At 34.2% G+C, this 526,636-nt stretch overlaps 18 protein-coding genes, 3 long non-coding RNA genes and 2 other non-coding genes across 33 annotated transcripts; 14 read left to right on the forward strand and 9 right to left on the reverse strand.

The window, feature by feature from the left end:
* Positions 1-35,115: 35,115 nt before the first annotated feature.
* On the reverse strand, positions 35,116-39,457 carry LOC111418107 (achaete-scute complex protein T3-like). Its single transcript, XM_023050560.2, has 2 exons — positions 39,096-39,457; positions 35,116-38,985 (listed from the first exon to the last, which is right to left on the reverse strand). Exons 1-2 carry the CDS (start codon positions 39,431-39,433, stop codon positions 38,838-38,840), a joined length of 486 nt encoding a protein of 161 aa, XP_022906328.1. The 5' UTR covers positions 39,434-39,457; the 3' UTR covers positions 35,116-38,837.
* A 613-nt stretch (positions 39,458-40,070) lies between these two features.
* Positions 40,071-47,817, forward strand: LOC111418084 (Leucyl-tRNA synthetase). The gene is made up of 6 exons (XM_023050530.2): positions 40,071-40,178; positions 40,236-40,655; positions 40,710-41,116; positions 44,974-47,026; positions 47,078-47,293; positions 47,346-47,817. Exons 1-6 carry the CDS (start codon positions 40,176-40,178, stop codon positions 47,793-47,795), a joined length of 3,549 nt encoding a protein of 1,182 aa, XP_022906298.2. The 5' UTR covers positions 40,071-40,175; the 3' UTR covers positions 47,796-47,817.
* A 6,979-nt stretch (positions 47,818-54,796) lies between these two features.
* LOC111418123 (kekkon 5) lies at positions 54,797-283,263 on the reverse strand. 4 transcript variants are annotated; one of them, XM_071199697.1, is made up of 7 exons: positions 283,226-283,263; positions 204,715-204,738; positions 143,184-143,217; positions 92,270-92,381; positions 74,915-74,972; positions 56,817-58,268; positions 54,797-56,742 (listed from the first exon to the last, which is right to left on the reverse strand). In XM_071199697.1, exons 6-7 carry the CDS (start codon positions 58,243-58,245, stop codon positions 55,913-55,915), a joined length of 2,259 nt encoding a protein of 752 aa, XP_071055798.1. In that variant the 5' UTR covers positions 58,246-58,268; positions 74,915-74,972; positions 92,270-92,381; positions 143,184-143,217; positions 204,715-204,738; positions 283,226-283,263; the 3' UTR covers positions 54,797-55,912. The 4 variants fall into 4 exon arrangements, with proteins under 4 accessions (XP_071055798.1, XP_022906350.2, XP_022906349.2 ...); XM_023050582.2 differs by lacking the exon at positions 283,226-283,263 and adding an exon at positions 219,017-219,174; XM_023050581.2 differs by lacking the exons at positions 143,184-143,217; positions 204,715-204,738; positions 283,226-283,263 and adding an exon at positions 107,746-107,981.
* On the forward strand, positions 162,759-164,494 carry LOC111418124 (uncharacterized). Of its 2 annotated transcripts, none has more exons than XM_023050584.2 (4): positions 162,759-162,882; positions 162,932-164,038; positions 164,090-164,273; positions 164,334-164,494. In XM_023050584.2, exons 1-4 carry the CDS (start codon positions 162,835-162,837, stop codon positions 164,474-164,476), a joined length of 1,482 nt encoding a protein of 493 aa, XP_022906352.2. In that variant the 5' UTR covers positions 162,759-162,834; the 3' UTR covers positions 164,477-164,494. The 2 variants fall into 2 exon arrangements, with proteins under 2 accessions (XP_022906352.2, XP_022906353.2); XM_023050585.2 differs by having other exon boundaries at positions 162,766-162,882; positions 163,054-164,038.
* On the forward strand, positions 215,760-216,863 carry LOC139432142 (uncharacterized). Its single transcript, XM_071200499.1, has one exon. The coding sequence runs from the start codon at positions 215,760-215,762 to the stop codon at positions 216,861-216,863; it is 1,104 nt and encodes a 367-aa protein (XP_071056600.1).
* Positions 279,136-287,548, forward strand: LOC139431659 (uncharacterized). Its single transcript, XR_011641709.1, has 3 exons — positions 279,136-280,054; positions 280,140-281,025; positions 286,306-287,548. It is a non-coding gene; the product is annotated as an uncharacterized lncRNA (long non-coding RNA).
* LOC111418096 (xylosyl- and glucuronyltransferase LARGE2s-like) lies at positions 286,492-293,220 on the reverse strand. The gene is made up of 5 exons (XM_023050545.2): positions 292,928-293,220; positions 292,561-292,875; positions 292,219-292,504; positions 290,911-292,164; positions 286,492-286,759 (listed from the first exon to the last, which is right to left on the reverse strand). Exons 1-5 carry the CDS (start codon positions 292,983-292,985, stop codon positions 286,663-286,665), a joined length of 2,010 nt encoding a protein of 669 aa, XP_022906313.1. The 5' UTR covers positions 292,986-293,220; the 3' UTR covers positions 286,492-286,662.
* Positions 293,221-293,462: 242 nt separating this feature from the next.
* On the reverse strand, positions 293,463-338,984 carry LOC139431658 (uncharacterized). The gene is made up of 3 exons (XR_011641708.1): positions 338,812-338,984; positions 329,187-329,351; positions 293,463-296,074 (listed from the first exon to the last, which is right to left on the reverse strand). It is a non-coding gene; the product is annotated as an uncharacterized lncRNA (long non-coding RNA).
* On the reverse strand, positions 296,243-297,593 carry LOC111418091 (piRNA biogenesis protein EXD1-like). Its single transcript, XM_023050537.2, has 2 exons — positions 296,635-297,593; positions 296,243-296,568 (listed from the first exon to the last, which is right to left on the reverse strand). Exons 1-2 carry the CDS (start codon positions 297,385-297,387, stop codon positions 296,344-296,346), a joined length of 978 nt encoding a protein of 325 aa, XP_022906305.2. The 5' UTR covers positions 297,388-297,593; the 3' UTR covers positions 296,243-296,343.
* Positions 297,753-301,076, forward strand: LOC111418101 (ATPase family gene 2 protein homolog A). Its single transcript, XM_023050551.2, has 5 exons — positions 297,753-298,199; positions 298,254-299,169; positions 299,735-299,966; positions 300,040-300,618; positions 300,673-301,076. The coding sequence occupies exons 1-5, from the start codon at positions 297,827-297,829 to the stop codon at positions 300,904-300,906; spliced, it is 2,334 nt and encodes a 777-aa protein (XP_022906319.2). The 5' UTR covers positions 297,753-297,826; the 3' UTR covers positions 300,907-301,076.
* LOC111428000 (Dynein heavy chain at 62B) lies at positions 303,722-316,137 on the forward strand. Its single transcript, XM_023063386.2, has 3 exons — positions 303,722-304,531; positions 304,585-307,599; positions 307,692-316,137. Exons 1-3 carry the CDS (start codon positions 304,115-304,117, stop codon positions 316,047-316,049), a joined length of 11,790 nt encoding a protein of 3,929 aa, XP_022919154.2. The 5' UTR covers positions 303,722-304,114; the 3' UTR covers positions 316,050-316,137.
* Positions 318,048-337,021, forward strand: LOC111427990 (uncharacterized). Its single transcript, XM_071199696.1, has 11 exons — positions 318,048-318,268; positions 318,328-319,120; positions 319,173-320,322; positions 325,750-325,902; positions 326,340-326,537; positions 326,593-327,138; positions 327,692-327,782; positions 331,947-332,276; positions 332,336-332,477; positions 335,130-336,593; positions 336,646-337,021. The coding sequence occupies exons 1-11, from the start codon at positions 318,124-318,126 to the stop codon at positions 336,767-336,769; spliced, it is 5,136 nt and encodes a 1,711-aa protein (XP_071055797.1). The 5' UTR covers positions 318,048-318,123; the 3' UTR covers positions 336,770-337,021.
* On the forward strand, positions 337,226-338,799 carry LOC111427526 (UTP3 small subunit processome component Sas10). Its single transcript, XM_023062719.2, has 4 exons — positions 337,226-337,425; positions 337,501-338,033; positions 338,082-338,595; positions 338,649-338,799. Exons 1-4 carry the CDS (start codon positions 337,315-337,317, stop codon positions 338,736-338,738), a joined length of 1,248 nt encoding a protein of 415 aa, XP_022918487.2. The 5' UTR covers positions 337,226-337,314; the 3' UTR covers positions 338,739-338,799.
* On the forward strand, positions 338,819-349,024 carry LOC111427533 (triose phosphate isomerase). 2 transcript variants are annotated; one of them, XM_023062732.2, is made up of 4 exons: positions 338,819-338,929; positions 339,391-339,627; positions 348,237-348,486; positions 348,564-349,024. In XM_023062732.2, the coding sequence occupies exons 1-4, from the start codon at positions 338,908-338,910 to the stop codon at positions 348,841-348,843; spliced, it is 789 nt and encodes a 262-aa protein (XP_022918500.1). In that variant the 5' UTR covers positions 338,819-338,907; the 3' UTR covers positions 348,844-349,024. The 2 variants fall into 2 exon arrangements, with proteins under 2 accessions (XP_022918500.1, XP_022918508.1); XM_023062740.2 differs by lacking the exon at positions 338,819-338,929 and adding an exon at positions 339,157-339,264.
* LOC111427517 (excitatory amino acid transporter 1-like) lies at positions 339,894-344,488 on the reverse strand. The gene is made up of 4 exons (XM_023062707.2): positions 343,879-344,488; positions 340,884-341,332; positions 340,506-340,835; positions 339,894-340,143 (listed from the first exon to the last, which is right to left on the reverse strand). The coding sequence occupies exons 1-4, from the start codon at positions 344,431-344,433 to the stop codon at positions 340,017-340,019; spliced, it is 1,461 nt and encodes a 486-aa protein (XP_022918475.1). The 5' UTR covers positions 344,434-344,488; the 3' UTR covers positions 339,894-340,016.
* A 225-nt stretch (positions 349,025-349,249) lies between the features above and the next one.
* On the forward strand, positions 349,250-406,825 carry LOC111427496 (interference hedgehog-like). Of its 4 annotated transcripts, none has more exons than XM_023062685.2 (10): positions 349,250-349,453; positions 388,834-389,228; positions 395,296-395,368; positions 395,421-395,662; positions 395,734-396,178; positions 400,882-401,867; positions 401,921-402,140; positions 402,200-402,376; positions 405,859-405,997; positions 406,200-406,825. In XM_023062685.2, exons 3-10 carry the CDS (start codon positions 395,308-395,310, stop codon positions 406,210-406,212), a joined length of 2,283 nt encoding a protein of 760 aa, XP_022918453.2. In that variant the 5' UTR covers positions 349,250-349,453; positions 388,834-389,228; positions 395,296-395,307; the 3' UTR covers positions 406,213-406,825. The 4 variants fall into 4 exon arrangements, with proteins under 4 accessions (XP_022918453.2, XP_022918446.2, XP_022918438.2 ...); XM_023062678.2 differs by having other exon boundaries at positions 405,859-405,992; positions 406,174-406,825; XM_023062670.2 differs by having other exon boundaries at positions 405,859-405,992.
* LOC111427556 (uncharacterized) lies at positions 350,523-355,682 on the reverse strand. The gene is made up of 3 exons (XR_002707955.2): positions 355,547-355,682; positions 355,309-355,490; positions 350,523-355,220 (listed from the first exon to the last, which is right to left on the reverse strand). It is a non-coding gene; the product is annotated as an uncharacterized lncRNA (long non-coding RNA).
* A 1,016-nt stretch (positions 406,826-407,841) lies between the features above and the next one.
* Positions 407,842-413,719, forward strand: LOC111428012 (uncharacterized). The gene is made up of 3 exons (XM_071200500.1): positions 407,842-407,966; positions 408,386-409,176; positions 411,985-413,719. Exons 2-3 carry the CDS (start codon positions 408,386-408,388, stop codon positions 413,567-413,569), a joined length of 2,376 nt encoding a protein of 791 aa, XP_071056601.1. The 5' UTR covers positions 407,842-407,966; the 3' UTR covers positions 413,570-413,719.
* A 71-nt stretch (positions 413,720-413,790) lies between these two features.
* LOC139431656 (female sterile (1) Nasrat) lies at positions 413,791-432,295 on the forward strand. Its single transcript, XM_071199695.1, has 11 exons — positions 413,791-413,941; positions 413,995-414,171; positions 418,506-418,642; positions 418,701-418,867; positions 418,914-419,954; positions 420,011-420,479; positions 423,906-424,002; positions 424,052-425,997; positions 430,572-430,985; positions 431,036-431,827; positions 431,877-432,295. Exons 1-11 carry the CDS (start codon positions 413,818-413,820, stop codon positions 432,219-432,221), a joined length of 5,709 nt encoding a protein of 1,902 aa, XP_071055796.1. The 5' UTR covers positions 413,791-413,817; the 3' UTR covers positions 432,222-432,295.
* A 106-nt stretch (positions 432,296-432,401) lies between these two features.
* Positions 432,402-432,479, forward strand: TRNAI-GAU (transfer RNA isoleucine (anticodon GAU)). Its single transcript is given in 2 exon segments — positions 432,402-432,438; positions 432,443-432,479. It is a non-coding gene; the product is annotated as a tRNA-Ile (tRNA).
* Positions 432,480-436,489: 4,010 nt separating this feature from the next.
* On the reverse strand, positions 436,490-436,608 carry LOC111428016 (U5 spliceosomal RNA). Its single transcript, XR_002708024.2, has one exon. It is a non-coding gene; the product is annotated as a U5 spliceosomal RNA (small nuclear RNA).
* A 198-nt stretch (positions 436,609-436,806) lies between these two features.
* Positions 436,807-443,103, reverse strand: LOC111427477 (kinesin-like protein KIF6). The gene is made up of 12 exons (XM_023062646.2): positions 442,956-443,103; positions 442,708-442,799; positions 442,564-442,638; positions 442,470-442,512; positions 442,305-442,409; positions 441,691-441,797; positions 441,515-441,631; positions 441,332-441,463; positions 438,604-438,835; positions 438,392-438,547; positions 437,966-438,215; positions 436,807-437,915 (listed from the first exon to the last, which is right to left on the reverse strand). The coding sequence occupies exons 1-12, from the start codon at positions 443,022-443,024 to the stop codon at positions 436,876-436,878; spliced, it is 2,418 nt and encodes an 805-aa protein (XP_022918414.2). The 5' UTR covers positions 443,025-443,103; the 3' UTR covers positions 436,807-436,875.
* Positions 443,104-453,363: 10,260 nt separating this feature from the next.
* Positions 453,364-516,472, forward strand: LOC111427592 (disheveled-associated activator of morphogenesis-like protein). 3 transcript variants are annotated; one of them, XM_023062826.2, is made up of 11 exons: positions 455,417-455,538; positions 468,065-468,104; positions 498,227-498,349; positions 505,578-505,706; positions 511,006-511,161; positions 511,377-511,607; positions 511,678-513,108; positions 514,486-514,784; positions 514,852-515,155; positions 515,213-515,461; positions 515,515-516,472. In XM_023062826.2, exons 3-11 carry the CDS (start codon positions 498,305-498,307, stop codon positions 515,956-515,958), a joined length of 3,288 nt encoding a protein of 1,095 aa, XP_022918594.1. In that variant the 5' UTR covers positions 455,417-455,538; positions 468,065-468,104; positions 498,227-498,304; the 3' UTR covers positions 515,959-516,472. The 3 variants fall into 3 exon arrangements, with proteins under 3 accessions (XP_022918586.1, XP_022918594.1, XP_022918578.1); XM_023062818.2 differs by lacking the exons at positions 455,417-455,538; positions 468,065-468,104 and adding an exon at positions 453,364-453,604; XM_023062810.2 differs by lacking the exons at positions 455,417-455,538; positions 468,065-468,104 and adding an exon at positions 481,418-481,798.
* The last annotated feature ends 10,164 nt before the right edge of the window (positions 516,473-526,636 follow it).

Here is a 526,636-nt window from a genome sequence, read left to right on the forward strand (position 1 = left end):
TTTACATTAACACTATCACTAGAACTAACACAAGACCTAGAACTAGAATCGTTCGGGTTTAGCCGTCTTGAAAGACGTTCGGCTAAACCCGAATGTTTCTAGTTCTCGGTCTAGTGTTAGTTCAAGTTGTACACTAGCACTATCACTAGGCCCTTAAACGATCATTAATATTGACAATACCTTAGCATATTGATAATAATATTGACAGTGTAAGCTGAAAAGTTTTATTGACGGTAAATATTAATTGATAAAAATCCGGATTTTCTGATTTTCGGGCATCAATACTGAAAATTGGAGGGGATATTGACAATACTATTGACCGTGTAGGGTTGGCCCCAATATTTCCATCAATACTCAGTGTAATAAACTCAACATTCAAAATTAAATACCCACTTTTATTTAATTGTAACAATAACAAAACATGTCTATCAACACACTGAAAAACATATGTTATTTTAACCCTTTAACGGGCAAATTATTTTTTCGCTTTTAGAAACGATTTAGTTGTGGTAATGCAGCTATTTGACCTTATTGATAAGTGGTCTCTATAGAAGCCACTAACCGTTAAAGGGTTAACCCAGATGATTTGAAAACAGGTTTAATTGTTACTTTCTACATTACACTCAGTTCAGTTCAAGCCGCGCGCCTGTGAAGAAGTGGTGAAAATGACCAACCCATTAACTGACGTTGTTGACGTTCAACACGATGAAGATAGTGTTGGCTCATCTAGTTCATCCAGTTGCTTCATGTCTTGTAGGACATATCTAAAGTTTTCATAGACCTCTACTACAGCTTTGCTGATAGTTGCTGGGACAAATTTTGAAAACTTCAAGTCTTCAAAATTTCTTCCTGTGGCCCAGTACCTCAGGGTTAAGATAATCTTTCCCTAACACTTGTACTTTCTTTCATATTGCAATCCTGTCTTTTCAAAAATTGTTCAACCATCTGTAACAGTTTGTTAATGGAACTTTCATCCATTCAAAAGTAGCTCTTGAAATCATCAACATCGTCAACAGTACTAGATAAGAATATTCATCTCTCTTCTTCAACCATTCTGTCATCCAGCGTTTGCGTGTCACTCGAAGAGTATCTTAAGATTATTCTTATTTGGAACGGGAAAACCGGCAAATAACTGAGTAAAACTACGTAGATTCACCCTGTTCGTGGTAAAAAGGTAATTTATTGAGCAAACTTATTGACAAAAGTATTGACAATAATATTGATCGTGTAAGGTAGTGAAGCCTTACGCTGGAAAGAACTTCCAGGTCACAGACAAGCGAAGAGTATGATAACTCCGTCGCAAAGCAAAACCAAAGAGGTTTTATGCCTCAGCAAAGGGGATCTAAGGACGCTCTCAGGCTATCTGACCGGCCATGCGCCCCTAAAATACAACCTCTTCCACATTGGACAAGCTGAGGATCAAACTTGTCAACTATGCAACGACGAGTCAGAAAATGCTGAGCATATACTGTGTAATTGCGTCGTCAGAGGCCGTCTAAGACACAACATCTTCGGTAAAACTCCCTTGTTACCTACAGACATAAAGGTTCAAGACCTCAGGACAATACTAAGGTTCATCAAGGACCTACATTTGCCCTAAACTTTTGGAAGGCTGAAGACAGCCCGGCAGCAATAATAATAATAATAAGGTAGTGAAGTATTGAGACTGGTTACCACGAGGATTGATGGTTGTATTGCCAATACTGATATTTTCAATATTATTGATCGTGTAAGGGCCGCTTAACACAAGACCTAGAACTAGAATCATTCGGGTTTAGCCGTCTTGAGAGACGTTCGGCTAAACCCGAATGTATCTAGTTCTCGGTCTAGTGTTAATTCTAGTTTTACACTAGCACTATCACTAGAACTAATACAAGACCTAGAACTAGAATTCGGGTTTAGCCATACTGACAATGAGAGACGTGCGGCAAAACCTTATGTTTCTAGGCGGTCGACAACATCTCGAATTTTCCTAGTGTAATTTTTGCTTAAAACTGACCAATAGCAACCCTTCTTTTTGGCGCTTCAATTTGAAAACACTCGTCCGAATTAAAAAATAGAATATAGTTTATATTAAATTTCGTTTCCGTTATGACTCGTTAAACATGATTTTTTAGCATATTAAACCCTGAATTCCAAGCTTGTTTTTGTCGTGAGGGGCAAATTAAAAAAAACGTCCTAATTACCGAAACTTCCGGTGTAGGTTTTCTTCTAAACCTTTTTTTTTAAATTTTTTTCTTTGTGAGAAAAATTTTTAGAACGCATATTTCAACTTGTTTTAAATCCAAATAATCGATTTATCAAACTAGTTTCGTAATAATGAAATAATCGTTGATAATCGTTTATAAATCAGGTCCAATTACGCCACAGGATATGTCTACTCGAAAATTTGAGTGCCTTTTTAAAAGCGATCGTTACGCGGCTGTGGAAAACGCAAATAAGACGCGCCTTGTTTTAGTTCGTTCGGTTTGTTTACGGTAGAAAGCCTTCAAGATGGAACCTATTAATGGCGGGCTGTCAGCCCGGATTTGTTTGTCTTACCAACGCGGCTTCGACGCGGCGGAAGTGTTTTAAAGGGACACCTGTATAACGCGACACACCTGTATAGCGTCTTTCAACGCCGAAACGGCCCTTATCTAAACACAAACACCGACTCGATTCGTCTATTTGTCCTCTGTTCACTGTTTGTAGTAAAGGGTTGGGCTTTAAGTTGGTATTAATTTTCTTAAGATAACATTAAATCAAATTGATTTAGAAAAGAGATTTTGAAATAACGCTTTATGTAAGCCGCTAATTGTGGTGACTAAGTGCAGATGAAGATAAGGCAGTTTGTAACAAGTAACAATCCTACACGGTCTCCCGGACGGGAGATCATTATCTAAATGCCGTCGGTATGCTGCTGACTTCCGGTAGACCAGATCGACTCAAATAGACGCACGGCGTCGCGCTACTATTTTTAAGTGACTTAAGTCTTATTTTGTTAGTCGAAACGAACATGTGTACGCCTCGACTCGCGTTAGCACATTTAGCGTCGGCTCAATCGCGTAAATAATCCCCTGGACTTGGTTTTTATTATCCCGCTTAATTCCGCTTGAAAGAAACTCCTCCGACGCGGAACGAGTAGGAAATAAATAACAGGAAAGGAAGAGGAATTGATCGCTGAGACTTAATATAAACGGTCATTAATTTGGGTTCGATTACATAATTCGGAAATACTTTAGTTTTTGCATCGAAAATTGGAAATTGCTCGCTCGTGGCGTAAAGAACTTCCCATTCACTTTCAAATTGAATAGTAAATTATTTAAATCGAATTGTGACACGAATAGCAGGACCAATTTAGTAACACTATTAATTTTTAATACTACGTTTTAATAATACTCTCATTTAAACAACGCATCAACTCAAACAAAAAGAAAGGTTCAATTGTGCGGAAGTAATTACTCCGTCACCTTTTCTCAGTTAATCAACCTCTAAAGCTTTTTATCCACCCCCTCTTTATCCCTTTTTGTTCCTTTTTGCTCCTTTTTTTTGTTGTGTTCTTTGAGTTTTGTTTTTACCCCGGCGAGTTACTTTCGTTGATGAAGACTGGAACCAGAACCGACACACATGGCATTAATAACAGTAAGTCATGTTGTGGAGACGCAAAGGTATTATGTTTCCTGGTGCATTCCACAAATGTTTCTAATGGACCATGCCACCGATTCCTCCACTAATGTAAACAACTCGTAGGCGGATGAAAGGTTTTTTTTCTGAAGGAGAGATGTCACCGAAATGGGGAGAACTTTGACTTCAACGTGGGAAAGTGTGGGACAGGTCAAATTTCTCCTTTTCCTGATTACTAAAACTACTACGTAGATGATATAGCCTATTTAGGGGAAGAGATGACATCTTTTACGTTCACAACAAAAAAATTATAAAGTACTTTTGTAATTCGTAATTTATCATTTCAATCACAAATAGTTGAGTAAAAATGTTTTATTTTAAATATATATAGTTCACTATTAACAGTACTTCTTTGTTTCAATCGTGAAATTGCTCTTCAGAGCATTTCTCCATTCATATTGAATGTGCGCACCAGACTTTGTCCCGTGATGTTTCGTGATCTTCCACGTAACCTTTAGCCAGTTACTATGTCCTCTAAAATAAGCCTTTCGAGATCGTTTCTTCGCACCACGTGTTCAAAAAAATTTGCAATATTTTCAGCCACTACGACTCGCAATCTTTTCTTTGGTTTCAGATGTTGTAGTATTGACTTGTTAGTTCCTTTTTGTGTCCAAGGAATTTTTAGCATTCTGCGCTAGCAAAACATCTCCAAGACATCGATCTTCTTTTTATCCGTTGTTTTTAACGACCAGCACACTACATAAAATGAGACTATATCTTCTCCATCTTTCGTTATGGATCAATCTCATTTTTTTTATCAAAAAGATTGCATGACTACTCTATGTTTGCTGGTCTAATCTCTCTGCTGGAGCTTTCTTAGTTAGAGATTAATGAGCCAAGGTAGATGAACGTATTGACTATGTCGATTTTATCCATCTTCCTTATCACAAATTTAGATTTCTTTTTGTTCACGCTTAGACCGATTTCATTGCTGCATTGCTCTACTCGCTTGATGAGGTCGTTGAGGTCTTCTTCTGACGCCGCATTAGGGTAGTTTTTTCGGTTTTATTCCTCCATTCCAGTCTTCCAAGGCTTTCCTCATGGTCCACTCGCCATATATGTTGAATAGAAGGGGACTGAGTATACACCCTTGCCAGACATCCTTTTCCAAATGGAATGGATCAGTCAGCTCGTTTTCAACTCTTAAATGAGATGTCTAAAAATAGTTATGAGGTGTTTTAGTATCCAGGATGTGCCATAGATTGTGCCATTGAACGCAATTGAAAGCCTTTGTGTAATTTATAAAGCATACGTAAGTAGGCATGTTAAATTCTCTGGCCTTTTCTATGATTTGGCTTATGTTCAATATTTCTTGTTGCGTTCCACGGCTAGGCACAAAGCCCGCTGGCTTCGGTAGTAGTTGTGACAATATGTAGGGCTTTAGGCGTTCTGCTATTATTTGGACCATCACTTTGCTTGCATGCGAGATCAGGACAATTATTCGATAATTGTCAGATACCTCTCTGGAACCTTTTTGTGGACTGGGACATATATCGATTAGTCGAGTCATCAGATCCCAAAGCAGTTGGCATATTCTGTGCATAACATCGATTCCCGGGTCTCTTAGTGCTGTTATTATTTCGGCCACGACGTTATCTTCCTCTGGTGATATACTGGGTTTTAATTTTCTGAGTAAAGACTGCTTACTTCTTCTCTCATAACTGAGGGCTTCTGTGCACTATTCTTTGTTGTTTGTTTTCTGGGTTGCTATTTGTTGACAATTGTTGCTTGCAGTAACTGTTCCTTCTTTTCTTGACCTGAGATTTGTCAGTCAACAGTACACCATCCTCGGATCTTATTGCTCGCTGCTCTTCCTTGACATTGTGTTAACTTGTTGTACCCTAACTATACCCAAAAAGAAATAGAACTTCTATTGTAAGTGGACCTAAATATGGGAAACCAGTGCACAGTATTGTTTATTTTGTACTCGACGCTACAATTTGCGCATTTAGATTTCTCGTTCTTCCTATTAGCAGTTTCTGCAAAAATCTTTACTTCTTGCATCTCATATATGTGCTGGATAATAATTTTACGATTTGTATTTCTGGATGATTTTCACAAATGACATAAACATTCTATATATTTGAATAAGATTTTTCTCGTAGATAGGAAACAGATCAATTAGCGGAAAGTCGTCACTGTCAATCAAAAAAAAATTCTGATTCCGTTATTAACAATAACTGACTATAAACGTTATCACCATCAACTCAAATGATTTTTATCGATGTCAACGGTTGACATCGGTTTGCTTTTAGAGATAGCAATCTTTCACAATTTGTTTCTTAATGAGATCGAGGAATCACTGTGTGCGACGTTTCGTGACTTTAACCTCTTTTAAAACCGTTTCCGTAAGGCTATCTTTAAGTCTACTTCCCGACCACTTCCTGCGAGGGCAAACAAACGGATATCCTGTCTAGAGGAAGCACGCGGAAGCTGTCGTCTCACCCCTCTTATTCTTGTGCAAAGTGCACTTAACGCATGTCGCGAAGGTTAAAGACCGCCATCCAACAGTCAACACTCCGTGTGGTGTGTCGTCTTTGGAACTTTTATCGTTTTACATGAAGTGGGAAAAATCCACTTCCTTTTATTTTTTACATTTAAGTTTTGATATATATCAAAAGTAAATAAACAGGTATTTTTGATTTTATCCGAAATTGGTTATATTTCAACTTAAGCAATATGTAACATCGAAAGTGATACTTGACGTGAATTGTGTAATGTTTAGATGAGCTGGGTTTTATGTTTGTCTAACAATTTGAACTGGAAAGTTTTATTGAAGGTCAATGTTGTAAGAGATTTAAGTTATTTTTAATTTTTATTCTCAAAGTATGACGTAAGGTGCTCCTGCTGCCTCGAGGAACTGTTAGAAATGCATCCGACGTTGCTTCCTGTTGTCAGATGTGCAGCACATCTTGTATACGTGCTTGTTGCTTATTTTTTTGACTACATCAAGGCTATTTGTAAGTCCTTCACGAAGACAGGTAGGTTATCGCTCTCGTTTCACTGTTCATTGCTTCTTCCTTCTTTGGCAAAAACTTTCTAAGATAAAATCTTTGTTATCTCACGATAGTTTAAAGTAAGTCATTTAAATTTAAGATGAGATTCATTTAGTAGTTCCTTTTCTTATCTTTCCATGTCTGATCAGTACTCAACCATCGGCGCCAATCGAAAGTAAATAATCTTGAGATAACCGCAAGGTGTAAGGCGATTAAGGAAAAATACGGTACAAATACTCCGAGATAAGACGGGTGTAGACGCGGCCATCGACGAGGAAGCGATTAGCAAATATAGAAAGTGGAGTGTGTTGACACATCGACAGGATTTGGCGTTACGATAATAAAAAATATTAATGTCTACGTTGCTGATACGGATACCGAGAGTTAAACAACTGCAGCCGATACCATTTTAATCTCGGCGCTGAGGATTGCGTGATTACAGAAGGACTTTATCGTTTATTTATAACTTTATTTTGCGATTTTCGTAAAAATCATTTACCGGGAAATTAAATTTTTCAGTGAAATTTTTAATCCTGAAGATTGAATCCATCAATTAGATAAAATATTTGTTGTTCATAAAAAAAAATTCTTAAGAAATTTAATGGGATCCTTTACATGTCCTGAGGGGTTGAGAATGTTGGATCCCTTCCTTAAGGAAGTTCGTTGGGTCTTCTTAAGACGGAAGGTGCGTTCCCACGCTCGGAATACAATAGGGAGAGAGAACCCATGGACTTCTTAAAGAAATCGACACATTGCGTACGACCCGGTGCCCAAGGAACCAGTTTTCTTTTCACCCGCAATTTATTGTCGTATTGATATTTGAGTTTCTTATCCCCGCAGTCGCTCCGTGTGGCCCACTGTTTTGATTTATCCCGGGCTTTCCTTTCATGTCAATTTTTAAACGGTTCACAAAATACTGTGTGAAAATTTTGGGGATGTATTACGATTTTTTTCTATAAATATTTTGATTGGAATAGATAATCTAACCCTAATCTTATCCTTTTTTAGATCTTTTACGAGACAAAAACACTGAATAACTGTTTTAATTATCGCTGTATTAAATCCTGATTAGAGATAAACCCCTTCTAAATACTTTTATGTCGTCATGAGTGATTGTCCGTAACGCCAGATTATCAAGGGTACTTGTCCTTGATGAACTTTTTATTCTTTTGCTTGATAGAAACAAATATATGAAATTGTTATCAAGTTAATCGCATTTTTTAAACTGGGGATTTTTTAAATTTGACTACCTCGATACGTTATTTGCAATTTCCGTTTTAATATCCGTACAAAGCGGAAACAGAATCACACTTCCGTTTGAAACACCGGAAATTGTACAAAGGTCATAGTTTAATATTTAATAAAACTTGGATCCAAATTGGTGGATAAATAGTGTACATAAATTATGTAAATATTTTTATAACGTTTTATTGGTTTTCGTTTTATTATCCTTAATTTCAAAATCTTTAAATTAGAATTATTTATGATCATTGCCGTCTTCTCATTTTGTTATTGCCTTATTTATCTCAATCACCTTAATCTAATCTCAGTGCAAAAATCACGATTTATTGAGACTTAAGGGTACTGGTCATGTCTTTTTATAAATCATCATTGTTCGAATTCGCACGATCACGTTCCAATTCAATGATCATTTATTTAAATAAAATTTTTTTAAAATAAAAAAAGTTCCTGTTTATTTTCACTGATTGGTACATCATTAGAGCTAAATGAAGATAACGTATCCAAACAGTTTTACAAACCGGTACTTCTTCTCTTTTCCGCAAAGAGAAGCACCTCCGGTTCGCACGCAGCACCAACAGCATTGACTTGTTCTTACGACGACGTTACGGCGTTGGGATTAATGGCACGAAATACCGTCGTTTTTAGGATTTCCTGCCATTTCGCTTGATTAGCCGCTCTCCAGAACCGGTCGCGTTTCTTCTTACAGAGTGCAGCGCCGCTTCGGGCAGCTGACCGGAAGCGAGAAATTGGTTTCGCGGACGGATACAGAGGAAATCTGCCGTGAATTGCCGGCGCAACACATCCGGTCGAGGTATATTTCTACTTTTCTTTTTTGCATCGCGGAGAATAGCAAAGAGAATGTTAATACAGGTGTGGATTCAAAACATTTATATGTATATTAACAAAAATAGAATTTAAACATTGATTATGGTTTATTGGAAACTTCTATGAAACGTTACGCGGTTGTGTTGGAAATTCCAAGAATACGATTTTCTTAGAAAAAATATGTTTACATTAATGTCTGGAAAATTAATTAATGTGGACGAGGAACTATTAATTTATTCATTACCAGTTACTGAAATCCATTTAATTTCTATTTTTATCACTTTTTTACATTAATAATTATTTGGATAATAGTAAATGGCGTCTATGATCTAACACAAACAAACAACAAAATTCTCCACATTCGTAGAAGTGTCTAGACATTTGCATAATCTTGTCTTTAACCCTGATAAGCTCATATTAATTTGAAATATCTGCCACTAGTAATGGTGATTAGCATTTTGTTTGCTTCTCTTGAGGTATAATGTTGTGGTCAAAACTAATATCTGTACCTTCATTACTTAACAAATATCTTCTTGCAGTTGTTTGTGATGCCAAATCTACTTCTAAATTTCATGTAGTGCTCCACAATCTCTCCTATGTAGTTGGCAAGTGTTGTGGACTAACATGTCAATACAATCTGCTATAATTTTAATCACATTTGTCGACACCTCCTGGCTTCAGATACCAACACAATTTGATTGTTTCTTTCATACTCCCAATACATTCTCCTTCTTAGTATCTGGATGTATCTCCTAACAATAAGTAGTACAACTATGAATGCTTTTTTCTGATTTCTTAATTCTTCTTTATTTTACTATTAGATGCAAAATTCATAGCAAGCATTCTCCTGTGGAAAAATGTCAAAGAAACAACGTTTTCTACCATTTTGATGTCATTTTCTAACATAGTCGAAACTTCGCTATCCATTCAGAGTTTTTGTTCAGGAAAATATGGTAGCCAAGCGATTCCTATTCCTAAAGTAACCCAAAGCCAGAATGCGCTCTCCAAAGTACACTTTCTGGTCCTTAAACACTTTATTAGTTCGATGGGGATGTGTTCTGTCCTCCACAAACCATAACTTTTCGAAAAATGAGTGTGTTGGGTTGGGTTGGATGAAATTTGTCTCACCGATGTTCTTGGACTGTTTTAAAACGCAGTACAAGTTTTTCCTTTTTCAAGCGTTTTCATAACCACGCTCGCTCTACGACTAACATAGTTAATACAGTCTTCACAAATATTGCCGATTCTCTGGAAATTTTTATTCAAATTTTGGATTGGTGTAACACTTAGACCGGTTGTCTTTATATTCAGTACCAAATTTCCTTTAAACACCAATCAGGTTGTTATTGCTCGAATAGTAGACCTTGAAAAACTTGTGCATTCAACCAGCAAGTTTAAACTGAATCTTGCCAATGGTTCAAAAGTTAACAAGTTTTTTCATAACCTTATCTTAACCTTTTCTTAACCTTACAGTATCATCTACCAATAAGAAGAAAAGTTTCAAAATTGATTAGACAAAGAAACTAGTACAAAGTTTTAAAGATTTCTGAAGAATTGTAAGTGCAAAGTTGAGTTTTTGTAGTTTATGATTCTGAATTTGCAACTACAGTTAATTATCCATTTAAGATGTCTCTTCTATTGTGTTATCGGTCTGGTTATTTAACAGATATTGTTTTGATTCCAGTTCGTGCTAAGAGTACATGTACAAAATTTGGTCTCACTCAATAAATTAATTTTGTCATTCCAGAATTCGAGTTCTGGTACTTATCTTTGAATTTTAGCACTACTAAAGGTATTTGCACGCAATTTTGATATTGTCTCTGACGGTTATTATGTAATATTTAACAGATGTTAAGGTTCAGCTGTATTTGGAAATTACGGAATTTTTTAATACATAATTTTTTATCAATAAACGGTAAACATTTCAAAAATGCAAAAGTGTATACCACTCTTCTTCCAGTATTGTTTACGTAGTCTTCTTGATTGGATTTGTAATAGCAGGCTTAATCTTACGTACTAGTTTTTCTAGTTCTAAGCAGTGTTAATTCAATTTCTTTTTGTACATGCTAATGGGATCGTTCTTCATTGATAACTGCTTACATTTTTTTTGTTAGTTTGACAATTTGATGTCTCAAGTATATCGTTTGTTCTTTTCGTTCACCATGGATTTAAAAAAACTTTACATTATTCTGCGTGCATTTATCATAAGAAGATTACGTTTTTCCAATCTTATTTATTTTTCATATCCACTGACAAATTTATTCTGCTTTGAGGTAGTACTATTTTATTTTCTCACCCAATAATCTAATACATAATACGTACTGATGTTTTCCTGCTTTAGGTTCGATTAAAAAAGTGCCTTCAATGCCGCTAATTAAAATTAGTAACCGGGATTTTTTCAGAATGAGAAACATATCATCTTGAGATACTAGATGAGATATCTTTTTCTTCAATGTAAGCAGGATCCTTTTAAACCTTTCCTCATTTCTGTCAAGAAATAAGTTTGGAGGGAAGTGGCTTCGTGTAAACACTTATAATTATGCTCATAATTATGGAGATCGCATAAGCCCGAATATCCTGATAGTAAAAAGTTCGTTTGTGTTGATTGGAAGCAAAAAATGATCCAAGACTTCATAACTTGTAGAATCACTACTTACACAGAATGCAATGATTTTATATTGGCATTAAGCTTTGAAAGGTTTAAGAAGACAAAGAGAAGAGTTGTTTATAATTTAGTTTGCTATTATGGCTTGATATTATGAGATTCCAGGTAATCCATGTTGCAAGTATAAAATAATTTTAAACACTGTTTGATATTACGAGTTTGCATAATTTTAAATAAAATCCAGTTCTTGAAATATGAGTTTGAAAATTTCCCAAACTGTTAATAAGAGTGCTCTCTTTCCAATGAACCAACACATTTTGAAAAATAACTTTTAGTTTATGAGAAAACAATATTTGAAGTTTTGATAACATTTTCGCTGTTGCAATTTTCATCGATAACATTCAAAATTCGCTATAAAATTCATTTCTTGTAGGATCTTTGTGGAAATATTACCAATTATTAATTAAAGTATCCTCTTTTTAATTCAACAAGCCATTTTGAAAAATCGCTTTTAGTTTTTGAGAAATACATTTTTGAAATGATCGACAATTTTACGACAAGTTTTAAAAATTCGTATAAAATCCAACTATTGGAATATTAGTATGAAAATTTCCCAAAGTGTTAATAAAAGTGTCTTCTTTCCAATGAACCAAACCACCAGAAAATGCATTTCAGAAATGCACCAGAAATTATAACCATAATCCGGTATCCGGCTTTTCGCAAAATCACTATCCGTTCCATCACTAATTTACATCATTCATAAATATTGAGAGATATGATAATGTGTTGTGGAGTGAACTCGGTATGAATCACTTTTTAATATTTTCTTTATTATTGGTAGTTTTTATACTATCTAATTCAAATAAGTGTGGTTTGGGATTAATTTCGTTGACGCATTTGTAATAAAATCTTCGTTTATTCGTGTAAGTACATAAGCCCGTCCCTGGATAATATTTTCCTGTCGTTTCCTGTACGGTTTTCCCGCTAACAACGAATCAATTGCGTTTCGCGCGAGTCGAGACCTCGAAATTTATTACCTTGGAAACGCATAGAGTATTCGTTGTTGCCTTCCAGGATGTGTTGCGCAACGTCGCGGGCCGCCGTTCTGGCGTTTTTGTAAGCCCATCACTCGCCGCTAGGTAAGCAGCTTTAAGAAACGAGCGATCGTTGTTTATCTGCTTGAGTAAACTTGAGAGGAAGTACTTAATTGCGATTTAGATCGCCTCAGGATATCCTATATAGGTTCTAATAATTTATTTTAGAAAATTTTATTGTTTCAACGATTGTTATTGATGTTAATTGATTTGGGGCAATGAATGTATTAGTATCATGTGGGTGCCCACATCGGAGGAGTCGATGTTAAAATGTCCTTGTATAATCAATTCCCACCCGAATTATTTGTTATTTACGTAAGGATCAATGGAAGGCTTGTTGAATTAGCATACCAGAGATCGTTGACACCGGCGTTCGGTTTGGTTTAAACACAGGGTGTTCCCAAGTAGATTAAAGGTCTAATAGTAAACAAAGTCTAGTCTTCTTTTCAATTGTAATTCTGGCGAAGTGACGAACGGTTAACGTCCCAGATTATAAATAATAATAACCATTTGGTATGGGTGCGATCGCGTCCCTACACAATGGGCATTCCTGGCCGTTGTTTCTCGAAAACAATCATAGCCAGTTCCGTTTGCGGCAAATTTAAAATTCACGTGCACGCGTAAACGTCTTGCTAACAACGTACTTGATGCATGACCGGAATTAAATTTCTGGGTGTTGAAAAATCAGACGTTATACAAAACGCGAATCCGGTCCCTTGCTGTAACGAAAACCATCGTGCAGGATTGGTGAAGCGTTTTATTAACTTATGATACATGCAGGGCATGCTAATGGTGTATCGAACGGTATTCCCACGGCTCAGTTCCGAGAAGAACTCCTTGGAGGTGACGAAGGCCGTTGTGGAAGAGATCGACAATGTCGTGGTTTATTGGCTTGGGACGTGACGCGCGCACGACGTCGATTAGGTGACGAGAGTGCCACCGAGGAAGTTAATTAATTTCCTGGTAGCGCTTCTGCGAAATCTCCACACCTGCATATTTAAACAAGACAGGAGATGGAGGAGAAGATTTCGTAACTTTGACTTTTTTTGTATATCTTTTATCAATTTTTCGTTTAGGGATGTTTTTTCGATTACTTAGTTTAAATCTTCATTTAATTACCAATCAAAAAGTGAACGATTAATTCCACATCCTGTTCGTGAGGTCGTTAATTACCGGTGGGAATGCGGCAAAAACTAAGAGTAGGGAAAAATCGCCGCCGTCGTTTCTTTTATTTTCTTCGAACGAGATGCCTTCAAGGTTTCCTTGACTCTCTTTTTAACTTTCATTGCGCAATCTAATGATAAACTGTTTTAAACGAATTGAAATTTATATCGGAAATTAAAATGTTTCATCTTAATATAAGAACGCTAACTTAAAAAGCTTTAAGTAGTATGTACACTTTTGATTTAGAACGACAGAAATTATCAACCACTCATGCTTGATTATCAAGAACTCCAAAAAAACATGTTGTCGATTAAAGATAATACGTAAATAATTACTTGTTGGGTGTTATCAATTTAACTAAATCTTGTACAAAAATTTATGTAATAATCTTTAGAAATGTTTTAAAATTATTGAATTTAATATAATTTTGTGATATCCATGATCGTGGTTCATGCTTGAGTCTTCGTTATTCGTTCGTGTCGTAACGTAGAGTCGAACAACCTATCGGAGCAACCTCGCGGCGTGCTGGTGTCGGCAAGTTACATAAGGTTACGTAAAAGAAAGGGAAAGTAGTTCGCGACCCGCATTCGGATCCTTACCAGATCTCGGCAGGAGCGCGCTTCCGGGGCGACCGGACGAAAGCTAACCGAGAGCTTTTCTTTTACTCCGCAAATTTAGCAACCATCGATTCGCAACGAATTGTTTTTTTTTATAATTTTTTCTTTTTTAACATCAATTCGAACCGCTATACCTAAGTAAGTTACGCAAACGGTGCTAAAACTTACCGTGTTTATTTATGGCTGTTATCCAATCTTAATGTTTTATCAATGAATTTTCTTTTAGAACTTTTGTTACGTGTTAAGGTTCGAAAAAAAGGGAGTTAGATAAGATAAAGTATACAAATCCGGATGTTACATGGATAAATTTATTTTTAAAAAGTTGCTGTGTTAACAACCGATTTTGTAATCTATAAATAATTAGGAAAATAATTGATTACATTTTAATCCGCAAGAAAACAATTAAAATTAGTTTCGATTCAACAAAAAATATTAGAATGTATTCGGTGAATTATTACCGCACAAGAACATAAAATATTTTTACTTGAAGCAACATACGGCATAGGTGAATATTACCAAGAAAATACGTCACAGCTTTTGAATATCAATCACCCATTAACGTCTTCCCATTCTTCGGAAGTCACATTCACTGAATAATTGCTTGGTAAATGTTTGTTGAGAATTTCTTGTATATTAATTATAATAATTGATGATGTTTTTTATCATCACGCCCACATTTCTTTGGGTATTAAACCCGTTGATAAATAACTCAAAATGTCCTCTGGGAATACGTATACAATATTCGCAATTCATAACTGTACCGTTTGAGTTAAAGCAAAAAATCGAACGTATACCTTCAGGATATACAGTTAGGCGTATTACGTACGATTCAATGTGCAGTGGACAACTTGCCGTGTTGCGTAATGCGAATAATTAGTCCGCTTGTCGTTCTTTAATATGACCGCCATAAATACCTACGTCCGATTTGTATAAGCTTACCGGTTTGCTAAATTCGATTTTCAACGTTTTTATCTACATCTCAAGTTCCTAATTGGATCTAATAATCGACGATTTCCTTACGTTATTAATTTAAGTGAGTATCATACCACCTTGTTAACATTTTATATTACACAACAAAATTTGTGTCTAAAATAATTTTTTCACCTTAATAAAACAAGTTGAGGAACACTATTTATTTCATTATCAGTAAAATACTTTCCATTTTATGTGCTATTTTGAGTTACAAAAATTGTATATTTTCAAGATTATTTGTGCTTAAAATAAAATTTGAGATTAATACTACATGAATACTACACAAAAAAGTATAAATTGGAATTGTTCTTAACTCTATCCCATGGTCCAATACCGTTGAGAGGAATAGTATCAGGATTATGGACAAATATGGAACACTAATTTCTACTTCACATAGATAAGATGAAAGAGATGAGGTTAAAAATTATGGTCGACAAAACCGAGATTATGTAATTGGAAGAACTAAGAAATTTGAAACGTGATAACTGATATATAAACATATGTAAACAGATATATGTATAACTAACGAACCATTCCTTGTACGAATTTAAGAGGTGCCAAAAAGATTACGCAAACGCTAAATATTTTAAAAACGGAACTGAGAATGAGAAAAAGTGCAAGGAAAAAGGTTTAACAACGAAGCAAAAAGTAATTTTAGTAAAAAATGGATCGCTTTTTACAGCAAATCTTAATTGGACACGAATTCTTAGGTACATGTCTAAACAAAATAAAAAAAATCAAGAAATTGCTGATTTTGCGATTAAGTGGAGGCGGTAGTTTTTGAATGTCAAAAGTTCAGCATAGAAAATATGAAAAAGCTCGGTTAATAAAAAAGAAGGAAAGAAGAGGGAGAGTAATTCCCACGTGCAGTTTGAATGGTGCCTAGGAAATGGGAAAATAATGAAGAGAAAATTCTACCATCATGCCAAAATTGTTTAGAAGTAATTTTGAGTGTGCCAAAAAATTATACAGAAAGAAAATTAAATCTACAAACAAACTGATATTGAAAAAATTTTGCCAGGTATTTTTTCAGCCACAAGGATTATCGACTTTGTAATACAACATCATTCTTTTCCTATCCAAGTTAAGCCGAGGTTGCTTACAATTGATGCTGTGTAATTGATACCATTATTGATCAATACCGTAAACGACCTCAACTCTTTGAAAACAAAGAATATGTCATTTTACGTCACCAACATGTATGACATGTATATAATTGTTCTTTTCGTGGTGATTCCATACTTTGAATTCCTTTGCTACAAATATTGTGTGGAATACATTTCATTGCCCGGTTCTATAATAATAATAATAATAATAGACTTTATTAGAATGGAATTTCACAAAATAACAATATAAATTTAACTGTGGCTGATCGAGCCACCCAAGATCGATCAGCCTATGTGAGACATGGCACCCTCGTCGAAGCCCGAAAATTATTCGAAGACATGAATTTTGAACACGCTGAATCCTTTGTGAAGTTTTTGAGTTCAGACAACTGTGATATACTGCTCAGCGATCATTGACTTTTTAGCAGCTTGTAAAAAAATATCAGTAATGCCTTCAACGTCACTCAAATGTTGTGAAAGTACCTGCTCTTTTGATTTGATAATATTCAGATGCCCTAGTGATCCCTGGAACTTTTATTTTTTAAAAATGATTCATAGTACGCCTTCTGCTCGGTCTCTATTGCGCATTCATTTCAGTTTTAGACTTTTTGTATTTGCTGTAAAGACCATCTCTAAGCCTAATCTTGTCTCTAAGCAGGGGAGTAAGCCAGGGGCAGATTTTTTACTAAGCGTTACCGTCTTTACAGGTGTTAACAAAATTAAATGGTTAAAGCACTGTAATTTCACATCAACATCATCAAGTCACTTGGAGGCAGAGTACTAGCATATCTTACCACTGTAGCTTTTTCTTTTAGTGTTAAGCTTATAACTAAAATAACTGCAAGAGTTCTGCAATTGCAGTATCATTTATACCGGTTCCTCAGTAGAAATCTATTTACTAGCTTCTAGGTATATATCGGTTCTGACAAAGTCAATCAATTTCTTATACTATCTGAATTTCATTTCAAAGAATATTCTTTAATCAGTAATTGTAAATATTATTATTAACCTGGCTTATATGATCATATGATCACTTCTGTCAGTTTTTGCCGATTGATTTATATAATAGTTGGACATTATGAAGTCAAACTTTTCTATGGCTTAATGGCTTTATGTCGAGGTATATCCACATGTCAGTATCGATTTTTTATGAATCCGTATTACAAAATTGTATGGGTTAGCTATTTGTATGCACCTAGATTCAATTAGTAAATACATAAATGTTAATAGATAAGAATCCATAGTAGAGGAAGTGTTCAGCAGGTATATACAGTTGGTGTAAGTGGCGCAAGGACGATTCCTTTCGTCACAAAAAGTTTGTCATACATTGACCAGAAGCTTTTTCAACGATACATCTTCATTTTTGTCTAAAGGTTCTTGAAAGCATTTTGCACTGTGATGATCTACAATTCAGATTTCCATATAGTTTTGTGGATAACGAATGTCTATTTCGCTAACATACTGCTTGGTTCCAGGATGATTTGCAGATTAGTCTCAAAAGTAGAAGTTATTTAAATCTGAATCGTCAATGACTTATTAGTCGTCTGGCAAGATAATACGTTCTAAGCTGGACAATGTGCTGGTTAAACTTTGTATTATGTTTTGATATCTTATCGTTGCCGATCTGTGTTGTGTTTAAAATCTTCTACAAGGAGCAAGAAAAAAAGCATCGATACCAATCTTCACCTTGCTATTTTCATGTTGCTATTTTATGTCCCAAAAAACCTGTCCATAAGCCTAAAAACATCCTTTACTCAGCCATTTCCATATGTTTTTTTTGGATGCTCTTTTGATTTTGGCAGAATAGAATATTTTACATGATAATAACTTTTGATTTCTTGTATATTTTTTGAAATTTATGCTGCTCCAACCAAAGTTTGTTTAAGTAAGTGAGTAACAATGTTATTTTTATATTTACTAGTTTTAGTTTGGAATATTGTTTGTCTCTGGTGTTTATCCTCATCTTTACTTGCGCAACAGTTTTCTCTTTCTCTTAAATTTCAGAAGACTCCGCTACTTCTAAGACAGAAAAGTTAGCCATATCATCACTTTTTCCTAAATATTCTTCAGTTTTCAACTCCTTTTAGTTTTCGTCTCTTTATTTGTATGTTTCAGGAGATGTTGAACTAAACGTTCATCAAACTTAATATTGCGTAATAAAGTAATATCGTAAATTCATCACATATTTAAGTTTTGATGTTTTTTAACTCACAAAATTTGCGGAACATGTTAAACAAACTTTACCGTTTTTTTTTTATTGAATGGTTATCGAGATATCGATGCTCGCAGTAACTCGTTTTGATTACATTCTTACTTTTCTCCTTAAGTACACAAACAGCCTGAAAGTTATGAACATATATGATTTGTAATAATAAAATAGGTACAAAAATTTATTGAATATAAAAACGATACCATCCAGTTAAGTATTGGCGTGAACTTTCTGGAAGTAGTAATTATAATGAAGTGAATTGGATATTATCATACCTAAATATGGGACGTTGACATTTTATTCAATTCAAAAATTTGTTTGTTCATAAGAAGTTTCTTCATTAAAGTGAGAAAATTCATCGAATGCGCATATGTTGAAATGAAAATAAAAAATGCAGTTGAAGCATTTGAAGAAACATCATACCTATGTATAAAAATCTCGCAAGAGAGGACCGTCTCCGTTACAGCTACGTCGTTATATAATTGTCCTGAATTGCCTAAAAGGTCGTAGGTGTTACCTCACTAGCTCCCATCAGAACGGTGTTCGAGCTGACGAGCGGGCAATCTTCGGGCCCAATTACGCCGGCATTAAATAACGTTGGACGATGGGAACGCGTCTACGTGTGTGTGCTTTATGTTACGTCTAATCTATGTGCGCTACGGCTCTTTGCCGACGACGGTTTGTGACGCAACGTGAAGCTCCGGCGGCGAAAACCAGGTTACGTATAGAAAGACGAGGGGAGAAGATGCACGTTCGATTTTTGCCGATTATGACTGAGTGCGCAACGTTTATTGCGAAACACGAGCCGCATCCGAAGAGGATTTTAGAGGATAATTGCGACGTTCCATTGAGCAACCGACCCGCGTATACGGTTATTCCTTACGATTAATCAACGAAGACGTTTTTAGTTAACGTCGTCGTTTGAGATTCCATTTGAAGATATCAAACCGACTTTTGCTTAGCGACCTTCTTTTTTTCTAGAAACTTTCAAAATAAGTTTATTTTTGAAATAAATTAAATTGTTTTTATTAAAACTGTTATGAAGTTGAGGGTCACTGGTTGACGTGAATAACACGAAAGGTGTGGCAAAGGAAGTCGTATTGACGCATTCCACATTTTTCCACTACGTTTTAACTCCCGACGAAGCCGCAAACGCATATCTACACGTTGCCCAAAGGACATTACTCGCACAGTCCCCATACACAAGGACGTGCGCGCCATTAACTATTATGATTTAATATCTATAAACTGTTTGACAGGCACGGCAAGGGGAAATTCACGGAACGACCGAACGTTTAATGACTTATTTATGGCGCCGCCGCCGGTTTGCGGTTATAACTTGGACGGTCAACTCTAACAGCTTAATTTCAAAACGAACCAAGAAGTTAAAGCAACTAAAAACAACCAACTAATCAATCGAACTAATATTTTTTATAATATATATGGAATACGACCACCCGATGGTGCTTTATATTATATCGGTGTAGCTATCAACCCAACAAAATGTACATAGTTTCCCACTGCGAGGCGAGGCAATAATAATAATAATAGTAATAATAAGTCGATGAGGGTCCACGATTCTCGCCCAGCCTTCTTTGTGCGTACCTGCTCTCTTGAAAGCGGAAGTCGTTCCTCATCGATTGGCGCGCCCGTTCAACCTCGAAGGACTCTTGGAAACCCGGGGATACGATCCGAGATTGTTATAGCCGGATAAAACAGTGAATCCAAAAAAGTTCCACCTGTTACAATTAATAATTTAAAAGATTAACATTATTAATTTATAACATTTAAAATGTTTTTGATGGGTTTTAACTTATTTAAGATGTATTTAAGATGTAAAACGGGTCTTGATGTCTTTCTTTAATGGTACTAATTTTTCTTCAACCCCCTTATTTGTTTTAGATACTCTGGAACTTTTTCAAATGAGAAAAGGTACGCGATGTTACACGTTCGCTCCATTACCTCCATTGAAACGGCCACCTATCGGAGACCATCCGAAACACCGATCCACCGAGGGCAATTTACCACTTTTAACCGTCCTTTTTTCATCTCCACGCTTTATTTGTCGTTCTCCTGCCGCCGGCGCACAGGAAACAAAACAGGTGCTCAGGATGCCATTCCTGGGCACTTCTAAACGCACCTATATTTATTCTCGGATTTTGTCTCACGATTTACGATCAGTTTATAATTTTAAAGAGTTTAAATCTATATACATGTTTTTAATTTAAGGAAGTGATAGGCAAACGTTTATTGCTACCTAGTTTTGTTTAATTCGCTCCGTTCCGCCAGGAAATGGACTTTCATTTGAATCGACCTTCACTACTTACTGAAAACCTTTCTATTATACACCCTTTAATATTATTTAACCGTTTTTAAATAGTAAATAAATAGTAATCTTATCTAATATCTAACTGTAATAATTGAATAAAACTACGTAATCCGTTTATACCTAAGTATGTAGGTGTGATTTAAAAAATGTATATAAAAAACCAAGCACGTACTGTTATATTAAATGCAAAGCAGTGAAAATGCACCGTTGCGACCTTAAGGCGGGTTACATAATTGAAGATTATTTCCGCATTTAACATTCTAACAACGCTCAATGTCAATCGAATGGTTGTGCAAAAAATAGCAACCGACGCTAGATCTGCACATCAATGGTGGGGCACCTCAAAACAACCGTCCAGTTTTAAGTAATAATTGTTCGTTTCCACGCACTTCCTTGATGTGGTTAGCTCCTTGTTTGCGTTACTTTTTCACGGATTACGTCAGCGATTTGCGGAAGTTATATGTGGGTTAAGAATTTTTTCGAAACTGACAAAGAAATCCTTGATGATCGTCACGACAAAGAAAGAATTCGAACAAAAAAAGAATCGTCGACGTACAAATCCGGCCGACTGCAGCGTTCATCATCATCGTGCAGTTTTGAACCTTAATAATAACTTAGTGGTCCGTGTGGAATGCGGGGGCTCTGTTTCTTGGTGGGTGGAGCACCCTTGCCCCTTGTGGGGATGAGATTTTACCTGCTATAACTTTCTTTTATGGCCTTCTCTTCTCTTTACGGATAGACTGGTCGTCTGCTATTATTTCGTTATTTTTTACTACAAAGGAATTCCTAATGTCTTCCTCTTAGATTTTACCAAATCATTTTAAAAGTTATTCGAAAACCGACCTAAAGAGATTGAAAACACGAGCTCTCTTGAGTACGGGGGCATCTCTCATCTCGCAGCCTCCACCGAACTTTTCTTATTGCCTCTTGTACATCCGGTTGAGAGCCGCGAGTACTTCTTCTCCGTCCCGCTACACCCCTCCAAAGCGCGCGTTCTTTTCTCTTCCTTGTTCTTCTGCCGGTTCTGTTGGATCGTCTTTTCCATGGTCTCTCGTCTCAAAGCGTTCAAGCAGCACATTAAAGACCGGAGTTTGGTCGGTGTTCATCTCCTTGCAAGGTCAGCGACTGATCCAGCAGCGCCATTGCCGCTCCTTCGCCCCTCTTGCTCCTTCCTTCCGTCCTCTTGGTCACATTCTTGGGGCCCGCGCAGCGTTGCCACGTTTATTAAACGTTCGAAACCTGACACGCACTCGTACTGCACCAAGAAGGATGCAGGCACATGAAGTATGCGTGCGTGTATTAAATGTCGTTGAAAACCTTTAGATTCAACAGGAAGTATAAAATTAAAATTACAAAAAAATGGTTCAATTAGTTGTTGTTTAGTGTGTCTAAATAGTGATATTCACAATTGAAGGAGTTAATTTCGATTGTTAGTATAGAGATAGACCACCCAAATCTAGAACAAGTTGGACGTATATTCATAATTGGCTGGTCACTAAGTCCCATCATCGCCTTGATTTAATAACGGGCGCCCTAAAAATAAATCATAATCTTCGGGCTAATAACAGCTTTGTAAGCAAAGAATTAAGATCGTCCGTGGCTATAAATAGCCGCAATTATTACATAATTCGTCTAAAAGTGGCACCTTTTCCCTCACCAAATTAGACCATTAAGAATAATCAGCCCAATCAAGCCAATTGCGGGGATCAGCCGGGTCACCAGTATGGAACTGGTCAGCTGCCCGGGCGTAACTGCGCCGGCGACATCTACTTAATCGTCTCGTACTGTCGTTTATCGGACCAAGAGCCGTCGAATTAAGCGCTTCGGAGCTCCCTGTCTCAGTCCGCATTCTTGCTGATTGGCAGGACGTGCGCCACTTCAATTCCAAAGAACCTTTTTTAGCCTTCTGGTTACGATAAATGGTCGTGTTGTTTTCTCTACAAGATATTTCAAGTTTAAAATTAACATAGCCACATCTTTTTTAAATTATAATAAACAAATAAAATTTGGCATTTATGGTTGCAATAAAAGAAATAGATTTTTCTATATTATTTTTATTGTTACTCCCATTATTTATAATTTATTAGAACGTATTATGTTCTTTCCCCTCCTCTCCGTTGCGTTTAAATCTTAAAGAACGTGTGGGCCGCTCTTGTGCTTACATCCGGATTCTTGAACTGTCAGTCAGCTCCTGCTGCTGCGTATAATATATCTCGTCTTTTCTGCAGCCGACATAGCATCACCAGCAGGTTTTAAGGCAATTATTACTCAGCTTTAACGGTAAAACAAAATGTGTAAAGAATATTTATACTCTATTTCAGTTCACATTTGTTTTTAAAATGAATTAGTTTCAACAACCACTTTCGAATAAATTTCTCCATTAACCCAACCCAAATCGAAAACAACCACAATACATCATCATCTACATACTTCGTGCGAAATCCAATCAGAGATGACGCAATTCGTTTATTGTTCGGTCGCCCACCGAAAACCATCCTACGTGCGTATTTATACCATTGACCTTCCTCAGGATCCCGAAAGATGCTGTACTGCTGTTTACGAGACGCAAACGCGCGCGAGCTTAGTCTGGGCTGGTGAGATATCTTTATCTCGGTGTACTGTTACGCACTCCATCTTGGACTTAATTGGGAGAGCCGCAGCCGTTTTTGCGCTTCCTGTCCACTCCCAGCCAGCGATGCTGAGATCGCAATTGAGCGTGAACGTGTTCGAACGCGCGCGGACGTATGCTAATATCCTTGGCGGTCCTAGACTTCTAAATGGAACGCGGAAAACGGTCGCGATCCCGTGAGAACTTTATTAATCTATTACAAAATTACAAAATTTTAAACATCCCGTTTTGTATATCATCAAAATCTTCTTTTCGTTTTGGATTGTGTAAATCTCACGAAATGAATTTGTTAATAATGATCTTTTTTTTTTGAAAGAATCTTGCGTATATAGATAGCCGATTGATGTTCAAAGTACACTGCGGTAACGGGGAATGTAGCCGACGGGCACGTCGGAATCACTTCCTGTTACATCTCGCATCTACACGCGAGTTGGTTTTTTCTTTCTTCGGTATTCTGCGTCCTCTCCGTTCTCCATCTTCGCCTAACGGGATGTATATGGAAGCTGCGAACGGGATATCCGTCGTGACGTTGAAATTGCGACTCGGATTAATAGTGTTCTCACGGGAACGAAGGAAATGGCCAAGTTTGACCTTGCTAAATAATAATTAATATTCATACTAATTCATGAGTGTTTTAAAGAAAATCTAATTTAATGAAATTCTTTATGTTTTACCGATAAAAAAAGAACTTTACGTTTAATACATACTCTTAATGATAACCACGTGCCGTCCTAATTTGTTTGTTTTTAACTAAATTTCAACTTTATCAAGATTCATTTATAAACTCAAAGGCACACATGTCGCCTAATTCCCACAATTTATAGCTTTTTTTCGAGGCTTTCAAATCAAGATTTAATTAAAAAAAAACTACCGTTTATTATTAATTATTATCAAACGGTTTTTCCGAGTCATCATTTAATCTTCCTCGAATTTCTAGTAATTTATTGAACCAATCCGGATAATAACTTCGACACGTGGAGAGGATTTAAGAGGAAGTTCAGCCGCCGTGCGAATTTATCCTTGACATTTCTCTTCGTTTCTTTCAAATGATGTTCGTAGATCCGGATTTTTTATCATAACTCACTTTCTAGTGGACATATGAAAATCTAGAAGAAACTTGAATTTCAACGTGGACAGATTTTGAGTTGATAAGAACTTGATTTATGGCAGTTCTTGGAAAATCTGTAGAGATTCTATCAGCTTCTAATAAAATGTTTTATTATGTTCAATAAAATAACCAGTTTTCTCTTAACACTGAAGATATGTCATCACATGAAACTTAATATTTTGTATAACAAATCTCAATTAATGTTCTCTTAATGATGTGCTTTTTTGTTCATACATCGATCTTTCGTCGAACCTCAGTCCACCCACTAAAGATCCTAGGCAAAGTTTTTGTTAGTAAGAGTATCAAATACTTCAATATAAATAATAAAATACGGAATAAGACGAGAGATATTTGTCAAACAGGTCAACTTCTATATATTTATGATATTACACAACTACCTTGGGGTAATTCACCTTCTCTTCGAGACTTTCATTATTTATACGGTCGTCTTCAACAGTCGTGTAAAGAAGTAACCATATGTTTATAGACAGTTACAGATACATTATCTTTGGAGTAGTGATGGAACGGATAATGATTTTGCGAAAAGCCGGATACCGGATATTCGACATCCCCTTCGGCCGGATATCCGGTTATACAGCATATCTACCCGACCATTATGCTTATAATTTCTGGTGCATTTCTGAAGTGATACCCTATAATGCCACATTATTGCGATATTTGAATAAAAATGAAATTAATAAGAAAGTTGATAAGATATGTCAACTTATTTGGATCCAATATGCGAAATGGACCTTTTTGGTGCTTATTTAACTCACGAAGCAACTCTAAAAAGAGGATACTTTAATTAATAATTAGTATAAATGGGATGAAATTCTCCATATTTCTCTAATATAATAAAATATGATGTAGGTAAAACTAAAAACTTTTTGAGAAATACTAAAATGTTTAATTCAATTCAAGCAGACATGTTTCGAAATTAATGTTTCATCTTCAGTACTTAGAATATTATACAATATAATAGAAAAATATACCCATCTACCCACCTACTAACAAACTTAACCACTTACCCACCTACTAACAAAATATTTTTCCATTATATTGTATAATATTCTAAGTACTGAAGATGAAACATTAGTTGCGAAACATGTCTGCTTGAATTGAATTAAACATTTTAGTATTTCTCAAAAAGTTTTTACTTTTACATACATCATATTTTAATAATTGGTGATATTTCCACAAGGATCCTTCAAGAAATTAATTTTATATCGAATTTTGCAAGTTATCGATGAAAATTGCAACATTGAAAATTTTATCAAAATTTCAAATATTGTTTTCTCAAAAACTAAAAGCTATTTTTCAAAACGGATTGGTTCATTGGAAAGAAGACACTTTTGTTAACACTTTGTGAAAATTTCATACTCATATTCCGAGAACTGGATTTTATACGAATTTTTAAAACTTAATCGGCGAAAATTGCAAAGTTCGAAAAACATGTCAACTATTTCAAAAATTTATTTCTGAAGAACTAAAAGTGATTTTTCAAAACGGCTTTTTGCATTAAAAAGAGGATACTTTGATTAATAATTGGTAATATTTCCACAAGGATTCTTCCAGAAATTAATTGTATAGCGAATTTTGAAAATTATCTATGAAAATTGCAACATTGAAAATTTTATCAAAATTTCAAATACTGTTTTCTCAAAAACTAAAAGTTATTTTTCAAAACGGGTTAATTCATTGGAAAGAGGACGCTTTTATTAACACTTTGGGAAATTGTCATACTCATATTCCAAGAACTGGATTTTATACGAATTTTTAAAACTTAATCGGCGAAAGTTACAAAATTTGAAAAAATTGTCGATCATTCCAAAAATTTATTTCTCAAGAAGTGAATGTGTATTTCAAAACGGCAAATAATAATTGAAAGTGATAACAGCGATAGTGCTGTTGCAACATTTCTTTTTTTTTGATTAATTAAAACACGTAAATTTTTCCATTAAAATAATTTAGGAGTAATTTTATTTAAATACTGAATGGGGTTACATAAAAGTCAGGGTTTATTTTCGTTATAATTTCGAATCGCGTTTTTTGGCGGAACGGGTTTTGTGGTGGCGAAGATTTTCGGGTCGAAAAAAGACAGAGATGAGTATTAAGAGCCGGAAAGTCGTTTTGAGCTCGGAGAAAATTTTCGATTTTTAAGATCATCGTGGTTCAACAATTCAATCCAAATTAAGGGTTAAGTTTTTGTGCCCTCCAAAGTAATTATTCTTGGGATTTGGGATCGCGAATTGTATTTCGTCAAAATTTTGTGATTTGTGATTTCGTCGATACTCCTGTTGGAGGATTTAATTGAACCACGCCACGTTTTTACGCGAACTTCGATAAATTTTCCATTTGCGAAGCGTTTCAATTGACCATTTTTGAGCGAAACGGTAAGATTATAGCTAATTTTCCTTTATTTTTCCTATCGGTAATAGTTTTCTTATCGTTTCTTTAGTTATTTTGTATCGGATATACATTTTTTTTATATATTGGATATTTCCGTCAACGTGCCGATATCGTCTTGATCCGTATTATAGCCATTTTGATCTTGGGATCTTCTTCGTTGGAATAATATTTTTTTTTTATAAGAGGAAGAGCAAAATAATAAGAACCTATCAACATAGAAAGGTCAGATTGTAACATTTTCTGTATCCATCATCATTTAGATACGTTAAAAAAAATAAAAAACGCGTTTTCTTTCCTAAAAGAAAAAAAAATAGAAATTTAATTCGTATGTATCTATATATATATTTTTTTTTGTACTTACCATTGCTATTAATTATTATTGATTAATTATTTTATTATTTTTTTTTTGCTTTTGTAAAATCAAAGGCTACTCGAGTACACCCTTGGTTAATTTGATTTTTTTTATCATTAATTTTTTTTTATTTTTCAATCCATATTCTTAGTTCTGTCAGTGTTCTATACATAATTTTTTTTGTTTCTATCAATTTAAATAAACGGTTAAACATATTATTTTAGATTTCATTTTTGTTCACGTCACTCATCTTTCACTTCGGAGTGGATCTTGATGTGATTGGTAAATGCAAAGTGGACTATCGCGGATCCACTGGCGCCCCTAAATTTTTTAAATCCATCTCCGTCTCGACTGAGATTTGCCGGCACCTTGCGTTATTGTGGCGTTTTAATTTCTTTTTTATTAATATCGCTGTTGTGTATTTTTTTTTGTACGCTACACTGTTAGTAATGAATGTGATGATGAATTACAAGCGAAGAGAAGAAAACTAGACGAAACTGCAACAACAGATTTTATATATCGTATTGGGATTGTTACATTGAGGTTGCTAATGACAAACCTGATATAAATAAAGTTGTCTGCAGTGTCCAACACCTAAAAGAGATGCTAATTCCTGTGAATGGTGAAATACTAAGTAATAGGTTTTTAAAACCCGTCAAAACTGGCCGGATCCGGCTATTTTTTAAAATCCTGCCGGATACCGGATAGTTGCCGGATATCCGTTCCACCACTACTTTGGAGTATAACGTTGAACCATTCTCAACAATTTTCCTCCAACAGTTGACGTAGCAACACACAAGTGTATCTCATAATCAGCCTAGAATTAGAATGTTTCCTTTCCTTTTGTCTTCATCCATTACATTAACTAAACCAGAAACCCTTTCTTTGAAGGTTTCATTGGCATCTATTTAAGTGGCAAATGGTGCCGTCCTGCTGAAACCACAATTTAGTCGCTTACAATTATGTTGGGCCTTGCTTGCGACGTGCATAAGTAACTTCTTGGATATGTTTGACTCGTCTATATTTCCCATAATGTTGCAGAGCACGTTAGGATATCTTTCCGATTTTATCATTAGCCAACCTCAGATGTTCACAAAAGTTGCACCCGGAGCTTAGCAGATGTTGCTATTAGCTTGCAGCTCATCACCGTGAAATCGTCAATAAGCGAAGTTAATTTCTGACATTTTGACACTCAGTACCTTGCCATAGAAGACGATTGAAAACTGGGAGGCGTTTGGTCATTCCAGCGTGTTGTAGATAAGTTCGTGCTTCGAAAAATATTTTCCGACGACGGTCTGTTTAACATTCTACTAGAGTATCATTTCTCAACATGTTGGGTATGTTAGTTACACTTTGAATTTTTGACACTACCACAATTTCCAGAGATTCCATTTAATTATGAACGATAACAATCGCTTACTAGATATTCACCAATTTGGACCTCATAGCCACTCAAAACCATGATTCTGCCACACATGAGGATTAGGAATGAACTTTGATCTTTGGATTTACTTCGCAAATGTTTCTCTGGATTGGTGGAAAATTTTGTAATGCTGAAAGTAAGTTCTTCTTTGTGGCGCACATCTGGACGAATCATGAATCCGTGGAAAACCTTTACAATCCGAGAAAGCCAGGAATGTTTGTAATCCTTACAAAGAGACTTTCTCGGGGTATAGAAGGATAAATAATAGAGCCATAAAAACGTTGACCCTTCGAGCTTCAACGAAAACCTCTTTTTCTCGTCGAAAAAATAAAGTTTTCCGACTATCTGGGCAGCGAATTTTTTTGGTTCAGACAAGGGATACCCAGAAAACCTTGAAGAACGAAGAGAGCTCCAGAATAACCATTCTTCGAAGCGCGTTGATACTTCTAATGTTAATTTTTTGATTTTAGATAAATTACTTCCTCTTGATATTTTCAAAGCATTAGCCCCTCATTCTTCTTCTTACTATAGGGACTAGCTCTGTTTTTTCCATTTCTCCTCTTATCTCCTCTTTCCTCTTCTCACTTCCGTTCCTATGGGTTGTTATCTTGTGATGACCACGTCGATCTCTCATGCCAGCGTTTATGTGGTCTTCTTTTGAGATCTGTTGTCTGGTTTTTTTTCGTTTGGATTTTCTTTGCCAATCTTTCCTCACCCATCTTTTCAACATGATGTCTCTATGGCTCCAATATCTTCTCGATCTTGTCCATCTAACCACATCATGACCTCGCAGATTCTTTCGCTTCTTACTTCGTCATGCAGGCTTAAGCCTCTAATAGTTCTCTCATGATTGTTTGGTTATATATACGTATATTAGTAGTGGTCTTACTTTGCTTTTTACCACGTTTGTTTGTTCCGCCATATGATGTCACGTATCTGATGTTGTTATTACTCGACTCTAGATATTTAAAGTGGATCGACCTCTAATTTGTATCATGTTGAGAGTTTGGAAATGACCATTGGTTGTGCTTTCCAGATCATGTTCAATCTCAGCCATCAGACTATCTCCAGTTAAAAATTTTGACCTATTTTATAAATTTATATATCATTCTATGAGTATCTATTACGTAATTACTATAATATCCATGCTCCAGCATATTCATAGAGATTTATTGATGAATTAATAGCAACATGTGTTACACACGTGCAAGAATCAAATACGTGTAATAAATGTATAATTGCAAGATGAAAAGTTACATTTACTTGTAACCTTGGTAATGGTTCCGGAAGGATAACCGCTGGTTAATAAATTTGTTTCGGTTTATATAAAAAATATTCGAATTTCCTGAGGAGACCTTTTACAGTTTGTTGGCTTCACGTAGATTTAACAACAGACCTATAATTACTCCAGCAAATATTTCCTTTTCCCATCCGTTACTTGTAATAACGGATATTTGATCGTTCTGAATAGGTTTTCACAAACAAGGCAAGTTAAATTAAATAATTCAAAACTAAAAAAAAAAAACGAAATGATTTTTAACTTTCCACGTTTTCTAATTTATTTAACCTTGGGATTTAATAGGAACAGGAAATGTGGGCCGAGAAAACGGTGTTCGAAATACCGGTCACCGTTTTAAAACCGGAAGTACACCGTCGCAGCGGCTAATTTGACACAGGAAACTCCGTGGGGGATTGTGTCGAAAGATTCGTTTCGACTGACTTAAAACTTAAAGTGGTATCGCGTAGCTTTTGTTCGATTGCGCAACTCGCAAATTACATAAACTCCTTCTCTAAGAAGTGTTTGTCGAGTAAGAAAAGAACAAAACCGTGCAAGTAACTAGCATACAAACACACGTGGTTTTAATACGCAATAAAGACTAACAGCGTCTGGACCGTCTCATTTCTTCCTCGTCGCCTTTCAAAATGCTCGTCGATGACATCACGTTGTCGTTTTAGACGGTTGACGTCTCGGAAAGAAACGGTCCCAATTGATCAATTTGCTGAGAGCTACGCGGCTCGCGGAAAAAAATTAACACACAATGGTCGGGCCAGGTTTGTGTTTGTAACGAATCGGGAGCGGAAAAGTCGTTTTCAACCCACGCGCCATTTTAAAAGACAAACCGGGAAAATACCGGGAGGGTTACGTAAAACAGCACCGACGACGACGACGGTCGTCGTGACATAATATTATAAAAGGCAATTGAGCAAACAGAATCGAGTTGTGTTAGTTCATCGTTTACCCAAGGCTCGCGATACAACTTTTACTTCCTTCTTCCATAGTGATATCATACACACAGAAGAAGTAACATAAGTGGTAGACCGATGTTTTTGTATACATTTTTTAATATCGTGTTTATTATTGTTTATGTCTCAAAAGGTTTTTGCAAAGAAATTTATAATGAATTAAAAGATTAGAAATTTAGAATTTCTTTAACAAAAAATACAGTGAATGAAAGTTAGGTATAACTAAAATAAAAATGGAATATTTGGGTTAAAAGTGAAATTTTTGGACTTTCTTACACATTTCAATCTTATGTTTTTCCAAAATTTCGATATATTATGGCAACCTAGATTTTATGAAATGTTGGGAAAATAATTTCTAGCTTTTCTACTGATGTCTTTACAATATTCTGATTACTTCTGTAAATGTAGCTTGTATACTTTTGTTACATAACATGTTTAGGACAAATTAATTTAACATTGATCTTAACATACCATTATTCAAAATTCAATGTCTTTTTCAATTCTTTTATTCTTTAATTTGAGATGTCATGATGGTGTTGTATGATGTGCCAAATTGCGCATCGAGAAAAATAGCTTCCAGAACTATCACATGAGGTAGGAATAATATCCCATAAGAAAATCCAGTCCATCAATGTAGTCCAGTTGAAGACACTTACATGTTTCAAAATGCAGTTCAATAAGGTTCATATTTTCCATGATGCATCTGAACTGTGGGCACTTTTTCAATTTTGTCTCTGGCAAACCTGAGTTATTTATAAAACGAGATTTTACCATGTACCTTAATGTCTTTCCTGCTGGCGATGTACGTTTGTACAATTAAAAATTTATCTCATGGCTTTCATTAGGCACGATTTTTCGTTCAGATTCCTCGCATAACTTCTTATACAGGGTGTTCCGGTGACTCGGGGCATAAAATTAACCTCATATACTAGAGCAAAAATGATGACGATTCGTGAAAAAAAATTATTATAAAAGTCTTCAAATGGCCAAGATATGGGCCATCAAAGTTCAGAAATTTTCACACATTTTTCTAAATATTTTCAATACCATTTATGATAGAGCGTTGAAATTTGGTACAGGGTAAACAAATATCAAGCAAAATCATTAAACTAATTTTCACTTTGATTGGGCGGCGACAACCATGCTATACAGGCTGTCCCTAAAATTTGTTTGCTCAGAACTTTTTTGTTCGCTCGTAACCCTACATTTATTGTTGTACTTTTTAATAGAAAATTTATTTTAGAAACTTTTATCACTCTTTGAAAATTTTGATAACATTGACTGTTTTCGAGTTATACGCGAAAATATTAAGCTTCGATTTCAATCGTAACAAACAAAAAAAGGAAACATATTCCTTAAGATCTGAGTTGGCAATGACAATTGAAAAACGAACTGAGCTAATAACCATTATTTTCATAAATTTCTAAGTGCAGATTTAGTTAAATCCAGCGTTAATTTATTTTAGTTGAATAAAAGAATGTAATTTCCAAAACGATAAATTTAATTTTCACGGTAACAACAAACACGAACATAACAAAAATTCTAACAAAAATATTAACAAGAACAATACAATTATAAACAAATAGTAATAAATAAAAAAGAAGAAAAAAATACTAAAGCAGATGTTCAAAAACACTGCCTGATATCGCCGTCTTAAATTAAAGCGCACTCTGCGGAGACCATTGATCTCAGTTCGAAGTTGATCAAATGAATCAACAATTCGCAACCTCAGATGATCAAGTGAAGTTATTTCAACGCAGTAAACTAGCGATTTAACGCGTTCCCATAAATAAAAATCTACAGGTGTAAGATCCGGCGATCGGGGGGGCCAACTTATGGGTGCATCTACCCCTCGTTCAATCCACCGTCCCGGAAAACGTTCCCTCACAAATTCTTGGACAGCCTGTGTGTTATGCGCAGGAGCACCATCATGCATATACCACATTGCTTGCCTTGTGTTTAAAAGAACATCATTGTGAAAAAATGGATTCATCTGTAAAAAGTACTTTTTCTAAAAACTGATCATCAATTTGGATTTTGTGCTGCATTATTTGGCAATATGCCAAATGCGCAGACTGACCAATTGCCCACTGCGACTGCAATATGCATTAATTTTGCCTAATGTCAAAATAATGTCAGTTTGTTCACTAAATGTGTAACTCTCCATTTTGAACACTTAAAATTAATAATAACTAACTAACAGAACTATCGTTTGTGTTTAAACGACATAAGCAAGTTGACAGCAAGTTGTTTTTTTTAATTGCCATGGCCAACCTTGACTTTTTCGAAGACTTCGTTTTTTTAGTGTTACCATTGAAATTGAAGCTTAATATTTTCGCGTATAACTCGAAAACAGTCAATGTTATCAAAATTTTCAAAGAGTGATAAAAGTTTCTAAAATAAATTTTCTATTAAAAAGTACAAAAATAAATGTTGGGTTACGAGCGAACAAAAAAGTTCTGAGCAAACAAATTTTAGGGACAGCCTGTATAGCATGGTTGCCGCCGCCCGATCAAAGTCAAAATTGGTTCAATGATTTTGCTTGATATTTGTTTACCCTCTACCAAATTTCAACGCTCTACAACGCTCTATGAATGGTATTGAAAATATTTAGAAAAATGTGTTAAAATTTCTGAACTTTGATGGCCCATATCTTGGCCATTTGAAGACTTTTATAATAATTTTTTTTCACGAATCGTCATCATTTTTGCTCTACTATATGAGGTTAATTTTATGCCCCGAGTCACCGGAACACCCTGTATTATTCTGATTCGTTCTGGGCCCTTTTTTGCTATAGACAGGTCACATTTGGTTAGTTATAATAGGTTTAGCCAACATTCTAACAAATATTGTTATATAATTTATACAATTCAGCAGGATTTGATAAGTGTCTTCAAAATTTGGTTGAGCTTTGCTAATTGTTAATGGTTCTCATAGATTCTAGGTATGTTACACTAATTGTGGTACGATTTGGTTATATTTACTTAATTTCACAAGATTTAGGAACATTCTAACGAATATTGTTTTATGATTTAGACTATTCAACAGAATTTGACAAGTTCTTTCAAAATTTTAGAGGTTTTTACTAATTTTGATCTTCTTCGTTTTTCTGACAACTTGGGAGTTTTCTAAGATATTTAGGTAAGATCTAACAATGTTTGATGAAGTTCTGGATTAATAATAATCGCTTTTGGACATTCACGATGGTTTTAGACAAAGTTTTAGCAGATGTAACTTACATTTTGCCACGTTCTAGCGAATTCTAAGTATATTTGATTAATTTTGCAAGTTTCTATAGTGGTCGCTGTTGGTGGGGTTTGTAAAAAAAAAATTTTGAATTCAGGATTTACAAAGTGCTTTTTTAACTATTAGAGGAGCTTGGCAAAGTTCAGAAACTAAATAGCTAAATTCTAGTGGTAACTTCACTTTGGCCTTTGGATGAATTAATTTTGAAGAAACTAGTAAAATTTCGAGTGCAAAAGCTGACAAAGAGATTTTGCGTAATTTGCAACAAATTATACCAATATATATATAAGCCTTTACGAACCGTTATAATTGAATATTCGTGGTTATTATTCTTTATATATCCTTTCAAGGAAAGCATTTAACATTTTAATTGTTTTAATTAACGCAAAATTTCTTCTATTACGATTTCCTTCCAGGAAATGTGGTATATTCAGATCCGTTCCAGAATCACACTAAAATAGTTTTATCAAGCGTCTATTTTCTAGACAGTTGTTAAAAGAATCTAGAGAATGTTTGAAAACACTTCATGTGGATTAAGATTACGATCGTTGTATGTTCGTGAGCACGCCAAAGTTGACCAAAGCGATCAGATCTCAGCCACGACACAGGAAGCGTATCGAAAATAAATCAAGTCGAAACAGGAAATTGCCAGTTGTGCAATCGATGGAACTAGAGAACGGGTAACCGGTGACCGCTCCTCAGCTTCTCAATACTATACCGGTATCTCGGCCGTGTCACTAAGAACACGAACCTCTTACGTTACATAAGTACTTCATACCTGTTGTTTATACACAACAAAAAGATTGTTTTTCTTTTTTAAAATTTATTCGGTTAATAATTTAATAGGGTCATAATTATGTAATAAAACTTCAAAGAGCTTTTTTGTCTATTTATTATCCGACGTTGTTTGAGTAATAATATACAGGAAATAATATATAAACTAGACCCTGCGGAGACTAGAATCGTTTGAAAGGAGGAAAATCGAGATAAATAGGCTACTTCTTCGATTTACGATTATTTATGATATTTTATAAGAAAACGTAGGTATTATGCAAAATAAATTCCTCGATATTAAAACGTCCGGGATATGAACGTAAGGATATCCTCACAACCAAAAATAATAAATAGGAATGTTTTAAATATGCTAATTTGCTTAAAAGAAATTAATCCCCGATACAAATTGACTAGAATTCTTACAAACATTTAATTGACTTATAATGACTAGAACATTTTTTTTTACATCTAAAAACAAATTCAAGCGTAAAGAAAGTTGAAAGAGTAATTCCGAATTACAGGTACAAAACGTTATTGTTAAACTGAGAATACTTTTTGAAGTTTTATCACAATTCAGCAATGTTCTAGGAATCTATCGTAGTTTTAACAATTCATTCAGCATTTAGATATGCAAAGCCTGATAGTAGTGGTTGTTTGTGGTAGTTTCTTTCAAGATATGCAAATTCATTTTTCACATTTCATTATAGTGTTATGAATCATCGACATAAGTTATTGATAAAATAGCTTTTGAGAGATCACACATCTACCCAGTACTCCTTTAGCACAGCAGGACAGGTTGCTTTGCTACGCCTTGGCTGCATTCAACTTCCACCCATTCAGGTGAAATCATCCTTTTAGCGTCTTGCAACGCGATATAGACGTTACATTACTCTAATGAAAGATTATTTATGCTCTCAGGCGAAATATCAAACTTCGCTGAATCTGGAACTCGTAAGTTTTGTATAGAGTGCAATTTAGTATAACAGCCAATTGATCAAGACGGAATTAGTTATGGTGGAACAAACTTCTAATTAAATCTTCACTTTGGCCATAAATAGTTTTATTATGTAATCATAAAATATATATAAGAATAAGAACACGACCAAAAGTAATTTGAGATATTAGAATCTTTTAAATGATGAGATAGTTCCATATGAAGTCGATATCCATGGAAATAACACGGACGAAGATTATCAAATGTCAGTGAATTTGCAAAAACTATGGGAGGTGCGTAACTATATGGACATTGTGTTGCAGTATGCAGAACACGACAAGAATTAGACGTCTGAACAAAAAGAAGTGAATGGATTTGAACTTTGGAACATGACGACGATTTTAATAAAATATAACATAACGTTTATTTGCTTATTGCTGTACGTAATCGTGATGAAATTGCGTTTAGGAATTTCAAAATGAAACTTTTTGGGGTTGTAAAGGAACGATTGAGGTTAGGTTCTGGGACTTTTCTGCTATATTTTGGTCGCGTTTGGTTAGTTATAATGGGTTTCGACAACATTCTAACAGATATTGTTTTATAATTTAACAGTGTTTGATAAATGTCTCCAAAATTTTGATGAGCTTTGCTAATTTTTAATGGTTCCTGCGTTTTTCTAATAGTTTCTAGGCAAATTACACCAAACTGTGGTAAGAATTGGTTGAATTTACTTAATTTCACACGATTTAGTAACATTCTAACAGATGTTGCTTTATGATTTAGAATGATCAGCACGATTTAATAAATACTTTCTAAATGTTGGTGGTTTTTGCTAATCTTTAATGGTTCCTGCATAGTTCTGATAGCTTTTAGGTATGTTACACCAAATTGTGGTAAGATTTGGTTGTATTTACTTAATTTCACAAGATTTAAGAACATTCTAACAGATATTGCTTTATGATTTAGAATGGTTAACACGATTTAGTAAGTACTTTCTAAATGTTGGTGGTTTTTGCTAATTGTTAATGGTTCCTGCGTAGTTCTGATAGCTTCTAGGAATGTTACACTAAATTCTGGTAAGATTTGGTTGTATTCACTTATTTTCACAAGATTTAGGCACATTCTAACAGATGTTGCTTTATGATTTAGACTATTCAACAGAATTTGATAAGTTTTTTCAAAATTTTGAATATTTTTATCAATTTTTGATCATCTCTGTATTTCTGACAACTTCTGGGAGTTTTTTAAGTTATTTTAGTAAGATCTAAGATTGTTTAAATAAGTTAGTGACGTTCTGGATTAATAATGATCGCTTTTGGAAATTTTTGATGGTTTTAGACAAAGTTATAGCACATATGGCTTACATTTTTGCCAAGTTCTAGCGAGTTCCGACTATTTTTAATTAATTTTGCCAGGTTCTGGAAGTAATAGTGGTCGCTGTTTGTGAAGCTTGTTAAAAAAAATTTGAATGCAGAATTTACTAAATGTTTCTTTAACTTTTAGAGGAGGTTGCTAAGCTCAGAAACGAAATAGCTAAATTCTAGTGGTAACTTCACTTTGGCCATAAATAGTTTTAGTATGCAATCATAAAATATATATAAGAATAAGTACACGACCAAAAGTAATTTGAGGTACTAGAATCTTTTAAATGATGAGATTGTTCCATATGAAGTCGATATCCATAGCAATAACAGTGACAATGATGATCAAATGTCAGTGAATTTGCAAAAACTATCGGAGGTGCGTAACTATATCGCGTAGCTATCGACGTTGTGTTATAGTATGCAGAATACAACAAGAATTAGACGACTGAGCAAAAAAAAAGTGAATTGATTTGAACTTTGGAACATGACGACGAAATTTTAAGGGAAACTTGTTGAATATGCTTATTATCAGCTTGTTGGACAATAATCACATAACCACATTGAACATTGGAGACTCATATTCGATGAAACCACCATACCTCTGCATCTAATCAAAGGGATGCCAAGATTTAAAAAAAATAGGTTATAGTCTTGTTACTTGAATACTTTAACGTAAAACATAGCTTGTTAGAGATACTTCGAAAAAAGCAGAAATACTGAATATGTGAGATCATTTGTGATGTATAAACAGAGAACAGCAAGGTTCTTAAAATAGAAACCAGAGAAACACCGGAAATAAAGCTCGCGGGGCTTGAGTAATAATCATTCTCCTTTACGAGACATGCTCGTCTACTTAAAAATTCCTCAGTAAGCTCAACCACAACACTCGACAACCCACATATGATAAAATTGCCAAAAATGTTTGGTGATAAACATCAGTTTCTAGAAGCGTAGAAAATAATAGTTGTTTATGTTGATACAAGCGATTCATTTATTTTTGGCATAATATGATTTGTCTTCCAAAATTTGCATGTGACACGATCTATAAAAACGTCCTGCATATCAATCACGAGACTATCTATGAAAGCGATCTTAAAGCGAAAACTATGTTTAACGGGGCCATTTCGTATATTATCCAATTATTTCAAGAAGTGGGTCATTTAATGTGTTTAGTACCCATTTTAGATTTTAGAAAAATATTTACTGAGCATAAAAATTTATTATGCCATTGAAACGTTTCCCACATTTTTGCTAAAAACAACTTGAGAAAATGTTGTGCAAGACGATGTAATTAATATAATAATTTTGGCCATCTTAGTTTTTCAAAATTTTGAGAGGCTTTATTTGAACTTGCATATTCTTGGTATCTTTTGGAAAGCTTTTGCTGAGCTCAAAATTAACTTTCGATAGATTCTACTAGAATTTGCTTATTTCTGACAACTTCTTACTTAATTCTCGTGTTATACTTTATGTTTTTAGCGCACACTTTGATCCTTGATGTAATTCAGAATTACTCTATGTAACACAACATTTTAGTCCCAAAAAGAATGTTCACCATATCCAAACCCTTCATCACTTCGATAAATCCCATACCCAAAGTCTTCGTTTAATAGATCCTTTAAGCCTTGAATATACCTAATAGCGTACTTTAAAGTTTTTACTTTACTAACACGTTTCCCCCTGCACAAAAGCAATACAAAAAGAAATTAAAAACTTATTTTGACACCTACGATTTTTGGGTTAAACCCCAAAGAAACGATCGTATTTCAACTCCACCCAAGAAACTCTACCTGTTATTATCCAAAGGTATAGCTTTTCTTAACTTGCTAAAGGCACTATTCACTGCTTGGACTCTTCTTCTTTCCCGCGCGTTCCTCTTAGCCACAACCTGAGGCGGCTTCTCGCTGTGGGGCACGTGAATGTACTTCTTGTTCTTCTTACCTTCATCACCCAGATTTTCTAAAGTCTCTTCGCCTATTTCTTCTAAGGACGACGTTTTTTCTTTGAAATCGTCCGCATCTGGTTCCATTGGCGCCGTCATATGATCGTTTCTTTCAAACCACTCGTGGACATTATCCCAGCGACCCAAGTATAAAGTTTGGGTCAAATTACACGCCGACGACGACATTTCGTATCTTTTCTCTAAAAAGTTCTGCGTAGGGCTTTTTTGGCCGCCTAAAAATCGACTGAAGACATCGTCATTATCTGGTATCAGTTTTAAATGGTTAGAACCCGCATACACCTGGACTCAAAACTAGTAGGTGGGGTACTTAATTTATGAATAAGGATGGAGTTGCATTTTTTTTGTTGTTTTCGTGAAGGTTTCAGCTGCCCATCACGATTTTTTAAAGGGCTTAATATTACGAGTCAATTGGTTAGTTATTGTTTTCAAAGCAGATGGTTGATCTTTAAGTTTATTAACACCTGGAGGGTTTCGGGGTGCGTTATAGTGAAACAAAAAGAAAATTTTCGAGATTAAGAAATATTTTAATGTTTAAATATTTAATGAATTAAAAATTTCAAAATTTTTGGGTTTTGAAATATTCAACGCCGCCATCTATTGGGGTTAATCCTCAAAAGAAGAGGAAAACTATTTTAAACCAAAAATTTACGATTTAATCTCATTGATTTTAAGAAATTATCATTTTATTTATAATTTTATAATTAATTTTATTTTATAATTCCAAAATATTCATTAAAAAACATTTTTTTGTAAAAATGTTTATATAAAGTTCCTCTATTTCACACTAGATGGTGCTAATTTAAGAATTATCTTAACCTCACTTTTAATTGTCATTGACACATTGTGCAATTTTTAAGGTGAACATACGCTCAAAAAACCGACAATTATTTAAGAATTAACTTAAATAATGGTACGTAAACCCCCATAATCTCAAAAAATACAAATTATTTTCATTTATTTAATTCAGTCGGAACGTAAAGGTTCATTTAAAGTGGAATTTCTGCAAAAAATCGAGCGTGAAGTTCAACAACGATGGAAAAACGAGAAAATCCATGAAATTGACGCTCCTAAGGATCCAAAAAAATCTAAAGACGAAAAATATTTGTGTACATTTCCTTATCCTTACATGAATGGAAGGCTACATTTAGGGCACACATTTTCGTTATCTAAATGTGAATTTGCTGTTCGTTTTCATAGGTTAAAAGGTAAGAATGCCTTATTTCCCTTTGGATTTCATTGTACTGGCATGCCTATAAAGGCGTGTGCTGATAAATTAAAAAGAGAAATCGAATTATTTGGAAACCCACCTGTTTTTCCTCAAATCGAGGAACAAGAGGAAGTAAAAGATGATGATGTGGTTATTAAAGATAAAAGTAAAGGGAAGAAAGTAGGTTTGAATTATATTTTTTTTTAATTTTGTGATTTTAATAAATATTTTTAGAGTAAAGCTGTTGCTAAAACTGGAACTGCTAAATATCAATGGCAAATTATGCAAAGTTTAGGAATGAAAGATGATGAAATAGCTAAGTTTGCTGATACCAGTTATTGGTTGGATTATTTCCCTCCATTAGCTGTTGATGATTTGAATAGTTGTGGGGTACACGTTGATTGGCGCCGAACTTTTATAACAACAGATGCAAATCCTTTTTATGATCAATTCGTACGTTGGCAATATATTCGTTTAAAAGAACGAAATAAAGTCAAATTTGGTAAACGTTATACTATTTATTCTCCTAAAGATGGGCAACCTTGTATGGATCATGATAGATCATCAGGGGAAGGTGTTGGTCCTCAAGAATACACTTTAATTAAAATGAAAGTTTTGGAACCTATTCCAGCAAAATTGAAGTAATTAATTTATTTAATATTAATGCCGATTCTGCTTAATAGGGACAAAAGTTTACAAATGTATAAAATATGATAAACCCCTTCATACTCCCTATGTTGTGTTCTAAGTCAGTGTTCCACAAAGTGTGTTGGTATTAAAGTCCCTAGATTATCAAAGTACCCGCCATTTTGGCTCGAAAATCAAGCGGGAAATTTAAAACTATGTCGTTCTGTTGATAAAATTACCCCAAATTTCCTTTATTTTTTTCTCGTGGTACTCTGAAGAGTCAAAACCCTTCTTACTGCTATTTTTGCAACTTCAAAGGCAACAAGACGGCATTAAGCTGACAAGCTGTCAAACCGTCATTTTGGCTCGAATAGTTCGAATACATAAGCTTCATGGAATGCGGTACTTTGGTAATCTAGGGACTTTAGTTGGTATATCACGGAAAAATGTCAAGTTTTGTCAGAAAGTGATACACCTATACTTAGTATACGAGTAAGGAGCTTCGTTGCGGGAGGAGTCCCGTCTTACTACAAAAGCTATTGCTGCTCACATGCGCATGTCAGTGTGACTTTGTAACACGCTTCCTCCTCGCTTAGTCGTTGTTATTTTGTGTACAAAAACAAACCGCTATTCGCCCGTAACTTGCCGCTAGTTTTTGATTGTGTCGCCGGGAACGTAATTGATTACAAACAAATAGACCAAAATAAGTAATACAGGTGCGGCAAAACTCCCTCCCTAATTTGAAAGTTGAATAAAAACAGATGGTACAAATTAACGAAACTGTATTAACATGAATGGAATCTGCAGAATGGGAAGCTACGTTATTATGTTTTACAAGTGTTTCTCTTTTTGAACAGTATATCGTTCAAGTGTTTTTCTTCGTTATCAATACATTGCTGAATGCGAGTTCGAAAGTTCGCCATTACTCTAATCAACATTTCTTGAGGAATACGAGCAATCTCTTCTTGTATCGTTTGTCGTAGGGCTGGCAAAATCCCCGCACGATGTTTGTAAACATCAGCCTTAAGAAACCCATACAAGAAAATCACAGGGAGTAAGGTCTGGAGATCGTACTGGCCAGTGGATGTCTCCGCGCAAAGACATCCAGCGTTCTGGGAGGACAGCTACCTCAGTTCTTGAAGAGATCTCCTGCTTGTGTGAGCAGTGGCCCCGTCCTGCTGAAGCTACATATCCTGTTGAATCTGTATCGCATTGAATCGTGGTGCCATAAAAGTTATTTGAATGTATCTATCCGAGTTAAAGGTCACTGTCACTCCTCCTCCTTCTTCAAAAACGTACGGGATAACGCCTGTATAATGGATAAATTCGTTAAACGTAGCGTAAGTTTCTCAAGTAATGATTCCCAAGAACACGCAAAGTCAATGAAGAAAAAACCTATGCTTGTTTATCGAAAATATGATGAGAGCTGTGTAAGTTATAGCTTTATATGTTACGGAGACAAATGCCTAATCCCAAAATGTCTTGTTTGTGAAGAAACTTTGGGTAATAATTCGATGGTGCTCAAAACGATAAAGCCTTTTTTCAACGTTTGAAAGACCAGTCTAAGAAACAGGAAACTCTCATGAGTTTGTCTTTCAAAACATCAGACAAAGCGTACAAAGCAAGCTACATGATTGCTACTATGCTAGTTAAATCCAAGAACCCTCATTCTCTCGTTGAAACTTTAATTTTACCTATCTGCAAAGAAGTTGTCAAGATTATGATTACCCAAGAAGCGACATTGAATCAACGTCAATTAAAAAATTAAGGCTTAGTGGAGTTTTTGCGCTACAAGTCGATGAGTCTACTGATATCAGTGGTTACGTTCATCTTATCTTAAATATTTTGTCTGCCACTATCCGGTTCTACCACTGGAGAAGAAATATTCCAAGTAACAAGTACCAATACTTCAGTGAGCATAATTTGGAATGGCACAACTGCATAAGCACTTGTACAGATGGAGCAGCAGCTATGACAGGAAAAGTTAAGGGATTTGTAATCATGGCTTCTGAAAAAAAAAACCTAATATTAAAAATTTACATTACTTTTTACACAGGGAAGCACTGATGACGAAATCTCTGCCTAACGAATTGTTGTCTATCTTACAAGAAATTGTCAAAATTGTTAATTACATAAAGTCGCGACCTCTGAACTCTCGTCGTCTGTTTAATTTGTCAGGAAATGAAAATATCTGTCACTTCTGTTTCATACAAAAGTACGATGGTTTCCTCACGGAAAAGTGCTTTCTCGGATTTACGACCTAAAAAATGAAAGTCAGAGGGTTTTACAGGCCCAGGGATGAGTAGCAAAACTCGCATATCTGGCGGACATATTCGCTAATTTAAATAAGCTCAACAAAAAATGCATGCAGGAATTGTACTATTTTAACGTCATTGGACAACATTGAAAATTTTCGCGCTAAGTTGGAGTTATGGATCAGTCACGCTATCAATGGTAGTGTGAATTGTGTAATGAAATGTTCCCAAATGTCATGGCAGCCGATTCAGAAAAAATTGTTCAGGCTTTGATAGTGACTTACTGATAAACGAGCAGGAAGATTTGATGGAGATCGGACATTAAAACTAAAATTTTCCAAAATGGAGCTAGCATATTTTTGGCTGCTTATAAAAAATGAGTATCCATTGCTTCTAAAGTGCTATTGCAATTCTCTTACTATTCGCCACGACCTACTTATGCAAATTGGGGTTTTCAAATTTCACTACGATTGAATCAAAAAAAAAAAAGAGACCGGTTGAGGACGATCGACGAGGAGATGAGAGTAGCTTTATCAAAGATTGCTCCAAATTGTAGGCTCACATATCTCATTAAACATGTTTTGATGTTATATTAATTTTTATAATAAATATGCATTTAATACATATTTATATGTATATCTGCAGACAGGAGACTACAACAACGCACTGAAGATGCTAGGTGAGATCTTGGTGAAATGTCTGAAATCTCGGTCGACCACAACAACAGTACGCATTACCATTAATAATACATTGTATTAAATAAACATTGTTTATTTCTTTGGTGTACCTCTACAATTTCTTGATTTGGTAGGTGTACCTTGAACATAAAAACTTTGCGGAACACTGTTCTAAGTAAATATAGTGGCCAAATAAGTGTGCATCTCGGAAACTACTCCTTGTAGAGCCATATACAAAAAAACAACGTTTTTAGTCTAAAGTGCTACGTCACTTTTTCTTAATAGTAACTCAAAGCTGACCCAGTTTCATCCTCGGTACATATGTTTTCGAGGAAAAACAGAATTTAGACGCCGTATCTATAACTGATACTTCAAATCTATACTTACAAATGTTATTCCAAAGAAATGACAACATAATTTTTGTGCAAGATGGACTTCCGCACATTTGAGATGATTTAAATAAAAAATCATTAATGCATAGAGAATAATCGTCGTCGAATAATCTAGTACACAAGATACGATTATTGTTTTCTTGGCAAATGCTTTCATTTAGTGATCTAACCAATCATATCACCTTTTTTTATAAAACGTGTTTGTGTTAATTCTTCCGCAATCCTTTTAAATTCCTATGTGTTCGCACACTTTCTTCCTATGTATGGGTAACTCATGAATTTTATTATTGCACTACAGAATAATACAAAAAGCGAAATCTTAGTCGGCATCTTTGATGTGGTGTAACCCGTTTCGTTAACCTTGCGCGTGTTAACGCTATGATGAGAGAGTTAAACGGAGTTGGCCGTTTAAGGCATTTGTTACAAAAAAGGAAAACTTAATAAACCACTTTTAACAATTAATATTTTATTTCGATTTAACTCCATATTAAGCAGAATCGACAACAATAAAAACAATACAATTACTTTAAATTTATATATCTTTTAGACAATTTTCATCTAAACCAATTTATTTAGTAGCAGCAACTTTACGTCCGGAAACAATGTACGGTCAAACAAACTGTTGGGTTCGCCCCGATATGAAATACATAATCTTCGAAACCGCCTCAAACGAAATTTTCGTTTGTACTTCGCGTTCAGCCAGAAACATGTCTTATCAAGGGTTCACGTCTAAAGAAGGCGAAGTTAAAGTTCTTGCCGAAATTTTAGGGGAAGACGTTTTAGGTGCGGCTTTAAAAGCCCCAATGACGTCTTACGAAAAAATTTATGCTTTACCGATGTTAACGATTAAAGAAGATAAAGGAACTGGAGTAGTCACGAGTGTTCCATCAGATTCACCGGATGATTACGCTGCATTGGTTGATTTAAAAAATAAAGCCCCGTTTCGGGAGAAATATGGATTAAAAGATGAAATGGTTTTGCCTTTTAATCCTATTCCGATTATAGACGTTCCCGAATTTGGAAATCTTTCAGCAGTTAACGTTTACGAAAAATTAAAAATTCAAAGTCAAAATGATAAAGAAAAATTAAGGGAAGCCAAAGAAATGGTGTATTTGAAAGGATTTTATGATGGGGTGATGCTTGTTGGGGAACACAAAGGGAAAAAAATCCAAGATGTTAAAAAATCGCTTCAAAAATTTATTATTGACCGCAAAGAAGCTGTTATTTATTACGAACCTGAAAAAACGATTATTTCTCGTTCAGGTGATGAATGTATTGTTGCTCTTTGCGATCAATGGTACTTAGATTACGGCGAAAAATCTTGGAAACAACAAGCGGGGGTTGTTTTAACTAAAATTAATTGCTATCATGATGAAGTTAGAAGAAACTTCGAAGGATGTTTAAATTGGTTGCAAGAACATGCGTGTTCTAGGATTTACGGTCTTGGTACAAAATTACCTTGGGATGAATCTTGGTTAATCGAATCATTATCTGATTCAACAATTTACAACGCTTATTATACAATAGCTCATTTAATTCAAGGTGGCAGCTTCAAAGGTGATAAACCAAATGCTTTGGGGATTAAACCTGAACAAATGACCCCAGAAGTTTGGGATTACATATTCTTTAAAACATCCCCTTATCCCAATAAATGCGGAATAAAAAAGGAATCTTTAGATATAATGCGAAGAGAATTCGAATATTGGTATCCAGTTGATGTACGCGTTTCTGGAAAAGATTTAGTTCAAAACCATTTAACTTATTTCTTGTACAATCATTGCGCAATTTGGCCTAAAGATGAATCGAAATGGCCCAAAGGTGTTCGAGCAAACGGACACCTTCTTTTAAATTCAGCGAAAATGTCGAAATCCGAAGGGAATTTCTTAACTTTACGTGAAGCCGTCGATAAATTCAGTGCTGATGGGATGAGATTGTGCCTAGCTGATGCAGGCGATTCGATCGAAGACGCCAATTTCTTAGAAGCTGTTGCAAACGCGGGAATTTTAAGACTTTACACCTTTATTGAATGGGTTAAAGAAATTTTAGGAACTCAAAAAGCTTTGAGAAAAGGAGAAATTTCTACTTTTAACGATAAAGTTTTCCAAGCCGAAATCAATTTGAAAATCAAAGAAACCGAATCAAACTACGAAAATATGTTGTTCAAAGATGCTTTGCGTACGGGATTTTTCGAAATGATTGCTGCCAGAGATAATTACATAAAATTATCAGCTATGGATGGATTAAATTTGAAACTAATTATGCGTTATATTGAGGTTCAAGCCCAGATTTTATCGCCGATATGTCCTCATGTTTGTGAACACATTTGGGGACTCATTGGAAAATCCTCGAGTATTGTTAAAAGTTCTTGGCCTATAGCTGGAGATGTTGATGAAATTTTAATTAAATCAGCTGAATATTTAATGGAAGCCGCTCAATCTTTTAGAGGACATCTCAAAAATTATTTAACACCACCTAAACCATCGAAAAATAACCCAAAACCGGTGGCACCATCAAAACCGGATATGGTAACTATTTGGGTTGCCAAATCATTTCCACCATGGCAAAGTTGTGTTTTAACTACAATGAAAAATTCTTATGAGGTGAAAATTAATAAATAAATATATTATTTTGAAACAATATTTAATTTCCAGAAAAATGGTAATAAACTCCCAGAAAATAAAGTTTTATCAACTGAGCTTTCTAGTAAACCAGAATTAAAAAAATACATGAATCGGGTTATGCCTTTTGCACAAATGATTCGCGAAAGATTAGATCAGATTGGGCCAAAAGCTTTCGCTTTAACTTTAGAGTTTGATGAAGCAGAAGTCTTGAAGACAAATCATGTTTATTTGGCGAATACTTTAGACGTAAATATTAACGGTTTCTCAAAAATATGTGATTGAAAAACTTTCTTTTTAGGTTTTATTAGTTAATGTCCGCTTCACAGACGAAGAAGGCATTTCTGACAGCTTAAAAGAAGTTCGCCCAGGAAAACCACACGCTTTATTCAGCACAATGCCGGGAGTTAACGTTTTATTTACAAACCCCATCCCTACAAACGCGCTTTTTCAACAAACCGTTAAGATATCAAACGGGGATTCGTTCGAAAAAGTTGTTAAGAAGTTAACTAGTACGAACAGAAACATAAAAGACCACAATTTAGTGGAGCTTTATTCTTTCGACGATCCCATTTTGGGGGATAGAAAAACACCAGTTCATACAAATCCTTTCCAAAGGCAAACAAAAATATCCGAAGATTCCACATTCGAGGTGGACATCGATGCCAAAGTTGTGAATGTTTGTTCTAAAGGGGGAAAGAAATTACAAATTGGAAGTTCCATTTCTTATTTGTACCCTAAAGTTAAATAAATTTTAATTATTTAATATCAAATTTTTGAGTGAATTCCTAAAATCCTTTAAATTGCGTCCCAATATTATCATTTAATCCCCGCAAAATGTCGTGAAAACGGCGTTTCCGCTTTAGCGAAGACAAAGGCCGCATCTTTCAGATGTCAGTTCGTTGAAGGGGAATTAAATTGGGGGGACTTGAATTGGAGCGGAATGGTTCGTTAAATAAATGAAGGTGAACATATTTTAAATTGAACAATCACAAAGTTGTTAGAATTTGGCTGCAAAGAAAATTAAGGCGTTAAGGATGTATGAGGAGAGAAGGTAAAATATACTTTATTATTATCAATTAAACTTGGAATTTTTAGACAAGTGGTGCTTAAGAACAAAATAATGTATTATATTATTTATTTGCAAACAATCATAGTGAAGAATTAAAAAGAGAAATTGTTATTTTTACTCCTAGGATGGATCTCTGGTGCCTACAATGACTTTTGGACTAAGCAGGAAATTGTAGAAATTTCGTGTCTAGTTGTAAGTTTACTTCAAAACAACTAAGGTCCATTACTACCTTCTTTTAATTGAATTTATCTTATAGATAGAGTGATCTTGTGTTTTACACAAGATTGTGTCTTACTTGTGTAGTAAGAATACAACACTTGTTGAAACACTACACACAGTGACAATCCTATCCTTGTTTATAGATATACATAGTTATTCAACCGATGTTAGTTTGTGCACATGATACCCAGATGGCAGGGTAATTTATGTGTCGCCATTCATAAAAATTTAAATTTTACTATACGCGCCCTAACGTATTACTACGAAAAGCGTAAAATAAGTTGCATATATTTTAGTATTTCTTGCATAGAAAAAAATCGATAATGTGTCCTTCGAGAATAACACCGAATTGTAAAAGACTATTCGTCGGTTGGTACCGATTTGTAGACGCCAAATTTTTTTAAGTAGGTGTATGAACAGGTTTTATGAGAGGAAACCAACTGCGTTGAATCTTTTTAAGAAGTTTGTTTAAAAGACTATATTTTATATACCGAGTAAGGCATTCAAATTGAGACTACCTAATAACTCATAAAACATCAATTTTATTAAAAAAGTTTCAGATAAAACTTTCATCGTATAAAGGCGGAAAGTATTCTGAACGATTTTTATTGCATATTAGAAGCGCCATCAATATTTTTCAATTGTTAAGTATGCTTTTCAAAGGGTACATGTTTTTTGATATGCATGGTTTTTCGAAGTAAGGGCCAATTGAAAAGTTACCTATAATCCCACACAATATATTAACTGCCCAATGTCGTTACTAATTCATTTCACGTAACCAAAATATTGCATTGATTGTCGTTTAATTAGTTGTAATTTGTCGTAAAGTTTACAAATTTGTCGCGTCCTTTTTTAAATATATGGATTATTACGAACAGCAGCTTAAACATTGAATTTCTTGTAGTGCCTTTTTCTCTATTGAAGATCGATAGATAGGATGTTTCTGTCTAGAAATCTTTGTTCGAATAAATTTTGGGCAACATTAATATCTCTGCCTGCTCCATAAACAAAAGACATTTTAGTTGTTTCAGCAATCGTGTCCCTTTCCGTGCATAATTAAAATAAGCAATAAAGTTACTATTTTACAACATAAGGAATTTGTAATTTGCAATTATAAGTAGTTAGCAGGATTTGTTATGTTTTTTGTTGTTATGTATTAATGATTTTCATTATGTTCAGTCAACACAATAAAGTCAACCTTAAAAAAGTTCATTAATGTACAGGCTGTATCTAAATTGCGATATCAAGGAGTGATTTTTCAACAAAAATTAAGGAGAGTCTTTCATATAACTTTTTGTTCAAAACCCCTTCCCCACCGAGTTACAGCACTCTAAAGTTAGGGGAAAAAATTGTTTTTATTTAACAAATCCACTATGGAGGAATTTAGAAGATTGAAATTTTGCAGATAACGGTTGTTAATAAAATGACACATTATGACGATTTCTATAACCCGAAAATGTTATTACAAGAGGCTGAACAAATCAACCCCATAATAGTTTGCATTAGAACTTTTTAATACGTCTACATTTTTCTATTTAAAAACTTGATTTAAATAGTGGGATTCAATACGCAACTTTTTTGTCTCTTGACGTTTTCTCCTACAATTGTTAGTTTGATCACAAAAAAATAAAATAATACATAGGCTCAAGTGAATTAATTCAGAGATTAATTATTATTAGTCAAAGAAATGAAGTTATGTCAAATTGGTCTCGGCATTATTTTATTTTTTATGATCAAATTAACAATTTGTTAGTTGTAAAATGTCAAGAGATAAGAAAGTTGCACATTTTTCCCTTAATTTTAGAGGGCTATAACTTGGAGGAGAAGGGGTTTTGAACAAAAAGTTATATGAAAGATATCCCGTAATTTTCGCTGAAAAATCATCCTTGAAATCTTTCACATCAATTTAGAAACACTGGTATAATAAAATCAGAAATACTTTATTTTTATTTATTTAATTGATTCTAATTAATATTTCTTAATTTTCGTATTTGTATTTTAACCAAAGAATTCTTAATGACGAAATAATAAAGAAGGAATTTGTATACGTGAAGTCGTTTATCCAAACTCGGGTAGTAGCAAAAAAACTTTGTTTATACTACATACTCGTTTGATATGTGTGATCCATTAAACTGTCGGTCGGCCAATTGCTCAAAGGAACGCTCGGCGCTACCACGTCTGGAATTAAGTCTGCAATAGGACGAACAAAAATCAAAACTGACTTTTTATATTTTTACTACAATTTAAACCGAAAATAATTATTGGTTTTTTTTATTCTATCCGAGAAAAGTACTAATTGATTTATTTAATTAGCAAGTTAATTTTTGGTTCTCTATTATAAAAAAAGGACAGATATTTTTTAAAATATTTAGATGTAATGCTTAAAGTAATTAAATATTTTATATGTTAAACAATTTCGTGTTCAATCAAATAAATTCAATTAATCTTTTATTCTGCGTATGCAACTTCTACTACACGTTGGATTTCCAATTTTATTCAATTCATTCATAAATGATGTTTTTCTCGTTCGCCGTTAGAGGCAGCACGAGCTAGAGCAACCCAACTCGATCGGTTGAATAACTATGTATATCTATAAACAAGGATCCTATGATGTTTTTCCAGAATAATGTGCGAATTTTCTCGCCGATATATTTTTAAGAGTGGAAAACAGAAAAAAACGAATACATCGAGAAAAATGTTTGAAAGATAATGTTTAGGTATCGTTCGATTCCTCGTCTGTATGTTTAGGTTATTTTTTCAGTGTGTTTCAGGCACACTTCTAGTCCATGATGTATGTACATCTGCTTCCAGAGCTGCATGATGTTCAGTTCTCATGCGTATATGAACTTGTGAACAGGTAGCCAGATCAATAATTAAAGGCACAGTTGTATTTATTGGTAGTGTCATACATCAGCTTGGTTGTTGTTGCTGGAAAGCAATTGCGTCATGACCTGATTTTTCACAATTTGCAATGACTTACCTGCTAGTCTGAAAATCCAAGATCATCAGACACAGACTTAACCTCCTTCCAACACTCTCCCAAAATTTTAAAGTCGCTCCTTTGCTCCAGCCCATCCTAGTATTATATCGCCCTTCTGCCTGCTTCCAGCTTGTATATTCCGCACATTGTTTCCTCACTGTATATTCCGATGTCTCTCTGCTCAACCCCAGGAGCCACTTCCAATATCTCTCCTGGACCTAACAGTCCAACAGTCATCGCGAGCTTGGTCAGTATTCACTGTCGGTACATTATAACACTTAAGTAGATTGTGATTTGATTAATGATTAAGGTTGCTCCTTAATGCAGCTACCTTAAGAAAAAGCTTTAATGTATTTAAGTTTTATAATTCTCCAGTATCATCAAAACATTTCAAATATTCAACAATTTAAAGTAGCAAAAGTATTGAATCATGTTTAAGTTCTTATTCGTCAAAGCCTGATTTTGTCACCCATGCATTAAACGAACGTTACTCGAGTTGTATTGAAAAATGATTAAACCACGATGTTAGTTTCTACTTCAGTGGAATATCGCAGGTGAACATTCGTTTTAATCTTCACTAAGAATCATTGCATTTGGTTTCATTGCATCCCCAATATACCATCATATTTCAAGAAGTCTTCTTAAAAATAGCGAAATGTGCCAGAAAGTTTTATGTTTACAAAAAAATTTAATTTTTTTTTTGGATAAAGTCCCTAGATTTACAAAGTACCGCGGTTCATGAAGACTGTTTTCAAGCCAAAATGGCGATTTGACAACTGTATCTCACCACTTATTTACAAAAATAATGCCGTCTTGTTGCCTTTGGAGTTGCAAAAATGGCAGTAAGAAGGAGTTTCAACTTTTCAGAGTATCACGAAAAAAACAGAAAGGAAATTTGGCGTACTGTTTTGGTTTGTAGTTTTAAATTTTCTGCTTGACTTTCGAGCCAAAATGGCGTCAAACCGCGGTACTTTGTAAATCTAGGGACTTTATTTTTGGAAATTTTTGAGCGACATCTATTAACCTATTAATTAATCTATTAATAGTGTAACTACACCATATATATACTATCTCCTATATCGCTGACTCCCTATCTAAGCAATGAGTGGCGAGCGTTTCCATCAAAAGCAGACGGAATGATATATGTTTTGTCTTTGTCGTGCCCCCGATGTCGCGAAGGCGCTTGCGCGAATCGTAAATTTTAAAGAGTTTGAAGTGTTTCGCGCGTATTTTATGCAGCTTTGAAATGTAATTATTGTAGATAATTGACTTTAATTATAAATTATCGTGGATGCATCAAATAAATTAGAATATATGTACTTTTGTGTGAAATTGAAGTTGAATATTGCTTTAAATATCAACTTTATGTAGGTTGTTCATTAAACATTATATTCTTTAAAATTAAATTAATACATATATACATAGTAATTATTAAAAAAGTTGTACCAAAATATAGTGATTAATTTTTAACATAATTTGTGAGCTCACGCCCTTTAATAAAGTTGTTACATTAATTAAAGATATAAAATATGTACTTAGGGTACTTACTATTTAATGTACATAATATTCTATCATAAAATTTTCATCATATCGATGTAATTATTAATTAAATTTTTAAGAAAAATGTTTCAAGAAAAGGAGGGCTTTGAATTCTTTTTTATTACACTGAGATCTTTCCTTCTACCTGCTCAACCAATTTTTAGGCCCCAAAAATATCTCCCCTACTCTTTTTCTTTTTTATTTTACTTTTAACAAATTTTCTTCACTTTCTTAACAAATAATAATTACATTTTAAATTGCTTAGTCCTAAAATATGTTAATAATTATGTTATTATAAACATGAAACCTATAATATACATAACTAAATATTTAGATTTTAGGTTATGTTTATGTCAAACATTTATTTGGTGATTTATAAACATCAAGGTCATCAGCTGCTATTAATTTTTAATTCACCGTCCAATAAGATAAATGCGTACTCACCACGTGTTCACGCATATCTCTTGAGTAGACGGGGGCACGACAGAGACAGATATATATATATCTGCACTCTAGTGTTTACACTCTTTTGCTGCCTTAGTCAGCGATATAGAAGATAGTATATATATGAACTACACGTACTTAGTTAAGATTCAAACCATATTGAAGCTGGTTTGCAACTCAGCTTAACAAATTATTATACCGAGTGGCTCAAATAAATAAATCAAATTTTCCATTTTTGAAAATATTTCAGAAAATAAAACTCCTTGTTTGGGCCACCCTGTACAAAAATTTCGTTGCTATGTAGAGCTTGATTATTATAGAATGGTGATGACTGATGACTCAAAATTATATCTTGTGTTTTGCACTAATAAGAATATAACGCTTGTATTGGTTATTTTTTTTATCACGCAGTTTGTAGTTGTGTTTCAGACACACTTCATCTGTCTATTCTAGTCCACGATATACATCTGCCCCTGTCATGACTGATTTTTTGCAATTTCCAATGACTTACCTTACTAGTCTGCAAATCCAGGACCATCAGACACAGACTTAACCTCGTTCTAACACTCTCCCAAAATTTCGTCGTATTTTATCGCCCTTCCTCATCCTCATCTTCTCCAGCTTCAACTCCTCTCTCACTATATATTCCGATGTCTCTCTGCTCAACCTCAGGACCCACTTCCAATATCTCTCTTGGGCCTATCAGTCTAACAATCATTGCGAGCTTGGTCAGTATTCACTGTCGGTACATTCCAACACTAAAGTAGATTGTTATTTGGTCAATGATTTATTTCCTTAATTCAGCAACCTTAAGAAAAAGCTTCAAGGTATTTGAAAACATGAGTTTTATAATTCTCCAGTGTCATCAAAAACATTTCAAGTATTACAACAAATTATTATACCGAGTGGCCCAAATAAACAAATCAAATTGTAAATTTTTCTAAAAATTGTAGAAACCTGTAGAAAAATTTTATTGGCCGAATTTCAAACCTTACTATTTGGTAATTACAGATGGTTTGAAACTTAGCTAATTTCTTTTAGTTCCGCTATTGAATAAGAAACGAATTTATTGGAAATTTTTGTGCGGCATCTATTAACCAATAGTGTAACTACACGTAACAACTTTACTTAACAAATTATACCGAGTGGCCCAAATATCCACTTTTCCAAAAATTTCACAAAATAAAACTATTTGTTTGGGCCAGCCTGTACAACAATTTCATTAGCCGAATTTCAAACCTTACCATTTATTAATTATAGATGGTTTGAAACTTAGCTAATTTCTTTTAATTTCGCTATTGAATAAGAGATGTCGCCGATAATTTCAAAAATATTTTACTTATTAGAAAAGCTTTATTTAAAAAATTTAACTTTAGCCAATCTAAAACCTGGTACTTCGAATTGTGTGCTTATGAGCTACACTATTCGGCTATAAACGAAGTTTAAAAGGTGCAATGAAATCGATTATTTAACTTATAAAGCAAATAAAAATAATATCTTTTTGTAGGATAAATCATATATTTCATCTTCAATAATTACATAGTCCTTATTGGTGAAATACATTCAAATACTATTGGCTTAACAGTTAAATAGATATTACACAGGAGCAATGTCACATTTACCATTCGATTTTTTTCATCATTTACCCAATTCGCTCATTCATCGTTCATACATACAAATCTGGTTCATATCGATTTAAATTGTTCGCGTTGTTTTAGAAAAAGTATTTACAATTGATATAGTCGCATATATAAGAAAGTAATGATTAATAAAAAGTCGCAGATTTCTTTACAATATATAGTAATAGGTATCTTTTTTAATTTTTAAATTTAATTACATTTATTTAATTAATTTATCCTCTTTTTATAATCACAAAGCGATTTTAATAATACTACAAGTCCCCTTTTTATGTTGGTTTGTTCCGTTTTAATAATGATGTATACGCGTGGTCTTCTGGTATTCTTCTTGTCACTGTGGTTAAAATTTTTTTATAAACACCGAGAAGCGTATAAATAATAGTCAGTCTGAATCTCTCCTTTAACTTCTAAGTCTTTTGTCTTAGTTCAGGAGATTGTCATCACTTACACTTGTTATTTTTTTTGTTTTATAATTTAATTTATGTTAAAGCACCGTTCACACTAGGATTTTTACATATATATATTTTGTGTTGATGATGATGAGATATAAAGAGAGTTTTCCCCGCAACTAATTATTATAATGTACAGAGAGATCACATAGGACGCCATGAAAAAGTCTCTTTGATAGTTAATTAATTTAAAACATTTAATTTATCAATATAATTAAAAACAGAGATCTGTTTATTCAAAATAATTTATCAATTTAATAATAGAAACGAGTCATTAGCTATTTTTATTTTTTAGGTCCACTTTTGCCCCAAACGAGTTTTGGAAGCCCTTTTTTAAAATAAAGCAAATATATTAATCAATAACAATCCTATTTTCTTTTCATTACTTTTTGTTTATAAGGCACTGATTTGTGTTTCTTTTTTCTTGTTCTTGTTTCATTTTTCCAAATACTATTAACCCTGTAGCAACCATATTGGTTCCGTTCTCTAGCATCCCACCAGTGCCATTGGCACTAGTTTAAGCCATTCTCAAACTTCCGTACCATCCTCTCCTTCGTCTTCAAATAAAGGTCCAGTTGAAGTTCTTTTCTTCGGTTTCGGAGGTGGTCTTGGTGGAATTTTGGGTGTTTTTCCTTCAGGGGTGGGAAGAAGCGAAGCTGTTGATTCTCTCCTTGAATCCGGGAGTGGTTCTGGACTTCTCATCCAATTCGCCCTCATCGTATCCACGTTCGGCGTTTGAAGTGTTCGATGATTTGATAAACTCCTGGGTAGGGTTTGAGACATTTGAGACATTTTTGGACTCGTTTCGTGGTGTTCCGCTATGGGATCTATCGGTGATAAAGGAAACTGTCTCGTGTTGTTAGCTTTGTTTGGGGTTGAAGTCTTTGTTGGATCTTGCAATTTATTCAATGATAACACCGAACTTCCGGTCGCCGTCGTTCTTAAACCCAAATTATCGTATAACGGCTCACCAATATCCGATGTTGGAGGCTCAGAACTCCAACTTTGTCGTGGTCTTCTCGGCACCGTTACGTATCCCCCGCTTCTTGGTACTCTTGCGGGAGGTGCTTGAGGAGCTGTAAAGGGAGAGTGCGACCTTGAATACGGAAGGGTTCTGTATACGTCGTAGATAGGGGTATGAACTGGTGACTGAGGAGCATGATAAGCTGGAAGACGAGATGTATCTGGAACTGTTGATGCTGAACTCCCAGCTGGAGATACTTGAGGAATCGTTCTGTGCGCGAATGGAAGTAAATCTGGCGGATAATGCCCTTCTCCTCGATAATCCATGCTTAAGTGACTTGGTGGTTTTGAATTATATCTTGAGTCGTAATCAGCTGAGCGGAGATCTTCATCGCCTATACAAAAAAATAATAATTATTTTAAAGAAGTTAAATTAAAATCGATTTCAACGTTTCGACTTAATTCTTACCATAAATCGAGTCTTCATCTAGCATTTTCTTAGTTTCACTAACTTCGGTTCCACCACTGATTACAGAAGCGGGAATTTGAGGTTGTCTTGGTGGTTTAACTACTGGATTAACTTCTGTAATTAATGCCTTTCCCATTTCCGTGGTATGATCTAAACTTAATTCGAATTCGTTGCTCTGACTCAAGCTGCGATTTTTCGCCATAATATTATCATCTCTTCCTGATTTCCTACAGCAGCAATACGTCAATATGAAGATGAGTAATAATAAAATTACGGCTCCTATTGATAATCCGATGATTAATGGCATGATATTAACCGTTCCACCATCGTAACCGTCGTAGATACTCATATGGCGAAGAGTAATGTTTCTTTCATCGACTCCACCGGGATTTTTAGCTACGCATTTATAATCCCCTCGATCTCTGTGATTAAAATTAACGATTGTTAAATTATTCCACACTACATTTCCCGATTTTGATGTGGTAGTTATATATTTTTGCACATTTTGTCTTGGATCTCTATCGATTATTCTCCCATTTGTGACCCAATCGATATCCGGTGATGGTTCACCTTTAACTTTACAAGTTATCGTGTAATTAATAGAAGTAACTTCTAACAATGCCGCCGCGCTTGGTTCTAAAATAGTTGGACTGCAAGCAAATATAAGCTTATCAGTCCAAAGACGTCCTCGAAGCCTCTCCGGTTCTTCACATCGCGTATACGTTGTCACTAAGCTCTTATTAGTTGCGTTTTCGCGAAATTGCGCTAAATTACAGTCACACCTCCACGGGTTCCCCTCTAAAGTTAAGCTTGTTATCCGATTGAATGTGTTTAAAAAGTTATCGTCGATAGTTTTGATTTCATTGTTGCTCAAGTCTATATGTTGAACGGGACAAGTTTGTCCGAAAACAGCACTTTTAATTTCCTTTAGCTTATTATTATTTAAATGTACTTTTTGTAAGTGAGTCATATTCGCAAACATATTATCTTCCAACCTTTCTATTCTATTATGCGCTAAATTCAATATGCGTAACTTCAAATTAGTTCTAAACGTTTCATAAGGTAGCTTTCTAATTTCATTATTGCTCAAATCCAATTCGATGAGCAAAGTTAATCCATCGAAGGCTTTGTAATTCACATCTTCTATACTACAATTGGTCAATTTGAGCTTATGAACATCGCTCAAGTTTGCTTTGGAAAACTCTCTAGATTTTAATTCATGTAGTTTATTTTGAGAGAAATCGATTATTCTTAATTCGCTACTTAAATCTTCCGGTATACTTTGATAATTCGAATTTTTACAATCGGCATATTTTTTACCATCAGCCCATTTACATCTACACCGACCGCATTGCGTCGTCCAATCGGTATCTTCAGCAGAAATATACGTCGTTAAGAGATAAAAGAGAAGTATTGTTTTTGATTCCATTTTTTCTTTTCAAAGAAATCCACCTGAAAAGAACACGAAATATAATAATTATTTTTTAATATCTAAGCTAAATGGGATTTTTAATTAAGCAGAAACGGCTTCGCTGTTGTGGCTGCGAAGAAGAATCTTGGGGTCTTGGTAATGATAAGATTAGAGTTATTAGTCGAAATCTCTAAATAATTCAAAGAGCACGCCGAGAGAAGATGCCTTAGTCTTAATAAAAGCCGGGCATCCCAAGAGATTACGGAAGATTCGCCATGCATAGCTTAGAAGACTGCCTTCAATAATTTAAGCCTTGGCCGGTGTTTTGTTCCGCTTCGGGGTTTATTATAGAAACATAAAAGCGCATAAAATAAAAAATTTTATGCTTAAAAATAAAATTTTTATTCTTAAAAATAAAAATGTACAATATCTAGTCGTGAATACGATTCTTTACGTAATTAAGCTCTTTCTACTCAAGAAAACAACCCCTGTGGAGATTTTTTTTACTTCTTCGTGTTAGTGCTTTTATAAGCAAAGCACGAGTCATTTTTCCTTTAAACACGACTATAAATTTTCAGTAGCAATTAGTACATGTTACGTTATGCAAGTGTAATTTATTACCACTTGATTTCTTTCTACGTTCATGAAATACAAATTGTTTTTTAATTTTTCGAAAATCTTTCAAGATAATTAAATTCAGCTATTTAAAACTATGCGGTGTTCTAAAACTTTTGGGGTTTATTATTTGTTGTAACACGATTTTTTTGCAAGCAATTTTCATAAATTATTATATATATATATTTCATAGGTTATATAGATAAAGGAATGACTTCCACAAAGTCGTGGAAGTCACACCTAGATAATAGAGTAAAAAAAGCTAGTGTCGCATTTGGCCAGTGCCGAAGGGCGATGGGGGTTTGTCTCCCCAATCTGCCTTCTGGATCTACACGGCTGTGATACAACCTATGCTCACTTATGGTGCAGTAGTATGGTGGTCTAAAACCTTACAGGTTATCGCCACTACTGCACTAAATAGAATACAGAGACTTGCGTGTATGTATGTTACAGGTGCCATGAGGACGACCCCCACTGCAACCATGGAAAACATGTTAAACTTGCCATCTCTACATTTATATATTCAGGAGGTCTCGCTGATTACCATGTTGCGACTACGGGAAGTAGGACTTTTCAAGGGAGAGGAAACCGGAGGAAGTGCAGCACTTTGGAGGGAGGCGTTGACAAACACACCTCTATTGACTATATACCGGCTAAATTAACTTTTTCTACGAAATACCTCACCCATTGTCGTTCCACAGAAGTGGATGGAAATAACACCCTTAAAATCTACACTGATGCTTAGCTCCAATTATAGAGGTAAGACTTTTACAATCTTTACCAACAGTAGACAATCTGTTTTAGCTCTAAGAAAGGATAAATTTAACTCTGCGCTGATTATGGATTGTCATTTGGCGCTTGAAAAGGCGGCAACACTAAACCGTGTTACACTGCAGTAGATAAAGGGACACTCGACTCACTCGGGGAATAAGCACGCCGATAGGCTGGCAAAAAGGGCTGCTGGGGAAAGTGCCCTGTTCCCTTTGCCGACAGTTGTCCCTTCTATGGTATCTCATATTGAGTTACTCAAAAGCCTAACCCGCAAAAAGTTCCTTGACTGGTGGGATAGCGTTAAAGGGTGCCAGTTAGCTAAGCGATTATTATTTTAACACAGAAATTTGTAAGGCTGGGTAAGAGCGCCTTACGGATTATTACGGGACTTGTTACAGGTCATTGTAAGGTAAATAAACACCTTTATAACATAAAGTGTGGGCAGAAATGTTGACAGCCCTCTCTGTCGTGTTTGTGAACAAGACGACGAGACGGTTTATCACATCTTGTGTTCGCACCTCAGATTAAGAGTATTCGGGGGAGAATGGCATTCTATGGATGGCGTCAGAGACACACTTCTGAGCTGTATCCTAGCCTTTGAAAACTCCTCAGGCTGGTCGATATAACCGGAGTGAGTTTTGCGAGGATGCACAAAGGGCCCGTTAGGGCCTAAGTGCTGCGTACGTTGCATGCCCTCCCTTTCTCTTACATATATACATACATATAGATAAAGGAATGTTGCAGGTTTGATCGAGGTTCATAGATTATTGCTTGGTGATATCAATAACGATGAAGCTAAGATATTGGAAAAAACAGAATAATAAAACAGACTATGTAGAAGGATGCCTTAGACGACGCTAAAGACAACCAGGGATGTGTTATGGACGATATTACAAGACGTCGAAAACAATGTCGAGATTGACCAGGGACAATTTTGAAAGATGTTGAGAGATATTCAAGATTAAACTATAGCGACATTAAAAACGATGTAGGTAGATCAGGAAGATGTCGAAAAAACTAAGATAGCATTGAGAAGAGGCAGGAAATTCGTTGGGAAATGTTAAAAACAATGTGAATGCAGATGATCTTGACGAAGCTAATGTTGAGATGATATCAGTAATGATATTGATAGATGATGAGGAAAGTTCGGGACAATGTCAACAGGTATAAGAAATCATATTGTTGGCCACAGTACAGTGTTAAAGGACGTCGGGGATGATATTGAACGATGTCAGAGATAAAGTTGGAGTGATGTAGATGCTACAATGCCACGGAAGACTAAAGATGTTTTAGGACGATATTAGAGATAAAGTTAAAAATGTCAGAAGCAAACGTAAATAGGTGATGGTGATGTTGAAGAAAACCATAATAGTATTGAAAGATGTAGGTAGAGATAAGGAATCAGAGTTGATTTTGAGAAATTTCAGGAATAACTTTAATAACTAGGTACATTGTAGCTTTTATTCATTTTTGTAAATATCTAAGATATCAGAGAGAGATCTTCTCTAACAGAAATCGGGACAATGTCAACAAGTATCAAAAATGATATTGATGGCTACAGTGCAGTGTTAAAAATCGTCAGGGATGATATTGAACAATGTCAGAGACAAAATTGGGGTGATGTAGACAATGCCACGGAAGACTAAAGATGTTTTTGGACGATATTAGAGATAAAGTTAAAACATAACAAGAGCAAAGGTAACAGGTGATGCGAAAGATGTAATATAGATGTGAGGCATTGTAGAAGAAGTATCGCATGGTCTGGCGATATTAAGAAAGAACCGGAACATTATCGGTCGATATCAAGAACAATACTAAGAGATGTCAGTAATGATGATAAGATGTTGAAAGATATGAAAGATTATGTGAAGAAATGTAAAAAACATTCCCCTCAGGAATAGCATAGACAATGTTAGGGGATATTAAGAGTGATGCTGAGAAGCTGTCAAAGATGATGGTGATAGATATCACCAAAGATCTTGAGAAATCAGGGATGATCAGAAAAGCCAAGAAAACGTAAATGACAGGGACAATATTGAAGCATGCTGTAAACAATGGCGAAAAAGTTCAAGGACGATGCTGGAAGAAAGATATTGAAGAAAGCCAGAAGATGGTACAGAAATTAAAAAGAGCTGCCGATGAAAATGACGATATTGAAGGATATCAAAAACAACTCTGAAAGATGTAAGTAATAATATGAGGCCAGGAGAGTATTGAGAACAGTCAGGAACGATATTGTAGGATGCTTTGGGTGGTATTTAGAGACATGCTTGAGACATATCAGGGGCAATGTTGAATGATAGAAAAGATGTTGGGGGAAACTATAACAATATTAAAATATATCAAGGATAACGTAAAGGGATGTGGTAGACGATGTTAAAGAAAGGAAGCGACAACATAGAGTAATATTAAGAAGCATCAATAATAGTGTTCAGAAATATCATCAGGGATGATGTTTAGCGATATCAAGAATCATATTCATATATGATGAGGAACATGTTGAAGAACGTCAGGACAGTATTGAGCAATACAGGAGTAAACATAGTCTCTTATACAGGATATTGAGATACACCAGTAATGATGCTGAGAGATACCAAAAATAATTCTTGACTATGTCAACAACAACATTGATAGATATTAGCTTTGTTCCAACAAGCGATCGGACTCGTCCATTACTCGTCAAATGCAATCGCACATGTCAAGTAATGTCGTCATATTTCAGCGGATTTCATTGCATTATTTAACTGTGCGATTGCATTTGACGAGTCCACGACGAGTCAAACCGCTGGTTGGAACAAAGCTATGTAAGAGACCAGAACAATGTTGAGGAAAGCTCTAGAGAATTAAAAGTAGCAACTTTTTAGGACACACAACAAACATTTTTTGGTATATCCAAATTTGCGCACGGCAGAATTGTGTCAATTTGTTTATCCATACAGAAGTTGTGAAAGTGTACCTTATCATTGTTTAATAGTAACTTAATAAGTTGTTATCTCGATTATAAGATTGACTTACTTCTTTAGTAATTTTCGAGTAATCTGTTGTGTGCGATTACGTTTTACAACAATGGTGAGAAGTGTGACATACAATCATTAAATAAGCGAGCACAAAAATATGCTTGGGTGTTTCTAGTTATTTTCAACAATACCCAAATAGATGTAACCTTATTATGCATTGTTTTATACCAGGTATAATCGTTATTAAATTATAGAAGGACCATATCATCAATTACTGTAATTTATTACAGAAATAATGATTTTACATTTGACGTATTTTGAGCAGATGAATGTCGATTCACCAATAACAGTTTAATTAACCACAATACCATTAATTAGTAAGCCACGGAAAACACTCGGATTCATCGTAGAACCAGGCATCAAGTGCGGTTTGGATTTAATGACTGATACAGTTTCAATGACAAACATCAAATAGAACCAATAATATACAGGCTGTTTCTGTAAGTCGTGGCATAATTTTAATCACAAATACTAGAGTTAAAATGATGACGATTGGTGTAAAAATTTTTGGTCAATCGTTGTCTAATTGCTTTTCCAGTCAAACAGCTGCCTCATCTAAGGTAGATCGAAAGAGGCGTTCTATTCCAAAAGCTCACAAACCATCTCCCACGAATCAGTTTTGAATTATGTTTCAGATATTATTGCTTGATTATTCGACTCGCTCAGCTGGCTATCTTTGCTAAAAGTTATAGTAACAATTTTTATGCAAGATTTGTAACCGTAAACATTCATAGTTATATCACGAGTCGTATTAGTTGGTGGAGAGAAGCTTTTATTAGCTTTAGTGATCATCAAGATTTCTTGACTGTTTCAAATTAGACGAATCAGTCTTTATCTAATTGGCTTTCGAGTCATCCAAGGTAGATTGAAAGGATATAATCTATTCTGAATTCTGTTTCAGGATTTTTTTCACCAGATGAGATTAAACATGTTTCCATATTTTGGAAACTCTTCAACTTCTTTTATTTGGTAATATTTACTTTTTAGAAATGACGTGGAATAGCTATTTTAATATTTATTGAACAAGTTTGTGTTAAATCTACCATTCGAGATTCCAAATGAATTAGTGCATAATCCTCGAAATAATCTAGAATGAATTGCTTAGGGGGTACACTTCTACGTGTACCAAGAGTGTAGAATTTCGTTCATTGCCAGTTATTTTCTTTGTAAAGTCGAGCTTAACGGATGTTCATTATCTAGAATAGGGAAGTTTCGAACTGGAGTGTGGCCTTAATGAAAGTTACAGTCTCGACTCTGTGACTTGAATATTGTTAAATTAGATTTCGGTTTTAACTTGAAAATATGTTAAACGTTTCTACGACATTAAGAATCGAGAATCTGTCCGGTTTGTTATTTTAATTAAAAGCAGAAAGGAATTAACGTAAAGTTGTCCTAATTTTCTTTTGTTGGCGGCTAACAACAAAAAGGAAGTACAACGGTAGGGTACTTTTAGGGAACGCAATTAACGCCCGCCGTTGTTCTATCACGCACATACTGCGGCGCCAAAATTGGATTGCGTTTTAAAGCGGCAGAGTTTTTATTATTGTGCTACCACGACCGTGGTTACACGACCAACAAAAATCAAAACAAATGACCTTTCTTGTTTTGGTCACCCCCATTTTTTTTCAACCACCGTGCGAGGTCGTAATTTATAAGGAAACGCCGGAAATGTATTTGTAAGGAATTGCGAAAGAATTACAATGAATGGCGAAAGGGGAAAATTATTACTTTACTAGAACGTATTGTATGCAGCTTTTTTGTTCACGAATTTACAAGGGTAATTTAAAATAAAACCAAATACTACACAGACGATCCTATCGTCGTTTCGAGACGTTTTTGACATTTATGATTTCAAACTGGATCCCTTTATGTTCTACGAGAGGCATAAAGAGAGAGGGAACTGTAGTAAATGGAATACGTGATCAGCTGGAAGTGTAGGTGGAGAAGTGCACCTTAAAAACGTGCTCCAATTATTCCGACGATAAACAACGCTGGTTGCACCCGGAATTGCCATATCTTCGCATTTCCCATTCATAATCTGCTCGTTCTAGAATGTAAAAGCGAGTTTACACCCCAAGAACCAACTAAATTTAACATGTCACCGGTTTTCTTCCGTTTACCGGATACAACACAATGACTTTAAAGTGATTAATGTTGAATGTGTGGAATAATTAAAAAGAATGCGAACACAATTGAATAGGTTGACAAATTTCCTTCACGATTTAATATTGTAATAAGAAATCTAAATAAGTGAGCCATATTTTTAATAGTAGAATTAACTGCTTTTAATTCATCATGTTGAAAGTTTCAAGATGATTCCAAACAAAAGTTTAAATCAAACAAACTGTTTGGAAGAGGAAAAGGCACTTTGAATTATTTAAATTGCCGTCTCCAATTTCGTGAGGAAGGGTCGCCAATGTCCCTAGTTTGTACGCGGATCTGTTTATCTTCCTTGACCCGAAACTCCTTTGATCTCGCTCGCTTTAATTATCTTCGAAGGTTTTCTTATTAAACTGTCCCTACCACAATGAAAATCGAGAAATTGAAATAGAATTTGTATTCTGTTCAACGAAAATACGAATACAACTTTTATTTAAGTTTGGATTCTTTAATCTAACATATTTGTTATACCCGATACTAAGAGTTTATAAAGTAGTGATTTTGTGAAGCAGTGTTTCTCAAAAATAAAGGATAATCGATTGCTTGTTCTGAAAGCCGGATGAGTTAAGCGCTCTTCCATACAATACCCGGTAATTAACGGTCATATATAACTGGGCATACATCAACGTAGACAATTTACATCGAATTTACAACGGTAGCCAAACAGAGCGTTAAATTGTGGTACGTCATAGCTTTATACGGCGATTCGAGTACCTCACGTCCACCCCCATAAGTTACTTAGAGATCCAACCGATAGCACATTGCCGACTTGGCATTATTTCCCCAGACGTTTTGTGTACACGCCGACCCTCATAATTTTAAAACCGCCTCTGCGCGCATACATAGTAAATAAGGACTGTTGGAACTCGCTTCTAGAACGGGCCAGTGTTGTATCTACATAAATTCACTTGGCCGCCGATACGTTTTAAGAGAAAGAGAACACTACGTGCCGGGGTCAAACCGAAACTGCATCACAACACATTTTAGTTTACTAGTTTTACTTACACGAGAAGTTACGAAATTGGAATGACCCGGCGTAGGAGGGTAGTATAATAATTTTCGAAAAGAGCACTCCAAGTTATTAAAGCGACAAATAGAAACATAAATTAGTTCAACATCGTCTCGAAACCACTCATACATCACCGGTTTTCCCATCGCTTGATGAGGTTTTAGATTATACGCTAAGCAGAAACTTAAAGTAGAACTTCGGTCACAGCAAGCAGCTTTATCTACGAAACGAAATTCTATGCATATAAATGCCCGTTAGCGGGATACCACGTGAAAAGCGACAGGCAAATTCATTTGACACCGACGTAATAACCGGGATAATCTTCAAACATTCGCGCGGACCTCTTCTAAAAATATTAAATTGGCCACTTCTTTCGCATTCATAAATCAAGACGCGGTGCAAATTAAAGTCCGGGAAACTGGAGATCGAGCCTGCGACGCGGACGAACAACCCAATTAAAAAGCTCGCCCGGAAAAACCGGACTGCAACGACGACGAAAGGCTTTTCCTCCGTTTTAATCAAGCGAGGCTCAGCTCTCACCACGTGATTTAACGCACGATAAGCGCGTCGACAAAAAAAACGCGTTAATGCCGTTGTTTTTTTTTTGCAGATCCTCAGGACATATGTTCAGAGAGGCAGTAATCTAAAACGCTTCGCCATCACACATCGTTATGATGAAAAACCAAGCTTTGCTATCTCACTACTTTATTCTTACATCTTGCAATATTTACAACGTTCAAATTAAAAACTTTTTCACCAAAAATATTTTGTAAAAAACGTTTTTAACATAGGAAATCTAATTAAGCTAATGGACATCGTTGAAACGGTTGATAAGATCAAGGACTTTGTGCTTCCCGGTCTAGGTGGGCAACTTCCTCAATTAATACATCGATATGCACTTCCAAGAACGTCTTAATCTCGCCTGAGAACCGTCGTCACGGGGTCTTCGTTATCGGCGGTGCGAACGGCCGCGTTGAACAAATGTCCGTCGGTTCGTGATCATACGATTTTTCCTTGCATTAACGACCAGTTTGCGCGGCAAAGAGATCGTCAGATATTGCTACGTGACACGAAGGACCGATCTCTACGATCTGGAATGAACAATTGTCTTTGTTCTGGTTTGCATTGAAAAAAAGTACGATTTATTAAAACATTTTTTAACTTTATGCCAGGTTGGTGTTTTATTCTTTACGGTTAATTACAATTTGTATACAAAATTAATTATTGGATACATATTTGACAAATATAACAAAATTAATTATTGGATACCAAGGTCGCGAAGTTTATTTCTGAAGAGCCAAACGCGAGATTGTAGCCGAGATCAATAAATCTCATTTAAATTTTTGCTGACGTTAAAACGACGATTTCAACTTTAAAGTTCAAGTAAAAAATTTTAAACGATTGTGCATCCCTTCATAAAGAAATATAAATAGCAACAATAAGACAAAATAAAACGTTAAAGCAATATCTAACGAGGCAAATAAAAAAAATAGAAATATATTTATTCAATCATCTGTCATAAATATTAAAACAGACAAGAGAAAATCCAAATAGTGGTCAGAAATAGACAGAAAATTTAAAGAAGCCTATAAAATAGTAAGAACACAAGAAGAAACCAGAAATAAGCCCCAAAAGGGAGCAAAAGGAACGAATATTTCTTTTCTGGTTATATTACTATCTTATTTGACACTCTTGCTTTTTGTATTCATACAAATCAGAAGACAGAAAAATCAAAAAAGATACAAAAGGAAGCCAATTTCTTTCTGGTATTCTCATCCTGCTTATTAATGTATTGAAAGAAACTAATAAGAAGGCAATAAGAAATTGGCTTTCTTGCTTTCTCTGTATCCTTAATAGCTTCTTTCTAGAAGTTAATAAGAAGCTGAAAAAATAGAATATCTTTGATGTTCTGTTGGCTTTATGCAATCTTCAACCTGTCACAAATATTAAAAATAGGACAGAGAAAAGTCAAAGAGTGATCAGAAAGGAGGCAATAAGACAGAAAGAAGGCAAGGAGAAATTAGAAATAGGACAAAGAGAAACCAAAAAGAACCTAATAAATAGGCAAAAAAAAATCAGAAAATGTTTGTCTTTTTTGGCAAATAGTAGTCAGAAAGAAGCCTATAAAATAGTAAGAACACAAGAAGAAACCAGAAATAAGCCCCAAAAGGGAGCAAAAGGAACGAATATTTCTTTTTTGGTTATATTACTATCTTATTTGACACTTTCTAATTTATTTTTGGCTTCTTTCTTGGTTTTCTTTTCTTTTTTATTTATACAAATCAAAAGACAGAAAAATCAAAAAGGATACAACAGAAACCCAATTTCTTTCTGGCTTTTTCTTCTTCCTGATTAATGTCTAGAAAGAAACTAATAAGGAGGCAATAAGGACGCTTGCAAGCTTTTGTCATCTTATCTTACAAATAGAAGTCAATTTGTTAAATTTAACTCGGTGATGTCTAACCCTGGGAACATTACAAGTGGTGTTCCTCAGGGGTCAATTCTGGGTCCTATTTTATTCTTAATATATGTAAATGATTTGCCTTTTTTCCTGAGTGGTGGAAGCTCAAGTTCAATCTTGTATGCGGATGACACAAGTTTGCTGACAAAACATGATTCTGACGTTGATGCCAGGGGATTGCAAGATTTAATGTTAAAATCGGCAAGGCATTGGTTTGCAAGTAATCGTCTAACACTGAATGCTGATAAAACAAAAGTAATGACCTTTACACTAAAGCAAACTACTATTAAATCCTATGTAGCGGATAGAGGAGTCAGGTTTTTGGGTGTTCATCTGGATTCCGGGCTTACCTGGAATGTTCATGGTGAGAAATTAGCCTCACGCTTAAGCTCCACTGCCTTTCTGTTGGGTCGTCTGTCTGAGTTTTCCTCTACTCGGGTATTGCGTTCCGCGTATTTTGCGCTTTTTCAGAGCCATCTAAGTTATGGGTTACTGGCCTGGGGACATGCCCCGATCAATAAAAGAATATTTGGGATACAAAGAAGAGCTATTAGAAATATTGCTAACTTGAACTATACTGATGACTGTAGGCGTTCTTTTATCAAATTAAAAATATTAACACTTCCTTCATTATATATTTTGGAATGTGTAAAGCTCACTTTTTTACATCATAGTCAGCACAGGAAAAATAGTGATGTTCACAATTATGGCACTAGGGGGAGGAATGACATTCGACCGGAGGCACTGCGACTGGAGAGGTCGAGAAACGCATATAATTACTATGGAGTGAAGTTCTTCAATGTCTTGCATTGTGGTTATAGAAGCTTACCTTATAAGGCTTTTGTAACCAAAATTAAAAATGTTTTAGTGGGGAAGGCGTATTACTCCATAGATGATTTCTTAAACGATATAAAGTCCTTCGATTGATATTTTTATGATGTATTACGACTGTGCCTTTGTCGCTACTGACCGGACACCGATTTATTACACCGATTATTTTATCAGGGATTTAATGTAATGTAATGTATTTAGTAATTTATTCTTTCTTATATATGTTTTTATGTTGTATTTCTATTTCGATTGTGACGAATGTATGCCGTCTGGGTTATTAACATAATAAATTATTATTATTATTATTATAATAAGAAATTGGCTTTCTTACTTTCTTTGTCTCCTTAATAGCTTTTTTCTGGAAGTTCCTAAGAAGGCAGAAAGAATTGGCTTCCTTTTGGTGTTCTTATTGCCATATTTTGTATAAAAATTCACAAAGTAAAGCCAAAAAGAACTAGGAGAAACAGCAGAAAAATTTTTACCTGACACTAAATTTTTGTGATGAATATCAGAAAGAATGCGAAATGAGTCAAATAAAGTTAACACAAAGTAAACATCTAAAAGAAGAAATGAAACAGAAAAAACCCAATAGAAACCAAACTTTGGCTTTTTTGCCTTCATTTTACATTGTAATTCGCCTTCTTTTGTCCTATTCTTGTTCTTGAATTTTTGTATACGCGAAAGAGATGCCAAAATGTTAAGTAAAACGAAAAGTTAAACCTTATTTCTGGGCTTAATGAATGTTAATCACAAAGTAACTGGATAAAAAAAAGTTTTGAATTAATTTTGCCTTTTTTGTGTAAATTATCTATAAATTTGAGGTTTATCCGAAACCATTTTAGCTTCTTTATCTTGGTTATTAGACATGATAAACTTTTTATACCAAGGATTGCACCACGATTATGAAGTTTAATCCCAATTATGGGCAAATTCAAGCCATAACAAATATAGAGGTTATACAAAGCTTTTTTGTTAATTATAAAATTCTTTAATACCGTGTTTATTTTCGATGGTTTCGATTGTAGAACCTCAAACTAATATTACAGAAGTTTCCATTTCAAGCGGTACTGGTGTGTAGAACTTAATGATAACATCCTGTTATTTTGTGACTTCAACTTTACCAAGTTTCTTAGTTATTTTAGAACGAATTTATTCAATATTACGTTTCTACTGGAAATGATTTCAATATAGCAAAGAATAATGACGAAATCCATTTTATTGCAGACGAAAAAGTTCTCAAACTATAAATGTATTGTTATAGAACGCATTTGAAATAACGAGCTGCATCATCTTATTGGAAAAATTAGAGATTTTCAATTCAAAGCTTCTTAAATAAATAAAGAAATACTCGGTGGAAAAATAGTTTTTTCTTAAACCACAATTAAGTATGCAGAATTTTATGATATTGATCGGTAGAGAGTTGATTTTATAACGTATCAAATAATTTTAATACTCTCCCTAAAGATCAATTCTGGAGGCATAACTCATGCAAAGCTGATTTTCTGTTAGATGAAATTAGCAATGTTTAATCTAATCACGAAGTGGTAACAAAGCAGAGGGAAAAATAAATGGAAATCTTATATAATAACTCGATTTATTTCTCTAACTTAGTTATCATATCTTTGCAAATTCTCAAGATATACTTGAAAATCTTTAATCAATTCTCTTGAAATAGTTAGGATGCCTAGTAATTCCTGGATGTACTTAGAAATCCTTACAAACTCTCTGGAAATCTTCCGGTAATCTTGAATGTACTCGGAAATTCCAAAATACCTTTAAATATCAACTGAAAAAAAATAAATCCCTTGAAATTACTAAAAAATTCTTCTTGAAAAAGTTCTTGGAAATCATTACGATACCCTAAACACCTTAAATTTTTGGAACTACCTAAGGCAGATGATATTAATGGTTAACATCGAATAAATAACTAATATCGTACCAAGTATATCAATAACAAAAATTATCTCTAGTGTTTCAGAAATCTCTAATGATAGTATTTCTAAGCGTATCAGGATTTGAGTAAATTTTAATGAATGAGCAAAGCATAAATAAATTAACAGACAAATCGTGAACATCCCAGAAACTCCCAATAGTGCATCAATATCAATAGTAATGCAATCGATGAAGGACAATGAGTTAAATGCAATACGGGTAGGTGGATCAATGATTTAATCTGGATGATCTTGAAAAATTAATTTTAAATACATAACCCGTCGCCCCCATCTCTACCAAAGATAGTCGGTATGTTTAACTTAGTATAAGACTAGTAAAACGACTTTAACGATTTTAGTGTACTAAAAAGATCAAAATTACAACTTCACAAAACTTCACTTTTTCGTTGCCAACATTTATCTTTATTGTTGGCGAAAGCTTACTAGAAAGGAATCCCAGTTTATTACCAAACTTTGTAAAGTAAAAACAAAGAAACGTCGACAAAGATTTCTTTATATTTCCTACCTGATTTATTAAAAACGTTTTTCCATTAAACCATTCAATTCGCCATTCTCCATTCTACCTCAACTTGAATACTATTCACATGTCACTTCTATTTATATATGAATATCGTCATTAGATGTGAATAGAACCGATTAACTCAAGTTGAAATTTATCAAATGTAGATGGTCACTTCGGATAACCATAGTTTCTAGTATCTAGTAGTATCTAGTTACATCTACTAGTATCTACTGTCCACCGTACACATATTTCCCTTTCCATTTGGCCGTTTACAGGAAGTGCGACAAGAGATACTGTACCATCAATTGATATCGATTGTGTATAGTCCACGCGAGAATTTATGATGTTAGCCGGGTTTTGTCTCCGGGATTTAGATATTGAATTTAGTGGATATTCGAAAATGTTATATGAAGCTGCGAATAACGGTGTAAGAGGAAGGAAGAGTAACGTTAACTGCGCTCAGCTTTAAACGACAACGCGTTTAGCGCATAATGCAATTAAGCCGAGCCAATCTCATGCGACAATCTCAGCGAGAGCTTTTCTCTCGTGCGTGCCACAAGTTCCATGAAATTGATTGCTTGTAGAATAATGATGATAAGTTTAACGACTGTGGACTTTTGCTTAAACAGGCTAACATCGCGTAAATTAATACGTACGGTTTTAGTGTGGGTTTACAATTTATTCTAATGTTCTAAGCAATGTGTATATCTCAATTTACTTGTAAGATTAATTGTTGTTGAATTTCATATTTTGCACCTTTCTTGAATAAAATTTTTAGTGCTTATAAAGTTGGATTAATTTCAACAGTAATCTGATGTTCCAATCTCTTAAAATTTATGTGGCGGAAGATAGTTTAGTTTTAGGATCCTAATTTCTCTTTCCGGAGCTTTATACACACCAAAAGCACTTGGGGCAATTGCATGCAGTGTTTACGATACACGTATGCTAATTAGACATATTCCCAAGCCACCGGTAGCGCTAGTAGCAAGTCGAGTTATTATTTCACCTTTCTGTCCTTGTCGTAACCCTTAGACGCTTATGCTGTTGTGCCGTAACAATGAAATATCGAACGGCATGCAACTCTCCGTAATTATTGTGCACTTGAGTTCCTTGTTAAGGATTCTTTACAAAAAAAATGTTTTAAAAAGTAAGATTTTAAGAAAGTTTTTCTTGTATAAAAATGTACTTAGACAATAGACCTCCTTACTATTTCTGCATGGTTTCTTTTAGGACACAATTTGCAGTGGGCGATTATCTTGGACTAAGCTGAGACTACTTTCGAAAATTCTCTTTGTCCGGAGAAGGGCTACGTGTCTTATCTCGAAGAATCCATACATGCCCGGTGCCGAAGCTGCATTGTTGCAGAATGCTGAATATTTCATTGCACCCGCTCTTTGTAGGCTTTTGTTTGGCCGGCATGAGCTCGTTCGCCTAGATAATTAACGTTTGCCTCCAAGTGTCGAGTGTTTGCTCTCGGCAGTAGAAACGCGAAAAAATCTTTTTTACGTTTGCACAAAACTATGACTTCGCGAAAAACACACGTATTAACAGGGACGTTTTTAAAACGCTGCAGCGTTGGAGATCCTAGAATCGCAAACCCTTCGAATAGATTACATTCTAGACATACTTGCTTGGTGGCGGCGTCTAACCCAGTCTTTGTCACCTTGCACCATCGAACCGAAAGCAGAGGCAGCTAGATTCTCTCACACACATTTCGCTGTTCGTGTAATTGGTCCCGTGACAAGCCCCACTGAAGCTTCAGCTTCAGTTTCAGCTTCAAGAGCGACATGAAAGTAACGTGACCGATAATTGGTTAACATGAAACGGGTGGAAATTTTGGTGATTTTAACAGTTTCAGTAATAAATTGGTTTTGGGGAATTATATTAAGTAAAAATTTAGAAAAGATATTTACTTCGAAAGACGAAAATTAATTTAAAAAACGAAGAACTCATTTCCTAAGCCACCCTGTATGTGTATATAAATTAATGATAACAACTTTCCCGCAACAACTATAAAGGAACCTTTATCTAATTTATTACTGTTCTTTATAGTTCACGTTATTACTTAAGGTTACCACCGTAAGTTTTTAAGCGGTGTATTAAATCCTATCCGGTTAGTGTTATAAAAGTGTATAACGGTTGTGTTATCTTTGCATAACCACCACTTTAGAAAATGTATGTGAGGTGGGAGATAAGAAGGGGGCATCTGTAGGGTTGATTTATATCAGATTTTGTTCAATTTATGGGTTTTATATTAATTTTATTATTACCCATTCGATACATCTAAACTTAAAACTTTACGTTTCAAATAAAGCATCTTTTTTTCTCTTAGCAGCTTCCGTTCTATCTCTTCTAAGTCTTTCTGTTCGGTCCTTACCAACCTCTTTTCTTTTAGTCTCTTGCCTTTATGTCCAATCTTTTTTTCAGTTTTCACTTAGTATTCAGTCTATTTTTTTCTATTCCCAGTCTCATTCTTGTCTTCTAGTTTCTGTTCAGGTTCTTTTTACTGTAACAAGTCTCTTTTTTCTCATTTCAGTTTCTTCTATGACCAGCCTCTTTTCTCCGTCTAGTCTCTTTCCTACCTTTCCTGTATCATTCTAGTATTTATTAAATATGACTCTTATCACAGCAGCACCACTCTTGTCTTTCAGGTCAGTTAATATTAATTTTTGCCTTTTGCTGCTAGTTAGAGCAGTTGCTCAACAAACGAAAGGATAGCTGTGGATCCAAGCTGTATCAGGTATCTTTTTCATTATTCATTCTTTAAATTATGCATTTTATGTAGTCAATCGAAGACCCTTCTTATCTCCAATATAAATACTATCGCTCAGCGATCACTTTAGTGTATTATTCAAGAAAATGGAGGTTAACAACCAGATAACGTATGTAAATTACAACAAATTGTAAATTGCCCCAGTAGCGTATTGATTTAGTACATTTCAAAGAATCTTTTTTGTATAACTATTTACATTTATGGCTTTTATTCTATTATTTTGCCCGTTTATGCGCCTTCATTGTAGAGTTAGGCAATGGTGGGAGTCTTCACATGTAGCATTTAGGTAGACCTCTATTTTTTGTGATTGAACACCTTGCTAACATATTATATAATATAGTACAATCGTATTCTCGTCCAATCTGGCTGGTGTGTGTTCCAGACAGGACGTCGCACGTTTATTTTACCTACATAAAATAATACAGGCGCGACGTCCAGTTTGGAACATACACCAGTACCATCTTTCCGATTGGATGGAATTAATTCCTGATGAAGGGACTTGAATACAATGTAGCTTTTTTTTGGGAATGTTTGTATTTAATATTTTATTTGCATAAAGCTAATATACTAAGCTAATGGTTGTATTTTTTACTTACTTTAAATTTGTTGAATTTAATCAGCTTCGTCTCGACATGATTTTCTCAAAAAAGAAGTCTGAAACAAAAAAAAACTTTATATAAATTTTTTATCGATTAAAATAATGAAATCATAGTAACATTACTAACGTAAAATATCGTTGATTACATTAAATATTACGTTCTGTGATTAACATCCCACAGGCAATAGTACAGCCACAGTAATGTTTCCCATTACGGCAGTTTGCTTTATAATGGCACTATTATACCTGCCATCGAGCAAAAGCTTATGATAGAGCGTGCGTTGCATTGTTGTGGAAATTGAAGCGGCGAAGAGAAACTGTTGCTACCTAAGTAATACTTAAACTCTAACAAATTCATTTAAAATTTGAATAGAGTTTTATGATAATGCATCATCTTAAGTTAGCTCATCGTGGTTATAACAGTTTATGACTTGTTATTATAACTTTGTGACACAAACGACTATAAAAAAGATAAAGCCATAATAAGTATATTTATAGAACCACGAAAATATTGACGCAGCTTGTCGCTTAAGCTCGTGCTACGGCTAAATACGAGTGTGAACTGTACAACGAACTCTCTCCCGACTTCTGGAACGGCGAAAAGGGAACAGGAAGCGCGCAATAACGCATCCGGAATTATCATTACGGGCGCATTAGCCCCTGGGTATTTTCCGAACTTAAATCGTCCCGAACAAGTTTGTTATCCCCTGGTTCGCACCGGTTGGATAAACGGGCTATTGCGAGAAGAATTTGCATTTACTCTGGTTTGTTCGGTACGTATTTTTCTGCTTCCGCGAACTGTTCAAATTAAAAAGGAAACCGGCGCTTATCCGCTTTTTCGAAGCTGGTGCTCACCCTTAAAAGCATTGGACCACCTTTCCTGCATTACGTTGCCTGCGGCAAGGCATTATCGTTTTCTGTGGGAGTAGATACCGGTCCATTGCTTTTTAAGTAGACCTCGGGAGAGAAAAACCTTTTTTGAGATGGTTCTTAATCGTCTACTAGATTTTAAGCACCTTGTTGAAAAGAAAAATTGTATTATTTTTTGTTACCAACTTGTTTGAAGCTTTTGTGCTTGTTGTCGCGTTCATGTTAAAGCTTCTATTTCCATTCCAGATATAGTATAAATATTTCATAGGCATTCATATCCTTCTGGGGACACCGGTCGATCCGGGCGACAATCTTCTTACTTCTTACACAAGGGGGTGGATTTCGAGACCAACAAATGTAATACAAAAAGCTGGATTCAAGAGACCTCAATGTATATCTCTGGCGACACTAAAAATTCGATTTACCCCGTCGCTTTTTTAATCCAGTTTAAGAATTAAGGAGGCGAAAGAGAACCAGATAGAACGCGCAAGAAGTCGGTAATCTAATCTGGCGTTTTCAATTCGCCGCAAAGGAAATTTTGCCCCCGTTGGAACGGATATTTTTCGGTCACGTCTCGACTGTAAGCAAAGCGCATTTCAAATGTTAAAGGAACCTTAATTAATGTAATTGAGTTCGAAGCGGGGGTAAGACGTAACGTCTCGTCCTCGTTTTTCCCTACTACGAAAGCTCGGCTCGGTTTCGGCGAAGCCTTGTCATGCAAATGCTTTTGTTTTCGCAGAGGTCGGCAGTCGTAACGGGCTTTATACTGCGTGTTATACATTTTGGGATTATGGAGATCCGAGCTGTGCTATATAAAATTTAACGGAATATGAATGGCCACAGCCTAGTTCCATAGTATATATATTTTTTTAGTTATGTTAGGAAGTTTTTATTCAAGATAAAATGATAAAAAACTTTTTTTTAATTCTTATTTTTGCAAGCAACGGAATTTTCAAATCCGTTTTTAACGGTTGTGATCTCAACCGAATGCTGTGTCAAAGGAAAAGTCGAGGAAATCGCCTTACAAAAGGCGTGCAATAAAAATTAAGTGCCTTTCTATGAGGACCACTAAAAAAAACGAAAGAACTTCGTATTGGCTTTATTTGAGACGCGTTTGGGATAAACTTTTAGGAGTTTTTACAACGACCACGCTGAGTTACGTCTTTTTTTTGTATCCCGTTTTAGGCCTGTCGTCGTAAATGTGCCTTTATGGTCGCGGAATCCATATTTCGAACGGATGTCGATTTGTTTCGATAATTACATGGTCCCTAAACGCACCGGCCGCGTGTATTTTATTAATAGGTTTAGGGAAAATTGGTCGTTAAAGTCCAAAACGAACGCCGAGGGAATAATGGAGTTCGTGTTTTCGTTTACGGTAGAAATCTATACGACAGCACGCATATACAAGCTATATTTTCAACTTCCAACGACAATAATAGAAATCTTTATTTACAAACAGCTATTAAAATGACATTTACTTCCTGGGTTAAACGCGGCCAATCAGTAAAGTAACGTATATCTTTATGATTGTGATGATAACTTACGTCGGCGTTTAGATACAATTTCTCCGAAAAAGAAAAAAATTTGATCGTGGAAGTAAGGTACGAGTAATGATGATAACAAATGTTTCTTCTACGATTTCTTGTCTGGTCTCCCATTTCGCCCGAAGCTAATCAAAAAAGATTTATCTCCATCGATCAGTAACACGACACAAAATCACCACCTCAAAAAGCTCTTGCTGCCGCAGCTACACACGTGTGGTTTTTCCTGGACAACGAACTGTCGCGTTGACTTCTTTACATGGTCATTTACAAGATTGATACTCAGTCCCCAAGCATCTTTATAAAGCGAATAAAGTCTTTTCATGACGCAGCGTTTTCTTGTCGCATTTTTTAATCTTAACGAACTCTTAATTTTTCGGGTAAAATCGTCGAGTGCGCTAATCTATCTTTAATGAACCTTTTTGCAAAATATGCTGTTATCAAGGTTAATCCATCGGGATCTTTAGTGCCACTCAAAGTTAATTAGTAGTCGTGTACACGTCGTTATTAGAAAAACTCAAGCTGACGTATTACACGTGATGTTAACTCACCTGCAATAACCTATCGGATACGGAACACACACTACGAGCGACATTGATTGATTGGCTCAAATTCATAACGTATTGACAAAAAAATCCAAAAAAATAATAATAAATAAAACCTGTTGGTCATAAACAACATTGCGTTGTGTAGGTAGCGACCTTTCCATTTGATTTCGTAAATTACAAATCATCCATTATATTTTTTGTTCCGTTTCGTTTGTATGGATATTCAATTTTCATCGTAGTGCACGTAAATCGATGAAATTGAAAAATTATGTAAACATTTTTGAAAAAATTTTCAATGCATTTAGCTTTTTCTCAAATCTAATCCGAAACATTTTTGTGTTTGTGTTTTATAGGAAATCTAAACTTAATTTTTCTACAAGAATTTGCGATCAAGCTGTGATTAATGAGTGACTTCAAATTCTGAAAAGACAAATTTGGGTTTTCCAAGATTACAAAACTTAGCTAACAACAAGTAAATCCCGTTTAAGAGTTTTGCGCATTATCTCGGTCGGCTATCGGGCAACTGCACAGATACTGGTTTGATAGACAGTTATAGAGAACGATATTCTGGCATATCTGCGATTTTCCTCTATCCTAAGATGATGTATTAGGCTACCTGATAATGAATAGATGTTTGTTGGTTGTTGGTTAGGATGTCCATGTTGGCTTTTGGCCAACTACACAGATACACAAATAGGACACAAATCAAGGCAGTTGTAGAGTATGATATTCCCGCATATCTGCGATCTTCCTCTATCCTAAGATAAAGTATTAGGTACTGAAAATCCAAGGTATGAAGGCTGCTCTGCAAGACCGAAAGATTTCAGTGGCAGGAAAATCTAGAAAAGTTAGTGCTGTCATATAAACGCGCATCACTCAACGTATGCCCACCGAAAATAATGACAGAGGAGAGAAGTTAATGGCTACAATTGAGAGCACCTTTCATTGAAGGCAGAACTATTAAACTGAAAACAAAAGTTAAATACCTAGGTGTAATACTAGACAGTAGTGGTGGAACCATTTTTTCAAATTTTGCAATTTCCGCCGATTCAGTTTTAAAAATTCGTATAAAATCCATTTCTTGGAATATGAGTATGAAAATTTCCCAAAGTGTTAATAAAAGTGTCCTCTTTCCAATGAACCAACCCGTTTTGAGAAATAACTTTTAGTTTTTGAGAAAACAATATTTGAAGTTTTGATAAAATTATCGATGTTGAAATTTTCATCGATAATTTTCAAAATTCGCTATACAATTAATTTCTTGAAGAATCCTTGTGGAAATATCACCAATTATTAATTAAAGTATCCTCTTTTTAATGCAAAAAGCCATTTTGAAAAATCACTTTTAGTCCTTGAGAAAAAAATTTTTGAAATAATCGACAATTTTTTAGAATTTTGCAATTTTCGCCGATTAAGTTTTAAAAATTCGTATAAAATCCATTTCTTGGAATATGAGTATGAAAATTTATCAAAGTGTTAATAAAAGTGTCCTCTTTCTAATGAACTAACCAGTTTTGAGAAATAACATTTAGTTTTTGAGAATACAATATTTGAAGTTTTAATAAAATTTTCGATGTTACAATTTTTATCAATAATTTTCAAAATTCGATATATAATTAATTTCTTGAAGGATCCTTGTGGAAATATCACCAATTATTAATTAAAGTATCCTCTTTTTAATGCAAAAAGCCGTTTTGAAAAATCACTTTCAGTTCTTGAGAAATAAATTTTTGAAATAATCGACAATTTTTTCGAATTTTGCATATTTCGCCGATTAAGTTTTAAAAATTCGTATAAAATCCATTTCTTGGAATATGAGTATGAAAATTTCCCAAAGTGTTAATAAAAGTGTCCTCTTTCTAATGAACTAACCCGTTTTGAGAAATAACTTTTAGTTTTTGAGAAAACAATATTTGAAGTTTTGATAAAATTTTCCATGTTGAAATTTATTTCTTGAAGGATCCTTGTGGAAATATCGCCAATTATTAATTAAAGTATCCTCTTTTTAGAGTTGCTTCGTTAATTAAATCAGCACCAAAAAAGTTCATTTTGTATCTTGGATCCAAATAAGTTGGACATGTCCTATCAGCTTTCTTCATTATATGGTATCACTTTAGAAATGCACCAGAAATTACCGCCGGATAACCGGATATGCGGCCGAAGGGGGTGCCGAACATCCTTTATCCGGCTTTTCGCAAAATCACTATCCGTTCCATCACTAGTAGACAGGAAATTAAACTGGAACTCCCACATAGACAAGGTGAGGAAAAAGTCAGATTTGGATTTATAGCAAACTTTCTTGGAACAGCCGGATGTTTACGTAAATATTAAAGTTTTACCAACATCCCTGAGGGACTTGGGGAAATTTATTATGATCGCCTGTGAGTCAAGTAGTAAAGTTTGGGCTTATGCACCTGCAATGGTTGTATTGTTTATGAAGGTCAAGAAAAGAAATGGAAGGTGTTTGACGTCAAGAAAGCTTTACAACTTAATCGAGCTAACATTAACATGTTAATGGGAATGGTTATTTACTCTTAAAGCCGCACCTCAATACATTTATCCGAAGATGTTGAGTGTTATAGTTAGACCTCTGTGTTTGCAATCAATCAACAAATGAATTAGTGAATTAGATCCACTGTATCAATTTCATCGCAAAACCAAATAAGTTTTTATAAAACATTTCTGTGTTATGGTTATATCAACCAAGATTCAAAATAAATATATAATTTTCACCATGTAGATTCTCAAATACAGGTGTTTTATAACAATCGAGAAAATATAATAATTCTGGGCAAAGCTCTTAATGTAGTTAGTCTGATATAGAGACATAATTAATACTGAACAGTAATTGCCATTGTTAATACGATTGGGGTTCCGAAAACCCTTTCGTGTGTTTAATACCATCGATCGATATCAGTGAACGTGATGGTTACAATTGATTCCCCATTATCAAACTAATATTAAATAAAATCTAAATTGAGGTGTTAAAATTTTGTTTAAAATTTTATTGTTAAAACATGATTTCGAAATTAATAAGTTAAGGTCAAATGACCAAATTCCTATGGTTGATAAGAAAACCGTTTTGTGTTGATAAGAAGCACAATATTAGAAAAAAAGGAATCTTTTAATTAAAATGACGGAGTTTCGTTTCTTTCTCTCTCTAAACCACGATAAATTTTTGCTTTAATTAGCACGGGGCGGTTTGAGAAAAAATCCTCCTTCATTTCAACTCGAGCTATAAATCACCGGCGACGACGGCGACAAAGAATAATTGCAAAGGGACGTTTTCTGTATATATCTAACATTTTTCTTTGGTTTTTCGTAATAAGACGTGTAAAAAAAATAATTTCTTTCTTATAGAAGTATCGATTTCTATGCTATTTGGTACAAAGCGACCAATATTCTTTGATGTCGACAAATTAGTAGAAGGCAACTGAAGCCACTTCGAGGAAATTGAAGAACTTATCCTCGGCATTTTATCGACCTGTTGGTACTTTAGTAGTCACATGACCTAGCTTGAAGTTCGCCATAATGACAGGACCCGAACTCGCGACTATTCGGGTCACGGGTTGAAAGGTTAACGCGGGCAGATGTTGGTAGTTTAATAAACACAAAGTCCTACTTTCAAAATGTTCTTTTCAATCCTCTTCAATTTTAACATATATACCCTTTACAAAGTGATTCGATAAGGGTAATTCAATAAGTACTCTACATTGGACAAAAAAATCGAAAGAAGAATTTCATTGAATAATTGATGTACGGGTTTGTTCATTGCGTGAATGAAAGAATGTTCAATTATATTAATTAAATTATTAATTGGTCGCGTTTATTTTCTTCTGGCTTAAGATTGTGTCTCTCGATTTCGTTTAAAGAAAAAGTACCCTCTTGTTTGCAACGGGAAACACCAACGGCAAAGTTTACGGCCAATTATTTTTATCCGGTGTGATCGTTTGTTCGGCGCCTTGGGCAAATTATTAGTTTCTTGTGTTCTTGGTTGTTTGTGAGTTGGCCAGCCCCTTCGGCTGAATCCGTCCCTGAAATGGAACGTTGTCTATCGCATCTCGACCGTTGACCTTTTTGCCGGCCATTGTGAATTAACTCTTATTTATAATATCCTTTAGTACAACGCCGTAAAAGAACAATTAAATCAAAGTGCTTCTTTATTTTCCTTTTTTTCTTTTGTAGCTCTAATAATGGAAACCATTAAATCACATTAGCTATTAGTCGGTCTAACGCGACGTCATTGCGCGTAGATAGTAATTAATTACAAGCGACAGTTACTAGGAGTGGGAGACTAGCTTGAAGACTTTGTGATTGAGGAAAAAGAAAAGGCGAAGACACGTGTCTAAAAATAGAACGGAATGCGTTCCAGAAGAAGACTTAACACGAGAGGGGGAATGAACCAAAAATAACTTTTTCATTCAATAATACTTTAATAGTCATTATGTTAATATTAACAGGAAAATTGATGAAATCATAAAAAAATTGTGGTTAATTTGATAAATTTTATTACGTACGATGACGACATTTCTCTTTAATCTTGTTGAAGAATGGAATTTTACATCTGCTTCATAATTGCTATGAAAATAAAAAGACCAAAGAAATTAAAACGGTTAATTTGAGAAATCTATCATACGTTATTAGAATAAGGTCGTACCAATTACGGTGTGATTTCTTTGAACGTAAACGTCGACAATTGGGTCCAGTTAAAGCCAATAGATGGTCGATTCAGATAACGACGGTCGTTCAAAGTACGCCGGATCAATATTAACGAACCGCACGACCGAGGTGGAATCAATAAACAACGAGCCGGAAGCGGCGCCAGGCGACATTTATAATTAACACGTTGTGAACTAACTGGCGAAACCACATTTTTGACCTGACATAAAAAGAATTACTACGCTAGTAATTAAGCTTCGAACAAGACCAAATTATTTATCCTACTATTCAGTTACTACCAGATAAGCCTATTAAAATAAACTTTTTGGAGTTAACGATTAAAATTGTTTTTTCCCGGCTTTTACAGGATTTTCGATGTTTTTTGCTTGTACAAAAACTAGTTCAAACGCCAGAGGGGTTACGTTCGCTTTTAATCTGTTACTGTATCGTTCAGTAACACATATTGATTCCAATTTTGTTTGCCGATACCAATATGGATACCGATGTTTTCGGAATTTGAGTGACGTGACGATTAGAAAAAATAAAAGGAGATTTTAGGTACCCAGAACAAATATTGTACTTAAATAATAGGAGACGTTTAGGATTTATAATTAATAACAAAATTGAAGGATATTCGATTACAGTGTCACGTTGTTGTATTATATATACACAATTGAAAGTAATTAAAGGAAATTTTGTGGAATTTTCTCGAATAACTCATTATTACCAGAAATAATGGGTATGAAATTACACGGGGTAAGGGTGTTTACAAAAGACGCTGATCTTAGAGGCGGCTACCTCTTTTCCTTCACAAAGCTTAATCTCAGCGATGTAATCTCTTTAAGTTGAGATTTTGTCCACAATATCCCAGTTTTCTACAAAACTTTGAGTATTGAATTTCAAGGAGTAAGGATGTTTGCAAAAACTACTATTATACTACTATTATATTGGATTTTGAAAATTGCTATAAAAAAGGAAACTATTGGGTTCTACTTCACCTTACAATTTTCAGTGTGACTTAATCTACATGATGAATAATAAAAATAACGCACAATCTTTTTTTGGCAATAGAATAAAAAAGTTGCGTTTTTAAAAAATTTTGTAAAACGAAAAACTGCTATGAAATAGGTGCTATAAGACATATTACTTTCTGTTAACTGTTAAAAGTGTATAATAACCCACGGAAGAAGATCAGATCACACTATCCAAATTTGGCAATGGAATTAAAATCACTGATGTATTTGGAAAATTAAAAGCGTATCAGCAGAAAAAAAAGACATGCTGTGTTCTCCTATCGTATTTGTTTGTTTGATATAATTTCTCCTTCTATCTTTTGTTCTAATCTATACCACAGTATTGGGTCTCGGATCTATCTCTTGTATCGGTGTCCTTATTTTTAGCTATTCTTCATACATTGGCGACACTTTTCGCCATTTCTCTATTACTACTAATAGAGGACCATTGCTGCTGCCCACTGGATTCTTAATTTACCACGTCTTCTTCTTCCTTCTAGTATTACACCAGATCGAACTAGATGACCACATCATTTCAGCTATGTCCTTTCTATCATCTCTACTATAGACTACTAGACTCTACTACGCTCTCAAGCATAGTTCTTTTCTAACACTTTTGCTTAGATTACAAAATAAATTTCTTCAGGGTTTTCTTACAATTTTTCGCAGATATCTGATAGTACCCAAGTTTATGACCCGTAGATGAATGTGGGTGTATGGATAGTTTTCTATAGATGTAATTTTGCTTTAGTGCTTAGTTGCGTATGTATTGATCTATCATGCCATTTTTACTAACCATGGTTTCTGAATATTTCTCTGCTTTCATCCTTTTGATATGTAGGATCTTACTTTTATCCCAGTTTAGTTATGGTCGTCTTCGAAGGCTCCTGACTCCAGGCTTCTCGAATGCAAGGACTATGTCAATAGTCCTATCAACTCGCCATCAACATTACGATAACCATAATGTTCCTGGAAGTTGAAATGGTCGGCGGATGTCTTCGAAAACGGCTGTGTACCCATCAATAATAATCAGTCACCCAATATTATGGGTTGGGTTGGGTTGGGTTGGGTTGGGTTGGGTTGAGTTGGCGGGGGCAAATAAGCTAGAAAGATTTAGACAGGGGAAAAAATGAAAAGTATGTTGATAACCATAGACGTGAAAAATGCGTTCGGCTCAGTACCATGGGAGAAAATTGTTGGGGAACTACAAAAGAAAGGAATCTCCACATATTTGATTAACATTATAAAAGTCTCACTCTTCATCTGAGTGAGAGAAGCATAGAATATAACGGAGACACATACGAATTAAGCAAGGGGTTCAATGTTGGGCCCGCTGTTGTGGAATGTGTTCTTTGATTACATTTTTGAAGTACAGGGAAGAAATGAGAGGGTCAAGATGATAGCATACGCGGACGACCTAGCTGTAGTATGGATGGGAGACCTTGGAGATTGAGAAAACAGCACAAACTATACCAGGGAAAATAATACAGAAGATGGAGGGGATGGGACTTGAGGTAGCGCCAGGGAAGACTGAGGCTATTATGATGAAAAGTAAAAAATGTGGTAGGAGAGTTAAAATAAAGGTCCAGGGACATACGATTGAAACGGAGGCGTCCCTGAAATACTTGGGAATAATGATGGAAAGGATTCTCCGGTGGAACAAACACGTACAATACGTTTATAACAAGGCGCAGAAAACCGTAAGCGAACTCCGTAGCATAATGGGCTCGACCTACGGACCAAGTATGGAGAAGAGAAAGATAATTGGCTTGGTTGTTTTCTCGCAGATGTTGTATATATGCAAAGCGTGGGGCGAAGCGTTCGAGATTAAAAAACACAAACAAAAACTCTTAAGAATACAGAGACAGCGCATGCAGAACTATCTCTTCAGAAGCCCTAATAGTGATGGCAAACTCACTGCCAATTAAATTAATGGCTAGAAGAAGGATGTCTGCGGGTGCAGCAAAAGAGAACCGAACATCCCTGGACGAAGAAATAGTTCAAAAATGGAACAGCAGATGGAGCAAAGACACGGGAAGGGCTCGATGGACCAAAGGAATAATCCCGGAGTCAAATGAAGTATGTGATGGGGGGAAGCAAACTATTTCACCAGTCAACTGCTGAGCGGACATGGTTGTTTTAGAGCCTACCTCTTTAAGCACAAAAAGCAGCGACGAAATCTGTGTCTACTGCAAGAACAAAATAGATGACGTGGAGCACATTTTCTTTAGTTGTGCAAGATGGAAAGATAAAAGACAAGAAACACAAGAGAAACTAAGAACAACAATAACCCCAGAAACCTGCATTAACATCATGTTGGGAAGCGAGGAAAGATGGAAGACAGTAGAGGAGTTTGTGAGGGAGGTCGTCAACACGAAGGAGGCAGAGGAGAAAGCGATGGAGAGCGTATATATTTCGTAACAAGCCCACTCCTAACCAGGTGCGGTATAGCATATTGTTTTCTTGTAAAAATTAAGATGGTCGTTTGTTTTTATAACTACCATACGGTGGAAGATGGTGAGAGAAAGGTTTCCACAAATGCCCACAAATTAGGTTGAGTTGAGTTGTGTTGGGTTGGGTCACTGCTTGTTATTGATAAATACACTGCCGTTTTCAAAGATATCGGCAGTATACATTTTCCTAAAACTTCCCAACCTCAATGAAGATGAAACAACAACTGAACAAGCATGAACAAGTGCTTAAGAGATAGTTTGGTCGTATTGGCCTGAACGCTCGCACACTGACTAGAATAGTCGGTCGGTTATCATGATGTCGCGAAAAGCTGTTAAATTGCTGGTCCAATTAATTGGACCAGCCATAGCAAAACGGGATACCATTTTACGACGTGCGATATCTGTCGAAGAAAGATTGATAATTTTTCGTTCTTCAGGTTTATTTTGTATTTTACTTCTACAAATTTACTAATTCAGAATCATCAGTAAAATTTGAGTAATAGGAGTTGACAGTGTCGATTGAACACCCTGGAGATGTAATGTTTTGTATATCCAGTACGTTCTGTATTGGAGAAAAATGTGATTGAGATATGTAATTTGTTTTGCGTTGATACGATGTTGAAGTAAACATATTTGCGCCTATTGCTAGCAGCCTGGCCTGATTTCATATTTTTTGTCCGTTCAAAAATGTTTATGTCTAAAGAACGAGAACAGATTTTTTTTGGTAGTTGTATCGTTCTCTTCTCTTGTAGGCAGACTTTGTATAATTGCGCTGGGTTGGGTCATTTGCTATAGAACTAGCTACTGTATGTATTGCGCAATTTAGTATTGATATGATTTCAGTTGTTGCGTCTCAACCAATGTTCGCTTTCTAATAAAAAAAATATTTCAGGAAAAACTTCCAAACATAAATATTGAAAAATTCTAGGTAGGTATATCATTAAAATATAATCCCAAAGATTTATAGAATTATTTTCATCATCAAGAAGATGCTATTAAAGATAATTTAGAAATACTTGAATGCTTAAAAGCTTTGTAAACAATTTTTTATTGAAATTTATTTAGATACATCGCCTTATCTAAAAATAATTCTTTCCGACCACAAACAATTTCTTATCTGTCTTTGATTAGAAAGAGCGTTAGTTGTTTGATTAGAATTCTAAAGCACGTTTTCGTTTACTCATTCCGTCTTGGTATTATTCACCCAAGGTTCGTGTGGAGGTCCAATCTCTTTGGACGGCATCGTGAGTCATGCTTCCGCTGCCAGCTGTTTCGAGAGAAACAATTTTTCCTTTTCTACCTACGCACTCTCTTCAAGATTTTACCTCAATTTTTGTTGATTATCGAAATTAATGTATTATAGATATCGTGAGAAATTTCGTTGGAATGAAAGGGAAACGTTTTCTAAGCGTTGGAGAGTCAAAGCTTTATTTAATTGCGGATCTGTCGACCGGATGGCGACGGGAAAGCTATCGAATTACCCATCTCGACAAAGTTTTCCATGGACTTTGGAGACGCTATAGCGTCGCAAAGTTATAAGTTCATTTCGGAACAAACGATTCGATTTCCAAGTCGAAGTTTAGTATACGAATGACGTTTTGACGTTTTGTTTTTTAGTTGTGCTCGCGTTTTAATGAAAACATTTTAAATCTAATTTTATGAATAAAATTTAAGATTGTATACGCAAGATGCGATTACTCAACAACGCTATAAACATTCAGCTTGTTTCTACTGAAAACGTAGCCCTGTTATATGCAGACAATAATTTGAATTCTGCTCGCGAACAATTCCCCATCCTGAATGCACAGTCGACGACTTTTGAGGAGGGTACGTTGTAGAAGCGAGTAATGAAATTTTTTAAATCCCACCACCTGATAGCTGTGGGTGATATATCATATAAAATATATCTGCTTTGTGATAGACTACACAGCAATTTTATGACGTGATTGAAAGCAATAGAGATTTCTCTTTGTTCCATTTTGAAGTAAAATTTAATTTAACATAATTAAGTTTGATTATTTTATGTAATAAGCTGAGTTGTAATCGATACATGTAAACGTTAACAAATCTGTTAAACGATATCACATATTAATGTTTTGATCCAAAAATATTTTCGCTTACAATTAATAATTAAAATAACTGGATATTTCAATATTTCAACATAAAAGGACGCTGTCGACAACAACCCTCGAGCTACTCGTACTGAAACTAATTAACAGAACCTAAACTCAACCATTATATTAATTCAATCTTGTTAAGATAAACTTATATACAAAATTTAAGGTAGATTTGATACAATGCTTTTGGGACACTCTATATAATTAAAGTATCATCAATCTCAAGATTTTTTTAAGGAGTATAAAGTTCTCATTCGTAGAACTCAACGATATTGCATAGCCATGGCGCCATGAATAAATAACGTCTGGCCTCATAAACTTACAACTGCGACTACCGTAAAAGTAGGTAAGATCATAAATCATTTTAGATATAGGACCATAAACATGGGATATATTTTATAGTTTAAAATTTTCGGTCGAATTTTACGTCCGTCATTGTGGTCCATTGAAATTAGAAGGATTATATCAGAGTATTCTAGGCTCATAGGAAAAGCATTCGGACAATAGCATTTCTATGGAACGTAACTCGAGCCGCACTAATATAATTAATACCAAGGGCTTAGAAAACGTCGACGGTTGCATAATATAACCGGAGCACGGCGGCGAAACTTTTTCCCTCCTCCGGTGCGGCCATTGAATCCTGGCGCACTTAGTCACGGCATGCGTTAGTTAGTATAACATTGTTCACGCTGAAGTTGGTTCTGGAAGCACTGCACAATATCGTTGCCGTTCGCGGTCGTCGCAAAAGAGAGATCCAACCGAGTAAAACGGATGCGACGAACAAAACGATCTATTAATATTTCTTTTGTAAAAGATCTTTTGTTGCAACGAACAACAGATATACATTAAGCTTATTTAAATTTTCCTTCAATATACAACACAAAATGATAAACTTTGTAATTATAAAAAGTTTATATTGTACAAAAAAAAATGGATTACATCACATTTCTTTTCATTGAAAATATTTATAGAAACTCACGGATGAAAGCAACAATAATAATTATATTGTATTAAATACAATGTCTGTTGCTATATATCAAGAAGCAAAACTAACTCCACTCGTGTCCAGGAGATACATTACATTGAACTTTGAGTGAATTGAAGTGAATCTAGGCGAGAAGTTGGACACGTAGCTTTCTAACTCTAAAAAAATAACGTGATTTGTAGAAAAGCCATAACAAGCAAATGAAGAAATTCAAGTTCAAGAAATCTATCAAACACAGAGGAATGAGCCAAAGCTTACCAAATCAGTAAATTACGGGAACTAAAAAGAAATCTATAAAAGAAAATCGGAAGACCATCATTATTAAAACGGTTAGATGAGTAGGGCTAAGATAATAAAGAAGATAGCATAGAGGAGAAGATGATGACAGAGATCGAGACAAGATGGTGAGACTACGAAAAGCCAAAATCCCAGTCTCAAGATGCGCTTCCTAAAAGGTTGTAATTATTATTAAAGAATCCAACACCGGATTCCAGATTGCAAAAGGGCACTGACAATTGAGGTGGATACTGACAATTGGTGTCTCTTCCGGTACGATGACTCTTTCTTCTGGTATCGTACAGGAAGAGATGTGTTGAAACAGATTAGTGGTGTTTCGAATCGTGGAAAAATTACTCTCCGTGGACTAAATAAAGGATAAAATGGATTCTACCCATGCAGAGAGGAACGCCCGATTTATTGCGCGTACACTCAGGTTAGATCAGAGTGCGTTTTAGACGTGCACTACTCGTGAAGTAGCATCAGGAACTTCCTCCTGTTATCGTACCGGAAAAGTAGTGTTAAATCCAGCTTGTGGTGTTTTAATGATTTTTGGTGCTGCAAAACGAGACACTAAATGGTTGAAAAATTTCTTCAGCATTATAAAGGCCTTACATGGACTAAATAAAGGACCCTGAAAAAATGAAATGGACTCAATCCAAGCAAGAAGGAATGCCCGACGGATTGCTCAGGTTACATCAGTCCGTTTTAGACGCGCACTCTTCGTAGAGGAGTTTCAAAAACTCAAGGTGATTCACTTGAGGTGATAATAAATCAAAAAATATTGAATTTTAAATTTGTGGTTCACAGACTCCATGGTTTAAGCGTTTCTATTTGTGATAACTTCTATAAGGAAAAATGTAGAAAAACGATTTGGTGCCTAGACACGGTTAGTACTCCGTTTTTGGTGCTCAATATGATGTACTTAATTGATTCTCAAATCTAGCCTTTATTACTGCCTGAGATCAATCTGTTATCGAAATTACTCTTGCTTCGCTGTAATATGTAATATGATGTGGTTTGGAAAAGCTCTAGGTTATGTTTATAATTCGACTGGAACTGCAATGAAAGCAAGGTATTTTATTTATTTAGCAGTTAAAAAAGTATTTGTTAGAAAAAAAGTAGGTTTAATGGAAGAAAAGAGATGAAAGAAGGATGGCTTTTACTGTTGGCTGCTTTCCTAATTATTGGCCTGATATGTTGGTGAACATCATACCTAAATCAGGTATACAAAATTGCTTCCTGCAAACCAATCAGTCTTTCCTCACCTTCATTGTCTACCTTGGCAAGATTATGTTATCGTCACAAAATCGTCTACATTAATCGCAGCTCTTTACTCCGCTTTGTCAGGAAGGCATCAGCTTTAAAAGTCTTTCTTAGTGTTTCTACACATATATTACATAAATCGCTTTCGATGAGTAAATCTTCTTAATTGAGATTAATGAAGCTTTGGTAGACCTTAATATCCCTGCTACCCTCAGTGGTCGGATAGAGAGCGTTCTTAAATAGAGAATCGTTAAATTCCAGGTCCACACTTAACAGGACTGTAATCAAATAATGTTTTCGAAGAAGTGTATAATCACCAATTTTGCCGAACCTCACTATGACTAACCGGATGTATGTAAAGAAAAGATGAGCTCACGGGTGATTATGGACTGCCATCCACTGTTTGCAGTTATGGCGACGCTTATATTGATTTAATGAAATTATCTTGCGCGAAAAATAATGCTAAAATTCTCAAGTTTCCTATGAGACTAATAACTCTAGCTACAGAATTTATTAAGGATCTCTGTAAGGTAAGTAAGTACCTTTACAATTGTCAGAAATACACATCTGAGCTATATCTTAGCCTTTGACATCTTCTTCGATTGTACAAACACCGAAGAAGGGTTGAAAGGTTGTGCTTTGAATGAATTTTTGACGAACATTTTTGTCAAACAGGCGTATAATATTATATGTTTATTGAAAAGTATAAAAGTAAGATGGGACTTTGTTGCAAATAGTAGATGGAAAACTACATACAAATTATGTCATCCAATCAAGCAACGCTAATGTTTTGTCTCTTTAGATGAAGTGTTTCAGGAAAGTGTTATGAAAGCATTAACATAGTTGTTCGTCACCTGCTCTACTAGTTAAATGTAGCCACAAAAAGTGATGAATATCGACTTTAGGTCAAATTTTAATTATTAACAACATTTAAAACAAAAATATATATAATAAATTATTCGTATACTAAGTTCTTTGTTAATTTTTAAAAAAATTCTGATTCATTCCACATTAATTTTTAAGATGTAAAAATATGATGAGAGGTTAAAGGTTGAAATGTACAAGTCGTTAGTTAAGCTCTTGATATTAAATGAGCGTGTTCTGGCTGGAGTTAAATTGCAAAGTCCTCGGCGCCAATCTAAAAGTGCGGTTATGATCTGTCTGCGAGTGGCGTTCGTTTAAAAGTTAGACCGAGGACGTAGATATACGAGGAAACTCGCGTCGATGGACGCCTGGAGACGTGTTCTGTGGAATATATCGTTCTGAAATGCGGGTTATTATCTTATAGCCACTCGACGGAGCGCTACACGCTTGACGAATGGCTTCAATAAACCTAATGCAATGCTTTTAAAATTCGATACTAAGTTGAATGGTCTTTGTAGACTGTTCGTTCCGTTCAAGCCTTGGAGCTTTTCCAGGCGTCTCCAAATCATTTTCAAATTGTTATTGAGAAATAACAGATTTGGCAATGCGATTTATTACCACGGTAATATCATTAGACAAATATTAAAAAATTCGAATTTAAAAGAGAAAAATGTTATTATAATTAACATAATTAAATTCTGCCTAAATTCATCAAATAGAAAGCTTTATTTTATTCTTTTTTTTTTTGATAGAGAACTCACCAACGAATGTAAAACTGTGCACCCAACTACGAAACACTAATGAATCTGGTCCAGGCGTAGTCCCCACACGTTCTCGTCTGGGTTGATAACATCTTCAGAACTCGGAGTAGACCTGCAAAGAAAGAAATTTCCATATGAATGGCGCCGTGTATGGCCCATTTAGCCCAGCTCACAAATTACGTCCCAGCTACGACACGGTACCGGATATCAGCGAAATTACTGTTACGACTAACATAGAAAATTCCTATGTCGTATCCACGTGAATCGACGTTTTTATTGATTAGTAGGGCGAAAATTTTCAATAAAATTTAATATATGCAAAATGGATTCGTTTAAAACATTAGATGATCCTTTTTATGTCTATTTTACATATTCAATAAATAGAATATCGTCGTTAACCGAGAGATCGTTTTCGATTTTATGACGTTATTTAGGTTCTTTATACCTTATTGTAATAGACACAACATTTTTTCAATAATATTGTAAATAAAATTAATAAAAAATACTATAAAAAATGTGAAAAGAAAAACAGAGTCTTTTATTCTCTCGAACGTTCGCTTCTTAAAGTTAAAAAAATATTATTAACAGTCCCAAACGATTTCCCAGCCAATAAGGCGCAAGGAATTTTACTACCGCGTCATAAAATCTTCTCCCTTGCCGAATTTTAAAGGAAAGGTAATAAAAAGTACACTTACAGATTACAGATACAGAAGCGAACGTAATTGCTCTCGACCAATTATGGATACCGATCTAAGTGGAAATAAGATTGTTCAATTTGCATGAAAAGCGCGAGAGGAACGATTCTTTTCCTCCAAACCTTCCTTGATTACATCAGCTGCAATTGAACGTTGTTTGATAAAGCTTCCGCAAAATCGTCATATCACCGGTTAAAACATTTATTTGCCTTATTTTAGCTCTCTTGATTTATTATCGTGTACTGTGAAGTGCTGATTTAAAATATTTACCTTATTCGGTACGTTGTGCATCAACTTGACCCACATTTTTACAAATTTTATACGACAACAACGAGATAAAATGTTGAAACAGCAAATACTGTTTACTTTGAGTACAGTTGTCCAGATCCATAGATAACGCCGAAAGCTTTTGTTGAAATTGGTTTTCTTTGAAGCACGAAAAAAAAATAAAGAGTACTTTTAATTTATTTTATCTACAATCTGAAAGAATATTTTGTGAATCAATAAGAAATTAACGTGGATGTTAAAAAAATATTGAAAATTTTTACGAATCACTCAACTGATTGTGAGTGAGTTGGGAATGTAAATAGTAATACAAAAATTGAAAATTTTTACATCGAACTGCTTTCAGTAATCAATTCAAACTGTCAAATCAATCGGAAAAGTCATATTGGAAGGGCGAACCTCGAATTCACGTTAATGATAGCGAGCCGATGTCGCAGAAATTGACCTATTAAATTGGAAAACTCACGAAAACGGGCATAACTTTGCTAATGTTTAGAGGCGGAAACACCTGAGCCGATCCACGAAGCCCAAAACTTCATTAAATTTTAATTAAAACTTGTTTGCCGGCTTCGTCGACTTTGTCTATTTGCGGGTCTTACACCGTTCTTGGTATACGCGTAGTAATTTTATGTTAATTTTCTTTTTTAATCGCGAATCTGATCGTAGAACACGGATTTTGAGGCTCATTTTTTATTGATTTCAGTGTCTTTGTTGTCGTGCGCCGGTTTTATTGGAAGAACAGGAGCGGAAAGTCGTCCATTTCCGCCCCCCTTTTTCCAATACTTGTCGTCGTTCGAAACGATGGGCATTTTCGATTTGAAATTCGAAATTGTACTTTATTTTCTCTAACAAAACGTATAAAAAACACGGAGTTACTATCCGTTATTCGTACGTGCCAAAATCTAAAATAAATCCTTATCTCGTGTTGACATTCCAAACTGTACGATATGTTCAAGGGTGTTTTTATTTGGTTTATATATCGCACACTTGCGCAAGAATTCGAGATAGTCCGTTGTATGCGCGTATGTATACAGATCTTGCGTTGCACAATAAAACAGTTTCTAGTACATAAATATTTACTTGTCACATTTACCGTTATCCATCCTTTGTGCCAACGCTTCTGCATATCCCTCGATGTAAAGTTATGTTGACAATTTTTTTTTCGTTTGTGGGCAGAATTGATGAAGCAGAAACCTGATTAATTATCACTAAATTATAAGTTTGTAACAAAACAAGAAATGTAAAAATGAATATTTTAAATTTATAAAATAAATTTCTTCGTTTCTCTTAGTCTTAACAACTAAGCGAACCGTGGTGGAAGCCGGAGGCAGAACAGGTTTGCCAAGAGCATTACCATTAAAGGTCCCCATGAAAAGTAAAATTATACAATGCGCCGAGCCACGTTCGAAAGCAAAGACGAAGAAGAAAGCAGACGGTGGAAGCACATGTCGTAAAACAGGATGAAAGAAGACGAGAAACCGGACGAGAGTCGTCGTGGCATGAGAAAAGGAATAGGATGGGAAAAAAACGAAAGGACTGTATGACGTCAACATCAACGTCTACGTCTTCAGTCTGAGCTAAGAACGGCCTAAAACTTACGGTAGCGTTTCCACGACGATCGTTATCTCAATGGGATGCGAGTTGGTCTTTTTATGAGGACGAGCATATTATGTTGACGAGAAATTATTATGTTTGTTGAAAATCATATATCTTTCAAAAATTAACTTATTAAGTATTAATGAAACACTTTTTAGCGCAATTTTATAACAACTGTTTTAAAAAAATCAGAAAACTTTGTAAGTTGTAAAGAAGAAAGGTAAAATGGGTAATAAAAATCCTTTAATTTCACCGCCTTCGACGTTAAAATGAAGCTGTAAAAGTTCTTATTGTTTAAAGACAGCAATTTTTATTCTCTCATCTAAGCGATTTCAAAGATTTTGCTTGTTTTCAACAGATCATCTTTATCTACTTATTGACTAAAAGTTCTAACATTTACATAAATTATTTTTTGTTGTGCAAACGAAATATAAAACAAAATAAATATTTGAGTGATGAATAAATATTTGAATGATGAATAAATATTTTAATAAAACGGTGGGTTACTTTGATTTAGGATGTTATGTGATTATAATCAATTTAATGATCTCCTATGTTTATGGTAAAAAGAATTCAAAATCGTTGGAAATAACCTGTGGTGTATAAGGTAAACCAAAAAGTAATTTCTGCTATATAAATGATTGAGTAAAGGCAATTTGTACTGTTTGCGATCAATCAAGTGTAAATTTTTCAGAACTCTGAATTATATACTGCGCATGATGTCATCGATTTTCTTTTTATAGCAAACGACCATGAAGTTGTTTAATTATTTGACGTTACAAATCTTTTTAAAAATATACGTACAATTTCGTTTAATTAATTTACATCAAACAATGTTATGAAATTTTCTGAAAGCTTCTTCAGTTTAAATCTTCGCTTATTTACGCAATACTTAAGCAATCGAATGAAATTCATGTGTGTATGAAATTATTCATAAAGTTTGTTCTTTTGATTTCTCATTTTAACGTTTGTAGTGGTAACACTTTTGCTATCACGTTTATATCCCAAACACCACAAAAATTATACATGTGGGACTATATTTCGTGTAATTTTAGCGTTCTCCCAATGGTGCTTTCATGTTTTCATAAAAGTGGTAAAGAACACGCGTTTACTACAATTGTTTTGACTCATTTTCACAGTTTATGATGTGCAATTATGTTGCCAATACTAACATATAACAGATTTAGGATTAATAATTTATTGGACACTTCAATAAGCAAAAAGGTGAAAAAAAAGTACGGTTGTGTAAACATTACGATATTTTACTAGAAAAATTGGTGTGACGAAGACTCTAATAACTCTTTAGAGATTAATCGGACCGTTACTACGCCCAAAATTTCGGAGAAACCCAAACTTCAAGGCGTTCATTAAACAACTCTTAACGCGTAATTAAAATATATTGTGCACGTTTCTACTGTCATGGAGTTAAAATTAGACGTTGATTTTGAATCAATTTGAGGTATTCTGCAATTATTTCCACTTTGTTTGATGATAGTCATTGTTAGCCACGCCAAACGAGCATTACCAAAAAACATTTAGATGAAAATGAAACAAGACGATGAAAAATGTTGGAAGATACACTCGTAAAGATACACAAATAAATATCTGGCATCAAGAGCCACAAGAACAGAAAAACTTCTTTGTGCACGCACCAGTATTCCTTACAATATTACAATATATAATACTTTCCTGAATCTACAATACTAGCCAGGTAGCTTCTGTATTTATTGGTTTTGTCAGCAACTATGAAACGTATCATCAGTAGTAAAAGACACACTTCTTCAGTTAAAGAGAAAGTTCAATGTGGGATAAAGGAACTCGAAACGAATATGAGATTGGGAAAAACCAAGCAATCAGCGATCGCAGAGGTTTGTCATACACAAAATAGAATTTAACAATGTTATATAATGCTAACTTGCCAGGAAGAGCTATTATTACCAGATAATAATGAGAGAGGATACAGAAATGTTCCAGGACTAGTGGAGTACTGCCTATCATCAACATATTTTACCTGGAAGGGAGAATTCTACGTGCAATGCGATGAGGCAACCACTAGAAAGATAGATGGGAGCATGGAACTGGGGTGTGTCGAAAAAAGCCATAGGCTTCGTCCCATCACCAAGTACAACAGAAGAAGTCCCTGATTTAAGCCTTATTCTAGCGAACAGAGAAGATATGCGCCAAAGATAACTTAAAGAAATAAGAAAGATTCCTACAATATGTACTGTAGAAGAGTATATAAACTCTATTAACTAATATCCAGCGAGCCACTAAACCACGCAAACAGAGGGAAGACATACATCAGCCGGTTTTATTTGCCTTCCTTATGTTTCAGGTGTGACGGAGCGGATTGCAAGGTGCCTGAAGAAGAATGATATCGTGGTACGATACGGTACGGACAGCAAAATACAGAACGCTCTTCCAATAACTAAAAACAAACTAACCCCATTAAAAAGAAGCGAGACTGTAGCGAAAATGAAGTTGCGGGAAGTATTACGTTGGCCAAACTGGATGTAATATCGAGTGCCGAATCAAGGAACATGAGAGGGATGTTCGACTGAATAAAATCTAACAGTGTGCGGTCGTAAAACATTGCCACAACGGATGACACACCATAGAGTTCGACAAAACAAAAGTAGTAGCAAGAATAGAACATTATTTCCAAAGAATAACATGAAAAGCGATAGAGATTCATCGACATGGGATTAACATGAAAAGAAAAGATGGCTGGAAACTTAGTCGCACATGGAAGATGATAGTTAACAGAACGAAGCCTTAACGATTCGTAATCCATCAATAACTTGTGGTTTCGAATGATTCTTCAACATGTCGACTGCTTCAGAAAGTTATAAAATACGATTCTCAATTCTGCCTTTGATAGAAAGTAACACCATTGGTCTAGAAAGGTATTTTACAAATTGCTGGTGACAGTTGTTTAAACGGGTTAAACTACTTTTACAACTTATTGCCTATCAAAATGATATTCAACGTAAGGAGAATCCTCCCGAATGAAGGTATCAAACGAAAGTATACAAAATGTTTAAGCGAATACAAATACGATCCTAAACGTTGCGCACAATGTAACTTGATGCCAAATTTGATGCACAACCAAAGTCGTAAGGTAAACAATATCGTGATTTTTCAGGATAAAAAATCGTTTAAAAACTATTTTGCTCTGAAATAAGAAGTAGAGTTAGCCAGAGCAATTTATGATTTGATCAAATTTCTCATTTATAATTTACCATAAATATTTTTCCCCCTTTCGCCAATCATGTCTAAATGTTCCAAAGAGACTGACGTTCATAGGCTTCATTGTCATTTTAGCATTGGGATAAAATTCTATCAAAGTGATATCAATCATCATATAGTCGCATTTTTCTCGATATTTATGCATCTGAGAGCAAATGTAAAAGAAAGGATATATGTACCTAAGCAATTAATACCATTAACACGTCATACTCATAACACATTTCGAATTTTATTGATTCTTCGTGGTGCTAGTCTAATACCGTAATCAGTCTCTTGAGTTCATAGTAATTAATAATTAATGGTACTGAATTTTACTACTGCACACTTCACTTAGTAAATGTTTTTATTCAAATTTTTACGCCTTTCACTAAATTTATTACAAAGGCGCGATTGTAATGTGTTTCTAGAATCAGGAATAAAGGAAATAATAGTGGATGTTTGTTTAAACATTTAAAATGTAAACGTTGTTATTTGCCAAATAATAATGAAATCACCAATATCAACCAAAATGGTATCAGTTTAATGAATTACTCCGTTTATTAGTAACAGTAATAGAACATTTAGTTCCCCGGAAAGAAATGTGGGTTATTAGATACGTCAAATCGTATCGTTATCTATAATAATTTATATAGATTTGAAACGGTAATGGAAACCTTGAAAAAATATATCTAAAACATCTTAAAATATGAATCATAACACTTAAACGAGTAGATTAATTTCAAGGAAAAACTCAATGAAATTCGGTTATCTTAATAGAAATTATAAGGTTTTTAGAAACAGTCCATTGCACTTAAATTTGAAACGATAATAAGAACTTGATAATTATAAATTTATTCCCACTAATGCAAATTTTATTTTTGGAATTTCTATAAAAAGTAACCACATATTACTTCTTAATACCGCATTATTGAATCGATTCAATAACATTTTCTTAACAACTTAAAATAGATCTTAGTCAGCACGCAACATTCTATAACAAAGTTGAACAAACTGCCAGTTATTCACGGCATATTTACACAAATACCGATAATTCAACCCAAGGCGATGTATAGCACAATGACCCATTGTTTTGCTGATTTTTACATCAACGAAAATCATTGTTATCTTATTTATTAACAAAAAAGTTTCAACTGACTCAAAAATGATTTCTTAGTAATCAGAAATGTTATAATGAAGGTGTATATCAGTCATTAAAATTAACCACAACAATTTATGACTTTCTTATTATCGTTGTGTATAACAACACATAAAAGTAGTGAGTAATTTTAATTAATCACTGCGATATTATAAATCTAACAAGAATGTTTACATGTAAAAATAACTTTGTAAGCATTAATAAACATGAGTTAAACATAAATTCATTGTTTCACTTAATATATTTTTTTTGTAGAAATATTAAGTCATTTACTTAATTCTATTTCTGGGCATATCAACCAGATTATGCAGTTTCTCTCAGTCAGATCTCTTTTTCTCTTTGGTATTTAAGTGACGCGTTGATAACGTTATAACCCTTTTAAAAATGTTATAGTAGACATAGCGTCGATAGGAGGTCGTTATTTAGTCATTAAAAATAACTCAAAGTCAAGACACTCTCCTCTAACGTCCGGATTGTTTACATCTTATCGTGTAATTCCTACAATTACTGAGTGCTGCTGGACGATTTCCAAACCCAAAAAACAATTTTTAGTTTTGTTTACCATCAAAACGAAAGATTAATCGCTTACGAATTCAATGGATCGCGTTGTTTACATCTAAGGAATATTGAAAAACAACGACTTCGATAATAAAATAATAAAGATTTAGGACTTTTGACACCAATAAAACCTCTATTTGTGTCGAACGTGTGTTTAGTAGAAGTAACTTTACCATTTTAGTGTGAAAACGAGACAATTATCGTGTTGTTTTCGCGACCTTGCCGTATTAGAACATACGTGTGCGTTCAAGAGAACTTATTGTCCTTGAACAGGAAACTGCACACAAACATTAACGTAAACGAAAACAACGTATAAAACGAGAACGCAAAGTCAGGTGCTGAACGATGGAATAGTTTGACTTTTCCGGTCTTATAATTTGCGATTCGCAATTACGTTTGCACGTAATTTTATGCGCATTCTTAAAATCTTATCAAATCGCATCTAAATCTTTTATGCATGTAAAGTAGAGAATTTTTATTGCAGCAGTCGTATTAAATCGAATTCTTTTTCTATTGTACCAAGAAATGTTAACACATTTTAAATTGTAACTTGTCACAACATGCAAAACAGGCTAAAAATGCTTTAAGGGCTGCACTATAAGTATAGACACTCCAGCAGAGTTCCTGAACCCGTTTAAGCCGCAGTGGATGTATTTTGAGTAAAAGGCATGTCATAACCCTTTGTTCTGAATTAAGTACGGCGTGCTAAATCTGCCAACCTAAATATTTTTGTTAGTGAAGTATCCTTAAGGTTTTAAAATAACTCCTTGCAAAGAAAGAGTATCCAATCTAATCAGCTTAATAAAGTATACATAATCATAAGGCGTTAGGCAATGATTATGTTACATAACGTGCACAATGACGGAATAATTACCTTTTTGTTATCTAGGAAGGTTACAGATCAAATGATAAATTTTGCAAAAACTTGAAGACTGTTTAAAAAAAATGTCGTACACTGTTAGATATAGAAGCAAGTTGCATCATAAGGGATATTGACAAGGAGCTCCACGGAAACAAGAATTAATATAAATAATAAATTAGCTTATCAATTTTAGTCCACGTCTTCTTAAGTTCGTAAAAATAGAAATTTAACACTTCTCTGAACGAAAAGTTAAAAATTCCAATATTTATCCAACACTTTTATCGTTATATTGGTATTACCGACCAGTTCTTATCTTATTTCTTCGAAACCGTAACGTCATACATAAAACAATCCACGTGTTTTTTGTATTGCAACACATTCTCTTTCCGAAATAGCTTGTGTACGTTCCCATTTTACTGATAGTACACGCGTTCAATTTACCCCCTTGAAGTGAGCAAATATTTCCTGGATTCCATGCATATTCTAGCCAGGCTATACATTTGAAGGGAATGCCTTTAACAATCTCCGGTTTTATTGTTTCAAGTGTTCACCAGGCTGGTATAATATCCACCCTTTCGATCCATCCGGCTGCTCTCTCTCTTTCTTTACACATCTTTATCCAACCCTGATGGCTTTAGCTCTCGTTCCAATACCGTCAGCAATGAATCAATTGTAAGACAACCCCCCACGCAATTTATATAACCATCTGGGAATGAAAAAGAATCCCGAAATAAAACCTACCCACTTCAAACAACATGAATGCCCACTTTCGAAATCAGGTAAAGATTTTGAAATGTCCCAAAAAAAGGATGGAATCCATTTTCTAAAATGTAATAGAGAAAATAACTAAAGTGTGACTGAAATACACTTTTTTAAGCTCCGACAAGCGATTGTGTGGAGAGACGAAAAAGTCTCTTCGTTAGCAAAATTAAAGGGGATCTAATTAAGGTAGAAAAAAATAGAAAAAGGAAACTACCTTGCCAAAAAAAAGAAAAAATAAAACCAGATTTTATATAGAAATACTAATTTTAACATGAAAAACTCTTCCTATCTCAATTTGTTTATCTAAAAATCAATTTGAATTTGATTGAGCCGGTTCGAAAAATCAATAAACCTTTCCAAAGTCAATTACCGCGAAATGAAACCGAGAATATCAAATTACCCTTCAATAAATCTACCACGTCAAATTCCGTTCGAATTTAGCTCGAAAACGAGCTTTCTAAATTCGACTACGAGCCTTAAAATTTCATGACGAGCCCTCGGTATTTGGAGAATTATATTACGTTTTCGTCGAAAAAAAAAGTTTAAAACGTTGTTCCTCCTCTCGAAAAGACGAAAATAACGGAATTTCTAATTGTATTTACGCGGGAAAGGGTGGTGCGTCGTCGAGACGAACCTCGACGTCGTTAAAATTTCAGGGCAGATGCCGGATTTAATAGATAAGGCCTGCGGGGTTTAATTTACATCCAGGGGACGTAATCCCGACAGGAGTTCGGGAAAATAATTTATGAAATGGGTTAGTTAAAGCATCCAGGGTTTAAGGAATGTAAAGTATTCTTCGTTTCAACTGTCAAATTTCGACTCGACTCGAAGTACAAAAAAAAAGAGAAAGGTTTCTTAACTCTGTGTCGAATAGAGTAAACTTCCAGCCAAGTTCGATCATTTGAGAGACAAACTGACTTCAGTCCGAAACTGAGAGAATATTTGTTGAATTCCAGTGGTTCGGTGTAGAGATCCCGTTTAGAACCAAAATTAATGTCTCTATCTCGCCAGACTTCGTGCCTTTCCGTTAACCGCTATTCATTGGAATTATTGGGTTAAATAGGGTACAAGATTAATGTCCCAGACTCTACGTACGTTCGAAGAGCAAGAACAAAAACGCCGCCGCCGTCTCTCAATACATTTTATTCCCTACTGCCGGTAAAAATTCAAACCCCGTCTTTCATTAACCCAGTTCTATTTAAAACCAACGAGTTGATTGTAGTAATTAATAGCTTCTACCAGATCTACTTAATTAAACTCCAATTAGAACGAGTGATTCATTCTATAACCTTTTTCAGCAACAATATTGTATTACTCCTATTTATATTACTTACGATAAATTAATAAGAACGTTTTAATTGCAAAATATGGCGATAATCTTTAATCGTGGGTTAACCCACATTTAACTATTTTTATTATTTAAATATTGACCTTTCATTGGTTATGACTAACCTCGTTTGATATTATTATCTTAATTCGAACTCAATTGCATTATTATTGACATAAACATAAAATTAGAACCCATTTAATTAACTTGCGGCGCGTTTAAAAAGCCAAATCAAAATCAACTTAGTGCAAAAATTGCGGATGGAAGAAGTGATGGATAAATGATTTTTGTTATCAAGATGTCTTCAAACATTTTATTGAATACGACATTTATAAATAAAGGTGTGAATTAAAAAGAACAATTGGTTCAGCCTACGTTTATGATCCACAAAAAATAATAGTTTCTTCGCTTTTCGGTTCAGTTCCTAGTGATTTAGTATTAACTATTTAACTGTTGGAGAATAAGAGAGAACAAAATTGTATTTCCAACAATAGAAATTAAATAAAATTGTATTGGAAGTAGTTAACACAACAATCTCTCGAAAAATCATGATTAAGAGGTTCAACAGATTATTAATAGTTTAGGTGGTATAACTATGAAGATAATTCTCATAAACGTGATAAGTGGACAACCATCCATCAATAAAGATCCAGTAATGAAACTTCATGTTGTTCATTATGTTGCAAGGTGTAGAATATGATTGAAAAGACGTGAACAAGCGTTTCCTATCTAAGAAAGTATTGGAAACCCAGATTACTCATCATTGAACAAGTTATATTTTTCAAGTTGTTAGTTTAGGCGTTGCAATATTCAGAGTTGCATTTATCAAATTTTAGATAGAATAGATAGAATATGTATCTTAGTAATCGGCAGGCTGGGAGTAGAAACTGAAACGGTACACAGTAGAAAATTGGCAATAACTGCAGAAACGGATGAGGTCATAACTGCGGCAGAATGGGTACTTAGCAACATTGGAATACAGAAGGAACTGATTTAAATTCTAACAATTGCAGCAACTGCGTCCAATTTACTGCATCCAACAACTGAGTGCTGGAATGTATACAACATGTAAATACTGAAATCAAACCCTATTGATACTACATTTAACAATTGAATACTGGAATCATCCACTGCATACTGAAGTTAACCACTAGATACTGGAACTAACCACCAAATTCTGATGCTAATGATTACGTAAACTGTATCTAACTGTACTATATCGAAAACATCTATTATGGACACAATTGGGTACTGGAATCAACCTCTACATTTTGGTCCCAATCTAGTTTAATTATTCTATGAAAAATATGTTAACTTCTGAATACTGGAAAGAATCATTTCAGATACCACACAACATAACTGGATACTGTAATCGTCCACGGAATAGTGGAATGATTCACTCAGTATTAGAATACTGGGAACTACACCATTCTACACAGAAATCAACAACTGATACCTAGTGTATTTAGTATCCATAGCATTTAGAACATTTATTATCCATTATGTATTACACTGATTATGGCAAAGATAGTAACTTTGTTGCTTACACCCTAACATTTTATAAGCAGCAATTGTTGTTCATAATATTAAAATAATATTCCATAATTATTGCAATATTCAAATGACGCTCTGAGTTGTTTAAATCAAATTAATCTAAAATTGATGGCTCTTTCAACTGATAGTACTTTATTACCCGATATACTTTAATGCCAAAAAAAGATAGAAAGAAACCAAAAGGTGTATGACTTTTTATTGACTCTTTGCTTATTTTTCCGTTCAGGTCGCCCATTATTATAAAGTCATAATTGTTCTAAAAGCCTCCTGAAATGGCCTTCAGGTATCTGGAGCGTAGACTGATATTATGTGTAACGAAAGTTTTTGATACGACTTTAGTACTCTGAACCTTGCCTCAAGAAGATTCCTACTCCGAACGCTGCTCTTTCAGTTTTGAGTTTTTGAGTGGATCAGTGTATAATCGTTGCACCGTATTGTTCCTTTGCCATTTTTTTTTGTCTTAGTTATTGTACAAATATCTATCTGGTGATGCTGTAATTGAAGAATAATTTCCTGATCCTTAGCACCAAATGACGTTACGTACCAGTATCCTAGTTTCAACTCGTTTTCTCGCCTCTATTTGGGTTCTGTGAGCTAATTTACTCTTTTACGTGGGTAGATTGCCGACTTCGTCTCAACCCTCATTCTCACCCTCTTATTTGATATGTTGTATGAATATAAATCTATTTGGAACAACCATGGGAGATCTTTAGAATAATAAAAATAGAATTTTTGGATTCAAATCACTAGAACTTGAGCTGCCTATAACTTGCTCGTTACAACAACCTATAAGATATATTGTAACTTACGTCCTACAAAGGTTTAGGGCAGATCTAGGTCCTTGATGAACTTTAGTATTGCTCCAAGGTCTTGTTCCTTTATGTCAGTAGGTGTCAGGTAAACTTTCCGAAAATTTTGTGTCTTAGGCGACCTCTGGCGACGCAGTCACATAGAATATGTTCAGCAGTCTCTGACTTGTCGTTGCAAAGTTGACAAGTTTGATCCTCAGCTTGTTTAATGTTGAAGAGATTGTAATTTAGGGACGTGTGGCTGCTCAGAAAACATGAGAGCGACCTTAACCCCTCTTTGCTAAAGCATAAAACCGCTTTGTTTTCTTTTGCGCCGGAATTATCATACTTTTCGTCTGTTTGTGTCCTGGAAGTTCTTTAATCGCTTATTTTTAGTGGCTTTTTTATAGTCCACAGTCGGGATGAGGGCCAATAAAGGGGGTCCTCGCTGCCTCTTTGGCCAACTATCCCTCCTTTTCATTACTCACAATGTTTTTGTGACCTGGAACACACCATCAGGTAACTTTATTACCCCTGGCGAGTTTTCTTCAGATTATCCTTTAAGTGTTAGATTGAAATCATGTTTTCTGCCATTATAAGTGTTCCTGTCTGGATTAACTTTGGCGTCATTCTATTTTATTTCCTTTTTTTTGCCGTGTATTGCTTAGTTTGTGGCATTTTTATAGAAATTCTGTAGAAAGAAATTTATCATCCTTTACTTTTTCCGATTCTCTTCTGGCATCTTTCTGAACTCTTAAATACTTGAACAAAAAAAGGGCAGAAGAAAAGCAGAAAAAAGGTAAAAAAAAATCTAAGTTTCCTTTTGTTTGCGTTCTACCATCTTTAAAAAAGTGGTTAAAAATAGTCTAAAACAAGGCCAAACATCGTTTTTGCTTTTACTGACAGACACACGCGCATTCTTTCTGTTGCAATTTCCTTAGGCTACATTTCCGATAGAAGTCATTTTGAATATTTAAAATTAACGTTGTTTCCTGGACAGCGAACCTAATAATACTTATTTCATGGTAGGGATACAATTTCAGGTACTTCAGATACTTACTTCCAAAATGAAATATTAATGTTAACCGCTCCCTGAGATCTTTTAGGTTTAATTATGAATAAACCGTATTATTTATTTATTTATTATTTATTTAACTCATTTGATAGATATTTCCGAATTTTCTCACGAAATAATTCTATTAGACGTTCCTATTCATTCAGATAAGATAACCCCAAATAAAAACATTGTAATATTTCATATCTGTCAAAACAATGCCTCACTCAAATATATAGATATTAATTAAAAACATTTTTTGTTCAATTTGGTTTCCGAACGTTGCTATTATGGGCGAACGTATGTCAAATAAAGCGTATTTCCAGTCAAAATCTAATCCGACATGAAATGGGTTTTAAACCCGATAGTTTAAGCCGAATGTTGTTCGTTGGAAATTAAATTTAGATTTAAAACAAACCATTAAAACGAAGAGTATTTACAAAAGTTTGAAGTCGGTGCTGTAATAAACATTGTATTTGTGCGCGAAGTTCAACCGGACAAGGATTAATTTATTTTTAATGCTCAGGGTTTAATGTAAATAACCTAAAATGGTGATGTTTCCAGAAAACGTGTCCGAAACGTCGGGTTTATTTCCGAGCATCTCGAAAGTGCGTCGGACTCTCTGCTGAACATATGCCCAAACAAGAGAACTGAAGAAAAAGTCCAAGGATTAACACAGGCGAATGTGCTTCGAGCTTTGTTTTTATACAAACTGTAGCCTTCGTTTCGAAGCTTTCATCCAAGATAACTAAACCCGTTAACGAGATGCTGCTCTTGCTCCTTTTAAAAGGCAGACAGAGCAACGGCAGACGCTGAATGTAGCAACGGATGATTATCTTAAATCCCCAGGTCATTGCCTTTTGTTGATCTACGAATATGAATTTTCAAATACCAAGAAAAGATTTTTCCTAGCTAATCTAAAGTTTAAATATCAAATTCTTGTTTCAAAACGTTTTATTTACTTCGATATTTGCTTAACCTCTTCAGATATCAAGTCATAACACTTTCACGCACTATTTACACTTCTATTACTAATAATAGGTTGGTAACATATGAGTAAGTAGTGTGTAATTATCACTTAGATTTTTTTTTGGTACTTGATAGTTGAAGGAAACACCAACATTTTTGATTTTTTGGTTCCGTTCTGTTGACTCAGGGTGATTTTATTACGTTTTGGTCTACTTCCCAGGACAAAAAAATAATGGTAATGCAACATGCAAGGTTCAAAGTTCACCTTGAGCTCGTATCATGGTAATGCAAAAATTGATTTTGGTAAATAAAATTTAGCAAAAAAGTAAAATTAAGTACTCTGTAGAGTTTTAACACCTTTAAAAAGACTGTATAGATACGTGTCGAATTTATCTTTTTGACGGTTTTGGTTTAGCCGAAATTTTCTGAAGGGCAGGTAGACGACAAAAGGTCCGAAGAATTCCAAGAATCGCCTAGGGATCTGACCCGCCAGGACGACAAACAGGTGTCTTGAACGTAAAACGTCCACAATTTCGACGTATAACAAAGCGAAATGGAGCGCTTATACCTTTTGCGTTAATTACAATTGAGATTAATCCGTTTTTATTGCAGCTCATCTAAGCAAACATGAGTGAAACCCACCTGTTGCCGCGTCATAAAACTATGAAAATCCACCAGGATTCGGTTAACTGAACAATAACACTCACTTTCACAAAAAAATTAAACGTCTTTTCATTGAAATATCAATCGTTCGCGCAAAATTTGATTGTACCTTGAAAACAAAGTTTTTTTTGTTGCCGTCGTCGTAGCTCAATAAAACGACACGCTGTCGTCTACGATAAATGAACGTTGGAGTCGAACTGACTCGGCAAACTGTTGGCCAAGCGACGACCACTGTCGAACATTCACGAATCTCGCCTCCCTGTACCTCCGAGAGAGCCGAGACACAATGGTATCCTCCATACCTCTTCGGTATTTCACCGCTTGCTGGTTTGGAGGATTTTGTTAGAACGATGGGAGTTGGTAAGCGCCTATTTTTTTTTCGTGGAGCTCCGCCACTTTCGAGGTCTTTCACCTTTCAACTGCCTGAGAAGTGTCTGCAGAATTACCTTGAAGGAAGAAATGTGTATCATTACCGTGATTCACAAAAGATTCTCTATATAAAACAATTATTCATGTATGAAAAAGCTGAGCAATTATCATTTCTCACTTCTTTTAATATTCCAGAAATAAATCACGAATGGTGATAATATCTGCACTCAGATAACACTTATTTTTAGTTAGGGATTAATGAACAAAAAAGAAGAACTTTAGCTGCAACGTCTCAACGTATTCGTTGTTGACCTAATGAAAATTATGTTAAAGTAAATCCAAAAACGCAAAAACAAAAAGGAAAGCGTTTCACTATCTTGCATGGTGATACAAAGATGGAAGATCGTGGTTGACACAAAACAACTTAGGTTGAAAAGCAGAAGTGGAAAATAAAAAAATCAACAAAATTTGACATCAAATACAGTAAGGTAAACTAACAGAAATCTGTGCCTAATAAGGTAAAGTTATTACTAACCACATTTATAACGTAGAAATGAAAAAAAGAAGATTTAATGAAGAAGAACCTTAGGGCAATTTTTGTTTCACACTTTGATAGATACTTCAAATGTGATCAAAGAAGTTACCTGAACAACACCATCAGGGCTGAGAAAAATAAAATAAGCTGTACAAATTTGAAACAAGCAACGTTATAAGAACAGTTGTGAGGAGAAGAGACATTGGCTATGGTAGTTGATGGAAAATTACGCAGAAATCAATACTGTATTCTAAGGTTAAACGATTATCAGGATTGTCAGTGAAATAAAACGTAATTTAATCCTAGAACATAAGGCATACTTTGAATATCAATTACGTTTGTAATTACAAATAACTGAATGCTGGAATGTTTATAAGAAATAACATTTCAATACCTAAACATCTTGGTTCCCCAAATGTTATTAGTAACTTTTTTGTCATCGTGATATCTAGGGGTTATAGTCCTGACCTTGATTTACTTAACTGTTATAACAGCAATAAACTAAGGCCCACTTTTACCATCCTCCTGATAAACTATCTAGAGGATAGTTGCCATGGTTACGGCGGTTTTAAGCGCTCTCATTGGCTAAGAACTGGATTTATCTATCGGATAAATTTATCGGGAGGTGGTAAAAGTGGGCCTAAGTGATTTAATTTTTCATTTTCACACTATTAAAAGCAAAGCTTCCAGATATGACTAACTCAATATTAAATATATTGATTTGTGTTGTCCACATATTGCATCCTATATTTGTAATCTTTTTAATACTTGTACTTGCCCAAATCGAACGCACCAACAGTTTTAAGTGATCTGAGACCAATAAGTGTGCTGCTGGTACTGTCTATGGTTTTAGAGTGAAATAGTTTGAACAAATAAATAGTTATGTGTTATTCCAAAGCAATTGATACAGTTCATCACGAAACACTCACAGCAACTCACAAAAAAGTTGTTAAATAATTTTCCAACAGGTAGAGAACAAGGCAGTATCTGTGGGGGCTTATGACTCTGATTTTCTGATTGTGTATCTTGTTTTTTTCCTTACTTTTGAGAAAAAACAAAATTTGGCTGAAAAAACAAACCAACCTAGATCTTCCTTAAGAGATAATCGGACGCCTAGAAGAAACAAAGGAAGATGGTTTTTCCACCTGTTACTGTTACCTCTAGCAGTGATAGCTGTTTTCAACGAAGGGTGATATCTCTCTAAAATTCGGTTGCTTTAGTGATGGAAAGTAGATGTGTGATTTTGACGCGTCCCTAAGAGTGTGAAGTTTTGAAAAGAATTTTCATTCGAATTATCTCCCGGATCATGGGTGATAATGGTGTAATGCCGAAAACACTCTCTGTCCGCAATGGTACCAAAAGTGATATCAAAATCCTTTTAGTGTTTCCTCTGGCAGTGATGGCTATTTTCAAGGAACGTGACATCTCTCTAAAATTCTGCTGCTTTGATGATGGAAGGTAGACGTGTGATTTTGACGCGTCCCTAGAAGAGTGTGCAATTTTGATTATTTTTGTCCCTGATCATAGGTGATCGTCCTTGGAATATCAACTCGGCTGAAGTACTGCCAAAAGAGTGTCCGCAATGGTTAAGAGGAAAGGTTTTCGGCCAACGCGTGAAACGTTCAATGCAAAATTGTGGTATATTGTCTACAATAAATATTAAAAAATCTCATTAAGATTGTTTGTGTGGTTATTAATTTGCATTATCTATTAAAATAGTGTCCTTCTTGGTAATCAACGTAAATATACGAGATTCCAACCTCATTTCTACATATTTTTACTTGCTCATTAAAAAGTAAATGCAGGTGTATTTAAAGGTTCACAGATTCAAAAATCATTCTACGTATTCACAACTTAGCCATTAAAAATATTCCTAACCAAAAACTATCCAATAGAACTCACAATAAAAAAGGTCCAATATATCCAATATAGCTCGCAATGACTTTTTCGTATTTTAGGTTAATCGACTAAAATTCCCTAAAAATTATCAACGCTATCTGGGAGATTGAACGCAAATTAATTGGTTTTATTTATGTGGTTGTGTAATGTTGCCAAACCCAGAATATCTCCATGGACATTACGTTGGATAATAAAGTAAATTGGAAGTCACAAAGAGAGCGATATGGAAAACATAGGTTTGTCACCCAATGATGCATCTCTTTGGATTTAAACAGTCGCTATTTGATGATCTAAGACATAGAGGTAGTTTACTAAACTTCTTAGAAGTAGCAGTAGGATTTTCTAAGGATGATAATATTGAGAAAATATTCGAACATTGGAGAAAGATGGTGAATTACGCACTAACAAACATCTATATAAACTAGAGCGAGGACGATGCCTATTATAACAAGACTGGATTGAGGGGGACAACGAGATTGTTTATAGTGTAGAGACTTAATAGGACAAAATTTAAAATTAGAAGAGGAAGTCTTGAAAGGGCATCAATTCAAAACGTAGCATTTTTAACTAATGTGTAAGCTGACTACCAAAAATTAAGTACCAATAGAGAACTACATGAAACAAGATGGAAACTATTTTTAATCTCAAAGCGGTTTAATAATCATGTATTATGTTTGATTGTGTGCTTTGAAATAATACTAACAAATTCGATATTGCTGTGAATGCGAATGTTGGCGGTGTCCTTTAATCCCCTTGTTTTCATTATACTATGTGCACCGAGCGGCTATACCTGGCACGTTAATCTAAGAGCAATCCGCAAAGTTGAAATATGAAACTAAGGACGTGTTTTTCTCGCTTTGAAAACTGTTTTGTGTAAAACGCTTCGCGGCAGCCGTTTTAAAGTGTTCGTGACAGCAACAATAGTTATTACACACAAAGCGTGCACAGAAAATGCATTTCGAGCGTTCCTCTACCGCACTGAGGCTGCTGTTGTGGTGGTCGACGTTGTACAATGTTGTTCAGTAATTTACCAGTTTGTTTTTGTTGTTCCAATCGAACGGCATAAATTATCGATTTTTGGATTACATCAAGAGCAACGATTGTAATAATGAATGTGTGGGTAATTGTTTTTTTCGATGTATCGGTTGAAATGGATCGGTAAATTTTTTGTCTTGCCTGTAATATATCAAGCGATGTTTTACAAATGCTTCGAAATTGACTTTATTACGACAATACGTAATAATGCTATTGTCCGGAAATCGTGTATCGCAATTACGGTTAATTGCTTTTAAAATGCGAGTTGTGAAAGAGAATAAAAGTGTATTGTGTAATATCAATGAAATTTTATGAAACGGTAAATCGTGGTTGTCGTAATTGTAGTTTGATAAAAAAAATGACATGGTGTCTTACATTCATCTTCAAAATCTTACAAAAGCACAACAAGAAACTCGTCCGTTCAAGGTAGCCAACGTTTCGAGTTGGCGACAACGTGCTTTGAATTCTGCAAAAGGCAAACGCGGCAGTAAATTTTATGGATCAAGTTAACAATAAATTTTAAAAAGGGGACGCGGCACGTACAACGAATTCCCTTGGGATTACTCACAACCGTGGCCTTTTTACAACGATACTTAACCGCGGCCTTTAGTTCATGATATAAGATCCACTTTCGCAAAGAACTATGTATATCGTCTCGTCCTTATACGACCATCCATCAATTCTATCTGATGCAAAATTCATTCGTGAAATAGCTTTTCGGTTATAAACCGTGCCTATGAAAAACATTTTCCGTGGATTAAAAAGATAGGAACAAATCGATAGCTAAAGTATAAATGTGGCATGTGTGGGGTGTAAGTATTTTGTGAATCCAACAGCTGGCCGCGTAAGCGAAACTACAAGGGTCGTTCGATAGATAAACGGGAATGGGGTTCGACCGTGTATACTAAAATAGAATACCCTGGGGGAAAGAACGGCATCCTCCCTCTCCGTCCAATCCCTACGAATTTTTAGGAACCTTATTGTGTAGTTTCATACCCTAGGTTCGATAATATTGAATGGAAGTAAATTTCAGTACGTTTTACAAAATAAAAAATAGTTAATCGTGTTACAAAAGTATAACGTACGATTAACTCCTTTCAATTTGTAAAGATTATATCAGTCTATTTAGTATTTAATCGAAATACTCAATTTTAAAGATAAATCAAAAGTTCAACTCAATATTAACTGTATGCATTTGTGATGTCCACATATTACACCCTATGTTTGTAATCTTATTAATACTTGTATTCTTAGGAAAAAGGAAGAAGGCGATAAAGCACAAATCGAACACATTAACTGCTTTAAGCTGTGAGACTTTTAGCTGAGACCAATAAGTGTGCTGTCGGTGTGTTTCTGTGGTTATGGAGTGTAACATTCTACCCGTAAACTAATCAGGTTTTAGATATAATGCAAAAAAGGTGTTAAGTGATGTTTTTAACAGGTTGAGAACAAGGCAGTATCGGTGGGGGCTTATGACTATGATTTTCTGATTGTGTATCTTGTCCTTTTTATGTATTTTTGAGAAAAACAGCCTTCTCAAGTCTGTCTTCCTTAAGAGATGATCTGAAGCCTAGGAGAACCAAGGAAAGATCGTTGTTCTACTTGTTAGTGTTACTTCTGGCAGTGTTGGCTACTTTCAAGGAACGGTGAAATCTCTCTAAAATTCCGATGCTTTGAAGCCTTTTGAACCCTTGAAGAGTGTTCAATTTTGATCATCTTTGTCCCTGATCATGGGTGATCGTCCATGAATGCCAAATCGGCTGAAGTACTGCCAAAAGAGAGTGCCCGCAATGGTACCAGAAGTGATATCGTTAAGAGGAAAGGTTTTTGGCGAACGCGTGAAACATTCAATTCAAAATTGTCCCCAATAAATATGAGAAAATTCCATTAAGATTATTTGTGTGGTCATTGATTTCCATTATTTATTTACTTTCCAAGGGAGCAAAAACGGGACAGACCCAAAGACATTGCTCCACAGAGTTTATACATACAATATAATATATATAATGCAATATACCATATACAAAATTAATCAGCATCTACATCGAAGAAAAAAAAATTAAGAAAAAGGAAAAGAAAACAACTAAATAGTATGCGAAACAGAGAATTATAAATAAAATAAACTAAAACTGATACCGCTCGTCCGCATTTATGATAATGTTTTGAGCGAGCAACTTATACCTCTGTTTACTGAACACAAATAAGTCAATGTGGAGACGGTCTACTGCTCTCTCTATTCTAATGATAGGAGAATTTCTATAAGCGTTTGTGAGCGGTGTAGGTGCATAGAAAAGCAAACCGTAACGAGGTTGACGGGGAGGAACATGTAAATCGACACGAGACAGAAGGTAAGGAGAATCGCAGAGTCCGTTGAGTAATCTCTACAAGAACATGGCATCCACAAGTAGTCTCCGCTGACGGAGGGTGAGTAAACGATACTTTCCACATGCAGTGTTATAGTCTTCGTAAACATGATGCGATTTATAAGAAAGAAACTTTAAGAATTTCATCTGAATCCTCTCAAGTCTGTCGACATAGCAAGAATACTGGGAACTCCAGACACAACTACCAAAGTTCAAGATGCTATTGATAAAAGCATTATAAATACTGATGATCGCATACGGATTTGTAAAATCCTCACAAGAACGCATTACAAAACCGAGCGTCCTATATGCATTATTGACCACACCATCAATATGAAGACCAAAAGATAGCTTTTGATCAAGGATGATACCAAGATGTCAAACAGATGAGTTCCTATTTAAGACGTTATTGCCAAGTGTATAGTTATAATTACACATTTAGAGATATTTAAAACAAAACAGTTATCAGAACAGAACTTGCATAGATCGTCAAAGGTCACTCTGAAATTTGGCGCAATCATTTACACTATAAATAGGGAGAAACAATTTAAGGTCGTCAGCATCCACTAAACCGTATGACAAGAGTCCGTCATGAGACGTAAGAGGTAAACCAGTCCAGCAAATACCCAGCAACACCAGCGCGATACAACTTACCGCATAACAAGTTATGATCTACCTTGTCAAATGGTAGATCATAACTTGGTCCGTATAGTACTAAGTCCGTGTATACCGTGTCTACTTAGACTTGTGTGGGACGGACTTACTAATTGCTAAGCCTAGGTGGGTGTAGAAATGATCTATAGCAGCATTTACGTCATTGCAATTCAAGATTATGTCCCAATTTATGTCATTGAGTTGAGCCGAAATATCAGAAAACGAGGCCTTGTTGTAATTAAGGGCAGGGGAAATGCGGTCCATCAAGTTATCACCTTGAAGAATGTCAAAGGACAATTCAATAGTGGTGTGAGCATTATCCTCGATTATTAACCCATTTAGTCCTACTGGTGTGAAAACGCACCAGCGTTTTTAAAATTATTTTACAGCCATATATTACCAGATTTCTAGCTGTTTGTACGATAACACTCTAAGGTTGTTAGGCTATACATATCAAAATATTTCATAATTCTTGCTATTTAAACCATATTTGCATCAATTCTTTTCTATTGCAAATTTCTATTCAAAATATACGATAGAAATAAAACTATTTTTAGTGCATAAAATTCTTCAAAATTTTGATATTTGCAAGGTTTTAGTGTATATTTTCCTCATATATATCTTGAAACGCGAAATAAAAATATGAATTCTGAAAATACGTCTTGAAACATTCATGGTGCAAAAACACACCATTGGGATGTATGATGAGATATAAGGATTACATCATCTTTGGTATTATCAGAAACCAGTTTAGACGTATTTATTTGGTGAATTCCCTAGAAATAGTCGTTTATGGACATAGTGTGTCCATGTTCATGTGGATATGAAGAGTGCTTTGCGAAGTATCACAATAAATGATTATACCGTTCATCCCATTGCATTTTGCACCAATTTTAGTATAAATATTTTTTATCTTAAACTTCATACCAAAGTTGGTATTTGTTAGTGTTATGTTGTATTAGTACTATTATTTATTTACGGCTAATTTATTACTTAGTTAATAAATGATAATGAAAATTTTGGTGTGTTGTTCATTTATCTTACCAGTGGTGCATTTTTGCACCATCTCATATCTCAAAAACAATTTTTTTTTTCAAACAACTCTATACATTTTTATACTTTTCATTCCATCTTATCTTAAGGAAAATTATAAAATATCGATTTTTTTTAATATAAAGCATCGTAGGACTGAATCGGTTAAAGAGGTAGAGGCGATATTTCTATAGCCGTTTAAAAAATGATTAAGTTGATCGAGTTCACAAAGGGTAACAGCGCCCAAGAAATCGACTGAACGTTCGTTTACGGCATTATGTACTAAAATTCTTGGTCATCAATGTAGATATACGAGATACCCCTGTTATCTTTGTGTTAGTTTTTAATTGTGTATGTAGAATGGTAGAATCTGTGAGACCTGATCATTTGTCAACAGAAAAAATATGATGGTCTTATGAAGCAATTTGTTAACTGAACGAATTTCAACCTCGAACAAATTTTTTCACCTTTTGTATAGGTTCGATAATATTAAATAGAAATAAATTTCAGTACATTTTACAAAGTAAAAAATAATTAATTGTGTTACAAAAGTATAACGTACGATTAGCACCTTTCAAGTTGTAAAGATTATATCAGTCTATTTAGTATTTAATCGAAATACTCAACTTTAAAGATAAATGAAAAGATTAAAAGAATTCTAAATAGTTTATACTTTAACACATTTTATTTTGTGTCCCAATTTATCGATCGTGATTGAGTAGTCGGTATCGCTATATTCGTATCGTTCAGCAAACGTCAAACAAAGAGAAAATAACTCGAACGTAAACACCGATTAATTCGACTGGCACGTGCTATATGTAGGCTATTGAGTTGACGCTTGTTTACTTAAAGGCAATATGTTTGATTTTATACAATTCGCTTCGAATAATATCAAACGCCGATTGTTTACTGTATATAGCATTCCGTTTGCAGATACATTGTAAAAGACAAAATAAGAAAGGCTAGTTTTAAAATGGGAGATGGATACTGTTAGAGAGAGATGAAAGAGAAGAGTCAATTGAATAACCACCCAGGATGTACTACCGTGAGACGGACATTTTGACCTTCTCTTAGTTTATTAGACGGTTCTTTTGTCGGAGCTGCAGCAGCAACGGGGAGCTAACGGCAAAGTCCATTTATCAAAGTTCAAGATGCAATCAATTCGTGGGGTCTAGGGTGAGCTGTTGTTGAGACAACGGGTCGACGACGAAGAAAGACGTTGCTTTCGTTTGGATACGCGTCCATCCAACGCCGTTTCCTGTCCTACACGCTCCATTTGCCATCGTTGCCGCTTATTAAATTGAGACTATAGGGACAATTGCCTCAGTTATTTATATCCGTCAACGTGGGGCCGAGGATGGAAACGGAAACAGAGAGAGAACCGTTAAGATTGAAATAAGGTCCTGGTTGATTAGACTCGATAATGAACGAATGAAAAACGTAGATAGAGGTATCGTGATAAAACGGTTCTTTAAGGAAAAAAAGTTAGAAATTGTTCTAGGCAGACAATCTGATTTATGGGTTACGAAAGTTATTGCGGTTATCTTCGAGAACAATAGAGTCTAGGACGGTTATCTACGAAAGTAATAACATGTAATGGAGTGCAATCGACCGAGACAAATCTGTATATGAGGGCGTGAGCTCAACCTCTTGGTGATAGTTTGGAAAATTGCACAGCATTGCAAAGATTGCAAGGGGCGTTCTTAAATGAAATAGGTGCGTTTCAAACTAAAAGTGTAAGAGGATATACTTTAATCAATATCTACGCGTTTCAACGTAATTCTACATTTTAAAACTTTCAAAATCCGATTATCCACCAGACCGTAAGAGGTTTTGTATCATATATCGTCTCAAATTTCTCATTCACCTCACTATACATTTAACAGGAATTAAAATCAAGTAAATTAAAATAAATTCTTCAATAAAAATAATGTTTTGAAAATTATGTCGGAGTAACATAGAATATATTCTGTTTGCCGTTGAGGTTGAGATTTTCTCCGTGGGGTAATTACATGAGGGAGTCGGGGAGAAAAATAGGGGAACAAGGGAACCATAGAAAACATCCCATCTAACTCAACGAGAATAAGAGAGACGGAAAGCGAGATAGATACGTATAATAATATCAATGTGAGTATTGATCCATTCGAGGTTTATTAATAGTAAATCAGAACGCTGGGGAGGTTACCAGTTTGTATAATGAAACTCAGATTGTAGTTTGGATATTGATAGCTTTTATGTTATAAATACAATTGCAGAATTGATTGAAAAAAAATTTGTTTGTGCATCAAAAATGTATAATACAAAAGAATGAATAAATATTACTTGTATGTTATTTGAAAGAGAATACGATTAAATTTGCACAACAGTTGTTTATATTATCGTATCAATTTTACCAATTAAACTAACTCGACACATAAACTCGTTCAAACACCATATTTATGGACATTTCAACTTGCAAATGTTAAAAATATATTGTCAACTAGTGCTGGAAGCCTCGATGGACATATTTATACAGTCCTATTTATTAATGCAAATGTATTAAACGTAATACCCAGTAAACTATAAAGAATAAAAAGCATAAAATGAAATTTACCATATTATTTTTTTTTTGATTCAGTGATGGAAATGGAATATAGAATTATTCACGTTTGATATTGCATTTTGCCACTGCATCTTTGGAACAAAATAAGACAATCGCTAAAACTGCATCCTGCACCGATCGCGTCTTCTCCCAACCGTGGAAATATGCGCTTGGAGGAGTGAGTACTCTCTTGAGGCGACATACTTTATGCAATATGCCCTCCGCTCGGGATGGTTTGGAGTTTTGAACTTTCCGCAATATTACAGAGTTGCATCAATTACACGGTTTGAGTCTATGCCTGCGTCAAGGTATGCAATATAGACGTGTCTCGGAAATGGTTGAAAGAGTTGAATACAAAACTAAAATTGGAAATTATTTTTAGGATCCCTATACTAAGTGATCGGTACATTTTAGGAAAAACTGTTTCGAATGATTAAGACGTTTGCCCCTTTTCCGAACACGTGCTCCATTTCACTACCATCAAAAGCACTCAATTACTCCTTCTAGAGACATTAAGAAGTTTTAAAGCACATGTTCCAAAAATTGTTTTGACTTTTGCCCCGCGAACCGTCTGGTTATAGGACGTAAATTTAACGTGTTTCCATTTGGAAAATTTATGGCGGTATATCACTGTTATAGGTTTCGAAAGAAAAAAAATTTACTGTAATAGCCCTGGACATAAAATAAAAGAAATAAATTACGAGCTTTTCACAGCCTAACTGTTTATTATAAAGTATAAAAAACGATTGTTTGCAATAAAAATTTGTGTAAATTTGAATTGAGGTTTGTGTATAGAATAGAACACAGGGTACTTATTGGTCGTCATTAGCGCTATTATCCGTCTAATTCCAAAACACGCTGCCCCAATCCCAGAACTGTTCCTCACCCGACTTGACAAAACGCCGGCGGGGACCGGTCGATTTCACCCACCCCCGTTCGAAGTTGAGCCCTTGTTTCAAGGGAACCTGGTCGCCCATAAATCTACGGGATTGTATCGGCACGACCACACCACCGCCCCCATAACGTCCGTTACAAGCAGATATCGCCTCGTACGTAGTTGCTGCGGTAATGAGGAAGATCGAGAATAAAAAATGAACAAAAAAGAATTGTAAGGGTTAGAAAAATCGAAAAGCCCATTCCATCGTTTTGTTTCTATTGTTGGAAACTGTTTATGTTTTCACCATAACGGTACGTTTAATAAACGCCCTCGTAATACGGCAACGATTGCGTCAATTTCTACGTGCGCTCGCGAGAGATCGTAAAGTTTTATTACGAATTTTAAACCGGGCACCGTCGACCTGTTAGCTACTGGCAAAGTTCGCGTTTACATTTGTAACTTTGCGACGTGTGCAGTCGTAGACGCGGTTTTGCAGGAAACGGTAGGTAACGTTTTCGACCCTAAATTATTGAGTTCCCGAGGCAAACAAGTAACCGCATCTGTTCGGTTCTCACCCCGGGACGGTAATAAAACAAACCCCGATGTTTGCCTGGAGATATGACCGTTAACGGTACCCACCACCTTATCGATACGACTGCAGTTAAATGTCCACCCATATACAAAGATTCAGATAATAAATTCACTTTGCCAGTATATTGATTATTGATTTGATGCCATCTATTTTTACACATATTTACTAAATAATTACTTAGAAATAATAAAATTGCTCATTTTAACCCGAGTTCTTGTCGCTATAACGAACTCAGCTGCTAACCAAGTTGTGAACAAGCAAGATAATTGACATCCTCCAATTTAACTAAATTGGTAAACTTCTCATCGTAAATGCGAGGTAGACACATTTTTGTTTCATCAGCGTATTAAGTCTATTTACTGACCCAGTTTGAAGCAATTTTCTTATTTGTTTCTCTTGAGAGTATAATGTAGTGAATACAATATCACAAACATTTCTCATAATGCCGGTTAACGGTTAACTAGTTAAAAGTAAATATAGAAAGCTTGGAAAGGATAAAGAGTATTTGCAGGTACCCATAAAATTGATTTCAAGCTTCGTTGTGATCATTTAATCTACTCTAAAACTTACCTGTTCAATTACAATGCATCGGTGGCATCCTGTTGACATTTCTAACAGGTTTAATTTTAGAAATGTTCGTCTCTCGGACATTGATTCGAACTACCGTTGATTGGGATACGGAGCTAAATAATCGCGATCGGTTGGTGATATTGATTTATTCTATTATCACTTAAATTGGGCTATAGGGAAATTTATCTCGTTCAAATGTGAATGTGTTCGAAATGGTATGATAAATCAAATCGAAATCCTAATCAATCCGTTTATTTATTATATTTGTTTAAGGAGCGAGTAGAAAATATACAAAATGGGATTCTTACTCCCATGACTCTGCTCATTGTTATATCCGGAGACGGTAAGGGTGTCTCCTCGTTATTTTTGTCATATTTCGCTTGTGTGTATGGTCCCCTCTCTGTGAACTCACTTGGTCATAATGATGCTCAATATACTACATTGTTATATGTGTCTAACTAAACATTACACAGAAAATAAGTTAGAATTCCTTACTTATCAAGATGCTTCAAGGACAACGCTCGCGGTAGTATTGCGTAATGTTTCACAAAGAGCGAAATCAAAGAAGAATTACTCAGCAAAGAATTACCTATAAAAATTGTGATAAGACTAGAAAGCCAAAGAAATATTTAATATTCAAGAAATAAGCAAAGCCAAGTGGAACCAAGGAAAAGATTACCGAACATACCTCAATGTTTTAACTGCCAATGTTATGGGCACAAAAAAAATTATTGCTCACTTAAACAAAAATGTGTTAAATGTGGTGAAGAACACAATCACGCCCAATACAAGAAAAGGAAAAGTGATCCTCCCAAATGTGCCAACTGCGGTGAAGCTCATCCTGCTAATTACAAAGGATGTAAGGTTCATACCGATTTACAACAGCAGAACACATGACAAGTAAGACGAAGCACACACAATTCTCATCATATCGCCCAATAAATCCTAACTCGACATATGCCCAAACCACGTATAATAACTCTTAAGCCCAACACAATAACATGAATTCCCAAACACAAAATTTATCTTCCTCATAAATTCCCCTAATTGTATTATCCATCATGAACTTCATCAATAAAATCATTACCCCTTTGCTCACACAAATCAAATCTTATTTCCTCAGCGAAATACTCCCAACAATTATCCACGCCTCCTAAAACATTACAAAATTTAACAAACATCAATATTGTAAACTTCAATGCCAACGTAATTAAGAAACAAAGACACCATCTAATAGCTTTTTAGTAACTTTTATACACATGACAATATCGATATCGCTGGCATAACAGAAACCCATCTAGCACCAGGATAAGACTTTAGAATAACAGGTTATAACTGTTTCCGAACAGATAGACATTCCAGAACAGCAGCGGGAGGAGTTGCAATTTTAATAGAAAGAGGTATAGCACATAATCAAAAATTAACAAAAACTAACAGCATGGAAACAGTGGCAATCAATATATATTTAGACAATCATAAACAAATACAATTATATGTAGATACCGGCAACCAAACGGAAACCTAGAGGAAAATAACATCAGAGAAATATTTGCTAACAACAATGATGGAAAAATCCTTATTGGAGTTCTGAACACTAAAAATATATTCTGGGGGTGCAGAGCAAATAATCCTAATGGTATATATCTAAATAACATCTTAGATCAATACCAACTAAATGTACATGTACCGGATGAATATACCTATTATCCCTACAGAAGTGATTATCAACCGGATATTCTAGATCTAGTAATAACGAAAAATTTAAATTTCCCCATTCATCAATCAGTAGTCAATGAATTGGACTTTGACCACTTACCGGTTATAATTACTTTCAATCAAGAACTGACTTGATACCCTAAAATACAATATGACGATATGATATGACGCTAACTAAATCTAAAAATCATTTAATTGTTGATGGTATCATATTGTAGTAAAATTTTCCGTTCTATTTAATAATTTTTTAACAAAAAGATAGAGCTGGGATTTCCCAATACAGGTACAAATATGAAATTTGGACTATATCAGTATTTACAGAATTACATCCCTCAATTATCCAAAAATTAGAGTTTTGTTGTTGATGCCGTCTCGAGTAAATTGAGATGCTGGTACAAGATGTTGAACACTCTGTAAACAGTACCCAGCATTCTTCATTCCATGGTATTGGAAATCACATAACAAGGATGACCACAACATTCTGAGTTGAGGCAGAATGTCGGAGAGCATGAAAAGTTGCGCTAAAAGTTTTTTGACACACTTCATCGCCTTTTTTTATGTTAATAATTTAGTGCAAGCAAATTAGAAAACGTTCTATAACTGGTTTGCAACCATTTAATTTTTGGAAACCTCTTTAGAAGGTTACAACATGGAATTTTTCAATTTTCTGTTTTATATACGTTTTTTAACTCTCCTATTGTAAAGACTCATATGTTTTAGACTTAATATCGACATGTTTTTAGGTATTCTATTAACCATTATGAAATTTAAAAGTAATTTTTTTATACCATACGTTCCGAAAGTTATTTTGATTTTGTAATACAATAACCCCGATATTTGCCTAAAGATATAACCATTAATGACACTCACCACTTTATCACGACTTTATTTAAATGTTCCCCATATATAGAGATGAAGATAATAACTCGTGTTTGCGAGAGTATTGATTATTGATTGGAAAGCGTCTATTTTTACCCGTAAGGTAAATATTGTTATCTATTTCCTGTTACGCTTCTTTTTCCCTCGATATTTACATTTTTCCGCAGGTCAGTTTGTTTTGACTCTAACCAAATATTATACGTATAGGAGGGTATGATAATAAATATTTGAAAGGGAAGGACAGATAAAAGTGTTAAACGTTTCGTTTCGTGTTTCGTAGTACGGCCAACGAGTTTTAGTTCAAAAGGAGTTACAAGCAGCGAGTAAGTTAGATTGAGCCCATGTGATAAATTTATCGACATCTCGGAAGTTTCCCACTATTTTAAGTAAAGGGAGGTCTGAGCCTGCTTCGCTAATACAAAATTCCACTTCGTCTACTTTGTTAGCGCACGGTTTAAAAGTTTAAGATGAAAAGATTAGTTTAAGCGTCTTAAACTAATCTTTTCGGACGTACAATTTTCACGTTGTGCCACAACACCTTCAACGGATACATCCTATGGTATGCATTTTATTTGCTTGCTTCATACATAATTTAAATCATCAAACGCATTAACGTTCATCTCTCGCCGTTTCGAAACTGCAATAAAAACGACCACGAAGAGTCCTTATAAAGCCTTTTCCTGGTCGTGTTCGCATCATTTCGTATTCCTTTTGAAGGGGAAAGTTTAAGTCGTCCCTTCCTTCCAGATATTTACATGGTGAAATTTTATTTTCAAGACTCGAACGCGAGTGCCTCGTCTCTTTCACGGTCTGCGGCCGTCGTTTTTGCGGTTTCGGTCCGACTGGGTTATTTTTAAAGGGAGCCCGGATATTTCACTATTTAATGCCGGTCTTTGAACGGCTTAACATATCGATGAAGCCCCCCGAAAACTACAAAAAGATCTTTCCCTCATAAATATTCTATTTCTGGTTTGAAAAGAGATACTTTTTTCCCGTTGAACAACGCCGGTCGTGTTTATTATGGTGATAAAAAATACGGTTAAGCACAATTAACGGGGTTGTGTGTTATTCTTCTCGACAAATTTCATACGTCCTAAAGTTATGATCGCACGGGACGGAAAACTTCCCGAATTTATTGTGTACATAAAAGTTTTCTGAGTGGCGTCTCCATGGATATAGATACCGGTGCCGAGAAAATCCCAGAAGGACTCCGATAAACTTCGCAAATTAAACGTAGCAGTTCTAGAAAGTTCGTTATTCTTTTCCTTTAGATCGCCTGGAAAAGTCGAGATAAGGTTTCGTCCGGCACGTTAACAGATGTCGCAGCCTTGGACGTCGTCATAACGTCACTATATTATTTTAAATCAACGATTTTCTTGGTCGCACCCCGAAAGTAAGCACCAACACATTCCATTCTCTTTCAGTTGCCCTCTGAAAGCAAACGTTCTGACAGTTAGCGTCATAAATGTAATCTCTGGCATGTGGTTTGCATATCAAACGTCGAGAGAATGATAAATTTATTTAGATTCTTCTCTAACGGTTTACATATCTCTAAATGTTTGTACAGATGAAAATTACACGTTTAAATATCAACAAAGAAAATATAAATTGTAGTTGAACGCTTTTAAAGTAGTGTCGACAATAGCTTCACCATAAATCTGTCGTCGGTTGGTTAGGTGTCGAATAGGGCAATTTGCTAGGAGAAGAGACCTTTTTAGACGCAAATCTGCCTCGGACGGTGATGGATTCGTGTAATGGTGACCATACCGAGGTGACGTTGAACTTGAGGTCACGTTCAATCCGGATTTATGCCCGTTTTTTTTGACCACCCCTTACCGGACAGATATATATCAAGAAATATGCCGCTGTTCATCCCTCGTTTCTGGGTGATATTTTTAAAACGAGTCCTCGGTTAAGTGAGGAATTGTGTTCGTTGTTGGACCGCTCCATTTCTTTGCCTTACACGGATTTTATATTAAGCGTAAAAAGAACAGAAAAGTCTATTTATTTAACCGGAGAAAGTTGAAATTTAAAGAGATTCGTTGCAGCCGTAGGGTTACCTTATGATTATGAGAGGAAAATTTAATTCAACATAGTAGTCGAAGCGACTCAAGTTAGCTGTCGCGAAGTTTGCCGTCGCCATGTGGAACGCAGCTTATCCCGGACCCCGCCTTTATAAATAAGTTTGTTGATATTAACTTCACACTAACTCTATTCAGATGTGAGTTTCCCAGTCTTTAAGTTTGCGCTATTCACCGGTACCACCGCTCGGAACCATATTCATTATTATATAATATAACCGGAATGCCGAACGCCCTAAACTTGAAACTAACGGCTTTTGTTATCGTTAATGCACCCACATAAGTGAAACCTGAGAAAATTCATTTTGAATTCCCTCAAAATCGTACTACCATACCATGTATACGTATACACATAGTATAGTATCATTTACTTGAGTTCTACCCTAGGAATCGATAATTTTTCACCGCTGGTCGCATCTCCCCCCAACACTTTTTACCTAGGAGTGAGCGGAGGGGTAGTTTTGTCGATAAGCGACACGGCCGACGCCGCAGGACATAAATTTTTCACTGAGAGGTACGGGAATAGATTCCTTGTTGATATTTTTGGGCCGCGGCAGCCGCACTATCTGTGCGCCTCGAGTACGCTTATCCGGAATTTATGTGCTCTGTGCACCTTTTGACTCGATTCCAACTGGCGATACAGAACCTGCCTTCCCATCCAGGCTACTTTTCCCTGCGCCCACTCTAAAATAGTAAATGCAAATGAAAAAAACCGTTTGGGAATCATCCAGCAATAATGTCCACTTGGCAACAAAGAATTTTGCGAAAAAAAAAAATGCGCATCGAAAACAAAATTCAAATTATTTTTCAATAATCCGCTTAAAAAAGTAGATAGAGTTCATTCTCACATGCTTTTTTTTATTGAAGTAGTCTTTTTAACGTGATGAATCCTCTTTGTTAATTAAAAATATTGTGGGTAATAATTGTCGATGATGGCCTTTAAGCTTTTTAGTAAAGGTACGTTTTATCTAAATGTACTAAAATAAAAATAAATTTTAAAATGTGAAAATTTTGACTGGGAGATTTTTAAAGAAGCTTTCATCAAGTTCATTAAGTTTCCATTAAAACCAAACTTTCATAGCGGAAGGGTTTTTAAATATTTTAAGACTTACTAAATCATAACCACGTAAACGGTGGTATTATGCGATGTTTTGAGACTTGTGATATGTTTCAAGAATAACGGGATCAGAAATACAAGTAAGTAAACGATTAAAAATTTAAGAGACAGTAATGAAAATCTCCATGAACTAAGAAAAATTATCTAAAATGAATGAAATAATTAGTAGACTTGAATATAGTGCTAAAGAAGCGTCAATCATGCAAATGCAGGAAAGAAGTATCTTCGACCGATACAAGTGAGCAACACTAAATGCGACTATTCGGGGCGTACGGTCCAGGTTTTATTAAAGAAATAACTTTTTAAAAAGCTAATATTTCGGTTATTTATTGTAACCTTCCTCAGAGCATTTTTTAGTGCTACAAGAGATTAACAAAAGTTAAAGTTAAAATTTACTTAACGCAATTAACACTTACTTGTTTTTTGAAACTAACAGTTGTAGAATAACCGAAAAACATTATCAAAGTTAAAGGATCATAAAGGGTCAAAAACTGAGCGAAACAAGATGTCTGTCAGATAAAACCTCTTTTATATAAAAATAACATGTGTTGTTTAAGACTTGAAAAAACTTTTTAAACGATTGATACCAACCAAAAATTGTGAGCAAGAAGTGAACTGCGCAAGCGTCATATATTTTGCGGTGAAGCCGCCTAAATTTAATCTTAAAATATAAAAAATTGAATCGATTAATTAAAATTAAGACAAGACAGATTGTTGACTGCTATGATAACAAATTACAAAAGTTTTTCACTAATGTCAAGGACAAGACAGAACACCAACTAAAATCTGGTGTTATTTACTGCATCTCTTGTGGGGCATGGCAAATACATTGGTCAGACGGATCAGTGGTTGAAACATAGGGTATTCAAACATAAAAGTGATTGCAATTTAAGAAAGTCTATTTGTGCTTTATCCCAACATGCTACAGACACGGGTCATCGTTTTGATTTTGATGATGTTAAAATACTAGATACTGAACCTAACTACTTTAATAGATTTTTTTTAGAAATGGTACATATTAATTATACGGATGATTCTATTAATTTTAAAACTGATACTTCAAACCCTAGTAATATTTACGCTTTACTGTACGTTAGTTTCAAAAAACAAGTAAGTGTTAATTACGTTAAATAAATTTTAACATTAACTTTTGTTAATCACTTGTAGCACTAACAAATGCTCTGAGGAAGGTTACAATAAATAACCGAAATATTAACTTTTTAAAAAGTTGTTTCTTTAATAAAACATGGACCGTACGCCCCGAATAGTCGCATTTACTTGAATCATGCAAATGGGAATCAAATGGAATGCAAATGAGATCTTGCAGCATCAACAAGAATTGTAAGTTGTCCTAGATATAGAAAACATTACAATAATCAACAATCAAATACCACTTTTCTTTCACAATATGAAAAGTGGAATTTGATTATTGTAGTTTTAACTTGGAAACCTTTTGTGAGCTTTTACAATTCGTTTTTGATAGAAAACATTGACACATGCCTTGCTTTTGAGATACACTTTACTACTAAATCATTAAAAAATGTATGTGGTTTAAAGTATATGACATCACACATTCTGAAAATGCGGCCAAAGGTGGTAGGTGCTGGCATCATCCAGATGTAGGATATAAAACTGAATTCTCAAGCTACATCGTATAGACTTACTAAATAAACATCGATATAGATTCATCATAGATGGTTACTTCACTACGAATGATGTCCAATGCAGATTTAAGTTAATTACTACAAAAGGAAAAGAAGTCAAGCAACTTCTTGAAGCATCCAATCAATTGAAGTGCAAAACATTATCATCCGTCAAGTCAACATATTGATCTACAGACCTTAGAATATGTTGTTGTTTTCAGAAGAGTGTGTATAGGAGGTAAGTGGTGAAGGATGTTAGAGAGGCGTGGAAGAGGAGATGGATGGAATCAGATAAGGGTAGAGAGGTGTATAGGGTTATGAAAGATGGATGGATGGGTGAGGTGGCCATGTCCAGTAAGGGCATTCAGCTGATGACGAGACATGGTCCATTCAATTTGGGAAGGTTACGACTGAAGGAGACCAATGGGATGTGTGTGTGTATCTTGCAGGAATGTCCGGATGTGCAGAGTGCGGAGAGGAGATGAGAGTTGAATGAAATTATGGATGATAGTGATATGGGTGATTGGAACTGGTTGGCGGCAGGAGTAGGGTTTGGCTATAATGGAGAGCTCTGCTGGTTGTTGGTAGGCGGGGGCAATTGGTGGCCTTGAGGGTGGTTGGGTGGAGAAGAGTATCTAGAGGTAGAGGTCTAATTGGCAATATCTTCTAGCTTAAGAAACATTGTTTAGGACCAACATTAATTAAGTAAACTAGGCACGACGATAATTATGTAAACACAATACCAACAGAGGCATAGTGATCATTTATTGCACATTTAGCAAGGAGTGCTTTTTTACACATCTCTCAACCTGAATGCGAAAGAATTTTAAAATGCTCTTTCTATATTGATTCAATAATTGAAACAGTTAAATAGTTTAGCACGTCGACCTAAATTAATATCGACGTTGTTTCACATCAATAAGCGCCACAAATTAATCCACTAAATTAAAAAATAAATAATTTCAAATTACTAATAGTATCCAATTGCATATGTTTATCCAGCATTGATCAACATGTTTGGAACAAATATCAGTAAGCTGCAAACAATGCATATTAAGTTTTAAGCACATAATGAGCACGCAAACTTTATAGTATGTTTGCAAAATGCTATACATTTTGATATTAACCATATTATTTGTATTATAATCTATGACTACATAGACTTTAATTTAATGGGTCAATACATACAAAATTCTCTTCATTCGCATTCAACCACCATATCAGCATGTGTAACTTTATCATTCATATGGTTACTTCGCAACAACGGGAATATTAAATGTAAACAAGTGTTTTAAACTTTTACATTAAATAGTCGTTGAAGCATCCTTTTAATGAATATTTAACTCTCACAGTCAACTCTTGATTTCGATGTTAATAAATTTACGTTTGCTATAATTAATTTTTTTGTAAGTTCTTAACTATGAACTAAAAAATGAATTAAAAATCCTCTGACACATTAATAATATTAGGAAAATCATATATAATTTTGTTGCAGCCTTGGTGTAGATCGGATTTACCAAAAAAAATTGTTCAAACGTATATTTCTTGATTTCATTAGGTTTTGGATATTAATTTTCTTAATAAGGGACGGGCTACTGAATCCCAATAACAGTCTCATCTCGTTTCACTTTTCGTCGAAAGTTTCAACAATGAGCCGGTGTCGACGTCTGGTTGGGGCAGATTTCGATTGCGCCTCGATTTTCCATTCGCGATTTGAAAATCTATTACCAGGGCTGGTTCCGGAGATGACAAACTCGCTATAATCGAACGACCCCTTCGCCCTTTGTTTGGTCCAGACGCAATTGGAGACTGGATCGAGAGGCGTTGTGACGCTTCATCGTGCAGTTTTCCCATTACTAGCATTTTAATAAAATTTCATTTTGAACGAAATTGAGAGAAACCCACCTGCAGTTTGACAGACGAAAAGAGGGCTTTCTGAGACACGAAACCAATTTTGTTTTTTAATTGGTTTCTTTTAATAAGAAGCGTAATTTTAATATTTTTAAAATGGAATGTTAGTTTAAAAACAGTAAAAGTTGATGTAAGATATCTTTGTTTTTGAAATTAGATACCCGTAAGTCCTTGGTAACAAGATATTTTTGCTAAGACGACATAAAAAGTTATTACTGATCTACTTTTATGCATTCCCTAAAAGAAATTAGACACCTGTTCGTTGCGTGTAGCTAACTTAAAAAATTTAATAAAAAATTCGTATTAAAACGTTTAGTTTTAATAGCACTCGTTAAAAATAAAAAAGAATGTCATTATGAAACCATTTCGATCGATTAATCGAAAACGTCCGATACACGAAAGCTCGTACTCCCTCTTCACATACATTATTTTAAGTGGCGCATAAACCGAGCTTTTTAAACCTGAGGGATTAAAATACCGCAACGACCCTTACATAAATTTTGCATCCACGTGAGTGAATTTCGGTGGCCGCGAAGCCAGATTTCGGCGTTGGATGGGGAGATTGTAGCCGGGGAAAATTAATGGTCGTGTGTTTGGAGCTGAAGTGATTTATCGGGTTTGCATCCGATGAAGTTGAGGCACGTACGTCGGGATGCTCGTTGCGACCACTTGTTGGCCGTTTCATAAATTGGATTAATCGACGGAGCAGTTCTAATTAAATATCTAAGCGTGAAAATAAAGATCACCAAAAGGATAATTGTATCAATATGTGTTCTAATTCTAACCCAAACTGACGTAGCAAAACGGAAAATGGTGTTGTCCCTTGTTTACGAAGTAAACCGTACGTTTAATACCGTTACAGATGGGTCGTCGGGTCGGGTTAGGTCGGTTAAACCCAAAATATATTTCGTTTATGAGATTTCGTCAACAGGAACAGATTTTCTTGTTTGTTCTTTTAAGCTTTGACGAAAGTAAAAAGTTAACCACAGATATATCGTTTTATAGAAAATATTTTATTTATTTGCTTTATTTGTTCGTAGTTTTTCTTATTTGTTTGTTCAGCATTTTTGTGTCTCAATACAATAGAAATAACATTATAAAATTGCTCCCCGCTCGTTTACCCACAATTTTATTTTATTATTTACATGTTGGTTATCGTGCCCTATTTGTTTAATAATTCAGGAGACACAGGAATTTTTCTTTTGAATTATAAATCATTTGTTTCTATTCAAGTAGTCTACCATAGTTACCTTTTTATTGTATGTCCCAAAATCGCCGACGATGTAAAAAGCAATAACAAAGTATAATAAATTTAATATGGTTGCTTTGATGGAATGTGTTATAAGATTGATTCATTACGATTCTATACTTCACTGAGAAGAGACTTGGAATGTATTATTTGAATGTTATTTGCTTATCACGATTCTCTTTCAATAAAATTTGTAGTTAATACTCCACCGCGCATATTCTATGTTGATAGGTTTCGATTTTCGGATCTCGAAATACTGACATAATATTAATTATATAAGAGATCTCCAGAGTTGGTCGGCCACGAAGTTGATAATATCCTGCCAAGATTACGGAATATTTTGCAATATTAACCCATCACTGACTTGAACTTTTATTAGTCTCCTCCACGATTTGTTAGTGTAGTTCTTATCGTGGATTTGAATCAATATTAATATTAATTATAGTGTTTATGCAGTTTTCGCATAATAAGCATATATAATGGAATGTGCAACATAAAAAACATGTCTTTACTATGAAGTGTATAATAAGACTTATTTGTAAAAAGAATATTTAATATATCATTCCACATTAAAAACTTCGTAACTCCATTAAGCAAAATACAGGTTGTCACGCAACATCGAGATTATTACAAAACCTGGATATGCATATCAATGTATGTTATTAAAATTTCATATATCTGGTAAGAATTGATTAGCAATCAGACCACTTATAGCGTGCTTTTGATGACCGTTTAGTTGTTTTTTTTTTTAATAAAAAATAAGTTATATATCAGAAGGCGAATTTAAGGAATCTAATTCAATTACTTAGGAAGAGAGCCAAAATGAAAGAGAGCAATATTGTTAAGAATTATTACAGATTTTGTAATAAAAGTTTTTTTGTAATATGTTTCGTTGCCAGAGCCATTAACAACGTGTAAAACAACAAAATTCATAAAATTTTCGTATTTTTTTCGATATCTATGCATCTGAGAGCAAAAGGTGCAACAGAGCAATATTGTTAGGAATAAAATTTTCTATAACTTCTACTCCAAATGTTTTTTTGTAATATGTTCGGAATCCCAAATGTTACTATCATCAACGTGTAAAACAACGAAATTCATCAAAATTTCATATTTTCGTATATTCTCGATATCTATACATATTAGACCAAAAGTGCAAGAGAACAATAGTCCTAGGAACAAAATTTGCTACAACTTTTGCTGTAAAAGTTTTTGTAGCATGCTCAGATTCCCCAGGGTTACCATCAACAACTTGAAATACAACTAATTCGTCAAATTGTCACATTTTAGTATATTTCTCGACACCTATACGTCTCAGAGCAAAAGCGCAAGAGAGCAATATTGTTAATCATAAAATTTGGTAAACATTTTGTTCTAAAACTTTTTTCGTAACATGCTTAGATTCCCCAATGTTACCATCAACAATTTGAAAAAGAACTAATGCGTCAAATTTTCAGATTTTCATATATCTCTCGATATCTATGCGTCTGAGAGCAAAAGCGCAATAGCGCATTATTAGTAAGCATAAAATTTTCTACAACTTTTGTTCTAAAAATTTTTTTGTGACATGCTCAGATTCCCAAGTGTTACCATCAACAACATGAAAATAAATCTAATTCGTCAAATTTTTACATTTTCGTATAATTATTAATATCAATGCGTCTGGGAGCAAAAGCGCAAAAGAGCAATATTGTTAAGCGTAAAATTTGCTACAAGTTTTGTTCTAAACGTTTTTTTGTAACATGCTCAGATTACAGTAGTGTTACCATCAGCAACTTGAAAAACAACGAAATTCATCAAATTTTCATATTTTCGTATTTTCTCGATATCTATACATATTAGAGCAAAAGTGTAAAAGAACAATATTCCTAGGAACAAAACTTGTTACTTTTGCTGTAAAAGTTTTTTGTAACACGCTCTGAATCCCGGGTGTTGCCATTAACAACTTGTAAAACAACAAAATTCATCAGATTTTTATATTTTCGTATTTAACTCGATATCTATGCATCTGAGAGCGAAAGTGCAACAGAGCAATATTGTTAGGAATAAAATTTGCTAAAACTTTCACTCTAAATGTTTTTTTGTGATATGCTCTGCATCCCAGGTGTTACTATTAACAACTTGTAAAACAACGAAATTCAAAAAATGTTCATGTTTTCTTATTTTCTCGATATCTATGCATCTGAGAATTGAGAAGTGCAGTCTAGATATCTATCTTTAGAGCAGATCTGTAGCATATGCTATACAGGTTATGCAAAATGAAAACAGTAGTAATGGAACACAATATGGAATGGAGAAGAATCATTGCTGGTTATGGTTTGAAGAATAAAGCTCATATTTCCATTATAAATTAAATCTAATGTCCGTACAAATATCTGTACTAAACTATACTATGGAATTTATAACAGATCATCCAGTTATAATGTAATTAACTAGACGTCTGGGCGTTTTTTTTCTTTTCTGTCTTGCGTTAAACTTTTGGCATCCTTTAGTGCATAGTTATCCCTAGCATACCTTTCACGTGCACTCTTGTTTTAGTCGTTTCTGTTCAAACCCTTTCTTCTACAACCAATCCCTTTTCAATCTTCATATTCTTAATCTATTCTCTTTTTTGCCCCACTGTCTCTTTCCTCTCCTTACAGTCCCCGTCCAATCCCTTTCTTCTATCATCAGCTATTCAGCAAGACCATTCCTTAGTCTTCCTCATTTCTGTGTATTGCCATTGTTGATTTTACAATCACCTTCCAGTCTCATTCTAGTTTTCTTCGTTTCAAACAAGTCTTTTTCCTTTCTAGTCTCTTTGTTGTTTTACAGCCTCTTTTAGGTCTCTTTCCTGTATTCCTCCTCTCTGATCACTCATTTTCTTCTTTTTTTCAATTTCTATTCCAGTCTTTCTATACTTAGCCTAATACCTTTCTGACCTTTATAGTTTCTTTCTTTGGTCTTCCTTGGTTTCATCGTTACTAGCTGTTACCTTTCTACTCTCCTATATGGTCGTCTTCATTTCTTGCCAGTCTTAATTCTACGACTTCTGCTTTTTATTACTATGATTTTCTAGTTTCATTTTTCTACTACCAGTTTATTTCCAGTCTTCATTCTTTCTGTTTAGACTTCTTCGATCTCTTTCATCTCTTTTTCTACTCTATCCAATTCTTGTTAAATCTCTTCTTGTTATTACCAGTTTTGTTCCAAACATCCTCATCTCTGTCCAACCTCCTTTACTTTTTTCTAGCTTCCATTCACTTTCATTTTACTAGACTTTTTTTGCCTTTCCAGTTTCTTACTAGTCACCTTTTTTGTTGGCCAGTATTATATCCAGACAGTTTTGTTAAGTCTCTGTCCCTCTACATTTTGTCTGTCCAGTTTCTGATCAATCTGTTTCTTTTATTACCGTTCTCTTTCATCTATCCTAACAGTAATAACTTTTAGAATCTCTTGGAACAACAAACAGAAGTTTAGTTATCGTAAAATAGGATGCTTCTATTAAACCATCTTATTACGTAAATATATAGATTTTTTAAACACCTTATTATGTAAGTTATTAAAAATGATATGTTGGTTGTTGAAACCAAAATCGCGGTAGTATAAACTTCTAAATCTACAGAAAATGGTACAGTTACGCTCAAGTTTAGCATTCACCAGAGCATCTTGAGAAATTTTTAAAACTTTTGACAATGACAAATTGATTGCTGACACTCATAGTTGTTATAGATTGCTGCGGTGGATGGTTTCTAGGATGTTCTAATGCGTTTTATAAACGATTTTTCTTATATCCTAGTACGAACTAACATTTCACATGATTTACAGGATTTCACATGATGATTTACATGCAATCTCTTACACATAGAATTAATGAAATTCTATTTGGCGGTAAAATCTATAAAAATTTCAAATATTCGACTAGTAATAGTCGACAGGTAGTGGTGTTCTGGAGTCATGCGTTCGGACGAATTGTGTCCACCTGCCATGACTAACTGCTACTAATTAAAACATGTTATTCCAGCCGGACGTTATTAGCCCAACTCGGAGGTGTGTTTGACTATGGGCATGAAATAGGGTCGAAGTGAAATGCTTGGAACTTGAATAGTTGGTGGTAGAGCCAATTTGAAGCGGTCTCCGTTAATACGTACCTCGTTGAACTCGGTCAACTTTAATTATATGCAATCGAAACGGGGGGTCGCGGATAAAAGAATTACTAAAAGTTTAATAGCTAATTATTAAAGTTGTCGCCCGACGCGGCGGCGCTAGTTTATGATTCTTTTGTGATAAATTTTCACCGGAAGTTTGGTAGGAATTGTATTATAATGAAAGTTTGATATAATATGGATAATTTCTGTTGGTATTATATGGAAATGTTTCATAATAAAACTCGTGTATTGTTCATATATTTGTGTTGCCAATTAATTTCGCGTTAAAATTATCAAAGCTAGTGGTAGCAAATTACAAACAGCGGGTTAAAATCTGATAAATGTACAAACATTTCTGGTCGTACACTTGCTAGGGGGCATTAATTTCCACTAAAAACTTTCCGCATAATAAAACGACTCGATGTAACACAGTGAGAAATTTCTTCGCCCATTGTGAGTCGCCAGGCGCGGAATATCTTTTGAATTCTTGCAGGGCGCGTTTCCTCAACCTGTTTTTTTCTTCTTCGGGGGCGAAAACCCCCGTCTGTGAAATGCGACGCATTGCTTTCAACGCCCCCGTTCGACTGAAGCGAGATTTACAACGGGAGGAATTCCGATTTAAATTTACTTTACTTTCAATTTAATACAACCGGGCGATTCCATTAAGGGTCTTCGTAAGGAGTTCGCTCTAGTCCTGCTGAGTTATGATGCCGATTCCAGATTTTTGTTTCCTTTTGTTAGGAAGCATCTTTGCATCTCCAAAGCGTAGACTTTAATTGAGAAAATAAATCGCCAGAATGCGACACCAAACGTCTGAAATCAACGCTATTTACTTTTCACTAAAATTTTCTCATTTAGCTAAACTCAACTAAAATAAAAGTATTTAATCCGAAAACAACTCGTATAAAAAGTAACTAGCAACGAAGTAGTAAACCTGATGTTGTTGCAAAATGACGCTAAGCCATTTTGGGAGCTATCCTTTTGCACCAGGAGACACCGTAATTCGAGTTCCTCGCAGACCGACATTATTACTTGCGTTATGTCGTTACTTGAGACTCCATTCTAACTCCACTCGGTGAAGACGTCTACAACGGCGTCGTTGTGAAAAGAAGGCAAAGTGCGGCACATCGAGTTTCCAATTAGGACAACCAAGCACACATGTTAGCACTTGTTCTAATCATACCTTAGACTTATATTAACAAGCAACCCTTTCATATACATAGCGGAAAATGTCATTGACGTCGCTTCGTCGTTAGTATTATGATTTTTTTTAACCTTTTAAAACGGTTGCTTTCGTAAACAGCAACAAAGACGAAAATTGCGCTTACTTTACGCCTTCAATCACTTTTAGCGTCGAGTTCTCGTAAAAGAGATTGTTTACGACCCCGGTTTCAATTAAATTACTCTTCAGCCGCAACGTTCATTTACGTGAGGGCGTTATTCAATGCTTGACGTTTATAGGTGGTTCAAATAAGCCCTCACCCGTTCTATATTGACCCCGATAATCCAAACGATGAAAGCCTGGTCACGCTTTATCTGCCAATGTTGCCGTATAATGGATTGGATAGATGAACTCTATAATGGACAAATACCTTTTTTATAATTTCAAAAAAAATTTAAAAAAGCAAAATTTAAAAATAGTAACTTTTTTTGATTTATTTAGATTGATTGACGGAGCTGTTTTAAAACAACACGATCTGTTTAAAAGAATGTTTCAGATGCAATCTTGGAAGTGTTAATTGTACTCTTTTAACGTAAATCTTGTTAAGTTACGGACATAATTGCAGTGTTTACCGTCCGCCCATTTCACGTAAACGTTTCGAAATGTTATCTAATAACTGGTTTGTTTAGGCACCGATACCGCAACCCACATTAATTTTGTTATCGTTCTTATCAATCTAGTTTTCGATATTTATTATAGTGACAGAAGTGTTCTGAGTAAATTTCTATGTTTTTCCAAGTATTGATTATACGAAATGAAGTGAACTTTGCTGTTTTGTGTTATTTATTTATTGAAGGTGTGATGCTATTGAAAGTAACCTGTCAACCTGATATCTCTTTGTTTCAAGCTGATATGGAAGTGAAATGATTTTATTGATTTTCTTCGTGATATAACTCTTTAAAATTGAAAATTTGTTCAGTAATATTTCATATAGAGAAGATATAAATATTTAATTGGTTTTGTTGATGAGATGAAAAAATGGTGGATGCGCCGGAAAATCTCGATTATGAAAAAAAAAAAAAATTTCGAACATTGAATAATCACAATTTGAAGCAATTAGTATTGATGTCTCGTTTTCCTGAGGATACTCTCCTTATATTTCTAAAGGAACACTTTTAGAAGTATCAGATGCAAGATAGCGGAGATCCATGCGTTGGCTATATTTACCAAGGTACGTTTGCAGGCAACATTATATGGACAACTTCTATGATAAAGCTTTGATCACAACGGAATTTCAGAATGTTTGCTACATGTTCAATTTATTACATCAACTAAATTAGGTTAAGGACGTCAATGAAGCAATCGGATTATCTAAAAGTTCGAAAAAAGTTCTTCCACAGGCTTTCGTGGAAGTTCGAAATCAAGAAATTCACCATTTTGTGCCACAATGTGTTGTTTCCTTCCATAATATATAGAAAACATGTCAGAATGTAAAAAAGATGTGACGTATAGACCACATATGGAACATAAGCTCCAATCAATAGGTCAGACACTACGCTATTTTGCGAATTTTAAGTCTACTTCAACACAAAAAAATCCCATATCACATCTTTGACGCAGTAACCGACTTACAAACTGGCCGATATGATTCGTATTTATGGCAGTTGAAAAATATATGATTCATATCTTCCGTCTCAAACCCACACGAACAATTGGGAAGAAAAGAAATTTCTAGAAATATCACGCGCGCTATACCATTGATGGTAAAGTATACGAGGATTAACTCGAATGTACTGAATCTGCCCGTGCTGATATGTTTGATTTCAGTGACTGCACCAGTCCTCCTTTACAAGTTTCTCCCTGCAAATAGATAAGACCTCAGAAGAAGAAAGTTCGCTGCCGTCCTGCAAGGCTGCCTTACCTAGCTTATATATAAAAGTTTTACCACATGGCCTTGATCATTCAACCTAGTGACATTGTTCAAAATTTCCACTATAACAGACTGGTACTTCGATAAGTGTTTTCTGTGTTTTATAGATAGTAGGACACTTTTTGAATCGGTGAATCTATATACTTTAAGGCCTCCAATATTGCTATTGCTTCCGCCGCAAAAATACTAGTGGATGGATTAAGTTTAAAACTGGCATGGTAAGCAATAGTGGGTATCAAAAAAGCACAACTACTTGCAGATTTTGAAGCATCATCAACTGCAGGGTTTCAACAAACAATTCTTTATTTTCCCAAACATCCTTCCCATATAGAGGAATAATCACTTAATGCGAGCCAAAGAACTCAAACAAGGTCGCACTTGGAAAAACCGAACATCCCAAAATAGAGAGTAGGCGAGGGGAGAAAAACTTGAATGCAGTGACGAGGGGGGGCATGATGTTTTGAGATTAAATTGTTTTGGATTTTGGCTACATGGTGGTTGAGTTGCTTTAGGATTACGTTGGCTTACTTCAGGGTTGGTTTGCTTTAGAATAGGATGATTCTGTGGTTAAGTTCTTTTGCGGTTGAGATTCGTTTCGGTTGGGTTGGCATGCTTTGGTTACTTTATGATTAGGTTGGATTGCATTAAACTTTGCTTGGTAGTTGGATTCAGTTCTCTAACCAATACAAACCAACAAGCTTTAATTTTGAAGTACAATGTGTTGTGATGGTTTCCATAAGGCTTGCATTGCTTTGGGGTTGTGTTGCTTTCTGGATTTTGTGAGATTACTTCATGATTGATTTGGCTTAGTTAGGATGATTCTATAGTTAAGTTTCTTTGAGGTACGTTTGGGTTGGGTTGGCATGCTTTGGGCTATCTTGGTTTGGGTTTGTGTTGGTTAACCATGTGGTTGGATTGGGTTGGGTTGGTTTAAGGGTAGCTTTGTGGTTGAATTCAGTTCTCTAAGCAACACAACGTGTCTACTTTAATGTACAATGTGTTGTTATAGTTTCTGTTAGGCTTTCATTGCTTTGGGGTTGTGTTCTTTATGGGGTTGTTTGTGGAATAACTTGGTGGTTGACTTACTTTGGTGCTAAATTTGATTGTTTTGACAACAGAGGAAGATAGAAAACTGATTGGTTCTATGGTACTCCCGAACACTCTATGTTTGCAAAGACAGCGGCGATTTGGACTTATTTTCAAGATTCTACTTGACGATGAGATTCCAAAATAGCTGAGTTAACATTGAATTAAATGGATAAAGTTCTCTCTGTTGAACTACAGAGCGTAAGAAGGACGTTTTGCTCAAAAATCAAAATATCTACAAAATGACTGAGTCAGTGCCAGATGAAAGTCACCAAGACCTCAATGTAAACTTACTTTGAGTGCAGCGTGATGGTTGGCATGTATGGGTCTACCTGGTGGGCAGATATCCATTATTATCATATTTTCTTATCATATTCTTTTATTAAAACTGAGTTAAGACTAAGAAGTCGAAGTGAAGAAGCAAGAACTTTAAAAAGAAGCTTTGGCTTACCGGGTTATTTCCATACCTAGTTATAACAGGGCTGAGGTTGAAAGTTAAAAGAGAATAAATATAAATTTTCTATATATTTTGAAGTTTAATACGAATTAGAGAAGTTGTAAAATTTGAAATTAAAAATTAAAATTAGCGGATGCCCCGGAATAAATCACTCGTTTCAACTTTAATTTAATTATCGATTCATTTCGTGCGTTACAGAATATTCTGCGAATAGTTATCTAAATTCTAGCCCAAAAAAATAATGTTTTTTACGTCACGAACGAAAACTGTTAAAATGAGTATGGGAATGAACTGGCTAATGGGAGTGCTGTTAATTGGTGCGGAGCTCGCCCGTCCAATTTCGATTATATTTCCAATATCCACGCCATCTGCAGTCACCGGATTGCGTTTTTCAATCCGCGCCGGCCCAATGTTCAATGTCGGCTTTGCCTATTTCGCATTGTTTTTGAGCAAGCGCCGTACGCGCACTGAACAATGTCCGATAAGCGGACGATACAGTTGGGTATCCGCGTAAACCGTTGAGTACCAAATTTCCAAAATTTGCCGGGCTTTTGTACAATTTAATAAGAGCTTTGTTGTCGAAAAAGTGGCCGCTCTACCGAAATAACGCCACGGATTGTTCACAACACAATACCCAACAGTGAACAATAAGTACAAAATGGAGCTGTAAACTGTGATTGTAATTTCAGTAATTATCGATACCTGCTAACAATACCATTTGATCGATACAACAATTTGTTACAGTCGCTGTAAAATGTAACAAATGAACTACTGTGTGTTTAAATGGAGAAAGATGGAAAATGTTCGTGTACATTTTAAGATGTACTTCGACGAATCGTGCGGTTATAAAGACGTCTGTGGCATAAGTAAAACTCTGGAGGAACGCAAACCGACGATAAATATTACTAAAATTTCATCGTCCGTCGTACAACAGGCGAAACGTCGCGCACCAACGGGATCCGCCCCGGGAACATCAGGGAAGCTCGCGTGCTTTTAGCGAATGAAACGTACCGGGCAAAAGTGCTCAGTATCGCTGAGGGCCCCGTGAAGTTCTGTTGCCCGTGAAAATGTTGAATGACGTGACCCAAAAGTCCCATTTAGACCTTCTAATATAAAACACAACGACAAAATTTCTGAACCCTTTCAAAAATTAAAATACAAGTTGAAATAAATAAATGTTTTATTTCTAAAATAGAAAAGCCCTCTTTTATCCAAAAATTTATTTTCATTCCACATTTTAGTAGAATAGTTTGGGAAATTTGTTTCCGCCAGCGGAAAATATTTTCAATTTCCAGGTACAAACAAGGATAAACGCCGTGCGGAAGCAAAATAGACGAGTTCGACCGCGTCGGCAGACGGGTAGAGAAAGTAAAACAACACCGACCCTCGGAAAATTTTACCGGCAAACGCCCGCCATCCAGATTATGAGATTTGTGTCGTATAAACGCGCTCAAAATATCGACGTGACAATGTTTACCGCGAAACTGCGACCCCAATTGTTATATCACACGAAATCTGTAGTTTCGTTTCGCGCCCCTCGACAACGATTTCCTTTGCTTTACGACCCAACCCGTGACAGTTAGATGGCTAACTACCACCAACTTGTTATCCAACATGTACACTATCGAGCTAGAACTTTGTTACCTTTCCATTACTAACTTGACGGATATTGTAAATTAGATCAACCATTACTTTGTATTTGTACTTTTTAATAAATAATATCGAGTTCGTCTTATACATTTATGATGAGTGTGAGACAAAAACTTTTAAAGAAAAACGATAAATTTTTGAAGTCACTATTTTTAGAGGCTCGCCGCTGTCATAAAGGGATATAATTGTTATTAAAAATGTTATTACACGTTTTGAACGGACCGTAGCCATACCACTAAAGTTTTACGACAGTTTCTGGACTAGTCGAATAGGTAATGGTATGAAACGAAATGTTTAGAGAGTCTGCAAATTTATGATTCAGTAAAATATGTATTTCTTCACATTAACATTATTACAACGGTTATACCGTTTCGTTTAAGTACTGTACTTACTAACTTAATCAACTTAACGAAATGAAGTGTCAACATAAAATTATAATTGTAGAGAATTTAGCTTTCTCAGAAATAATAATAATAATAATAGACTTTATTAGAATGGAATTTCACAAAATAATAATATAAATTTAATTGGTTGGCAAAGGCGAAGTTAAGACAATCGTCTTCTCGTCCACTCAACCCTGCCATAAAAATAAACAAAATATAATAATAAAAAAAACAAAAAAATGAATAAATACAAAACAAAACTAAACGAGGTACAAATAAAACTAATAATAATAGTGCACCAATAAAAAATAAAATGAAAGAAAAGATTTTTAATGATGGTAATACAATTCGGCAAGCTCAACATTTTCAATGATAGGGGTAAGCTATCATCAAATTTAGGTAAGTTGTAAGAGAATGATTTCTCAAATAATGTAATAACATGTAATTGTGGTGTGACAATACTCTTGCTTCGAACATTTAAGCTATGGCCACCAGTGCGGAATGTAATCTTATCATATAAATAAGATGGACATATATGCAACAGTAACTTATGTTGAAATGAATCCATATGGTATATGCGACGGTTAAACATATTCAGCCACTCAAGATCGATCAGCCTGTGTGAGACACCCTCGTCGAAGCCCGAGAATCATTCGGAGACATGAATTCTAAACATGCTGATTCCTTTGTGATGTTTTTGAGTTCAGACAACTATTATATACTGTATCACAAAAGCTAAAATGGCTCAGCACTAAAGAATCGAAAAGCATAACTTTTGTGTTGCAATTTAAAATATTCCTCATGCAATTTTTGTTTTGTCCAGAATGTGATTTTCGAACCTAAGATTCGAGTCGGGCTGTAATTCTAAATTTCTAACACACTCCCTGACACCAATACACATAACTGTCAATCATGCTCACAGCAGAATCATTAAACCCAATAAAGGATAAGATAGCTGATAACATCCTATAATTTACAGTACCAAAGGTCCTACCGTAGTCTAGCAGAACTAATCCAGTAAGCCTATTTTGATCCGCCGCAAACAATACGTCATCAACTATATGCGTTAATGCTGTATCGCAACTGTAGTTAGCGCGAAATCCAGACTGTGTCCTAGGCAAAATAGTAGATTTATCGACAAATTCCCGAATTTTATCATTTATAATTTTTTCTAATACTTTGGACATATACTAATTGGTCGTAGGTCCGAAAATCTCATAGGATTTTTAATCTTTGGCAAAGGTGTTATCAAAGATTTCTTCCAACATTTTGGAAAGATTGACCTCGATAAGCATATATTAATAATATGTGTGACGCAAGGAATAATGAAAGGACAACATTATTAATTAACAAATGGCCCGCTGCAATATGCTCCGAGACAGGCACAAAAGCAAACAATTCATTAAAAGTAGACTTTCTCGTAGTAGTATAGAAGTATGTCATAATCATCAAATAACCGAGTCAAAAATATTTTAAATAAAGTTATAAATACATAGCGAAAACACGAGAAAGTACTTACTGTGGAAGGATCCTGTTGAAGCTGCGGTAAACGCCTGAAACAAAAATAGAACTACAGTAAAATGTTTGCTTTACTGTTTTTATAACAAGCCGTTTTTTAAAAGCTTTTATACTAGCCCCCACAAAGCTTCAACTTTTCCATTTTAATTCCGAAAGCTGTAGGGAGAGAGTTCAATAAAATTAACGTTTTATTGAAATAAATTCGAGAGAGTTAATCGTTTTTACATGTCAAATTTTTTAATTGAATTTACGGATCTTATTTGATAAAAAGAAATGCGCACTCCTTTTCTAACTTAATAGAATAAAGTATTGTCCCGAGTAGACCTGAATACGACAAGAGCTTCCACTGGCTGTGGGGGAGGCGGCTATTGCAGAGAGACCTCGTTTTATCTCGACCGCAGTTCGTTTTCCTTCCCTTAGCATTGTCACGTGGGCATAATAGACAGACAGTGGCATGCTAGGGGAAAGGGCTGAGGGGCAAGCAAATCTCTTGGGTGAGGCGGAGCACCTTTGAATGGCACCAACGCGGGCTTACAATGTACTGTTGTCATTAGGAAATAATGCTGTTCTTGTTCGTAATGTTGCTATATAACTTTACGCGACAGGACGTGGACTGAGAAACGCGACATCGAAGCGGAGCTTAATGAAGTTGTTTGAATGATTTAATAGATGAAATTGCGCGTCATGTAGTAACAATCTTCATTTCACAAAGAACCGTCACATAATAATGATATCTTACAAAAAGGAATCCGATTAAAGCAATTAAAAATATTTATAGATGTTAGGAATAAAATCAGAAAAGCACCTTGAGGTTAATATTTTAATTGAAGGGTTTAAAATGTTAATTAAGTTAAATTCCTTTATCCTACATATATGCCTTATAAATAATATATAACAACTTAGCACGAAAGTATTAAAAGAGTACTATTAAGTGTTGTGTAATGCTTGATATTCAATTTCCCGAGTTCTTATTATACTTGTTCCAGCTCTTTTCGAGACTTATTGAATTGTTTCCAATGATGTTCATGCAGTTATTTCAAGGAAGTTCTTTTTGTGCGACGACGTTTCTATGTGTCCTACTTGGAATGAGCGATCTTCAATTTTCTTTATGTGTTTCCATTTACTCATTGTTCCATTTCCACTTCATTTCCTTTATTTCCTCACACTGGGTTGTTAAGTGTATTGGAGTGGATGTCAGAAATAACGTTCTCTTCATTGTTAATTGATGTATTAATAGGTTGCCGCTTAGTTGTGATCCGATACCATTGTATAAATGTATTATTCATTGGTTTCAGGAAATTTAGTTCTGATGTGATTCATTTCGGCACAGTATAGGTTCGTGATTACAAGTTATTAGTCATTTAATTGAGGAATTATTTTTCATATTAATCAGAGTGATATAATCATACTGTAATACGTGTAATCTCTTAGAAGATGTAAAATTTTGTACCACATCACGTGTGGTCACGTTTGAATCAGTCCTTTTCCGAATCAAATTTTTGGATCTGTTAGCTACAATTAGTTTCTCGGTGGCAAATATGACCGTTTAGGTACTGAGAAAACTAAGAAACAATAACGTCTATATTTCAGATTAATCGGTTGTGGGATGCTAGGAAATACTCAATGAAGAAATTCTCAATACTATCAACACGTTCTAAATGAGAGACATTAGAACTGAAAAGAATGACAATGTGCCATTTCGCATATTCATTATAAGATGGATTAATCATATTACGACGTTTGAAGCCGAATAATTACCGTACTGAATTTCCACAAATACCAAATCATCATGTGTGGATGTATCGCGAATAATTTATAAATAAATAAAAATAATATAGCATTTTTTGCTACTATAAAATTTTCATATGGTTCAGGATTAAAAATACCTAAGAATCTTTCGTTATCTCGATCCCGTATAGAGCTTGCATATTTCACGTAATCCGATGCTACAGAATGCGGGAACAGTTCAATAACTGCATTGACTTCAGGTGGATCTTGTATTTGCTTGACATTCCTCCTCATGAATTGCGTTCGTATGCATCAATTTATATTTATCAATATTTTTGGTATGATGCTAACAATATTCTGTTTAAGACATTCATATTCCATCCATTACGTGAAAATCTTCTAGCTTAATTACATTTATACTCCAGTTTGTTACTAACTTTAGCTACTTCTTCAGAAAGAAGATCTATAGGTAGTAGTACACTTTTTAATGTATCAACCCCATATCAAGAAATTTTGTGAATGGTCAGTATTAGATTTTTTTACAGTTGGTATCACAAAGATTATGGAACGGCAAATAATTCAAAACGTAAACAGTTTTTTCATGACATTCTCATACTAATAACTTTACTAACATCTAAACCTGAACGTTTTGAAGCCCTATCTTATTCTGACTTTGGCCTAAAGCTTATATTTCGTGCATGGCAAATGCGGTTGAGGTAGATATATTTTGTACGTGCTTACTTGTTATTATTTTCTTTACAACCACTTCTACTATTTTAATTATTAATCTTTGTGGTGTTCCTCTATATGCTATATGTCACTTGGTACCTCTACAGCTTTGTTTATAACATTTTGGGTGTAATCGGTCATTTAACTCTGTATCTACAGAGAACTACAAGAACTTTCCCTAGAAGTCCGTCTGTGTGTATATTACTACAATTCTATACCGTGTACAACCTTAGTTTTAAGTACACTCTACCAAACTTCAACGTCTTTCTATTTACTAAGTTGTCACACGTTTTTCGTCTTTCCTCTTTTTTCTATACCCCAACACCCTAGAATTTCTACTATTTTAATTATTTATCTCTTTGTGGGGTTCCTCTTATTTGATGCTGGTTGCTACTTAGATACTTGTATTTCCAGGTAACTGTTTGTACACCAACCTGCACTATGCTATATGTCACTTGGTACCTCTACAGCTTTGTTTGTAACATTTTGGGTGCAATCGGTCATTTAACTCTGTATCTACAGAGAACTACAAGAACTTTCCCCATAAGTCCGCCTGTGTGTATATATTATTACAATTCCATACCATGTATAACCTTAGTTTTAAGTACACTCTACCAAACTTCATCGTCTTTCTATTTACTAAGTTGTCACACGTTTTTTCTTCTTTCCTCTTCGTTCTATACCATACACCAGAATTTTTTTCTCGTAATATTCTTTTTAAAAGTCTGGTCAAGAACTGCCAATCTTCTATATTTTTAACCGAGGTTCCTGCAATCAATAACTTTTTGTCATTGCGCTTTCTGACCTACTTCAATTTGGTGTTCCGCTACCTTCTTTCTAGATTATTAACCATATTAACTCCCAATACAATGCTATGTGCACTCCTGCTTTAACCTGTAAGTGTTCTCCTACATCTAACCATCTGACTATATTCTTTCATTCTCTTGCCATTGCAGCATTCGTTCCCTTCTAACTGATCTCGCCACAACTAACACGATTCAATGTTTCTATCACTTCCTGCATCTCTCTATTTCATCTTAAGTTACTACACTTTTAATAATTTTCTGTAGCTCAGTTTCTGCCATGGTTCTTGCACGTAAACTAAAAATAAGTTTGCTCTATGCTCGAGTATAATGCAATATTTTGCCAAAGCCGAGTGCGTTTCCTTCTTACTGAGATCACCACAATTTTCTTGATTCAATGTTTCTATCGCGTTTTGCATTTCTTTGTTCCACCTTAACTTATTACACTTGATGACGACCAACAATTACATTTTGCCTACAACATAGTTTCTGGCCTGATTTTTTGAAGCTGTACCGAAAATCTTCTCCATAAGTTTCTATAACTTTAACCAAGTAGAAACTTGGATCTTTTTCTTCAAGATCAAAAACATTTTAAGTGTGTTCGTCTGCATAAACTTTACTTTCATTATATTGTTTGAGCACCGTGCAAAATTTTAAGCACGATTAACTCCAAAATAAGCCAGAACCTTATTTATTGCAATATGAGTTTAAAATCAGATGTCAACAATCGTGATCGAAATAGATACCATCCTCTATACATTTTAATTCTTTTGGTGCCGCATATAAAGAAATGCCATATCATTGATATCTGCAAGAAATATTGTACGCGAAAGATACACATTATCTAAATATGTTAATTATCATTCTTCTATCCATGTCAAAAGCTAGTAAATATTGATATCAAGCAGACCATCGAAAATTCGCAGTTTGGGTATCAAAGTGTTTGACTTATGCAAATATGAGATCGAAATTATTTTGTAAACATTAGTTATTAGAACGTAACGGTACTTATGCATTAAATTTTCATGAATCAGCGGCGAATTTTAACGAGTTTCATAAAATCACCGTTCGATGCAGTATTTGGAGTGTAGTACCTCACAGAGGGATAATGTTGCGGAAAGGTTAAATTTCACTTTCTAATTTAAGCATTCCATGTCACACTAAATAATTTGTTCGCTTGTTAATGGGACTATCAGAATTCTTCCGTAACATATCAGTTTCAAATCTTTTGTATTTAAACAATTTCAAATATCTTAACACGATATAGATTACAACTTAATTAAGATGAATAGTTTTCGAATATGATATTGAACTTAATGTAGGTCAGAGAATACAGATAAGAAGGGTTGAAAGATCGAAGTCTGAACCTCAATGACCCTGAAAAATCGGAACGGAACATTGAAGATCTGAAAAGTTCGCAATCCGAATTATCCGGGATTAGCCGGCGAACTCCGAGGTTCGATTTTCCTTACGACTTACGATCGTTGTTTCCCTCTTTACTTGAGATTTAGCAGTTTGGATTGATCAACTCGAGAAACTGGAATAGTTTAAGAGTATTTGAAAAGAATTAACTGAATTGATCTACGCTCCACATAAAAAAAACTCTTTAATATTTAAATTTTAAAATTCGTTTACGCAAAATTTTCTTGTAATAACTTTAAATAATTAGTCTATGAGGAGTAAACCACGACGTCATTAGAATAACGTTTTTTTGACTAACAATGTTGGTGCTGATCCGTTAAATTCATTTTCTCGCGTCGCGTAGACGAGGCAATTTTTTTGCACAGCTTAATCACAGCCCTGCGAGCGACTCGTTTTCGGATTCAGCGATTTTTTTAAAGCCGTTCCGCGACAGTTGTTGCGCGAAAATTATTTTCGCGCGATAAAAATTTTCCGGACTTTGAAAACTTCCCCGTAGTGGCACGTCGGAGAGTAATTAAACTTGCAAATGGCCCCTGCACTTTTACATAACGGCACATTAAAATGCAAGGAGGAGACTTCCTATTAGAGGCTTATTCTCGTTTTATTTCAACTAAATTAACAACGTGTTCAAAGGGGATGATGATATCGCTTAAATTGTATTTTTATGTCACTTTATGAGGTGATTAATTGGTAACTTACGTTTATAAAGGAAATTTCGATTTGTTTTGTCACGGGTTAGATAATGTGACATAGTGAGTGATACAATCTTAGGGTGTGTAGGAATCCCTTGTAACCATGAGGATCGCGTTGCTTGTTTTTATAAGCCATAAATTCATAAGCTTAACGACTACGTTTTGGTAGTAAAGGGCTCAACCCCCCTTGTGCGTGGCTTTGAAGAGGGTACTAAGACAAAAACCATCACCCCGTCTAGTTCTTGTCACGAAAAGGAACGTAAACAACGTTCATCGATCACTTTGTTGTTGTTTGCTTTTATGTATCAAGTTGGAAATTCTAGATAATTGGTTTGCGGATTCAATCGGAATTATCCCATTCTGTTATAGAGATATTTCATAATGCAGCTCGAAATAACAGTGTATTATGGAATAACGTTCCTCCATACTGGTTAATGAACTATTTAGTTCCAATTTTGAAATTCATAACGATTTTGGCGATTTCGCGATTCGGTCCCATCCAGATTAAAGCGCTCAGACTACACGTTGTTTATTAATTACGCCGTTCATAATTTATTGTACTGATGCAGTAGTTTGTAATCCGGCCCCTCTGTTTATATTCGCAAGTGCCAGCTTACGTTGCGGTTTTCAACACACTGTAATTATTGTTTCGTGTTGTTACTTGGGATGTTAATGTCTAAAAGTTTGTTTCATTAAAATTTAATGCTTTAAAAATTTCGTGTTACCACGACAAATAAATTTCGCATAATTTTTTGTTGTAAGTACAAGTTAGTGTGGAACATTTTAGCTTATTGAAGTTGCTTAGAGGAAGGTAAGTTCGGGATGAAGTTCCTGGATGCTGTAATTGAATCCTGATACTCCGGCGATAATTCCATAAATCAAAGTTACGATTTGCATAGTTCCCGGGGGAGGAGAAGAGGTAATTAACAGGATCTCTTCGTTTATCAAGAACCTAAAAAGCAATCTTGCTGTGACCTGGATTAGTCCAAATATTACATCGTAATAAACACCCTTGTCCCAGAGGTTTCATAACTTCCGAGAGTCTCAACGATCCCCAACCTATTCCCTCCATTTAGCTCTAACAACACCTTATTTCTTGAGGAGAAAAAATCCATACCCTTAAAATAACAAACCATTTATTTTGGATCATTTACATAATAGTTATTAACATTAGCAATCCAGTACATTTCTCTTTCAAAATAATCGTGGCAGCCTTCCGGTCTGTTAACCCCCTAGAGACATTGAAGGCATCTACCCACTTCTTACAATGAATATTCACGACGATCTCTCGTCTCTCTCCGAACCAGTCTCCAACGATGCGCGAAGAATAATCGCACAAGATGAACCGTTAAGCCTCGGCTAAGTTGCCATCGGGGAATGGGGTTGCATCGGAGCGCGGAAAGCAGCAGAATTGCGACCCCTCGTAATTGATGCCATCGGGTTCGCTTTAATTTTAGCACGCGGCCCGGCGCTGGGTTATGAATATTCCACCGGGGATTTGCCGTTTCGCGGCTTTACGCGATCAATGTTTCACCCCGCGCGCCGCATAAGGGATGCCGTTTGAAGTCCTCATCCCCCAATGGTTCTAAACGACGATTATCCACCCTTTGTACTGATAACGAGAATAGGGTATTATACCGACAACGTGGAATTTTACTCACAAAGTTGCAGATTTTAATAGAAATTTGTAAATAGTTTGTGTTTTGGATTCATTAAGAGTTGTATTCTATTCATTTGATTAGGAGCAATTGTATGTGTGAAGAGATGGATTTTAACGAACAAGAGAGTCTTAATGGTTCGCGCAGCAAGCTATAGAAAGCTTTTCCGCAATCTAAAGAAGGGGGTGGTTGCTATGCGTCTGGAAACCCGTGGGAAAGCGACCGGGGTGCCCCCAATCGCTCCCTGACCAATTACGTAGATGGGCATTGCACATCAAACAATTGCTGTGGGATTCAATTCCGACCGAGCCCGTAGCAATTTCGCCACGGAACTACCCCTCATAGTTCTAGTTCTCGTTTAAACAAAAGGTACTCCAGACGTTTCTAAGCTAAATGAAGTTCAAGAGGTCTTCTTCTTCTTACCTTGTAACTATTGACCAAAACGATTTATTACATTACAGAGAAAAGATTTAAAAATAAGGTATTCATGAGGTAATTTGTTGAAACTTCATTCTTCGAACTGACTAGATTGTTGTTTAAAAGTTTGAGATGGTAGGGAAATCGATCTTAAATTAGAACATAAATATAGGGTTTGTTGTGAAACTAAGAAGGATGTTTGTCAATTAGTTATTAGACTGCTCCAGAAATTGTTGTTTCAGAAATATAATTTCAAGTAGAATTTTCATGTTGAATGAAACTTGAAAACTACACTGTGGGGGATTTCCAACTTTAAAATCATAAATCATTAATTGCTATTTTCTGGTAATACAAGAACATTACGTTGTTATGTGTAAGTAATATCTCCATTCGGCTTTAAACATTTATTGCATACACTGATTTAGTTAGCTTCTAAAAGTTCCTAATCAAAAATAAATGATGTTATTTTGGTATTATACTTATGCTTAATAAGTTTTTAAATAGATAAAGTACCGCAACCGACCTAGAAAATCGATAACTACTCCTGTATTTTCTGCAATTAACAGTCAATGAATTTGATGAACAAAACTTCACCCAAATTGCTTTCGGCGACCTGAGCAAGGCGTTCGATCTAGTTGATTGACCATCAAGTTAATAGGAAAGGGAGGAAAACGAAATGGAATTGAGTCACAGCTGAATTTCTTCCAAGTTTTGTGATGGGAGCAATTACTATTTTTGTCTCACGTTAATAATTTACTTGATAATGTTGTGACAATATTAAAGTAAAATATAAAAATATTTATTTTGTTGAATAGCGCAAAAAGTTCAAATATTTACAATGATACATAATAATTTAATTTGTTCTCTTAAATTTAGAGAATCATCTGAATTTATTAGTGTTCAGAAAAACCATAATTAGAGGGGATTAAAGAAGGAAAAGTTATTGATGCTGGTTAGAAGAGTATTTCAAGTAATATCATTTCTTCTTGAATCTATGTGGAATGAATTGGGTTGCTCTAATAATCCTGCCCAAGACTTAAATAAGACCAACCAAGCCAAGACAAGGTTAAGGCTTCTTTAAGACACATGAACTCTTGTGCAAAAATCAAATTTAAAAAATAAACAAGGATAATTACTTCAGTCCTCAGAAATAACCTAACAGGAGAAGATTTCTAAGACAAAAATATGGTTTCCTTCTGAGCTTTCTTTAGCACTGATTAAAGTTTGAAAAGGTACAATAAACAGCTGGAAGTTTGGTTAGCTGAAATACTCAAATCATAACGGTTGCCAAGATGAATAGCTGCCTGTAAAAGACGATAGTCCATATTGTACTTTTTACCATACAGAACTTTATCGTGCTTAATAAATAAAATAAGGAGTGAGATTAGTAACTTCGTAATGAGCTGAGTTAATAACACAAGTAACTTTAGGATTTCTTACAATACATAGAAACTATCTTTTTAAGACCACGATTAACTCTTTCAACAGGGGTTGTTTCGGGATGGTAGCGTTAAATTTAATTGTGACATTATATTTTTATGTCAAGGAAAACTGCAAAACAATCTGCCTCTGGTTACCTGGAACGAATTGACTCACAGTATTGACAACGTTTCTCTCCAGTTTACCAAAAGGGAACCCCTCTAAATTCCTCTAATTATAAACTGCCCAAATTACAGTCGAACTATCTCTCTTCCGACTAGTTTCGATTAGCAGCAGTCCACAATTGTCTGAGATATGACATAACATCATTTGGCTGCAACAAAACTGCGCCTAGTCCTAAATTTGACGCATCAATATGCCACGTAAATAAAGCAGAATAAGCCAGGTAACAAACATTTCAATTGAAATGATAGAAGTAAAATTCGGAATAAAGCTCTGTACCTTGCAAACTGTACCGAACACACATCCAACTAGTTCACTCATTAGAGCGAATAGCATTTTTGAACATGGCCTTTAGCTATGATATCAATATTTATCGACAACCTAGCCCACTAACTTAATTCTTTCAAAGAGTCATTCAATCTTAAACCACGTCAAAATATACCAAAGGTTGTGTTAACTTGTTAGCATTTTCGTCTATACATTTCAAATGAAATGGGGGATAGAAAAGAGTAATAGTAATTGTTTTCGTCAATGATATGTTATTACATTGGATGCGTATAAATGAAATATATCACCGACACAAAACAATAAGATGGCGCAATTCCCAATAAGATCTGGAATCCAGCCAGCTTTTATACAGTGGGGAAGGAAAGTTCGTAAATAATCGGAAATAATAACAAGAAATCGGCAAGGAAATAAGACCACACATCAACTAAGTAAATCTATTTCAAAAATTATTAAATAAATAATAAAATCAAAAACACTTAATGATAAAACTAATGATTTAAAAATAAAATTAAGCTCGATTCCTAACGTTGAAAATGGTTATAGACGTTGCTGAATTCCCGCTTCCCAATGAGCCGCAGGGGCTTTGTAACCGAAGCTTACACCACAGTAAGTGGATAAAATATACCAATAAAATTATTTCATAAGCATATATAAAGATATAAATCCGGGAAATATGACGAAGAATTTTACCATCAAAATAACCAAGGGATACTTTCTAAATAAACTTACTTTCAGAAATGACGAGCACGTATGTTAAAAGCCACAGCCTGAAAATAAATTGCTGAAAATTTAAAAATAATCCTGCTCAAGAGGCAACAATAAACTCAAATGCATACGCATTTCCAACCAAGATAGTTCGAATTCTTTTAGAACTTTACCTAATTCCATTATTAAAATTAAATCTTCCATGTCTTTCTGACGTTATGTAAGGTCACTTTAACGTCACTAGTGATGTAATGGATTCCATTACTTACCTACAAATTGACATCTGTCACTAATAGAATAAGTTAAGTTTTGAGGAAAAATTGCTTTTTCAATGGAATTAGATAAAATTTTGTACTTAACACGTTATGAAACTGCTAATTTTGTTTAACTCACGTAATTTGCAAAACTCTCTCTCAAAATTAGTCTTTTCATAACTGGTTACGTAAATAACTATTACCTAATTCCATTATGAAAATTAAATTTTACATGTCTTTCTGACGTTACGTAACGTCACTTTTTTTATAACTAGAGAGTTCGAATTCTTCTAGAACATGTATTTTACTTTACCTAATTCCATTATAAAAATTAAATCTTACACGTTTTTCTGACGTTATGAAAGGTCACTTTAACGTCACTAGTGATGTAATGAATTCCATTACTTAACTACAAATTGACATCTGTCACTAATAGAATAAGTCAAGTTTTGAAGAAATATCAGAGAAAATGGTCCACATTTATTCTAGTCGACGTTTGCTGGTCACTTCAACGTGATGAGCCACATGGTCAACACAAGAGGCAATCTGGTATAAGATCTATGGAACACAAGCAAAAAAGATTCTATAAAAGTCAAATACAATACAAAATTCGGACTGGCGTGTCCCTCGCATCTGACAGTGCTGATCCATATGTTGGGCTCGTATTCGAGAGCGCATTTTGAAGGGTAAGGATAGTACTATATGATGAAATAGATACTGGAACATAATATTGCGCGTCCCATAAATCTTCAAAAGTAGCCAAAAAATCTATTTTTCTTGTACATAACCTCAGATATCTCAAAATCCTGACGTGATGGTTCAATTCTGAGACATTCTCGGATTATGATTCTACGTAGAAAATTACTTCGGAAATGACTCTTAGCTGATCGGCAACAAAACCTTGCAGATCTGTGCTATCAACCAAATAAAATCGTCACAAATCCAATAATAATAAGTCGGTGAAGAAATTCACAATTTCATTAGATACAAGATTAACATTGAAATAAAGTCGGGAAATTATTTGTGAAACTTCTATGGTATAGATTAAACGAAGGTATTCAAACTGTCGGAAGTTTACCCAACAAGTAACGCGGTTTCCAACGAGGAAGTCCAACTATCGGGGTGTGACAAAGTATCGTGTACCTTTAATGAGGTTGACTATCATTACTCCAGGTCGAACGTCGTTTAATTACCTTCAACATCATAACAACGATTACGTCCTAATTACGGTGACGATCTACTGCGGATATGTAAAGAAATATTAACAAAGTAATTGGAAGGATCGCAGGGTGAAAATAATCTTTACAATCGCAGAAATAAAACTACTACCAAAGAGCCATTAAATACTTAGCAGTTACTACAAGTTTCGAGAATACCTAAAGTTTGTCTGTGTTAAAGCGGAAAGTCGCAAGTACGTTTATTACGGCGAATGTAACCAAAGCAAAAGCTTGACAAGAAGATATGGATGAAGAATATATAGTAGAAAAGAAAGTACTATCTCAAAACAGCAACAAGGAGATTTTAGGAATGTTTAGTTTTATAGTAATCAGTCTTAAGGATTAATCCAACAAGGACTGTTGCGCATAAACAAACCAACATAAATCTTAATAATTCTTGAAGAACAATATAACACCGAGATACATAAATAATTATTGATTTAAGTGTTTAATATAAACGCTTTAAAAGTTCCACAACACTGAGGATGATAAATCGTCATTAGTTCGACCTGACAGCTAAACAATAACCTCTAAACCCGGTAAACTGGTTGGACGCGTGTTGCTTTGTCGTTTGATTAATGGTTGTTGTCAATCAAATTTGGCGAAGACCTCCGAAGGAGGAGATCGCGTTGTGGACGAATTAAGTTATTGCTGGTTCATTGGAACTACCAAACTACTTCTCGTATTAACTAAAGTACAGTTTTAGAACAAGTTTTCTTCTTTTCGCGACGAAGCGTCTCCGTTTATTTAAAATCGATATAAGGCTACGCGACAGGTCAAGTGCAAACTTGAAACTTGAACGGTTACTCACCGATGCGAACGTTCTCAAACTTTCTGCAATTAAGACCGAACCGAGAGTTCGTTTCGTTGTTTACGCGGTACGTAGAGAAATTTCTGGTTTTACTTTATTCCATTTGTGCCGCTCAAATTTGAATTCGTCCACGGTTATATTTCATCGCAAACCGCGTCTTTTCGTATACATCGGGTTCATCACTCTTGAAAACGGCGAAACAAGACATCAACTCCGCAGTATGGATATAAAACGTCACCATAAAATTATGATTAATCTACCGATGCAAGCGCTTGCTGATTCCGAACGGTTGCAAATAGATAACGTGTGATGAATAGTGCTATCGCTTAGTTCTACATCAAAACAGGAAGGAAGGGAAAATTGTAATGTTACTATGGGTACTGAAATGTACCTAAAGCAACGAACATCTTCATTTTACCTACTCCATATTTCGCCGAAATGAATGTGAATGGGAGCTTGGGGACAAATTATGTAAGGGAGAACGTTGAAAGGCACGTGGCAAGGCGCGTTCATTAACGTGCTAATTTATTTTCGTTAGGATAGAGGTCGTTGAGAAGTAACACGTGGATGCAATTACTGGAATTGCTAGGGAGGATTGTAGGTTAAGTTCATATGTATTATCTTGATTATTCGGTGTGGATCTTTGTGTTAGATTAATTATTATTTATCTGATGTATTTTGTTATCCATCAAAAACCTAAAATTAGTTCGAAAGTTGAATTGTGTTTTAACTTTTGTGTGCAAAGTTGACTGGAAACCAGTCGACATTAAAGCAAAGCATTCACAAGGGGGTTCCAACATTCGCTCGGACCACAGAAATTGGACTTTGTTCACAGCCAGTTGGCAACAAGCGTTTGTGTCGTGCTTTCAGTAGTTGCCCCGAGACTTCAGTTGAACGATATTTTAGCAGTTACGAACTCTGTAGTAATAGCGGATCAATTCCGGAAGAAATTTTCCTTCCGTTCTCGGCGTTATCAAAGGGATTGTAAGAAACAATACGAATGCCGATGAAAGCGTTTACGCATAAAACACATGTTTAGCATTTGTTCGGTTCAGTTGTTTCAGGGTTTTGAATTTATCTTAATTTTACGCATTTTAAGCAAAGATCCGACCAGCAAACAAAGACAGTTGTGCTTATCGGAGCGTTCCTTCCACAAAAAGGGGGACGAACTCCGTTCCAAGGCGTCCTAAAAGACGATCTTCCGTGAACGAAACGGCGGCAGAGGAGAAAAAGGAACCCAAGCCAAAGCAAAAAGCGCAACGCGAAGCAAAGTGCACTACAAAGGGCATTATGTTCCAATTTGGACGGTATTTTTAGGGATCCCTGAACAGAATTCTTAACAATTTTTGAGTTTTCCTTGAATATCAAAACGTTAAATTATTAATAATAATTAATAACGTTTAATTTCAAAAAATTTCCTCTTTAATAATGAATAATTGAACCCAATTTGGGATCACGGCTTTATTTTTTCGTTTTGTATACGCGAATTAAAACGGGATTGGATGGTATTTGAACCGAAACAACCCCAGGGTTGCAAACCATAACGTTTTTTGATTCCCCGTGATATATTTTGACCTCGATCGAAATTACCCAATTTTCTAAACAAAAATCGACAATTCATGTCAAAAAAAATCATAAAATTTCGCGTCAAGAGCACGGTCAACGATTATTAATACAACGTGGAGTGTGTTGTGCTCTTTCTCCAATATTGACCCCATAAATTGTACTTGCTGGCTATGTTCCGAGCGGATGGGTTTCAAAAATTCAAGCTTCGAAAAATGAACTCGATAAAAAAGGGTAATCGATAAAGTTCTATATAAAAAGAGCTTATCAGTACAAAACATTTAATATTAGACAACCAGGATAATATTGAAAATGTTATAGAAGTTGTCTACAAGATTTATTTTAAATTAAAACATATTTGCGTTGGCAATATATTTTTTAGTCTTCGACAAACGTTCATACTTCGTTACAATCCAGGTGAATACGAGTGAGTGTGAAACGAAATCTAATTTACTTCACAAGCAGACAAAATAGACGACGCTGGTTCAAATATCAAAGCAACATTCACGCTCGGCAAACAAAGAGTGTATTCTACGTATGAGTGCATGGAAGTTTTTTCTCAGCTTTTATATTATTCCGTGTCAACGAAGAGCGTCGCTGGGGATTACAAAAAATTTTTCTAAATTTACATCACACCCACCTATAAAAAACAAAAAATATACCTACTCTCAGAATTTGTAAAGATATCAATATTACAAGATTTAATCACTTTACAATTAAGGGATAATCATGTATTACTGTGACTTGAGTAATATATCATGCAAAAGCACCTTCGATATCCTTGTGATTATACCTTGAATATTAATGTTGATATCAGGGATCCTCGATCGGAATCATAATAGTACAATTACAACAATCCATTTCAAGACAATTATAGGATCGTTTAACAAGCAATAATTAAATAATATATCATCACAAAAAAATTTTAATTATTCAATAAACATCACAAATTGCTTTTTTTTTCATTTAATGGAAAACAGACAGCATCCAATTAATGCGAACGAACAGCCGGATATTCTGCTGATGACAAACCGTTATCGACAAACTTGTCACTACACATGATGTGAGAACAAACCAGTCAATTATTGAGATGTAAATTGACACAACAAACCAGCGAGTACTATTTCATTATTATCCTATATGACAGTGATGATAAAATATTTCATATTTTAGATTTTTATTTAGTTACTTTGTGTGCGGCATTGTGGAACTGTGGCAACGAATTAGGTCACTATGAAGTTGTCAGCTTAAAAACCGCCTAACTGTTGGCCTGGAGATGCAAACTTTGTAATTTATTGATTGACTGTGCTCGAAGTTGTAACAGCTATATCCGCGCGGCCTTGTTTTGTCCATTTTGCATTTGAAACTACTACGTCGAAACTTCAAAATCAACAGTCCGAGCTGTAATTTATCGTCTAAACGGGCTCGCGAAGTTATACAGAACTCCGTCATAAAGAAAACTTAGGGAGCTACGAAATTAATTTTTCTTATACACGGATTTACTAAAATTAATAAAAACATCGTTCAACTTGGATTTGTAAAGCTTTAAACCTAACAAAATAAAACAAAATAAATTCAATACCTCTTTTTTAAATCTACACGAAACTTATTTTTAAGAGTCTTAGAATGATTGGAACTGGTGATTAATTATGATATGAAAAGAGAGGAAGGCAGGAAACTACCAAAAAAGGTAGGCAAAATTAAAAGAAGGGGTGAGAGAAATTGGATAGGGATACAAAAATTGGCGAAATTAAGTGTAGGAGGATAAGAAGCTACGATTAGAAATGTTTATGTACAGAAAATTGATATAAAAGAGAATCTATTAGTCAACGGAGCTGTTAAAGCAGATATGGTAGGAGATTATCCCAACAATATATAATCACTAAATCTCGGCTTCAAGCGACCAAAAAGATCCATAAGTCCACTTAATAAAGTCGATGCCACTTGCGTACATAAATCGAAAAATAAACGTAAGTAATAAATGTATTTATTCGGGAGAATATAGAATATGCCTTCATTGGAACAAGAATGATATCATTGAATTACGTAATATTAAATCAGGAAATTAGTGGTATCGGTTGTGATAATATTAGGGAGAAAAAGGGGTAAATACACCAATATATGAGGGTCATAGGCAATCATAGTAGACTATGTAGTAGCAGATCAGGAAATATAAGAACATGTAACACCTTTAGTTTGAAAAAATCAATAGAACCAGATAACCGAACGCTAGAAGTGGACCCGAATGACGATAGGGGCGAAATAAAAAGGGAGAGATAGCGAAGGGTATCAGGAAATATAGGAATATTAAAAGGATAGTGTGGAATGTTGCAGAAATAGATAAAAAGAAATGGAGATTACAGTTAAGGAGTACAGCAATTGTAGAAGAAAGAAATGGCAAGGAATAATTGATAGAATAAAGAATGCTTAAATGTCGAAAATAACGCTGTGGTGCAATGAACAACAACGAGATAGCAGTTACAAGAAAATACATTGAACAATAAGTTAAGAGTGTGTTGTAGTGACAAAACAGCTAGAATTCGGTAGAACTCAGGATTCAGACATATGTCAGAAAAACTTTTAGAACAAAAGTTGTAGCAATTTTTATTCTAAACAATACTGATTTATTCACAATATATATTTGCAATATAATTGTGATTTTTTGTTTATTCACGAGAATGAAGACGGCCGACATCGTACGAACGATTGGTTTCAAGAAACAAACTGTCTATGATGTCGTGAAATGTTACAAAGAGACTGGAGGGACTGCTGAGTATCCTGGGAGAGGTCGTCTAATCACTTTCACGATTCCGAAGAATGTGCAGAGGTTCGTTATTATGTTCATCACAACCCGTAGCGTTCGATCAAAATGGTAAAAGAGTTTGAGCTCAGAATAACCAGAAAGGACACTAATGTTGGTGCCTTTGATTTTGGAGGAACTGCATTTTTTGACTTCGACTTAAATTCCGTCAAGAAGAGACCCAACCGATCTGGAAACGTCGCTCGCTTTGCTTTTGTCGAGAGAAGCCAAATGAACCAAAGGCAAAAATGGCATCGTCGCACAAACAAAGTTTTGGTGGGATACTTCCAGTGTCTTTCTGATTATTCTATGGTTTGGCGTCAATATCGGTAGCACTGGGAACATCGTCGGAAGAAACCTAAAGCTTCGAAACTACAAGATCGGCCCTCTCCACTTCCTAAACGATATAATGAAGCTGATAACATTGCAAAATTCTAGCCAAATAATTCGTCTGCTAGCTGGAGCTCGTTTATCAAAAATTTTCTTCACTGATGAGAAGATTTTCACGATCGAGCTGTTTCGCAACCATCAAAATCATTAGTTCGGGCTGACACAATTACATTTTTGGGTACCTAGTAGACTTAGGTCGATGTTAAATTGTTTCAAAGTACGAAACGTCAAAGTATAACTTTTCTCCTTTGATATTCCAGATAGTCTAATCTAACAGAAGTCAGGCGGTCAGGATTGGTAGTTTTGTATCTGGTTTCAAACCTATCATATCCGGTGTGCCTCAGGGCAGTCATCTTGGATCCTTACTATATGTAATGTACATAAATGATATTACTTCTTGTTTTAAATTTTCTAAGTTTTTACTCTATGCCGACCTTGACCTATCTATTATGACAAATGCCAAAAAATTATATTTACTTGGAAACGTTATCCTCTCCATTTTCCTTACAACTTTAACGGTACTGCTATCCGGTCCATGGATAAAGTAAAAGATCTTGGCATTATATTGGATTCCAAATTGCAATTGCATCATATTGAATTTATGGTAAAGAAATCTCTAGATAATTTGGGGTTTGTTATCAGAATCAGTAAGTACTTCACGAAAGTATTATATTATAGACAGTATAATTGTATATAAAAACCCTTTAGTTCGCATTTGTCAACAGTGTACTATGTTATGGTTCCGTAATATGGAACCCCATGTATGCGATGTATTTGGCACATACATTTCATCTTTCTTACTGCGATTGCAATAGCAGCAACGTCGAGTCATTTCTGACTTGATCTTCCTTTTCAAGCTTGTTAATGACATGCTGGATACCTCCAATCTTCTACCTGAATTGAGCTTCAAGGTACCACAACGGCTTACACGTTACAACGCCACATTTCGGCTTGACGTATCTAACACCAACCTTTATCAAAACTAGCCATTAGTTCGAATTCTTAATTCCTATAACCACAGCTTTAATCATGTATTTGACTGTATATGACATGTATTTGAATCTTTTTGACGTTTCTTTACGCTCTTTTAGAGAATATGTGCTAACGTATACCGTATGTGTTGTTGATCGCTTTATTGTTATATTTATTTTAGTTTATGTCACAATTTTTATATTAATTTTTGTTATTATGAGGATGTTTTGGTGGGAATATTCTCCCTGTATGTATAAAACTTTACAATGAGTTTCGAAAATTATGAAAAATTAACCTTAACACGTTCGCTGCCGACTACGAGTTAACTCGTATCTAAACCCTGGTTAACGGGGTCGCTCGGCAGCGAACGTGTTAAGTACCAAACATTCTTTTCTGAGATGATTGACAGGCGGAAACAAAACTGACCTATCCTTACATTCCTTCACGGTATAATTGAGGTTTTAAAAGAAAACTGACCTATCAAAACATTCCTTCATGCTATAATTAGGGTTTCTTCACGCTATAATTGGGTTTAAAAGGAAAATTGACGTGTCCTACTAGTCCTTCACGCTATAATTGGGGTTTCTTAACGGTATAATTGGGGTTTCAAGTGAAAACTGGCCTATCCTAACATTCTTTAGCGCTATAATTGGGGTTCAAAAGAAAACTGCCCTATCCTAACATTACCCAATATTTTTGTCAGAGTTGATTGACATTTGTAAACAAAACTAACATAACTCAACTTTTCTTTTGTGGAAATCATTGCTCATTTTTTTTAAATCTTACTATGTTAAAACACATTCTTTGATGTTTTGCTTGAATTGATAATACGCCATCTTTGGTGATAAGTGAGATATTTGCAAATTTTTCAGTTTTTGCCGATAGGATGATAGCTGTTTGGAATTTTCAGCATTAGCAGTTTCTCTAAAAACGAGATCATGATATGTAAGCTAGTTTTTTTCTATCTATTTTAGTTTCGGAGATAGCTTACACGGACAACGAATTTGAATAATAAACGAAAAGTTTCGATCAATGGGTGTTGCCTAACTCTATCTTTTGGAGTTAAGGAGTTTTGGAGTTTCATCGTTTTCCTTATTATTTGTTTTGTAATTGAGAAAATGGTCAACGATATTCAAGATGTTCAAGGAGACATTCCACTTTTAGAAAAAGATTTAACAATTCAAATTTTCTTGCTTTTGAAATACTTTTTGTTGTAATATTACATTAGCACACTAAAAATAATAATTAAATCTTTATAAAAACGTGTCTTATATATTTCAATATCCAAAAAAAATTATATCAACTTAATACATGTTTATAAATAAAATCATTCGAGTTCAAATTTAATTATGTTTGGGAAAACCCAAACCATCAATAAGAATGCAATATTGAAAAGCGATAATATGTACGGCAAAGATTTTGTTTTCAATTTACATAGTTTACTTACAATGATCGTGTAAATAGTAGAGAAGTTTTTAGTATTTATAGGTCCGTTTAAAGCCTTATATAAGCTATAATAACCTCGGAAAATTATACACAATAATTTAGTGTGTCTCGAAACGTTGTATGAGTAGAATGTGTTGTTGAAAGTGTTTGAAACGATGGGGTTTTATCATGACATATTTCCGGTTGTAAACTCAATCATTGAAGTAAGTTAAAAATTTTAATTAGAGTTCTAATTAAAATAAATTTTTTTAGTATTTTTTAAATGTTAGTAAATTGAATAAAATAGGGGATGGTGGAATTTATTTAAAAAAGATGCTCTCTTTAATAGTAGTTTTAATTACATTCACCGGGATTGCACCGTTTGTAATTTTTAGATCGACTTTACAATTATTTTTAAAATTTTTTTATGGAAAAAATTATCTTGGGATGTTATCCGGAAATGATAGGCCATGCTTAGATCCGTCTTGCCTATTTTTAAACGTTTATATATTAGAACATGATGGAACTATAAATGAGATATACGAAGACGTTAAAAATTCTTGTAATAAACTATTTTTTTCGCATACCAAATTTTCAAGCGTAATGAAATCAACGTTGGGTTATCAATATTTTGTTGCAAATCAAATTGGTTTTGATGAAATTTTACGAGTTGAAAGTTTTAATGAAGATCATATAACCAAAGAAGATCTTTCCGAATTTATTGATGAAAAGTATTCGTATCCGTTGGAAAAGAAGCTTTGGGAAGTTACGATTATTAACAAACCAATTATTTATAATAAGCACTCCGAAAATAAAAATTGTTATGCAATAATTATTAAAATTACTCATACGATGTCAGATGCGATTTATTTATCTTCGATGCTTCAGAAGTACTTCTTCAATAAATGTGATAACAAAAACTTTATAAAAGCTTTAAAAAGTGCAAAGACTGAGAAAAGTAATCGTGTTAAAAACATAGTTAAATACATTACGATTCCTATCAAATTACCTCCACTTAATAAAACTAATCCGAAAAGTATTTCGAGTGTGTATATAGAAGAAAATCAAGTTTATTTTAATATGGTGAGAGAAATCAGGAGGAAACACAACGTAACTTTTCCACAAGTTATATTCACAGCCGCTATGTGTAGTTTCTCAAATTATTTGAAAAATAAACATCCCGATGTTGAAAAAGTTCGATATGGTTACACAATTCGTCCTGAAACTGAAAACATAAACCAAGTTTTAGAAGGAAAAACTTTAATAAACGATTTATCATTTATGACTTCAACATTTAAATGCAACAGCAAAAACATTAAAGAAACCTTAATGAACATTTCGAAAAGTTTAAATGAACAAAAAAGATCAACGGATGGTCAAGTAAGATTATTTTTAATGACTAATTCAATTTTATTTAATATTTATTCATAGGCAATGTATCTTTTGCAACAACTAGGAACGCATCTGCCATACCCAATTCTTAAATTGTTTTTTAAATTTATGATTCGGCCGATAACGGTGGGTTTTTCAAATATTCCCGGCATTAACGATGCTTTTATAAATGGAAAGAATGTTCAAGATGGATTTGTTTATGTAAATTCTTACCTAAGCACAAGTAGGTCAACACAAAAGATTCCAGTTCTAACATTACATGCTAATATTGTGTATTTTTTAGAATTCCTTTTTCAAATTTACACATACGACGGCCGAATCCAAATCAATTTAACAGCTACAAATAACACGGTTGATACAAGAATGGAAATTGATGGAATTCTTCGAGGTATTTTTGAAAATATAAATATATTATACAATGAATAAAAGCTGTATTATAAAGTCCTTTTTTATGTTTCAATAAAATTACCTCAATAAAAAATAAAAAACGAATTTATTGAAACATCCTCGAATCTAATTTAATTGTGAAACATTTTAATAATACCGCTAAAATTGAAAAATTCATTCTAGTTTTGTTGATTTTTTTGCGGATTATGGAGACAATTTTGTTTTTAAATTCTATTTCATACATATGCATGATTTATTATACAAAAATATTAAAAATTGATTTACTAAACTTATTACATATTTAACACAAAAACACATTCAAAAATCAAATTCGAATAAATCTTTTTATTAAAAAAATGCTAATCCGGTTCTGCAAATTCCTTCAACTTATTCTTATTAGAAGGTAATAAGAAGATTTTTAAGACCTTCTAACTCCAATTAAACTGAATGTAAAAGCGATTACGCCAGCGTGAAATGTAAAAACATTACTTACAGCTATCAAGAGAACGGTTTCGCAATGAAAGACTCAATAAAGCCAGTATTTTTTCCTCCAAGTCATTAAAATAGAAAAATTGAATAACCCCGGTGATTTTTAATGTAATCGGTACTTTCACCATTTCAGGAAGCGGTATTTTCCGTCGTCTATTGCCTATGGAAGGATTCCATTAAAGGAATTCGCACCTCCCATGAGCCAATAAATCCGGCACCTTCTCTGTCGCACCGAATTTATCGGCCCTTAGATGGCGGCGGCGTTCTACACCCCAACCTCACACACACACCAAAAGCATCGTGAGTCACCAAGAGGTCGCATTCTTCGGCTGCAAGGGGAGGAAATGAAATTTCCTGTATTTGAAAGCCGAACGGTAGCGGTCGTTCCTTACACAGATAAGAAGTGATGAAGGTGAATGCAATCACTATCACGTTACTTTGCATCTAGATACTAATTTGTAAGGTGGATGTTTTAGTTTCGTAGTAATTGTGTTAAAGTGATGATTTTAAAGGCAGGAAATGAAGGTTTAAAACGGAATTCAATATCAACTAAAGCAATTTTGGCAGGGGGAAAAGCGAGATTTTGAGTTAAACCCTGCAGCTATCTAGGTTCGGGTCAATAAACGATAAAGGGCTGCAGCTAACGCTGTTATACGTTAGTTGGCACGGGGAGTTTTCAATTAAGAGCACCTCCCCGAACGGATGTAATAACCACTGGATTAGCTACCTAGTTAATTTTGGTAATCTTCCCTCGACTTTAAAGCTGTGACTTCAATCAGTCGTGATGTTAGAACTTTTAAACCGACTTCCCCTTCGTCAACGTGCTTCCGATATTTCGAACTATTTTCTGATATTTCGTTCCCTCTCCGAACATTTTCTACTTTTGTTTTGGTGATTTCTGTCCATTTCCCGCTTCTTTCTATTTTTTTTATTTATTGAAAAACTGAATGCACCGAAAATGAATTGGAGGATCCTCTATAGTTAACAGATTTTCTATGGAGAGCTTTTATCTGTTAAGATAGATTAGGGGCCGTCGAGAGTACCGCGTGAATCAGGACTCGGTTCGTTTTGACGCATTCAAGTTACGCAAATGGTGAACCATTGTGTGAATGAAAAAAATCCTTGCGTTTCGTATCCTGTAATTTTGTACAAAGAGCTGATACAGTGAAATATTTGACAGTCGACCTAAATGAAGATTAAAGTAACCGTAAAATTAGCGAATTTTATAGGAAATTTGTTTCCTGTGGTGATAAATTTTCGTTATAGATCATTTAGGGTCATTTTATATAAAAGGATAATCGTGGGTCCCCTCGAAGATATTTTCTAAATGATGCGTGAATATTTCAGGTAATTTTTTTCTTCGCTGTATTCGCATCCACCAAAAGATTAAAGCTTATCAGTGCCGACCAGCCCGACGTCGCTCAGCTACGAGGGACTACTCTTGATCTTTCGATCTATACGATTAAAGGTAAAGAGACTGTTGAATCCCAACGGCCGGAGGAAATAATCTAGGTAAGATCACTCGCAAAAGCATGACGTTCTTAGTCCGTATCCGAAAGGACCTAATGAAACATTCGAAAGAGGTTATTCATTACTGGACGAACTCGAATCCGGTCGAAACTCGCCGGCGAACTTTATCGGTATAAGTTCTCCTTTATTTCCGGCATCCGGTCGCACTGGAACCTTCGCAGTACGTGATTCACGGCTGCCCCACGGGCAGGACGAATCCGAAACTTAAATTGATTTCATAAAACCGCGTTGTTGTGCCCGTATTGTCCGAAGCAGCACCGGCAGTCACCGGGGGATATACGATTTTGCAAATAGATAACAATGTACAACGGAAACTACCCACGCCACATATCGATCCTTTTTACTTGTGTTCTGTTTGTTTATCAAAAGGAATTTAAGGACTTTTTACCTTTATATTGTGTTGAATTGAATAAAAGAAAATATTCATATGGCAACAAACAAATCTCTTCTTATTTTATTCTTGTCAAAAGTTCAAGGAACAAAGTATTACGGAACAGTGTAGGTGTACTTTGACATTTCAGAAAGAGTAATCTCGGAGGATCTGAGGAGGAATATCGTTAAAGAGCTATTATCAAAGTTCCCAAGAGGTAAACTTCCTAATGTGATTGTGGAGACCATAAACCTTGTTGAATATGCAGAACTAGGAGGGGAATTGATAAGTGGCGAAGTGCTATAACGTAACTTAAAAATTACTGATAAGAACGTAAGTTGTAATAATACTGCTAAAAGCACGCCACATTTGTAAAAGTAGTATCGATGTAATGTTTCTAAAGGCTCTATCTTTGCACTTAAAGAATTAACATTAATTTTTTTATGATAATAATGAACACAATGCACAACATACCATCCCATCAGTGTGAAGCATAGTATTATAAATACAAATTACGCGATGTGATCTTTTCGCTATAAATATTTCGAGAATTTGTAGTTGAAACTAAATTAAATTTTCGAATTTAAACGCCTTCGATAAATAACTACAGCTTCAGCAAGATAACCATCCCAATTCACGCGCGCTCTCATAAGTTGTTGGATTAAACGCCTAGCAGACAGTCAGCAGGAAGATATATCTTGTAGGGTCATACATTGTAGTTATTTCAGATAGTACGCTTGGGACAGATGCTATTATGTCAGTGAACCCATAATTTTTGCAACATAATTGCCAAAGGAAATTATCGTCATGTATCTGTGTCACAAATAATACTCATTTATTATTACCTGTCCACAGAAAATTAAATATATTTCTAAGAGCATAATGATTTGAATGTTTTTGTTTTGAGAAACTTAATCTACTTAAGTATCTTAATTAATATGTTGTGAATAACTAATTTACAGCCCAGTTTTAGCCTTAGCATCAACTAAAAGATACTATTGCTTGATATTGTTGATGTAATCACATTTGAGTGTATCATAAACGCTTACCAAGTCAATTTGTTGTGTATTAATATGGCATTCATAAAAGAAGTTGACAAAATAACAAGAAAGTTAGCTAACAGACCGTAAGACACGAATAAACCAATGAAAGGCGAAAAGGAAAACATCATAGTAGAAACGCCACGTGGAGTAAGTCATGTCAGCATTATCCAAGCTGGATGGTAAACACCTAAAAGCAGATCCACAACACACTACTAAAATAATTCAACCATTACTCAAGAGAGTATGGCAAAAAGAAAAGATGCCGTCAGACTGGAAGGAAGCAATAATTATAAAACTCCCAAAGAATGGCGATCTATCGAGGTGCATTAATTAGAGGGATACCACATTTCTCGCAATATCATTAGTAAAGTCAGAGAATAAATACAAGAATAATGGAGTAAATTGAAACAAAACTCAGAAAGGAACAGGTAGGTTTTAGACTAAACAGATCATGCGTCGACTACATTAATAGTTTAAGAATAATAGCAGAACAATGCATGGAACTGAAAACCACAATGTATATGGTGTTCATAGACTTCGATTCACTAGACCACAGAACACTATAGCGCATATTAGAGATAGCTGGAATCCCACTCAAAATAACACAAATAGCACTAATAAAAGAATTATACAAAGATGCAAAATGCTGCCTACTACACAAAGGCAAAACCAGAAAAGCCTTTTCTGTAGTCAAAGGCGATGCAACAAGGTTGCCCCTTCTCCCCATTACTCGTTAACATAGCACTAGACTGGATCATAAATACCACAAACCACCAAGAACGAGTTATAACATGGGAATTACACCTATAACTACTTTACCTTGGTAGCGCATACTTTCAATGAAATGCAAGTGCGCCTAGGGAAACTGAGTTAAACGGCCAAGATAGAATATAATAAATAAAACGAAGGTTAGGCTCTAGATACCATTTGCGCTTGGTGTAAGGGAGAGAACCTCTCAATAAACCCGCAAAAGACAATTGTTGTGCCCATCACCAGGAAGCGAAAGTTGGATGGACTAATCCGCCCAACTATCCAAGGTGAAGAAATTCCTTTCTCAAAGGAAGTCAAATATCTAGGAGTAATCCTAGACAAAACCCTGTCATGGAATGGACATTTGCAGGGAGTTTTGCACAAAGCTAGACTATCCTTGTGGACTTGTCGCAGTCTTTGGGGTCTTACCCCTGAAAGACTGTACTGGCTCTATGTGACTGTGGTTAGACCTATGATCACATACGGAGCAGCAGCCTGGTATAGGAAAGTCCGACAGACTTCAGTTATCAGTAAACTTTCACGAATTCAACGAGTAGCTGGATTGGCAATCTCTGGTGGGATAGGCACAACGCCAACTCTAGCAATGGAGGTTCTGTTTGGCCTATCTCCTCTGCATTTGCATATAGAGAAAGTGGCTAGAACAACCATTTACAGATTTAAGCAATATGCTCAAAACTGTTCCGACATGTCCTACCTATGGGCTGCGGAAGACATTATAAGCACTGATACTGTGCTATCAATGCCGTCAGATTTGGCGGTATCACTATCAGTGATTAATGCTCGATACCAGATTGTACTGCCTGAGCGGCAGTCCTGGATCGAAAATGAAAATTCTCTGGTTCGGGCAGACATTTGCTTGTACACAGATGGATCAAAAACGCCTGAAGGGGTAGGAGCAGGAGTATACTGCCAGACACCTCGAATTAAGCAAGCCTACAGCCTGGGTACGTACTGTACTGTATTCCAGGCGGAAGTATTTGCTATTGACGTGGGTGCTAAAATCCTTCTTGAAAGAGGGGTGAAGAACATGACAGTACGAATTTTCTCAGACAGTCAAGCCGCTCTCCAGGCGCTGCAAGCCGTGCAAACGGTGTCGGCTCTGGTTAATGATTGTAAGAGAACATTAAACACACTGAGTTGTGATAACAGAGTCTCTTTGATCTGGGTCATGGGTCACTTTGGGGTTGCTGGCAATGAAGCGGCAGATAAGCTAGCACGAGATGGCAGCGCTGAAGCGTTTGTGGGGCCGGAACCAGCAGTTGGTGTATCATTTGCGATGGCCAAATATAGGATTGGACTGTGGGCTGAAGAGAGACTTCGCCAACTGTGGACCAGTTCTCCTGGAATGAGACATGCTAAGGTGTTTATTAACATCGCCACTGTCAAACACTGTCAGCCACTGTCAAAGGACTTGCCCGTAGTAGCATAAAAGTTCTAATGGGTGTTTTTACTGAGCACTGCCGATTAAAAGCACACCTCAACTTGTTGGGTTTAGCCGACGATGTTGAATGCCGACTATGTGCGGAGGAAGCAGAGACGGTTGAGCATGTTTTATGCCACTGCCCTGCCGTTAACCGTATCAGATTCTCGATTTTTGGGTCGCAGTTTATCTCCTCAAAAGATCTGAATGACCTTTCGCCGAGCAAGGTATTAATGTTCGTTAAGAGCATTGGACTGCACGGTGAAATTTGATAACGATATCTATCGGGGTACAACAGATCCTTAGGGTCGCGGTGCAAGGTTGGTTGGTCCGCCTACCCGATATGTATTCTATGTAATGTAATGTAATGTAAAACGAAGGTTCACAATAGACAATTCACAAATACACTGAGAGAAATGGATTGTACTATGCACTAAAAATATACTATAAGGTATAATACTTTACTACGAAAAGTGACAGCGAGACGAGATTGTATTCAGCACAATAAATATAATGAATATAATACAATGAATTACTGCATGTATAATATTTTTTCTATAATACGATTCGTACAATCTATTTCTTTCAGTGTAGAAGACGTTCGGAGAAGAGGGAGTTCACTTATCTAGGCAGTGTAGTAATTAACGAAGGAAGAGACACCAAAGGAGACATAAGAAGCTGCATAAATAAAACCAGAGGAACCATTACAATACTGAAAGAGGTATGTGACAGTCCAAATCTAACAAGAAACAATAAAATCAGGGTATATGACAGTAACGTAAAATCGGTTCTATTATACGGATGTGAAAAGTGGGAAACCTCAAAAACGAAATGATTAGACCGAATAAGATACGAGAAGGTGTGAAAACCCTCAAAGGAAACCCAACTCAGTCAAGAAATCCGTCAGAGAAAAAGAAACAGGATTGGTCGAAAGGAATCTGAAAATATTGCGAGAACAGCAAGAGGACACAAGAGGGAGAGAGAGACCTAGATTAACGTGGCGAATTTCCATTATGAAATTGATAAAGGCAATAGCAAGATCGTGGCTGGTAATAAAACAGATAGCTCAAAACAGAACACGATGGCGTGCATTAGATTATTTAGATTATTATAACATTAGATTATTCAAGAATTTTCGCTTGCTGATAGTGATATTATTTGTTGAAATAATTAGTAAAAATTTTATTTCGTATGCTTACGTAAAGTTAAAATAAAAAATGTTTGAAATTTACTATTTGATTTCCTACAAAACCACCACTAATTGCATCTTTTCGAAACGTCAACGCCCCTTTTGTGGCTTTTCTTTAATCATCGCGCAATTAACGGCGCGTTTCACAGACGACCTAATCCGCAATTACATCTCGTACAAGAAGTGGCCTCGATATTGTTAAAATTAAGTTATCTTTAACGAATTTTCCGAGAATGGGCTTTTGCCGAACACGCGAAGTTCAAGTGCTCGCTACCACCTAATTGAATCCTTTTGGTACCGTGAAGGGTATAGGTGGAGAAGAGAGAGTAGAAAGTAGAACTCGATGAACCTGCAATTTCGGACACTGAAATTCCCCACCAGAAATTAAACACACTTTCGAGTTAAGTGCGGGCAGAACCTTTTGTTCGTCGCGTAATCCCCAGAATTCTCAACTCTACTAGATTCCCGTGCCAAAAACGTCAACGAATCCTATAGCTAACCCTTTATTAGAAGCAATTCTAGAATTTCAAACTGTTTTAATACCATTCAATTAAACTACAACGTTTTCGTTTCTTCTACTTCTTTCTCTAATTGCCCCTTTTCTTACATCACGACAGTTTGTAATTACGGTTGTTACAGTTTTTCACCCACAATGTTCATTTATTTAAATTTTTTTAATCAATAAAAAGTAATTACCATAAATATAGGTTTATGAAAGAAATGATAAAAGGAGTAAATTAAATAAATATTTAAGGATATTTGAGAAACACGAAACGATTTATTCGATCATTCGGAAAACAGCTAATACAATAAACCATGCCTATCGACCCATATGCCCCAATTCGTGGGGGCGCCGCCGTTGTGGTGTTGCAATATTTTTTCACGGATAGGCGCCGTCGACGCAAAAGAAACTACAAATTTCGTTTGGGGGCCGAATAAGGTTGCTTTTTATTTGCTTATTTTCGCTCGATTTCACACCGCCTCCGACGAGGTAAGTAACTGCATCGATAAATTAGATGATCGCGAACCGTAGGAATCGCCTCAGGGGTTCAGCTTCACTTTTTCAGGATGCGGGGTAGAAAATGAAAAGAAAAATAACTGTACAGATTTTAATCTCAAACCGAGCACAATATTTTAACCTTAATAACTCTACCATAGAAATTTTAGCTTTGAAACTTTTAATTAAACAAAAATAAAAAGAAACGGGGGTAACAATAGAGCTTTAAGAAACAATACCCCGCTTTAATTCAGTTTTGAATTTGTGTTATAATACGCAAAGATTAAGATTAATCCAAATTGATCTCTAGAGATTGTAAAATTATCTAGGAAGTTAAATCTTACATTTAAAGTTATAATTAGTTATTTCTCTCGTGAATATAAAGAAAAATGGATGGTTAAGTAATCCGTTTTGGGTTTACAGAACTGTAATTTTCGTAAAGCCAACCGTCACCGGTGGGACACCGCCCTTAACTAAACCCATTTTGCACCGCTTATTCGAGAGCTGATGCCGTGTCATGCACCTGGATGGAAGAGCGTTGCTTTTCCAGCAGCAGCAGAAACGGAGGGAAATTTCAAGTGAAAACATCGGGGGGATTTAATTTGGAAGCGGAAGCGGAACAGAGATAGAACGCTACGAAACTAAAAAACACAACGAGGAAACTGTGATGGGGATGGGAACGTTGAATTAGTAAAACGTCTAGACGTGCAAATTACGGGGTCTACCTAAAGAAGGGTAGCACCCCTAGGATTTTCAAACAGACTAAAATAATCATTTAAATCTTTTTGAAATTTTGCATAAGAATATTTAACTAAACATATTTCACTCAAAATCACCACCAGATATTGCAAACGAACCCCACAAAATTGACACGATTGACGTTCTACCAAGCTGTTGCCATGAGGGTTAGTAGTAGGGAAAATCGTTCCAACTCGGGGATTTATTTTCGTCACGTACCCCTTAGCCCCCGCCGGGTTACCTGACGTCCCGACATTCATAAATGTTCGAGAGTAGCCCCCGCAATGACTACGGGAGGTTTTACTGCATCCTGCTAAAAATTTCAGGACCCGCTGTTATCCCGAATCTGTTCGAACGGGGCGAAGCTCGCATGCTTTATTGTCCCAACCCGGCAGCAGCACCTGGAGAAGAAAAGCTTCAGGTGTATGTGTGTGTGTGTGTGTTCGATATTACACTGAAGGTCTCAAAGCTCTCTCGAACGCGTCGGTCGCTATCTCGACGATGATTGGAGGCGTTGCCGTTTTTATTGTTCAGATAATAAAAGGATACGGTCGATATTTACAGCGGGGATGCGGATGTGGACAAGGTTTACATGAAAAATATCGAGATAAGCTGGTTAGGTGTGGAGCGATTTAAAATAATACAGATGTTGTAACTTTTAAATCTTTTTTTTTCTTCACATTATTTTCTTTTCTAATTGTAATAAATTAATGGAAGACGTCTATGGGAAATTATAAGAGGAAAAACAGGCTTTGGGATCCCATAAAAACAAATCGAGTAGTTAATCCAAGGCGATAGGAACAAGGGCGATGGAGAAAAGAAACATTTTTGACATACCCGACCTATTTCCGACAGCACGCTAAGGCAAACATCCCACTGAATAGACGACAGATGGGCCGTGGTCGGAAATACAGTTTCCGATAGGGCAATTCCGGAGAAAAGAAGGCATTTCCCTGCTCCGTGCGGTTTCTCCGGTGCTCCCAGCTCGCTCTCTAGTCCATTATGAACGGATATTTGTCTAGTTTGGATACACAATCCATCATAGGGATGGAATCCGGACTCCGTTCCGTCGAGATCTACTTGTCACGGCCCTCTGGCGTCGGTGGTAGCCACGACGGAAGTAAAGCTCGCCGGAAACCAACGCCAATCGAAGTTTACCGTAGAGAGTAGTGAGTTGGATGGAAAATTCTGTTGGAAGAGATATTCATTTTTCTGGCGATTTTTCGATCCAAGTCATCGCAAAACTTAAATGCACCTACGGATTTTACTTCTTTCGAAAGTCGAAGGAAAGATTTCCCGAATCATATTCAAACCAAATTTAATCCAAAAATTTATATAAATCAAATCGCATTTTGACAAAGCTGTCGGAGGAAACAGTTGCTAATTATTTGATTTCGGGACACATTTTCTGAAGTTTCTCGTTCCCAACTCGAGTTTCGGTGCAATTACGAAACGATTGCCCATGTAATAACCGCCGAATTCACCGGTAGATGCTGGAGGCAGTACGACAGTAATTGCCAACGTCGAGTAATTACCGTTTTAACATAATTTGAATTGCGTTTTGGCTTCATTTCACGCGCTAATGGGGGGGAACGCCAAATTATATTAAACACCAACATACACCATATTACTCTAACACGTGTCATTGGTTTGATATACTTTAAAACGTTATAATTAATTTTATTATTTATTTATTTTACTTTTATGACACACAGCACATGACAAACCCAATTCATGCTATCTTAAATTGCGTAAGTATTTTGAGAAAAAGAACAACGAAAAAAAGTAGAAAAACAATAAATCAGATTAAACTTTGGCAACCACCAAATCGACGTGCTCACCGAATAATAGCTTACTATCAAACAAATCCCTTATGAAAGTTACTTTGTTCAACAACTTCCCTCCATTAATGTAGTCAAAGCGTATAGGACCAGGCTTTTTTTGTAATAGTAATTGTAAAGCATTTGCTATTATTTATAGTGATGAAGTTTGTAAAACAATATTGAGCAAGTTCACATAGACCTCGCTGAAGAGCAGAACAGTCTCAAGAATTAGACACACGGCAGAAGATCCTTATATCATCTGTATACGTTAAACAGTTAGCGTGTTTAAAACACTTAAATGTGCCATTAATATAAAGCTCTAACCGACTGCGTCCTATCAGCCACATAGGAAGCAAGCCACTGTTGAATGCTGTAGGGTAAACCAACATGTTCAATTTTTTCTAGCAAGAGCTGATGATCAACTTCTAAAATATTTTTTACAATGTAAAAAATAGGCTTGCAAATTAAGTTCTCAAAGACCTTGCCAAAAATGGGCAAAAAGAAATTGGTCTATAGTTTTTGACTAAGCTTCTACAGCCAGATTTAAAAATAGGCACCACAGAGACTTGCTTCGAGATTTGCGGGAAGACACAGTCTTTCAGAGATCTATTGAACAGGGTTGATAACGGTTCGCTAAGAGATTCACAGCAATTTTTTACAATAATGGGAGGTATATCGTCACCACCTGCCCCTCTGGAAGTGTTAACGGCTCTGAGAGCTTTCACGATCTCAATGTTTATAAGTAGGGAGTTCCCATGCGAACATAAGACAGCCTCCGTCATCACCCTTTTCAAAAAGGGCGATCCATCATTAATAATGAATTACAGACCCGTCGCAACAATCAACAATTTGGCTTCAGGACTAATAAGTCCACGCAGGACGCCGTTTTGGATTTCTGCACATCGGTTGTAGAGGGTGGTCTCGATTCTCGTTTCCCCTGCTGTGGTCTGTTTTTTGACCTATCTAGGGCATTGGACACATTACATCACCAACTACTTTTACAAAAAATAAATCGGCACGGTATCAGAAGCCCTGCCTTGGCCTGGATTCACAATTAGTAAAATGGTCAATAGTACAGTGAGTTCATCCTTTCTTTCTATAAGATATGGAGTCCCTCAAGGAAGCATATTGTGACCATTGCTGTTTATCTTGTACATAAATGATATGCCATTATCTTGTCAAAATTGTAAGCAAGTATTATTTGCTGACGATCGCTCTGTGGCAGTAAGGGTTGAATCAGTCCAGCAGTTGTCAATGAAAATCACTAGCGCAGCGAATGAAATGTTGGATTGGTGCGAAGCCAACGGATTAATACTAAACTGTAACAAAACGCAAGTAATGCATTTTTCCAGCAAATTTAATAAACCAGATTTTAGTGTGTTGAGCAGATTTGAGGAGAAATCTGTTGGAACTGTGGATAGTATTCAATTTCTCGGAAATCGCTTGGATGCTCACTTTAGCTGGAATGATCACATAAGAGTACTACCTAACACTCTATCTTCGGTTTCCTTCTTATTCTCCAAACTTCGGAGAGTGCTAAATACTGAAATTGCCAAAACTGTATAGTTTACTCCCACCTTAATTATGGTATTATGTTGAGGCAACACTTCAACTTCGCAGCGGGGTTTTGTAGCGCAAAAAAAAGTCATTAGATCGATGTTCACCGGTTCAAATATAGGTCAAAAACTCTCCCTGCGCTTAAATGTTTCTATTCGGTGGAGGAATATTTGTTGCACACGGAATGGGACCGCGACACTATCAAGGATTTAGTGTGATTGTTTATACGGTTTCGTTTATTGTATGTTTGTGATGGATTTGAATAGTGTTGCATATTACAAGATGACATATATATAATACCGATGGTTTCCTATTCCCTAAGTATGTAATAAATAACAATTTCTGATGCTGCACAGCCTATGGAAGTAAAGTTATTTGATTTGATTTGATCAAATGATGCAATTTTAAAATTATATATTGGTTCACTACAGTGGGATAAAGTTCTAGGAATTAAGAATTTGCATGATATATCTAGCATAGTTACAATTATAAAATTGTAATTTTAATTTAAAGGTTAATAAATTCATTTTCTATCCGACTATAATTTCTTTCTTATCAGCGAACAAATCGGTTTCGGTTCGATGAAGCACTACAGAGTATCGTTACCGCGATTTATTTTATGGCTCCAATGCTTAATTCGCAAAAGTTGCAGGTTGAGCCGTGCACGCGAAGATATTAAGCTAAAATATTGCGGCAATAAAACTATATCAAAGGCCATTATGCGAAATAAATTATTATAGCATGAATTTATTAATGCCAAGTCGCATAAATTAGGAAAACCGATCATAGAGAGAATCAAACCGTTTCGATATTTTCGAATATTAAAATAATCTCATTTATTAGAGGTAGGTAATATTACACCTGAATAAATTATTAATTATACTAGATGATGCATATAAAATAATTATATTTAATGGAATGAATTATATTAATGATTTAATCCCATATTAATAATTTTATTTATTAATATCAGCACATATTGAAATTTCATTTTGACTCTATATAGATTCGCTTCGTTATTATTTCGCCTTGTTTTCATTCGATTTGGTTTGAATCCGGTCGAAAATTTCCAATTCCCAGCACTATCACTGATTTCCGTAGTACGCTTTCGTGTTTTTGAACCGTGTCAAGCAAAATTGCAAGTTGTCCACCGGACATGAGGAAATCAATTAAACCGCAGCGGTGAACGTCGAAATTCGAAACTCAAATATTTGGTTAGTTCAACCTTGCCTACGTGCCACTCCACGTGACAGTCACACGTAATTACTAGAATTCAGTTAGTCGCCGATAGTGTAGGTTTGCTCACGAATTTATATCGTTACACAATTTCCTAATCGCCCAATAAAAATATAAAAAGATAGTTTAGTGGTAATTTTAAAAAAGTAATTTTGTAAGAAATATAAAGTCGACGCAAACTACACTTGACTGCGGCAATTTAAAAATTAAAATTTAATCAATAAGAAGCGTCGAGGCTACCCAAGGCGGCGTCTCCAATAAAAATTTCCGCCGAATGGAGTGGCACGAAGTGGAATGAAACTAAAAAAAAAGGAAAAAACAGGGCCCTCCGGGTCGGTTTGGAGATTTCTTTGCTTCTTGCGGTCTCGGGCAAGGCGAAGGACCGGGCATATTATGCAGATAACCGCTATTAAATATAATAAATCGTTGTGCTGCGCTGGGAAATAGATCACCGACGCGTCAGCTCGCTCTCTGAATATAAAACGAGAACGGGACAGAACGAGTTCCCTTAAACGAGGACCTAGGGGACTATACGTCATTGATGTCTTGTACTGCCATCGAATATTTCTTTTTTTTAATGTACCCTGAAGGGGTCAATTAATCCATAAAAGAAAAAAATTCGTTATTCATTGAAAGTGATAAATATTTGGGTAAGTAGAGGGTGTGGAAATGATAGGAGTTCTACAGAAAGTCGGAATTACCACTTTATATTCAACACCGGCCGTAGGGCATAAGCGAAAATTTTAACTCTGTTAAAGTTATTATTCGAACTTCTTACTCGACCTGGATAGCAAAAAAACAGGCACCGTTTTCTGTATTTTCCCCAAAAAAAAACTCCATTCGGTTTGAATTCGACGACGATATCGAACCCAACCAGAATCCGTAATGCGAACGAATAATCAGCGGCGCAGCACAGCAAAACGGCCAGAAAATTTTCGACTGTTTTTACCACAGGGTTGTTTTGATTCGATTTAGAGCGAACGAATTTGATGAAACATTTTTGTATATCAACGTGGGCAACTTTTTTTTGTATACAGCAATAGCGTTCTTTCGATTCTTTTAATGTAAACAACTTCAATACAAATTTTTAAATCGAAAATAAACGTTGTATGATAAAAATTCTCTAACATATTACCCAAACTGATTTTAACTGACGTAACGTGCAGGCGCTGCGTTATAATATGGTGACTAGTTTTGGGTTGATAATAATTACCCTTGATAAAGTTGAGGCTATGCAATTAATACCATATCAACCAGAAACTGGACATTAATTTGAATCACTTCGGCTGAAAGCAACCTCAGATCAATCGACACTAATCTTATTTTCTCAATTTGAAGGTTAATCGACTCTGCAATATGATGACCAGTTTCAGGTTGATTCAGGCGACCTCAATTTAAGCAGCCGAAAGATCAACGACTTTATTTGATAAAATCGAGGTCGCTTGCGACCGAGACGGATCTATATGATGGCCAATTTTGGGTTGAGATGATATTAATCACTGGTGAAATCATAGATCTTTGAAGTGCACAGATCTACGATTTCACCTGATAAAGCTGAGCTCACTTGCGGCCGAGGTTGAATGATTAATATCATATCAACCCGAAACTGGACCTCATATTGAAGCGTCTCGACACGTTGCGACATCGACTTAATCAGTACAAAGATCTACGACTTCACCTGATAAAGCCGAGGTCGAAGCATGCGATCTCGGTGTAATCAATACAAAGATCTATTACTTCTCCTGATAAAGCTGAGGTCGCTTGCGGCTGAGGTTGAGTGATTAATATCATATCAACCCAAAACTGGACGTCATCTTGAAGCTCCTCAACACTAAACGACCTCGACGTAATCAATACCACGATCTACAACTTCACCTGATAAAACTGAGGTCGCTTGCAGCCGAGGTTGAACGATTAATATCACATCAACCCAAAACAGGACTTCATATTGAAGCGCTTCGAAGCAAGCGATCTCGGTGTAATCAATACAAAGATCTCCTGATAAAGCTGAGGTCGCTTGCGGCTGAGGTTGAGTGATTAATATCCTATCAACTCAAAACAGGTCTTCATATTGTAGCGCGCGATACCAGGCGACCTCGGCTTAATCAATACAAATATCTACGACTTCACCTGATAAAACTGAGGTCACTTGCAGCCGAGGTTGAGTGATTAATATCATATCAACCCAAAACTTGATCTCATATTGAAGCGCTTCACAGCAAGCGACTTCGACTTAATCAATAGAAAGATCTACGATTTCACCTGATAAAACTGAGGTCATTTGCAGCCGAGGTTGAGCGATTAATATCATATCAACCCAAAACTGTTCATATTAATTCGAATTAACGTAGAATTCGTAATTGTTTAAAAAGCAATCTTATCTTTAATGTGGTAAATCATGTTCATCCAAAAACGTACATCAACTATGAACTATGAAAGTGTTTATTTGAATTTATTACATATTTATTTTTATTAAATTTTTTATTATAATAAGTAAAGTTTCATCAACAAATCATTTTTCCGTGAGCCATATTCATACATTTTTGTGGCAAGCTGAAATAGGTAACAAAAAAAAATTCTGATTTGAAAATCTCAACTTAATATTGACATAGTATACCTTTTTTGGAACACACGAATCACAACAATAATATAGCCCATCAGATCGTCTAAAAACTTCGTCGGCAGTGCAATCTTCTTCTAATTGAGGAACGCATCGAACAGTGATACAATAATTAGGATCGCAAGGTTTGCATTGCCAACGAGATTCCGCAACGGTGATAATTGCAGCGGCGAAAAATACGGCAAAAATAACGAATTTCAACAGTTTTTCTTTTATAATAACGATAAAGGCAATTAAAAGAAAATTAATGCAGGATTTGTGACTGTTTAAGAAACAATCTTGTCTTTTGTTGTATACGTAAAATATATTGATATATTGTTTAAATATCATAACAAAGAAATGAAATAAATAAAAAATATGGTGTATAAATAAATTCAATTGGAGATGATAACAATTTTAACAAATTTAAATAAAAATATTTATTGAGAATATGTTTAACTTTTAAAATTTCAATAAATTAAAAAAGTTATCTTATATGTAAGGCATATAACACACAAGTTTCAATGTTAAGGCGAAACATGTTATGTTTTATATAAATGGTACCTAGGTAAGCACGTTAATGCGTATGCAAATCCAAAAAATTATATACACGCGAAACTGCATTAAATGGAACGTCATTTTCTAGCGTGTTCAAATCGAATATCTGTCTGTATACATTTTCAACTTTATAATTTTGAGGATATTAGATTGAACACATAAAGAAAAACCCAACGTATTTCACACCAAAATGATAATAAACTTAATAATCTGCACAGATACACGTAGAAATTACGTTGAATTTATTAAGAATTCAGTTCATTACCATGCAGTGCTAATAACATGAACGGACATAAACAAGAGTATTTGCAGTATGGGACTAATTGTACTAAATATTGGAATATAAAAAACTCATTGAAGAAACAAGAAGCAAAAATGAGAAAGAAAGTAATTTTTAGTATAGAGGAGTAGGGATGTTAATTACCAATGAAGTTCGCAGTGTCCTCTTAACCCTTTAGCAGACATTGGTACTTGTTCCACTTATTGTAGAGATCAAATTACACTATTCGCCAGCTTTTCTGTTTCCACTCTTTTTTAATGCTTTTTAAAGCGCTCCTCCACCTGCGCGATAATGAAAATTAGGTAAAAGAGTAGTCAAATTTAAAAAATTTCTAATCTTGTGCGATAATTAGATTCTTTTGAAAACGCTTTAAAGTTTTATATGAAGACTGGAATTTTGATAAGTGCATTAGGAAAAATATGTGTTTAACTTAATGGAAAGATCGTGGTATAAAATCAGTAGCTGCGAACTCACTCATTTCGATCACTTTCTGTGTGAATAAAGTATATGAATATTTGGTAAAGTATTTGGATATGTAGGAGATTGGGGATATGTAGAAGAAAGTTGGGTACTTAATCTAGACTTCTTCAAAGATTTAACTTGTATCCAGTCTAATAACAGGCTTTACATTAAAATAATTTCATCATAAACATCGTATCAAAGTATCGAAAAGCGCAATTAAAACGTAACAACGAATATACTGATAACACCGGAGTGCATAAACTCCGCAAATAAAAAGACTCAATTAGCAAACGTAAATAAAAGGGTTCTCCTCTGTTCATAAAAAGTGATTTTTCTAAACCTTTTTTAACAGTTTGGACACCTCTCTCTGCCAATCCATTACTTTGTGGATGGTAAGGTCGTGACCTTTACTGGTTCTATTCCATTTGATTGACAAAAAGCAACAAATTAGATTGAGTTAAAAGGTGGACCATTGTCCGAAACAATTTTAACATGTAAACCAAAAATTGAAAATATTTCCTTAAGTTTTTTAATGGTTTTCTTTGTTCCCTTATTCATCATTTTCACTTCTATCCATTTAGATTTATTATCTACCAACAATTGAAAAGTGTACCCATTTTTGTGAAAGAAGTCTATATTTACTCTGTAAAAATTTCTTGATGACCTAGGCCATGGCAATAACAAACTTCCATTTGAAAAATTTTAAGTTTGCTGACATACATCGCATAATTCAATGAAACGTTCCACTGCCTCATTCATTCCTGGCTAAAACAGTGCGATCTTAACAACATCTTAGTAGGAACTATTCCAATATGTTGTTCATGGAAAAGATTCAAAATCACATCTTGCAAAGATGGTGGAATTACAACTCTGTTTCCCAACAACAAACAGTTGTTTGCTATTGTTAATTCATTTCGTTTTAGAAAATAAGGTTTCAAATTTTCATCCTTCACTGAATTTGGCCACCCTGACTCTGTATAATCTTTAACTTTGATTAAAGTCACGTCTTTCTCTGTTGCTTGTGCAACATTTCCCACATGAATTGATAATTCATTCACTAAACAAAAAGAATGTATGTAATTCGCTATGTCAGTTTCAGTTTGTACTGGCAATCGTGATAAGCGTTTGCCATTAGTGCTCCTTTCTTGTATTCTATTTCATAGTCATACGCTGATAAAACAATGGCCCATCGTGTGATACGTGCTGCTGCAGTCATCGGAATACCTTTCTTTCTTCCGAACAAGAATTGTAACGGTTGATGGTCTGTAACCAATACAAATTTGCTGCCATAAATATATTTGTGAAATCTTTTTAAACCAAAAATTAATGCTTATGCTTGTCTTTCTAGATTAGAATAAGATTTTTCAGCTGCATTCAACGTACTTGAAGCAAACATAATGGGTTTATTCTGTCCATTAATTTTATGACTGCTCCTACTTCATAACCACTGGCATCACATGCAACGTAAATTGGTAATTTCGGATTGTAATGGGTTAAAACACTACTGGACGTCAATAACATTTTACTGGCTTGAAATGTTCTTTTAACCATAACCATTCTACTAACTATTTGAAAAATTTGCATTTCTTTTCATTGACTCTTACATTATATTCTTTCAATCTGTTCATTACTTCATGCACGTTCTTATAACACTCGTCAATAGTCGATCCATGAATTAAAATGTCGTCTAAATAACGTTTTGTTTTAGGTATCCCAGCCAAAATAGTATCCATTACGGCTTGAAATATCCCTGGTGCTAATACCATATGTCAATCTGTTGTATCTAAACAATCCCAAATGAATGTTGATTGTTAACAATTCCTTTTGGAAGTACTACTATAGGAGTTGCCCATTGACTGCATTTAACTTTAGATAAAATCCCTGTTTCAACCATTTTCGCTATTTCTACTTCTACTTTTGGTTTTAGCGCGTATGGCATTACATAAGCACGGTGAAAAATGGGTTTGACATTCTCTTTTAATTTCAATTCAGCTTTAAATTTGTTAATGTGTGAATTACTATCTGAATCAAAAACTTTAGAAAATTTATATTTTAAGTCACTTACTAATTTTTGACATTTTTCATGTTCGATATCCTCAACACTTTTGAATCAAAGACATTTTGCTATTTCGGATTTAACACATTCGGCCAATTACGACCCAACAACGGTACAAAAGTATTTTTATACTCTATATTTTACAGTAACTATTAATTCGCCTAAAATAGAGAAGTCCCTTGTTATTACTTTTAGTTTTATGTTTATTGGTTTTAAAGCTGCTTTACCAATATATTTTTTGTAATGACTTAAATGTATAACAGACTTACACGTTCCGGAGTCAACTTCCATTACAACATTGTTTTCATTTAAACTTACTTCTACCTTAAGTGCATTATTCTTCGTTTTTTTACCATTATAGTATAATTCAACTTCCTCTTCTACCTCAACTAGTTCCACTTCCAACGAATCCTCCTCAACCTCATCTTCTCGGACTTGTTCCTCTTCCTCGGACTGACCCTCTTCTGTATTCAATGAATAAACACGATTCCTACACAATGAAGACTTAGCAATATGACCCGTTTGATGACATTCATAACATTTCCAGTTCATAGCTGGACACAAATTGTTTATGTGTATTCGTAGACACCTGTTACATTTTTTCTTTGTTTTTGAAAATGAATTATTTTCTTTTGTCGAAACTTACGAGTTTTAAAGTTCTTTGTACTTTTTTTTATTAAACATACTTATCTTATTTGCTGCATAACTTTCTGTACCCATGACTTTCAGTTGTCCATCCGCTAACTCTGAACTTACAGCTATGTCGAAAGCTTTTTGAAATGTTAACTCCTCCTCCAATAATAATTTTTTCTTTACATTCTCGAGTCTCATTCCAACCACTAATCTATCCCTCAAGCAATCTTCCTGAAATGCTCCAAATTCACAATACTTTGCTAGATTCTTTCATCTGGCCACATAAGCTTTTATATCTTCATTCGGTTCTTGAGTTGCAATATAAAACTTATAACGTTCCGATATAATTTTAATTCCCATCGATCCGATCAATTTTTAATTCAACATACGTTTTAGATGTAGGTGAATCGGGTGATAACAAATCTTTTAACACAATGTACGTTTCACCACCAATCAATGTTAATAACAATGGTACTTTTTTTTCTGCTTTTACATCATTACATAAGAATAGTTGTTCTAAACGTTCTATATAAGTTACCATATCACCTTCTTTTGGATTAAATCTCTCGATTTGCCCGATCATCGGCATTTTTCTTTCTTCTTCTTTTTCTTTATTTAGACAAGCACGTAGGTCTTCCTAAACCACATAAAGCAAAAGGTTGTTAAAGATTTTGCAAAGAAGGAAAATCAAGGTAATCTTAAAATCGTTCTAATGCTAGTTAGTATCGTTACATTAAATTATATCATAATTTGAAATTGAAAAAATATATACTCCATAAATTGATTAAATTTTAAATACAGCCATAAATTTTTATATAATTCAAACAGATGTCTTTTATCGAAAGGAACATGAAAAATGTGGAAACATTGAGAAATTGTCAAAATCAATAATAAATGTTAGTAAAAAGCTTTCTCGTGGATTGATTTCGTGTAGTGTTGCGGAAAAACGGAAGAATAAAAAGAAGTAGACTGCAGTGAATCGGTCTCGTTGCGGGTTTACAACATCAAGGTCAATTTTGCGCTAGAACCGCTGTTTACAGGACGTCATTAAGGTTATTATTGGGGTGGCTTTTGTGTGTTCACCGGAATAGGCGCACAGTTTATTCACTCGAAATCTCATCAATTTAAATAAATAGGTATTTTTCGAAACGTTTTTAAATCCACTTTTTATCACATAAAAATCTAAAATTAAATAAAAACGTACGTTACATATTATAAATTAATTACTCGTTTCACCCCTTCATTTTTTCGAAATTAATTATATCATAGCATAGTATGTTTAGGAACCCTTACATACGTAAAAGAAATTAAGTACCTCATTTCGTTACTGTTATCACGAGGGTCGTTTCGTGTTTGGAAAACTGTGCCATGCAAATATTCGCTTGGATCGGCATAAAGTCAAGGTCGAACGGACATTAACTTTCCCTTTGCGTGCACAATCGCGAAGAAACATGTGGTCTATGTTTCCGAGAGTTACGTGTTCGAAATTCAAATATCCGGTATGATACTGCACGAAATATCTATGCATTTTACATTTTTGTTTCAATAGTTATCCTAAAAATTCAAATAACAGCCACTGTAAAAAAAAATAAATAAAATGTGGTTACAACTTTCATTCCATTTACTTTAAGAACATCCCACATCATTCGTTCAAACTCGTTTTACAAGCCGTAGCGGTTTATATGCTTGTAGAGTGGGCTATGTCGTATATTCGGAAACAGAACGGGGGTAGTAAACTACCCTTGCACCAGCCATAGGCCAAGAACAGCTAACAACAAGCCCGCGATAAGGGCATGGAAAGGCAGCGAGAATAAACGGGGTAGTGCTCGGTTTTAGGGCTAACCGTCCCCACATCATCAATTAGGGACGTACGATGACCCAATAAACCGGCAAATAGGGATACAAGTAACGCACTTAGCGCCCCTCGGGGAAATGTGATGTCGTCCCCTAATGTTTCCTTTATGGCGTTGATTACCTTCAAACGTAAATATTTACTGAGTTGGATTAGAAAAAATGATGTTAGAACTTGGCGACGAATCGGTACCATTAATTTTCTTAATGGTTCAATACCGTGTTGAGTCTCTCACATCGATTTCCGTGGGAAGACGATAAAATTTTCATGGGAAATTACAGGGGAACTGTACGACCGCATTACTGTCAATAAATAATAATCGCCGTTTATGGCTTGCGGAGGAGCCCTTTGGCGGAAAATTTAGCGGCACTTATCCGCTGGGCGTTCCTCCTCTCTTGAAAATTAACGGAAAATTCTTCTGACGGGGTTTCGGCAATTTTCAGAAAAGCCCCAATTTCGCAAAGACCAGAGTAGCGTCGCTCTAAACGGAAATTGTAGCAATTTATTTCTGAGAGATTCCTTATTGTTCCAGGCGAAGAGGATTTTGCTTTAAAAAATAGAGCAATTAAACCAAAAAAAAAAATCATATTTACCCACAAAGCTCTTTAAAACCCAATTATTTTTAACCGAACGGCTCGACATACGAAATAAACGAAACCGTACTGCGTGCCGTAGTGGTAATTAAGCTAAATTAATTAAATCCCATGCCGCGCTAAATATTTTAATAGCCCGTACGATTTAAAATTTATCATTCCACCCAGAATAATACAGTCGTTGATCGGACGATCGAAATAAATAATTTAAATAAATCGCGGTCGAATGAAAAATGCCACCGGTTCGACCGCATGTGAAAATGTCGAATTATATTCCTCGTACCGCATTTATCCACGTAAATAATTCCGTATATTTGCGGCGCACGAATTTCAAAAATCTGCTTTTGTCTATTTCGTCATATCAATATGTCGACTCATTCATACCAATATATTATTTCATCAATTATATAAAAAACAGTCTAAACAAAGTAAACCTTGTTTAATAACTATAAATAAATAGGTACAAATTTGGATTCGAAATTTCATAAATAAATTTAGGGGCAAATTTGCAATAGGTATTCGAAGTAAATTTAGAATAGGTATGTGAATAATATTCCAAACAATTCGCAATCCTTGTTGATAGAATTAAAGCCAGAAATCATTCGTATAGGCATATAGAGTGCAGAGCAGTATCGATGGATCGTAATTGGAATTAAAAGCGAGCCAATCGGACTTGCAATTCTATTGGTAGCCGCTTGAGGGACGCGTGACGTTAGCCTCGGGTTAGCGCCATGTACATTAAACGTCGGTAATTGATCTCATTCGATATAGCTACGCGACTGGTGAATTGGGAATATGCAGGTATGTGCTACATATATGCACACGACATGCATAACGTTTTGAAGTTATATGGTCATCAAGTGGTTTTTGTTACCAATTTCCCAAATACTAATGGATTTTACTAGCTTTTCAATACACAGGATAAGTTACAAATGTTTATGAAAGCTTTTACGCGCAACTTTTATGTATTAAATGAGTGCATACATTTATTCAGTCAATAAAAATACACCTATTCATGTTTTAAACATCTCTTTATAACTCAATAGCATCTTTTTTAAGTTTTAGTATGTTCAGATGTTGTAAAAGTTCTTGTATTTACCATTACTGGTTTACAGCCGATCTTCTGATGTTTGAGGTTCGGATGCTTTTGTGTATGTCAATTAGAAAATGAAGTACGTAGTCTATAATAAACAAAACTAACAATTCATCTAAACATAGAAATGGCTTAGCAACACAATTGAAATCAATGTAGTTAACGATCCCAAATAATCCAATGAAACTAGCGTAGGTAATAGGTTTATACCTGTACTCATGAAACCTTATGCTCTGTATATCACGTATCCATGAAGGTGACCATGGGGAGAGTAATTAGTTTATGATCCGAGAGCAATTGATTGTGTTGATCTACAACGAACTCAATGAGAAAATTGTCTTAGCTTTATCGGTTCGTGTTCTATGGGTTCTACATTAGAAATTGTAAGAAAATTTAAAAGCCATCGACTATCATTCGTTTCTTATTGTCAAAAATGATCCTATCTAAGACAAACATTAGAATGCTCAGAAATTGAAATCACCATCGTTTAAGTCTCCAGCTTAGATTCGTTCCAATCTCTTTAGATTATAATTTATTGTGCAAATATGTTATTATTCCACAATGAGCAGAAAAATTACAACTAAGATAAAACATAACAAGATTATATTCGTCAGGTTTTAACCTGCTTTTTGAGAAATAATTAATGGTTCGCGATTTTATTGCATCATCATACTGCTAGCAGTCTATATATACTATACAACAATAGGAATACTACAACATTGCGTGATGATACTTGTGTCTCTTGGTGATTATGGATGAGTTGGGTTTGGTGTCATATTAAATAAGAACTAAAGAGAAACAGAAATAAGCTTTTCGGGGTGACGGGGGTTTCGTGCAATCGGAACAGGACAAAGGTCCCAGACAGAACGTCGCGCCTCATTTCTTTATATAGCTAAAATAAAGGCGCGACGTACTGACTGGGACACACCATCTGTTCCGATTCGACGGAACCCTCCTCTTCCCGCGTAGCTTACTTCTGTTTCTCTTTAATTTGTAATTCCATTAAAATGCTTTTAAAAACTTAGGGAGCCTTAATTTTAAAAAATTGATAACGGAATCCGACAACCGAAATTATTTGACATATTTTGGTAAAAACCGCGTTGAAATCCGCCAGGTCGTTTTCGAAATAACCGCATCCTACTAAACCGCTATTTTCCGCGAAACTATATGGAATATCGAAAAAATAAGATATTCCTCACATTAAGAACACATCGGTTTACCACCACTTCAATATTTGAAATTTTTTCGTCAAATAGTTTTAGAGAAAAAAAATCGCAATGTAGACAAAGTTGCTGGCACTCTCAAAAATCTTTTTTCACTTAACTCGCGGTAATAGAAAAACCGCGGATCCGAAAATTTCTAAATTAACATGTTATACGCAGAAATGTTCACTGATTACAATAAACTTTACAGCAATTTTTTTCATCGAGCAGTTACGAAGATACCGATCTCTAAAGTGAGGAGAAAAAATGCCTTCACTTTTTGCACGAATAGTAAGTGAGTGAGATTAGCCTACAGTTTAAATGTACCCAGCGGAAGTTCCTACAACATCGCGAGATTTCTTTTGGTAATTGAAAGAAGACTATACAAGGTGATTTGGTGACTCGGGGAACAAATTTAACCACCTATACTAGAGTGAAACTGATGACGATTCATGTCAAAAAAATTAGTAAATGTCTTCAAATTTCAAAGATACAGGCCATCAAAGTTAGGAAATTTTAACACATTTTTCCAATTGTAATTTGAAGACTTTTACTAATTTTCTTTTACATGAATCGTCATCATTTTCACTCTAGTATATGTGGTTACATTTGTTCCCCGAGTCACCGAAACACCCTGTATAAATTGTTTACTGTATTTTTGGTTGGGTTTGGTTTGGCTTATATGGATTCAATGTTGTGTGATACTTATCAACTAGAAACAAGATAGAAAGCAGAGATAAGGCAGAAAGACATAAATAGACATGCGTGAATATGTAAGGATTCTGATAGAAAGCAGAATGATGCCAAAAATGTATCATAAATAAAACAAACAAGCAGAAAGTTGAAACAATAAAGTAATTCTTCCACACAATGGAACAAGAGACTAAGTGAGTATGAGATTGACCCGACTTATAAATGTACCCAACGGAAGCTCCTGCATATATTCAAGTGCAATATTCATAATATAATAACATTATACATATAGGGCCATCATCAGCGGAAGTTCCTACAACATCGCGAGATTTCTTTTGGTAATTGAAAGAAGACTATACAAGGTGATTTGGTGACTCGGGGAACAAATTTAACCACCTATACTAGAGTGAAACTGATGACGATTCATGTCAAAAAAATTAGTAAATGTCTTCAAATTTCAAAGATACAGGCCATCAAAGTTAGGAAATTTTAACACATTTTTCCAATTTGCAATTTGAGGACTTTTACTAATTTTCTTTTACACGAATCGTCATCATTTTCACTCTAGTATATGTGGTTACATTTGTTCCCCGAGTCACCGAAACACCCTGTATAAATTGTTTACTTTATTTTTGGTTGGGTTTGGTTTGGCTTATATGGATTCAATGTTGTGTGATACTTATCAACTAGAAACAAGATAGAAAGCAGAGATAAGGCAGAAAGACATAAATAGACATGCGTGAATATGTAAGGATTCTGATAGAAAGCAGAATGATGCCAAAAATGTATCATAAATAAAAGAAACAAGCAGAAAGTTGAAACAATAAAGTAATTCTTCCACACAATGGAACAAGCGACTAAGTAAGTATGAGATTGACCCGCCTTATAAATGTACCCAACGGAAGCTCCTGCATATATTCAAGTGCAATATTCATAATGTAATAACATTATACATATAGGGCCATCATCTGACAACGTTTAACACAATTACGTTTTTATTTCTGATGATATAATCGTGCAATGCTTTGTAAGCGGGACGCTTCTTCTGAAGACCTAGACTAGCCAAACAATCTTTTTTGAAACATTGCTTTTTCCCTAATTCTAACAACACGTTATATTGCTAACAGCGTAGATTACGATCAATAACAATTTCCTAAATTTAACATTATTGATATTGTCACACAGTTATCATAACACCTTCTTCCTAATCTAAGCCTGCCGTCAGTCATATCATATTTCAAACTATGTGAAGCATCTCTCGAGATGATCCAATAACATTAGCCATGTCAGTGACATATATAATAAGTAGTAATGGCCCAGAATAGAACCTTGTGTTCAACAAAGTGTATTTAAACATCATGAGTGTAAAATCGGTGTCAAGGTATTAATCAAAAAATAATTAAGAATTTGATGAAACTCTTTTTAGTAACCAGAAGAGAATCAAAGTTATTAAAACATACATGGAATTTTTGCAAATTCCTTGGGAAGGTGAATTTGATTAATTAATGTAAAGAAGAACTTAGAGATGTATCATACCTAACGGAACCCAATAATGAATGGCGAAGTGAAACGTTTACTTCCAAGAATTCAACAAATGAGGGCAGTTTTAAACTGTTTTGTAATTTCGATAATGAAGCCGAAATATATACCCAAGTTTTAAGTTCAAATTTCACAAGCAATTAAAGCCATGGATAAATTTAAAAAGAATTTAAAAAGTATTTCAAAATCATTTAAAATAAAAACATGGTTACACAGTTTCCCTCAAAAAAAGCACATATAATCTTGAGTGTATGTATCCTCATTATCCTAATTTAGCGTTGGATGTTAAAAAAAAATGTCATTATGTACACAAGCCGGCTCTGTATGGACCACGTTTGCAACAACGTGATGTTCATTACATTCAGCACACCCAGAACAGTCGAGACTGTTTTAATTACAAAATAAAGAAATTCGAAAGAATTTTCATGTATTAAGAACTTAATAAAAACAAAAAAATATTATCGTCACTATCTTTTAGATGGATTAAATCGTCCTTTGAATTTCTTCATCTGAAACGTTATTCGCTGGAGTACTTGATTTGATTATAGGTGTTAAAAGATAAATTAAATGGTTATATCATTGCATTATTTTTTTATTCGTTGTGATAAACGTGTGGGCGTTACAAAGTAATCCCAAAAGTCGATACTGAAAATCGAAACCGCGCCTGTCAGAATTCCCTGAACGCGTCCGTAGATAAGCCCAGCGAAGGTTTGCGGGCGGATTAATTGGAAAAGTTTCTGGCGATTTTAATTTCCCGGCGGCGTAACTCTATATCATCACAGGACGGGACGTGGGCGCGCCCCATACACCTGTAGACGCCCGCCGCCGGAATCGAGGATATTATTCAATTTATAATCGCGATTTGGCGCGCGCCTCAACTCTTCTGCCAATTAAAATTCCAACTCGGCATTTTTCGAGGCTTATCATCGTTCGGCCACAACTCCACAGCGAGCGAACCCAGGATTAGCCCTATTAAGAATGGCTTAATTTATAAACGAAAATGATTGTTGGTGAAAGTTAAACCAATTTCAATATTACACACCAAGGGTATTTCCATCTCGCTGAGGTCTATAAAAGAAGTTTCAATCTAACCAAGTCTTGAAAAGAGAATCACCCTTCCATTTTATGGTTCTATTATCCCGAATTCTCCATCCCTTAAGTAAGCCCTTACGACAAACAGCCAGTTCCTGTTCCAAGCGGAACAGCTCGCCTTTGTTTTTTACGGCACCATTCATGCGAGAGGTGTCGAGACTGACAGTTTTGCAAGGGAAAATCACCCTTCCTGGCACGACTACCAAACGACACGATGGCTTTAATTAACGTTTCGCGCGGCGACGGTTTATGGCGACAACCTAGACGAGAGCATCACACGTTGGGCACCAAGCAACGGTGTTTTATTGTAGCCGATACCCGTACTATAACGATTTTGCTTTATTTCCGGATACTCGGCGAGAGCTTTTAGCGAGGCGTGAAGTGCGGTTTTTGTAGGTGGCATGCACTGATTCCGTGGGATTGTTCCTTTTAAAATGGTTTTCTACAAATATTGGGGGTAGCAAAAAATCGAAGGGAGTTGAAAAGAAATTTCCTTAAATACTTTTGGTTAAAAGCTCTAATTGTTTCTCCCAAAAGTTGGGGTGCTTAATGCGCGTCCCTAACGACTCCTAAATCTAAATAATCGATACAAATTCATTATTTACGCGTCCATCAAGGAGCCCACTTTAAAACTTTTCAGGGGCGCAAGATGAAAGCAAAACCGCCCTAATGAATTGAGCAGTCGACCGACCGTCTCGAATAAGATTTTCTTCTCTCGCCTCCCCGATTTACCGAAAAGTTTTTTTCCCCACTTTTAGGCAGGAAGCGAAAAGACCGTATTGTCGTTGTGGCAATTATAATCCACTTTGCTCCTTTCCTTTTTACCCACGCGCTTATTTTTTTTTTGAATTTTTTTCTTTCTTACATTGTGAAAGTTGTATAATACCTTAACGAGGTTGGCAGAGCTTTCGAAGGAAAACGCCTGTAAGTTCAGGTTCAATTTTGATAAAAACGGAGGGGATTTTTAATCCTATTTCAGTTTTTCTCATCACTTCGTTTTTGAATAAACAATTAGTTATTAATTGTACTTTTTATTAAATGGGTTACATCCATTAAATATAATTTGACAAGTGTTACAAGAAAAACGTTTCGACGATCGTATAGCGTGTCGATGAAATCGTTTGATAACGTTTAAACTGTTTCCGAGAAGTCGGGCTTTCATTTCGTAATACCAGCAATTGTCTAGAGTCTTGACTTGACCTATTCAATTTCCCATCAGCGCCGATGAAATCCTCGATCATTTATTTCGAATCAATTTCGTTCAAGAAAAAAAATTAATAAATAATTCATTAGGTTTTACAATTTCTCTGTTTTGTAGATTGAATTTTTCGCGTAGTTAACTCTCGTTGTATAATGCACACTTTGAGTACAAAAGCGATATTGTTACGAGGGTGGCGTAATAAGACAAAAACGGGTAGTGTTTTCCGCCATAATGAACGTCGAGGCCAATTTATGCAACAGACCGATAAGAACTCTACGGTGCGGGGTCGAGCTACGAAACGTCGCGTAAGCACTTACATATGAATATGTAAATTTTGAACAAACCTGAATTTACTACGGTGCAAAACAGGGGAGAACGTGGCGCACGAAATTAAAAAATACACCCGGACTCTTCTCTTATATTTTTTTTGTGTATTCCGGATTGGTATAAAACCGTAAAACCGTTTTATGTTACGGTATATTTGGTCAGGTTTTATTTATCGTTGAAATTATGTTGAATTTACAGTTGGTCCTCCAAATTTTCATTTGCGCGCCTTTATTACGCTCAGTAAAAGGTTGGGGTTAAATTTTTAATGTTTTCCTGAGGAAACATTATTGTTGCTTAACACTGGGGAATTATGACGGAAATTACTTGCATATCTAAAGACCAATTTTTATGCAAATTTTACGATTTTAAAAAGTTTCTAAAGAAATCGTATGCAATCTCGCGGCGTATTATATAAAGACTCCCTCACATAAAGTTATGATTGTTAAAAATAAATGGATATGTCCGAAATGGCTTCTTAGAAACCTTGTATTCCCTCAAGTTACCATGTATCGGTTAAGCAAACCCAAGTGCGAATCCGCCCATTGCAAACTCGATGATTTACGACGCCATAACTTCAGTATTGCACAGCCCTCACTAGCACTAATGCCTAGCCTAATGGAATATACATGCTATCCGCGATTTATTGCATTACTAGCCATTGGTCGGTGGTGGGCACTCACACACGCACACACAATTTGAAATAAAGGTTTGTTTACCGTAACTGCCAGACGGTTAACCTGTGGTAAAATCCTTGTATTTACAATTCGAATAAACTTAAATTGACCACGTTAGATCGTAATGTAATAATCCAGTTTTCGAATCAACGCGATACGAAAGTTCGCGTGCAACGTTAATGCAATTTTATTGTGCGCTGAGCTTTAAATGGAGGCCGAGGTTTTTGTTGAAGGAGTCTTGGAACTTTCTATTATTATTCCACGTAGATAGTTATCAAACTGCGGCTTTTAGTTATTACACACACACTTCGCGAGTAACCAATTGCTGTCAATTAGTTCTGTCTAATTTGACAATTCACCGGAGAAATCCGTTGCATAATTAGATGGTGCACTAATGGGTACACCCTGCGGATCACTGTAACGTGTTATCAAAGCTTATCAAAGTGGAGCTGCGATACCGCATTATAAAGGGAGTAGACATCCACGGTGTAACATCCATCGCAATTACGGGTGTGTAATCAAAGAGTAAAAGCTGTAGAATGTCAACGAACATACTTTGAATGTGAAACTTGGTAAACGAAAAGCATAAATTTATTCAAAAACTCGACATAAAAGAGAAACCAAAATAAACACAATTTTTTTTAAAATAAAACTATTTTGTACCGTTTTATTTTGTTTTAATATCTACATAGTAAACCATTCAATCTTTCTTTTCATCAGAAGCCGGTTCGGGAGCTTTAACATCTTTGCTTTCTACACCTCCAGTCGCATCTTTTTCTGAAGCTTTGGCAGCGGCGTCTTGTTTTGCTTTTTCAGCAGCTGCTTTTTTCGATTCTTTCGGCATATTTTATCTTATATTTTAAACTATTCACAGAGAATTTCAACGTTACAAAAAATTTATCGAAATGACAGCGTCAATATCGTTCGTTTTATGACGTGTTATGTGTAATTCGATATTTTTCATTTCAATTGTTTGGTTGTCATATACCAGGACACAGTTGATTTTGATTAAAAATCATGTTTTATTTTTTCGCTGACAAATCCTCGTTTTTTTTTCTTTTGCTGATTTTTATTCTTTCAGGTGTATATGAAACAATGTAATCGGTGACCGCTTATAAAATCGCAAATAATTATGAATAAATAACGAGAGGTAAAATCGGGTCACCAAATCATTAAATAAACACATTTCTTCCTTAGGGATGCTTTATTTATGCCATTGTCGAAAGGAAACAACGTCACTAAAAGATGAGATTGGGAGCAGGAAGTACATTCTTGATGAACAGGAACATTGGTGCCGTTGAATTCTCGGATTTGCTCTCTGGACAAGAAACGCAAAACATTTCGGCTTAATGTTAAGGGTGAGACGAGCTAACATTATTAAAAATATACCCTTGCTTAGAAATGTTAGAGAAGATCTTATTAAAAGGATTAAAGTGAAAGATTACACTAAAGAGGATGTCAGGCTACAACTTTTATGCCAAATCGACTGCGGATATCAAAAACTGGAAAACAGGTTTCTAGAGGAGCAGAGTTAATTGTTCCAATTCTCGGAATCCAAAGCTAACTTAGTTGCGGTGGTCATATAATTAGGGACAGCATTTTTTATTTTAAAATGTTGAGTTTTATTAATTCTGGCATATTTCCTTTATTTTTTTGAAGAATTTATCAGCATTTTTGTTTATTTTCTTTTCCAGAGCCCTTTCAACATCTGCCCAGAGGTTTTCAATTGAGTTTAAGTCACACTGGGCAGGACAATCCAAATCATTAACGTTTTCGCCAGAAGACCATGCTTTAACGCTTCTAGCAGTATGCTTTGGATCGTTATCCTGCATAAAAATGAATGGGACAGGCATATATGCGTCCGCAAATGGCTTCATTGTATTTGCAATGATGTCTTTGTATAAATGTTGGTCCATTCGTTGAGTTATTCGACGAATAGGACCCACACCAAACCACAAAAATGCAGCCCAAACCATAATATTTCCACCACCATGCTTTACGCTCTTTAAACCATAGCGAGGGTCTAATTCCTTGCTTGGGGGTCATCGTACATATTTTTAACCATCTAATCCAAACAAGTTGGCCTTTGATTCATCACTCCATAGTATGTTTTTTCAATATTCTAAGGGTTTTTCCATGTATTCCTTTGCAAACTGAATTCGAGCTTTTTCCTTGCAATGCATCCACGGAGTCCACTTTCCAATAGTCGACGTCTTATGGTTCGCGTTAATATTTCAATACTTAATTGAGCCGTTATTTCGCCGTGATATTATTTTGATTGTTCTGCAAATTAAGCGATCTTCTGCTGGAGTAGTTTTCTTGGGCATGGATTTCCGTTACGTGCCATGAAAGTGACTTGGCGTGATGATACGAGCCAGGATAATTTATGTATAAAATGTAAACTATTGAAGTATATTTGAAACTAGCAAATCGGCCTTTATTTATGTTGTTCCTATATCAATGAATCTCTATCGCCTCTCTTCTCATCCTTTAGAAATAATGTCCGGTTCTTGCTAGCATCTTGGTCTTGTCAAAATCTATGGTGCAACTGCTGATTGTTGGATCATAATCAGTCGGACTTCCCTCTCATGTTTCTTGATGCAACATGACATCAATGTCTCTATGAAGTTTCTTCTTGCCAATGAATGAGTTTGAAGAAGATGATTTACTGGTTCGTTTTCTTTGATTAATTTGTCACATTTTATTATACCTTCGGCTACTAGCAGCCTGAAAACCAATAAATGCAAAAAGTATATCTAATACGAATTTTTTTTGTCTTCTATTCCTAAATCTTCCCATCAAATCTATCTTCCCAGATTGTTTGTTGAAAACAAAACTACTTCACTACAATAATACGTTCATAATAACATAATACCCCCCTAACCGTTTTTGTATAAATGTCAGATCACCACCAAGAACAAAAGTTTTTAGATTTCCTTTAAGTAAATTATTTGATTTTTCTTGATAAAATATTATATGGTTCCCTGCACATTCAACATAAAACAAAATATATAATATATTCTAATTTATTATTTTTGTTTATCACAGCACTTATCAACATGACGCTTTTGCGACTACTTCCTCGGGTATATTTTGTTGCCCGACATGTATCGTGTTGCTTTTCCACATCTTTGTGACTACTTTTGCCTCGATTTTTTCTCCAACAATATTTAATCTAACAAACGCTAACTCAATTACTTCTTCATTAATGTTGCTCTCATCAAGATAGGCTCTCGAAATCGAATAAATATTTATTTTGTACAAAGTGTTTTATTTCAAAATGTTTGTAACATTTCATTGTCGTACTAACTTAATTTGTTTTACGTAATAATAATAAGTTGTAAGCAATTATTTTTAACAGTTCACAAGGAGCTATTATAAGGGGTTGTTGGATTTATTCGGAAGGCAATGTATGCAAATGAACCATGCTAAATCGAAATTACCAACCAAAACACACTTGGCCTTTTGATATTAACGAGGTGTGTATGAAAGCTTTTGAAGGTCTAGGTTAACTTAGTGTTTTTAATCTATATCTCAATTACCGATTTAAGGTCATGCTCCTTAAAAGAGCATGTATTTTATGATTTTGAAAATCGTGAATATTATTTTATTATTATCAGTAAAATTTTAACATCCGAGTTAAATCATATTTTTTTATCGTATTGGGTGCTCTTCTTCGCAAGGGTCGGCAACCTAGGAAGAGACTACCAACAAAAGTGTAGGAGGGGATTTATTCTCCATATATTCATCTGTGTCTGGTTCTCACTATTGTTTCAATGCTTTTTATTCGACCTAGAAGAGTCGTTCGCTTCATACAAGAAGGATTTATTATGCCGTCTACCTAGCGGCATTTTAAGCCCTTACCCCCACCCACAGGGCCTTAGACAATGACCACACTTTCCTCGGCTTAATTCCGTTTCAGCCTCTCACTGCATCCAGAGAAGCTTCCTTCGGTTCTGTTTGGACCGGACGGATCCTCTGGAACACTTACAGCCAGACTCCCTTCAAGCTCCAGCCGAGCAATTAGTCCGGGATTTTAATCAGCGGATACTTTTCTCTCTTGCTTTGCGCCTCTTTGTTGCCTTCCGTTATACGATAGGGGAGGAGAAAAGTGACGCGACGAAAGGGAAACGAATCCGGGTGATGAAACCAACGACCGAGTCTTTTCGAATAACTTTCAAATGAAATCGAATATAAAGTCCAAAATTTTTTTGTTTGAGGTAATCTTCTTTGTTTTCTATGTCGGTCAGAAGTTATTTGAACACGCAAGACGCAAATTTTCATAGACATTTGGTCACTATGTGTCCCATAAGGTACACGACGCACGTACTCAATAACCCGTGCCTCGCCGGGATCCGGCAACATGAACCTAATGCGGTCGTCTGGAGGTCTCTGTTCTATTCCGTCAACGTCCTGATCGATTACTGAATTCCGGGAGTTCCTCGCCTGCCTCATAACGACCGACACTTGCGAAGAACGTGTTTACCCAGAACAGATTCCTATAGACCAAAAGCAATTACTTACAGGACAAGAATGCCTCGAGGAAAATTTTCAGTTAAGAAATAAAATTTAAAACATTTTTATTATTTTGTAGTTAACTCAATTATAGAAATAAGTTAGGATAATACTAATCTATTTAATTTGATTGGTGATGAAGGGATCCTTGTACAAATAGTCAGCGGCAAACCGTTTCCCTGTCCATTGTATTATTTCCCATCGGATTCAATGAAGAGGGTCACATTCACTAACAGACAGCTGATTGAATTAGCAGCCGAACCGGTAACCATCGGGACATCTGACTGTCGCAGTGTATACAAGTGTTCATATTCCCTAATTGCGTAAGCTGCGCTATGTGGTGTATCGAACCCAGCATTGTAACCTCCACCAATGCAGAACTACATTGAATAACCGCAATACAATGTGGTTATTTCACACAGTATGAACAGGATATCTTTTAAGATAAAAAATCTTCATAAATCAAGTCTTAGAACAACTATTGGATCAAATTAACTATTTATTATAACACAATTTATGTTATTATAAATTAAAAGCTATAATTAATTTAACCACTAACTAGACGTGACAAAATTAATAAAATTATTAATACAGGCTTCATTTGACGTTCGTTTAATAAATCAGTGTGGCCCCATGAGCAGATTACTGATAAACCCTAGCCACGACAGACCTAAATTCGGTAATTATTAGCAGCTCTGCAAACAGCGATAACCTATTTGCTAAAAGCCTGTTTAAACGCAGAATGAATTATGAATTTCGACGGTCGAGCGCTTCTAGTAGACAGCCCCGCGTGTATCGACGATATCGGATTTAACGCCACCTAATAGTGTCAATGTTTGGAATAGGAATTGGATTTAATGTAATTCAAATAATCAGGTACTTGATAATGAAGCCATCGTTGAAATGATGTTTCTGGCAAATTTCTGCTAATTAGGTGGATTCGCAACGTTTTAGGTTTCACACGATGACAGCAAATGCGTTATTTTGTACAATCACAATCGGTGTCTAAACGCAAATGAATGGAGTGTTAAATAATAATAGAGAGATTTTCGGATGTGACTCGTGATGTTTTTTAAATCTGTCGATTCATGAAAAATATGCAGCAATTTTACTAAAATTGAATATAATGTGCGTGACTTCATATAATCCAGAATTAACCGGGGTAAATATGAAGCGGATGCTCAATTAATAATTTTATTAATCGCTAGGGCCGGATCGTGCGTAATTGGCAATTATTGGTGGGACTGTGCGGTACCGGATATTGCCAATTTACCGTTAAACCCAATATTGGTGGCGTCGTAATTCGATTCCGTTCGGAAAATTGCGAAGAGACGCGTCGCGGATTCAATAAGAAAGGGAGCGTCGCGGCGCCCTGGAATTATAGGAAATTGTCTGAGTCGCGGCCACCGGAACGCGAAACTTGGTCAAACTTGCAAAGTTCATTTTAAGTGGCAAAGTTTCTTGTCTCACGATATCCAACGCCCTCAACACGATATCTATTCCAAATACAGACCCAATCTTGTACAATTAGATAAAAAAAATTTGGTGAGTAAAGTGATTGATTCAGCGACTTTTTTCCAATTTATTTCATTTTGACTCTTTGATTTTAAATTCCTTTTATGTAGCGATCTAAACTACATGCTCATTACGTAAGCAATCTTAGTCCTAATAAGTTGTGCAAGCGAATAGACTTAAAGTACACTTTGAAAGAAAATCAGTTGGCAAAGCTCGCTTCTTCCTTTTATCAGTTTCTATATCGAATACCGAGACGCACTCAAGAACTTCTACCGTCGCTTTTCATTTACGTACTCTGGTCCGTAATTGCCAACGAGTTAGAAGCGTTGGAATAATTTATACAAGAAGAAGTCGCTTGAATGTTTAACGACATAGGATGCGCGTTGCAGTAGCGTTTCTCGGTTTGGTCGGTTAAAAAGCGTCACAATTCGCCACCTGCACCATGCTCCTTCCTCTCCGAGAACGCGAACTACGTCTTTGCAGTAACGAATTTACCTTCCGCAAGCTAAAGCTTTCGACTTTGAGTGCACACATTCGTTCCCATGGAATAAGTCCAACCAACCTTCTTGCCAATACTCGTCTCGTCGTTACGGAACGGTGGATATCTACGCAAGTGATTGTCGACCTTCAAGACAAAAGGAAAAACAACAACAAAAAACAGCAAATAAAAATATATGCTCTGAATACAGTTCCGTTTTCCTAAGCTTCCATTTTATTCCTTCGGGGGGGTTGGTTTCTGAGGAATTGTATACACATTGGATGGTTACCCCCCGATTGTTAAACCAGAGGGGAAAACAGGTCGATCGATACACAAGGTAAACGAATGTGAAATACTTCAGAGAAGAGACTGTATAAAATGAAAATTTAATGTTATATAACATCAAAATCTGGAATTAAACGGATTAAAAATTTAAAAATCGAGGAAATAAGGATTGAATACGAAAATATATAGGAAATATTCCCATCATTCTTATTGTCGATAACTATCGAACTGTCCAATGCAATTTATTGTGAAATCCATGGTCCAGAAACGCGTATCCGGGAAAAGTCACACATAAAAATATTATGTTTTTATTTGCTTTGATGCTTTTGCTCTGTGTGGACTTGACGTTGTCCTGATATATTGAAATGATTGCTGCTCTATTCGCTTTCGCATCATGCATCGTGGGTTTACATTCGTTTTGACCGGCTCGTATATACACCAAAAGTTATTGGATTGAAATCGAATTTATTCTATGTATGTGGTAAAAATTTACGAAATTACATATTGTATATGACTAAAAATGTTATTACCTACATATGCAACAAATAATTTATTCATCTTATTTAGATCATAATCAAAAAATATTTTATATGATTCATATAAACATAAACTACAAAAAATAAATAAATAAAACACAGAATAATAGAAGTTAAAATGGTGCTAAGGTTGGGAAATACTTGTTGTCTAACGCCTTCGTTTATTGGTAGTTTATTTTTGAGTAAAAATAGGTACTTTGAGGAGAATCTCTTTTATTTTAGCAACTCAACAGAATCTATGAGACAAATTAGATGATTAGGGGCAATATACACGTGTTAAATAGTGTGTGTATGATTTGGTTTGATAAATTACAATCACTAGTTAGATGAGGGAGTTAGCGAGGATAAGGGATGGTAGAGTCATGGTTGTATGCAGTACTCCTCCCTCGATTCTGGTATTATACAAAGAACAGAATTGGTGATATGTTTATAGAGGTAACATAAATGCAGGCATGTAAAGGTAATGGAAATTCTCAAGCGCGAATCTATTTCTACTTTCCTTGATAACTTTGGTTCGATGTTGTGTTACATGCAATGTTTATCTGATTGTCTGTAGAGTTCTAGTAAGAAGAAGGTCAACATGTTGGATTTTAGCAGCTTATATACTGACAGATTTACCCCTAGATTACTAATATATCATAATTTTTACAACACAATTTTGTTTTAAATTTTTATAACGTAGTACTTGGACGATGGATTCTGTTGAATTAGTTTGTAATCTCTTAGATGATAAATTGAAGCTAACTTTCATAACACTCTGGAAAAAGGACCGAGATATACCCCCTGAAATATTAAATATGAAAGGTAGAGAAATATTAAAATAACGTAATGGCAAAATCTACCCAAATATGAAAAGTGAAATGAGTAGATAATACAACCGATACAGAATTTCTTCCAATAACTGAATAAACTGATTAACACAGATGTTATTTGGCAAAATAATCCAGTAGTTATGGTCAAACGCCAAAAAAGTTGTTCAAAAGTGCCTAAATGTGTCAAAAAATGTGTAGATGTGTCCAAAAATATGCAAGAATGTTTAAGTGAGGCCAAAAGTGTTAAAAAGGTTTCTAGATATATTCTAATAGTTTCTAAATATATTCAAAAGCTCTCATAATATCCAAAGAGGTCTATAATTATTGAAATATCCTAAAAATATGTACAAGGTGGTGTGCAATAGGTATTGGCGATCTATCAAACGCAGCTTTTGAGTTAAGCCGTATCACCAATCGGAGTCTGTTATCAAAAGTTTGTGCCTACAGAATTGTAATGACTGGGAGTAGAAAATAAGAACTGCTAAAAATTTGTATAGCTGCACTAAGAAATATGTGACCTGGACGATTTGTAAACCGACATTAACTAGTCGCCTAAGTTACCAGATGAAATCAACCCTGATTATGATATTACTAGCAATGACTGGTTATTATATTCTAATTTAATATGAAAATTGTCGAAAAATTGGATTCGTCCATATAATATTGATTTTATTTTTGAGAGAAGAATTTATTAATATCGATCAAAATGAAGTTATTATGATTAACGTTGCAAGAAATTCTAATACGAGTATATCACGCAAACGCTGCAAACCTGTCGAAGTGAAGGAACAGGCACGACTAACACGGTATCCTTGCAAATATTGCGACTGTTACCTTTGTGTTCAGCGTTCAGGCGTCGTATCTCTCGAGATATGCGAGAAAGATGAAAGGGAGTAATCATCATTAAACTATTTTCGTTTGAAGCTGAATTCATGTTTATTCCGCTAACGTTCCAAAAATTCTAATAACGCAATTTTTAGCACAATAGGCATTTATTTACAAAGTCTTTAAATCCCAAAATTAACAAATTTATCCCGTTTACGACCACTTTTACCACCTTCTTCGAGCCGTTAGTAATCTTGTTAAATTTATCTGGGGGATAAATCCAGGTGTTAGCCAATGAGAGCGCTTAATGGGAACAATTCCCTTGTTAGCTCAACTAGAGGATGATAAAATTGGCACTTAATTCTATATCCTAACATATTTACAATTTGTTTTGGTGATAGTTATTATATCAGTTAAATGAAGTCATTATTTCTTTGATACTATTCCATTGTTAGACTTGACATTGTTCTGGTATACATTGAAATGATTGTTATATTCGGTTTGACATCGTGCATCGTGGTTTTCTATCCGTTTTGACATCAAAAGTGATTGAAACGTGATGGAATACATTCTATATAGTATACGAAATGTATTTTTTTATAATTAAAAATGTTATTGTCTACACACGCGAAGAATATTTTTTGTAAATTTCGGCCATATGGAAATACAAGCTGCATTAATAAATTCCGATGTTAAATAAAACGAGATAAATAAAGCACATTTTTGAATAAATTCCCGAGTTGTTCATTTGGAACATATAGCTCCCGTATTCGGCGTCGGTAATTAAATGAAATACAGAGAGAAATACGAAATTGTATTGCGGAAAATTTCGAGTGATACCTAACCCACCATGGTTATTCATTTTTATGAAAACTTTAAATCATTTTAAATATATTTTTAAAAATAATATTGATATCAGTTTACTTCATTAACCCCCCACGCGTACAAAATTACACGCGATTAAGATGATGACGTTAGCAAACTGTCTCGTCCGTTAGTACAGGAAGTGCTTCCACGCGTGTTAAATATTGTTTGTCTTATATCCATGTAAACAGGATCGCTCCCGTTAAAATTAATTCGAGCAAACAGAGAGTGGTTGAAGGAAGTTACCGTCCTTCTCACCCAGCCCCTTCTTACCCACATGTAAACAACGCCCTATCCATGGTTTCGCATTGCCCTGATGTGATTTCACGTTGTGGCCGATTAGATCGTTCCATTAATTGCGTAAACACGACGTCGCGAAGGGAGAAGGACATGTATTGTATGTAATATGTAAATTTATGTGCAATCTTACCGGTATACGATGACGATACTGTATCTGAAACAAAAAGAAAAAATAAGTTCTCTTTTGTAAATATAATACTGGTGAGATAAAACATTTAGAACGCGTTGACAGCCTATTATCAGGATTTAAAGGGGCATTTAACCGCATCTAAGGGATAATAACTCTGTCATGGCACCACCATTGTCGAGAAGGTAGCATCCCGTCGGGATAGTTGGGAGCTTCGCCGTCGGCATCTTTCTTGATGTTAATAAGTTTACTCGAAGGCTGCCGGTCATCTGAAACCATTCTAATCTGATTAATTAGCCCGGGACAGGAAAATCTTTATTAAACGCGCGCCGGGTTCCTGAGAAAATAAGTTCCAATTTGGGGATTAGCCTGGGACGCGTCTAAGCCGTCCCCTTTCCGTTGTAATATCTCAATATTTAAGCGCAAGGAAGCCACCTGGGATCGAATCCTAGAGACGAGATTAAAAATTTAAGACCGCGGCGACGTTGCAATTCCTTATTTGGTTCGCAGTTGCCTTGAGAAGACGACGAAAGGTTAATTGAAAAATAAATTCAATCGAAATAGCTCGTGAATCGAGCGCGGTGCAGTAATTTTAAATTTAAATTAATGGTCGAATCTACGAGGAAAGTAATAAATAAAACAAATAAGTTCTTTTTAACTTGATTTACATAATTTACTGTACTTTCCAATCAAAAATTAACATGGAAAGTTAACTTTAACCAACAAAACAATCAATTACCATGAATTGTTAAATTTATTTTAAACCGAACTTTTCGATAACATTAGTACAAAGTTAACGAGTTAAAGAGAAACATCTCACTTTGTCTGAGGTCTTACCAAGTGTGATTTTAATTCGTTACAAAGTGGATTCAGTTGGACTTTCTTGGACGACAACGACGTTGAGTCCCTTCCAAGAAACTTTATGGTGGACTAATAAAGTGTTTTGCGAGCTAGAAGATCTCTGTCAGGAAATTTAAAAAGTTTTAAGAAAGTTTTATGAAGCCAAGATGAAATATGTTGGTAACAATACGTATTTGTAAAGAATCTGGATTTAAAGTCCCTAGATAGATTAAATGACACCGAGTTTTAAAAGATTGATGTGATCTTTAAAACATTTTTCATTTTAATTTAGACAGATAACTAATCTTTATTAAAATATATTTTATAAGTTTCTAAGTTAATGACAACATTTCTCAATTTTATGTTACATCACGTAATCATTAATACGAAGAGCATAATTTACAAATTGATGATAATAAAAGATTAATTTTTTATAGGGAAAAAGCTACCTTTTTCTTTATCTTTCACATGAAACTAACACAACTCCACCGTATTTATATAATAAGCTAACTTTTAAAACACATGTCCATAACATCAATTTAAATTAAATTCTGAACAAACTTTTATGTTGCACGCAAAGCTCGCAATCATCACAATAACCAACAGAATAAAATGTATTTTTGCTTACTTTAAATTTATATGATAGTAAAGCTATTTTTATTGTATGGTGAATATCAAGGTAAGTATGTAATAAGCACAAAAAAGTACAAAACTGATAAACTTGAAGTAAAACTAGAAAGATGATGAAATCTAAGATTTTTACCTTCAATCTAATTAAGATTACTGCAGAAGCAGAAATATACTGAAAATAACAAAAAAAAAGGGATAGAATATACAAATGTTACAAATGCTTAGACTAGTACGATGGTAAATATTACTAGGAAAAGACAAAATATTATGCTTGCTATGGAAAAGGTCACAACTTATGTTGCAAATGGCAGAAAAATCCGAAATAGGAAAAAATATCGATGAAAGCCACAATAATTTCATTAAACAGAGATGCACAACGTTAAGCAAAGATACTTAAAATAGCTTTACAGCCCTAATCAACTCTTGGCCTCCTCGATACTCCTCCAGATTCTCATCCAAAGAATCTCCTGAGCGTCCCTGGTCATGTTGTCTCCCCATCTAGCTCTTGATCTACAAGCTATACATCTTTCTCCTGATTGTCTCAAACACTTTCTTTGCAGCACGTGTCTCTGGCTCTTTGTATGGCACATATAGTTCGGTGTTGTGTCGTATCTTCCAACAACAAGAAAATATAGTGACTGCCAATAATCAAATTATCAGAGCTTGTCAGAAAGAGAAACGAAACATTATAACAAGCATTGGAATGCACTTTCAAGGCAGTGAGATCGATATTTAACAGAAAAATTAGAATAGGGATATATCCTAAGGCATGAAAAGAGTAACAATGCCCGAAATTAGAATACTAATAAATTTTCTAAATTTGTGTTTGTTACAAGAGATGTGACTAATTGCCTAATCTCAAAAAATTGCTTCAAACCTTGTCGACATCTTTTTCAAATGTACTTAGTTGATTGCAAAGTTTATGTGTGTTTTATTTTTGCTTATTTATTTAAGGAAACATTGTTTATCTCCTTTTCTTGTTTACAGATATAGAATATACAGATATAACACTAACGTACGAGCGAGTAAATTGAGTTTGAGCTAAAGTACGCCGGCTATATCGTAACACTTCTCGTCAATTACCGGAAAATGGATCCGTTCATTACCACGAACGAGGTATTAATATAACAGTAGCACGAGTGGGCGATTCAGAGGAATTGTATGATTTTGAAATGCACAGTGTACAAGTAGTTGTTACAGTGCGTGGTTATTTAGATAACATATATTGAGTATTATCAGAAATAAAGACCAATATTGAACCATTGTTTATCTACAACGAGTGCATCAATTGCTGTTGCTATATGTGTACTCTCGATGTATATTCTTGACGATGATCTAATTAATTTCTTAATGTTAATAAATAAGGATTTCAAACAACCTACGTGTCAAGGAAAATATCATTCTAAACAGTTTGAACATGTAAAGCAACCCATAACTTTTCAAATTATAGTTGCCCGGTGCGCTATCATTTACCTGCAATGGAATATTTAGATTGTTCCATCAAAATGCTTTTAGTGCTGTTAAATCCCATTGACTTAACGTCTCTCCATTTGCATGTCTGGAGATATGAAAAGAGCATACTTCACGACACTACAATCGATGAGGGAATAAGTATAACTTATTTTTTTCTACTTAGATATTCTAGTCATCGTAATTAATAAAATCAGTGAAAAATCAGTTTTCTCCTATATCCTTTTTGGGTGTTAACTACTGTCGATCTTGCAATCTCAACTGACTCAGGAGTATAGCTGATTGGCGAACACCCTCCTAGAATCTCTAGGTCAAGGTCACACCGCGTAACATTGCCTTTGAGATTCTATATTTTACCTTCTAACCTTAAAATCTAAATCTGACTGCGAGGTTGTACATCGATAGGCTCTATAATCCTGGTAAGACCTTAACCTAGAGATCTCTCTGAGGTTGTAGCTCCAATAACTAGTGATGTTAAGCACATTCAAGGTCAAGGTCACACCGCATAACTATCCTTTAAAGTGTATTATATTATATCGTATTTTTGAAACTCTTCGACAACCTCTCCAATGGTTACACCAAAATATGAACCTTCGCGAAATTTCTTAGAGATAGATGTAATCTTTTGAGTTGCGAAACAACTTATAATCCCAGTAAGTCAACCTTAATTAAGTCAGCAAAATCTTTAAATATAAAATGATTTTAACTATTTTTGTTAGAAAATGGTACATGCTTGCGATACTTAATCTATCAATTTGATCTAAATCAGATGTGGTACACACTCTTTCTTTAAATTACTACTTATAAATTTCACGAAAACATCGACGTCTGCTCTCGATTGACAGGGCAGCTCTCTTTATCAACGCCCCTCACGTACCGACGACGGGAGTCCCGACGATATCGATAGGGGCTCCGCCCCACCGCCCCTGATGTTTACGTTTATAACTTTATTTTCAAGCACGACCGCCCTTCCTTCAGGTGGTGGCACTCGAAGGAAATGAACTTTGTCAAGATACGTCGCGATTTTTGAGTGCATTCTGGTGTTGGGTGCACTTATGATATAGAAATTTCTATGAATTCAACACTGCAGTAGCGCGCTTTATGTCTCCTTTTATTGAATAAATTGAAGTAATTTATTTGTATGTAAGAATTTTATTTTAATATCAAAGTAAAATTTGTTATACGCTTCGTTAAGTTTACATTCCAGAAATTTTAGTTCGTCTTCAAACTTTATTAAGTTCTACGAAGCGATACGCATATAGCATTATTAATAAACGTTATATAGAACTTCAAAACCGTTTCATATATCAACATTATTATATCAAATAAGAACGTTACTCGGATGAAGTTAACCGTATTTTCAACTTTGGCTAAGTGCAAAACGTAATAAGTCGAGAAGATGTTCTCTTCGTCTTACTCTTTAATCTTTAACGACTTTAAAACCTTTTATTTAGAACGTGAGAAAACTTAATAAATGAGTTCTTAATTTTATTAAGAAACATAACGGAAGGTTCATGAATAATGGCGGAGGAGCTGGGAGTAGGATGGGTTTTAGGGAATTTATCGCTTTTTGATAGGACTGTGACTTCCCTGGAGCATTAAAACATCAATTTACATATTCATTTAGGCACACAGAGTCGGTTGGCGTGAATTATCGGAATAAATTTCAATCTTAATTTTTATTAAATAACTTTGCATAATGATTGAAATGTATACTTACAACATAGGTTGATTATTAGAACTTTTAGAGGGTACACAATTAATTCCGATCTCCGATCGTCTGCAAGCAATTAATCAGGTATGTGGTTCACTTTGGTTCGACCTCCATTCGCTGATTGACGTTTACTAATTACTGCACTTTGTACAGCGATCTTACCGCCGCAACCTGTATTAATCAATCCTGTTCTGTTTGGAACAGTGCTAAGGGACGCCCGGTAGTAATTAGGATATAAGGTACGAGAATGTTGTTCGCTGAGGAAGCGCATTGTTTTATACAGACTGCACCCCATTGTTCGACCATTCCCTCGTAGTCCGCGTCTTTGCCAAAAACTAATCGCCATCGTTCCCATTAGTTCTTCAACCGATCCCTTCGTGCCCCGTTGAAAGCTTTTGAACGTTCTTAATTTAAAAGAAATTCAGCTCACTTATTAAATCATAAAAGCGCAAAATCGGAAACTACGTGGAAATAAAAAGGACTCCGTCGTTCGAGCTTTAATAAATGCGTCCCTTAACTTGAATGTTAAGTAGTTTAAAGGCCCCGATATAAGCTCCGCTTACTCACCCAGCGTACACAACTATGTACACATACAGGAAATTGCTTAAAATTACACACGCTAAGACCTGGATATAGTAAGCCAACGAGCTTGTGAGGTTACAAAGAAGCTCGAGAATTATTCCTTGTACGTTTGAAGGCTAATTGGGTGACGTCGTTGTTAGATTTTGGTGGCGAAGAGAAGGAACGATAGTTACAAACCAGATGGAGTGAGAAACAATGAAACCTGACTGTGAAACAACATTCTCAGAGAATTTGTGGCTTAATTAGCCTTTGTGTACTAGATAAGTAACAAGAACCACACAACTCGTACTTTTTCTCTTGCTATTACTATATTACGAATATGTTGATGTGAAGCTATAACATTAAGTTATATTATTAAGTTATTTTATGATTCATAAAAATGTAGAATAATTCAAGTAAAAAAAACCTACTAAAATTTTATGATCATCAATAACTTATACCACTTGAATGTTATCGCGTTCCAGCAGTGAACCCTTACAAATTTCATAAAGCTTACCCGACGTAGAGCAAACGAAAGTGAGCCAAAAGCTCGAAAAAGCAAAGAAAGGAATCCAATATCGGTATTAATTTCGAACAATTACGAATTGGCGAGGAGAGCTCGCAATTCAAATACGGGTTTTAATCCGGGGATAAAAGATTCGTCCGGGAACCTGGTTCTGAAATACAATATCTTCAAGCTTGGAGATTCACTAACAATGGCACGAATGGAAATTAGGAGATTTCGGAATTGTTTTCTGAAGAACGTCGTCGTCCGTTTCACCAATGTTACCAAGCTAATAAATAATTCCTCACGGTTTCAAGTAAAGGCAGGGTCACGTCCATTAAATTTCTAGAGTTAAACATGACTCGCTGATGGCCCCTTTTAGTACTACAAATGCACATATCGCGTACCATTCAACAATCCAGTTGAATGTCAATTAGGTGCCTAGTATCACATCTCAAACATACAGGTTCAAATGGTTCAATGACATTACGTATACTTAATGTCATTTAAAGTTCTTTTTTTTTTAACAATACTATCTAATTTCAACGTTTATATATATTGTGTGTTAACGGTTGCGGTTCCATACATAAAGGGTTCATAGCGGTTAAATTACATACAGTTTCATGAAATTACGCATGCAGCTATTGACCATATAGAGCGTGATACAATTCAATGGCTCGCTTTCCCCTCGACTAATTACATTTGCTCAACTTCGGCAATGTTCAATAATGTATTATGTAACTTTGGTATAAACCATAGTCGCGCTGTAAGTCGATAAACACAACCAAGATACCTGCCGCGGAAAATTAAAAATCTTTTATAAGCTCTGCAGTTCAATAAAGCCCGTTTTAACTGGCCCGTTTTCATTACGTTAATCTCTTTCTCATTAAAACGAAGGCACGCTCCCGGTTGGAATTATCTCCCCTTAGGCAAAACGTAAGTAGCTTATGGCGACGCAAACCTATGTAGATCAGGGCGGTTTCTGCAACGGTAATTACTCCGATCGTACCATTCCGAAAGCGTGCCGTTAAAAGTTCCTTTTTGTTCGACCGACGAGGCTGCTGCTTGCAGTGGCGTGACTATCGCACTTAGCGCACTGAAGGCTAAATATACAGTAATAGCCTATTAAAATTAAATTTATGGACCCCCCGTTACCCGGTTATGGCCATCGTCGTCGTCGCTGTAAAACTAAACCGTCGGTCGGTCATATAGCTTCAACTCTTCAACTCCATTTTTCCTTTACGATAAAACGACCATGTTATAGTAGCTATGTCACCTAACGAAATGGAGTATTATTTTACCACGGGGAGAGATTTTATAATACGTTATCGCGTAGTGTAAAACTAAGAAAATACGATGATGTTATAACAAACTAGACCCTAGTTTATAGGTGCAAACATAAAAATCCCATAAACCTCGGTGTTTGCGTGGAGTTAAGATTTTATGGGAAAGCTGCAACCGTTGTTGTTACGTTTGCCTGACTTGTGATGTGGCAATAATTAATTTGATTTTCAATCTTTATTAGTGTAAATGAATGTAACTCGGTGTTTATATTATAATTTAAACATAGCCCCCGAGGAATACCACATTTCATGGAAAAGACAAGAATAAAAAATCATAAGAAAAGAATGTTTTGAGAAGCTTTAGGAATCAGTGATTATCAGTGACGAGAACAATTAATTTAGACCCCATTGGAGCAATTAAGGTCACTTGAATCAAGAGCGTTGAGAGGTGTGGGATCAATTAAGAGAAATTAGTAATCAGTGAGAAGTGAAAGATGAAGTAGAAATAATTGTGATGTATTAGGAGCTATCTCCGAAGTCACGTGCTTTCGATGTTAGTGTAGGAATTTTCATTACGATGTTGATTTCGGGTTGTAAATAAAGAATACTGAGAACTACTAAGAACACTATGTTGTGGTCTTCCAGTACATCATGTATATTTCTGTATCATTTTATATTGCCTCTTAAGATCATTTTAGAAAGGTTGTAATGTAATCAAGATTGACAATACTCGTTTTGATAGTAGGCAAGAAAAATTTTCAAGTTTTCCATTTTTCATGCCAAAATAGGTGAGAAATTTCATAGAAAGTTCAAGTTTCGAAGTGCTCCCAGCAACCAGCAAAAAATAATTATTTAAAGTGTCTGTGAGACCACACTGCACGAGATATTAAAGTTCTATGTGAGATTTTAATTACTTTCTATATTGAATCCTGGATAGACTACAAGTGCAAAAATAATTTCCCTCGCGATTCACCAACCCAAAAAAAACTAAACATCAACTAAACTACACAACTAAAAATTGACAACATGAAATTGAAGAACATGGTGTTAGTAAATCACATTAATGAGTAACGATGAAACAATTTTTAATTGTGCAATAAGCAATCCGATAAAGACTTTGTTCTACTTAGAACAGCTTTATATATCTTAGCTTTAAACAGAGTTAGATTACTAACACCTTAGTTAGAATGATGTGCGTTTCGTTTGTATAATAGGACGTGAACTGCTAGCTATCCACTCGATGTTATTTCAGCACAAAACTGGACAGTGTTAGAATTATTTATTATTAGAGTGCTGTTGACAGCGTGTTCTAGGGCTGAAAATGTACGATGTTCCTTGATGTAAGCGGAGGTCACTTGGTATTTCAATCGAAATCATATCGATGAATGAATGGTCCTAGTGTACCCATTGGCGAGAATGTGAACTCAAATTTGTTATAAATCATTTAAATTCATTATTAACATTTTTTATCTCCTGTGTCTTTTACTTTTACATCCCTAAAATACGTTTTTCTCGCTAAATATATGGGGTAAACATCATGAACAACGCAAAACAAGTGTTACATCGGTCAATTTTTAGTTGATGAGTTTTTTAAAAATCATTTATGTCAATGCTCAAAGTAAGCTTTTTTTTAACAACCACATTTGTCCTAAAGTTTCAGAAACATTGGTGTTGTTTCGAGTTCGATTGGTCTCTTCAGCTAAGGAGATTTGTCAGAAAAGGCAACTATGCCTCCAACATCTTGGGATAAACGTGGTTTAAAAAATGAAGACTTTCTTTGAGGAAAATTTTTAACTCCACAAAACTCAGACCTCTTTTGACTTTGAAGTTTAGTTCTTTGTCTTTTGAAAAAATGTTGGAAATCTTTAAGCAACATCGCTCTGCAAAACTTTCGATCAACGACTTCTTTGTTGATGAGATCCAGATAATTCGAAAAGAGCAAGCAAACTAGGAATACTACACCCTTATGTATAATACACGTGGGAGGAAACCCCTTTTTGTGAACATCCCATTTTGTTTTCGACAAAATCATTCGCTTCGTCAAAAGCAAGGAGATTTTCCAGAAAGGCAACAATGCCTTTGATACCTTAGCGCAAACGTGGTTGTTAAAAGATGAAAGCTTACTTTGAGGAAAAGTCGTAAGTTCCAAAACTCAGATTTCTTTTGACCTTGAACTTTAGTTCCTTATCATTTGAAAAAATGTTGAGAGACATTTATGTCAAATTAATGGTAATGCCAATATCAGAGGTCGAGATTTCGGAAACGCTCTCTGCCATTTAATATCTTGTAGTAAACAACAGTGGCTTTGTTCGCATGTAAGATGCCATGTAATGCAGGGTTATTTGATTTCGAGAAAGGGGCAATCGTCGGGTATTACAGAAATGGGCGATATATGTATTACTTTGAAGTTAAAGGTGAACGGTCATTATCGGAATATTCTCCGAATTGGCAAATATACAAAACTGGGAGATAGATACTGGCTTTTTATTACAATGAAAGTGACAGATTAAGTGTTGACGCAAATCGTAACGTGGTGTTGTTGCATATGGCGCAGTGTAACAACAACATTTGTATTAACAGAAAAACGAAAAAGTGAGTTTTCCAAAAATGTTAGTCCTCGGCAAAACTAGATGCTTAAAGGGAGTTCCGTGCTGAGGAAATTATAGGCAGTACATCAAATATGGTGGAGTTCTTTAATGTATTATTAAAGACGAGATTTATATCACAAAAAAAAAGGCTTATTTTAAGTTATTCGGGTGTAAGTTGTAATAAAGTGCTTCAAACTATAACAATTTTTCATTAGAGTGTATATTTCCGTCGAGTTCTAGGATTACGATATGCAATTTGTCGCTTGATTTAGATGAAGTCGTTTGTTGCCGAAGCCTTGTAATCGGTTCCATATCGATACAAAATAGCTTTCTCCGCTTCCGCCTATAACCACGTTTAGCTTACATAAGAATATGATCATTATTTAGACTATTTGTTATAATAAGATTCGTGCTTGATTAACACGAAAGCAAATGCCTTGCATTTCTGTAACATATATATTTGATTGCTGTAGTTTGATGTAACTTTTCATAACCATTTACATCAGTAATAACTATAATAACTGAAGACGCATCTGCTTAAAAAACATGCATCGAATAAACAAAAGACTGCTTTTGTAATGGATAAAACAATAATCCTTATTTTTATGATGGGGATGAAAACATCATTATCTGTCATGTTTACTACATTATTCCGTTTACCATTTCGGAATACATTCTAAAATAATATCGGTATTCAGCTAATCGAATGTTGTATGATACTTTGTTAGATTAAATAAGAGATGTATACTGAATGGAAAGGACGCTCCCACATATTTAATAAGATTAAAAATAATTTGGTTTTACGAAAATTTTGTTTATGTTTTATTTAAGCCATTCAATTAGAAAACCATTTAAAACGTAGATTTATCATCAACCTAAACTATTCCTATTCGAGATAGGAAAGGATATTGGGACAACTGTACACAGCATTGTCTACTGCACAGATAGCTCCACACAAAGTCAATAGCCGAAGCCTCCAAAGCCAATAGTTTAGAATGGAGAGTAACAACATGTGATTGACTGTGTCAAACACTATAGGTAAACGCAATAGAGCAAGAAGCGTCGGCCGACCACTGTATATGGCGAGAAATATATCATCTGTGACAGCAGTTAGTGCACTTACGCAAATATAACCGGCTTTAAATCTTGATTAAATGATGAGGTATTATTGTATACAATATAAAACAAAATTCTCTAATAAATCTAAACTTTTTATAATTTTTATATAAGTACAGGGTGGTTCGGGAGGAAATGGAAAGATTTTAAGGACATGTCTAGGAAGCTAAAATAAGCAAAATAAGCCCATATGTTCAAATCCGATTTTCATTTGTTTCCGAGATAATTAGGTTTTTCTTTTTAAAAAGTTAATCAAGTTATGTTTGACAACGTTATCCTATATGACAATTTGAAACAAAATGTTAATTAGTGATAGTTGTAATTGTTACGAAATAATAAAAATGCCTTACATTTTCAGTCATAGAGAATATGCAGATATGGTGTTTGTTTATGGTTTTTGTAATGGTAATACTGTTCGTTCAGTAGAAGAGTATCGACGTCGTTTTCCGAATCGAAGAATTCCTAATAGGCAAGTGTTTCAAAGTGTTTTTACACGTGCTGGCGAAAGTGGAATGTTCCCAAGTGCAAGCATTGTTTCTGAAAAACAGCAAGGGCTCAGTTTGGAACATGAAGAAAATATTCTAGATGTTGTAGAAAATAATCCAGGGATAAGTACAAGGCGCATGGCAATACAATCTGAAATTCCACAAACAATGGTTTGGAAAACATTAAAGCGGCAAGGCTTAAACGCTTTTCATTTGCAGAAAGTACAAAATCTCCAAGAAGGCGATTATCCATTAAGACTACAATTTTGTCAATGGATTCGTGAAAACAGAAGATTACTTAAATGCATATTATTTTCTGATGAAGCTCAGTTTACTCGAGATGGAATTAACAATTACCATAATAATCATCGATGGTCGAACGAAAATCCCCATGCCACGCAAGAACACAATTTCCAACATCGGTTTAGTATTAATGTATGGTGCGGCATTCTAAATGATCAGTTGTTTGGTCCTTTTGTGTTGGATGGCCGTCTTACTGGGGAAGGTTATTTACATTTTTTGGAAGACCATTTAGAGGAAATATTGGATGATGTACCTTTGAATATTCGACAACGTATGATCTTCCAACATGATGGAGCACCCCCTCATTATTCAAATAATGTGAGGAATTTTCTAAATACGCATTTCGGCGATCGCTGGATTGGCAGAGGAGGCCCGCACCCTTGGCCACCGATATCACCGGACCTCACTCCCCTAGATTTTTGTCTTTGGGGATGGATGAAGTCCTTAGTTTATGCTAGGAAAGTGGACACAAGGGATGCGCTACTAGATCGTATTCTTAATGCTGCGGCATTCATTAGAGCGAATCATCGTTCACTGAAACTGGCTACCAGGTCCATTTATAAACGCGCAAATAAATGTATCGAAGTGGGTGGTGGAATTTTCGAAAATGTAATGCGAATTAATGCTACTTGTTTTTTTGGTTTGTTAGTTTCGTAATAAATTTTGCTTTAATTTTGAAATTATTATTGTTCAAAATATCTCAAACAAATCAAAATCGGATTTGAACATATGGGCTTATTTTGCTTATTTTAGCTTCCTAGACATGTCATTAATATCTTTCCATTATTTTTTTCATATTTTAAAAGTATTTAATTCTAATATCCGTTAAAATAGCAATTAGCACGCACAGAGATTAACACGCTCAAGTTCCAATTTACTTCTCGGTGGTCCATTTAAATTTTAGCATGGCGCTTTAGACCGAAATGGAAATTAAAGTGCGATTACCGTCATAATCTGGTCAAATATTCAATTCCAGGCGGGGCGAAATCATGAGAATTAATTCTGTGTGCGCCACGTCCGTAAATAATAAAATGTATCGCAATCGTCCGGTCAATAACGGAACTGCTACGACGACGACGTCTAAGCCACGACGCCCTTAAAACGGTGATCACGTAGCTGGTCAGGCGCCGGCGGCAGCAACGAACGGTTTTGTCCTGAGGCGGATTTATGTACCATTAAATTTGCAAATAGTGGCTCCGCTTACTTACTACTAATGGTATGAATTATGCAAACGTAATGTATCCTGCGAATGCGCCGGGAATTGCGACGGGCGATTTTTGGCCCAGCCTCGGAACCATCTCGGGAATAAGTCCATTACCTAATGGCCCACATCCCGTCGCGTTGGTGTGACCTTTAGTAAACCCACTAACATATTTTCGGTATCTTCATACTATACTAAGAGCTTCTTCTATAATTATTTCGAATAATATCAATCTTTTTCTTTGTTCAACTAAATACATCCCTCATTAAGATAATGAACCATGATTAAAATTGCTACAATTAGTATTAGTAGTAACTCTTTTTTGATTTATAGCCTGAAGTTACTCGTTATGCAAATATAATGTTAATGGATTACCAAGCAAAGTTTAAGCTTTATTTCTCGGGTCGGTAACGAGTTTTAAATTATACTTATAATAAAGCGTCAAATACAACCTTTTATCGTGTAATTCGGTTAAAGGTTTTTTATAAGACAAAATAAGCAACGAACTGAACATTATCTGTTGAGATAAAGTTAGATTCGTAATGTATTCGGAAAAAACCTATGTAAATGAGAGGAGGGTCCGCCGAGATTTATTTTAATATCCTCTCAACGTCTTCTTTCTAGCGACAGCAAAAGTATGCAAATAAATCCAATATATCTGCAAAAGTGTCGGATCATCTCGTGATATACGGCATAAATGTGACATATTGAAACTTATTCTTAGCGAAAAGCCTAGTACATATTTTTCCACTAGGTATACTCCACCATAAATCAATTCTAAAAGTATAGAACTGTGACAAAAGTAAACCTACACCACGAACTATACGTTTTCTTTCCTATAAAACTCTATGGCCCGTACAAAATACTAATAAATCTCAGGTATCTATACAATTTATATCCATTTTATACCATTACATAGACGATTAAATAATTGAATGAAACACTATCAATCAACGAAACTAATCGAACGGTCAAATTGATTTTCTGGTATTCGTTCTTGAAAAATTCACAATCTAATGTACGATTACCTGTCACGCTAACATCAGCAATATCGATTTGAACACAATTTCGACCGTTTTAATTTAGTTAATTAAATTGTATGGTGGATGTTTTCGACATAATCTATTTAAATGTATCTTCGTTAATTTTAACTTGGCATTGAATAGTATTGAATAGTTCGATCTAATTTAGCAACACTATCGCAGAACCAACTCAATTTCCGTTATCAACGCTTAATTTTAAATGAAAAAACCGGATCCTCCACCAAACTTTTTAATGTAATTATTTCAGTTAAATTTACATAAAATCGATTTTTACCATAGGAGAAATATTTCCAATGCATTCCATAAATGATTAGAGCCATCAGCGTTGGGGCATCAACATTTCAGCGCGAACTCATTTGCAATTCACTGGGTCGAACCGGTAACGGTGCGCAAAAAAACTCTCCCCCAATGCATGCGGCGACATGAAATATGAAACTAGAATTTTTCAAAATTTGCATGACAAAAGACTGAGCCGAAAATATGCGCGCTCTTATTAGATTACGAAAAAGTAACCGCGGTCGTTAAAATAAAGGCGGACAAATTGAATTTTTGGGTCTGAAACTCACCTAGAATTCGAATTTCTCATCCACCGCGTACATCTCTCTTACGGGTTTCCATCAGGTAAAAAAAATATGTGCACAAAAACTCCAATTCTCGCACAAATCCCGTAGTCTGTTCGGTTTGTCCGAAAAAATTCTGAATAGTACACCACCAAAACTCGGAAAAATTTTATCCCACTCTCGAACGCGCCTATATCCACGAGGGTACGTGGGGCTGAAACTGCTTGAAACTACACCGTAGTAAGCGCTCCGCAGAACCGAAACCTGACGAACGTTTACGAATGGAAACGAAGCTAGGAAAATTTTACATCAATTTTTCAGAACTATGTTTGAACTATAAATAAAATGTAGGTTATTCCATCTAAAATTTAAGTAATAATAAAGCTATTATATTTTATTGGATTTATCTTAAAACAAATTAATTTTAAATAATGTTTTCAATAATGAGTTTAACAATGACCGTGTTATATTTACTATCTTGTTACTAGCTTTGTTGTAGCGGTTTTTGGTTAACTAAATACACTGATTACTATATTTATCGGTGTTTACGTTAATTTATTTTACTCAGAACAAGTGAACCACATTTTTATGTAACATAAACCATTTTGTTTATTAACAACTGTTAAATATTACGCCCGGTGTTATACCAAGAAGGAATTTTTACTTCTAATAACTCCTTTTCACTTCGAAAGCGAGTTGCTCTGATTACCAGCGAAACTGTATTCATTTCAGCGTAGCCAGCACCCTGAAACCCAGCCCTCATGTTAACTGATTTGAATAAATCTCAGAATAAATAATAAAAATAATCTTAGAATAAAGCAGTAACTCGAATTAGTGAAGGAGGCGAAACTTTGCAAACAAATTCAAGTAAACTATAGCAAATTATAGAATCTTTACCGATTGTTATAGCATTCTAGAAGAATGGAAAATCTTGTTCCTAGGTAAAGTGATCATCTATGATGAACAACTATTGAAGAAACTTTAAAAAAACCTCGCGGGAGTAAAGATTTTAGCCAATCTGGAATATGGTCGAGGTACTAGCTAAACTAATGGTATAATATTCGATGCATATGACTACATTTTACGTCAAATTATAAAGCAAGCTTACGAAATTGAGATAATTTTTGGTAACCCAACCTAATCTCTAACCAACTCATTCTTTGATAGAAACAACCGTACAGTAACCCAAATCTAAAGCAAACCAATGGCTAAACAAGGTAAATCAAGGAAATTCAACTAATAAGTATCATCCATGAAGTAATCAAAATTCCAGATAAACCAATTAAACCTCAAAATAATCCAACCACAAAACATTACTCAGACACAAAGTAACACAACTTAAAGCAAGTTAATCCAAATGTTGACCAACCATAAAGTAACCCAACCTAACTTCAATGGAACTTAACCCCAGGTACAAATAACTGCAAAATGACCAAAGACTAAACAAAATCAACGCAACCTCGTGGCAACTCAACCACGAAGTAAACTAAATTGCAATTAAATCAATAAAATCGCAAAGAAATTCCAAATCATCTCAAGCATAATGCAAGCCAACCCAAACCCATCATCAAAATCTCACGGCTAATCAACCAATAAATAATCCAACACGAAAGTAACTTAACCACGAATTAGCCCAAATTCCAACTAAACCAATAAAGTATCAAAGTAATTCAAGTATAAAGCGACCCAAGACTATAACAAATTAACCACAAAGTAATCCAAATCGTATACAAGCCAATCAACCAAAACATTACTCAGACATAAAGTAATATAACTTAAAGTAAGTCCATTCAAATTTTGACCAACTCGACCATAAAGTAACCCAACCTAACTTCAAAGGGATTTAACCCCAGCTACAAATAACTGCAAAATGACCACAGTCTAAATCAAATCAACGTAACCTCGTGGCAACTCAACCACGAAGTAAACTAAATTGCAATTAAATCAATAAAATCGCAAAGAATTCCAAATCGTCTCAAGCATAATGTAACCCAACCCATCATCAAAATCTCACATCAACCAATAAACAATCCAACATCAAAGTAATTTAATAGTAACCCATATTCCAATTATCCCAACCCTAAAACAAGTTAACCACAAAGTAATACAAATCCTGAGTAATCCAGAAATCCAAAAGACTACTCAAACGCAAAGTAGCACAACTTGAAGCTCTCCTACCCAAGCCCTAACCAACACAACTACAAAATAACAACTCTCCAAAGTGAATCAAAGACAAAATAACCCAAATTCAAAGCAAGCCTACTTCAAGGCAAGTTGATAATTCGACTACAAGCAAGCCCAATGCCAAAGCAACTCAACCACGAACTAAGCAATTCAATCCCGGTGTAACTCAAGTACTAAATAACCCAAATAAAACAAAAAAGTTGCTAATTAATCCCCAACGCAACTCAATTACAAAATAATACAACTTAAAATAAAAAAACCCAAGACATAACCAACTCAGCCACTGAGTGACCCAACCTAATCTCAAAGCACACAACCTTAGCCGCACAACTACAAACGTAGCGTGTCGCCATAACAAGTTAATCCGATCCTTAAGTATTTCAAGCCAATAGAGCTTGATATGGCAAGACAATACGAGAACTTACCCAAATTCAAAGAAATTCAACCTCTAAGCAATTCAACCTCATAGCAAATCAAGTACAAAATTATCCAAATCTAAAATAAGCTAATTAATTTTTTACAAAACTCCATCAGGAAGTAATAAACTGATCAACTGAACGGTGAACCTAGCTTAAAAGGAACCCAATCTAACTTAAGACAGCCATGTTCAAAGTAACCCATCTAAAAGAAAGCCAAAGTAAACAACTTAACTTCGAACCGCTGGTAGCAGTGGAAGAATTAAATGGTGCTATTCACTTTGTATTAAAAGCTATGCACTATATGTATAATGATTTCAAATAATTACTTTATTTTAGTCATATTTAATTTTTAATAGAATATAACAAACATTACAATTTATATTGTTAAATTTGTTGTAGTAATTATTGTGAGTAAATAATGATTTTAGTTTCAGATTTATTGCAGCTGTTATTAAAACATTTTTCACATGAAAATGTATCTATTAAGGTACATTTTATCCACACAATTTAATGAATACAACATCAATTTTAATATTTCACAATTTCTGTTCAATGTTTCCATCAATTAATGAAATATTCACCATTCCATCTTTTATTTAATAACGCGCTGTAAATTTTGAATTAATTAATTTGTTTCAAGCAAACTAAAAATCCCAATAAACAAATATCGGTAATTAATTGGTCCATAACTGAAAACTGAAAAAGATTCGGCTACATGTGGATTAAACATATTTTTGTTGCTTTGCTGTGCAATAAATATCTTATTTGTGTAATTATTTTTGTCGGAGTATCTACGAAATCAGGACAGTCGACAAACCGTCCTGACTCTCTAGTCGGAAAATTTAATTACAACATATGTCCGCCCGTAATTATTATAATTGGGTTTTTAATTAATACCCAGAGCGCGCTAGTTCGCGACCTGCATATTAATACTTCATTTAGGCTCGGTTTAACGCCCGTCCAATTTTGAAACTTTTAAAATATGGGAATATTTATATTTCGAGTCCGTATCCACTTTCCGCGGACGTTTGCACACGTAAACCAATTTTCAGTTTTATATTAAAGTGTTTATTTTAATCAACTCGACGCTTCAAGTAGTACATGAAAATTATAAACGCATCGAAATTAATTTCAAGTTTCGTTTCATTAAAATATAATAAAATAAACAATTTTCGTCCTTTAACTTCTTCAAAGCATTTATTAAAACTTCGCCCGAAATTACAAAGAATAAATTAAAGAATAATATAAAAATATAATTTATTTAAATTTAACTGGGAAATATTAAATCATTCTCTTTAAAACACCTTTTTTATATAATTAACTGGTACAAGATTCAGATAACATTTTCTTGAGGAGTTTAATCTATTTAGACTAGAAGCTACTGTGTAATCCATTACGTTAGCCGGTGACTCAGCAATATCTTCTTTTGGAAGAAAGCGACCCCCTTTGGCCGCCCAATTAAGCAAATCAGGTTCTTTCATTTGCAAATTAAGTTGGGGGCAGACGGCGTTTGTCAAATGGAAAACCTCCAGGTAAAATCCCTCGCGAAGGCATCCGCTTTGTCTTTATTTAGATCTTTTACATTTCACAACTAGAACTCTTGCAAATTGAAACGTTTTAATTCAGATCTTTTTTCCGATACAACAAAGGGACCAAAAATTAAAAGAACTACAATTAAATGAAACGAAAAAAATTCTTTTTTCAAGAAAGTGATATAATCTTAATTCAACGTTTTTAAACAACGATTACAAGATTTTCCCTGCGACCCATTTCACGTTCTAATCCTACCTTTAATCATTTCGGTCGCTCGTGGCCCATTACAAGAGTTCGGAGGACGAGGGGCAATATAAATCCGACTCCCGAGGTCGTGCATTCGTCTTCGTCCCACATAAATTCTTAGCTAGGATCTATTCATTTGTTTCACCGATAGTGTCTCGAAACCCTAAGGTTCCAACCAACCCTATACGTTCTACTATGTCTTCCTGCTCATATATTTACGTGTGTGTTACTTTAGGATATACACACCAAGAAACATGTAAATAAAACATCACAAAAGCTAATGTATAATTAAAAAGTTATCGTTGTAATAATATATTCAATACCACAACGGCACTTATCATTTTATTGATAAAAAAATTAATTGGGATTGAACGCATTTTTAATCGTGAATTTTCTCTATCTGATTGGTTATGAAATTGTTACTTAATCACATTAAGTTAATCAAGGTTTAAACATCATTAAACTTGCTCTTTGATTGGATAACTAATCATGTTAGCGATTAGTTAAATTAACATTACTTGACCTTCATAGAAACTTCGAAGTGGTTTGTTAACAAGTCAGACACGTTGACACCACGGGAAGGGACTTTTTAATCTTGAGGCCCAAATTTTACCGTTAACAGTAAAATTAACGCCTAAAAACTATAGTTTTGTGTCCTGGAAAACTGGGACTTTTTATTCTTATTGTATTGGTATAACGCCACAGTCGCAAGCGATTTCGACTTAGTTAAGAAAATGTTTAAATATTGCTCATCTTTTTATCGACATGGTATCAAACTAGTCCCTCGGCCGCAAGCGACCTCGGCTTAACTTGATCGTACAATCTGAAAAAACTATAGTTTTGTATCGTTACTGCATTAATGTAGCGCCTCGGAAACAAACGATCTCGGCTTGATTACATCATATAACCTGAAAACTGTTTTTTAATTGCTATTGTAGTGGTGTAACGCCTCGGCCGCAAACGACCTTGACTTAATTTGGTCGTACAACTTGAAAAACTATAGTTTTGTATCGATATTGTATTAATGTAGCGCCTCGGCCGCAAGCAACCTCGGCTTGGTTACATCATATAACCTGGAAAACTGTTTTTCTTTCTTGTTATTGTATTGGTATAACGCCTCGGTCGCAAGCAACCTCGCCTTAGTTAAGAAATAAATGTTTCAATATTGCTCATATCTTTTATCGACATGGAATTGAGCCAGTGCCTTGGCCGCAAGCGACCTCGACATAATTTGAATATTAATAAAACTCTGGGTTAACGATGAAAATGGTTTATTTTATTTTAAATTCGGTGCGACATGTTTCGGAATTATTGACGTCGTGCCCGATGAAGGAATAAGATAATTCCGAAACATGTCGCACCGAATTTAAAATAAAATAAACCATTTGCATCGTTAACCCAGAGTTTTATTAATATTCATATTGAACGATGAACATAGAATCCACCATCGCCAAAAATCGACATAATTTGGTTGTACAACCTGAAAAACTATAGTTTTCTATCGATCTTGTATTAATGTAGCGCCTCGGCCGCAAGCGACCTCGGATTAATTTGGTAGTACAACCTGAAAAACTATAGTTTTCTATCGATATAGTATTAATATAACGCCTCGGCCGCAAGCGACCTCCACTTAATTTGGTCGTACAACCTGAAAAACTATAGTTTTGTATCAATATTGTATGAATGTAGCGCCTCGGCCGCAATCGACCTTGGCTTGATTACATCATATAACCTGGAAAACTGTTTTTTCTATTGCTATTGTATTGGTATAACGCCTCGGCCGCAAGCAACCTCGACTTAATTAAGAAACAAATATATAAATATTGCTCATCTTTTTATCGACATGGTATCGAACTAGTGATTAGAGACCTTATGCGCGAACGAAACAGAGCTAAAATGCTTCTTAAACGCAATTCATCGAATATTAACTATGAAAGGTATCGTGTACTGCGTAGTCGCTGTAATAATAGATGTAAAAATGCGAAGAAAGCATATTTTTTCCAGAAAATGACTGGGACTACTCCTAAGACGTTCTGTAAAACTTTAGGGTCTCTTGGTGTCATTGATTCTGCTCCTACACAAGGTGTTGTGGAAATTCTTTAGCGAACCATTTCGCTAAACCACCGGTAACTCTTAATACTGCTTCCATAATCAACTTAATTCAAACTATTGAGGCATCTAATCTTATTTCTTCTAGTTTTTCACTCACTGTGATTGATGGGGACGAGGTGTACAAGGCAGTTACTTATTCTAGTTCTAACAGCGCCGGTGCAGACGGTATTAGCTTGAAACAGATTTTACCGATTCTTCATATTATTATGTCTCCGTTAACTCATATCCATAACTTTTCCATTGAAACATCATCCTTTCCGTCCATGTGGAAGCTTGGGCATATTGTGCCTATTCCTAAGTTAAAAACTCCCCTTGTGACTTTCGATCACAGTACTATAACTGCACTGATCAAGATTACTGATGATATAAGATACGCTTGTGTTAACCTTGCTAGTACTGCTTGATTTCAGTAAAGAGTTTGATTCAGTCGATCATGATATTTTCCTTGCAACTTGCCCATCTATCGGTTTTTATCCTACTTCTTTGTTATTGTTCCGATCCTACCGTTCCCATTATTTATAGCAATAAATATATATGTTATGTTGTATAACCTGCAAAACTGTTTTTTAATTGTTATTGTAGTGGCATAACGCCTCGGCCGCAAGCGACCTCAACTTAGTTAAGAAATAAATGTTTAAATATTGCTCATCTTTTTGTCGACGTGGTATCGAGCTAGTGCCTCGGCCGCAAGCGACCTCGGCTTAATTTGGCCGTACAAGCTGGAAAACTGGTTTTGTATCGATATTGTATTAATGTAGCACCTCGGCCGTAAGCCACCTCGGCTTGGTTACATCATATAACCTGGAAAACTGTTTTTTGGTACTTTTATTATGTTGGTAATATAAAAACTCGGCGTCATGCGACCTCGGCTTCGTTAGAAAATAAAGTTAATAAGTTCTGCCTGTTAATTAGTGCATTAAACAAATGCGATAAAGTTGGATATGGAGTTGTCCAGTTAATTTGAGTTTGTTTTTAGGAAGTTATAACAATGTTTACCATGTTTGACTTTTAATGGATTAAATTAACCGAATAAAAGTAAAAAATGTACTTAATATTTTAAGCTTAATCATAAATTTATAGAATTCTTTGAACAAATTTATTTGACTTTCGGGTTAATTTCCAGCACGGACAAGTTTAATTATCAATTAAAGTAGAAACAGCGCTGACGATTGCCAGGTTGGCCTATTATTACGTTACCCTGAGACCCCGCAGGACAATTACTCGTTGAATATTGCAGGTCGCTGGGGGATATGCATACCTTATAAACGATGGGGATACCCGCTCTACGTAACGTACTGACGGCTGGGACGTTTCTCTCGTCAGGTGTGTTAAGCGTAGAACATCAACCAGAATCGATCAATTATACTAATGACGTCGGGGTTAGAGAATATGTTTGAATTTCACCAGGTTTCCGCATAAATTTCAATTATTAGCAAAACCAGAAATTGTAATTTCGAAGTGCATAATAATATCAGTTTTGATTAAACATTTTATTTTAAACCATTTACTTGTTGGAACCAACACCTAAAGCGCAACGACAACATTATGTTTAAACGTGGTTTAAAAGAAAACAACCCCCAAGCCGTAATCTGAACAAAAACGCGTTACCTCGCTGTAGAGCAACAACGACAGCGAGATTCTGTGTCGAAACGGCACTAACCGCATCGTCATGTTTGTGCCGTTAGCTGAAAACCGGAGCGCCTTTACAGCCGTACACATACCTATGGAAGACCGTTTAAAATTGCGGGGGTGCAAATACGCGTGTTCCCTGCAAAACGGGGGTTGAATATTTGTCCCCAAGTACCAACCGCCGCGGGTTACTTCGCTTTACGTGCGGCACACCTAACATTTCCGTCATTGGTCGTCGATAAAGTGGTTTGTAAACAGTGCGCGCCGGTGGGCAAACAGCAAAGAGTACATACTAACAGAGTTGAAATACAGTGTGGCAGCTGTGTTTATCGTTACTAACGATACGGGCAACGGTACGATTTTGAATGCAACGATGATAACCTAATCATTATATGTTTAAAAATTAATTGTAATAAATGAATTGACATGTTATATTAAGCTTTACGGTTAAATGGTCGTAGATTTACGGTGGTAATTTGTAGTAGTCGCTACACCACAATCTATCTTGGTCGACAACTTGGTATACATTGGCTGTGCCCAGCTATAAATTCTTCGATTTACTTCGATTTCTTCCTCCCTTCCGGTGGCTCATGTGAAAACGGTCGAAATAAATACCCCGCTCGCCACACCATCGTACATCATACCGCCTGCTGGTAGTCGAATTTATTTCGTCGTTAAACAGCGTTTTATGAAGAGAAATACGCGATGCTGACGTAAAGAACAATTTGCGTTTTCTGTTTGCGCCCCATTCGCCGGCGTATTACCGTAATTCCGACTTTGGACCGGATAACGCCGTCAACCACCAAAAGCCCCGTACACGTCCGCTACGTTTATATTGTGCTCCCGCATATTAAATTTCACGTCTAACATTTTCCTACCTCTTTTTTTTTCATTTTTTATTTTAATAGAACCAAAAGAATATTTAAAAATTAAAAATTCCTATACAAAGAGAAAATTACATCATTTGTGTAACAAAATAAGAGAATCGGTAAATTTTCCACAAGAACGGTAATTGGCGTTAAAGATCACGACCCGTATCATATGTCAAAGTCGTCTGTAATTAATTGTAACGCGGCGCCAAGTCGAGCTTTTGTGCGTACCCCCTGCTCCTCCACCATTGTAATGGCGTAAATTTCCCCCACAATCTTTTAACGATATTACCATAATCCAGTATAAACCAGGATTTTATCACAATTAAATAAAAACCCTTTTGTGTGCCAATGGAAAACTGATCTAATTTTCCTCCTCCAGATTGTTTTTCCAAGCAATAAGATCCCAATTACAAGTTTTCCGTTATTTCCGCAGACAATTTCGTTGAAACTTTGTCGTCGTCGTTCGCATTCCAACTTCCTTTAAAATGGAGACACGTCGCCTTGTCTCAGGTAATAACGCGACCTAGTTGATATGAAATTACTTACGTAAATACCGGAGCGACATCTCCGGATTCCGTGGCATCCTCAGACGTGTCGAGGGTTGCGCTAGTCAAAAATACCACGAGAGGTTACCGTCGAAAGGCGAACGACGAAGTTTGCGTTGAGCAAACGCGTTTTCCTAGCACCCTTTAAGTATCGATGGTGAATAAAGAGATTGTCTCGCGAGTAACTTCGCGGATGGTGGGATAACGGGACTCGCTAAAAGACGATGCTCTTAACGTTGAAAAGATTTTCCTGCTTCGCAACCTATAACGAAAGCAAAGAAGTTTAAATCCGCCGGTTATGCGCTGGTTATTATGGAAATGAGGCTATTGGAATGTTTAAGATTTCTGAATAAAACTTCAATATGATAGTTGTGTGAAAAGACGTAACGATAAGGTATTTATATTCTAATTACGATATTTTTATCTTTTACACTAACAATAAATACTAACACAAAAGATCGATTCGCTAGTGGTATTATTGATTTATTTTGTATTGAATAATTAAACGAGAAATTTAAATTATTTAACGAAATTAGGTTCGGCATAATTTAAGTAAAATACAATGACACTACGGCTATTTGATTGTTTATTTTCGCTACTAACCGACCGATTAATTAATGAGCAAGCATTGTGGAATATTTGTAAAATAGAGTAAATGTTTATTGTAAATTAAATCATCAATAACGGTGGATTTAATAATCAGATATGGTTCCGCTAAATCTTGTCCCATGAAAATTAATTATTTACGTTAATTAAAATACAATTTTTGCAATTTTATAGAAGCGTCTAAATCTAGTTTAGACAGGAAACATGGGTTTCGGAAAAACAGATCAATGCAAGACGCTAGCAGTCAACCATGCAGATACGATGCGACGTTAAAAAGAGCGTAAGAAGTGCCAAAAACATAGTTCCAAAATGGGAAATGAAGACATACAACTTAAAAAGATCTAGATAGAGGAACAGGCGGAAAAAGTCAATATGGAGTGTCAATATTGCTTTGTCGAAAACAAAAATTCAGATAGAAGTGAACTGCCACATGATAGAGCAAAATGTAAAGATATACAGTGCCTGGATCATTCCAATAACGACCAATATACTGCGGATGTGCAAGCAGACGCAGCAGGAACAGAAAGGATGGTGTGTTAAATGCGCTATGGGATTAGAGAAGAAGCAAGGAAGCTGAGGATGAAAGTGAGTGATGAATGGAAAGGAATAAATTTCCAAGGATAGCCAAAGATCAGATTCTTAAATTCGTAAACCATTTTTTTCACCAAACAAGATCTTTAGTGGTTGATGATCACAAATCAATTCAAATGGTCTTCCATAAAGGTATTTATGACATTTCTGTACTGTAAAAATGATTGCCAATTTGTACTTGAACGTAGTTCCGTTCAGCATCGGACAAGGACAAGACTAGAAACAAACATAACTGGCCTTTCTACACCTTCAACAATTTGGCTCAACACTCCCCCAACTCCTGCTTTAGATGCATCGCAGGTAATGCGTATAGGATATTTAGGATTAAAATAATCAAGTGTAGCATTAGACTTTACTAGATGTTTCTTTTGTCAAATGCTAGAAATATAGTTGTAGATCATATAGTGGTTGTAATAGAGTTTGAGCGTTTGGAATGAACTTATGAGTGAAATGAACTATTAAGTATAAAATCCCAAATAAGAGAGTAACTTAGTCAAATTTGTGAGGGCAGGCGCTTGCATTAACGCTTCTTATTTTCTACAGGGTGCCATTAGCATCAATTTTATAGCCTAGGAACTCAACCAACAATTTATTGACTCTTTTCATAGTTGATGATTACATTATAATTCTCAATTTGTTTGCACACGCTATCCACATTTTTCTTCAATTCATCTAATGTACGACCTGCTACGATAACATCATCTATATAGCATGCGGTCATCGGTATATCTTTTAAAATCTGATCACATACAAAAGACGCTAAGAAGACAGCCAAAAAGATGACAAAATATCTGGTCATGCGCATCATAAGAAATGTAAGCAGAACAGTATGGGTAGAACAAGCTTCTTCCAGACTTTTCCAGAGTTGTGCAAATTTCGCACTTTGGAAAGATTTGGCAAGCAAAAGGCTGTGTTTCAGAAAGACAGCGTTTAGAAGGCATCCTAGGACAAACATAACAAATTTTTTGTTTCGCTTGTTTCGACTTCGATTGGCCTCATCAGCTATAAGGAAGTTCGTCAGGATGGCAACATCGCTTCTGACAACCTTAGAACAAACGTGGTTGTTAAAAGATGAAAGCTTACTTTGAGCAAAATTCGTAACTCCACAAAACTCAGATCTCTTTTCACTTTGAAGTTTTTTGTCTTTCGAGAAAAATTTGAGAAATGCTTTTAGCAACATCGCTCTGCAACGTTCGTTCCACAACTTCTTCGTCGTGCTTATGAAAACCAGATAGTTCGAAAACGACAAGCAAACTGGGAAGACTACACTGGGAACTACTTTCAATGAATCTCATTTTGTCTTCGACGCAAACAGTTTCGCATTCATCAAACTGTTTCACTTCGTCAAAAGCAAAGCCTTTTCCTGATTTGTGCAAACTTCGCACTTTCGAAAGATTTGGCAAGCAAATTTCTTTAACTAAAGAAGTTCGTCAGGAAGGCAACATCGCCTCTGACAACCTTAGAACAAACGTGGTTATTAAAAAATGAAAGCTTACTTTGATCAAGATGAAGTAGATAAAGAATTGGAAGAGAAGAAAGTTTATTCTTCAGTTTTTTAGCTTTAGGGTAAAACAAGAAAATGGATATTCCAAGGTTAAGGAAATGTTCGAGAGGTGCCACGGCAGTATTCTGGGACCAATACTACCAAAATTTGATGATAAATAACAGTCACAACCTTTGCCGATATCACTACTTTAATAACTGTTAGCAAAAATAATCAAGAAATAACAAGTAATCTCCAAAATGCAATAAATAAATTTCAAGCATTGACAAAAAAGTGGAAAATCCATCAACTCAAATTAACTTTAACAAGCTAAAAATATTTTTCAATAGATTTTAGTTGCGCCATACATAAAGATTTATAGTCAAAGACCTTCATCGTTCTGTGTTTTTATGAGCTTATTTTTAATAACTCACTTGTTATCCACAAGCTTTGATTTATAAAGCACTCCTACATTGCTTTATTTTTCGCCACATATTGCAGAAAATACTCAACTTCATGATGCAAAGAGATCCGGAATGCGTGCATTGATATTGCGTGTGGACATGACGATAGCTTATCAAAGGATTAACACAAGAAAGACTTTTTCAATTTTCATAAAAAAACCATTAAACTGCCTTTATCTTTAACGATATGAACTTTATGAAGCGAACGACATGAATCTGTTTCGTTTAAATAAAGATATAGATTTTAACATGAATGTACATAAACACTTTATTATAAACCAATTATGAAATCAAAAATAATTTTTGAAATAAATCAATGAGGTGAGAGTTAGGTTAACCCTGATTGAAATTACACGGTTGTTGTCCAAACTTCATTTCGTTCAGATAGATTAAAAATTGTTTACGTTTCATGTTCAATTTGATGAAAAGTCAACACTGTACTACACAGATTTTAACCTCTCGGGAATTTTAACAGTTCACATCCTCCACAATTTGAAATTTTTCGTTTATTAACACAACGTTGTTGTTTAGTGTTGATTTAATCCCTGTTTTGAAAATATTTAATAAGGGAAAATATTCTGGAACAAATTGTTTTATGAAATAACATTTTATCGTTAAAAGCTGTTGCGAGTAGTGTCCATTTGCCAGTTTTGCACCATCGGAACCGTCACCATTAAAGATGGAGCGACGATAAAATCTGCAGCACGCGTTCTTACAATGTTTCAACTTGTACAAACACCGAGGTGAACCGTGGCGAGGAAAATAAAACCGACCGTTTCCGGTTCCAGACTTTAACTCGAGCAGTTGTACTTTGGACCGTATTTTCCAAGAAACTTATTGACCGTTACTTAACACAGAAAATAATTATGTCGAGAATGAAAATAATTATTCGAATATTGAAGGTAATTCTGTTTGACAAATTAGAGGTCGATGAAAATCGCGTGTTGCATGGTATGAGGGTTAAGTATTGATCTATCGAAATAGAAACTGAACAATTTATAAATAGGTTTAGACGTGTTTAGTGCTTTTGATCAAACTTTTAAATCTACGTTTTTAAGAGTCTACGACTTTTCTAAACTCCTGTTTCCAAAGCAATTAAGAAAAGAAATCTTGTTAGTTAACGGGAACCAAAAGTTTCCTATCCACGTTTCCCTAGTAGCACTAACAACAGGGGGCATTTGTAAACCAATTTCTAGGCCAGTTAACCACAGTTAGCTCACCTTCCCAGACCACCGATGCCGGAAAAGTTACTTTACGAACCACGTCCGCCCTCACCATTGTTCGAAACCCCACGCAACCTCTAAGTAAGTGCATTATGCACTTCGGAAACGCGTAAAATTATTGCCTGCTCTCGAATTCGGCACGGCGCCTTTGTTTCGACGTGGGGATGTCTTCTTGTCTAATTATCCCCCAAAGCGAATGATGGATGCGTCTTAGCGCGATCCCCTCAGAGAGATTGGGAATATTAAGTTTCCGAACTTGACAAATGCGACAAGAACGACCACCCTTCCCACCCGACGAACGTTAATTAATTCTAGGTTTTTTGACGTAAATTAAATTACGTCAGAGCTTAATGCCAGCGGCGCAAGTTCTTGTAATTACGTGTTTGTTATCGTATTATGAAAAAGAAAAATACACCGTTTAGATTTAAATCTGTACATAATCACATTTTATATAGTAACGAAGATTTAAATGCTTTAATCAAAACAATTTAATAATTTAATCATATTATGTCGTTATTAACGTCGTAGATACTGTTAAGTTCTAGTTTAATATATAATTTAAAGTAGGCAGTACGGTATCGATCCACCCTGAAGGTATAGTAGGCCGTGAACTAAACACGTTTCTACTGAAACGAGAGGTCAGCTCCGGAAGGTCACGTTTATACGCGCAGCATTTTGACAGCACGTACTACAACATCGACCACTTCCATTAACTTTCCGGTCTTTTATATACCGACAAAGAAAATAGCACGCCACGTTCCTTTTGAATCTCAAGATAAACACAGTATAAAAGCAACCTCGGTGCGTAGGAGAATTCCATTTAAAAGCACATAATTCTTTAAAGTCGTTATGATGAAGTCCTTCTCGTCAATATGCATCCCGGATTTCGTTGACAATCTGACGTTGACCTATAAAATATACGTAAATACGATTTCGTAGTAAATGAGGTAATAGCCTGTTCTGGATAACGGCCACTCATAACTGTTCGTGTAGTACCATTGCCACCTCCTGGGGATTTTGTGTAAGTGGCTCCAGTAGAATACTATCCTAGAATTTAATGGGTTGTGATGTGCAAATTTCAGTGTTATTAGTGTTTTAAGTGCTTCAATTGGAGGGAATCTCTCTATTATGCAAACGGGAAGCGTATTTAGAATACCAATCTATTTTCTCCGTTTCCATGAATCCCGAGGAAAAAAGTTGAGCCATAGTGACTTGTAAACTAGACTCGTCCAACAAGTGGTAAACGAGCTTACCATCGAAAAAGCAGACATCCGAAAAACTTACGTGGACATCCCAACCCCTTTCTATCCTTTTTTTTTGTCTCATTCTTTTGGCCCTTTTTCTTGTTTGGGTTCTTTCCCGAGTTCTCATTCTTCCTCCCCTACGATCGACACCCCAATGCGGTTTGCATACCGCTCAAAAGTTGGTGCTTTCGCTACGATGTAACTTTCTGCAAAAGGAAACCCCAGAAAGTTTATCGTTCCGGTAGTAATTGGTGAATAACACCTGGAAATTTTCGTACTCGCATTGGGATAGAATTCCTTGCTTAATCGTTTATGCATTCAGACCGTTAGCTCCCACAGCTAGTTATAAGAAAGTTAAGTAATGAGCGTTTCTACAGAAACTCGAATTCATATTAATGTAACGCGCAATAACATTCAAAGGTAATGTAGAATATTCCAAGTGAAATACATTAGTACAGAGCTAATCGAGAATTTACACGCACTAATTACAAAGTATGTATAGTGCTGTTACGTTCGCTTTATATTAACAACAAGCCATTAGCAACAACAAAAACGATTATGCAATAATCGAATCGTTATCGACGGGTTTAATTATTGAATATATTATTAATTTAGTTGATTTTCTTCGTTTAATTATTGTCGAATAATTATAATTGTTAATTAACATTTTCATTAAAATTTAAATTGTTGTATCTAATTTCTCGTGATAATATGGGGGAGGGTGGGATGTTACATCAAATTGCAGGGACCGGAAATCTTTTGGGTAATTAACTCAAAAACAGTGTCGGAGTAGACTCGGTGCTCGCTCGCCCAAACCAGGCTTCTTTTCAACCCAAACGCAAAGTTTCCACGTCCGGAAACCTGAAAAGCGTTCTAACGGGTTGCCTCGCCTCGCATGGCTGATTCACCGACATAATTTTGCGAAAATTTTAAGCACGTAAATTATAAAATTCGCGTAGTCAATAAAACCCCTTTAATACCTTTAATAAAAACCGATTATATTATCGGTTTATGAAAGTAGAGTATATCTTTGATATTTAAATTTTTAATATCGATGTTTGCAAACATCCGTCATATCCGAGCGTCGCGGATGGATTTTAATTTAAAATTTAACCAAATTCGGACTATTCGGGGTCCCATTATTTCCGTTTTTCGCACGTGGACTCGCGATAGCGCCACCTCAGGGGTTGCCGTCGGATTTGCATTAATACATATACATGACGCCCTTATGGCGGAAAAAGGGGAAGTGGTTAAAATTCCACATGAAACTTGTTACAGTTGATTTTAATTAGCGGTTTTGAATAAAAGAATCTTATTTACAAAGAAAACTCCGATGAGGAAAAATAATGATTAATTCGAACGTTTTTTTTTTTTATTTTTTTCCTAACAGAGTAAAAACAAAAACAATTTGCATATTCCTCCGGTGGCGGTACAGACCAGCACGCTCGAGGACCAACCTTGTTTTGCTTTAATTAATTTACTCGCTCCTCATGCAAATACGCGATACAACCTCGTATGAGTTCTCAATTTCGTGATATATATATCTAGGTACAAAAACTTTAAATTTCCACATCGTTTAAATTCACAAAACATCCTCACTCCATCCGTAATCCACAGTTATTGGAGCAAAAATTGATTTTCTGAGAGTGTTGAATAACTTTAAAACGGTTAAAGGATTTGCGAGAAAATGAACCGACCACCACCCAAGGAGTTACTTACTAAACCATTGATCGTTTTTAGTTCACCACAGCATGAAACGGGATAAATCGAAAAAGTTCTCTTTGTTCAAATTTCTTCTCATCGAAAATATTTGACTCAAATTTATTTACACCTTAAACGTTGTTTTTTGAAACATAAAACGAACTTAGTAATGCAATTAGGCGATTATTTAGTCAATTAGAGCTCATGATTAGAGATAGTTTACCTAGAACAAATAGGGATGGAGATTGAACATCAGTAATATCGATATCAATTGAATGAGATAGATAGTGGAGTAATTAATCAAGAGACAACCACTCCTGCGTAAACAATTTCCTTTATAAACTCCAGTTTATATCAGAAATGGAAAAGGTCTGTTAAAAGACGTAACCCAATAACCCGTAAAACCTCTTAAAGCTCGAGAATTACACCTTCGTATCCCATAAAGGAATTATCCTTCGACGCAATAAACCGTAGCCGCGAATAAAAACCCTTTTAGCGTAAGAATTTCGGCTTTTCCTTATATATTTCAACTCGCCTGAAAGCAATTCCATCTTTCGCGGCATCGAAAAACATATCGAAGGTGAGCTTTTCTAGGGGTGGAGTGAAACGTTTTCCACCTATCCAAAACGAACTAAAACTCCTCAGATAAGCCGACGCCTTCCAGGTGATGGCGTTACGAGCGAAACGTCCGGTTTGGGGTGTCGCTATCGCAAACCGGAAACGGTACGCTTGATTACGTCTTATTTCGACGAAACGCTAATGCCGGCGGGGAATCGAATCGCGTCATTACCGCCATGTTTAGCTTATCACTTTTCCCGTTGATTTCGACGATACGATGAAAAAAAGACGTAGTTATCTTCCAGGTTCCGGGAATTTAATAAAACGGCGCTCCCCGGTTGGGATGTTTCGAGAGCATACAAGAATTTTATATTTCAAATTCAAACCCTATTATTAACTTGAAACGCTGCCGCTGGTCCGTTGAAAGCTCCTAGATTGAATCAAGTTCGTTTAGGGATATTAAGGTGTACATCAAAGCGACACGTGTGAATAAATGGAAAAGATAAACGGAGTTAACAGAGTAGTAATGGATTGATTCGCAAAGAAAAAAAAACATTTATTGGGGGGACGATTTTGTCGAAAAGGTCAAAGTCAAATATTGGCTTTGGTTAGCTGCCCGATGGCGGCTTTCCGAATAATTATTACCCCGGGTCGAGCACTGTGAATTATTTAAATCGACCGCGCCGGTCTGGTTTACAACGGAACTCCCGCGCCGCGACGCTGGTTGCCCTCCTTTTTTTCTCTCTGTATTGTTATCGAGCTAAGCTATAAAAATATACGCGTCCGGGCCTGGTGTATAATGGCGCATAAACTTCCACCTCACGTATAGGAAGAACGGGGAATACAAGCGTAATAAAGAACTCTGTGTACGACCCAACGGATAAGCTGGGAAAGTGCTGCACAACACGATAGTAATGAAAATATTACGCGTTGAGTTTTCGATTACATGCACCTTATTCTTCTTTCACATTTCACTTATTTTCAAAACAACTTAAAATAAACAGAGATTACACCTTATTTAGATTTCAGATTAAACTGTTAGTAAAATAGTCGAAAATATGATTTATTTGGAGTTAAGTTAGAAACGTATTTACTGAAAATTTTTGAAAAAGTTCGACGTGACTTATTCGACTCTTTACTACTTCAGAAAGTACGAGGGAAACGTATAAAATCTTGTAATTATAATTTACGAATAAAATACTAAATTACAAAACTCCCCTTGTGCGTTTTGAAAATATCGGGTAACCTTATCGATGAGAATTATGCGGTTTCATGATGCCAGGGGGAAAATGTAATGCTCTTTAGGGGACGCTCTACCATAACAAAAGATTAGCAAATATCGATCTTGAAAAATCGTTTATCTAGTATAAATAGAGATATTTCCACCTCAAAAAGGGGGTCTGCTAATTTGTTGTGGTTTTACAGATGAAGGAGAATTGGGTAATTGGCTGCAAAGAGGATGGATTAGCAGAAGAATGGTATTAGATCTTAATAATAATAATAATAATATATCTGTTTATTATCCAACAGGAAGACCCAATTACAGGATAATGCACAACAAAGAAAAAGAAAGGTAAAGTAAGATGTGAAGCGCACAAAACAAAAAATTAATAACGATTTAGATAAATTCAGAACAAAAATAAGAGAAAAAAAATAATAATATGTCACAATAGAGATATATATTTTATGTGGTAACTTCATTATTAGCGTTCCGTGCCATATGTGTCAGAGGTACTTGGTTGTATTGCTATTTCTGATACCAGGTCTGGGTATAATGAATCCAATTCGAGCAAGAAGTGAAGGTGAGTCGACAGTACAATTGACGATGTTCGATAAAAATTTTCTACTAGCATCTTCTGTACGATTGCTCAAAGATGAAAAGTTAAATTCTTCCAATAACGCAACGTAGTCAACAACTCGCTCCAGATACTGACTAACTGTTTTAAAATGTAAGTATAACAAGGATACCAAACCAGAGAAACATATTCCAATTTTGTACGAACAAACGCATAGAGAAGTACTGCTAATGCAGATACGTTGTTAAATTTTTTACATTGTCTGATGATAAAACTCAATGCACCAGAGGCTGACTTTACTATAGCGTTAACATGGTCTTTGAATTGCAACTGGTCATCGAATAAAACACCAAATCTCGAGTAGCACGTTCTCTGCGTATTGCTTCAACTCCCAAACAATAATTAAACGTTATTGGGTTATTACACCTTGTGTAAGATACGACAACGCATTTTGCTATATTAAGATCAATTCCATTCTGTACTGATCAGGACCTGATAATGTTCAGTTTGCGCTGTAAGATAACACAGTCTTTAGGGGATGTTACACGAGCGAATATCAAAATCATCGGAGTAAGCAAGCACATTACAATCCTGTGGAACACCAGAACCAATCGTTGTAGCTCACATAGCAAAGTCTATTGGAGAGGTAAGATGAAATTAAATGCACGAAATCATTGGTAAATCTAAGACCGGGCTAGAAAGAAGTATTCCATGATCTAATCTATCAAATGCATTTGCAAAATCTGTGTAAATTATTCAACTTTTTGCCGTTTATCCATGTGCTCGCTGATGAACTACGTTACCTCTGCTAAATTAGTCATAGTTGAACGACCAGTCATAAATCTGTGCTGATGATCGGATATATATGGGAGAACACAGTAGCTCATTCTGAAATATAGCAACATCTCGAAGACTTTTGAGCAATTATTCAAAATGCTAATAGGTCGGTAATTTTCAATACTAAATCTGTCTCCCTTTTTAAAAACCGGCGTTATCCAAGTTTTTTCCCATACTAAAGGAAAAGTTTTAATTTTTAAGCATAAATTAAATATAAAGGTTTAAGGTCTGCCGAGGAAGGGTGCACAATCTTTAATAATAAAACTTGGGAGGAGACCGTCGTCGCCACCGGTAAAGTCATTCTTTAATCGTTTCATACAGATTTCTACCTCCTCGACAGAAATGGAGTAACGTAGAAGCATCCAGGACAGTTGATTTGCTGGTTACAGTTATTGATAGTTGTAAGTCCAGAATTAAAGGATTCAGAAAACAAGACAAAGAAGGCCTGCATTATTTCCAGGGGATCAGAGATCTCAGAGCCAGTAAAGGTCATACAGCCTGGAATACGCGAATTACCATGGATATACAATTTTCGGTATTCACGAGATAAAGATCTATTGCATCCTTGGATAAACGACGCAACCTAACATATTCATCGTAATATATATACTTCCTAAAGTAGTGCTCCTTTATATTCAATATACGTTTAGTGCTCCCAGTAAACCATAGAGGAAATTAATAGTATGATCTTAGATGGTGAGAATAACGTGGAAGTGTTTTGTGAAAAAGAACATGAATAATTGGAACTGGCTTTTATTAAGTTTTTATTTGACCATTATAGTTCAAATACAAAGAGTCTTGTACTGAACTCCTCCGCACTGAAATTGCTGACATTGAAATAGAATCACAAACACAATCAGAAATTCTATCTGACGAAGCCAGAGTGGTACCAGCGTTGCCTGCCCTACAAACTTTACGACCATAAAATTTGCTTTTCTTCAGTTCTAAAAGTCTTTTTATGACATGCTCCGATTCCCGAGTGTTACTATTATTAATTTGAAAAAGCAACATATTCGTCAAATTTTCATATTTTCGTATTTTTCTCGATATTGACACATCTGGAAGCAAATGCGCAGGAGAGCAATGTTGTTAAAAATAAAATTTCCTACAATTTTTGTTCTAAAAGTCGTTTCACGGCATGCTCCAATTGCCGGTGTTACCATTATTAACTTGCAAAAGGCACAAATTCGTAAACTTTTCATATTTTCGTATTTTTCTCTATATTGATACCCCTAAGAGCAAAAGTGCCAGAGAGCAATGTTGTTAATGATAAAATTTGCTACAACTTTTGTTCTAAATGATGTTCCTCAGTTCATAACTATCGATGTTTCTCTCATCTATCTCATTTACGAGCTACCTACACCTATATTTCATATTTTCTCTCGTTCATATACTGTTTGAAGGAATCACAGTTTTAAGTCGTCGTCGTTTTATTTATGATATATCATGAGTAGGAACTAATTGAGATATGCTTGTTTCCACTTTACTTGCAATGAATTTGAATTCACTAATTTTCTACCGAATCCGATTAAAATAAAAACAAAAAATAAACATCATGAAGAATATAGATTAGCTACTTAAATTTCACCTAACTGGTTTAATAACGATTCAAACTTTCTCTAATGTGTAAATTATATCCCCGTGGCTAGCGTAAACTATTATAAACTATTTATAAACGAACATTAATAAACAAAATAAACATTAATTCATAAACGGGGATACAGGTCCTGAGAGTTAGTTACTTAGTTTTAGACCAGTTCGTGTCGACAAAAGGATTATTCCCTAATCCAAACCTCAACATGTGCAACCTTCAGGAGTGCAATTAGTTTTTAATGAGTTAACGTATATTCCGTGTTAGTAAAACGGTAGAGTGTATTGATGCTACCACCCAATTAGTTGATATGTGATGGAGTATCTAATTAATGCTGGTCAACATTCGAAAATCTTCGAACAAAATTTGTCATGGATTATTTTTATTTAAACTTTTAGAGTACAATAAAAACCAATATTGGACAGAAGGCAGGATTATTTCATGAATTTGCAGGATAAATCGACAGAGAACCTATTGCGGCAAATACAAAAAAATTTTTTTTTACGAAAGTTGCAATAATCACGTTCAAAAGCTCGTTCACAAATATCCATTTCATATTAATACACATTCCTGTTCAACTTTTCTATTTGGATCGATAGCCAGTAGTGGCGTCTGCGGTATTTGCAATTTAAATTGATCGCAGAGAGGTAACATTACCCACCGTTACTATTTTTACCAACCAACGAAATCCCTTGCATTTCAAATTCATGAAAATATTTAATAAAGAAAATGCTTTATACAGAAAATATTCTTTAGAAGCTTCTAAAATATCCAATTATATTTATACGATAATCTCGAAAATTTCATCTTGTAAACAATTAACGGTAAGAAAAGGACGATTGACGCCAAAGAAAATCCTGTGGGAAAGACGTCCTGTCGAATCCTAAGGGAGTTCACGTCTACCGCGTGACCAGCTGAAGGGGCAAAAACTTCCTCTTTCTAACTGGATTTCGAAGATTCATTTTCCGCGGAATTAGTTTCATTAAGTTGATTACGACGACGAATCGAGCTGTGAATTAATGCCCACCTCTTCGTGGGCACAATTTACACAAGACAGACGGAAAACTTGAAACCCTTTGTTTCTTCGGTGTCAGCAGTAGAATTCGTAATGAATTTATTGTTTTGATACTTAAAGAATAGAGATAAAAAAATAAATTTATATATAATTATCTTATAAATATTTAAAACACGTAATGTCGCTGATAGCCAACTGAATTATTAATGTTAATGATTATAAAAGTACAATATGCATTAGGTACCAATTACATCAAATGTCTTAGAAAATAACTGGTGTTACTTTTACAAATTTCAATCAATACAATTTTATTAAAGTGATGGCTAAGGTGTATAACAAATTGAAAACAATTAATTTTTAATTGCCAGGTTAGATTTATTTTATCTAAAATTTGCGCGGAATCAAACAAAACCATGGTCATTTAAAAATGCTCACATAATAAATGGGCAGTATTTCCTCGGTTCTTTATCTACCCTCGTTGAAATTTTATTTTTTATTATATTTTATGTTTTATGCGGCGTCCATGAGTACCATATGAACAATGGAGGCCAGTTTTGCACTCGCACAGACGTTGTTCGACATGTTTATGAATCGAGTCAACACTATTAATTTCGTTGAATACAATCGAGGACCGGGCGCAAAATTGAAAATATGGATTTTTCGGATAAACGGAACGCGGGTTCGGCGCGGCGGTGCACGCCATTTGTTTTGTTCGCAATCCGTCAAGATAATCTGACGCACATTTCCTGTATCGTCAAATCCGCAATCTGTTTCGCTATTAACGTTTTGGGGAACGGAGATAGGCGCGAAATACCGCTCTCATCGAAAATGTATTGGCCTGAAGCACCGTGGCGTGACGTATGCTAGAACCGTTTTTGGTCGTAACCGAAATGATCATTTTGGTTTTTGCCCCAACAATCCCTTTTCAAAACGAACCAACATTGATCTTTGTAATTACCCCCAATAACTGATATCGCTACAATTACGCATCCATTTTTTTTTCAAAGACTAAGAAAAATTGTTACAAAAATTTTAATTTAATAAGTCTTAACATGAAATGAAAAACTCCATCAGGAAAAGTACGCAAAACTGAAAAGTAAACCTATAAAGTGCACTTTCCAAACCAGGAAAAACTTCGAGTACGGGAAAGGAAACGCAAATTATATATCAGGTAAAGTAAATACGACGGGGCGGAGAGTTTTCAAGAATTAGATTTCACCGGCGAAAAATATCCCAACCGTTGTCGTTTGACGTAATTTATCGTTTCATTATTCATTTTTATGGTTGTATTTTTGCCAGGTTCTGAAATAATCAATCCATTGTGTTACTATCCAAAATTGTGGCAAAATAGTGTGAATCCTTGGAAAAAATATTATGTTATATTGTAATCGCACAAAAACTTAACCACAAGATTTTGATGAATGTCGTGCAACATAAACATTGTTTAAAGTTATTACATTATTTTATTCTATACTTATAATATTTTTATACTAACTGGCACTTAGTTAACTCCTTGGCTATGGGAGTCATCGCCTAAACAATCATCACAGAGCAATTTTAAGATGTTATCGTAATTCGGTGTATTCTATATAGACTGGACGTCGCGTCGTTATTTTTTTGTATAGGTAAAATAATAAAATATAAAGTTTGCGTTAAAAATAACTAAATATCAATCATTCAGGTAAAGAATGTTGAGTAAGGTTAGATTTCTTTTGAAATGTTAATCATCAGAGGAAAGAATGTTGAGTAAGATAGGTTTTCCTTTGAAATGGAAAGGTTAAAGACTGTTGGCTAAGATTCTCATGTAAAAAACGTTGAAAAATATTATGATCGTTGCGCAATGCCATGTAGCCTATCGTAACACTATAGATCTATAGATGGTCGACCACTTAGTTACCAAATTCAGGTTGATATAATCTTAATTACTGAGTCTCGGCCATAAGCGACTTCGGCTTAATTATCCAAATGATCTACAAGTTCCCATAATATGTAATTTAAGGGGCCTTGACTGTTGACTCGGATAGTAATAGGAAATGATGGATGGGCACACAACGAAGAAATGTATAAAAGCTAAAGAATGCTTTAATTCTTTTGATTCCATGTGTGTAGTTGTGAACACTGCGATTGTTCCAACTCGTCTGCCTGCGAAGCCATATCTATTACTCGATGTAACACAGGGTGAAGCACTCCTTAGAACCGGATGACCTAATAATAAGGGATAAACTAGGCGATGGAGAGCATTCATCATTTTTGATGACCTTGATAAATATACATGACTAAACTTGGATTCTGCATTCTCTTTCGATTTAAATTTTCACCTCATAAACACATCTAGTTATTAGGAGATGACCTTGGGAACCATCTGAAATTAAAGAAAACATTGTTTCTTTCTTGAAATCACACGTACTGACAGCAGAATGCACTTTAGCCATCGATATACAGGTTTCCCAAAAGTAACGGATAAATTCGTTAAAACAATTAAGAACAGTTTATGGAAAAATCGCTGAGAGGGGTCTCAAGATTTACATTTTTTGCAATTGTCTGGTATAGATTTTAAAATTTTTCCGACATTTTTAAACGAGTAATGACGTCATCAATATTTTTTTCAAATAGCAATGCTCCATTTCTATAACAGAAAACCGGTAACCATGGCAACCAATTGTTTCAGATATCAAAAATTAAACATCTTAATAAAATATCTAAACCAACTGGTTGCCATGGTTACGTATGTGATAAATAAAAGCTCCTTGGGACCGATGAAAAATTATTTATTCTTAATATAAGATCAGTGCAACATGTTTCGAGATTCAAAATCTCTTCATCAGGCACGACGTCAATTACTTATGGAGTACAAAATTGAACATCTGACAAACGTGGTGAAATTTTGTAGGTGATTGGAAGAAACAAAAGGCGTTAACAAATTTTTTAAAGGCCTTAAGGGCAAGTTAGTTGGTTAAAAATATTTCTTCATCGTTAAAAAAACTGGTTTTTAAGAAATTGAAATTAATTGAATTGTTTGAAATAAGAAAAATTTATAAAAATTATCGTAAAAATTAAAGTTTTATTCTTAGGAGTCCATCCGCGACGTGAAGAAACTTGAGGTGGAGCTTTTATTTATCACTTACAACCCACGATGAACATTGAGTCAACTATCACCAAACATGGTTACGTATGGCTACTGCCATTTTTCTACCTCAAATGAATGGTAAATCATGAAACTTTAAGGCAATTTTTCTCTAAAATTTTCTTATGTAACTAATATTAATTTTGGCTGTACCAAATTGAGAAAAAACTTCTCTTTCATATTCCGTAATAAAAATGGAAAAATTTGAAAAAAATAGCGATGTCATAAAATTGCAAAAAATTTAAATGCTTAGACCCGTCTCAGCGATTTTCTTTATAAACCGTTTTTAATTGTTTTAACTAATTTATCCGTTACTTTTGGGAAGCACTGTATATAGAAATGTTTTATGGACCGATTGTGTAGACTTCTTAGCAACAAAATTCCGAATTGGCAGAATGGACTACTTTGGGCTACTACAAGTAATAGTATAATCAAAGACACTTTGAAAATCACTTGATATGTGACCACATCAACTTTTGTAATTTCTTGGAATGCCAATCACTGCAATTATTAGAAAACGTGTCTTTATTTGTTATATGGATTCATATGGATAGGGCACCAATTTTAGCAGATACTCAATTTGATACGCATTGATACTTCATTCTGGCGAATATCCATAAAATATTAATACACTCTAATGATATTCAAGTATGCGATCTACACTTAGAACAACTATTAGATGAACCACCGCAAATTTGTTGATGAACGTTTTCCAACTGTTTGTCATATAAAAATGTGAGAGACATTTTAATAAAAAAAGTACAAATATCAACGAGAATATCATTACTACATTTCAATTTTCGAACGAATACATAAAAGAAAAATCTTTTAATCCCTCGGTTAATTCAAAAAATAGGGTCACCCCTATCTCAAGAGAATAAAGGTAGAACAAAAGGAAGTGTCTCCTGGGTAGGGTTTTTATTTTCCTTCCTAATTAAGAACCCCCGCTTAATTGAGGGTTACAACTCCTTCTTTCCAAACAACTAAATTATTCCAAGCGGATGATTTTAAATGAATTACTTTATTTTCCAACGGAAAAATTATTGAAATTTTAAAATGCTTTATTGATTAGGGTAGAAATGTTTAAAGAAAAGGAGTTTCGACACAATATATTGATTCCCTTTTTAGCCCTTCTTTTAAAACATAACAACCAGATTCATTATCCAACTCAACAAAAATTGAATTATTATTCAAAGCAATTGTTGTAGATATTATCAAGAAATAGCTTAATAGTTGAATCATTTTTATCACAACACAGAAATCTTTTTAAAAAGTAAGTTTAATCTTTCAAATTCAGTTTATATACTACCTAAATTTACAACAAGGTTGTTTTATAAATAAAAATGTAATACCCCAACCTAGCTAATGGCCAGGCGTTTCAATTAATTTCTTTGATTACAAAAAAAAGCTATAAAATTTTCCAAATCGCATGGCGGTATCGAAACATATCTATAATAATAATAGGTTATACTCCAGGATATACGGATAAAATGTAAAACCGAAATACGAATTTGGTGTCGTTTCTGTACGATTCGCTGGCGCACACTGTCGCTTCGTAACCGGTTTGTTCAATTTCCTAACTCATGAATATTTAATATGGCAAATCTCGCATATAAATCACACCAAATTGTAGAATATTCACCGCTTATAGAGTTATAAATAATGTTATAGAGCAGCAGACGAGCGCGGCGAATTAGTCGTTTTGAGAGGTGGTGTTTTAGAACCTTGGAGATTTCCGAGCCTGTCGATAATTTATTTGGCGGCTTAAAGCCGTAAATTAAATGTATTTTTTAGTCTCATTCATTTTATTAAAATCTAAATATACACATAGCAAAGTAAATAAAATTTACAGCAAATTGAGTTTTACTTATAACAGTAAATAAAAATTATAAACCTTCAATGCAATGCTAATCGTTTAGCTTCGTTTATAGATAGTTTTCGAATACAAATATTAATTAGTTCATCACGTTTAAAGAAACAATTTTCGTTGTTATAAGTAAATGATGTACTTTTTAAACTAATAAAGGATGATGAATCCCCTAAAATAAATAATTAATTAAATAAATAAAATAATATCAATATTAGTGATTTACCTTCTGAGTTATTTACAAAAACAAATTTTTTAAAACATGTTGATAAAGTTTTCAGTCCTGTTTGCAGAACTTCACAAGCGTAATCTTCATCAATTTGAATGTAAAGCTTTTGGTCTTCATAACCAAAACAAATATTTATAAAAATATACAGTAATATAACACTTTTTAATCCCATTGTTGTTATAACAAAACCGTTTTCTATTGTATCAAAGTATCACTAATGTAGATTTGATTTCTACGCGAAATATAAATACTAAGAACAGGTGGTGTCAAGGACAAAATAACCACCTGTCCACCTGCACGAAATAATCTCTTGAATTTTTTCTGATGTAAATTTCCATAATTTAGGAATCATTTCCTGCTAAATGTCCGAACCAAAGTAATAAATGATCGGGAATGAAAGGTTATCGACGGTCGTAAAATAAATTAAGATTCAAAATTATAATGGAAGAGTGGATTTATAAAGATTTATAAGAAACACAAAAACAAGTCTAAAGTAAATTAGTATAAAAAAACTTTTTATCTTTTTTTCGGCGCCATAATCTTCGTAATTTTTAGAGTGCAATAGTAGCTCTTTATTTAGACTTCGACTTTTAGCAATGATTTAGCATTAAAAATTGAATGAAATAATTGAAATATGCCATTATGAATAACTAATTCAAACGCAACTCAAATCGGCACAATCCAACTGAAAACTCCGAAATTGAGTTTTGGCAGTCAGTTCTCCTATAAAGTGTCTTATTCTGGTCTTTCCAGTCTGTCGACTCGTAATACCCAGTCCCTTTTCAGTTTCCTTCCTTTCTAGTCTTTTTCTTCTATTACCAACGATTTTTCAGTAACCGTTCTCTTTGCTCAATCACACTATTATCATTCCAGTCCCTATTCAGTAATTTCCTTCTATTACCAGTCTTCTTCCAGTCTCCTTCTTCTCTACCAAGTACCTTCCTTTCTCTTTCCATTCCCCGCTCAGTTTCTTTTTTTTAGTACCAATCCCATATTGGTCATTCCATTCTCTATTCGTTCTTGTCACGCTTCTGAAATGTGATGAACGGTTTTGCAATACTCTGTATTTATTTATCGTATTTTCAATATTATCAATGCTATATTATCAACTCACAGTGCTATATTTTAATAGTTGAGTTCGGATAAATTGTTTGCACACCACGTTGTAACGTGATAAAATATATCTGGAAATTCTATAAATTGTTTATGAGCTCTGCCAGATACAATAAACCTATGGTTTAGGTTTAGAGTATTGGTCATATTATAGAATTTTGTAGGATAGCTGTACTTTCACGTGAGTCTCAACTGGTTTCATTTACTGACGTTATGTATAGATATTTGTAATCTTAGATATTTCATACCAGTACATAGTTAAGCATTTTAAGTGAGAGATGGATCACAGTACCTAATAGTCGGTAAGACTAATGAAACCACTCAATCAACTTGATCTTAAAGGTATCGCCGAAAACTGCATCATAGTATATTGGATGAATAAATGCAGTGGAATAATCTTGGTTTGCTTCTTGGTTTTGATGCATGGTTCTTGCCACCACTTGATTTTCTTCTACCAATTTGGTATTTTATTACCATAAATTGATTATCACAACTATATCGTAATTCAGTTTTCTATCACTTAATTCCGTATCACATTAACTTAATTTTATTGCATCAAAAGTTTGTTTACCACCACTACTTGATCTTGTTCTGCTACAACCTGGTTTTGCTCAGCTATATTTTAATATACTTCCATCATAACAAGATGATTTACGATTTACGTAATAAATGGTGCTAAAGAAGGGAAAAAAGATGATACGCAACACCTAATAGTTCCACAGCTTGGTTTTGATAGACCCAAATGTATTTCTACTCCACCACAACTGGGTGTTATAATCAGGATTAAAAAAGTAGCAACCGATATGGTTTCATTCACTGCAGCATATACAGGGTGTTAAAAAAAAGAATGCAAAACATTTAAAGAGGTAATAGTATGGACCAAAATAAACAAAAAAGTCTTAATAAACATGGGTCCGCAAATGAACGGTTTCGGAGGTATGGAAGGTATGAAAAAATAATAACTTTTTTGAAAGAAAAAAATTTTTTTTCAATTAAAGTAAGATGTTCAAAATGTCCTCCTTCTATGTCCAAACACGCACGACATCTTCGTCAGAAGAATAATCGAACTCTTTCTAAAATCTCCATATTGGCTCGAATTTGTTGGCATTGTTGATTATGGTTTGTAGCTGCAGCTCCTCGAGGGTACTTATAGTAGTAATATCCCCAGAAAAAGAAATCTAGACGGTTTAAGTCAGGCGAACTTGCAGGTCATAGTACAGGTCCGCCTCTTCCTATCCATCTACGTGGAAAAGTTTGATATAAATGTTCTCTAAGCGCAATAGGAAAATGACGTGGAGCACCATCATGCTGGAACCACATTTGTTGCCTTTGGTCTAATGGAATGTCGTCAAAAAGATTAATCATGGTATTCTGCAGGAAGTTTAGATATGCGGCGCCTGTTAATCGGTTTGGTAAAACAACAGGACCTAAAAGCCTACAATGCCCATCTAACTGTTTAATGAAAAACGTGTCTGATGTCCAGATTCCATTATTCCATGGGGATTTTCATCGGTCCAAATATGCGTGCTGTGAAAATTAACAACTCCATTCCGTGTGAATCCGGCTTCATCAGTAAAATGAATAGCGTCAAGAAAACGGTTCTCTTCAGCATCATTGCGTAGAAACCAACGACAAAAACTAAACGTGCTTGAAGATCAATTGGTTTTAAGTTCTGTACTCGTTGTACATGGTACGGATAAAGCAGTTCCTCGTGAAGGATTCTCCAAACAAGAGGAGCACTAATTCCTACCTCGGCTGATATTCTCAGCACACTTGTCCCCGGATTACGCTATATCTGTGCCAGAATTTCTTCTTCTGCTGTAGGAGTAGATACTGACCTTGATCTTCCGGAAAAAGAGCATTGTCTGCATAATGAACCGGCATTACTTAATCTTTAGTGAATTCTTGCAAAAATACGATGTGAAGGAATCTGGAGATTTGGATAAGCTTCAGCATAAAGTCTTCGCGCTTCGATGGCAATCCCATTAGCACGACCATACATGAAATGCATGTCGGTTAATTCTGTGTTAGTGTAAACAACCATAGTAAACGAAAACTTAGGCACTGATTACAGTCAAAGTCACAATGTCAACAGTCAATGTTTATTGCACAATATTGTTATTTCACAATGTTAGCCACCTACGATAAGAAAACCATATCTCCGAAACCGTTCATTTGCGGACCCATGTTTATTAAGACTTAAGATTTAAATATTTTACATTCTTTTTGTAACACCCTGTATAGCAATATCTTCCATTATTTCATTGTGTCTGTATCGAGTTTTCTATCAACATGATAGGGAATGATGAATCTTTGGGGAAACCATGACGAAATAATAGTAAAATGTAGACAGAAAATTAAGCAGTGAAAAATTTGTTGCTTTATTGCTGTCGCTATACGAGTTTTAAAGTGTTTGTAAAATCAATAGGTAAATACAAACACGTCAGGTACACACTTTGTTAACACACGTCTGTTTATTTTGTTTGGATGCCAATCATAATTACATACTAAGTAATCAATTGTGATGTACCAATTATATTCAATAACAATTAATTAAATCATTCTCAAGCTAAAATTATTAATTAAATACATACTCTTGTTTGTATTATTAAGTGATAAGTGAATTACAAAAATATTCCAAGAGAATCAGATTAACAAATAGTTTTAAACCTAATTAATTACAATACTATTTTTATATACTCTATTTTGCGAGAAAGCAAAAAAAGGAAAATAAAAGTACAATCTAGATTATATTGAATGTTTTTGTGGTAGTTGTATTGGTTATTTCAGCTATCGACTTGATTGCTTTAGCGAAACGACGTTGACGTTCCAAAATCGTCTTTAGAGGAGACCAAAAATGGCAAAAAGATCCAATTTAAGTGCGAGTGCAGTTGCGAGCAGCTACCGTCTCAATCGATATTTGATGGCGGTTTTCTAAAATTCAGTAACCGATTAGGAGGTGATTACTTCCAGATACCGCGTGCAAAGGTCGTTGAAAAACGGAACCTTTTCGTGTCGAACGTTCACCAAATCTGTAAACTTTAATGTTTCTCATAACGCCGAGATATCATAATGTCGATATAAAATAGGAATGGTTAAAAAGTATCGAAACTATTATTGAGATTCGTTATAATTAAAAAGTAATTACAACAACTGGAAAATTTGTGTGGAGAACTGTAACATAAACCGATGGTCATGACATGTCGGGGGTAGAGAGCAGAAACAAATTAACAGGGTCCGGTAGCGGTTCGAATAAATGCCAGAACGATAAACGAGCGGTCATAACGCGTCGTGTTTCGCGGGGGCCCCTCTCGAAAGAGATGGACGGTCCCGCGACCAGCTACATATCCTAAAATTTGTACCATAGCACGCTTTACAACAATACGATGAAATGGTCGGGTCCGGCATGCTAATGGTCGCGACATCATAAAACTTCAATCATAATTTGGCCCATTACTGGCCGCCGGATTGGCGGTAATTCCCTGAACTGGGGCTTGAACCGACGCCGCCGCCGTAACTGCTCCCGGCGTTAATTGCGACTTGACAATTCGGACTCGGTGCACGTACAACCCCCTAATTCCGTAGATTTATCGGCCGGATAGTGAGTGCAGTTTTATGCGAGTCTCTTGTGACAAAGAAAAAGAAGTTATTTTATACTTTGGTTCCTCGAAGGAGAAGATACATGGAGTGGTTGTGTCCCATGCGGACCGCGTTTATGCACATTAGAAGTCCAGAGCGTGTGCCATTAAAGTTCAATTTCGAGCGCAGCTGCAAGTGCGCATCCATCAACGTCGTTTCGAACAAGGACGAGCGGTGTTCGGATGGTTTTTTCCAGCAAGAACCGCGAGGGCGGAGATAAATTGAATGGAGATTCCAACTTAATAGACCGTTTAATGGGGTTAAGGGTCGCGTGGAAATAATGTTAAAAAAAAAGATCTTTTCCCCTGATAGAATCCTGGTGAAAAGTTTGCACAGATTTTCATACACCTCGATTAAACTTCGCCCGATTGAAACCGGAAAATTAAAAAATACCCTGTTTGCGTTACTTTTTACAAACAAAATGTTTTCAGCAATTAAAAACTATTTTTATGAAAAATTCATCACGGCCCCAGGCTCAATTAGAGAAATTTTAAAATGTAATCCATAACAATTTTATTGTCAAATATACTATATCTGTTATAAATTGAATTGCGAGATACCACAATGCGCTCAATTTTTCAGGCGATTTAACATAAACATTATTTAGGCAAAAAATTGATATTGATTTATTCCATTCATCTCTCATGTGATTTACTCTTGTGTTGTGAATATAAAGCTTACACATTTGAAAACTTTTTGCAGGATGTTGAGAATAGAGGATGTCTTGTTAAATATAACTTCGGTTTAAGCCAAAGCATATCAATGCAACCCAATGCAACTCAATACAACTCAATGCATCCCAACGTGCAACTCAGAGTGATATATTTTAAAAATTCTTGCTGAGTTTGGATAAATTGTTTGCACATGACGTTGTAACGTGATGAAATAAATATATCTTGCACAGATTTTCATATACCACGATTAAACTTCGCCCGATTGAAACCGAAAAATTAAAAAATGCTCTGTTTGCGTTACTTTTTGCAAACAAAATATTTTCAACAATTAAAAACAATTTTTATGAAAAATTCATCACGGCTTACGCTCCAGGCTCAATTAGAGAGCTTTTGAAATGTTACCCATAACAATTTAGTATATACAGGCTGGTCCGTTACTAATGGGACATAGAACAACAGTGAATTCCTTACATTAAATTATTACGATTTAACCCAATTTATCTTAGTTCAATTGTTAATAATAACGAAGTGTTTTCTGTATACTAATTTCACAATTTGCGTATAACTAAACTATACGCAATACGTGAAGCACCGAATAACAGCGCAGAAATATGTTTTAAAAGCGAACGGCGAATTAAAACGTGAAACCAGTTCAAACATGTGTTAGACCGAAGTATAGACTAGCCAAAAATAAAATATACGTGGCGTGAAAATGTAAAATGCGAATATATCCGGCATACCCACTTCGCAGCGACTTTCGTGATGACGATTATATACGACATAAGCGCTAAAGAGTTAAGAGTTAAGAGATTTGTTGTAGTGTAGGCAGCGCCATCTGAAAGATAGATCAAAACTAATATCATATTATTATTTATCGCCCTAAAAAATGATAATGTACCAATTTTCATGTTCATAATGTAAGAGAAAAGGAAATTATTAAAGAAAAACGAAAATAAAGTATTAACTTTAACCATCTGTACCTTCGTTATTATTAACAATTGAACTAACATAAATTGGGTTAAATCGTAATAATTTAATGTAAGGAATTCACTGTTGCTCTGTGTCCCATTAGTAACGGACCACCCTGTATATCTGTTATAAATTGATTTGCGATATGCTACAATGTACCCCATTTTTCAGGCAATTTAACATAAACATTATTTAGGCAAAAAATTGTCATTGATTTATTCTATTCATCTCTCACGTGACCCGCTCTTGTATTATGAATATAAAGCCTACACATTTAGCACCGATTTTCCGTCAACGGCCGCTGGCAAAATTTATTTCCGGCCTTTATGGGCGACAGCTTTCGGGAAAAGCGCTCGTCGGAAAACAACAATCGGAAAAATTACTCAAACATATCAATTACTCGCGCAGTATTTTTCGAGCAAAACGTATCCGCTTGAATGCCTGGGCAACATTAAATTGCTGACGCTTTCTCAATATTTACCGAGCCATTTTACAAACGCCATCCATGGTTCAAAACCCATTAACCTTAAACCCGTCCTGTTTTTCCCATTTTTCCTATTTTTTTTATACGGGGATGAATCAAAGATGAAATTTTTCGACGATAAATATAAAAGGACGTTTCAACAAAAAAAGACCCTTTCAAGTTTAACAATACAAAAAGAATTATTTCCTACTTATTGAAATGGAATGTTTTTGATCTAAAGAGTTATTACTAAAGATATTAGTATTGTTTGACATTTAAAGTTAAGCCACTAAAATTTCGTTTAACATTCCCTTACAAAATTGAATATAACACGTGCTATTTGATTTCAATTAATAACCATTCTAAAGGTAGTAAATCTAAACTCTGCACACGTTTCTGTATTGGTAAAGTTTAATTATACATTCCGGCTGTTCAGAGTTTCAATGATTGTTGACTCTGGCAATGTGGCTGGCCCTCTCTACGCCATAGAGGGTGCATTGATCTTTTGCCCTAGGCCCCCAACTCGTACGGTTTCATTCCGAGTCTATAGGCCTCCGGCAAACACAACTTAAAATATTCAGGGGTGCGGCTCTCTTCATACCGACGACTCACTCAACCAGGAGAATTCCCCTTTGATTTTAAGTCACTTCACTTTCTTTCGTTTTTTAAACGTAAGATTCACGCAACTTAAAAGGTTTCATTCAAGAAACGAAAAGAGAAATCCTCTGGGTTTACTCGAAATTACAGATTTTCGGAACCCACCGTCGATATTGGCCTACTAAGCCATTCTGAAATGAAACGTCGATTGGTTTCGCGATATATATCAGGGAGGGTAAACGTTCACGACCCCTAGGGAACCCTTTGGAGTTTGATTCCCTGTCGCCTTTCTACTCTGGATTGATCAGATCAGTGGAGGAAGTTAGGAAAAGCTTTTTTTGTTAAGTTCCTTTCAGTGTGCTATAAAAAATTATAAAACTTAATTTTTTAGGAGAAATATAGTAGGCGGGAGATGTTATAGTCAATAATCAACTTAATGTGTCTGGGGAAAGCGTTTTTTCTTTCCGGACATCAGTTGGCGCGACAGGATAAATTCCATTAAGTTAAGTGCTCGAGTACAACACGATGTCAAGCAGCGGATCTCATAATACGGTTAATAACCTTTCTTTTTCTAAATCAAAATAAACGATTTTTATTAGGAAAAGAAAAATTTATTGAATACGGCTAATATTAGTCGAACAGAAAGGGTTTGAATGATCCTGAAAACTTATGAAAGTCAAGTAATATCGAACCGTCACGATAGTAACAGTCGAAAGTATGCTTCTAATTGCTGACAGAGTGGCCCTCGACTTTCATGCATAATGCATTATCGACCATCTGAAGAGGGGTATAAATTATTCGTGCCGATCGCTACCATCCTGAAATAGAACGAAGCTCCCTCGATTCGTGCCAGGATTCCGTGGCTAAAGAAAAAAATGAGCCCACACTTCGAGGCACGCCACATTTTCGCAAAATGTTGCGGAATTCATCCCATTCATTTTGTTTTTATTCACCCTTGGTTGTTTTTCGTTTTTCGCGTGTCACTTATGATCACCACGAAAGGTGGACGACCGTTAATGCAAAAATCGATCACTTCCAACATGTAACCATCGAACTCACCCCTCAGGGTTTTAGGGAACAAGACCAAAGGAGCGAAAATTGAATATTGAGTGTAAATTTTACGTTAGGGATGCGAGAAGAATTCGATCGAACGTGACTTTAAATTTTTTTTTCACTGAAATTATTATTCCAAACAGAATTAGAAGATTTGCATTGTTGTATTTCTAATCGGTATATAGTGGGTCACTAGTGAATGAATTCTCTGGATTCCAGTTAATCCATTGTCCATGGAGTTGACGCGTTTGTAACCGTATCGCATTCCGTGCCGTTATTAACCAACTCGTAACCGTGCATATTAATAATGGTTGGTACGGTAAACAGACGACGTGTCACAAACATCTAGTGCCCCCAGCGATACATCACACGCAAACAGCGTTGGTGCCGTAGAACAATCCAAAACGGCATTGTCGATGACAGCCGAGAACTTCAACGTTCCGTGTGCGTATTTCACAAGAAACAATCGTCGGGGAATTCGCGAAATGTCTTCTTAATTTGCCCCATTTGGTATAGTAAGAAGAGCACCAGGTGGTGAAATTATGGAATTAGTTCGTGTATTAATGAGTTAATAACCGCCTTATTTCCAGTGTGAACTAGGTCGTTGTGAGTTCGGTTTTATTTCCCGCTTCGATACACCTCCAAAGACATTTGTACTTCGCTCGCTTAAGAGTTTTACAAAGCAGTTACTAGCCTTTGAAGTGCCAGCCGCGAAAATTTCCGGACTATTCTTACCGAACGCTCTTAATTACTTCGCGACCCAGAGTGTTTAAACGTCTCTAACTAACCTGCAAATTCGCGAAACGAGCAAACTCAAAGGGCGCTTGGGCGTCGACTTGTTATAACTTGTACGGTTACGACGATGTCTGCGATTTCTTGCTCCCAACCAAAAACACAATGGAATATTACAATAGAGTAAATTGAGGTTTAATGAATTCTGTATTACATTAAATCGGAACAAATCGTTGATTTAATACTAATTTCCTTATTGATTTATTCATTGTATAAACATAAACATTTTAATAAGCGACTGAGGTTTATTTCCATCACGATGAACATGGAAATGAGCGAGGAAATAGTACGATCCAGTAAACAATGCAACAAAGTGCAAACTTGGAGTCGAGTAGCACCCGAGTGGAGTCGCGGTTAATTAAAGGCCAATATTTGTAAATGAGCATCGGCGCTTGTTTGCCGGCTGTGGCGGTGGCAATTTTCAATCGGCAGGGGTGGGATTCGTCTAGAAAGTGGCTTTCACCGAGAAGGAGCCGAGAACTTCAGCCTGTACAGTCTAATTCTAGTGTCGCCGAGTCTGTATACCAAACGCCCGAATTACAAACCTCGTCGTAATGGAGTTTTCCAAGTTTGACAATTAATTTTCATTCAATTCCGACGCGGAATTGAATCCGAATCGTTGCATTCTGGACAACTTTATCGGTTGATGCTAAAAAATTCAGATAGCAAGCTTGGTTTGTATTTTTCATTGAATAATAAGCCCCTGCTCTAAGTTATAAGATCTTGTCTAGAGTTAGGACAGAAACAGGACTAGGGATGAGAGCATCCGAGAGGTCCTTTAATTTCGATTTCGAGGCAAGAGGATCCGGGGTTCCCCGGAGACTCGATTCGCGTCCCGGTCACTCAAGTACAAGATAACGATCTGACAGAGGCACAGATTTGCATGTTTCTATCATTATGCGGGCATCTGGCGCTGGGCCATTACTCGTGTAGTGGTCGGCTTAAGCCACTGCATCGTTTCAACCTCACCGGATTTGAAAGGAATTAGGATGCGGTCTCCCCTGGTAGACCTACCACCTTTGTCCTTTAGATGCTCAAAGGATCTCGATTGCTTCAATCGCAACATAACCCAATAATCAACTTTAACTCTTGATCTCTCTTAAGGTGGTTCAGAAATTAATCGACATATATAAAAAAGTGTTAACCTTAGTGTTAAACCAAAAAAGCTAAGCGACGAATTGTTGTTGACAACAAGTGCAATTGTCTCTAAAACAGTAGAAAACAGAACTTGGCAAACTTGGATGACCTAGCTGCGAAATCTGCGGAAACTTTAAAAGCTTTAATGTCGACGCCGCCGTCGGAGACGTCGTTGTTTCTAGCTTGACAGGATTAAGTTTCCTCACACTTACTTAATAACCCGGCATCATAACCATAACTTCACCAATACTTCAAAACTTGGTTCCATTACAATCAAAATTAATCGCTATTACAAAAGTCGATGTCAAACTTCTCAATAAAATATCTGGTTGCCGTTATAGGTATTAACGGTAAACAATACATAGAAGGGTAATTCAATGCTGGACCAGCTAGTTTACCTTCGTTTATTAATGGAGCAGCTGTAAGGGAAAACGGCTTAACGAAGGTCGAAGCAAATCCTAATAGAATTATGCATTAGATAGGGTGAGTTCTCACCGAGATTGACCCAACCTTACCTTACAGGACTTAAACAACATTGACATATCGAGCTTGTTTATTCGAAGCTCAATTAAACGTAAAAACCGAAGCTTAAGTTAATGAACTCCTGCTTAAGTTAACGAAAGAGTTGTTTGAAAATAAATAAACCGGAAATAAATATTTTATTACCTTTTCCGGGAGAGTTCCACTCGAATAAGGATTGTTTGTAAGCAGTAAAAGTTACGAGCAGCGCGATACAAGCTTTTAAACAACCAATTAGACATCCCTAATTCGTTAATTACTTTCGAAAAGGGTAAATTTGCTTTAAAGCTCTCAATTTACAAATATTGTTTTGTAAAAAAAAGCTATAAAACACAACTGAACACCAACGTAATTGAGTCGTTATTGCTAGATAGATAGCACAGTCAATATCGGAAACAAAAAAAAAGGCATTTAATCTTTTAGATTACGATTCATTGCACCAATACTACCCCAATTCCAATTATAAACGATAATACTAAATCACAATTTGTTGTTAGTCTTTTTATTAGATAATTGTTGTTAAAAAAAACGATTTTTTAAAAACTATCATTGCAATCCATGTTCAAAATACACGTATGAGATATTCTCGTTGGACCCAAGCCAAACGTTGCATCCAAAGACCACTAACGAGTTGATTTGTCGTATTCACTGGTCGATCTCGCCACATGTAGAAGAGAGCCTCCGTAATCATTCATCCCCTCCATTAAAATTCAATCAACTTTTCGATTGTCGAATAAAAGTCGTGTAACCACAAAATTCAACTGTAAAATAGGTCTTGGAAGAGTCGGGCTAATGGAAATTTAACAATCGTAAGAGAGAAAATGAAAACTTCATTTCTCTCTACACTTGGTCGTGCTCGTCCCCGCTGGTAGCGCTGGAGCTTAAAACGGATCCCGTCCTTATTAAAAAGTGCCTAAGGCGATATCGCGTTATCCTTCGTAACAGACCACGAAGATGCTTTTATGGCCCCGTGTCAGAAGGAGGATTTCGTATATAACGGAATTCCTAAAAAAAAAGAATTTAACGAATTTGCGAAATATAACACACTTTACATAACGTAAACTGGTTGGTAAATAAATGGTATTTGTAGCTATTGAAGAAATATTTATCGAGAACCCCTAATTTAAAACTTTTAACTAACAGGAAAACCGAAGAGAAATTAATAGCATCACTTAAATCGCAGTTTTAATTACAAAATCGCCGTTAAAATTTCTCCTTACGAACCGCGTTCCTATGACATTTTGAGAGATTAACACTGCTTCTTGAAGTTCGTCGAAGTTCACAACTCGCCCGTTCGAAAGTTAAATAACTAATTATAAGCTAAATTACACCAAGTAATTTTCCCGCTACGTTGAACTCTTTAGATACTACTCGGATAAGAAAGGGAGTTAACAATTTAAAACAAAATAAATACACTTATTCCGTATCTTCCAAACCTGTTGCTAACAACTAAAAGTTTTCACCTTCTTATTATAATAATAATAATAAATCGATACCTCGTGGTGGAAAAGATCATGCGTCTTATCTGCAATCTTTCCAAAACTTTTTTCTTTATCCTATCTCTGTTTTGTTTTAAGTTCAGAAAGTCACTGGAGGAGAAAGCCAAAAAAGTTCCCGAAGTGTCTGGAAATTATTACACAGGATGATGACCAAAAAGTTCACTAAAAAAAATCACTAAAAACAATCATTTATAGAAATCACCGACTGCCATAAGATTGTTAAAGATGAAGAGCTTCTGGTTACAGGTCGCCTTCTGAACCTTATATCCGAACTGTGATCTTGAAGAAAGATTCAACTGATTTAAGGACTCCACTACAACATCCAATAGAAAATTATTATTTAACCCTACCAACGGACAACAATAATAACTTTTCTACCCAATCCAAGAGAGAAGAATACAAAAAGAAATTCCTCCATAATCAACGGACACCTCTACACATACAAAAGTCAATGGCTTTAAATGAGCAGTTGGATACAAATAGAAATCAATACTAGAATTGCACCATTGTAATTATCATTATTTCTCTCAATCGAGCACAACTTTGAAACAACTTGCATTAAATTTGCCGAAAGAGCAACAATTACCTTTAGGAGAGTAAACTTTGTAATAGGCTGAATAACAAACTTCATTATCATTTTCTCCAATAATTAGGTCTAGTATTGAAACCCTATTAATGACCTGAATTGCGTCATTTGGGATGCAATATCCTTCGGTAAGGTTATAATATATGTGTTAATATCACTGCCAACAGCCTCATAGATGCACTCACCTTAATATGTTATAATATACGCCTTAATTACACTTTAGTCCTGAACCAAAAGATACTTCCTCGCTACAGCAATGTTTATGTTTTTTGCAAAATCATATTTCGAGCAATAACCATAATCAAGTTTATATATAAACCAAGTAATATATTAAATATAATATTATTATATGAACCAAGACGAAAAAGCTTGCCATAGAATAGTTTAAGGTTTCATCACTTTTAAATTCAGACGAATAACTTGTTTTCGATCGTGCATCAAAACAGGATAAACAGAGAGATTGCGGAACGGGGGTTCGCAAACTCAATTACCCCCTACTTCACGAAGAGAAGATATCTCCGGACTATACCTTCTGCTTTCCACCCCTTCGAAAAACGAAAATCGACTTCGGTGATGTAATACACCTCTCAGTATGCATTCCACGTGTATTACCGTCTTGCCAACCTATTATTGATAGATTGAGAAAATCTTAAGGAACCTGGATATGACACTTTCAACAAAGCTAGTCTTTTTCATTCTCTTAACCGTGTAATATCTTTTTAAATTTATTTTCAATAAACTTATCGAATTTCACTATAATTAAAATCGTTATCAATATATTCTAGGAAAAGCTCAAAGGACTTGAAAAGAACACACACCAATAACTTCAGAGAAAGGCAATTATAAAACTTTAATTATTATCGTGTGAAACAAATGAAAGCCACGCAACAACGGTTTATATTTAGATATATTTTCAGTACCATGTTGTGTTCCAATATTTGGTCAATACGCTTTGTATTGTATCTTTGATGAAAAAGCTATAGTTATAAAAAAAGCAAACAGACAAGTTCCATTATATTTTCAATATCCCGGCATATCCACGACTTTAAAACTGACAAATTGAACATCGCTTCGTACATCAAAAAGGCTCAGAAAATACCTTAAAGATGACGCGTAAGATCACCCCTTATAACCGGATACCCTTCTTAACTGTCAGTGGAAGACCGATGTCATCTGACGTCGCGACGCCAAAGATACGTGTGCACATCGGGTTTCATTGGGGGTCTTTCGATACAGCCTCCCATCAATCTTAACACGTTAATATCGGTGTCGACCAGCACCGGACTGGCAATTTTCGACGTCCCGAATACCAAGGAGTGGTTCTTATCGTTTATTTTCCCAGGGACGTCACGACGCTTCGCTTAGACGCTTGTCGAGACAGACCGGAAGCGAGACACAAATCCTACTGTGGCTTATGTGAACAACATTAAACGTGTTTGGGATTTACATGGTTTACTATGGACAGATTAACACGTCGCTTTTAGGTGTAGCATATTTAATGTTTAAAGAGAATGTCTAAAATTATTTTTACAATAAAATAAATACAAAATAAAACAGATTCGTAGAAACTCATTTAAACGCAAATTACGAATCGTCGCGTCATCTTCAATTACGCCAAGTATTTTACGTTTTATTGCGAAACAGGGGGAATCTTATTTAAATTTCCCCAAGGATTCTGAGGCACCTCTTGAACCCGACACAGATAGAACAATAGGATTGTTTACGAAAACTACCTATCGGTGAAAGAGAATCAGCGTAACCGCGAAGAGAAACACAAAAACCCACTTAACCGCAGCCCATTCGTTATCAAACCGCGCTCGAAAACTGTCGTTTTCGGGGCCCTCTTCCAGAGATTTGAGCCCCGTCAGGCTCAATTACCATCAGTACTGTGACAAAACGGCTAACTACTCGCGGCGCAAAGCGTCGAGAGCCACTTTTCATCGGTAAAAAGCAATTAGTTACGGCGAGTGAACCACGTTGCGGCTCATTGAATAAATTAATCCGATAAATTGCCCTCTCGGCGAAGTGCGTGCCACAGCGTGACGTCATTGCCGCCACCGCAGCTTAAATGACATTTAACTCTTGACGGGTTTCATTAAATTTTATTTCAGGCACTTTTTCATGATTACAAAGTTATAACAACATTGATTATTTTGGTAAAACTTTTAAGGGAATCGACCGCTTTAAGTAATTCAACGTTGGATAACGTTTCCTTTTACTTGTTTGAATTGCGGAATTATCTTTCCGTATAAATCACGTGGGGAGAAATAACTAGATCCCTCCGAATTCTCGCTTTAATCATATCTTTTCAGAAGAGAAGGCCCACTCCGCGGAGACATATTTCAAGAGGATACCGTCGGCTCCATCTACTCGTCAACCCCCCCAAAGTTAGGGGGATGCTGTGTGGGGGTGAAAGGCGGCGGTAATTATATATCGCCGAGTGTAGCAGCTGGCTGCCTCTGACACTCTTCCCTTAGCACTTTATTACCTAATTAAGAACTGCACGCGAACTGCCTGCTGCTTCATAGAAGTACACTGCATCTAAGAAATCTTACAAAAATTATCTACAACACAACTTCAAACCTCCAAGAGTAACTTATATCCCTCCGAATCCCTAGCAAAGATATTTTCCCTACATTAAACGTTTCCAGTTAATCAATCTGCTTAGCACATCAACACGGAACTGGAGTGTAATTAAGACAAGTTGTAATCAGTTAAAAGTATGGCTTTATAGAAGGGGAGATCGGGATATGTTTCCCCCAAATTCGAATTTCGTAATTGCAACGATCCTTAAGGAAGAAGTCGTGAGGAACGCCTTATCTAGAAAATTTACGAGCTCATAAAGGGATTCAAATGTATGTAAATACACGGGGGTTCGTAGGCCTACGGAAGAACAAATCGCCTGACGGAGGGTATTAATTACAGACTGTGCCAAAAATAACACCCTCAAGTAGGCACGTATTTCTTGTCTAAAGAGAATGACGAGTGACAAATTTCTTTTACGACATTCCAATTAAGTTTCGTCTCAAAAAAATGATAAAAATGTCAACTATTTCCCAATTTAATTAATAAAAATAGAAAATAGAAACCGTGCAATCTCGTTTATAACACGGCGACGCGAGGTTAAAAGCGACACGATCGCGTCCCGGAAAATAAAGAGCCCCCTCTGGCGGTGGTAAACTACTTTTAAATCCTTTTTCGTACCGAGACCGTACGCCGCGAGTTTTGGAGTGCGGAATTTATCTCGGCAATTAATTTAGGTGCACAACCGTATTCGAATTAATTGCCCGGGATTAATATCCGAAATTAAAAGATGCTTGGCAGCCGGCCAGAGGGTCCCATCCGGCCGAATCCGAGGACTTCGTACTCCCTCTTCCTGATATTATAATTGCTACTGCTGTAACAATAAATCCTCAACCCTAGGACGGTGGTGGGATGGGACAATTTCGGGTCACCCTTTTCCGCAACCCACACTTTATCTCACAATCCTAAGCTGGTATCGATAACGTTGCGTGTGTTGTTCGAAGAAAAGAAACGGAGGTGAAAAATTTTTAGATTTCAATAGGGAACTACTTTTCGGAGAATCGTTCCCGAGAGACAAATAGACATAACCGATTTCGAGATCTGTTTCAAGCGGTAAATGTAAGCTCTTATATGACCTGGTTTCCAGTAAAATTGGAAGGGTATGGGGAGGGAGCATAAATTTTGTTTGTGCATCTTGAATGCATTATGTTAAGAAAAATCGATTCAATTACCCCTATTCCAATCAAGGCCATATAATGACATAATATTCGCACGCAACTCAGTTTCCCCTGTCCAACTAATCATCTTATCCCTTAATCCTTAATCCTCTAGTCGAACACTAAGTCCCAACAGTTTTAACATACTTAAAGCAGCATTCCAGTTGTTGTTTGCGCCACCGTACAGCATAGGATTTATGGTGAAAGCGTGCAGCTGTGGGATTAAAACCGTAAAACCCGTCGAGGATTAAAATATGCACCGGGCGGCAAGACTGGAGTGGAAAGTTATTAGTCGACAATAAGTCCAGTTAACAAGTACCGTGTTCCCGACGCTAATTAGCAACGGCGTTTTCTTTCATAATTGATGCCACCCGCAATGCAGCCACTTATACTAACCGAATACTTACGGACCTCCCCGCTTCCAGCAACCTCTTTTTTATTGAAGAGTGTGAGGATTACAAAGGGATAATCCGAGATGAACGTAAGTTACTCTGGGATACCGTTGTAGGTTGAAAGAGAATTACAGGAGCTATAAATATTTCCATATAGCTTCGCGAGTTTGGATAGAAATAGTTTTGCTGGTAACTAATGATTTGATATCAGGACCCCCAAACCGATTGTTAGAATTGTAGATTTGGCAATTCAACCCATCCATGTGTAAGTTTTCAAACAATTCCCGATGTATTAATCCACACGAGAGGATAATGTGTTTGCAATTAGAAGAGAAAATGGCATCGTGCACTGAAACAGTGCCCCATACAGAGATTACAGGTAGCTCGACGGCACCGGGAACGCGAAGCTTGCACTAAACGAGCTTTGTCTACGCTTAATGCAAACCCATTGTAGCGATTTAATGTATACAAAATGAAAGCGTCGATTTGTTTCACATTTATTTCTGATTAATTACAAAGATGTTATGAAAATCCCTACTAAAACAGGTTTTTGAACCAAAATAGCGGATCATGAAATCGCGTGGATTCGTATTACGAGCACGTACCGAACATAATTTTGCGTAAAATGACATTATCTAAGTTCGCGCTGGTTTGGCAACTGGCCCTGGCCCCGCGCGATCTCACCCAGCTTTTTTCTTATTGATGTTCCATCAAAAGCTTTCTTTTGGGGGATTTCCTTTTTGCTTTCAGCTCGAGTTGGGATTTTCACGCTTCTTTATGAACTGTAACATCTTGGCTAGTATTCCATGCAATTATAGTACAGAGTATTGGGCGGTAGTTTCCGCATGGTAACAATTGTCGGCTTAATTGAATTGTTCGGTACATCCAGAACTGGCTTCGACCGCCACGTTTATTCTCGACTAATCCCGGCGTAATACCTTGGATGAGTTATTCGGAGCTGTGGATAGGCGAGGAGGAACAAGAAACGGTGGGCGGGTTACTATGACGTGTATTGCAGTCATGAAGTTCTCACTGAGATCGTCCAGGTTCTCTTGTTGCTAACCGAGCAAGAAGCCGGACGTGGGTTGAAAATTATGCAACCCTTCACTTTACGACGACAATCCGGAATAGTAATATAGGCAATAAAGATCTGACTTACGGATACGAATTCAAATATATTGTATGATAAAATTGTTTAATTAAATGAAAGTTATTTAAATTTATATAATTAATTTTTTGTTATTAATTAATAAATCTGGTTCGAGGAATATCGGTACGGTTTTAAATTAAATTACCAAAATATTTAATTTCAAATTACACACGGGGACTGCGGTAACCGTTGTATAAATTTTGATAAATTTATTAAAATAAATTGTGACCAAATTAGTTTTCATATTTCTCAATTAACGTTTTACAATAAAATTTTATATAATCTTGAAATTTTATCACATTCTCTTCGTTGAAAAACAAGATGTGTTAATGGAGCATCATCTTTTTAGGAATCACTCTTGACATTATGTGTAGTCTGTCAGATTTTCTACGAAACACGTAACATAGTAATACCCTCGTGTACGCCATAGGCCATAAGGACGAAGGAAATATGACCTCGAAACGGACGTTCCGGATAGGTCTTGGGTCGGTCACGTCTTGTTTATCGGCGACTGTATTTCGGGGGGTGTAGAATTCGATACACTGCGGATGTAGAGGCAGTATTTCACAGGATTTTTGCACGTGGTCTGCCGGCCGATGAAAAATAACGGTGGATTTGTCGGAAGGACGAATTTACCGGGAAATCCGACTTTCACGATAGTTTCATACGGTCTTACTCCTCGATTTATTCGATATCAGCAATTTCACCTTATCTACGAAGTCATTCATTCAACGACTTCTTGAAAATAGTTGTTGGAAATAGTTTTCGAAGGAATTTTATATCCAATAAACCAACAGAAGTCCAATTAACCCCACGTAAAGGCGTCCTACACTTCCGTGGACGTTTCGAGTTCTGGAAGGACCAGGAAAAGATTAAATTGGTAATGCAGGTGGTGCCGTAAGCAGAGCTATTAGCCTCGGAGGTGCAATTCGTTCCGCAGAGACGTTCGCGCGAACCGCGAAAGCTTTCTTCGGCACTTAAGTTCGCGGCCGAGAAACGTATTTATTGCTTACGGCGTAGCTTAATTGCCCACGGCTGCTTCTCTTGCTTATTTCGTCCAATAAACAACCCCGTAGAATAACAATAGACCGTTACGAGAAGCTCTTTGTCAACGACTATGACTGCAATTCTTCTCGTCGGGTAATTTGTCAAGTTGGTCCGAGATTTTGCAACGTTGTTAAAATCAATTAGTCAAGCTTTCTGATCCAATTATTATTTGTTGTTCAAAGCCATGCATTAAAATAGATAAAGTTGATGAATAGGATAATTTAAAAACTTGTTATACGCATCGATCCGTCAATAATAAGTTTCCTCGTAGGAATACATTAACGATGGAATATGGCCGTCATCAGCAGCATCTGCGAAAATTTATCTCGTTTATCGACGCTTGCGGCATCTTGAGGGATGGGGTAGACATCGCGATCCCACAGGACGTTCCACTCTCAGATTTAATTGCGCGGTTCTGTGATTAATTTAGGACGGTAGAAATGACATTTCACGTCCATCTAACGATATATCAGTTCAACAGTAATTAATATCATCTTGTCCTTTTTCTTTCAACACTCCCTCTGAATTGATTAAGACGTCTAGATGTTGCCACTATACAATTTCGTTTCCGCAAGAAATCCATTAAACGTTGGTGACTTGGTTACCGCAAACTTGGTATAATGCGGTTGACCTCTATGAAGCAATTGCCCAAGTTTCCACCACCAACTCGTTGACGGATCGTTTTTGCAAGAGAACGACCTCGTCTATACGTATTTAACGAAAGGTTTGCCGCAAATCGAAAGCATTTTTCAAACACCCCCGCAGCGCAACCGCGAGATTAATTAGGGCCGTATGTAAAACAAGGCTTCTCTTTTCAACGGCCCACTCAACTACACCCTCATCCCGACTTGACTTCCGGAATTGTTCGCTAATTTTCCAAAGGGAATTTCACGCTTTAAACCCGCAGATTTATTGCCTACTTTTCACATCGTTAGTTCATTTTGTTCGCGAACTTTTCAACCTTTCAACTTGTTCTTTATACGGCCTTGACATATAATCAATTTTCTGATTAATCTATTTGGAAAAGTATTTTATCACAAAAAGTGTAGAGAAGATATTCTAAAAGGTTCATAAATGTTTAAAAAGGTTAAATCAATTCAAGAACATGCTCAACATGGGATCCATAATCCGGCCATGTGGAAGCGACACAGCTCGTCTTGAATATGGACTATAGCACAGAGGGTGCAGATGACGTGTATCCGCAAGACGTACGACTAGCGAATAACCGAGTGACAGCTCTGCGACCTTTTAAAAATACTATAGAGGTAGAGTTGTAAATAAAAAAACCCGTGCCCAGAAATTTTATTTACCTACAGAAACGCCTCGGGGAAGAATGTCACCCTTCTTTTTGAAGATTTGCGCGTGTAAAATATGGATATGCGTCAACTTAAATGGGGTGTCGTATGAGCAGGGTTAACCTGCCGTTTGTTTTCCACGTGTGAGAAATAAAAAGGAAAAGCTTTAGGACTTTTCGGGGGGAAATTTTCCATCCTAAACAAAGATGTCGCGTGGGTTATCTCAAACACCTAACGTTGTCTCATAATTATTTCACGTCACAGCATTTACGATGAGTCTATTCCGAAATACCCACAGAAAACACGGACCCTTCGTGTGCTTAAATTAATTAACACACTCTTTGTGGGGTTTCGGGTCAGAGGAATGTTTCCAGGGACGTGTGTTAATACGTGTCAGGGATCACGCTTTCCACCACTTTTCAACCCCAAAAGTGGGAATAATAAAGCAAGGTATGTGATAGTCGTCTTGCATAATTACTTGTTTTGTTGTTGCGATAGTTCATTAAGACAATTACATTAAAACTTTTAGGAATGTAAATTAACATTAACATTCTTATTCATAACTTAATGACTCATTAATTAATGAGTCATTAAGTTATTTATATCGATAAAATTATGCCAAACAAAAATAAGATGTTGATCCTGGGACAAGCAAACAGAGTGTATACTTCCACATACGACTCATTAAGTCAACGGACACAAGGAAGTGTGTGAGATCTTTCTTTCTCTGATTTTAAGGAAAATTGAAGGAAAGAATTTTGCAACCGTTGAATTTCAGTGCCATCCGCACCATCATTAATGAGCATCAAAGAGCCTCTCTGAAAAAGAATGGAGTACCCAGGCATAACTTTTAATCTCCTCTGGTGATGCTAACCCTATATGTGTATCAATTTCTAACGATTTACCACGTGCTCCCCAGAGTCTAACCACACCCAGAAATGTTTTGGCAACAACGAAACAAAGGCGAAGGGGTATGCCACCCTGAAACTACTGGCGATCCTACTAAATCTACGTAATAAAGATTACCATACAGGTTATACCCACACTTATTGTGGGTGAACGATTTGAAGCTCTAGATCGAATAGACCAACAATCTGAAACTTTCGCTAGAAATAGTTAAGTACTACAGAGTGGATATAAAGATAGAGTTGATAAAATGATAGACTAGGTAAAATCAAACAAATAGCACATAAGGACTACACGCATTGACCTGAATGCACCGTAAGTCTTTATCTTCGTCGTAATCAAACGGGACCAAGACGAATCTAAAACCAGTGTGCTTATCATCCTCCCAGTGCGATCTAAGAATTTCTTGCCAAGGTAACTCAGAGGTATGGAAATTTCTAGTGTGGTTTGCGGCATTATACTTACTCTGGTAAGCCTAAATATTAACAGACACAATTCTTGCAATGGTCTCCAAGTATGCAATAAGATTAAAGAAAGCCACGAATTTTCATGGGAAGACATGACGCACCAGTAAAGTAAAACCATCAATATCTTGTTACATACAATAACTTGTTGCATACCAAACTGCTCTAAAATGTTAAAGTCATCTAGACGCTCTATCTCTTTAAATGCTGTAAACCATAAACTAAAATCAGATAGCGCTACCCATAAATTGAAAAAATTAAATTGCTCAGAAACATTGATAAATCTCATCTAATAGGGATATTATATGTAGATTATAGATGGGTTGGAGAAATTAATGTACAATCCCCCTTTTATTTCGAAAACCCCAGATATTCAAATGTCCGTCATTTAGCTTCATAGTGTTCCAGTTGATGGCTCAGATTATCAAGTAAGAAACAGAGGTTGCTATTCATTTTGTCCCTACACCTTCTTTTTAACTTCCAAAAAGCTACAGGTATTTCTGGTATGAAGAGATGACTATCTCTATGACTTTGTTAACTAGAAATTGTAACATAACAATTGAAACATCATTTTTGATGCCACCAATAAAGTTGGTTACATTAACTTTTCCATCACAAAAACGTAATCTTTTTTCTTGTGCAGGCTGCTTAGTGTATATGCTATGATAATATATATCTACTTAATATGGCTATTGTTCTGCCTATGATCTAACGGAAGTATACCAAGTATACAAGTAACTGTTATTTCTGCTTAGTTCTGCCTAGAGAAGCAAGATTATCACTGAAGAAAAGATAAATAATTCAAATGGCATCAAAAGCTGCCATTTGTTATTCGATCTATTTCACATTCAGGTAGTTTACCAGAGTTGTTAATCCACCACAAAACTATAACCTTAAGGAGAAATAAAGACAGGATCTTTAAACAATAAACCAACAAGTCTTCTACACCCCGTGATTTTGATTTTATCATACACTTAGAGCAAGAAAACATTAAGAGATCTCTTTCCAGACATTGATTTGTTGAAGGAGAGAGATCGCAAACATTATGAGGTCAAGACTACAGTAATGGAATCTTCTCCAAACTCGTAGAAATCTACAACATTTTTGCAACAATCTTTACGTTAATAGCTGGATAAAACAGTTAAATTTGAACCATAATCGAAGAGTTTGAATGCTGTATTACTTCATATTTAAACGCGCGAAGCAGCTGGAGGGTCACATGAAATAGATTTATGCAAAGATAACAACCCTCCTCAGCTCTATCAGTTATGCTGAATTTTTACTTGTAGAAAATCGCGATTTAAAACTTATCTTTGCTGCACTTCTACCAATGTAACGAAAGAGCACTAAAAACATGAAAGCGAGCGTGGATCTCACGAAACCACCACATGATGCCCTGCAGACCCAGATTCTTGCTAGAACCCAGTCACTTGTAAATTAAATATAGTCATTACTCTAAATTATGTGAAAAGCAAGTAGAAAATGCGAAGTAGCATTACACTTTAAGGAAACAAATAAACATTAGTTTAAAAAATGGATTTTCACTCAAATGAGTAAAACCACAAGAAAAGTCTTCGAGATCCAAAAAAAATAACATTGTTATATAAAAATTATGAGAAACGTGTGGAAAGTTATTTTGGTCTTGTCCAGTAGCGTAACGAACGATAGAAGGGCGAATCTCGGATCCTCAATAAATCTCAGCGTCAGTTCGCTTGGCTAACGGACAATAAGAGGAATTATTATTAATGCCTCGACCATTGTGCGATTCGAAAAATTGAAATTGATGTGACGCGCCATTAAGAAATACTTTTGAAATCGGCCGTGGCCGTTTCCTAACTGGGTCGCAACCCGTCCAAACTCGTATGTATCAATTGCGGGGTGAAAACGGTAGCCCCTGAAATGAATTATACCATTTCTGACCGTCGGACAAAATTAATACTTATATTACTATTTCATTTCCAGTTTTAAAGACTTTGATAATAAATCAAACTAAGAAGAAGTCAATTTTAATTTCATCATTAATTTTGGTTATACTTTGTAGGTAAACTTTAATAAAGTTAGAATTTTGGTGTGTCGAAGAGAAACTTTATCAACAATCAATTAGCACCTTAGTCCACTTCGGTAAATCTCTTGTGACCCTACATCTCGACCCTTCCGTAAGGTCGACAAAGTTCTACAATTATCAGCAAGCCATTTCACAACTTATAAACTCCATAAGCCACCGTAACTCCCTCGTGAACTGAGATATTTGACACTACGTAGTTTGAACACTTTTAAAATTGATATTTACGATTTACTTTTAAGATCCATATCTAATCAACTAATCTTTACTTGGCTTAACTAAAGTGCCCCGAATCCGGGTGTAATTGGATCGGTGCTTTAATTTGATATCCTTTGGAAGGTAGGTCTAACGTCGCCCTAAACATCCCCCAAGGATAATTCCTAGGATAATGCCTAGAATTCGTGTTCCAGCTACTTAAATGATCGGATTATCCTTGGATATATTGAATCATGCGTGAAAGTTACTTCTTACAAAAGTTATTTATAAAAAGACGAAAACTTCTTTTCCTTTAAAATTAATATTAAAGATTCACATTTTATCTCCATATTTTTTATTCATACGGTTATATAACTTTTTTTATACCGTCGCTGAAGAAACCGTAAAAGTGGGATAATTTACATATTTTACAATAATTCTCAACAAACCCCGTCAATTTCAAAGTTTAAATTTATTTCATTTGTGGCATTAAAAAGAAGTAATATTGAAACTGGAAAATTGTTGAAATTATAAATGTGCAAATGGAACTGCATTGCGATCGAGCAAGGAAAATAAAGCTTTGTTGTTAAATAAATCTAACCATTAACTCGCGTATATTTATAAATACGCGTTCGAAATAAAGTACGGTTAAAACTGTAAATAGTCAACCAACGCAACGATGAATTCGACACAACATATCGGTGAAGTTTCAATAATTCAGATACAAGTGACTGCTGGACAGATTCTCCATGTCAACAACACGTTGTTATTGATCGTCAGTGTCGAGAAGATTAAAATAGGTTTACGGCTGAAACGTGAAACGAAAGTGTGCATTTATTGAAAGTAATGATTGAAAAAATCATAATAAAAAAATTGTTTTTAATCGATTCTAAAATTAAAGACTGAAAATAATTACTAATATTACAAGTTTCCCTACTTTGAAAGAGTATTTATATTTTAAGGAATTTAAATGAAGATTGAATTCGTCAACAAGAGAATTCCGTCTAGGAGTGTCTCTAAAGAGAACATCGCAAAAAGCAGATTTGACAGAATCGACATTTTAATCTACTTCGTCCCGCTCGATACCCGAACCGTTGTAAATAATTTAGAAGGCGGGTATTAAGCTCTTGAAAGCTTTCGAAATTAATATTTCACAAAGCTGCTGCCTTCACTTTTTGTTTCAATCTGGAAGGAAAGGTACGGGATGAAAAGTTTTCTCAAAATACGGCCAACTTTCCTAGTTAAACTTCCTTAGAAGTTGAGATATAATTCGCAAAACTATTAAATTCGCCAATTATAAATGAGAGATAACTTAAATTGAAATGAATTCTACTACGAATCACCATTTTATTAGTATACAAGAAGAATGCAATCAAAAAAAAGTTAATGCAGTTAAAATCTAAAACTACTCTAGATGTGTAGGACATAATTCTGTATTTTAATGAAGACACATTTATATTAGGATGTTGTTAAACGAATTGAGTAAAGTGTTCAACAACGGTTTGACTGCCAACCACCAAAGATTACCTGATCAAATTGGAATGTCTCGCAACCAAGAAGATATAAGCAAAGCCGCGTTATGGCGATGGAATGCAAACACAAAGACAGAAACTGTATCTCATTGTTGACATTCGTTTAACTTCTGCTTATCCACTTTTATCCGATACTGATACTGATTCTAATGTATCTCAAAATTGATAGCAACACCATCTCATTATGTTATAAAATCGAACAATCTAACAGTAATGATAGTTATTTATATTACAAGTGGGCTAGAAACATAATTACTGTACGAGTGTGGAGAATTGCACGACGAGATCGTAAACCAAGTCGTGTAATCACACGAGTACTGTAATTATGCTCTAGCCCACGTGTGATATACAACATTTTATCTACAACTGCTAAAATTTACTTAAAAATCAATTTCTTTAAAAAGATCTATTTTGACATTTATAAAAATATTTTGAAATGATTGTTGACAATTTTGAATTAATGTCAGTTTCAATAACTTGCTTACTCATTTGAAATAAGTGTTTCGAAATGTAAAAACATAACAATTAATGTTTATAATAAATAGTATTGTTTCTCTTTAAATAGGTAGCACTTGTTCTTTTGTATTGTTGCTCATTTCAATAAATTAAGTCTGTTCTGATTGGGCTAAAAATGCGTTACGTAATGAAACCAGTGCGGTAATGAACTTCATTACGTAACTTAAATCACCTCAAATGAGTGTGGTAATGATGACTTATCCAAGCAGTCGCAGATAAAAGTTTTTACTAAAACATTTAAAGACATCACCGGTTAAATTCAGTAACTATTTTAATAATCTTCTGGCGTATCTTAATTAGCAATCCTAATAAGGCAAATAATAATAGTAAAATAATAGTCAAAACACAAAATAGTTTTTTTAACAAAAAAACCTGGGTGAGACTGGATATGAAAGGAAATAGTTGATAAATAATAAATAACCGTCGTATTATAATATTGCCGTCCAGAAAAATCTATTATTAACCTTATAATTCGTTTCTGTTGTGTGTTATTATATTTATGTTATAAAACAATTCGTAATATTTAGATTTTCATCAACTATATTTCACAAAAGTTCACTATTTTTTACTTGAATAGTCAAGTAAATAGCAAAAAAAGGATATATGTTGTATCTTTTCATTAATTATTTGTATTATTTGCTTTTTTTATAAAATTTTCACTTTCTGACAGGTCAGTGTCTATTTTACGGTTTGATATATATCTTAAAATATAACCATCAATAATAAAGTAAAGTAATATAAAATTTATTTGGAAATTTAATTATTCATTGTATTCAAACAGGTATATAATTATATGATTAAAATTAAGTACGTAGTCCATTTTACCAGTATTATCGTTAAGAAGGTTTGTTAAATGTGATACTTCTGTACTTTCAACTGGTCATTTATTAAATTTTATTTATTTGACTAATTCCGGTTTAAAAAACCATCTTCAGAGATAAAAGTCAAAAATTCAAGAAACCAACATTATAATCAACCTAAGATGATGAAAAAAAATAGACTTATATCGAAGACAGTTTACCCATGAAATAGAGAAAATTGTAAGTGGAAAATACGGAAAAACCAAGCCTTATGGAAGTTTGTGAAGAAGATAGGAAGGGCGCCAGAATCCAAAACGTCATTCAAAACTCGACAAGAAAGGTAGAACTATTGTAAGTAATCCGAAAGCATCGATATTGTGGTGAAAGAGAGTCGAATTGAGGTGAAGTTAAGAAGAAAGGCGAAGAAAATGACCAACTCTAGAAGAATCAATTCAAATAAGTAAACTATCCCACAAACTAAGTTGCAGAAGTTCATTATGAAAATTCTAGAAGATGACAAGATGATAATACGGAAAAAGATCTTAAAAGAAGGAGGAAACTTAAATTAAGCCTTATGGAATCACAAACATTGTGGTGAAAAAAAGTCATTGAGGTGAAGTTGAGAAGAAAGTCGAAGAGAATGACCAACTCCAGAACAATTAATTCAATCAAGGAGATGATCTTACTCGGAAGAAAAGACAATAAACTATTATGGTGTTAGTAGATGTCGAAAAAGCTTACAACCCCATCTAGCAAGATGGCCTACCGAGCAAAATCTTCCTTTTTGGAAAATAGATACAAGTAGGTGAAGAAGAGAGATAAAGCCTCCAGCAGAAGAAGACTGAAAAGTCTGCAGCAATATACTCCGCTATATAATACTCTACTACTCCCCTTTGCTATTTAATACATGCATACATAAACTCTGAGCAACGAATAGGAAAATCAAGACGGAAGTTTTTCACTGCTTTTTGACTGCACGGTGTTGGTATCCAAATTAAAAGGAATTTTCGCGGCAGTACGGACCAAAATAGAAGCGACATTTGGGACGCTGGATATTTGGAAATGCTTCTTTAATACCTAAAAGTGAATTAATTCCCACCTTTCAAACTTTACTATTTTAACAAAAAAAATTATTATTAATGTTTGTAGACCGACATAAATTCTATACAGTAAAGAATGAGGCCGAGCGAAACAATTAAAAAAGGGGAAATAAGAACTTTAGTATTTCGATGTAAATTTATCACGAAGTTGAAAACTGTTCTTTGAGACATATCTATAGTCGGGCTGGGTCAAGGTACAGTTTCCGATCGTTTATTAAAGAAAAAGATGTATTCTATTCTTCGATGTCGCAACCCGTATTGCTACAGCCAAGGAAACCCTACAACATGTGGGATCAAGGAGGAGCCATTTCTTATCCGTAAGTTTCCGGAAATACAATACGCCATCGTTGACAGCCCAAACGATAAAAATTCTACCAACCTGTCTGGTATATAGAAAAAGAAGCCATTCTTACAAACAATGTCCATATAAAAATAATCCCTTTGTAAGATTTATTACTAATAATCTCGAATAATCTTAAGATATTCGCATTTTAAATGGTAAAAACAAATATTTAACTTTTTCTACCAAAAAACGCATTAAAAATTGAAACAAAATAAAAAATGTAAGCAATATTATTATATTTCTTAATCCTGAATAAATATATTTTGAAATGAAATCAAAACGTGGCGAAATATACCAATTTCCCAGTTTGTCGGTGAAACCAACCTTCGAAAAATGTATTTTTGTCTCTTGACGATACACGCGCTCTCCCAATTGAGTTATCCAGTTTGCATGTTTTCGAGCGAACGAAATCAACACGTCCCGGCTGTTTTTTTTTTGCGAGTATCCAACTTTTATTTCACGACCCTACATGAAAGTAAATTAAGCAAGGACCGTGTTTAAAACATTAATTTATACACTGGAAGTTTCAGTGAGTTTGATTACATTTTTTTCAAGGTTTATTCATTTTAAATTCAATCGATTTAACTCTTTTTGTTTCATGGAAATTATTGAAACCACAATAAAGACGTGGAGCTCTGGGTGGGTTTATGGAAAAACGCCCAGAAAGATCATAAATCCACGGGCTAGTGTTTAATATTCAACTTTATAGCTCGATTTTACTACCAACGTATATTACCGCCTGCTATGTATATGTAAATCATTTATATCCGGTGTACAGGAACAATGGTATGTGTATGAAAATTTGCGAGTGTATGTCTATTTAATGATTCCAACCGGATATTTACGTTACATCCATTACGAAAATTCATGTTATATTTTTTAACTAGGTCCGAGCTAAGGCAAATAATTACAGACATGTCTTTAGTAAATAGGACGCGTTAATAACATGACATGTAATTAAAGGATGAACATGTTACAACCCCCACAGTAACGAACCGTTTGAATTACGACCCGCTATATAGCCATGAAGAAATCTTAAACCAAACAGCGTTATATTCCAACTATATCTTGATTAATCATTAAATCCAGTTAAATAGATTTCCGAAATATCCCGTTATTAGCGCGGAATTGAAATTGGCCTGACCAATTAATTATAAATCGAATTTCGAATAATTCAATTTTCCTTATTCCGGAATATACTAGTATTTCTACAGATGCCTTTGTTCTAGTCTATTCTCACTGGTTCCGCACTAATTAATAACGTTCCGTTGTTGCATACGCGTTAGATGTTATCAATGCGATACGGGGGAATTCACGCCGAGATGCTGCCACAGCCCAATTACGTCGTTAATATTAAATTATGTAAAACGGTTACGTGTCAATTTTGTGGTGACTTGGCCTTTAGATGGTCCTGCATCCCGTTTTGTAGCTTCCCTTGTCAACGCTATGACACATCTTTGAATTGATCAGAGTTAATTTAATTGAAAATCAAGATCGGAACATTTTGATGAAAGACGAGAAAGGAAAGATAGAGTTACAAAAATATTAGAATAATAGTGTTAATAAGAACACGAACGACGGCAATTTTTAAAAAGGCGTTAATTAAAATTTAATGACCCATCTAATTGAATCTCTTCGTCCAGGGACCGGGAATAGAAGGTTCGTTTATCTCAAAAGCGACAGCACTGCCGACTCCACAAATTCAGTATTGATCTAAGCGGACGACCGGAATGGATTTATAGCGGAGCAAAGTTTCATCGTAAAAGTAAATCTGGAACGTCGTTCGTACAACTTCGAGTACTACCAATTAATTACAAACAAACCAAAACGTTGATACATTAAAAGTAACACGTTAAATGTAAATTGAAACCAATATTTAAATTACGTAACGTTTGCAACGTAAATCTAACTAAATAGTTCACACAGTACGAAAGATTAATTGAGGTTTAGCGGGACTAAAACCGAGTTGGTTTTTTAATTAATCATTAAACCGCCAGCCGACCAGTCCGGAAGTCGGATTTATTTTTAGGTCGAGGCGGCTGATTAAATGATCAGGTGTCAATGTGGCCCAACTAGAAGATTTATTAATGGAAATGGCGAGCGGAAAAGATGGAGCGTGATGGATGATGGCTGGTGATGAATTTCCTCAGCGGGCGACCCTGTTTAGTGTAATCATTCAATTCACACGCGGTTTACCAGCGATTCGTTGAATTTATAATGCGTTGATTTTAAAATTTTTAAAACTAAAAGAAAATTTAAAGTTAATTTTACTCGAAAGTCTTGTTTAAAGTCATTTAAACTGGATGAAAAATGTATTGGTACCATGGGACACGAGAGGTTCGAGATTGTGCTTTAAAATACGAACCGAGAGCGTGTTTACCCCGGTTGTAATTGCGTTAAAATTCGCAATTTATATTAACGGGGGTCGACCGGAACGATGTCGCCCGTGAAATATTTAAACATTTTTCGCCCTTTACAATTTATAGCTTCCGTGCGGAGTGTGGCTATCGATGGTATCAAACATGAAACATCACTGAACCAAATAATCGATATTGTTTTATTATTTTTTATTACTATTATTATTTTTTATTAATTTAATCGTATTTCTATTACTTAATAAGAGTGTTTGATATTCGTGTTAGTTTTAATTAAATTGGTTGAAGTTGGAACCCCGTACTAGAATATACCCTCTTGTTTTATCGAAAATTAATAACGGCGCCCACGATGGTTTACGTCGAAAGCGGGCCTTTATTGCGCAACGTTATTTAATAAACCGTGGGCCATCAAACTTAATTGGAAATATGTTTGATGATAACGGCAAATTTTGTTCGCGGACGCGCGCACTTCAATATAAAGGCTTCTATTATTAAAAAATTAACCTAGTCGCACATCGTGCATTACGTTAATTACTTACTGAAACGGCCCGTGTTTGTATTATTAACGGAATAAACACGGCATAAGCGCGTGTAGGATGTATGTAAATGCTGGCGGTTTTACTTTACCAGTAATATTACAAGGGTTTATGTTTGCGTATTAAGTTTTAAAACCCACTCTTACTCGGTTTCCATTTTTCCTTTTAAATTATCTTGGTATAGAATTACACAGCAGAAGATTAAACTAAGGTAATGACAACAATCTACTAATTTCCGGGAGGTATTGTTGTTTTCAAAAGCTCCTGTAGAAACCCATGCTAGAACGCAAATTTTTCAATTAACATCCCTCAAAGTTAATGCTATATCAATGAAAACCTTTTTACCTATTTACTTCTAAACATTTCATACTCAAAACTATATTTAAAAAGGATCTCTTTTCATAATATCCAGGGCGAACCTTATAATAGGATGGTTTTTGTGACACATTCGTGTTAAGCAATTGCGTTATATGTAACTTTACGACCATGTCCCTTTAATACATTAATTGAATAATATTGAAACGAACCAGATCACATCGTAATTTTAACGAATTAATTTAGATAAATGGTTGTAGCAAATTGTTAGTGTATTAGTGATGAAGGTTATTGATAAGTCTCAGCCTTATCAGTAATAGTTGAGGAGATTTATGACATAAATAATATCACCTAAGTCCTAAAGAATCCTGAAGAAGAACTTATAAGATAATTGCCAATCAAAGTTCAATCATACTGGTTAGTTTTCTGTAGAAATGTCAATCATTTCCGCAATGAATGTTAATTAAATGTTAAAACATTTCAGTTCAAGATCGAAAAAATTTGAAAAAATTATAATAAGTACAAAAACGAAAATTGGGAAATAGTTCCACCGAAACCAGACAGCGACGAGCCCCACAGCCCATAATTGGAAATGAAAAATCAAATTCCGGTATAAGCGGCGGAAAAATTTGTACATTTTCACATCAACCAGTTAGCACCAGAGATCACTACTAAGGAACTGGTAAATTATCTCATAAAGAATAAAATAGACGCAAAATCCGAACAGGTTACATCTAAGCATCCAGATCTCTACTCATCGTTCAAAGTGACTGCACCAGCGAAGTATGAAGAAAAATTAATCATTTTTTATTTCTTCTCACAAACAAAACAGAATAACATAGACAAAAACGTTAGTTTTAATAATAACTCAGTTATACTGTATCATCAAAATGTGCAAGGAATAATCTTTTGGAAACTCAAATGAGTTTATTGAAAAGCTGTAAGTTCCTCTGTATAACTGAGCATTGGCAATCACAACAAAATATGGAAAACAATTCAATTCAGCTGTCTATATTTCGCAAACTATCTACACCAGCTCAAATAAACACATTAATGAGCTATGTGAGGACTTTACTTTTGAATGTGCAAACGCACAATTCACCTGGGACAAAACTAGTTCACCGAAGGGTCAATTTAAATCGTTTCTGCAAAGACTAGAGATGCTACTAGATATCATTCAAAATTTGAATGTGGTGGGTCTGGTAGCAGGATTTCAACGAAGATCTGCTTACAGAGAATATCATTTCAAAACTATTTCGAAATGTTATTCAGATATATGGAGCAAAGTTACTTATATCAAAACCGACGAGAATATGTGAGACAACAGAAACATATATCGATAATGTTATATCGATAAATCAAGGCGGTAAGTGCACAGTAATAAACGTAGAATGTATTAACACTGGGTTTTCGGATCACACGGCACAGTTGATACTTCAGATTTTTCCTAGGTATATTTTTGCTGCATTTCAACTACTTTCCACCAAATATCAGCCCTTCAACTGGCCTCTTGCTATGATAGCGTGTGACGCGAACGTTATCTGTATTTGAAACAGGTTTGTAATGCGGAGGTAAAAATTTCGAAATACAGTTAGTTTGATCACCGTATAAAGACAGCAAGCGATAAAAATAGAGAAATATGGAAACTAATTAATAGTCACACAGCAAAAATGAATCGCCATCTTCTACCGGATTTAGACGATTATAAACAACCGGCTAATTTTAATCACGTTTTTATAAACAATATCGCAAACAAACCTTCCATTCAATGCAAACACATGTTACCTCTTTCCAACCTATAAATAGGAAGTTCTTAATATGATAAACTCATTGAAAACAACCTCATCGGTACGAACAGATGAGATTCCAACTCACTGTATCAAAAAGTGCGCTAATGTTATTGCAGAACCTCTTACACAAAATTATATACAAAAAATATGTTTTCAACGCTTATTTAAGTATCTAATAGAAGCTGAAGATTTTGCGACCCTTAAAAATTTTTAGAAAACAAAATTGCATATCTTGAAACGCAAAATGTTAATTGTAAAATCATGGGATGATCTATCATAAGAGTAGTAAGATCGGCATAGAAAAACTTGCTACTTGAAATTATTTGTGAAAATGTTGCGGTAGATGAAGCTCAAGAAATTGAAAAAGAAGTTGTGATTTATTATATTACCCCATGATGTTATTATATCTGATATAATTGTTATTGGAGGTTACAATACAATTCGAACTAATAAAAGACTAGGAAGAGGCTCAATTAAAATACCATTCGTTGCATATGGCAAACAACTCATGATAACTTTAATTTAATCATGGATTAGATCTTGCTACGTGAGTATTAAGGTTGCACATTTTTCTAATTCATTTACAACTGTATTTTGCGTCTATCAAAATCGTTCAAAATCGTTGACACCAAAGTTAACCCTAAGATGAGTCTGGTCTCAAATGTTACAAACTCACCAGTAATCCTGAACTTTTATGTTACTATAAGTATCTACCTAACCTTACTAATGCGATAAATATTAACCACCCGAAATCTAAAACTAACACTTCCTGACAATCTAAGATGCGTAATAATATTATCAATTATTTTGTTGATTCTATTCATGCTTATGATAATCTAAAAAACGTGGACAGTAACAGATCGGTTTTCACTCAATGCGTATTGAGCTTCATCGCTCCAGCACAACTGATGTTGTTACAAAAAGTAGGAAGCGAAGCAAAGAAAGGAAAAGGAGGAAAAAGCAAGGATACAAAAAGTGCAATATGCTGTATGAGCTTTGGTAGTATTTGGCTGTTTTTAAACGGCGTGTCCAAGACTATTTATTTCGATGTCAGGGTAGAGAGTACGAATAGATGCTGGAAGTCAGTCTGTGGTATGGTATAGGCGTTTTCTTTTTGCTTCGCTAGCGCTCTCTACGTTGTTTCCATCGCAGTTCTTTAATAAATTATTTTTTATTTCATTTCGTTTTTATAAGGCTAAGTGGAAGAACAAGTCATTTATCTTATTCACCTGAACTTCGCCTTTCGACCACGTTTCTATTTTTGTGTAATTTGTACATAGTTATTGTTGTACTACGAGAAAGAAACGTTAACTTCACATCAAAAAGTAATTAAAGTCATGTAAATGTTATTTGAGCGTAAATAAAATTGTATATAATATGTATTGTATATAAAATTGTATATACTATATATTATTCATTGTTCACGTTTATTAACATGAACATTTCAAACAAAACCGTCAGGTATAAATTAAAACTTGGCATTAATATTTTCCATATCATAGATAGCAGAACTAGGTCAAATATTGCTTTAGGCCAAAGGGACGTTACACGATAAACAGCACGTAACGTCACTGCATAAGGTGAGGTCGAGGAGATCCAAGTTCCTAAGATTCCTGCTTTGGAGATTGGCCGTTGAGTGCCAGAGTAGTCCGGCAAATTTCGCTTTGTCTAAACTATGCCGAATATTCACGAGAATCTCCAAGCCCCCTTTAAAACCGTTTATATATACAATACAACTAATTTATATTTATAGTTTAGGTAAAAGCGTCCATTATTGTAATATAATGCATAATTCAATTGGATTTAATTATAACGCCCAGGTGGTTCGACTTGATTGAATAAATATAATTGTGAAAATTAGGCAATATTATACGAGGGTAATTTAAACAAAAAGGACACCACATATACGCACATTTGAATGAGTTCAAATCTATATGCGCATTTATTAATGAGTGAACATTCCTCTCTATACCTACCTATACATATAAAACCTAAATAAAATGGATAGTACTAATTAAAAAGGGGCTCGTAATACGCGAAACCTGTCCAAATTTAATTTAATTGCCAGCGGTAAAATAAATACGCGCGAAATTAATTCGCGGCGGTGAGCTCTAATTACAACGCGAAAACAAACAAAAACTTAACTTAAAGCAAACACACGTCCGTTTCTAAATTCAATATCATACTCTGGAAACGCGTACACACATACCACACCTTCAAAGCAACCCTTCGTTTAAAACTACGAATCCTCTTTAAATTCAACATTAAAACCTAAAACTCATATTCTGCATTAACCAAACCGCTACAAAGTTAGAACTCATCGTGCTTCCTAGTTATTTAGATACGACATGCTGCTCGAGGGTCTCAATTTCGCTATTAACTTGCAATAACTTACACGCCCAGCTCATATCTGTCAAATAACGTTACGTTCACCGCGTGGAAAAATCGACCGAAACGACATAATTAAGTCTCCGAGCGTACAATGGCTCGTCCAATTAAGCTAACAAGGACGACCCTGTTGGTACTGGGTACAAGGATAATAAATACTGGACACCTACTACCCTTAACTAGTTCTAGGAAGTTATTGGATAACCAACACAATGTTTATTTTATTAAGGTAACAATTATATGAAAAAAATAAAAGGTAATAATAATAGCAACCGGCTCCTCCACCATAAACTTTAACTTGAATTCTTTCTTTCAGTTAACACTATAACCATTTAAATAAATAGCAGACACCTACTGACCTGTAAACGGACTATTTGCGGAATGCTTATTGGACAGATGGTGTGCAGCGGGTGTCACACAATACACGGAAACACTTTCGAAATAACACTTCCGGTGGCCTCGACAGTCTGCGTACAAGCGGAGGGTTTCGTGGCGACTGAAAACGGCCGACGTTTGGAGTGCAAAGCACGCTGACCTCTGGCGGGCTACCGAAAGAAAAAAGATCCTTTTTCCAAGAGGCAAATAATCTCGGTAAATTCACTGGAAATGATGGATTACAAAAAAGAACGATTTTTTGAGTAAATATTCTAAAACACGAGGTTTCCCTCAAATAATTTTAATTGAGGAATCAATTAAACCGATATCCTCATATGTCTATCTATATGGCAACACTTAATCATTTTGATGAGACCTGGTTTACCGCTTAATTCCTATTCTACGGAGGTAATGGCTATTACCTCCGCGATAACTGATTGGAGGCAAGGGATAGAGAGGATAAAGGAGGATTTCATAATGCGTATGTGTACTTAATATCTGTTTTCCTATTTAAACGGTAATTATGCAAATATAGGGAGAACCAAAATCAATATTTTATTTGATACAACCATAAATTTTAATTATACCAAGGAAAACTTTGTAAATAACATTTTTAAAGTCGGATTTATTGGCCGAGAGACTATTTCATATCCCGCCGGGTAAGCAATTGAAGTGTCTCAAGTGTGGTAAAAATTTGTTTTAATTTAAACACAAAACGGTCGGAAATGTCGCCATCGTCAGTTCCTAAGGGCTTTGAGTGGAACTTATTGTCGCCATTTCAGCCTGATTACTTGTTTCCTCTCTGCTTCAAAACAGCAATTTTAATTTTAACCCGACGTTGAAAATTGTAAAAGCCCCTCGGGCTAAAAGTACAGTTAAAACGAATTACTATTTTGAATTACACTTATAATACTAATAAGTGATTAAATGATTTAAAGAAGTCACACGTGGTTAAAAATAGTAAGACGGCTTTTTAATATTAAACTCGTAACTTTTGTCATGACGTGGAAGTTTCGTAATAAATTTTCTGCCTTGGTGCATAGAAGGATTCATTAAAGCACCGCGTGTCTTTTTAAAAAACGATTTTCTATTGTAACCAAGTCGTGAGACAAGTTTTTGGAACGCACATTCAACGCTCTCAAGTTTCCGGCAAGTTTAAAATTAATTGTACACAAACTCGATAATAATAAAATCTTACACTTTGTCCAAAGCTACGACGACTTTTCAGTTAAAAGAGCTTTAGTTTATGGGAAGTGAATTGTTTACTCTCGCAAGTTTTATTTGTACAAGTTTTCCTGCTCGTAATTGTTAATTAATTTTGTAAACTTCGACTTTAAACGATGCGAAACTTGTTACGAAATTTCAAGGAAACATTGATAAAGCACGTTGTTCTACTTTGGTCATTTACAAAATCTTATAGATTAATCTGTTAGTAGAGGGAAAAACTGAAAAGTATTATTAAGGTTGGTAATTTCTCTACGCAGGAAAGCACTAATTGGTCCGCTCCTCCACTCCCAAAGCCGCCAAGCAAAATAAAAACTAATTACTATCCCCGGGCGGATGTTTAAAAAAGCTCGCGCGTGCCTATTGTGTAGGTTTTTAGTTAATTAACGTCGAAAGCGACTCTGTCGACGCCTACGTTTTAATTAATGGAAAGGCCGAGTGAACGTATTTTACAGGATTAACCGCGGTTTTACCCGTTTGATGTCGTCTACGGATTTGCATATTCTACCTCCGAAGAACTTATTAAATAACGTCCCGTTTTTCACTTCTCCCGAGAGCTTAATCTTCACAATCTATCCCCTTAGACATAATGGGTCCAGAGCAAACTTTTATCTTTTGATGTATACGAGAAATTACTCTTTTGCACTTCGCGTGCTACAATTACGTTCATTTGCAGCCTAGTTTTCGTGGTTAAACTACACAACGTTGACAACAAGATAGCATTTGTAACATTTTTTTTACTTTAAGAACACGCAACCTACATTAATCTTTGTTCTTAGCGGTTCTGTTATTTAAATCTAAGAAATAGATGAAGAACAGAAAAAAATAATCCATGTGAATCAATACTTAAAACCAAACAACGCGTGATCCATTAATAAAACAAACAGTAAAATACCAACAGAATGGTACACAACGTTTTTCATTCGTTGTGCGTGCGCAGTTATGTTCGTTTTTTATTATTTATTTCATCCGAACGTGCTCGTCAATATATCCACACAAGCAACTTTTTGAAATGTTTATATGGTACAGGAACGTTGAGCCCGGGGTTCCGTCGCCCGTTTTTGTTGTTTTATTTACGCTCATTTAGCCGGTCGTATATCTCCCAGTTAGCGGTGGCACCCAAAACGAGATGAGAGGACCCCATCCCTCTACTCCAGTCCGAACATTTGAATGTATGACAGTGGAAATTGCATGTTCGGGCCGGCGGATAGTTCGTTTTCGCGATTTTGTTTATGGGAAATAAAATAATGACCGCACACGGAATTAAACATCGCTCGGTGCACACGCTTTTCGATAACGAAAACACGAAACGTGTACAAACATTACACGATTCCAACCCCTATTCACTACCAAATCGGCTGTAAATTTTATCAAAACACTCCGAAAATGTAGTTAGTTGTGGTTTGTATAACGAATATAACTAAATATGTTCTAATAGATAATTCAAAATTAAAAGATTTTTTGTACTATATTTTTTTTGTTTAATTTCTTTTTACTTTTTTATCTCTTGCGAAAAGAGATTAAAAGTAACTAAAGCCGAGACTCCGACGGTGTTTAAGTTTTAATTCCACGGAAATTGGATACCTAACGAGCACGGCTTCCCCGGACAAGTTGTTTAGTGTAACCGAGTTGGGGTTAATTTGTCGTCGCCGTTAATTCGTCTCTGCATTGTGCAGTTATGAATAAGTTGAAGGAACACAAAGCTGAAATAATTTCGTATTCATGTTCATCCAAAACTTTACTAATCTCAACTCGAATTTACTGTTTTTCGTAATAAAGATAAAAAATTAAATAATAAAAAAAGTACTCACATTGCTGATCATTTTCTTCTTTAATTTAGGAGACACAATTCAGGATGCACTCACTAGAGAATTACGGACAATATTACTTTGGAAAAAGAACTGGTGACGCTTTGAACGGGAAGGAAACAAAAACTGGTTTTTGGAACATCTGGTGGGGTTTGGGAAATGAGGAACCTAAAAAAAAACCTCTATTATAAAAAGAACAAAGAAATAAAAATGATAACTGTGTAGTTACAGAGTTTATTTTTACGTATAATAAAAATATTTCTATTGATAATCACATATTTAAGAAAATAACGTAGTTACAACTCTAGGAAATATTATAATTAAGGATGCAGAAATCGGAATAAAAATTATTAATTTAGTGAAATTGTAAAAGTATCATCAAAATCGTTTCAATATATATCAATAGCTGCTTTGTTTTGATCAAATATTCGATTATATTTATTTTTTAACATGGACACGAATTCTTCTTTTAAATTTTGAAGACACCTAAAAAACAAATAAAGCATTAAAAAGAATCGATTACAATATAAGCTTGATTTGATGAAAACCTGAATGGCAATCAATTTAAACAAATCAATATAACCTGGGCGTCAAATTACGTTATTTCAATTAACTAAAATCAATACTCGTTACATCAATGAAAGGTTTCAAAGCAGTAGCCGAACTTATCCTACGATATGATAGATGATGTTATAAAAACATTTTACTTGATTGGTTCACATTATATTAAAGAAAATTTCATGAAAAGAAGATGTGCCCAATTTACCTCAAGAGAATCTTTCTTAACCTTTTAACTATTCCTATGACGTCATAAGCTCAACAAATTAGGTTGGAGACTTATGATCTCTCGACATTTAAAGATGAAGTTAACAAAATAAGATTTAAAAATGTGAAACACGAAACAATTAGAAAAGATGAAATTCATACCGTCATTTTAAACCTTGTAACCACTATAGCTTATTAAACCTTCAAGAAACCCTCCGAACTGCATAATATTTAATGACGACGGAAAATCTAATGTCACCAAAACAAAGATTTGGATTACAATAATAAACTTGAGTTTGTAATAATATTATTGCGCCAAGTAACGTTAACCGGTTTTGTAAATATGCATTTTAAGTCCTGTTTTGCATAATTTATGAAATGCTGCTGAAAAAATACTGTAAAGAAAACAATCTAATCGACCATATTTGTGAACTGTGGGAAAGTTTGAAGCAAATTGTTATAATAAAGCTGCAGATGCAGAATATCAACCCACCGCAGACAAAAAGAAAACAATTAAAATGAAGACATAACATTAAAGAAGCTAACTAAGAAGAGGAAGAGACGGCAGGATTGAAAAAGGATAGGGCTGGGTAAGATGAATGAAGAAAATAAGCTTGATAGGTTATTACTTATTACATTCGGAGCAGGAGCCGAAGAAATTAATGGAATCTCTCTTTCCCTTAAATCTAGGTACGACGGAAAATAAAAATTCATTTGAACGCAACTTCCCAACCCAACTCAATATGACCCGATCGATACAATGAACTGCACGAAGTGTTGAATAATAAGAAAGTAAGGAAGCGAAAAATCTTTTTTTAAAACTAGGAAATGTCATATAGAGGAGCGCAAAACTACAAATCGTAAGTGTTTGTGCGTGCAACGAAAATAATTTACTTTCAAACTACCTAACTATAAATTCTCAAATAAGGTTGAAGCCAGAAAAAAAAATGGCATTTAATGTTTAGGCCCTCACTGCTTATTACCGACATCCACTGTATGACAACAAGAGGTTATCGAAACAACAACTGGATGAAATTAATACTTTTCTTTTCTAATGAAGGGTGTGAAGAAGGGGATAGCTTTAAAAGAAGTGTAAGAGCTTTTCAAGATTTACGGAGATAACAAAACCTTTGCTGTACATACAGGGCTTTGCTGGCAGAAATGCAATGTCATGACATGAATTACCGAAATTAGCTATTAAGCTTTTACAAATTCCTGCTTCTTCTGGGGAAATAGAACGTGTGTTCTCGACCCCTACGCAACAGGCTCTCATTCGAGAATTTAAAAAAACTTGTTCATATCTATTATACGTTAAAGATGCAAGATACAAGCATACCATTAGTCGAAGATAATGATAGCTACGACGAGGGAGATCCGCAATGTGATAATGTAGTAGATGACTAAGAAAAAACGCGCGAAAAAACTTGCGTCATCAAGTTATTGTCCAAGTTTCGACAAACTTCAAGGATATAAAGCACATGTTGTCTTTTTTCAACATGTGTTCTGCATCCCTGACGTTGGACATAATTTGGGCAACAATTTGATGATGGAAGTTGGTTCTTTCGTCGTTTGAATTATATCTAATTGCTTTTTGTTGCTACTTAGTAATATGTTGTTTGATTTAAAAATATGCAGCACATGTTTCTGTTAAAAAAGAATATACGTTACGTTCGTTGTTTGAATAAAAATTATTGCCGTTTATTTTGTTTTTTACATTTTTACGTTTTACATAATTTCTACCGATGTAAATTACATAGTATTATACATATAAAAAACCATGTAAAATACTCTCTATGTAAATTACATTGCCAACCCTGGTTGTAAGTAAACAAACAATAACGAAGAATCAAGAAATTACAATCAAGCTTCAAAAGAAATATTTTATCAATTAAAGACGTTAAAATTAATATCATAACCCAAGTGTGGCTCGGTGTTAATTTTATCTACCAGAAGCGGCAATACTGAGCCGCACTCGCACAGTGGTCAATTTCTCAAAATACATCTGTGACTGTATACCTATAGTATGGGAATATTTTTTTTATTAGAATGGTTCCATTACCACTATCCGGATGTTTAATTAAGAATTTTTCGCGTCTTTAATGTTGTTAAGATTGTTGTATTGTTCATGATATTGTTTTGTTGTATTTAAGGTGTACCGAACTTATATAGTGATAGTCTATTAGCTACAAGGTGGTACATAAGACATTAGTTACTTCCACTGACTTTAGAAAATATTAGATTCTGTCTACTGACAATTCAATTCGAACAAAAAATAACATAAACATGATTTAATTTAGTTCATGAATTACTCCCAATTACTAATGATTTTCTTGCATTCAATCACAAAGCAGGTTTGAATGAGCTTCCTAAACAAAACTGACCACTTCCGGTTACGCAATACAACTAAAATGTAATATCAATATTCAAGGCTCATACAAATTTTCATGCATTTATCTTATTTAAAATGCCAGTTTATATTAAAAATGATGAATGATGGTTAGGTAAGTAACCACTTCCAGTTACGCGGTTCGAGTGAAATTTACGATCTGAATGTTTCTTGTAATTTGAATCGCTTATGCAATATTTCATTTGTTTATCTTTAAACGGTCATTTAATACAGGGTGGTTCAGTTTTTAATCGGGAAACTTTACTAGGACGTAGTACTTGCTAAAATAACACAAGTTTTTTATATAAACATCAGGTCGCAACTCTTTTGTTTTCGAGTTATGAGCTGTCAAAGTTGAGCTAAAAATTTACATTTTATCTTTTATTTCGGGTATAAGTAAACCGTAGAATTTGAAATTTTGTATGTATGTACTACTGGTTAATACCTTATTTTCAACCATACCTTAAACTTCCCTAGCGCCCTCTAAAGGGATGAAATTCACAACACCTTTGAAAAAATATGGGTTGTATAGCTCATTCTTTAATGGTACTTTTTGTCTCTTTAGTATTTTCCTTAAGGTTAATAGTTTCCATGTAAAAAAATAACATGCGCTAAATAGAGTTGTATAGTTAACTGTAGTCGGTTTGAGTTGGTAGTAAGAGTCAATAATACAGAGCTATACTTAGTCTATAAGATTTACAAGACAAGCTCATTCAAGGTCAAAACAGCGGCGGTGGTCGTCCTTGGTTCCAACTCTGAGGAGAGGTGTTACTAGACATGCAAAAATAACATCATGAACAGGTGTTTGAATCTTAAAAGAACGTACACATTCACTCTTAGTTAACTCAACATTATAAAGGTCTGGTTTGGGGTTGAAAGCTTTATTGCAGCTGGATCAAAGCTTGTACAAAAAGTACATGTTCTCTTAAGGGGGTCATCCTGTGTGACTGTCTCAGTGATCTTCCTATATTTAGAGTCCCACAACGTTAAACGTTTAAACGCGTTTCAAAGCGATGACCACGATATCTCAAAAGAATTCTGTTCAAATTTGAACAACTTGTTCAGTACTCATGCAGGCACTTTGCAAACTAGGATAATTTTGATTCGTCAAGTTCCTCTGTTGCATGTTGAAGAAGTTGCAAAAAACACCAGAATTCAAGACAAAATTGCCAAAGCTTTACTTTTCAATATTTTTTAATAATCCTAGTTCAAAAACTACTTTATACGTCACAGATTGCAATGCCTTTTAGTATTTTTATTTCTGATAAGTAGAACGCCTGTTATTGTGGTCACAACAAGTTGCCATATAGTTTAGCAATGAGTTAGTATTGCATTTTTAGTCAAAAAATAACCAAAGAAAAATTGAAGAAAAGAGCTGTAAAAATTACCTATTCAGCCTACAACAATACAAAAAAGACATTCATATCTCATGTACAAATATAAATTTAAAAAAAAAACCTATATCTTTTTTATCTGTTTAACTTACATTCTATAAGTAGGCGATTTTCTAAATTGTACAATATCATAACTTGGAGCATGTGGTTTATGAATAATAAATGCATTTGGAAGTACCCAAAACTCATAACTTTGCGCTTCCAACTCCATGATATGAGAAACTTTATTCCATCCAAACCCCATAAATCGATTATCATATTGGGTCACATTCGAACTTACAACAATGTAAGGTTCAAAGTCCGGTTCCCAATTAACCTTGTAGGAAATGGTGGAGTGTCTCCATTTGGTATAATTCGTGGGAGCGTGTCCAGAAGCCCAAACATCATAACGAAAAGTGTGAATAAATTTTTTCTCCCACATGGAAATTAATTCTCGTTTACTTTTCGGAAATTTCGTTTTATACCTTTGAGTTTCAAAAGCTGGTACAATAAGTGCCTTTTTGTTCATATTTCCTATCTTTCCTATATTTTCTCTTATAATCACTTGCAAACCGTACATAGGAACGAAATCAATATCAGCTAAAAATACGTATGGAGTATTAACGTGTTTTAAAGCGACGTTACGTAAAATGTTAATTGGATGATATTCGCCGTTTTTGAAAACAACATGAAAAGCGATGTTTGTACGATCTTTTACTACATCTAAATTATCTAAGTATTTCATAGCTTGTTGAAATTCAGGGTCGGTCGCATATAAAGTTAAGCTCATTGGACCACCCCAGTGTTGACAAAGTTCTTCAAGTAATTGTAAACGATCGTAACTAAACTGAGCGACAAAAGTAACGTCGTTAACTAAAGGTGTATACTCAAATTTTCTAAAGAACAAGAAAGTCCTCCATTTATTAGTTTTAGCTTTATGAAACTCAGAACAAGCATCTTCTTCAATAGATTCTTCTTGATTTTTAACACCTGAACAATCGTACAATATTCTTTTCAACAAATTTCCATTCAATTCCAAAAACGTCGTGTAAATACTGCGGAAATAATCTCCATCTTTGTTAACAACATTAAATTTATAAGGAGAGTTCCAATGAATGATTTTAATACGATGGTTATTGTAACAATTCGCGCTTTGCGTATTTACGCTCAGTTGCGTGTTCCAATAGCAAGGCACTTGGTACAAAAGTTCTGGATACTCTTTTAAAATTGCATTCATAATATCTTGATCAGCTAAAGACGTTTCGCCATACTTTATAGCTGTGTGTTTAGCTACAATATTCCAAAGTTCATCCCAATTCCTTTTTCGAAGTTTTTCAAGGTCATAAAGGATAACACCTGTATTAAAACTACAATTGAGATGATGCTATTGTTGGTTTTGAAGTTACATTTTAGTTACTCACCCTCTTCCTATAGCTGGCCAACGAGATTTTGATAAATAATAGTCACTTTGGTTGTCGACCAAGCCAATCATTTGGCTGGAATTAAAATTTTTGAAGATATTCCACAAATCGATGATGTCGCCATTAAAAGTTAGGTCCATGTCTAATACTATGAGTTGAGGAATGTGCTCGGAAATGATTTTGTGAAATAAGAGTTTTAAAAGGCCGTAAATACCAGAATAATGATTGTTTGGCACCCATTTGACTTCTTCGACTAGATTACTAATATCGTAAAATGTAACAGAAACTGAATAAAAATATCACAATTAATAAAAAAAAGGATCATTAAAAAAATACAATCACCTTGCGGTACATCCCAAGTCTCAAACAAATTCAACAATACTTTTTCGGATAACTTATTAACTAAAATATGGAAATGCAAAGGATTGCTTCTGTAGAAATAAATAGATTTTAACATGGTGTGAAAATACAAATTAGCTTGGTAACCAGCACAAACAATTCCAATATGAATTACTGTACATTTTTCAGGATTGATTTGATTTTCTTCAAAATCACTTTGGTTATGATTGACTAGGAGTAAATTTGAGTTGTATATATTTCTGAAACGCCCCTTTATCGCCTTTTTTATATGTCCATAAGATTTTTCTGTTTCGTGCACTAAAAAGAAACAAAATCAACCTAACCTCAAATTAATAAAATAAACACTTACTATGAATATACTGTATAATGTAATTAAATATTATGATAAAAATAAGGATAAAAGCCATAGCAACAGCTATCCTATGTCGTGCACAGCAATGTAAAAGCCCATGGCTCTTTTTAAACCGAATTTTGATTATTGATCCTTCAAAACGCTTTCAACAAGCATAATTTGAACTCCACAACTGACTTTTGCACACGTTTCTGACAAACTTTCATTAATTAAATCGATAACATATGAATCATATGATGTTAAGTTAAACACAATATATTGACTAGGAGAAGACGTAATCACTTCTGGACTATGTAGTTTAAATATTATCCGCATGCCAGCGCTAATCTACTCTACTTTCTAACCTCACATATTTAAAACTAAATTATTTATAATTTATAACATTAATAAATGTAACTATTCTAAACGATCTTGTCTTATTGTTAGAAGCCAATCTCTGTTAAAATTTTAAGAAAACCAAACAAGATTTTGAAATATGCATGATGACAACTAATAATGAGAAATCAGGCGAAGTGCCGACGAAGAAGCTGTAGACATTTATTATACATTACAATTATCGGATAAGAGAAGAAAGAGTACAGAGTAGTAATGAGTTTATATCAAAATTTATCATTAATGAAGAGAACAAATATTTAATCAATGTAAATTTAATGTAATAAAATAGTTGTTAATTGAAGACCTTGCAGCAACAATGAGGCAGCTCCACTTTTTGTTAAAAATGAGTTAAATACACTTTGTTAGAGTTGCATCCAATAAAATAGTAGCCATCAGTTAGTGCAACAACAAGGCACCAACCAAATGGAGTCCTGGTAGAGCTATGTTAAAAAGAACTGCCTCCACCTTTAAATTATAGCAACAAGAAGGCAGCTCCTGTATGAGTTATACTTGAATATGAACCTGCAGTATAACGGTTCTTCATGTTTTGATAACAGGACTTTAACAGTCGATAGATCTTTTAAAATTAATACAAAAACTTACAGATATACAGATTCATAAAATTACAGTTGGCCAGACAAGTATTGAACATATCTAAAACTACAGAAGTAGTTGTAGTTGCACAATGTACAGGATGTCCAAATTTCGATGGGTTTGCAGGGTATCTCAGTTATTATGAAAGATAGAAAGTTGCGGCTTTCGCGAACCTGAGCTACTTTTTTGTGAAACTTACAATGGCGCAAACCAAATTTTCATAGCCCTCTTCGTTTTTGATATACAGGGAGTGTTTCAAAATTTACGATTTTCAGACACCTCCTATATCTCAGCTATCCGGAAACGTAAAAACTGGTTCTAATAAATTTTTTCACGTAGAATTTTTCTAGTCATCACGGTTTTTGAGTTGTAAAGAGTTAAGTATTTTAGAAGTTGAGTATTCGGTATTTGAGTTGTGTTTGTTGTATTTTATTTGAATTGTAGTACAGGGTGTACTACACTTCAGAATAAGCAACTAAAAATGGTTTCCAATAAACAACTGATATATGTTCTTATGGTGAGGTTCAACATATATTGTTCTTCCACCTCACCATAAAGTATATAAAAAGAAAAGAAACAATATAGCGTGTTAAATATAAAAAAAGCAACACAACCAAAACTACCAACAACCTCAAGACCTGGTTCTAATAAAAGAAAAAAGATAAATGATGATCTGACAGCAGAAGCGCTGATCATTTTAACCATTATGATCTGTTATGAAAAAGTATTGCTGTAAGGTTGAGAAGTCTACAAACACGCCAGGCCCTCATAGCAGAAAAAAAAGATAGTTGAGATACTATTTGCAGCACCCTCTTATTTTTCTCAATTTAATGATAATTCATAAAAAGGAAAGAACAAAACTCAACTTTTTTGAGACTAAACGTTAAGACTAAGCATTAAGTGATTTCCTTTAAACTTCAATGTAACTCAGTATATTGTAAAAGTAATTTAAACTTCATATTTCATGTTACATGCGTTACATGTTTCTGGGATAATTTTTCCAAGAGATTGCGGTGATTTGAAAATTTGTTGCTAGAAATCTCAAGGTAGCTGTTAATCTTTCATGTGGAGATATTGCTGTTCTCATTACTGTTTCATTCTTCTTGATTAATGGAGAAACGAGCGAAAGTAACTTTTGCTACAGTGTTTCGGTCATGCGCAAATAATTGAGGATATCTAATGGTTCTTCACTTAATTCTTTTAATAACCTGATGACTAAAGATTGGTTTTGCCTTTGCAACCACTTCTTACACCATTGTTTACGCATTTTCGATTTTTTACTTTTTTGTAGAATTACAAAAAGGAAACTGAGTAAATGCTGCTCTATCGAATTCATTGTGAAAACTGAAAGATATACATGAACTGTGCTTCTACTGTGTACAGTTTGAGCTGACAGTTTAAACTGAACAGTTCAAACTGTACGTATGTGGCCGGCCTTAACGAACGTTAATGCTCGGTAAAAAGTCATTCAGTTCCTCTGGGGAGATAAACTGCGACTCAAAAATGGAGAATCTGATACGATTAACAGCAGGGCAGTGGCATAAAACATACTCAATGGTCTTCTCGTCCTCCGCATATAGTCGGCTAGGCCCAACAAATTGAGTCTTTAATCGGCAGTGGCCAGCAAAGACACCCATTAGCACTTTAATGTTGCAATGAGCAAGTCCTAGAATATTCCCGGGTTTGACAGTGGCGTGTCTCATTCCAGGAGAACTGGTCCACAGTAGGCGAAGTCTCTCTTCAGCCCACAGTGCAATGCAATCCTATGTTTGGCCATAGCAAATGCTGGCCAAACATATCTTGCCCCACAAACGCTTTAGCGCTGCCCTCTCGTGCTAGCTCAACTGCCGCTTCAATGCCAGCAACCCCAGAGTGACCTGGGACCCAAATCAGAGAAACTCTGCTATCATTGTGTTTAAAGTTCTTTTAGAGTCATTAACCAGAACCGACGCTGTTTTCACGGCCTGCAGCGCCTGGAGAGCGGATTGACTGTGTGAGAAAAATCGTACCGTCTGTTCTTCACCCCTCTCTCAAGAAGAATTTTAGCACCCATTTCAATAGCAAATACTTCCACCTGAAATACAGTACAGTATATACCCAGGCTGTAAGCTTGTTTAATCCAAAGTGTCTGGCAGTATACTCCTGTCCCGACCCCTTTCAGCGTTTTTGACCCATCTGTGAACATACAAATTTCTGCCTGAAACTACTTTTATTATAGTTAATCTATTATATTGAACTAAAACTAGAACTAACACCAGCACCATAACCATCTAGAGAACTTCCAACTTACTGTTTTATTAAATGAATTACAAATATAAAGGAAATAAAAGATAAAACAACAACTGTTATTAATAAAGTATATTATTTTTATACTAGTTTCTTAAATATGCAAAAAATAATTTTAATTAATTAACATTTTAAATAAAATCAAGATGAAAAAGAATTTATAAAGATAGTTTTTTCTTGATATCAAGAATTAATTTACCATCAATTTTACTATTACTATTGCAAGGAATACGAAAAGACGAAGCAAATCTAGAAGATGTCTCAAAAAAGGTTTTGAACATAATTCGTTCAAGATGATTTTTCAAATATACAAGATAGGCACCAAGTTGAGATGCTTGAGATTTTCTTTGTTCGGATAATGGTCGTTTACCCCATTTAGATGTCTTTATGTTCCCAAAACAAAAAGAAATAGTAATAAGATAATAAAAAACGAAAGAATTAAACCAAACCTTGTAAATGTTCATAAAATTTTCAGGAAAATTAAAATAATGTTGAAAACATTGTCCAATGCTTCTTGTACAAATTTTTTCTGGATCTTTTTCAGTTTTTTCTTGGATACTAATATCAGCACATAAAGTGTCAAAAATATTATTAAGATTAATGTTATGTTGGTTTTTAAGTATTCCCCAAGGTAATCTCGAGTCATGACAAACTTTTTTTATATGATTACTTTCTAAAATATCTTTCAAATCATTTGGAATTCCAAAAGATTGTATATCAAAAATATATACTTGATCCCAAGATGATATCACCAATAAACTCAATGGATCAAATTTGTCATACGAATTTGTAATAGCAGCAATTCCCAGATTTTCGCAAGTCTTTAAATGTTTTATTGCTGAATAATAATTAACATCAATCATTGGAAGGTAAATGTAGTTTTTCGTCATTAATATTAAATCCTCATAATCCTCTTTGGGGATCGAAATTAACGTTTTGTTTGCTTCTATATAACATTCACCATTAGTTATTTCACCATTTTCTTGGGGTTTTTCTTTCACAACGCGTACAGATTTAATTTCCGACTGATAATATGAATATGGCCCTTTCGAAGAGTAATCAGATGAATAAATTTTTATGTTTATTAGATCCAAACGACTTTTACCCCCATTATAAAGCGTTCCTTCTAAGATATCACCATTTACTAACTCCACAACTAATTTAGATCCTCTTTTAAAGTTATAATCCGCTAAAGCAAGCATTTTTATAAAAGGTTTGTATTTAAAACATAACCTCAAATTTTGCGAATTATTTGAAATAAAATTAATGATTGTTTCTTTCGAATTTATAACTTTTAAAATGTGTTGTTTAGTTTGTAATAATTATATTAAATTTGATAATTGTTTATGAATAAAAACGCTTACAATAAAATGTTATCAACTTCATGATCAACACAAGCTAAAATTGGGTGACAAATTTTGATGTTAAAAAAAATTAAACTAAATTGATTATATTAAATATTATAGTTTTTTTAATTGTATTTGTATAAAATTACTTTATAAATATTATTATAAATAAAATTAAATAAATTATTTTGACATTCCGCCTAACTTCACGGTTATTATTGTCTTGTCACTTTACACGTTTTGAGTTAACCTCAAAACGCGCGGTTAATTTATTTAGTTAATTTTTGGTTTAATCATGCCTCCAAAATTCTCAAAATCCTCAGGTTTATGGGTGCATTGTGATACATGTTCCACTGCTTTTCTCCAAAAAGATGCCGAGCTACATACCACCGATTGTCCGCCTGACGACAAAAACCACACATACGATTACATTAAAGATTCCACCCTTGTTAGTACGTTAGACGTCAAGAGTAATGAAGATGTTAAATCAGTAACACAACTGGATAGAGATCATATGGTATTTATGAGCCAAAGCACCATACAGATTTGTGGATTTTCAATCGGACAATATGTAAGCATTAAATGTGATGGGTTAAAGTTTCCAATTGCCAGAATGGTGTGGCCAACAACTGAAAAAAATATAACAGCCGTTTTGTTAACAAAAAATGGTTAGGAATTAAACTTAATAATGTTTGTTTTTATGTATATGAATATATTTTTAGCTATGGATTTATTGGAACTAAAATCAAACTCAATAGTTTCAGTATCAAAGATAAATCCAATTTTTGATGCAAATACAGTAACCTTAATTTTATTAAATAACCAAAAATCGTTTGTTTTATGCACAGAATTACAAACAAGAATATCTAAAAGTTACGCTCACAAAGTGATAGCTAAAAATAATTTAATTACAATAGTATTTTATGGTAGATTACTTAGATTTGTTGTAAAAAGCATTCAATGTGATCCAATTCAATTTATTGAAGCTGAATTGGGCGAAATGTGTCTTGAGCATGACACTAATAGTCTGGTTTTTTATCAAATAACGGAAAAAACTCAATTTAAATTATTTAAAAGCGGTGCTGATTATCAAAAACAAGTAATTTTAAAAGACGCCATTGATGATGTAGGTGGATTAGATGACGAAATTGCGGAACTAAATGAATTAATCACAGTTGGATTAAATTTATCTGAAGTTACCATCAATTTTAGACCAACAAAAGCTTGTTTATTATACGGTAACTCAGGAACAGGAAAAACTTTATTAACTAAAGCCTTAACAAAAACAATAAAGGCTTATGTTGTCTCAATATCATCTAGTGATTTATACACGAAATATAGTACGAGTATTGAAGATAAATTGGATTCATCTTTTACTGAAGCTGACGAAAATGCTCCTAGTATTGTTATTTTTGATGAATTCGATATTTTATGTCCTTCAAAGCCTAGTAGGACCACAGACTCAGAAAAAAAAATTGTCTCTAAAGTTTTAACATTTTTTGATAGCATTATTGAAGGAGATAAACAAATTTTTATAATTGGAACTACAAATAAAATCGATTCTATTGATAATTGTTTTAGAAGGTGTGGTCGATTTGATAGAGAATTAGAAATTCCCACTCCAAACCCAATAAATCGGTAATAATGTCTAAATACTATATAGGGCGCGTCATATGTAACCCTCCCCTGCCTAATTTAAAAACGGTTGGAGATAAAAATTTGGGAAAATCGCGGCGCCCGCAACTTTGGAGGTGGGGCTACCTCTTAGATTTCTGACAGGACAGTTGACCAGATAAAAATCAACAGCCGCCAGACTGCTTATCGATATCCATACCATTCGTTATTTGCCTGGTTGTCTGTCCTGCCAGAAATCTAAGAGGTACGCCCCACCTACAAAGTTGCGCTCGCCGCAATTTTCTCGAATTTTTATTAATTAATATCATAAAAACTAATTAACCAATTTTTGTTTGCGAGGTATGAAAATATATGAAAATGTTATAACATGTAGGGTATTCCATTAAAAAAAACAAAGTTGATCCATTTTCTGGAAAAATTATAAGTGATAGACAATTTTTTCTGCAAAATTAAATCGACGTCTTTCGGCTCATGACGATATCTTCAGCCGTTTTTAAATTAGATAGATTTTATCTGTCGCGTAAAAACAGAATTAAGGGTATAACATCCATTTAAAATTAATTTTTAGTTTTCAAATTCTTAAAAAAATGTTAAAAAACGTCAAATTAATAATTGACGAAGAATCTTTAAAAAAAATTGCTTTCAATGCCCACGGATTTGTTGGAGCTGATCTCCAAGCTTTATGCTCAAGAGCAACTCTTCACGCTACTCGTTTCAATAGGAATGCTTTAGAAATGGAAGATTTTAATTTTGCTCTGACGAAAGTACGGCCAAGTGCGATGCGCGAAATCCAAATTGAGGTATTAATCCCCCTTCAAAAAAAGACACATTTGTTGTTTTTCTTTATTTTGGTCAACAAAATGTAGGTTTTAGGTACCTAATGTTCGTTGGTCAGATATTGGCGGACAAGATAATTTAAAATTGGTTCTTAAACAAGCCGTTGAATGGCCTTTGAAATATCCCGATTGTTTCGTTCGAATGGGAATAACTCCTCCAAGAGGTGTTTTAATGTTTGGCCCACCTGGTTGTTCAAAAACAATGATTGCCAAAGCTTTAGCAACTGAAAGTGGTTTGAATTTTATTTCGATTAAAGGACCGGAATTATTTAGCAAATGGGTTGGAGAATCTGAAAGAGCGGTTAGAGAAGTTTTTAGAAAAGCAAGACAAGTTGCCCCTTCTATTATATTTTTTGATGAAATCGATGCTTTGGGTGGTGAAAGATCCAGCAGTTCTTCTACGAATGTTCAAGAAAGAGTTTTAGCCCAATTATTAACAGAATTAGACGGTGTAACTCCTTTAGGAGATGTTACCGTTATCGCCGCTACGAACCGACCAGATCGAATTGATAAAGCGTTGTTAAGACCAGGAAGATTAGATCGACTAGTTCTTGTACCTTTACCAGATGAAACAACTCGAAAAGAAATTTTTAAATTAAAATTAGCAAAAATGCCTGTAAGATCAATCCAAATTTATTTTTAACATTTATGTTATAATTAATTTCCGTAGGTTTCACAAGTGTATATTGCGGTTTTAGTTGAAAAAACTGTCAATTATACTTGCGCTGAAATTGTTGCTGTTTGTCATGAAGCTGCAATGGCTGCTTTGGAAGAAAGTTTAAACGCTCAAGAAGTAACAATGAAACATTTTTATAAAGCTCTTGAAATAATAACACCTAGAACTCCAGATAGTTTATTGGCAATATATGATGATTATTATTTAAAATATCGTCAGTATAAATAATTTTATATCTTCATATAAATGGATAACTTTGGAAATAAAATGTATCTGTTTAAGTTTTAGATTTATGATCAATGTTTTTTCAACTAATTGATAAAATCTCTGAAAGTATCAAGCACTTAGTATTAAAACTTTTTGTATGATAATTAAAATTAAATATCTAATCTTTGATACAGCAGCATTCTACACTTTGTCATATAAAACCTCTATCCTTTCCAGACAATTTTTATTATACAGTGCGTCTGTAATGTAGGGGATATAGTCGATAAAAACGGTTTATGGAAAAATCCCTGAAACAAGGAAAAGTATTTGGTTTGTAGTGGTAAAAGAAACAACAAGCTTTACTAAATCAGTTTTTGACGATTAGGAAATTGCTTAAAATAATTAATTGGATTGCGTTGGGTTGATTTTATGGATTGTGTTCTTCGATCAAATATTTGAAGTGCAAGAAAACCCTGAGAATGTTAAATTGATCATACCCAGGCGACTTAGAGGTTATGGTTAATGAATGGAAAATCGAGGAGATTGCAAGGACGGTAGAAATTAAGAGGATAGCTACATACTTTGCTCTTTTGTAGTCCACTACGTCACACTACGTGCCACGCATGGTTATATCAAACTCAACCCCTATCGAATTAATGGCCAAACAGAAAATGTTTAATAAAAGATAACCGGACTGCCATAGAGCAGGAAATAATGGAGGGGCTAAGGAGACAGGAAAGTTTTAGTCGGTCAGCAACCCAAGTGGGAAGCCAACCCGACGCTACCTTCATGACAACTTAGGTTGGATGTCTGATCGCAGATTTTCTAATCCCGTCTATAAAAAACGGTTGGGTTGGGTTAGGTTGAGTTGACTTGGGTTGGGTATAGTATACAATATGCTAGATACCTAGGAGTGTATATCAATAAAGACATGACAATGACGAATCATGTTAGAGATATTACAAATAAAGCGTTCTACATGTCGAATTTACTGAGAAGACTGATGCCACATTTAGTGGGACCAAGAGAAGGCTGATGGCCTTGGCGGCCGTGTCAGTAATATATGCGGCACCAATATGGAGACATGTCCTGAGATATAATAGATACGTAGCGATGCTTAGAGCTGTGAACAGAAAACTAGCACTGGGGATTACATCCGCTCACCGCACGGTTTCTGCCGAAGGAGCGGAGGTTATTGCGGGGATGCCACCTATGGACTTACTGGTGGAGGAGAGAAGTCTGCTATATGAAAAAGAGAAAGAGTCCGCCTCAGACCTGAAGAAAGGAACTGTCAAGATCTGAACGGAAAGATGAAATAAGTTTGGTGGTTGGAGCAGGAGAATGATCTCAAACATAGCGGACTGGATAGATAGAAAATGGGGAGAGACAGACTTCTATTTAACGCAGGTTCTGACAGCACATGGAAACTTTATGACGTACCTTCAGAAGATCGGGAAATTAGAGTCGGTCGGGTGCTGATTTTGCGGTCAATACGACACTCCGGGCCACACACTTTTCAAGTGTGAAGAGTTTATAGCAATAAGAGAGGAGTGTGAAAGACAATGTGGAAACGTAATAAACGTGACTAACATTGTAAATTGCATGCTAGAAGGCGAGGTAAAGTGGGACGCGATAAAGAAGATGGTGACGGAGATAATGAGTAAAAAGGAAGAATATGATAGAGAGCTGGAGAGACAGAGGGTTAGTAATCAAATCACCTTTATTCACCCTTTCAGACTATAGTTAGTAGTATAAGGTATGTCAAAAATAAGTACACAATATAGTATAAATACACAATAAGCCGAGAAAATAATAAACTAATCGTAGTATTCCATAATATAGTATTCCAGTGAATAGTAGCATGCTTCCGTGATCCTTTTTTTAAGAGTAATTTTAAATTTGTCCAAAGGTAAAGATTTAACATCATTTGGTAATTTGTTAAATATTTTGGCGCACCAGTAGAGCGGCGAGTTTTCGTACAATGCCGAGTTGTGCAAGTCTAAAGTTAATATGTTGATGTTTCTAGTATTATATGCGTGGTGGGACGGTATGGGTTTAAATTTGTCGCTATTAGTAGTCGCTGTTAGTAAGTGATGATACTCTGGGTGCAGAAGGAAATAAGAAGAGGGGGAGATAGGCATACCTCCCCTCCGATTTAAGTTAACAGAATTATATGTATGATTGATGACCATGAAACACCAGGACATGGTAGACCTGCACGGAGGGGAACTTGAAGGTGTAGATGAGGGTAATGCCGATATTGTGTGATGAACGAAGAGTGGAGAAGGGCAAAAATATGAATACATTACAAGTTATCAGTATGGTCGGTGGTTTTGTCCATGTTTTTGATGGGCATGGAACGGTATGAGGAAAGGATGAACGGCGGGAAATTGACAGTTGAGAACCAGGAAGAACAAGAGAGCGAGGATGGAACATGGCGGCGAGAAGACCGACATCGAGCGTCACTACCCGGTCTGTAAGATCTAGGGCCGGGTGTCTGCTCACAGATTCCTAATGACCTCTATAAAAAAGGGTTCGGTTGGGTGGGGTTGTGTTCGTGTACGTTTTCTTCTAGTATTCTTATTACTTTCTGCACAGTATATATCTTATAGTTTCAATATCTGCTCACTTCCATTCTTCCATAATCAGGTTTTTCCCAGTCTTCCTCCTTTCTGCCCAGTCTCTTTCATCTTCTTTATTTTATAACCTTCTATCTATTTCTTCTCTTACCAATCCCTTTCCAGTCATCCTCCTTTCTATCAAGTCTCTCTTTTTTTACCAGTCATCATTCCTTTCTGCCCAGTCTACGACTTATATTATCAGTCTCAGAGAGCGTCCTTACTTCCTGTTCGGTATACTTTTTGTCGTTCCAGTGTCTATTCAGCCTCTTTCTTCTATCAATAGTCTCATTTCAGTCTTTCTTCCTTCTATACATTGTATTTCCTTTATTATCGACCTCTCAATCTCCCTCTTCTCTGCCCAGTCTATATTTCACGTCATAAAAAATTTAAACCCGTTTCAGGGATTTTTTCTGTAAAGTTTTTATAATGTTTTTATCGCCTACTTTACAGACGCCTGTATACATTTTCCTTATTCTCAAGTTAAATGCTTATAAATTTAATTTGGTTGCTAAGGAAAAAGTTTGATCGTTTATGGTGTCATTATGATACTCGCTGTCATTTCTATAAATTTCTCTTTTTAATTTAACAGAGAAATACATTTTTAAAAAATGAATGCTCAAGGTGTAAATCTAAGAAAATGTCTCAGTCGCGCAAAAAAAGATGGATCATTTCACTCGAATTTAGATTTTACACAAGCGAGTGAAGAAGTTAAACAGGAATATAACATCACGGAACAGAAACGACAACAATTAGTTAATTTTCTCCATAAAAGCATAGAAAATACGAAAATTAAAGAATTCAAAACGAAAGTGAAACCGGAATATCCAAAAATAATAAGGAAAAATCGATCGCATAAAAAGATGAGGAAATTTGCCCAAGAATTACCAACGAGTAGAATGACTAAGTATTTGCATGCTGCTATTATGACGGCCGTTGGAGTTCCCAATTTGGCTAAAGCTTGGCCGGAAATGTTGAAACAAGTTATGGATGAGGTTGAAATAGAATTCTTTAATATAACTCATGAGGTAAATGTGATAATAACTGTTAATTTTTTGAATAATTTTGTTATGATGAATAGGTTGGTGTGAATTGTAAAGTTCGTCCCGTCGATGGCTCAGATCCACATATTCATCTAGCACCAAACAAATTTTTTGGAAGAACCGCACGATATGATGTTTATTTATTACATAGATCACGTTTGGAAAAAAAATTGTTCATATCTTATCCGCTAATGAGGAGAATATTAAATCAATGTGTAATAGTTATGCCAGATATTTTGATCAATTTTACAAAATTCCGTGACCACGCATATGAAATGCCCGATTTAATCCAATTAATCGAAGAAGAAATAAAAGTAGGAACAAAATTATTTCATACTTTTCATACAAGGGTGCTGAGTATTTCAGCTTCCGACAATACAAAATTTACAGATAGTAGATCTAGGTTGCATTATTGGAGAACAGGAACCTATATTATATCATCTAATTTCACTAGAGTTATATTAAACACAATTAATCATATCATAGAGGTAACCGGAGATGATGATCATATCCCGTTTTTAAAACTTTATCTTCAATACGATAAAAGATTAACTTTATACCCTTCAATGCGGGATACATTAGAATGTTACATGAAAATAATTGAAACTATTTCAACAATACCAAACGGATTAAGCTCATTGGAAAGCAATTTTTGTCCACATATGCCTGAAACATCAATTCCAATTTTTATTGAACCCAATTACTTCATTGAAGCAGAAAGAAAAATAAGAGAAAATTTAGCAATAAAATTCGCACCAGTTGAAAAATATCTTCACAAACTCGAACAAAGCTACGCCGATTGTTATGGCGACGAACTAGATGGTGGTGAAAACGAAATGGGTGAAGGTGAAGAATTTAATTTTGAGGATGGTTATGCAAAAATTGATTTTTATCAAAGTTTTATAAATCGAATTTCCGATATGGTAACTAGCGAATATTATTCAATCGGCCAATTAGAACAAGAAGAATGCAAAGCGAATATAAAAGCTTCTATAAATGCATTAATTGATGATGTTGCTGGGAAATTAGCTCTTCAACACGAATGGGAAAATCGAGATATCTGCGAAGTTTTTGAAATGTTAGCTCAAAAAGCTTTACACCGTCCAACTACAACAGCGGAATTAATGGAAATGGGTGTTTATATGACTTGGGCAAATACAGAATTAATGTTAGCATTAACAGAACGAATTCAATTATCTCTTCATGTAATTACGAAGTTAATGGATGTAACAACGATCACCGAAGAACATATTCAATTAAATGCTGATACTGTTTTATGGTTAACTAAAATTAAACCATTTTTAGAACACAATTCAGCAATGTACGAAACGGTTAAATTTGAATTTGAAGAACGTCTTCAAAGAGCCGTTATAAAAATTAATGAAGAAATAGCTGGAATGGAACCGTATTTAGTTGTTTTGAATGATATGGATGATTGTGATAATGCCTCCGAATATGTTTTTCATATTAACAAACTTTTGGTGAGAATAAGAAGTTGTGACGAACAAAAAGAATGGATTAATTCAGAAGAAAAAACATTTAAATTTCCTATTTCACCATTCCAAGGATTAGAAGAATTAAAAAAATATATTTATCCATTTTTTCGATTAGTTAAAGTGTGTCAATATTGGAGAAGAAGTTATAATGCATGGATGGACGGACCGTTTGAATTTTTAGATCACGAGTCTGCCGAGGAAATTGTTGATGGATATTTTAAGGAATTAATTAAAACGCAAAAGACTTATAGAATTAAATTGCGTGTCTTAGCGGCTGAAGGTAATCCAAGAACTTTTAAAGGATCAACTGATGATCCGGATCCAATGAATTATCCGGCACCTATGAAATTATGTCAAAAAGCTTTGGATCAAATCAAAGATTTTCGACCTTGCTTAACTTTAATGGATGTAATGTGTCAAAAGGCTTTATTACCAAGGCATTGGGCAGAAATGAGTCTTATTGCTGGTTTTGATTTGACACCAACAGCTGGAACAACTTTAAGAAAATTATTCGAATTGAATTTAATGGATAATATTGATAATTATGAAATTATTAGCAGTGGTGCTTTAAAAGAACAACAGTTATTGGAAAGTTTAATAAAAATGCAAGGAGAATGGGATGGTGTTATATTCAAAACGAGTGTTTATAAAGATACAGGAATTTCTATATTAAGTGGATTAGATGATATCCAAGCAATTCTAGATGATCATATTATGAAAACTTTAACGATGAGAGGATCTGTGTTTGTAAAACCTTATGAAGATCAAGTAAGAGCTTGGTATGAAAAAATAACAAGAATTAATGATACTGTTGACGTTTGGGGAAAAGTTCAAGTTCAATGGTTATACTTACTTCCGATCTTTTCTTCGAAAGACATCATAGCTCAGATGCCTAATGAAGGCGTACTTTTTCGTGAGGTCGACGCTACTTATCGAAGATACATGGCAGGTGTAGCTAAAGATCCTAGAGTTGTAGAAACAGCTGGATCTGTTGGATTATTAGAAGCAATGCAAAATTGTATCGAATTGCTAGATAAAATTAACGATGGCGTTACTTCATACCTGGAAAAGAAAAGGTTATACTTTCCCAGATTTTTCTTTTTATCCAACGACGAAATGTTGGAGATTCTTTCCGAAACCAAAGATCCATTACGGGTTCAACCACATCTCCGAAAATGTTTCGAAGCGATTAATCGATTAGAGTTCGATGAAAGTTTAAAAATTCACGCCATGTTTAGTCAAGAAAATGAAAGAATTCCTTTTAACGAATTGGTTAACGTAGCCGAAGCTGGTGGAAGCGTTGAAAAATGGCTTTTACTAGTCGAAGCACAAATGTTAGTATCTGTTCTAGAGACTATTGGAAATAGTTATAAAGATTATAGAACGAAAGCACGAACCGATTGGGTTGTTTTATGGCCCGGACAAGTTGTTTTAGCCGTTTCGCAAATTTATTGGACTATGCATGTTCATTCGGCTTTAAATCCTCAAGATACTACTTTACATTTGGTTGATTTCGTTCAAACTTTAAAAAATGATTTACAAGATATCGTAATGTTGGTAAGTTTTAAAAATAATCTTTAATCGCCCAGTGGCGTAGCTAACGGTACATTAATGGTATTGTAAAAATTCAATAATTATTCTTTTTTTAGATTCGAAATCCCAAATTATCAAATTTAAATCGAATCACAATCAAAGCATTAATTGTAATCGACGTCCACGCAAAAGACGTTGTTCAAGAACTTTACAATAAAAAAGTTGATAATGATAACGAGTTTAAATGGTTAGCTCAATTAAGATATTATTGGGAAGAAGATCTATGTTTAGCAAGAATAGTTAACGCAACGGTTCGATATGCTTGTGAATACTTGGGAAATTCTGATAGACTCGTTATAACTCCTTTAACCGATCGTTGTTATCGAACTTTAGTAGGTGCTTATCATTTACATCTTAATGGAGCACCAGAAGGACCAGCCGGAACGGGCAAAACTGAAACAACCAAAGATTTAGCAAAAGCACTCGCGGTTCAATGTGTTGTATTTAATTGTTCTGATGGCTTAGATTATAAAGCGATGGGAAAGTTCTTTAAAGGTTTAGCTTCTTCGGGTGCTTGGGCTTGTTTTGATGAATTCAATAGGATTGAAATTGAAGTCTTATCAGTGGTTGCTCAACAAATCTTATCGATCGTTATGGCTGTTCGAGGACATGTCAAAAAATTCTTGTTCGAAGGCACCGAATTGACTTTAAATCCAGCTTGTTACGTTTGTATCACAATGAATCCTGGTTATGCTGGACGAAGTGAACTTCCCGATAATTTAAAAGTTCTTTTTAGAACTGTTGCTATGATGGTTCCAGATTATGCAATGATTGGCGAGATTTCTTTATATTCTTATGGATTTTCTGATGCGAGAACATTATCAGTTAAAATTGTCACAACATACAGATTGTGTTCTGAACAACTTTCCTCGCAAAATCACTACGATTACGGAATGCGCGCTGTTAAATCTGTTTTATCGGCCGCTGGCAACAACAAGAGAAATTACCCCGATGAAAACGAAGATATCATTTTATTACGTTCAATAACGGATGTTAATTTACCGAAATTTCTAAACCACGATGTTCCACTTTTCAATGGAATTATCTCGGATTTATTTCCAGGATTAAGTCTTCCTCAAGCCGATTATAGAATCTTTATTAAATGCATGAAAATCGCTTGTTCGGAGCGAAATCTTCAACCTAGAGATTCGGTAATTGTTAAAGTTATACAAACATACGAAATGATGATTGTTCGTCATGGATTTATGATGGTTGGTGATCCACTATCGGGAAAAACAAACACTTTAAAAGTTTTAGCGGATGCTTTGGGAATGATGAATGTGCAGGGTTTAAACGAATTAAAAGTAAAGTATCAATTTATTAATCCAAAAAGTATAACAATGGGACAACTTTATGGATGTTTCGATCCGGTTTCATACGAGTGGACCGATGGTGTAGTTGCCACGTGTTTTAGAAGATTTGTAGTGGATACATGTCCCGATAGAAAGTGGGTTATTTTTGATGGACCTGTTGACGCTGTTTGGATAGAAAACATGAACACCGTTTTAGATGATAATAAAAAATTGTGTTTGATGTCCGGTGAAGTTATGACAATGACTAACGTAATGTCCATGATTTTTGAGGTAGCTGATTTAGCACAAGCTTCACCAGCAACAGTATCTAGATGCGGAATGATTTATATGGAGTCGGATACTTTGGGTTGGACACCATTTTTCGAATCTTGGTTAGTCAATTTAAATCCGTTGTGGTTTAACGAAAACACTAGAGATTTAATTATCGATATGTTTAAATTTACCGTGCCAGATTCGCTTTGGTTTATACGAAAACATTCGAAGGCTGTTTGCGTTGTCGGCCCACTAATTTTGGTACGAAGTTGTTTTAAAATCTTTGAATTAACTATGAATGAAGTAGTTACTTCAGCTGATGATATAAAGTTTTTTCCAACGTGGTTGGTTTCCGCTTTTATGTATGCAATGGTGTGGGGATTGGGCGGAATTATGGATAAAGATTCACGTGAACAATACGATGAGCTTCTAAGAAATTTATGGAATAAAGATGGGGATTCCGTATTCCCGGAAAGTTTTGAATTTCTTGATATAAATTTACCTAAGGAAGGTTTATTAATTGATTACGCTTATAATTATAAATTAAAAGGATCTTGGAAATATTGGCCTGAAATGGTTAAAGGTATGAGGGTTGAGAATGCTAATAATATTCAACAAGCTTTAATTCCAACAGTTGATACAGTTAAATATATGCAATTAGCTGATTCTCATATTAAAGCTAAAATACCATTTTTGTTTGTTGGGCCAACTGGAACAGGGAAAAGTTTTTATTTGCAGGATTTGCTCATGAATCAATTAAATCAAGATTTGTATGAACCAGCTTTTATCACGTTTACAGTGAAGATATCAGCTAATCAAACTCAAGATTTAGTTATTTCAAAATTAAATAAACGCAAACGTGGTACTTATGGACCGCCAAGAGGGAAAACTGCAATAATATTTTTTGATGATCTTAATATGCCTGTTAAAGAAGTTTATGGTGCTCAACCTCCTATTGAGTTATTGCGCCAATATTTTGACCATAAAAATTGGTATGATCTCCATGATACCTCACCAATTTATTTAGTTGATATATTAATAATAGCTGCTATGGGATTGGTGGGTGGAAGTCGTCAAGAAATTTACTCAAGATTCTTAAGACATTTTAGTGTTTTCTCTATAAACGATTTTTCCGATGAATCAATGGTTAAAATCTACACTAACGTCCTTTTATTAGGTTTAAAAAAAAATGGTTTTCCATCAGACGTAATTTTACAAGCCCAACAAATTGTTAACGCAACATTAGATTTTTATCAATTTGCAATGAGAACCTTGAGACCAACTCCAGCAAAAAGTCATTATGTTTTTAATTTACGTGATTTCTCTCGAGTTGTGTTCGGTTGTGCCATGATTAGAAAAGAATCAGCGGAAGATAAACAAACATTTGCGCGCCTTTGGGTGCATGAAATATTAAGAGTTTTTTACGATCGTTTAATTGAAGCTTCCGACAAAACATTATTGTTCGACAAATTGCGTTTAAGCGTTAAAGATTATTTTAAAGATCCTTTCGATATGGTTTTTGACCGTTTTGAAAAAGATAAGGATGGAAAAGTTTTAGAATCCAGTTTAATCGATTTAATGTTTGGGACTTATTTAGATCTTGATGCCTCAGAAGACGAAATTCGTTACGAAGAGATAGTAAATAAAGAAACATTTTTTAATATTGCAATGATGTGTCTTGATGATTACAACTCAACGCATAAAACTAAAATGGATATAGTTTTATTTAATTACGCTTTGGAGCATTTATCGAAGATTTGTAGGATACTTTCTATTCCAAGTGGTTGTGCTTTATTGGTTGGAGTTTCTGGTTCTGGAAGACAATCTTTGACTAAGTTGGGAACTGGTATTTGTCAATATACGTTTTTCCAACCGGAAATAAGTAAAAATTATGGTATGACGGAATGGAGAGAAGATTTAAAAAAAGTTTTGAAAGAATCTGGTGGGAGAGGAAAAAATACAACGTTTTTATTCACCGAAGGGCAAATAAAAGAAGAAGGATTTTTATCGGATATAGATGGTTTATTAAATTCCGGTGAGGTCCCAAACATTTTCCCGATAGATGAGAAACAAGAAGTTATGGAACTGGTGCGATTAGCCGCTCAAGGAGGCAACAGAAACCTAGATATTAGCAGCTTAGCTGTTTTTTCGTTCTTTATTAAACGTTGCAAAGAAAAGCTCCATATAATACTTTGCTTTAGTCCAATCGGTTCCTCATTTAGAGTGAGATTAAGATTATTTCCCGCCTTAGTAAACTGTTGCACGATCGATTGGTTTGAAGATTGGCCAGAAGACGCTTTAGAAATGGTCGCTCACAGTTGGATAGGTGACATAAACGCGCCAGATGAAATTAAAAATTCTTCCGTTATTGCGTGTAAACATTTCCACGTAATCGCCAGAACCGTCTCCGAAGAATTTTATCGCGTCACCTCCAGAAAAATATACGTAACGTCAAATTCATATTTAGAACTCATCAAATCTTTTACAGCATTAACAAACTCGAAACAAAAGGAAATTATGAAATTCAAACGCAGATATGTAGTCGGATTAGAAAAGCTTATTTTCGCAGCCGGTCAAGTATCTCAAATGCAAGTAAATTTAGAATCTTTACAGCCGGAATTAAAAACGTTAAGTGCTAAAGCAATGGCTATGACTAGAGAAATCGAAACTGAAACCGTAACCGTTGAGAAAGCTTCGGCTTTAGTAAAAAAGGACGAAGAAGCCGCAAATATTCAAGCAGCCGCTGCTCAAGCTTTAAAAGCTGAGTGTGAAGCTGAGTTAGCTTTAGCTATTCCGGTATTAGAAGAAGCAATAGGTGCTTTAAACACTCTAAAACCTGCCGATATAACTTTAGTAAAAGCCATGAAAAACCCCCCAGAAGCTGTTAAAGTTGTACTGGCAGCAGTTTGTGTTATGAAAGAAGTTAAACCGGATCGAATAAACGATCCTTCAGGAACCGGGGGGAAAATTCTTGATTATTGGGGACCCAGTAAAAGAATTTTAGGCGATATGAACTTTTTACAAGCTTTAAAAGATTTTGATAAAGACAATATTAAAGTGGAAACAATGGCGATAATTCGAAAAACTTACCTGCCTCACCCTTTATTCAAACCGAACATTGTCGCGAAAGCTTCAAGTGCAGCTGAAGGTTTATGTAAATGGATAATAGCCATGGATATGTACGATAAAGTAGCTAAAGAAGTTGCCCCTAAAAAAGCGAAATTAGACATAGCCGAAAGGGAATATTCAGCTACAATGAAAATTTTAAACGAAAAAAAATCTATGGTAGAAGCATTAGAAGCGAAATTAGCGCATTTAAATGAGCTGCTTACAGAAGCTATGAATAAACAAAAAGAACTTCAAGACAACGTCGATTTGTGTGCAATGAAACTTTATAGGGCGACTAAATTAATTGGTGGATTAGGAGGTGAAAAGAGCCGATGGACAGAAGCAGCTAATAATCTCCAAGTTTTATATGATTCATTAGCTGGTGACATTTTAATTTGTTGCGGAATGATTGCGTATTTATCAGCAATGACAATGCAATATCGTCAAAGTACCATTGCAGAATGGCGCCAATATGTCAAAGACGTCAACATTCCCTGCAGTGCACAATTTGATTTTGTCAGCATATTAGGAGTAGATATTAAAATACAAAATTGGAATATTTATGGATTACCCCGAGATGCTTTTTCAATCGAAAATGGAATTATTCAAGATGTTTCAAGAAGATGGTCTTTATTAGTTGATCCACAGAGCCAAGCAAATTTGTGGATTAAAAAATTGGAGAAAGCAAACGATCTTCAAATAAGTAAGTTTAGCGATCCAAATTATATGAAAATAATGCAACAATGTATTCAACTTGGAAAGCCTTGTTTATTAGAAAACATTCAAGAAGATTTAGAAGCACCGTTAGATCCGGTGCTTTATAAATCAACATTTATGCAAGCCGGACTAACAGTTATTGCTTTAGGTGAAAACGTCGTCCCTTACAACGCAAATTTTAGACTATATTTAACATCGAAATTACGAAATCCTCATTATCTTCCCGAAGTTTTTAACAAAGTAACCATAATTAACTTTGTATTAACATTAACTGGTTTACAAGATCAATTATTGGGAATCGTTGTAACTAAAGAAAGACCAGATCTTCAAAAGCAACGTGAAGAACTTGTTATTCAAAGCGCTCAAAATAAAGCCTCATTAAAAATGGTCGAAGATACGATTCTAAAAACTTTATCCGAATCTCAAGGTGATATTTTAGAAGATTCAAGTGCAATTGAGGTTTTAGATTTTTCAAAAGCTTTGGCTGTTGATATTTTAGCTAAACAAAAAATTGCTGCTGAAACTGAGAAGATGATTGAGGGATTTCGATTGGCTTATACACCTATTGCTGAACATTCAGCGGTGTTATATTATTGTATATCAGATTTACCAAACGTTGATCCAATGTATCAATATTCTTTAGGATGGTTTATTAATTTGTATGTAAGCTCGATCGAAACTGCAAATAAATCGAGGGATTTACAAAAAAGATTATTTTTTTTAAAAGAAGCTTTTACCTACAATTTATATTCAAATATCTGTCGATCATTATTTGAAAAAGATAAATTAATGTTTTCGTTTATTTTATGCACAAAAATAATGATGAGTCAAGATCAACTTAACGAAATTGAATTTGGATTTTTACTCACTGGGGGTATTCAAGTTGAAAATCCTTACCCAAATCCGAGTGATGGTTGGTTAAATGACAAATCGTGGAATGAAATTTGTAGAGTAAGCGATATAAAAGCTTTCGCTGGATTTAAGGACTCTTTTAAATCACAATTAAAAGCTTGGCAAAATTTATACGATATGATCGAACCGCAAGAGTCTCCAATTCCAGAACCATGGGACTCGAAGTTAACTCCATTTCAAAAATTAATTATTATCAGATTATTAAGACCGGATAAAATTACCGTTAGCATAAATAAATTTATTAAGAATGAATTGGGCGTTAAATTTACGATCCCACCACCGTTTGATATCGCGAAATCATTCGATGACGCATCATGTCTGTGCCCGCTTATATTTATTTTGTCAGCTGGAACCGATCCGATGGCCGCTTTAGTAAAATTTGCCGAGGTCAAAGGATACCAAGAAATGTTTCAATCGATAAGTTTGGGCCAAGGTCAAGGACCGATTGCCCAAGCGATGATAGAACAAGCGCAAGCGGAAGGAGGATGGGTTTGCCTCCAAAACTGCCATTTAGCTGTCAGTTGGATGGGGAGTCTTGAGAAATTATGGGAAGCGATGGACGCTACAAACACCGATGATAATTTCCGTTTATGGTTAACGAGTTATCCTTCGCCACAATTTCCAATTTCGATGCTTCAGTTTGGTGTTAAAATGACTAACGAACCACCAACAGGACTTCAACAAAATTTATTAAGATCTTATTTAAATGAACCGGTAAAAAATCCTGATTTTTATGTTGGATGTCCGGGTAGAGAAGCTATGTTTTGTAGACTTCTATATGCCACAGCATTCTTTCATGCTGTTATACAAGAAAGAAGAACTTTTGGTCCTTTAGGATGGAATATTCCCTATGGCTTTAATGAATCTGATTTCGATATTTCAGTGCAACAGTTACAAATGTTTATCAATGAATACCCTGATAATGCTTATGAGGCTGTTTCTTATTTGACCGGTGAATGTAATTATGGTGGAAGAGTAACTGACGATTGGGATAGAAGATTGATTGTAACCATTTTGGACGATTTTATTAACGCGCGCGTTGTTAATGACATGAATTATTCGTTTAGTTCAGCTGGAACTTGTTATGTATTACCAAGAAAGAACGAATATGCTCATTACATTGAACATATCAATGGTTTACCATCATTTCATCCACCTGAAGTGTTTGGTTTACATAATAATGCGGGTATCACTCGAGATTTACAAGTTTCTAATTTACTTTTGGATTCAATGATTAAAGTTGAAGGTGAAGGTTCCGGTGGGGGTGGTGAAACGGATTCCTTACTTATTCAACTTACTGGAGATATTTTAGAAAAATTACCTGACATTTTCGATATGGATGCAGCTCATGCAAAATATCCTGTAGTTTATCAAGAAAGTATGAACACCGTTTTGGTACAAGAAATGGAAAGGTTTAACAAACTTTTAATAGTGATCAGAAAAAGTTTACAAGATATACAAAAAGCTATTAAAGGACTTATAACCATGTCTAACGATCTTGAGGTTTTACAAAATTCTCTTCTTTTGGGTAGAATTCCAGCTATTTGGGCTAAAGTTTCTTATCCAAGTTTAAAATCACTTCCAAATTATATAGCTGATTTTGTCGAAAGATTAGATTTTTTACAATTATGGTTTGACGTAGGAAAACCCAAAACTTTTTGGTTATCGGGATTTTTCTTTACTCAAGCATTTTTAACCGGGGCCAAACAAAATTATGCAAGAAAATTCGCAATACCCATCGACCAATTAATATTCGATTTTGAAGTTTTAAGAAATGATAATATCGCTGAAGCGCCAGCCGACGGCGTTGACGTTTATGGTCTTTACACTGATGGAGCTAAATGGGATCGACAAAAAAATATTTTAGCAGAGCTTTTACCGAAGATTTTATATGACGTATTACCACTCACATGGGTTTATCCAATTAAAGATTGTGAATATAATGAAACGGGGCGATACAAGTCTCCTTTATATAAAACTTCAGAAAGAAGAGGCATTTTATCGACAACAGGTCATTCAACAAATTATGTTTTACCACTTTTACTTCCAACGGATAAACCTCAATCACATTGGATTAAAAGAAGTGTTGCACTATTATGTCAACTAAATTAGAAAATATTTTATTTTTATTAATTTGTATTTTAACAATTTTTTTAATATTTTTATAATAATTTTAAATAAATGTGGAACAAAAATTTTATTTAATCTATTTCTTTTTATTATCGTTCAATAATTAAACTAAATAATACTTGAATAACTTCTTTTTTAATAAGTTTATGATATCTTGTACTTAATCGGTAGAGATTATCCAAAAGTTCAAAAGTTTTAAAACAACGATTACCTCGTTGATGATTTTGCCATTCGTACCATTAAGTTATAATTAAGCAGAAAGGCAGATGGAAATTGGGCTCGGAATGACTTACAAAAAGCAGCCAGATTGAGAAGACCCACAAGACTGGAATGAACCAAGACAAGAGGATGTCGCAATTCCATTCACCACTCCAAAAGAAGTTTTGGAAGAAATCAAAACGAATATTAATCCAAAAAAAGCACCTAGATTCGATTAAACCACAGGAGAAATTTTTAAACAGCTCCCAAAGCAAGCAATAGTAAAACTGACTTATCTTATTAACGCTACATTTACATTAAGATATGTTAGGTATGATGTGGAAAATAGCGGAAGTAATAATGATTCCTAATTGAAATTATTTGAAAAGCTATTTTTTAAAAGATAATCCCTTCGCAAATATTCGGGTTCAGAGAAAGGCACTATACAATAGACTAGATACACAGGATTACAAATGTTATTGAAAAGTCTTTAGAGGGAGAGGAATATTTCTAGATGTAGCCCAGGCTTTTAATAAAGTCTGGCACGAAGGCTTACTTCATAAATTCAATAAAATTTTGCCACAACAACACTCTCAATTGATAAAATCATATCTTACAGGAAGATATTTTAGAATAAAGCAGGAGGAGGCCTATTCGAACTTAAGGAAGATCCAGGTTGGAGTGCCAAAAGGTAGTGTGTTCGGCTTATAGTACTCTACTTGTTATACACTAGTGATATTCCTGATCTTGAATAGAACACCTTTGCAACATTTGCAGATGAGACAGCTATCATAGCAATAGGAAAAAATCATGGACCAGAACTTGGGGTATCAAGTTGAATGAAACCAAGACTTCACCAACAAATTAAAACATATACCCATCAGAATAAATGATGCGACATGCTAACTCGGCGAAATACCTGGGCAAGATAGACGGAAGTCGACGCTGGAAAAGCCTATGTAAAAAGAAGAGTTTAATTTGAAATATAGAAAAAGTATGATTATACGACCTACAATTTTGGGACTGTGCTAGTAAAACTAATATTCAAATCATTCAACAACTACAATACAAAGCACTGAGAGATATGGCCGATGTACCTTGGTGTTTCCGCAACTGTGATTTCCACAAGAACTTTGAAATAGAGATAGTTAATCAAATAATTCCCAAAATCGCAGAACGTCGTTAACAACGACTTCTCCAACACATGAATGCTGAAGAACTCCAGCTCCTCGACAACACCAATTTGACAAGAAGATTAAAAAGGACTAAACCCTACTTGTGCAGTGGTTACATGTTCAAATTAGTGTAGTTCAATTATCAGAACCTGCGGTGACCTATTGATCAGAACCTTGGTTGAGTTTGAACCCGTAGTAATTTAGGATAGAATCAAATTATTCATTGATCAATAGCGATCAGATTATAATATTAATAATAAAAAAAGTAGAAATTATTAAATTGTTTACTCAATTTATTTTGATCCCATTTTTATTTTACCGTAAAATACTTATTTTCTTTGAAAGACAGCTCTTGTCGAGTATTCAAATAAATTATGAATCATTCAATCGTCGAACAAGTCTCAACAAAACCTACAAAGATCACACGCGAGTGTCTAAGTTGACGCGCTTCGCAATCTAATTAGTTGTTGTTTCACGAAAGCTTTCATGGAAAAACGAATCGATGTTATCGATTACATTCAGAGGCGGCGTAATTTCTTTGCAGGCCGTTCAGCTTTAACAGTAAAAGCTTTCAAACGGGAGTTTCAGTAAAGCTTTGGACGCCAAAGCACGCGGAGTTCGGTATATTTTTAATCCGACGTACGAACGCGAAAACTTTTTAGAAATATGGACTTGTTTTGAGAATGCAGTGCGATGAACAGTCTTCCACCGATTTTGTTTCAACGGATATTAATCAAGATTTAACTTCAATTGAAGAAACAAATTTTAATAATAAGATTTGTTTAACTCAATTATGGGAATATGTTATTAAACATAAAAAACTTCCAGGTAAAGTTTTAAAATTTCAATTATTTTTTGATTATTCTTTTCTTTTTTGATTTATTTAGAAAACTTAGATGCTTCGATTTTTTTTAATCTTGTAACTCAGAAGTTAAGAAATCCGGAATGGGAAGTTCGCCAACATTCTCTTAGAGTTTTGATAGATATCATTCCCGTAATAAAAATTGAAGAATTAGATGCTAATATTGATGAAACTTTGAACGAAATCGTTCGGAACTTGGGTCATATTGGTCCGGCAGTTCGAAAAGCGGCAATAGATGCTTTAAAAACTTATGTAAATCACACAAGTAAACCCACTTTAATAATTCGAGAACTTATTCATAAAGGAATCGAAAAATCGGTTATAAATAAAGTTAACCCAAACATAACTTTAGGAATAATCATTGCTGTACCATTTTTAATAACAAATAAGATATCGATAGAAGCTTTGCGATATTTAATTCACGTCTTATTAGAAAAATTAGAAAATATTCTTCACCAAGAAACCATCATTCGCTCATTAGTCAGAATTAAAAGCGTTATTGGAAACAAAAAATTCAACGAAATTTTAGACGCACATAAATCGAAGAAAGATTTTGAGATGCTCTGCGAGTTATACAATTTTCCAGAACCGACAGTTTGCGATTTTATTCCAGATATTTATGAAAATAAACAAATTTGGAGTGATCACAACCAAAACTTTCTTTCCGAGGAAATTGAAGATAATAAAAAAGTTGATAAAGTCATTTTAGAAACTGAAATAAAATTAGACGAAGGGCAAGCAATTACAATGAAAATCCACGAGGAGAGTAAAAACAATAATTATTTTGATTCAAGCGATAACAGCGATAGTGAAAATAGGTAAGAACGCTTTATTTTATTTCATATCAATGCTGTTTTATTTATTTTTTAGAGGAATAGGAACATTTCAAGTTTTAGCTGACGACAGTGATGATGATTATGAATCATGGAGAAAAACACCTAGAAGAGTTCGTTTTGGCGGTGAAATCGTTAAAATGAGAACACCAGATTCAGATAGTAATCAACAAAGCGACGAAGTCGATGAAAAATCATCTAAATCTAAACCTTTACTTGAAATTCATTACAAATCTAGCACCAAATTATTAAATAAAAGTCATATTCCCGTTCTAATTTCTTCAAAAAGCCGCCCAAACTCTGAACCGAACAGCCCAAAAAGAATTCCATCAAAAAAATTACACAAATCAAGTCCTAATTTATCGAGGATTCCAAAAAATAAAAATTACAACCAAAAACAAATCACTAAAACCATTAAAATTAAGGTGAATCAACCTAATACAAAAAATACAAGAAGAGAGGAACACCCAAGAAAATTGGTGAGAGGTAAAACAATTGGATCCAAAATTATCGAGGTCAAAGAAGAAAATGAAAAAAAATTAAAAGATGACCCAAAGAAAAATAAATTTCCCGCATTAGAGTTTAAACCAAATAAAGAAAAATTAGATGAAAATATAAGAAATTTGTCACCACCGAAAGCTTCGTTATCATCAAGAACATCTTCGCCAAGAAGTTTATCTCCACCCAAAAAAACCACAAAAAATATGGATAGATATAGTCCAATACCTGTTCATAATGAAATCGAAGTATTTCATAATTTAACGAGAAGTCCTGAAAGAAAACAAAAAAAAGATGATGAAAAACAGTCACAACTAAAACAATTAGAATTAAAACAGTTAGAATTGAAAAGATTTGAATTGAAACAAATAGAATTAAAAGAAAAAGAACGCCATTTAACAACTGCCGATGATGTTTTATTGGAAAAAACTCCGAGTTTACATGAAAGAAAAATTCGTACTGCGGATGATGCAATTGAAGACAAATCGTTTTTTGTGAATTATTACAATAGTTTTCATGTTTGTAACAATGTTTCAAATGAAAGTAATACTTTAGATTTCGATTCATCAATAGCAACAAGGGAATCAGGGGATTTAACATGTTCTAGTTCCGGAAGCGAGGGTGAAAAAATAATTTGTGAAAGGATTGGGTTAATAGATGAAAGAATTATGCATGATATTCAACTAAGGGTGAGTAATTTACAATTAACTCAACGTAACACTTAGCAACTTTAACATAACCGGCATAAAAACTGTGCGTTGTGGTTTAATATACCATCCTAATCATATTTATGAAAATTAAAACCGAGTTTTTTCAATTGAAACTTTTAATGTTCATTATGTCTAGAAAACATTAATGATGATTCCGGCTTCTATCTCCCTAGGCCTTCAGAAATATAATTACATAGCCTTAGTATACAGTAATTATTTACATAACAAGATCACCCAGGCTCGTAGCTAACCCAGGCTACGAACATTTATGTCTTGTGGCCAGGATATGTCGAAGCCTATTTTTTCTTATAGCCTTGTTATTATTTTAGGCTTTAATTTGCTTGTTTGACTTCTTCTAAGTAGTATTAGTAGCCTGTCCTCTGTTTCACTTCAACCTCAGATTTACATCTTGCCTGATTTAAGGTTCATCTTGCGTTACAAGTAGTGTTTGGAAAAATGACAAATTATTTCTGGATGACTTTTATCTTTTGAGGATCAGCTTCCATTTGTTCCCTTTCGCCTCTACAAATATTTGTTCTAGGTTTAAATCCCTTTTTTATGCTTTTCAAGTATCTATATGCACCTCTTGGGTCATTGTCTCCTTCATTTTTTTAATGAGATCGTTCTCATATTTCTTTTTCTTGCTTCTGTACAGTATATCCATAATTTTTCTGTCCTCCTATTCTCTGTGTTTCTTTCTTCCATCACCTTTTTGCAGTATTCATCAAAACAAGTTGCTCTCTTCTTCCTCTTTTCGTTGTCTGTTATCGCCATTGCTGCTTCCTCACTTGTTGTTTTAATTGCTTTTTAATGGTCCTCTGCTGGTTGATATAGTTGCTCTTCTTGTATTAGTTTTTGAGTTTTTCGTGCAAACCAGTCTTTAACTTCCAGAAGTTTTAGGTTCTCAACGACCAATTTCTCTTTTCCCGCGGTTTTCATTGTTTCTAGATATTCTACATCTGAATTTAATTTGAACTAGATTTTGGTCATATCCACGGCACGCTGATCTTCTTGGATTTAACGTCCATATGTTACTTTCAACTCCGTACCTCTACTTGCTCTACTGCTTCCAAACATATTTTTACTAGCGGCAAAGTTCATGCAGCGAGTACCCTCCTATTGTTTCCAGGAACTATTCTTCTTTGCCTATTTTGGCATTCATATCACCCATAATAATTGTTATAATATCATTTGTTGGTGGTTTATAATATTCTTCCTATTAACTGATTATTCCTTCGTCTCTTCCTCCTGTTAATCTGTGAGGCAGTATATGTTTATCAATGTTAGGTCGACCACTTAAAGGTAGGGTTTTCCACAAAAAGTGGTCAAGTGGTTTTTATTTTAGTATCTTTCACTTTTTCCCGAGGCACGTCTTCAATAACACACAGCGTATCTTTTTGTGGGCGCTCATTTTTCTCAGTACTTGGAATTGGCACTCAAGAAGTGACGTTCGATTAATCGTAATGGGTTTAGGCTTTTACTTTTGACAACAATTTAGGATTATGGCACGCTTTTATATACTCATCGATAATTTATAATCGAAACTATCTGTTTTGTGTACAAAACAAAAACATTCCAAAGTGCCTGTTCCATTATGTAAAAGAATCATTTTGTTGTCTCTTTTTCGTCGCCTTCTAGCTATTGGATAATTCGAAAGCTGCTGGTCTACTCTCCCATTGTAAAATTATAATCCATCACAACTTTGGGTATGTTTAATGTGGTATTTCTCGTCCTAGTTCATTGGTACCATGTATGATTGTTGTTATACAGTAACCTTTATTCAATAATGGTTTTATGAGTTTCATTACCACTTGCGTTGACACAGGCAAATGGCTATATAATGGTTCCCTGTATATATTAGTGAAGACCCTATATACCCATATTGGAATTCGCAAAAGTAATAATTTTTTATTTCTATCTCAAGTTAGCGCAAAACGGAACGCATAAGTCGAGCGAAAAGGTCTCGTTAAGATGCTTAAATGGTTAAAGAAGCGAGTGCTTGCAAATCTAAGACATTGGTTTTGATTTTGTTTGCTACTAAGAAGACCACATCTCAGGTTTCAAATTCCATCATCAATCCATACTTTTACATTTCGTCCATTAGTGCTGTTTGAGCACGTGGTTTATTCGACGTTCCGAATTATTCGCCACCACTTCTTGCTACAACATTTTTTTACGTTTTCTTCGTTAGTTCTTATTACAATTACCAGAAACTGTTCTGTATCCATCTTATGTACTCATGCGATATTTAAAAATCACATTACAAATCAATTTTAATTAAATATTTGGGTTGGGTTTTTCTAAAAGAGTCATTACCAAAGTTTTTAGAACATCTCCCACATATAATAAGAACTGCATATGGCATACAATATAATCCTAGAATGTTGTGTCCAAAATACACTCAATGAGCGAGATTTTGACAAATTTACTTTTTTTTATTCTTGTCTATATTATATTCTATATTCTTGATAAATATCACTAAAATTTACAAAGATTACAACGAAAAACAAATCATTTAAGTTTTTCTAATGTATTTATCTACCCTTAACTTATGTACTACTATTATTTAATACAATTCTAAAACAATCGATTTTGCAAATCAACTACCGTTCTTACAAGCAATAAATCATCTAAACGTTTCCTTTTGTAGAGACCAAAAAGGTCATATGTCATAACGCAAAAATTAATCAACAACTTTCCCCCAAGGTAAAACACAACAGTCCAAAAAGACACCTCTCCATTTCAATTTAGTTCCATTTCCTAACCTCTTTTTGGTGAATACAATTAACTGAAATGGAGTTTGGCCTGGTTTTAACCTTAACTAATTTTCATATTAGCCGGTTGTTAACCTACTTAGCTTCCTTCTCTACATTGTTGGCCAACGTAGTTGTTGGCAGTGACCACTACACAACATTCACGTGTCCGGCCAGACTTCCGTGACGGTTTCATTTTCAGACCCCACGCGACATGAACTAGTTTTCAAAACCCTCTAAGTGAGCTAATAACCCAACAATCTCGCTTCTATCAAATATTATTATTCACATATAAATATGGCTAAGCCGAAAAAATATTTAGGTCGATTTGAATATCACAATAAATAAAAAAAATTACAGTTATTTAAGGGGATAATTTTTAAAATATATAATATATTAAAAAATATTTATTAATCGATAATTTTAAAAATAAAAGGAAATTATTGGGGTTAATACCTTTTCAGGTAATACAATATTCTATCAAAACGTGAATAGGATTAAATTTTTCACTATAATTACTTCGATTAGGGTCGTTTTTTTCCTTTTTTTTGAGGTTAGTGAACCGAATAAAACCGTACGATACGATCATTTTTTATTACCGTTTGATAAAAGGGGGCAAAGAAAAATGTTAATTCAACACGTAAAGTGTTTCTTATGAAAATTCTAAAATGTAAGATAAAATACGAAATTTATTAACCTGTAGGTGATCGAATTCTTTTTTTAATAAAGCGACTTGCTTTTTATAGAGCGACACCGAACACTTTCCTGTTCCACTTCCATTTCCGTTAATTAAAACTTCGCTCTGCACGTCTCGCGGTTAAAACGAAAACGGCACGAAACAGTTTTTTAATAAACACGGAAAGGGTTATAATTTGTCAATGTTTATGCGTTATATTCGTTTGTGTAACAATATTTGAATTAATTGAGCTAATTTTATTTATCGTGAGTTAAAATAAAAATCCAATACTTTTTCTGGTCACTATCTATTTAATGTTTTACCAGTTTCAAGTTACGCCATCATCAGAGACTTTATGATAGTTATAATTAATTTGCAATATTGATGCAATTAGAAATCTCTATTTTCCCCATGTCTACAGCACACTTAACTTTTGCAGCGTTGTTTGGAATCCTCGGTATCACTCGTATAAGTCTAGAATTAGAGCGTATTCAATCTCAATTCCTCAAGTACCTTTGTTTTAAATTTTCCGTTCAATATGTTGATTACGAATCAACGTGCACTTCTTCTCAGCATCGCTTTTGTGGGGATCTGTTCTATTGTTATAAACTTTTGACCAACAAATGTGATTCTCCAATGCTTGTCGGTTCTATAGGTGTTCATTAGTGGTGGAACGGATATCCGGCCATTTTTTAAAATCCGGCCGGATACCGGATAGTTACCCTGATATTTGGCCGGATATTAAAAACGTATTACTTAGTACTCTACCATTCGCAGGAGTTAGTATCTCTTTTAGGTGTTGGATACTGCAGATAATAATCAAGTTCAACCCCAATAGGACTTTTTTCATTGAATACAACTTTATTTATATCAGGTTTATCGCTGTTATCACTTTCGATTATTAATGAAAGTATCCTCTTTTTAATGCAACAAGCCGTTTTGAAAAATCGCTTTTAGTTCTTGAGAAATAAATTTTTGAAATGATCGATAATTTTTTCGAATTTTGCAAATTCGCCGATTAAGTTTAAAAAATTCGTATTAAATCCATTTCTTGGAATATGCGTATGAAAATTTTCCAAAGTGTTAATAAATGTGTCCTCTTTCCAATGAACCAACACGTTTTGAAAAATAACTTTCAGTTTTTGAGAAAACAATATTTGAAGTTTTGATAAAATTCTCGATGTTTCAATTATTTTCATCGATAATTTTCAAAATTCGCTATAAAATTCATTTCTTGAAGGATCCTTGTGGAAATATCACCAATTATTAATTAAAGTATCCTCTTTTTAATGCAACAGCCCGTTTTGAAAAATCGCTTTTAGTTTTTAAGAAATAAATTTTTGAAATAATCGACGATTTTTTAAAATTTTACAATTTTCGCCGATTAAGTTTTAAAAATTCGTATAAAATCAATTTCTTGGAATATGAGTATGAAAATTTCCCAAAGTGTTAATAAAGGTGTCCTCTTTCCAATGAACGAACCCGTTTTGAAAAATAGCATTTAGTTTTTGAGAAAACAATATTTGAAGTTTTGATAAAATGTTCGATGTTGCAATTGTCATCGATAATTTTCAAAATTCGCTATACAATTTATTTCTTGAAGGATTCTTGTGGAAATATCACCAATTATTAATTAAAGTATCCTCTTTTTAATGCAACAAGCCGTTTTGAAAAATCGTTTTTAGTTTTTGAGAAAAAAATTTTTGAAATGATCGACAATTTTTTTTGAATTTTACAATTTTCGCCGATTAAGTTTTAAAAATTCGTAATAAATCCATTTCTTGGAATATGAGTTGCTGCAGTTGAGATAAATAAATAAATAAATCATCCCTAATGATGGCGTAAGCCGAAACTGGTAAGACATTAAATAGATAGTGACCAGAAAAAGTATTGGATTTTTATTTTAATTCACGTTATATAAAAATTGGTCGATATGGATCAAACCTCCTCCTCTAATTCTAATTTTATTTCTTTTAGAACGATGTGATTGCGAAGAAAAATGGATTAGAAGAATTATTAAAAGTTTTAAAAGATAAAACAGTTTTAGATTCAATATCAGATAAATTACCATCATTACTTAACATTCTTTTTAATGCCGAACAACAACCTATTCTTCAATCGATATCAGAGGTCTGTAAAAGTAATTAATCATACTCATATAACACGGCTGTAAAAATAGCAATACGAATACATAATTAATTACGAATTTTTTCTCTTCATAAATATTAACGAATTCTTTCATGCCTAATTATCCTAATTTTCATAAATTTTTGTTTACTAAAAACTACGTGGAAATCAGAACGTGACGTTAAAAGGAAGGAAACACAAAATATCGAACTGGAACTTTAGAAAAAAAAATTCGTATCGCGTTGTTGCTTTGGTCGCAAAGCGGCACTAAGGGGATTTAAATTGCAAATTTATCCCCGCGCGCGGTGTAGAAAATTTATTCAATATGCTATTATGTAATAATGGACGAGGTTGGTCCTTGGAGGGTGGCGTAATTTTCCAAGGATATCAACGATGATTTTCTTTTTTAACGGTAAAATCTAGGTTAATTTTAATTCCAGCAAATTTTAACGTATATTTTTGGAAACATTACCGAAGATGCAATTTTAAACAAAATCCAACCAATCATTTATAATTTAAGTCGAACAGGAAGCCCACTTGGAGTACGATTAGCTTTAATTATACTCAATAGGTTACCATCAAAATTTCTTATTGATTCGTTATTAGAAGATTCAATTTTAACAGCAAAAAGTAGCAAGGTAAAATTAAAAAATACTTTAATCATTAATTTTTAATAAAAAAAAATTTGTTTAGGTTCGAGAGGGTGCTTTACAAATTTTAATGGCCATAACACGAATTTTTCCAAGTACTGAAATTAACATTCCTAATTGTTTATCTTCGGTATTAAAACTATTGAAGGATAAAAAAAGAAAAGTTCGCCAAGCAGCTTTAGAAACGACAGCAGCTTTATCTCAACTAAGCTCAACTATCATGGTTTTGGATATAGCAACAACCATTTTTCAAAATTATCCTGATAATGATCAATTATTAAGAGTTATCCGAACGAGATTATCACGAAAACAACTTCCGGCTATCGATTTAGATGGAAATATACGATATTCGACACCTTTGGGTCAAACGGAATTAAATTTTTTGTCGAATATAAATGGATCGTTGGAACAAAGAAAAGCTTTGCAAGCTGTTGAAAGTTTTCCAGAAAGTTACCAAGAAAGTTTTTCTGAAAGGAAATCAGAGTCATCTAACGAAGAAAAAGCTAACTATTGGATACACAAAAAACACCATATAGATTTTAATGAGAGGGGTATTGACGATATTGATTGGAATTCGCACGAATATAGGGTAATTTTATTTAATTGCATTAGCAAAAATGATTATTTCTTATTTAACGATTCTCATCATTCTCAATTGATAGTTACTAAGTAATTATTGATTCAACAAAGTAGCAAAAAACGTATTAGTTATGTCTCTAAAAACTAAATTAGTACAAGAAAAAGCGGTTGTAATTTTAGAACTTATTTTGCAAATCTAATCAATTACGTTTTTGATCTATAACAACATTTTTTTTCTTAGTAAATTTATTTATGACGTCATCCGGTCACGGAATAGCACCGTTTGTTCTCCCCTTCAATCGATTCGTGTAAATTTGCGAGTGACATTGTGTAGCGAAGGCCGTAGAACGCGATAGAACATTTTTTTAAGACCAAAATGTAACCGAAAAGTGTAAAAAATTCGTTGTAAAATGCTTTTATGCAGATTGTTTACTTTAAAACCAGTGAGTTTAAACCAAATTTTTACTGTAAGTCAATATTTTTACGTAAAAACGCGAATCTTTAGGAGTAATTTTTTTATTGCCTGCGCACCTTTTTTTTTAAGTTAATATTAATTTTTTTAGGATGAATCTCACAAAAATTTACAACCGCAAATATGGGCGATAGATCCAGGAAATTTATATGTTAATCCAGAGAAAGTTAATCAAGTCAATGGTAAGTTTGAGATTGTACGAGTAGACAAAAAGAGTTTTTAAGGTAAACATGAAATTTTTTTGATTTTGAGGATACATTAATTTAGTGCGTAGAAACTTTTAAAGATTTTCTTGTGCTTTAACTGGTCAGTTTATTTAAAATATATTTTGACTCGTATTTTGGTTGTAATAAGTATTAAGGCATATTTGTAGTTCTTCTCTTTTCTTCTTCTTCATCATCTTCTTTCAGGAGGCGTATCGCCTGTTTAGTTTCGGTTTCCCTGCCTTAGCACTTCTTGTGGTGTTGAGTGCCAACTGTCTCGCAGCATTGTTTAGGTTATCCTATAAGTCTTCTTCTGTGTGGTGTGTTGTTTCTCACAATCTTGACTATTCTGTCGGGACCCATCCGGTTGACGTACTCGTCTCATTCTCTTCTTCTTCTCGTTGTCCATCTTACTACGCCATCTGTTTTGCACTATTCTTTTATGGCTCTTACCCAGTTATTGCTCTTAGGATCTTCATCTTGGATATTCTTGTTTCCACAACAGATGGCATCACTGGTCGTACACATGTTTTGTATATTCTCAACTTACAATCTGTACTTAGGTGTTTTTCCAGATTACTTCAGAGATGCGGCAGCTTTGTTGACTTGTTTCCTCACTTCATCTTCCAAAACCCTCGTACTTGTGATTTTGCTGCCAGTGTATTTGAATGACATAGTTTGTTCGATGATGTTCGATGTTCCTTTGCATTTGGTCTTGTCTAAAAAGTTCAGTTTTCCTGTTTATTAAAAGCCTATAACATTTTATAAAGGTCATCTTTTGATTCCACAGTAAGTAGTACTGTATCGGCTGCATAACATAATATGTTTATTTTATTTGTTCCCATTCGATATCCCAATCATGTGTTAGCAAGTTACTTATTAATAAAAAAATAATTCGAGATTCTAGCTATGGGCAAGCCGGAAGCAAAAAGCATCGGTGAGAAAGACGAAAAACAAGGGTATAAGAACAGACGGCAATATCTTTAGCATACACGTTCAGTGTACTCCTGCTATCTAGAGGAAGTTTGGGGATTGTGTCAAGAACGCAGAAACAAACGGCGACACTCTTATACTTAGTCAAATATATCTCTAATATAATATATCTCTTATAGTCACACTTATAATTCAAACTTAGAAATATTAGTATTGGTGACGGCATCTAAATACAACAAAAACGTTCCTTACAGCATTTCAGTACTATAAAGTTCAACAAACCGTACACCATTGTCGAAAAAGAACTTAATTGAGTAATAACACTGTGAAAAGGGGAATTGACGAGATGGTTCAGCTTTATAAATCAACATTGCAAAAATACAAAGCTTATTCTTAATCAATAGAGAATTTCAGAAAGAAAATATATCTTAACAATTTTATTTGACATACCTTCGAGTAACATCTTGTCTGTGGCTATTGTTGATATCCCAGCAATTATGAAACAACACCTATTACACTTAAAAGAAACCATATTAATTGGTGATGTAGTTCTTTGGCTCTCTAGAAGTGTATGTTTGGGCGAGTTTCATGTACTTCTTTTTTGTGTTGGAGTTCCTGGAAAGTAAAAATAGTGATGCTAAGCAAAAAGAAATGATCAATCAAATTTAATAAAGAACGTATAATATCTATAACTTGAGCAGAAGAGAATAGTATCAGTTGTCAAACCTTTTAACATTGTAAAAGCAAGATAACTAATGCTCGAATGAACTATGTTTCAGAAGTTGAACTACGTTCAAGAAGTATTGAGCAGTGGACAATATTTCATAGGTAATGTGAAGATTTGCTAAATTAGGTTCTAAAGTAGTTGCAACTTTAAACGTACTTATAACTTAAGAACTAAGTCTATTGCCGGCGTTAGCAAATGAAGCGCCAGGGTGCGGGAACCGGAATGGCGCCCCCCCCCCAAGCATTTTGGGCGGAGTGCGGTTAATTTGCAAGAAAAAGTCTGAAATTGCAATAGTTATAAACTAGACTTCAGCAAAAAAACAGGAATTACATTGTTCAAAGTCCACATGAAGTCTGAAATTACTGTTCAAAGAAAACAAAAAATTGATTATAAACCAAACATGATTTTTCATGGCAATACTTATGTGTTCAATAGAACAATGCAAAGAATATGAACAAGAAACCAATGGACTTGTCTTGTTATTGCACGGGACAGGAAATCACCAATACGGAAACTTTGGCAATGCAGGATAAGCACAAAAGCAAAGTAACAGCTGCAGAAATGAGTTACCGGGTGGTACAAGATCCGTTTAGATAATAAGAGGCTCCCAAAAAGATGATGATAGACACCCAAAAAGAAGTAGCTGTCAGTATCAAGAACAAAACATACATAACGTTGGCAGAAGACTATATACTGCTCTGGAAGATTAAATACTGCTTTCTGAAGACTAGATACTGCCGACAGGTCTAAATACAGCATCTGTAACACCAAATACTGTCTTCTAAAGTCTAAAGTTGCTTTGTGGAGACTAAATACTGCTTTCTGAAGACTAGATACTGCTATCAGGTCTAAATACTGCAAAAGAAAGATAATAATAATAATAATAATAATCGCCTTTATTCTCCAATAAAATAATACAAATAATACAAATAAACCATATGTTAATGTAATACAACTTATCAAAAAACTAAATACTTAATTAAAAAACTAAATACTTAATCATTGGAGAACCTCAAGGTGCAGTTCAGATGAGTGCCAATGACACTCCCTGTTCTTATACTGAACCTTGCAAATTAAGAAGATTAAAGAAAAAAAAAAAGAAACCAAGATGAAGAATGAACAGAAACTAAAAGTAACAGTAAAAATAATGGCCTAAAACTATTACTAAACCTACTTAAGCCTAATTAATTCCGCAAGAAAAGGAACAAAGAAAAAAAAAAAAAAATTCCGTATCAATTCCATATCATTCACAACTCAATTCACAAGGACTCATTGCAAGGGAAGTCCACGCCATAAAGTAACTTAAATTATTGCTCATTGAAGAGCAAGAGGAAAACAGCACGTCTGAACGCCACTACACCCTTAGTTTTAATTTCTACCGGCAGGTTATTATATTTAAAGTAAATGTTATAGCTAAAAGATCTCTCAAACAAAGCTGTCCTATGGGCTGGAGGAGCTATCAAGTTTCTATTTCTAATGTTAATAGAGTGAATATCACCCCTAAACCTCACCTTCTTGAATAGATAACACGGTTCTCCGTATAACACGGAGAACCGTGTTATCTATTCAAGATAATATATTTTGGAAAAAACATTCGTTCACCCTAAACATTTTATTCTCAAGTTCCCAACTTCTCAAGAGATGATGAAGTTATTCTTAGTTACGATTCTGTCAATTTCTGCGCTTGTTCTGATTCTTGTTATCACTGCTGGTGGTAACTTAATGATGCATATCAAAATGTAATATGCAGATGCTTTCAGCGGCCACTGAATTAGAGTCAGTTTTAGGATTACAATTTTTGCATAAAAATAATGACTTTAAAAGTGAATTATTTTATTGTGATTTTAAAAGATCAAATCTTTGTTAAACAATTTCATTAACATAATCTTAATCAAATGATTTTAATCTCACGCTATTCCATTCATATTCATTTTTCAATTTTCCTTTGAATATTGCTGTAGATCAGATTACATAGCAGTAGTGAAGTTTTTGGAGAATATTGCAGTTATTGGATCACGATTATCTTAGTACCTCAAACAACAAGTTGAAATCAAGCAACAGGCTTCTAAAAAATAACCGTATTAAGATTGAATATACCGCAGGGGTAAAAAGCGAAGTGAAATTCATTTGGAGCTTTGACAAGAAAGGAGATTATCTTTATGCGAGTACTTAAGTCGTGACCACGGACAAAAAACCATTGTTAAAATACAAAACTGGGTTGGGTTGCAATAAGAAGTTCCAGATTACTCCAATAGATTCAAAACTAAATGAGTTGTATAAAATTATAGCTACAATAATATATCTTTGTTCATCGAATAGTTCGAATGATGTTGATTCTCAAATTCAAAAACTTTTCATTTTATCAGAAAACTCGACTGATTATAATCAGTGCTACAACGCATTCTTAGTCTTGTTGTTGCCAACAAAAACAAAATAGATATTTATAAGATTAAATTTACATAATGTAATAATCTTTTATTTAGGTTCTTTACGTCCTGTTTTTGTGATCCAACCTGAATCATCTCAATCATACGAATCATCCCTCAATGGAATATCAAAAAGCAATAAAGAAACCAATACTGAACACGACGTAAATATTCGGCACAACCGAGGAAGGTCATTTTCTCCACCAAAAAAAGGTTACGATTCAAGTTTAGAGAATAGCTTTGAAAATGACAGGTTTTATAAAAACGATGAAAGTAAAAATACAAGAATTTTCAATAATGAAAAGTTTCATAAAAGTCTTTCTTCCGATCAATTGTTACCGAATGATCGGCGTTATTCAAGACATTCCGAATCGTCTTCAACATCGGGTAAAAAATAAATATTAACATAAAAATTATAAATATAAATTAAATAAATTATATTTTAGGTTCATCTATGAGAAGTAATTATGCTTGGAAACGCGATGTCCTTTCTGGAATTCCAGTACCAATCAACACCGATTGTAGATTTAAAATAAGAACGCGACAAAATGAATCAAAAGGACCTCTTGTAACATCGCAATATTACAAGTGAGTTAAAAATAACAACTTAATTAATTCTTTTTTTTCTATTAATTCTTTTTTTAACATATTATGAATACGGGATTATCTTGATAACCTTTGCATGTCGAGTACAAAGTCACATCGAAAGGGGTAACGGTTTCTTTTTAAATGCGGGTGTCGGGAAATGATAAACGAAACGGTGAACATTCTAGAAAGAATTGTTTTGTCATTTAAATGGAGTAAGAATTAATAGAATCATTACTTGTCACATTGTTAGGAATTTTTAACATGATTTTAATACCGTTAGATGTAAAAACGAACTAACAATCTTTCATAGTAATAAAACTTTTTACTTAACCCCACTTTAATTAACAATGCCCTACATTCTCGTACATAAATGCGTTCCAAATCGATCAATTCATTTTTTCACCCCATTTTTTATTCGCACGGGAAAGACTTTTTAACCACCCACCGATGGGAACTAACATTTGGTTACTATCAAGGTCGTTTCACATCACTATTATCAATCATTTACTATTCTAAAGAAAACGCACAAGTAAAATTTGCAATTCAAAGAAAACACAAAAAATTGAAAATGATATTCGGAGAATTACTCCTAATATCTTTTATTTGTTGGGGTTAAAAAAAAGTGATTGATTAGTCGAAAAAAATAATAAGAACGCGGTAATTAACCTCTTTGAGTCACGCATGTCTAAGTTTTTTCCCCCCAATTTTTTTTTTTTGAAACCCCTTTCTCTCCTTACGTTCTTTATTCGTCGGCAAAGTCGATAACACGCTGAATGACCGAGCGTGGATGGAGTGGGGAACCTTAGGTCAAGCAATCAATGCGACCGGCATACTTCAACGTGACACAAAAGCTTTACACGAGCTTCAAATTACACCGAAAGTATCGTTAAATTTCGCAAAGTTGCCGGTTTTATATGATAATTTATAATTAAAAAATCAATTTGTGGTGAATTTAAATAATGGGGGTGCAATGATTTGTAATTGGAGTACGAACGTTGGTGGTAATTTTTGGGGCGTAAATGATAATGACAGTGGTGATCAAAAAAAATTATGGAATCCGCCGTGGTGTTGTTGTTTTTTGCCAAAAAAAATTAGTGAATTATTGGGCGAGGAAAAAGAAAGGGTAAAAACTACTCCGGTTATATCTGTTGCTGTTATACCTTATAATAATGACACGTAAGATTTCATAAATAGTCCATTTTATAATCTCACAACCTCATTTTGTCAGTTTAGCCATAACATAGAAATCACGCGCAAAAACATCTACATGCAGTTGTCAGCTTTGTGGATGGTTTGGAACTGATATTTATCTGATTATAAGAAAATACTTAGGTGGATCATTAATTTATCAGCAACGGTTTCTTGAAAAAGCCTAACAAAAGAAAACTACTTGCAACCTGACAAATAAAGCAAATAGATGCCTGCAGCAGATTCCTTATAGTTGCTTTTCCATCTGAATTTTAGCATGATCTGTTAAAATCGACACCCAACTAATTTTCATAACAATCTGAGGGGATTGACCAAATTCCTATTGAACTAGAAGAAAGGGATCCAAACAGAAGCTAAATTTCTGTCTGATAATAATGTTTCCATATCATAAGAGCTTATATCTAAAAAGAGACGAACCTTGGAATCCCTCCAATGGCGAGCAAAAGGAGATCTGCATAAAAAATTGACAAGACTTCGAATGTATGTGCATGTTGACTTTGTCTGGCTCTAATTCTCCCTAGAGGTTATTCGAACTTGCAAAAAATGAAGGCTAATTTTGTAGACAATCAAACTTCATCACTGCATCAACATTTTCAGATTCGCATTTCATCGATTGTGACATTCTCTTCGACGTTATAGCTTTTCTAACACTTTTCCAGAAATTTACTTGCGTAGTACAATAGTAGTACATAACCATCATCGACAGAAAGTACTATCTTGTTGTCTAAAAGTAATGGGTTGGAGAAAATGTTACTAAGTTATTCGCGATAACTTGCATTTACAAAAATTCGCCCGAATAATAACCCGATCGCATCCAAAACAGCAGAGATAACAAAGCTTCCTCCATCATTTACTTTAATATACTCACAGACTTTCTGTTGGTGGTCAGATTACACTTCGCCTCTTAGATTGAATTAGATTTTTGCCTGTTATTCCTCTTCTTCTTCTTATGGCTGTTTAATTTATCTGGTTTTTCCTCCGTGTTATGTCCTGGGACGTAGAGTGCCAACTGTCCCGCCATCCCTGATGTCGTCGTTCTTGATTCTATCCATTATTGATATTCCCAATATAGGGAACTTTGTATTTGTCTTATGTAACTTTGTTCTCATGTATTTGTTAGATCAAATAATGTCTCTTAAGGCTACTGATATTGCTGCTGCCTTATTGGTTTGTGATCTTAGGTCTTTAACAGGATCATTGAAGCTGGAAATTTGTATGCCCAGGTAGACAAACTGCATGACCTGCTCGATGAGTTTTCAACGACCAACTTGCATCTTATTGCTATCACCATGCATTTGGTTTTAGCAGTAAAAACCAACATGTTCAGTTCTTTGCTCATTTGGTAGAACTTGTAAAGTTGTTTTTGTATATCACTAAAATTGCTTCATATCGACATAGCTAGTAAATATTCGATTATAATATTTATTTCTTTTTTATTTTCAGTTCAAAACTTCAATCGACAGATACAATCAGCGATAAACTCTCAAATAATGTTCCAACTCGTCCAGTTATTGCAAAAAAGCCTTTTTCGTCAGGTTCGGAATCTTCTGGTTACTTTACCCCACCAACTGAACCTCTTTTACCTGATATTTTCGACCATCATCATGCAGGAGACGCTCCCAGATCGAAATCGAGCCAATCAGAACGATTTATCCGCATTGGCACACCTTCGATACATCACGAAAATTTTACTGTAATCGATAGTAATTACTGTGAAAGTCTTAAAACGAAATCGGCGCCAGTACAACATTATCCGTCATTCGATAGCGTTGATTTCGAGACTTCTAAAGAGTTTGGGGAAATTGTTGAAAGGGTTTCATCGCCGGAAGAAGAATCCCAAAAAGACGAAAAAGATATAATTGTTAGTGATGAGGATGATTTAGAAAGTCAAGTTTTAGAAAATGTTTTAAAAGACGATCTTGAAGTTGAAGTTGTTGAAAAGTATGAGCAAAAAATTTTAAGGAGAGAATCAACGGTGAATAGTTTAGAGGATTTAGATTTTATAGCAAATCAAGCGTTTGGCGAAAGAAAATTATTATCGAAGTCAGAAGCTGATATCTTAACAAGTACAGAAATGGCTAGAAAAACAATAAATTCCGCTCCGACGATAAACAAAACATACGAACATTTTAAAACTTTCGATGATACTCCAATATCGTCAACAAAAACTTCTTTGCCAGGTTCAGTTGTTGATTTTCAAGAAATAGAAGTTGTTCAAGAAGTCATCCAAGAAAAAACTCCAACAAAGATGGTTTGCACAAAAAGAAAACTTAGTAGAAAACGTTCGATAAAAACATTTAAAACACCGCCAGAAGAAAAGAAAACAATTTTTGACCCATCAACTCCTTTTACAAAACCAAAAGAATCTTTAATGGAAACTCTGAATCAATTAGATAGCTCAGAGTGGGAAATAACTATGAAAGGTCTTCAAAACTTGATTAAATTAGTTCGTCATCATCAAACAACCGTTGAATCAAATTTACATCAAATTTGTGTTGGTTTGAGTAAACATATTAAAAATTTACGTTCTCAAGTGGCCAGAAATGCATGTACTGCCGCTTCAGAACTTTTTCGAACTTGCAAAAAACACATGGAAGTGGAAATTGAAGAATTAGCAATACCTCTTCTTCACAGAACAGCAGATACCAACAAATTTTTAAGAAGTGACGCTAATACAGCTCTTGATGACATGTCAGCAAATCTCTCACCACCAAAAGTCGTCGCTGTAGTCACATCCAAAGGAAGTACTCATCAAAACGCAATCGTTAGATGTGCTTCAATAAGGATTCTTTGTGCCTTATGCCATCGACTCGGACCTGAAAAGTTTTTTCAACTTCCTAAAGACACTAGAGATAAGATTTTATTAACTGGCGCAAATATGTTAACTGAAGGAAGTCTGGAAACAAGGTAAAAACAATGTTATTAAGAAAGTTTGTATATTAAGATATTCTGATTTTAGGAAACATGCGAAGATGATGTTGGGTCTTTTATCTAGGCACATTCAATTTCATAAAGCTATGGTGGAAGCTGTACCTTCACATATCATGAGACATATTTCAAAATCATTAAAAACTTTAATATAATAGATTTAGAAAAAATAGATAATCTTGTTTAATTAAGTTGATTTTCTTGTTCTATAACGATGTTATTATCTACAACGATTTTGTGTTACAATTTATAATCAATAAGATTTTTTTAAGTATATAATGATACATTTTTACACGTTTTTTAATAAAGAACAAAGGATATGATTTATGCCGTCCAAAATTAAATAAATGTATATTTGTAATAATGAAATGTTAGATTTTTGTTAAATAAATATTAAAATAATTCAACATTTATGTTTTTATTATTAAAATGCAAATATTTTGGGTGGAATCATGTGATGTTTTTGCTAGATGTCGTAATGTCCAGAGTTAGTTCTAGCGATAGTTGTTATTGATTTAGTTGTTCACAAAATTGATAATTTAAACATTTATAAAATATCAAAATAATTTATAAATTCAAAATGTGAAATTAAATTAAGTTGGCAACACTTCTAACTAGTGTCAATAAATGACATAAACGTCAATAATTATTCTAACCTCAAAGCACGTGTAATTATTATTATATTAATTCTTTTAAAATAATGTCGGATGAAGAATATCAAACTTCAGATTCAGACGATGATTATGCAGAAAATGAAAAAATTTTACTTAATAAAGTAAGAAATCGCAAACGGGATTCCTCAGACTCTGAAGTAAGTAAACATAACCTAAAAAAATTTTTATTTTATTTTATTAATCCTTTTATATACGATTTTTTAAATAATTAGAATGAAGTATATGGAGTTGGTACAGATAGTGATAATAGTTCAATAGCTTTAAGTGATGTGGAAGGTCAAGATGATGACAATTATCTCCCCGATGTAAGAGCTTGGGGAAAAGACAAAAAAAGTTATTATTGGGCTGATTACGTCGATCAAGATTATGGGGGATTTCAAGGAAAAGATGCTGTGTTGGCTGAGGTTGAAGAAGAAGAGGCTAGAAATTTACAAAAGCAATTAGTTCAACAATTAGATGAAGGCGATTTTTCTTTGGATTTATTTGCAAAAAAAAGTGAGGGTGAAGCTAAGGATAAAATTGAAGAAGTAATTAAAACGGATATAAGTAAATTATCTCAAAGGCAAAAGTTGCAATTATTAAAAAAAGAATCACCCGAATTTTTCGAATTGATCGATGATTTTAAAAATAAAATGGAAATTATAACAAGTTATTTAGGTCCAGTTATAAAACTAAAAAAGGAGTGTAAAATTAAGTCATCGAATGCTGTGGAATTCATTACAACTTATTATAACCTAATTTTAAAGTATGTTTAATTACCTAGTTAATTATTTAATCATTTTATTAATTTTAGTTACTTCTCGAATATTTCTATGTATTTGTTATTAAAATCAACAAAAACACCTCTTCAACATCACCCCATAGTAAAAAGATTATTTCAATATCGACAATATCTTTCACAAATGGAATCTGTATTTGAGGAAGTTGTTAAAGATCAAATCAAAGCTTTACTTGAAATGGATTTCAATGAAAAAGAAAAGGTTGAAAAGAAACCTAAAACACTAAAACTTTTAGCAAATTTGAAAAATAAGAAATCAATATTAAAGGAAGATATTTTAAATGAGGAATGTGATGAAAATATTAAAAAATCGGTTAAATTTGTTGATGAATCTGATTCAAATGAAAATAATTCAGATCAAGATGAAGAAAAGGAAGAACATGAAGAAATTTTAGGCGAAAAACGCGCTATAACATATCAAATGGCTAAAAATAAAGGTTTAACACCACTGAGACGTAAAGAACAAAGAAATCCGAGAGTTAAACATCGAAATAAGTTTAGGAAAGCTAAAATTCGTAGAAAAGGAGCTGTATGTATCAAAATTAATTTAAAATCCATTTTGTATCATTCTTTTTTGTTTAGGTTCGTGAAGTTCGAAGAGAAACCACAAGATATGGAGGTGAAATGTCTGGAATTAAAGCTTCTGTTACTAAAAGTGTTAAACTTAAATAAAAATTTCTTTTTCAACAAGTTAGGTTATATAATAAAAAGAATGGAAAATTGAAAAACAAAATTTGTATTTTACCTGTCAATCACCTTGTTATTCTGTCAAAATCAATCCTCATTACTCAAAATTAATTTGATAATTTAAAACTTGCATAAATTTTGTGTTTAAGCAACAATGTATTTCCGAAGCATAATGCGTAAGTATTTTTAATTGTGTACCAAGTTTTGATAATATAAATGTTGAGAATAGATATAATGTTTTTTAGAACGTTGCCCGAACGTCTATTCAACACCTCTATAAAATCGTTTATTTAATGAGATATAAGAATTATTTAAAATTATTAATAAGATTTTAAATTTTTTTTAATAAAATCGATAAAATTGTAATAATCCGATTAAATAATTCTACTTGAGTTTTTGATATAAATTCAAGAACGTATCCATTCACCTTCAGAAGGTCAAAAGTGTTCAAACTTTACTCCTCATTTTCTTAGAGATTTTCTCTATTAATTTTTTTATATTAATACTAAAAGTAAGTTAATAACTTTAATATAAACACAAATGTTAATTTAATTGTTTTAATTAGCAAATATCGTTAAAGTATTAAGCTAGTTCATTAATGTTTGTTTTAATTAATTATAAAGTTAATTCGTTTTAGGTTGTTATTCCACAATGGGAAGAAAATTTATTGTCGGAGGGAACTGGAAGATGAATGGTAGCAAAAAATCCATTTGTGAAATTTTGGGTTTTTTGAAAAAAGGACCAATTTGTCCCGATGTTGAGGTTTTTATTGGGGTTCCCTTCGTCTATTTGGAAGAAGTGGCCAAAAACAAGCCGGATAATGTTATAGTAGCCGCCGAAAATTGTTATAAAGTCCCCAGTGGGGCTTTTACAGGTATTTTTTTTTTATTATTTTATTTTAAGGTTATGTAAGGTTATTTTAACCTTTAATCCTTACATGTTTATTATCAATCTCGGTATACGTTTAAAATAGATTAATTTGAAGTGGTTTAGTTTCTCAGATAACTTATTTTTACTTAAAAAGTAATCTAAAAGTTTATTATAATTTGACAAAAAAATTTGAGGTTATAATTCATGTCAATGTTATTGTCAGTTTTCGTTCAGAGATGGCGCCCATTTTTTTTTTCTAAAAAACTCAAATTATTACATTTTACAACAGATATCTTTATTGCACGGCAATTAAACTTAAATACTTTATACATTTATTTCTAAGTAAACATTTCAACAATTAAAAACTTTCATGTCTAAATTTAAATAATAATTTTATGGATGCACTGGAATATCTGGGATTGTATCATCTAATTTTTCCAAATCTTTTTTACTGAGATGATGTACGATTCCAGCTCCGAAAGAATCCCCCATAACGTTAATAGTCGTCCTTAGTCTATCCCTAAATGATAAAAATAACAAAATAAAAACTTATAACAAAGTCATAAAATCGTAAAGATTTGATATATTGCATTTTGCGCGTTATTTATAGCCCGGTACGTCTCATTGTACTGTAATAACATACGTTAATGACACCATAAACTGGAGTAAAAGAGGATGCCGTCCTTTTTGAAAATTCCCGCTGGGGAATCAATTTTTTTTGCACAACTTAATCCTCAAGGCTTATTTTATGATATAACCATAATTTATTTAAGTTGTAAACACAAGTCGTGGTTTACTTTAATAATTTACTTATGTAATAAACCACAAGTGTTTTTGTTCCATCAGGTACTTTTTTCTAAAATAATTAGTTTGTTTACTTACAACAACCAATCTATGGCTAAAATTAAACTGACATCTTCAGCCGGTAATCCCACAGTATCCAAAACCATAACCATTGTAACTAAACCAGCTTGGGGAATTCCCGCTGCACCAATACTAGCTGCCGTTGCCGTTATACTAATCGCAATTAAATGTCCAATACTCAAACTAATCCCTCTAACTTGAGCAATAAAAATAGCAGCCACAGCTTCATATAAAGCAGTACCATCCATGTTTATTGTAACACCAATAGGAAGACAAAATCGAACGATCCTAGGATCTAATTTCGATTTTTCTTCCAAACATTGAATAGCAACCGGAAGAGTTGCAGAACTAAAAAATAATAATTATTAAAAAAAATTTATTGATTTTAATTTTTACCTTGAAGCTGTCCCAAAAGCTGTAACCAACGCCTGGCCCAAATTGCTAATAAAGCTCATCGGATTTTTTCGTGTCATTATCAAATACAGCAAAGGGAGTACGACAAATCCTTGAATAAACAGGCCCAAAACAACGGTTATAAAGTAAAATCCCAATTTGCCTAGTAACACATCTAAACTTTCCATTTCCAAAATTTTCGACGCCACCAAAAATAAAATTCCCACTGGACTCAACCAAATCACCCATGTGGTTATCGTCATCATCGATGTCATTAACGATTGGAAAAACTTGGCCAGTGGTTTTCCTTCGTCTCTTAATCGAGCTAAAGCTACGCCTAATAAAGCTGAGAAAACGACTAATCCCAAAATATTCATTCCGTCGATTGTTTCACTCGAAACTTTCCATTCATAAATGTCGTTTGAATTTGTTGGAATTAAAACTGTTCTGTACTAAAAGTATTAAAAATGAGTTAGTTTTGCATTTTACTTTTATATTTAAGGTTGTAATATAAAACTTTTGGAGGATATTGGAGGTAGGTATTGGGTACTATTTAAAATCTTAGTTTATAGGTACTTTATTTAATACTTAATGCAACTTTACTACCGTCTACTAATCGTTCGTCCTAATGCAGCTTATTCAACCTAGCTTAATCTTACATTAATATTTATATGCTGTTGGCGCATTCAGTGGAAATTAACGAGACTTGGAGCATATTAATAACATAATATATCTGTGGGACTATTAACCTTTTAAAGCACAAATTTTGCCAAAATGGAAATATATCATATACACAAAATGATTATTATTTTTGGTCAAATAGAATTTCAGAAGATGTTTATGACATCTACCAAAATAGTTTCTGTTTGATGAGGTTTTGTTGTGTAGGATTTGCTAGATCATGTTGTTAATCTATTTGCATATGTAATCTGTCCACAATGATTTAGGCGAAGAATTGGGCGTGACAGGTTTCTGTGATGTTTAAAAAGACGCTTTCCTCGTTAATGGTTTGGCAGAAAATATTCTGGAACACCGAGAATTCCTTGAATGTTTTATTATTTACGCTAGAACCAGTATAGTTAGGTTAGCTGGTGAGGTTCCCAAGATTATCCAGAAAAAGAATATAATTTGTGTCTTTTCTAAACATATAAAAAACACATATGCATTTAACAACACACTCAATTTCCACTAGGGCAGTTTGTACACGGAGCTACTAAGCTACTTTGAGTCATTTCCTATGTAATCAAATGGGGTGCTACTGATTACGGACTCGTCTGTGATTCATGGAAACTGGAAACCAGTTTCTCACCAGTCGACTCGCATGTCGGGTGGCCGAGTGATTTGAATTCCAAGTGATCCAGCAGATGATTAAAGCAGATCCATGACTAAACTGAACAAACTACAGGTTTTGATCGCTGATGTGTTGAGTAGCTGTATGTGTGGGATCTGGTCATTAATGAGTCAATAATTAGTTAATGGCCTAAGTTAGCAACCAGTTTAGTTCCTTTTCAGCGTGTGCAGACCGCCTAAAAATTGTACTTGAGAAACTTGAGTGGAATTTAACTATAACAATGCAGTTCAAGTAAAAACCATACACTTTAGGGTTGGTGGGCATTTTCGCTCTTACTTTGCTGACTTTGGTTGATAACATTTTAATAATTAATAATGAGTTAAATGTAGTCAGTTAGCCGTGCCTTATCACATCCAAAGCTTGGACAATATCTTGCAGTATTTTTTGCCCTCAAAACGTCTACTGCAGTTCTTACCATTCAATAGGCCAGATCCACACTGTCACAGATCTACCTTCAATGGATAACATGGGCAGGTAAAACATTGATTGAACAGTCTATTTCACAAAAAACTTACTATTATCTGTTTAATAATTGCTGCAAATACATATTGAAAGTTTTTAGTGAATCAATTCGCCTTTTCTCGTTCATATTTTTCCTAAATGGTACCTTTCTGCAATTTTTAGTATTTTGAGAAGTACATATTAATAATATATTAATATAAACTGGTAGTTATTAGGTTTCAGTAGTTATTATTCCACATTTATTAATTGAAATGTATCTGGGCAATCAACATCCTCAGGTAACATCTACCTTATGTGGATAGGATACAAAAATAAAGCTACAATATTTAAAAGTTGGCATCGTTGGGATTCTAAGATGTCTTCTGGATCTTATTGTATCATATAACTTACTTAATAACTTTTAATGTTATTAAGAAATGGTAGAAGAAATCAAATTTCCTTGTAAGTAGACTTTGTGAAATTATTATACAACAATAATGTCTACACGTATTCCTCATGTGGAAATTTGGCACACATTGCTTGACCAAGGCATCTAATCCTAACATGTCCAACCAGAACAACACTTTGAAACTAGACGTCATGCCAGTTTGTTGGGATTTTGTGAATGCATAACTGTTAATAACAGATTGGTGCACAGATACTTTTTATTAATAATCACTTTGGTTGGTCTTTTGGTAATCTACATGCCATTGTAGAAATTCTTGCAAAATGAAGATATGCAAGAGCCAGAACGATTTTCCATGATGAAAAGTAGGTAGATCAAAAATTATGTTATCACTTGCAGTATAGTCAGAGTTACTAATTGTAGGAAGAATTGCGAAATGCAATAGTTTTATGTTTATGATGCAAATTTTATTATTAAATAATTTTAATTAATGTAGTAATTAATAATTAAAATTATTTAATTTTAATTTTGAGTTGTATTGAGAAGCTTTGACGTAATTTAAAACATACTAATCCTTTGTTAAATAAAATTAACAAGTATAAAAAGTAATTAAAAAGATTAATTAAATCGTGTAGAATTGATCTAATTGCATAACATAAAGCGGTTTTCAATTTTAATTTTAACGTCCTTCACCGTTCAAAGAATCAAACTACTACTTAAATTACATAATCTTTCTTAGAGATTGTTGTTATAAAAAAATTATTTAGTTCAAGTACGTTATCATTTTTTTTTCTTTATACCTGTTGTATAGCAGCTTGAACAATGTTGCTAGGAACCATATTTCTGACTAAATCCAATAAAGTATCTACTGTTGTGGTGTTTCTAATATCATTGGGATCAGCTTCATGTTCTTCATCACCACCTCGATGTCCCGGCCGAATACTAACCACCAAAATAATTCCAAGAACAACAGAACAAAAAGTCGTTGTTAAATAAAATAAAACTGCTCTCCTTGCAACTCTTCCAGATAAAGATAAATCCAAATTGGCAATTGCCGAAATTAATGATGAGATAATAAGTGGCAAAATTAACGATTTTAACATTCTCAAGAATAAGTCTCCGACGAAGTTCACGTACATTATTTCCCTTTGGGTCCATGGTGAGGATGAAGTTTCTTTTAAAATGAATCCTAAAGCTACCCCGGCCACCACACCACCAACTGTTAATAAAGTTAAAAGATTTGTTCTTAAACAACCCAAACACTTATTTTTATTCTTTTCGGGTGTCTCTTCTATTTGAAATTCCGCGATTCCATTCGAAAGACTCGAACGACGCGATACTTTTGTGTCGGTCATAATTTTAACGAGATTTGTGTTGCTTTGTTGCTTTCTCAAACTGTACTGTGAAGGTAAAACCTCAAGCGTTATCTTTTATATTGTTTTTAAAAAATTTTGTTTGAGCTTAGTTCAAAATACGATGTAATTATTTTAGGTACGTTATTTTATTATTTCACTAAGTTAAATGATAAGAATGAATACAAAATTTATTTATCAAATTAAACGTTTTTAATTGGAGGTGGTTTAAATTAGGATAGTATTTATATTTATCATATATGGTAAGACTAGATCGTGAAAGACCGTGCAAATAGTGGTAATGAACTGTAAAGTCGGCCAATTTTCGCAATGTTGTTACGTAAAAGACTTTTTAATCGTAGATCTCAAATTTTTACAATTATAGGTAAAGGCTCAAATAAAATCTTTTAATAAAATGTTACCCTTTTTAATTTGATTATTTATTTATCAATGCAACTCTTTTATTTATTATCAATTACTTTTTAATGTATAGGTATCGTTAAAGTGAAGTGTTTACTATATTTATGATGAAAACAAATATCGATTAATAACATTTTTACTTCAGAAATTGATAACATCCGAAAACAATGTTGTTGTTTTATTTTGTAGACAGAAAAGAGTAATTCATAAAGAAATTAATGATATCTATTGATAACTATTGTAAACTTTTGATAACTATCAAGAAAAAAAGTAACTCAATACTTGTGTATTAACTGAGTGATGTTGAGTTAATGTAATGCAATAACAAATATTTATATATACAGGTGGTCTTTTATAATGAAAGGCTACCTGTTGCCTGTAGCGATAATCAAGATGTCACTCTGTAGTAGAACAAAGTCCATTTACAAGCACAACAATAATTTCTACACATATTCCTCATGTAGGAATTTGGCACATATTGCTTGAGCAAGGCATCTAATCCTAACATGTCCAAACAGACTAACACCTTAAACCTAGACGTCATGCCAGAAGGTTGTAATTTTGTGTCAATAACCACTTGGTTCATAGATTAATCACTCTAGTTGATCCTTTGACAATCAACATGCCATTGCAGAATCAAGTCTCTTGCGTATTGACTGAGTTATGTTGAAAGAATGTAATGAAATAACAAATATTTGTATATTCAGGTGGATCAAAACGCATCATCTCTTATGATAACATCGCCCAAAATTGCATTTTTTCTTACACTACTTCAAAGTCCTTATACTATAATTATTCCAGCTTTTATAAGCAGTTTTATATACAGTTTTTTTAGAGTAATTCGTCATTTCGTAGAGCTATAACAAAAAATTCGCGCTGTTTTCTCACAAACATTTTATGCATAACTCGTACACTAAGGTTAGCTGGAAGATACTTTCTTTCTTTACCTGTATAGTGACCATTATGAGTAGAAAAGTTTTCAAAGTCAAGATTAACTTGGATTTTACTCGCTGCTATAAGTTCAAAGGTAATGACGCGTTAACTCGCTCAAAAATGTAACAGCAAAAAAACGGAAATTCGTAGTAAGCAGTACACAATTTACTTTTTTTTTAATCTTCTCGTTTCTAATATTGGCAATGAATCTATCTCTCAACGCTTCTTACAAGAAAGACATAAACATGCAAAGCATTGATATTTTCATTCCTTATCATGGTGACTGGATGCATCAGTGCAGGAGACGTTTTAATGGAGAAATGTGATTACAAAGCAATGAAAACACATTATTATTATTGCTGCCAAGCTGTTGTGAGGTTCACCTCTAGAAATAGGGAATCTGCATTTCCCATCTTTTACCTTCCAACACCTACATGAAGCTAGCAGCTGTAGGCTTTTGTTCCTGCGGAACTTTACGCCTTTCAGTCGCCGCTCGTTTGGTGTCTGGCCCTTTTGGCGTTGTGCTCTCGGAGTGAAGTCTTTTGACACTCATCTCCTCACTTATAGGCTGCAGACCTTTGCTCGGGCTTCCTCAGGAGACAGCCACTTTAAGCCTTTTTCGTGCGACACCGCTTAGTTCCTTTTCTATGACTTGGAGCTCCTCCATGCTCTCCTTAAGTTTAATGCATGGTGTCTGTTGTTGAGACACTACTAGTTGTGGATGAAACGGAGGAGATTGTAAGATCCTCTACGCTTCCATTAGTTGAAGGCGATTTCTGCCATCAACCTCTTTTATAGTTTCTTTACTCAGTTCCATAAACGTCCCACGAGTAGCTAGGGAAAGAAGTACTACCACGTCAGAGTCCCGCATGCCGCAGTAAGGGGATGTTGTTGAAACTAGAGGTCTCCAAGTATCCAGAGTCCGGTTATTATGAACCAAGTATTTCCCTCTTGGCCAACGCAATAAAGCGATAATAGTCTTCGGCATAAGCTTTTCAACCTTGACTTTGGGTTTTTTAATGAGGTTGTCTCCTCTCAATCCGGGCAGTTAAGCCAAGATCCCCCGTGCTGGATTCCACCGCATGGTATAACAGTTGCTGTTTACAGTCCAAGTCCTTAGCCACGTCATGACAGTTTGCACAGGACCGTTAGAGTGTCATTTAGTTTGTGAATTCCCTTATCCCATATGAGTAGTGGGAGCCACACATCCAATGATGCCACGAGGAGACAGACACTCGATGGGGTGCTTCCTCCACCCCGCAGAAAGCCACACCAACCCTACCTAGTGCTACCAAGCCCACCCAATGAAAACACATATGTTGTATATCAATTCACTGGAATTAGTACTCCACTCTATAAAAAATTTTGCTGCTTACCGAAATGAGATCCAATACGTCTAAACTCACCTCATCTGAATGGCTTCCTTACATACTTTTATTTTATATAAGCTTCATCTGTTTGCGCAATGTTGTCCCTGCATTCTTTATTGAAACATGGTTTTGATTGCTTTTTTCTGTCACTTCCAAGACTTCTTTTGGAGTAAAGAAGAATTTAAGAAATACACACAACACTATGCAGAGATACGAAGGGTCCAATACTAGTCAACAATTTAAACTTTTATTCTGGATCTGCTTTATAAATGGGTGGATTTTACTGATTTTGAGATGCAGAGTTCTCTGGTAATATCAGTTTTTGTCTATCACGTCACATTTCCTAGATACATAGCACAATCAAAAACAGTACTGGCGAACATTGACTAAAATAGAATAAACAAGAAATACCACATGACATGATGCCTAAATTAGATAGCAACAAATTTTCAACTTTAATTTTCCTTGGTTTCACAAAATGTAACAACGATGTTCTTCTTTTGTTAGCCGTTCCATCACTCTCCCTAACAAGACCCCAGCAGTAGTCGCCCATCATCGCTGAACCCCGATTTTGATAACGGTGGGAGTCTAAAAAGTGAATTTTAGCATTCTGGGATGTGACATTCTATATCCCATATTCTTGTAGCAGTCAATAAATCATTTGCAATGTTATCAAACGCAGTTATCATCTTTTTTGGTGCCAAGAAACCCTTCACAACTGCTTTAAAAGATGAACAAGTAGTTGAGTTTAGTATCAAAGGCTGGATCTTTCAACAATTTTCTTATTTCTTGCCTAACAAATATATCTTCTTTCATCTTTGCTTCACTCAATTAGGGAAAGCCCTCCTTTATCTAATGCTTTTACAAAGTTTTTCATAAGGCCCAACTTGATATGAAGTGCAACAACTTTTAAATCCTTATATTTGATTTCATAAGATTCTTTCTTTCTAATTTAATAGTATAACGTTTGAAAGAACATAAATGATTATAAAAAAGTATGATTGTTATTAAGGTCTGAAAATGTCGTGTAAAAATAAAATATATATTTTTAAAATGGTGTATTTTATTTTTTCCTTTTTATAGGTGAAGTTTCTCCAGCAATGTTATTAGACATCGGTGTTAATTGGGTAATCCTTGGTCACTCAGAACGTCGTCATATTTTCGGTGAATCTGATTGTTTAATTGGAGAAAAATGTAAACATGCAATCGAAAATGGAATGACCGTCGTAGCATGCGTCGGTGAAACATTGGACGAACGAGAAGGTGGTAAAACGAACGAAGTAATCTTTAGACAACTTAAAGCGATTGCCGATCACATTGGAAAAGAATGCTGGTAATAAACGTCAATTTTATAACCTACGTTTATAACTTTTATTTATTTTTTACGTTTAACACTATGTTATAATTTAGGTCCAAAATCGTTTTGGCTTATGAACCAGTTTGGGCTATTGGATCAGGGAAAACAGCCACTCCGGATCAAGCTCAAGAAGTTCATCAATCAATTAGATGTTGGGTGAAAGAGAATGTTGGGAAAGATATTGGTGAAGCAATAAGAATTCAATATGGCGGTTCAGTAACTGGAAAAAGTTGTGGTGAATTATCCAAAAAACCCGATATTGATGGCTTTTTGGTTGGCGGGGCTTCGCTAAAACCGGAATTTATAACGATTGTTAATGCTAAATCTTCTTAAGTCTTAATTTTTTTGGAATTCCGAGAAGGGGTTTACCACTGTTTATTAATTTTTACTCTTTTCTGGGATATATTGTATCAATCATGCAATTGATTAATTTTATAATACCTTTTTACACTTATAAAAAATGTATGTAATTAATTCCAAAAATAAGCAATAAAATTTTTATTGATGAACACAATATATTTGTTGTATGTTGAGTTGCCTTGCAATTTTTATTTATTTGTTACATATACTCAAATCATGTTGATATAAATTGTATAACTTTATCGCTAATAATAAAATATAATACGAATACAAAAGATTGCGATTTTAAGTTTTTAGATAATTTCTTATCATATCAACTTGTTTATAAATTTAATACTTATAGGTTAGATCTTATGCAACCAACTCTTCTCAATGTCTTCTAAATACACAAGATTTGTTAGTAAACTGCTCGAGTGACAATCGGTCTTCGTAACGTGTTAAAAATAAGTTTTTATTTGATATATTAACAATAAACTCTTGAAAAACGTTCAGCTTGGTGAAAAAATCATCAAAGTTTAACAAAAGTATTAAAAATCGGCCAGTTTCATTCATTTTGAACTCCCAAAAGGATTTCCTCACAGAGGTAAGTCTTTAGGTTAAGTGTTATGGTTTTATTTTGTTGATTTGTTTTGAAACGGTCGGCGGGTGATTTAAATTTATGTTTTTAATTTAATTTTTTAAACTTATTTGAATGTAAATGTATTTAAAGAGAAGAGAATCTTTCAGTCGTATTTATAATCAACAAACACTGATAAAATGTAACCCAGCCGTAATTTCAATATTTTTCTTGTGATAAAGTGTAAGTTATAAAAAAAATGTTTATTGCGTTTGTTATGATGGTCAAAGACAACAAGTTCGTTAAAGAAACTAAAATGTATATTTAAACTTTTAATTTACCGATTTCTATTTTATTAAGACACCATCAACTTTTTGGAAACATCGTGTATCTTGTAAAAAAGTGTACACTTTGTTAAATACAATCTTTTTTGTTTCTCTTTTTATTTATAATTCCCTGAAGTTGTAACTTAAGCTCATTGTAGTAAAAATACCAGCTGAAGAATTTCCGTATCTAAATTTCTAGAAAAGGCAAACTATAGACTTGATCTAAACTTAAACTTGATAGGAAGAATTTGTAGCGAGAAAGAATTTGCTGTCGTTAAGCTATTATAGTTAATTCGGAATAAACAAAATTCCTACCTACCACATTCTTTCCTTTGATTTTCTTACTCACAATGTTTATATCGATAAATTATTCTTAATAAAAAGCTTTCCTTTTTAAGAAATCGTTAAAATATATACGTTCTAATTTTACGATTATACATTTTTATTTTATTGGTGTTCCACAAGAATATATAATTCTTAATCTAAAATTTTTAAGTTGAAGCAGTTCTTTTAATAGGTTGGCCTTTTGGTTATCAGCTCGTTAAATACCATGTTTCACATAGACAAATATTGTATCAAACACATTTTCCACAGTTACTTTGACAACTGTGGACTAACTGACATTACTACATAAGTACCAGGTTAAAATGAATTTGGGAATTCCTTAATTATCATTAATAATGAATACAGTGGCGCGCCGTGATAAACGATCGCCGGGGTGCGAACTCATTTTTGGCGCCCCAAATTCGTATTGAAATAAGATACAAACATTGGAACAACAAATAAAATATATTTTTTATACTAATTTATTACAATTTACAAAATATTTATAATAAATTAATTTTTCTTGCTTTCTTTGTTGCAAATTCGTTGAAAATGGAGTCAATATCTACATTTTTAACAATATCGTTTTCAATACTTATTAAAGACAAATTGTTAAGTCTCTCTGGACTCATATTTGCCCTTAAATAGTTTTTTATTATTTTAAGTTTTGAAAATGATCTCTCTCCTGATGCAACACTAACAGGTAATGTTAGGTATATTCTAAGTGCTATAGTAATATTAGGAAGCATATTGAATAAATCATTAGTAAATATATAATGTAAGACATTTATTGCATTCATATTAGGTTTCAAATACGTTGTTAAAATTTCTATTTCATCATATAAATCTTTTCCACATATATCAGAATTGTTACTATTTTTCAATTTTTCTTCCAAGTTTGTGTAATACTTAATTTTTGTTTCTTTACTTTCCATTTTTAAGCAGTAAATGTCATTTAAAAACTGAAAATTTTGATTGATAGATTTTAAAAAATTGAATCTCTCCTGTATTTTTGATGTTGCAATATCTATTATTGTAAAATAGAAATTAATTTTAAAATTTAATTCTGGGTCTTGAATAGTTTCATCTGCATGTTCATAATCAAATGATTTTTTTTTTGCGTGGTCGTATTGTGTTCGCATCAGGAAACTTACAATCGCAATCCATTTCTTTTGTTATTAACTCTGCTTCTTTTAAAATGGTGGCAAATATTTTGTCTGTACGACATTCCATTAAATATGACTCTAGATCAGACAGCATAGTAATAATAGTGCATATTATTGCATGTTCTTGTTGCATTAGTTTGCTTACAATATTAATTTTAGTTAATATATTGTACCATATAAGCGTTGAGCATATAAATTTGAACGATTTTATTTTCGTAAGTAAAGATTTTGCTGTGTTTCTAGTAGAAGCATTTGTTGTAGAGTCACTGTATAACTCATATAAAGCGTCATACACCGATGGTAAATTATATTTAAAAACTTTGACAGCTTCAACCCTACTTTCCCATCTAGTATCTGAAAGTGGTTTTAATGTCAACGTTGGGCATTCATTTTTAAATACATGCCACCGATGTGGCGAAGCAGAAAAAAACACATAAATTTCTTGAATTAAATCAAAGAAGCTGGAAATTTCTAATGAGGAATTTGCGGCGTCGTTAACAATTAAATTTAAAGTATGAGAGGAACATGGGATATAAAACGCTCTCGAGTTTATATCAAAAATTTTTTTTTGAAGACCATTGTGTTTTCCTCTCATATTGGCCCCATTGTCGTATCCTTGACCTCGCATATCTTGAATATCTATATTTTGTTTATCTAAATAGTCTAATAAGAAATTTGTTAAACCATCACCAGTAGTATTTGTTATAGGACAGAATCCCAAAAATTCATGTGCACAAAACGTACGATAATTATTATCTGTTCTTGATGATTTATGTCTGGTGTACAGTCTAATATGATTGAATAGTATTTACATAGACGCAAGGTATTAATAATTTTATTTTTTATTTTTTTTTATTTTTTGTATTTTGTCACCTAGATAATGAGGCATGTATTCTTCATTTTTTATAATTCGATTCAAGTGTTCTGCCATAACACTGTCAAACTGGGCTTTCCATTATTGTTTTCAAATAATCTGTTATTATGTCCTCTTAAAGCTAAATTTTGTCCAGCTAAGAATTGAATGATGATTATAATACGTTCTATCACTTGTTTCCACCGTTTCTTTTCTAGGAATATTAAATTTTCATTAGGTTGATCAACCGTTTGCTTTTTTGTCATCGCTGTTTTTAGATCAGTCCATAATTTATAGCTTTTATAATGAAACGCACTTTTTTCATGCCGTTCCAAGTTTCTAGATAAATGTTGTAGCCTTGAGAAGTATTAAATGCGTTGCTGTTGTTAACAAATATTTTGCAACAGAAACAATGAACCGAATTTTTTGTTTTAGAATACACTAACCAGCTTCTGTGAATCGTTTCATTATTATTTAAAAGTCGGTACAAATATTTTGTTGAAAACGATATATTATTCTTATCTGGTGGAAATGCACAATTTTTAATTTGAATAGGTCCAATTTCTATTAGTGTCATTCTTATTGAGTCCGTAATCAATTCAGGCCACATACCTGGATCGTCCAAAGAAATGTCACAATTTTCATTTTTTTTTAATTAAGATATCTTCGGCTGAATTTCTTACAGGTTCGTTTGAAATGTTCACGTCGGATTCTTCTTCCTCTGTTATATTTGTGCCAATGTTTGATATTTCAGTGGTAGGATCTTCTGTTGTGGCACATTTGCTAGTTGAAGGAGCAACATCAAAGAACGAAGTAATTTTTTTTACGGTGTTTTCTATTCTTTCTTCTCGTTCTAATTTTCTTTTTCTAAATGCAGCTCCCGATAATTTTTTCTTTCCCTCCGACATCTATTTAAGTATTATTGTATAATTATCTTAGAATGGGGTAATTTATTGACTTTATAGTACTGAGGATGTCAGTGAAGTGCACAGCAGCTTATTAAAAAAAATGTTATTACTCAAACAACAAGGATTCTCCACTCGACTCCGACTTTAAATTATCGCTGTATCATTGATTTTTAATGCAAGCTTACCTTAAATTTTGGTAAAAAAATAACACACTATTATAAAACAAGCACACTATTAACAACTAGTCCGTCGTGACGTGCCAAACGGGAAACGGGGTATTTACTTAATAAAATAAAATAAAATGTAATCTATAAGTTGGTTTAAAACTACGATATTAATTCACTACAAAACTCGATAGATGACACATTGATGGAGAATCGTTGGTAAATCCTAATGGTTGTCGAAAAATTAACTAAGGTTTCCGCAGATATGTGTTTTTAATCTAATCGTAAGTTAAAAACACATACTTAATACATATTTATAAAATACGTAATAATCAAGCAATAAATATTCGATGTCTTCTTCTGTTTACTCAATTTTTTATTATTCTTTTCTTAAATATTTCATTATTTTCAGTATTAGTTCGCCTTTGCATATAAAAGCGCAATTTTATCGCGTTACATGCGCCCCTAAGGTGACCGCGCCGGGGTGCGATGCACCCCTTGCACCCTCTGCACGGCGCGCCCCTGAATGAATAAGATCTCAATACTATCTTCTAGAACAGCGGTTCCCAAAGTTTTATTTATCAATAGAATACCATTTTCATACACATGCGCTAAGAAAGAACAAAGCAATCAATGAGATGGATGAACTTGCATACTTTTGACAAGAATTGCAATTCTAGGTTGAATAGAAGAAAGCGCACAATGTAGATCACTATCAATGTTAAGCTTATTTCTATATTTCAGTTTTATTGCTACAACTGTAGAAAACGCACAAATAGGTGCTGGAATAGGGTAAATACAGTTGCAACACTTGTTGTGCTATGCTGGGATAAGCTTTGAGATATTTTACCCAAACTGGTGACTTATCCATCTTCTCAAAATCATATTTGGCAGCAGAATCATTTTTAATATACAAAAGTTGCTCTTGTAGTGTTTCTGGTAGATTTGGCAGTGGTTTATCCTTTAACGCACTATGTTTTGTTGAGAAATGTCGTTCCAGACGGGAAGGTTTCATAGCATCATTGCTTAACATTTCGTAACAATGTCGACACAATTTTTGTGTATAGCAACAAAACCATATTTATTAGGAAATCTGAGAGCGTCCTTAGATCCCCTTTGCTGAGGCATAAAACCTCTTTGGTTTTGTTTTGCGACGGAGTTATCATACTCTTCGCTTGTCTGTGACCTGGAAGTTCTTTCCAGCGTAAGGCTACCTTTGAGGTCTCCCAACTGTTAATTACTTGTGTTAGGTGGCTTTTTTTTTAGTCCACAACTGGGTTGGTGTCCAATAAAGGGCGTTTTCGCAGCTTTTTTTGCCAACTTCTCATTGCCTTCAATGTCTCTGTGATCTGAAACTCAATTGAGTTCTTTCAAGTTGCTAGTAAACTCTGATCAGTGCGGGGTCACATGTGTAGGCCTGAATTGCCTTTAGGGCGGCACAACTGTCTGTGAATATGTTTATGGATGCACCTTTCAGTCCAATTTGTGGGTTCAAAGCGGTGCAAGAACTTCGATACTGATTAGGGACTTCCCATAATGTCATAGCCATCATATATTCGGGTATTCCCCGTAAAACATTAACAAATAAAAGGAGTTATCAGCACTCGAAAATATAAAACATGTATTTTATTGTGAAAAAATTGTTAGGTTTCGGTATTTGGGTAGGACAATCTCCCCATCTGTAGAAATACCAAAGTCTAAAGATTCAAGAAGTATGGACAAGTGGTTTTTTCAACATTCTATTTTCCCAAACCAAGTAGGCAGACGGTTTTCGATCTTGGGTTCTCTTAAATTCTCAAGTTTGCGATTCCAGAATTAGCAGCAACAAAAGATTATCCACCGCCTGCATCCACGAATAGATTTGGTTGACCAAGAAATATTTCTCCCAGTTTTGTAATTATACAAACATAGCTGTTCTTCCATAATCTTGTGTTCACTCAAAAACTCAATACTACTGTATCGATTAAACGTGTCTAAACGAATTTCAAAAGTGAAACATTTACGTGGAAGAATCTACATTTTGGATGATTTATCAAAAACACCAACCAGAAAACTAAAAAAGAAAGAATTAAGAGATCTTAAATCAATATAACATTTAAATTGATCTATTTTATTTGTTACTTTGTTCATTTTTTGCTTACTCTTTGTTTTTGGTTTAAGTTTTGCAAAAGCCCGAAGCAAACACGTTTCCACCTCTTTGAACATAAACTCTCTTGGTTACACTTAAAAGACCATAGACGAGAATAATTAAAATACCCCGCAGCGTTTTAATAATAAATTGCAGCAGGTGTACGGTTGAACCAACCCAAGATACAACAAATTACTATAATCATCATTAAAAAAAGTTTTTTTAATTTATTCTTATTAAAAATGTGTTACCATAAACATACGCTTCTGAGCTACCTAAATAAACCTTTCATCGTGGCACTCCAAATATACCGAAGTTTCGAAGTTGTACGCCGAGTTTTATTTATAAAGAACACAAACACCCACAAGTGTGTATATTTTTCATCGCATTATATAGAAAATTATGAAAGGAAAGACAATGATGAAGGTAATAAGTAATAAAGCTCGTGAACAGGATATGCAAGTTTTCGCGATTTTAACCATTTTAGGTTCGCCGACTCGTAACGTTCAATGACGCATAATTATCTTTCCTTTTTGAGCAGCCCAAGAGAAAATTTTTATAAAAAATTGTTTATGAACGGCGTAGGTTTTCTATGTGTGGGCGCTATCTTGCGGTGTTCTACAATATGATTCTTAACTTTATAAGGATTTTAAATAATTTCAATTTCGTAAGAGTAGAAACAGAAAATAGGTAATTATGTTATCTATTTCGAATGCACAAACACAATAAACTTATTCATTACTATTGTTATCCATGCATTTGGAAATAGAGCGTAAAAGATTTACGTTGTATTATTTGTGTTTATAGCCGGGTTATTTGTTCTGGTTAGTTTAAGTTAATTTTAATGTTTTGACAACTGGTTGGAATAATAATATGACTAGTTGCTTTAAGAATGTTATTTTCATTTCATTTAAACTGGCATGAAAACTGTGTGTATTAAGCAAGACTACTAAACGATCGTATTTATTTTTAACTTTTTTCATTCAACACGAAATACAAAATAAAACATCCATTGTGTTTCATTGTTCGTGTTGCTTCAATTTAAAGCTTGGATAAAAACGAAAGAAAAAAAATAACGAACGCTATCTCACGTTTACATCGAGTACAGTAAAACACTTCATTGTCACATCGTAATAACCCATTTCGTACACCATTCTTCCATCGAAACCATACCAGATATGGAGCTTCCTTAATCAAACCCGTGCGGGCTAAAAACATATTCGAGCGATAAAACGCGTTCAACTTGGATAGTAACCGTGACTTTATATCGTCGGTAATAAAATTTCAAAAAGAATTTCAAAATAATAAAAAAAATATTCATGAGTTTATACCTGCCCTTTTCACAAGAACATAAACGTAACAAAGTGTAGAAAAGTAGTCTTCTTTTTTTTTTTGGTTCTCGAACTTGTAAACCTCTCCTTCTTACTTTGTTATCAGTTCTCTTTGTTTTTTTTCTTAAATAGTATCATCTCGCTAAGTGGTACCTGAGAACTTTTCTCGGCTGTATTTTAAAATGTTTAAAAAGTAATTAAATTGATTGGATTAAACTTGAAAACAGTTATTTGTGTATTAAAAGAGTATAAAACGAACCTTTTTAATATGAATGTGGTATTCAATTAATAATCGTAATTAAGAGTTTTATAATTAAATAATTCTATTAAACTGTAAATGTTTACAAATAATTGATAGGTCTTAATCATAATATAGCTCCATGATATTTACATCAAGATATATCTAACTCCGCTAAAGTTGAAGCTAACTCTATTACAAATTACAACCACACACTATTGCACTACAGCCCATTGTGAGCCTAGATTTCATCTACAACACTCATATCGATTTTGGGCTAAATTACCCCAGTTTTGCATACATCGCCTCCTTGGCCTTCTTCTACCTCAGTCTTTGGGCTTTAATCCATGTTGATAGTTCTGGTCCTTCCTGCACTTTTCTTATCTCGTAATTCATTAATTATCTCCATTCTCCCAGGTTTGTATCATATTTTGGCCCATATATCCTTCATAAGATTTTTCTTTTAAACTTATTTAACAACTCTTGGTGATGATAATTGAGTGTCCAAGTTTCAGATGTATGTATAGCTTACATATGGAGTTATATGTAAGATTATAAATTTATACCGTAGTAGTTTGCCAAGCGCAAAAGCTGCTCTATTCCCTGCTAGTATTTTCCACCATTTATTTATTTATTTATTTGTTTGGGATGCCAACAGGGAAACCCCCAATATCGGCATCCACTAGCAATAACAAAAAAACATTATTAAATTTACTGACAATAATCCACAAAAAATATACATTTAATAACAATCCATTAAATTACTCGTAATATCAATATTAGGACCATGCCACAACCATGTCCCGCAAAGATCGTTTAAAGGACGCAATAGATATATTAAAAATGTCCACTTGACCATCATTTAATTGTTCAAGGACTTCCTCTATTATTCTATTACTGGGGTTATATTAACTGCAGCTTTTTTCGGGAATAGCTAAGTTGGCAAAAACCTTTTTTATTTTTGAAAATTTGGACTAATAAAATGTGCTATTTTCTGTTTTCCGCTGATAGATCCATATTATTCTTAGGTGTTTCCTTATATTGTTCTGGCATTGCAAAATGGGACGTCCCCAGTTTTTTTTCTTTCCCCTCACTTTCCATTCAATTTTCTTGTCCATCGTGTTCTCTCTATCCTAACAATGTGACCCGCCCAACGCCATTTAGCTTTCAATATTCTTACGTGTTCCATCTTGATCCGTTCTCTTATCCATTCTATTGATTTCTTATCACTTATTGGTGTGTCTACATCTGAATTCTGGGAGTCTCTGGTCTAGATTAGTGAGATTGGTTTTTGCGTCATTCATTGTTGCTAATTGGAGCCTCTTTATATGGATGCTACCAGTAAATTATTGGTGGTTGCATTTCTCCTATTGAGTTGGCTTGAAAGAGTACTCATTCCGATTCGTTCAGATGTATATTTTCTGCCTGTAGTCGAGATTTCGTACGGACACGTTGGTTATTTGCTTGCGTTTAAACTTGTAGCTATATTCTTCACATTGGAACTCTTTATATTTAGTCACGGTCGTAAAATACCTACCTTACATTCTGCCAGGTATGGCATGATCAGCCGAATGGTATGTTTTTGGCCAATGTTTTTGCTATTGCTTGACAATCAACGATTATTAGGCAGAATTAACGGTCACATAATATGTTGCATAATAGCATTTATGCATTGCGCTACTTCATGTTGGTTTTCTTGAATAGTTTTGACGTTGTCTTTGAATATTTTTAAAGTTCCTTGAGATAGATGAATTTGAACCTGTATCGCTGCTTCCATTACGTTAATTTGATCCTATTTCTGTTAGCACTTTGTCCTGTTTGAACTGCTTTTATAATTGAACCCAAGTTTAATTATTGTTGTAGCAGATCTTTCTAACGATGTTTGCTCGGTACCGTTTTTTTTTTCTTCTGCAAATGTTATTAGTTCGTTGTGTTATTCTGTTAATTAAAGTTGCCAATCTGTATCACTAGTGGTTTGAGATCCACTGTTGTCTACTGGCTGACCTAGTGTTTGGCTGTTCCCAGATGTAATGGGAATAAAGAGGCATTTAACGTGGTTATTCGGACGTCGAGTCTTGCCCAGGAACATTGATTTTTTTTGTAATCTGGGAATCGATCGCTATTTTTAGAAGATGCAAATTCCTTGGTAAGTTCTACTGTTCTTCTCGTATTCGCTGACATAAAACTTGAGAGTCTACCACAAGTGTTCCATATGTCGGACTCCACGTCGACGATTTGAATACTTCGTGGAGTCAGAATTACAATTTTCTTGTAATGGAATGTTTTTTTTATATAGAAATAACTGCTGATGCTTAATATTTGTGCTTCCAAAGAGTTAAGAAATGGCTGCGTGTGGTAACTATATACGTCTTAGCCTGCCGAACGTTGTCCACACCAGTTGCTTATTTACTCTTATGTTCAGTACTGAATAGACTTCTATTTCGTCTATAGCGATTCCATTTAAGCAAATAGGCAGATTGTTGGGTTATGTTGTTTTTTCATAATCTTCGTTTTACTCATATTCATTGTATCGTTGTTCTTACATTATTTACGCTTTATCTTTCGATACTAATTCCACAGTTTTCCCAATGTAGTTTCTTGAATATGTCTTCTAGTACTAATGTGAACAGCTTCGGCGATATCGAATCTTCTTGTTTTATCCCTCTTTCCAGTTTGATTCCTTCCATTTCTGTGTGGAGCTTGGAACTCCTTGCTCTCTTATAGATGTTTTAAATAAGCTCAATACATCTTGAATCAATTTTACAGTTTTCCAGTGCAGTTACTATCGTCCATATTTCAAATGAATCAAAAGCCTTATTATAATCAATAAACGCTAAGTATAGATCTTTGTTATATTCTAGAAATCTTTCTATGGCATTGCGTAGTGACTGAATATGATCTAAAGTGCTGCAGTGTTTCCTGAATTAAAAATACAGGGGAGTTAGTGAATTGCAAAGAACTTGTGTTTCAGCAATTTGATATATCTTCTGAATGTAATCAGTTTGGCCAAATAAAAAATTCTAGTTACCATGCATTTACTTGAATTTGAAGATATTTTGCATTTTACTTTCACCAAAATAGCAGTTTTTGAACTATTGTTGGTTGAATAATACCAAATTTTAAATTTTCAGTTAGCAAAAAAATATTTTTTCAATCAAAGTTATATATTGCTTAAACATGTGTTATTATTAAAACAAACTTTTTCTTATTAGCTAGTAGATTGTATCAATCTTTAATTTTCCTCTCTCTTACATCCTTAAAAGGTGCCGATTTCAAAAAAAAAATAATACTTGTTCCAATTGACAAAGTTATTCTCGTTCTGGTTGTATCGTTGACAATAACTTTTGTATAAATTTCTCCTTTAGGTATGCTGTTATCCGTTGTGAGTAACTCAATAGCGAACTCGTTCCGCCGTAATGCACTTTAATCAAATATAAATTATTCAGTACGTAAAAGGAAGAAAACGGGGCCATTAAGTTAATCTGTGATCGGACCGCTATAAGTTGCAAAGACGACCAGGAGAGCCGTTAAGAAGAGCCCCAGAGGAGCTAATCGTTTATAAGTTGCAAGATTCTCAATGGGGGATCTACTCTAATAATAATTGCTATAATTCTATCGTGCTATGTTCATCGCGGCCACGTCAATTATAAGAGTCTTAGTAATTGGTTTATCATTTTGTACATATTTTTAGTTAAATTTTTTAATTTAATTTGGTTTTATTTTATTAATTAGTCTTTGAACCACACGCGTTGAGAAAACCGAAAATTTAAAGTGTCTTTAATTTCGTCTGCAGTAACCCAAATGAGTTACATCAAAATCTGTCGCATAAATATTTTCTGGGCCGTTTTATTATTAGATCGTCTTCTATTTTCGAATTCGACCTCTTCTACTCGTTCCAATTACACAGTCTCTTTCCGGAATCTTTTTTAAACCCATCCTCTTATTCCAACAAATAACTTTAAATGAACTTGACTCAATTTTCTAATTCACACAAACTTATTAAATAAATTTTGACTCTAAAAACTTAAAATCCAACAAAATTTTCTCACAACCAACCGTTAAGAAGTTAATTATAGCTCTAATGATATGAGCTTTTTTGTACGTAACGAAAAAGATTAGATTTTTTTAAGTTTAATATGAGGAATGTGTTCAATCTACTTTTCCGTCTAGATTCCATCCGACCATTAATTTCTAACGTCGTGTCTGTCCCTAATAAACCTTAACAACATCCGCGTATATACGGAGGTAATCTTCCGGGGAACGTCGGCAAAAAAACAAAGGGACGTTAAGATATGACAGCAGCACGCGCTGATGTTCTTCGCGGACTACGTGCTCGCCGAAGACTTCCGCAATCATGACTCATAAGAGTTATAAGAGCGCATAAAAGCACATCATAAGAGACGACAATAACCGTTCAACAACGATTCAAGGTTTTGATTAGTAGTAAGAGAATACGGTTTGCACTTTACCGTTGTGTCTTAGGCTTTATATGAAATGATTAAAAAATATTTTTTGCAGAGATTAAATTTTATTGTTTTTTTGAAATGGGAATTGTTGGAATTTGAGTTAATTAAAAAAGTAGTTAACGAGTAATAGCTGAGAAGTACAAATGAGTTTTTCCGTTTTATATGAATTCTCTACGTTTCCTGTTTACAACTTCATGAGTAAATCTAAATAATGGATTTTTGATATTGATATTATATTATAATAGGACTTCGTGGATTTCAAGGAATATGTATTTTCACACGTGCCTAAAACATCCGCAAACTCTTTCCATTGAAAACACAATCCAATCAGTATTGTGAAATACTGCGAAACCGCTATTCCATTCCAAATAAGCAACGTCAATCAAAATAAAATTGGATACACGATTTCTAATCAACTGCTGCATAAGCAATGAGAAAATGAACTACGAAAAAATTATACATATAACGCTAGATTACTACGTTATCAGTAAAAATGTTATAAAAGAACATTATAAAATAAGTTATATAAAATATCAAAAATAAGTGTCTACATAAATTTTATATTTTGCTTAATTTCTTCAACCATTAAAAGTCCAGAAGACTTCTAACATTAGGAGTATGGAAATCTCCATAGCGATACTTTCAACAAATAACATAAAATATCGGAAGACATTAGTCAATATCTTCGGAACAATCTCTTTTGTATTGGTTCATACAATTTTTGCAACTCAAGATACCTATGATCTTATTTAGGTAGTGTGAGAAACGATCTAACAATTGTGATTACAAAAAATTTGATATATTTGTGAAACGGGGAATATGGTGCATAGAATATGTAGGTAATGAAGTTGCCTGCAGTAAAAACCAAATCAAGTCAACTTCAAACTAACTCAACCTAACCTTAAAGCAAACCAGTCCAAATCCAAACCAACCCAATTCTAATCCCAAGCAACGCAGCTCAAACACAAAGAGTACATTGTTACGGCCTACATATATTTATTTATCCCGCCAAAGTGTTGGTCATCCCTCTGTCGGATGCTCGAGTGACCATTCTACTAGTCTATGGACTTCTTGGCGATTTGTGCTTCCTTTACCTTTTTTCACGTCGCGTCTTTGTCAGGGATGGTTGTCATTTCGTCTTATCCGTGAAGAATTGGACTTCATCTACTGTTTCTTTTCCCGTTGCTTGGAGCTTTATTAGTGATCCATTGGCTCTAATGAATAAAATTTTAGCAATTGCTTTAAGAAATTGCTTCACAAGTAAAAGCTAACAGTAAAAGCAATGGCTAGATCATCACACGAATACAATTTTTAAGCAAATGCTGCCGTTCCTACATCTCTATAGCAATTACTTATTCGAACAGGTCTTAACTTTTATTGGTAGATGGCGAGTGTAATTTTTTTATCCTTTTATTGATAGATGGCTTGTCCTGAGTGCCAATTTTGTACGTGTTCTATCTTCAACACCTAACAACATTATAACTTTTCTTCTAAACATTAAGCAAGGAAACAACTTTTTCGGACCAGTCATGATAAAATCCTCGGTTTCGAACGAGATTAATCTGATTGCTCTTTTACTCAAGTTCAAACCAACCCAACTTAACCCCAAAACATCGCAATCCAAACCCAAAGATAGCCAACTGGAATCCAAAACCTACTGTATGTAATAAAGCGTACCAATTCAAATCCAAATTAAGCTAACCCAACCCAAACAGAATGTAACCATACACTATTCCAAGTCTAGCTCAAACGCAATTTAAGCACAAAGTAATTCAACTGCAACTCAATTCAATGTAACCTCAAATCAATTTACTTCTAAAAGAAACCAACTTCGTAACAAACCCAACCAAGACATATCTTGACTTTATAGTGTTCAACATAATAAATTTTTATTTTCTGCTCTTCTGCAAGATCTGCCTTCAATATTAGGAAGATTTCGTAGCAACCAGTAGATATTAGAAATATATTTTAGTGCCAACTTCTCTCATTTGTAGACGTTTAGAGATTTGGGGATTGTTGGTAATACATTGGGCATGCTGTAAAGGTGTTACGTCAGATTGCAGCTCCGATATGGAGATTCTGTGGACGACATCCTCATTGCAATTCCTACTTTGTCCAATACTACATTTCTCTTTGTTGTCCAACACTACATTGACAAAGAACTTGATGATATATTATCTCAGAGTATATTACAGCTACATATCCCATAAGAAAGATAATTCTTCCATATATCTGAGCCACCTTTATGATCTCGCCAAATGGGCTTTTTGGCACTCTTTCAGAGACTCTTCCAAACAATTCACTACTCTTGTAATTCGTCTCGTGGTCTTTATCAATTTATTCATATGTATTTTGGTTTGCACAATTACTTTGCGATATGGCAAAGACTAATTGATAAACGCTTCTCGGCTGAAATACGATTTGCGCAGTTGAGTTCGGAAACCACTGCATGAAGAATGCCATTCCTCCTTTTTCCTTTTTTTTGGACATTACAAGTTATCCATGCTTCCAAATCGGAAAAGGTCCTCTTGGTTTTTATAGAAGTTTCTTGTTCAATTTTAATCTAGACTACTTGGAAAATTGTAGTTTATTGTATTCAGATATTCATCTGTTATGTTCTGAAAATCCTTGAAATCGTTTCTTTGCATGTAGACTACATTAAAAGACGGCGTGCCTCTACCATCATCTTTTCTATATTTTCAAGCGTGTAATTTTTTACAACGCGTTTTGTTTTTTCTATTTGAGTACAATCTCTGTCGCAAGAGAGATAGGAATGGCCACTTACCAGAAACTTTTGCTCGACTTTTTCGTAGATTATCAATTATCATCGTAGTCAATCAATTATAGATTTACCAATTGATCAAAATCCATTGAATTTTCTCATTAAATCTTCTTTCACCGATATTTTAGGTTAGAAACAAGGTATCGAGGTTTCACTAGCTTGTTTCTTGACTTTTCTAAGAAAATTCATAATTCCTATTATAACATCGAAAAATGCCCTCTAGTAAACTCTAGAACTAGAATCATTCGGGTTTAGCCGTCTTGAGAAACGTGCGGCTAAATCCGAATGTTTCTAGTTCTCGATCTAGTGTTAGTTCTAGTATTGCACTATCACTAGATCTAACACAAGATCTAGAACTAGATCATTCGGGTTTAGCCGTCTTGAGAGACGTGCGGCTAAATCCGAATGTTTCTAGTTCTCGATCTAGTGTTAGTTCTAGTATTGCACTATCACTAGATTTAACACAAGACCTAGAACTAGAATCATTCGGATTTAGCCGTCTTGAGAGACGTGCGGATAAATCCGAATGTTTCTAGTTCTCGGTCTAGTGTTAGTTCTAGTATTGCACTATCACTAGATCTAACACAAGACCTAGAACTAGAATTATTCGGGTTTAGCCGTCTTGAGAGACGTGCGGCTAATTCCGAATGTTTCTAGTTCTCGATCTAGTGTTAGTGCGTACTAGAGTATAGTGCGCACATAGTGTGGTATAGTACAATACTACAACTAATACTAGACCGAGAACTAGAAACATTCGGAATTGTATAATCAAAACTCTTTGTTTATCTCGATAATGTTATGTAGTCACTGAAGCTTTCTAAGACGATATAAGGCTACTTCATGGTTTATTTGATGTAGGTCTTCGGTTGAGCTGGGATAAATGCAATCCTTGTTGATCTTTGGAGTTCTTGTTAAAGTGTCTTTGTCGATTTTTGAGACTTATAAAGGTATTTATTCAACTAGCTAGCTGTAATATGTGATGTTGAGATGAAGACCTTATTTAAGTACTAAGCATGGTATCCAACTATGTTAAACGTGTTAACTGTACTCTTAAAGCGTTTGTGTTAAGGATGATCAGCAGCTTTTGGATATTAGTTCTCCTAAAATCAGTCGTGCCATTAATTCAGCATGCCAAAACATCATAATTTAATACAATTTGTTTATTTAAACGTTATTTATGTCGATATTTATTTGAGTTACTGAAATTCCCCGACTTCATGTAAATATTAATCGGTCAATAAGTCTTGATAAATTCACATGTAAAACGTAAACATATGTTATTTCTTGAAAACTTGAATGATGTAATATGTTACATTGCGTTTACAAATCGTTTACAATACTTCTGAAATCGATAAATTCAGAGTTTATATGTACAGACATTTTTGTTATTATTTACAGTGATATTACATAACATTTCCTATCGTTTCTTTAAAAAAAATTACTTCGGTTCCCAAGCGTGTTACTATCGTAAAACGTTATCGCCACATTTATTTGCACTCTAACCGTTCCACCTATTGTCCGAATCAAAAACGTTTCTTTACTTTCACTTCTACTTCGTGCTGGTCAAACATAAAAACCGAAAATAAAAACAACTATTTGCACACGATCTGATTTTAGATTTAGATCAACAACGTTCTTACGCAATTTATTCGTTAGCTCGATTTATTGTTAACCCGATTTATGGATAACTTGTTTTATTGTTAACCCGATTTGTGCATTGTTAAAGGAAAACGCCAAGAAATATTTTAATCGTTCGAAAGTTACCAGTTGTTGATTCATGAAAGAAACGAGACCCGATTGTCTTCGACTTAAATGGATAAACTTCATTTGTAACGTAATTGGCATCTTTCGACTTGAATGAAATTTGTGTCGGATGTAATTGCGGTCTGCCATAGCTAAAAATAGAAGATTTTGTTAACTCATCTAAAGATTGATGACAAATTAATTTAATTTGCATATTGTCTAAACTTTGCGGAAAAGAAATTTAGTTTATGCACTTAATTCGCTTCGACAGTCGATTACTTCATCTCAGTATCGTAATTACTGATGGAATCGTAATTGCTTTATCAGTTTCGATTCATGGGAACTACGGCAATTTAATTTTATTGATAAAGTTACTACTGTAACTCACTGTATTTTAAGATGATTATTTGAGTAATTAAATTTTAATAGATTATTAATAAAAAAAAACAGCATCTTCATATTTATTATTATTAAAATAAAATTGGTTGGATGATGGTATTCGATGTAAATATAAAATTGAATATTTCTTTTTAAATTATTATTATTAAGGGCGCGGTGCAGAAAAGTGAAAATTCCAACGGCGCCACGACATCCTCATCACGGCCGCCGCTGTAATATTTTATGGGTACCAGGGTCTTGGTGGTGCGTTCTTGCAGCGCCGATCTGAAGAATGTTGAATACAGTCCAAGACGGTCGGGCAGTTCACTACATCCCCAGAGTGTACCTTTATGGGAAGGATCGCGCAAAAACCGCTTCGGGAACCGGGGGGCGTCATTCGAGCCATCATCCTCTGCCCCCGACTACCTCACCGCTTATTTCGCGACGATCCCCAAGTAACGATCGGCAAGAACACCGTTAACCTGGACACGTTCCCAAAAACCAGATTCGTTTGGTTTTCGAATTCAACTCGACGAAGACCTTAAAAACGTCCACCTGTAACGTGAACTGGATCAAGTAACCATTCATCAAAATGTTTTAAGAAAACAGTCGGGGAATTTGTTTGAAGAAGATTACTTTGGTATGATAACAAGTTAAAAATGAATTAATTGACAATATAATCTTGGTCTTGATTTATCAGGTGAATTTCTCCTCGTTAAAATGTTTTAGTTCCGAGAAATTTTCTTCGACACTCATTCAAAAAAATAAAATTTTTTATTATACCTTTTCGAATTAAATTTAGATTTGAATTTTTCGCCGTCGTTGGATTAATTTTATGCGGGGTCGTTGTGGAATGCGACCCTTAATCGGCCGAATTTTACGACTAATAAAATAAAACCAAACACGCGCACCAAGCGTTTGGATCCAATGCATACCAAATGCGGGCATAAGCCCTCTTCTACCGCTGACAGCCGTCACTGGATCGGATAAGTGGAAGACCTCGGCGATAGAAGAACCGATTTTGTTGGCACGCGATGGAAACTCTTCGTAGAAACACTCAGAGGTGTATTCAGGATATAGTTAAATTAGTTTTACGAAAGATAAGATATTATGTAACCAAATTTTTCATTATGGATAAAAAGTTTCAGAAAATTGAGTTTAAATGATTATTATGACCTGACGACCATGTGCATAGCTTCAGGATAACACGAGCCCATAATAGAACGGTTACAATTTTAACCTGGCGCTGCTCGCAGCTTGGAAACTATAACGAGCAGGTAATTATACTCATTACGTTGACGCTGACGGTCCAATTCTACGCTACGTTCTGAAATACTCTTGGCAGCTTAAAAACGAAACGAAAAATTTTTTTAACTACACATTTCCCCTATTAATTTTTGAAATAATACCCACATTTAATTTCTTCACAATTTTCTAAGAGAGAGAAAAAATTAAATAAAAAAACACAACATTAAAATAAATAAAATTGGTTTTGAACAAGGCCAACACATTACCAATCCAGTTCCAGCTAACTTCGCACCAGAAGAATGCAACTGCGAGCTAAATCCAAAAAAAGAGAAAATTTTACCAGAATAAGAAACACCATCTCTAACTGATATCATAAATATACATTACAACAGAGACTAAACAAAGACTGAAAATACATGAAAGGTGCTCTTATAAGCAAATTGACCACATATTATGAGTGTCCCAGGAAACCAAAGCTATAATTTCGTTTCGTGGATGACCCCTTTGTGATCTTGCAGCATGGAAAAGAGCGACTCCAGAAGTTCTTAAACCAGCAGAACTCGTATCACATCATGGTTAAATTTACCATGAAAAACGAAGCTACTAAACAGTAACCTTTCCTGGATGTTTTGGTCACTAATAGGAAGACAGAACTAGAAAGATTCGAGTTTAGCCGTTTTAAGAGACGTTCGGCTAAACCTGAATGTTTCTAGTTCTGTCTTTCTAGTGACCAAAACATCCAGAAAAGGTTACTGTTAACCTTGCGTTTCTCAAGATAGCTAATCTCGAATGTTTCTAGTTCTGTCTTCCTAGAGGTCAAAACATCCAGGAAAGGTTACTATTTGGCAGCTTAGTTTCTAGTACTGTTCCTTCTCTTCTTAAAGTGCCATGCAGATTCCTGCGTAGGGGTCCATCGCTTTTCCTATCAGATGGTATCAGACGGTTTTTTCCTAGACCGGCCCTTCGGAGAACGTTTTCATTACTCAGGTGATCGACCCAAGACACTTTCAACATTCGCCACAGGATCCACACTTCGAAGGCTTCCATTTTGTTGATGATGGATATTTTCAGCATCCATGTCTCAAGTGTACAACCCGATATAGGAGAACGCACCAGATTTACCATCTTATATCTGAGGGTTCTTGTTCGTAAGAAATTTTCAAAGTCCTGGAAAGATTGTTCTAGTTTGTTCAATCCTGCATCTTATCTTTTGATCCGTTTTCCATCTCTCATTGTGAATGCAATCTAGGTATCTAAATTCTTTGACCTGTTCGATGATCTCTCCATCAACATGTATTCGAGTATGTGGGGCATCGTTCCTACTAACCATCATAAGTTTAGTCTTGTTTAATTTTCTTTGGCTTTCATCTTAACTCAGTTTAGTAGGTTTTGCAGATCATGTGCACTATCCGCTAGTATCACGGTGTCATCCGCATACCGGATATTGTTAATGGGGGTTCCATTTACTTTAATTCTAAAGGGACTATTCGAGATTGACTCGGAGAATGCTCTTTCTACGTACAGGTTGAATAGCATCGGGGACGGGATACACCCTTGGCGAACGCCCTTTTTGATCTTCCCTTTTGATTGAATCTTCAATTGTTCCAGCGTTATTTACTCGGACTTCCGCTTTTTGGTGCCAATGTAAATTACCAATTAGTCTTGTATCCTTTGCATCTAGTCCCAGATCTTTAAGGTATGTTATCAGAAGATTGTGTTTAACGTTGTCAAATGCCTTCTCATAGTCGATAAAGCACATGAAAACGTCCTCTCTTTGATCTTGGCAATTTTGCATCAGTGTCTGGAGACTAAACATGGCTTTTCTGGTTCCAAATCCGTATTTAAATCTGAGTGGCTCCACTTGCTTCCTCGCATTTTTGATAAAGCCTTGTATCTAGAATTCGAAGGAAAAGTTTTAGAACGTGGCTCATTAAACTAATGAGACGGCATTCTTTACTCGAGGTTCCATTATTTCATTTTGGATATTTTAATGCGACAAATGTAGAGCGGAGCCAGTCCTCAGGGAAATGTCCAGAGTCATAGATATTGTTAAATAATCTTACAATCGTTTTAAGATTTTGTTCGTTAATTAAGTGAAACGTCTCCGAGTACATATCATCATGGCCCGGAGTCTTGCCATTCTTCATCGACTTCATGGCATGTATGACTTAACTTCTTAATATACTTGGTCCTGGCAGAGTGGATCCCTTTGTTGGAGAGTTCTCTGGTCTGTAGTCGTTGAAGAAGCTAATTGTATATCTTCCTCCATATTTGCAACAGTTCCGCGGTTTCTGTCACTATTTTATTCAGCTCATTCTTAATGGAATTTGGCGCTCTATTATTATACAGACCAGCTAGTTCTTTGACTTTTTTATGTACATGAAAGTTGTCTCCAAGTCTATTAAGATCTTCAGCCTCATGACACCTTTCATGCAGTCAATTCTCTTTTGCCACTCTAATCTGATTTCGTATTTTGTATTCTGAATGTGATCATTCTTAATTTTATATTGCCTCTTTAGCGGCTATGTTTCTAATTCTAACACTAGGCTTAGAACTAGACCTAGAACTAGAAACTTTCGGGTTTAGCAGTCTTGAGAGACTCAAGGCTAAACCCGAATGTTTCTAGTTTTAGGTCTAGTGTTAGTTCAAATATTTCTCCCTTTAGATATATTTTTTTAATTATATATTTTGTAATATCAATTGATAAAATCTTATAGGATATTTTGTTACTAAAAGAATCTAGTAGATTCTCTCACACTTCTTCAGCTTCATACTGTATAATAACATGGTTCTTATTTTTCCTTCCACCCAATTAAAACCGGACAGTTTCAAATATCTCCCGACAAGAGACGAATAACCCCGTGCCGTGTAATTTCAAGGGGCGTCGTATTAATTTATTTCTATGGACCCACCGAATAAATCACCGGCCCCTATCTTAGCCGATCATCTTGTTAATATTGTTTGCGAACGACCTTCAAAAACCCCGAACGTTGAAGTTCGTGTCTAAAAAAGAAAAAAAAATGTGAAATACCTTTTTCATCATCAACCCTTGCAATAAAATAAGGAGTTGGGTCAAATTATACGCATTTAGCCAACCCTAACAACCAGGTTTCGTGTGTTGATGAGGTCCAAAATAGTTTCCTTTTAGATATGTAGCGTGTTAGAACCTATTTTATACCAACCCACAATAAACTATAATCTTCATCTAACCATAAATGGTGTTGCATAAAGACGAAACTTCTTAATAACGATCTCCGTAAGTCGTAGACTTAGAAACGGGGTCAAGTCGAAGAAAATCGAGTTTTCATTCATAAACAACTTATCTTGAATGGATCAAAAAGTACGTAGGCCAGTAGTTTTTAACCTTCGGCCCACGCCATCGATTACATTCACCTACTTTTATCGATAAGGAACGGTTAATTATTGTATTTAAAAAGGAAATAAGACGAGAGCAGATGGTGAAATCAGATTGTTGAGAAATACCGGAAGTTGGCGTCGAGTAACTACCAAGAACGACGTCTATTGTAGAACGCGATGATTGTAAATTTTCCACCCAACGTCTCTTGTGGTTAAAATTTAAACGCCAGGTGTGCAAAGTATGAAGAAATATGTTAAGTAAATAATAGCGGAGGTGTTAATATAACTTTATATTGTTATAAATGTAACTTATTGATAAAAAGAAATTTATTGTTGAAATCTAATAACAAAGCTTTGCCCAAGAAATTCAATTCTTATTACTCATCGGATGAGATGAGAGATGTATAAGAGGCGTGTCGCCGCCTGTTCACTATAAAAATATAATAAAGAGACCCGAAGAGAGGTCCCGATCCGGTTTTGGTACGTTCTTGGTCGTGCTGCGCGGGTACGACATTTGTTTACGGTCGGATATTAAGAGTCGGTCGGCGGCGAGACGCGCGTTTCCCGCGGGTTATGGGTTATTTATGTGAAAAGTCACGGCAAAATCCCAACGAGACCCAAGGGCAACTCGCCGAAGCCGTAATTCATCGCTCTTTCTAGGAAGGCGAATTGCTTTTAATGCGCGGCACACGGAACAATGGGTTATACCTTGAAATTGATGGAAAATCAAAATAGAAATAAATATTGTTTTCCAATCATTAATTTGTTAACGGAATTTCTTTAATGGTAAAACATTAAAATCACACATAAAACTTTTTTTACCGATAGTTAGAAATCCTTGATAAACAAAACAACTTCAGCTTCCATCATTTTCTTTGAAACATGTTACATGTTCGCGTTTATCATGAATTTATCACAACAATAAACTGTCGGCATCGAAAGCACCAAACATCAATTTTACGTCGTTTTATCCACGGTTTTATGAACGCCCTGCCCGAAGATCGTCAATAAAACCACGCCCGAGCACTAAAAATAATTAAGGTCCAATTTCGTAGGCGGCTTGTCCGACATAGGAACGGGTGGAGGTTTAATTTACATTTTTTCGGAGGTGTGTTTTGTCGGACCTCGATGTCCGGTTCTGTAATAAATCCGCGGTAGACGGTATCTTATGCAAATGAGACACCAAAATGGCCCACAGAAAATCCATTCGAAAAACGACACCTGTCCAGCCACATTTTTTGGTGTATCCACCATTTACTACTTATTATTAAGAAAAAAAATGTTTGTTATGTTAAAATATCATAGAGTTTGAAATTATCTTTCAAAATGAGTTCTTGCAATGACACTATCCAATTAAATCATTCTGGCAGTTTTTTAAATGCATAGAAAGAATGCTGAAACAGATCTATGTTGGCACGATTTGCTGATTTTGCCATTCTCAATAAAGGAGAGTTTTGACAGGCATTGGTTCTAGAAGTAGGTGTCATAAATAGAAAGTCAAAGCGAAGTAATCTCGGAGGAACGTGAACACATATAGAACCAACAAGCATCGGAGAATCACACTTGCTGTTCAAAAGTTTGTAAAAATATAACATATCCCCACAAAAGCGGCGCTGGTTGAGGGTTAACATACGAAAAGAAGTGCAAGTTGATTCGTAAAAAAAATTTGAAACAAAGGTATTTGAGGAATTTAGATTGAATACGCTCAATTCTAGATTTATACGAGAGATACTAAGGATTCCAAAAGACGCTGCAAAAGTTAAGTGTGCTGTAGACATAAGCAAAATAGAGATTTCTAATTGCATGAATGTTAGAAAAAGCTACCGTGGATCTCATAATAAATCCTAACATATGCCAGGGTTTGGAGACAACAGTATCAATATGTTTATCAAATAATAATTTATAATCAAATCTCTAATAAATGAGACACGTTGCAACCTCTCACCAGCGACGCTATAATTGTAGTGGATTGTGTTCACCCCCCTAGAGAAGGAAATAACATTACACTTTGATAAGTTTAATGAAAGGCGATTATTTAAGCAAAAAGCATGTAGATTGTTTAAGTCAGATTGCAGTCTAGAACAATCAGAAGGTGAGGAGATACGGAGAAAGAGTTTTAAATCGTCAGCATACATTAAACATTGGGCATAATTAACGACGTCAAATATGTCGTTAACATAAATATTAAACAATAAAGGGCCCAGATTTCTACCCTGTGGAACACCAGAAGGAACCGACACAGGATTAGAAAAAAAAACCATGAACCGAAACAATCGCGCCATTGTAAAAGATTCCCCTGAACACCAAACTTCATTAGTTTAAACAGAAGTAAGTTGTGATCCACCCGGTCGAAAGCTTTACTAAAATCCGTATAAACTGAATCAACTTGACAAGAATCATCTAGAGAAGATAAGATATATTGGGTATATTCAAGCAAGTTACTCTCAACCGAGTGACCAGCAAAAAGACCATGTTGTCTACAATTAATTTTAGACTTAAGGGCAAAGAATAGACGTGCATGAAGTACTTTCTCAAACACTTTCCCAAATGTTGGCAAAATAGATATGGGGCGATGATCAGATATAACACCACGGTCTCCAGATTGAAAAATGGGAAGAACAAAAGCCCGCTTCCACAATGAAGGAAAGACACCCATTGATTTTCAGACTTGTCACCTTAATGCACCTTAATGAAGCATTAAATAAAATAGTTAAAGGAAGGGACAGAGAGTGTGAACATCCCTTGATTAAAATTGATGGAATACCATCAGTTTTTGCAGGCACATCTTGCGTTTGACACGAGTCTTGATCAAACAAAGCCTCCAATTCTTCATTTTCAAACATTTTTGGCTCATCAATCATCATAAACATCAAAATCGTCAATGTTTTCGCAAAAATCGCAAAATGTTTTCTACAGCGGTTTTACGATTGTTTTTAATTTACATCGAAGTCGCCTTAATAATAAATCTGCACGATGTTTGTTATGCCTAAACGATTGGGTGAAAAACAAAATCATCTACCGACAGGGTTGAGAGTTGTAATTATCTCTTCCGACTATTATAGCAAGTATTTAAGTATTCCTTATTGCACTGAAACAATAAGATTATGCATGACGAGATTTCGATACTTTTATGAGACTCTCGTACGAGAAACGAGACGAGACGAGAGTGGAGGTTGCGAGACGAGACTTGATACAAGACTTATTAGTTCATCGGCGAGACGAGACAAGACTTTATGAAAATCTCGTCTCGTTAGTCTCGTGCGAACCACTAATTTAGTGTTTTCACTGAATCTCTTTCTTCTGTTATCCTTGTCCTTATCTTCCTTCTTATCTTTCTAGCCCTGTGAGTCTCTTTCTCCTATTACCAGTATCTTTCGAACCCTTCTTTTCTGTTTGGAATTTTCTTCCCTTTGTAGTCTTTTTAGAATCTTCTTTTTGTGATACCGGTCTTTTTCGTGTTTTTCCAATTTTTGGTCGGTCTCATTCTTATATCACCATCTCTTTCCATTTAAAGTCCCTTTCTAACCTCTTTCCTCTCTGTTCAGTATTTTTTTCTTCTTCCTAGACTCAACCTCTTTCCTCTATCACTAATATACTTCCAGCTTTCTGCTTTTCTATCAAGATCCTTTTATGTCTTTTTTCTTTTCTATCCTATCCCATTATTGTCTTTTTAGTTTCCACTCAGTCTTCTTGTCTGTCCAGTTTCTTTTTCTCTTTCCAGTCATTGTTTAGTCTTTTTTCCATTACTACTGTCCTTATTCTTTTCCAGCCTATTAGTATTCTTTACTACTATTAAACACATTGTCAGTCTTCTTCTTCTCTATTTACTCCTTCTCATTCCTATACAGTATCCTTCTGCCCTGCTCGGCATCTTCTATTCTCTTTCCAGTTTCCGTCTATATCTGTTATCATCAGCTTCTTTCATGTATTTTCAGTCATTCTTCAGTCTCTTTCCAGCATCTGTTCAGTATCTTTGTTCTATTACCTTCCTGTTCTGACAACAGATCCAGATCACACTTTTTTGTAGTTACTTTTGCATTTACTTCTGTTGCAATAGTTTTTATGATACTAGATTCTTTATATAGATTTTTTCACAAGCTTTTTCACTCACATAATTAATTGGATTTAAGCGTCCTCTTTTATCGCCGTAGTGATTAATAGTGATAAACTTTCCTACTGTAATAATTAAATAACTAACTTTTGTGTCAATCTATTAAAAGCAACATACTATCGATTACCAAGACGACATTTTAAAAGACGCATCGGGCTCCAGTGTGTCGCATCCTCATTACAGAACGTTATAAATACATTTGTTGGACTATGCCAAGAATTCGCCAGCGTAGCAGAAGCCTCACGAGTCTTTTCCTACAAGAACCGGATATCTCGCGTAGTCCGCGATGTCATCTCTAAAAAGTTATTCCAACCTTGTTTCTTCGGCTTCTAGCAAGGTGAGCTTTTTCTCAACTTAAGCCTCCTCTGGTTGCGTTTTTTGGCACGTGCCCAACCGATCAATCCATCCAGTTTATTTCTTTAATGTGTCTCGAGTTGGGCGTAAACGCGGCGCCTTCGTCGGCGTCGTCTGAACTTTAGACGTGGGAGATCGTAAATATTGTCATCGTTGAAACCCACTTGTTTATTAGCTTGTTGAAAAAATGGATTTGGCGGAATGTTTAATAATGATTTTTTTATGTTTTTGTAGATATATTAATTGCTTAATTTGATGTGTACTTTTCTTTTTAATTTTAATTAAAACGAATTAAAGTGGAACGTTGATGCATAAAAAAAGGGTGTGTGGAGAACTCTGTTGGCCTCGAAACGATCAGGCTCTCGTTGGACCGTATATAACATACAAGGTGAATTATTTCGCGGCAATTTATTATTTTCTTCGTCGAGCCGCGTTCGAATGGCTCTAATAACACGATGTGGAGTAATGTGCCGGCGGTTCTACGCAATTTATTATATAGGTATACGTTGTCGTCGTCGTCGTGCGTGCTACGGCGCCGAAAAAACGAACAACATCAACAGGACTGGACGCGGGAACCCGTCCAAACAAAGCCGTTCGCGAGATGCCTCTTCCGTTTTCGGTAACGCAATTTGTTGACGACGTTATTAATGGGAGCCCGTTTCGTTTCTTTCGCTCTGAGAATACTCCAGCTTGATCACTTACTTTAACTCTTAAACTTGCCAAGTTAATTATCCCCGAAACAACTATTTCTCGCAAATTTCTTCTTCATTTTGTACATTCTTCTTCCATTCTTTCCATAGTTTGCGTTTAGGATCGGTTCGACCTCCAATTTACATTATGCAAACAGGTTGTTCTGGCTCAATACGCCGCCGCTTGCTCTGGGAACGAGACCCGAGGAGGATTCCACCGTCACTTGCTTGGGCATACCTGGTGCAGGACCGCCTCGCTTTTATCAGATCTTGATTATGCGCACCAACACGTATACAGGCCATGATTAAATAGATGACAATCGTGGTCTACGTGTTTTCCCCCGAGCGTTCTTTCGTTGGTAACCCGAAAGGAACTTCGGGACTTGAGGATATTTGTCATGACACCACGAACGAGCTGCTTAATTATTCAAAGGCGGTCCGCGTTATTTTTCTTAGAAGAAAAATTAGTTTTGTTAGCATTTTTATGGCCGTTTTTTTATTTATTAGTATAACTAGTTTGGAATAATTTTTCTTTTGTCAGAAACTAAAAGATTTATAACCGGCAGGTTCCAGAAGATTGCAAGTCTTTGTTGTTGAGCCGCCGAGTTAAAAGTATCTTTCACTCTACCGCATTCCCTCTATTTCTGTCACGACATTGTCATTCCTTTCGCAGTACGACGGTATCTTTCTACTGTGCTCTCTAAATGTCTTACATATTTCTTTAGTGTTTCGTTAACTTTCTTTTTACGTCTCGCACACTATTCGTTCGTTTTAGTCTTACCCCCAAATTGATGACCCTAATAACCAACACGATATCACGCACTGGAAGCGCATCAACTCAATAAAAAAAAATGAAACAATCTTGAAATTAAAGCCCATCCCAACCACGAACAAATCCCTCGCCGTCAAAGAGATCCTCTTCGTCTTCTTCGCGTCCACGCACGCCATCATCAGCTAAAGCCAACGCAAGTTCCCATGACCCCTGGGGAGTCCACGAGTTGGGCTCACCTACAAGCCGATGATAATGACGGCACATTTCGCAGAACAGGTGGTACAAATTGCTTTTACCTCCTTTTAACTGACTGACTTCCTACCATTTCAATTGAAGAAGGAACACTAATAACTGTTATAAAAAATTTCCAATCTCAAAGATAACGAAATAAAAAAGTTATTTAAGAATTTAATGATTTTCTTTTCACTTAAAGCAAATAGATGTTGATTGGATTAATCATCCAATTAGCTTTTTTAAAATAAAGACTGGACCGAGGTGCTGATCTTACTGCATCACGATATATCCATCCAGTAATCAAAGAAAGAGGTGCAAAAAGGTGGTGGAATGTTGGTGGCACGATACATTAACGACCACGCAATCCGTCAAGATGTTTTTTTAAAAAATAAGCTTATCGTGTGTCCGGAGAACCACTCCCATGCGATTATAGATGTCAACCTGTTTATTGATTTAAAGCACCATTAGGAATCATATCAAATGGATGATTTAACTTATGTCTCTTCTAAAGAATCTGTGGGTTGACGCTCTTTCGATCCAATAATAGTCTTGGTTATTTAGAAGCAAGGTCGTCAGAAATTGCTAAACGACACGAACACATATTAAGACGATTAGCGTTCGCTCCTGAAATGGACAAGAACGATAAAAACGGTTCTGGTCTATACCATCTACTTGGACGAGGACGATTAGTGATCTCCGTAGTCCAACGACGAAGAAATTGTCGGGAATCGTAGTTGACGTCCCAGAGGATTTGTAATGTATACGAACTACTTAGTCGGTTGATTTTATAATTGGGTATTTCCTTTAATGGTTATTGAATTAGTTTGATGAGATACAGCGTTTCCTTAATGGATTGGTGTAATCAGGAAATTTATTAATGTATTCGCAGTCTCAACTAGTTGATGGTTTATTAATTAAACTTTATGTGTTTTCAATTGACCCATACTCTTACGTCTTAAGCGTAGGAGTTAAGTTTTGAAATTTTAGAATCAAAGATGCATGAAATTAAAAGAGATATCTCTGTAAATATAAATTGAGATTTCTTCAAGTTAATGGAAAAAACATTTTTAAACTCGTTTCTGCAGAAATCGTTCTTGCGGTGACATCGTGTGACGGTAATATTTTCCAACCAGTGCAGCACCACAATAAATATCTGCTGCAAAAAGCCGCGAAAGGGACGTTAACTCAATTCAGGTCGCGATCCGGGTTTGAGTCCCGTTGCTGCGGTGAAGGGCTCCACATTCTCAGACGTTATAATTGCGAGCACTGAGTATTATACGACTGTGCAAGAAAGCGCAGGATTGTATCAAAACAAATTTCTCAACAACAAATTAAATCATCAATCTTAAAAAGAAATTTAATTTGTTCATTGTCGCTAAAAATTACTTTCATTTAAGAAAAAGAATAAATTTAGTACTTTAAAGACAACTTTTTTCTTGTACTCTTAGTCCGTCTCTGAACCCCTTCTTCACCATCATTCCAGCAAGATTTATTTATCTGGCAACGGCGGTTACGGACTTTTTTTTTACATTGAAAGTCCGATGGCCGATTGTTCTCGGAGCTAGGAACCCTGAGTTCAAAAGAAAGAAATACTTAGACGCCCAATAAACATTAACGACTTCATTACCGGTTCTGGCCGTAAAGACGCGATTTGCCACGTCCACGCTGACGATAAACCACGGCGTGGCGTCTGACGTCACCTATTTTCTACCCCGCGTCCATCATTGCACTCGACACTTCTTCCATTTTCTTCATCGACAAAGTCGTCTTATTCTTCTTCTCCAAGACCGTTCGGGCGAAACCAGGTCATAAAATGTTACGAGCGAACGTTTCGGCGTCTTTTGAAAACAGCGCGTCCGCTAATTACGCGATTATCTATGCAAAATCTTCTCGTTTGGACCGTTCTTAATAATAATATTATGTATGCGTGGGTACGTCGTGTTTGGCCCGAGGTGCTGATGAAGAGCTTCACCAAGATTGAACGGTTGAAGATTGTAATTTGACAGGCGAAAATAACATGCAAGTATTCAAAATCAAAAAAAAAATCTTACTCTTCGATTTTAAGACATTTTAAACCATTTTAAGGGATTAAGCTGAGTAGATATTTATTTGAAACATGAAGAGAACATGTTAACAAGAACTTCCTAACGTCTTTTGTAAATAAGGCAACTCTGTAAACATTTTAAATTTTAATGTATTTCTACATCCTAAAAAATTTTTTTCATCAAACTTATTTTTATTAACAAAAATGTTTCTAAATCACAACAATGTACAAAAGCTAATAACCACATGACTGATTGTTACACCAACAATAACGGGTAATAATTTTCTGTTGAGTGAACCATGTTTTGACTGCGCCAAAGAAACTTTATGACCCAACACTGGAACGACGGGTCTAGAAGTTAACACGATATTGTTTTCAGGTGATAAAACTTCCAGAAGGAATAATCGGCTATTTCTGCTCCCCCTTAATGTCGGGTGGACCTTGGTGTTATGCCTGGGAATCACGTACTAAATTGAAATGTCGATATTTCAATTTAACAGGCGACCAACGACGCGTTTCATCCGCAAAAATAAATCAATAAAAATGCAAACTTCTCGGGAATGTAAGCAAATTAATTTAAATTCCGGGTTATCGTTCATCGATTTGCATTCGACGTCATGCATAGTAATCGGATCACGGTTACAAACTGTATCGAACTCAATGAAGTTGAAATCAACATGTTCGATGCAAGCATATGAATTTTAGAAAGCGTGCGCGTTTTTATTACTCGCAATGTGCAAATTAGATTGTTCCGCATCAATGAGAATGCGTTATTTTAGCTATCGGGTATTATTATATGAATTCTTTAATTATATATTACCTATAATGATATAATTAATAAATACTACATTTAACACTTTGTTAACCACGATATTTGTAGTTATGTGTATCAAAAAGTAAAGTTTCTTGCAATTACTAAACATTTCTATGTAACAAAATTTTCAGCTACGCAATTCAAGCTAAATCACGGCCTATAACAGTGCTGTCCACTAATTTTTGATCAAGATTGACTTTTTATATAAATGTCTTGCCAAGATCGACCAAAGGGTTTAAAGTAACCTTCCTTTTTTTTTGCTCTGAGGTCCAGATATAGATATTTTAGATACATGATTTTCTTGGCGATCGACGTTATGGCCACCACTGATTTAGAGCTTATAAATAAAAAATGGTAATAATTGAGTTCAATCTTTTTATGGATCTAGTTTTTATGGTCCATTACTAAGGTTTTATGTATAAAAAATATTTCCCCATCGCCTTTAGCTTATGAGTTATGATTGAGTTAATTTTCGAAAATCAACAATTTTGATGTTTAATCGATTTAGAGCTTATAAACAAAAAATAGTAATAATTGGGTTCAATCTTGTTATGGATTTAGTCTTTATGGCCCATTACTAAGGTTTTATGTATAAAAAGTATTTCACCATCGCTTTTAGTTTTTGAGTTATAATTGAGTTAATTTTCGAAAATCAACAATTTTGATATTTAATCGATTTAGAGCTTATAAATAAAAAATAGTAACCATTGGGTTCAATCTTGCTATGGATTTAGTCTTTATGGCCCATTACTAAGGTTTTATGTATAAAAAGTATTTCCCCTTCGCTTTTAGTTTTTGAGTTATAATTGAGTTAATTTTCGAAAATCAACAATTTTGATGTTTAATCGATTTAGAGCTTATAAATAAAAAATAGTAATAATTGGGTTCAATCTTGTTATGGATTTAGTCTTTATGGCACATTACTAAGGTTTTATGTATAAAAAGTATTTCCCCATCGCTTTTAGTTTTTGAGTTATAATTGAGTTAATTTTCGAAAATCAACAATTTTGATGTTTAATCGATTTAGAGTTTATAAACAAAAAATAGTAATAATTGGGTTCAAATCTTGTTATGGATTTAGTCTTTATATCCCATTACTAAGGTTTTATGTATAAAAAGTATTTCCCCATCGCTTTTAGTTTTCATGGTGGAGCTTATAAATAAAACATGGTAATAATTGGGTTCAACCTTTTTATGGATCTAGTGTTTATGGTCCATTACTAATATTTTATGTTTAAAAAATATTTCCTCATCGCTTTTAGTTTATGATCAACGAAAATCAACAATTTTGACGTTTAATCGATTTAGAGCAGTGGTGTCCACTAATTTTTGATCAAAATTGACTTTTTATATAAATGTCTTGCCAAGATCGACCGAAAGGTTTAAAGTAACCTTACTTTTTTATTGCTCTGAGGCCCAGATATAAATATTTCAGATTCATGATTTTCTTGGCGATCGACTCAAAACTGCTTTGCGATCGACCAGTCGATCGCGATCGATGTTATGGACACCACTGGCCTATAAGAAGTTCAAATCTTCTAATTTACCATCTGATTTTACTTACTACAAATAATAATAATAATAATAGTTTATTATGTAATAAGACCAAAATACCACAATCACCCCGATCCCTAATTCTAAGCAAATCATCTGTTATATTCCAAAGAGCCGTAGTACAACTACGCCCAGGTAGAAAACCCGAATGACACTCAGGTAAAATGTTGTAATGTACTAAATGTTCTCTTAATTTAACGCTAATTATTTTTTCCAAAATCTTGCTAAAAGCAGACTTTTTGATGTTGTTTATTATCTAACAATAGGTCGGCGTTTGATATATCAATACGGATAATGCCATATTGTTCCTTAATTAATAAAAATTGATATATTAGTGTTAACATATAACGGGACGGGAAGACCTCTAGCATGTTCGTCATGGAAAAAGATGTAAGACAGGAGAACAATTTATCCTCATTGCTATTTGTAGCTGTTATGGATGAAGTGGTCAAGACATGCAAAAAAAGAACAGAAACTTCTGTGGTCAGCATGCTCAACCTCAGACTGATCATGTGCAAGGATCTGATGTATGCAGATGATGTAATCCTCATCGCAGACTCGGAGAAAACATTGCAACAAGCTGTACTCGAGTGGTCAGAAATTCTAAATGATGTTGAACAAGATGAAGAGTCAAGTTATGGTGATGATGAGGACAGAGGAATAAGTGGATAACACCCACATGGAATGTGATGGTCAACTCACCCAGCTTAGCAGCTATCAATATCTGGGTACGACAATCTACAATATTTGGGCAACCTTACTGAAGAGGTGAGGAATAGAGTGGACAAGGCTACCAAGGCTTAGCATACGATGAGTTGGTGTGTGTTTGGAAAGGATGAAGTAAGCCAAGTCAGGACATAAAGGGGTCATTGAGCCTATATTTACCTATAGAAGGTACATAAATAGGGTCAATGCGGTCCAAATGAAACATCTCCGGATGGTGATAGGAAAAACACGATGAGACAGAGTACAGATCAGCCGTATTCGAGAAGGGCCCAATATGCAGCCGATCAAGAGGATGATTGAGTATAGTAGGTGAGAAAACCACGGATGTACATGGGACCAGAACGCAGGTCAGGCGATTCATAGGGAGACCGAGAAGAACATGGAAACCAACAGTGACGCAGATTGCAGCTAGCCGAGGAAAGACTATGCCATCCCCAACCTCACGATGGGAAAGAGAAGGAACAAGACGGATTCCGTTATCAGTTTTTCAAAGTTATGTTTCTCTAAATATTTTAGAGCGATTTAAGCGAATTATAAATTAAAAAGAAACAGAAATATGCCTTTCAGGTAAAGATAAAAAGAAAAGATGCTGTTGGTTTGTGTTCCAGACTGGACGTCGCGCCTTTATTCCTTTATGTTGGTAAAATAAAGGCGCGACGTCCAATTTGGAACCGGATTGGGCAAAACTCTTTTTCGAAATTCTCTTTTCATTTACAACCAAATTCGATGATGATGAACAATGTTTTCCTCTTAGTAATCTATGTTGAACCTTTTTACCTTAAAAACCTCTTAAAAAAAATTAATTTGCGAATTGCGTTGCATTCTAATTGTAGATATCATAACATTTTTATTATGAAACAGAACTTTGTAAACTTGGTGTGTATTAGAAATACGTAAACAGAATTATAAAAATAATCGGCTAATAAAAAAAATAGAAATTTTGATAGAATCTCGTTTTATGTGATGAATTGTCGACGTAATTGATTTATATTTAGTATGCATTCATTTAATCAGTAACAAAAGCGCTTCCCGTTTTCGTCAGTGAACGTTTTGTCAGTATAGACGAAGACGGTGCGGTCATCGGGAGGAAAAATAAGTTTCGTGTGCGGAATAATAATCGTTGTTTACCTGTGCACGTGATCCGACTGCCAATTGATGGATTCGCCACGTCAATATTATAAATAACGACCCGGTTCGCTTTGATGAACGTGTGCGATTACCAATCATTATCATTATCGTATGGTGCAAGAAAATCTAATTGATCTTATACAATCCGTAAGACGAAATGATTAAAATCTTAAATAAATTCTAAATGGATTCTTGTTCGTTCTATTCGTTTTTAGTTTAAAGAATGTCAGCTTACTAAGTAGCTAATAAACCATCGCTAAGGAGGAGAGAAGAAGAAGAAAATCGGGATACAAACGACGCCCGGTACAAAAAGTTAGTACGGCGACAAAAACGAAGACACGAAACGCCGCTGGTCCATTGTGTCCCATCGGCCATAATTCGTCGTCGCGCAACTTGTACGCACCAGTTTATGCGGTACGGGCCTCTCTTGGAACCACAGTGGTGCCTTTGGTTCCAAGATGGCCGGTCGAGATCGCGTTTTTTTCCACCTTCTCTCGTCCGGTTGGCAATTGACAATTCAATTCCGAACCCGAAGATCTTGGTTTCCTCGCTGGTTTCGGTGTTGGTTTGGTTCAGAACAGGACTCAAATAAATTTATTCTAATAAAAACTATATTAGATCAATATCAGATTTGAAATCACTTTTATCCTAAAAAGAAGGCTTATTTTCATTAACCCTTATTGTTGAGTTTTTGAATAATTTAAATACGGTTCTGTTTCCTTGGGCGCATCTTCGCAGAGTTTGACCCCTTCTGGGAACGTAGCTCTTTGTTCAACGCCGCCCGGCTTATTTTATTTCTGCTCTCGGGTGACATTTCCAACTCAATTAAGCCGGGGTCTCTCGCATAACAGGTAAGCGAGGCCGAAGATGTTCCTCGTTTCGGTGTTTTCGGCGATACTTTTTCATCTTTTTTCGACATGCCAAAGTAGATGACCCTCTAAAGATTAAAAAAGAATCACGACGGTAAAGTCTTGTAACAAAAATTTGTCATACACTCCTTAAATCATAAAATCAAAAAAGAAACAAATATTTTATTATTGTTTAACTTTCTCTTAATGGTTTGCTCTTCCAATAAATACAAGTGAACGCTGTTTAGTAACGGTCTTCAGTTACTCGCTTCGAAATGGTTCTTTAATTATAACTTTTTTTTATCGAAGTCATCGTTCCACCGAAAGTTACCTTTTCTAACACGTTACATAACTGACCATCACTCAGATGTGTATCTTTTGACATCCAATGCCGTTATGGTTAAATTATGACTATATAAAACCAGCTGGTATGCTGCGAGTTCAGGTGAATTTTCACGGTCATCCCGATAAATTCCTTTCAAAATGTATAATCTTGGCGATATACTGAGAATATTCCCGGAATGATTTAATATCCCGGATATGATTGATCGATGAATAGTGGACATTATAAAATATCGTTGGTATATCTAAATATTCTATGTTTTATTCATAACGGTTGGGAGAATCTTTAATATTCCAAACAGAATGGAATACTTATCAATACAAAGTTATCCAAGAATTTCATCTAAGAAAGTGGGATCACAAACTTTCGTCGTCCCTAAGAAAAAGGACTCCTAATTAACATCCGATTCCTCATCAATATTCCAACACTCTTAAAAAAACCCTCCCAACCAAAGAGATAACTATCTATTTTTAAAACTCTCACCTCAACCAGAAACGACGACACACAATCGAACCCGAGGACCTTCTCCTTCGGTTCTCTCATCACGCCAGTAAATTACGTTCGAGTCGTTAGCGTTAAGCCTTAAATGGTAGAAGAACCAACCTTGCCGTTGAATCTATTGGAGTGCGCGTCGAAGAAAAGGGTTTTTAGGGAGACTCGGTGTGCAGGGAGCGAGGGGATTATTTGGTCATGATAATGACTACACGAAATTAACAATGGGTCGGTCGAGTCATCAACTCTTTCATTTGACGGAATTCTTGGGCGGAACGCCAAGTCTACTAGAACTGAAACTTCGTCTCTCTTTATATCAGGGGCGGATTTGGGAAGATACTTTATCAATTCCATATTTAGAACACCGTTCAATAAAAATTATAGATTTATAAAACATAATCTATTTTATTTGATGTATTATACAAGTTTTAAATAAACAAGTCTAAAAGCTTAAAAAGGATACTCGAAAGCATCTCAAGATACTTATGGAAGATAAAAGAATTTTGAAGTTCTTTGAAACTATTTCAAACCAGGCATCAATAACCATCGGAATTACTGCTTGTTCAAAATCAAGAGATAGTAGAATATTTAGAAGAATAATTAGTAAAGAAATCAGCAAGGGATTAATACTGCATAATTATCACCAATAAGTAGTTAATGACTCACGGATGATACCTCGAATTGCGCAAACTGGTATGAAGCCCCCCAACTAATTGCCTACTTAATAAAGAAGTAGCCCAATCAACAATGCAAGCTGGAGGCTTCAACAATACAAGCATGAGTTTAATATTCTTGGCTTTATTGTTCACAGAATTGGTTAAGTTTTTTAGGAAGCGTTGCGATTATAAGACAACGCAAAATTAAACATAATCCTAGAGCCTCATTGGAATTTAGGCCAAATTTGTGTCATCACAATGAGGTTTCATGCAGAAGAGTGTGGTCAAAAGAAGTATCATTTAATTGCTCATACGATGGGATTGAGATAGTCGTGCTTTTATGCTGAAGTGATAGAAATGGAACGATCCTATTCGAAATGATAATCTTGTGTATGTCGGACTGAATTCTAGCAATATTTGAGGTTGATGGGAATATATTGAGACATTCTTGGATTGAGGATAAGGTTAGTTGCAGATATTTTCGTCCTGGAAACTTGAGATCTCTCTGGAAATGAGAGGTGGGAAGCTACGCTGTTGCGCTTTAACCATCAACCCATCGTGGTTGTCGTCGGCTTTACTTCTGCCCTTTCTATCTTTCCACACTTCTAACTTCACCTGTACATTTGCTCTACTCTTCTCGTCCTCACCAATCTTTTCTTCCAATCTTTCTCTCCTTTCATGCACATGGTCCACCCCGGCGAAAACAAATATAAAATACGACAGACTTTTTAGTAATTCTAAATTTATTACGTACCAGGGCAGTAACAAGTTTCAACAATGCAAGCATGAGCTTAATATTCCTGGCTACATTGTTCACAGAATTGGTCAAGTTTTTTCAGGAACCGTTGCGATTATAAGAAAACGGAAAATTAAAATAATCGTAGAATCTTATTGGAACTTACACCAAATTTGTGTCATCACAATGAGGTTTCATGCAGAAGAGTGTGGCCAAAAGAAGTATCATTTAATTGCTAATAAGATGGGATTGAGATAGTCTTGCATTTAGGATGAAGCTAAACGTCGCGATGAAAATGGAACGATTCTATTAGAAATGATAATCTTGTAGTATGTCAGACTGAATTCCAACAATATTTGAGGTTGATAAAAATGTAGTGAGACATTCTTGGATTGAGGATAAGGTTGCTTGCAGATATTTTTGTCTTGGAAACTTGAGATCGTGGTTGTCGTCGGCTTTATTTCACCTGTACTTTTGCTCTACTCTTCTCTTCCTTTCTTTTCATGCACATGGTTCACCCCAGCGATAACAAACATAAAATACGACAGAGTTTTTAGTAATTCTAAATTTGTTATGTATCAGAGCAATAACAGGTTTCAGCCCAACCCAACCTCTTTCTTTGGATTACGTATGAGACTGAATTGAGACATTTTTAGAATACTTGTAAGGTTGGGTTGATATATTATTGAATTGAAGATGACGTCAAGTTGATATTACCTTATAATTATGATAATATTACATTATGCAAAAAATCTGATATGACGAAGTCATTTTTGGTTTGCCTATAAGCTTGGATTACAAGATCCTTGGAAAAATTATCAAAGTATTTGCTGCATACCATCAACATCATATCTTCTGCCAAACTCATACTGAATTAGTTTTAAAAGTAATGAAAGAGCATTTTTTAAATTGATAACAACCAATTTTTCTGATTTGATAACACATTATTTGTAAATATGTATGAATGATTTTTCTGGGTAGTATTAGTCCAAAGTTATCGATCCGTCCCTGCTTTATGCTTATCGAGCTGCATAAGTTACAGAATTTTACTTGGTTGTACCAAGTTCGTTTGCGTTTATTCGATTCAAATGCCGGAGACTGTGGAGATGGTTGAAGAATACAAAGAGGTGTAGTACATGGTATGGAGATACAATGAGGGTATTGTTGTTAGATTTGATGATAATTTTAAAGAAAGTTATTTTGAAATGAAAAATGATGGAAGAATCAGCTTAATCCTACCTTTGAAAATATACAAACAAGTTTTGCAGGTAAAAGTTTAGGATTAGTATTCAAAAAAGAAAAATAAAAGTATCGACGGGGGGTGTCTTTGAAAAATAAAATAATCTTTAATATTCTTGGAAAAATGTCTAGAAAGTTCTAAACATTCTTTGTTATAATTTGTCTGGTTGTCGTCACATCAAGATATTGTTTGCTTATTTTTTTTTATTTTCATTACATTTTTATCTTTTATATAACGTGATTATAAGACGGGTTAAAAAGATAGTTAAATATGATTACGCAACTTAATTCTCGCCTTATACTAATCAGATAATGTTTTAGCACACAAAAAGCACCTCATTAAGCGCCAGAAGATGCCGCGGGCGAACCTCAATAATACCTCATCGGGAACAAGGCCACCGTTCTCTGTTGTTAGGTTCGAAGGAGCAGGTAGATTTTTTGGTACCCGGTTCCGTTTCCTCCGCGTGTCCAAATATTTTTCTTTTATTACATCGTTAATTTCATTTCGCACTAGGTAGCTTAAATTTTTTTCTTATTTAAGTTCCACAATTTCTGTTTTACGTTTAGAGATCAATTACCGGGTATTACGACGACAAGAACACATAAATTTTGCCGGTATACCATTCGCCAGATGTCTAAGTGGCGGGTTCTGGAATGTTGTGGTATCTACGTTTTCTGCGTTGCTCGCAATCGGGTGTTTTGTGCTTTTTTCTGCCACTTTAATTTTTTTTTGAAAGTAAGGAAACGTTCGAGAATTTATGGTATCTTGTAATAACAGTCATGAAGACCGGGGTTGTTACTTTTCCTAGTTTGAAACTAAATTTTAATTTTAGTTTGGTTGTGGATTGGTTTAAATGCCTGTATAAGCTAATCTTTATTATAAGTCTCGTTGAAACGTAGACCGTGGTTCATTCCTTCCCACATTCCCAGTCTCGGTGAGTACAGAAAACGTGGGAGGAGAGGAACGAAGATGGAAAACTTATTGCACTTTCCAAGTTTACCGATCAGCATCTATAATTATATTTGGAGATTTTTCGTGAACAATAACATGGAAGTGATGCAGCTATTCTTTTCGGGTACAAAACTCCTCGATGGAGATGCTTTTTTATTCTTACAACTCCCCATAGTCGAAACATTCGAAACAGAACCGTATCTTAACTAAAAAAAATAATTTAAAATTAATTTTAATTAATATCTCATAAATTAATCTGATTTATATTGAAGTATGAATGATTCAATTTTTTTTTTGTTGTAGATTCAAGAATTTTGTTGATACGGACCTGGAATTAAGAGAATTGCCTCAGCGGCACCAGCAAAGTTAAGTACGAGTTCAGTCGGTTCAGTCTTCGTTCGGTCGAAGTAGCGAACGGATCGCTTTTCAAATCGTTTCGAAACCGGCTCCGCGATCCATCAAGTCAAAGCACGCACGTTTTCGAACCAGTTTTACTTACAATGCCGCTACTGCTTCTTCTTCATCAGTGAGAAGAAGAACCACGAGTTTTAAACCTCTCCTTGATCCTTCAGGGAGATCTGTCATTCAAGTAAAGTGACGATTTCTTCGTGGTTACAGCCAATTTGGGGATAACGTTTCAAGAAAACTAACATTTTTTGAGAAGAAATTCCTGAAAACACTTTTAAGCATCACCAAGGGTAAGAATAATACTTGTGGAAATTGAATATGAAAATTGAAACTTAGTTAACGTTTCAATTATGAATTTCAGTTATGGAGAGTTGAGTAATTCGTCTTGGGTTAAAATATACGGCAGGATGTAATTGTCAAACCCCTCTTGCGATTTGTTTCCCTGCTCTTTGAAATTCGACACCGTGTGTGTAACTTAACGAGTTTGAATTCTTGGTTTTATTTTTGAGAGGAGGGTGTCTTTTCGACGGCTTTAACATCACTCCAAACTATTTAAAGTTTCGAATACAAATCGTTATCGAATGTTGTAATTGAATTATTTAATAGTGATTAATAATCGAGCCATGTTCAACTGATAAAGTGCATCTTAATTGCATTGTTAACCCATATTTGTTAAATTCTTGTCCTGGCGATTCATTCAAGTGTTGATTCGTTGCTTATTTGTTATATCAATAAAACTACGTGACTCCCTGTTATGTCTAGATATTTAAATTCAGATAACCAAATGGTTTTTGTCCAGCTGGACGATAATAATTAGACACGTTAGATAACAAAATTATTTTCTGGCTAACTCCTTATTTAATATCTCTACGGCGCAAACAAAATTTTCCTTTTGTTTATTTTTAGATCACCCGGTTGTTGAATCTTTCAATTAAAGCAAATTATTAGTTTTTCCTTCTCAAAATATTTTAAATACACATTTATTGATATCTTGTTGCAATATTTACTTAGTTACCTCAAGAGTTATTTCAGTGTCAATGTCAAAATATATAGGGAAAAGAGGATGGGTTGGTTACGCCTTTTTACAGCTTACCATCGGATATGGTTACTCAGTGTTAACAAATTTTTTCCTTAGCATGTTTGTATTTAAAATTTGCGTTAAATAAGTTGAAAAAAAATTATGAATGAATGTGAACAATCTGGTCAATTTAAGAAAAGTAAGCCGTATTGTGTCGTTTTTTTCTCTCTCAACCATCTCAAGTTCCTTCGGCTCGGGACAAAGCGTTCAAATCGTTTGGAATTGTCGAACGGAGCCCGCCACAAGAAGTCGTTACCACCTATGTTTTCCTCGAATGGGCTTCTCGAAAGTCGTTCGTTCACGTGGGCTCTTGGAACTGTGTTCTTGGAAAGATCTCGCGGACCGACAAATTACACTTAAAATGTAACGAGTTTTAATCTTCTTTTTAATTCTAAAAACTTATCTCATTATCGTCATTTTTTAACATTTTAATTATTACTTTAAGTGTCCTCATAAAGAACGATTCGTAAATAACAACACATCAAAACGAATTGGCCGGTTATTTATGACCGGCACCAGTTGGCAAACTATTCCTTACAATAAACGCCTACAAAGTTAGCTAACAATTCTTAGAATCGGTTATGGGTTAGCATAAATAACTTCCGAGACAAAAGCAATATTGGTTTTGATATTCATGTTTAAGATTTAGTAACAAGTGTTCCTCATATTCTAAGAACCGAATCATAAATGATCAAAAAAATTCAACTTAAAAAAAAAAAGACAAAAAAATCAAAAACTAACCCCAACAACATCCATACAAAAAACTCCCACCTTATATTTCACGCTGCAGCAACCCAGACTCGGAACCATTATTCATCACCTTACCTTCTGACGGATCCCCTCCTGACGTACAACACAGCATAAGAAAGCCAAACAAGCGGCGAACTATTCAAATTTATAATTGAGGCGCGCGTAAGACAGAGAAAAAACGAAAAGACCTCGAAAGTGTGGAAAAGAGAAGGGAATCGGGTTCGAGGGCCATTCAACTTCCAGCGGCTGTAAAAATGGCCCGGAGGAGACATGTAAAGACGCGACGATGACGAGGGAAAGAAGAAGCGACGAAGAACGAAACCAAAAAAAAGTATGGAAGAGGAGAAAAATCGTAGAAGAAAAAGAAGAAACCAAAAAAGGAGAAGAAGTGGAAAGGACCAAAAAGAATAACGGAGGCAATTCGAGCCTCTCTATTTATTGCTTATGTCCCCATTATCGCCCTCCAGTTCCACCTGCCTTTAACGTTTTAAAAGGAATGGGATAAAAAGGAATAAGGTGGCAGACAAAAAAGAAATAAAAATACATAGGGGTGTTTTTATTGCATTTTTTTGACGTGTTGTTTTTTTTGTGTGTGAGAATAGACAAATATTTATTAGTGACTTTACTTCATGAATTAGGTGAACTGCAAAACTATCTAACCAAAACTTTTTCAGTATGTATGTATCCATTGTTAAAATAGTCGTATCATACATCAAATCTTGTGTTCGCAATTACTTAGTTTTCATGTACATTTTAAAACTGCACCTACTCCTGCAAGAAACCAGCATCGCATCAATCATGGCTATCATGCTAAGGGGACCTGAAAATTGATTATCAAGTTATTGAAGAGTTTGCATATACAGCTGTTGGATCATTTTATTTTCTAACTTTCTGATCGAGTATGTAATCAAAATGTAAATAAGCAAAAAAGAATACAAATCCTTCTAGTACCACAAGAAATCCTTATACTTAGCCCTTTCTTTACGAATTTTTACGTTTCGGGTGACTTCTTAAAATGATTCTTTCTAGAGTAACTTTGTGGCTTTCTTTGATTCACACCGATCTGCGTTAGTGGCTTCACTAAAATCTACTTCGTGCTATCCTCAAAATTTGGGATTAGTTGGACCAACCGCCAAAACGAAATTTAGTTCTCAATTCTTTAGGTAAACCAAAACTATGGAACAGCTTGATCATTATACTTTCAGAAATAGAGAAGCTTAAATCGTCGTGACACCAATCAAACAATCCAATGAATAAACCAGTTATAAGGTGATTAAATGTGATTGGCAAAATAATTGGGTGGGAGTATGTGACATATTAGAAACTAAGACGTACAGGGTCCATGGTTCAATCCACTAAACGCCTTTGAAAAGGTTGTGTAGATAACGACAACCTGCAAACCGAATTGCTGCAATTGCAACCTAATTGCTACCAGCTGCGTACCAGCTGTGCGCTGTACAATTACAAGTACAAATACAGAAAAGTTTGGAACTTTACAGAGTATTTGCGCGTAGACCACAATCAAACTTTTGTACATCCTCCCTGTACAACCTCCGGTTAAATCAAGTTGCCACAGATGAAGATACACCTCAAACGTATGTTACTGATACAATCCATTATCGGGTAATCACATTAATGTGAGCATCAGTTTTGTCGTCTTGAGCACATAATTTAATCGACAAGTTTTAAGTTATAGAAGTGTTTGTTTAACAATATGTAGGAAGGCGTTTTACCAAGTTTTAGAATATATTGGACCATCTCAACATACGGATAACGTGCTTTGGGTGCTTCTTTAATAACTTTGGCCATAAATGTCATTTAATCCACCTGTGTCAAATCATAAATGTAATACTAATCCAGAGATAATCGCCTTTTTTGCTCAGAGCTATAAATACATAGTCTGTTACCAGTGTTGATTTTACAAGTCTTAGATACTATAATAAAATAGGTAAGTTTTAGGGCAACTAAATTCCGCCTGTTTGATAGTCATATTTTACGCAAATGCTCCCATAGGTGAAGTTTAAGGTCATATGAAAAACTCTTGATTTAGAACCATCCTGTCTTCTTGAACCATCACTGTAGATTTTTATATTATTCTTTACACCTTCTACTGGGGTGTATCATTCACCGCTATTTTGTGAATGTGAATGTTGTTCAGCTTTCTTCAGCAGAACTTAAACTAGTCATCATCATTATCTGCCGCATTTGTAAATCAAAGGGTTATCTTGAATCTTATAGTTCTATAATTCTTATAGATTGTTATAAAGTTACATTATTGAGGTGGTTAATGAGGTTGTAAAAATTTTGACTTATTATTATGGATATTTGAGTTTGGTTTCTGATAAGAGTTACGAACCGAATTTTGGAGATGAAAATATGAAGTTGTGTGCTATATAGGGAAATGATTTGAAATGATGAGCAATAAGGCTATAAAATCGGCAAAATTAACCGTAATTTTGACTCTCTTTGAAAGTCAGGCTTCATAATAGTCCAATTTCATCAATATTGTACATCTTAGATTGTAATAACATGGTGCAAAATCGTGTAAATTTGTATTTTCAGACCCATCCATCACTTACCTTGAATGAAACATTGATTTGCTATTGTAATTCCAGCAAATTTAAGTTTAACTGCCAGAACCGCAACACCACAAGACCATTGTTATGCAAGTTATGCATCATTCAATTCTCCAAATGTGTCTTTGTCCAAAACAATTTACCTCCAGACTCCCAAGTGTTTTATCATTTCAAGTTGAAAATTAATTTAAACAATGTTATAATTAACTTTAACAATGTTTTACTTTATACTTTGAACTGTTTGAAAGATGTAATAAATTTAATGGATTTATTGGGTGGGTTAAATAAAACAGTAGTAAATGCTAATTCTACAATACTGAAGTAAATTCTTCAAGTAAATTCTATGATTGTGACGCAGGTTCTACTAATTTCAGTAAATACTTCGATATTCAGATTCATATTTACAAAGTAGCATGTACTACTTTATTTCAACGATTGCTTCGCTTTTAGCGAAGGTTATAAGGCCAGCTTCGTTAATCTTGCTACGATGCTGCAGTATTAAACAGTTTCTCAAAAAGTTGGATAGCGGATTTGTTTAGGACTAGATATTCAAGATCGCTAGCGGATAAATAGTAAAATTCTTAGCTATCACTACAAAATTTCAAATAGCTTTGAGAAGCGATGTGGAACTGCTATCACCACCATGAAAACCTAATTGTATAGAATACAGCTGATATTTCTCGACAAAACGGCTTCACAATGATGAGAAAATCAAGAATATCATTGAGATCTTTATCATTGAATAATGAGATAACTACAGCTGTCGTCCTCACAACAAAAATATGGTATATCTAACAGTACTCAAAAGCTATAATTGATAGAGCACCATGACACCTGATACCTCGTGACTCTTCACCTATAGAAAACAAATGAGTAAGCGTTGGTGAGACGTGAATCAACGTGAACTAACACGTTGTTGCACTTTTGAAGTGCGTACTACTTTTTAAAAGTATTTACTTCCTACTAGTAGTATTTACTTTACCGGATGTAAAGGCATACTACATCCAAAAGTATTTGCTATGCAGTAAATTCTTTTTCCTCAAGCATTACCATGTACTACTTTTTTATTCAACCCACATCAACTTCGAGGAAACTAATTATTAAAGTAATACCGTCCGATATCGAGGTTTTACAATCTTTTACTTATACTATTTTATGTCTGGCAACCTCAATTAGCATTATTTGATATCTTAAATGATGCATCCATTGTATGATCACCGAGAGCTTTGATTTAAAAAGAACAGTTTTTATGGATAAAGTAAAGATGACCGAGAACCATATAAATAAAGCGAGCCAAGATTGTTATCACGTGATTATCTTCAAGATTATTATGGCATCGAGCTAAATGTTATATTAGAGACTCTCATAGAACAACATTTTAGAGTCTTTAGAACACATGGCGAAATTAAAATACAATTTAGTGATAAATCACTCTTTGAATTTTGTGCTGTGGCGAATCGGATAATGATCTATTTCCAACATTAATCCTTTCCTCGAAAATGTTGTCAACCATATATTAATTATTATTTGTAAACATGATTTTAACGAATAAAGTCTTTATGGTTGTTTTTTTTTAAATAAAAATTGGTTCGTAATCAATCTAAGAAACCTTATAAAAAGAGAAGCCAAATTAATTAACAAAAAATCCTAGTTCCTGTACGTTTAAAGTTGAAACTCGTAAAGTATAGAAAACACCGCCACCGATATCACTTGGTTTCATCGGATTGTCGTTTCCTGCTTACTGGAAGAAGCGAGGGTGTGACTTGTCCCATTGATTGGTATCTACTGCCAGTTAACGAATAAAACAATGGGTAACCCGATGCAATAACCCTCGTGCCCTTCTTCTTTTCAACTCTTTCGAGCTTATCCGCCTTTGCGTTTCTCTTGTGTGGTCCTGCCACCCCCATATAAAAACTGCTAGCAAGGTTTTAATCGCAGTTCGTTTCTTTACAGGGATGAGTCAACATGAAGCTCTTCGGAGATGGTCTATTAGAAATTATTCTACTGACCATTGTATTTACAAAAGGTATGTTTAAAAAAATCTTTCTTAACATTACCGATTATACTTTTTTTTTAAGTTCGGAGTCAAGTTGTTACAATTCAAAGCCCTGCTTCAGTTGTATTACCAGACTTAGATGAAACAGTATTAGAATGTCGCATGAATATCGCACCAGATAGATTTCAATGGTTACATTATCCTGTAACGGAATCGTTAACTTATACCTCGAAGTATAACTTACCATTATCCGAAGCTAGGCATATTGAAATACCTCCGCAAAATTATAGGACTGATAACGCTTCAACTTATTATAAAGTAGAGGTAAATGAAATTCTTTTCAATTTATCACTTCTAAATTAAACTAAACTTAAAATAATTTAAATTTCTTACAGAATACTAATAACTCCGTAGCTGGTGATTATCAATGTTTAGCTCATTACGGAGCTGTCGTTTTTGCATCAAAACCTGGAAGAATATCAATTTCAACGTTAAAACCGATCCCCTTTATGGAGTCTCTTAAAATATCCGTAGTCGCGGGAAGTACCGTGGTGTGGAGATGTCCAGAACCGGAATCAAACCCTGTAGCAACTATGGAATATTACAAAGGGAGATACAACGAAGTTATGATTTATCCAAAATATCCTTCCGCATCATCTTTAATTTTTGAAAACGTCAACGAGAATAATACCGGCGTATACACATGTAAAGCTTATAATACAATAACCAGAGTTGCTTCAAATATTTATTTAAACTTAACTGTTGTGTCTAAGGCCACAATATATAGAACAAAACCTGAATTTATAGTTGAACCTAAGAAAAAATATATCGTTCTTCAAGGTAAGTGAAAAAAATATTTTATTATAAATACTAGAATAGTCATAATTGAATTGTCTTAATTTGAAATGTGTCATAACAAATTCCCAAATAAAATTCTTTTAAATAAAACACATTAAATTACACCAAAAACATGCCTTATGAATTAACAAGGGATCATCAAAGATCGTTCCAAGAATCTCAAATTGGATTACATTCTGTTCCACGACCCCATGAAGAATTAGAAAATAGTATAACAACACGAATGTTAGCATCAAGAATGCGTGAACGTGACAATAAAGAGCTCTCAAATACAAGATTATTGCGTTCGGGGTCTTCGTTAACGTCTGGTTCACGATCGGCGAGTTCTCGGTTTTTAACTGGTTCTGTTCTTCCTAATTCAGTGGTAAGATCGGAAAGTAATCAATCGCAAGTACAAATTGTTGACGTTAAAAAGGATGCTCGTGATATACGTGACGAATTCGTACAAGAGTTAATAACGAAAGTGAAACCGCGAATGTACAATCAATTGTATAAAGACAACGAAAATAATTATATGGAAACTCGAGAAGTAAGTGTAGGAACAAGTCCGCCAGATTTAAGTTTGTGTTATTTTGATATGACTTCCGAAGAGGATGATGAAGAAACGAAAAAATTAAAAGAAATTGAAAGAATTGAAAGGAGAACGTCTTCTTTACTACCGATTAATTACAATAGTCGACCAACATTAGAATCTATTCGACAAGCGATTGAAAATACTCCCACGATTAGCGATATTATTGATATCGATACAATTGACAGCATGAAAAAATCGAGTAAAGAAAAACTTAATTTAATAGAAAAGAAAGAAAATACTAAAGATTTAAAAAAAGATTCAGCACAATCATCAATGTTAACAGTGTTTTCGAACAAACAACCCTCTCTGGCTTCAACAGGGTCTAAAACAAATAAAAGTTTTAAAAAAATCGTTAAAAAATCTGCAAGTAAATTGATCCCTTATAAACAAGACACCAGAACTTCCATTTTGAGAGATGCGTCGAAACCATCGAATAAACCACGTCGAAGTGTTTCTATTCTTGAAGCGAAACAAAAACAACATTCTCATACACAAACTTATATAAGAATGATTAATATTAACCAAAAATAAAGAATAAATTTATGTATTAACTAATTTTTATCATATGCTCAAATATTTGTAGGTTTTTAGCCGTTCTTTTTAGTCGTGCGTCTAAAACGGCTAAAGACTGCAAAACCAACATGTTTGAAAGTCCAATAAAAATGTAGAACAACCTCGCGCTGAATAACAACTAAAACTATCACTAAAACTAGAAACATTCCGGTTTAGCCATCTTGAGAGACTAGCCTGGAGTCTAAACTGCAGCATGGAACTAACACTAGCACTAAAACTAACACTAGACCTATAACTAGAAACATTCGGGTTTAGCCATCTTGAGAGACTAGCCTGGAGTCTAAACAGGAGCCTGGAACTAACACTAGCACTAAAACTAACACTAAACCTATAACTAGAAACATTCGGGGTTAGCCGATCGTCTCTTAAGACGGCTAAACCTGAATATTTCTAGTTCTAGGTCTAGTTTCAGTTCTAGTTTTGAAAATTATCGACGAAAATTACAACATCGAAAATTTTATCAAAATTTCAAATATTGTTTTCTCAAAAACTAAAAGTTAGTTTTCAAAACGTGTTGGTTCATTGGAAAGAGGACACTCTTATTAACACTTTGGAAAATTTTCATACTCATATTCCAAGAAATGGATTTTATACGAATTTTTAAAACTTAATCGGCGAAAATTACAAAATTTGAAAAAATTGAGAATATTTCAAATATTTATTTCTCAAGAACTAAAAGTGATTTTTCAAAACGGCTTGTAGCATTAAAAAGAAGATACTATAATTAATAATTGGTGATATTTCCACAAGGATCCTTCAAGAAATTAATTTTATAGCGAATTTTGAAAGTTATCGATGAAAATTGCAACTTCGAAAATTTTATCAAAACTTCAAATATTGTTTTCTCAAAAACTAAAAGTTATTTTTCAAAACGTGTTGGTTCGTTGGAAAGAGGACACTCTTATTAACACTTTGGGAAATTTTCATACTCGTATTCCAAGAAGTAGATTTTATACAAAGTTTTAAAACTTAATCGGCGAAAATTGCAAAATTTGAAAAAATTGTCGATTATTTCAAAAATTTATTTCTCAAAAACCAAAAGCGATTTTTCAAAACTGCTTGTTGCATTAAAAAGAGGATGCTTTAATTAATAATTAGTGATATTTCCACAAGGATCCTTCAAGAAATTAATTTTATAGCGAATTTTGAAAATTATCGACGAAAATTACAACATCGAAAATTTTATCAAAACTTCAAATATTGTTTTCTCAAAAACTAAAAGCTATTTTTCAAAACGTGTTGGTTCATTGGAAAGAGGACACTCTTATTAACCCTTTGGAAAATTTTCATACTCATATTCCAAGAAATGGATTTTATACGAATTTTTAAAACTTAATCGGCGAAAATTACAATATTTGAAAAAATTGAGAATATTTCAAATATTTATTTCTCAAGAACTAAAAGTGATTTTTCAAAACGGCTTGTAGCATTAAAAAGAAGATACTATAATTAATAATTGGTGATATTTCCACAAGGATCCTTCAAGAAATTAATTTTATAGCGAATTTTGAAAGTTATCGATGAAAATTGCAACTTCGAAAATTTTATCAAAACTTCAAATATTGTTTTCTCAAAAACTAAAAGTTATTTTTCAAAACGTGTTGGTTCGTTGGAAAGAGGACACTCTTATTAACACTTTGGGAAATTTTCATACTCATATTCCAAGAAGTGGATTTTATACGAATTTTTAAAACTTAATCGGCGAAAATTACAAAATTTGAAAAAATTGAGAATATTTCAAATATTTATTTCTCAAGAACTAAAAGTGATTTTTCAAAACGGCTTGTAGCATTAAAAAGAAGATACTATAATTAATAATTGGTGATATTTCCACAAGGATCCTTCAAGAAATTAATTTTATAGCGAATTTTGCAAGTTATCGATGAAAATTGCAACTTCGAAAATTTTATCAAAACTTCAAATATTGTTTTCTCAAAAACTAAAAGCTATTTTTCAAAACGTGTTGGTTCATTGGAAAGAGGACACTCTTATTAACACTTTGGGAGATTTTCATACTCATATTCCAAGAAATGGATTTTATACGAATTTTTAAAACTTAATCGGATAAAATTGAAAAATTCGAAAAAATTGTCGATCATTTCAAAAACATATTTCTCAAGAACTGAAAGTGATTTTTCAAAACGGCTTGTTGCATTAAAAAGAGGATACTTTAATTCATAATTGGTGATATTTCCACAAATATGCTTCAAGAAATTAATTGTATAGCGAATTTTGAAAATTATGGATGAAAATTGCAACATTGAAAATTTTATCAAAACTTCAAATATTGTTTTCTCAAAAACTAAAAGTTATTTTTCAAAACGTGTTGATTCATTGGAAAGAGTACACTTTTATTAACACTTCAGGACATTTTCATACTCATATTCCAAGAAATGGATTTTATACGAATTTTTAAAACTTAATCGGCGAATATTGCAAAGTTCGAAAAAATTGTCGATCATTTCAAAAACTTATTTCTCAAGAACTGAAAGTGATTTATGATGAACAGTATCGCTAGAACTAACACGAAATCTAGAACTAGAAACATTCGGATGGGGTTGGGTTGGGCATAATCTGGAAACATGATTTAAACTTTAAAGATTCCAATAATCGTGTTTTTTTTTTGTTTGCAATGAAATAAACTGAAATACAACTTTTCTTTTGAGAATATCCCTAGATAGCTCTTGACACTTTTCATGCATTATCATATAATTTATTTTAACAAAAAATATTTGGTATAAAATCATTGCTTTTATCTGGCGAGGTCAATTAAAACATACAGGGTGATTCAAATTCGACCCCCACCATTGGGATCTCAGAAACCATAAGAGATACAGAAATGGTTAATAGGGGGCAAAGTTGCGTATCTTAGAGCTCATCAGTTTTTAACTAAGTTATTGGATCTAGCCGTTTTAGTTTTTAAAATATGGCCGAAAAACAAAAAAAATTACTTTCGTTTTTTGCCTATAACTTCTTTATTTTTCGTTTTTCGTGAATCTGAAAAAACACTCACAAGGTAACTTTTTATGAATAATGTCATGACATAATTAGAAATTTTCTCCAACGTTTCGTTTTCGTGAAACTATCATCAGGTTTTTTTCTTCATCATTTTTTCTTATGAACGCCAATGTTTTTTTCGTTTTACAAAAACGAAACATCAGAGAAAATTTCTAGTTGTGTTATGACATTTTTAATAACTAGTTGCCTTAAGAATGTTTTTCCAGATTCACGAAAAAACGAAAAGTAAAGAAGTTATAGGCAAAACACGAAAAAGTCATTTTTTTTTTTGGTTTTTCGGCCATATTTTAAAAACTAAAGCGATTAGATCTAAAAACTTAGTTGAAAAATGATGAGCTCTAAGATACGCAACTTTGCCCCCGTTTAACCATTTCTGTATCTCTTATGGTTTCTGAGATCCCAATGGTGGAGGTCGAATTAGAATTACCCTGTATAAAACCAAAATTGATAAAACTTACAAATTATGTATTACAACATTTTTTTTATCAATTTATTAATATTATTGAATATTTCATTTTAGGTACTTCAGCATATTTAGAATGTGGTGCTATCGGTTATCCAATCCCAACAGTAAAATGGTCAAAACTTCACTCTGAATTACCCAGTAACATAGAGATCAATAAAAGTGGTATCCTTATTAAAAATATGATGCAATACCACGAAGGAATTTACGTTTGTGTGCATGAAAATTCCGAAGGAAAACTTGAATTTCAAATCGAAGTTGAATATCATGAACCACCAACTGTTCGAGGACTATTTAAAAAAGAAGTAAGATCAAACAAAATAGAAGAGGGACAAGATTTGGATATCGAATGTGACGTAACCGGCGTTCCCAAACCGAGTATAAGCTGGTTTATGAACGGAAATAATATAAAAAATGATCCCAATTTATCTGTTCATGGAAATACAATTCGTTTCCGACCTTTACATAAAAGACACGCCGGTATGATACAATGTTTCGCGAGTAATATTGTTTCAACGAATTATGAAACGACTACAATTGAAGTTTTTCCAAAACAAATCTATGGTAGTCAAAATCAAGAGTATTCTTCGACACCTTCGAATCATAAACGTGGAGGCAAAGGGAAACATATAAAACGTAAAAATAAACCGAACATGATGATACCGCCTTCAAAACCGACTGTAACCCGTTTAAATGACGAATCTGTCGTTGTAAGATGGATTTCGAATCAAGATAGTGGGTTAGAAGTTAAATTTTTTAAAGTCCAATATCGGGATGTTTCGCAACCTGGAGCTGTATGGGTTACAACAAATGCTGATATTGACCCATATATTCGCTCCTTTGACGTTATGGGACTCCAACCAGATCATAATTATCGATTTAGAGTTGCCGCCGTTTATAGTAACGATGATAATAAATTGTCTGATAAATCAGAAACATTCCATTTGCGTCGATTAGATTTTTTCGATAGAAACTATTTACCTATACCTACAATCACGAGAACAGAAACTATTAACTCGACGAGTATTCAAGTTTTTTGGGATGTAAGTTAATTCGTTTAATTTTAAATTTATTTGAACAACATAATTTTTTTCAGTATACTCCTAATCCTAATATATCAATTAACGGTTTTTACGTTAATTACATCTCAGCAAGTAGTGCTGGTGATTACAATAAAGCAACTGTAGACGGTGATAGTGCTAGAACGTGTATAATTTCGCATTTAGAACCTGGAACTATTTACGAGTTTAAGATGCAAACGTTTACGTCAAAATCAGCGAGCGATTTTAGTCAAAGGATGCGAGGAAAAACAACTCGTAAGTTAATTTTATACTTATAAAGTAATAATTAAGAGATAATTTTGATATTTTTTTAGCGATTGTCGTTGAAACTACAACGATTCTCCCCGTTAAGAAACGAGAAAGCGACGATGGTTCGAATCTTTACATTATTTTAGCGGTTTCAATAGTCGCTTTAATTTGTTTATTCACCGTCATTGCTTTGTTGATTGTTTGTTGTAAATGGAAGAAGAAAAAAGATCAAAATCCTGATGGTAAGATAAACATATTTTTTTAGTTGTTGGTTTTCAACAACAAGTTTGTTTTATTGTTATTTATTGAGATCAATGGCTTCAAAGATATTTGAGGAACAAAGTGGAAATCAATTTTCACATTGTATGTTAATCACTCTTTGTACATAAGTTCTAAGTTCAAGTAAAGTGAATTTGATAAAGTGATGATTCTTTATAACATTCGTTTCTGGATTCTAATAACAATTTTATCTCAGGAAGGAGCTATAAAATCGTTCCATCCTCCAAGGGATTATGTTTGCGGATTTCTTTATTTATAATGCTTATTACTATGAATTTGTTTGAGTTTCTAACTGGTTTCAAAGTTAAAAAGTATCTAAATTTAATTAAATCTAAAAAGTTTTAGAAACTTTAAGAAATGTCTAGAAATCTAGGCGCCTGATCTTAATGTCCTGCTTCTGAAGAAGTTACAGTTTTTAAAGATAACGTGATGTTGATAATGATTTACAGTTTATTTCGGAATCTGGCTAATTCAGTTGATGCAGCTTATAGCTGAGTTTGAAGATAGGACTTTATATAGATAACAAATTAACTAGTTATGATCAGGCTATTTAACCTATTAGTTAACTCACTCATCAGAACACTCACAGTATTCTGAAGTATGCAGAGGATGCTAGTGTATTTGGTTCATAACTTTTAATAGAGTTTTTCAAGATCCATGGAACATTTTACATTTCTAAGATCTTTCATGGATCTTAATTTATCTGCTTTATAATACCGTTATATCTTATCATTGTCGTTGCAACTTTCTTGATTTTTCATATCTTTGGGGTTGTACCAAATATAAATTAGAATACATCAACTTGTCATATGTTCTAATGAAAAAATGCCATCATATGAATACAATTTTATGGCTACACTAAATTGGAAAAAGTATTATTTGAATAATATAAAGGATTCTTTAGGTGGACTCATTTTCTTGATTTGGTACAATAGGTTTCCATCAATTCTGTCATTTGCAGTTAAAGTTCAATATCTGTATCACATCAGAGTAAAGAACATATTTATAACTTAATCATTGAAAGGGCACAGCATAAAGGTCAACGTGAAAGATGAATTTCAATGGATGTGTTTGTATAAGAGTGAATAGTTGCTTTGTCATTAAAAGTGGCTACATGTGTTAACAAAACTGTCCAAGGAATCCAAAGTGTTATTACGTTGATGGAAAATACAGCTTTTGTGCCTTTTGTGCTTAAACCGTCGTTTGTATTGAATACCTTGTCGATATTCAAGTTTTTTTGATCGTGAAAGATCCTAACATTTTTGCAATAATCAGTCATATGGTTCAGATTACTTTCATAGAACACGTTTTTCAAATACGATGAGTCATTTTATCATCAATTTATATAGCAGCTATGTAGAAGAATATGTCTGTTAACCATTTTGTCTATGGCGATGAAAATATCGTATATTGGTTACTCATCTTCCAGCCTGTGGCTCTATTCTTGGAAGATATCTGAAATCGAAAGTTTTTTATCTTGAAGTACCACACATGATTTAAACTTTGAAAAATCTTACCTGCATAAAGGTTGATGGAATTCCTGTAGAGATTAAGGTAATGTAAAGTTTCAAAGTACAAAAACGAGGCCAAGCTAATCCTCCATCGCGTCCTATCCAATAATGAGGAAACGTTGTATTTAAGTACTGATGCACTGCTGCAGTTAATGGGTTGATACCATTCGTGTTGATACCATAATTGGTGAGGAAGGTTTAAAGCATTTTTGTTTGTAGTAACAGTAAATACTTCTCATTGTTTAAATATCTATCAAGAGAAATGGTCTTAATTTGAGAGCTAGTGATTCCTGCCCATATATTCATTTTTTGGGGGTATTGTGTTCTGGTTTCATTAAAGAAATGCTTTGTCAATTTACTTCACCAGTAACGGAAAATGTTGCTTCATCCGTAAATATAACATGATTCAAAAAATCAGAGTTATTGACACAGTAAAGCTTCGCTAATCCGAATCAATTAAAACCAGCTCAATTCAGATTATGGAAGCATGCATAAATATTGAATTTATATTTAAATATTAACAAAAAATATCTTATAAGTACTTATTTATAGATTTATTGTACTAGATAATGTATGCAATGAGGTGTATTGCATCCGCTCATTAAATACGTGTACTGAACCTTTTAATAGCTTCCTCATGTTTCATTTTTAATTCGTTTTCGTTTGTCCCAGCGTCATGAAGAAAACTGACATCGCTGCCCTCACTATCCAGTGGAACATGATTTTTATCACCAACAATCCAATCGTTAATTTCTGATTGTGAAGGATGATCATCATTGTTTATTTGCTGGAGCATTACACCGATTTCTTTTAGTTCTTGTTCTGTTTTTTGAACCGACATCCATTTATTTTTTTAGAATTGACAATGGAATGTCGTCATCAAGGTCCTCTTCCTCATCTGATTGTCCAAATACATTTCTCCAGCATTTTGCTATTAAATTAGCATCCTTAACAGAGATTTTCTTCGGTGCTTTGGGATTATCGTCTTCTGCTATAAATAGAATATGTTCTAAGAGACTTTTCCGGTAATACACTTTGGTTAAACGAATTACATTTTGATCCATAGGTTGGATAAGTGGAGTACAATTGCGTGGCAGAAACATTGTTATTGTTAATCGACTTGGCGCATTGTCGATTAACAAAATTGCTTTACCACTCAGATTGTTTTCTGCTTCAAATTTTCCTATTTAACAAAAGACTCGTGAACCCATTTCACAAAAAGAGATTTTTTGTCGAGAAATATTCAACTGGAAGGCAGACACAGTTTTTAAAAACTCTCGGATTTTTTGATTTTCCGATAATCAACATTTTAAGTTTATGTGTGCCATCTTGTACAAGCAAGAAAAGTTACTCTTTCCTTTGATGTTTTTCTCTCTGGAGCAGTTAGTTAGCGAATCTTTTACGATTTCGGATTACAAGAGACATAATACAAATTTTACGTTTTCTAATTTTGTTTAAATTGGGGGTGTTGATGATTTTCAAATTTGAAGCAGTGATACTTTTCATGTTTCAAGAACCTTAATACACTAGATTTACTTATCCTTAATAGTCTTACCTACTGCCTTTTAGAAAGTCGATTGTTAATTTCGATATATTCAGTTAATTGCTTTCTAAGTGCATCATATAGCATCACTTGTAATTTGCTCACAGGAATTGTCATCACTTCAATAAGTCGATATTGCGTAGCTTGCACACTGCAATTTCTGGAAATATAGTGGGCTGAGTTGTTACAGACGTAATCCCGTTTTGACTTTCACCTTTGCATCTTTCAGTGGTTTAGAGCAATATGATCCTGATATAATCCTGTACAAATTCGTTCATAACAAAGGCAAAATTTTCAAAAAGTTTTTGAATTCTCATATTTTATTATAATAAAAATAATTTTTTTCAAATAACTTATTTGCATTTCTCACCTTACTTTTTATAATTATTAGGGAGTGTTAAACAACCAACAGATGATTTAAATCATCACATAGAAACGCATAAAACGTCGAGAACGAATGGTTTTGTAACTTCAGGTAACCACATCACAATTCGTTCGAATCCTTTAGCAGAAACCGACAACAAGGTGAGGTACATATTCCATTTTTTTAAATTATTTCTTATAATTTACCTCTAATATTAATAATTTCGTAATGGTACAAGGTTTGCTTAACGATTTTTTATGTAAAAAGCTTTTTTTAACAAGTTTACTAACGCGCAGTTCGTTTTCGTTACTAAAACCGGGGTAATTCCGTCTTGTTTTCCAGAAAACTCTAGCTAGGATTTTTTCCAGACTCAGAACATGATCGAAATGTCCTGTTTGGCGGCCCAAAATAACAACTGTTCCGGCGGTGGTCAAACTTCCACGGGAGGAGGAGGAGGAAACGCGCGGGAAATTCATAACAACGTAGGCAAAAAGAGGCATAAAAACCCCGGTGAAAATTATGTTTAAAAAGGATTTATTATGAAATACTAAGAAAATTAGTTAAAAAAGAATGTGATTAGTGAAAAATAACCTGTGAATCGAATACGTATACTGTTAGAACTTTTTTAAGTTTTTATTTTATCGATTTTAATCTTGCCCCATCTTTTGTAAATAGATTAAATTTCTTTATTTTTAAGATTTTTATTGTGTATATAGATTTTTTTTTAAAGAATATTTATCCAATTTTCACCCCCACTTTATTTATTGTTGTTTATGATAGTTTAATTTTAATTAATCATTTAGAAATTCATAGTATTAATTTCATAATGGTATATCTTCGATATACGTTATATTAAAACAAAATATTTATTTCGTACATAATTCGTGATTAAATTTAAACGGTGCCTTAGCGCTTGCCTTTATAATACAATTTATCTTGTACATTCATAAATTCAGCTTCATAAAGAATAAAAAAACAATTGTTTTCATTTTTATTCTAGGAAACATTCATTTAAAAACCTTCACTAATTACATAATCAACAAGGTTAAACCTATCTAATTAAAAACTCCCCTCTTTTCGCAACTTTCTATTATCATTTACTTTTCAAAATTACCTTTAATTCGCCTTAAACAGTGTAAAGCACTCTTTTAAAATCAAAAACGTTAAGAAATTAATTTTAATTCGCGTTATTTCTCAATAAATAATTAGTTAAAGTTAAAGAATTTCAAAACGTAAAAGTATCCTTGAAGGAAAACATCAGTAAGAAGAAAACGTTACCTAAGTGAACACGATATGTTGAAGTGTGTGTTAATTTTGTTAGTTTTTACATTGATTAATGGATATCCCATTGAAAAGCGACAAGAAAAAAGTGAAGATGATAAAGGAGCCTCCCCGCAACAATTAGAAGAATCATTCGGTGGCGAAACTCACGCGAAAGATGTTAAACAAGAAGAACCAAGTACGCCTAGAACAGGATTTTATTTCTTGGTTGATTGGAATTCGTTTCTTGAGTTAGATAATCAAGAAGGGAGAAGAGTTAGTTTACAATTTAGACCGAAAGCGGGAAACCCGAGGAATTTTCTTAATGTTTCTGTACCTTAAATTAAATTAAATAAATTAAATTTGGATTAGAAATTGAAAGTTTTCATTTCGAATCAATTAGGTTAATAATTGCAACCAACAAAATTGTGGTTATTTAAATTTAAAAGTGAAAGCCTGGTGTTTTTGACCTTTCCATGTCAAAGTTTTCTATGTTGTCTAAGCAAGTAAGAAAGTTATTCATTTAAAATAAATTTTTACGTAATTTTTAATACAAAAAACTTTTTTGGGACATCAAAAATTTCTCAAGAAAATACTTTAAGAATAAATTAAAAAAAAATTGACCTAGATTTCAAAAGATTCTTTTAAAATTACTGGTGACTTAAAATTGTCTTCTTCACGTTGAAGAAGGGGATTTCAACGTCTTCGGTGGGGACGAGACGTACAAGAAAGTAATGAAGCGCGCTGAGCATTTTAGTTTCGTCTTGAAGTGCTTTCGAAAGAAAACGTCTCTTACTTTCACGTTGAGCGCGAGATATGCGTAATTTAAAAAAGTGATTAATAAAAAACAAAAATTTTTTAAGGTTTATTTAAAGGTTTGTATAAATTTTTAAAAATCCTTCGTGAACTTTCTCTATCTTGGTATTTTTGGGATAAATTTCAACATTAACTTTCATTTTCTTTTCTAATAAAACTTTCTTTTAATTCCCGCGGGAAAATATATCAAAATTTAATTAGTTAAAATAATAGAATTAAATATTTGGGGTCACTTGGTCAACTTACTGTATTAGAAGATTCATTTACTATGTAAATATTCACGTATTAGTTCGCGCCAAATATTGCTCTAACGGTTCAAACAAAACCAAAGACGGATCAAAAGTAGTTCCTTTTCAAAAGGAGGCTAAAAGTTGCTAATAACTTAAGTATAGGCTTGGAAATGTCCACTTTAACACGCAAACTGAAATTGTTTAAATAACTGTCTTAGAAGAATTTTAATTCTTATTCTTGTTTCTAGATGATCCATTTAATTTTCATCTTAATATTTGTAACATCACCATCAAATTCACAAAATCATCAAGATTTAGTGCGAGGTTTCGCTTTAAATCCAGCTGAAATCAACAACATTTATTTCAACCCAACTAATTTTAATTACAAAAAAGATTTGCCACCTCAGCCTTTAATACGACCGGAAGCGACGATCGAAGAAACAGTTCACGAAGTTGAAGAGTTAATAAAAAAAGATCCAAAACTACCACGTTTAACCCGCGGAGAAATCGTCGATATCATTGAGAATATAACAAAAATCGGCGATGGGGCTGTAAAGAATTATCGAGATGAAGGAAAAAGAGCTTTAATGGTTGTGATGCCTTTTACAGCGGGAAGTGCTCAAGGTGATGATATAAAAGAGTTGTACACAAGAACTCCGGTTACAAGGATAATTGGAAATGAAGATAATAAAAATAGCGATGCGGAGAAAGTTCGGGGGAAGAAAAAAAAACCTCCGAGGAAGTGGGAAAACGAAGTTTTCGAAAACGATGTTCCAAAATTTCAATATTTACCGAGCACGACACAAAAAAGTTCCATCACAAAATCAAAACCGGCGAGTTTCTCTTTTATGACTCAACTAAATAATAACATAAAACCAATCAATTTCGAAAAAGAACGTGTTAAAACTGAAACCACAACAATAAAAAATTCATTTGAGCCCGATGTAAAACATACAAATCATAATTATGAAATGAACTCTGGAATGCGAGTGGTCGCTCCTTCGTTTTTAAGAGCCCACTTTACCAGGTCGGTCAGTTTCTGAGGGGCGCAGACGACGGACGTTCGGAAGCAACGAGGCGGAGTTTATTTTCTACTAGGCCCGACCCTTTATAGATAAAAAAAAACATCGTGTTTATTTTATTACGATTCTTTTTCTCGTCGATGTTGTTAATGAAGAAATTAAACGACTTCTTCTAAATATTATTGTTTATTAACAATTTTTCTTAATTACGAATTACAATCAATCTTTTTATTGACTTTCCATTTTATTTATTATTTTGATTTTTTATTAATAATCGTAGTCGTAGCCCACCTTTTTACTACGTTTGTTTTTTTAAGTATTTTGGTTCACAACAATTTACATTACGCAAATATCAGTTTTTTAATGCTTTTTTTCGATATGAATAGAATATTAATTTTTTAATAGAGAAATTAGAGAAAGAAGTTGAGAACATCTAAGATTATGGGTTTATAATTCAATTGAATGTAAGGCAAAAATCAATTTCAAATGCAATAAATAATTTTGCGAGGCATAAAACATTTATATCATTTTGAAACGAAAATAACATTTATAACTTCATTTTATATTAAAATAGATATATTTGCAATACAGGGAATGTGAAAAGTTCGGTACAACATTTATAAATTATATCTTTGTTGTATTATTATGCGTTCGTTTGATATACAGGTGTCTCAGAGTAACCGTGTAAGTAATTTTATTTGAAAACACAGGTAGTTACAAAAATTAAAGAAAAAATAGCTGAATAAATGTGGTTCCTGTATGAATATTATTACTTTTCATTCGAACTTTTTTAATATTTCTGTTTAAAAAAATGGACTGCATGGTCTGCATCACCTTGTATAAGTAAATGAAATAATATGTAATACCTAATTAATAATAATATTAAATAATGATTCAAGTATACAAAATATGGCTAATAGTGTAATAAATAAAACAGCCCTGACTAGAAAAATCTTTAGGAAATTTTAATTTGCCATCGTTGAATAGATGTAAGCTCTTGAAATTCGCTGGACACTTCACCTCGACGATGGCATTTTCGTTTTTTATTGTTTCATTTGGACTTGCAACTAAGAATCCATACATCCTACGGATGAATAGAGCTCAAAAGTTTGCTGGCAAGTTATATTTACTTTCAAATTTTTTTAATGCAGGCCATTCATAGTCTTGGCCATGTTTAGTGTTATTATTTCTAGCAAATTTCGAGTACAAGATTGATTTAACTTTATTTAAGCAAGACGTGTCATTTCTCATCCTAGATACATCACCAAATCTCGATGCAGTTAGGCACAGATACCTTTCTTGGATCCATATCTGATTGGTACTTTAGCTTCTGGTAAGAATTTGTATTTTATTTCTGTTAATGCATCCATCTTGCAAGTTTCCAATAAATTCTTCTTTCTTTTATATTCTTCGTGTGAAATGTCACTCATAAATTATAACCGAATTGCTATCATTACCCTGATCGGCTTTCGCTACCTACCTGAATTACCCTGTATACACGAGTATTTTTTTTTATGTATACAATTATTTTATAGCAGTACCACTCCGGATGATGCATTGTAATTGACGTTCGAGCGTTTAGCGTTTACAGTCTTTATTCAGTCTTTATTTACTTCTTCTGAAGCTGTAACTAAATTAATTCTTCTTTACCTGCGTTCTTCATAGACTGCTATGCCATGTCACTTACGGTTTCTCGATATTTTTGGAATGGTTTTGTTAACATAAATGGTATATCCACACATAACAATAATTCTTCAGCCTGTGTACATCCGGTACCGACAGATAACAGAAACAACAGCAGAGTTTATCTCAATAGACTCTTTGCTTTCTTCAGTGTAAAGCTTCCTTTTTATCCCGCACATAAAACATAAAAGAAATGAGTTGCTAAGCCCTTCTTTTGACTCATTAATAAATTTAATGTGAGTTTTGTTGCAGTTGAATGGATTATTCTCCACCATCATCAGTATTTGGTTCTGCATCATTTGTTTATTTGTTTATTCTTTTTAAATAAGTCCTTTTTATGTGTGCTACAGTTTATACAATAAAATTAATAAAATTTAACTTACCTTTCGGAATGAATACATTTTTCAATTGAATCTTGGACTATAAAATATGAAATTTTAGATTTTATAAAAATTTATATCGTAAATTATTATCGTCTATTACTCCTTTTTCGAGAACATCTTCAAATGCTAAGGGGTAGTTTTTTAGATGAACATACTTACCCATTGTTTATAAAAACTTTACACAAACTAAATTAAACTAACACTATAGTACACAATAAAATAACAACTATTGACTATAAATTCAAAAATTTTGTTAAATTACACAATCATCAGTAGAAAATCACGGAAAATAAAGTTCAAAACGTACTTTTGGAAATGATTATTTTCTCTACCACATTAAGAAGTTATAGATAAAACAAGGAGCTTGGATGAAGAGAGTCGATGTCAGCGCCGCTCAGTCGGCAGGAGGCGGGACTAACGCGGTGGTAATACTTCGTGGGAATCTTGACGGAAAATATTCATTTTTACGCTACCTTTTTGCAATTTTAGCAAATTACAAACTATTCCTTTATAACTAAAAATTTTGAAAAAATTATTTGAAAAATGTTACTATTTTCAAGTATACTATCATGCAAGCTAAAAAAGAACGACCAAATTCTATAATATTGAGGAAAAAAACCCCTTTTTTTGGAAAACTTTAAAAATTTTCACCATGCGCTATGTAGAATTGTTAGAAGAAGCTATGTACAAAATTTCATCCAAATATTTTCATAAATAATGTATGTTTTTTGTAATTTGCCGAGCTGTATGGTAAAGTAGCCTCTTAATGACGATGACCGATGATGGTTATTCAGTTCCTTATGTTGTCCGAAGAAAACCGCAAATTCAACCTGAAGTAACTATAGAAGAAGTTAAAATTACCCCCGATATGTATGGGGATACACCAATACCAAAACCGAAAGAAAATTTTAAAATAACAACACCAAAAATGTTTATGGATCAAAATAAATTTTATATGCCAAAACTATCAGTAACAACACCAACAACTTCAACAAGAACGACAATGACAACAACAACTGAAATGAATTTAATAAAAGAAATTAATAAAATCGAAGAAAATGAATTAATAAGTATTAAAGAAAATAAAAAAAGTGAAAATAAAAAAGAAGCTTCAGTTATTTTAGATGAAATTTCAATTCCAAACCATTACAAAGGTGTAATTAAAGATTTAGATTTATTGATAACTCCCGAAAACGACAAAATTCCTTTCACCCAACAAATATTAAAACCTCTCCATCAAGACGATTCATTAAAAACACCTTCAACATCCCCAATTCCCGATATATCAAACGTCGCGAATAACTTATCACCGGAAATGAAAGATCTCCTAATGAGTTTTGGTTTAATAAATAAACCAACGTCCAAAAAACCCGAATCATCAACAACAACCGAAGAAATTCCTTACATTCAAAATGTTCAAATCAACCCACAATCTTACGTCAGATTTAAACCGCTCCCAAAAAGTTCTGGTCGAGATGATATGGAGGAATTATTATCAAGATTTGGATTGGGACGAAATCGAAATGAAAAAGCTATTGATTTTGATAAAGAAAAGAAAACCATGAAGAAAACATCGGAAATTTCCGATTTAGATGTAATCCCCGATAACTTTAAAAACGTCGTTAAAAATTTAGGGTTCAATGAAAATACGATAAAAAATATTAATCAAGGCGAAAAACACATTTTTAAACCAACGAAATTAAATAATACCGAAGAAGAATTGAAAAAGCTCGGAAAATTATTGAATATGATTAAAGATTTAGAAGAAATGAAAGGAAATATTACCGAAGATAGTCTTAAAGATTTCGATTCGGAAACTTTAAAGGAATTAATCGGGGGTATTAATGGAAATTTAGATACTCGAGAAAATTTTTTAGATCCCAATTCAATTCAACTTAATTTCGATGATCAATTAAAAAAAGATTTTAAACGTCAAAATGAAAAATCCAACATCGTTACTGTTACTCCAAGTACACTTTTTAATAATCCAACAACCACAAATTCATCGATTGAGGAAAATTTAACAACAGAAAGTTTAACAGCAGAAACTTTAACATCGCAAAATACAGAATCTACAACAGAAAATGTTTTTGTAGTTTCTAGCATTCCCGATGAACCAAAACAAAGTGGTTTGGAAGATTTAGAATCATCGTTTGGAAATGTGGAACCACAATCTTCAACGGAAGAAATCACGACTACTACAACACCAAGAACTGGATTTTATTACTTATTAGATTGGAATACTTTCTTGGAATTGGATAATCAAAATGGGAAAAGGGTAAATTTACGCTTTCAACCTCACGCGGGAAATCCAAATTATTTTATAAACGTCCAAGTGCCTTAGTTAATTTATAAAAAGACTGGTTAATGTTAAGTTTTTAATTTATTATGAATTGTTTTTGTTTTTAAACTTTCCAATAAGAGAAATTTTATTGTTAGGTATCACCTTGGTTATTTACTGTGACTGAAACGAATAAAGAAAAATGAAAACCAACATTCAAATTTCCCTCTTTGCTTTACAACCAAGAAAATCAACTTTTTTTTGTAATCCTCAATAAATCTTCAACACCTTTCATTTTCGTTTCCGTAAAAATGGACGTTCGCGTTTTAAATCTCGTAATTTTCGTAATCTCGCCGATTTTTATAGTGAAAATCGATTCGTTTGAAAATAAAGTGAAGTTCGTCTACCAAGCGGACGATTTAAGTTTCAAAGAAGGTAATTATCGCTTTAAATTTACCGTTCGTGACCTTTGACGATGACTTTTATAGAACTCGTTATCACGAATGTAACGTGCGATGAGGAATTGGAATTGGATCACGATATCTTTAAATGGAAAAGCATGACCTTAAATGATAGAAATTACGCCGTTGGAATTTCCGAAACCGGAATTTGTTTATTAAATGATCTTCGTGAGGAGGTTTTTAGTGTTTGCAAAAACATTACAGGTAAAAAAACATATTTTAAATAAATTAAAGTTTATATGAAATAGAGATTAAATGTTGAGCCGTTTCAAAAAGCGATGAAAAGAATTGCAAATGTATAATTGAAGGATAAGAAAAGGTATTTGATAATAGTATTTTGTTAGCTTTGCGTTTTAAGAAGTAATTACAACGCAATATTTTCATTTTAACATAAAAAACCAGTTCAGCTTCATAAAAATTAGAACAAAATGTTAATTTGTTGCAATGAATTGGAAGATGTAACATTTTAATTGGGGTAACATACTGAGGAGTAGCTGCATCTTCTTGAAAATATAATTCGTTTTCATCAAGTAAGTTCCAGTGATTTGCAATGAATTTTGTCCAATTTTCTGAATTAAACCAAAACTACACTTTATAGTATTAAGTTTTATTAAAGGGTTTTGCATTGCTGTAATTATGAATGAAATAAAGCAATTCGCAAAAGTTTTGATGCACAACCAGTATACACGTTTTGAGACAAGACTGTCGTTTCCTCTACGTCCATAAACAAATCGAACAAAACTATTACACTCACCATTACAGTCCATTGTTTTAGATTTAATAAGAAAATTAATCTTGCCAAAATCATGTCTCCTTGAATATTTTACAACATAGAATAGACTCTATTAGTGGTGGAACGGGTATCCGGCAACTATCCGGTATCCGGCCTAACTTTATTTATATCAGTTTTGTCATTAGCAACCTCATTGTAACAATCTCAATACGATATATACAATCTTTTGTTGCAGTTTCGTCTAGTTTTCTTTTCTTCGCTTGTAATTCATCATCACATTTATTACTAACAGAACTGTCGCTGTTATCACTTTCGATTATTAATTAAAATATCCTCTTTCTAATGCAACAAGCCGTTCTGAAAAATCACTTTCAGTTCTTGAGAAATAAATTTTTGAAATCATCGACAATTTTTTCAATTTTCGCCGATTAAGTTTTAAAAATTCGTATAAAATCCAGTTCTTGGAATATGAGTATGAAAATCTCCTAAAGTGTTAATAAAAGTGTCTTCTTTCCAATGATCCAACCCGATTTGAAAAATAACTTTCAGTTTTTGAGAAAACAATATTTGAAGTTTTAATAAATTTTTCGATGCTGCAATTTTCATCGATAACATTCAAAATTCGTTATAAAATTAATTTCTTGAAGGATCCTTGAGGAAATATCACCAATTATTAATTAAAGTATCCTCTTTTAAATGCAACAAGCCATTTTGAAAGATCGCTTTTAGTTTTTAAGAAATATTTTTTGAAATTATCGACAATTTTTTCGAATTTTGCAATTTTCGCCGATTATGTTTTAAAAATTCGTATAAAATCCAGTTCTTGGGATATGGGTGTAAAAATCTCCTAAAGTGCTAATAAAAGTGTCTTCTTTCCAATGAACCAATCCGTTTTGAAAAATAAGTTTTAGTTTTTGAGAAAACAATATTTGAAGTTTTGATAAAATTTTCGATGTTGCAATTTTCATCGATAATTTTCAAAATTCGCTATAAAATTAATTTCTTGAAGGATCCTTGTGGAAATATCACCAATTATTAATTAAAGTATCCTCTTCTTAATGCAACAAACCGTTTTGAAAGATCGCTTTTAGTTTTTAAGAAATATTTTTTGAAATTATCGACAATTTTTTCGAATTTTGCAATTTTCGCCGATTATGTTTTAAAAATTCGTATAAAATGCAGTTCTTGGGATATGGATGTAAAAAACTCCTAAAGTGCTAATAAAAGTGTCTTCTTTCCAATGAACCAATCCGTTTTGACAAATAAGTTTTAGTTTTTGAGAAAACAATATTTGAAGTTTTGATAAAATTTTCGATGTTGCAATTTTTATCGATAATTTTCAAAATTCGCTATAAAATTAATTTCTTGAAGGATCCTTGAGGAAATATCACCAATTATTAATTAAAGTATCCTCTTCTTAATGCAACAAGCCGTTTTGAAAGATCGCTTTTAGTTTTTAAGAAATATTTTTTGAAATTATCGACAATATTTTCGAATTTTGCAATTATCGCCGATTAAGCTTTAAAAATTCGTATAAAATCCAGTTCTTGGAATATGAGTATGAAAATCTCCTAAAGTGTTAATAAAAGTGTCTTCTTTCCAATGATCTAACCCGTTTTGAAAAATAACTTTCAGTTTTTGAGAAAACAATATTTGAAGTTTTAATAAAATTTTCGATGTTGCAATTTTCATCGATAATTTTCAAAATTCGCTATAAAATTAATTTCGTGAAGAATCCTTGTGGAAATATCACCAATTATTAATCAAAGTATCCTCTTTTTAATGCAACAAGCCGTTTTGAAAAATCGCTTTTAGTTTTTAAGAAATAATTTTTTGAAATTATCGGCAATTTTTTCAAAATTTGCAATTTTCGCCGATTAACTTTTAAAAATTCGTATAAAATCCAGTTTTTGGAATATGGGTGTAAAAATCTCCCAAAGTGTTAATAAAAGTGTCTTGTTTCCAATGAACCAACCCGTTTTGCAAAATAGCTTTTAGTTTTTGAGAAAACAGAGAGAGAGAGAAATAATCTTTATCGGCTATTGATCAGGAGATTTGAAAGCCCTAATCTTTCCACCTTACAGTATTATGTAATACATTTTGTTTTACTTAAATAATTTTATATTTTTTCTTCTGTGTTGTGTGTCAGAGTTTTGTATAGGGTCCAGTTATTCCTGTCATTTTCTACCACCCTTCGTCTCTGGAACATTTTGTCAAGTAATCGTCTATTATGTGGTTTTTTGATGAATATTTTACTGATTTCTGCATGTCTTAGGCTAATTGGTTGTATTTTTGTTCTTACGTATATAATTCTTCTCTCCCTTCGTTATAATTCTCAGGCATTTTCTTTCTGCTTTTAATATTCTTTCTTTTGTTTTCTTTGATGCATTGGCTGTTAGAATTTGACCGTAGTCTAAAACCGGACTGCATATAGCGTTATAGATCTTCATAGCAGTTACAAATTTTGTTGAATACTAAATTTTGTTGAAATGCCATCAACGTTCTTGTATGTCAGAGCTCTGAAATATTTTGCTCGTGTGGCAGCTTCAACTCCTTTGGATTTGAAGTGTTTGAATACTTTTATGTTGTTGTCCAAATCTATACCAAGATATTTAATAACGTTGGAAGGTTTCACCGTGGTTGTGCCAGTATTAATTTTAGGAAACCTTTCGCGGAAGCGGTGGTTGGGAATCATAAGTTGGAAGTTGGAGGGATTGGGTGTAAGTTTCCTAATCTTTACATTTGAAGGTTTTCGGTTGCTTTGTCTAGTGTGGTGTTGTGTGAGACCAATGTTGTGTCATCTGCATACTGTAGGATCTACAGTTTTGGTCAAAGCTGGTCGGGTTTTCTGCATAGACATCGTAGCAAAATATATTGTATAAAGTTGGAGACAGAGGAGATCCCTGTGGGACACCTTGCGCTGGCAAAAAAGGGAAAGAGAATTTCTCTCCTACCTTTACTTGAAGTTGTCTATTTTTTAGGTACTCGTCTATGATGAGAAAACAAGAAGTGAAGTTTTATATCTATAAAATTTATTTCTTGAAGGATATCCAGCCGAAGGGAATGCCGAATATCCAGTATCCGGCTTTTCGCATAATCACTATCCGTTCCATGACTAGACTCTATATATTTCTCTAAAATACTCTCTGTATTAGCTAAACAACCTGGTTGATCATTTCTTGTCGCCATTTCTTTTGCCAAACTTTTTATGTCTTTTCAGCTGTCTTTTGCACACTATTTGAATCATGCTTTTCTTTCTTCTCTGATTGAGGATCAAGTTAAACTGCAATGGCGCATGTAATACTGCTAATTACATTCTTAAATTAATAGCGTTTTTAAGCATCTGTGCCAAAAATTGCGAAAATCACTAAATATTGAAGCAGTCCTGATATACTATCGGAAAAAGACGCTCTCAGATTTCTTTTACAAAGCTTCCCCTCGTCTGAGTAATCTTACAAAATTAATAGCTACAAGACCTGATTAACCCTGAAAATATTGGAATTTCATGGAACAGAAACGTTTGTCAAAATCGTTACGCTTTAGAGAACTCTCTCATTGGAAAAGAAATAGATTAGGGACTTTTCTGTTCGTTTTATTCCAGAAAACTTCATCACGTTGAAGTACACTTCCAAAGTTGAGGTTTCTGTCAAGTTTCTATACGCAAAAACGAAAATATTAGATTATTGGATCTAATATGATCTGCTTGGAAATTTTTGCAAAATAAGTTTATTACAAATTAGTACAAATTAGTTTATTACTTCTTGTACCATTAGATTATAAAAAAATATTTAAATTTCTATTTAAGAATCACCCATAAAAATCTTAGACGCCGAACTACACAAAATTTGGAACCCAAAACTGTTAAAATTCAATCTAGCTCTATTAATTCTAATAGAAGGTGGTTCTTTAAATTGGTTTGGAATAAACGATGAATTAGAAATGGTAAGCTATTTTTATAGCACATCTCAAAAGTCGAAACTAATTTCGTATTCTTTTTTAGAATCGTTTATCAACCTTAGAACTAGATAAAGAAGCATTTCTTTTCAACATCTACACAATCGACAACATCGATTACCTTTTTGTGTTAAATCAACCGAACGAATTTAACATTACAACTTTAAATATATATAAATCGAGTGTAACAACAGGAAAATATGCTTATTTATGGTAAACGATGCCTTTAAAACAATTTTTTTTAAATATCACTTTTTAGGCCTGAACAAACAATAGTTGTTGATTCCCCATCAAGTTCTTTTACTTTAAATAATCAAAATCAAGATTATTATTTATCAATAACCCATAAACTTGAAAAGGAGGTTAAAATTTATAAAAGGATCCATAACATTTTTAAGCTTTCTTATGTTATTGAAAACACCGATTCAAACACTCTCCATTCATTTTCAATCGGACCAAAATCTTATTTATTAACAACCGGGGAAAATTCTGCAATCTACAAATTAACAAGATCCGGGCCAATAAAGGAATCATTAATTGAAAAAAACATAACAAGTTGGTTGCCCATTCCTCTCCAAACTTACAAAGAAGAGATTTATCTCTTAGCACAAAAAGAAGTTTATTACGACGATCACATCTCCCACTCAATCGAAATGATTCATTCGAACGGTTTCAATTTCAGTGTTTACCATGAGGTATCTTGCAACTTTTTCGGCCAATCATTAAACGGTTTGGATTGCTTGGTTGAAGAAGAGGAACACCTCGTTGAATTAGATAACTCAGCTTTGCTTCCTTTCGATAAATTCATTGGGGTTATTATTTCAAGGAAAAATCATCAAGCGCATTTTGTTAAAATCAACTTTAACGTTGAAAAAGTTGTGAATCCCCAAGAAATTAGAATTAAACATCTCAAAGAACTGAAAAATAAGATCGAAAAGATGCAAGAAAAGGTGAAGGAATTAAAAAAACATAAAGAGATTAAGAAAAAGGAGGCTTTAATTTTACAAAGTAGTAGCCCACAAGCTGCTTTTGGAAAAAAAGAGATAAAAGAGTTTAAAAATAAACAAAGAAAAAGTAATTCTGAGATTCTCGATGAGTTTGCAAAGAGAGCTGAGGGGTTAAAAGAGTCTGTTAAAGAATTGAGGGATTTTGTGAAAATTCAAGATGATGGAACGATTAAGATTAAAAATTTGGTTATAAATGGTGATGTTGAAGTAAAAGGTGTTGGGAAATTTGATAAAGTTGAAGCTGAAAATTTAAATAATGAAGAGGCTTTGGAGGTTTTAAAAGATATTGTTGGGTAAGTTAATTTTTTTATTTTATTAATTTTAAATTTAATAAATGAGTTTTTTTAAGATTAAATAACCCGAAAATTATAACAAGTAAAAAGATTTTCAACAATCTAAAAACGGAAAATATCGATTTCGAATTTTTAAACGGAATCGAGCGAGACCGTTTAATTTTTAATAACACTAAATCCTCCATAATTCTAAATGGAAACGTTGAGTTTAAAAATGGATTAGAAATTGCCGAAAATTTAACAACACAGCAACTAAACGGGGTTACTTTTGAAGATGAAGTAATCGATGTTACCCAAAATCAAGAATTAATTCAAATCGATTCGGTCGTTATCGATAATTTAAAAGTGGGAAAAATAAATTCGAAGAGTTTGAAAGAAATAGTTGAGGAGTTTATTGGAAATTCAAGCTTTGAAAGTCTTGAATTAACCAATTTAACTGTTTTAAATGTTAATAATGAAAGTTTTAGCGAAGTTTTAAGTAATATGGTTCTGGATAATTTGGAAATTGATTTTTTGGAAATCGATGTAAATTTATATCTTTGTCTGTCTCATAATAAGTGTCCAATTTGATATAAATTTAAGCCCCAAAATTTAACCTTTTCCGGGCCGAGTCAAATTTTATAGCTGTACTTTAAGGATCGGCACCAACGACGACATCAAATTCTCAAGAATAGAAGGACGTGATAGAAGGACATCTATCAAGAACATCATCTAACCACAACATTTAAAACCCACGACAAGGAGATGGGCTGCTATGTCGGCTTCTTAAGATTATCCTGGAAAAAGTAATATGAGATGCAGGACTCTCAACATTTGGAACAATATTCAACAAGTCAAAGCAGATTTTGGCATTCGCCGACGACATGAATATTACAGGAAGAACAGAAAACGAGAAGATTAATTTTACAAAGACAAAGTATATGTGACAAAGACTGGTGGTGGCAATATACTAGAATATCTGGAAGTTGGGATGACAAAACAGGGAGGGTTAGCAGTTTCGTATACTTGGAATCCCTGATGAATAACAAAAACTTGGTCAGCGAGGCAATAAAGGAGAGGATAATCCAAGCTAACAAATGGAAAGGAAAATGTCTGGCTGAAAATGTTAAGGCAGGCCAAGGTTCACAATGAGCTGTAGAACCAAGCATGATGATGCCTTGATTAGCTTTATATATGCCTTGATATGCTTTGATTGTATTAGCTCATTTCACGTATAATGTCGTCAGTGTTGATGACTGTGTAACGGCGGTTTTACACCATATGAACGCAATCGTATGGGTTTGGCCCCTTCACGAGCCTACGATATTGCGTGTAAATAGGGCTTTGGTCTTTATTTTGCGTATGAGTCTAGGTCTTGGTCTTTAAACGGTTAAAATGAAAACAAGTTTAATAGATGTGTGAATGGAAATATATTTTCTACCATCAACATATCTTACATAATGACTTATGTATTTATCTTTATCAAAAATTTTAAAATTGATGTCTTACTCTGTTTTTGTTCTTAATTTTGCAAAGAATGCTACTTAAAAATATTGTGGAATTGCAATTTCTTTTACGAAAACGTCAGAAATTTCTATTCAATTCCATCATGAATCAGAATCCAACCTAACTAAAGTAGAAGTTGGTCCACGTCAAAGTATAAAACGTAACAGCAGATTTTAGTAAATATCTCAAAGTTAATATCAACAAACCTCTAAATTCAAGTGATTAGAGAGTTAACAGACTTAAAGTCTGTTGAAATTGTTTCTACAAAACGTATTTCAGTAAAACGTACTGGTTATTCATGTAGATGCAGACTTAATTCTGCAGACTTCTGTGTTCTAATTTATGCAGAGTTTTAAAACTTATATCAGGATGAATGTTAGCGAAGTCAATTAGTGTGCAGATATATTATGGTGGTCCGTGTTCTTGGGTTAATTTTAGTGGAAAGTTGTGAGTAGAGATAATTGTGAGGAAAATCAAGAGTGTATGTCAACGGGGAGGGGAGAAACTGTAATAGCTCTAAAAAGAACTGCTTCGAAAAATATAAAGCCAGCAAAAAACGGTTAAAAAACAAAGAAAATACGGAAACTCACAAGGCATTCGACAATCACAACAATAACGCACCAGCCGATCGTGGGATCGTTAATATCTGGTTACTAATTTAAAATTATTCAAGCTACCACTACATATTGAGTTATGCAGCCAATATTACACAGATCACGTGGGTTACAATAATTAATAATAATTAAGCATTTGGAACAATATTCAACAAGTCAACGCAGATCTTTGCATTCACCGACGACATCAATTTTACAGGAAGAACAGAAAACGAGAAGATTAATTTTACAAAGACTGAATATAGTGGCAAAGGCTGGTAACCTAACCCAACTCAACCAAACCCAACCCAACCCAGGAACATTTGAGTGATAATCTTTTGACCTGAGCTGCTTCGACCAGGTTGGGTTGGTTTTAATTTAAGGCAAAGTGGTAACTGTCCTAGTCGAACCAATTCGTCTTTGCCTAAATGGAACAATTTATAATTGATGTCGCCATTTATCTTCATGATTTCTTTCATGCATTGCTGATGTCATAGGAAGCCCTTATTCAGTGTATCACGACTTAGTTGATACAGGTCATTGACGGAATGTCTTCTTCTTTTTTCTCTTCCAAACGTGGGATTGGTGGACGGGCGTGGATCCTTCTTCTGAAGTTCTTCCTCTTAACTGCTACATAGTCTTTCCATGGCTGACAGCAATCTCCGTTACTGTCTCTTCTCGTGTTATTCTCGGTCTCCCTATGAGTCGCCTATTCTGCGCTCTGGTCTTCATGTACATCCGTGGTTTCCTCACCTCTCCCATTCGGTTGTTCCCTATTCTGTTCCGTTGTGTCTTTCTTGCAACTTTCCGGAGGCATTTCATTAAGATCCGAATAACCCTACTAATGTCTCTTTTATTTGCGGTCCAGCTTTTACTGCCATAGGTAGCTCAATGACCGCTTTACAAACCTTTGTCTTGGCCTTCCGGCTTACTTTATCTTTTGTGATAGAATGAACAACTTAATCGTTAATGGAAGCATCAGTTTAGTACTGAAGTATCTGTTAGGACATTTGTGTCAGGACTGTAATGAGGTTGACATATTACATTTTTTGGAGTTTATCCACTTACATGTTTTTGCATTCACTCTTGGTCACAAATTCAATAATCTTCATCTCTAGAGTTCTAGCTGGACTATTTTTATGTACTTTTACGTTTGGCTGGTACTCATTGATGCCTAATTTTCCATCGAACCACTAGTTACAGCAGTTGTCCCACCAAGGACGAGTAACAGCAGCTAAAAATATAACTTTCGTGATAAATCTCTTATTTTTGCATGTTTGATAAGGTTCTATCTGATCGCGAGCGAGGTAGTACTTATTCGATGTTTTCTTTAAATAAAACCATTGTACATCAATAAAAGTCAAGTTTGTCATATCCTTAAAAATAAATACACCAGCAGCGATGCTATCTGAATCAAGCAGTATCCAAAAAGCTAAAATTTGTTGCCATCTCTAAGAAATGGTTTTGCTACGTTGGATTGGGGCTTAATCAATCCAGATTTAATACAGAATTGTGGTTTTCAACATTCCAATAGCATTGGTACTTCCTTTATCTTTTTTACATCTACGGTTTTTCGCTTTTTGCCAACTTTTCCAGATTTCCGTAAATTTACATTTGCACATATTGACTCTTCATGTAAGGATCGTTGTCCAAAATGGCAAAATCGACTTATATTAGTCTTTTATGACACAGAATATTGAGTGGCTACATTTTTTGCGTTAGATACGGCCCCTTTTTTTTGTGCTGCAATATCAACAACTTCATTTTTATAAATAGTAAGGCAATACAAGGTTTTTAAGTATCGAGAAATTGGACACTTATTTTGGGACAGAGGGAGTAATGTATATTTATGTTATTAATACTTTCTTTTTAGTGTTTAAACACCTCAAATCTACAAATATCTTATCTAAACGACTTAAAATTTCCGGATGATTACGTTTTAGATGACGCAGAAAACGTGAACATAACAGGTAAAGTTAAAAAAATCTTCTTTGGATTTACTAAAGTAACTTTTTGTAGGATTTAAAAAATTTGTTACTAAACCAACGATTAATTCTTTAAAAATAACCGATTTAATTAACGAAATTAAAACTTCCGATATCTTTAGATTATCAACAAAGAAAAATTTAACCGATGGAAAATTCGATATTTTAAAACCTGGGGATTTCATTGATGATTTAGAAATTGATGGTGATCTAATAATCGAAGAAAATCTCGGCGATGTTAATCTAAACGATTATTTAAATAATTTCTTTTGGAAAAACTCCAATAACACAACAATCAATTCGACAAAAATCTTTGAAAATTTACAAACGGAAAATCTAAACGTGGAAATAATCAATAATCTTCCATCCACTTTAATTGTAAACAAAAGTAATAACCAAACTATAAATATTAATACCCTGGAGAATGTTACGATTGAAAATTTAGAGTTAGATGGGAAAATAAACGATATCAATATAACCCATCTTCTTAAAAACGCGATTATGTTGAATAAAAATCAAAATATTTCTTCGTCTTTAACATTTAATGAATTAAACGTAACAAATCTCGTTGTGTTAAACTCATTAAATAACTTGCCGCTTCAAGATTTTCTTTTTACAAACGGCGAAAAACACTTAAAAATTGACAAACTTAACAACATCAATGTAACTAATTTTATAGTAAAAGAAACTAATGGAATTATTAATAACTTCGATGTTGAAGACTTACAAAAAAGAGCTTTAAGAAAAAACGGCCCACAAGAAATTTTTGGAGACATTTACGTAGACGAATTAAATATTAATTACTTAAACGCTACCAAAATTAACAATTTATACTCCTACGAATTATTTAATTCAACTTATTTTGAAACAAAAATTAAAAAAATAATTTCAGATGGTAAATTATCATACAAAAATTTCTCTATAAGCGGTAATTTCACTCTAAACAAATTAAATAACATAAAAATCGAAGATATGATGAACAGTTTAGCATTTACAAACGAAAATAATTTACAACCCAACATTACGTTTAGAGATAACGTTAAATTTAATAACATAACCGTCAAAGCTATCAATGGAATTCCTTTCAATAACATTCAAAACGATGCTATTTTTAAAAATGAAACTAAAATTAAATTAGGCGGTGATAAAACGTTTAAAAACGGATTTGAAGTCAAAAAATTCATCGAAACGAACACGCTAAATGGAATTAATTTAGAAAATGTTTTACGCAACGAAAGTGATCAAAGCATTCATGGTTCTGTTATAATAAAAGGAAACGTTTCGATTGAAAATGATTTAAACCTCGAAGAAATCAACGAAGTGTTAACACAAGATTTTAAAATTTTCAACATCTCAAACGATTTTATTCACATAAATAACGACGTTTTATTTAATAAATCAGCACATATTAAAACATTAAACCTTCATGGTTTATTCAATGAAAATAATTTAACCGATGTTTTTCATAATCTCATTAACTTAAATGATGATGTTAACTATCAAGGAATGATTACATTTAAAGAAAAAGTTAATTTTGAGCAAAATCTTGATGTTTCCGATACATTCAACGATTTTAATTTGAAAAATCTCGATGATATCGTTTATATCAATGAAGATGATTTTATCGAAGGTTTAGTTTCTTTTAAAAACAACGTTAAAGTAAACGGTACGATAAGTGTTGAAAGCGATTTATTAACAAAAACAATAATGGGAATAAACCCGCATGATTGGTGGAAAAATGGTGTGTTTATTAACAAAAATATTTCGGGGGAATTAAAATTTGAAAATGTAACAGTTCAAAATTTTATTAGAACTGGGTTATTGAATAATATGAATACCTCCAGATTTGTTACTTTATTAACCGATCAAAAGATTGATGAAGAAATGGTTATTGAAAATTTGATTTTGGAAGGAAATCTTAATGTTAAAGGATTGGTTAATGGGGTTGATTTAGAAAAGGAATTTTCAAATACGGTTTTGGTAAATTTTAATTATTTAAGATTACATGTTTGGGTGTGAGAATAAATTAACAAAAAAAGTTTGGTATTGATTACGAATCGAATTTATTAGTGGTGGAACGGATTTTTGAAATGATCGACAATTTTTTCGAATTTTCCAATTTTCGTCGATTAAGTTTTAAAAATTCGTATAAAATCCAGTTCTTGGAATATGAGTATGAAAATCTCCCAAAGTGTTAATAAAAGTGTCTTCTTTCCAATGAACCAACCCGTTTTGAAAAATAGCTTTTAGTTTTTGAGAAAACAATATTTGAATTTTTGATAAAATTTTCAATGTTGCAATTTTCATCGATAACTTTCAAAATTCGCTATAAAATTCATTTCTTGAAGGATCCTTGTGGAAATATCACCAATTATTAATTAAAGTATCCTCTTTTTAATGCAAAAAGCCGTTTCGAAAAATCACTTTTAGTTCTTGAGGTATAAATTTTTGGAAATAATCAACAATTTTTTCGAATTTTGAAATTTTCGCCGATTAAGTTATAAAAATTCGTATAAAATCCAGTTCTTGGAATATGAGTATGAAAATTTCCCAAAGTGTTAATAAAAGTGTCTTCTTTCCAATGAACCAACCCGTTTTGAAAAATAGCTTTTAGTTTTTGAGAAAACAATATTTGAAGTTTTGATAAAATTTTCAATGTTGCAATTTTCATCGATAACTTTCAAAATTCGCTATAAAATTCATTTTTTGAAGGATCCTTGTGGAAATATCACAGATTATTAATTAAAGTATCCTCTTTTTAATGCAAAAAGCCGTTTCGAAAAATCACTTTTAGTTTTTGAGATATGAATTTTTGGAAATAATCGACAATTTTTTCAAATTTTGAAATTTTCGCCGATTAAGTTATAAAAATTCGTATAAAATCCATTTCTTGGAATATGAGTATGAAAATTTACCAAAGTGTTAATAAAAGTGTCCTCTTTCCAATGAACCAACTTGTTTTGAAAAATAACTTTTTGTTTTTGAGAAAACAATATTTGAAGTTTTGATAAAATTTTCAATGTTGCAATTTTCATCGATAACTTTTAAAATTCGCCAAAAGTCAAGGCCCCTCAAATTAGAGATGGACTTTATGGATTTTAGTGACTCAAACAAATTATAAATTAAAAAGAAACAGAAATAAGACGTGCGGGCTGGAAGGAGTTCTGTCTAATCGCACTGGTGTGTATTCCAGACTGGACGTCGCGCCTTTATTTCTTTATGTAAGTAAAATAAAGGCACGACGTCCTGTTTGGAACATACACCAGCCGAAGTGGACATAACCCTCCACTACCCGCATATGCTTTTTTCTTTTTAATTTATAATTTGCCAATAAAAACTGATATATACAGTGATATGATGGTATGTGTCCACAAAGTATAAATCCAGTCAATGGTGATACTTTTTAGGAGACAGAACCCGCAGAAGTTTGGCAACGAACCTGTAGGAGTGTCTCATAATTTGGGTTTGATGTTAGACATTGATATAATAGATTGAGGTTACACGATTTTTTGATACTCAGCAATTATTGTGTAGAACGGAATTTAAATATTAGAAATACCTAATTACTCCTCCATAGCATAGTCAGGTTTTTGAAAAAATTAATCAAAAGCGTGTTACGGTGCTGATCTTGTTGAATTTCTCTAGGATTTGTGATATCATTCACAACACTAACATCTTGGCCACATCTTAACACCACTACTTTGGAGTGTCAGAAATTTCACTAATTTTAATGCAAATCATCTTTTTATGTGATCACAAACCGTTATGTCTATGTTGTTACTTTCTGTAATTAAATATTTTATTTATTTAAGTTCATTGTCTCCAATTATTTATGTTGTATGGGGAAGTAAATAATATGTGAGAGCAAATTCGACGCCAACATATCGTTGTGATCTTCCGTTATCTACTGGATTTGTTGATTCTGGAAAATTAAACATTTTCGTAAGTAACTTCTTATTAATTGATGATCTAAAAGTAATTTTGCCATCACTATTCCTTTCATATCAATCGACATCAATATCAATAAAATTATAATCGTATTTTACAATAAATTTTGTATTTTATGCATTTTGCCAAAATTACACAATTTTGTATATCTATCTGCAATAGTTTTCTACTTTTAGAGCATTGGTCAACTCCACATAATATTCTTCCACAACGATATCAACTCTATCCATCCTTCTTCAAATCTCATTCAACCTTTTTCTTATTTTATTATGGTGGTAAATATTTCCTCCGTTATCTTTCATTTCGTACATCCGTTATCTTACATTTTTAAACCAACATCAATATAATCGCGTTTTCTAAGTAATTACTGAACACACTATGATCTGTTAGGGTTTGTGCTAGAAAGAAGTCTGTTTCTAGGTATTTTCTGTTATCCACCCTTCAATATTTGGAAATATCGTTCAACATTCCTCTATCTGCTTTGCAATCTGTTAATATATTTCAATTACTAGGCTCTGAATCACCACCTTACCTCTCTCATACACAAGACTCTTCTCTTCCACTGTCAAATCGATCGGAGAGAAACTTGTACGGAAATGCCAACCATTAACGCGATATGGTAGGCGGAAAAGCATTGTTCTTTGTCTGTTATCTCCGATACGTGTTTAATCATCCGTCATATCCTTGTTAATATAAACTCCCAAATATCTGAAAAAACATCTTTTAATTCCTTAACAGTAATGCGCAAGACTAAATTATTCTAAATCCTTCTGCCTTTAGGAAAATCTTTTCTGGCTTATCTATGATCTTCAAACCTGAAGTCTATTTCTGATATTTCTACCATGTCATGACATGAATTAACAGTGTGGGGCTCAATTGGATTTTATGGATTTCGGCGATGACCATGACGTAATTTCTTGGTGTCTACATGCATTTCTTTTAATATGTTTCTGGAAATGCTTTCTTGCACATTGCTATCGTTGCAACCTTTATGTTCAGAGGGATTTCTGACTGAGTTTCAACCACTTTTCATATCACTTTTTCGTCTTTAGGAAAGAAGCATTTCCTTTCGTTAGTTTAATGTACTTTAATGTGCGTAGCATGCATAAATACAGAAATCTCTGATACAAATCATTATTCTGGTCAAGAGAGCTATGTTTGAGATTTACTTCATTAATAAGTTAAACATATGTATCTAAAGTATCTGGAAAAAGGTATGTTTGCTATTACTTATTATACTTACTATTTGCGCGCTTATTTTCACGGACGTTATGTGCTTGAGTCCTTTCTCTACTCTAATCCTATCATACCAACATAATAATATTATTTCAAAGTTAGATCTTTGGAAGCGATCCAATCTTCAAACCACTTTTTTACATCGTTGTTGTTGGTGAAGTGCTGTTCTGAAAGACCATGTGCCATCGATCGATGGAAGTGATAGTCAGATTATTGCGATGTCTGGGAGAGTTAGGCGAGTAACACCACTAAAATTGCTTTAGCGTGTCTTTTGGTCCATTCCAGTCATTTGCAGTTCATGGCTTTATCTTACTAATTACGAAATGCACCTTCTTTAAGTGAATGTCCGGTCGATTTTACAGGTTATGGTGTTCACTGTGTAATACAAAAAGTCTTTCTTTCCTGTCCTTCCAACAAAATTTCATATGTTGTTTTTCTTTTTCGTTGTATCGTTCCGCCAATTGATGGAACCCATATCTCGTCATTATGTATCTTGTCCATTGCATATAAACGGTTTGTCAAAATACGTTCAGCTATTCGGCAAAACAGCTCTTGCATCTATGCATTGACCTGAAGTTTCTTCTACTTTTAGTTTTCTGTGGCACCCTACAGGTACTTCCAATTTCATCCATTTTGGGCCGGTACTGATCTTGTGCTATAGGCATTAAACACCTATCTTTCTCAATTCCTTCCTTTCATCCGATTCTCCACAATTCACCTTTGTATTAAGAAGGGTGCCAAAATCTTACAAGCCAATCTGTCTAATCAACAAAGGAGGTAACTTTCTATGAGGAAGAGTGGTTTTTGGATGACTGTTGGAAGACAGAAAAAAAATTGGTAGTCTATAAACAGGGCCGTAGAATTAATAAAGCAACCTAAGTGTAAATGTGTAGGAATGCATTTCATGAACAGTTCAGGTGCATTTGATAACTTATGCTCGCTGCCCCTTATGGCAATGTTGAAGCAACTACTACACCATTAATAAATTACTGTCAAGACGCATATGAGATGTAATCAGCGTCGAAGGGATCAATGGCTGATCACAATTTTGAGATTTGCCTTGAGAGCAAATGATGTAAAAGCTCAATATGAGGTGATATTAATTTTTGGCACCTTTCTTGGCAAGACTTTCGAGAGAGTCAATTACCTGGACAGATAGAATGTACTTTAATTCACATTTTACTTTACAAGAAATGTTACCAACATTATTTTTCTTAATTTAGATCGCCACATATTTATAAGAAAAAAAAAAAAAGAAGATTCGTAATCAGCTCCGAAAAAGGATTTTAATAACATCTTTCTTTCTCATACCCAAAAATTGATCGCAATTTATAATACGTACTATGAAATAAATATATTTTAAATTTTAGAGTAAAGGAGTTCAAAATATTTCATCAAAAATCACATTTAATGATAACGTTTTAATTTACAAAGATCTCCAGATAAAAGGAAATTCCAAGAATATTGATTTTAATAACATTTTCTTTATAAACGAAGATGGGATATTAAAAGGAAATTTAAATTTTTCATCTAAAGTTAAAGCGAAAAATTTAGAAATTCGCGGTTTAATAAATGGAATTAATTTTACGGAGTGGTACGAAAACTCTTTGAAGAAAAATTCGAATCGGATACAAAATCTTTCTGAATCAATGAGTTTCAAAAATTTAATCGTTGAAGATTATTCTTACGGGAAAGGGTTAATAAATGGTTTAGATTTTAGAAATGTAACTAATTACGTTGGATATAATTTGGAATATAAAAAGAAAATTGAAAAGGATTTTAAGGTAAAAGATTTATTTAATAGTTTCTTAATTTTTAATAAATTATATTTTAGATTGATTACTCAGCATCTTGTAAAGATATAAACCATTTAAAACAAATTTCGCAATCCCAAATCTACAGATTTAAATATCTCGAACGAATCGCAACCGTAGAAGTAGAAAAACCCATCAACTTTCTTTCTTATTTCGTACACAAAGATGAACGTTACCTTATCGTCAACGAAAAAAATTCGTGCAATTCAACAATTTTCCAATGGAATTATCAAACTTTCTCAGAAAATGTTGTTTTTAAAACGGGAACTCTTCAACAATTAATAACCGTAAAAAGTGAAAATAAAATTCACCTTATAGGAATTTCAACAAACTGTTATATGCCAAAAACAAATTTATGGGTTTTCGAACAAAATTTAATAAATAATCATCAAAGTTTAGACCAAGTTAATTTACTTCAAGAATCATTAATTCCAAACACTTTTTATGGGATAACTCAAAACGAAGTGAGAGAATACAAAATTAATGAGAAATCTGATATTTTTGTTTATCGAAAATGGAAAATAAATGGGAACGATAATATGGTTTTTATTCCGAATGGATTGAAAACGGGGTTGGCTTTAAGAGATGGTCAAAAATTGATCAAATTGGAGAGAAACGACGATGAAATGATCGAATTTGGAATCGACGTCCAAGAAACTATTTTAGGAAGAACTGAAATAGTTAAAAATAGATTTATACCGGGAAAAAATGGTGAAATTGTTGTTTTTAATGTAGGTGGGAATAAAAAGGTTATGGTTGCCGTTTCGAATCGTGAAGGATCTAGCATTAAAACTAAATCAGATTCAATTAAAGTAAAATATTTAATTTCTAAATTATTTTTTTTAAATAATTCTTTTTTAGATTTACTCAAATATATTTAAAGGAACCTTATTTCAAAAAATTCCCACTTATAAACCATCATCCATTACTGTATTAGACCTTCAAAACGGGGAGACTTTATTAATGTTCTTTGAGGATCAAAAAATATTCCACGTTTACGCATATAAAGGAATTGAAGGTTTTCAACATATCAAATCAGCAAAATTAGGTGGACAAGGAATTATAAAAATGCAACTAACAACCGGTAATTCTTTTGAAATGATTAATTCGTTAGCTATTTTGAATAACAACGAAGTGATTGTAATGAAAATTGTGATGGATGGAAATCAAAATGTTAATGTTGATGACATGTTTTGTGAATTGTAAGTTAATTTGTATACTTTTTTCATATTTGTTGTGAAACGTTGTTAAAACCTTTAATAATAAAGAGTTAGTTACAATGTAATGTTTTTAAACACGAAACAAATTAAATCAGAAGCAAATAAAAGTCTAAAAATAGGTTTGATGTTAAAAGTATATAGAAGCAAGTCCTAGGTATTAAAACAAGGCTCGTTAGCTTAGTGGTAAGAGCGTCACACTGATATCAACCGTGAAGGTCGTTGGGTTCGATTCCCACACGGGCCAATTTTTATTTAATTAATTTGAATTTATTATTTTTTTTAATAATAACTAATGTATTTATCTAATTTAGTAGTGTAGTTATCTCCTTTTAGACAGTGTTGAGGTGAACTTATGATAAGAAGCAAATGAAATGTTATGAAATGTTCCATGATTGTCTTCGAGGTGCCAAAATGATTGCTCTATGCTGATGCCTTTCAAAACTAATAATTTACCCAGTTGCAAGAGAACTTCTTGTCGGCCTTTGATGGTTTCGATGACCACATTGGTCTGAAACAGTTCAGATGTATGAATACAAATTAAAAAAGTATAGATTGTTTTGGAGCTCCGCAACAACATTGAGGTGATAGCAGCACTTCCCATTTGTAGAAGCTATCACACAGACTCCTTGTCCCGTACGTACTCTGTTAGGTGGCGAGGAAGTCAAAATCTTTCTGGTTCTTGGTTGAAAAGAATTTGTTGATTTATTCCTGGTGGTGCTTTGACGTTCCAGTCTTCTTCCCAATTTTTTCTCAGCAACATTTTGGAGATTGGCGGGATCTGAGGCAATTCATCTTTCTCATGCTTAGCTTATCCATACCGGCGCGCAGTATTCCGCAGCAGAATAATCCGACTTAATCCAGTATCAGGGCAGAATATCGCAACGTGGTTGCTGCGGGACCCCATATACAGCCGAGCTTTTGTATGATGTTATTGCGATTTCGGATTTTCGCAGATGTGTTCTCTATGGTTCTCTAGATGTTTTTTAAACGAGAATGTGTTGCCCAAGGTGACGCCTAAGTATGACTTGGAAAGTCTATTGGACACAATTTTCTTTTTTAGGTTGTGTTAGTCTCTACTTAGCTCTCAGGTTATTACAGAGAATGTCTTCAGTGGTCTTTTATAATATGCGGTGAGTGCTCATCAGTATAGATAAATATTTTTGCTCTTGTGGTTGATAGATTCGATGTGTATACGTTAAAAAGGGCGCAAGAAATGAGCCTTGTAGAAGTCCGTTGTACAGTTTTTTTTGTTTGCTCATTTTGTTTCTCAGCATTAAGAACAGACAGCATGTTGCCGATAAATTTCATAATGGTCTGCTTCGATTTATGTGGTGAGGTGTTCAGAAACCAGCTTGTTCGATAGGTATAACTCCCAAGCCTTTGAATCCAATCTAAGCATAAATGATTTTGTAAGCCCAACTTGGCGTATTTGATTCTAAACTTCAAAAACAGACATTAAAGAAATCGTATCTCAAAAACTAATTGAGATGTCACCATGAAATAAAAAGCAATTTAAAGCAAATTTACTTAGTATTCAATATTTTGAAGATGATTTTTTCAAATCATCAAATTTCAGACTTATAGATTTTTGAACGCAACCTTGCATAACTTTAAGTATAAATGTTAGGGTAATTGATCATTACATATCTCAAAAACTAATTGAGATATTGGTATGAAATAAAAAGCAAATTTATGTAGGACCTTTTTAATATTTTAAAGATTATTTCTTGGAATTTCCAAATTTCGGAGTTATGGCTTTTTTGATTCAACTCTACATAATCGTAAATATTATTGTTAAAATAATTAATATTTGCGTATCTCAAAAACTAATTGAGATATCACCATGAAATAAAAAACAATACAAAGCAAATTTATTTAAGTTTTTAACATTTCAAAGATTATTTCATGGAATGTTCAAATTTCGAGATATAATTCTTTTCATTCAACTCTGCATAATAGTAAATACTATTAATATTAATATTTGTGTATCTCAAAAACTAATTGAGATATCACCATGAAATAAATAGCAATTTAAAGCAAATTTACCTTACAATTAATACTTTAACAATCATTTTTGCAAATCATCGAATTTCAGAATTATGAAAGTTTGAACGCAACCTTGCTTAAGCTTAAACACAAATGTTAGGGTAATTAATCTTTACATATCTCAAAAACTAATTGAGATATCGTTATGCAATAAAAAGCAATTTAAAGCAAATTTACTTAGTATTCAATATTTTAAAGATAATTTCTACAAATCATCGAATTTCAAACTTATGAATTTTTGAACGCAACCTTGCATAACTTTAAACATAAATGTTAGGGTAATTAATCCTTACATATCTCAAAAACGAATTGAGATGCCATTATGAAATAAAAAGCAATTTAAAGCAAATTAATTAAGTTTTTAACATTTTAAAGATTATTTCTTGGAATCTTCAAATTTCGGAGATATAATTCTTTTCATTCAACTCTGCATAATAATAAATACTAGGGTATTAATAATTAATATTTGCGTATCTCAAAAACTAATTGAGATATCACCATGAAATGAATAGCAATTTAAAGCAAATTTACTTCGTAATTAATACTTTAACAATCATTTTTGCAAATCATCGAATTTCAGAATTATGAAAGTTTGAACGCAACCTTGCTTAAGCTTAAACACAAATGTTAGGGTAATTAATCTTTACATATCTCAAAAACTAATTGAGATATCGTTATGAAATAAAAAGCAATTTAAAGCAAATTTACTTAGTATTTAATATTTTGAAGATGATTTTCTCAAATCATCAAATTTCAGACTTATGAATTTTTGAACGCAACCTTGCTTAACCTTAAACATAAATGTTAGGGTAATTAATCTTTACATATCTCAAAAACGAATTGAGATACCATTATGAAATAAAAAGCAATTTAAAGCAAATTAATTAAGTTTTTAACATTTTAAAGGTTATTTCTTGGAATCTTCAAATTTCGGAGATATGATTCTTTTGATTCAACTCTACATAATCGTAAATATTAGGGTATTAATAATTAATATTTGCGTATCTCAAAAACCAATTGACATATCACCATGAAATAAGTAGCAATTTAAAGCAAATTTATTCAGTAATTAATACTTTAATAATGATTTTTGCAAATCATCGAATTTCAGAATTATGAAAGTTTGAACGCAACCTTGCTTAAGCTTAAACACAAATGTTAGGGTAATTAATCTTTACATATCTCAAAAACTAATTGAGATATCGTTATGAAATAAAAAGCAATTTAAAGCAAATTTACTTAGTATTCAATATTTTAAAGATAATTTCTACAAATCATCGAATTTCAAACTTATGAATTTTTGAACGCAACCTTGCATAACTTTAAACATAAATGTTAGAGTAATTAATCTTTACATATCTCAAAAACGAATTGAGATGCCATTATGAAATAAAAAGCAATTTAAAGCAAATTAATTTAGTTTTTAATATTTTAAAGATTATTTCATGGAATCTTCAAATTTCGGAGATATAATTCTTTTCATTCAACTCTGCATAATAATAAATACTAGGGTATTAATAATTAATATTTGCGTATCTCAAAAACTAATTGAGATATCACCATGAAATAAATAGCAATTTAAAGCAAATTTACTTCGAAATTAATACTTTAGCAATCATTTTTGCAAATCATCGAATTTCAGAATTATAAAAATTTGAACGCAACCTTGCTTAAGCTTAAACACAAATGTTAGGGTAATTAATCTTTACATATCTCAAAAACTAATTGAGATATCGTTATGAAATAAAAAGCAATTTAAAGCAAATTTTCTTAGTATTTAATATTTTGAAGATGTTTTTTTTCAAAACAGTAAATTTCAGACTTATGAATTTTTGAACGCAACCTTGCTTAACCTTAAACATAAATGTTAGGGTAATTAATCTTTACATATCTCAAAAACGAATTAAGATACCATTATGAAATACAAAGCAATTTAAAGCAAATTAATTAAGTTTTTAACATTTTAAAGGTTATTTCTTGGAATCTTAAAATTTCGGAGATATGATTCTTTTGATTCAACTCTGCATAATCGTAAATATTAGGGTATTAATAATTAATATTTGCGTATCTCAAAAACCAATTTCCCAAATCGACATTCAATTGAGAAATTGAAAAAAGATTGCTCTTAGTTCTATGCAGTATATTGTAATCATTTTAAAGTCATATTTTATAAGTTATGTTTGAATTAATATAAGGCGTCCCAATCATAAGATCAGGACAATAATCAGGACAATAATTGTGTATAGACTCTTCTATATTGTTCCACTCCACGGAAATCTTTAGTAAAAGGCGAAAGATTTATTCGCATTGAAGTGAAACCAGAGTAACTTCCTACAGTTTAATGCAAACCATATATACCAAAAGCTACTTCTATATATCCAAGCACACTAAAGCGTCCCCTATATATTACTAGTTCAGCCATATACATGAAGCTTTCTATATGGATTTGAACATAAATACTTTATATACGTTATATAACCAACTACACACTTGTATCATGCTGGTTATCGAATAGTCTCTTAATATTTAAGGTAAAATCTTTTTTATTTTATTAATTTCAATACACAAAATACACAAATTGTCGAAAATAAAAATTAATGCTCAAACTTGCTTCTATAAAAATTAAAAATTTCATCATCTACTTCAAAATCACCGGTTAATGGAATGGTTTTCATGAATTCAATAAATTCGGGGGTATCAGTGGTTTTAATTAAACTAGTTGATGTATTTCTAGGAGTGTCGATTCGTTTATCCTCAGTACTCTTTGGGGTTGAGCTCTTACTACGATAAGTTCTGCTTGATTCCAAGGATCGACTAGAATAAGGAAGTTTCTCAAACGAGTCTATATCAAGGTTTAATAACGAAGCGTTGCTTTCACTAAAATCTTTTTCAGTATCAGTGCAAGTTGAATATTTATTTGGTATGTAAATTTCATCGATTGAAGGAACATTTTCAGTTTCATCATCCACTACATTAAAAAATGTATCAACATAAAAATCTTTTGATTTTGTTTTAGTATTGTGTTCATATTCGTCTTTTTCCGGCATAAAATCATAAAAATCATACCCGTATTCACTTTTTTCTTTACTTTTATTTTTAACGGTGTTTTCAAATTTAATCACAACCTTTTTTTCAGCTTGTTTTAAGCTCTCTTTTAAAAATTCGGTTTCACTTTTTAAATCTTCCAAATGATCCAAAGATTCTTTATAAATTTTTTGTTGGGATATCAAAAAAGTGTGTAATTTTTCGGACATTTCAGTCCCCATCGGTTCTTTTGCTAATTTTTGTCTAATATCTTTTATATTATCTTCGCATTTTTGAACCGTTCTTGAAACGCTTTTAGCTAAATCATACTTTTTTTCTAACGATTCTTTTATTTGATTGATTCCTTCAGTATTATTTTTATCCATCATAAAAGTATCGAATAAGTTTGGTTCAGAAATCGGCAAATTATTTTTAATTTCGTTTAAATCAACCAAATTTTTTATTTCTTTAGGTTTAAACTCGGCGAAATCGAATTCTTTTAATTTTGGGAGGTCATAATAAGAATTTAATTTCTGATTGTTATTTTCGTTTAAATGATTTAGATCTGTCGATTTTTGGGGATCTGTTTCAAGTAGTTTTGTTAAAGTAGCTAAAAATTAAACTGTAATAATTCAAAAAAAAACGAAATTTATTATTTACAAATTTCTTCCTCTTTTTCTTTAATGATTTTGCTAAATTTTTGTGTTAAATCAATTTTTTCGTCTTCGATTTTTTGTTTTTCAATATAATTGTTTAACCGTTCATCCAAATTTGATTTTAAGTACTTTATGCAGCAAACTAATTCGGGATTGCTTAAATTTTCTAACAAACATTCTTTGTTATTCACTAAAAATCCGTTTGCAATGTTTTTGCAACGTTCTTCCTCTTCATAACTCAAAACTTTTTGCGGCTAAAAAGAATGTTTTAAAAAATTCGAATCAACTCAAAAGGGAGTTTACAACAAATTCCCAAAGGGTTTAGGGACAAAAATAAAAAAAATCTATCCCTGTGGAACAATAACATCCAACAAAAAGGGGTGAAAAGATTTTTTTTAATCGTTGTAAACCCCCTAGACACCTTCAATACATTTCCCCCTTTAGCTTCAGCAAGTTGTCTACGCAACTCATCAACTTGAGATCTTAAGTATTCAATCTCTTGTTGCGGATCAACTTCCTCATTAATTATAGCTTCTGTACTTATGCAAGCGACTCTCTGCGCGAATTTACAAGTGGTTACAGTTTCCTGAAACAAAAATGGTAAAATTTCTTCTTTCCTGCTTAACTCATGTATTTATTTACGGGGTGATTTTGCTGGGTAATAGCTAAAGTGGCCAACATACTCGTTAGGGAGTTTCCCGAGAGAGAATCTCGTAATATGTACGTCATCATGCTGTTTCTATAGGGGATGTGGGTACGATTCGATTGGCTCAATGCCAGGATTACTTGCTCTAAATAATGAAGGGAGAGATTTATGTTTTTTGCTTCACGGAGGGTTACACCACTTATTTTTGCTTTACATATACGTTCAGAACTAAAAAATAAAAAAATATCGAAACAAATTTTGATTGAGAATAATAGCTTGGTATATTAATCTAATTTTGTTTATAATTAAAGGCGAAATCGGTTAAGAAGTGCCATTAAGAGAAATTGGAACCATAAAAATCAATGGAGTTATTGCTAACTATTAAATGTTATTCAGAGTTTGTGAAAGACATTTGTAACTTGATAGTTCAACTACCAAGTATCTGAATGTCATGACCTGCTCTATTATGTTCTGGTTCAGTGGCTCTTTCGCTGTTGTCATGCAATTACTTTTTTGAGCAGCAATGGACACGCTCAAATAAGAATACACGACTAATATGTATAATACAGGACCACGATGACACTGAAACAGTACTCGCAAATATGATTAAATAAGCAGACGAAGCATTAGGGAGAAGAGATACATCAGGAAATGCAAGACCAAGATTAACTCAAGAATTCAAGCTGCGAAAAATAAAAATCCTATTTACAGAATAGATCAAGTGCAATAACATATGAAGAATACAAAGTAGTAAGCAAGGAAGTGACCTATATGACGGTCAGAAGGAAATCTGAAATTTATTGAGAAACAGAAAGAAACCAGTAAACAAGTTCATACAGGGCAAAAAGATAAAGAGGTGAAAAATTGGAAAAAATACTTCAAAAAGATTTATGAAGAGATGGCAAAAAGCAAGGAAAACAGGAGAGTAATGCTCAACAGGGATACATCTTCTCTAAAGCCAAAAATATCGATGAAATAGCAAAAGATGGCGAGACGGATTGATGGATACAATTTTCGTTATCCAACGAATAAGTGAGAAGGCAATAAAGTTCGTGAAGATAGATTTTATGTGTTTAATCGTTAACAGACATTTGATGGGGTGAAACTAAGTAACGAATAATGTGGTACTTGTAAGTGAATTGATTACTGCGGATCAGGCTTATGTAAGAACACAGGAGGAATTCACTAAACATATACTAGTGGTGGAACGGATAGTTACCAAATATCCGGCTTTGCCCGGATATTAAAAACCTATTACTTAGTACTCCACCATTCACAGGAATTAGTATCTCTTTTGGTGTTGGACACTGCAGATAATAATCAAGTTCAACCCTAATAGGACTTTTTTTATTAAATACAACTTTATTTATATCAATTCCAATACGATATATAAAATCTCTTGTTGCAGTTTCGTCTAGTTTTCTTCTCTTCATTTGTAATTCATCATCACATTTATTACTAACAGAACTGTCGCTGTTATCACTTTCGATTATTAATTAAAGTATCCTCTTTTTAATGTAAAAAGGCGTTTTGAAAAACCACTTTTAGTTCTTGAGAAATAAATTTTTGAAATAATCGACAATTTTTTCGAATTTTGCAATTTTCGCCGATTAAGTTTTAAAAATTCGTATAAAATCGATTTCTTGGAATATGAGTATGAAAATTTTCCAAAGTGTTAATAAAAGTGTCCTCTTCCCAATGAACCAACCCGTTTTGAAAAATAACTTTTAGTTTTTGAGAAAACAATATTTGAAGTTTTGATAAAATTTTCGATGTTGCAATTTTTCATCGATAACTTTCAAAATTCACTATAAAATTAATTTCTTGAAGGATCCTTGTGGAAATATCACCAATTATTAATTATAGTATCCTTTTTTTAATGCAACAAGCCGTTTTGATAAATCACTTTTAGTTCTTGAGAAATAAATTTTTGAGATAATCGACAATTTTTTCGAATTTTGCGATTTTCGCCGATTAAGTTTTAAAAATTCGTATAAAATCCATTTCTTGGAATATGAGTATGAAAATTTCCCAAAATGTTAATAAAAATATCCTCTTTCCAATGAACCAACCCGTTTTGAAAAATAGCTTTTAGTTTTTGAGAAAACAATATTTGAAGTTTTGATAAAATTTTCGATGTTGCAATTTTCATCGATAACTTTCAAAATTCGCTATAAAATTAATTTCTTGAAGGATCCTTGTGCAAATATCACCAATTATTAATTCTAGTATCCTCTTTTTAATGCTATAAGCCGTTTTGAAAAATCACTTTTAGTTCTTGAGAAATAAATTTTTGAAATAATCGACAATTTTTTCGAATTTTGCAATTTTCGCCGATTAAGTTTTAAAAATTCGTATAAAATCGATTTCTTGGAATATGAGTATGAAAATTTCCCAAAATATTAATTAAAGTGTCCTCTTTCCAATGAACCAACCCGTTTTGAAAAATAGCTTTTAGTTTTTGAGAAAACAATATTTGAAGTTTTGATAAAATTTTCGATGTTGCAATTTTCATCGATAACTTTCAAAATTCGCTATAAAATTAATTTCTTGAAGGATCCTTGTGGAAATATCATCAATTATTAATTATAGTATTTTCTTTTTAATGCAGCAAGCCGTTTTTAAAAATTATTTTTAGTTCATGAGACTGAAGATGATTTTTATTAAATCACTTAATTCTAAATCATATCAAAATATACTTAAATTAATATCCAATTAACTCACCCAGCTAAATCAACTAAATGTAATTTAGATCTTCGTAATTTCCCACCAGATTCGTTTCTGCTATTAACATAAATCGTAAAAATGCAATGAGACCTCGAAGAATATTCATTCATAGGAGTTTCAGCTATCGTTCTAATTAAGATTAAAATTAAAAGAAAAATTTACTAAATAATTTTCTAATACCGATTTGTATCTCCCAAAAAAACTAATCTCATAGCCTCTTGTTCGCTTGCAACTGGAAGTACGCTCAAGTTTCTCAAATGAGCCTCACCATTAGCATCTTCAAGAAGAATAACCCGTCTTAAACCCAAAAATAATAATGATTCCTAAATTTGAAATAATTTATTGTTTTAACTTACGGAAGTTCTTCTAATTTAGACGGTTGACATTTGGAGTTGAGTAAATCGTAACCGACTTCGTTGTAAATTTCCAAATAAGACACGTAAATGTTGTATAAATTTGGTGTCTAAAGATAGAAGAAAAGAATTCAAAGGAGAAATAATTTAAAGAAGTTATCTGGGTCACAGTCTGTTTTCGTTTTCAAAACAATTAGGATTACGTTGAGAAAGTAGATATAAAACGATCGTTGTTGATTCGTTCTCTTCCTGAACAAGATCTGATTCCCGAGAATTCACGTAATAGATAATTTGCGGTTTTTACGATTGCCGTGTATCCGTATATGTGACGATAATGAATGTTTTTCATGTTTGGTTAATCGTGCCGACAACAACGTTCGGAATGCGATGGGTTTAATATTTTCAAAAAAATGTTGATAAAAATGTGGTTGTAATAAAATTAGTTCGGCACGATTTTATTATTTAAATAGTTTAGATTAAAATAGTTTAAATTAGATTAGGTTTAAATAAACTTCGTTAATGAATTTAAATGCTTTAGTCTTTAGTGTGGTGTCGTGAAGAAAAGTGAATTAATGCAAATAATGTAAAAAGGGTAAGTTTTTTTTTGATTAACTTACGGTTTTAGTTAACTCAAAAATTTGTTCAATACACCGAGGAAGAATTCCCCTTTTATTATATTCCGAAGGAGATCCTGTTATTGAATACGTTTTTCCACTTCCCGTCTATAAAAATTCTTAAATATTTTCAAAATAATTAATTTTTTGTTTATAACTTGGTTTTACCTGGCCGTAAGCGAAAATTGTTCCATTAAAACCATTTACAACGCTAAAAAATAGACGATCTTTTATTAAGATTTAAAAATGTGATATTTTTTACCTGTTTATAATCGGTACAGCGAGAGTTGTAAAAATATCAGCTTGAGTACAAAGTTCATCAAATATTTTGCAAAATCTAAGAAATTGAATTAAACGAGATGAAACAAATTCTATTTAAGGAGATAAACATTTTTTTTTATTCTACCTGTACTTGCGGTTCTTTTGCGGAACATCTGTCGTGCTATTTACGGGAAAGCTAATGTCCTCGTGCTCAACTCGACGATAAATTTGATATTTCTGCGGCAAAGAAACAAGACATAGGAAGTAGTATCAATCGGACACCATCTGGCGTTTTATAGACAACAATCTCAAAACATTTCTCATTTTATTCTCGATTTTACACTCATTTTATAATTTTATGATAAATTTTATATCATTTCCCATTTTACTCACCACCACCTTTTTGCTGCTAACATCCTCGTTTTTTAATCTCGCATATACTTTAATTGAATTCTTTACCATGCTGACAAAACACCACGTCTAGATGACATTTTTTCCGACTTTTCCACGACATTTCATGACATTTTTTCATAATTCCGTTATTATTAATCAATCTCTGTTATTTTTATTATTTTTTTAATAAGTAATTCTTTTTGAATAAATCATTGATAACGAAATCCTACGGTAATCTTTTTTCTGATATGATATATCTAACTGTTCCCCGTACGTAAAACGGTTCAGGACTGAATCAAAATGCTATAATTATTTTCTCATTAACTTCTTCATCACCTGATTTGTAACTTGTTACATGCCTCGATAATTAGTTACCCTTTTTTTTTAATTCGTTGCGGATCAAGTAAATCTGCTTGTGAAGAAGTTGAATCGTATTAAGGAGCGGTATCTTTGGGTTTATTACGAGTAATAAAAGCTGTTTTAGTTGAAGCAAAAAAATTGTTCTGACACTCCCACGACAATAAATTTTAACGTTGATTATTCACGTAAATGTAGTTGTACTAATTTATTTGAGTTATCGCGGTTTTTTTTTTTTTGGTAATCGAAGTTGTTGCCTCAGGAATCCATAAAAAAACTTTTTTGTACAGGATGTACCCAATTAATGTAATACGCTTTAAAAAATGTGTATCCCTGTGTATCGTTTTTACACAGGGATGTTGAGAAATAAGTACAGGTGTCCCAACTCCGTTGTCCGCATAGGCTATCTCCGAAACTAAAAGAGATAAAAAAAGTAGCTTACATGTCATAATCTCGTTTTTCGAGAAACTGCTAATGCTTAAAGCTCCAAATAGCATCGTCTTGTGTTTTCATCCTATCGGCAAAACTGAAAAATTTGCGAAAACGACAAACGCGAATATCTCACTTATTACCAATCAGAATTCGATGGAGTATAAGTCGAAGTGTCTGCAAAATATCAAAGAAACTAAAGTACTAAGTAATTTAACTAAAAGATATCAAATAATCTTCCTCATAAAAACAAAAATAATTTTAAAAATCTCAAAACAATTTCAGTTTAAAATCGTGATAACATCAAGTGGCAAGGAGATACCGTGCGATAGCAAAGAACTGATGAATTCCGGCCGATATGATTCATATATGAATCATATCGCAGTTGAAAAATATATGATTCAAATCCTCTGTCTCAAACCCACACGAACAATTAGGGGACTGTAAAATATTAATTTTATTTAGATGGGATTTGGGGATTAATAATAAACGATCTATTGCCAGGCAACCCAGAAAATCTTCGAATATTATTCCATACTGCAAACTAAACTACTGCGATAATTTTTCCATTTATTCCGTTTCTTTGCCTTCAGAAATCGTTTGACGTAGGCCATAGTCTCTTTAACATAATTATCCAGGATTGGGTGCTGTTTGTACACCTTAATTACAGTTTTCCTCTCTTTAATAACTTTAGTGCACTCCTCATCCCACCAAGGCGGTGACGTTTTGGATGTCCTTCTGTATGGTCGCCTGCATACAAAAACAGAATTGACTGCTTCGGTCATCAGCCGAACTAAATAAGAATAACGATCCTGAAGAGGAAGATGAATTTTTGTAGAATGAAACTCTTCAGACAGCTATCACAAGCACAGCAGCCACTTGGTTACTCGTTACGTTTTACGATTATACAGGTTGTTTCTGTAAGTCGTGGCATAAATTTAATCACTAAACTAGAAACTAGAAACAAAACGATGACGATTCGTGTAAAAATTTTTGGAGAAAATAATCTAGAGTTTGATTTTGTACTTTTAAACTGGTTTTTATTTTATACAGAATTTAAGTCTAATCAGTTCCGGGCCTTGGTGATGTTCAGAGACTCTACAAATAGATTAATATCTCTCATCTTATCCATTTTACAAACAAGTTTCTTAATATTTCTTTTTGTTTTGTTAAAAAAGATCACGTATCAAAGTCGAAATCAGATGATTAGTTACTAATTTACAAAATTAAAGTTTAAAAAGTTGTAAAATGAAATTAAGGACGAAGTGTTACAAGTTTACAGGTTAAAATTTAAAAACGCTCTTTTTTAACAAAAGAAATATTAAGAAACTTGGAAACAATTCAAGAATCATGATGTAGCCTAAAAATCGACGATTTTTTTTAATCAATGTGAAATAACCCAAAAAACACGTTAAAAATAAAAAGAATACGCGGAAAAGTGACTAACAATAGATTAATTTCAGTTATAAAACTTCTATTATATGATAACTAACTTCAGGTTTAAAATGTCAACCTCAATTTTGACATATTTGTAATCTTCATTAAAAATCCTTTAAAATGAGTACAAACACGACATATTTACCTTCAATATTAATGAAGTTATGGTCAACTTCCGGTTTGAAATGTCAATGTCATTTTGACATATTCTTAATTTTTATAAAATGTCTTAATATTTATCACAAAAACAAAAATATAATAAAAAAAATAAAAAATTAAGGTTGGTATTAATATTTAAAAATTAAATTGCTATCTTCATTGTTGCTAACTTAGGGTTTAATGTTTTTTATTCAAACTTTTTTGTTTTTTTGAGATAAGTGCGACATCTTTGGACTCATTTTAAAGGTTTTTTAAAGAAGATGACATATATGTGAAAATCGACGTTGACGTTTCAAACCGGAAGTGATTGTATTTCCATTAATATTAAATTTGAATATGTCGAGTTTGGACTCATTTCAAAGGATTTTTTATGAAGTTGACAAATATGTCAAAATTAAACGTTGAAAGTTCGAACTTTTTGGTTTTTTGAGATAAATGCTTCAAGTTTGGACTCACGTTAAAGGTTATTTTATGAAGATTACGAATATAATAATAAAATTAAAGTTGACATTGACATTGAAATTGTAGGTTCATCTATTTCTTCTATTGTAGAATTTCTTGGTGTACCTAAGTGTCGTATCTAAGTCGGTTCTTAGCTTTGCTTAGCTTAGCTTTATCCTTTAAAACAAATAGTATTTTAGGTCTTTCGGTATTCTGCATTTTTTCTAAGATGTCGTAGACAGATGTCTAAGACGATAAAATGTCGCTTAGTCAAGTGATGTATAACGCGGTCCAATTTATATAACTTGGAACCCAGGTAAATGCAAATAACATAATGTCTGCAGAAATTAGGAGATGGGCGTATATGGCTAATACAGCTTACTTTGGACTGAAAAAACTATTAACGTCAGGCGTAGTAACCAACAAAACTAAGGTACTAATATACAAAACGCTTATACGTATGCGACAAAAACATGGACGATGACAAAAAATGACGAAAACTTGTTGGACTGCTTTAAAAGAAAGATACTCAGCCACATATACATCGGTGTTTAGGAAAACGGAATATGGAGAATATTGTAAAAAGTGAATATTGTACGATCCATGAAAATCAATAGGGTAAGGTATTAAGGGACCCCCAAAGCAAATGTTTCGCCAAACAGTGTTTGGAATCCGCAAGAGAGGCAGGCCTAGAAGCAGATATAAGGACCTGATGGAAGAAAATCTAAAAATGCTGGGAGTTAGAAACTGGAAGGCTAAGGCTGGAAGCTGATCCTAGAACAGGCCAAGATCCACCAGGGGTTGTGGTGCCAATGATAATGATGATGATAGTTAATGAAGCCTAGCATGTATCAAAATACATACCACCTTTCTGGCAGCTTAGAGGTACACTACAGTGGTTTTTTCTTCTTCTTTGTGGAAGTCAAGAGGCTTCTTTTACAAATTCCGTTCTGCCTGCATTTCTTGTGATGCAAACAACCAGCTGTCTCATATAAACGATATTGAAAGCAGTTGAGATCGATTGGGAGCCATTTGCAGGTTGGAACAGATACTGGGATGCATGGAAAATCATTAATAATCAGTAAACATTGAAGTCGTAAAGTGTGCATAGCAGATGTTACTGCTATGAAGTATATTGGAGCAACTGTATCTATCAAATTTATGAAAAATGTTGCAAAACAATTGATCTCCTTGGTTTTAGAGTTTAGACAATTCAGCTTGTGTGTAGGAACCTTTCCAAGCTGACTTTTAGAATTTTTCGCTCAAAGTTATTACGGTGTGAGAAAGTTGTATGGCATGTATGGAAGACGTGATACAGCTAACGAGCGATAAAGCATATTTACGTATAACTATTTTATTCTGGCATTGGTACATGCAAATAGTATACACAGATTTTTATCTTATTTCACATTTCGCATACCGTAAAAGAATAATTGCAAATTTTTGGTTTGGAAAATTATATAGTAAATGATAAGAATAATGTTAAACTTCTTATAAGCATTAGAAATTAACTTTTAATTTCCATAATATTTCAAAGACAAAAATAAAAATTGAAGCACAAATTCCAAACATCCAAATAATAAAAGTATTCCCTAAAGAATCCAAATCTAATGTGTTATAAGAAATATCACTTCTACTTTGATTACTTTTCAAACCATATTCCCAAGCTAAATCTTGTCGCCATTTAATGACAAATCCCCCTTGTTTTAAAATTCCTAAAATCCAATTAATTTGATCTAACATATGAAAGCAATCGCGGACGTTGATGGCAATATAAGAACCACTTGTAAGAATTTTATCATACTTTTGGGTGGGATGCAAAGACAAAAATACATCTTTTCCAAAAGTAATAAAGTTTTTGAGTTTAAAAAACTCATAAATATCTTCCTCCATGCTATTATTACTATTAATATATTTAACATTTTTAAAATTCGGATTGATAAAAGCTATAATGTAGAAAGCTCCATATTGCATTACCTTTGGATAATTAGATTCAATAACTTCATCAATTGTAGTAACATGATTTTCGTATAAAGGAACCGTAACCAAACTAAACAATCTTCCTTGAACGTAAATATTCATAATAAAAGTGTACATTAAAATGAAAATTAAAAAAATGCGGTTAAAAACAATTTTTTTAACATCAATCGAAATCACTAAAGTTAACTGTAAAATATATAGAAAGGATTTAACGAAATCCTTAAAGTTATTGTTAACAAAAAGAATGAATGTTAATAAAAATATAATTAAAACAACTAAAATCCAAACTTGATAACGAAAAATAAAAAATAATCTTCTCCAAAAATCGATTTCATCCGGCGGTGGAATTAAAATCCAAGATGAATCGTATTGAATCATCGCGGTTTGTTGAAAATATGTATGAAACGCTAAAAAAGATCCAAAACCAGTTGCGTCAATATCTGATGATTTCGTTTCGAATTCTCTCCGTAAATATTTAGGTGAACCCGTTGCGTAAAATTCTTTGATATGATTTGAAGATGGTTCGTTATAAATTTGGGTTAAATTATAGTTCTCAGAAATTGTTTTTATTATGCTTAAAACAAACCCTGGATTTGTTACGTTTGGATTTATCGCATAAGGGGGCCGAATATCCCAATACATTTTCATCGGACAATTTTTAAAAGTGAATTTATACTTTTTAAATTCATTACAAGAAATTGTTTTTATCAAAAAATCTTCGTTGTTACACTCAAATTTGTTTAAATCGATTAAACGGATTTTGTAACCATTTAAAATAATCATCTTATGAATGTTGAATTCCCAAGATTTTTTAAACACGTTTATTATTAATGAATCGTCTTTCATCATCCATATAAACAGTGATTTACAAAAAAGATTATTTCCTTCTTTTAAAATCTTTAAATAAAAATCAATATCTTTTAAAGTTTTTAAATATAAAATGTACGTCGTGAAACTTCGTAGAATTTTTATTTCATCTTGAACGTTGTTATAGACGATTATTGGATAATTGATTTTGAATGAAGTATCTTGTAAATTTCCGGCGATTAAAACATTTCCTTTAAAAGTTTGAGATATATCTTGTAAACATTGTTCTTCTTCGCTTTCGTAACTTAAATTATTACAATGAATTGAATGAGAAAATATGAAAAGTAAAAAGATCTGGAGAGAAAACATTATTGTAACATTAACACTTGAGGGTTACAATTCTAATGGTATTTGGACACTTTTACCAAATTAACTGGTTCGGCGTGATAGATTATAAAACTTCGATAACTCAAATAAATTAATACAACTATATATTTGTTGTTGTAATCGATGAGAAAGTTATTATTGTGACAACATTTTTGTTAAGTTCTAAAGACAAAGTTCTTTTTATTTATACTTATATACGTATATATTATTTATACTCCGGAACAGTAGGAAGAGTTAGAAAATTGCTCATAAATGTATTAAAGTTTACATCAAGGGATTTTAGAATGTTAATTTTGCTGTACCACCAAGACCACAATATACGAAATTTTGAAGTCTTCAAAGTAATTTAAACCTTTTCTGAACACCAGTGGTTGTACGGAGTTATTATGGATGAATGCCAGGGTGGAGTTTTTCTTCATTTATGCAACTTTTCGGCCACTTTACAAAAAGTAGTAGACACAAACCTGTCTTACAAATGTTAGACAATCATGAATCTTATCTATCAATTTGGATTCTTTATCATTACAAATTAAAGGTGTAATTCTTGTAAGTTCAGCTTAATATCAGATCAAACCTGCACCTAGTTAGAGGTGCACATTCTAACCCAACCTACATGCTTGGAATTTTTAACAAATGATGATTATTTATCTTTGAAGTATCATAGAAATAGACCATAAAATTTATCATACCTGATTTTGATTGAGGTTTACAAGTATTTTTGCTATACAAGATTTTACTTGTAAGACACAATGATATTTAAACTTCAAATATTGTTTTCTCAAAAACTAAAAGTTATTTTTCAAAACGGGTTGGTTCATTGGGGAGAGGACACTCTTATTAACACTTTGGGAAAATTTCATACTCATATTCCAAGAAGTGAATTTTATACGAATTTTTAAAACTTAATCGGGGTAAATTACAAAATTCGAAAAAATTGTCCATTATTTCAAAAATTTGTTTCTCAAGAACTAAAAGTGATTTTTCAAAACTGCTTGTTGCATTAAAAAGAGGATATTTTAATTAACAATTGGTGATATTTCTACAAGGTTTCTTCAAGAAATTAATTTTATAGCGAATTTTGAAAATTATCCATGAAAATTGTAACATCGAAAATTTGATCAAAACTTCAAATATTGTTTTCTTAAAAACTAAAAGTTATTTTTCAAAGCGGGTTGGTTCATTGGAAAGAGGACACTTTTATTAACACTTTAGGAAATTTTCATACTCATATTCCAAAACGAGGATTTTATACGAATTTTTAAAACTTAATCGGCGAAAATTGCAAAATTCGAAAAAATTGTCGATCATTTCAAAAATTTTGTTCTCAAAAACTGAAAGTGATTTTTCAAAACGGTTTTTTGCATTAAGAAGAGGATACTTTAGTTAATAATCGAAAGTGATTTTGATTGAGGTTTACAAGTATTTTTGCTATACAAGATTTTACTTGTAAGACACATTGATATTTAAAATTCAAGTATTGTTTTCTCAAAAACTAAAAGTTATTTTGCAAAACGGGTTGGCTCATTGGAAAGAGGGCACTCTTATTATCACTATGGAACATTTTCATACTCATATTCCAAGAAGTGAATTTTATACGAATTTTTAAAACTTAATCGGCGTAAATTACAAAATTCGAAAAATTGTCGATTATTTCAAAAATTTGTTTCTCAAGAACTAAAAGTGATTTTTGAAAACTGCTTTTTGGATTAAAAAGAGGATACTTTAATTAATCATTGGTGATATTTCCACAAGGATCTTTCAAGGAATTAATTTTATAGCGAATTTTGAAAATTGCAACATCGAAAATTTTATCAAAACTTCAAATGTTGCTTTCTCAAAAACTAAAAGTTATTTTTCAAAACGGGTTGGTTCATTGGAAAGAGGACACTTTTATTAACACTTTGGGAAATTTTCATACTCATATTCCAAAAAGGGGATTTTATACGAATTTTTAAAACTTAATCGGCGAAAATTGCAAAATTCGAAAAAATTGTCGATCTGTTCAAAAATTTTTTTCTCAAAAACTAAAAGCGATTTCTCAAAACGGGTTGTTGCATTAAAAAGAGGATACTTTAATTAATAATTGGTGATATTTCTACAAGGATCCTCCAAGAAATTAATTTTATAGCGAATTTTGAAAATTATCGATGAAAATTGCAACATCGAAAATTTGATCAAAACTTCAAATATTGTTTTCTCAAAAACTACACGTTATTTTTCAAAACGGGTTGGTTCATTGGAAAGAGGACACTCTTATTAACACTTTGGGAAATTTTCATATTCATATTCCAAGAAGTGGATTTTATACGAATTTTTAAAACTAATCGGCGAAAATTGCAAAAGTCGAAAAAATTGTCGATTATTTCAAAATTTTATTTCTCAAAAATATTTGGTAACTATCCGGTATTCGGCCGGATTTAAAAATAGGCCGGATAGGCTGGAAACCGGATAGTTGCTGGATATCCGTTCCACCACTAATATATTCTAAACAATCTAAAATTCAATACTTTTTGCGAAGAATTGTGAGTTAGCTAACTCCTTTATGAAGCTTTTTTTGAAAGAAGTAGATCACCATGACTTTGGCTGTAAAATGGTGGAAACTCGATGCCACCTTTCTTCTTGTTCAACAAATTTAGAATGTCTCAAGGTATTATGAATGATGTTACTGATGGTGCGGTTGGATTTGCCAATGTATCGATTTGGTTGGATGAGACAAGGTAAATTTATGAAGCACTTCAATGACCACTCCAAGCCATGACAGGAATCGCTAACTCTTCCCCTGCTCGATAATCATCGCATCTATCAGTTGAAGCCATTGACGAAGCAGAACGCTGTAGTGCTAAGATGGATAAAAGTTATTTTACATGTAGACGTTATGATACTGATAACGACTATGATTCTGATGCTGCATAAGTATAAATTTTGTTTCTGCATATGAGAGAAATCATTTACATTAAAGAATGTTTAATAACTTTTGCTACTCTTTAGCTTTTTATTGATTTTTCCATTTTTTTTGAAAATTTTCGGAGATGCCAAATAAAAAATCGAAGTTCTCATACCATAGAAAGTTATCTAGTGACATAAACTAACTATTGATATATAAAACCACGAGTAATGTTCTTCCACAAAAAGTTTTTTTGAACTTGTCCTTAAGATGTCCACTCTGTGGATCTTGATGTATCTTGATACATGCTAGGCTTCATTAACTATGTACGTGCTTGTGAAGCGATCAATTCAAACTAGAATATATCTTTTCTCGTCGACGTTCGTCTGATCCAATGGAGCAAAAACACAACTAATTTGAACTAATCTTGCTCCAGTTATTAACATGGCAGACTTAGTAATTTGAAGCAAATGTCAAATTCGATACCAGTCTTTTATAAGACAATTTTATAAAACAAGAACCTAGCGGTGACAATGTACCGTTAGGTTCTTGCAGTAGATTTTGCACCATGATCATTTCTAACCGTTTTTCGGCAGATCCTAGCCGTATGGTTATACGGATTTCAAGTAGTCCTGGTATAATTTTGTAGACACATTCATATTCGAATTTGACAGCAACTGAAATACCTAGACACGGCTTGAAATAGCCTTAAGATTGCTGTCGAACTTGAACAACCAAGGTATTACCAAGCGAAAAGATTTTAGTAGTTGATACTTTCCCAAAAACAGAATGGACAAAAAAAATTGTCATTAGTCTACATAAAAGTATATATGTAGTATTATCACAAAGCTTTTTCTTTGCAATTTCTTTATCTTCCGGAAGGTGAATAATATAACTTCAAAAATTCTTGTGTTTAAATTCCCCCACATAAAACTAGTACATAAAAGTTTCTAATCTCCACGCAAAATCACTATAAATTTTTACCCTAGACTATAAAAATGCCCATAAAAGAACTCTAACATTTTTTAACAAATAGCAAAATCGTTTTTCATCTCCACAACACCCTGTCAGTTTTCAATGAGTATACAAAGGGAGATGCCCTTAGGCACTCGGTGATTATTAAAAGTATAATGTATTGTGCATCTCTACGTTGGGTGTTGTGACGATCCGAATGGGTTCGGAAACTTAGGGAATGAACGTGGAATGGAGTTTTCTGTCGCTGGGTAGAAGGGAAATCGATGAAAACTTGCGCGTTGCAGCTGCTGATACTCCGGGCTTGCGCTGAAATTCAGTCTCGATTAATTCCACCACAGTTTCATTCAAAAGCTACATATGTTGAGGTCAACGGTAATAATATAAGAGTCCAATTAAATTTTTTTTGAAAATATAATAAGTTATAAATAAAATAAAATATTTCACTTTCCTTAGAGTCTTTATAAAAACTAAAATTATTTAAGTTAATAAAGATAAGATAACGTAAAGAACATCATAAAACCGTGGTGGATTTAACTAGATTCGGATCAACAACTCCGGGTTCTGGTCCTTTCCAAGTTTAGGTTTAGTGCAACGACCGGATTCATCCAAAATAGAACCCGCGTGCATTTCCGAAGTGAAAGTGGTCACCACAAAGCTTAAGATCATGAGACAATAACCGAGATATATTTTTTTCTTTCCGTCATCACCCCCTGCAACGAAAATAGTTCATTTCCTTTTGGTGGGCGATCGAAAACGAGTTCACGTCGATTTCATGCTCCCTCATATATCCACAGTAAGAGGTAAGAAAAAAATCTTTTAAGGAATTTTAATACGACAAATTGGATCAAAAAGGAAACCTAAAAAAATTGATTTTGTTTTCGCGTTATGCCGCGATTAATACAGTTTTATCTTGTAAGTTTGTTGACTTTATGATAAAATCATATATTATTTGATATTGTTTTTATTTTTACTTTTTTGAATGTTACTTAAGGAGGTTGCAACTTAATTAATAAACATTTCCTATTATATCGCCTTGATTTAAAATTCTCTTTGCAATTCAGAAAAGTCAAGAGCAAGGTACGTGGTAAATCTATTGCCAGTTGACCCGACTTAAGTAATATCCCTCGTCATAATAAAGTTACTTGCACACATGTTTTATAACACGCAAGGCGAGCTTTTAAAATGTCAACCGAGTCGCATAGAATACATTTATTTTATACGCTCGCCTATATAAAATATTGTGACATCACTCTCCTTGACGCAAATTTATTTTTCTTGGAGGTTTTAAGGCGGTTTTAATTTACTCCATATAAAATTCATCACCATTGCAAATATTTAACAATCACGTTTTTTTTCTGTCACATTGTGATTCAAATATCTTCTTTATCTTGTTTGTTAGATATTTTATTTTTAGGTCGCCGAAAAAATATTGATAAATCTCTTGTAAACATCCCTCGAAAAACGTGTCATCAAATAGAATATTGTTATCGAAAAATTTCTTATCTCCACAACCAACCCCCCACAAAAATGGTTGTTAAAAATAGATAAATTTTCTATGAATAAATAAAACTTTTCAATGAGTATTAATGAATTCCTTTCGCTTCGTCATTTTTATATTCCTTTTAGGGGTTGTACCGACCATGCACAATGTTAATGTGTAAAGCAGCTGCTCGGAAACCCACCACACCATAAAAACGGACCCACCCTAGTCGTTTTGCCGCTTGATGGACAGAGTTGAGCACCGTTCAGATTGCTAAATAATACAATTATTTACTCTACCACGTAATTTTAAAGAGCGTTTAAAACTTAAATAGACTTAAAACCCGCATCGGTTAGAATAAACAAAGAGAAAGAGAGGTGTTTTTGGCGAAGATCCAAAATAGTTCTTGTTGAGTTGGTAGACGGAAAGGAGCCTTCCTTAAGGAATCTCAATAATTTTAAACAACAAGGAAAATAAAAATACATGTTGCTTTGAAGTATTTTTTTTAAGACGGAAGTTAAAATTATTAATAAACAACGTTAAAATAAAACTTCTTGGTTTTATTTTTCTGTATGTTGTTAAAAATGTTCGTGTGGGGTTGTGGCGGAAAAGGAACGATGAAAAAATAAACGTGGCGTTTAAATTTATGCCCTTTGCATTCCCGTATGGTCTCCGAAAGGGGCGTGCCCTTGGCTCGTGCTATGTTCAAGCTAAAGAGCAAAGAAGGGGGAATTACCAAGTGAGAACAGGGTTGGACTAAATTGCAAAAGTTTTGTCGTTTATAACTTCGGTAATAACATTTAAATTAAACCGAGAAAATGAAATATAAAAAAAACAAAATTTAAATATCACTTATTTTATTAACACTTTTAGATTTATACCCACAAAGAATTTTTCCCATCAATTTTCGTTTAATACGGTTCTTATTTAGTAGGGTCCACGAGAACCACCCCAAAGTGTGCCCATACTACTGACACACACACTCACACACACAAATAATACCGATTCAGAACACATATACAGAGGCACAGATGTCGGTGGGGTCTCGAATACAGAATCTAGACTATCTTCAGAAGTACGATGTGTTTCAAACATTGATCCCGGTTTTCAGTACATTTTAAGCTGTTTTAAATAATAATATTATGAACAAAAAATATAAGTGATATAATGATTTAAAAATAAGTGATTATGTTAATTTTATTACCAAAAATATGGATTAACTAAAGAAATAGTAAAAACAACACCATGTAAGTAAAATTTTTTTTATTTAGAAATTGTATCTTAACGTTATAACTTAGAAAGGAAGAAAATCTACGTCACCAGATAAACATTTATCAATTTCTATTAAAACAATCATTTTTCTCTAACTCTAAGATTTAAACTTTCCTTTAACAATTCGTTTTACGCCCACTTTTCACGCCTTTAATAACAAACACATTAGGAGAATGGAAAATGGAAAATCTTCGCGCGAGATAACTCCACCTATTATTTGTTAACGACCATAGAAACGCTTTCGTCTCTCATATACGTGGTAATCGTGTTTTTTTTAAATAAAAATCAAAATAGAAAGTGTGAGGGACAGAGGAAATACCAAGATGGTAATAATGTCAAATAGATGCGTTTTCATTTTAAAAAATGGGATGGTTAAAGTTATTGTAAAAAGTCGATTTAAAATAAATATTTAAAACATCAGAATTTGTTGGGAATAATGTTGGTTAATCAAATAGTTTTGACACATCCAAATTTTATTCGCAATCGAATTAGAATGTTTATCCATAAAGAGTAGTATATGTAAGCAATTCATAATAGGGATTGGCATATATTTTTTGTCATATAGTTTATGGATTCCTTTCCTGTTTTTTTTTTAATAAATTTACAAGCTTCTGCTTTTCTAATAATATTGAACAGTAGAATTGAGTCATTTGTGCAAAACCACACCCGAATGATTGTGCTGGTCGCGATTCGAGTTAAGCTTTCAGAATCAGTATCCGGCATATCTATCCGGCCATTATGATTACAATTTCTGGTGCATTTCTGAAGTGTTACCCTACATTGCCACATTATTGAGATATTTGAATAAAAATGAAATTAATAAGAAAACTCATAAGATATGTCAACTTATTTGGATCCAAGATACAAAATGAACTTTTTTGAGGCTGATTTCTCTAGGATCTATTTGATGTTATGCTGAGTTGTTATTGAACAGGTATCTGACAAGATATAAGGTTGAGATGGAGATGAAGATTCTTTCGTGTTGCATACATACTCATATTCAACCAAATTTTATAATCATTACAATAACTGAGCGTATTTCTTTCCAAAATTTGTGATCTCCTGAACGAACCTTTATGTAGCTAATAAAAATGGTCACAATTTAATTGCCTTCTTCTTTCTGCTTTGATCTATTACTCTTGATAATCACACTAATAAATATATTGTGTTTAATATTGCAACTATGCAAAAATTCTGTTCTAATTTTGACTATGAATTTTAGCTAGAGCTTGAAGGGTAAAGTCGAATAATACAAAGTAGAGTAAACCCAGACAACAAAAGCATTAAAGATCGCAGGGTGTCTCAGGCAATCATTTTGAAGACACAAATATCTGCAAGTAGAGTAAAGTGAAAATACAGGGTGTTTCTGTAAATCGTGGCATAATTATAATTACAAATACTAGAGTAGAAATGATGACGATCCTTGTAAAAATTTTAGATCTAAACCCATAAATAGCTACTTTGGCAAACAGTGCAATGTTATTATAAAAAATCGTTTGAGATCACTTTTGATTACGTATGGTTGTGTGATTGCACCACCACACGTCGTATTTTGAAATAGGTAGTACTTTTCTGTTGCATTTTCTACAAACTAACACTTTCAATTGACCAAATTTTGCACAAGCATTCATCAAAAACATTATGACATACAAATTCTCACAATTTGTCGTGTCATTATAGAGAGTTAATCTATCAATTTTGCATAAAAACGAGTGTGACTTTAATGTAGGCCACTCCACTTAATTAGTTGAATGAATACATATACAAGCATCATTAAACATTTATTATTATCATGAAAACATCAGAACATTTTTTCTGACATTATTTTTGCCAGTATAGAGTAGGAGTGCTGTTAAGACCAATATCGTCACCCATAATTTGGTAACCTTTTTCTTCGTGGTCTTCATTGAAAACATAAACTTTCTATGTTATAAACGTAACGTTTTCAAGGCATAATGGTTGATTAAGTTTCAAATCGTCATCTTTCTCAACTTCAGAATCCTTCAAGGTCATCATTTTATTATCTTTTAAGTGAAAACATTTCCAAAATCCCATAAAGTAATGTTTTCCCAACAATTGGAGCATAAGCGTCCATTTAATCTTTTTCTTATTGCGCTTTTTTAGTAACTTTGGGACATACATTACTGTTTAACCTCATCATACCACAAGAGTTTGTTTTATTTTGGAAGAAGTAAGTAGACTAAGCCAGTAAAATATACTAATTATCAGTATAACGATATTGATGCAGATACCTTGTATAAACCTTTATGCAGATTGCAAATAAGGTTCCATGCCAGTACAGATTAGAGTTGCTGTTAAGATCAATAAGTAAATGCGACTATTCGGGGTGTACGGTCCAGGTTTTAATTAAAGAAACAACTTATTAAAAAGCTAATATTTCGGTTATTTATTGTAACCTTCCTGAGAGCATTTTTTATTGTTGTTTTTTGAAACTAACAATTGTGTTAATTATGATGATGTTTTTCGGTTGTTCTACAATTGTTAGTTTCAAAAAACAACAATAAAAAATGCTCTGAGGAAGGTTACAATAAATAACCGAAATATTAGCTTTTTAAAAAGTTGTTTCTTTAATTAAAACCTGGACCGTACACCCCGAATAGTCGCATTTACTTGTTGCTCACTTGTATCGGTCGTAGATACTTCTTTTCCGAATCGTTAAGATCAATATCGTCACCCATAATCTGATAACCTTTTTCTTCTCGATCTTCATTGAAACCATTGACCTTCTATGTTATAAATGCAATGTTTTCAAGACTTTCTCAACTTCAAAATTCGCTAAGATGATGATCATGATTTATTTTGGAAGAAAAGTACAAGGCTATTAACCTGGATGCAGATAAGGTTCCAAGAGACTTTTTACGATAGAGGTTGCGTTTGAGAACACTTGCGACCGAGGCAGTGAGGTTTTGATACAATTAAATCATCGTTTCTTCGCTCTAATAGGCCCCATACACTTGCAAACAAATTCCGCAAACTAATGTTGCACAACAGGTTATTGTGCAAAAAACCCAACCCATACACTATACACAATTGTATACAAACTTCAAACTTGCTTGTGTTGTGTGCACATGGAAACATGCCATCTGGCGAAGCAGCCTGGTTAGCTATAATAATTGCGTCGGAAGATGGTGTTAGAAGCAGAGTATGGATGAGAGTGGTTAAAGATGATCTTCTGTTACTTGCAGTAACAGTGCTAGGTAGCGCTAGTTAGCATTAGATATCACTCGGTTGTATATTTTTATTGAATTAAAACTAGTAGTCTGAAGACGCATGGCTAAACCAGAAACTTTCTAGTTCTAGGTCTAGTGTTAGTTTTAATTTTGCACTAGCACTATCACTAGAGCTAACATAAGACCTAGGACTAGAATCATTCGAGTTTAGCCGGCTTGAGAGACGTGCGGCTATATCCGAATGTTTCTGGATCTAGGTCTAGTGTTAGTTAAAGTTTTAATTGTTATTCAGCGTAAGATTGTGCTATATTTTTATTGAATGAAAAGTACCTACAACTAACACTAGACCTAGAACCAGAAACATTCGGGTTTAGCCGTGCGTCTCTTAAGACGGTCGAAAACTCAGGATTATCATAAGGACGTCACTTTTTTCCAAGCAAAACTTTTCCTTTGCAAAACTATCCAATACCTGTACTATTAAACTGTGTTATATTTTATGACGGACAGTACAAGTGCACAGTAGTTTGGTAACTATGGGTACTGTATTCATATATTGCGAGTTATATGAAATTCCCGGTACAAAAACAAGACACAATATTGAGAAAAGCAATATCAACACCTACTAACACACGTGAAGAGAAACCGTCGTTATTGCAGAATATGTTGCACAAACCTCATACACAATACAATTGGTTGAGCAACGAATGGCGTTGCGCAACTAATTTCAAACAATTTTGAATTTCTGCAACCAGTTGCGTAACGCATCAACTAACACCATACACTACACAATTTTTGCAAAACAGCGATTGTTGCGCAATTTGTTTGAAGGTGTATGGGGCCTATAAGGTTATTCCAGGTCGTTAGCTGCTGAGGAGTTGTCTCTGCCGAAAGTGACTCCAGCTAACTTAATGATAGAGAAATAATTTTTTTAACCTTATTAAGCCGAGGCGCTACAATTGATCCCACATCAATACAAAATTAGGCAACACACATTGCAGTGCCTCGACCACAAGCGACATCGGTTTTTAATCAGTCCTAAAGTAATCCCATGTCGTTGGATTGATATAATATCAAGTGTAGTGCCTCGGCCGTAAGTGACCTCGGCTAAGTGAATGACTGAAAATGAATCATCCAACCTTATTAAGTGAAGGAGTTACAGTGAAAATCTTCTATTGTCCAATTTTATATTAATGTGAGATTAATTGAATTCCAAATGAATGATTTTAAGGTTTAAATTAATTATGTTTCAATTAACACGTAAAAGTTAATATTAATCGATAAAGATAATAATAATAAATTTTTAATCGGTTTAAAATTAATCGAGTTTTAGAATGGATATTAATCTAAATAACTATTAATTTGCGTGTTAAAAACTTTCTCGATGTCGAGTTAAAAGTGAAAATTTAAATTAGATAATAACACGTCGGATGGTTAAAGACAGAAAATGTTCACTTCATAGTCACGCCGTTCGTTTTGCTACTTTTTAGTTCTAAGAACGCTTTCTGCGCGCTTTAACAAATTTACTATTTCATTTAGTTTTTTTTTGTGTTGATCTTTTTTCTTGAAGCGATTTCCGCGTTATTTAAACGTGCAACGACCAAAAGGACACCCTTTTACCTAATAAATCTAAACGAAACGGTCGATAATTTAACATTTCGCCTCCGACAACTTTCAGATCGGTATCATTTGATCGATCCCCGGGTAAAATTGATAGACAATGAAAGCTCAGTGCGCGGTTTTCTAACGGACTTTGTGACCGTTACACATGTTAATCCGGAAACTTTTTCGCGCTTCGGTATAGGTTTACACCACATAATGGATCCAGTACAGTTAGGATCACTTTTTTCCTGTACAAACTTGCGAACGACTACGTGGAAAGAGATTTACATAGAGATGGCGTATACCCAGTATCATTACGTAGAGGAACGTTAATGTTGCTTTTCTTGTTCGAGCAAGTGTGTGTTTTGTATCTGTCTATAAATGTGTACTGGGAAGTAAAGAAATGTTTATAGTTGTTGGAGGTTAAGAGGAAGCTTTGAGGTTGCGTAGACCGTTTTTATCGATCTCCACGTATTACATTTCCTAGACGTCTGAGTTTTCCTCCCTTCTTTTCCGTCTGGCTTGCTGAAACCACCCTTAATTTGACCAGACTACGGTCGATACTGCGACAAATACTCGCCCAAAAACTAATTCAAAGGGACATACACCCTAAATGTCCCCCTAAATATTTCTAACCGCATTGCAAAATTTATTACTTTTAATTAGTTTGATTATCCTAAATATATCTAACAAAAATTACATTGAAATTTTATTAGTATTAATTACAATTCAATCAAGTACCCATTTTAAAAGGCATATGTTACAAGGTTATCAACTTTGCGTGAAAGTTTCAGAAGCGTTAAATCATTTCTTTCGAATTCCTTTCCGAAGGGTATTAGGATTTCCGAATGCATTAACATATTCTCGACGATTAAAGAAAGAAAAGAGAAAAAAATATATTGCACGCACTCAAAATCGAAAGTAAAACTTTCTTCCTGTGTTCACGTCTCCTCTACATCGATTCGTGAGCAAATGACGTATGTTAACAAGGTCCAGGTGAGACCGGCGAGGATTGTTACTTGTTTTATAGATTATCATCGGTAGGACTTTGGTTTTCAAATATGTTTGGCCTTGTTAAACATGCCAAGTTGAATCTATTTACTTAAACCACACCTCGCTACGGTTTTCTCGAGATATCGTTGATTTCTAGGTATCATTTCTTTATCTTGGTGAATTTAAAAAAAAATAAATAATTGAACGATGATCATCAAAGTGTTGCAACTTTAGTTTTATGGTTGCGTTTATGGTTATTTGTCTTGTTAATGTTAACCAGTTGTAAACTTAAATGTTAATTAATCGTAAAAATGTCTTTAGATTGGTTTATTAACTGCTTAAATACTAACTGTTTTTTAAAAATCTTTTTTGTAAGAAGATTTTGAATATAATTTGCCTTAAAATTTTCAAATTCCATTTAATGATCCAATAATTCATCTTTACAACGATATAAGCGCACAGTTTTACGATACATTTCCGCGAAATGAATTTATTCCGGTAGGTAGCCGAAGTTAAAAATAAGTCGTTCTTGAAAGCGGGCATCGTTAGCTATTTGCCGTTTTGAAATGACCTCAACAAAGAAAAAAAAACTTTTCTTCGGCATCCGGGAATGTTGTCTATTGTTAAAACGGCGACCCAAAAATAAAATAGAGGTATTCCCATTCAAAAAGCTTTTCGCTTCAGCTTAATTAAAGATTAAATCAGGGTCGCGCAACATCGAGAAACATAATTAGTTACATTAGAAGATTGGTTTTAGAGGTTTTCGTGTCAACCTAAACATAAAAGTCGAACAAAGTTTAGTGGCTTTAATTTGGCTTAGTGCAATATTGTTCAGAGTTGTTCAAAATAACCATAATTCTGTAAAGGTTTCATGAAATATTCATTAAAACGTCGTTAGAGGTTCACGAAGATGAAATAATAAATAGTAAACGCGTCAAGGTACTGTTAGGTCACGGCGATGATGATGAATTGTATTAGTGGCTTCTTGTAATTGCAAACGACGAAGTTTAAAAGACTTGTGGAGGTGTTGTTTTGCTTTGGGAGACAAAAGGAATGTTGGTTACGTTTGAAAGTCAAGATTTAACTGTATAAATCATTCTTGTTTAACGCAAACAGTTAACATCTTTAAGTTATCTAGGAGAAAATTAATACGATCATTTCGTTTTTATTTCGACATCATTTTCGGTGAAACACCACCTTTTCACAACCATAATCCTTCTTTACGTCTTTATTTTTCTTTTCTTTAATTTCCCAACTTCGTTTCCGCATTTACTAACGAAATTTAAATTTATGCGTGCGGCTGCGTAGGATTAATCTATTTCTTCTTTGATCATTTACAAAATTGTAAATATACAATTTACAACCGCTATTTTCTAATCCACTTTACATATATTAGATGAGAAGACACCGCTTGTTATGTTTATTAACATTCATGCTTCGTTGATTCTGTAATGTAGAACAAAGAAGACATCGGGAAATGTAATTAAGTTAAGACGACTTAACTGTTCGATTTATTTTGTATTGTATCTTAAGTAGTTGTGTAAAAATATCTTCATGTATTTTTAATGTTTATTCTTGAAGTAAAGTAGTAATCTGGATAAGATCTTAACAATAAAATATAAAATGGTTGAATTGTATATGTCCAATATTAATAATATTATAATTGAAAAATTGCATTGTGTTGTTAGACCTTGCATTACAGCTTTCATGATCGTAATCTCCGTACTTGATCTAGAAAATATCCTATATTTTTTAAAGCTCTCTCTAGAAGCATTTGGTATTGTGCACCCTGCAGAAAATTGTAGCGCCAACTTAGTCAGCACTGAGCTATTCTCCTTAAATTTGTAACTGTTTCATTTTGAGCCTCCCTTTAAAACGTCGCAACCAACCTTTTGAAAATGTAACTCCTTCGATGATTTGTAACTTTTCCGTAAAGTATTGTGCTTTACCTAAAACATGTGAGCATTAAATCGGCTCTCGTAGAGTTCTTTGTTGAAAAAATCCACTTCACCATTACATTGTCCAGTTGCTCATTCTTCGCACGTTTTATTGTTTTTCTTTGTGAAGGTCCAGCTGATGTTGTTAATTTTACTAAATCGTGTAAGATTTAGACTCCGTCTTTGTTAGCTACCAATCGTACTGTCACCATATCTATGTTTTTTAAAAATTTCTATTTTATTCTTTGCCAATGTCACGTTGAGGAGTTAGGTTGGGTTGGGTTGAGCTGAGTTGAGTTGCGTTGGGTTGACTTGGATTGAGTTGAGTTGAGCTGTGTTGAATTGGGATGAGATGTGTACCAATATCATGACGATGGGCATGCCAGCAAAAAATAATAATGTCTACTTAGATAGATTTGAATCAACAATAATATTACAACAATTTTGGTACAATGAAAAACTTTTCCGACTGATGAGCAGGATAAAATAACGTACAAACAAGGTTGGATTTTAAAACGTTAAGTAGGTTTGTCCGCAATAACAGTCAATAATAACAACTATAGTAGCACATTTTTAGGAAAACTAATATATTTTTCAAGTTATGAAACATTTTTTAGGTTGTAAAAATAGATATGACGGTGTACCTTTTGGTTACGTTTAATAACGAGACTTATTTCACGTACGCTGGATCTTTGAATAAGATATCGTTCAAAATTTTACCGAACATCCCTCAAAATTGCCCTTAACCATTTTTAATATCAACCTAAATTGCTATCATTGTAGATATTGGTCAATAACATCTTTCAACCCAAAACATTTACAAGATCGACATTAACATCTCTCAAAGTAATTTTTCGTAAACATTGTCCTTGATCTTAGTCAATATCATGCTTAACTAATTGTTATTTTTAATATCAACCTAAATTGCTATCATTGTAATTATTGGTCAATAACATATTTCAACTCATTTACAAACTCGACGTTAACATCTCTCAAAGTAATTTTTCATAAACATTGTCCTTATTCTTACTCAATATCATCTCTAAATAAATGTTAATAACGGTCTTCTGGCATTATAAAATCGTCTCTAACATCTCTCTCACTCTTTCATAAACTTTGTTCTTGACCTTCTTCAACATCGTCTCGAAAAAATATTAATGTCGATCCTTCTTCAACGTTATTTCGAAATATTGGCAATATGATTTCTAGTCTTCCTCAACATCATTTCTGACATCACTCAACATCGATCTAGTCACTTTCAATATCATCATTAACACCTTTCAACAATATCCCTAACTGGTTTCAGTATCGTCAATGACATCTTTCAACCACATCCCCGACATCGTACAAAATCGTCTTTAATATCTTCCCTAGCCTCCATAAACATTGTCTCTAATTGTTTACCTATCTTTCGATGTCGTCCTTAAACACTTTCAAAATCGTTTGTACCACCACCCAAAGTATGTGAAAGATTGTAAACGTTCTCTTTAATTTTCCTCAACAACATCTCGGAGAATAATAATATCATTCCTAGTCTTTATCAACATCGTCTCTAACATCTCTCTGATATCACTCAAGATCGTCCTTAACCATTTCCAATACCATCATTGATACATTTCAACATCATTCTAAACTGGCGTCAGTATTGTCCACATTGTTTCTAAATGCTTACAACATGGTTCTTGAATATCGTCAATGATTTTCTTTGATATCGACCTTAACTGCTTTCAAATTCATCTTTAACATATTTGTATCGTTATTGATATCTTTCTACAACCTTTCGGACATTTCTGCAAATAACCTAACTTTAACTACTTTTTACTTCTCGTATCATAATTTAGCATAATAACATTTCTAGTGTCACTGATACCACGATACTTGTGTAACTGTTTCTTGAGATAATACTCTTATAGAATACACATTTTTGCACATTTTACACATTTCCCCTTTCTTTTTGCCAAAGTTCATATTTTCAAAATGGTATTTTTGCTTCCACTCAATGCTTTTGTATCTGTCATAAAGCGCATTATAGAAAAAACCAAAATTTACAAAGTAATTTATACAAATAGGTATAATACGTTTTTCAAGTACTACGGTTGAATTTAATGCGAGGAATGTTTAATAAAGTCATGGACGTTGCATAATACTCATCTAGAATATTCTCGTGATACAGTTACACGAGTATGTTGAACATAGTCTAAATCCAAATTAAAATCTTGCTTTCAGCTGCATTAAAAGCACCGCATAGTGATGCTAAGTAATTGGGCATCTCAAGTATTAAAACATTTCTAACTTTATAGAAACTACCCACTCTTTTTGTACTTAATTTTTAACATAAGAGGCTTTTTTTAGTATAGAAGCAGATCTCAGCTCTATATTGATGCTTGGGCAATTCTGACAATTCTCTATAAGAAGTATTTCTAGTATCAAAGCATCATAGAGACACCAGGGTAGTTATAACATCTCCATCTGTAACTCAAAATTATGTTAAAAGTACCTCCAGCTACTAGAGGATGTTTGGTATCAAAACATCTTGACGTGGAAGGTGATGTATAGAAAGTATCTCTGATATACGTTTGGTATCGTATATACAGGTGTATCTAAATTGATGCGAAAGATTTTATGGGGTGATTTTTCAACGAAAATTAAGGGGATCTTTCATATAACTTTTTGGTCAAAACCACTTCTTCTCCAAGTTAAACCCTCTAAACTTAGGGGAAAAAATTGTTTTTCTTTAATAAATCCACTATGGAGGAATTTGGAAGGATGAAATTTGGCAGATAACTATTACTAATAAAGTGACATTTTTTGACGATTTTTATAATCCTACAATGTAATCCACCCCTATAATACTTTGCATCAGAACTTTTCAATACGCAACTTTTTTGTCTCTTAACATTTTCATAAAAAAATAAAATAATACACATGTTCAAGGGAATTAATTCAGAGATTGGTAATTATTAATCAAAGAAATGAAGTTATGTCAAATTGATCTCAGTATTATTTATTTTTGTGATAAAACTAACAATTTGTTAGTTGTAAAATGTGAAGAGATAAGCAAGTTGCAGATTTTTTGCGTTAACTTTAGAGGGCTATAATTTGGAGAAGAATTGGTTTTGAACAAAAAGTTATATGAAAGACCCCCTTAATTTTCGCTGAAAAATCACCCCTTAAAATCTTTCGCATCAATTTAGATACACCCTGTATACTATGGTGTTAAATTACATCATCATTTCTCGTGATCTTTCCATTAAACTAATTACAAATAAAAAGAATAAATGATATCATTGCATAAATTAAGTAAGTGGTAGAAAATAAATTGTTTTAATGTAAAAGTTAATAAGATGTAAAACTCTTCTAGAATCGTTTTCTACTCGAACCTATTTAAAGGCAAACAAATAAATTTTCCACGTATGGTTTTAACGGGCAATATACGCAGAAATTCCAACCTAAGACTTGATGACCGTCGTCGTTGCTATTCTAGATGGAGATCTGGCGGTGCGAGCCGTAATCAAACGCATTTGATGGACGAGGAGGTGCGACTTGGTTTTATGGCCCCCCCGTAAAGTCAGGTCGCGTCATACAAAGAAAACAAAGACCAATTGCCACAGGTGGAAAAGGTGCGGTATCTTTGCGAGAACCATATAAATATTTTACCATAATAAAAAAATAGATCGCGAGAGAAAAAATGTCTAACAAAAGGAATTTCTAGAAACGATGTTAGCTGAGTATGATGAGGTTGCATATTTGACCCGACGACTGCTAGCAATGAGTAACATTGACACTTTCCAATGTGCTACTTTAGAATTGCATTTAAGACGAGAGGAATTATTAACCTAGTAAGCGATCAGTACATCTTGTCTTTCAAAATGGTTTTGTGGTGATGAGGTTTGATCTTGACCCAGCTAATAAAAATAAATTGTTAATTATTTTGAATGGAACTATATTGCATGTGAACGTAATATTTTTTATATCTAATCTAATTACTTAATAGTAAAAAAATAAAGTAATCATAAACACCATTAGTTAATTAATTGTGTAATAACAATAATCATAATAAACTCGTCCTAGTTTCCCATAGAAGATATGTAGTCCATTTCCGGAAGAACGAACGATCGTAATTCGGTACAAAACAACCCGTCAATGTGTACGTGATAACACTATGCCAATTAGAACCGTTATTTTAAAGAGAGAGTAGAATGAATTTAAAATAAATTTAAAATTCATCACACAACCCTTCAATAAACAAACCAAAATAATATAAATTCGCGTTAACCTCCTAATCTATTTCTTTGTCGTTTTAGTCATCGAAGAAAATAATCTAACATTCTTGAAATCAAAAGAAATCAAGAAATGTTTTTTTGGACAAATTTACATTAACCTCATGATCTAATTTTAATTTTCTTTTAAAACATTACAATTAAAAATCTCGATTTAATGCAAATCCGAGAATTGTTTATCGGAATTTCATCATTTCTTATTCACAATCGAAAAGATAACGAGATTTTCTTTGTACGTATCGGTATCATGTATTGACATCAAAAGGTTCAATTAACAAAGAGGTTTTATTGATGGGAAACAAGTAGTTCTAGATTGAACCACGGCCAATGAAAGGCTTCTTCGTCTCGTTGTAAAGCGATGTAATTAGAAAATCTTTATTAGATCTGTTCTTGGGACGACGATTTCAAAGGAGCCAACCAAGGTTTAATCTCCTTTTTGAATTAAACTACATCTTTGTATATTAAAGAATAAAAAGCTAATTTTTCTTTTTTCTGTTTCAGATTTTTTTATTTTTCATCTTAATCTTAACGTGGTTAAAGGGTGAGTTGAGAATGATTTATTTGTTGATGTTGAAATAAACTAAGATGTTAGAACCTTATGGCGTTTTGCTTTCTCTATCGAGGAAGAAGGTTTCTTGTGGATAATTTATCGTGTAAAGAAGTTACACTCGTTTGCCAATAAAATTTATGGATTATTACGATGATCTCGATTTAATATAAATACGAAAGCGTCGCGTGGAGAGGCAATTATGCCGAACATGATCAAGATTCTCGAGGAAACGAGAAGCTCGCTAAGTCAAAACTTTCTCGTCAGCCCTATTAATCATAGTATTTAACGTTTTTATCTCTACGAAACGATCTTTTACCGGTTACATTCGACGTGTGACAACTACTAATTTGTTTTTAAAAGATCTGTTTAAATCTAATTTCTAAATTACCTACCGCACACAAGATATTAATCATCGTGTTTCAACCATTCAAAAAAGTGAATATCTTTTGTTAGGTTATCTCAAATAATATTCCCCACGCGAACTTTACATGAGATATTTGAATTTTTCAGTCGTACGATGAAAATTATTAAGCTCGTGATAACTGAAAAATGGAAAATGCGCAAACTCATGCATGTGGTAATCACGCATTTTGAATAAATAACAAAACCGTGCACGTACACGGTCAATAGCACTTTATGTGGCTTATTTAAGGGTTTATTAAAATTTATAACCGATATCTTGTGGTTTTTATTAACTATTTAGAATACAAAAGAATTTTCTTTTTTGTTTTCTCTTTTATTTTGTAATACAATGATATGGTTTTTACGAATTAGATCAATGTGAGATAAAAATAAATCGAATAAACAGCATTTGTGCTTGAATTAAGCTAAAAATTAATGCAAGAAAAAAAGTCATTGATATTTTTAATTCGTCTCCGGACGATCAAGGTTGAAATGCAATGTCATCGGTGTCTGCTGGCCTACTGCCAGAAAATTCCATATTCCGTTCGCAGACGGTTCTCCGTTATCCAGAAAAGAACCGACGCGAGTCAATAGAGCCAAATACAAATAAAAAGCCATTCCGGAATGTTTATCCTTCATTACACCAATTTTCCCAAAGATCCTCCAATTTCCAATTAATTAAAATCAATTACAACAACCGTTATAATTACCGATCAAATCTTTTCCTATAACAATTTTATTTAATAACCAAATTAAAACGGATGCTTAAATTTTCTCGAAAACAATTAACCTACAAAGGTTAAATGACTTGAACTCTACCTACGTTCGATGCGATTACATTCACATTTCCGGCGTACTAACCTGGTGTATGAAATAATATCTGACTTGGATGATTAAGAGCTAACGAGAACCTCGGCAAAGCTCCTCGAAGATGTACCGTTGCGTATCGGTTTATCGTGATTTTTTGGTCGCGCCTCGCAACACGAACCGAAAAAAAAGGTCGAACTCAAGACGGCTCGGGCTGCAATAAAGGTTTTTGTAGGTCAAAGTTTGAAGCTGCACCATTAATAATAATCAGGCAGATACGTGCCTGTTCGTACGGAGGCGATTTAATTAGGGGAATAAGTCAATTTGCATGCGACGCTGAAGGTGATCACGAAAAATTGAGTTCAACGAACCGTTTTGAAATTGTGTAACAATTGTTGTAATTGGCAAACAAATTTTGAATTTACATTCAAAATTCAATTAAGGCTTTTAATTATAATCCATTACATATTTCAATTTAAAAACTTAATAATACGTATCACAGCTTATATACACAATAAAACTATAACTAATCATTTTCTAAGATAATAAACAAGGTGGCACAAAAATTTTTAATCGAGGTTCTTTGATTGTAAATTTTTTATGAATCAAAAATTTTGGTTCTGCTTTTGGATTATGTTTATTTGATGTCTTACATTTTTTTCGTTAAGTCGAAAAAATTATATCGACCAAGTGTCCGCCGCCAGAATTGATTCATGACATTTCCATCACTCTTGACAGAACTTCCGGCGCTAACTTCTCACATTCTTGACAAATATTCTCTTTGAAGGCTTCAAGAGTCTGATGTTTGATACATAGACACGTGTCTTCTAAAAAACCCACAAAAAGAAGTCTGAAACTGCTAAATAGGGCAATATTGCTGGCTAGTGCAAATCGCCAGAACAAGAGATAAGGTGACCCGGAAATGCAGCCTTCTGAATTTCAGTTGTGGTTCGTGCAGTATGCGCTGTTGCTCCATCCTGTTGGAATTACATGTTCTCTAGTCCCAATGCTTCCAATTGAGGAAGGATTGAGTCCTCTGCGACATGTTCAGCTACAGCCGCGATAATCTCAGCGTTTTGTATCTATTTCCATCAGAGATGTCAGTACAACTCATCAATTACTGATCATGATATATAAAATATTATGACACATCAAAGTGTATAGACATAACATCACAAGAATTCGTTAAACAATATATTTATATAAATTAGGTATAACTTTGTTTAAAACTGATACTTGAGGAACGTCAAATAGCGTAACAGCCTCGTTAAATCAACTGCCTCCATAAGACTCATTCTGCTCTCTATTATTGATTACATATATTATAACCATGCAAAACAAGGACATGCGTCTCGAGTCAAACTCCCATATTCACATTACTAAGAAAAAGAAACAGAAAAAGAAGTGAAAACAACTGTAACCCGTTCTATAAAAGAAAATGTAAGGTTTCCTTAAACAACTAGCAACATTTTGAACGGTGTAGGTAAATTTCTAAAAGATAGCAAATTATTTTGCTTGAAAGATTTTGTATCCTTTGAAATCAAATAGTAATCAAGATAATTTCTCAACATTTCAGAGAAACAAAATTTCAAAGCATAAGATGACTATATGATACACTTGGCTCTCTTATACTGATTCTTGTTCCTTTATATCAGTAAGTGTCAGGCGAACCTTTCCAAAATGTTGTGTGTTAGGCGACCTCTCGAAACACAGAGTATGTTCAGCAGTCTCTAACTAATCCTCAGCTTCTCCAGTGACCTTAGATCGCCTAGATTCGCGATAAATCATCCGTTCCTTTTCTGCCTGTACATCATCACCTGACACTTGGATGTATTTAATATTATTCTGTTGTCACTACACTCTACACCATAAAGAAAGTCTATCCAGGTGCAACTGAAGCGATATACAGTTTGGTTAACTATAGTGGTAAATAACTGGAGGTCATCTGCGTAAAGAAGTGCATCTGTAGTGATATACGCAGACAAATCGTTCACAAAGGTACGCCACTTGTTACGTTCATATACCTAGATGTAACAACAGTTTCATCGTAAATGACGAAAGATTCAGTCAAATGCCCGTGAGGAATCGGTGTATATTACATCAACTTGTCCATGACAGTCCAGTGTAGTAGATACATATTGAGCAAAATTTAGTATATTAGTGGTAGCAAATTCACCTCCGTGGAAATCATGCTGACAGTCTAATTATCGTACCTTAGTGTAAAATTCAATTTTGAATGCAACAATTTGTTCAATTAGCTTAACAAAGTTATCGATAATGACTATTGGCTGATAATTCATTACGCAGCACTTATCTCCCTCTTGAAAACCAGGAAAATCTTGCTTAATTACCATACCGTTGGAAATTCAGAGTTTTTGATTGTTATGTTGAAAATATGTAAGAGCGGATATAAGAGTGTAGAGACACAGTCCTTGACTAAACGTGCAGGAATTCCATCTGGGGTCGTTGTAGCCTTTGCTTTGAACTTTTTGAAAGATTTCCATTACCATTTCGTCGTAGCTAACTTCGGAGATACCGAAGTATCATGAAAAGCATGATCGTTACCAGTAGGTTCAATTGATGCAGGATAGATAGATAGATCTCTTGATTGTGTTATTAAGAGAGATTAATGTGATATTATTAAGATTTTGTTATAAAAACAAAACAAGATAAAATAAACAAATAAAAGTAGCAAGATGTTACAACAAAAAACGCACGGTTACAACTATAGCAATGCCATCGGCAAGCCCCGAAGTCATTGAAATTATTTTTGAGGTATTCATTAATACCATAGAAACTTTTAAATCCAAGGTAGAGCCTTATTTTAGTTTTACACTGTTTAGCATCAAGGGCCCGGACATACTCGGGCAGCACATTGAACAGCTTGGCAGTACGTGTAAAATTTATTTCAATATCGTTATTATTTCTAGTTTGATAATTGTGTTTATCGCTCACTTTACGATATGAGGTTGAATTATTTTTAATGTATTGTAGACAGTCAGAATATTCAGTTCAGAGAATTTGGTTCTGCAGCATTCGGCAAAGCGCAAACCAGACATAACTCTCAAGCATCTCCGTTGCATTCGAAAAGCCTGGTAAGCGTGAGCAGAATGACCCCAACATAGAATGGCGTAGAACACTTGTGGGTAGAAGTATCCATAATAAGGGACAATCAAAGTGTCAAATGGTACCATATTTATTAGATTTTTAATTACAACAATACACTTAATTAAGTTCCTGACCAAGCTCAGTACATGAGTCTCCCACGTTAGCTTGCAATCAAGTATCACTCCCAGATATTTAACCGGCTGAGTGAGATTTGAAAAAATTTTCCGTACAACAAACGTCAATGACTCAGTCTTGAATGAGTTAACTGCAAGATGATAGATTCAAACCAAGATAGAACTGTTCGGGTAGAGCTAATTACTTCGGGTGTTTATAGTTGCAGTATCCGCATAACAACCTCCGAGGTCTGTGGTAGGCAACTAGGCATGTCATTAATAAATATTAAAAACACCTACGGACCTAGTACAGATCCTAGTCTGGTTGTTGAAAAAAAGCAGTAGAATGCTGGGTTCACTAAATTGATGCTTTTAATTTTAATAACTCGTGGTCAACGCAGTCGAAAGCCTTGGTCAGATCAAAAAGAGATGTCTCAGTCAGCAGGTTGTTTTCAAAGTCATCAAATTTCGTATGCATTGAGTTAAGGAGCATTGCTGAAATGATGGACATGCCTCGACGAAAACCAAACTAAGAGGTGTTCAACAACATGTGATTTTCTAAGTAGTCAACCAACTGCGATTTAATGACAACCAATTATGGGAATGATCGAAATAGGTCTGTAGTTAGCCAATTCGCTGTTCTTGCCCCAGGACAATACATAGCCTAGTAAATGTGTATGAGTAAGATAACGGAAGGCGTATGAGAAAGAAAATGATGGATCAATTCATTAAGTAAAATCCATTTTGTAATAGAGTGTAAAGTAAGCACTGTGAGGACGAAGCCTTGCTAAGGGAGCTTTCAGTTTGCTTTTGAATAGTAAGCCAACGACATGGTCAAAATGTGCATTGTCATTTCAGCGTCAACTTCAAATTCGCTTAGTAAATAAGCAACTTCTAGGATCAGATAAATTGATGATGTGGTATTTATGTTAATTTGAAAAGTTAAATTTTACTGTAATGGAACGTTCAAAATCAAGTTATTTGTAAATGTTTAAGAAATACTTAAATTCAGTGTTCTATAAATATCTTTAACCTTGCCCTTGGTCAAAACGTCGGCGGTTTCTTCTCAAAAAAGAAATAAAACTGAGAAGTTCGCCGCTGTGCTAAACGAAACGGTCGTAATTCGTTTAAATAATGACCAATTTCACGGGGTATTAAGTCGGCGAAGAATCGCGACATTGGAAACGTGTCGTACGGCTCGTGTTTTGGTTGTAATTAAAAAATCATCATTACGTGTGGTCGCTTTCTCTTTGGCAAAGCGTTAACATTTCGTTTGGATCGATTTGCAGTGTTATGCAGAAAATTTATACTCGAACGGGATTAGTTACAGGTTATAATTCGTGTACGTGTGAGGATTTTTTTGTATGAGTGAGTGTGTTTTTTAATTTGAATATGAATTGGATTCCGTTGAAGTATTTCGAGATTTTTAAATTTTGGTGAGTTTCAAAATAAAAACTTTTTTTAATGTTAGAAAAAAAAATGTTCTTCCTTTCTAAACTAACATTCCATAAACTTTCTTTTTTTTAACATTTAACTTTCCCTGTAATCATCGCGCAAATATTTAAATAAAAATAAATTTATTTAAAATAATTGGGTATCCTAAAAGCATTTTTGTACCTCTTTTATGTTAAAAAATCAATTTCAAATTACCTACTTTTATCAAATCAAATATCTAAAAGATACTTGAACTAAATACCTTACAAATCCTTTCTCTTTTTTTGCACACACCAGCAACGTACTTTCGGGTTAATTTCGGTAAATACCCATGAAAATGTCGGCACTTTTACTCGATCAAAAAAAAATCCATAACAGCTTTCCCATTTTAAAACAGCTATGGGGAATAAATTTTTGTTAGTAATCATACAAATGAGATTTAACGACCCCCTCATCTCCTTCTTCTTAAATTGCATTTCTAGATTTTAATTAAATGATTGTGTATGAACCATTTGGTCTTTGTGAACCGTTAATTTCTTCATTTAATGGTTAATTGAAAATTCACTACATACGTTTATGTCAAGTATAATAATTTTTAGTTATCTTCAAAAGGTTCAAACCGACAATTAATTAGACATAAATTTTCAAATCATCTTTTTCAACTTATCCTTTGATTTTAAAGAGATATTTGCCGTGCCCATTTGTAGTTGTACCATTAAAATTAAATGAATGCGTCCACAGAGGCGTCTAAAAACACCTGTCCGTCAATGTGGTTGTTATTTGCTGTGTCGTAACGTGTGGCACTCAGTTATTTATCGGATGGTTATCGTTTAAAACGTTATGTTGGATAATCTCTTACCCACGACAACTACAACGACGACTACAAAAACAAGGAGCGTCAAAAAAGCTCATTGCATTCAATGGGGTCGTATACAAATCATCAAAGTGGTCTCGCAAACAAGTCTTCTCTTATTATACAACTATTTAAAATTTCAATTTAACATTCTTAAAATATTTAACGACCCGTAACGACTACAAATTAGCTTACAATTGTCTTCTTAATTCTTAAAGAATAACGCTACCAACGCTATCCGTTTTAGGATAGGTTAGTGATTATAAATTATAAATTTTAATTACTTAAACCGTTTTGTTCCATCTTAAAATTTATTTTTAATTTTAATTATTTTTGTTGCTTTTTGGCCTCGCCTAAGTTCGCGTGCCCACATTATCATATCGTTGCCTTGTCGGTCGTCGTTTCTATTTTCAAAGTATAATTAAGAGTCGGTTTTTGCGCACCTTCGTATCGGTGTCATTTTCTCTTGATGTTGAGGTTATTTAGATTTCCGGGTCGACGACGTTAAATCCATTACTTATTCAATTGAAAATCCCAATATCATAATATACAATCAACAAACCAGATTAACTAATTAATTCCGATTGGGAAATAAAATCTAATTTAATTTCATCGATGCTCAAATGAACGTTGAAATTGCTAGGTATTAAGTTTCATTGAAAGTAATAAGTCGTGTAACGTATTAAACTTGTTACTTTAATGTAAAAGGATAAATTTCGAGCAGAAAATAAGTAAAAGATGATGGTTAAAAGTTAAAACAGTCTTAATCAAGTAATTGAAGATGGTTTCTTGCGCCAACGTCTTATTTAGCACTCAAGAAAGCTATTTAGTTGATTGTTTGGTCAACAAATGGTAGTCTATTCATTTCGCTTACGCAAACGCTAAATTACTCTTAACTCGAGTTTTCAGTAGAAAACCATCATTATATTATAACGAAAAAATATTGGATATTTTGCAATTTCATGATTACGTCTTAAAATAACATTTTTGTGCTTTTAACCTAAAACATATCGTTTTACTTATTTGCATATACAAAGTGTCCCAGGGTACTGATGACATTTGAGATTGGCTAAGCGTAATGAAATGCAGTTTTTCCATCGAGTTAACATTTTAATTCGTGCCACGGCGGCGGCTCACTGCACCTTCTTCTTCGTCTTTTCGAAACGATAAGTCAGACCTATCGTCATCTTTGCAAGACGAAGAAGAGGAACTCGAGGCGGTTTTCTTAATCGCCTTCCTACTTCTTCATTCTTCTTCGCTTTCTTTACTTCTTCACTTCTTCGTTTGCACGCGAAGACGTTAAGCAAAGAAACGTTCATCAACTCATCACACCGACAAAGGTCGTCAGCGCAAATAACAGTTGTTGATGAGGAATAATTTCCTAGATAGGTGATAATTTGCTATGTGTATTCGCGATAATGAGTATTTGCTATAGTGAGTCGATGTCATTTCTAATAGAATTTTTTCTGTAATTAGTATTACTTAATTGTTTTTTTTTTTTTGAGGGGTATTACACAAAATCTCACAGATTTGCTTAACAAAACACAACAAAACTTGAAATAACATGACTACACGCTTTCTATTCGAACGAGATTGCGCAAAACGTTCACTTCCACATACTGCGATATCTAATTGTTTACCGGTGTTAGTGGGTTGTAAAGGCGTTATCTTTACGAAATGAAAAAGTTGAATTTCCACCACCACCATAGCGCATAATTCTTTGTGGAGGTTAAACTATGAAGTCATTAACCAACGTGACGGTGTTATCTGGTGGGTCCTAAACGTGTGTCCTTTCACAGTATCACCAACCGTTATACGATCGTGAGTTGTGTGACTTGACATTTTGCATAAAACACGTGCTGCGGTGTTTTTGTTGAACACCACATACTGTTTTATGAGAAACATATTTTGAATGAAATTGAAAAAGATTCTATTTTTCGTATACAACACATTTATGGCCTATTTCAACATGTCGGTTGTCGGATGCAATTAAAGTCGGAGTAATTTCGGAGTCTCCAAGGGACGATGTTGGTGTGCGAACGAAGCTTTTGTAGTTATGTATTTAATACGTTGGCTGCCAATTACGAGATAACTCGTGGTTTGCATTATTGCGTAGAATATGGCAACTTCGAGATAACTTTGTACAGTTACGATGAAATTCGTGGTGTATTAGTGTAAATATGAATAGATAGCCTTAAGAGAACATAAAATAAGGTTAATTTACATGAATAAATCGAAACAACATTACCATTTCAACAACATGCTTGTTTGAAACGGTGAGATGTTCTTGTTTATTTTTCTATTTACATTCAGTAATAAGATCATTTCGCTACTAAATAAATTAATAAACGATTACTCTAGAACCCTCTCATTTTCTGGTATCGAGAAGATTTCATCATCACAATATTTATTTGAATTTTCAGAAGATTCTTTGTATACAGTAAACTCTTGTTATGGCATAACGATGCTTTAACCAAGTAGAAACGACGTATTTATTATCTTTTTTCCGGTAATGATATTATATCTTGCTTTAAATCGTTCCAACCATCCTCTAGTACATTGCAAATCTAACCCATCTAGTAATTTTCCAAACTCTTCAGCTTTCGTCTTTAAATATAGACACATTTGTTTTATTTCTCGGACAGCAAGGCATATTTTATAAGAAATGGGATTCTGGCCATCTGACCTTCATATCTTACCAAACAGCTATTTCACAACAACTTAGGACAAATAAAAATAGGAAACAAATACTTGGGGTATTTAAGAGCAAGAAAAGGCGAAAGGTAGAGATGCATTCTCTCCCTGATGCTATTCAATATCAATAAATAATGAGGAAATCGCTAGAAAATTGGAAAGGTGGAGCAGCTATTGGAGGGAAAAAGATCTCGAACCTTCCATACGCAGATGACACTGTCGCTAAAGATAAACAAAAAATGTTCAAACTCTTACAACGACTAAATGATTAAAACCGGGTAGATATGGTACCTCGACCATTGCAACTAATATACATAAGGGTTAAGGATGAGAACATCTGTCTGGGCACGAAAATAATATATCCGCTGCTAGGGTCAGAGCAAGAAACAAAGAGAACAATCGGAATGGCTGAAGAGGTTTTGAGGAGATTGTTTAAAATCTGGCAAGACCACCGTATTCACAAAGCAACTAAAACAATATTCTGGAATCTTCAGTGTTTCCTATTGCAATATGTGGCTAAGAATCCTGGATCATAAATGCTGCATGCCGAAGGGGGATTGAAGCTTTTGAAATGATTTGTTACCGAGAAATGTTGGGTTGATTCACAACGAACTAAAAATACGCAATAATGAGAGATTACTACCACCAATCCAGCGTCGTATATTTAAACTCTATCACAGAAAACATGCTCTTCACTCAAATTGATGCAGGGTAACCTCAGAGGACATCTCCAAATCCTCAGGGACCCATGACTAAACCACTTGATTCAAATTAAAACGAATCATATATGACAGAATATAATTTCGACCAGCCATATAAGGTCATGTTTAGAAGCAAGGATGATTGGACGAAGGGCGATCCTCAACTTAAAAGAACCTCGTTCACCAATACTTCAAAAACGGTTGGATCAGGAGTAGAGCTGGGCATTATTGGACTAAATAGCCTCATTAAGTTTCCCCTAGACTCAGATATAACCATTTTTCAAGCTAAAGTTCTTGCCATAAACTTCTGCACCGGTTTGATCCTAGAAAAGAGGTAGAAAGGTGCATCAATAAACATTTTCTTCAGTGTGAATCCACACTGGTCAGAGAATTTACCGGCAACCTAAGAAAATTCGCCAAAACTCTACGGTGCGTTCCAGGTCACAAAGACATTAAGGGCAATGAAAAGGCGGACAAGCTGGCCAAAGAGGTAGCGAGGGCGCCCTTTATTGGATCCCAACACGGCTTTGGACTACAAAAAAAGCCACTTAAAACAGGTAATTAATATACCTCAAAGGTAGCCTTAAGCTGGAAAAAACTTCCAGAACACAGACAGGCGAAAAGTATTTATACTATATTTAAGTGGTTTTATGCCTCAGGAAAGGGGACTTAAGGTCGCTCTCCGATTTCTTGACCGGCTATATAACCCCAAAATACCACCTTTTCAACATTGGACAAGGTGAGAATCAAAATACATGCCTAAGACACAAAATTTTCGGAACGATTCGCCTGATACCTACTGACATAAAACAACAACACCTTGAAGCAATACCAAGGTTCATCAAGGACATAGATTTGTCCTAAACCTTTGGAGGGCTTAAGTTACAATAGATTTTATATGTTGCAATGACAAGACGAGCCGCTCCCCTCAACCCGGCAGCAATAATAATAATACATACTTAAACTATTCGGCTAATACGAAAGGCTGGCATGAAGAACTTATGATTCAGGAGACGGTTGATGAAAAAAAGTCAAGAGAAGGGCACATTTAAACTTGAAACAACTTTAATAAGCAGATTCCACGTATCTTGTTATGCAGAAATCGTAGTTTTCCAAATGTTTTTGTTTTAAATCGCTTTATGCTTGCTTACATTCGAGACCGATATTCGTACAAGTCAACCAAACGTATACCTATAACTAAGAATCAAACTGATACCACAGAATAACAGTTATTCTGTGCTGATACGATGCCAGAAAACAAAGAGCGGAGACTTTAGGGATTTCCGTACATTTTATGTACTTGTACGGCAACTAGCCAACAACATAAGAATTCTAAGATGAAAATAGATAAATAAGATGTATCTTATAATCGCGTATGCTATATCAGGTATCATACTATAAGCTAGCAAACTTTGAACATACAGAAAAAAACCAAACTCTACTGTACATGATCACAGCAATGTTCATCAACATCAAACCATCAAAAATAGCGATTAACATCCACAAGCACATAACACTTAGCATACAGTGAAAGTGTATAATTGTGGAGTCGAAGCGATAAGAGATTGAATAAAAGAGGCCTGAGACGAATCAGAACACGAAAGGTACAATGAATATGGAAGAGGACAAGATTAACAGTACGATTGAAGATAAAGAGTAAATCGTAAATAACATCTTTGAGGAGTACTATGCGTAAGAACTCGATACTAATAGCAGTTATAGAGATTTTGCCAATATCTCTGCACAGGTAATTGATCCTGTAAAGAATATTACTGATAAATTAGAGTTGAGATGAGGGTCATTATGGTTTCAGGCAAGAACTTCAACATCCTTCTTCAAATTTATTTCTTTATGTGCAAAAAGCAAAAATATCAACTATAGTAAAAAATGTAGAAAAATCAATTAGCAACAAATTAGAGGTTGAGACTACTTCTCACAAATCACATGATCCCCTCTAAATTAAGTAATTCTCCAATTAATCATAAAAAAATAAAACTGAAATATCTTTAAGCCGTTTCAATTATCAAAGAAATTCCATTGTTCTGTCTCATTCAAGATCCCTCCGTCACCAATTTACACCAATCAGTATCAATTAACTTCGGTTCAAGAAGGCATAAAACCTGAACGAACAACGTCTTCGATACTATTTCCAATTGGCTAGCTGTGTTCCCACCGCATATGCAAACTTAAATCCGAAGAGCCGACGACGAAGAGATCTTGTTCACATTCCGAATAGGCTATTCAAAACTACCTCGAGGTATCACTAAGTCCGCAGTAATTGGCATTCCTTTTGCCCCGTTTAAAAGATACAAGGAGCTCATCTACCCTTCGGTGCCTTCCTTAAACGATAAGCCATTATCGTCTTTCTCGCGATTTGATCGTTGAATGGTTGTGTACAACTTCAACGATCGACAAGATCAACCTTTTTTTACTGTCGTTCAACGATCTATTTGCATTTATATTGCTAAGTTAAAAGAAGAAATAAGAAAATTCTTCAATTAGTAGAAAAATGTGTAACCGTTAGTTATTTGACGAATTACCTCGCAATTAACTATTAATGAATTCAAAGTGTATGGAGATAAACGAAGTGGGTGTCGAAAACCGCAAAATCATTACAACGTTTAATTCTGAAGACTTTCAAACAAGGGACAACTTTAACCAATAAATTGATCGTGATCTTTGTTGCTGGGTAAAGAAAGCTAAAGAAGAAAAAGACGACGGATTCTAGTTTGCACCGTTACAACAACAAAGCGTAAACGGACGCCCAACAACCCATAAACCAAACGTGCCTTTATCGATGGAACTTCAAACCTAACGGTTCTTTGCGTAGTCTTTTAACAAACCATCAACCAACACGACTAGTTGGATGAGAGAATTCTTTTCTGTGTCAATGTGTCATAAACGTGCGCTGTGCTTCACGAGCTTTAACATCTTCCATTTTTGGTACCACATCTTCATCTTTATCTTAAGCTTTTTTTAAAAACTTCTTCAGCGTTTAATTTTTTTTTAATCTTTGGCTTCCTGATGAATCGTTTATAACTGTTTATTGACGTTATCCTCTTAGGTGCATCTCAAAGAGTTTCTGAAATTCGGACACACTTTCACAAGCGCAAACCTGCGCGGCGCCATCTGGGTCGACATTGCGCTTGTTCTGTGCAGATGGAAGGCACCTGTTCTCGGAGTGGTAAACCTCGTGGTTAGTCGCGTTGTAGTGGTTCGCTCACCTGTGAACAGTGAACACTATAGTGTTCTTAGTCCTCACTGTGTTACGACTAACACAAGAAATACGAGTTATTGATAGAATTAAGCGAAACTAATCATAATCAACTTTTAAAGACCGTTTTTAATTTTAATTATTTTAACGAGAATTACTACTATCTTGATTATTATTTAATTAGTGTTGTAATATAAAAGTTTCAAGAAAAATGTTAAACAGTTTAAAAGATAACTTAAACCATGTGACATTTCTGATTTAAAGTGTTAATTATTTTATGTTTTGTGGATTTTTTTTAAATTGTGAAAAAGATGTGTACGAAAGACCAATTGAACGAAATCATGGATAAAATACACATGGTATGTTCACTAAAAAAATTATATTTAATGTAATATTATCATTGAAAATCAACAGGGGGTTAATGGGTGGTCATAAAACCGTATTATAAACCGAAAATTAATTGGCACATTAATAGTCTCTTTGCTTAATTAAATTACTTCCGCGACAACGCTTTAGCTTTCGCGAAAATTCCAATGTAAACCCTTTCGTAATGAGCGCAATAAAAAAATCGGGGAATCGTCGTAGTCGGTTTCAATAAGTGTCAAGCACGGTGGCACATAAGCAAAAATGCGTCCTCTTCCTCATTTGGAAAACGTCGTTTTCTCTTTTTCCGCATGCGGGACTCAAGAGTGGCTCAATTACGTGCGCGATTGCGATGTTGTCCTTTTTTTGCGACAACGACGGTGCTGGAAGTCCTGTTTTATTACCACTAGAACGACAAAATATTGTGTAACGACCGCGTGCTGATTCTTTTTTGCTATTAGATCGATTAATTAGGAAAAAAGTAACGGATTTTATGGTGTGTTTAGGGAAATTTCCGTGAAGAAAAAAGCTAAACAGGAAATAATGAATTTTATTATTGAGTTGGGTGGAGTTGGAAAAATCAACAAAAAATGTTTAAGTGCTGTTTGTACGTAACTACATTGTAACATAACACAGGAAATGTGATAATTATTTAGTTGGGTTGGGTTGAATTAATAATGAAATTATATTTTTTATGATTATTTTATACAAAGAACGTAGTTGTTATTATATTATGAACTAATTCAGAACAAAATGATCATTTTGAAAACCCAAAATGTTTTTAATTCTCATTTTATTCATTTTAATTATAAATGTAAATATTTCGTAATTCCAACTTAATTTTTAAACAAATTATGAATTATTGTTCACTTAGAACATTTTGGCTATCCATTGAATTAGACCCATACATTTATCTGTTGGGTGCGAAAATTCACAGCAATTATTACATAAACTCGGAAGTGGCGATTTCAACAAACTAATGTATGACGTATCAAATTGCAATAAAAACTGGTTAAAACGAGCTGTTTAATTAAGATTAAATTAAAAAAAAAAGCATATCTCAAAAATTTGATTAGATATCAAAATCAAATAAACTTTATTTCAATACATATTTTATTCAGTTCCAACGCACGAAATACAATTCCTTAATCTTTATAAATCGCGATGATACGATCTTTCAAATAAAGCACAGTAGTCATTGAGGATAGGTTGATAATAAAAGAACTTTAAAAAGTCGTATCTCGAAAACTAATTTAGATATCACCATCAAATAAAAGCTATTTTAAAGCAAATTCTATCTTTATTTAGGTTGTTGAAAATTATTTTCTTGCTCCTACAAAGTTTTTCGTTATGATTTTTTAAATAACACTCTGTTCATGTAATAAATATTAAATTAAAAAACATATCTTGAAAAGTTGATGAGATATCAATATGAAACAAGCACCATTTTATTACAAATTTAATTTAATTTCAACGCACGAAACATAATTCCTTAATTTTTATAAATCACTGTGTTACGATTTGTTAAATAAAGCACTCTAATTGTAAGTAGTCATTGTGGATAGGTTGAATATAACAAAACTTTAGCACATGGTATCTCAAAAACTAATTGAGATATCACCTTCAAATAAAAGCTATTTTAAAGCAAATTCAATCATTATTTAGGTTATTGAACATTATTTTCTTGCTCCTATAAATTTTTTAGTTATGGTTTTTTGAATAACACTCTGTTCGGGTAATAAATATTAAATTTAAAAAATCATATCTCAAAAATTTGGTGAGATATTAATATGAAATAAGCACCATTTTATCACAAATTTAATTCAATTACCACACTAAACATAATTCCTTAGTTTTTATAAATCGGGATGATACGATCTTTTAAATAAAGCACACTGGTCATTGAGGATAGGTTGATAATAAAAGAACTTTAAAACGTCGTATCTCAAAAACTAATTTAGATATTACCTTCAAATAAAAGCAATTTTAAAGCAAATTAAATCATTATTTAGGTTATTCAACATTATTTTTCTGCTCCCACGAAGTTTTTCGTTATGATTTTTTGAATAACACTCTGTTCGGGTAATAAATATTTAATTAAAAAAATCATATCTCAAAAAGTTGGTGAGATATCAAAATGAAATAAACATCGTTTTAATGCAAATTTAATCCAATATTAACGCATAAAATATAATTCCTTAATTTTTATAAATCGCTGTGTTACGATTTGTTAAATAAAGCACTCTAATTGTAAGTAGTCATTGAGGATAGGTTGATTATAACAGAACTTTAGCACATCGTATCTCAAAAACTAATTGAGATATCACCTTCAAATAAAAGCTATTTTAAAGCAAATTCAATCATTATTTAGGTTATTGAAAATTATTTTCTTGCTCCTATAAATTTTTTAGTTATGATTTTTTGAATAACACTCTGTTCGGGTAATAAATATTAAATTAAAGAAATCATACTCATGTAACACGAACTCTCATCCAAATTTTTATTGTTCATTAAGAACTCTATTAACAGCGTCATTCTATAAAGAATCATTTACAGATAGTGCTCCAAAGACTTATAATTTCCGTTCTATCCTCAATAACTCTGCAATCTTTCATTGTCTCGTTTTCATTCGATGTCCTATTTGGTAGTCTCGATGGAAGGTTACAACAAGGCTGCAATCAAGAGTCGGGTATCTTGAATAGAACATTTTCATCGTAATTTTGATAACAACTCCGTAATTATTTATTGGAGTCTTATAAATTTTAAAATAATTCCTACATAAAATATTTTGTGGTTTAACTCGATTATTTTTAATGAAAAATTTAAAGAAAATAAGCTATTATGATAAATAGTTAAAAACTAAATTATTTAAAATATGTAAAAAAATAACCGCTTATACCTATATTTTTTAAAAGAAACTATTAACAAAGTAATTTTTTAGCGTCATTGTTAGTTTTGTGATTATCATTGTGCGCAGTCAGAACAGAAACAATATGCCATATTATCTTTTGTGGAAAGTGTGTTGCCATTGTCCTCACATCAACGCGACTATTATAAATACTGTTTTTCTCGGTTATAGATAATTATAGAAACTCCCTTAATGAGTTATAAAAGACTTCCCATTTATAATGACAACCCGCATTACTCACGACAATTTCGTACACTACTTCTTTTTTAATTAAAAACGATTTTAAAATAGGTCGGGTATTTATGATCAAATTAACTATTTTTTATGGTGTATTTATTGATTAAATTGACAAGTCGAGGTAATTGTAAACGTAACTATTTTAAAACGTTATGATAATGCCAATACCGTTTTAATAGATTTTTCTTAATAAGAAAATGCACTTTAGATAGCTGTTTATATGCAGAAAAGACACACACGTTTCTCGTTGGTATAGAGGCCAAGAGATACGTGGAATGTCTGCATTTGTAATAAGTCAGGCGACCTGCCCATCACGTGTACGAGAACGTTAGAATCGAATAGAGAACATTAGAGGTTGGTTTGATTCGCCTTCAAAGGCCGAACGAAGACGATGTATAGAAGAAGTATCAAGGCCGTCGATTCTTTTCCTTTTTTTATTTCACGATCGATTCGATCGACCAACTAAACGACTACAGGTCGCGAGAAAACGTGGATGCGCTCTACGGCCATTGCCATTCATTCTTTAATATCTTTGGCAACGGCTAACTGCCGACAATAGGTTTTTTATAACGAGAGAAATCGCCGGTAAGCTACCGGAAATAATGGAGTTATTAACCGAGCTGATTTAATTGAATCGGTTTTGTGTGAGAAAATTGAATTGAATCATCACACCTAAACGCTTCGTTAAAGTCATCAATATAAAGTTGAAAATAATAATGAAATAATTAAAGTTTATTGACAAAAAGAATTTTGTTATTGTTTATTATTGCGGAATTATAATATTTTAATATTTATGATACAAAGTACGTACAAGGTTAAGTAGTTTACAAATATGTTTAAAACACGTGAGTTATGCAAGGCAAAAAATGTTTTTGATTTAAAAGTTACATTTAAACCGAAAAGCTACAAAAGCAGATGTTTTTTTCTTTTTCCACCTGCCCCTAATAAATTATTCTTTCTAACAAACCACCTTCTTTTCAAAGACAGGTGAGGTTTTTGTGTAAAATTTTTACCTAAACTCCAAATCACCTGCTTTTAAAATTACAACAAAAAGATAATTATTTTTAATGATAAAGAATACCTTGGAAATTTTTTAAAGGAAAATTAGGAGAACGAAAATAATTAAAAAAACAAACAGTTTTATAAACAAAGATGTTGACCCAGTAAATAGTTGTAAATTGCAACGGTAAAAATGTTTAAATAAACGAGTTGTCGAGTTTCCGGAATGAAGCTGTTCATTAAATTAAAGTTTTCCCTAGATTTCTCATTTCTGTCGGCGATAACAAGGACAAAAAAGCTAAGTGTAGAAAAAATAATAAAGAACAATAAATCCAAGAAGAAATAAAAACTAATATCATCATTAATTTTCAAGAAATTCTGGGTTAACAAGCTGTCTTTTGTGAACTTTATGAATTTCGCTAATTTTACTATTATAATTTAAGATCCATAAATTAAAGTAGTTGAGAATAATAATTCCAAAAACAAAATTCTTCTAGTAATGGAATTCTCATTCTTAACGTTAAATTTATCTCAACCTTAGTTTCATATCCGAATTTTGAATGTGTTTTAGCAATACAGATTTGAGTAGGTGTTAAACTATATTCGTCTACTTTTGAATCCTTTGACAAATGGAATAACAACCCCTTAATATGATATATTGAGTTGAGGTCCAGTTGAGTTCAACAGTTTTATTCCATCTCTTACATAAATTACATCTTGTATTGAAAGTCTTAGATAAATTTCGCGTTTTTCATAAATAATTTCAGAAAAGTATCCTCAAAGCTGTGCTTTAGTGTTGAAATTTTAATTAAAAGAATATAAAAAGTCCTATCATTGATATTTTTATCTTCTTCATCATCAATTTTTTTTTTCTTTTTATTGATAGCTTGAATTTGGCCATTTTAAGGAAAGTTTTTTATCTTGTTTTACTGTAAGACAAATCTGTTGATAATCTAGTTCACTTTTTGCTATTATTTTCAAATTCATCGTTTCAAGTATTTATCAGAAATAGAGGCAGAGCCAACAAAATCAGGCACACATCTTTTCTAACACCATGCATTGTAAAAGCTTTTTAGAAGTTTTTTTAGCAGAACTTGACTCATACTAACTTATTTCTTTTTTAAGTTGATATAATACACTCACTTGGGTTTTTGTATTTCATCTGTTTTCGTGTTTGTATGTTTACCAGACTGACATTGTTTATTAGATGTTTCAGAATTCACTAGATAAAGTATGAAAACTCGGAGATGAGTTTAAGGAACTTACTCATCATTACTTGCACATTGTCTAAAATAACACACCAAGTTTATAAACCAAAAACAAACTCGGCATGTACCAATGAACGACAAATATAACTTGCCAGGCAAAACAAATGTCATTTTTCTTCTGTGACGTTTTCAATTTAGCTTATATAAAAATAATTTGCACTATCGAGAAAAGTAGTATTATGTGGTGATACACAAATAACAACATACATTTAAAATGTATGTAAACTAAAAAAGAAGAAAACAATATCTACAAATTATTTTCAACGTTACAGTCTAATAATTTTCATTTCAAATAAAATGCCTTTTGAGCATTTTAGGTTTTTTTGCAAACTTCGAGGGAGCTTGTTAAAAATCTTATGGCCTATTTACAAGGTGTGCTTTGAGTTCTCGTCAGTATGGAGAAGGTAAAATCGAACAAGCTAAAATAGTACACCTCAAAAAAGAAATAAAAGTACAACATGTGGATAACATACACATCGAATGTGATACGAAAATCCACGAGTCGGGTAAGCGTATTGAAGAGGTCAGGAACAGAGTGGACAAGGCTACCATTGCTTAGTATTGCCTGACTAGGTCTGTGTTTGGAAAGAATAAAATAAGCAAAGATAAGAACTCGATATGCAGCCGGTCGAGAAGATGATTGAGGATAGATAGATGAATGAGATAGGTGAAGAAACCACGGACGTACATAGAGGCCAGGGCACAGGGCGACCCATAGAGAGACCGAAAACAACATGGGAAGAGACAAGGACGAAGATTGCGATCAGCCGAGAGAGGACTATATAGCAGCTCAACGGTCTTGCTGTGGAGAGGGAAAATTTCAGAACATGGATCTGATCCCATCCACCAACGAGCATTATTATTATAAATTGCCCCATTTAGGCAAAGAAAAACTGGTTCGACTAGATCAGTTACCGGCATGACTCAGCTTGGGTTGGGTTGGGTTAGGTTAGGTTGGGTTGGGTTGGGTTGGGTTGGAATGGGTTTTATTAGAGTTTCTCCCCTCACCGTATATACACACACTTGATTGTCGTTCCAATTATCTGTACTCACAACTTTCCACTAAAATTAACCCAGGAATACATGTTATAGAAAACATATTATGTATATTCTTAGCTATATACTTTTATTTCTTTTTTGAGGTGAACTATTTTAGCTTGTTCGGTTCCTGTTTAGCTCCTCTGTCCTCATCACCACCTTAACTTGTGTTTCCACCTTATTCAACATCATGCCCATATTCTTTAAAATGTCTAGAACCACTCGAGTACAGCCTGTTGCAATTTCTTCTCCGAGTCTGCGATGAGGACATCATCTGCATATATCAGATTGGCACATAATTGGTCTGAGGTTGAGCACACAGACCACCGAAGCTTCTGTTCTTCTCTAGTATGTCTTCACCACTGTCCTCGTGCCTAACACTTTTTTCTATGACGAACACGGTAGAGGTTTTCCGTTATATGTTAACAATATAACTAGTATTATTAGAGAACAATGTGACATCATCCGCATAGAGCAGACATATTGAATTGATCAAACTCCGACTTACATAACAAGCAACATCAAAAAACAGCTAAAAATGGAATAACAAAACATTGAAGAAAATAGAACTTTATGAACAAAAACACTAAAAGGATATTTAATGGTCAAAGTGATAAGAACGAGAAGCCTTTTTATCACTTCCATTGTTAATTGCATCTTAGTTGCTTAGTTTGCACTTTTCGTGGATTTTAATTGGTATCATTCTCCAAGCCTCCTTTATTGCTTTTATTTCTTTCTTGTTTTTTCTTCATTTTCTGCTATTAATCTTCTTCTTTTCGTAACTTCTTTTCTATTTGGCAACTAGAAACTCCATGAGTGCGAAGGCTGGTTTTCACACATCTCTTGAGAATTTGATAAAGTATGAGCAAGTTGAACATCTTCTGTATCCAAGGACATGACTAGATTATTATTTTGCAACTGGTTTCTCTTGAAGATTGCGCTTCTTTGTAGTACCTACCAAGGTTCGCGAGATTCTTGTGGAATGACTTTAGTGTTCAATGGTGTAATGATAGCTACAAAATCGTTTTTGATGATATTGGGATCCAAATTGTTTCACAATCTGTTATTCTAATAGCTTTTATAACAGCTAGGTCTAACAACTGTAAGAGATGACTACAAAGTCGTTGTAAAGGCTAAAGATAAGCTAATATGAGGTTTCTTTTCGTCGTAGATGAATGAAGTTGGTTTTGGATTAAAATCTTTGATCAGTCTTAGAAAGAAATACTCAAAAAAATGTATAACCAAAAGTTTCTCCGTTCATCTATCAACAAAAGCTGCGTATGTAGCATTCAAATAACTAGGTCCTTCATTAGTCATAGGATAGGCTTTTTCGTTAGTACCTAAAAATCTTGTCTTACTTGGGTTTTTTTGGTAGATAATTCAAACTGCTGGTCCGGTATCAATGTTTTTTCATTATTAGATGGTACTTTAATCAAAATTTCAATCGTATTAGACATTTACTTACTTTTAGCTAAATATAAATTCAACTATTATTTATTTTAAATAATTAAAGAAAAGTGCAGTGAACTTCACATTGACCATAACAAATCAGCGAAAGTGAATAATAAGTAGATTGAAAAAAATGCTGTGGAATAAAAATTTTTCTTAAAAACAAAGTTTATAAGCTCAGGAAGTAGTTTATCTTGGAACTTTATGCAAAAAAAAGTTATCGTCAGAACAAACTAAAAAAGTGATTCAAACGAAAAGTGATTCATCATGACCATTTTCTCTCCCCCTTTTTAGAACAAGAAGTCAATTACACATAATTTACTAAACCGTGAATAGAAACACGGTTTAAAAGCCATTTCAAAAGTCGTTCGTAGTGAATTTAAAGCGATTCAAACCAATTTGAATCGAGTGCTTTTCGCTGTACAAGTAAAGAAAGCTTCAAGAAAGGGTCTGTTCTATGGTACTTTCATCGAGTTGTAACACTTCCGAAACGGCTGGCTGCTCTTCGATCCCACAAATCTTTTCAAAAAGAAAAAAAACTGGGCTTGTCGCGTTTAGTAGGTTTGTATGTTTTTAGCCTCAGGTGGTCATTTAAACCGACGAGAAACGACTCAAAATTGCGCAATAATAATCGTTTAAATCTTTTTATTTTAGCTTTAGGCTAAAATTGAAGAGGATGGACGAAATCGAGAGGATCGTTTCAAAGATCGATCGATTTTCTTCGAGCAATTTGCAATGATAATTACGAAAAATTCCATTCTCGCATACTCGGTGCTTGTATTGTTCGTGTACTTGTCTTATTGTTATCGTGTTCAATGATTCGGAAAGTTGAAGAGTGATTTATCGATACGAAAATGTTTGTTGATTGTGTGTTATTGATCAACAATTTTCGTTTAAATGATAACAAAATTAGAATTATTAACAATTTATGGTTAATTATTGTATTAGTCATCGAGTATAGATTTACATAAAGAAAACGTGATCACGTGTAATGAGAACTTTGTAAGCAACGAGTTGACACAATACAAAATGTCGTTCTAACTGTAATCCAACTGTGCTCACATGTCTTTTACATCTGGTGGAACTCTGCTCGGCATTGATCTGGCAAGAAAACTGGTTCTTAACTTTACGAATCTGTTAAAGCAATTAAGAAAGAACCTAAAACAACAAAAAGGTAATCTTTAATAATGATGTTATGTGATACTGATGAAAGTTAATCCAAATCGAATTTAAAAAAATTAAATTCATTCTTAGCGTTATTTTGTAGTCTTTTACATTTTAATATAGAAATCGTTCGAATTTGATTAGAAATGAAATTCTTAAAAAACAAACAACTCTCTCTTTTCTTATTTTTTTTTAACTTGATTGTTTTTGGTAATAAATCTCAAATTGCGTACATTCGTTTTGCTCTAATTCATTTCAAACGTAACCGAGAATTTATGCAATACGGAAGAGTTGAGGAATGTTTTATAAAAAAAGCGTCCGGGTAATTGAATATTTATAAAAAAAAGTTGTGACGAAGGTGTGTTTAAAACACACCCACAACAAACAATAAGCGGAACCGCGCAGTCGACGAAAATTTTAATTTAAAATTTACTAATAAGGAATTAAATACGGAAGGTTTTTTTGTTGATTTATGTTGAAAATGTGTAAAAGCATTTAAAATTCTTTTTCCTGTTAACCTTAAATGTTTTATTGACGTTTCGAATGTTTTATATTTACCGTGTAATTTTAAATATTAATACGGAAATTATTAGCTTTTAAGATTTCCCATAAAAAGTGTTAAAAAATATGCAGGAATTTTGTGTTTTTTTCAAATGGTTGTGTTTGATTTGTTTCTTGAAAGCGAAGATAAAGGTGCAAAAATGTTTTCTTTTTCTGAGTTGGTTTCAATGAAAACCTCTTCAATTTATCCTGATTTTTACGCTTCAATAATTTTAATCAGTTCAGTTCACCGATGGAATTACGTTTTTTACTAAAAATTCTTCTGGTTAAATTATTTTTGTTTTGCTTCTTTTCTAAAGACTTTTAATATCTGTTAACTTTTTTACCGGCGAGACGATAGCAACAAACCGCCCAGCAACAAACTTTTTCCTTTATATTTCCACCTACTTCTAGGGCCCATATCTTTGTTATTTAGAAAGATAGCGAAAAACTAAGCACACGGTTGGAAAGCTTGGTCTTTTCTCTATCTTAAACCGAGTTTTCGTCCGCCGATATGTTGATAATAAGAGCAAGAAAAAATAAGAAACGTCGCGCTGCATTCAATTTACCTTAAAATTACCAAACTTCACGGCCTTGTGCAGCCGTTACCAGACGAAAATTTAATAAATGGTTTACATATTCGGAAAGAGCTGACCTTGGACTATCTTATTCCGAGTTTTCGTCCGTCAATATCTGTCAGCGTCTGTAAAAAAAACGCTCCTGAAAAAAAGTCTTCAGTTGGCAACAAACTTTACCTTTGTATTTCCATCTACTTTTCGGACGGATATCTTTGTTACTTATAACGCTAGCGAAAAACTAAGCACACGGTTGGAAAGCTTGGTCTTTTCTCTATCCTAAACCGAGTTTTCGTCCGCCGATATGTTGATAATGAGAGCGCGAAAAAAATTAGGAAAGTCGCGCTGCATTCAATGTACCTCAAAATTACCAAACTTCACGGCCTTGTGCAGCCGTTACCAGATGGAAATTTAATAAATGGTTTACATATTCGAAAAGAGCTGACCTTGGACTATCTTATTCCGAGTTTTCGTCCGTCAATATCTGTCAGCGTCTGTCAAAAAAACGCCCCTGAAAAGGAGCCTACAGTTGGCAACAAACTTTACTTTTGTATTTCCATCTATGTACTTTTCGGACGGATATCTTTGTTATGTATAACGCTAGCGAAAAACTAAGCACACGGTTGGAAAGCTTGGTCATTTCTCTATCTTAAACCGGTATTTTCCTCCGCCGATATGTTGATGATGAGAGCAAAAAAAAATAAGAAACGTCGCGCTGCCACGAATTTTTGCCGCGGCTAAACCACGCTTGGGTGAATAACTCTCTTATATGACGTGGAGAAAACTCTAGAACTATATTCATCTTATGGGAAATTTTCTGCTCTTTTCAACGGTATATAACACATCTCAATCACACGTTTGCACAATCGTTTTTCAGCCCAGCAACAAACTTTCCCCTTGTATTTCCGTCTACTTTTCGGTCCAATATTTTCGTTATCTAGAAAAATAGCGACAAATTTGCAGCCCTTATTAGAAGGAAATTCAACAAATGGTTTACATATTCTAAAAGAGCTAACCTTGGCCTGTCTTATTTCGAATTTTCATTTACAGACGCCGTCAATATCTGCCAACGTCTGTAAAAGAAACGCACCTGAAAGACAACCTACAGGTAGCAGAACGCAATCACTTCTTAACCTAACTTTCTTATATGATGAAGGAAAAATTGGAACAAAGTTTTACCTGAGAGAGAATCCTAACTTCATTTCATGTTGACAGATAATTTTTCATTCACTCTTAATTTATTTAAAACCGTTTAAAAACATATAAGTACGAAGGGTTTCACGGCCGGTGTTAATAAAACTAAAACTAACACTAGCACTATCACTACAACTAACACTAGACCTAGAACTAGAAACTTTCGGGTTGAGCCGTGCGTTTTTTGAAAAAATTTTTGACGTTTCGGGTGCCATGTTGCAACCTTCTTCAGAAAACAAGTTGGAAGCGAACCCGAAAGTTTCTAGTTCTAGGTCTAGTGTTAGTTCTAGTGATAGTGCTAGTGTTAGTTCTAGTGATAGCGCTAGTGTTAGTTCTAGTTTTAGTTTTACGTTTAGAAACATGTTAAACTGTTCAAAAAGGAAAGATTATTTCATGTTACACCTATTTTATCAGAATCTGGAAGAATTTGAGTGATTTTAGACTCGAATTGTTGAATTGTGTTTTGATGGTTTTGAATCTGGCAACGTTACCAACTTTGCATTTGAACTCAGTTCATCAATTTAAAAAACGCGTATGCAAACGCGTAAGCGAAGTGCGTCGGACACCGTTGGAAAGAGCAGAAAATTTCCCATAAGATGAATATAGTTCTAGAGTTTTCTCCCCGTCATACAAGAGAGTTAGTTATTGACCTAAGCGTGGTTTAGCCGCGGCAAAAATTCGTGGTTTAGGTAGTTCATAGTCAGAAAAAAGGATTGTACAAACGTGTGATCACGGTGTGTCACACATCGTTGGAAAGAGCAGGAAATTTCCCATAAGCTGAATATTGTTGTAAAGTTTTCTCCCTGTCAAATAGGAAAGTTATTAGTGCAAGAAATATTTGCGTGTTTTTATCGGTAGGGGCTTTTTCAGGTGGGTTTTTCTTACAGACGCTAATAGATATTGGCGGACGAAAACTCGGAATAAGATAGTCCAAGGTCAGCTCTTTCCAAATATATAAGCCATTTATTGAGTTTCCATCTGTTAACGGCTGCACAAGGCCGTGAAGTTTGGTAATTTTGAGGTAAATTGAATGCAGCGCGACGTTTCTTATTTTTTCTTGCTCTTATTATCAACATATCGGCGGACGAAAACTCGGTTTAGGATAGAGAAATGACCAAGCTTTCCAACCGTGTGCTTAGTTTTTCGCTATCTTTCTAGATAACCAAAATATTGGCCCGAAAAGTAGACGGAAATACTAGGGAAAAGTTTGTTACTGGGCTGATAAACGATTGTCCAAACGTGTGATTGAGATGTGTTATATACCGATGAAAAGAGCAGAAAATTTCCCATAAGATGAATATAGTTCTAGAGTTTTCTCCCCGTCATATAAGAGAGTTATTGACCCAAGCGTGGTTTAGCCGCGGCAAAAATTCGTGGCAGCGCGACGTTTCTAATTTTTTCTTGCTCTTATTATCAACATATCGGCGGACGAAAAGTCGGTTTAAGATAGAGAAACGACCAAGCTTTCCAACCGTGTGCTTAGTTTTCCGCTAGCATTATAAATAACAAAGATATCCGTCCGAAATGTACATAGATGGAAATACAAAAGTAAAGTTTGTTGCCAACTGTAGGCTCCTTTTCAGGACCGTTTTTTTTACAAACGCCGACGAATATTGACGGACGAAAACTCGGAATAAGATAGTCCAAGGTCAGCTCTTTCCGAATATGTAAACCATTTATTGAATTTCCATCTGGTAACGGCTGCACAAGGCCATGAAGTTTGGTAATTTTAAGGTAAATTGAATGCAGCGCGACGTTTCTTATTTTTTCTTGCTCTTATTATCAACATATCGGCGGACGAAAACTCGGTTTAAGATAGAGAAAAGACCAAGCTTTCCAACCGTGTGCTTAGTTTTTCGCTATCTTTCTAAATAACAAAGATGTGGACCCTAGAAGTAGGTGGAAATATAAAGGAAAAAGTTTGTTGCTGGGCGGTTTGTTGCTATCGTCTCGCCGGTAACTTTTTTGAACAATTTCTTTAACGTTAAGAATTTAACTTAATCCTTTGGACTTATTCCTTAGATTCTGCAAATGAGTGAATCGTACTTTGATAAGATACACTAACACTAAGGACGATGGCGAATATACTCCAAATAAAAATGAACTTAACGATAAAGTAAGCGCAAAGTATAACAGAGACGAGTTTGTTGTCGACTTCGTTAAACAAAACAGAACGTTTTTTCAACTTGTTGTGACTTGGGTGTTGATACAATATGATTTCCATACTACCAAATACTTCTTTTGAAGGTTCAATACAAGGTTATACAAGGTTATGATTTGACCTCAAGGTGTTAATTTTGTCCTTTGGCTTACCTATTCCGTCAGAGTTATCAAACTTACCAACATCGTCTCTGTATATCACGAAACAGCTCGAATACGACGAGAAATTGCAGCGTAGAAGGTTTAGCGCTTGGGAAAGCGCATTTTCTTAACTGGAGGAAGTATTTGCATGACTTACTTGCAGTACATTGTCACCCAGAAAGCATGAGTAATGGACTAGAATTCGAGGAAATACTTCTGTGGAGACCTTGTCTTGTTTCTTCAAGTTGTTGATGGTAACATTTGGGAAACTAAGCATGTTACAAAAAAACTGTTAGCACAAATGTTGTAGCAAATTTTATACTTAACAATATTGCTTTCTTGCACTTTCGCTCTCAGACGTATAGATATCGAGAAAAATACAAAAATGTGAAAATTTGATAAATTAACTGTTGTTTCAAGATGGTGATGGTGACATTGAGGAATCTGAGTAGGTTCCAAAAAAGCTTTTAGAACAAAAGTTGTAGCAAATTTTATGCTTAACAATATTGCTGTATTACACTTTTGCTCTGAGAGGCATAGATATCGAGAAAAATACGAAAATGTGAAAATTTTACGAATTAGTTGTTGTTTCAAGATGGTGATGGTGACATTGGGGAATCTGAGCAGGTTACAAAACAAACTTTTAGAACAAAAGTTGTAGCAAATTTTATGGTTAACAATATTGCTGTCTTACACTTTTGCTCTGAGAGGCATAGATATCGAGAAAAATACGAAAATGTGAAAATTTTACGAATTAGTTGTTGTTTCAAGATGGTGATGGTGACATTGGGGAATCTGAACATGTTACAAAAAAAACTTTTAGATCAAAAGTTGTAGCAAATTTTATGGTTAACAATATTGCTCTCTTGCACCTTTGCTCTCGGACGTATAGATATCGAGCAAAATACGAAAATGTGAAAATTTGACGAATTAGTTGTTTCTTCAAGTTGTTGATGGTAACACTGGGGAATCTGAACATGTTACAAAAAAAAATTAAGAACAAAAGTTGTACTAAATTGTATGGTTAACAATATTGCTCTGTGACACTATTGCTCTCAGACGTATAGATATCGAGCAAAATACAAAAACGTAAAAATTTGACGAATTAGTTGTTTCTTCAAGTTGTTGATGGTAACACTGGAGAATCTGAACATGTTACAAAAAAAAATTAAGAACAAAAGTTGTAGCAAATTTTATGGATAACAATATTGGTCTTTTGCACTTTTGCTTGCAGACGCATAGATATCGAGAACAATACGAAAATGTGTACATTTGGCGAATTAGTTGTTTCAAAATGTTAATCTGAGCATGTTACAAAAAAAAACTTTTAGAACAAAACTTGTAGCAAATTTCATGCGTAACAGTATTGCTCTGTTACATTTTTCTTTTGAGATGCACAGAGGACGAGAAAAATACGAGAAAATATGAAAATTAAACGAATTAGTTGTTTTTTTGCTGCGTTGCTGAAACTTCTCCAAAAGGGTTGAACTCTGGATGAAATATGGTAATTTGTTTAAAGTTAGTTAACGGGGATCTTGAGTTAGTTTCATCAAAGGAGCTTAAAAGCTATGCTTAGGTTGCCCAACGTTGTTGTTTAGAAGTAATTTGAAAATATGTTCAGTGAAATGACAAATTCTTATAGCGTTTGTCGATATAGAGAAGTAGCTGGCTGGCGATGTAACCTTGATGAATAATATTTTATGTTTAGCTAATTTTCTGTCTGTGGGAAATATGCAGAATTGAACACCAATGAATTTTAATCAATTTTAATTATGAGAGAAATAAACAAATAGTTATTGCCTGCAGTGGTGTTGCTTAACACATGAAGTTAAAAAGAAGTAAGGATGAGGATTAAAATAGCTTTTAAGGTTAAGTATACCATGTTGTTACCTTGTTCAGAACAAAGTTCAACAAAACCTGTTGATACAGTCTTCTGAAAAATGATAGGAAATTATTTTCTTGTAAAAAATTCATTTTGATGATGGTTGATGTCATAATCGTAAATGTCGATTCTCTATTTTCATTTTTCTTTGGAAAATATTATTGCTCGCTTAGCAATGATATAAATTTGATATAAATTTCAATGTCAAAAATATTTCATCATCACAAAGATGTTTTGAAATGGCTTATTAAACGAATTAAACGATTTTAAATTAATAATTACAATGTTGGGAGATGCTGAACACTTGGTGGCTCACGAAACCGATCACTTAAGATGTTTACTTGTAGCACTTTACATCGTGTGTTTTTTTATAACCGACATCATGATATATCACAACCTGGTTGTTTGGGTTTGGCCGAAAAATATAAATTTTAGTCGATCACCACAAAGTTTTTGATTTAAAACGTTTTAAAAATTGCAAGAATTCAAAATAAAGGAATGTTATTCGAATTAAATCTCGATCTGACTTTCTATGTATGTAATTAATTTAATCTCTAAGAACCAATAACCTACAACATTTCTTATTTAATTAAAAGCCCCTTTTGCATATATGCATAAAGCGTAATAATCTAAACGTCTAAGGACACGTCCTTACACATTTCGAATGCAATACATTTACTGCGTGTCTTTCGTTTGAGAATAAAATGGAAAAATAAGCAAAGCGCCAGTACAAGTATTAATATTCATGCAGCCATCTGTCTCTTTCAATGAACCAGTAGATACTATTTATCCTATTAATTATGACCTTCAATTTTATGATTTATTGGAATTTTTTTTTGACTTCGTCTAATTTGTAATTTTATTTTCAGGGACTCCCCAAGTGTAGCATCAAACTGCCGGCGTGGGACAATTTAACCAGCGCCCTGCCACGATTACATATCCCTGCAATGCCTGCCGTCCGCACTAGACGCGGATGGTGTGGCTGTCTGCAGGTAAGTTAATTTTTTAAAGCCTCCAAGAAGTATTTCTCAACTTCATTTCATTCTTAAGTTCTCAGTGCAATAAAAAAAATCTAAGACAATAGCCGACAAGAACTTTAAAGTCTTTAGATTCTTTAGTTATTTTAGTAACAGCTAGTGGTGGTTGTTGAGGAGATCGGTAAAGTCGTGCCCTCTCAGCAAAAGAAAATGTCAAATTGGTTGAATTCATTCGCGTTTTGTAATGTGACGAACGACCCCGTCGCGATCATTACTTGAACTTTCACTATCTTCGAGACTTTGGGTGTGCTATAGAGTGCCTTATACGAAACTAAAAAGGTTTTACGCAGATATTTACGTACGATTTGCGACATTGAACCAACCTGTACACACCATTTTCAATTTATTCAATTAGACGATAAATAACCGATAAAGAGAAAAAAATTAAACCGTGAGATCGTTAATAATAAATTCTTTTGGGTTGGGCTTAAAACATTATTAGGTGTGTTAAAAAAATGATGAATTAACACTCGTATTGTTGCTGTTGAATTGTTAATTTTGGATTAATCTTAATATTTGTGCCAAGAGAACAATAACACAGCGAAATAATTATGAAAAAGTTAAATCCGGGAGATTGCAGATTGCAACCACGAACATTAATATTCATCGGAAACTTAGGCGAAACGATGCGTGGTAATACTCGGTGCCGCAAAACCCAGCTAAGAGGAACTACACGTCTCTGACCTACTATCGCCCATATTCTTCCACTTCATGACCTTAGAAGCCCACTGGGTGCTTTGTGTAGGAGAGAAACTTGCCGTTTCTTTTCCTTCCTCTAAGTACTCACTCAAAACCACATAACATATTTTCTTTAACCAAATTAATCATCAATCTTGATATTTTCTAAAATGATTTATTTGATTTTAATAAATTGAGCATATTCTGTTTTGACTTAATTGAATTCCACGCCTCTTTAAGTAATTTTAAATGAATTTTCAAAATGGTTTATGACTTGTTCGGCGCCATACGAATAAATTCTTAGATCCTTAGATAGATTTAGAGGAATTAAAGGCCAGGTGTCGAGACATTGGATACATGTCCGTGATGTTATTTTCGGCGAAACCAGCATGTCATTATCGAAACAAACACCTCGGGGCGATCTTGATGGGGTCACTTAATAATTCAGTTCCACTTTCTCCCCTTTTACTTCTTTTCTCCGCGGTACAACCAAGCACATCGATGCGTGTTTATCTCCTCCAACTGTGTATATGTATGTGTGTGTGTCATCGACGACGACGACTATGGGACAAGAAGTTATGGCATAATGAAACTTTCCTTTGCTGTGTATAATGTTGATTGGGTTTCGATTCAGTGAATATTTTAATTTCGTACCTTTTAATTTCGTACTTTACCAGATGGGATGCGGAATAAAATTTTAATCGGAAATTGGAAAGAATTTTTATAATGGTTATTATCATTTTAAAATGTTTATTGGTTGTAAACGCTAATTTAAAAAATGTTTAAGGCAATTTAAAGAAAACGAATATATTTTAGTGATGTGGGTTTCTGATATGGAACTTTTAGTTGGTTTATGGATTTGTATTAATTGACAAATTGTAGAAAGTTAATAAGAAACGATAAATCGGTTTTGGTAAAACGTAAAGTTTTAGTGCAATTAAATACTCATTACGACAAATGATTAATTACCTATTACGTAGATCATAAATGAACTCGCCTTACTTATTAGAGCAATAAAAGGACTTGTTGAATAAGATTATTAATAACAAAGTTATTAAGAAATTGGATTAAATTACATTTTATTGCTACGACACATTTAGTATTTATGAAATGATGCGTTAAAATTTTTCACTTCTATCTAAGTTTTTGATTAATATTTTGTGTTGTTCATTATTGACAGTAAACAATAACATCTTCCTCGGACAAGTTGCAAATGCGTTTCAATTTTCCTTCTCCCTCCACCATTAGATGCTTCGAATCCTCGATGTCCAGTCAACAAGTTAAATGAGATCCATTTGTACTAGAATACTTCCTCCTCAACATCTGCAAAGTTCACTGTTCCGGTTCTAAATTAAAAATAAAATGACAAAGTGTTGTATATCATTTTGAAGAGGATACTTTTAGCTTTGGTATGATACAACAATCGTTCTTTTTATTTTGAGAAATTTGGAAGAAACAATGTTAATAAGGAGACTATTTTAAATTTTGACATATTTAAATAAGAGCTTATTAAAATCGCCATATGTTTCCACTACTTTATACATAACAAATTGAGAACTATTGGTAGTCCTCAATTGGACGTTTGTGCCTAATGTTTTGTTTCCTGATTTCTTTCACTTAATATTATGACCATAACATTCCATCTCCTAATATTTCGGTTCTTCTTCTAATGACTTGCTGCTTGAAGTAATACTTTGGTTCTGCGCATCATATTTTCATTATCGCCTGAGAATTATTTTGAACCTTATCCACTTTTGTATTCTACGCAGTTACAACCCCTACCGTTTTTATTGTATTATATTGTACCATATCCAGCTACTATAGAAGAGTAATATTAAGCTAACAGAGTCAGAATTACTTTGTACCAACTCCAACACATCCTTATTATGTACAGTTATATTGGATCAGAATTGTCCAGAATAGGAATAGCATTATGTTTCTTGAGCTGCAGTATTTCATCAAAAATCATTCACAAATAGAATAGATACATCAAAAAATTCTCGGAACCTGGACTTAGTAACGTCCAAGAAGTAGACGTCTTCTAGAAAGAAAAATGCGCTTTATTGAAATTTTTAGTCCAGTGTTATTACTGAAGAACCTGGTTACCATTAGCACGTCTACAAAAAAAACCTGTTTTAATGCAAATGAACTGCATCGGAATTAATATTGATGGAGAGCCTATGCTTCGTTGACGACATTGTTCTAATAGCAGACAATATGTCACAAGCACAAACTATGTTACAAAACCTGTATCAGGCAGGAGTAGAGGTAAGTTTACAAAAAAAACACTACAAAAACCCAATATATAACAAACCTTATTCTGAGCTATTCCATCAAAATTAATAACAATAGCATAGAACAGGTAGGCACTTACAAGTATTTGGGACATGAGAAAAATTGACCTGACATGGGCAGCGTTTGGAAAATTAAGAATAGTATTCAGATCTAGCCTTCCAATATGCCTAAAATGGAAAGTTTTCAACCAATGTATTCTCTCTGTACTGACATATGGATCAGAGACTTTGAGGATGACCAAGAAAAACATTAAGTGATGCAACGGAAATGGAAAAGTCAATGCTGGGAATAACTCTTCGAGTTTAAGTTCCAAACGACATCATCAGACTCAAAACTAGCTCTGTTTGAAGATGCTGTTGAATAACTGACGGTAGATGGACAAAAAGGATATTGCAATGAAGATCAAGGGCGGATGCACACAGAAGCAGAGGACGCCCACCAACCTGATGGAAAAACGACGTGAAGAGAACCGCTGGAATCTGGATTCAGGTTGCACAAGATAGGAGGAAGTGGGAAGATATGGGAAAGGCTTATGTCCCTCAGTGGGCAGTATAACTTAATGATGATGATGAATGCAGATGAAACCATCAGATTTTTTGATTTTCAAACATTAACCAAAAAATGTATATACAATGAAGTTCCTTATTTAAAAGTTTAAAGTTATTAAGGAATGGAACAATGGAATTTTGACAATCTTTAGACTGAATGAAACTGGATGTAAATGGAATCAACGCAATAGATCCAATAGTAATATTAATATAGACTACTTTATTAATCATGTAAAATGCATTTCAAAAAGCTATTATTGGATGTAAAGAAAAAAGATATTAAATCAATACATGCCATAAATTGACCAAAAATTTTATCAACTGTAATAATACCAATTATTGTTAATTTACTATGAAATAAGTAATAACAATAAAAAAACACTTTGTATAAAATTAGCATCATTTTCATTGTCAACGCGGTTTTCTTCACACCGACATGGCTCACTCATTTGTGCAGTTAATGTGTTTTCACAACTTTTTATGTATAAGATAAACATCAAAATGCAGTTTAAATCCAAATTACTTCAATATAGACGTAAGGAATTTGTTTCAAAATAATTCTTAGGTGACAATATGTTGTTTCTGCACTTGATTTTTTTTTCTATACTTGATGATTTCGTTCAACATAATATATTTCGTAAGTGCCTATAATATTTTAATCCTGTGTAGTTTCGGTCCTTATACTTCGTCTCTTGGTGTAATGTCCCGCTTCTGCCAATATAATAATGTCGGAACACTTAATTTTCTTGTCCACTAGTCAACCTTACACTAAGCTAATAAAGTTTTCCTGTTTTATTTTGATGTAAAATCCCATGATGCCGATTACAAATACTCTTCAAGAGACAGTGATCGTGGGCCACAATGGAGCCTTTTTTTTAAGGAACCTATCTTGAGCGTCTAACATAGTTCCATAATATATAAAAACCCTAACTACAGGTAGTGTCTTAAAATGGCACGCCGTTTTTGTGCAACCCCAAGATCTTCGGATCTTTCAACCGTCGTATTCAAGGTAATTCTACAACATGAAGTGTTCGGAATGACATTCATCTCATCTTTCTTGAATATCAACTCAGAGTGAATTAGGTTTTGGGTAGTTCCATACCCTGACTGGACTCTATTATTCATTGGCAATTTCAACATTCAATCTTAAAAGGGATGGAGATACAATAAATGTACTGGCTCTGTAATTGAAGTAATGCATATTTTCTTGAGTTATTAGATGAAAGATCACTTTTTAGATGAAAACCATACTTTGAGCAGTTGTACTCTTTCGTATATCTCTTGTCTTAGGTGCAATTCTTAATTCTCGCTGAACATTACATCTTCGAGATGGACCAACGCGAAGTTTCGACTTATTTGAATATGATAACATTACACACTATGTATACAAGTTCAAATAAAACGATTGCAGTGCTTCAACTTGTACTCCTTGGTTCTTAATCCACGTCTTTTCATTCAACAGAAACAATCCGTTCCTTAAATGTCAGTAAGTCTTGTATCAAACATTCGGTTTTGAGTGTATATCGTAGCCTAAAATGACAAAGAGCCAAGTCCAGGCCACTTCTTTCAATCCAATGTCTACTAGTTGGTTCATACAGGTAATCTCAAACCGCTAAGGAATAATATGGTGGAGCATCATTTTGCTGCAAGTAACCAGATGTTATGATACGGAGGACGACATTATCTACGACAAAATTCTCCTACATATCTAAATAAGAAAAGTTTGATGATTAAAAATATATGAGTGTAATCTATAAGTTCATAGGGATTTTTATATAGGTTCAGCCGATTTAAAGAACACAATATTATGGTTTAGGTTCGTCATTTCTTACAACACTTCTTCAGCTCGCACACGAGTAATTTTATCAGCATTAGAAAGGGTCTAAATGTTTTTCATGTGGTAAAGCTTCATTTCCAGGTCGAAATAGAGAATTCTTAAAATACTCGTCAAGTACATGCTAATCATGTACTTGATTTTTCTATCAAGCTTTTACCTTCCTTCACTCTCGTCCAAAATAAGTTGAGTATTCTGTGGTAAGGCTGTGGTGCAGCCTTTGGAGTACCACGATCTTGAACCCAACCCAAACGGTGTGAATTGGGATGAAAACCTCAACAAGACTGGTAAATATATCGATTATTCATGAACAAATCATGAAAATTTAACATGGGAGATAGATCATAGATCCAAGTTGAAAAAAATCTTTATTCAGCTGAGGTTTCTCACAATTTCTTAAATGATTTGTAGACTATACAGAAACGCAGATCTCAGTTCTAGTTAATACTTGGTTGTACCGATGGTGGAACGAGCAATGTTTGCAAATACTTTCCGGAAGTGTATAGCGATTTTCAAGAAGAATTCGCAAAATGAATGTAGCTACAATTTTTTCCTAAGAATGATAGAGTGGGACAACCACAAGAAATTTCTCCTCGAACTGAACATACTGAAAACAGTCTCGAGTTTTTCCCATTATTAATAAGATGTTTTGTGAATATGCTTGAATTAATCTGCACTGTTGAAACTTGTATTGCTTCATGATACTTTAATGTTATTCGAATGTTGTGCCTTGAGTCTTAGGTTCTCGAGATCTTTTCCATATATACATTGGTGGTGCCAGTTCCATTCGGGAGCTGTGTAATAAAGTACTTTAAAAATCCTATTTATGGTTCTGATAATATCTCGACTAATTAATCTGGTAAACAATTTCCACATTAATAGATTCCTTGATATCCTTGAAATAACAGAATCATAGTATTTCAAATGATTCATACTAGCCAATAATTCCAACAACCACATATAAGAAATTTATGTTTAAAAAAACCTTCGAGGAAACTAAAGTAATGATTTCCTGTTTGACATTCTTCTGGTAAAGAGGAAATAAACTACTAGTTATCCTTTTTGTAAATACCTCCAATCCAATCACACAACAAAACTAGCAAAATGAAATAAACCAAGAAGAATAACACGATCAAAAGCGAATGACTTGGGACACATCTACTACATTTGTCGTACTCGCTACTGGAATTTACTCGCGGCAATTTTCTTAATAACTTTCATATGAATTCAATAAAAAAGTATTGATATATTTTTCGATTTCTCCTTGACCAATTTAAAATGGATGACTTAAGCGATGATGACGAACTATTGTTTCAAAAGATTTATTTAACAATCAAAATGATTAGTAATAATTAATTTAAAGAATAGTCAAAAAACGATTAGTTTCGATTTAAAATTATAGGTCAACTGGATAAAAAGCGATTTGTTCTACAGAGAAAAAATGTGTTTATTGTGTGAAAACTAAACAACCTATAAATAACTCTTTTAATCTGAGGTAATCTGATGAATTGCCTCATCGTCGTCGGGTAAAAGTAAAGATAAACGAGCGAGAAACCGTGATCTTTTCCTTGAACGAACCGATCCCATCAGAGTACTCCGGGTCAAGAAAGAAGCGGAAAGCGCCATCTTACGCCACGCTTAAAGACGGCAACCTTGATCTCACCCGTAAAAAGTGAAATTGAGCCATTATAATGTTCTCTGCCGCATACTATTCATGTTACAGCATAGCCTCTTAAAGCTTATCCAGTTCACCTGCACTCAAGAACAAACTACTTCCCTTTCAGAATCAAATTTCCTTTTTAATTTTTTTTCTTCTTTTTTGTTCTAGGATGACGAACCACCTGAAATAACTTATTGTGTGGTTGAAAATAGTGGAACATTAACGTTACAAGCATTAACACCAACACAACCAATGCCACCACCGGATGAATTAGATGCAAAATTTGCAGAACTTGTGGTAAGTTTTTTTAATTTAATGGAAAGAAAACGGTTTGTTGGGTGTTCGATTTAGTACATTATGGACCAACGAACGTAACGGATTCCTTCGTCCGGCAAACGGGACCGTTGCAATGCATCATTACGATGGACTCAATAAACCACGCATTATGTGGCCGACGAGGATCGTTCTGGTCCATTCACTTTCCATCGCGTTGCAGAATCAAGTTCTTCCTCGTTCGTTCCTGGTCTGTCGGATGGACTATTAATCTCTGCAAAAGATGCTTGAGAACTCTTCTTGTTTCATGATTTAATTATTTTTCTATTTTTTTAAAGTTTATAAAAAATAATTATTAATTAATTTGTTTTAAAATCATAAAAAAGTTAGATTTCATAACCGTTAAGATTTATAGTTATGATTTAAATAATTATCAACTTAATGGACTAAGACTCATTAAGACATAAGAAAAGAATTTATATATATTCTCGAGGGACATAATTGCAAAATTTAAAATAATGGAAGTAGTCGTGAAAAGCTTAAATATAACCGCGATCGCGGAAATTATTACCTGCCATAGCGAGTAAGAAGAAATTGTCGGCCATTAAATACTAAATTAGGCAGTAATTAGATTTTAATAACAGTACTAGTATACAAGCGGAATCTAAGGCATAAATAAATAGAGAAAACGTCATAAAACCACGCGAGACTCGTTCTGAATAGTTTATTGGCGCGCTTGAGATGTTTGGTATTTTCATAACTTTCTCGAATTTTTCCATCGAGACCTTCTTGATTGACACTTCGTCATCTTTTATCCAAGTAATAAATCACTTTATAAGTAGCGGTCGATTTCTTATACGATTTCGATGTTTTAAACATTCGAAAGCCAAAGAAATAAGAAACTTCTTATAAACTCATCTAATTATTTTCTTGAATACGTACTTTAATTTAAGCACATCTCAAATAGAAACTCAATACAAAACACTTCCTTATTCCGTCTTCGTTACATTGTTGTTATTCCGGGGCAAAGAAGCTTCTAGATAAGGTGTACGACAAATGCGTTAGCTGCACAAGAAATATCGCGCAATTAGTCGTTTGAAGATAGCAACAGCAACAGCAGTGGTCCGAGCTGTGTGCAGAAGCTAAAGGAAGGCATGCGCTCTCGATTTCATCACGCCGGTCTTTACCATTATCGTCTCGATCTCTATTGGACGTAATTAACGATTGTGGTTTCCGAGAATTGCTCGAAGCTCTAAAGACATTCCTGAAGATCGCACGCGAACCTAACTTCGACTATTTCAACCGTGTATATCTGAGTTTATATATATATTTTTTTTTCATTAAATCCAGACAAAGCTTTATGTCATTCTCTTTATTTATGAATGCTACAAGATTTCAAGCCCATGTGCAGCCGTTGTGGAACGGAATATAAAAGAAAGCTTTATCAATTTGAAAAGAACACAGTTTGAGCTATCTGAATTTTGTTCGGTTAATATCTATCGGCGTCAACCAGAAAATACAGCTAATAAACACCAAACACTTAGAACTGGTAGATTAATCTTTCTCTATACAACTCTTTTATTTAGTAAGAACAAAAAAGTAACGCAGAATCAATCATATAGGAAATTTTCTGGTCTTTCTATGGGTGCATAACAAAAATCAAATACAAGATTTTAAAACCATTTCTTTTTGTAAAATGAAGTTCGCACACCGACTTGCTTTTGGAGCGAATTAAATCACTTTTGGGATAATAAATTTATTATATGATACAAACAAAACTCCGAGATCATATAAAATCTATAGGAAATTTTCGGCTCTATATAGTGGTATATACCTTTAGTAGATCCCATGGATCCCACAAGAACTGTACAAATCACGTATAAGTGCCGTATGGAAATGTTTACGACATCATAACTTTTTTATATGATACGGACGAAACTCCGAGATCATATAGAATCTATAGGAAATTTTGTGCTCTATGCAGTGGTATATAATTGTAGTAGATCGCATGGTTGCATAACCATTTCCCCCCCAAAAACTGCAAAAACCGCGTATAATTTCTGTATGTAGATGTTTACGGCGTCATAACGTTCTTATATTACACGGACAAAACTCAGTGACCATATGGAAAGTATAGTAAATTTTCCACTCTATACAATGGTATATAACTTTAGTAGATCGCAAGGTTGCACAAGAATTTTCCCCCCAAAAACTGCAAAGACCGCATATAATTTCCGAATGTAAATGTTTACGGCGACATAACTTTCTTATATGATACGGGCAAAACTCCGTGATCATATAAAATGAGTAGGAAATTTTCCGCTCTATGCAGTGGTATATAACTTTAGTAGATCGCATGGTTGCACAAACATTTCCCCCCAAAAACTGCAAAAACCGCGTATAATTGCTGTATATAAATGTTTACGGCGTCATAACTTTCTTATATTACACGGACAAAACTCCGTGACCATATGGAAAGTATAGTAAATTTTCCACTCTATGCAATGGTATATAACTTTAGTAGATCGCAAGGTTGCACAAGAATTTTCCCCCCAAAAGCTGCAAAGACCGCATATAATTTCCGTATGTAAATATTTACGGCGTCATAACTTTCTTATATGACACGAACAAAACTTAAATATCATATAGAATCTATAGGAAATTTCCCGCTCTATATAGTGGTATATAACATTAATAGGTCTCATGGCTGTATAAGTAGTTTCCCCACAAACTCTGGACAAACCACGTATAATTGCCGTATGGAAATGTTTACATCATAACTTTTTTATATGATACGGACAAAACTCCGAGATCATATAGAAGCTATAGGAAATTTTCTGCTCTATGCAGTGGTATATAATTTTAGTAGATCGCATGGTTGCATAACCATTTCCCCCCCAAAAACTGCAAAAACCGCGTATAATTGCTGTATATAAATGTTTACGGCGTCATAACTTTCTTATATGACACGGACAAAACTCCGTGACCATATGGAAAGTATAGTAAATTTTCCACTCTATACAATGGTATATAACTTTAGTAGATCGCAAAGTTGCACAAGAATATTCCCCCCAAAAGCTGCAAAAACCGCGTATAATTTCCGAATGTAAATGTTTACGGCGTCATAACTTTTATATATATGATACGGACAAAACTCCGTGACCATATAGAATGTGTAGGAAATTTTCCGCTCTATGCAGTGGTATATAACTTTAGTAGACCGCATGGTTGCACAAACATTTCCCTCCAAAAGCTGCAAAAACCGCGTATAATTGCCGTAAGTAAATGTTTAAACTTTCTTATATGATATGAACAAAACTCCGCAACCATATACAATCCATAAGAAATTTTCCGCTCTATGCAGTGGTATATAACTTTAATAGATCGCAAGGTTGCACAAGAATTTTGCCCCCAAAAACTTCAAAAACCGCGTATAATTGCCGTATGTAAATGTTTACGGCGTCATAACTTTATTATATGATATGCACAAAACTCCATGACCATATAGAATGTGTAGGAAATTTTTCGCTCTATACAGTGGTATATAACTTTAGTAGATTACATGGTTGCACAAGCATTTCCCTCCAAAAGCTGCAAAAACCTCGTATAATCGCCATATGTAAATGTTTACGGCGTCATAACTTTCTTATATGATATGGACAAAACTCCATGACCATATATAATCCATAAGAAATTTCCCGCTCTATGCAGTGGTATATAACTTTAGTAGATCGCATGGTTGTACAAGCACTTTCTCCCCAAAAGCTTATATACAAAACCGCGTATAATTGCCGTATGTAAATGTTTACGGCGTCATAACTTTCTTATATGATATGCACAAAACTCTGTGACCATATACAACTTGTAAGAAATTTTCCGCTCTATGCAGTGATATATCAATTTGGTCGGTGTCATGATTGCACAAGTACTTTCTCCACCAAAAACCGCGTATAATTGCCGTATATAAATGGTTTCACCATCGTAACCGTCATTAACATCATGCCTGTGCAACCATATATGATCTACTAAACTTATATACCACTGCATACGGCAGAAAATTTCCTATATGCTTTACTTTTTTGTTCCTACCAAATAAAAGAGTTGTATTAAGAAAAGTTAAGCTATACCGATTCTGTAATGTGTACTTTACAAATGGATGAAACTTTTTTTAATTCCATAATGGCTGCACACGGACTTGAAATTTGATAATTTTGAGGTAGATGAAGAAAATTTCAAGCTTTTTTGATGTATTTATTAAGCTATTTCTAAAGACAACGAAGATCTCGACTTGAAGAGTAGGTGAAAAAACAAGGTTAAAAATTTGTTGCTGAGAAGTTTATTGCTATTGTCACACGGGTGTATTTTTGTTTATATAAAATAGTTTAAAATTGAACAGCTGTAAAGCACAAATTGGGATTGAATCGATCAGTCAAACCGGCGTAGATCGATTTCACACTTATTCTACTATAAACAGTTAATGCCCGTCTTTCAATCGGTTATAATATCAACATAACAGTATGCTTGCTACATTAGCAAACATATCCGTCGATTTTCCACTTCACGGTATCTTTGCGGATTAAAACTGTACTTTAAAAATGGCAGATGGCTTTTCTAGCTGTAAATATCGGTTAAAATGCTTTTTGTCATTTAATAAATACTAATTTATGGTTATTAAAAGAAATTTTTCAGTCGAATGATAAAGATCTAAAAGACCGGGAGTAAATAGCGATAAATAATGAGTTTATAGTAACTTGTTTCAATTTGAATCGGTTCTATTTAAGAATTGTAATAAATCGATCATCGATATGAACGGGGAATTAATCTCTAACGCATAAATTCTCCCTGGTTGTGCTCTCGTAAATGGGTTAGTAATATATTAGACGTCTTCGCGTTGGACTTATTTTATCTCTTGGCCATTAAGGATACGAGGCAATGTGTGGGGAGTACGATCTAAGCTCCACTATTTTATGTCCCCGTCGATATGAACTTGCGCACTTCAATTTAACGTTTAATTATGAGTTTTATTGGACATTTTACGATGATCTATAAAGGTTTATAATTGAGATTACAGATTGTGTGCAGCTGTGTTTCTAAGTTCAGCTACAATTCCTTTTACTTGCAAAAAATAAGCTAGATTTTTGTTAGTTAGAGATAACCAGAACTGATGTCTATTATTATATTATGCGACCAATTTTCCGCATTATCTCCTGATTGGTATCTCAACCGTTTCCTCTCCCATTTGTTCTCACCCGGATTAAAAAAAAATCGATCGATGAGATTCCTGAAATGCACCGATGATTGATCCTAGACTTTATAATTGCAGGAAGAACTCGACCTGACGGCACCAAATAAAACCGCGATGCTGAACCTTCCGCAACAGAAAAAGTGGCAGATTTATTGCTCTAGAAAAGGAGAAGATACGGTTGACGAGTCTCATGCTCCAGAACACTACATCGATAGACTGAAAACTCTTGCGGAGGTAAAATCAAAAAATTAAACAGAATTAAGTTTTTTGTTTATTGATAAATATAATTGAAGTAAAAGAGAAAGGGTTGAAGTCAGAGATTGTATCAAGTGTATGAAGAGATTTCTAAATGATAATTAAAGAGTATTAGTGTTTAATAAACAAAAAACTTAATCGCGTATTACCGCAGTTATGTTGAAGAGAAATCTAACTTACTTTTATTATTATAGATGGGATACCCAGAAGTAAATACAGACGAGGAAGTTAGAACAAGAACAAAACAAATAGACGGATTAAAAACAGCATTGAGAACATCAACAAATAGTTTTGTATTACGATTTATGGAATTGGAAGGACTTCCTGCTCTTTTAATATTTCTGCAAAAAATGGATTATTTTACCGCCCAAAGCACCATTCACACCAGCATCATTGGTTGTGTCAAAGCTTTAATGAACAATTCTGTAAGTAAACACTTCTTTCATCAAGTTTTATAATTAGTATTCATAAATATTGTTTTGATATTTTTTCCAGACTGGAAGAGCCCATGTTTTAGCTCATCCAACCAGTATAAACATAATTGCTCAATCGCTTAGTACTGAAAATATAAAGACTAAAATAGCGGCCTTAGAAATATTAGGTGCTGTTTGTTTGGTTTCTGGTGGTCATAAAAAAGTATTGGACGCGATGGAACATTATCAAAAATTTGCATTCGAAAGGACGAGGTTTCAAGGGATAATCAACGATTTGGATCGATCGACTGGGATTTACAGGGACGAGGTTAATTTAAAAACTGCCATAATGTCGTTTGTAAACGCCGTGCTCAATTATGGTTTAGGCCAAGAAAATTTAGAATTTAGGTTACACCTCCGATACGAACTTTTAATGTTAGGCATACAACCCGTTATCGATAAATTGCGTGGCCATGAAAACGAAACGTTGGATAGACATTTGGATTTCTTTGAAATGGTGCGAAACGAAGACGAAAAAGAATTAGCGAGGAAATTCGAAAAAGAACACGTTGATACTAAAAGCGCCACGGCGATGTTCGAACTTTTAAGAAAAAAATTAAGCCATACGTCAGCTTATCCTCACCTACTCTCATTATTGAGACATTGCATTTTAATGCCTTTAGATTACGGTTCTCATCCACAACATTGGTTACTTTTTGATAGAATCGTCCAACAAATAGTACTTCAGCAAACCGATACATCGGATAAAACAAAACTCGTCATAAAAGACCCGGATGTTGCCCCGATTAACATAAACGTTAAAGAAATCGTCCACCTTTTAGCTAAAGAAGAAGAATTAGTTGCAGCTCGTAAGAAAGCCGAAGAACTAGAAAAAGAAAACACCGAAATGTCGAATCGACTAGCAAAAAAAGAACAAGAACTCGACCAAAGAACCCAAGAAAAAGAGGACATCGAATCGAGTTTGGTTCGGATAAAAGAACGTCTCGAAAAAGAAACCGCAGCTCACATTGAAACCAAACAACGATTAGGAGAAATGGAATACCGCGCCGCCGATTTAGACCGACAAGTCACTTGTGAACGCGGCGAAAGACACCGATTAGAACAAATCGTTAACTCCGGAAGTATCCCAGACGATGCCAAAATGATTGGATTAAAACCAAACGCGGAGAATGTTTCAAAATTAGAATTTTCGGAAATCAAACCAGTTCCTCCTCCACCACCATTGGCACCACCTCCTCCTCCAGCTCCCGGCCCTCCACCACCACCTTGCGCACCTATGGCACCACCAACAGAAGCATTGAAAATTGAAGTACCAAAAAAGAACGTACCTCAACCTTCTAATCCTTTGAAAAGTTTTAATTGGTCCAAACTTCCAGAGACTAAGGTTAATGGAACTATTTGGAGTGAATTGGATGATACTAAATTGTATAATGCTATGGAGTTGGATTGTATCGATAAATTGTTTTGTGCTTATCAGAAAAACGGAGTTGCTGTAAGTTAAATATCATATTTAAATGTGACTAATATGATTTTTTTTGAAAACATATTTATTTCTCTCAATCTCTAGCTTCATTACCATCTCTGTTGTTATTTCTTTAGAGTGTTACCCGCTAATATCATTGTTATCATCCACATCCATCTTCAACCCTATAGGTTTGTTGATGGATATAATCTCTTAAATCATATCAGGATGTTTCAAAGTCTCTTTCATGCACATGAGGCCTCAGATTTATGCACGCAAAGGTTATGTTTCTCTTTGTGGCACTCTACCATTTCGTACTTAGACATACCCCAATATTAGAGTGGTCCTTCTAAAATATTTGAAATTATATATCACTTGTTAAGGTGTTGGTTTGTAAATTTAAACGATGTTATCTTCAAGGTTAGGGAGATGAGTTTTCGCACAGAAACCTCAACCAGTTTCTGTTATGTGACAATAACTATACCTAATGAGCGTTTCTTTGGATTCTCTTTTCATTGCCTTATAATACAGGTGTCTCTATCTAAGCATGGTAAACAGCTCGTTAAGTTGAACCACATATTTTTAATTGTTTATATAGAGAGGCAATTATTTACTTATGCATAATGATATCACATTAAGATTATCGTATTCAATATCAGAATGAAAATATTCCTGTTTTGGTTCAAAAATTCTGTAGTTCCGAACAGTTCTGAACCTTTCTGCGCATACGTATAATATGCAATATGTATGTGCAGAAAGGTTCAAAACTGTTTGGAACTACAGACCTCTTGAACCAAAGCAGATAAGCTGAGACAAACCCAACGGTGTTATTACCGCTTAGTCTTAAAGTAACCGGGTAGGTCGCTATATCCGCTAATTGCATCATTTGACTTTATTTTTTTGAAAACTATAGAGGTAGAGTGGTCAAAGTAACTTTTGTTCGTTAACTTGTATTTTCGCATTACAGTTAGGTGACATGGTTGCATAACGAGTTTTTAGCGACATTGCATGAATTCTTACCTTTTTGGTGAACTTTTTTTGACCCCTGATTGATACGATAGATTAAAAAAACAAAAGGAACATTCAAGATGTTCTCTTTCTAATTATTTATTCCATCAAACAACATTGTTCATTTCATCAGCTTAAATCACTCAATGCAATGGCTAAACTATATATCTCTACACTGTTTGAGAAAGGTGGAGTACCACATCTTGCATTATTCCGACACGTTATATGTTTTCAACTTTTAGTGGGGAAATTTTTTCTTGGTCTTCTATTGGCTTTTAATTGCAAACTTTTTATTTGTTCTTCAATGTGTAATGATAAATATGTTTTACTTAAAAGTCAACTGGGATTGTATCAACAAAAAAGTTCATAATAAATCATTTAATTACTTTCAATTTCTAGAATGAAGGTTCTATTGAAGATTTACGCAACTTAGGTAAAGGAAAAACCAAAGTTCTTTCAGTGATCGATGGTCGAAGAGCCCAAAATTGTACAATCCTCCTATCAAAACTAAAAATGTCCGACGAAGATATCACCAAAGCTATTTTAAGCATGGATAGTAAAGAACAATTACCCATCGATATGGTTGAACAACTCTTAAAATTCACTCCTAGTCCCGAAGAAGCAGCTCTTTTAGAAGAACACAGCGACGAAATTGATTCTTTAGCCAGAGCTGATAGGTTCCTTTACGAAATTTCAAAGTAACAAATCATTATTTTAAAATACATTTTATAAAAAAAATTAATTCCTCATTTCCTTTTAATTTAGAGTGCCACATTACGAACAAAGATTAAGAAGCCTACACTATAAGAAACGTTTCCAAATAACCCTCAACGAAATCACCCCAAGAATACAAGGAGTTATGGAGGCGTCGCGAGAAGTTTCGCGATCTCGAAGACTTCGTAGACTTTTAGAAGTCGTTTTAGCTTTAGGCAACTATATGAATAGAGGAGCTCGAGGAAATGCGCACGGTTTTAGATTGGCCTCTTTGAATCGATTGGCTGACACAAAATCAAGCGCTGCAAAAGGAACAACTTTATTGCATTATTTAGTTCAAATCCTTGAGAAAAAAGTAATAAATTTAACAAAACATTTCTTTTCATTCCTAATTTTATTCTTTTTTTTGTAGTTCAAGGACGTTATGAGATTAGATGATGACGTCCCTCACGTTCGAGATGCATCAAAAGTATCTTTGGGCGAACTAAGCAAAGATATGGCTCAATTAAGAGCGGGATTGAAAGATGTTGCCAAAGAAATCGAATTTCATCGAACTCAAAGTCCACTGGCCAATGATAAATTTGTTCCTGTTATGAGAGAATTTCAAGCAACAGCAACATGTCGTTTAGCGGAAATTGAAGATCAATATCAAGATATGAAAGTAAAATTTCCATTTTTAATCACAACGTTTTTTTTTAATGTCTCTTTTTTTAGACTCGATTTGATAGAGCTGTAAGATTATTTGGTGAAGATCCAGCTCAAATTCAACCAGACGAATTTTTCGGAATTTTCGATACATTCCTATCATCGTTACAAGAAGCTAAACAAGATAATGAAAACTTGAAAAAGAAGCAAGAAGAAGAGGAGAAACGCGCTAAACAAGAAGCGGAATTAAAAAAATTAACGCTTGAGAGAAAACATAGTCGCGAAGGAATTTTATCAACCATCAATAAAAATAAGAGAAACAGTACGAACGACACCAAAGGTGAATTTGATGATTTGATCTCAGCTTTAAGAACGGGTGATGTATTCGGCGAAGATATGGCCAAATATAAGAGATCAAGGAAGAAGATGAATGGTTCATCACCACCAAGAAGAAATTCTGTACACAGAGAAGAAAGTAGGGAGAGGATAATAACGAATGGAAGAAGGCAATAGAAAGGAGAAAACGATTTTTTTAGATTATAATGCTAAAAAACGTTTAGGTAAGCGTAAAACGTATTATTCTAAAAAAAATCTCAACGTTATTTTTTAAAACGTTAAATTTCCTTTTTTCTCATTACGATTCGTTTATTTATTACATAATTCTTCCTAAATAAGTCGGAATTGGACCAACGATTTTTAAAAGATAAGAATTAAAAGATCATAGTCATAATCGCAAAACCATTTTCGCATTATTGTATATTATTATTCGTTTCTTTTGGTTTTAATAAAGAAAATTAATTAAACCACCCGTACGTACGTAGAATTGTATACATAGTAGAAATTTGTATGTTTATATGATAATATTAATATATAGCGGTTAATATATTAAACACACACGATTAACTTTTACCAACCATGATGATATAAAACGGACGAAAACGCGCTTTTACATTCTCTCGATGATTTTCATTGAATTAATTGATTGACGCATTTAAATGTTGAAATATATTATTGTTAATTTATTAAAGTTTGTTTTCTTTTACATATTATCTTTCATTTGGAAATATATATAAATTTAATAAAAAAACAATTTAAATTTTTAAAGGTGGGTGTTGTTTAACTGAATTCACATCGTGTTTTTTAAGTAGTTGTTGATAAATAAGTTATTAAATTGTTGACATAATTCTCGTAATAATATAAAATATATAATTTAAAGAGTTGATTGTTAATGAGGTTGCCTAACTTTTAAAGTTGCAATAATTCATATATGACTCATCGAACTTGGTTCTATATACTAAAAATAACTACCAACAAAGATCTTTATAGAAAACTGCTCCAATAAGCAATCTGAGGTTGGGTAAGTTTGCGACTCAAGCAACTTACATTAGATATCTCTCATTCGAGTCTTATTTCAGCAATAAAGTATCTCCCTGATCTTCTTTAATGATTTTTTTTGTACCAAATTGTTGCTCAAGTGAAGATATACCATTTAGAAAATTTTTCATCAGTCGCTAAAAGGTAACTGGAGTTTTCCTTAACTTTGAGTTCCAGTTCTGAGTTCCATGGTTGGAGATAACTGCCATTTTTGGTCACGTTGTAAGCTTTTACTAATCAACGCAGAACTGAGTCGCCCATATTTCTTTCCTACTGACGATTCCCAAGGATTGCTACATAGTGTACTATTACATTGTTTGTTCAGTCGGAGATCAATTTCTCGGCCATTTCGTGTCAAAGCCAAAAAATACGTTCATAAAAGAAGCAGCGTTGCCAATCCTACCAATGTAGAAGGTAATCCATTTGCTATACCGATATACAACTTAATCTACCGATTTTCATAAACTATTTGTTTTAATCATATTCACTACGCGACCATATTTGAAGTGAATCACAAGTTAGAAAGCTTAGTCGCAATCTATATCTTCTTAGTATGGAAATGAAAGACGACCGCTGTGCTCGTATAATTCTATTAACCATGATTGGCCAGCTAATAACAGGAAAATTCTTGCGTGTTACTGTGTTCAATTTTTGTCTGATGAGCAATATACCTCACCTATTGGATATGTCAAAGTTTTGCAAGCAACGAGGATCGACATCCAGAGGTAATAGTAAGAAAAAACCAACAAATGAATCCGAGCTATTCCACCCATGCTTATTTACAAAGGCTAGCGTTTGAAGCCAAAATGGGTGAGACAAGGTAGCCAGAAAGGTAGTGTTAATATTTGATAGAACCTCGTCTCATCAGGATGCAAACATTACAAATTGTGTTGATAAACATCATGTTGTGTTGCCCTCCAAAAAATACAACCCAAAAGTTGCACCCTGTAGATAAAGCGGTCTTCTAACTATTTGAAACCTTTTAGAATGAAAAAATTATGTTGTTTTATGATTGGTACAAAACCAGCAAGATGAGTATAAGAGATTTAGGAGAAGTATTCAATAGGGTGCGGATAAGAACTTTGACAATAGATTACATACACTACTTGAATCTATCGGTTCGACCATCACGTAATTCCTGACGATACAATAGATGAGACACAGTCTTCAATGTGTGGTACTCTAAGCGAAGAAGATTCATCTTGTGACTTCAGCAAATCTGAAAACAATCCCACCGTTTCGCCCTCGGAGGAAATAGTACCATTAAAAACACACAATTCTCATCCATAAGAAGATCCAGAACAAACTCACAGCAGTTACATCCAGAATGGCAACGGAGATGATGTTGTCTGATCGCAACAAAACAAGAACGCCCATAGACTATCATACGTAAAACACTCAACTATCAGATGAGCGTAATAAGGACTTCAGTGTTGAAAGTTTTGCAGCATCCAGAAATCGTTCTGGCAAAGAAAACGAAGAAAAGCTTTGAATGTACAACAAGAAGGGTAGAATTTAATCTCCAACCAAGCACAACCACGGACGCGGTTGCGGATAGCTAAATTTCGTAGCCTTAATTTTTGTGTTTGTAAACTCCTTATTTCCAGACCGAAAATAATTTAAGCGTTAAGGTGCGTTATTTAGACCACGTACTTTACCAAATTTGCTTTCTATAAGAATACGTTTTAAGCGTGGGGGTCACAGAACAATTGTTGATAATATATCCGTGTTTTTATCCGATTTTTACTATTGATTCTACCGACATTTGGCCGACATATCATCCTAATAAACAAAAAGTGTGTCCGATACTAAAGCAGATTATTTATGTAGATTAAAAGGATAATCGCTTCAAGAATCGATTTCCTTCATACCTGGAATCTAATAGATTTTGGATTTATCTCTTTATCCGTATTTGCTCAATTTGTTAATGCAAATCTCATAATTAACGAGATCAAAAAGCTTGTTGAGTTAGCAAAAGGCAATCTAATTGTAGTTTTGTTCATTAAAATGGTAGAGTTTTTCTACAAGAAGAGATTAGAGAGATATCAGTTCCGGTGTTATGTTAAATTAATGCAGTTTCAATTAAATCATAACTGACGAAAGATATGCAGGTTAACGCGAGTAACAGCGTGGAACAAATTCCGGAAACGCCTAATTTACTGGCTACATCAAATCTTAAGTGCTACATATCGTTAAACTCGTATTGGAGGAAGATTTAAATAATGATAAAGCTTACAGGGTGTTGCATCTAAAAATCCAAAATGAATTAGAAGACAGTTAGAATAGTATTAGGGAAACAGTAAATCTGACAACGTTGTATGTTAAGTCTGGAATTCTTGTATTTCTAGCTACGCTCTGGATATGTTGAGATCCTTATCATTGTTGGAGGGCTATGGAAATGCTATAGAGAAGAAAGAGGACAGTTTAAAATTTTAGATGGAAGAACTAGGTCCGTAATTATGCAATGCAAAACAGAGCTACATATTGAATGCATAAAAAATGCAGAATCTGCATACGATGTGATACAATCATTAAAATCTATCTTAGAAAGCAAGAGTACGTTATCAAAATTTTATATTCGGAGACACCTTGAAATGTTCTGAAGATCACTTCATGAACATGGATAGCTTAATAAAAAACTTAGAATGAACTGGTGCAAAATTCGATGGGGATGATAAGGTATGTCAGTTACTTTTAACATGTCAGTGATGGAACGGATAGTGATTTTACGAAAAGCCGGATATCGGATATTCGGCATCCCCTTCGGCCGGATAGCCGGCATATCTATTCGGCTATTATGTTTATAATTTCTCGTACATTTCTGAACTGATACCCTATATTGCCACATTATTGCGATATTTGTATAAAAATGAAATTAATAAGAAAGCTAATAAGATATGTATGTCAACTTATTTGGATCCAAGATACAAAATGAACCTTTTTGATACTGATTTTACTAACGACGCAACTCTAAAAAGATGATACTTTAATTAATAATTGGTGATATTTCCACAAAGATCCTTCAAGAAATTAATTTTATAGCGAATTTTGAAAATTATCGATGAAAATTGCAACATCGAAAATTTTATCAAAACTTAAAATATTATTTTCTCAAAAACTAAAACTTATTTTTCAAAACGGTTTGGTTCATTGGAAAGAGAACACTTTTATGAACACTTTGGGAAATTTTCATACTCATATTCCAAGAACTGGATTTTATACGAATTTTTAAAACTTAATCGGCGAAAACTGCTAAATTCGGATATGCGGATATCCGTTCCATCACTACTTTTAACCATATCGGAGATGTATGAAACAGTGATAACAAGATCTTCCCAACTATTTCGATGTCTATCCAGCGATCTTTTCCCCTGCATTCTAGGTAACATTCTAGGGACTTCTTGCATCCTGGTAACATGTCCTGCCAATTGCAGTGTTTGAAGTCTCGCCTTGGTATATAAGTGGTGATTTGAGTATTTTGATAGGGAGTGGGATGTATACAAGTTTTATGAGTTGTCATACATAAAAGCTATGTTAGGTATGACTTAGATTAGTTTGATAACTTTTTTGAAAAACTACTTGGTGATTGCGGAATTGTTTATGTCGATCTCGATTTTCAGAAATAGATATTATTGGGTTGCCTAACATTAAACTAAATAATTCTTAATTTAAATTCAATGAAAATTTAGTTGCCTATAACATTAAAATTTGAATAAAATTAAATAAAAAAAGAAAGATAATTAAAACGGTGCAAACATTTCTAATCCACAACACGAGCGGAATAAATTTCACGATACTTTCGCGACTTAATAATACCTTTAGATTCCATTACTTCTACGTAATTACTAAGTAACTCTTACTACACTTCACTTTCACTATTAAAGTAGTCAGGTATCTAACTCTATCAAGAAGTAATTAATATTCAAGACTAACTAATAAATCAGCTCGGAGCTATTTTATACTATTTAAGTTAAACGCCGACTTTTTAAATAAGAATTCGAATATCTTACTTAAATTGGCGTTTAATGTTGCATAAACCACATAATAATTAATGTTTCATAGTTTAAAAATGAGTAATCAAATGTAGTTGAGGTTTATAACAAATCACGTTTAACATTAATTAATTAAATCCTTATTAATTTAAAAAAGAATAAAAACATTTTTATCGTCTAAGATATAATTGTAGTGACTTAATAAAGATAAGTCGATAAGTGGGTTTCATTTCATTTTGAATGAAAGGAAGGGAAGTCGCTTTACGATGTGGTTTTATCTTCAATTTAACATCAGATTGGTTTAAAGGCTTTATGTTCTTATTTCAATGTTTTATAGTTCCTCTTAAAAAAACTTTTTTTTGGGTAATAACGGTTAGGTTAAATTATAATAAGTTTCGGAGTATAATCAAGACGCGTTTACGAAGACATTACTGTTAACACTAATAAAATTCTTCATTAAATTTTATAGCTCTCATTATCCCCACACGCCAATTTTTTTTTTGCGAACTCGTCTCACCGACAATAAATGTATATAAATAGCGTCTTGAAAATTTTGCGTACCGTTACTCGCCCGTACAGAAAAAAATGGACTTTTTACCAAAAAAAATTGAGTATCTAGATGAAGTATCGAAAAATACAGAATGTTTCAAAAGTAATGTGGCAGACGGAAAGTGCGAAGACTCCAGTTTAAAATTTATTTTTACTTTTGTACAACTTTGTACATAGACCCCGAAGTAAAGCGACATCACCCACGAATAACTTCTTTTTCCTTTCTTTGTTTCTCTCCGAAAGAAAATCCAAAGAGATAAAAAGAATGAAGATAATAAGAAATGAAGATTGGAAGAAGACAACAAAGATGAGAACAACTTGAGAAGAACTTTTTTGTCGTGACCCGAACTGCCCACTACTTAGCGAATTTCCATTTTTTTATCTCTCGCGCGAACCACGAAAGGTCACAATTTAAACGTGGTACCGTTCGATGCAAAATTGACCCTGATCTACGTGTGTGGGATCTCGAAAAAAATATTTATACAATGTGTGTATGGGTGATTCATGCTTACTTCCTACGTGAAAATTGACACACCACCAACCATATTTTAATTTGCAAGAAAATAACGTTACATAAAACAGTTTTGATGAAATTTTTGTTCCAATTTTCTAAACAATAATATACAACTTGAAACGTTATTAAAACCATCTTAAAACTTTGTATACGGTGATTTTCAACAGATGGTAAAACCTTTTCATATGAATATGTATCGGTAATGAATAGGACATGTGCGTAACGGAGGTGATCAAAATTAAAATTAACCGTTAATAATACATTCCGTATTTCCTTATTAGAGGAATTCTAAAAATAACTTATTAAAATAACCATTCTCGTTTAAAAAGAAATAAAAAAACATTTTTCTTTTGAAACAATGCGAATTAAAAAAGATTAGAGAGGAAGTTGGTTACAATGCGATCTAAAACCTGGATCTAAAGACTGAAATCTAAAGACGTTGATCTTTTTGTGACTTGCCAGAGAGGTCTTTGAAAGTAAATTTCCGCCATCACGAACTAGACCGTCAACAAACGCGTCGGTTACTTTCCGTTTCGAGCAGGAATTTTTGCAATCAGTCGCATCATTAAATCCGCAACCGTTACCGTTTAAGTTTAAAAACCCGGTAGAAGAAGAAGAATCGTTTCGTTTCCTTGCAGGGCTTATTTTCAAAGAGACACGACGAAGACCTTTGCAATAACTTTTTTCAATGAGATTAATCGAACTGATCTAAATTGAATCAATAACTGTACTTAGTTCTATTTAGCAGTTTAGTTTGATATCAAAACAATTCCATTTTATTTCTTTCTTTAATACAATTCAAAAATATTAATTATTATTGTGAAAGACGATGACATAATTGAAACCATAATCTTAATTGATTAATCGTAACTACTACTAAACTTCACGTATGTCAAGGATTACGCCAAAGCAACAATGAACAGATTACTACAGAAATAATGATTTTCCATTGGACGTAATGTCGATTTACCAACAACGGTTTATTTAACCAGAATACCATTGATTACTGGACAAAGGAAATCCTCGGATTGTTTCCAGACGTATACATAAAGTGCGTTTGTAATTTAATATCTGATGGGGAATCACAGACTCTCTCCACATAAATATTTTTTTGTTCTTAACATATAACTAACTACTTAACATATAAATTCAACAAAACACCAAGAAACTACGCTAACTAGGTTCATAAACGTAAGGAACGGAGCAAACAGTAGTATAAGGGAAATTAAGAGAGAACATTTTTGGACTGTGACATCTTTGCATCCTTGCTATCGGAAGTTTTATTTGTTACCGGAACCATTAAGGTGGAGGAACTTCGTTTCAAATCAACTTAGTCATTTCAGAATCTTCATTCATTATCTCTATCATTGTTTCCGCCAAAAGCCAATATTCTTACGAAATCTTGACGCTATAATTCTTGAACTACAGCAATGTTGTACTGGTGAAAATTGAAGTTCTCAACTCGTACAATTTCAAGGTTTGGTAATGATTTTGCTGTTTTATGTGACCATCCTCTTCTCGTTCTTGTTCCGAAAACGGTATTGCGAGTGTTTCTTACTCCCAAAAGAATGATCAACCTTATAAAACTCCTCTCACAAACTTTAGCAAAAAATGTGCCAACTGGTCATTCTTTAGATAGCTGATCAAAAAAATATTTCCAAGGCACATCCAAATTAGCATCAATCGCCAATCTGCAAACTGTGACGTGTTGATGTGTGTCATAATCACTATGAGAATCAGTTTAACAAAGCATTTCAAACAATTCAAGCTTACTTTTTGTATACAAAAGGAAAGAGAGCAGATGTTGAGGAAATAGTTGCGAATTGTGTATCGGAAAAATTAACGCTACAGATGAAGCAACTAAAAAATCTCATGTCACCACGTCTGGACAATATCTCCAACAAGCTGCTGATGTGGAGAAGAGAAGAGTTTGCAGTACAACTCACGGAGCTGTATAATAAAATTTTGCAGGGCATACAAACTCCAGACACTGGAGAAATAGTATCATTGTTCTTGAAGCAATTCTCGTTTCCTGCAACACCGCTTTCTTAAACACATAACACCAAGTGTGAAACAACAAGGTTTTCGATAAAACAGGTCAACGTTCGAGACAGTCTTTGTAGTTAACCACGTAGGAGAGAAAGCGTATATATATGCTTTATAGATTTGGCAACGCATTTGAAAGAATACGACTACCGGCCGTTAAAGAGTTGAGGCACAAGCGAGTGCAACCTAACCCAACCCAACCCTTTTTTCTTCATGAGATGGAATCTTCTGTTCTTCGACCGCGAATGCGGGACTATTCTAGCCCCTGAACTACCTCTCTTCTCTCTCGAATTGACCTCCTTCTCCCCTCGAGCTCGAAACGGCATCCATATGAATCCTTGCATGATCTTCCCTTCTCTTTCCTCTCGGTCGGTGTGGGGTTTCTTCTAGTATATACACTTGTATAGATATCTGGACGAGGGGTGGATAACATCCATCCTATCGTCGTTGAACGTTTCCGCTCGTTCTCTTTTCTACATCCCCCTTCCAGTTGTGGGGTGGTTAATATCTAGCTGTCCTCCCTGCTCTTCTTCCTCCCGCACCGTCGTCTCCTCCAGCCCTCTCCTCTGCAGATCTCGATCATGCTTCTCCTTTCTTTTCGCAATACCAGCATTTTCGGTCTCGGTCTTTTTTATCTTATGTAGGTACTTTTTGAAAACCCCATGTCCTGTCAAGGCTTGCGCGAGGTAATAAATTACCTCTCCCCACTCTCTCGTTATCTAAGGTTCTATCTGTGGAATCAAGGTCCAGCTGTCGCCCTTTGACCACCTTATCTGCCAGGTCTCAATCATCCTGTCTCTACTTTCTGCCTTACGTTCTCTTCCGCTTGCGTACGGTTCACCTCTGGTTTGTACTAATAAAACTAATGGGGCCAGTCCCGCTATTACCTGGATAGCTTCTGCAGATACTGTTTGGTATGCCGACGTAATACCTATTGCCAGTCTTCTATAACCCAACCCAACCCAACCCAACAAAACCCAGCCCAACCCAACCTACATTTTATAGAAACAATCAGATAACCTAGTATAAACAATACTGAATAAATACCTTTGTATGCGCGTGTGGGAAAGCTGATAGCCACAGCTTAATTCTTTTCAACAACTCTTCAATTTAGATGAAAATACTTTTTCTATACTTTTTCAATGTTATATTTATTTAAATTCTCTCATATAATACACGCCGATGAATTCCAGAATCTTCCAATTCAATTTTTAATAGTTTATTTCTGTTTTAATTGTTTAATCGTAAGAATTTTAAATTGTAATCTGAGGGATATGGTTATCTTTTATTCAAAAATTGACGAATTTTCCTGAGGATGAGGGCTGGATCCTCGAAACATGTAGAATAGAGAATTTAAATAAATATAACATTGAAAAAGTATAGAAAAAGTATTTTCATCTAAATCAACACGATGTTAAGAAAAACCAAAAACAATTATTAACTCTTCAATTTCTTAATGGGATCATAGAACAAGTGCGTTTGGTGAAACACGGATAATAAGATGGGAATAGGCTCAAAATCATAAACGAATGACGCAACATTGTTTCCAGACTCAGCGAATTAACTACAATGGCTGCTGCAGGCTTTTAGAATAAAGGTGGGAAAAATTAATGTGGAGATAAATGTTACCAAAACAAAAGCTATGGTAATAGCTGTAGAACCACGCAGATGTAAACTAAAAGTGAGCGGTTACATGATAGAGCAAGTCAGACTACAGACTACAGGTATTTGGACGTAAGCAAAACATCTTATGCGGAAACTAAAAGGGTGGTGCGTACCAAAGGGATGGCGAGCAGAAAAGAAACAAGGAAATTCAGAGACTACCCCCAGAATGGTGGAAACATGGCTGGTTGTCCGCATCACAAGGAGTGCAGGCAGAACAGAATGGGTATAACATTCCTGTATGATTTCCGCAAAGAAAAAGTAGAGAAGAACTCGCACAATTAAATCGATGGTTTTGAAACAGTGTTTCAGGTTCAATATCTGATTTTGTCACGCTCTCGGTTTCCCTGTAATCATAATTGTCGAAATGGAAGAAGCAGGATATTAAGATTCTGGGCAAAGTGAACCGACGAAATGTAGAATCTCCAGAAGGAAGTGATGAACATCATGACTTTGCCCTTATCCAAAGTTTCAAAGCGCTATATAAAACCCAACAGTACGCTTGGTCGGGTGAACATCATATTATTATTTGATACTCATTCGAATAGGCATTATAATACCTAAGCTTCCAGGAGTTTGGGAAGACTTTAGGTGTGACGTGTTGACAAAATGTAGCAAAAAATACTTAGTTGTTATTAATTCAAATCTGAACAAACTGTTTCAGAATGATGAATCACACTTACCAAAGCATACAAACGAAATAATAAAAGAAAGATCTCCTTAAATGAGCCAACTTTTTTTAATCATCAAGGTAACCCAAACTCCTATTAACTACTTTGGTATAATCCTTTATAATCTATGACAGCGCAAAAGAGGAAAAGTAACTGAAACACTCCAAAATCAGTATGAACCTCTGACAGAGACTACGGTATTAAGACCGCGGTATCATCACGTGTAGAAGCTGCGTCATATCTCCCTGACCTCTAACGTGCAAAGTTCAATCAGTTTAGTAGTTCGCAGAAACACATTATGACTCACATCGCTGGTCTGTTATCCTTCAGCTGGTAAACGATAAATGGTGAACGTTATCTGGTATGATAACCCAGTTCTTTAT

This window comes from Onthophagus taurus, chromosome 11 (assembly GCF_036711975.1).
Source record: "Onthophagus taurus isolate NC chromosome 11, IU_Otau_3.0, whole genome shotgun sequence".
Classification (NCBI taxonomy): Eukaryota; Metazoa; Arthropoda; class Insecta; order Coleoptera; family Scarabaeidae; genus Onthophagus; species Onthophagus taurus.

What these genes read in the sequence shown, in the direction of transcription:
- LOC111418123 (XM_071199697.1), bottom strand. Translation starts at nt 58,245, where the DNA reads ATGGAATCAAAAACAATACTTCTCTTTTATCTCTTAACGACGTATATT. An exon ending in AGATGAAGACTCGATTTATG is followed by an intron (nt 56,743 to 56,816) that starts GTAAGAATTAAG and finishes TTTTTTGTATAG; the next exon opens with GCGATGAAGATCTCCGCTCA.
- LOC111428000 (XM_023063386.2), top strand. Translation starts at nt 304,115, where the DNA reads ATGAATGCTCAAGGTGTAAATCTAAGAAAATGTCTCAGTCGCGCAAAA. An exon ending in TCTTTAATATAACTCATGAG is followed by an intron (nt 304,532 to 304,584) that starts GTAAATGTGATA and finishes TATGATGAATAG; the next exon opens with GTTGGTGTGAATTGTAAAGT. An exon ending in TACAAGATATCGTAATGTTG is followed by an intron (nt 307,600 to 307,691) that starts GTAAGTTTTAAA and finishes TTCTTTTTTTAG; the next exon opens with ATTCGAAATCCCAAATTATC.
- LOC111427477 (XM_023062646.2), bottom strand. Translation starts at nt 443,024, where the DNA reads ATGGTAAAGAATTCAATTAAAGTATATGCGAGATTAAAAAACGAGGAT. An exon ending in TCTAAATTAGAAGAACTTCC is followed by an intron (nt 441,632 to 441,690) that starts GTAAGTTAAAAC and finishes TTTGGGTTTAAG; the next exon opens with ACGGGTTATTCTTCTTGAAG. An exon ending in TTACCCAGCAAAATCACCCC is followed by an intron (nt 438,548 to 438,603) that starts GTAAATAAATAC and finishes TTTTTGTTTCAG; the next exon opens with GAAACTGTAACCACTTGTAA.
- LOC139431656 (XM_071199695.1), top strand. Translation starts at nt 413,818, where the DNA reads ATGGACGTTCGCGTTTTAAATCTCGTAATTTTCGTAATCTCGCCGATT. An exon ending in AATTTTCAAATACGGTTTTG is followed by an intron (nt 425,998 to 430,571) that starts GTAAATTTTAAT and finishes TTTAAATTTTAG; the next exon opens with AGTAAAGGAGTTCAAAATAT. An exon ending in CTAAATCAGATTCAATTAAA is followed by an intron (nt 431,828 to 431,876) that starts GTAAAATATTTA and finishes ATTCTTTTTTAG; the next exon opens with ATTTACTCAAATATATTTAA.
- LOC111418107 (XM_023050560.2), bottom strand. Translation starts at nt 39,433, where the DNA reads ATGTCGTCGTCGGCGTGTAATTTGACCCAAACTTTATACTTGGGTCGC. An exon ending in ATACCTTTGGATAATAACAG is followed by an intron (nt 38,986 to 39,095) that starts GTAGAGTTTCTT and finishes GCTTTTGTGCAG; the next exon opens with GGGGAAACGTGTTAGTAAAG.
- LOC111427533 (XM_023062732.2), top strand. Translation starts at nt 338,908, where the DNA reads ATGTATTTCCGAAGCATAATGC. An exon ending in GTATTTCCGAAGCATAATGC is followed by an intron (nt 338,930 to 339,390) that starts GTAAGTATTTTT and finishes AATTCGTTTTAG; the next exon opens with GTTGTTATTCCACAATGGGA. An exon ending in CACATTGGAAAAGAATGCTG is followed by an intron (nt 348,487 to 348,563) that starts GTAATAAACGTC and finishes GTTATAATTTAG; the next exon opens with GTCCAAAATCGTTTTGGCTT.
- LOC111418084 (XM_023050530.2), top strand. An exon ending in ATAAAAGTAAAGGGAAGAAA is followed by an intron (nt 40,656 to 40,709) that starts GTAGGTTTGAAT and finishes AAATATTTTTAG; the next exon opens with AGTAAAGCTGTTGCTAAAAC. An exon ending in CCTATTCCAGCAAAATTGAA is followed by an intron (nt 41,117 to 44,973) that starts GTAATTAATTTA and finishes TATATCTTTTAG; the next exon opens with ACAATTTTCATCTAAACCAA.
- LOC111418101 (XM_023050551.2), top strand. Translation starts at nt 297,827, where the DNA reads ATGCCTCCAAAATTCTCAAAATCCTCAGGTTTATGGGTGCATTGTGAT. An exon ending in ACTCCAAACCCAATAAATCG is followed by an intron (nt 299,170 to 299,734) that starts GTAATAATGTCT and finishes ATTAATTTTTAG; the next exon opens with TTTTCAAATTCTTAAAAAAA. An exon ending in TGCGCGAAATCCAAATTGAG is followed by an intron (nt 299,967 to 300,039) that starts GTATTAATCCCC and finishes TGTAGGTTTTAG; the next exon opens with GTACCTAATGTTCGTTGGTC.
- LOC111427517 (XM_023062707.2), bottom strand. Translation starts at nt 344,433, where the DNA reads ATGACCGACACAAAAGTATCGCGTCGTTCGAGTCTTTCGAATGGAATC. An exon ending in GCTTTTGGGACAGCTTCAAG is followed by an intron (nt 340,836 to 340,883) that starts GTAAAAATTAAA and finishes ATTATTTTTTAG; the next exon opens with TTCTGCAACTCTTCCGGTTG. An exon ending in TTAGCCATAGATTGGTTGTT is followed by an intron (nt 340,144 to 340,505) that starts GTAAGTAAACAA and finishes TTTATCATTTAG; the next exon opens with GGATAGACTAAGGACGACTA.
- LOC111428012 (XM_071200500.1), top strand. Translation starts at nt 408,386, where the DNA reads ATGATCCATTTAATTTTCATCTTAATATTTGTAACATCACCATCAAAT. An exon ending in TTTACCAGGTCGGTCAGTTT is followed by an intron (nt 409,177 to 411,984) that starts CTGAGGGGCGCA and finishes ATGGTAAAGTAG; the next exon opens with CCTCTTAATGACGATGACCG.
- LOC111427990 (XM_071199696.1), top strand. Translation starts at nt 318,124, where the DNA reads ATGCAGTGCGATGAACAGTCTTCCACCGATTTTGTTTCAACGGATATT. An exon ending in TGCATGATATTCAACTAAGG is followed by an intron (nt 320,323 to 325,749) that starts GTGAGTAATTTA and finishes TATTTCTTTTAG; the next exon opens with AACGATGTGATTGCGAAGAA. An exon ending in GAAAGTTAATCAAGTCAATG is followed by an intron (nt 327,783 to 331,946) that starts GTAAGTTTGAGA and finishes TCTTTTATTTAG; the next exon opens with GTTCTTTACGTCCTGTTTTT.
- LOC111427496 (XM_023062670.2), top strand. Translation starts at nt 395,308, where the DNA reads ATGAAGCTCTTCGGAGATGGTCTATTAGAAATTATTCTACTGACCATT. An exon ending in CAACTTATTATAAAGTAGAG is followed by an intron (nt 395,663 to 395,733) that starts GTAAATGAAATT and finishes AATTTCTTACAG; the next exon opens with AATACTAATAACTCCGTAGC. An exon ending in GTATTCAAGTTTTTTGGGAT is followed by an intron (nt 401,868 to 401,920) that starts GTAAGTTAATTC and finishes AATTTTTTTCAG; the next exon opens with TATACTCCTAATCCTAATAT.
- LOC139432142 (XM_071200499.1), top strand. Translation starts at nt 215,760, where the DNA reads ATGCCTTACATTTTCAGTCATAGAGAATATGCAGATATGGTGTTTGTT.
- LOC111418091 (XM_023050537.2), bottom strand. Translation starts at nt 297,387, where the DNA reads ATGCTTGCTTTAGCGGATTATAACTTTAAAAGAGGATCTAAATTAGTT. An exon ending in ATTTTATGAACATTTACAAG is followed by an intron (nt 296,569 to 296,634) that starts GTTTGGTTTAAT and finishes GGGAACATAAAG; the next exon opens with ACATCTAAATGGGGTAAACG.
- LOC111427526 (XM_023062719.2), top strand. Translation starts at nt 337,315, where the DNA reads ATGTCGGATGAAGAATATCAAACTTCAGATTCAGACGATGATTATGCA. An exon ending in GGGATTCCTCAGACTCTGAA is followed by an intron (nt 337,426 to 337,500) that starts GTAAGTAAACAT and finishes TTAAATAATTAG; the next exon opens with AATGAAGTATATGGAGTTGG. An exon ending in AAATTCGTAGAAAAGGAGCT is followed by an intron (nt 338,596 to 338,648) that starts GTATGTATCAAA and finishes TTTTTTGTTTAG; the next exon opens with GTTCGTGAAGTTCGAAGAGA.
- LOC111427592 (XM_023062810.2), top strand. Translation starts at nt 481,751, where the DNA reads ATGTGTACGAAAGACCAATTGAACGAAATCATGGATAAAATACACATG. An exon ending in CAAAATTTGCAGAACTTGTG is followed by an intron (nt 505,707 to 511,005) that starts GTAAGTTTTTTT and finishes TTATAATTGCAG; the next exon opens with GAAGAACTCGACCTGACGGC. An exon ending in TTCAAATCCTTGAGAAAAAA is followed by an intron (nt 515,156 to 515,212) that starts GTAATAAATTTA and finishes TTTTTTTTGTAG; the next exon opens with TTCAAGGACGTTATGAGATT.
- LOC111418124 (XM_023050584.2), top strand. Translation starts at nt 162,835, where the DNA reads ATGGGGTTTTATCATGACATATTTCCGGTTGTAAACTCAATCATTGAA. An exon ending in AAAGATCAACGGATGGTCAA is followed by an intron (nt 164,039 to 164,089) that starts GTAAGATTATTT and finishes ATTTATTCATAG; the next exon opens with GCAATGTATCTTTTGCAACA. An exon ending in AAATTCTTACCTAAGCACAA is followed by an intron (nt 164,274 to 164,333) that starts GTAGGTCAACAC and finishes TGTATTTTTTAG; the next exon opens with AATTCCTTTTTCAAATTTAC.
- LOC111418096 (XM_023050545.2), bottom strand. Translation starts at nt 292,985, where the DNA reads ATGGCTTTTATCCTTATTTTTATCATAATATTTAATTACATTATACAG. An exon ending in GACTTGGGATGTACCGCAAG is followed by an intron (nt 292,505 to 292,560) that starts GTGATTGTATTT and finishes ATTTTTATTCAG; the next exon opens with TTTCTGTTACATTTTACGAT. An exon ending in TGGCCAGCTATAGGAAGAGG is followed by an intron (nt 292,165 to 292,218) that starts GTGAGTAACTAA and finishes TCTCAATTGTAG; the next exon opens with TTTTAATACAGGTGTTATCC.